This window comes from Anolis carolinensis, chromosome 4, assembly GCF_035594765.1.
Source record: "Anolis carolinensis isolate JA03-04 chromosome 4, rAnoCar3.1.pri, whole genome shotgun sequence".
NCBI classification, from domain to species: domain Eukaryota; kingdom Metazoa; phylum Chordata; class Lepidosauria; order Squamata; family Dactyloidae; genus Anolis; species Anolis carolinensis.
In genome coordinates, this window is record NC_085844.1 from 211183364 (window position 1) to 211645791 (window position 462428).

Sequence of the window (462428 nt, forward strand, 5' to 3'; positions counted from 1 at the left end):
AAGGCAGAACTGCTTAATGCCTTCTTTGCCTCGGTCTTCTCACAAAAAGAAAGCCATCTTCAACCTCAGCAACATGGAATGGACGAAGGATTGGGGGAAATCCAACCCCAAATAGGGAAACAAGTTGTCCAGGAACACCTGGCCGCTCTAAACAAATTCAAGTCCCCAGGGCAAGATCAGCTACATCCAAGAGTATTGAAGGAACTAGCGGAAGTTATTTCAGAAGCACTGGCAATTATCTTCGAGAGTTCTTGGAGAACGGGAGAAGTCCCAGAAGATTGGAGGAGGGCAAATGTGGTCCCTATCTTCAAGAAGGGAAAAAAGAACAACCCAAACAATTACCGTCCGGTCAGCCTCACATCAATACCAGGCAAGATTCTGGAAAAGATCATTAAGGAAGTGGTCTGCGAACACTTAGAAACAAATGCAGTCATTGCTAATAGTCAACACGGATTTACCAAAAATAAGTCATGCCAGACTAATCTGATCTCTTTTTTCGATAGAGTTACGAGTTGGGTTGATACAGGGAATGCTGTGGATGTAGTGTACCTGGATTTCAGTAAGGCCTTCGACAAAGTCCCCCACGACCTTCTGGCAAACAAACTAGTCAAATGTGGGCTAGACAAAACTACGGTTAGGTGGATCTGTAATTGGCTAAGCAAACGAACCCAAAGGGTGCTCTTCATCATGGAAAGAAGTGACAAGTGGAGTGCCGCAGGGCTCCGTCCTGGGCCCGGTTCTGTTCAACATCTTTATTAACGACTTAGACGAAGGGTTAGAAGGCACGATCATCAAGTTTGCAGACGACACCAAACTGGGAGGGATAGCTAACACTCCAGAAGACAGGAGCAGAATTCAAAACGATCTTGACAGACTAGAGAGATGGGCCGAAACTAACAAAATGAAGTTCAACAGGGACAAATGCAAGATACTTCATTTCGGCAGAAAAAAATGGAAATCAAAGATACAGAATGGGGGACGCCTGGCTTGACAGCAGTGTGTGCGAAAAAGACCTTGGAGTCCTCATGGACAACAAGTTAAACATGAGCCAACAATGTGATGCGGCAGCTAAAAAAGCCAATGGGATTCTGGCCTGCATCAATAGGGGTATAGCGTCTAGATCCAGGGAAGTCATGCTCCCCCTCTATTCTGCCTTGGTCAGACCACACCTGGAATACTGTGTCCAATTTTGGGCACCGCAGTTGAAGGGAGATGTTGACAAGCTGGAAAGAGTCCAGAGGAGGGCGACTAAAATGATTAAGGGTCTGGAGAACAAGCCCTATGAGGAGCGGCTTAAAGAGCTGGGCATGTTCAGCCTGCAGAAGAGAAGGCTGAGAGGAGACATGATAGCCATGTACAAATACGTGAAGGGAAGTCATAGGGAGGAGGGAGCAAGTTTATTTTCTGCTGCCCTGCAGACTAGGACACGGAACAATGGCTTCAAACTACTGGAAAGGAGATTCCACCTGAACATCAGGAAGAACTTCCCCACTGTGAGGGCTGTTCGACGGTGGAACTCTCTCCCCCGGACTGTAGTGGAGGCTCCTTCTTTGGAGGCTTTTAAGCAAAGGCTGGATGGCCATCTGTTGGGGGTGCTTTGAATGCGATTTCCTGCTTCTTAGCAGGGGGTTGGACTAGATGGCCCATGAGGTCTCTTCCAACTCTACTATTCTATGATTCTATGATTCTATGAAATAGTGAAAGGCTTGGGAGGTTGCTATTTCCAACAAGTCCCATAGACCAGGGGTCCCCAAATTAAGGCCCACAGACCCCTTCAAGGTCATTTCCCAGCTCTAAACTTTAGACTTAGGGTTGCCCTCAGTCTTAAAGGACTTGAAGACACAACAACAACAACAACAACCACCCTTGGCTCACTCTCCAGACAAAAGCAAAATACTGGTAAATTTATGTCGATTAAAATTGTTCTGCATTTTCAATAGAGGCAGTCCCCAAGTTATGAACTGTAACCCCCACCCCCACCCAGCCCCCAAGAAAAGTTCACCACCTTAGAAAGCTCATGCAGTTCCTGAGCTGCAAACAGCATAGGTTCTATAGGTTTGTTCTTAAGCTGAATTTGTTTGTAAGTCAGAACAGGTGCATTTTTAAGTGTAACTCCAGCCATATATGTGCTTCTGATGTTGGTTGATGCAAACATTCAACCAGTTCTAGATATGAATAATGGTGACAAGATGCAGTCCAAAACCTCATGGAAGACAACACCTTCCTCTGGAACAGTGGTTCCCAACCTGTGATCCATGGACCACCAATGATCCCCAAGAACTAAAATATGGTCCGAAACCTCACTGTTACTACACCGTTGAAAGGAGAGCAACTGATCTCGTGAAACCCCCTTATAGTGCCGAGGCAATGGAGATGTTGGCAGGCAGGCATGTAGCCGGGAAGGGGTGGGGCTTGAGGGGCTTTAGCCCCCCCCCCCAATTCTCAGGGTGGTCCGCAAGAAGGCCTTATTGGTACTGTTATGTTTATTCATATATAATCTGATCACCATGCTCAATATATCCCATATGCATGGGGATATTGGGATAACAATACAAAAGGTTTGCTAGGGTACATCCTCTCTCACTCAGACTCAGCACCCCCTCCGAATCAAAATCCTGGCTATGAGCCTGTTGGGAGGGAAGGGGCTGACTACCCACAAAAGGCACAGCAACAAGCCTCCTGACTGCTGCTTCTCCTCCTCCCTCCCTCCCTCCCTCCCTCCCTCCCTCCCCTTGAGCGGAGCCATTCCATGTGGCTCCTGGAAGTGGGGGTGCCTTGGTGTCTTCGTTTTTAGGGGTTAAAATAACCTGGGGTTATTTCGGGTGCTGATTCAGAAAATTGCATTGGATAGACCACATCAGCTCTAGATTATTAAATATGGTTTTCTGTGGGTGAGGAGATGGCAACTACTGGATGGCATATGTTCTGTATCAGAAACTAGAGCTGATGTGGTCTATTCAATGCAATTTTCTGAATCAGCACCTCAAATAACCAAATCAAATCTAAAATTGACCAAAAAGTGATTTGTAACCCTTTTGGTACTAATGTTGGAGAGTGGTCCCTGATCAAAGTGGTCCCTAGTTTTAAAAAGGTTGGGAACCACTGCTTTGGAAAGATGCTCCAGGAGGGAAAGATCAGTTGGAACAGAACTACTTACCATGTTTGGAGTTTAAAATAGAAATCTAGAACCCAATGACTAAAGGAAGCTGGAAGTGGGTACTGAGGGAAAGTTCAGTATCCCTTCCCCTGTGCTTCTAAATGCCAATGTGGTTGGGGAATGTGCCAGTTGGGAAACTAGGGTTGTTTCTACATTGTAGAATTAATGGAGTTTAGTTGCCATGTTGCAATGCTATGAAATCATGTGAGTTTTAGTTTTATAAGTATTTAGCCTTCTCTGCCAAACAATGCTGGTGCCTACAACTCCCAGAATGATAATAAATAAGTTTAAAAGTGATAAAATAAGGAATCACAAGCAGCTAGATAGTTTTAGACCAAAAGCGGGCAAAAGCAACTGCATTGTCTGTAGCTTACAGACAACTCCTCCTCTGTACATGAGGCAGGACATTGTGGGCAAACATACATATGCAGAGTTGTTTGTTCTGCTCCACAGTCACACAAGGCGATGATGATGATGATGATGCTTTATTTATAACCCAACGACAGAAGTAAAAAGAAATCATAATACATAGGAAAAAATAAATAACAGTAGTCATGTTAAGTATAATTAAAAAATATCACTCATAAGAATAAATCACCACATAGCATGGAGCCATGACCGTTAACTTGGGGTCAAACTGCATTAATTTTACAATGTAGGGCCACAATAGGATACACTTTTAGGAAGCATGGGTTTAACACTTTCTTAGAATCTCTGTGGTGCAACATGTGAATGTTGGATAGACTTAGCAAGAGAAATACAAACTTAAACCCATGGATGATTGTTTTGGATGTACCATTGAGTTGGCCCATACTAATGAAGATAATTCCTCTTAACTGAGTCTGGATTATTAGTGTCTATAAACCCTCCAAGTGCTAGGATCTTAAAATGAAATGACTCCTGTCTTCTTGGTATTGTTATATGTCTGTCTTTCAGAAAGATTGGGTAAATGATCACAGACTTCCAATCCAATTTATTTCACAGTTGAAAAGCTGTCCATTCCAAATCTACCAAGCGTATGCTTTATGCTCAAACTGAAATATCATGTGATTTAAGTCTCGTGTGCGAAAAGATCATTTGACTAACCCCACGCTGTTTAAAATAGCAAATACACATATTTTCTCTGGGGCAAAGTTCTCAAGGAGAGAAAACAGCAAATTTTCATTGGCTTAATATTATAGACAGTGATAAATAAGAATATTGAAAGGAAGTACACAGAGGGTGTATTGTATTCCTAATACTAGCTAGAAGCAGTAGTACTACGAAGTAAGTTAATCTGAACTTTATCACTGCAAGCTTCTCCAGCATCTGAGTTGGGGAAAGGGTCAGCCAGCAGTCAGCTTGTTGTCTTGGAACCCACTTTTCTAAAACCTTCCAACCCCTAATTTTCATCTTTTTTTTCTGGACCAAAAGTCATGCTTAAAGTCTCTCCCCCAAGGGTCTGCCTATCTTTGTCTTTGTCCACTGGCAGAATGAGACTATATGGGTTCAACCTTTGGAAGGCCATTCCACAATTTGGGAGCAGTCACAGGGAAGATTCCCTCCTTATGTCTTCACCATCCACATTACGGTGACAGAAGAGAAAGCCTTTCAGCAAAGATATTCAAAATCAAGTTAGTTCATGCAAGGAGATACAGAGAAAGCAAGTCCCAAGTTGTATGCATCAGAGGTATCAGAATCCCTCTGCATTCAATCTGTAATAATGACGATGCCAGCTATTGGCTTAAAGACAAGTGGAACAAATATGTTCTGGTTTTCATTTGAAGTTTAAATGAGCTCACTGGGATGCTGAATTGCATCCCTGTAGTAGGTTCAGCACCTTAGATAGTTCCTTTAATGTTGGAGTCAAACTGGAGCAGATTTACTATCCCTCTGAAAAAGAAGCACTGCTGCCAGTAAGCGTGTCTGTTCAGCTATGCGGCTCAGGAATTACATCTCAACAAATGTGTATTTCATATAAAAAGCATATTGCAATTCCTCTGGTGACTGAATTGCTTGACTTAACAGTTTTGTGTCCAGTTCAATTGGTAAAGCTTTGTCAGCTACACAGATCTAGGATTAAAGCTGGCATATATAAGAAGTATTCCCATTGCATACAAATGAATCTTTCTTTTTTTTAAAAAAGGAGTGTCATGTTATAAGAATGCATGGCACTCATATATGCTGTCCTGTAAATTAATTTCCTGGCTGTCTAGAGGGAAAGCAGGCCTTCAAAATGGACCAGGAATTTGAAATATTATTACAGTAGAGTCTCACTTATCCAGCATAAACAGGCTGGCAGAACGTTGGATAAGTGAAAATGTTGGATAATAAGGAGGGATTAAGGAAATATTAGTATTACAGTAGAGTCTCACTTAGCCAACATAAACGGGCCGGCAGAACGTTAGATAAGAGACAATGTTGGATAATAAGGAGGGATTAAGGAAAATGATATTAAATGTCAATTTACGTTATGATTTTACAAATTAAGCACCAAAACATCATGTTTTACAACAAAACGACAGATCAATACATAGTAACGTTATGTAGTAATTACTGCATTTATGAATTTAGCACTAAAACATCACAATGTATTGAAAACATTGACTACAAAACCGTTGACTACTAAAAAATTGACTACAAATAAAGATAGAATTGCATAAAATTGTTGGAAGGTAAATCTGTAAAAAGTTCAGTCCTGTGAAGATTTTTATATAAATCTGTGATCCTTGCCAGCTGTGAATCTGGGCAGGAGGCAGACTGTGTTAGATAATACAGAATGTTGGATGTGGGAAAACTGGATAAGCGAGACTCTACTGTATTATGTTCATTTATACCCTACTTTTTCTCTCCACAAGTAGATACGATAATGACTTATAAACTATTTCCAAGGCTCAAAGTTATGTTTCTCTATAGATGTTAGTGTATTGCAACTCCCATCAGCCCTAGTTAACATAGCTATTGGTGAAGAACCACCTTGCTAAAGCTAAGCAGGTTTGAGTCTAGATCAAGGGTGAGAATCATAATACTTTCCAAATGTTACTGAACTGCTACATCTTGAGAGCCACACTCTCCACAATTCCTCATCATGGTCTGTTCTAGCAAGGGCTGCTGGGAGTTGCTGTCCATCAACATCTGGTGGGTTGCATAGTTCTCATACCTTCTGCAGTTCCTGACAAAGAATTTTTTTTGAGTTGCTTACATACAAAACAAAAAGATGTCACATGGCTTTTGTTTCTGTTATGGCCTGCTCTGCTGGTTTATTTCTTTTATCCCCCTCCACCTATGTCCTTCAGCTTGAATCTACCATTCAAAGTAAATTCCAAAATACACATTAGTATAATACCTTTATAAAGCCAATCAAAAGGTCACCAATATGTGTGCAGGCTTTTGAAATCACCAGATCTCTTAAGCAAGATGTTACAAAAGGCAAGTCTACATTGTGGGATAGGAAAGAAATAATCTCCATATTCAACAGGTGTGAAGTGCTGGACTAGGACTTCCAAAGAACAAGATTCAAATTCCCATTCAGGCATGGAAATTCACTGGGTAACCTTGAGCAGGCCACACACTCTCAGACTCTCAGCTTCAGTAAAAGGCAATGGCAAACATTCCCTGTATAATAATAATACAACTCCAATAAGTTGGAGATGATTTGAAGGCACATAACATCACATTTCCTTCCTGCATTGGAAAAGGGAAAGCTGTGAACATTCAAAGATAGCTTTAATAGGCGAGTTCATGTTTTGAGGCTCATCTGGAGTAATTTCTGGGAAGAAAGCTAGAAATATTTGATTTTCTTGATAAATATTTTTAAAACAGCTGAATGGAGACCATGCTAACATTGTGAATTATCCTTTCTTTCCCCCAGTTTTTGTAAATCATGCTTAAATAAAGGTTATGTACACTCCAAAGGGTTTCACTGATTCTTATTTCTTTTTAGCTAGATCAGTAAAGATACTTCATGAATATAGATCTGGGCATTATACTTGTGGAGAATATGGATTGTTATGGTAGAATTTCTCCTTTTGTTTCCACCATTTAGTATTATTTTGCATGTTCTTTGAAGAACTCCATTGTTTCTTGAGAGGGAGTTTTGTCTCTTTAACGCAAGGAAGATCTGAAAGCTGGCTTTAGCTGCAGAACTAGGAAAACAGGCAAATCTTGCAAGTGTTTCAAAGAGGAACCAACAGAGACTCCTGGGAAAAAGTTGTCTGGGGAAACAAACAGTGAGTCAGAGCATGTATTGCTTTCCATAATAAAAGTAGTGTTAATGTTATGGTTGCCACAGTATTGCTTGTTCAAAAACTGGCTAAGTCTTTAAGAAAGAAAGGCCAGATTAAATCTTACAATATAGATGCAAACGGTCATTTTTGTCTGTAGTCTGTAGTCTTATTGCAGAATTCCAGCAAGGTATCTGGGACCCATCTTTACAGCTGGGATAGGAACCAAAAGGTCAATTAGTTCCGGTTCGAATTGTTGCATTGTCATCAATAATATTATATTGTTTCTTCAGTCTGGGGAGAAGCTTATTTGTACACTCTATACATGGTTCTACTGTCATTGAAGATTCAGTTTTGCAGTTTAGGTGTGCTCATGTATTCAGCCCCAAACTTGGGTGCCCAGACACAGAGGAAGGGACTCTACATTCAGCCCTCTGTATCCTTGAATCCTGCATCCATGGATTCAGTCATTCATGGCTTGAACGTATCTTTTAAAAAAAACATTTGGAAAAGTAAACCTTGCCATTGTATATATGGGACACCATTTTATGGTGCCATTGTATATAATGGGGCTTGAACATCTGTGGACTTTAGTGTCCATGGCAGGTCTCGAAACCAAAACCCCACAGACACCAAATGCCCAACGTACTTTCTAGTTTCCTTTCAAAAAGAGAGGTAGAGCCAGAAGAGAAGTAAGCTAAGAAATAGGCCTTTTTCACTTTGTATAAGGAGATAATTTATATATTGCACACACAGAGAAATACAGTATTGTTAGCAAGTAAAAAAGCAAAGGAGTTTTGTGGCCCATAAGTGGAAAAAACAAAAACAATCAGAGTTGGATAACAGCTTTATTTGAACCATAAAAAAATTAGAAGGTGACTTTGGGTACCAAGTCAAAAAATATATATCTAAGATGAAACACTCATTTACACCTAGGAATGATTACCTGCTCACTTAACCTCTAGCGTCTTTTTAGCATTTTTCTAGTATATAAGGTATGTAACTACTTCCCTGTCCAAAGGGAATGGATCACAGGCATGCCTAGGAATGACAGTGCAGAGCCACCTGGTGAGAATAATGTGGAATTGTCCAAAGGAATTTTAAAGCAGTATGTTGGGGTAATAGTGTTTTTCTGCATATTGAAATCTTAACTTAAGAGCCGTCACTCTGCCTTAACTTTGCTTTGACATACGAGCAGCATTTTGAGTTAAGAGCTAGCGCCAGAGGGAGCACTAGCGTGGGAGTACAGGGCTTTAGGGCTTCAAGAGAGCAGCCTCCATGCCTCGTGCCTTCGTGTTCTTGTTTGATTTTGGATATTGTTGTCCAATTTGCTCTTGTCTGCTTTAGGGGATAGCTGTCCCCTTTGCTCTTGTCTGCTTTGAGGAACCGGGTTAGTTGATTTTGTATGGTTTTTATTCTTGATATGTTTGGCTTCATGAAAAGGGACAGAGAGAGAGAGAGATAGCAAGAGAGTGAGGGAGGCTGGAATGAGTGCTGTATGAAGAAAATGATGTTTCTACCTCTTCTCTTTGTGTTTTGTACTTCCTTGCCACAACTTTTTGCTTCTACCTCGTTAAAGCTAATCTTTCCTTTTTATTGTTCAATGTGAATGTTCAGGTTTTGCCTTGCTGTTACACTGGCCAACACACATTTTGTTGCCTCAAATGTGCTTCCTTGCAACAACTTTGTGCTTCTACCATTTTAAAGTTGATCTTTCTTTTTTATTGTTCCACATGAATGTGCATTTGCTTATTTAAAAGCATGTAACAAAAATGGGGCTGGGGGCTGGAATGGATTAATAGCATTTCAGTGCATTTCAGTGGGAAAATTCACTTTCAGATAAGAGCAATTTGAGTTAAGAGCTCGTTCACAGAACAAATTAAACTTTTTACTCAAGGTATCACTGTATTATTAATATTAGTTTATGACAGAAGCTCCTGAACACCATCTTGCATCTTCTACATTCTATGCTAGTCAAGTCACATCTAGAACACAGCATCTTAAACAGTGAGTCTCAACCCCATTTGGGGTTCTTTAACGAAATGTAGACTCACAAAAAAAAATGTGTAGCTTGCCTCCTAGTGGCTGTTTTAGACATTTGCATGAATCTTTTGGCAACAACATGCAGTAAATGCTTCAGCTGTACTTCATAAGGAAGAAGAAAAACAGTTTATTTTGTTTAGCAAGCCTTGCAAATTCTCATTTGCTATCTTTTTGATGTCAGTTTGATTTGTATACCTATTTTATATACCGAAGGTGACATAAAAATTTCTCAGGCAAAAAGAGGTTGTAAGTGGGATGTAGACTGGTCAGTGCAAGTTCTGAGAAAGCTTGAGAATGATTAAAGGTATCAAGAACAAATAAGGAAAGGTTGAGCAATTTGGGCATGTTCAACTTGGTGAAGCAAAAACTGAGAGGTGATACAACTGCACTCCTTAAATATCTGAAGTGCTTTTACTGTTGATATGGTCTGCAGACTAATCAATAAACAAATTTATTTATCTATCTGTTAGCGAGAGGAAGGAGCAATTTTTCTCTCTGCTCTTCCAGAGGCAAGGGAAAGGACTAATGGTTTTAAGTTACAACAAAGCAGGTTTTGATTGAACATTTCAAGGAACCTCTTCACAGTAAAAGCAGTTTGACAATGGAACCAATAGAGAGGGAGAGGGAATGGGAGAAGGAGAGAGAAGGATTATTATTTGTCTCAGGCAACAAAGTATCTTGAACTTACCCAGGACTCTCTCCCTCAAAATTATGTTATTCCATGAATTATTTGCTGGAGTCTCAGACCATCCGTGCCTACATTTTGCCTTTTGCAGCAGAAAAAAATCCTTCCATTGGCGTTTAAGACTGAAGGTATGGAACTAACAAGAATGGCTTTATGTCTTTTTTTATGTTGGATAATAAGAACGGTTCAACAGTTGAAATAATTATTTCAGAAAGTGATGGAATCTTTTTCATTTTAGGATTTTTAAATGAAGGTCATTTGCTAACAATGCTTTTGCTGAAGGTTTGTCACTGGTGAGCAGTTGAACACGATGTTGCTTGAGCTCCATTCCAATTTCACGGTTTAAAGTTTCAAGGTTTATTTGCTGTCATAACAGCACTCCATGCTTGGAGGCATCTACAGACAATGCCGGCTGTTCGGCTTAGAAATGGAGATGAGCACCAACTCCCAGAGTCGGACATGGCTCAGGCCCTTAGCCAGGATTTTGATTCGGGGGGGGGGGGGGGGGGCGGCGGCTGGGATTTTGGTTTGGGAGGGGGGTGAGTCTGGGTGAGAGAGGATCTACCCTAGCAAACCTTTTGTATCGTTATCCCAATACCCCCATGCATGATATATTGAGCATGGTGATTAGATCATAATGTGAATAAATATAAAAGCCCCTCAGCCCCCCCCCCCCCCCCCGCCACATGCCTGGACATGATTAGACTTAATGTCAGGGGAAAACTTTTACCTTTACCTTTACTGTCATAAGGACTGGTGTCTCACCATATGACATGTTGCTTTGTAGACTCATTTCAATTCAGTAGTAAAACCTCCTCGAGTCAAACTCCTTGTCTATGTAATTTACAAATACAATACATTACACTTCAATCTATCAATTTTGTTTAACTGCACCTATTTGTATAGTGTCGATTTCAATGCCTTAAGGCACTGTTTTAAAATGTATTAAGCTTACTGTTTAATGGTCTGTTGGCTGTAATAATGTATGTAAAATAAATAACATTATTCTAAGAGGGAGAAGCCAGTCTTTAAACCACAGACTTCTAAATAGAACTGGAGCCTGTGAGTAGGTTAGGCAGGAATGTTTAGTCACCAACATTGGTGAGGATACATGCATGAATAATGCTGGATATAAAAGAAAAAGTGGTGGGTTTGACCATGAGATGAACTAAAAAAACTGCACCAGGACTGTCGGCTAGTACTAACATGAATTTTTCTGTTTCAAAACCCTAGTAGCTACCTTTGACATCATAGCTGCAATAAAATTGTGAAGGTATTGTTTTAAATGTTTTAATTGTTTTAATTGTATTTTATACTTCCATTTTAAATGTTTATTTTATTGTACATAGTTTTTAAAGGCATCGAATAGTTGCCTATGTGTAAAGCCAGTTGAGAAAGTCAGAGTAGAAATGGTATAAATAAATAAAACTGTAGCAAATAGATGGCACAGCCACCATTTAAAATAACCATCCTTTAAACTGCTTCTATGTTTGTTTTTCAAAAAACCTACATTTTTGCTTGTTTCAATTGTGATTTTGAATATTTGTGTTGGTAGGACTAGTCATGACTATAATCTCCTTTTCCTTCTTATATAGATGTCAGCCAGTCCTCAGTCAAATGAGATTTTAAACCCCAGTGAAAGTATTTTGGAACTACCACCCCCTGCCTGCATTTCATTCCAAGTGTTGTGCTAGTTTTGCTTTGATATTCTTTTGTAGTGTTTATACAACTGGTATCTGCTGCTGGCAGGAATAACTTCCACTGTTCTGTGGCTCTTTTATATTTTCATTAGCTCAGGAGGACAGTGTTGCTATGCTGCCCACAGAATATAATTTTTGTTAAACTCAGTAATTTAACCCATTCTCTGCCAACCTCCTACTCCTCTACATAGACTACATTTTCTTACCTCTCTGCACAACTTCAGTTTTTTACTGGACTTTTCTCTTTACAGTACTCTCAGGTTTCCTTTTCTTTTGTATTCTGTGGTACACATTCTGCAGGATCATGAATCTGCCTCCTGTTTTTTTGCTATTTCACAACCTATAGATAGTCTCAAACCCCTTTGTTTTCTTCCTGTGTGTTTGTGTTCACACGCACGCGCGCGCGCGCACACACACACACACACACACACACACACATTCCCATAATTTTGAATGCTTTAGCAATGTTATATTAAATTGATGTGAATATTCACATTAATTCTCAGAAACATATCCTTATACTAGCCTCTGAACTTTAGAACACTTTTTAGGACCAGTATGTAATAGTCTTCTGACCAGTCAAAACAGCTCAACTGGACAGTTCTTTGCAGATGCAGTGGTGGCAGCAAGGAATTATTTCTCTGCTGTCTCCATTGCCATGGAGCAGGCTTTCAAATACGATCTAGCCTATGTTTGATCAGATTTGCTTCAAGTTCTTCACCAACATCACTCTAGTCTCTGTCTCACTTGTTTCATCCCTGCTAACTCCTTGGAAAATCAAGGGGCTGGTTTGGCTCTGCTCTGTGAGAGGGGACATTCAGAAGCAATTGTGTCCACCATCTTGGCCATTTCCCCATTTCAGAGGAAAACTGGAACTTCAACAGAATTGCCTGCTAAGGTGACAGGAAAATCCCCAAGAGCCATCAGGAATCCATCCAGATCCATAAGCCTCTTGGGGTTGACCATCTAAATTGGCCCCCCACCCCTGTGGAGGTTTGGCATCCCAGTGAGTCTAAAGCTGGTCAGTAATCGGTCCATGGCAATGGAATTGTGACAAGTTCCTCCACACCACAATCACCATCATTCCATCCTACACAGAAAATGAGGCCCAAAGTGAGTCCAACAGCATGGCTAGGACAAGGGATCACTTGGGACAGACTCATGGTTGTCATGGATTCCATGAAGTCCTGAGCCACTCCCAACAGCATGGATGTTGAAGTCTCCCAGCACTACTAGCGCTTGAGACTCCAAAGCTAACCCCAAGACCACCCCGGCTAGCTCAGGAAGGAAGACTTTTGAGCAGCAGGGTGGGGCGGTACACCAACAGAATCCCTATTATGTCCTGGTCACCCACGTTTAGGTAAATACACTTGAACACTGTAGACTGTGAGATGGGGAATCTGGTCAGGGGGATGGAATCACGATAGACCACTGCAACTCAACCTCCCACCCCCCAGACCTTGTTTGCTACAACACAGAGAATCCTGGTGGGCAGAGCTGGAAGAGTTTACCCCCCTCCCACAAAGTCTCATCCAGCCAGGTCTCTGGGATACAAACCAGGTCAGCATGCTCATCCAGAATCAAGTACTGGGTGGCAGTTGTTTTTCCATTTACTGACCTGGCATTCAACAGCAGCACTTTCAGCCTAGGGGGGCTGTCACCCATCTATGAAGTAAGACATACTTGATTTCAGTGGGGCAAAACCCCATGTTTATGTATGTTAATGTTGCAATTTCATGTTCACTCTTAGTGGGAGGCCTGCTCTACAGTAAGCCACACTGAGTGGGATCTTGTTTGTGCACATGCTGATTTTTTACGAAATGGCGCAATCTCAATCACAACAACTGTTGGCTCCCTGTGAAACAAAAAGAAGAAAATATGTTTTGGGCACACAAAGATCAGCCAGAAAATATGGCTGACAGATGTGGCTGGAGAATGATAAGAGACAGGACTTTGCTAAGGAGGCAGAATGTCACCAATATGGGATGGGGACAAAAGGAGCGGGGTGGCAAAACACTTGTCCCAAAGAAGTGAGACCTCTTCAATTTTGGGCACAAAGGAAAAAAGTAGTGCTGATGGTGCTAGATTCTGGGAATGATAAGCAATGGTTATGCATCTTGTAAATTGCAAGTTCAAATTAAATAACATCAGTATAGTATTAGACACAGATACGGTAATATTTAACTAATTTGGATTCCACCTTAATGGCCATTATATCTTATCAGTAGTACTCAGTGCCTATGGCAACATCACATAATGCTTTCACTCTTCCATTAAAGACATCTTGGTGGTATCAAAAAATCGGACCCCCAAATCATGAATTGTATAAATAATATATATATAATACTAGTTGTGCTCGACCACGCGTTGCTGTGGCGAAGTCTGGTGGTATGGAAAATAAAGTATTGAGGAATTTTAATTATAATAGTAATAATAATGACTTTGATAATACACACTATTTCTCTCCATCCTCAGCTTCCTCCCTGGGGAATCCTTTGTTCGGAGGTTTTAGCTGGTCCTGATTGTTTCCTGACTGGAATTCCCCTTTAGAGAGCGTAGTTCTTTATTTACTGTCATGATTTTAGAGATTATATTGTTCCGTTTTAGTATACCACAGTAATTTTATATATTATATTTATAATCTTATATTATCTGCTTTGAAATGGATGATATGAGGCCCCTTCTACACAACTGTATAAAATCCACACTGAACTGCATTATATGGCAGTGTGGATTCAAGATAATCTAGTTCAAAGCAGATACTGTGGATTATCTGCATCGGCATTCTGGGTTATATAGCTGTGTAGAAGGGCCTTGAGTCTACACTGTTATATATTCCAATTTAAATTAGACAATCTGTATTTTATAGGCAGTGTGGAAGAGGCCTAAGTGAACCCTGCCTGTCCCCCGGGTGCCATTGTGGCTGAGGGGGTTGCTATGACACAAAGTGGGCAGAGCCTAAAGGGGGTGGGATCTACTATTCTGACTGGCAGGCAGGGGGAGAATGGCTCTTCCTCGTCCTTCTTCCCTCTGCCCCCCCCCCCCCCCGCTTTGTGCTTTTTGTGTTTTTTTATTTGGACTTTATATTTCTAGGTTTATTTGAAAGACATAGATTGGATGACTATGTCTTTTGTGACCAAATTTGGTGTGATTTGGTTCAGTGGTTTTGTTTACTCCATAGGAAAAATGCACATTATATTTTTAATATATAGATGGAAAGTGGCTCCACCAGGAACATAGCGAAAACAAGCGCCCTTGCCTCATAGTAACATTTGTTATGAATGGCCTTGGAATGATGTCCAAACACACAGACCCCTTTCTTTAACTTCCATTATCCCCTCACAATGAACTGAGAGATGTGGGGGAAGCACTCAATAAATTTGTTTCAGATTTCCTGGGTCCATTTCCTGCTGCCATTGATAAGATATTTGTGGGAAGATCTGTCATCCATTCCCATGCTAGCCTCACCATTGAAGTGGTCATCATCTTCAAGTACTGGTTGTGTACTTTGGACTAAAGCCATTGTGTTTATCAGCGATAACCCATTAAGCCTACTGTGGATTCATTTCTCAAGGCCATACCATAATCCTTTTTTATTGTGCCCCTTTTGGAGGCAGATCAATAAATGGATTGACACTTGCTCCAATGACAGTTTATTGAATTTCCTGCCACACAAGAGTGATAATGTCCAACAGAGCCCTGAGCCATTCAGGATGCAGATCCTAGCTGGACAGTTTCTGGACAAATCAGGAGCTGGAGTAGGTTTCTTGAATATCTGTCAAATAAAATAAAAATGCTCTGTATTTGCAATTCCGTTATGTCAGTTCTTTGCATGTTTATCTCTGCTGACATTCTCTCTGGCCATTAAGAATAAAGCCTCTGATTTTGCTCTCAACCCGTCTGTGTCTCATTTGGCATTCTGGGAAGCTAGACAGTCTGAACCCCAAACTTGCCATTTAGCAGACAGAAATCACATAACACTGGTAGCCTATGTAGCATCTTTTTCTGACTGCAGTCATCTGGAAAGTCATATCTCTTTTTCTACATTTGAGTTTGTTATGGAGGAGAACTATGTGAGCTAGACTACACAAAAATTATCTCCTCTTGAATTCAAAATTTATTGGGATTTGGAGTAGCTATAGCTGCTTCCAAGTAGAATTGAAAATAACTGCAAATAGTATTTGGAATCCCAAGTGCTCAGAACAGCAAATAAGTATTGACTAGTAGTTTAGCTTATGTTGCATAAGCCTGGTTCAGAGAACTAAACTGTTTAATGCAATAGTCAAAATATTGTTGCATGTTAGTGGATTTTGATTAAACGCATACCACAATTTGAAGGAGATTGATTTTTTTTCCTTTTTTAGACTACTTATCTTCAATTTGCACTCTCCAGCAAGTTATAATCCAAAGAATACTAGGAAACCAAACAGTCCTGCTGAAGATAACTGTTGGATACCATCATGTTCAGAACACTACCAGCAGAGGTCAGCAGACATTTTGTATACTCCGGTAGTGGACAGAACAAGATCAAGAGTATAATACTGGGTGTTTGAAAAAGAACTCCTTAGTTTTAAATTAAAACACATTAACACTAGGGAGTTCTTTTTCAAACACCCATATTGTAATTTAGTTAATCTGCATGGAGGTTTCTCTCATGCCCATTTCAGCACTCTAATATGAAATCAGGGTATTTTGGGAATTACAAATCGCATGCAGGGAGATAGTTCTCACAAAACGTGTGCAAATAGCTTTCTGTTATGAAAACGGAATAAATGAAAGATATGGATAGGGCTGATTGTAATACCATGACAGAAGGGAAACTTACTTGTGAGAAAGGAAATTAATTGGAGAAGGAACTGCACAGGATATAAACATGGGTGAAAGGGGAAGGAGAGTCAGCCACTGGAATCTTCTTGGGATGGAGCATTCTTAGATTTACATTATTATCCATGCTGAAAACTATAACTATAAATATAAAAGATTATTCCTAGCATTTCTTGATATCTTATGATATCAATATGAAGATATTCAAGAGATCAGAAAACGCTTAGACATTTTGTGATGATATGCTTGTTGCTATAGCTCAAATTTGACCAAAGGGTGCAGCCATGCCCCTTGAGATCATCAAACCCCTGCTGAGAATAGGAAACAGCATCCTACTACTGCATTTCTGCTAGAAATACCACAGCTGGCCTTTCTGTTCTGAGCTGACAGTTCCAGGAGCTCCATCCACCAGCTGTAATCAGTGATTAGAGTTTGCAGTCCTGGCTGGGAGAAGCCCCATCCACAATCTGCACTGGAAGGAGATTTTCTGTCTTTGCTCCAATCTAAAGTCTGCAAGGGCCTTATATGAGTGAAACATGGTATGAATGATTGTTCAAAAGTCTCTGTGACAATTTACACAGGTGGTAGCCACTGTCCAGGAGGCTCAGTTTGCAGACAGGACTGTGTACTAGGTATAGGCCTGCTAGAGATTTGAACTTTCTATCACTGTGGTCATGCTTAGAAAAAACACTACTATGGTATTTCATCTGAACAGGATAATAGCACCATCTCAATATTTTCATGTCAGCTTTAGAGACCCACTTATCACCAAAGAGAAGTATGGAAATATATGTTTTTAAAAAAGAGAAAACATAGATAGTATTTGTTACTGTGCTATGAATGTAAACATGTGGTTTTGGACAGATAGAAGATCATGATGGAATTGTATATTGGACACCAATTCTGTGAGAATACCTTATGCAAATGTGTGTCAGAAAGCTAAAACCATGTCTGAAATAGACTACTTTCATTTCCACTCTATTTTGGCAGGAAAACTGTGCAACCATTGATTACAGCATTCATATCAGTAAAGATTCTCCTTGTCAGATTTCAAATATCCTCTAAAACTATAAGTACACTTCCTGGTTGGCTCAATCAGATTTTCCTAAATTTTCCTGGTAGAATTCACTTTGTGAGTTCAGATCTATAGAACACATTATTTTCTGCAGGTAAAATAGGAGAGGTCAATAATCTTGCCATGGGTCGCTAGAACATGGACTAGCAACTTGCAATCCATAGACTTGTTTTTCAACAGTCTTCTTTAAGTGATCAGTTCAAATCTTTGACAAGGGCTATATGGTGCTTCGCAACAGTCTATTGGGGAAGAAGAAGAAGAAAGTGGGAGAGAAAAACAGGAGGCAGTAGAGGGAGAGATCAAAGGAATGAATGGCAGAATGAGAGGGAAAATGCTTTGGATTCAGATTTTATTCACCAGTAGTGTCAATCTTGTAGCTCATTGGAAAATATTTCCTGATTATCTCTACAGGAAAAAAGAAGGCTTCCCAGCTTTGTTCTGGAGAGTACAAATGCATATATTTTAGTGAAAGGTGATCTGAAGAGAAACCTTTACTAGTTGTCCTATTTGCTAAGACTGAGTACACATATGCATACTTTAGAACCGGTTAGAAACCTCCGGTATCTGGGGCTGCTTTTTCACCATATTTTGTCCTGGTCCACTCATATATATTTTCTATTTCCCTGAAAGCACAAGTAAGCAGATCAGCCATTTTGCGTTTTAGCTTTACCAAAGGGGATTGGTATATACCATCTGCTATTAAAGTTTTTAATGCTAAGACAGCTGCCCAGCTGCTGTATATTTCCAGCACCTGGACTGGTGGTCTAGCATGTCAGATAGACTAGCAGCAAGCACGGTTTTTGAGGGTCCTTTTCCAGTTCCCCAGATGTGTGCCATCTTATATCTTGCTGTTAGAATCCATGGAAATCCCCCTGTCAACAAGGGCTTGGTGGTGGGCTCTTAAATATCAGCTTAAGGTCAGTGTTTTTTAGTTTGGGCTCAGGTCTAATTCACCATCTAGCTTGGGATGAGTACAGTAGTAGCTGACTTAAGCTCAATTCTTTAAAAGCCTCTTCTATCAGCCTTTCTTTATCCCTCTTAACTCACATGGGTTTTGACAAGGCACTTAAATCTATTAAATGAAGACTGTGGGACATTGCTTTCTGTGAGCTGCATTCTTGTTCCCTAAGCACCCTGTATATACACTATGCTGGGCCTCTCCATGAAGCAAATTATCTTAAGAGCTTGACTGTGGCCAAATATTGCTGCCTGTTCTCCAAGGCAAGATGCAATGTGTTCATATCTGAATTGCTTTGAGGTAGATTTGTGGGAGCCCTATATAATGCATGACTTTGTCCGTGCAAAAACCAGGAAGTTGAATGTATGTATCACATCTTATAGTCCTGCAGTTTTTATAAGCATGCTCAACTACATATTATTAACCCACTACTGAGAAACTTACCTGGTAGATCAGCCCAATTCTATGTAGTTTTTATTAGGAGATAATCTCCCCCACATGACATTGGCTGTTGCCAAGTTTCTCTCCAAGGTAGCCAGGATAAGACAACTTCCTGTATTAGACTTGGGCTGAAACTTGTCTTGTCTTTATTTGCAGTGTTCTTGCTCTTTTTCATAGGCACCTTGTATAGCATATCACCCTGTGTTTAAATCATTTATCAGTTTATTAATCTGCTCACCCTTTGTGCACTTTTTACCATGTTTGGATTGAATACATATACTTCCCCACCCAAACAGACTTATAGCTGGTATTTTTTTTATTATTGCTAAGTCAGATACATGCATTTCATTTGACTAATTTATTAACAGAACAAATTTAATGTAATTCCATTCTATTCACCTAAAAAGTAGAACATTGTTCAGGTTGCATCCTAAAGGACATTTAGCTATCCTTGTATAAGATGGGCCCTATTAAATTGAGAAACATATTCTCCAATTTCCCTCTTAACACCCCAAACCCACTGAAGGCTCATACTTTCAACTCTTCCTCTTAGCTTCACAAAAGGAAGAAGTCACACTGTTAACTTTATATTCCATATTTAAATATATTTTAAACTTCCAATTTCAGTGGTTTTAAAGGGGGATTTAAATTCACATTGCTGATGGTAAACTGGTTTCTTCATACTGCATAAAGGCAGGCAAAGGAATAATCTCAACTGCAGCTCCCATTATTCCTTATCATTGACAATGTGTTTAGGGTTCCTGGGACTGAACAGACTACTAACATTTGTATGGTCACATGTTTCCCACTCCTTTATTAAGAACCTGCTGGAAGTGCCTTGAATATGGTAGATCCTTTTTGTATGCTTGATTTTGACAAAGATACTCAGGGTCTCTCCTGCAATCTCCTATATAGTACTATACTAAAACATGTAATGGGAAGAGGATTCAGAAATGAAAACAACTTCATTCAGTTCTTCTTTTATTCAAGGGGAAAGTGATACAGAGTGGAATGATAACAAAAAGCAATAGCAGCACATTGGAACTTTAGACGTTTTGCTTTCATTGGTCTCAGTTGTTGTACATAATAGAATTAATGAAGTTGGTATCAAGGGAAACTGAATATCCCATTTCATTTTTTAGGAATGATGAAATTGCTGAGCAGTGTCAGTGGAATAGTCATCTATGTATCTGGAACAGTGATTTCTGAATGTAATACAACTTCTCTCAAGAAAAGATGCCTGAATCAGTAGTCACCGTGGAATATATTAATGAAAAATATGTTTGAACTTAGGAGAATTAAGACATCTTAATCCCTTTTAAAAACTCTGGGAATGTGGTTTATTTACACACTGTACATGTTTTCTTTTTCATCTGTACAGCTTGGACATCTGAATAGGTTCCATCTCTTTGTTCTTGTAATCAATTCACAATCACTTTGATACATCATTTGTCGATAAGACTTTCTATCATAATGTATGGCCTGGTTTCATAAAAAGTAGCCTTGCTGTAGTTTTGATTATTGCTGAAGGTGTAAGTGTGTATTAATGGAGGTCATTATGGAAACATGAGTCTTGGCAGGTTAAAGCCCATGGTAATACATGAAGTTGTTTAGTGTCTTTAAGGACCTCTAGAATAGGGCCATAGTTGGCTGCCCAGGCAGCAAACATGTGATACATTGGCAAGCATCAGATTGTGTTATTGTATTATTAATACATTTGCAAGAATTGGTGAAGTGGCCTTGTTCTTCATCAGGGTCATACTGATGAGCTCAGCATTGGCAAAGCATTCAGTGTTGGAAAAGAGAGCTCAGAGCCCATCTTTTCACTGGGCATGGGCCAATGCTCCAGCTCCTTGCCCAAAGCCAAAGCCCTTGGGTCCAAAGTTCTTGGCATAACAGCCTGCAATAAAGGAAAAGAAATCATAAAAATTAGCAATTAACTCAAAAAGAAAAAAGGAAAGTTATCAGGACTGTTGACTTAGGAAGGAATAAAAAATAGACTTGGGCAGTGGTTCTCAACCTGTGAGTTCCCAGATGTTTTGGCCTACAACTCCTAGAAATCCCAGTCAGTTTACCAGCTGTTAGAATTTATGGGAGTTGAAAGCCAAAACATCTGGGGACCCTCAGGGTGAGAACCACTGGTCTAGGGACTTGCTGATCCAATTATATAAATTCAGGCCAAGCTTCTGAAAGTTACTTTTTGGTCAATATATCCCTAGCTATCATAACTGTTGGCCATGCTGTTTAAGGGATTTGGAGAGATGTATCCCATAAAAGTAACTTTTCCAGGCTCTGATTTCAGATCATAGTAATGTTATACTGAGGTTAGGCTTCTTGCTTTAGGTCACATACTGAGTCAAAGACAATTCCCAAACCTTTTCCCAAAATTGAGCAATCAAGATTGCAATCAGCAGCATTTAGCTGTGTGAGAGAAGAGTTTTATGGAAAATGCACTGGAGGCAAAAGGAATAAAAGCTTCTTCTCATACCCACCACCCAGTTTTTGGTGGCTGCTCTTTGCATAAAATAAACACAAAGATCATTGTCAGAATAAAAAACTACATAATGCAGAACTTCAAATTTGATTTGGCAGTCAGCATGTCTGGTAAAAAGCAGATATGAAAATAGTTTACAAGCAACAATTGCACTATGTAACAAAATTTGAATTTTTTCTGTTCCTGATTTGAAAGTGTTATTTCCTTTTTAATTGTACAGTACTTACTTTGAAAGTAGTAGTTTTATTCTAGAAACTTCATTTTTGTGGCTGAGAGTTTTTGTGGCTCTAAGTTTTCTACTTGCAGCTGTATTGAACTCTTAAATGATCTTTCATCAATAACAACATACCAATGGTGTGTTGTCATAATTTTGCTGAGCTTGGAAAAGTTGTGTTTTTGACTACAAATTCCAAAATTCTCCCATGCAAATTGAAACATGTTCCCAGAACAGCTAAACCCATTAAAATCGTAATCAAAACTGTGATCCAATCACAAACACACAAACAAGGTTTCTGGACATTCCTGATGGTTAGTGATAATGTTTAAGTCTGGCCAGAGCTTGAAATATGCCTTTTGAACTACAATTCCCCAACCAGCATGGCTAGAAGTGGATACTGGGAGCTGTAATACAAAAAAGTTATTCTCCAAATTGTAATGTTACATCTTAGCTGTCCAAGACAATCTGGAGAGAGAGAAAACATCCTATCATGGATACATCTGAAAACTGATTAGCAACTTTAAACATAACAAGCCACTAACTGCCCAGCATGATTGAGACATCCTGAAATGGCACTTTTTACCTTTGCAGTAGATTTCACCATCCTTATCAGCCAAAGTAGTGGACTCTAGGCTTTTTCCGCACTTCGCACATCGGAAACAGGCCTTGTGCCATGACTGAGGACAACACAGGAGAGGGATTGTGAAAGCCCAAAACAGTGCAAACAGGGACACCAGTGTCTATGACATTAGATTATTCTCAGGTACTTAGTTTTACTGAAACAGTACATTCCAAAAGTAATATGTAAGACTAGCAGTAGAGCTTGCAATTCCAAAAATTAGTCTGTGCTATAATATTCCAAATAAATGCATTCCCTTCTTAGAAAAAAAAAGTGTAAAAAGTAAGTCTTTATTTAGAACATGTTCTCTCATTGTCATGGACTCAATACATTTTCAATAAAATATGTGGATAAAATACAATGGTATTAGCCAATTACATACTATGATTTCCAAATTGTGGGTAAGAAAAAGCAGCTCTCCTATAGCTTTGAACATACACATAGAAAGTCTTCTAAGTACATTATGAAATATCTTGGGAGTTGGGGCCCAAGTCTAAACACGAAATTCATTTATGTTTTGTATGCACCTTATACACATAGCCTACAGGTAATTCTGTAGACATTATTTTTCATAATTTTGTGCATGAAACAAGATCTGTGTACATTGAACCACAAGAAAGCAAACATGTTACCATCTCAGCAATTTTGAAATTCTGGAGTATTTTGGACTTTGGATATTCAGATAAGGGATACCCAGCTTGTACATACACCTGAGAAATTAGGCCCTTCCTTAGGACAAATCTGTCACTCTATTTACTTGTATAGATGATCTACAAATCTGATAGCAGATGAAATGTGAAGCTGTTGCAAAGTACTAGTTGTAGCACCGCCAGCTAAGCTGCTTAATGTACTAAGAATTTATGATATAGAAATAAATATGACAAATGTGGATAATAAATAATTGTAATGCATGACAAATATGTGTGTGCATCTATTTACACAAATTAGCAGTTGTCTTCAGTCACATCTATAGGTTTTGGTTCACATCAAAATCAATATATGACTGAAAAGTAAATTAATGTATGACTGAACTTATTGCCATCTGTCAGCAAGAAGCTTTTACCTTTCCACCTCCAACCACCTTCTCAGCAGCATACACAGCCTGCCCACAGCGAGGACAACCGTCAGCACCTCCCACTTTCTGTGCCATCTTGGAAGCATTGGGATTATTGGTGGGCTGATGTGGCTGAGGCCTTTGGAAATCAATGGAGAAAAAAATCTGTATTAATAAAGAAAATTATAATAAAATAGAGATCTAGTCTAGAGCAGTGGTTTGCGCCTTGGACTACAATTCTGGAGACCAGGGTTTGAATCCCCACTAGCCCATGGAAACCCACTGGGTGGCCCTGGGCAAGTCATATACTATGAGCCAAAAATCCCATGACAGGGTTGCCTTAGGGTTGCCATAAATTGGAAACAACTTACACAACAAATATATTTGTCATTTTGTGTAATACACAAACATATATATGTGCACAGATATACACAGTTTACGCACACGGTATGGGGGTTTCTATTATTTGTAACCAAATATAACTTTTCTGAGCTTTAATACAGAAGAAAGTGTTTGAGACTGTGTTTATGGAAAAAAATGAAAAGTAAAATGATGTCTCATCAGTATTCTCAGAATAGATAAGCATTTGCACACACTCCTGAAAAAATCTCTAGGAAGCATACCAACTAGCGATTACCTGTTAAAAAGCATAGCCTCTCTACCTAAATCATAGGCCAATTAATATGTGTACTGGTTTTCTATAATATATTTTAGAATTGCTTTTGTCAGACAGCTAAAACATATTTTTGTGGTGGTACTAAGAGGGGGAAATACCAATATACATAAGAGACAAAATCCTTGACTGCAGTAGACAACGTATTTCCATTTGTTTTATAGAGGCACAATGACTCAAACTCACGCTTCGTGTTTGATTCCCAGGGCTTCTCCCTTGTCCATGCTCAAAGTTCCAGCTCCCTGCCCAAAGCCATAGCCTTTGGGTCCATACTTCTTCCCATAGCATGATTTGCAGTAGATCTCTTCTCCATGCACTGCCACTGTAGTGCTGTCCAAATTCTTTTTGCAGACCACTGCAGAAATTGGAGAGGAGGGAAAATACAAATTAGAAGTTTAAGTACTGGACCTGGTTTCTAAAATTGGCAGCCTACAGAGATTTCTGCATTAGTCATTCAAAGTATAGTTTAGGATGATGTGCAACATGGAATAATATGTTCACTGTAACAAGCAGCAGTCAATAGATTAACCACAGCATTTGGGAACCACTGAAGTTTCCAAACATTTTCCAAAGGTAGCTCCATAGAAAGTATGTTACTACATTTCAAACAGGATATAATCAAGTCTTGTATCACATATGACATCTAGGAATGGACACATCAGGTATACTGGTTTTAACTGTGAAAATGAATTCCTGCAACTGATAAACCCTTGGTATCCATGTTCAAGGTTCACTCCAGGAGCTTAAAATCTGTGATTTCAGGAGGGGTGCAACCTCATCCAATTCAAAATTGAATCTGTTCTCTGATTTACACTTCTATCTTGTCTAGATTAAGCTTCAATTTGTCCTGTCTTATCCATTCCATTACTGACCACAAACACTGCTTCAATACCAAAACAGCTTCTTTAGGAAAAAGGGAAACTCAGTGTTATCAGCATATTGGTAATACCAAATATGAAAACTTTAGACAACCTCTCCAAGTGTTTTCATGCATAAATTAAAGGGCATGTTGAACAAAACAGCCCTGTGGAACACCACAGGCCAATGGCCATGGTGTGAAACAAGCATTTCTTAGCACCAGAACATATAATTTTCTGTAAAGAAAAAAAAAACCTGTTTCCTGTACTATATTCCAAATTTTCACAGAATAAGTCTGGAACTGTGTATTGTCTTTGTGGATTGCATAGTTATCAAAGACTTTCTCACAGTGGTAATGGCTAAAAATAGTTGTTGCTTTCTTCAAGAACAGCTGTGAAGAATTACATCCCTATTCATCACAGCCTCCTTTTAGGCAGCCAGGACCCTTCCTTGCTGTTTTTATAAAGCGGGCACAGGTCTTACACACATGTAGTAGCTCTCATCTCTCTTAGAATCCTGTCCACATCCTTAAGTTGTACACATTCAAATTTAACCAATAGAAAATGACATGTGAGGGCCAATATTGTTGCTGCTGCAATTTCTGCTACAATAATAATAATAACAACAACAATAACAACAACAACAACAACAACAACTTTACTTTTATACCCCGCCTCTATCTCCCCAAAGGGGACTCAGGGGGGCTTAATGCGGCCAAGCCTGAATAAAAACAATAGCAATATAAAACACAACAATAGATAAGAGACATGCACAATTATAAAAATTTAAACATTACCCAATAAAATTAAATGACAAAAACTAATAAAAACATGGATTAAAATGGAGAGGTTGTAAAAGTAGACTGGGTAAAGTGCACCATATAAATATTGTAAACACGAGGTGACTGATAAAGTGCTGCAAATTATTGGAAGTGCAAATTGGGATGGGAGTAGACCCTGTGTCTATATCAAGTTGACAAAGGGAAAAAGTGCAAACCGGTACAAAAATGGTCACGGATACAGGATTGTTATGGGGATGAGTAATCTTTATCTAAAGGCCTGAGTGAAGAGCCTGGTTTTCAAGCTCTTTCTGAATGCTACCAGGGTGGGGGCTTGCCTGATTTCCCCGGGGAGCGAGTTCCAGAGCCAGGGGGCCACCACGGAGAAGGCCCTCTCTCTCGTCCCCACCAACTGCGCTTGTGACAGAGGTGGGAGCGAGAGGACGGCCTCCCCCGACGGACGAAGAGATCGTGCAGGTTCATAGGGGGAAAGGGGTTCACAAAGGTAGGTATTATTGTTGTTATTGCTATTTGCACCCCACTTTTCCCCCAGCATTGAGACCCAAACATTACATCTACAAAACTTGTATAAACTATAGCATCTAAATAGCAGGTGAAATACGAGATGTTGCCTGCAAAATATTGTATGTGCCCTTTCAGAGCTATTGGCTGTGCTGGCTACGACTGGAATTGTAGTCCAACAAAATTCTCCCCTCTGAATATCTTTAGACAAGAAAATAAAGGTCATCATGCTTTCCTCTCCCACCAGTTTAGATAATAAAATTAAGAATTTCAGCAAGACTGTCAGAATACAAAACAAGTTACATATATATGTTTGAACGTGCCTTCAATTTATCTGTTGACAAATAGACAGGGAATACTTTTTTTAGGCAGGGAATACTAAGAGTTAGTTTTGCCAATGCCTTCCTCTGAAACAATCAAGACCACTTGATTTTCATTGGTGGTCTTCCACTGATGTACTAACCAGGGCTGACCCTGGTTACCTTCCAAGATCAGATAGAACCTGGTTACATATAGGAAACTGGAAAGGAAGGTCCATATTGACCAATTTGTCCATCAGGTGTTATATTCTGAAAAAGATAAAAACTCAATCTCTTTGCAACAGGATTGGGCTTCAAACTGCTGCTTCCAAATTCAAAGGAATTAGATGTTCAAATCCAATAATATCCTCAGGGGAGACACGGTTGCGGCTGCCAACAACATTCAGCTTGCCTGCTAGCCCAAAAGGAATGATCCTACTCTCAAAGAATGCAGAAACAAAACCAAGTGCTCCCTAAGGAATGTCACAGTAGCAACGGTAGCCACAGCCTCTATACCTCACTACTAAATATGGGCTCCAGAACTGGATTCCTCATCTTCATAGCCAAATATGGTGCTTTGTCTTTCCTAACTGGCATTGGCTTCTCTGGAGACAAGTTACTGGAGGAAGAGGAGCAATAACCAGATATGCAACCATGACAGGATTGTTAAAGAAGCTCCTTTCAAGCAAAAATAACTGATGCTTGGAATGGAATCTTAAGCCTAGCACAGATGTCCTGTAAAACACTATAATTTTAGGCATCAGTGTTTCAGTGTCTTAATTGGACGATTACACTGGCACACAACCATCTCAATTTTAACCTGTGATTATCAGAGATACTTAATTTTATTTTTCTATATGCCTTGGCATGCAAAATGGAAAAGAACATGGCTTGTTATTCCCATAATAATGTTGAATTCTAAAATAGATTTCTGGCTCTGGCATCTGTGTAGAAAGATAGATTCTTTAAATAAATCAGTACACTGTCACTGATTTGACAGGAAGGCAGCACAATCCATCAGGGTTCAATAGCAGGAAACCAAATTATAAATAAATAGTGGGCTTCAGTTACATTAAAGCAAAAAACAGATTTGTCCTGAAATGTTTCGAAATACTAAACAGCTGTCATTAGCAAAACAAAACAAAACCCTCACACCAAAAAGGTCTAGACCTTTTGAACTTTACTGAGCTCATGGTTATGGAATCTCCATATCAAAACATTAGAGCTGGAGACCTGGTCTCAAAATAATGGATTAGAATTTTAGCAAGGAATTTAGCAATGGTCTCACAAAGGTTTGCACAAAGCGCTAGATGGGTGGTTTATTTTTTGAAGGAGAAGGCAAAGTTAAAATGACAAAATGCACTAAAAAACAAATATAAAAATCAAAAATGATATCCAGTCATTTGATGCCTGTTATTGTTTATTTCATTATGTTAATCTCATTGTGCTGTGAATTTTAAATGGAAAAGTGTTGTCAAAAGCTTCATAAATATAATTACGTAACAGTTTGGTCCCACACTTCACACATGTAGCATGGCTTTCCAAACAGTTCATTGTTTGTAGACAGGCAGGCTGCCTGTATAGTCTTTGGCTTTCTATGGCATATACTATAATATAGTGTGATCTTTGGCTCTCTTGCAGACACTACAGTTAGGGAAAGTAGATATTTCCGTGGTATAAGATTTCAAAAACACATATTCAAATGTTTATATCTTGCTGTAGTAGTATAGCATGCTTGGTTCTTCAGGTGCATTTCTGCTATACTGAATCACTTTGATGTAAAAATAAAATCCTTATTCCAAGATTATTCAGTGATCCTCCAGGTATTTTTTTGTCCTAAAATTCCCACCAGATTAGCCAATGACTGTAGGAATTGCAGCCCAGAAAACATCTAGAGCATGGTTGCTCACGTCTGATACAGAATATTAAAATACTGGTAGATAAGGTTGTCTGGGACATGTTCTCCTTGTTTCCAAGTTACTATGAAGTTAATGTGAACATAACTGCCAGAGATGAGTACAGATGAAAAGGTTGGAATGTACTCAGAAGGACATATAATTTATTTTCAGATGTCAATGTCTGCAGGAAAACCCATAAAGCAACAAAACAGCTTCTGCTCTGCTGTAGATCTCCCATGGAGGAGAGAAGTTCCTTCAGAGCTTTGAGAAATCAGCTGATAACCACAAACCATCAGATTTTCTCCCATTCGATAACACTTGTTTCAGCTTGTTTAAAACATAAGGAAAGCTTCTCATGTACAGTATGTGATTTTTAGTGATCAGAATAACCATATTGTAAAAGTAATAACAAGATTAAATTAGTAAGTACTACATTGGATGCAGGATTCACAGTGCAAAAGTGCAACACATTAAAAAAAAAACAACCCCTAAACATCATATATGTATGTCTATTTGATTATTATTTTCAAAAGGTAGAACTCTGAGCATATCAATTTCACAAGGAACCTCTTAAAACAGGAACAGGGTGTCTGTAATACATAAAATCTTGTTGGATCAAAATCCACATCAGCCACTAGCCATTGTAACCAGTTTTGAGTTATGTTGGAAGGTGATGTCAAAAAGTATCTAGACAGCCACATGTTCCCCTTTCCTCTTGTAAACACATCAGGGATCTATAAACACATGTAGAATAGCAAGTGTATTTACAGATCTTGTTCCAAATATAAATAAGATCTAACACTGTTTTTCTTACATCCCTAAATGCATTGTACAATGATCTGTATGGAACTTAATGGGACTTCTGAAAAATAATATGTGGACATGTGCAAAAAAGTTGCATATCAGTACTGTTAGAACCATCTTCATGCAACTTCAACACAATTGTTATTGATTTTGTTTAATATGCAGAGTGGTATACACTAAAACAAATGTAAACAATTTTAAAACTTTAGAACAATAGTTTAAATTGTTAAAATGATAGCAAACAAGCAATGTAAAACCACGTAAATGAACAAAATGGATAAAATAATTGGATTCCCAAAGCTTTACTTTGGGCACTGGAATTAGGCCAGTGCTGGCAACATTCAGAACTGTAAGAACATTATTCATAAGATTTGATCTTGTACAGCCTTAGTGCTACTAGAGAAAAGAGTTGTCTTTGGTTGTACTTTCCACATTTCATTTCTTTTTCAACACTCTGCAATGTAAGAAAGACTTCATGGGTAGCAAAATAAATGTGTTGGGTTTAAAATGATGAAAGACTTTGCTGTGTATTTGCTGTGACTGAATATTTTCCCTCTAGAACTGTTTAAATATGAGACATATTTAAAGGTTATGAAAATCAGTTGTTATCAAGATACAAATTAAATTCATCAATGTGTATAACATTACTGAATTAGATTCAGCCCAGAAATTAAATATCCCACAAATTTTGGAATCAAAAATTTGTAAGGTAAACTATTGCTTTGGATATACTATACCTTTTTTTACCAAAAGAGTTGTAAATCCTCAAATAATTCAAAATGTCCCAAGGAGACTGTCCTCAGCAAGTTTGTCTTTTCGCAGCCTCTCTTCTTTCTGTCCCTTTTACCAAATGGCTTTTCAGGTAAGCTGGTCTTTTTCCCATTATAGTGGCTGCAGAAAGCCCAACATTTATTTACCATGCTGGGAAGAATGAGTAAGCTGAGGCTTGTATGTGTGCTGCTATACTCACTGCATAAGAAGCATGATTTGTGGAAACTGTTGCCTTCACATTGCACCTCCTCAGCAAAGTAGACTGTTTTTTGGCACACGCCACACTTCTTTCCTCCGCCCCAGTTTGGCATCCTGTAAAGACAACAAATGCAACAAATGTAATAGCTAGAAGACAAACTAAGATGGGCAAAGAAACCATACTGACTCTATATACAATTGCAAAACAGACATTTAAAACAATTATTAAAGGCCAGTAGTCACTTTGTGATTGCTTGGGAAAAGATAAACCTTTGGGTGTCTTACTGATTAGCCACAAACTTGTTTGATAGAAATTTGGTGTTTGGGGATTTAACAGCTCACAATTAAGTTGTATTTATTCTATTGGCCTCCATTCCTCCTATGTTGTTTTGTTTCCCTGTGCCTCTTTTTTCCTGCATTGTTTTGTGTGCATTTGCAGAGCAAACATACGAATTCAACAAGAAATGACTATAATGGCAGCTTCTAACTTGTTTTATTGGATGTGTCTACATGCAATGTGTAAGTACAACATTGGTTTGTTCCCTAGGAGTGAAACTACAAGGTACAGGTTTGTCACTAAAATAGTTAACATTTTGAAGCAAACTACCTTCATGCACATTTTAGGAATGCGACCTGTCCTGTCTGAAGTTAAGAAGGAGACCAGCTAGTGTACAGGAATCCTGTTCACACAACATGCCTAAATTCAGCAAATGTTGGACAAAAACAGTTCCCAGTATGTTAACAACAATCTAGTTCTAATCACAATAAATCAGGGATACACCTCCAGTGAATTGTATGTGGCCTTGACCTGTGGGTTATGCCTTCCCGTACACATTATCAGTAGTACGAGGATCTGACAGAGGTCACAGAGAATAATTTCTTTAATTGCTAACAGGAAAAGTCATGCTTGTCTTCAGTCAGGGGCTTTCTTTTCATCTCTGAAATTGGTTTCACTAGGGCTTGCTTCTCTAAGCATAGAGAACTGAGTTCTTGTATGTGTTCCCAAAGCACATTGTACTAAGGCTGACTTTTGAACAAGCATGCTAAGAATCTGTAGTTTAGATGCATGTTTCTTAAGCCTCTCTATTTGAAGATATAAATCTTAAAGCACAACCACAGGTCCCTTCTGTGGTAGTGATAATCTATGGATGGAATACATAGGTCCTTTATACGGACATTATTGGAAGCCCTATAGCGCCAAAGCAAACACAGAATCTAAACTTTGTGTAGACACAGTCCTTATGACATTTGGAGCAAGTACAATAATAGTTAAAAGGTAAAGGTAAAGGTTTCCCCTGATGTTAAGGTCCAGTTGTGTCCGACTCTGGGGGTTGGTGCTCATCTCCATTTCTAAGCCGAAGAGCCGGCATTGTCTGTAGACACCTCCAAGGTCATGTGGCCATGATGACTGCATGGAACGCCGTTACTTTCCCACCAGAGTGGTACCTATTGATCTACTCACATTTGCATGTTTTCAAATTGCTAGGTTGGCAGAAGCTGGAGCTAACAGCGGGCACTCACTCTGCTCCCCAGATTTGAATCTGCGACCTTTTGGTCTGCAAGTTCAGCAACTCAGCACTTTAATACACTGAGCCACCGGAGGCTCCACTATATAATAGCTAGGAGATAGTTAATAGTTTTTTCCCAGCAAGGCTCCTGGGTCTTTAACAGCTACATAAAATATAAGATAAACAAAACTTTCTTCATCACTTTATTACCATGGTAAGAAAGTGATGTACAATTGTTAACAAAACAAACAAACCAATTGAGGGAGTACTATACAAACAAGACAAGTTTTAATGACATCAGGTAATCTCAGGCGGGGTGATCAGAGGAAGAGGAATACAGGCTCTTATTGTATGAATAGCTATGTAAACAAAGGAATTTCTACAAGTACAATGTTCCTCACCAAGCCTTACCTGCTGAAATCCCCTTTTCTATACAACTATTGTCTTAAAATCCCCCATCCTACTTGGTATTGCCCAGCCCAAGTGATTTTCAGATATGAGTTGATCCATTGCTAAGGCCTATAGAAAAAATATGTAAGGAGCACTGTCCACTAACCGTTACACAAGCACTAGCAGAAGAACTAGCGCAAGCAACACCATATGTGATTATACTGAATTGTTAGAAAGCCAGCATGCTGCAGTGGTTTGAGTGCTCTACTAGGTCTCTGGATTTAGATCACGGTGACCTTGGTCATATATCACACAATCTATATCTTAATGGAAGACAACGACAAACCTTCTCTGAATAAATCTTGCCAAGAAAAAAAAAATGAAACACTGATGCAACTCATAGTCATCTTGAGGTCATGCAACAAGAAAAAATGGATTGTGAAATGGCCTCTGCAATACTTTATATGTAATAAGGGAACAAAACACTGAATATGACAATTGTACAAGAATGGAAATGGGGTTTTCAGTAATAGTATGATGCCACAGGACTCAACCTTATCTGTTACCAGGCACAACTGACAACAGACCTGTCAAACTAGACTGAAGTACATTGACTGAGAAACTGTTATTATGGATCTCATCACACCAGAACTTAAAGAGTAGATTCAAGCCACTATTAATGCTGCAATTGAAGGTGGGAGATTTTCCTCTAAACCTTTTCCCTCTAAATATTTTAACTCAAAATTAATGGTATGGGGTTGATAAAGGACAATTAAATTGCAAAAAAACACAGACAACTGTTTTGTAATTAAACGGATACCTCCCATTAAATAAACATTTATCCCTGTGGTCTATTTCACCACATCCTTCTGTCCATAATGTCCTGCAAACTAGCATTTTGTGTTCTTCCAGCTCTGCCTCTCAGCCAACTCTTTCCAGCTTGAGGATTGCTTAGATTGCCTTAAAAGGAGATATGGCTCAGAGCCTCTCATTTCCTTCTGCTGGGGCAGGAGCTCAGTAAACTGTGCAGGAAGGAGGCCAGGCCTGACTTTCACAGACGGGAGTGAAGTTAAAGGACAGCTTCTTTTAGAGGTACAACAATGGTGACTATGAACATATAAGAAATAAACAAAACTGCTGCAAAGAGCGCAGACAGGAACGTTGGTGGCAACACTGCAGAATTATAGCAGCATAAAACCAGAATTGTTGCCATGGTTCAAAGCTATGGAATCCTAGGATTTACAGTTTTCTGAGATATTTACCTTTCTCTGTCAGAGAGGTCTGGTGTCACAATGAACTATGAATCTCTGGATTCCTTAGCATGGAGCAATGACAGCTAAAGTGTGGAACTGCTATAATTCTTCAATGTGGATGGGAGGCAGGTCAGCAAAGAAGGCAAAAAGGACATTTCAGTATGTGAAGTTTCTCACATGAAAAGCAGCACCTCCAATATTTCCTGCTTTTCGGCTTAATAAGGGTTCTTGTAGACTGGATTGTCTGGATTGTCTCCAGCAGTCTTTACAGAAGTATTCACATACACACTTTTAACTATTCCACATTTTGTTCTGTTATAATCAGGAATGGAAATGGGTTTAATTGGCATTGTTACCACTTGATATATGTAAAATACTATGAAAGTGCAGTATGCACAGATGTTATGTAAAGAAAAATAATATTTTCAAATAAATATTTGCCCCATTTGCTGTGATATGTCTACATAAACTCAAATGCAACAACTGCCTTGGGAAGTCACATAAATAGATGAACAGAGTCTACCTGGATAAGATACCTGATAAGACCGCAACTATGCTTTTTGGCCTTGCTGTAAAACTGTGTGGGGCAGGATAAGGATACCCCACACACATTGAAACATGATGATGTCAACATCATGTTATGTGTATGCTTTTCCTCTATAGCAGTGATTCCAAACTTTGGTCCTCAAGGTGTTTTGAACTTCTATATCCTGAAGCCCTAGTGGATTTGAAGAACAGCCAGGAATTTTAGGAGCTTTTAGGAATTTTAAGATTTGGCTGGAATTCGTATTCATGGTATGCAAAAGATAGAATTAATAAAGATTTCCATAGACATCCCATATTTATTTATTTAATGCCAAAAACATTGCATAAATAAGTAAGTTTAAAAACTGATAAAATAAAGGGATCACAAGCAGCTAAATAGTTTTAGACCAAAAACGGGCAATAGCAAGTGCATTGTCTGTAGCTTTAACCAGTTCTTTCTCTGTGCATGAGGCAGGGCACAGTGGACAAGCATATAGATGCTGAGTTGTTTGTTTTACTCCACAGTTGCACAAGATGGAGGATTCCTCTAGGAAGTGCCATATTGCCAGGTTGTCTTTTGATCTGCCCACTCCACTTCTGAGTCTCTTCAGGGACTTCCAAGTTGTCCATTCTCGTGAGGGGCCACTCAGTTAGAATTGCCTGATTTTGCTGCCCACAGGGATATTCTTGTTGTTGCTGGAGGAACATTTAAAGGAGTGGTGGTTCTCATGAAACTATTCCTTGATTTAAGTCTACTGGGAGGAGGCTGAGAGCCATACAGTGGGTGGCTTTCATAGTGTTCAACTTTATTTCTCTCGCACCTGGCAGCAACTTCCCATTGCACATCGGGGGGCAATGCCAGCTAGCTTATAGTCTATCAATAGGTGTAGGTTTAAGGCATCCTGTGATTATTCTACATATCTCATTGTGTGCTATATTCACCAGCTTTGCATGAGCAGATATATGCCAGACACCCCATAAGAGCAAGTCTGTTAGCAATTTGGAAAAGATATAAGGCAGGGATGGAACAAGAAACCTTGTTATGGCTGTGAGCCCTGAAAGCAACTTTAAATCTAATTCTAACAAAGAAATGAGAATCTACAGGGAGTACTGAATTTTAATGTATATGTGTTGTTTTGGCCCTATGTATGTATATGTGGCATTGAATTGTGCCTTTATTGTGAGTCATCCTGAGTCCCTTTGGGGGTGAGAAGGGCAGGATATAAATGCAGTAAATAATACTTAATTGAAGAAAAAGAGCACTGGAGACTAAAAGGAAGATAAGAATTAGGGATAAATTATTGGTTTTGCTACCATCTATAATATATATTTTTAAAAGATAATAAAGAAGGATTTGCTAAAAGAAAATCAGAATTGGAGAATATTTTAGAGAAGAGAAATAAGGCATTAATTTCCAGATTATATACGTACATATTAGAATAGAATCTAGAAGATAATAAAATAAAAACAATAATGATCTCATGGGCTACATTTTTTTGGGGGAAATGTTGAGTTAAATGGTTGGGAATATTTATGGGAAAGAGGATTTAAATTCTCAATAGCAGGATCTATTCGAGTGAACATGTATAAAATGTTTTATAGAAGCTATGTAACGCCTGAGATAATAACTAAAATAGACATATTGTACAAGGGGGGTTGCTGAAGATGTAAAATACAGAAAGGTACCTTTTTTCTTGCCTGTTGGACCTGTAAGTTAGTACAAGCTTTTTGGGAAAAAGCAATTAAAGAAACAAATAATATGATTACTAAAAAGATTAGGAAAAATCCAGAGCTGTACCTCTTAGGGCTATTTTAGAAATCTGTCTATACTGTTTTGTTGCAGCAAGAATAATAGCAACATCTTGGAAAGGAGAAAAAGAGCTATTGCTAAAGGACTTGAGTGAAAAATTATTAGAAGTCATGGGTGGTGGTTCATGGGTAGAGGGGTGGGAGGTTCAGCAGAATGGCATTTATGTGTATTCCATTATCTTTAAGTGTTTTTCTTTCTCATATTCTGTACGCTATTAATTCACTTAGAATCATAGAATCATAGAGTTGGAGGAGTCCTCATGGGCCATCCAGTCCAACCCCCTGCCAAGAAGCAGGGAATCGCATTCAAAGCACCCCTGACAGATGGCCATCTATCAGGAGCTTTGAATTAATAAAACACACACACACATACAGTATATATAGAATTTTAGGAGCTGGTCTAAAACATCTGGAGGAGAAAACTTTGGGAAGCATTGCTCCACAGAAGCAAGGTTGAGAGAAAGATTGATGGAGAAAAAATTCAGCCTAATCTAGAAGAGAACCCATTTCAGAATATCAGGGATCTTGAATAGATGTTCGCCTTCCAGCAGAGCAATGAGTCTAAATAGTACATAGATAACATGGAGGAATCTGATAATTAGCCTAAACTTCAATTGGATTGTGAATCTATGGCAATAAAATGTGGAAAATGTGTATATATGCACTTACTTGTGTATGTGCTTGGAGACAATGTCTAGGTTATGATGGACAGTGAAGGAGTTTCTGACACAGAATTAAGAAGCGTGATTCACCTATCCACAACCATTAAACATTCGCAGCTGATAACCAAAGAATGTACAAATCTGATTGGCATAAAATGGAGCACACTACAAGTTGAGGCAAAGCTCAGGAGCTTTGCTTCTCTGAGCTGCAACTGGAGCAGCCCATCATAGAGTTGACCAACAGCCAACTATATTATCTGTCTGTTCAGCAAATAATTAGGAAAACCACAGAAAAAATAAAACATTCTTTGAATTTAGAGGAAATGCGGCCACCTGCTTGCTAGGCAGTTTCGGTCACTGACAATCCAGTGCATAATAATTTGGGGTGTTGTGGTTTAGTCCAAAGCTTTTGACCACATACTAAATCCAGCATGATGTCAATAAAATATTGTTATGTTTTGAAGGTTATTATATTGAATTACGTTTACTGAATGTACAGGCAAAAATAATGTGTGGAGATCAAGCACAGCTATTTTAGTGGGAAGCCACAAATCTGCAAGATGCAGTCTCGTTGGGCACCATATTAGCATAATAATAGTACAGCCCAACCAAAATAAATTATTGGTTTCTTGTTTTCAGACCTTTTTCTGAGGTTATTTGGGGCGCTTATTCAGAAAAGTGCATTGGATAGCCTACATCATCAGCTCTAGTTTCTTAGATATAGTTATCATGATTTTCTATGGACAGATAAAAACTGGTAGAATTATAGAATTGGAAGAGAGCTCGTAAGCCATCCAGTCCAACCCCCTGCCAAGAAGCAGGGAAATTGCATTCAAAGTATATGTCATCTACTCTGTATCTGAAAGATTAGAGATATTAGATGCCATTTTTAGAATCAGCAAGTAAATATACCCAGAAACAGGACTAATATCTGAGGCATCAAAATGTGTGTTGGCCCATGTAGTAGTTGTGATTTCCCAGGAGTTGAGTGGGATCTCAAGTGCAGGCAATCTGTCTTGCTCAGTTTTGAGTGGATGAGTGGGGAGATAATCAACCATACCCTAGCACAGTGGATAAACAAGGCCTGGGCACCTGGTATATAATTGGCTGTTCAGCTGTGAAATCCAGTGTAAATATAATACTTTGTATTTACACTATGATTAACAGTGAAGTATATTAACCTTAGATCCTGTCCAGCCTCTTGAACCTGAGCTGAACATCTAATCAAATAGCCTTTTTTTGTATCTGGTTTATCTCATTTCCTGGTCATCAAGGGGCTTTGATTTTATTTGCACCATTAGAATTATTATTAGAAGATAAAATTCAACGTCTTGATGAGTATTGAATCTGCTGTCCTTCACAGGGAGAAGATGCCTGATTAATCAAGCTCCATATCAGTGGTCTTTAAGCTTTTTGGTATTATTATGGAACATGTTGAAAATCTTATGAACACTCTGGAACATCTACCCAGAAAAAATGTGCTTAAATCAATTTTCAAAGAAACAAGAAGGAAATTAAAAGAAAACCCACAATTTAACTCCTGGTTTATTGCCTACTTGGGCTGCATATTAAGAAAACCTTTGTGAACCACACTTTAACGTTTTTAAATAGAAAGGTTTCTTAAAAAATATACCCATATTTTTTCATATTTCTTTTTCATTTCAAAGGGCCCTTCTACACACCCATGTAACCCAGAATATCAAGACAGAAATCCATAGTATCTGCTTTGAATTGGATTATCTGAGTCCACACTGCCATACATTCCAGTTCAAAGCAGAAAATGTGGGATTTTCTTCAGTTGTGGAAGGGGCCTAAGGCCCATTGCATAAGAAATTCCACAAAATTAGAAAAATAAAGCTGCTAAGACACACAACAATTGATAAGCTGATGGTGTTTACAAACTGAAAATGTGACCATATCTAAAATTAAATATGATTGTTTATCTTCTCCCAGTGCATAGAAGAGACCAGACTTTGGCTTTCTTTAAAAGGAGCTGCATTCAAAGAGATATTGTATCACTTTTGAGACTGAGAGAAAAAGGTTGGTAGTATAAGCTTTTGTAGACTAAGTCTACTTAATTAGATGCAACTGAAACAAGTGACTATTTCAGTATTTCTATTTCCCATGTTTAATGCAAACAGCAATGAACAGAGCACTTAATTAAAAAATGAACACCTGTTGCTTTCTGCACATTACTTGGAAATTATTAATTCCCAGCAATGACAAATCTCAAGTGAAAGAATGATAGGAATAGAACAACCAGCTCAATGAGAAATCCTCGGTGGGAATTTATCCAATGTAACTACTATGGGAAGCATGCTCAAACGTACTTAATGCAGTCAAATCATTTGAAAATATTTAACTATGCTGTTGAATGTATGAATATATCTTAAATAATCAGATCCATCCACTGAGGGCCCTTTCAGACCATGCGAAGAACTAGGACATTTAATCCCAGTTTATTCTGGATTAATTCAGCTGCTAACAACATCTTTGCCCACTTAATGTTGTAGCCCAGCCTCCATCTGAGCTGTCAGGTGAGTCTGAGGTTGGCCCCATCCCGCCTGTGATTGTCAGAGGCACCTGCCTTGTCGGAGGTGCAGCCAGACTTTGTTCCCCTACCTGCCTTGCCAGAGGACTCTGGATTTGGGCCTGAGATGCATCCAGAGTTTGTCCCAATGGATTCTGGGACCAGAGACAGAATGGTCGCCAGCAGGCAGTTTGAACCGCATTCCTCACAGCAGTCAAGATGGGATCTCCAGGTGCCAGACTGACATTCTAGTTTGGATGTAGGAACTGATAAAGTGGGGAGGAATAATGAGCTTGACAGGAAGAGAGCGATAACTCAGTTGAGAAACTAAAAGAACTGTATTCGGAGGAGTAGGTGTCTGCTTTTGAAACGAAATAATGAGCTACCTTCTCACAATATGGGACCTTGAATTTTCCATAAGAAGCCTTGCTTTCTCTGACACAGCCAGAGATGGTAACATTGCAAATTCAGGAAGGAAGATCTTTGCTTCGTGTGTATGTCTGCGGCCTTGTATCTTGTTTCAAATTCCATCCTTGCTTATTTCGTGTTTCCAGTTGATTTTACAGTTTGGATCTTTGTTCCAGCCAAGACCTTTGCCTTGTGTTCCAGCCGAGACCCTTGTTGTGTGTTCCAGCTTGGACTCTGTACCTTGGACTAAATTTGGAGTCTTGTTCCTGCACTCCAGTGTACTTTCCTGTGTTTCTAGTTTAATTCATGTTTTGGACTAATCCCTGAAAATCTTGTTTGGACTCCTAGTGATATCTTTCGTGGGACTTACTTTGATATTCAGTTTGGACTACAGTAGAGTCTCACTTATCCAAGCCTCACTTATCCAGGTTTCTGGATTATCCAAGCCATTTTTGTAGTCAATGTTTTCAATATATCATGATATTTTGGTGCTAAATTCGTAAATACAGTAATTACAACATAACATTACTGCGTATTGAACTGCTTTTTCTGTCAATTTTGTTGTAAAACATGATGTTTTGGTGCTTAATTTGTAAAATCATAACCTAATTTGATGTTTAATAGGCTTTTCCTTAATCCCTCCTTATTATCCAAGATATTTGCTTATCCAAGCTTCTGCTGGCCCGTTTAGCTAGGATAAGTGAGACTCTACTGTATATTCTTTGAGTGATTTTTATAGACTCTTGCTTCAAGTTTATCAAGTACTTTATTCTTGTGTATTTAAACCCATTTTATTGACTCTGAACTTAATGTGCTATCGCTTGCATATAATCTGCAATAAACAGCTTACTTGCTTATGTTCTGGGGCTCCAGTGTAGTTTTGAGATGCCAGCGCAGCCTAGGGGTACAACAATTAATGCCTGGGGTCCTTTTGGCCCAAGTAAACATTATTGCAGGCAGGCAGTGGATTACAGCACTACTGTGATAAACTGGAACCCTAGTTTGTAGTGTGGTAAATGGTTCTGCCAAATCATCCATAGACTCTGCAGTTTTATTTTTTGCAAACCGGGTGCCTGGTGATTAACATAATGTCTTAACCCCAGTATGTTGGAGTTCATTTTTGGTTCCAGCAACCTACCAAAACACCTTGCTTTCAAAACGCATAACTGTATCTAGTTTACATTATTTAAATGTTTACATTTACATGTAACCTTTTGTGTGTTAGTTTCCTGTTCATTTTCTGCAAACTGCTAGCCACACAGAACCCAACAATCAAACTAAACAAATCTGTCAAGAAAAACACTAAGCATTGGTTAAACCAGAGTTTCTCAAACTCTGCTCCTACAGATGTTTTTGACTTTAGCTCCCACAGTGCCTAACAGTTAATAAACTACCTGGGATTTCTGGGAGTTGAAGTCCAAAACACCAAGAGGAGCACAGTTTGAGAAACACTGGGTTAAACTCATAGTAAACTGTTAATTAGAAAGAGCATTTCCAACAGATGGCCTAGCCAGGCACTTTGCTTTTTCTTTTTGGCCATATGGGCCAGAGATGGGATTTCCCTTGGAAGGTTTGTAGAATGTGAAAGAGGATCAGAAAACAATCTCACAAGTGCTTATGGCAGCAATTTCTTTTAATTATCATGTTAGCTACAACTCAGTAGCCGCCTCATTCTTTATACCATCATTTGTGTCTATGCAAAATAAAAGGGAAATAATTTGACAGTGATGTGTAGGCATTTGAAAGAGAGCAATGGAGAAAGGAATTTAGGGCTTATCTGCAATGCAGATTATCTCACCCCCTTTCATGTGTTGTCTGAATCCCCTATTTCTAATCTATTTTCCCTCCTTTTTTGGCAAGTTCACCCAATTCGTTTCCATGGCCAGGCAGAGATTTAAACCCTGGTCTCTAATCATAATTCAAAGCTCAAAGCATTACATCGTGCTGGTTCTTCTTTCTTCTAAGTATCCTAAATTGTACAAAGGAATTCTCTGAGTAACCACCAAAGAATGTAATTTATGGCTCTTTCACACACACAAAACTATAATATAGCCTCCATATCCATGGATTCTATTAACCATGACTTGAAAACATTCAGAGAGAAAACCTTAAAAAGCAAACCTTAAAGCATGTGCTGAGCACTATGCTGAAGTGTAAGTATACCTTGCTGTAGCCACTGACTTTTCACAGATTCTGGGGCTCTCTCTGGCATTCATGTGAGTTGTTTACCATTTTTTATAAATGACACCATTTTACTATACCATTGGCACTAAAGCCCAGGACATACAATGGGCCAATTGTAATCCACTTTTCAGTGAGGCACTGGAGCTCTTTGGTTGAGAATCCTACATAGTTCTTCCTTTCTTTTGGAATTCTATGAACTGCAGCAGTTAAACTGGAATCGAAGCACTATAAATATGTAACGTGAATGGGACCTCGATCAAATGAAAATGCTGGTCTTTTCTTAGCAGGGGCTTGAAACGTGTGTCTTGTTCTTTGTTCTTTCATGTTGAGATGCTTCAAGTCAAATTATAACTTTTGATAGAAGTGATAAGGTCAGGTATTTTCACAAAAACTGAAAACCTATTATTCTAAAGCTGTAGTCCCAATTAGAAATAAATGAAGTTGATATTAGCATTTTTAATAATCTGGGGAATATTATTCTATCTTGATCCTAAAATAATCTTGATTTCAGTAAGGCCTTCAACAAGGTCTCCCATGACCTTTTTGCAAGCAAACTGGTCAAATGTGGGCTAGGCAATACTACTGTTAGGTGGATCTGTAATTGGTTAAGCAACCAAACCCAAAGGGTGCTTACCAATGGTTCCTCTTCATCATCCTGGAAAGAAGTGACTAGTGGAGTCCTGCAGGGTTTGGTCCTGGGCCCAGTTCTGTTTAACATCTTTATTAATGACTTGTGAAAAGAGAAGGTGGCGTGACTTGGATGAAGGTTTAGAGGGCATACTTATCAAGTTTGAAGATGACACCAAAGTAGGAAGGATAGCTAATACTTCAAAGGACAGGATCAGAATTCAAAATGACCTTAACAGATTAGAGAGCTGGGCCAAAACTAGCAAAAGGAATTTCAACAATGACAAATGTAAGATACAGTAGAGTCTTGCTTATCCAACCTTCTCTTATCCAACGTTCTGTATTATCCAACACAGTTTGCCTTTTAGTAGTCAGTGTTTTTGTAGTCAATGTTTTCAATACATTGTGATGTTTTGGTGCTAAATTCGTAAATACAGTAATTACTATATAATGTTACTGTGTATTGAACTGCTTTTTGTATTGATTTGTTGTAAAAACATGGTGTTTTGGTACTTTATTTATAAATCACTAGCTTTGCCCAGCCACGCGTTGCTGTGGCTTATGGGAATCATTTGTTGGCCAGGTGGAATAGCAGTGAATAGCCTTGCAGCCTCAAAGCATGGCCGTTTTCTGGAGTAGCTGGAGTAGCACCCTCAAATTTGGCCAAATTTTGTGTGATTTGGTTGTGTAGTTTTGTTGTTTAAGTTAAGGGGCAATGGTCAGAACATTTTTATATATATAGATAATGTAATTTGACATTTAATAGGCTTTTCCTTAATCCCTCCTTATTATCCAACATTTTTTATTGTCCAATGTTCTGCCAGCCCATTTATGTTGGATAAGTGAGACTCTACTGTACTACACTTAGGCAGAAAAAATGAAATGCAAATATACAGGATGTGTGATGCCTGGCTTGACAATAGTCCATGTGAGAAAGATCTTGGAGTCTTCATGGACAACAAGTTGAACAAGAGCCAACAGTGTGATGCAGCAGCTAAAAAAGCCAATAGGATTTTGGACTGCATCAAAAGGAATATAGTGCCTAGATCGAGGGAAGTCATGGTGCCCTTGTATTCTACATCCAAGAGTATTGAAGGAACTAGCTGAAGTTATTTCAGAACCATTGGCAAGCATATTCGAAAGTTCTTGGAGAACAGGAGAAGTCCCAGAAGATTGGAGGAGGGCAAATGTGGTCCCTATCTTCAAGAAGGGAAAAAAGAACGACCCAAACAATTACCGTCCAGTCAGCCTCACGTCGATACCAGGCAAGATTCTGGAAAAGATCATTAAGGAAGTGGTCTGCAAACACTTAGAAACAAATGCAATCATTGCTAATAGTCAACATGGATTTACCAAAAACACGTCATGCCAGACTAATCTGATCTCTTTTTTCGATAGAGTTACGAGTTGGGTCGATACAGGGAACGCTGTGGATGTAGCGTACCTGGATTTCAGTAAGGCCTTCGACAAAGTACCTCACGACCTTCTGGCAAACAAACTAGTAAAATGTGGGCTAGACAAAACTACAGTTAGGTGGATCTGTAATTGGCTAAACGAACAAACCCAAAGGGTGCTCACCAATGTGTCGTCTTCATCTTGGAAAGAAGTCACGAGTGGAGTGCCGCAGGGCTCCGTCCTGGGCCCGGTTCTGTTTAACATCTTTATTAACGACTTAGATGAAGGGTTAGAAGGTACGATCATCAAGTTTGCAGATTACACCAAACTGGGAGGGATAGCTAACACTCCAGAAGACAGGAGCAGAATTCAAAACGATCTTGACAGACTAGAGAGATGGGCTGAAACTAACAAAATGAAGTTCAACAGGGACAAATGCAAGATACTTCACTTGGGCAGAAAAAAATGGAATGCAAAGATACAGAATGGGGGACGCCTGGCTAGACAGCAGTACATGTGAAAAAGATCTTGGAGTCCTTGTGGACAACAAGTTAAACATGAGCCAACAATGTGGTGCGGCTGCTAAGAAAGCCAACGGGATTTTGGCCTGCATCAATAGGGGTATAGCATCTAGATCCAGGGAAGTCATGCTCCCCCTCTATTCTGCCTTGGTCAGAACACACCTGGAATATTGTGTCCAATTCTTGGCACCGCAGTTGAAGGGAGATGTTGACAAGCTAGAATGTGTCCAGAGGAGGGCAACTAAAATGATCAAAGGTCTGGAGAACAAGCCCTATGAGGAGCGGCTTAAAAAACTGGGCATGTTTAGCCTGCAGAAGAGAAGGCTGAGAGGAGACATGATAGCCATGTACAAATATGTGAGGGGAAGTCATAGGGAGGAGGGAGCAAGCTTGTTTTCTGCTACCTTGCAAACTAGGGCACGGAACAATGGCTTCAAACTACAGGAAAGGAGATTCCACCTGAACATCAGGAAGAACTTCCTCACTGTGAGAGCTGTTCGACAGTGGAACTCTCTCCCCCGGGCCATGGTGGAGGCTCCTTCTTTGGAGGCTTTTAAACAGAGGCTGGATGGCCATCTGTCGGGGGTGCTTTGAATGCGATTTCCTGCTTCTTAGCAGGGGGTTGGACTGGATGGCCCATGAGGTCTCTTCCAACTCTACTATTCTATGATTCTATGATTCTATTCTGCTTTGGTTAGACCTCACCTGGAATACTGTGTCCAGTTCTGGGCACCACAGTTCAAAAGGGATATTGACAAACTGTAAAGTGTCCAGAGGAGGGTGACTAAAATGATCAAAGGTTTGGAAACAATGTCCTATGAGGAGTGTCTTAAACAGGGGTCCCCAAACTTTTGAAGTGGAGGGCCGGTTCATGGTCCCTCAGACTCTTAAGGGGCCAAATTATCACTTGAAAAAAAAATACGAACAAATTCCTATGCACACTGCACATGTCTTATTTGTAGTGCAAAAAAACCCCAACAACAATTATTTATTTTTTATTTACTCTATTTATATCCCACCCTCTCTCACCCCGAAGGGGAGTCAGAGCTGCTTACAAGTTGTATGTACATACAATATATTATATTATTAGCATAGCACAATATTAGCATTAAAAAGGGTAAAGGTTTCCCCTGACGTTAAGTCCAGTCGTGACCGACTCTGGGGGTTGGTGCTCATCTCCATTTCTAAGGCGAAGAGCCGCGTTGTCCATAGACATCTCCAGATCATGTGGCCAGCATGACTTCATGGAGCGCCATTACCTTCCCACCGGAGCGGTACCTATTGATCTACTCACATTTGCATGTTTTCGAACTGCTAGGTTGGCAGGAGCTGGAGCTAACAGCGGGCGCTCACTCTGCTCCCGGGATTTGAACCTGGCACCTTATGGTTCGCAAGTTCAGCAGCTCAGCGCTTTAACGCACTGTGCCACCAGGGGCCCCATATTAGCATTATATATTACTATATTGTACTATACCACTATACGGTAATATTATTAGTAATATTAAATGTAATATATAACGTATAATTAATATTATATTGTATTATTATTAGTATTATTATATTGTATGGTATTATAACATTATTAATAATATAATATTTCAATGGGAAGTGTGGGCCTGCTTCTGGCCAATGAGATAGTCAAGTTAAGTAGGATTGTTATTGTTGTGTGCCTTCAAGTCATTTCAGACTTTGGGCGAGCCTAAGTCTAAAACTGAGGGCCAGGGTCAGGTAAATGACCTTGGAGGGCCGCATCCGGCCCCCGGGCCTTAGTTTGGGGACCCCTGGTCTTAAAGAACTGGCCATGTTCAGACTCCAGAAGAGAAGGTTGAGAGGAGGCATGATAGTCATGTATAAATAAGAAAAAGGGTGTCATAAGGAAGAGGGAATAGACTTGTTTCCTGGTGCCCTTGAAACTAGGACTAGGAGTGATGGATTAAAATTACAGGAAAGGAGATTCCACCTGAACATTAGGAAGAACTTTCTGACTGTACAAGCTATTCAACAGTGGAACTCTGCCTTGGAGTGTGGTGGAAGCCCCTTCCTTAGAAACTTTTAAACAGAGGCTGGATGGTGATCTGTCAAGGATACTTTGATTGTGCTTTTCATACATGGCAGGGGGTTGGACTTGATGACCCATGTGGTCTTTTTCTAACTTTATTATTCTATGATTCTATGAAACAACAATAAAATTAAAAGATCAGTTCTCATCCATATTGTTTAAGATATGGAAAAGGATGCAGAGGTTTTTTGCATCACATAATGGTTAATTTCACTGGACAATAGAATGGAAGCAAGACACAATTCCTCCCTTCCTTGCAATCTAAAGTAGGAAGTTTTTCCCCATCCATTTGAGTGTAGTAATAATAATAGTAGTGCACCTTCAAGTTGCTTCTGACTTATGGCAAGCTGAGGTAAAGCTATCATGGGATTTTCTGGGGCTTAGCATATGTGACTTGCCCTAGGTCACCCAGTGGATTTCCATGGCTGGGTGATAAATTGAGCCCTGGCCTCCAGAGTTATAGTCTTAACATTCAAACCACTTTGCCACACTAGCTGCCCTAATAAAAACCCATTACAGGGTTTTCTTGTCAGAATTTGTTCAGAGGGAAGTTATCCTTGTCTTCCTCTGAAGCTGAGACAATATGTACCACTATTAAACTACAGATACATGGAATTCAAATGTATATTGTAAGATGTGGGCCTGGAGTACAGTAAAATCATCTTCAACCTAGGAGTGATAGACTGGTTGAACTAAACATAAATTAACGCAGAAAGGAAATATTCTTCAAGCAAGAAAGCATTGCTATTTAAGAATTGAAGAGCATGGCAAGTTACACAGCTGTCCAGAAAAAGAAGAGATTAAATAACATTCAAGTCTATAACCAAGTTAAGTAATTGGATTTTATTCAGTTTAGCCCCATTAATGTTAATGGGATTCAGGTTGGCTTATGAGTAAACTGTGGGGTGAGAAAGTAAAGACTGAACAATTCATGTCAATGAGGGGCAAATCCTAGCATTCTGTAATCATCTTCCCTTAAACAAGTACTCACCCTCCTTTAAATGTAAATTACAAAAGTGATATATTTGGTGCAACAATGCTTAGTCATATTTGTGACCTGGGGTCAAAGAGAAAAAAGGAAAGAGAAACACCTTTAAAGCATATTCATTACCAGCGTTGTAGTAGAACTAAAACATATAGGACTTAAACAGTGACAGTTACACATTGCCAGGAAGATTGATGTCATTTCTTATTCTATCACCATGCTTCTTTCAAGTTTTGCAATTCCCTCTAAGCTTAGCTGCAATCTGCATAGTTGAAGGTATAGAAGGAGAGAGATATTCCCAGCACCAATACATCATTGTAAGTTATTCTTGTTGTATGGTAAAGTAAACGTTTTGGTGGGCTAGGGTTTCCCCTTACCAAACAATTCAGATCCATATGCTCTACAAATTATTCACTCTTGCTGAAGATCAAAGTTGCTTGAAGTGGTTTGCTAATTTTAAGATAAAGGTCCCTTCCACAGCTCATGACTGCAGTGCTATTAGATTCTACTTTAACTACCATGGAAATATCAAATAGAATCCTGGGGTTTTCAGTTAGGGAAGGATATTTAGAATTCTCTGTCAGAGAGCTTTAGTCCATGCCTACATATTCAGAAGGAGCTCCTTTCAACGTCTGCTCACGCAGGTCTGCACTGCATGTTTGGCTCTTGGACCACACATGGAAAAGTAGTGAGCAAGGCTACTGTTAATTTGTGTCGTCCCTTAGGATTTTGTACAGTATCTGGACAATGTCTGCCTGAAAGCCATATAGCAGATTTAGATGCAGATCCCATGTAGATTAAACATCAGACCACTGAACCAAGCATACAAAGGCATGTAATAATCACCATTATAGCACACTTTTCCACAGTTCTATAGTGTGTGTGCTGTTAAACTTTCAGGACAACATCCTATGATTCCTGGGATTTGAAGAAAACAAGCATTGCATTGGAGTACAACTCTGCAGACCAGAGTTCAATTCTGCACTTGACCATGAGAATCCACTAACAATGTTATCACATGAACCAAACAAAGTGTACCGCTTCGCCAAAGAAACAGAAGGGTTGCAGCGCCAATCTGTCAAACCACTCCCTTGTGGCAACGCTTTTCCCATCACACATGGGAAGCATTGCCTGAGGATCTGTGATGGCTCCAGTGGAGCCAGCATAACATGGATAGGGTCCTGTGTTGAGTCATATGACGCTTCCATTCCAGTTGTGGACAGGGTCTCCACCGGAAGTCCAGTGACATCATGGGATGGGGCAGCATGCCCATCAGTCACTGTACTGGTGAGGAAGCATCCTGGGATACTGCGTGGGATAGAAGGGAGAGGTGGAGCTTTTCCCCTTCTCCTCTCCTACTAGCTTCCTGAGTGCCCAGCAACATGGTAGGTAACTGTTGTGGCCGGGAACAGTCATACCAATGGAGGGGGGGGGGGGGTTCTAATAGGGTGGCTGTCTAATGGTGTTGAGCTATATTCAATGTGGCTGGGCAGTTGGGACTCCCTGCCACCTCCAAGGCAGTTCGAGTAATCTGCCTTGGTCACTGTAAAAGGGCCCACTATTTGAAGACAAATTGCTTTTGTTTCATTCCTTTTCTCATATATTGAGATCTTGCAACCAAATTCAAACATGGCAGCCATTGCACCATTTATATCCTCCTTGGGCACTCTCATGCACTGAAGCATGGTTCAGTGTGCACAAACTTTGTTTCATGTGCAAAATTACTAAACATACTGTGTATAAAATTATCCTCAGGTGATATATATAAGGTGTGTAAAGGAATTTTGTGTTTAGACTTGGGTCCCATCTCCAAGTTATCTTGTTATGTATATGTTATCTCGTTATGTATATAGTATTCAAAAACAAATCCAAAATACAGAACACTTCTGGTCTCAAGCATTTCAGATAGAGATGCTCAACCTATCTTTTCTCTTTTCTATTTCTAGGGCCGTGCTGTGGTGCAGCTGGTTAGTAGCCAGCTGCAATAAATCACTACTGACCAAGAGGTCATGAGTTGGAAGCCAGCCCATGTCGGATTGCGCGCCCGACCATTAAAATTGCCCAGCTCGTTGTTGACCTAAGCAATCCGAAAGATAGTTGCATTTATCAAGTAGGAAATTTAGGTACCACTTATGCGGGGAGGTTAATTTAACTAATTTACAACACCATAAAAATCGTCCAGCAGTGTGCGAAAAGGAATGAGGAAGTAATCCACCAAGGACTCGGTGTCACAGTGGATGATGAAGCAGCAGCTCCCCCTGTGGCCAGAATCGAGCATACCCTCATGAAGCCTGGAAGCTGGAAAATGTTAAATTGCCTCTGTATCTCTGTTCCTGTCTGTATGTCGTATGTCATTGAATGTTTGCCATGTATATGTACATTGTGATCCGCCTGAGTCCCCTTCGGGGTGAGAAGGGCGGAATATAAATACAGTGAATAAATAAAGAAATATTATGGTCCCCTTCACATTTTATTAATTTGTGCCACATCATGAATATTGTGGATGCCGAAATAGAAAAGGTGTACATTTGTCTAATGGCCAAACTGAACAGAGCTTTAACAAATTTATGACTGAAACCATCTTTTCACACAATCTAAAAAAAAACCTGTCCAGAGATAAAGAATCACATTATTTCATGGACAAAAAAATGCTTTGTGCAAACTTAGCATTTAATTTTTTATTAATTTTTATTTTTTGCAGTGATGATTACCATAGAATTTATAGTTGTAGCCAGACAGGTTCCAAGCTTAGACTTCTAAGGAAGGAATCTAGACACCCGTGTAATTATTAGACCATTGAGTAATAGCATACTTTACCATAAATGGACATTCCTTAGTACTAAAAAACAGTCAAATTCTTAAGTAAAGAGCTATTCATCCAGACAAAGCAATCTGAATTAGACAAAACAAGTAATGCCACATCCCTCTCTGTTGACTATGTGGTATCTCTTCACAATCCACTTAAATGCTAACTGATTTTACATTTCTTGGAACAGACAAGAGGATTTCCAACACAAATCATGCAAAGGCACTTCCAGGCTTTAAAATAACTAAGAAATATAATCAGTTGTGGGTACAGTGAGTTAGTTTTAACCACTATCTTGTACTTCCTGTGCTAAAATGGGCATTTTGAAGATGGGGGATTATGATGAACTAGAAAACTCAAGATATAACAGGTAACAAGATTTGCAGACATGTAAAGAATACATTTTTTAACCATTTAAAAAAAAAATAAACATGCATGAAGGAAGTGAATATGCACAAAGAAATATACACAGGTTCCCCATGCCTCCTCCTTACTAACCCCTAAAGTACATTTCAGCTCCATTAAACTCTAAAAGGGTTTTATGGGACACTTCATTGGGAGATGGGCACCACCCATATTGCACACAGACCTTGGAGTCAGGAATGCATGCACATTCCTGCATTAATGCCACTTCGGCCAGCTAGCCCACTTTCTTTCTTTCTTTCTTTTGCAGAGCAGCATAAGCTAAGCTTGGTTCAATGCCTTGAAAGTTTGTTCCAAGTATGAACTACTGAACAATTTCAGGATGCAACTGTCATTGAATAAAACTGACAGCTGATAATTACAGCTGTAGAAACAATACCTTAAGGCACTTACCAACAAACAGAAGAGCTCCTTCTCTTATGCAAACTTTGCCCAGCCAATGAGAGTAAAAAATATTTATTCCATGTGTTGTCAAAGGCTTTCATGGCCGGGATTACAGGGTTGTTGTATGTTTTCTGGGCTGTATAGCCATGTTCTAGAACATGGCCATACAGCCCGGAAAACATACAACAACCCAATATTTACTCCATTTTTCCCCATCTGCATAGAAAGCAGTGCTACCAGTGTGCCATGCTATATGTTCCATTATATTTCTATAATATAGTACTGTAATCTCAAATGAACTACTGTATCCAGTCATAGATACTGTGTTTCAGGATAAGACAATGGAATCAATCATCTGGATGGAAACTGTCTTTTGTTGGACATAAAGCTTGGAAAGTACTGTGAATTGTTAAGAACAGTTTTTAAAAATAAATCAGTTCTATGAATCATCCAGCCAATATGGTTAGTGAGTAGTGATCATGCTTATTGGATTCTGGGAGATGTAGTAAAAAGTGATTTTTGCAAGCTCTGGCTGGAGTTCTTTCAGCAACATCACCGGCCTCTACCATGGATTTCTAAACTTCCACCACTGAAAAGACGATTGGACTAAAGGTAAAATAAAAACCTTGCTCAGTGATTCTTGCACATATAATAGTTTATGAGAAGGCCGGAAGCCAGACCCCTAAAGTTTATCAGCCTAAAAGAAACACACTCATACCGCTCTGACTCACCCTTCCGACAACGTAGTTCCTGGATTAACCAGAAGCGTGCAGATGAAATGTATTGGCTGCGGCTCTAATTCAAAAAAAAAAGGAGCGGCACTCACACTTTAAAGATGTTTGAGGCAGAAGATTTCTGACTGAAGAATCCCACATTAGAACTTTCCTAAATGCTTCATATTGAGTTGAAACACTGACCAATGCCACAGTGACACAAATAAGAACATATCACACAACCTATAAGAAAACAATGCCATGTACAACCTAGATACAAAGCATGCTTCTTTTGGGAGCCAAGCCATCTGCACTCAAAAGGTATTACTTACTTCTACATATCTAAAACCCAACACGGAAACTGTAGTCTTCCAGACAATTTGAACACCAACTCCCAGAATTCCTGACAGCTGGCTACGCTGGCTTGGGCTCCTGAGAGCTGAAGTCCAAAAACCTGGTGAATCAAAGTCCCCCCCCCCCCTGCTGCTCTAGAGGATGCTGGGAGCCCTAGTCCCAATAACATTTCCAAGTGTGGGAGCCTGTGCAGTGCTTGCAATAGCACAGCTGAAGTGCTCTGCCTCTTCATCCAAATAACCAATAAATAGAGGAGAACAAGTTCCAGGAAGAAATAGTTTTAAAAAGTTTAAGCATGTGCAGAGATTCCGCAATCATCATACAGCAAAAGAAGGGCAGAGAAGGCTAAAGCCCTTTTAAAACTACAAGTCCCAGGATACCACAGCACTGAGCCTGTGGCAGTTGAAGTGGTGTCAAACTGCAATAATTCTACAGCAGGCATGGGAAAACGTGGGCCCTCTAGGTGTTTTAGACTTCAATTCCCACAATCCCTAACAGCCCATTGGCTGTTCTACAGACGAAGAGAACCTTTTGTTCCAGCTTTTGAAAGTTTTTCATTCCCCGAACTTGTTTTCCCGTGTACTTATTTATTTAGATGGAGGAGCATTTCCTGGGACTTTCCGAACTGGCACAGCTGTTTGGACGGCGATGGAAGCGGGGAGGGAAGGCGAGGAGGCGCTCACCTGGCTATTGCTTTGGCTGAACGCTGCTTCTGCTGCTGCCGCCGCCGCCGCTCTCCTTTTCGGTGTCCGGCCGCCACCCAGAGTGTCCGGGCTGCAGCCTCGAGGGAGGGGTTGTTTTGTTCTCTCCTCGGGAGAAGGCGGTCCCCGAGCAACACCCAGCCGCCGCCCGAAGCCAGGGAGGGACGGCCCCGCTTTCTGGCGCCTTCCCCTCCGGCCTCCGCCGCACAAAAGGGCTGATGTCATGCTTCCTGAGAAAGCCAGCCGGAGGAGAGGAGCGGGCTGCAAGGGGGGCTCTGTATCCCCCAAGAGCTGCTCTGGGCCAGCCTGGCGCATCCAGGGCCAGCCCGATGAGCCCGAGGAGGCGCCTCCAGGCATGGGCAAACCTCGGCCCTCCAGGTGTCTTGGACTTCAACTCCCACAATTCCTAACAGCCGGTAGGCTGTTAGGAATTGTGGGAGTTGAAGTCCAAGACACCTGGAGGGTCGAGGTTTGCCCATGCCTGATCCACTTCATGTTGGGGACACACATTTTAGACCTGCATCCTTTCACTGACATTTGTGATGTGAGCACCAGAAATAATTACTAAATACTCCTCTGATATTAAAAATGATGATACATTTACTATGAAATAATATTATTTGTTAATGCTAAAAGAGTGTGGAATTAACTTTGTCCTGAGTTGGTTTAAATAGCTGATTTTAAAGTAGATATAACTGATTTTAATGTTTGTGTATATTTATACAGTAGAGTCTCACTTATCCAAGTTTCTGGATTATCCAAGCCATTTTTGTAGTCAATGTTTTCAATATATCGTGATATTTTGGTGCTAAATTCGTAAATACAGTAATTACAACATAACATTACTGCACATTGAACTGCTTTTCCTGTCAAATTTGTTGTATAACATGATGTTTTGGTGCTTAATTTGTAAAATCATAACCTAATTTGATGTTTAATAAGCTTTTCCTTAATCCCTCCTTATTATCCAAGATATTTGCTTATGTTTAGCTTGGATAAGTGAGACTCTACTGTAATTGTTTTATGTTCCTGGCATTTTTTATGTTCCGGGGTGAGAAGGGCAGAACATAAACATTTTAAATAAATAAATAAATAACTTTATCATGTGTAAGAAATTTAAGGATGTAAGGATAATTTTCGACATAGAGGCTTGTGGCACTTATTGGGGAATGATAGCACACATTTTTGCGTTTCAGTCATGCCCACCTCCAGAGTCCCCAGGAAAGTTGCATCCTATGCCAAACAATATTCCTCTCTGCTCAACAGAATTAAAACCAACTGGTTTCGGGGCTACTGCTAATACTTTCTGAAATACATTTAATTTACAAATTTTTCTAGGAAAGCACTAGTCTCTGGCAATCCCAATGTCAAACTCATTTACATCATGGGCCATATAGAAGAAATCTTCATGTTTTGATTCAGCCCCTGATGGCGCAGTGGGTTAAACCTTTGTGCCGGGAGGACTGATGACTTGAAGGTTGGGTTGCTGACCTGAAAGTTGCTGGTTCAAATCCAACCTTGGGAGAGTATGGACGAGCTCCCTCTATCAACTCCAGCTCCATGCGGGGACATGAGAGAAGCCTCCCACAAGGATGGTAAAAACATCAAAGATCTGGGCGTCCAATGACATAATTAGCTAAGAAATAATAATAATAATAATAATAATAATAATAATAATAATAATAATAATAATAAACATTGGACAAAGTACCGTAGCTCAATGCTACAAGATCATGGGAGCTGTAGCTGTACAAGGCCTTTAGCCTCCTAAAGGATGCTGGTGCCTCACCAAACCATACAGTGTTCCCCCACTTATCCCAGGGGTTACGTTCCAGGACCACCCGCAATCTGCAAAGTAGGGACACTATATTTATTTTAATATGTATACCTTATTTTAGTAGTAAGGTGGCCTTTCTCTCCTTTGCAAGCCCTTTTTGCACTGTAGTTGTTTTAGTTTGGTGATGCAGGCAGCAATTTGGCAGAGAAGGCTGTAAACCTGCAACTCCCAGGATTCCCGAGGAGCCAGTGAAACCTTCCCGGAAGAGGGGGCAGGGTTGCTTTATGTTGTTTAATTGGTTAGTTTGATAGATAGATACCACTTTTGATTTGATAGCGTTAAGGTCCACAAACCCCCCGCGAAACAGCGAGGGAGCTAAAAGTGAACCGCGAAGTAGCGAGGGAACACTATAAATACCATGATTCCATAGTACTGAGCCATGACAATTAAAGGTATGTCACATTGCATTCATTCTACAGTGTAGATGCACCCTAAAGTTAAACATTTTTCATGAATGTAGCTTTTGCAACAGAAGTGGAAGGTTAAAGTATGGTGCAGATCAGCACTTTCCAGACTGGAAAAGCTCTGAGTTAAACCAACTCCTTGTAAGAGATATGGACACATATATGGATTGTAATATCAAAATGATTTATTGCTTATTTCACAGAGACTTAGAGGTTTCTCCTTACCTTGGCGTGACACACTAATTACACATAGCAGAAGATATTAATGTGTCCTGACACACAGTTTGGAAAGTGCTGATTTGCACCATAGGTTAATCTTCCACTTCTGTTGCAAAAGTGAGATTGATGAAAAATGTCTAACTTTAGGATACTTCTACACTGTAGAATGAATGCAGTGTGACGCCCCTTTAATTGTCATGGCTCAGTACTATGGCATCATGGTATTTATAGTTTGGTGAGGCACCAGCAACCTTTGGAAGGCTAAGGGCGTTGTAAAGCTACAGCTCCCATGATCTTGTAGGATTAAGCCACTGCACTTTGTCCAATGTTGTTTATTATTATTATTATTATTATTATTATTATTATTATTATTATTGACACAACAACATTGTATGACACAGCAAACAAGATAGATATTCTGGATTTCGTATCACAAAATCACAAGTCGAACACTTCCCAAGTGTCTAGGACTGTGTGATGTATTTTCGGATGATGTGTGCAGATCCCAGTAGGGTGGCCTTTTGCAGTTGGCAGATCGTAATGTTGTCAATGTCTATTGTTTCCAAATGCCGGCTGAGATTTTTTGGCATGGCACCCAATGTGCCGATCACCACCGGGACCACCTGCACTGGTTTCTGCCAGAGTCTTTGAAGTTCAATCTTGAGGTCCTGATAGCGGCTGAGTTTTTCCTGTTGTTTTTCATCAATGTGACTGTCACCTGGGATGGCAATATCAATGATCCAAACCTTTTTCTTTTCCACAACTTTGATGTCTGGTGTGTTGTGTTCCAGAACTTTGTCAGTCTGGATTCGGAAATCCCACAGTATCTTTGCGTGCTCATTTTCCAGAACTTTTGCAGGTTTGTGATCCCACCAGTTCTTTACTGCTGAGAGGTGGTACTTGAGGCATAAGTTCCAATGAATCATTTGGGCCACATAGTTGTGCCTCTGTTTGTAGTCTGTCTGTGCGATTTTCTTACAGCAGCTGAGGATATGATCAATGGTTTCGCCGGTTTCCTTGCACAGTCTGCATTTTGAGTCATCAGCTGATTTTTCGATCTTGGTCTTAATTGCATTTGTTCTGATGGCTTGCTCCTGGGCTGCAAGGATCAGGCCTTCTGCCTCCTTCTTCAGTGTCCCATTCATGAGCCATAGCCAGGTCTTCTCCTTATCAGCTTTTCCTTCAATTTTGTCAAGGAACCTTCCATGCAATGTTTAGTTGTGCCAGCTGTCAGCTCTCGTTTGTAGTGTGGTTTTCTTGTACTGTTTTTTTTTGTCTTCTGTGCTTTTAGGAGTTTCTGATTTTTTACTTCAATCAAAGCAGGTTCTTCACTTTGCTTTACATATTCTGCCAGGGCATGTTCTTCTTCTTTGACTGCTTGTTTTACTTGTAAGAGTACTCTGCCACCTGATCTTCTAGGCAAATATAGCCGGTCAATATCGCTGCGAGGGTGCAGTGAATGATGAATGGTCATGAGTTTTCTTGTTTTTCTGTCCAAATTGTCCAGTTCCGCCTGTGTCCAATTTATAATGCCAGCAGTATATCTTATGACAGGTATGGCCTAGGTGTTTATGGCCTTGATGGTGTTGCCTCCATTGAGCTTGCTTTTGAGAATATTTCTGACCCTTTGTGTGTATTCTTTACTGACCACAGTCTTCACATGTTCATGCTTGATGTTGTCCAGCTGTAATATGCCCAGATATTTATAGGCCTCTGGCTGGTGACACTTTATTGTTTGTCCATTGGGCATATTTATGCCCTCACTTTCAATGATTTTTTCCTTCTTCAATGCCACTGTTGAACATTTGTCCAAAACAAACTTCATGCTGATATCAGTGCTAAACATTCGGACAGTGTTAGTCAGAGACTGGATTTCAGTTTGTGTTTTCCCATACAGCTTCAGGTCATTCATGTACATCAGATGCGAAATTTTGTGAGATTTCTTAGATGTTTGATAGCCGAAGTTTGTTTTTTGTAAGATTGTTGACAGAGGGATCATGGCAATAATGAAAAGCAGAGGGAACAATGAGTCTCCTTGGAAAATTCCTCTTCTGATGTTGACAAGTCCATAGCTTTCATTTCCAACAAACAGTTCAGTTTTCCAGGGCTCCATCATGTTTTCAGTAAAGGTGCCAATGTCTTTACAAATCCCGATGGCGTCCAGGCACTTGATGATCCAGCTGTGTGGGAGTGAGTCAAAGGTCTTTTTGTAGTCAATCCACGTCATGTGAAGATTAGCTTTTCAGCTTTTACAGTTCTCCAGAATCATTTTGTCAATCAATAACTGGTCTTTTGTCCAGGGGCTTTTCCGTTTGTTGCTTTCTGTTCATCTGGCAAGATGTTTTTTTCTTCAAGATAGTCTTGAATTCTGTCAGCTATGATGCCAGTCAGTAGTTTAAACATAGTGGGCAGACACGTTATTGGCCTGTAGTTTCCTGGTGCTGCTCCTTTTGCAGGATCCTTTTGTATCAGGTATTATTATTATTATTATTATTATTATTATTATTATTATTATTATATCTCACCTAATTATGTCATTGGACATAGCAGTCCCTTGAAATCTAAAATGAAAAAAAACCCCTTGGGTCCAAACCTATTGTTCCTCCCAATTTGAGCAGCTCAGCTGAATCAATGATAATGGGTTGACCCACAAAATTGTGTTGGCATGGATGTGGGAAAACTGGCACATGCTTCAGGACTATATCCTTGAAAGGAGAGCTAAATATATATCAGGCCGAATAAAAAAGAACTGGGATCTGAAATGGGGAAGATTGATAGATAAAGTCAAAGGACAAAGAAAATATAAAGAACTAGCTGTGCCCAGCCACGCGTGCTGTGGCGAAGTATGGTGGCATGGGAAATAAAGTATTGAGGAATTGGTGGTAGTTAAGGTAAAGGGTAAAGGTTTTACCTTACATTAAGTCCATTATAAATGGGTTATATAGCTGTGTGGAAGGGCCTTGAGTCTACACTGCCATATAATCCAGTTAAAATCTGATAATCTGTATTTTATAGGCAGTGTGGAAGAGGCCTAAGTGAGGCCTAACTCTGCCTGGCCCCTGGGCTGAGTGGGTTGCTAGGAGACCAAGTGGGCGGAGCTTAGCCTTCTAACTGGCAGCAATTGGATAAAAACAATTATTCCTCTCCCTCTAATTAGGACTTTATTTTTCTTTTCTTTTTGTTGTATGAACGTAAAGGCATGGATGAGGGGCTGTGCTGCCAAGTTTGGTGTTTCTGGGATGTGTAGTTTTGTTGTTTTGTCCTAGGCCGAATTTTTTTTATCCTTTTATATTTATAGATTGAATCATTCTCTATTTACTATTGATCAATTAAAATAATATCTGAATGAAAGAAAGTACTGTTCCCAGAGGGTGGGGGGAGGGGGGAGGAGGGAGGGGTGAAAAACAGGAGATAAAGTGGAATTAGCAAGTATAATGTTACTGAAAATATGTGATTGGATGTGCATGTTGAAATGGTGATGGATTTTGTTGTTGTTCCGCTGGTATTTACAATAAAAACATATTTTTAAAAAATGATAATGGGTTGAATAAAAACATGAAGATTTCTTCTCTAGTTGGGATTAACATTAGGATGATCAGAGACTGGTGCTTTCCTAGAAATATTTGTAAATTCAATGTGTTTCAGAAAGTTTTAGCAGTGGCCCCAAACCAGTTAGACTTAAGTCTGTTGAGCAGAGAGGAATATCATTTGGCATAGGATGCAGCTTTCCTGGGGACTCTGGAGATTGGCATGATTGAAACACAAAAATGTGTGCTATCATTCCACAATAAATTCCACATCATCCTTAAATTCGAAAATCATCCTTACATTCAAATTTCTTACATATGATGAAGTTAATTCCATGCTATTTCAGCATTAAATAACAAATTCAATTTTCATGTCTAATCTTAACTCCTATTTTGGTACAGTAGAGTCTCACTTATCCAACATAAACGGGCCGGCAGAACGTTGGATAAGTGAATATGTTGGATAATAAGGAGGCATTAAGGAAAAGTGTATTAAACATCAAATTAGGTTATGATTTTACAAATGAAGCACCAAAACATCATGTTAGACAACAAATTTGGCAGAAAAAAGTAGTTCAATACGCAGTAATGCTATGTAGTAATTACTGTATTTATGAATTTTGCACCAAAATATCACAATATATTGAAAACATTGACTAGAAAAATGCGTTGGATAATCCAGAACGTTGGATAAGCGAGTGTTGGATAAGTGAGACTCTACTGTATCCTGAAATGAGCAATGTCTTGGACTCTTACCAAAGCATATTGTATAACTGCGCAGGAGGGCCTAGCAATACTTAGAGAAATGTTCTCCCTAGGCCTCCAGTACAATTCTATGGTCAACTTCTGGCAAAAATTGGCCATGGAATCAAAATGGGGGTTTAGAGACTCTGGACATTTTAACTCTTCCTGTGTTTATTCTAACTAACTGAAACTGTGTTCAATGAGCTCATGCAATGTGGTCTATTTTAGAGATATAGAAGCAAGGAAAGAAAGCTGTGCTCTTATGTACTTGAGAATAAGCCCCACTACACCGGTGGGATTGACTTCTACATAAACATGTGTAAGATTACTCACTGCATATCATTCTACCACTTCTGAATTGATTATGTTTACTGATCTCTTTGATTTTCTTTGTGTTTTGTAAACAGAGGCAGGATTACATGTTTTCATAAGTAATCCAACAAATGAGTTACCAATTAGTTTACTGTCATGAGTTTTATGTTGTTTGTTTGATTTACTACTGATGTTTATTTTGTTATCAGACTTGGATAAAACAAAAGAGAAAAAAATAAGGATTTAAAATTAGGAAACACACCTCAAGTCTAAGTAATATTTGGCTGAAGAAAGTAGCATGAAGCCGTTGTTGTTGTTGTTGTCGTTGTTGTTGTCGTCTGAGACTGGCAAAATCATAATACAGTACAGTACTACAGTTGCTGCTGTCTTTTTAATTTTGGACAAGTTTCAAGAGAGCAGCTGCCTCCTAGTGTTTAAACTTTGTATCGCATTGAGGAAAGGATAAGTACCTGAGAAATTCAGTACAACCTATCAAAATTCTATCCTGTGTCACACAAACTTTATGGATGAATCTTTATATTGTGGTGATTCGGTTTCAGGGGTTCTGTCCATAAAAAAAAACAAAGAAAGACTAGACAAGATATACCTTTTTCTTTAAATATTTAAAAGGTCAGTATATATACAGTAGAGTCTCACTTATCCAAGCTAAACGGGCCGGCAGAAGCTTGGATAAGCAAATATCTTGGATAATAAGGAGGGATTAAGGAAAAGCCTATTAAACATCAAATTAGGTTATGATTTTACAAATTAAGCACCAACACATCATGTAATACAACAAATTTGACAGAAAAAGTAGTTCAATACGCAGTAATGTTATGTTGTAATTACTGCATTTACGAATTTAGCACCAAAATATCACGATATATTGAAAACATTGACTACAAAAATGGCTTGGATTATCCAGAGGCTTGGATAAGCGAGGCTTGGATTAGTGAGACTCTACTGTACATATACATATACATACATGCATGCATACATACATACATACATATATATATATATGCCAGTGATTGTGCTCTTGAAATCTGGCTATTCAGAAAATAAGCGTGTCTGTTTACATTAAAAACTTGAGTATCTGTTTGTCAGATAGCAAAATATGAAGAGTGTAGGTTTACCATCTAGTTTTTAGCATGAAGTCACCTATGCTAAAACAAAGGAGACAAGCAGATAATATTCCAGTGGTTTAACAAAACAACCAAAAAGGCATATGAAAGATATGAGAGAGATACACAAATATATATTTACATAGTGGTCTGTGCTTTTAAGTTTTTACCCAGTTTGGATCCTCTGAGGTTATTGAATGATAACCCCCATCACTTTTGATTATTCGCCATGCAGACTGGGGATAATGGGAACTGCAACCCAGAAGCACTTGTGGCTCTGCAGTTGGGAAAAGCTTAAAGGACATTTTAAAATCAGACAACATACCCACAAGCCTAGAATCTAAATTCAAACCCCAGTATCCAGACTAAACAGAACAAACTGCAGCCTTCCAGATATTACTATATCACAATTCCCATCAGCTCTAGTTATGATGTCTAATGATGAGGAATACAGGAGTTGTAATCCAGCATCTGGAGGGTCACATAAAATGACATGGTGGACAGGATTCAGTCCATGGGCCTTGAGTTTGATAACAATATTATTTCATAGTAAATGTAACATAATTTTTAATATCAGATGAGTAATAATTTGTGATACATATGACTTACATGTAATGTAATGTTTAAAAAAACCTACGAGCCCCTAGACTATGAGAAGATGAATAATCTGTTTGCCCATTTTAAGAAGCCTACATGATTATTAAGCTGTCTGGTAATTCTCCCATGTTATAATAACCTGAGGTTCCAAGACTTAGGACTGTGCAAGTGGAGCACTGATACTAAAAATGTTTGTTTGAATTATCGATATATCCATTGTTCATGTGCTGGCAGCAAAACCAAAAATTGACAATAGGGATCTTCAAATAGATACATTTTTTTTCCTGAAAATGACAAAGAACCATCAGTATTTGACGACCAGACATGTAGACTAGATTGGAACAGAAAGGGCAATTTCCAACCTGCAGAATTGCTTATTTGAAAGGAAGACCAAATAAAAAACTATGCCCCGGGCCTGCATGGTGCCATAAGACAAAAGCCACATCTACACTCCCATATAATGTAGTTTCATAATGCAATTTAACTGCATTGAACTCCATTATATGGCAGTGTATAATGCAGTTCAGTGCAGTCAAACAGTATTACGAAACTGCCTTATATGGCAGTGTAAAGGTAAAGGTAAAAGTTTTCCCCTGACATTAAGTCTAGTTGTGTCCGACTCTGGAGGTTGGTGCTCATCTCCATTTCTAAGCCAAAGAGCCGGCGTTGTCTGTAGACACCTCCAAGGTCATGTGGCCAGCATGACTGCATGGAGCACTGTTACCTTCTCACCGGAGCGGTACCTATTGATCTACTCACATTTGCATGTTTTCAAACAGCTAACTTGGCAGAAACTGGAGCTGACAGCGGGAGCTCACTCTACTCTGATTCAAACCGCCAACCTTTCAGTCAGCAAATTCAGAAGCTCAGCGGTTTAACCCACTGCGCCACTCAATATGGCAGTGTAGATGGTGCCAAAGTTCTGCAAAAACCTGCAGAGAGCAGCTGAGTGTAATTCATGAGTTGCACCAGTAAGATGGATTAGCTGGTTAACAAATGGCAAAATGGGAGGGAGGATCAGCAGGTCCAGGGACAGCACCAACATTTAACAAATAAAGCAAGGTGTTGACGTGACTGACTGTCCTCCTGCCTCTATGGTCTGAAGTGGGAGCTTGAAGTTGTGATGGTAATGCAGAAAATAGTTTTAATTCCTTCCTAGAAAGGGCTGAGCCACTCATCTATATTAATTCACAGTCAGAATCCAGATATGCACCGCTTTCCTGAACAAGATATGTGAATTATTTCCCCACAGAACTCTTTTGAGTTTGGTTGGCTTGGACACTGGGAGACCCCTTAGTCATTCTTCTACTTTAAGGTTGCTGTCCAAAATTTGGTTCATGACAATCCAGGGAATCCATAGAGACTTGTGGCATTTCAAGGGGTGAATCACACATAGACATTTGCACTTTCTGATTCAGAATTCACATGATATTCAATCACGCCAGCTGTCATTCCTATCCTAACCAGCACTATTTTCATTCCAGAATCACTCAGAAATTTTCAACTTTTATGAGCTGGTGCACTTTTAATGGTCTAATGTTTATGTATTTTATCTATGTTGTATTAAAAACAATTTATAGTACTGTACTACTGTCAATTCAGTTATTAAATTTTGGAACAAATGCCAAATTGCCCACAAGATGGGGCTAATGAGTAATATGAACATAGACATGACATTTAAGCATCTCCACACTAGGAAATGCATAGGGTTGCCAAATGTTGACAGGCTAATTGAAGCCACGTGCACAAAACCAGTGCTTAAAATGTTACTTTAAAAATGTAATTAATTACAGTTATCATTTGAAGGTCCACAAAAATAGTTATTTACTGTTATAGCTATGGCTTTTAATATAATGATTTACTATCTCATACTTCAAATTTATTAAATTTATTTTTTTAAATTGCAAAACATTTTGGATTATCTATTGAAGGTTGGGCTGCTGACCTGAGGGTTGTCGATTTGAATCTAACCCGGGAGGAGAGCGGATGAGCTCCCTCTATCAGCTCCAGCTTCATGCGAGGACATAAGAGAAGCCTCCCACAAGGATGGTAAAAACATCAAAAATGTCCAGGCATCCCCTGGGCAACGTTCTTGCAGATGGCCAATTCTCACACACCAGAAGCGACTTGTAGTTTCTCAAGTTGCTCCTGGCACAAAAAACAAAACCAAAAAAACCAAAAAAAGCAAACAAAACTATTGTTTTAACGCTGCATTGTGTGTTGCCTTAGGTGCTAGAGACCTTTGATACGTTTTAATCATCTCATTGATTGAAAAGCTACAATTACATTCCATATTTGCTGGAGTTTGGCGCTCAGGGTCTCTGTGAAAGTAAAAAGCTGCAAATAAAGGAATTCTGTATTTTTATCTGACAAAACAACTTTTTAGGAATCTCTAGGTGTGGAAGCAGACTATAGAATTGTACTGGAAGAAACTACAGTAGTTCTATCAAGTAGAAGAATACCTTTCCTTAGGAAATTGGCCATAGAGTCACACAAAATAACTTAGAGTCCTAAAGAAAACATATAAGTCAAATTCAGCTCGACCAAAAAAAAATTAATTCCTGGTTTCTTGATTTTTAGGCCTGTTCCTTGGGTTATTTGGGGCACTGATTGAGAAAATTGCATTAGATAGACCACATTAGCTCTAGTTTCCTAGATATGTGTTACCACCATTCTCTATGAACAAGCAGATGAAGACTGGTACATGGCATATGTTTTATATCTCAGAAACTATAGCTGGTAAGGGAAAATTGGCACCATTGTTGGAATCATTCGGTCAAATATGTCTAGAGACGGGCACCAAAAAGTGTGTTGGCTAGTGTTATCAAATCCGCAGAAGTCAAAACCACAGAAGTGGGGGATTCAGAATTCAAAGCTGTCACTATTTGGATTTTGGAGTATTTCGGATTCCTGCGTTATGGATAATAAATGCCCAACCTGTACTGCTTTATAAGTTGTACAGTTAGTACACAGGTAAATAATGGGTGACACAAATCTTTGAGTATGGGGAAAAAAACAAGGGAGAAATGAATTCATCAATGATATTCAGACCTGACACACATTCCCTCAGGCAGAAAGCAGCCAGGCTTTGAAGCTGAAAGGCTATTCAGTGCTAATCAAGGTGGACAATTGCAACATTCCTGCTTGCCTCAGACAAACAAGAGTTCTTTCTCTCACCCTGGACATTCCACAGATATATAAACCCCACTTGCATAGTTTCCAACAAACCTCACAACCTCTGAGGATGCCTGCCATAGATGCAGGCGAAATGTCAGGAGAGAATGTTTCTGGAACATGGCCGTACAGCCCCGGAAAACTCACAGCAACCCAGACTCTTGTCTGTTTGAGACAGGTGTGAATGTTGCAATTGGCCAGCGTGATTAGCACTTAATAGCTTTTCAGCTTCAATGTCTGGCTGCTTCCTGCATGGGGGAATTCTTTGTTGGGAAGTGTTAGCTGGCCCTGATTGATTTATGTCTGACATTCCTCTTTTTTCTGAATGGTGTTCTTTATTTACTGATTCCGGCCATGAAAGCCTTCGACAGCCCTGCTAATGAGCTCCAGCCCCTTGGGACTACGTTTCCCATGATGCTTTAGGGCACCGCTTCAGTAACTCAGTGGGAAAGAGGCCGAGGTGTGTGTCTCCTTCAGCGCCTTGGAGCTGCCTTCATCCTCCTCGAGTCCCTTGGAACTACGTTTCCCATAAGGCACCGCTCCAATAGTTCCTTGGAGGGAGGGGCGGGGAAGGAGGGGGAGGGAATGACCAAGATGGCGGCGGGTCCGTGTTGCTGTGCTGGGAGCCGGGGGCGTCGCGGCGCTCGGCGGCGCTGCTGAGGGGCGAGCGAGAAGCCTGCCTGCCATCCCCGCCAGCCATGTCGGAGCCCGGGCACCTAGGGGTGAAGCGGGCCGAGTCGGCGCGCGTGCGGCGCGCGGAGCAGCTGAAGCGCTGGAAGGGCTCCCTGACGGAGCTGGAACCGGTGACCCCCGCCCGGAGCCGGTACCGCGGCGGGGCCCGCGTCCGCTTCGAGGACGGCGCCGTCTTCCTGGCCGCCTGCTCCAGCGGAGATACCGACGAGGTGAAGCGGCTCCTGGCTCGCGGGGCCCGCCTCAACACGGCCAACGTGGACGGGCTGACGGCGCTGCACCAGGTAGATAGAACCTACTTAACCTGTCAGGAAGAGGCCTGCCCTCGCTTCCCCTTCCATTAGTTCTACAGTGTAGGCCAGGCATGGGCCAGCTTGGGCCTTCCCTCCAGGTGTTTTGGACTTCATCTCCCACCATTCCTAACAGCCTCAGGCCCTTTCCTTTTCCCCCTCAGTCTCTGAGGCTGTTAGGAATGATGGGAGTTGAAGACCAAAATTCCTGGAGGGAGGGCCCAAGTTGGCCCATGACTGCCTTGGAGGATTATAACAATGTTGTTCTTTACCTGTCACTCCTCACAGCTAGAGGCAAGTAGGAGAATTATCAGCAGCCCACCTGCCTCTCCTCAGAGCTTAAGGCAGGTAGGATAATAGTAATAATAATAATAATAATAATAATAATAATAATTACTACTACTCTTGGTGGTGGCCCCACAGCTGTGGATCTCCCTCCCCAGTGACATCAGAGCAGCCCCCTCACTCTTAAGCTTTAGGAAAAATCTTAATATCTGGCTTTTTAAGCAAGCCTTTGGAGATTAATATCACCCATAAGTATGACAGAACCTCTATAAGAATAGCGAAAGCAATTGTTTTAATATTTATAAAGCTCAGCTGGTTCCAGGGACCTTTGATAAGTTTTAATCATCTCATTGATTATTTATAATTGATATATGGATAAGTCTTTTACAGTTTTATAATATTGTGTTTTATTGTTGTTGTTTGAATCTGGCATTGAATTATTGCCATAGTTGTAAGCTGCCCTGAGTCTTCTTTCAAGGGGGTGAGAAGGGCGGGATATAAGTACAGTAAATAAATAAATACAATACAATACTTCACGAAAGTATGAATCGTCGATGTTGCAATCCCAGGCGACAGCAGAATTGATGAGAAGCAACTGGAAAAGCAATTTGAGGATTTAAAGATCGAACTGCAAAGACTCTGTAAAGGTGGTCCCAGTGGTGATCGGCACACCTTGTGCAGTGTCTAAAAACCTTGGCTTGCACTTAAAAATAATCAGCGCAGACAAAATTACCATCTGTCTGTCAGCTCCAAAAGGCCACCCTACTTGGATCTGCACACATTATTCACCAACACATCACATAGTCCTAGACACTTGGGAAGTATCTGGCGTGTGATTGAATCCAAAACCACCATAGTGATCTTGTTTGCTGTGTACTACTCTTGTTGTGTATATAAAAATAATAATTTGTTATCACCCTCTTCATAGCTCAAGGATGATGATAATGATGTTAATAATAATAATAATAATAATAACAACAACAACAACTTTATTTCTGTCCCTCCCCAGGGGGACTCAGGGCGGTTTACAACATAAAGCGGCTAACATTCAATGCCGTGAAGTGTAACAGGTGAGAACATATTAAACAGCAAATATCAAATAATAGAACCAGACAGTAACTTAGCAAACATAACTAAAATACACAATTAGACAATGCCCAATTGATACAAGATCGAATAATTAAAACTATTAATAGTTAAAAATTAAAATGGTAAAGCCGGTGTAACAAACCAGTTTGTGGGGTCAAACTGCGTTCATTCTACAGTGTAGATGTGCCCTGAGTTCTCTGAATGCTTTTGAGAGCTGAGAAAAGGCCAGTTTCAAAATATTGTGGCTTAGAATGACTAATATGAATCTGTGAGTAATAATAACATAACAGGGATGTTTTAAGGTAGGCATGGGAAAACTGCGGCCCTCCAAGTGTTTTGGTCTTCAACTCCCACATTTCCTAACATGATGATCAAAAAGGTTGTGAGGGGACATACATGATAGCAATTTTTAAATATTTGAAAGAATGTCACATTGAGAGGACATTCTGTTTTCTGCTGCTTTGGAGACTAAGAAATGAAGCAATGGATTCAAATTCTAAGAAAAAAGCTTCTACCTAGCCATTAGGAAGCACTCCCAGATGGTTAGAATACATTGCCTCTAAACATGGTAGAGTCTCCTTCTCTGGAGTTTTTAAAGCAGAGATCAGATGGCCATCTGTCGAGAGTGCTTTGATTGGGTGTTCCTTCATGGCAGGGGATTAGACTGGATGGCCCTTGTAGTTGCTTCCTACTCTATAATTCTGTGATTCTGATAAAATGTTAATTTAAAATTCATAGTTTAAAATTGACTTGATAGGCCTGCCAGAAGAGATAGGGCTTTAATTCTGTTTAAATTCTGACAGCTCAGTGAGCCTTTCCAGAGGGTCATTCCACAGTTTACGATGGCCAATGAAAATGTCCTCTAGATGACAGTTGCCAGACTTTACACCCTTTAACAGCTAACAGTAGCTAAGGTGATCATTCGAAGGCTTCAGGAGATAGAATTTAGTGAAGATTTCAATAGAGTTCATCATTCAGTTTTAAATGAAAATTTTACATCAGGTGCTCAAGTTGTCTCCCTGCACAGCCACGTGCTGCTCACATTGGAATATTTCATCCTGAATACATTTTCAGTTTTAAAAAATCATACCTTCCAATTATCCACTGGTAAGAGTGTAAATATTTATGTTAGATTGGGGTAGAGATAGCAAGGTGATGTCCCAAATGTGGAGGAAGTGTCAACATTAAGAATGTGCCCAATATTCCCCATCAGTTTGCGTTTCTCCCCCTCCCTTCTTATCCCTTCATTTCTTTTCTGACTTCCTCCTTTGGATCAATCCATGCACAGATATAGAGTCTCTGGCTGCTTCCCTGTGGGAAATGATATTCATTCTTTATATGTAGCAGGTTTTACAGGGTTGCACCAGTGGCCATGATGGGATCTCTCTGTGTTCCCTGTTGCTGCCCCCTTTTTAAAACTCTCCTCCTCCCTTTCTATCCACTCCCATGTCCTTAAAAGATAACCTAGGCTAATTGACAAGATATACATGATGTTCAAGATGAACTCACTATATGCTGTACAAGTTGTGCCCTGTTCTGTGTATTCATGATTGGATGCATAGCACTAGTAATACTTACGATTAAACTGGAACTCAAAACCAGCTATCTTTTTCTCTACACTGAAGTACTTGTCTCTGTGCATATAGTTCACCTTTTATATCAGTGGTTCTCAACCTGGGGTCCCCCTGATTTTTTGGCCTTCAACTCCCAGAAATCCAAACAGCTGGTAAACTAGCTGGGATATGTGGGAGTTGTAGGTCAAAAATATCTGGGGACCCCAGGTTGAGAACCACTGTTTTATATAGTCACATTGAGATAAACCTCCTTTATTTCAGTGTAACTGTCAGCATTTTGTATGCTATCGGCACCATATTCTTGTAGTAGGTGTTTTCTTATCCAGGCAGTAATTTCCATCTGTGCTTCCCATATGTAACAGAAACTGTAGCACAGAGCTTATGGTTTTGCCACTTATCATTAATTTATAATATTTTTGTCTTCTGTATCATAAATTTAGGAGGTATGGAACATGTAATAGAGGGAAGAAGAGGCCACATAAGTATTATAATTTAGTCTGCCCTGCCATTCCCCCAAAAAGAAAATATGAGTGAGACACATTTGACTTTGCTTTGGTAGATCAGTGCAAGGTCAAACTAGTTTGGTAAGCGTCTTCTGAAGTTTCATGTTTACAGTTTATTGGTGAATTGCACAAGAATTTTGTCTGAAACTAAGCTAGCTTGATCTGCCTGGTCTTATAGGAGGAGCCACACTTCAAATAGAATAGATTTTAGTACAAAAAATACCTGTCACCGCTATTTATAGAGGGCACTGTTTTCTTTATGTGAGTCTTTGAAAATTTGAAACAAAACATTAGCTTGGAAGTTACTATTACAAAATGAAAACTTCTAGAAAAGTTTTATTTGGAAAAGCTTCAACTTGAAGGATTGGTGTTCTTTTAAAATTGATATTTTGGGTATTTCTGATTGTTTGTGGTTCATTTATGTTGTCTTTGCAGTTTTAGCAGTGTCAAGATTGTTTCATCTATTGCCTTTATTTATTGAATTTATTTTAATGCATCTTGTGTTGAAGCTGCTGTTATACTTTTGACTTTGAAAATCTTTTCCTTTGACAATCCTCATAGAGACCACAAGGTGCCAGAGTCTAAGATAAGCAACACACAATTCTATTAATAGAATTTCTAATGTGCCCTAAGCATTAAAAGTAACATCAAGAGGCTGCTCCCAAAATGATAAAAGCATTAACATCCAGTTCTCTATTTGTTGGTTCTTGTACAGTGATATTCTTCATATTCCAACAGAAAAATGTTTCTGATTGGGAGACAACTGATAATACAGTAGAGTCTCACTTATCCAAGCCTCGCTTATCCAAGCCTCTGGATAATCCAAGCCATTTTTGTAGTCAATGTTTTCAATGTATTGTGATATTTTGGTGCTAAATTCGTAAATACAGTAATTACAACATAACATTACTGCACATTGAACTACTTTTTATGACTAATTTGTTGTATAACATGATGTTTTGGTGCTTAATTTGTAAAATCATAACCTAATTTGATGTTTAATAGGCTTTTCCTTAATCCCTCCTTATTATCCAAGTTATTCGCTTATCCAAGCTTCTGCCGGCCCGTTTAGCTTGGATAAGTGAGACTCTACTGTACATGTAGGAATCTCTTCTCAATTAAATTACATTTCACTATAATCCTATTTATGTTTTTCATATTGTTGTAAAATATATTGTTATGTGTTTCTTCTTCAAAAGTAGTTTTTCTTTTATTAAATTAGAATTTCTCTAAAATGGTAGGGAAACTTTTGAGTGTGGTAGAAAGATAAAAGCAAGTCTGGGTGATACTTTTTAGATTGCTAAAATATTATTAAAAGAATCTTCCAAAACAGTCCATTTTTATAGACAAAAGGCTGCCTGTCACTGTATTTGTTTTTGAAACACATGGCTCCTGTGTTAGGTGGGAGGATAACCACCATGAAACCCTATATCCAAATACAGTATCTAGATTCTAGAGCAGGGGTCCCCAAACTAAGGCCCGGGGGCCGGATGCGGCCCTCCAAGGTCATTTACCTGGCCCCCGCCCTCAGTTTTATAATATAATATATTGTATATACATATAATATTGATAATAATATTATAATGTAATACAATGTAACACTAATAATAATAATACCATACAATAATTATATATTACTAATAATATTACTAATAATATTACAGTATAGTTTTGTTTTTGTTTTTTCGTGTCAGGAGCAACCAGAGTTGCTTCTGGAGTGAGAGAATTGGCCGTCTGCAAGGACGTTGCCCAGGGGACGCCCGGATGTTTTGATGTTTTTACCATCCTTGTGGGAGGCTTCTCTCATGTCCCCGCATGGAGCTGGAGCTGATAGAGGGAGCTCATCCACACTCTCCCCAGGTGGGATTCGAACCTGGCAGCTTTCAGGTCAGCAACCCAACCTTCAAGTCACTTAGTCCACTACGCCATCTGGGGTCTCCAGTATAGTGGTATAGTTCAATATAGTAATATATAATGCTAATAGTGTGCTATGCTAACAATATAACATATTGTATGTACATATAATTTGTAAGCCACTCTGAGTCCCCTTTGGTGTTAGAAGGGTGTGATACAAATGTAGTAAATAAATATAGTAAATAAATAAATAAATTTTAGACTTGGGCTCGCCCAAAGTCTGAAATGACTTGAAGGCACATAACAACAACAACAATCCTAATTAACTTGACTATCTCATTGGCCATAAGCAGGCCCACACTTTCCATTGAAATCCTGATAAATGTATGTTGGTTAAAATTGTTTTTATTTTTAAATATGGTATTGCTCTTTTATTGTTATTTCATTGTTCTTCTTGTTGTTTTTGCACTACAAATAAGACATGTATCATGTGCATCAGAATTTGTTTGTATTTTTTTCAAATGATAATTTGGCCCCCTCAACAGTTTGAAGGATTGTGGACTGGCCCTCTGCTTAAAAGTTTGGGGACCCCTGTTCTAGAGATTGAATTTAGTTTGGCAAATTTAGGTTTGCTGTTGTTTTGGAGTGTGGCAAACCTTCTTTCAGTATGAGATCCTGTTGCATGTGGCTGCTTGTGATGTTTTCATGGAAAAAAGAAGACATGTCTGTGTGCAGGGCCCAAAAATATACTATTCAGCCCTGTGTTTGAATTCCATTATCGATTCTAAAAACATAAATAATGCCAGCTTTTTACCCATCTTTCTTCTGCAAAACCAAACCAAAGGTTAACAAGTAAAAAACTGTTGTTTTTAAAAGTTAACTTGTTAAATGTATACATGTGATTTCATTATGCATAATAAGTTAATTTGTATGTGTTTTGTGTAGATGTAGGCATTGGTAAGAGAGATTCTGTCTGATCTTAAAAGCTAAGCAGGGTCAGGCTTGGTTAGTATTTCGATAGGAAACAGACAATTAATCTTAGATATTGTAGTCTATCTTTTAGAGGGAATACTCACTTCTGAGTATTCTTTTCTTTAAAAAACCCTACAAAATTAATGGGGTCACTGTACAGGTGACTTGACAGCACATATGCACATACAAGGGAAAAAACCTGAAAAGGAAATGGATCTCTCCTACTGGGAACTATGCTTGCTGTTTTTTTTTTTTTTTGGTGACAGGAGCAACCGGAGTTGCTTCTGGAGTGAGAGAATTGGCCGTCTGCAAGGACGTTGCCCAGGAGACACCCGGATTTTTGATGTTTTACCATCCTTGTGGGAGGCTTCTCTCATGTCCCCGCATGGAGCTGATAGAGGGAGCTCATCCGCACTCTCCCCGGGTGGGATTCGAACCTGGCACCCTTCAGGTCAGCAACCCAACCTTCAAGTCACAAGGCTTTTATCCCCTAGGTTGTTTACCCATTCTAATTTCTATGACATCATTAATTTTTCAAGCATATCAAAACGCATAAAGGTTTTTTAAATTGTTGATGATTTCAAACCTAGTGCTTAATTCTGTATATGTTTCGAATTGTAGAATTCAAGCAGTCTTTAAAATATATAGAGAATGATGAAGTTTTACGTCATACCCTGTCAGATCTATTTTGTACCTTATGTGCATATGGCATTCTCTCTTGACTTCACATCCTTCGCCGAAAGCTATTTATGATCTTCATTTGTATTTAAATACATTACTTAATTGAGCAAATATAACTCCGCATGCTTGGAGGGAAGGTCCCTGGTTTTTACTGTCTGCCGTACCAAGTTTGAAAGAGAATGTGACATCAAAGAAGGTGTGTGTACCACTGGAACACTTCCTTTTATCAGAGAGCTCTAGATGATAACTGCTAACCTTTAGTAAAGCCTATTGGCTGCAGAGAAAGTGTTCAGCCCAGTGAGAGAAAGTGGCTGGCACGATGACAACTATCTCCTCAGCTTGTATCTTTGCAGTGTGATCATGCTGAGGTAGGCGTAAAGCCTGTGCAATCTTGAGTGCAGCGGAAATAACTCCATTCCGTTTCAAGTGATAGAGCTTAGCTTAGTAGCATATAACATATTATACTCCATGGGCCGGGGGGGGGGGGTAATGTGTGACTTTAACTATTGAGCCCTATCTGAAGGTCAAAATCAGTCAAAGGCATCATTTGAAAAACATTTTAAGCTACCACCAAGATCCTACTGAACTTTATTCTTTTTATTCTGACATTCACTTGTAACAAAGTGACCCTGAGACCTTCACACTACCTGTTCTATTACGGTAGTAGCTCCCTGTTCCCTGCCTTGATACTTGTCAGAGCTATATTTCAGATGCTGTGACTTTGAAGCTGGAGTTAGAGCTCACCATGTCTTCTTTCATTTGGCATTATTTTGTGTTCCCATGTGTTTTGGAAATTAAGGTGTTTGTCCCTTTCCCCTTCCTTCTGTGTCTCCTACAAATAGTGATAAGTGTCCCAAATCTTTATGTTACAGTCGTATGGAAAAGTATGCCATGCTTCTTCTGAACACAAGCAAACAGTTTGGTTTATGGATATACTTGGGTATTCTGGCTTTTATTTAAGTTATATTGGAACCACTGTGTTTTAATTAATGTTTTACTGTTTATGGTTTAATCTATTTTGTTTTATTTTGTTTTTTTCTTTATTGACTTGCTTTTTATTTTAAATATATTCTTTATTGTATTTATTTATGTTGTGAGACACCCCAAGTCCTTTTGGGGAGATGGGGTGGGATATAAATAAAGATTATTATTATTATTATTATTATTATTATTATTATTATTATTATCTAATGATTTTCTTTTAAAAAAACATTAGGAACTAATGATTTGAAGTTCATTTCTTGGTGTAAAGTGCAGGTTTTAACCTTGAAAGCCATTAATCCCTCTAATATTTAAATGACTCTTTATCTCCACAGATTTTCAGCAGGGGACTCTACTATCAAAATTGAGTAGAATGGTTGAGGGAAAGAAGCTACACAATGGGGGGTACCTCAGTAGTAAAATACTATTCAAGAATCATTTAGCCTGAGTTCGATAAGGGTGGTATTCAGTGCATCTGGAGGCAGCAGGCTGGGGAAAGTTGATGTAAATGTTTGCAATTCATTGAGTAGCACATAGCATGCTCCCTGCAATGCATGTATATTATTTGCAAATAGGTAATATATTTAAGAAGAAGATCGTTTAAAGGCTAATGCATGTAGTAAAACATATATGGTGGCAATGAAGTTGTATGTAGCACAATGTTTAGTCATAGCTGGGGGTGGACGTGTGGTAAAACTGCCAGTATGAAAATATGAGCTAGGAAATATTTAGTATCCCACAAATTTCAGTCACTTATTTCTAAGGTTGAGGATTGAGAAACTAAATTAAATCAGAAAAAAGATGTTCGATTTTGGATTGACAGGTAACTATCAGTGAAGCTTACGACCTGCAAGTTGCACTGTTGAATTATAATAATTTCAGGTGGAAATCTATGACTTGCTTCCAGGATAGTAAATCTAATTGAATTTAATGGAATATGCTTTTGAGGTATCAGGCTATTAATCAGAGTCATAGCAATAGCAAGACGTGCTGGGTAGAAATTATGTTTCTTTATATCTTGGTTCTGGATTTTTTAAAAGTTGAAATTCTGAAGTTGCACATGGCACAGTGGCATAGTTCATGATTTTATGCATAAAATTGCAGCATTTTGTAGTCTGATCTAAATGAAACAATACTTTTAATGTTAATAATGCTGCTATTTAGGCATTTTCTTAAACTGTTTCCCCAGTCTTATAATAAAAGGTAAAGAGCCATGCCTGAACCCACTTTAATATATGTGGTTGTAGATAGGAGTTGTCTTCTGTCTTTCTGGAAGACAAGGGACCTTTATCACCAGCTATACCAAGAGATAGGACATCACTGTACCCTTGATTGCATTGTGAAATAGAAATACTGCCTCTGACCCATACCAACTATTCATTCTCAGAAAATTAAGCTTTTTAAAAAGTAAGTAGAAGTTCCTTGATAACTCTGAAAAGATTTACTTTGTATACTCATGTGTAAGTCAATCTCACATATATGTTGAAGGCAGGCTTGGGGGCCAAAATTATGAATTTTGATATGACCTGTGAATAAGTTGAGGACCATTCAATGGAGAGAGGATCTAAAACAAGCACCAATCTGAGCACTACCATTTTCCTGACTAGGGATTCAAAAGGGCCAGAAGTGGTTCCATGGCAGAGAGTGTAGATAGAATTGATCCTTCTTTTAGGTTTTCCATGGATGGAGTTTTCTACTCAAAGAAGATATTTGGTGGGTATGTCCAATCAAGTTTTCTGGCTTGAATTTTCGGCTAAAATTTCTAGACTTAGACACAGATATACACCTTATAAAAAAGACTACCGCTGCCAGAGGACTAGGGTCTTGTTCAAAAACAAGACATTTGCAATTAAAAGGAGGCTGTTTGAAACAGAAGTGAGAAAGCGTGTTACTAAATTTATGTACCACACATACTCGAGTATAAGCCAACCTGAATATAAGTCAAGGTTTTACCAGAAAAAAAACTGGGAAAACTTATTGAGTCGATTATGAGAATGGGAAATGTTGCAGCTACTGGTAAATTTCAAAAATAAAATAGATGCCAATAAAGTTACATTAATTTGAGGCATCAGTAGGTTAAATGTTTTCAAATATTTACATAAAACTGTAATTTAAGAAAATAATGAGACTTTAATAAGATAAGACTGCCCAACTCTGATATACTTTCCTGCTTCTTGGCAGGGGGTTGGACTGGATGGCCCATGAGGTCTCTTCCAACTCTACTATTCTATGATACTTGAGTATAAGCCAACTTGAATATAAGTCGGTCAGGACTCTCACTGGAGTATAAGCTGAAGGGGGCTTTTTCAACCCTAAAAGGGCTGAAAAACTTGGCTTATACTCGAGTATATATGGTAATTATAACATGTGATAACTTGCAGATTGGCTTTGCCCACTCATAAGGGACCTAAATTTTAGCCACTAGCTTTACTTGTTAAGATTGTGTTATATAACCTTCTAGTCATCAAGTTGTGGGTAACCACAACATTTTTGCTTTCTAGCATTCATCATTAGAATTTGTGAATTTTTTTGATTGAAGAAAGATCATTTACTGCTCATCTTGGCTCTTCAATGCTCTGAACTGCTGGATTGATTTGACACAACAACTGTTTACCGTCAATTTCCTGACTGTATGAAAAACAGGCTTCTATTTATAAAATACTCACTTCAGTCTTACCCGCAGCTACTGTTGTTTCTGCAATGTCTTTGAACTTTGATTTGATCATCAAAGATCTTGTGAATGACACATTGAATAATTTAAATGTCACTCTCTCGTCTCTAAACAAAGCTAATGGTACTTTCCCATGTCAAATGAGATGAATAGGTCCTTTTTATATGCCTGAACCCTGTCCCAAGTTCCAACCTTTTAACCTATCTGGTCACTCCTAAGATTAATCTCTTTGTTGGACACAAATGTGGGTTGGTACCAATTCTGATCTCCTTATTTTGCAGGCAAAGTGCACATTTCCTCTTCCAGCTTTTACCAGTTTAATTTTATATAGAGGCAAAAGTGTACAAACTTAACTTGGTTGCCAAACATTATTTTTAGCTGCTGATAACCTCTCCCTAGGCTCTGTATTGGAATAAGACTCAAATAGTATTGAACTTTGAGGGATGCCCAAAGGAGTGCATGTGTCACTTCTGACCTTGTCTGTGATACAAACTGAGGACTTATCCTGAAACATTTGGCACATGATTCTGTTCCCATTCTCTCAAGTGTAACTAAACCTTGGGATGTCTAACTGAAATAGTAACCTGTTGTTTCCTGTTTCTGCACTGTTACCACATGTCCACTTCTACACATGTTATATTCATATATATAATGAACACTTGCTTTTTCAGCTGTTTAAAAGTAATGGCTTGAGGAAAGGTTATCTGTAAGGCAGTGACTTAAGTTCAGAACTCTCAATAAATTATTTGATCACAAATCAATGAAGTATTTGTTAATGTAAGAGGGTTTTTGTTGTTTTGCAGAAGTAATCGGTTATGTACAAAAAGAATAAATTGATATTTCTGTAGTTAAAACTAAGGGAAATGGGGAAAGAGCTGCCTAAAACTTAAATATGGACAGCAAACTGGAGATACCATGTACACTTGGAAGTTCTAGTTGTCAAAATATAAATTCTGCTGTTGGCATCTTAACCCTGGGTTGGGGATGTGGTGAGAAAAAGTAAGAAAATGGAATTTTGGGAGAGAATAAAAGAGAAAGTTTCTCATCTCCCTTTTTATGATAGACTGCCAATGGCAGAAACACATTGGAGTTCCTGCTATGGCTCCGACACGGGGACCAGGAAACACCACTCAAGTCTTATTGTCTAAATATATGTTACAGACATTGACTGCTTTTATAACGTTGGATAATGGTGGATTTTCCCCTGATCAAAGACGAGAAGAGTACTCTTTCCAGCTGCACATTTTGGATGGAGGTCTGTGACTTTAATGGGTTCTAATGGGTTTACCAATAGTGACAATATTCCAGGCAAAGAGTTTTCCTTTTCTAAAGAATTTGATTGGCTAATTGGAATGATGAGAGTTACAATCCACATCTGGAGGAATGCGTTTTGCTTAGAGACTGGCCAGGAGGAGTATATCTACATATAACCAGAGGTCTTGTGCGTTCTATGTACTATGTACAGGGTTAATCCTGGTTAATACTTGGATGGGAGACCACAAATGAATAACAGGAGCTATGGACAATGTTTCAGATGAAGAAAATTCTAAAACCATCTCTAACAATTCTTTGCCCAAGCAAATTCTATGAAATTAATGGCAGTTGGTACAAGTTAGTAGGTATACACACACATATATTCTAATGAAATTTGAAATGTTCAGAGTATAAGGTCTATATCTCTAAAACTTTATGTACTCTAGTTTCACAAAAAGAAGGAAATGAGCTGTGTTCGACTTTTCTATACTTTGTTGTTGAATTTCATTGAGACTATTACTTCATGTATACTGTTTTATATGATTTGAACTCAAAATATTTTACTGTGGTACAAAGGTTAAATAAACAAAAACATACTTACATAAACACAAACATGGTTGTTCTGGTGCTGGTGCTGCCAAACCAATTGTCAGCATAACATGTTTTGTGAGATATAGCATTGATATATCTTGGGATTTTCTCTTGCACTGGCTGGAAAAATCCAGCATTACTCTGGAAGCAGCTGTTTATACTTTGATATCTGGTGTTCTCTTGTGATGCCTACAAATAGTCTTTCCTGTTGTTTGCTGTATAAAAGGTTGGTGAAATATGAGCCTTTTAGATCTTGCTGTATATTATTTAAATGGATAGTGCCCGAAAATTATTTATCTAGTTACATTTGTCTACTCTTTGATATTGTGCACTTCCCATTGAAAGTAGGCAAAAACCATTTAAACCACTACACTATTTTGCACTATTTTAAAAGCTGTTGTTATGAAACACTGAAAATAATTATTGGAAATCATACAAAACTTGATTGGAAAAAACCGGCAAGAACTGACATTTGAATGACATCAAGTTTGCTCCAGGGAGTGGCAGAATGGGTGATTTATAAGTGCCACCAAGGAGAAACAATAGATATTCAGACAAAGCGTAAGACAAAGAGCTCCACTTTCTGAGTGTTTGTAATGACTCAGAAGTTCATACCCTGAGCATATTCTTAAGTTCTCTAAATGGAAATGATAATAAACTCAGTTCGAATGGAAATGGGGATCACGGGGTGTACAGTAGTTTTCTGTCCTACAAAACCAATACTGATATAGGACATGTAGGTTTAACAGCAATCTGAAATGTTAAGAAGCTTTGTGTTATGACTCAGCAGCAGTTCCAGAGTGAAGATGAGGAAGGGGATTTTGGATTACAGATGCAGATGTCAGATGATGGGACTCATGATGAGTTTCAGGATGATGCTGTGGGGAATTATGGAATTCAGACACAGGCTGGTTCAGAAGTGCAGCCTGTTGATGAGTTCCAGATGCAGCCTGTCACGGATGAGAATCAAGGAAACATTCCCATGGGAAATAACGAGCTTGATCTGTCTCAGGCTCAGGTTCAGGTGCAAGATAATGGTAATGAGGAGTTTGGTCTTGATGGTCAGGGTGAGTCTGAAGGCCCGTTGCTCTCTTGGGCTGATCGTTTACAATGGAAAGGAATGCCACGGTGAAGTCTTAGATTAGCTGGGAAAAGGGAGGCCAGTGAAGGGAAAAAGAATGCATTTTTGGGTTGCTTTTAAAACAGCAAAGGGCAAATCTTTGTCAAAGCAAATTCTCGCTTCATCAGGGTGGATGGTCTATGTCTTCATGCTACTTCTGCTTTGGATAAACTCTTGTTCATGAATCCTTGTAACCTTTGGATTTGTGGATCTTTGGGAATGGACTATTGCTTCTTGTCTATGGATTATTGGATTTACTGACTATTTTGCAACTACTTTTGGAACTATATTTCTGCCTGCTTTGATATTATATATATTCTGCTTTTGCTCAATAAAATTACAAAAGACTATCTACTGTGTGCTGCCTGGTGTCTACAGCAAGGTGAACTAGTCTGTGGCGCTACACTTTGAGCTCTGTCCAATGTGGAATGCAATTACAAAAGTAGAATTTGGAATGGAAGGCAGTGAAAAACTATGTCTAACCTGAAAAAGATAGCATGCCAGCATAAAATCAGCAATCCTGTACTGCTACATCATTTAATCCTGCTACACAGCATGACCTTTCTAAAGTCTTGCCACTTAGAAGTCCATAAACCTAGAACTATAGCTGTGCAATTAGGTTTGGGTCCAGGATTTGCTTTCTACTTGCAGAACCTTCTTTTGCTCAGTTTGGGAAAATCTCATCCCCCTCCCTCCAGATCCACTAAACATAATTTTCAGGTTGCTGAAAATGTCACTGTGTGGATGTGGGGGCTGGATAACCTCCACCTCATATGTTACTGTAATCTGGTTTCAACTGTAAATGTGGAGTAGAGTTTTCCAAGCAGTTGGCTGAATTTCTATGAAGTGTCCTGAAAAAAGATTTGAACCTATCAGGGTATCATAGGGTATCGATCAAGAACACAAAAGAGACAATAAATTTGAGCAACATCAAACTAGACCTAATGAAAAAAAGAAAAGGCATAGTTCCAGGACTGAATAGATGCCTTTGTTTAAAGTTTAGATTCCTGACTTTTGACAGTGATGGGCTTGCTAATTAAACCTTATAAAATCATCCTTCTAAGGCAGGGGTCCTCAAACTTTTAAAGCAGCAGGCCGGTCCACAATCTTTCAGACTGTTGAGGGGCCGAATTATCATTTGAAAAAAAAAAATGAACAAATTTCTATGCACACTGCACATGTCTTATTTGTAGTGCAAAACAAAAACAACAACGAAAGAACAATACAATATTTGAATATAAGAACAATTTTAACCAACATAAATCTATCAGGATTTCAATGGAAAGTGTGGGTCTGCTTCTGGCCAATGAGATAGTCAATTTAATTAGGATTGTTGTTGTTGTTGTTGTGTGCCTTCAAGTCATGTCAGACTTTGGGCGAGCCTGAGTCTAAAATTGTTCATTTATTTATTTACTACATTTATTTACTACATTTATATCCCACCCTTCTCACCCCAAAGGAGACTCAGAGCAGCTGTATGTACATACAATATATTATATTATTAGCATAGCACAATATTAGCATTATATATTACTATGTATTGAACTATACCACTGTACTGTAATATTATATGGGCTCGGGCTGTGGCACAGGCTGGAGAGCAGCTGCAATGAATCACTGCAATGAATCACTCTGACCAGGAGGTCATGAGTTCGAGGCCCGCTTGGAGCCTATGTTTGTCTTGTCTTTGTTCTATGTTAAAAGGCATTGAATGTTTGCCTATATGTGTAATGTGATCGGAGCACCGGAGCAGTACCTATTGATCTACTCACATTGGCATGTTTTCAGGGTGAGAAGGGCGGAATATAAATGCTGTAAATAAATAAATAAATAAATTAAATAATTTAATATTATTATATGGTATTATTATTAGTATTATATTGTATAACATAATATTTTTATCAATATTATATAATTATATATAATATATTATTAAAACTGATATAAAAATATTATATTATAAAACGGAGGGCGGGGGCCAGGCAAATGACCTTGGAGGGCCGCATCCGGCCCCCAGGCCTTAGTTTGGGGACCCCTGTTCTAAGGCATAAGTCAATAGCAATTCCATGAATAAAAGAAACCATGTGAGATACATTGTGATAATTGTACTTGCTGATCTATCTAGACTTGAGATGCTTCAGGATTGAACCATGTTTCACATCAAAGCTTTAGATTGATTAATGTATTAATTAATATGTGGGTTGTTTGACTAGGGTGGTGACCTCACGCCAGGAAAGTATTTGCATTTATATGGAGTTCATATTGTTTGCATAGTTGCATGAGGGCAACACCTATTAATTTCATTACATTAGAGGAGACACAGTTCTTGTACTTTAAATACACAAAATGCAAGTAATTTGTACTCTGATACTACGATCTCTTTGTTACTAGCTGTTAATATTATTGCTCATTTAGTCTCTCCAGGATGATAAAAGATTAGTACTAGATCAGTGGTTCTCAAACTGAGGTCCCCAAATGTTTTTGTCTTACAACTCCCAGAAATCCCAGCCAGTTTACCAGCTGTTAGGATTTCTGGGAGCTGAAGGCCAAAAACATCTAGGGACCCCAGGTTGAGAACCACTGTGCTAGGTTAACACTCACACACTCACAAAAGGCTGCTTAGTATGATTACTATATTTTAACTTCTCAATTCTTCAGTCCTGCTTTCTGGGGAATTCAGGGAATAAATAACATTTTGCAAGCTCTTGCACTTATTGGTCTAAGTTGTATAATATATTCAAGCATGAATCTTATATTTTCAAAAAAAGATTGGTTTAAATCTAGACTGCTGCTTCCTAGAATTTTGCTCTAGTTCAATCTACTGAAAGGAAGATAATTTGTGCAGATTTTTCATTCTCCCTAAAAAGCTGCTTTTAAGGTTTGGTGACCTTTCGGCACAGCAAGAAATTCATGGAACAATAATAGACAAGGAAGAGACTTCAAGCAAGTTATACATTTTTTCTTCATTTTTTAAACATTTTCCATGGCTCCAAAGTTGTGAACTCCCAAAGCCACTAAAGGCTCTGGAATGGACCTAGCAGCATCTGTATCCTAAACACTTTATCAAATCTAACCCTTTAATAAAATGTATCAACTTAATGATTTTGTGTAATTTGTATCTTTCATGTACTGTGTCAATTCCTAAAAGTATAAAATGTATAAACTGAATGAAATGAATGGATTAAAATTTTAAAGGCAACTATCTTTCCATGCTCACAGTTTGCATAATCCCTTAGGAAACAACATCATGGCAAGCTATTTCCCAAGCCAGATAAAATCAAAATCTTTGTGTGTGTGTGTGCAGATAGATGATCCTTTGTCACTAGCATGAGCTCAGGATATTTGTTCATTCAACTTGAGTCTCAGAGTCTGCCGCATCTGCAGAAAAATGGGCTCAGCAAATATGAACTCTATATACAGGCAGCCAAGCCCTTGATTGGATCTTATATCCTTTGTTTTACACAGAACTGGACACTTGAGTTAATCAGGGACTCATCAGTATATCCACATCACCATTTCCACCTGGATTTCGCCCTCCTAAGGGGCGTCCCTGCAATTATCCAATCACTAGCTGTGTTTCTTCCTGCCAAGGGGAACTCCTTTTGCAGGCTGTTACGTCAGGGGAACCCTATCCTGTCCTGCCTTTCTTTTCAGCCAGTCAGGGGAGGGACTGACTGAATAGCTGAATAGCTGTCAAAACTGTATAAGATGTCATTTATGCTTGTACCTTTTGAAGCACCATGCTTGTACTTGCATCCTATTTGGCAAGCTTGTAATAAACCTCTGTGGCTTTGCCTTCAATATATACAGTGCCCATCTTGCATTTCTTCTTGTAACTCAGCAAAACTTGTTTCAAACACCCTCCTGGACAGGTGTAGGCTTATGTCAAAATATACTTTTGTGTCACTATTTTTTAAGCAAATCCAGATTATGTTCAATTTTATTTAATTATTTTCTAAGCTTACATCTTTGCATAGTACATCACTTTTGTATACAGCACATCACTCTATGTGATGCATAGAGTGCATCACATATATGAGAGGTAACAGGTGTACTGAGCAGGCATGAGTCAGCAGAGAGCACACAATAACCAATATAAACTCTCCTGTCAATCTTAAATGTCAGCTCTAAAGTTTAGAATTGTCTTGTTACTCCCCCTTTCAATATCCTTAAAAGAACAGTAAAGTGTGGAGACTTAAGAATATCTATATATATAAAAGGATTAAAAAAAATCGGCCTAGGACAAAACAACAAAACTACACATCCCAGAAACACTAAACTTGGCAACACAACCCCTCATCCATGCCTCTACGTTCATACAACAAAAAGAAAAGAAAAACAAAGTCCTAATTAGAGGGAGATGAATAATTGTTTTTATCCAATTGCTGCTGGTTAGAAGGCTAAGCTCTGCCAACTTGGTTTCCTAGCAACCTACTCAGCCCAGGGGACAGGCACAGTTAGGCCTCAGGCCTCTTCCACACTGCCTATAAGATACAGATTATCTGATTTTAACTGGATTATATGGCAGTGTAGACTCAAGGCCCTTCCACACAGCTATATTACCATTTATAATCTTATATTATCTGCTTTGAACTGGATTATCTTGAGTCCACACTGCCAGATAATTCACTTCAGTGTGCATTTTATATAGCTGTGTAGAAGGGGCCTCATATAATCCAGTTCTAAGCAGATAATATAAGATTATAAATATACAGTAGTGTCTCATTTATCCAACATAAACAGGCCGGCAGAACATTAGATAAGTGAATATGTTGGATAATAAGAAGGGATTCAGGAAAAGCCAATTGAACATCAAATTAGGTAATGATTATACAAATTAAGCACCAAACATGTTATACAACAAATTTGACAGAAAAAGTAGTTCCATGCGCGGTAATGCTATGTTGTAATTACTGTATTTACAAATTTAGCACCAAAATATCTCAATGAATTTAAAACATTGACTACAAAAACATTGACTACTAAAAGGCTGACTGCATTGGATAATCCAGAACACTGGATAAGCGAATGTTGGATAAGTGAGATTCTACTGTAATATGAAATAATTACTGTGGTAATCCAGTCCAACCCAATTCTGCCATGGAGGACACAATCCAAACACGCCCAAAAGATGGCCACTCAGCCTCTCGATAATAATAATAATAAGAAGAAGAATATCATACAATCATAAGGTTAGGAGATACCTCTAAGGATCATCCAGTTCAACTTCCTTCTACTATGCAGGACGACACAAACCAAGCACTCCTGAGAGATGGCCATCCAAGATCTGCACAGTAATAATACAAATCGAATCATAGAATCAGACAGTTAGGAGAGACTCCTAAAGGCCATCCAGTCCAACCCAACTCTGCCATTGGACGATATAATCCAAGCACTCCCAACAGATGGCCAGCCATACTCTCAAGAATAAGAATAAGAATATCATACAATCCTAAGGTTAGCAGATACCTCTAAGGATCATCCAGTTCAACTTCCTTATATCATGCAGGAGGACACAAACCAAGCACTCCTGACAGATGGCCATCCAATATCTGCAAAATAATAATACACATCGAATCATAGCATCAGACAGTTAGGAGACACCCCTAAAGGCCATCCAGTCCAACCCAATTCTGCCATGCAGGACACAATCCAAGCACTCCCAACAGATGGCTACCCAGCCTCTCAATACTAATAATACTAATACTAATACTAATAATAATAATAATAATAATAATAATAATAATAATAATAACAACAACAACAACAACAACAACATACAATCCTAAGGTTTGGAGTGACCCCTAAGGATCATCCAGTTCAACTTCCTTCTACCATGCAGGAGGACACAATCCAAGCACTCCTGACAGATGGCCATCCAGCCTCTACATAATAATGATGATGAAGATGATGATGATGATAATAATAATAATAATGATAGAAGCATAGAATCCAAGAGTTTGGAGAGACCCCTAAGGGCCATCCAGCCCAACCCTTTCTACTATGGAGCAGGACACAATCCAAGCATTCACAACACATGGACAACGTATAAATACTATACAATACTACACAGGGACATAGACCCCCCCTCTACCCTTACCACTTTCACAGTACAAAAACAACCAAATGCATACAAAACATAAAGACAACCATACAACAGACATTCAATACCACCACTACCTCAACAATTTCTCACCAACACCACCAGACAACGCCACAGCAACGCGTGGCCGGGCACAGCTAGTTAGATATAAAAGCACACAACAAAGAGCAAATGCCAAGAGTCACAGAATGTCATTGGTTTACCTTTGCACAATAAACAAAGATCACTAAATGAAAAAAATCAAAAAGCCTGATTTTTGCTGAACATTGGGATGAAAAGAGAGAGCACTTGGAAGTAGTTCTGAGAGAAAACTACCCTGTAGTTCTGTGTTATTGTCTATGCCCCTGTTTAGAAGATTTCACCTCACTTTCTATCCCTGTGAGAATTAGATATTAAAAAATTTGGCTTGTTGTAGAAACAAGGATTTGATGAGAAAGCTTCAGTTAAGACACCTTTTCCCCATGATAACTCTTTCAGAAATTAATTTCCATTCCGAGGGGTAGATTTTTCTCACTTCCTGTTGTCTCACCCCCGTTTGTAACTATGAGTCATTTGTAAACCATTTGTTTGTAATTCGGGGACTGCCTATACTATCCTGAGTGCATACTCTTTAATTATTTTTCTTAGTGGTGGACATGATGGGGATTCTCTAAAAATTGAACGAAAACCTGCCAATGGAGGATACTTGGTAGCTTTTGCTGAGTCCAGGCAACACCCAGCTGAAAATCTGTGTACTCCGGCATTTTAAAAAAAATTGATCGGAAACTGACTTTTCCCTTGTTTGTTTTTGGCAATGGGCCCAGGTTATATGGTTGCATTCTCATCATTTAATAATGCTAGAAGTGTCTTGGTAGTAACACAGTGGAAATTGGTTCTAAGTAAATATTCACAAGTTAGCACTACTTGTAAGGTCATATACATAAGTGTCTATTCTTATGCATTTTCAAATCTATTACCAAATGAAAGTAATTTAAAAGTACCATTTTCTAATAGCCTGGTTTCCAGTTTTAAGAGTCTATTGTTCAACTGACTAAGTATGTAAAAATGCAAAATTGAGGCCACATAACATTTAGGTAATAATTCATCTGTGTGAAGTGATCTTTCATTTAAAAGATAAGTACAATTCTCTTTGTTGTAATTCAGCTATTTTGCAGGAATTTCAGAATTCAGCAAACATAAAAGGTGATGCTTTAAAATGACCTAATGGTGTCTTACAATTGTAATTCAGGGGTTTCTTACTATAGTCTATGGGATTTAAGGAGATTCCAAACTAGGTATATAATTATTTCTGCCCTTTGTTTTCCATTTGTTACTTTGAATGCTTTCCTGTCACAGTGGGCTGCAAGGTAAACATTCAGTCTTTTTAAGTGTTTACTTTTAAAAATGACTGGTTTATGTGAGAGAAATACATTTTCATTGCAATATAGAAAACTATATTTGTGTATAATTTTCCATAGATTTCATCAGATGTTCCAAGGCAGGGTTTCTCAACAGAATTTCCTGGAAGCCTTTTGGTTTCCAAAAGAAATTGCTCTGTTGTGTATCAACAAGGCATTATGCTACACCAGCATCAGTGTCCTGGAGTCAGGCGATCTCAGAAGGAGTTGGAGAAGGATATTGATTATTGTGCCACCAAAGAACTGCTTGCTTATTGAAGTTTTGGATAGAGATATGAGAGGGAAACAAAATAGAAAAAATTGAGGAATTGTAACTATTGTCTAAATAAACAGATGATGTAGGCCTTGTAAAATATGTGAGATTTTCTATCTTACTTTGTAATCCTGGTTTTTTTTTGGGAGAGTTATGTTCACATTTTAACTGTTATTAATTTTTATGAATCACTTTTAAATGTTTGTGTTTGATTAATTTTAACAATTTTTTAAAATCAGTGTTAGCCACCTTGAGTTCCAAACTGGAGAAATGATGGGTTATTATCTGTAGTTTTAAATTAGCAAACCTGATAATTTTATGGTTAACCAAATTATAAATAATACTGGTTTATTTTGCTGAGTAGCAAAGTGACTTCCAAGCTATAAAAATGGTTGTTGAGTGATTTGGATAATTTCGACTTATGTCAACTGGGCAAACCAGTTGCATTATTTTATTATGCAATGCTTTTGACACAAAATAAATAAATAACTGGGCAAACATATCACAGGGCATTCTTTGCAAGATTTGTTCTATAGAGAGGATTCCTTTGTCTTCCTCTGAGGCTGTGAGAATTTTATTTGCAAAAGGTTGCGTAGTTTTCTATGACAGGGAAAGGATTTGAACGCTTGTGTCCAGATTCATATTCTAGTGATCAAATCAACATTGTCTCTTTCCTATAATTTTCCCAAAATGTCAGCTTCCCCCAGAAAAGCATTTTTTTGGAAAAATATTTTTATTTTTTAAAATAATTTTTATTAAAGTTTCAACAGAATATACAGTGAAAGTGTGAGAACACGTTTGTTTATAGGAAAGAAGGGTGAAAAGATAGACAAGAACACACACACACACACACATATCTAATCTAAATCTAATCTAAATCTAATCTAAATCTAATCTAAATCTAATCTAAATCTAATCTAAATCTAATCTAAATCTAATCTAAATCTAATCTAAATCTAAATCTAATCTAATCTAATCTAATCTAAACCCATAATAAAAGCGAAAACCCGTATGTGTGTATGTGGCATGGATGTCTGCTCACAGAGACAGCCTCCGGTCTCCAAAAACAGGCTATACTTCCCAGGGTTAAGAATCTAGCAAGTCACTCTTTTCCACTGACATTGTGGTTACAGCGAGCGCCATGAACATGCAGCCCAGACCCTGCCAATGTCCTTCCCAAACACTACAGCCCACCACCCAAGGAATGCTTTCATTTGGGGACCATTTCATCCTAAATTTTGCTTTTTCTTCCACCACAGGCAGGCATCCCAGGGTTCTCCATTGCTGTGGAATTTGCATGGCCCCGCCCACTGCCCTTTCCTTTCCTATCTCTCTGCATAACAAACACAGCAGAACTGAGCTGCAACTAAACTTGCTGGAGGAGTTTTGGGATTGACTCCACATGGTGGAAGTTGAAGTTCACCCTGCATCAAGTCAGAGCACTGTCACTCCTACTGGGGAATATAGAGAAGTTGTACTTCACCTACACCCAGAACGCTGTGAACCCAAATAATGATGGCTCTCGGCCAAACTTGCCATGCAGACCCGATATGCCCAGATTTGACTACAGGTGGGTTTGGAGAGAAACTGGACTACAACTTGAAGAGTAGTAGGTACTGGGATTTATAGTTCACCTGCAATGAATGAGCATCACACTTGGCACACAGAGCCCCCATAACCAATACAACATATTGCACAAGTTTGGGGAAAAGGGAATTATAGTTCACCTGCAGCCAGATAAACACTGACCCCCACCGACAATGCACTAGGACCACACTTCACACAGAGAACCCTCATGACCTACTGAACATACTGCAGGTATTTGTGGGAAGGGGCCTTGATTTTGGGAGTTGTAGTTCACCTCCATCCAAAGACCACTGAACCCAGCCAATGACGAATCTAGACCAAACTTGGCACACAAACTGAATATTGCCTGCTGTGGATACTGATAGATATTTCGGGGCAATTGCCCCGGGAATCTAGAAATTCCAGTAGTTCACCCCCATCCAGACAGTACTGCACCACACCTGGTACACACACCCAAAATGGCCAACTTATAATACTGGCAGGGTTTGGGAAGGATTCAGCCACGATTCTGGGAATTGTAGTTCACCCACTCCAAACAGAATACATAATATCAAAAGACAAATAATACCATTCTCAAATGACCCGGGCATCACCGGGTCCCCAAGCTAGTATATATATAAAGTTTAAAAAAACAGAGATAGTTGACATCCATTCTTCCTCCTTTTGCCCTTTATAGGAACTATGAATATTATCCCATATCCCTAGAAGTCCAAAGAAAAATAATCATATTGATGCCATCTTTTCCTCCTTTTGATAGCCATGATAGCTTAAGTTGTTTATTTGTTCTTGTTTATGTAGTCCTCAAAACTTGTCCAGTCTGTCATTTTCATTCCCTTTCCATTACTCTGTTTTAACAAAAATGACATGGTTGTAGAATTTTCTTAGAAAGGTATTCACAACCCTCTAAGTAAGCTTAGAGAAAGTGCTGTAGCTATCACAAGTTTTGACAGTAGTTTGCCTGACTTCAATGATTACGATTTTAAATAATGAATACCATGGTTGTAGGCCACAGAAATGTGTTGTGTGTTAAATCTATCACTTATGTCATGGTCTAGTATATAAATATAAATAAATATGAAAAACTTTCTAGGCTCTGTTGCATAATACAGTTTGTTATTTTTTAATATATCTAAATCACAGCACATGGGAGAGAATATTGCTTTAAGAGAATTCTGTTTTTAAATTTTTCTAAAAAGACTGCATACATGGGACACAGCTGAGTAGATGAGAAAAATGTTGCCAAATCCTAATGTTTTCATAACTCTGGAAAATGCTATAACATTGGTTTCCTTCAAGTGCTTTCCTTCACTGTTGATCATAAATTTAATGGACATTCTTGCATAGCTGGTTCAAACATTTAGAATTAGGAGAGAAAAATGATAACTTCAAATTCTAACATGCCAACCCTTTGATCAGATTTGAGAATCCTAGTTTTCACTTTTCAAGATTGTGTAGTTGGGGTGAAATTTGAACTTGCAAAACATTTAGAGTGAAATAAATTCCCACTGTATCAAATTGATAAAGCTAAAAATAATCAAATTTGAACAAAAGGTAAATGTCTCATTGGAAACATTGCCATGAAATTATGGTTTGATTTTACTTTTACTATAGCACTTTAATCCAAGATCATATGGTCCATGATAGATCCGTAATCCATCTTTCTGTCAAGTTTTTTTTAATTTCAAAAAACCATTTTAAGGTGGGAGTACATTTTAGTTTTAAGGGTATAATAAATATCCTGCCACTGGCAAATGGAAAGAATATGGAAAGCAACTAATGGGAAGTGTGATGGCAGAATGTGTACAGGATGGTTGGAACTAGTGTTGTGCTTTTGTATGGAATTGCTGTTTGTTTTGTGTAGTTTCATTAGTTTCATCTCATTTCCGTATTTTTTCCTGCTAACGAAAATGGGGCACCTATACAAACAGACTTTTCGTCGGGCTTATGAAAAAACCGAAAATCTTCGGACCATTGGCTGCAATGGGAGGGCTTCCGAGGCTCACCCCCCCCCCCCCCCCCGGCTGAGTTTTTGGGCTAGAGGGGTGAAAATAGCCACACACAGAGGGTATTTCAATCCCTTTTAGCCCACCAACCTTTAAAACGTTTGTGTCTTCCCCAGAGTACTATTGTTATTAAAATTATTATTATTAATAATACCCATTGGCACACATCAGCTGTCATGGGGAAACAGCCCTCTTTCAGACTCAGCTTAGGGTCCCAGAATAACTATTGTTAAGAATATTAATATTATTATTCACACCCATTAGTCCACACCAAATGTAATGGGGAGGCATTCCTCTCTCAGACTCAGCTTAGGATCCCAGAATAACTATTGTTATTAATATTATTATTAACACCCATTGGTACATATCAGCTGTAATGGGAAAGCAACCCTCTCTCAGTACCTGCTTATTGTTACGGGGCCAAAACGAAAGGAAAATGAAAGCAAGCATGATGACTTTGTGGCCTTCATTTTTGTGTCACCTCTTGTCTCCTACGAAAATGTCATCATTCATTTTGTGTAGATGAACGGTCGAACGAAACGATAGCATGAAGGAAATTTTTTTTGCATACGTCTCTAGTTGAAACTAGTGTCAGTGGTGACATAGCCAGTGATCATGCTGGTGTTCAGCAGTGCTTAGTTCATGTCCAGTCTTCTGAAGAAACAGTTAAAGATGATTAGATTGATAAAGTTGGTGACAACTATTGTCTTTATTAGTTTGTAGAGATATATCTGAATGCTTTCTGGTGTTGAGCTCTGATCATGGAACTTGAAGGCAAGGGCATATCTTCCAATACTGACAATTAATAGTGGTGACACTTGTAAGGCTATTTTGGGGATTTTTATTTTCTTGTTCTTTGAACTCACGTATCTGCTTCCAGTGTTCTGCTGTCAGATCACTTTCATTTATGTGATGAGTGTCTGCTGATTTGCCAATCACATTGATAAAATGTGTTTGAAGTAGAGTTAAATGTTGACTTGCAGTGACTTGGGAACAATTTCCAAATGGCATTGTGGAATGAGTGTGAGTAGTAGAAATGCATGGATGACTCCAGTCATGTGAACTTTTCTATCATGACATTATCCTACCTCTTGACCCTTGAAAGCTTTGCTCAAATATTTGTGAGATTTTACACCTTCGTAGGGAATCATACCACATGCAAAGAGCTTCCATAATGCTTTCTATGTTAATCCTCTTTTAGAAAACTGGCCATAACACATTTGAACCCATACTATAAATCCTTCATCACAAGAAAATCAGGTTACTCTACTGTGGATTCATTGCAAGAACAGGTGGGGAATTATGATGTTTGTCTTCCTTCCAGCTTCCATTCCTTAGGAATCAAATAGGATATAGACTAGTAATGACCAATGCAGTAAGGAATCTGGCCTTTTATTTTCTTGGATGTAGTAATCTTTCTTAGAACCCATTTAATCCACTAGTTTGTGAGGAAGGGAACCCTTTCAGCTCTCCTTTGGCAATTATAATTCGTCCCATTTGTTTTGAGATAGACAAAGTAAGTTGGAGCCATTGAAACTGATACATAGATAAAACAGGTGTGGATATAATGAATTATAAACAGTTCTGTAAGCACAATTTTCAGCAATATATCTGAAGATGTGTCACATCATGCAAGACATAAATCCTGATCCAAGCTGAAGCATGCACATGTTACACATTTGGACATGTTGTGGAGTGCTGAATGGGAACACATATTTCTTTTTGTAAATATATTTTATTTTTATTATTTCCAAAATGTACACATTATAACATAACATTATAACATTATAATATAACATGTATATTGATATACATAGCTACTAATCAACAGCTGTAGTTTTACACTTTTCAATAATAGTAAAACACATGTGTCCCATTTGAAAGAAAACTTCCCAACCCTACACCAAGATAGAGTCTTAACTAATTTGTCCTTTCAAGCAATGTATATGTATCTAGATCAGTGGTTCTCAACGTGTGGGTCCCCAGGTGTTTTGGCCTACAACTTCTAGAAATACCAGCCAGTTTACCAGCTTTTAGAATTTCTGGGAGTTGAAGGCAAAACATCTGAGGACCCACAGGTTGAGAACCACTGATCTAGAGTTTAGTTTAGTCCTTTCATACAGCAGTGTTCTGTTTTTCTTCTTATAGATGCTTTTGGAGCTGTATCTGTAGACAAGAATGTAATATTTTGTTTGAATTTAGTTGTCCCATCTGAAAGTCATGAGTCACATTACATGATACAGTAGAGTCTCACTTATCCAACACTCGCTTACCCAACATTCTGGATTATCCAACACATTTTTGTAGTCAATGTTTTCAATAAATTGTGATATTTTGGTGCTAAATTCGTAAATACAGTAATTACTACATAGCATTACTGCGTATTGAACTACTTTTTCTGTCAAATTTGTTGTATAACATGATGTTTTGGTGCTTAATTTGTAAAATCATAATCTAATTTGATTTTTAATAGGCTTTTCCTTAATCCCTCCTTATTATCCAACATATTCACTTATCTAACGTTCTGCTGGCCCGTTTATGTTGGATAAGTGAGACTCTACTGTAATTCCTAATAAGTGCATTGTATGGATTTAAAAATAGCAATATTTAGAGTAAATGTACAGAAACCAGTGCAACATGGATTGCCTATTGAAGTTTCACATATCTGAATGCGTGCACTCTACGTTGAGGTAAATCTGGAACCAAACAATGTTAGTTATAAAGTCACATTAATTCTCATTTATGTAGTATTTTGGTGTGCTGCAATGCTCCAGTGGGATTCCTTCCCATATAATCCTCAGAGCTCGAGATGCTTGTCTGTTCTTAAGGTGGAAAGCACACGTTTGCGTTTTAGATGGATTAAGGATCAGCTGGTTTTCCCTGTAATAGGCAGTAAGAGCACTTAAAGCTTCAGAGAGCTTCTGTTCAATCATTTCAAAGCCCCCTGCTTGGGCAGTGATGGCACAATCGTCAGCATAGATGAAACTCTCTGTTCCTTCTGGCAATGGCTGGTCATTTGTGTAGATGTTAAACATTGATGGAACAAGCACACTCCCCGAGGCAGGCCGTCCTTCTGTTTTCGCTATCTGCTTCTCTGGTCCTGAAATTTAATTTAAAAAGCTCCTATTTTGTAGCAAATTTCCTATGAAGCGGGTGAGGTGGTAGTCCTTTGTGATATTATAAGTTTTTCTCAGGAGAAGGCGATGATTTACATTGTCATAGGCTGCTGACAGGTCTATGAAGACAGCTCCTGTAATCTGCTGCCTTTCAAACCCATCTTCTATGTACTGAGTCAGGTTCAACACTTGTGATGTGCAGCTTTTGCATTTCCTGAAACCAGCTTGCTGTGGAATCAAACATGGGTCTATTTTTTCCATAATTTTATGCAAAATAAGTCTCTCCAGAACTTTGTAAAGATGGCAAAACAAGGAGATTGGTCTATAGCTTTTTGGGTCATTGGGGTCTTTGCCTGGTTTCAAAGTGGCTAAGACTCTTGCTTTCCTCCAGATTTAGGGAGTCTGACAGGTTGCAATGCAGTTGTTCATCAGCTTCAGCCACCAGCACCTTGCTTTTGGGCCAAAGTTCTTAATTTGTTCCATCCGTAGATCATCCAGGCCAGCTGCGTTACCATTTTTACATTTATTGAGGGCCTTGTCCAATTCAGTAGATGTAAAAGGTTCATGAAGGTTGTTGTTCTCATTATCTGGTTGTCTGACTATTGGTTTCCTTTCTACTTTGGTGGAAAGATTGCGTTTCCCATTCTTCAGAAGTTGATGCGCTATCTGATCTGCCTTTATATTGGAATGGGTATTCGTTTGTGAGAGATCATTGCTCAACAGCCTCCACGCCTTCTGACTGCTCCTGCCCATGTCAACTTCTGTTATCAGCTTTATCCACTGTTCTTTCTTGGCTTCAGAGATGGAGGACAGAATGCTCAGCACTGCCTGAAATGTTTGCTCACTAAATGGGTCTTCATTGTGGAGCCTGTAATAGTCTTCCAACAAGGCAACTGTATCAGGAGTAATGCCTTGAATGTAGTCTGTTCTGCACCATCTTGGTATAGAAGCCTGTGAGCAAATTTTTACTATTTTGATAAAGCGCTCGTATTCCTCAGGGATTGAGATGACAAATATGATCTGGTCATCTAACATGTCTGAGAATTTAGACCAGTTTCCCTTTCTGAAGTTGAATCTTAGTTTAAATCAAATATCCTGAGTTCTTATAGTTGGGAACAATTGTCATACTATTAGCTGATGTTGTGTGTTTGGTATTGGTGGTCCCACTGATTTAGTGCATTGCTGCACAATGCTGTCACTCACAAATAGGAGTCTAGGTTATATCCTCGATGCCATCTCCCACTGTTGCAGGATGGTGGGAGCTTAAGCAATAGTTTGTGCAATTCAACCCAGGAAAGGACAGCTTCTCCATTTTTATCCTCCTGAGCATAGCCTCATACGTGGCTATGACTGTTAAAATCACCAGTTACTATAGTCCTTCGGTGCCTATCAAAGTTCTCAGGAGAGAAGAAACAAAACTCTTCATTTGGGGGCTTGTACATAGAGGTAATTGTGATGTTATTGAGCTCTACTGTTATAACCTCTATATTGTTTTCTTCAGTGTTATGGGCACTGCTGACTTGGAGGCTTGGTTTTACAAAGACAGTGCTTCCATACTGCGCATGTGATCTTGAAGTTCACCTAGTTCACTATTCTTTGTGAGAAACCCATCAATTGAAAGGTATTGAAAAGGCATTAAAATTACACAGAAGCTTTGTATAAAATGAGAGGTCTGCAGCAGGGATGGGAGAATGCATAGGCTCTCTCCTCAGACAAACTGTCCCACCCCTTATTTTTTATGATTTGTGGAGTTAAATACTAACACACATACACAAAACGGACAATTCTTGTCTTTCCCTTTCCCTTGAGTTGTATTAGAGTCAAGAGGTGCCTGTTTTGAACTTTTTTTTAAATTAAAAATCGCCTGGATTCAAAAGTAAGTAAAGGAATGAGGAAATAAGCAAAAAATTGCTTTCCTTAATCTCTTAGGCCTGGGATAGTCAACTAATGGAGATTAGACCTTCAGTTTCTGGTGTTTCTGAACATGCATTTCTGATTATGTATTTCTTACTTAATCCATGCTGAAAAAATTATAATGTGTTGAAAATGAAATCTCTTTTGTAAATCAAATGCAGAGAGTAGCGTGAACCCAATCAATGATGGATCTAAACAAACTTGACACACCAACCCAACATGGCCAACTTTGAATACTGGTGGGGTTGGAATAATGACAGATGATGATGGGAGTTGTAGTTTGCCCACATTCTTAAGCATTTTCTAATGGGTCCACTCGTAATATCTAAAACCCAACAATGAATACCTGTAATGTTTATTGTTATAAAAGGCCTAACCCAGGCATTTCCAGGTACCTAAGCTAGTAATATATAAGCATCTAGATAAAGTAAAGGCTAAAACAGTCAGCCATTTGTATCCATGGCTTGAAATATATATATTTTAAAATCCAGAAGATTTGATGTTGTTATTTTATATAAAACTAGCTGTGTTGCTGTGGCTTTTTGGATTCGTTTGTTCGCCAGGTGGAATAGCAGTGAATAGCCGTGCAGCCGCAAAGCCTGGCCATTTTCGTAAGGGTATCCTAGTTTGGTGAGCTGAATTGTCTCTGTGCAGCAGGTATGCATGCTGTTTTTAGTCTCCTTGAGTAGCATGTAATGCCCTTGCAGCCTGAAAGCCTGGCTGCTTCCTCCCTGGGGAAATCCTTTGTTTGGAGGTGTTAGCTGGTCCTGATTATTTCCTTTCTTGAATTCCCTTGTTTTCAGATGGTTCCCCTTTTATTTGTTGTCCTATTTAAAATGGCCACCACCATTTTTCTTCAAGTGTCCAAAAGGATGGGGAGCACATAACACTTTCTACACTGACCCATGGATAAGTCAACCCAGGTATTTTGTGTCAATTGTTCATTAAAATAAAGCCAACCTATATTTAATTATATACAGTAATTGATCAAAATGTTAAACATAATGATTTATATGCAATTTAAGTAACAAAAAGAAAGTAAAATATGGCTTTTATCCAAATAGTTAGGAAGACCATCAGAGTGGTGTCATGTGATCTCGGCAATAGTTCTCCTTCCCACTTTAGTCCTTTTCACAACAATCTATTCTTTTCAGGAGGGTCTCTTGATCATCTGTGTGGGACTGTATAAAAGAAATCTTTTATTCATTTTTAAAGGGCATGGCATTTCAGTTACAATCTGTGTGCTTTAAAATTTTATTTATTTATTTTATTTTCAGCATTTATATTCCGCCCTTCTCACCCCGAAGGGGACTCAGGGCGGATCACATTACACATATAGGCAAACATTCAATGCTTTTTAACATAGAACAAAGACAAACAAACATAGGCTCTGAGCAGGGCTCATGACCTCCTGGTTAAGACTGAAAACTAGTTTAATTAATTAATTAATTAATTACAGTATTTATATTCCGCCCTTCTCACCCCGAAGGGGACTCAGGGCGGATTACAATGAACACATATATGGCAAACATTCAATGCCAATAGACAAACAACATTCAGTTTTAGACAGACACAGAGGCATTTTTTAACATCTTTCCAGCTTCACGATTTCCGGCCACAGGGGGAGCTGTTGCTTCACCGTCCATTGATGGCTGTTCTTCCTCTTCTTTTCCTCGTGAGCAGTTTTATGGTGTTGTAGATTAGTTAAATTAGCCTCCCGCATAAAGCGTCCCTAAATTTTCCCTACTTGACAGATGCAACTGTCTTTCGGGGCTGCTAGGTCAACAGCAAGCCGGGGCTATTTTATTTTATTATTATTATTTTTTTTTTATGGTCGGAGGCTTAACCCGACCCGGGCTTCGAACTCATGACCTCTCGGTCAGTAGTGATTTATAGCAGCTGGTTACTAGCCAGCTGCGCCACAGCCCGGCCCCGGTTAATCTGGTTAAGACCGAAAACTCAGTTGAATACAAGCATGATACATTCTCATACCAGTGAATCATTGTCATGTATCTTAAGGAGTGTTTGGACTGCTTTTCTACAAAGCAAGCAATCATGAGGAAAATTATTATTCCTGATATGCAAATCATCACATGCTGATAGGATCCAGGAGGACAGATCTTGCAACTCAACATGGCTTTCTACAGATAGCAACACTTAAATGAGAAGGTGCTATGTTTTAATTGTCAGCAATCTTGTATTTTCATTTTATGCCTTCTTCCCGATATCTGCAATATGTTTATAGTTAAAAAAATTTAAAAATTGGGTCAGCTAACTTTTTTTCTTTTTTGCCTTCTTAACTCTGGAGTATTTAGGATATTTACAATCCTATCTTGTGGATGTTTACCCCCCCCCCCCCCCCGGCCTCTTATGAGTAGACATGCAATCTTATGTAGGATTTATTTTCTAATACACAGGCAGCTGTTCCGTCTGAGCCTGTGCTTTTGCTTAGTATCTTTACACATACAGAGTGTGAAACAAAAACCTTCCTACTTTCAGATTTACTGTGCATTTGTGTGGTATAATGAAAGTTTTTGGATTACATCTTCGATAGAATCAATGGAAAATCCATATATGATAAATATTGAAAAGCTCAATTACATGTACCTGAAGATAATAGGGCAGATAATAGGCCAATCGACCAGTTGTCTGAACATCTAATGATTTAAATACGATTTAAGTAACAAAAAGAAAGTAAAATATGGCTATTATCCAAATAGTTAGGTGGAACATCAGAACATCTAACAAAAAAGAGTCATTACAATGTATGGTACTCTTAGGGTGTGTGTACCTATGATTTCAAGTCCTCTATTGATTTACAAAATCCTTGTGAATTTCTTAGAGTTTTCTTAGGTAGACTTTTGAGAGGGTTGGGCAAAGAGAGGGACTAATTTTTCATATTCACTTATAATTTCCCACTGATTACCTGTGCAGCTGTTTGGGATGAGTTTCATTTAGGATAATTTTGCTCTCTGACTGAGTGTATCAAGGAAATGTGTCTTAACATAAAGTTGTCTTACTATTTCGTCACTTTCGACTTAGAACAGTGTTCTGTATTTCTTTTCCTAGAGAAATTTTGTCTTAATAGGGAATTTAATACAGACCCAGTTTCCAAAGTATAGATGTATTCAAGGCAAATTGTATGTCTCATTTATTACAATCAAAGTTCTCAAGGTAACAGGCCTGGTTAAGCTAGGGCAATTAATAAAAGCAATTATGCTTTAGTTTAAGTTAGTAAAATAAGGGAACTTTTTTTTTTTTTAGAAAATAAGGGTGACTCATGCTGTAAGTTCTCAATTCAAAATCCAACTTCTTTTGTGACTTCAACTATGGGGATAAATATCTAGTGTGTAATTGTTCTGTTTAGTGTTTAGAGTCAAAATTTTCCCTGGATTTCATGCTTGGGATTCAGTGCATTGATTCCCACCATATGTCATTCTCTTTTAGTGAAGCTCTCTTAGAACAGCTTGTTCCAAACCTTGCCTCGTGTGGAATTTGATGCCATTTCTAGAATGAATACTAACTATCACTTTACAATCTCTTCAACCCCCCCCCCCCCCCAGCTTAAGGTGGCAGTGGGGGAAGGGGTAAAATTTTATGTACCGTGTTTCCCCGAAAATAAGACAGTGTCTTATATTAATTTTTGCTCCCAAAGATGTGCTAGGTCTTATTTTCAGGGGATGTCTTATTTTTCTATGAAGAAGAATTCATATTTATTGTTGAACAAAAAATGAACATTTATTATATCCTGTACAGTAGTTGTCATCACAAACCAACATAACCAGACAAACTGAATCCTATCAATAATTTCTTGTTACCACCATTATTTCCATGTACAACTGGTATGTATATTTACCAATCCTGCATGCTCTGGTGGTGTTTGGCAGGCATGCTTCCAAACAAAAGCTTTGCTAGATCTTACTTTCAGGGGATGTCTTATTTTTGGGGAAACAGGGTAGATGTCAAAGGGAGTTGAAAGATAGACATGCTCAATATGGAAGTGGCCTTGGTATCATTTACAGCTCTTAAAATTGAAAATGATGGTAGTTTGCTAATTTTAACATCCTTGTCTCTCTCTCTTCCTTCCTTGCCTCCCTTCTTTTCTCGAAGGCCTGTATAGATGAGAACCTGGACATGGTAAAGTTTCTGGTAGAATATGGAGCCAATATAAATCAGCAGGATAACGAGGGCTGGACCCCACTTCATGCGGTTGCATCTTGTGGCTATCTGAACATAGCAGAGTGAGTGAGTTTCAGTTTGTCCTGGATATTGGAAATAATACACACATTATTTATGTATGTATATATTTATCTAGACTGAGTGATTGATTGGATTTATAGTCTGCCTTTCTGCCTGCCTTTCTCTCAGAAATAGGACTCAAAGTAGCCTATTTGACTTTTCCTCACTTTAGAGGGGATAACTAGAAAATTACTGATTTAAAATTATATACCCAGAGAAGTGACTTTGCAAAATGTCACCACAGTAGCAGACTATGTACATTTCCTTTTTATGTGGAGAAAGTTGATTAAGTATCCTGATATAGATGGTCTGGCTGAATGAAATAGATTTTAATCAATTTTCTCTGCCGTACTCAGTGTTACATCAACTCAGACTGGAAGACTAGTGAGACAAGAAGTTAAAATAATCCATAACACCCCTTTTTATTACCAGGATACCTCTTTGTGCTGAGGCTGGGCACCTGAGACAGCCTGAGGATGTTGCTTGTCAACACCCCATTTGCTGCCCAGCTGTTTCCTGTGTGAGCTGGCTGGTAGCCTCAAATATGGTGTTGAAAAAGTACAGGGCAGTTCTGGAAGCCTTTGCCATTCATGCTGAAACTTCATTTAGCATGATGATTTAAAATTTGATGACCTCCATGATGAAGGTACCTGGGAATGTGCTAGAGCTGCTAATTATGTCTATCTCATAGTGATGTAATGGCTACCTGGTATCCCTGGGAAGGGGTGGGGAGTGTTTTGGCTTATTTATATTGAACCAGGTTGGAGCACTAGAACCTCAATGATTCACTGGGTCAATATGCCAAGGGATATTTTAGTACCAAAGGACTAACTGAGAAAACAAAGTAGTAGCATAAGCTTTCGTAGGCTAAGTCTGCTTCCTCAGATGCAACACATTCTTGTTTGCTAGAACTTTGGTATATTTTTGTTGAAGCAGGATGTGAAATACAGAAGCATCTGAGGAACTATCTGTTCCAGTTTGGTTAAACATATTTCAGCTGTTAAGGCAAGAGAATGTGGACATGTTACTTGCAGGTGTGTGACTACCCTTTGTTATTTGTGACTTACCCTGTTTCCCCGAAAATAAGACAGGGTCTTATATTAATTTTTGCTCCCAAAGATGCACTAGGTCTTATTTTCAGGGGATGTCTTATTTTTCCATGAAGAAGAGCTCAAATTTATTGTTGAACAGCAAAATGAACATTTGTTATATACTGTAAAATAGTTGTCATCACAAACCAGCATAACCAGACAAACTATGAATCCTATCAAGAATTTCTTGTTACTACCATTATTTACATGTACAACAATCTATGGTACCTCTTGCAGTTTAGGTTTCACAAGGTTTCCACGCTGATTTCTCTCTATTCTAGTTTCAATGTAGTCATGAATGATGAATAATATAATATACTATAATAATAATATGATAATATAATAATAATATAATGATATACAATATATTAATGAGATCATATAATAATAGGATATAATAACAGAATATGATAATAATATGGTATTAATAGGATAATATAATAATGGGATATAATAACAATAGCATAATAATATAATAATAGGATAATATAATAGAATAATAGAATGGAATAGAATGATATAAAATACATTAATAGGATAATATAAAATGGAATATAATAACAGAATATGCTAATAATAATAAAATAATAATATAATAATATAATAGAATAATAGTATAGAATATAATGATATAAAATATATTAATAGGATAATATAAAATGGAATATAATAATAACAGAATAATAATATAATAATATGAAAATATAATAGAATAATAATAGAATAATAATATAATGATATAATAATAATAGAAAAATATAATATAATGATATAAAATATATTAATAGGATAATATAATAATGGGATATAATAATAGTAACAGAATATGATGATAATAATATGGTAATAATAATAGTATAAAATAATAAGTTTCATGGCATAGGATAGGAATAAGGATGAGAGGAGAATCCCTATGCGTCCTGTACCTTTAAGAAACAGAAAGAGCAGGACGAGTGGAAAGCCCTCTTCCTTCCTTCCCTCCCACCCTCCCTTGCCCTGGCTCCAGGAGCCAATCAGAAGCATTGGGGGCGAAGGGAGCATGGCCAGGACGGAGCCTTCTCTCCGAAGGAAGAAATGGCAGCGCAGCAGCAGCCACGGAGGCTGGGGGACAGGCAAGGCAAGGCCAGCAAGCACTTTCTCTCCCTCCCTCCGGTGTGTATGTATGAGTGCTGCTTCTGCCCTGCAGCCATGCTTCCCAATGGAACTCTGCTGCAGCCTTAGTTGCTAGGTCTTACTTTTAGGGGAGGCCTTATATTTGGCAATCCCCCCAAACCCCTACTAGGTCTTATTTTTTGGGGAGGTCTTATTTTAGGGGAAACACGATAACAATTGTGCGGGAGTGTTGGGTCCATCCAGGCTGTGGCAAAAATGTCATTGTATAAAACATTATATGTAAGGAAACGGTGGTGTATCTGTTTCTAAATTACCCTGCCTTGGTCTCCATGGTTTTAGAGATTTCCCAGCCAGTTGTAAATAGCCAATTAAGGGCAAAGTGTTAGAGAGGGTGGGTACATTTCAGTTGCAGGCTTCCCTAGAGTAAACAGAATATCCCATTCTTTTTTGGGGATTGAACTGGCCTTAAATATGGTATTGAAAAAGTAAGAGAAATAAGAGTGAAGAGAAATAAGGGATTAATTTCCGGATCATATAGGTACATATTAGAGTACAATCTAGAAGATAATTGAATAAAAACAGTAAAGATCTTGTGGGCTAATGACTTTGGGAAAAATATTGAGTTAGATAATTGGGAATATTTATGAGAAAGAGGATTTAAATTCTCAATAGCAGAATCTATTAGAGAGAACATGTACAAAATGTTTTGTAGAAGCGATGTAATACCTGAGACAGCTAAAACAGACAAATCTTACAGGGGTGATTGTTGGAGATGTAAAATACAGAAAGCTACCATTTTTCATGCCTGATGGACCTGTAAGTTGGTACAAACTTTTTGGGAAAAAGCAATTAAATAAACAAATAATATGATTACTAAAAAGGTTAGGAAAAATCCAGAGATGTGCCTCTTAGAGCTATTTGGTGAAAAAATCAATAAAAAGATGTAGAAATCTGTCAATACAGTTTTGTCAAAGCAAGAATATTAATAGCAAAATCTTGGAAAGGAGAAAAAGAGCTATTGCTAAAGGACTGGAGAGAAAAATTGTTAGAATATATCCAAATGGCTAAGCTATCCAATGGCAATGAAGATTTTGCTAAGAAATTGAGGCTTGCAATTGGATATTTAGAAAAGAAGATAGAATAGATTTCAGAGTAATCACCAGGGGAATTTATTAATGTAGGATAAGGGTAGGTTTTTTTTTTTGAGACATTAGTTTTGCACTGGGCGGTGCCAGAAGTCATGGGTGGTGGCTCACAGGTGGGGGGTCGGGTGGGGGTTCGGTGGAATGGCATATCTGTATTATGTGTATTCCATTATCTTGAAATGCTTTTTTAATATTCTGTATGCCATTATTTCACTTAATAAAAACTTTTTTAATAAAGAAAAAGTTCAGGACAGTTCTTGAAGCTTTTGCCATGCATACTGAGGCTTCATTCAGCATGCTGAGCAAATGGTGGTGTGTATGTTTCTAAATTACCCTCCCTTGGTCTCCATAGCTTTAGAGATTTGCCAGCCAGTTGTGAATAGCCAATTTGGGGCAAAGTGCTGGAGAAGGTGGGTGTGTTTCAGTTCCAGGCTTTCCTAGAGCAAACAGAATATCCCATTCTGGTCTAGGGATTGAACTTGCCTTTGTTACCTTGGGAGAGAAATAGGAAGAGCAAGCATTCCAGGGCACTCATTTTATTCAACCTTGGATTCCTTTTTACATGTTTTTATTTTACCCTTTTTATTTTGCTTTGTTAAAGTATCCTTTTTTAATATGGAAAAGCGGTCTGTAATTTAAATGCATTCTAAATCAACTAAAGTTTTTTTTGCCATATGCAATTGATAGTTGAGACCCTTTAAATCACAAATATGAAAGATGAATAAACTTATATTGTTTGTAATGGTAAAGGAATGTTGTATTCAGTACTATGCAACTTATCAATTTTTAAAAATTTTGTTGTGTAACCTTTGCATGAAGTTGTTACTCCATAGTGAAATTGTGAACCTGGTCTTTTTGGATTCGACATTGAAATGTTACTTAACAATTCATTGGCAAATCCTTAAAGCACATATAATTGGTATCTAAACCAAAAGTCACCCTGAGGACCCAAAGGTTATTGTGTTAAGGAGGTTCCCAGAAGGTTCCTGGAAGCAATAATCTTTTTTTATCAGCTCTTAAAATTTACAGTAGTAGTCTCAGGTATATATCGCTACTCAAATGTGCTTTTGGGTGGAAATTTGTAAGAACAACCAGCATGGAAATCATTTGGGAGGAAATAAGTCCGTTTGAATATAATACACTTTATTTATAGTCCGCTTTATCTCTCTGGAGGGACTCAGAGTGATTGCAGTATACATATAAAAGGCAAATATTCAATGCCTTTTATACAGTGAACAATTACATATAAAACACAGACAGACAGAGACCTTCCATCTCTGGCGTCTGGAGTCAGTGCTCAACTCTGGTCATAGGGAGGCACTCTTGTTCCATTTTTCCATGCCAAGGAGCCTGTTGTCCATAGACATCTCTGATCTTGTTGCCATCATGTCTGCATGTTTGCATTGGGTGCCCTTTTACCTTCTTGCCGAGGAAGTACCTATTGATCTACTTGCATTACATGCTTTCAAATTGCTAGGTTGGCAGAAGCTAGGGTTGACTCGCGGCTTCGGGCTGCTAACCGGTCAGCAGATTTCCTACAGCTAGCCATTTAACCCACTGCACTACTGAATGAACTCCCTAATTTGATCTAAGAACCCTCTATAGACTACGGGGAACATTTTCTAATAATCTGGCAGTATTGCATTGCAATATTTGAAAGTTCCACGTACTATGACATTTTGATTAGATACTCAGCATGAAAAGCTGTGTAATGGATGGAGATAGAGAACTGAGAATATGAACCATATTCCTGACAACAGAACTTTTATCTGATAAAAATCAACAAAAAAATTATCTTCTAGGTCTATCAAAACAATAGAGAAGGTTTAATTTAATTTAATTTCATTTGTTAGTCTCAGATAGAGCAGACCTAATGAATCAGTGGAATTTAGATAAATACTGTACATCAAATCTCTACAAATAGGCGGGACTGAAAATTAGATTGAAGCCCAAATTTTGTTTTGTTTTATGTCCTCTCCCAAGCAGCCCCTTCCAAAGAGCTGAAGGAAGAACTGCCCGCCCCCTCGTAATTTCCCTCCCCAGGACTTCTCACTTTCTCCCTTCCCACTTCAGTTTTTCTCAACTTTTCCAGCACCCCTTTTCCACTCAGTTTTCTTCTTTCCTACACCAGTCTTTACTATCCCAAGCCCCTTTCCCCCACCTTTCCAACTCCCTTTCCATCCCACCCTTTCCCAGGTTCCAGCCTCTCTTTCCTATTTCAGTCTTGTCCCTTTTCCCTTGGCAGTTTCCCATTTTCCTAGCCCTTCTTCTCATACCAGTCTTTCCCACTTTCCCAGCCCCTTTTCCCACCTCAATCTTTCCCACTTCTTCACTTGCCCCCTTCCCACACCAGTGTTTCCACCTTTCCAGCCCTCCATATTGCATCCCAGTCTTGCTCATTTTGCAGTCTTCCTTTCCCCATCCCAGTCTTTTCCAGCTCCGCCTCTTTCCCACCACAATTTTCCTAGCTTTTTTCAGTCTTCCCCTTCACATTCTAGACTGGGGTCTTTCCCACTTTTCCAGCCTGCCTTTCCATCCCAACCAATCTCAGTTTCCAGCCCCCCTTTCACACCTCAGTCATTCCCCTTTCCCCAGTCTCCCCCTTCCAACCCCAATCTGTCCTACTTTTCCAGCTACCCTTTTCCATCTTATTTTCCCACATTTTCAACCACCCCTTCCCATTCCAACTTTTTCCCATATCCAGTAATAGGAATATATTTTCATAACCTGTTAAGATTATGATTCCAATATGGTTAAACATTCATGCAGAGCAGTAAAAACGCAGAAGACTAGGGGTTTATGTGAGCAGAGGTAAAAAGAAATTAAACAATAAGACCAAATATCCAGCCTCCCTTTCCCTTTAAAAAGTCATGCGCATAAAATAAGCATCAGAGACATCAAATAAAATAGCAAAAATATGTTTACTCACAATCTTGTATGATGATGGTCATACAGGCAAAAACATCTTAGTTCCAAAGAAAAACAGTTCAGGAAACTACATATCTCTTAACAGACAGGAACATCAGCATGGCATGGTCAGGAGCGAAGAGGAAGAGACAGGAAGAGGCATCTGTACATCACTTCCTGTGTGTCCCCAGAAAGGATACACCCATTTCCCATTTCATATGCAAAACCCCCTTAATGGTGTCATCAACTCTGGAATGCAGCTCTGTTCAGGTTACTAAGCAACAGACATAACTAACTACATAAACCATCCCACATTGAAAATGCATGCATGATTGCTTAGATAACCCAACATCCAGTCCTCCTTTCCCACCCCCTTCCCAAGCCAGTGTTTCCCAATTTTTCTTATTCAGATACACAGCATTTCCCCCAAAATGTACACCATAGCTAAAATAAGCAATCGTGTTTATTGGGTGATTGTTGTTGTTACATTTATTATTTTATTCTATGTATTATTGTTATTCCATTTATCATTTTACTCTATTATTATATTTATTATTTACTCTATGTATTATTATTATTATTATTATTATTACATTTATTATTTTGCTCTATCATCATTATTATTACATTTATTATTTTACTCTATTATTATTGGAAGGATACATAAGCACATTTACATTGAAGAAGGCTAGAGTAACCTTCTTCAATGGCTTATCTTAAATTACAGTTTTATGTAAATATTCAAAAACATTTAACCTACTGATGCTTCAACTAATGTAATTTTATTAGTATCTATTTTTATTTTTATTTTTGAAATTTACAAATAGCTGCTGCATTTCCTACCCTCAGTTTATACTCAAGTCAGTAAGTTTTCCCAGCTTTTTGTGGTAAAGTTAGGTGCCTCGTCTTATATTTGGGTCAGCTTATGCACAAGTATATATGATACTTAGAAATATGTTCCACTGAACTCATCAAAGTTTACATCTGAGTAAGCAGACATGACAGTGTACAGTATGTTATTAAATAATAACACAATAGTTTTATTATCTCCATTATATTGAAGCAAAAAGAGGACTTTAAGTTCATACTTCTCAGAATTAACCAAACTATAGGAACATGAGTTCAGCACTTTGAATAGATTTGGTTTTTTTACAGAAATACTTGATAAATCAAATATATATACTGAGAACGAAATTGTCTTTTGTAATAATATAGGTCAAAACATTTCTTAAATGTGCATATACTTGTGTATGAGTCAATTTTCTTTTTTTAAAAAAATACTCCCCAAAATCTGGCTATTCTACCCCACAACTTGGGGTTGAAGATTCCCACTTCTGTCTTTTGCCAATGCTGGAACAGGAACTCAGTGTGACGGCAGTGACAAAGGGCAAAAGTGAGAATCTTCCACTCCACTATTCCTCCCTCGACCAAACTTGAGAGATAGATGGCTTTCCTTGTTCTCCCCACCCCCCTGGTTTTCAGGCTGCATTCTCTTTCTTTTTCCTCATTTATATGCTTTTCCTTACCTGTATTTGAATAGATGTAGACATTTAAGATCAGCCATGCAGAGTACCTCCCTGCCATTGCAACTCCTAAAATAAACAGATTCTCTCCTTCTATTTAGAGCTTCCTAAGTACGTTTCCTCTATGCCAGACCTGCACAACATATGGTCAGCAGGTCGGGTGCTGTCTGCAAAGGATTTGCCCATGGAAGGGGCTGGGGTTCCCTTTGCTGGTTGCCCCTTTGCATGCCTGCCTTCCTGGTTAGGCAGGCAGGGTGGGAGAGGAGGAGGAGGAGTGGTCTGCAGAAAATTGTCTCTTTTACAAGGGCCAAATTGTTGAGGCCTGCTCTATGTATTTTTAAAAGGAAAGGAAAATTGTTTGGTGCATGCTCCTAACTTCTGCTCTCAACTTTATCAATAAGTTGAAGTAAAATCCTTATTTTTGGCTCCAAACCTTGCCCTCTATTTATACACAAATATAAACAGTATATTGATTGTTTCCAAAACAATATAAAGTCAGTTTGTTTAAAGTATGGTATTGTAATTAACTTAACATATTAACCGTAGCAGCCATTTGTTTGGGCCACTTTTGTAATCAGAGAGATTAGAGACTGCGCATATTCTAACTTCATTGATGAATGTTGTTGTTGTTGTTGTTTTTGTTGTTGTGTGACTTCAAGTTGTTTCAATTTTATGGTGACCCTAATATTTTGGAAATAGTTTTTCATAGGAAGTTCGCCTTAGTCTAACCCTGAGGCTGAGATAATGTGACTTGCCAAAGGTTTACCCAATAGATTTTTATGACTGAGTGAGGATTTGAACCCTGGTCTTTAGAATCACTAATCTAATACTTAGACCAGGTGTTCTCAAACTTTTTAAACAAAGGGTCAGTTCATGATCCCTCATACTGTTAGGGGGCTGCACTATAGTTTTAAAAAATAAATAAAACCATGAACAAATTTCTATGTAGTGCAAAAAATATGAAAGAACAATATAATATTTAAAATGAAGAACAATTTTAACCCACATAAACTTACCACTATTTCAACGGGAAGTGTGGATCTGCTTTTGACTGTTGAGATAGTTAAGTTAATTTAAATTGTTGTGTGCCTTGAAGTTGTTTCAGACTTAGTGCAACCCAAAGTCTGAAGTTTAGGCGGGCACTGGAGAGTCGCATACAGCCCATGGGCCTTAGTTTGGGGACCCCTGAATTAGACCATGCTGGCCCTTGTACTATTTAGTACCAGATTTTGACTACAAAGTCAGATATTTCACTTTTTCTTTAAAATTGAGTGTTACTTGAATCTTATTCATGTAGGTATTTGATAAGACATGGGGCCAATGTAGCTGCTGTGAATAGTGAAGGTGAAGTCCCATCTGATCTTGCAGAGGAAGCAGCTATGAAAGATCTGCTCTTGGAACAAGTAAAGAAACAAGGTGAGATGAATGCATTGTTATGCACTTGTTACTTTTGTTTATTTTTTTAATTAGAAAGGATATGCTTTATCTTTTACAACAGCAATGTGAAATATTAAAATGCTAAAAATAGTGATGCATGTCATGAAGTACAATTAACTAATTTATCTACACTTTTAAATTTTGGCTATATACAAAGATAGTTAACATTTTGAGAATACTAAAACAACAACCTCTCCCATTGTATACCCTTTGCACTCTCCTGAAGTTTAATCCAGACTGATTTTGCTTTGGGTTTTTATCTGTGCCAAAGATGATTTGAGACTCCGCTGCTTACTTAACTTTATTTCTTTTGGCAGTTACCAAAAGCCTTAATCAGTAGAACCATTGGTACTGTTCCATTATTTGGGTGGACTCCAAAATGGGGTCTAGACAGAAAAGGTTAGGTCATTGGGGAGGGGGGGGGTTCTGTTATTCCCCCCACCCATCTTGCAGTCATGGAAGCAACCCTCATTTATGAAATATGAAGTGGAGAGGAGGATTAACCAGCGAAAATGGGGGAAATGGTTTTCATTTGTAAAATGGACTATCCTTTTCTGTCTAGGCCCCCCCTTTGGAGTCAGCCCAGATAATGAAAAAGTATCAAACTATCCTTTTAAAGTAGGTTTGTGCACGAAGGTGGGGTGGGGAGAGTGTTTGATCCATGTAGAACAGGCATGGGCAAACGTGCCTTGGGGCCACATTGTGAGCCTGACCCAGAGGGTCAGGCCAGGAAGGAGAGGGCCTGTGAGAGGATGGGGGCGGGGCCCGGGTCATCCTCAGGTTGTTCTTCTGGCATAAGGATGGGGCTGCTTGCCCCATCCTTATGCCAGGAGGAAAACAAGACATGCAGCAACTGCCCTGATCCTCCCCCCCCCCCCAATATTTGGGCTGTCCTCTTGGCATTATGCCAGGAGGAGGGAGAGATATGCAGTGACTGCGAGTTCTCCAGAGGACTCTCAGCTGCTGTGTGCTGTCCTTCCCTGTCCTTCCTGCATAAGGATGCGGTGGGCTACCGTGTCCTTATGCTGAGAGGACAGGGAAAATTAGGAGGGCCGGAGGTAAGCATCCAGGAGGCCGCATCCGGCCCCCAGACCTTAGTTTGCCCATGCCTGATGTAGAATAATTGTATAGTGACCCTACATGTGAGAAACAGACCTGAGATGTAGTTCTATTTCAAGCATTTACCCAGCTTAAAACTGTGGTTATCATCACCATCTCTTTTTGCCCTCTGATTATTTTTGGCACTAATGTTTTGGCTATAATAGCTCTATCTTTCTGTACAGACATTCGGCATATTTCATGAAAAGAAGTTAATTTTTGTTGAGTACTTATAGAGGGCCTGGTGTGTTGCTTTATTCCATATTTAAATGCTTAATTTTGTACAACTGCCTGGTCCGTTTCAAGGCAATTTTCTTTATATGTTTTTGGCAGTTTGCTGATCAGGCACTTACAAAGTGAGAAATGTGGAAGGTTGCCTAGAAGCCACACAGAGAGCTGCTGTAGAAAGTGCAACCCTTTCTGAATGTGTTACTGGGTTCCCTAGGAAACGAAACTAATTTAGCTCTGCCTACTTGCTGCAAAGTTTAGTTGGTTGTGTTGGTAGGAATCTGCATACTGGAGTTAATCCATGGTTAGGTTCAGAACGCTCCTAGCGTTCAGTTGCAGTGGACATACACCTGTCATACGCATACTACTTTTTAATTACTTTGCAAGTATTGCTTTTAATTTGAAATGACTTCAGAAAAAATGAATGTTGAAGTCTGAGATTTTGTTCAATTCAGTTATAAACAACATTCTGTGGAGCTCCTTCACAGCTTTCTATGAAATGAATCAGCTGAGTAACAGGTCTTCAATAAGCTTGCAAATGCAACCAAAATTACTAATTTGTTTCCCTTCTTTTCCGGGTTATCTTAATGTTAAGCAACTGTCCCATGCATCCATAATTCTTTTAAAAAGCATGGATATATAAATGCATTTAAAGAATGTACAGTACCCCCCAAAACATTTGCGAGTTTCTCTTTCACAGATTTGATAATTTGCTATTTTGTAGCTGCTGCTTAACTAATGCTTCAATTCCTTTGCTACCCCTTTCGCTGTCATTTTATGTCCTGCCAACAGTGCCAGCCTCTTAGTCCATTTACTACCTTCCTAGCACAAAGAGGTCAAAAGGAGAAGAATAGGCAAGAAAGCAGTTTAAACTCTGGATGAGTGTAGGAATTTCTTCACACGAGGCTAAAACAGCATCGTTTTGCTGCTTTTGGCTGGGCCTGGACGGGGACTGCCGAGCGTCATCAGATGATGGTTGGTAGGCCCTGCCCACATTCCTCCCAAACTGGAGGGAAGCATCAAAAGGCACTTCCTCCACCACCACGGGCAGGAAAGTGCGTTTTGGGTAGCTCCAATGGAGCTACTGGCACTTTCCCCTCCTTTTCCCCGTATGATGGTGGAAAGGGTGGCGGGGCAATGCGCATTGCCACCCTTTCACCGCCCTGAGTTCCTTGCGAGATATAGGGCTATATAGAAATAAAGATGATGATGATGATTATTATTATTATTTCTCCCATCTGATAAGGGAAGAAGGGAGGGAAGTGTGATGGAGAAGGAGGGAGAGCGTGCAGGGTGCCACAAGCCACCTTGTGCACCTTTACTTTCACCAGTGACTACTAGAGTCTGCAACTTAAGTAAAATGATAGGGTATGAACTACTGTTTCTTCAAAAAAATGTACAGTATCACCTTTATAATATCTTCAAATAAGTGTTTCTTCCCTCTTAAAGGGGTTATCTGACTAGAGAAGATGGTCTTAGGTGACTCACATGGAAATTCAGAATCCCTACATGTGGATAATCCCATGTTAGGAATTGGGGGGGGGGGCAGGGTTCAGCCTGTACTGGACAAGTGAATGAGGGAGGCTTTCACTTTCACATTTTGGTTTTTGATCAGATTCATTGGTCTGAACCCTCAGCCAAACATGACCATGGGAACCTGATTCTGTGTTATCAACAATTGAGTCACCATAAGAGTGGTCTTAGGATTGGGCTACATGATTATAAATTGCAGTATTAACTGAAACAGGTATTTTACAGAATCTACTGTTCTCACTATCATGAAGAGATTAACTATTCCAGGAATTCTGCAGTGCTGTTATGTTCTGAAATTGAATGCAAGAAGTATGCACTGTCAGGTAGCTTTGAGTATGTTTCAGTCATCTGACTTAAATATAAACTTTTTGTTTAATTTATATTTGCATAAACCATTTAGGTACTGTTTCTCAAGCTACATACTGTCAGTCACTAATAAGTCATTTCGAGTGTATTGTTCTACCAGAATGAATACGTTTTTTTCTCTTTTCTAGACAATAAATTCCCTCCCAACCTTTTCCCTAGAAAACATATAAGGAGAAAATTAGAGAAAGTGCAGTTTTAGTAAGAAGGGCCACAGGGCCAAATTTAAAGATTTAAGTCTGTACAAATACAACCTGCTGCTGAAGTTAGATTTAAGCTTCCCAAAACTGCATTACACTTCAAATAAGCCTTTTTTTCTGGAGATAGAAAAATCTAAGGTTCCTAAGCTCAATCATCCATATTCTGTGAAAGGTAGAGAGAATTTCTACTACATTTTGTTATGGATGTCCTGCAATTCAGTAAACTATAAACTCCTGCTTTTTAATGTAGCATCTATGTTACATTATATATTTTAACTATAAAATTCGTTCTTTATTATACAAATTTTGGTTTAAACTAAGGCAAGAGCCTCAGAGTTCATAAGTCTTTAAGAGGGAGAATCAGTTGTTTCTGCAGAAGGAGGTACTGCATCATCCACCTTGTGAATGTCAACAAATGTGGATAGAGATAATTTCATAGATATAATATACGTGGGCTTTCAAAAATCTTAGAACAAAGCCCCTCACCAAAGGGTTCTGATTAACTTTAGGAGGCAAGAGAATTGATTTCGCAATCAGTAATTAGCTGCACAGAGAGTAAATGAAATACAGTAGAGTTCTGGTTAACCGACACTCCGTATTACTTGAGGCGCTGCTGGGGACGCCCCTCCCTCTCCCTCTCCTTCTCTCGAGTTCCTTCTTGGGGCAGCCCGAGGAAGGGAGCAAAGGGAGCTTGAGAGAAGGAGAGGGAGAGGGAGGAGGAAGCGCCCCATGAGTGTTGCTGCCCAGCAATGCTTGCGGGGTGCTTCCCAAGGGGCGAGGGCTCGCCGAGGGATGTCCCTCAGCAAGTCCTTGGCCCAGGGAAGCACCCCGCAATCGCTGCTGCCTAGCAACGCTCACGGGGTGCTTCCTAAGGTGTGAGGGCTCACCTCACAGGAGGGATAATAGGGCCTCCCTATTATCTGAGCAGTTCCAGTTATCCGAGATTGGGCCCGCCTCTTTATCTCGGAAAACCGGAACTCTACTGTACTATGATTGTAAAAAGCAGGAAGTAAATTATGCAACAGTTTCAAATGGGATTGGCCTTATTTAACTGAGTAAAGAATTGAAATTGCATACTGAGATAATGCAAGAGAAGCTTCTTGCTTTAAAACCTCATGGAAACATCTCACTTGCCTCTATGAATATAGAAAAACCGCTAGTGTGACTGGTGAAGCTGTTATGTTGTTGTGCATGTTAAAATACTTTTCTGTCAAGAAAATCTTTGCGTTCTGGTCTACTGGGAATTCTACCATGTGCTTTTCTCTTCAAGTTACTGCCATAGATTTAATTTATTACATGTGTTCCTTGTGCATATATTCTATTAACATTGAAGGGTAATCAAGTTAACGTGTAATGTGGTTCTTCCTCTGACTCCCTTCCATTCCCTTGCTCTCTCATATTTATTTTTTGTAATCAAAGTCACTTCATTAAACCAGCCAGATAACTTTGCAGTACTGTGCATAAATCGTTGTTGTGTACAGTACAACTAAATGGGTTTCCCATGACTGATAGGGAATTCAGTTGTCTCCAGAGCCATAATCCATTGCTCTGTGCACATCTACATGGAAGTAATTCAGCTTGATATATGTTTGGCCATGAATAGGCCTGTGCAGACTTATCTGTCAACAGTGTAACCACCTTGAAAACATATGTTTCAATTTCTGCACAGGAACAGTCCACATATATCACTATTTAGTATTACTGTATTCAATGAAATGATAAAGTCATGCCTCCTGGTGAAAGGTCTATGATTTCAAATCACAAGATTTGTTTGTTTTGTTTTTTAAGGTCACCCAGATGCTAATACCCAAGACTCCTCTTTTGGCCACGTAGAATGATGTTATTTCATGTCTACTTTTGTTCCTGCCTTGGAAGTTTTTTTTACCCATATCTGTGGTCTTTCTCTCCAGGCATAGATCTTGATCAGGCCAGAAAAGCAGAAGAGCAACAAATGCTGCAAGATGCACGGCAATGGCTAAATAGAGGGAAAATTGAAGATAGAAGGCAGCCCAGAACTGGTGCTGCCGCTCTCCATGTAGCTGCAGCTAAGGGCTACTATGAGGTGATGAGGTATTGATCCCTTTCATTGTTTGCTTGGGTATCTTGCTATTTTCGAAATTGATGCTTTAGTTATTGAGCACTTCCAAGTTTTTAGGTGGAATTTTCAAGAAGTGGTGTTCCGGGGCTATGGTTATTGTGATTTTTAAGACAATATTTTATTGCTTTCTCTTAGCATAATCAAGTAAGGCTATAGTTCCCTTTGAGCATAGCAGCCTTGGTGAGATCTGTTACTCACACACTGAAAATTTACATGCTACTTTAATTTATCCAAGAAAAAAATGATAGAGAAAAAAGAAATGCTCTATGTGAAGAATGAAGAAAGATGGAATTAGGGAGAATTTGAAAAATTAAAGAGTATAGAATTGTTGTTATTATTATATTTATATTTATACAGCACTTTATTTCCCCTGAAAGGGACTCAAATATAGTTTTTATGCCAAGGCATGTATTAAAGATCTGAAGTTTAGTTCCGAGCATTTCTAAACAGAAGAATCTATAGCATTAGGTTAAAGCTTTCATTCTGTAATACTGAATGGCTAATGCATTGGAGAATGTTATTGTCACAGCCTCTGCTTTTTCTCCATAGGTTTCCCTCTGTCTGGCAGTTTGTTAGAATATAATCTGTGTTTTCAGACTCAGATATCTTCAAGTTTTTGCTTTGTAAGAGTCTAGTCACTCTCATCACCTGCATTATATAGAGGTTTTAAATGTTTGTCTTAAATCTGACACCTATTCACTGCCATGGGCTGTTTGCTTTATCATACTAGTCTCAGGGCATTTTGTTTTGTTTTTCTGAAGTGGCTGTTTATAATGACTGTTAGCTTGGAAGACTGACTTGCTGCCATTTTCGCTCATTTGTTTTCCTCAGACTCTTGATCCAAGCTGGGTTTGATGTAAATGTTCAGGATAATGATGGCTGGACTCCACTTCATGCTGCTGCACATTGGGGAGTGAAGGAAGCTTGCTCTATACTGGCTGAAGCGCTCTGTGACATGGACATTAGGAACAAGCTGGTCAGTGGGTTTAGAATAGTAACATACGGTAATAACAAAAATGCATAAACTAACAAATGAAACCTCTCAGTTCTTTTATGGGCAGCTTTCTTTTAGAAATTCTGTTTCTTGGCAAGCATAAACTGCTAAATAATTACATATATCTAATTCTTGCCTATGGCTCAGCTTTATTCAGTAGCTAGGAAGATGCATTATGCTAATTATTTACTTGTCAGCTGAGTGGCTGAAATATTGTTGAAACAAGCATTGTTCAAAATGGTAGTCTGCATTAAGTCTACTTCTGTTTTCACTATAGAAGGTTTCTTAAGGCCAAAAATGTAGTGATAACACTCTTTATCCTAAACTCTCTGTTAGCATACTAGTCACAGATAACAACTATAAATGTTGGTGTATATTTTGAGTTAGCCTTAGTATATTACAGTTCCTGTTACTTAGTTTATGTATGTATATATTTTATGTATAAGGAGCAGGTTAGTGGATAGAACAGTGTGGTTTAGTTTCCAGCATGTTACACTAATGTGCTGTTTAATTTGCAGATACAAGTTGTATATAGTACATTTGACTTTGGTCTGTTAATTAATAATTAATTAAGTGTCAATTCCCAAACTTGTTTTTCAGTTAGTTATGAGAGGTTTTGCTTGAGAAATAGACTATCCACAACCCTCATGGCCAATTGTAGTGCATTTTATATCAGGCTTGCCCAGATACAACAACAAATGTAGCCAGCTTCTATCTGAGACAGTGAAGTGTGATTGCATCCCTCACATTTTAAGAGGTTTTGGTATTGGTTTACAAAGCCCTATATACCAAATACCAAAAAAATTACCTTTACTGATAAATCCCGTTTTGCTTCTTGATATCAGTAGAGGTGGTCCATGTGATGGTGCTATCAACAAACTTAGCTCACAGGGTGACAATTGTATCAGCAGAAATCCTCTCAGTGGTTGCTCTCTCTTACAAATGGGATTCTGTTGTCTCCCACACAAAACAAATGACTTGTCAATGTTTTCCTAAATATTTCTGTTTTATAAGATATTTGGTCATTAGTCCTTCTCAATAACATATTTGTATTCATAGTTATTTCTGCTTTTCACCTTTTCAACCATTCATCTGTGGAGTTTTAATTATATTTTATGATGTGTGCATATTTACATGATTCCTATATATTTCTGTGAGTTTCCTCTGGCTTCTAAAAGGAGGATCAGGATATAAGAACAGCATACATACCAACAAATTATATTGGGAGATTGGAGGTGAGGGGATGAATTGGTAGAACAAAGGGAAAGGATTGAGTTTTCTATTCGTATCGGTCTGATATAAAAACCCCACTTTTGTTGCTACTTCTGTAGCATGTTTTACATAGGAACTTACATTTCAAAATACTTTTGATTTTTCCCTGTATGTGTGAAGTGTGATACATATTCATCATTTTATTTTCACCTTCCTATATTTAGCTGATCTAATGACAATTCAGTCTGCATACAAAAAAAACTTAATTGGCAATTTAAAAGATTTTCAAAGAAAATTGCTTTTAAGTTTTTTTGAGATATTGGAAGTTTGGACTTATATTTCATAAATTTGAGTGCTCTTCCCTTTATAGCATGAAATGCTTTCAAGTATAATGTCCCTGTTTTCTCATTGCTCATGCCATCAGGGTCAGACACCATTTGATGTTGCTGACGAAGGACTGGTTGAACACTTAGAAATGCTGCAGAAAAAACAAAATATGGTAAGTTCTAAGACATTCCTTTCAAATAGTTGAGATTTGCAGACATTTCTGACATCATTCCTCAATTACTGGAATAAAATTAAGTACCAGCCTTCTTATGGTTGCTCATAATATATTAAATATCCCACATATACAAGTACTAACGTAACACAAATTATTATAATGGCAGGAAATATCTTTTACATATAATAGAGAAATCCATTATATGAACTCCATTCATGGAAGAAAAGCTGGGATGTAAGCTATTGAGCTGAGTTATCTGAATTCTTAGATGAAGCTTCAATATTTATTCAGTTTTTTTGAAATGTTACTAAATGAATGTTTTAAAAATTAGAAGTTGTGGAGGTCAGTTCTATAGTTTCTCCAGCAGGGGTAGGCATGCTGTGAAATGAAGTGTACACAAGGTAGAATTGTAATGATCACTAAAGCTTCCTTTTAGAGTTGTTAATATTTGTCAAATCACCTTTACAGCAGTTACAGGTAATCCTTGCTGAATCCTGGGTTATCTTTTCCCCACCAGGATGTCATGCTTTGTCTATAGTTTTTATTTCTCTCTTTATAAAATAGACCATTGTAATTAACAACAATGAGGAAAATCTTTTTATCTGATATGTACCAGAGTATTTACCTACTGTATAAACCTACATTAGTGTTTTTGTTATTAACAAGGAGCATAGAGGTTCTAATCATGTCACCTTTCCATTGTGATAAATCTTTTTAGGCTTAGGACCTTTTGATATGTTACTGCATTTGGCAACCTTAAACTATACCGTTATACAATGAACTAAAACATTAAACAGTCATAAAATACAATATACAAAGTTTAAAACAATGCAAAGTGCTTATGCCATTCATCCAGCAGACCTTATACATGAGCCTTAATTCAGACCGCGTCAAAGCCAACACATACTCATTCTTCAAATGCCTGTGTACACAGCCAGGTCTTCAGGTTTTTTTTTCTGAACCCCAGAAGGGATGGAGCCTGCCAAATGTCACTGTTAGAATCTGTTGTCTGCCAGTATGTTATCTGCTTCCTACTTAACTATCTGGTGGATCCTTAGAAAACCTTATGAATTGAAAGGACAAATTTAACACGGAAAGATAAAATAATTTTCTCAAATTAATAATGTAGGCAATGGTATACTGTATTATTAACTACAGTAGAGTCTCACTTATCCAACACTCGCTTATCCAACATTCTGGATTATCCAACGCATTTTTGTAGTCAACGTTTTCAATACTTCATGATATTTTGATGCTGAATTCGTAAATACAGTAATTACTACATAGCATTACTGCGTATTGAACTACTTTTTCTGTCAATTTTTTTGTATAACATGATGTTTCGGTTCTTAATTTGTAAAATCATAACCTAATTTGATGTTTAATAGGCTTTTCTTTAATCCGTCCTTATTATCCAACATATTCACTTATCCAACATTCTGCCGGCCCGTTTATGTTGGATAAGTGAGACTCTACTGTATTTGATATTTCCTAAATATCAATCCTTGCAATATTACAAAGTTGAAAGAGGTTAGCATATATAAGCATGGTTTCATAAAAATATTAGATTATAAAGCCTTTATAGAGATACCTAAAATCCTATGATATTCTGCTTCTTAACAGGCTGACTTTTTTTTGGTATGAGAGTTTGGCAGTTTTTCTGATGGGGGAAAATATGACACTGCTGGTTCACAACTCAATGTGTACTGTTTTTGAAACTGAAAAAGACATGCCTGGTGAGATTATTGCTTCCTTAGCTCATCCTACTGTCACTAGCTTTCTGTAGGTTATGTCCTTTTCTGAATACTTGGAGAACCCTTATCTTGCCTTAGAATCATAGAATAGTAGAGTTGGAAGAGACCTCATGGGCCATCCAGTCCAACCCCCTGCCAAGAAGCAGGAAATCGCATTCAAAGCACCCCCGACAGATGGCCATCCAGCCTCTGCTTAAAAGCCTCCAAGGAAGGAGCCTCCACCACAGCCCGGGGGAGAGAGTTCCACTGTCGAACAGCCCTCACAGTGAGGAAGTTCTTCCTGATGTTCAGGTGGAATCTCCTTTCCTGTAGTTTGAAGCCATTGTTCCGTGTCCTAGTCTGCAGGGCAGCAGAAAACAAGCTTGCTCCCTCCTCCCTATGACTTCCCTTCACGTATTTGTACATGGCTATCATGTCTCCTCTCAGCCTTCTCTTCTGCAGGCTAAACATGCCAAGCTCTTTAAGCCGCTCCTCATAGGGCTTGTTCTCCAGACCCTTAATCATTTTAGTCGCCCTCCTCTGGACGCTTTCCAGCTTGTCAACATCTCCCTTCAACTGTGGTGCCCAAAATTGGACACAGTATTCCAGTTGTGGTCTGACCAAGGCAGAATAGAGGGGGAGCAGGACTTCCCTGGATCTAGACGCTATTCCCCTATTGATGCAGGCCAGAATCCCGTTGGCTTTTTTAGCTGCTGCATCACATTGTTGGCTCATGTTTAACTTGTTGTCCACGAGGACTCCAAGGTCTTTTTCGCACACACTGCTGTCAAGCCAGGCGTCCCCCATTCTGTATCTTTGATTTCCATTTTTTCTGCCGAAATGAAGTATCTTGCATTTGTCCCTGTTGAACTTCATTTTGTTAGTTTCGGCCCATCTCTCTAGTCTGTCAAGATCATTTTGAATTCTGCTCCTGTCTTCTGGAGTGTTAGCTATCCCTCCCAGTTTTGTGTCATCTGCAAACTTGATGATCGTGCCTTCTAACCCTTCGTCTAAGTCGTTAATAAAGATGTTGAACAGAACCGGGCCCAGGACGGAGCCCTGCGGCACTCCACTTGTCACTTCTTTCCATGATGAAGATGACGCATTGGTGAGCACCCTTTGGGTTCGTTCGCTTAGCCAATTGCAGATCCACCTAACCGTAGTTTTGTCTAGCCCACATTTTACTAGTTTATTTGCCAGAAGGTCGTGGGGGACTTTGTCGAAGGCCTTACTGAAATCCAGGTAGGCTACATCCACAGCATTCCCTGTATCGACCCAACTCGTAACTCTATCGAAAAAAGAGATCAGATTAGTCTGGCATGACTTGTTTTTGGTAAATCCGTGTTGACTATTAGCAATGACCGCATTTGTTTCTAAGTGTTCGCAGACCACTTCCTTGATGATCTTTTCCAGAATCTTGCCTGGTATCGATGTGAGGCTGACCGGACGGTAATTGTTTGGGTCGTTCTTTTTTCCCTTCTTGAAGATAGGGACCACATTCGCCCTCCTCCAATCTGCTGGGACTTCTCCCGTTCTCCAAGAACTCTCGAAGATAATTGCTAGTGGTTCTGAAATAACTTCCGCTAATTCCTTCAATACTCTTGGATGTAGCTGATCTGGCCCTGGGGACTTGAATTCGTTTAGAGAGGCCAGGTGTTCCTTGGCTTGAAGAGTGTGATTTAGGTGACAGGTCTAGTTTGCAATAGTAGTGTCTCTGGTCTGGTCAGGTGTCCATATCCGTGCCTTATTCTTTATACTCAAGATCAAACACAGATATATATATATATATATATATATATATATATATATATATATAAATAAAAGAGTGATGGAATCACGGCAGCGGACAAAACAACAAAACTAAACACCCCACAACCTCGAAAGTTGACAGCACAACCCCTCATCCACTCCTCTAGGTCGATACAACAAAAAGAAAAGAAAAATAAAGTCCTAATTAGAGGGAGAGGAATAATTGTTTTTATCCAATTGCTGCCAGTTAGAAGGCTAAGCTCCGCCCACTTGGTCTCCTAGCAAACCACTCAGCCCAGGGGACAGGCAGAGTTAGGCCTCACTTAGGCCTCTTCCACAGATTATCTAATTTGCACTGGATTATATGGCAGTGTAGACTCAAGACCCTTCCACACAGCTATATAACCCATTTATAATCTTATATTATCTGCTTTACACTGGATTATCTTACCTCCACACTGCCATATAATCCACTTCAGTGTGCATTTTATACAGCTGTGAAGAAGGGGCCTCATATAATCCAGTTCTAAGCAGAAAATATAAGATTATAAATATACAGTAGAGTCTCATCCAACATAAACAGGCCAGCAGAACATTAGATAAGTGAATATGTTGGATAATAAGAAGGGATTCAGGAAAAGCCAATTGAACATCAAATTAGGTAATGATATACAAATTAAGCACCAAACATCATGTTATACAACAAATTTGACAGAAAAAGTAGTTCCATGTGCAGTAATGCTATGTAGTAATTACTGTATTTACAAATTTACCACCAAAATATCACAATGAATTTAAAACACTGACTACAAAAACATTGATTACTAAAAGGCAGACTGCGTTGGATAATCCAGAACATTGGATTAGTGAATGTTGGATAAGTGAGATTCTACTTTAATAACAAATAATTATTGTGATAGAATAATACAGAACAATATAATCTCTAAAACCAGGACAGTAAATAAAGAGCAACACTCTGAAAGCAGGGCAATTGGAAATTCCACAAAGGAAACAATCAGGGCCAGCTAACACCTCCCAAGAAAGGATTCTTCCAGCAAGGAAGCTGAGAAGGGAGTGAAGCAGTGTGTATTACCAAAGTCATTATTATTACTATCATTACTATTATTATTATTATTATTATTATTATTATTATTATTATTATTATTATTATTGTGTTGCTGTGAACCGTGAAAATGAATACAATCTGGCTCCAAGTATTCAAAAACACTAAAATCAGAATATATAAAAATTACTGTGCTATAATAAAACAGAACAATACAATCCCTAAAATCAGAACACTAAATAAAGAACAACACTCTGAAAACAGGGGAATTCCACACAGGAAACAATCAGGGCCAGCTAACACCTCCCAACAAAGTATTCCCATCACCAAAGTCTGGCAAATCCTCTGTTTTCTCAGGGCCACAAACAGTAGAAGCACCTTAAATTTCACAAACAACACCACTCTGAAAACAAGGGAATTCCAGATAGGAAACAATCAGGGCCAGCTAACACCTCCCAACAAAAAATTCACTCGGGGAGGAAACAGCCAGGCTTTAAAGCTGCAAGGCCATTACATACTAATCATTTTCCCTAATTGCGGCATTCATGCTTGCCTCCAACAGACAAAAAAAACAAAACAACAACAATCAGAAATATTGTATATTCACAACCTTTAGGAAATAATATCCCCTGATGGTGCAGCGTGTTAAAGCGCTGAGCTCCTGAACTTCTGGACCGAAAGGTCACAGGTTTGAATTGGAGGATCGGAGAGAGCCCCCACTGTTAGCCCCAGCTTCTGCCAACCCAGAAGTTCAAAAACATGCAAATGTGAGTGCATCAATAGGTACCGCTCCGGTGGGAATGTAACGGTGCTCCATGCAGTCATCCCACATGACCTTGGAGGAGTCTACGGACAACGCCGGCTCTTCAGCTTAGAAATTTAGATGAGCACCAACCCCCAGAGTCAGACACGACGGGACTTAATGTCAGGGGAAACCTTTACCCTTTACCTTAACTACCACCAATTCCTCAATACTTTATTTCCCATTCCACCATACTTTGCCACAGCAACGCGTGGCTGGGCACAGCTAGTTATATTATATTATCTAATTATTTGTAGCATGGTTGTAAAATAATATCTAACTCAGTTGTGATCAGAAGATGTTACTGGTGGTCCATTAGGTCAGATTGAGATTCTGAAGTGGTTTCAAAACTGAAATATATATAACACTGTGTTATTTCCTTCCTACCTACCTAACTGTCCTACAGGCCTCTCAAAACTCTTTCGCATTGTAGTCTAGAACTTCAGAAGATATCCTAACTTTCTCAATTTTTTTTTCAAACTATTTTTTTCACTAGAAGCCAAAATTGTTAAACTGGGGCTGTCGTGTTTTGGACATATCACGAGACAGCATAACTTAATCAAAAAGAATAAAATGGAAGGCAGACCTTAAAAAAGGGAGAGAACATTATGGATGAATTACATCATTAAAGGAAGTTAAGGACCAGAGCTGTTGATAACAAGGGCTCTTGGAGATTTCATATTCCATAGTCTCATTGTGAGCCGAATATGACATTTTGGTAATAAAAACAACAAAATAATTTCTCCAGTTTTAGAATAATAACAACATTTTGCTTCAGTTTGTCTTCAGGAAGGTTTTATAATTTGAAAAAGAAACTATTGGATTAAGATGTAGCATGTGCCTAGTAACTACTTGAATATTATTCAGTTCTTGGTTTGATGCAAACATGTGTCCATGTTAAATTTATAAGTCTTATGAAAATACTTATTAGGCTGAACCCTGGTCCATTTCTACTGGCTGGATATTTGTAGACCCCCATATCTGTTTTTTCACGCCCCGCAAAAATGGGCGGGTAGCTGGATGGCCATTTTCATACCATAGCCAGAAAATACAGCTAGATCCAGCCCATTGGTGGCAATGGGGGAGGGTTCCCCGGGCTCCCCTTTCCATCATTTTAGGCAATGGCATTGTTTGTACTTATATCCTTCATTAAGACCTGGATTAAAAAGCATCAGAGCTGAGATACCACTCTTTCTGCGATCCTTTACCCTTCGGTATGTAGAGGAGACCTGGGTTTAATGCTTCGTTAAAACTGTTTCTACTCTAGAGGAGACAGGCACTGAAGGTGCACACACACTCTCCCTGCATGCAGCTTTTCAAGGCATTTTAAGGAAACTTCCCAGGGAAGGAGGATTAATTATCTGGATCTAATCTGCCCTGGGCTTCCTTTAAGAAGCCATCTCTTTTCTCTTGATTTGCACTGCAGGCCCTGCCTGGAGTGGTGCCTGCCTTTTTCCCCCTCATGCCTTTCTGCTTCAGATTTAATGCTTCCTTAAAGCTGTTTATAGTTCCTACTCTAGAGGAGAGGTAACTAGGTGGTAGTAGTTTTCTGAGAATGAGGCTTTTCTTTTTGTTTGCTGGGAGTATTATTATTATTATTAATAATAATAATAATAATATTATTAATAATCTTTTAGAAGTGTTCTTTGAAGGAGGGGAAGGGAGGAGAAAAAGAAGCTAAAAGGATGACTCTCCAAGCCCCCAAACATACGCATGCACCTCACCCACCCATTCCGCATGTTCCCAACTTCCAGTCAGTCCCACTAAATAAAAAGAATCAAGAAAATAAATGAAAACCAAAAAGCCAAAAAAATACACTGAAGCCAGGACACAACTGTGATGTTGAACATGGGAGGAGGAGCTGTGATCAGCTGCCACATGGTCCCTTTACAGATGGGAAAAGGGCTGGGCCCTTGCTGTTACACCCATCTGGTAGAGCCGAAGAAGCCAGTAAAACGCTTAAAAACGAAGTAAAACGCCTAAAATGGATCTGCACACAAGCCTAGTACTTATATGCATTGTTCATAGATGCAATATTCTGTTAAATTAATGATTGACTTATCTCTCAATATTGAAAGTGCTGCATGAGGCAACAGCAGATAAGCCTGGGCCTAGGCTTAAAATAAGAAAGTGGCAGTAGGACAAGGAGAAGGCAAAGGAAAATTAGCTAGGGGAAGCCTTGGGGGAAGAAAACATTTAATGAGTTACAGATCTTAGATTTTCTGACTACCCTGTGAATTTATTAAGACCCAACAGAAGTAACTATCCCATACCAAAGAAAATAAATGTAATGCTTCTGTAATCCAAATCTGTTTTGTCTGGGTTTTTTTTTTAGTTCAGATCTAGTCCTGATTTGCAACAATGTCTTTTAAAACACTGAATATTTCTTATTGTTCAGTTGCCTGAGTTCCCATCATCACATTTTTCCAAAAGATGGAAGTCATCTCCCTGAGAAAAACAGGGCCCCTCGGGATGGGTGTCCTTCAATAGCTTTCTTTAAAAATTACTTTTTGGTTTGTTTTTAGTTTGCTCTTGCACTCCTTATGCCTTCCATTCAATCTTTCTGAATTTCACAGTGTCAGGGTGCTTCAAGCCAAATGCTGTTTCCATATTGATGGTAGTGGGCACTGTATTTGTTTCTAGAAAATACCTTTTATCTACAGAGCTCTACAGAGAGCTCTGTAGGTATGGCTGCATGTCTGTATATGGCAATAAGACCACAATCTTTTCCCTTTGGAACATTCCTGTAACACTCGGATTTCAAAAGCAGTTTGTCATAGGATGTTGAAGTTCATGTGTACTTTTGTCCGCCTCTCCCTGTCTTTTAAAATAAAAAAGCTAAGTGGACCTCTATCACATACTGTTCCGTTGTATGTAGCATTGCCTTATAACATTTTAGTCATATTCTTTACCATTACCTTATCTGAGAGTTACTAAGTAGTTAAGCATGGTGCAATTCTACCATTTTTATGAACTGCAGTTGCTGGCTTGCTGGTTTTTCAAAATAACTTTCCAATTATGTTTTTGACAGCTTCGAAGTGAAGAGACAAGAAGCAAGCTAATTGAAGCTAATATGAATGGTAAACTTCAAAGTGGACTTTTCAAGAAGTAAGATTCTCAATCCCAAAGTACATAATAGCACTTGTTTTGATTCATATTAATGTGGAAGTGCAAATACAGGCATATTAGAGAATGTGACTTCTATTTAGCTTCTAAAGGCCAGGCAAAAAGCTAAATTGACATGAAACAGTGGGATCAGTTGTCCTGTAATGTGCTTGATTGTGTGTTCCTGCATGGCAGGGGGTTGGTCTGGATGACCCTTGAAGCCTATTCCACCTCTATAATTCTATGAAGAATACATGTTTTCTCTCCAAACCAGGAGCTGTTTGTTTGCAGTTTGATCTAGTAATTTTCACCACTATCATGTTTATAAGAAAAATCGATAAAATCGAAAAATTGGAAAGCAAGCTTTTCTCCCAGTAGCTTAGACAGTTCTTTTTATAGTTAGAAGAGTCTGATACTGGTTCAGGACTAGTGCATTGTAATAGTAGAGGTGATGTTGGTAACATTGCTCTGCAGAAAAGATACTAGACACAGTATGTCTCATTCTTATAGTGTCAGTCTCAAAAGTACAACATTTTAGTTAGCACCTTTTCAACTTTTGTACCACAGCAAAGAAAAGATTCTTTATGAGTCGGATACATTGAAATCCTTGAGGAGAGAAGAGGAAAACAAAGAATCCAGTAGTTCTAGCTCTGAAGATGAAGAAGAAGCTGAGGAAGATGATGCATCAGAGTCAGATACTGAAAAAGAATTGGGTAATATACAAAACTGAGATTCTTGCCTTATAAAATATTGAAGGGCCTGGAAAGTTTATGACTTTAGAGCAATAATTACAAGATTATAAAGTATAAGATACTGAACATCGCTGGTCAAGAATCAAGGGGGACTGGCTATAAAATGTGGTAGCATGTAGTCCTTTGGTTCAGGTTTCCTGCTGTCTATTGTCACTGAGCATGCTCACTCTACTTTAGGCTACTTGTAAAGGTTCTTCGAGACAGCTTTTTTTGCAAAAGACTCCTAAAAGCTGGAGTTCTAGATTTACTGATACTTTCTTGTTGTAATTGCTACTGCAATTTAAACTCCATACATGATCAATGTTGAAAAGTGTTGCACTGTTCAATGTCTAACATCATGTCAATCCTCCAGATGTTATCACTTCACTTCCCAGACGTCCCAGCCAACATGTCTAACAGTCAAAAATTCTGAGAGTTGAAATCCTAAACATCTCAAAGACCAAATTCTGGGAACCATTATTTCCCATGTTCCTTTATAGAAGTATGAGCTTTTGTATGCAGCCATAACTTTTTAATTATCTGAATAATAAGTCCTCCACATCTCAGATTTTCGTAGCACATGAAAAGCACTGTGTATAGAACCTCTTTTCTGAATTGCAGCTATGGTCATAAACAAAGAGAGATAATACTCTGAAAACTGAATGCAAGCCCCAGCCTATATCACTGTAATACAGAATTCGACCAGTACTTTGTCCTAATATTAGACCTCTATCGAGTCAACTTACTTATCAAAGCAAATACAGTAGTACTATCTTATCTTGCTTAATTAATGTCTTCTGTCATAGGCTGAATAAAAAAATGTCAGATTGTGGAAGCTTTGTTGACCCCAACCAGCTTCTAAATAAATAGACAAAAAAGGTCAAGCATGTTTATTCAAGTTAGAGAAATCTGTGTCTCGCTTTTTGTTAAGCCTTAAGATCGCCCGAAGTTTGGAGGTTTTTTTTTTTACACATTATTACCTCATTTAGTGTTTTTAGTAGTGGTAAAGAGGATGGGAGGAATAGCCAGTTCTGGAGATAGAAGCTTTTCCACTCTGTGCCATCTATGACGCCTATAGCTATGGAAGAACTCAGTTTTCAACAGGAAAACATCAGTCGGATCAGGAGTTCTTTCTAATTTTGCTGCTCTAGAGCCTCTACAACCTATTGTATGGTGGTATCACTATGACAAATGACATAGAACACAAGAACACTAAGTGCAGGCATAGCTCACTGATATGTGGAGGATAAAGTGGTGTATACGGTATTTGAATATAAAGGTTTTTAAGAAAATAATTTAAGTATTTGACTTCACACTACCATGTGTCTTATATGTATTTATGGTTCTCTTAATGCAAAATGAAAAAATGGGTATCCTGTTTTAAAGTGTCCTGACAGGGTACTCACTCTTATACAGACATCAATTATAACAAATACAAACTGATATAAGTCACACAAAGGAACAAAAACAAGACCTATTTCATCAATAATAGATTATTTCAAGTCCATGTGCATTCACTACAATGTTACCCACAGGGTTTTGCTTTCTCTAATGCAAAAAAAAACTTGAAACTGTCACATGAATGGGATTTCTCATGAAAATATGTATATATAGTGGAATCCGTTCACCCATTCTTTATCCTTGATCGGTGTTCATGCATCCTCGTTTTCAAGGCTCTTGTGGTCATTCCTACATACAACATATTGCATGGGCATACAATCACATATTTAACATTCTCTGTGGTGCAGGTTGTCAACTGTCTTAATGTAATTCTAAAATGTTACCTTGGGTGTAAGTAATATTTAATTCTTAAAGTTTGATTGCAACAGTTGCAGTGGCCGCAAGGAAAATTTGCTATGATGTCCGTCCTCTCTGTTGCATCCTGTTTTTCATTTGCCAGTGCATTCAAAGGTCTAAAACCCTATTTATGTGATCATTGACTAAGTGTGTAGTAGTGCTAGGCCCAAAAAAATAAATAAAAGTAAAAATAAATAATTAAAATATTGGCAGAATATTGTACTGAGACATCAAGTGCATAAATGCTCTAACCCAGGCACGGGAAAACTTTTTTGCCTTGTGTCCGCATTGCAGGCCCAGCCAGGAAGGCTGAGCTGGGAGGTAGAGGGGCCGGGCACACACTGGGCATGGCGGGCCAAGGAGAAGGTGGGCCCCGGAGAGGGCAAGGCCAGAAGGGGCTAGGGTAGGGCCTGCTTCTAGCATAAGGACGGGGCTTCTGACCCCCCTCCCCATTCTCCCCCCTCCTCATTCTCCCCTCTCGATCCTCGGGCTCTCCTCTTGGAATTATGCTGCGAGGAAGGTGAGAAAAGCGGCAGCTTAGAGTGTTCTGGAGGGTTCTCAGTCACCACGTGCCTTCCTCAAGTTATCCTCCCAGAAGAAGGATGGGGCTGCTTGCATCGTCCTTATGCAGGAGGAGGATGAGGGCGAGCCACACAGTGGCTGAGAGCGCTCCAGAAGGCTTTCAGCTGCTGCATGCCTTCTTCCCTGTCTTCCTCCCACATCCTTATGCCAAGAGGACAGGGAAAATTAGGAGGGCCTGAGGTATGCACCCGGGGGCCACATCCAGCCCCTGGGCCTTAGTTTGCCCATGTCTGCTCTAAACAGAGTGAGTGCTGGTAACAAAATGGCACTGTATTATATAATTGAGAAGTGCCATGTTAACAAAGCACTCTAAGGGAATGTAGTTGTGCCTTAAAGCAAGGTACACCTACATTATTGTAGTATTTGGTCTAATTCCTGTTATTGAAAGGACTCATCCAAAACTAGCTTAGGTAAAAGTGGAGATCCTTCCGAGTCACTATCGATGCTTCATTTATGGCTTAGACATATAACCTAAACATTTTTTTAAATTTTAGGTAGGAAGCAAAGATTTTTTATATTCAACCATCAGAAAAAAGGTGTTACTATCTCAGCCACCTATGTGGACAGGACAATTCTGGATTTTGGAGCATTTTGAATTTTGGAATTCTGCATAAGGAATGCTTAATCTCTACTTGTAAAGTGAAGATAAGAGCCTTTTGACATAGTCAAAACAGCTGTTTTCCAAATCACCCATGGCCGAAATTGAGAGCATTTTGTAGGGATATGCTTGAAATTGAGATAAGAGTTCTAACTTTTTCAGTTAGTTAATTCAGTAACCAACAAAGCTTTCTTTATTCAGTTCTTTAAAAAAATACTGTTAGGAAATTCTACTAAGTAGATCCCACACAGATTTTCTATTCTAGGCTGATTGCGTTTTGTTCACACTATGGAAAGTGACTTTCTGGGCATGTGTATCATAAATCATATTCTTTCTTGCTTAAGCTAAATGGAATACCTTTTGATTTAATAGATCAAAGAAACTGGAGCTTCAATGCTCGGAACACATTACTTTGATAAATCAAAAATTGTAGTGAAATTTGCACAACTATTTTGACCTTTGTTTTTCTCCCTCATCTTCTAGAAAGAAAGGAAGACTCTGTTGCTAACCATTCCAATCATGAACCTAGAATGCTCATTACAGAGTCAGTACCACCACCACAGCATAACTCTTTTACTATGGCTCCTGCCAGAAAAGTGAGTAAATCAGTTGTTCTTAATTTTTTTTGAGGTCTTGTAGATCCTCTGAGTATTTGGGCCTACTTGAGGGACCTCATCTCCTCCTCCTAGCCCACACAAGCCCTGAGATCATTGAGAGGGGCTCCTCTCTCGGTCCCACCACCATCACAAGTGCAATTGGTGGGAACGAGAGAGAGGGCCTTTTCGGTGGTGGTCCCGTGGCTCTGGAACGCCCTTCCTGAAGAGATGCAATCGAACTCCTCCTTGCTGGCCCTTCGTTCACAAATTAAAACCTTTTTGTGAGGCAGATAGGCAGGCCGCCCGCCTTGGGAGCCTCCTTCCAGCCCCACCCGCCCGCCCGCCTTATCCGGCAGAAAGAGCCCGCTCCCGGGAAACATCACCATGCGGGCCGGCTGCAACAATTTTGGGAGGATTTATCATTGCATCTTTCTGTGCCTGGTACTTGGGGTCTCTTTTAGCATATATAATACCTAAAGACTCAATAATGACAACTTAACGACAATCTTCAGAACCTTGCCAAAAAACCAAAAATTGTGGTTCCATCCCTTAAAAGACACAAATGTGACCAGTGGTCTCCATGTCCGTCTTGAAGCTATGCTTATCGCATACTCAGTGGTGGGGGCAAGGAGAAATTTGCTAAAATTTGTTTTGAAGATGAACTGATCATAAGTGAAGAAAAAGGGAATGTTGGAAGAGGAATAAATATTGCAGTTGTAGACTATGACGCTGGAAAGGTTGTTGCTGCAAAATATTTTGACATGTGGAAAGGGGAATTCTCTGGACCAATGACTGATTTCATCAGAAAGGCCCCCTTGAGGTCACTGCTCCTGATGGTAACCCATAATGATGGAAGTAGCAGGTTAAAGGAGGATGGGAAAAAGGCAATTGCTGAACTAGGAAGTAAAGAAATACGAAATTTGAAATTTAGATCAAGCTAGGTCTTCATAGCAGGAAAAGGTTTTAAGCTACCAGAAAATATAGAAAAGGAAAAGTTCAACTATTCTGACATGAATAAGAACCGATACAGTGGCTGGCCAGCTGAAATCCAGATAGAAGGCTGTATTCCAAAGAACATGACAAACTGAATTCTCAAATACTATCCATAAAACTGCATTCTGTGCCTACCACAGTTTTTGTAAACAACAATTTATCATCAATTGCCAATGGTCTAGGGATATGAATGTTCATTATTTAATACTAGACAAAAATTGTTTGAACTGTTGAGTTCATTGAGTTCTTGCAGCAAATCTTTTTTTTTTTTTTTGGGCATACAAATGACTACAGGTGTTTTCTTCTTGTATTAATATATTATGCTGTGACTTATGAAAAATCAGTTTTGCAATCAGTAAAATAACATATAAAACCTTTTTGTGGAACCAGACCTTTCCTGATCACTTATAATAGGCAACCATCAGATAGTTACTAGTTATATTGATCTCTGAATGCTATCTCGGACCTGGCAATGCTGTTACACAGCCAATAAAAATTATGTTTTTAGGATCTAAGTACAAACCTTTTTCTGGATAACCTCAGTGGCCTGAGGTTCAGAGAATTTTTAAATGGTATATCTCATAATGTATTGATTTGTTATATATAGTTTATGTAGCATGCAATTTGTTTATTGGGCTTATATATATTTTTTTTGTTTGGATGTGTATGTTATATAATCTCTGTTTTTTAACCATTTTACACCGCTTTGAGTCCCACCCATGGGAGAAAGTGGGATAAAAATAAATAAATAAATAAATTGATACAAACTGAGGGCCTGGATTTTCAAGGTCTGTGCCAAGCTGTTGATTACTGGAGCTCATGAAACTTTCTCATGATGCTGACTTAATAGCAAAAAACAACAACAACAACAACAACAACAACAGGACTTGTCACCAGAATAATACACAGAAGTATATACATGGATCATTTTTGAATACAAGTGACTTTATTCTTATAGAAATTAATTGGTCTTACATTGACTAGTATGTAATGAAAAATACATTGTGAACACTTGAAAAGACTATTTTGTCCTAAATACTCACTGTGACAGAAACAAAGTAACAGGAATGAAATACATTATTTTTTCACCCACTAAAGCCCAGGGAACATCTGGCTTACATTAACAAGTTTGGGATTGCAATTCCATGAAAACAGACTATATGAGAGTAATTTAACAAACAGTTTTTGAAGATTGAGTCAAGCAGAAAATTCCTCAGTCAAAGGCAATCAGATTGTTTGATTCTTCAATTTGTTTAGGCTTGAATAGAGACAATGACTTCCTGTTCTTCTCCAGGGGTGTAATTAATAACAAAAAGCTAGGAGGATTAAGTAAGAGTTTGACTTGTCCAAAATCGCCCAGTGGGTTTCTGTAGCAAATCAGGAATCTGAGTTAAATCCAGAGATGTAGTGCAAAAATACACTATTAAGGTTTGCCTAGAAAGGTTAGACTGTGCTTTTTAATGAATGTTTAGACAAACTGTTTATATTTATATGGCTGTATAAGTGATTACGTATGTGCGTTCGTACTTTCTTCCATCCTTCCCAAGCTAATGACACAAGACTCTCAATTTTGACATTCAATCATCTAAATAATGTAAGCTGTAATTAGAATGAAATGTCATGTATGGACTAGAGTGGAGATGGGAAATGTTCAGCCCTTAGATCTATTTTTTTAGCCTTGCTCCTCCTTGCAAGTCCATCAAAACCCACAAGTCATATTATTTTTTTAAAAAAAATTATTAAAGCATCCCAAATTTTTGAAAATACATGATTGGTGGGGACGAGGGAGAGGGCCTTCTCCATCGTGGCCCCTCAGCTCTGGAACTCTCTCCTGAGGGAGATCAGGTTGGCCCCTACCCTCCTTACTTTCCGGAAGAGCCTGAAAACCTGGCTCGTCCAATAGGCCTTTGGCGATTGACTTCCATAGCAAAGGATTGACCTGTTGCCCATTTTTATTCTTACTTCACTTTATTAATTTAGCCGGCCATAGTCTCCTTTGATTATCCCTTCCCCCAGCACTTTAATGGGACAATGGTTTTGTATTGTCTTCTCCCCGACTATATCTGACACTACTAGCACTTTTATGGCCCAGTACTTTTTAGGACCCAGGATTTTATCAAGCATGTTTGTTTTATGTGATCTCATTTGTTTATGACTTGCTTTATTGTTGATTGATTTGTTTTATTGTTGTGTTTTATATTGTCTGTTTTGCCTGGGCTTGGCCCCATGTAAGCCACCCCAAGTCCCCTCGGGGAGATGGGTTGGGGTATAAAAATAAAATTATTATTATTGTTTTATTACGTTATTATTATTGTGATTATTATTTTATTTTATTACGACACAGCAAACAAGATAGATATGCTGGATTTCGTATCAAAATATCACAAGTCGAACACTCCCAAGTGTCTAGGACTGTGTGATGTATTTTCGGATGATGTGTGCAGATCCCAGTAGGGTGGCCTTTTGCAGTTGGCAGATCATGATTTTGTCAATGTCTATTGTTTCCAAATGCCAGCTGAGATCTTTTGGCACGGCACCCAATGTGCCGATCACCACCGGGACCACCTGCACTGGTTTCTGCCATAGTCTTTGAAGTTCGATCTTGAGGTCCTGATAGCGGCTGAGTTTTTCCTGTTGTTTTTCGTCAATGCGACTGTCACCTGGGATGGCAACATCAATGATCCAAACCTTTTTCTTTTCCACAACTGTGATGTCTGGTGTGTTGTGTTCCAGAACTTTGTCAGTCTGGATTCGGAAGTCCCACAGTATCTTTGCGTACTCATTTTCCACAACCTTTGCAGGTTTGTGATCCCACCAGTTCTTTGCTGCTGGCAGGTGGTACTTGAGGCATAAGTTCCAACGAATCATTTGGGCCATGTAGTTGTGCCTGTTTGTAGTCTGTCTGTGCGATTTTCTTACAGCAGCTGAGGATATGATCAATGGTTTCATTGGTTTCCTTGCACAGTCTGCATTTTGGGTCATCAGCTGATTTTTCAATCTTGGCCTTAATTGCATTTGTCTGATGGCTTGCTCCTGGGCTGCAATGATCAGGCCTTCTGTCTCCTTCTTCAGTGTCCCATTTGTGAGCCAGAGCCAGGTCTTCTCCTTATCAGCTTTTCCTTCAATTTTGTCAAGGAACTTTCCATGCAATGTTTTGTTGTTGTTGTTGTTGTTGTTGTTGTTGTTGTTATTATTATTATTATTATTATTATTATTATTATTATTATTATGAAACAACCCCACAATCCTTAGAACCCACCCATCCCACACCTCTATTTTCATTGCATTTGTGCTCAAAATGGTCAACAACATAATGAGATGTTCCCTGTAAGAAAGAAAGGATGGATGTATAGATGAGTAAATGAATGAATAAATGGGCTGCAGTCCATAGCAATAGGAAGTGTTGCATTGTTACTATATATTAGTAATTTGTCACTTTTGCTTCAAAGTATTTGTGTCCAGAAATGATTTGAAAACTATTTCTCCTTGCAGTGAACCACCAGTACTGTACCCTTTTAGACTGAAGAATATGAGTTTGATTTTAATATAAATGAAGATTATTGTATCATCTGGGACAGTTTGTGTTATCCGTCCCCATGTCTCCCAGCTTTATTCTAAGAAATGAAGAAAACACTTCAGTTAAGGTTGTGATGGGAGGGAGGAACATTGTGGGAACACGCAGTTTAGTGCTTCACAAGAATCCTGGATTTTTGCTGTTCTGAATTTTGAAATTCAAGAGACACTATTCATTTCTGATTGGTTCTTGTCTTCCATTTAGTAGCAAAAGATTGTAGTTGCTCTGACTTTCAAGCTTTTATGTCATGAAGTATTTATATTTCTCTGCATGCTGTCAACAGCAATGCAGTTGGCACTGTAGTAGGTATTAAAAAAGGGCATCCCAGGTTATGTAATCTTCCCCAGACTTGGTGGGGCCATGTGTACTAAGATATTATGCAGTGGTGAAATTGAGTATGTAAATATTTAGTACTCAGTTTTTTCTTCCGAAATGAAGTGAAAAGTGTCTTTGGAAAGAAACCTCATTTAATTCCCTTCTGTCTTAAAATATTCTGTTGCTAACATGTATTATGCAAGTGGATGTATACTTTTTAAAAAGTTGGTAAATACTATCAATGGTTAATTCGAAATTAACCTCAGGATACCTACCATGGATGTGGACGAAACATCAGGAGAAAATGCTTCTGGAACATGGCCATACAGCCCAGAAAATTATCAGCAACCCACCAAAATTATATTGTTGAGCCATTTACATGAATCATAACCACACATTACTGGAAGAAACATTAACAACCTTAGATATGCAGATGATTCCACTTTGATGGCTGAAAGAGAGGAGGAGCTGAGGAGCCTTATAACCAAGATGAAAGAAAAAAGTGCAAAAGCTGGGTTGCAGTTAAACATTTAAAAAAACCAAGATTATGGCAACCAGACTGATTGATAACTGGCAAATAGAAGGAGAAAACATGGAGGCAGTGACAGACTATATATTTATAGGCACAAAGATTACTCCAGATGCAGACTGCAGCCAGGAAATCAGAAGACATTTACTTCTTGGGAGGAGAGCAATGACCAATCTCGATAAAATAGTAAAGAGTAGAGACATCACACTGTCTACGAAGGTCCGCATAGTTAAAGCAGTGATATTCCCTGTAGTGATCTATGGATTCGAGAGCTGGGCCATAAGGAAGGCTGAGTGAAGGAAGATAGACACTGAAGTTGGAGGAAAATTCTGAGAGTGCCTTGGACCGCAAGAAGATCAAACCAGTTCATACTCCAGGAAATAATCCCGACTGCTCACTGGAGGGAAGGATATTAGAGGCAAAAATGAAGTACTTTGGCCACATAATGAGAAGTCAGGAAAGCTTGGAGAAGAGAATGATTCTGGGGAAAATGAAAGGAAGAATGAAGAGGGGCTGACCAAGGGCAAAATGGATGGATGTTATCCTTGAAATGACTGGCTTGACTTTGAAGCAGCTGGGCGTGGTGTCGGCCGACAGGGAGCTCTGGCATGGGGTGGTCCATGAGGTCATAAAGAGTCGCAAGTGACTGAACGAATAAACGACACCAACAACAACAAAGCATTTACCACCTTTTCAAAAATATACATTTACTTGCACAATACATGTTAGTAACATACTATTTTAAGACAGAAGGGAATTAAACAAGGTTTATTTCCAAAGACACTTTTCACTTCACTTTGGAAGAAAAAGTACTAAATATTTACTTGTATAATAGTTCTGATGCTATCAACATTTTTTTTATTTGGTTGAGACATTACCTTACATTATTTTGAAAATGACTGTTTTGCTGGAGGAATAAAAAGAAAGAAGGATTGTTTATAGACTTTGAACAATCTTCAAATACTATAAATAGTAAGCAGTTCCTCAATGGTACATGTTATGCAGAAAAATGCACCATTGCTCTGCGTATCCTCCTAGGACCTACAACACACCTCACAATTTTTAAAGTAAAAAATTACAAATAGAGTCTTCAGTTTTAACTGGGAAATTAAGCCTCGAGGTGTGATTTATTATTTTAAAAATGCTATGTTTCCCCTGTCCATTTTAATCCCCAAATAGCTTTTAAGCCCCACTCCTTCAAATTTTTTCTTGGTCTAAAACAGATGCATAAGGGGGAAGTTTTAAAACAATTCTTAAAGGCTATCTAATTTTAACATCTCCTATATAGCAATCACTTTCATTACGTCTCTGATTTATGGCCTTCTCTCCTTTGCATAGAACCTATTGATGAAAGAAGAGTTGGGTCTGAAAGCAGTTTACTTCCTGAGCACTACTTGTCTAGAAGGGAACACTTGCCTGTGACTTAAAGCAATACATGCACGTTTGGCACATATGAGAACACCTACTAAGAGTTAGTATCCACTCACTAATCTTAGGTGGCCTACAGGATGGTGGATCAGGCCTACACAGCTTTTTCCTTGTAAAAAAACCAATTGGTGGGCCACCTCTCCCTCTCGTAGGGAAGCCCTTTTATCAGGAGAGAGGCCTAAACTTCTCCCTCTGATCTCGGTTCTTGGCAGGCAGGAAGGCAGGCAGGTATGCCAAGAACTGAGCACATAGGAACAACGCAAGGCTGAGAAGGGGCCTGAGATTTTCTCTCAGTGCCTGGGCCTTGCCATGCCAAGGGCCAAGCAGCAAAAAGGAAGCCCAGCCTTGTCTGTGGGCCACATCCAGCCCACAGGCGACAAGTTCTGCGACATGAACAATTACATTGAATAGAAATACACCATGCCACTCAAAAGTTTGGAACTATCTCTTTCTTAAAGTAAATGACTTATCATGGGACATTAACCAGTTATTTCTTTAGGAAGAAATCCTACCAGAGTACATAGATTTAGTCATATAGATAGCAAGAACGTTTGTAGTGTAGGATTAACCTCATACCTCTGACTCCAGGTTCATCTGTTTAGTTGATATTGCACTGTTCAACTATATTTAACTCAGTTTGTTTATGCTTCTACTTCTGTTGGATACTAACCATTGGTTATAGTATTTCTTTTCTCTGTGTTTGTATTTGCATAAAAGTGCTTTAAATGTTTAAGACAAATGTTTCAGTGCTTGGACTGAAATTGCTTAATTGATCACAGCATTGCATCAGGACCAATTCTATAAGTATAACATGAAACGGAGTATAATACTTTTATATAGTTGATCCTTCACATTCGTAGGAATTAAGGATACAGAACCACTCCCTTTCAAAGTAAAAACTGTGAGTATAGAGCAGCTTTTTTACCTGAGAAAATACTTCTTTAGGAATTAGTAGGTCCTCCAGTATTACTTTATAGTCAGTGGCAGAGGCTGACCATAGAATCACAGTGGATGATCTACAAATACCTAGAGAAAACATATTTTCTCAGTCATGTGTAGGGCCACAGTGAAAGTGGAAGCAAATACACCTATCCATCAAAAATCTGAATGCTTAACTGGCAAAAAGGGAGATATAACTGTACAAATACGATTTTTACAACATATAGAATAAGTAGGATAGACCAATTTTTTTTTACTTTCAGTAAGTAAAGCACATTTTAGCACTATTATCTAATGTAGTTGGATTTTTAAAAAATCTTATATAATTGCAATGATTTTAAACTTCTTCGTGGTCTCTGTGCACCATATTTGTTCAGGGATCCATTTGGAATATTCTAGCGCTCTCTAACTTGGTGGGAACATCTCCCTTTTGCCCATGTCCCAACTGCTAAACTACAGCTCCCTCAGTTTCATTCAACTTCATCACCTTTTTTTCTTTTACAGTTTGCTTCGTTATTGAACAAATCAGAAGAGCAAAAGGATGAATCTCCCTCATCGTGGAGGCTAAGTCTTAGAAAAACTAGTAGCCAAAATACGCTTAGTGAAAGCAGTACTCCTTGCGACACATTGAAGGAGAAGGGCAGCTCAATCTATCGCTCCTCATCAACCCCTAGGATTTCTGCACTATTAGACAACAAAGAGAAGGTGTGGAATTATTTTGTTTGTCTTTGCTGAAAGTATGCTTTAGAAGCTTAAGTGGTGCTAATTAATTCTACGCTTTTTTGTTTTGTATGGTGCTCTATGTAACCCTAACACCTGCACAACATAATGACCTTAAAATGACAGCATAACATGCTGAATCATGTCAGGATTCAATTCTAGTTCAGACAGTGGCCAGCTATAGGGATGCCCATGAATGGGCTGTGATATTAGTAATCTTCCTTGTTGTCTACTTCTCAGAGCACTAGTATTCAGATACATTGTCTCAGAACAAGGAAGATCCATGTGACATTTTTAATCTTTGGTAACTTAGCATGTTCTTAGAATCAGCCATTAGATACCTGTGAGCTGAAACATTTATTTATCAGTATTCCATACTGTAGACATGGTCATAGATGGAGGGGAATCAAAAATATAATTTATATGAAGAATAGCAAAATGTCAATCGTGAATAAAAACAGACTCGATTGCAATGAATGTTTAATTTGGAACAAAGCACTTGAAAAGAGCCTTTCTTAGTTCAGGAACTAGATGTCTTAACAATCACTAGAATGACTGAAAATGTCACCAGCATCTTTGTTTCGAATTTGCCTTTATTTCAGCAGGACAAGGACAACAAAATCTATTTTGCTTCAATAGCTCCACGAAGATTGAACAGTACTGGTGACATAGAAGAAAAGGAGAACCGGTAAGATTCTTTGCAACTGTGGCTCAGCTTTTAGGGGTGAATATTTGGAAGATTCCCAAAGGAAGACTCCCTCTTCACATATAATAGTTTTCATATCAATTCAGTTAAAAAATAACCAGTGCAAGTGAATCTGCCTTTTTTAATAGTAGAAATGTTTTTCGTGTTCGTCATTCCCATGTTGGGAGTGGCATAACATTTTCAGGGGAAAATACTTAATAGCAAAGTTTAAACATGGAGAATGCGAACTAAGTTACACTACCCAATAGACTTACATAGTTTTCTGTACTGCCATGTTGTTACACTGTTACTCTACTCTCTCCTTCACAGATGCAATCATATATTTAGTTCAATACTCAATAATAACAAAATATGTGATCTATATACAAAATTGTGTTATTCACCATCTCATGGTGCTTCTTTGGTCGTATTTTAATTTGTAAATGCATTACGTATTCTATAATCTGATTTTGTAGTTTTTGTGTGACATCTAATTGTTTGTGACATTTGGTGACCCTCTGACAAACTTACTATGGTATATTCTAACCTATTTCCTATCAACTGCTACAACTACTATTGGGTATGGCTTCATTGTGAAGGTTTATCAATATATAGAAAGCTTCCCTAAAAAGATTTCCATTTATGACTTATTCCCTCTGCCTTCAACTCGTCTTTGTAGGGAATCTGCTGTTAACTTGGTACGAAGTGGTCCTTATAGCCGGCAACAATGGCGGGACGAGCCAAAAGGAAAGGAATCTGCTGTAACTAGTGCACCTTCCACCTATGTATCCACATACATGAAAAGGTGAGTTAAGACTCAGGTTTTGGAGGAAAGTCATAGAAGGCAACACCCAAAATGTACAGAAATTAGAAGGTCGCGTGAAATTCAAAGGGCACTGAAGTAAAAATGACTGAGCAATTCTGTCAGTCTAACTTCCATGGTACATGTGAAGAAAGGGATGAAATGTTCATTTCTTATTTTATTCACTGCTTTGCTTCAAGATAAAAAAAGGAAGGAAAAAGCCAACCTGGAGCATCATGAGATGTATCCAAAATGGACTGTAGTTCCTGAAAGCTTATGGAAAAATAAATTATTAATAGTTTATTTCTTTAAAAAACCACAACACTTGCAATAGATTAAAATGACTACCTGAAAATTTCCTATATAGAGAAAATTATATTCCATGTAGGATGTGGGATAAACCAGTGGAAGTTATAACTTTCCTTGAGATTTAGGTAGTCTCATTATTGAATATACAATTTAGGTTACATACAATGCTTTATATGGCTTTTTGGGAACTTAGATTGCATGACTCTAGAGTGTATGCAGTTTGCCAGATCATGAGATATGAACTATATAGGAAATAGTGTGGCTCTTCCCAAATTTTGTGGAAACAGTGTGGTAGTGACTCAGTGAAGTACAACATTGTCTCTATTCCAAAAGCTAGAGTGATTTTTAACCAATTGAACTTCTATCACACTAAATTATATCCCTTATTTGGAGTTGAACTTGCCATTAGAATGTCTGAAGCATTTATTGGATTAATAAGCACAGTTTTGCCTGACATGTCAGCAAAAGGAGCAGTTTTGAATCTACAATAGCCTCTTTGCAGATACTCCATTTGGACACTTGACATTCTTCTCTGACCATTGGGTGGAATCTAGCTAGTGTTGTGCTCGTTATCCATATGTTAGTCTAGTAAACAATTTGAACCCAATATTCCATTGATAATCTCATCCTCATATAATATTGCCAAAACATGTTTGGTGCATGCACCTTCTCCTCTTTATCCCGTCGTCATCAGTGAAGAGTTTCTTATAACTTTGTGTCATGCCTTAGTTTAATGGAACGTGCTGATATAAGTGATCTTTGGGTAATTCGTATTATCCTAGCGATTTTAACACTTTTTGAAGACCATTTGGCAGATCAGTCCATTCATACCTTTCCATTGCAAAAGCATCCAGTCACTGTAAAATATAAAATACAACAGAATTGTTTTATTTTAACAAGTTTTCCTCAGAAAGGTTGCCCAAGTTACACCTGAACATTTTTTCATAAGTACATAGGGATTTGTTGCATAGCTGGCTCTTCAGGAGGAGGTATTTATGACAGCTTCTGGGAAATGTTACTTCATTCCATTGAATGCATTGCTTTGCGTCAGATTCCCAGTTGCAGATATGACCTATGGTTGATCAGAGAGGATTGTTAATCTAAAAAGAAGGAGGTGCCATACTTTGATTTTATCCTTGAGTTGTCTCTTAGAATCCTACCTTCCTTTGTAAAAAAACTTAATTATAACAAAACAGAAATGTATAGTGCTTAACATTTACATCAGTCAAATATCATTATTCAGTAAATATAATCTAGTATGAAAGAGTAGTAAATCCTAAAATATATTTTCAGATTAATAATAGTTACTTTCCATAATGCTTTGTTTCTGGCAGATTACTTGGTCACCTTGAATATAATAAATAGGAATCAAATGATGTTTTTAAAATGTTGGCTCTAGCATTACATCTATTTTGCAAGTTGGTCTGATTTATGACCCATAAACACTTTTGAAGGATCATACATGTCTATTTTTAAATGAATTTTAATAAAAGTTAGATAAATTCTTTTCCCAGTATCTGCACACTTTCATACCAGCTTTCTTCCTTTTCTTTTTCATGTTCTGCTTTCAACTTTTTCTTCATTTTGATATTTCTGAACATGTCTTCTAGGCCTGGACTCTTTTATTCTATTCTTTTATCGAGGAGCATGTTGGTCTAAATGCTACATAGGCAACTCAATTCTTATTTTATTTTCCTCTTCCTTCTCTTACTATTTCTGCTTCTTTGTTTCTTCAAATTTCAGCAATATCTTGTTGATTCGGCTTAGCATGGGAAATTATGACAGTACACATGATTCCAGACTGCATTCCTTGACAAGACTCATTTCTAGCGTCCACTGCTTTCATTTTTCTAGTAGTTTCTAAACATTTAAACAGGACACCCTGTTGATATGCAATAGTGTTTTAGCTCTTCTCTGAAGAAAGTGATTTTCTGCTGTTTTACAGTGCTTCATTTGGTAGAAGTAGTGACCTCACCAGTCCCTACATTTCAGCCAATCGTAATTCATCTTCTGCTACCTCACCCACTATCCTTGGTTCATCTACCTCATTGGGCACAGAGTGGCAACTTGCCTCTTGCCCCACATCTGTCAATTTTAACACTACAGCATCAGTCCGTCAGTATACCAGGTAAGGCTTCATAGTCTATGCAGTTCCCACTTAAGAGGGTCTAGTCAAAGTTTGCTGGCAAAGCAGTGATTCTCTTTGCTATGACATCTATTTTTGAAACTTCTTCCCAATTGGTTATGTTGGTAATTGCTAAAGTGTTGGCTCAGAAAGGAATTGCCATCTTATTTATGATCTCTATATCATGTTGATCTTTAAGTAATTTCTTGAGCATGATGGAGACAAATGCAGAGCACACAGACCAATAAAGACTGGCTTTTTCGGCTCTTAATTTGTGTATTACAAAAATATTTTAACCCCTCATACTTATTCATAATCTCACTTATGTCTGAATATCCACACATTTCTTAGAGGCAGTATTTACTTTTCTGGCTAAGTCACTTAAGATTCTAACCTAGTGTTGGGAAATATGTGGTCCTCCAGATGTTTCAGGGTTCCCATAATCCTTGATGATTGGACATGCAAGTTGAAACCTATGGGAACTGACATTCAGCAGGACATCTGGTTGGCTGGGCCAGAGGTTGCCCACATCTGCTCCAGGCCATCTTTGCATAGTTTCTCATTTTCCACTGAGAACAAACAGAGTGTAGATGATAAATTAGTGTCTGAATCAACTCATTTTGTTTATTATTCCCTACCTGAAAAGTGCTTTACAATTATGCACGAGCCTTTGCTTTTTATTTTTCAGAACTCCTTACAAGCAACAAACTGACCCTACTGTAGAGAAGAGCACAGATAGCATCTCTTCTAGCATTCCGTTAAGCGTCATAACAAATCTCACTGTACCAAGTAGTGCCAATGGTGTTACAACAACTGCCAATTCTAACTCATTGACTGGAACAGAGACTTCTGCTGGTGATGCCAGGGACCGAAGAAGGTTTGTGATCATTTTGCTAGTTATGAGCTGTGCTTATGCCTGCAATCCTATCTGCTAATCCATGGAGCCCCTGATATTTTTTTCATTTGCCTTTGTTTTACCAATGGCTGAGAAGCTTCCTTCAGTTTAGTCTTTCGTACTCATTTCTGTACTTTTATGAGACTGTTCAGTATAACAGGAGTACTGTGTGGGCTAATCTGTGTTGAAAACATACTTGAATATAAAAAGGCACTTCCACCAAGCATCACAGTATTCATAGAATCTACTTGAGATGTATTATTACATGAAAATGTTTATGTTCATTAACTTAAAATACATTTGCTGAAGACCCCCAAGAACTATTTGTGATTTAGATTAGCTTTGTGGGCACATGTTCTTATAGGATTCACAGTTGTGGGCTCCAACCCCCCCCCCCTCCATTGCACACACTTCATGTAAAAGACATGATGAAAACGTTGGAGCACTTTTATGATTCATCTGTTCCTTTTCTCTTTTCAAAGCATGCCATCTCAAGAATAGTCGTGTTTTATAATTTGAATAACAACGTATTCAGTTCAGGAAAACGTTTTAATAGTCCTGTAGGTCCACAGATGTTTTACTGAAAAAAGTTGAAAATTTGGCTGTTGTGCATGATCAAATTCAACTGAGATATATGTATATTATTTTGCTGTGAAATGTACAGCAAACTGAAAGTTGCTTCTATGGCTAAATGATATTTATTACATGCCTGTTGTACTAGTTTGTGGCTCTTGGAGAGGATTGCAGTTCAGATTTTGAGTTCCATGTTTTATTTTCTGATTATTTTCTGGTAACTGAGCTGTTCAAGCCACTTAATAATAATAATAATAATAATAATAATAATAATAATAATAATAATAATAATAATAATACTTTATTTATATACCGCCCTATCTCCCGGATGGGACTCAGGGAGGTTTACAGTCATAAAAGCAATGCAAACATTACTTAACAACATAATAACACATTATTAAACAAAGTAAAATAATACAATTATAACAATAAATAACACTTACATGACCAGATCAAGGGGACGGGAACCATAAACCCAATATATTTTAGGCTAGGGAAATCTTGTGCAATATATTCAGGCCCAGAAATCGGCAGTATTCCAGTGTAATTACTCAAAAACCTGCCGACATCACCAGGTCTTCAGTTCCTTACAGAAATTGGATAATGTAGGGGATTGCCTGATCTCTTTTGGCAGTGCATTCCAGAGCCGGGGGGCCACTGCCGAGAAGGCTCGTTCCCTCGTCTCCACCAGCCGCACTTGAGACGGTGGTGGGAGTGCGAGAAGAGGCTCCCCGGATGATCTCAAGGTCCGCACTGGCTCATAGGAGGAGATGCGATCACGGAGATAGGTAGGGCCTGAGCCACTTCTTTTAAATGAGCACTATTTTTTATATTTAAGTAATGATCAACTGAAGATTTAAACTGGATCTGAGAAATGTAGAACCCCTAACCGGAAGAGTACTGAATTGAAGCCAGGTAGCTTGAAATGGAAAATGGTAGGCAGGGACTTCCGGGTGGATGCCATGGAGGCAGGACGGGTGCCCTGAGAGCTCCCAGGACACCACAATCCAAGCGGTCGGGTAGAGCCAGAAGGCTCCCTCTATTAGACAGAATTTTAAGTCTGATAGACAGCTAAACCCACAGGGGTGCTGCCGACGGTCCAAGTGTCTCCTGCTCCTCAAGGGCAGGGGTCCACGGATCCGGCATAAGGCACACCACGGGTAAGCGGACCGCAGGGAGAGTGATCCGGACAGAGTCCGTTTGACTGCCTTTCCATCCACTTTCTGTTATCAAGAAGAGGCCCCGTAAGAGTGAGTAGTTATAATGAAGGAATCTGCTTTACTGGTTTAATACCCCTCCGCAATTGGGAGTTTAATTTGCTGTGATTATTTAAAGATTGGCAGAGAAGAAAGGTGAATAAGTGGTTGGGAATGTGATATTAACTCCGAGTCTTTTATACTACATGGATGATTAAGAAAAAGAATCAACTTAATTAAATTAACTCAAGGGAACAAAAAGCAATTGTACTCCTTTTAAAAAGAGGAAGAAGGGAGATAAGGGAGAAGGGAGACAGAGCCGACATTTTGAATCTCCCAACACTGATAACAAGTTCTTTTACTGACCTTGGCTGAAGATAGTTGTGTCTGCCGCAATCCTTTCTTTAAACAAACTGAAACTGGTGGGCTGGCTTACGACGTGATCAAATATCGCGGGATAAGAAATACAGGAATATACAGCAATATAGATTATAGAAGAATAAAAGGACAGAATAAATACCTAACCATTCAACTATCCAGAGAAGAAAGGAGAAGGAAAGAAGGAAAGTCAATCTACAGACAAAAGTGAAAGGAGGGGAATAATACAATTCGAATAGAAGAGTGAAAGAAGACAGTACTTCCACACCCCCTACTGGAGAAAAAAAAATAACTCACAATATATTTAAGATTAACCCATAAATAGACTCATAGAAGAAACAGAGAGGAAGACAAGAGAATAGGAAATAACAATAATAACAAAAAACAAACAAATAAGATAACAAGCATCAAACAACTTTCCAAGTCACCAACCATTAACTATTAGAAAATAAAACGAATAAATTTCAAACCAAAGTTTACAAAATAATAATAATAATAAAACAAGTAAATAAATAAGAAGAATTAAAGAGAATTGCTCAGACCCATTTACAGGAGTATTTAATTTATACTAGTCTAGCACAATTTCAGAAATAAGCTAAAGGAGGAAAGGAATCACTGTCCACTATATCCATTCTATTCTACCTTCTACTTTGATTGCTTAACAAACTGAACGAAAGAATAATATAAAAATAAACTTATTCCAGAATCAAATGAGAGTTTAAAGAAGATAATTGGAGAATTGACTGACTACCATCTGTAATAAAAAAAAATAAATTAATTCAGCCAGACATTTAAATATAGAAAAACTCAAGAAGATTAAAATGATGGCTCTCAGAGGGAAAATCGAGAAAGAAGAGCCATAGAGACAGGAAGACGTGAGATAGAGCGACAAGGAAAGAGGCCTATAGACCCCAGCAATAGATTAAAGATTCCCTTGGCCAAAAAAGAATAAATAACAACAACATTAATAATAACAACATTAATAATTGACCCCTGATGTTCTAGATGGGAATATAGAGCTGAGAGACTGAGTGAATGTAATATATAAAAGAAAAGTTGGAGTGGCAATTTATTTGAGATCGAGGGGCTGCGGAGGACTGGATGAGGGAGACGGAGCGAGATAACAATTCTGAGTTGGCGAGGAAGGGAAAACAGTTCGGGTGAGGGTGAGATAATTGAAGGCCGAAGGACAATGAGGGACAACGAGTGACAATAACCCAGAAGAATGGCAACCCCCAAGGTGAAAGATGAAGCCAAGTTATTACAACGTAGACAATCCCTTCCAGAGAATCTGGGGCTCAAAGATATTATGAGAGAGTTAATGAAATTATCCGAAAGTCAGAACATGTTCCAGGAACAAATGTTGAATATGAGAAAGGAAATTACAGACAAACTCAGTATTATTAAAAGGAATTTTGATCAAGTCCAGCAAGAAATAAAGGAGATAAAACAAGATAAACAAAAAATTGAACAGACTCAAGAAGAAATGCAAGTGAGAATGGATAAATTAGAGACTTTTAAGCACAAAATTGGAAGCTAGACAAGAAAGAATAGAACAGAGAGAAACAGAATTTCAGCTGAGATTCAGGAATGTCCAAGAGGAAGCAAATGAGAATCTGAAGGAGATTATAAGTAAAATCACTGCTAAGATGACGCAACGTTCAGAAGAAGAGATGATTGAAAATATTGAAAAGGTATATAGAATTACGACAAATTATTCAAGAAAACACAAAGTGGCTCGTGACATTATTGTTCATTTGGCGAGGAGAAATCTGAGGGAAGAAATACTGAGAAGCGACAGTCAAAACCCCCAGCAGTACAAGGGATGTAAAATTTCTATTCTCAAAGAACATCCAGCTTCCATACTGGTGAAGAGAAGGAAATATAACTTCCTGGCGGATGAACTGAGGAAAAGAGATATTCGCTTCCGATGGGAGAGGAGTGAAGGAATGATGGTCTCGTACAGAGATCAGAGATTTTGGATTACTTCAGAGGACAAGGCTAAAGCATTTTTTGAGAGATTGATGAAAGACCAAGACAGCGGGGTGTCACCAGAGGAGGAAGAAGAGAGAAGGAAGAAACGAGCTAGATTTCTCTCACCGACCCTTATAAATAAGAGCTGTCCCCAAGTGGATTTGGAACCGAACCTTACAAATAAGAAGATACCTCAACCGGATTTGGAAACAAATTTAAGTATAATTCATAAAATATTAAAATAAAGATCCATCATGCAAATTAAGTGTTGGAGTAATAATGTTAACGGTCTGAACTCCCTGAATAAGAGAAGGAAATTATTTAATCAAATTAAAAGAGAGAAGTATGATATTGTGGCGCTTCAAGAGACACATATATGTCAGAAACATATTTCAAATTTAATTCAAAAAAATATTGGGAAAGAATTCCACTGATCAGCAAGTGAAAAAAAGAGAGGGGTAGTTATTTATATCAATCCGAGACTTGATTCTAAATTAGCTTTTAGAGACCAAGATGGTCGAATAATAGCAATTACTTTAAAACAGAATAACCAGATTACATTGTTTTGTAATATTTATGCCCCAAACGGCCCCAAAACAGCTTTCGTGAAAGATTTAAGAGAAAAAATATTGAGCCAACAATTTGATAATCTGATAATTGTGGGAGATTTTAATGGGGTATTGGACTCTCAATTGGATAAATCCCGAAACCAAAAAAATAGATTGGGGAATATTGCGAGTCAACTCCCTAAACAAATCAAGAATTTGATGGAAGAATTAGATTTAATTGATGTATGGAGAACATTGCACCAAAAAGATAAAGACTTTACTTTTTATTCAGACAGACATCAGTCGTGGTCGAGGATCGACATGGTTTGGGCCACACATTCCATTTCAACAAGAATATCCAGAGTTAAAATATTACCAAGGAATATCTCTGACCATTGCCCATTGGAATTTAGATTAGATGAGAGAAGAATTAACTTTAAATGGAGATTTAATGAGAATATGTTAAAATCAGAAGAAGATATAAAAAAAATCGAGAAATTCTAAAGGAGTACTTCCATTTGAACTTGAACCAGGAGACTCCAATCCAAATAATTTGGGATGCGAGTAAAGCTGTTATGCGGGGGCATTTCATCCAGCAGAATGCCAGGAAAAATAAACTTAAGAGAGAAAAATATGACAAGGTTGTGGAACAAATAACTAAATTAGAAACAAGTCTAAAAGAAAACCCATCAAATAAGAAATTAAAACAAGATTTGAATTTTTGGCAAACACAGAAAGACTACTTAGAAACGGAACAAATAGCCAAGCAATTGAAGTTCATTAAACAATATAATTTTCAGAACGCAAACAAACCAGGCCGATGGCTTTCCAGGAAAATCAGAAAAAAGAAACAAGTGCAGTTTATCACAGAAATAGACTCAGAGGGAAGAACTTATACAAATGACCAGGACATACGGAATCAATTTACCAAATTCTATAAGAATTTATATACTAAAGATACGATAAAGAAAGAGAATATAACGGCCTTTCTAAATAGGCAGAACCTTGAAAAAATAACGGAACAACAAAGAGAGAGACTAAACAACGAGATTACTGTAGAGGAAATAAAAAAGGCCATAAAGGCGATGGACTCAAATAAGGCCCCTGGCCCAGACGGGTTCTCAGCAAGTTATTATAAGGTAATGATTGAAGAAGTAACACCATATTTACACAAAATTATGAACGCGATACTTCAGGGGCAAAAGCCCCCTGACTCATGGCAAAAGATCACTATTACAATGTTAAAGAAAGAAGGACAAGATCCCAAAGATGTGAAGAATTATAGGCCTATCTCGCTTCTTAATGTAGATTACAAATTCTTTGCAAATATATTAGCAGGAAGACTTAAATTCTTTTTAAAGGACTGGATAAAGGAAGAGCAGGTGGGCTTTCTTCCCTCACGCCAAGTTAGAGACAATGTAAGAACGATTTTAAATGTTATTGAATATTATGAGAAAAATAATCAAGAAGAGTTAGCCCTGTTAAGTTTGGACGCGGAAAAAGCATTTGATCATTTAAACTGGGATTTCCTAAAATTATTATTGAAAGAATTGGATTTTGGGTTTCAATTTATAAATGCCATAGAGGCAATATACAACCAACAGGAGGCGAAAATAACAATTAACCTGCAAGATTCTGAAACATTTAACATAGGTAAAGGAACTAGACAGGGGTGTCCCCTGTCACCATTATTATTTATTATGTCATTGGAAATTTTGTTAAACGAGATTAGACAAGATTCTAGGCTCAGGGGACTAAAAATAAAAAATGAAGAATTTAAGATAAGAGCCTATGCGGACGACATGATTTGTATCATTAGCAATCCATTAGAAAACAGCAAATTGGATTGAAAAAATAGAAGAGTATGGTAAAGTGGCAGGTCTCAAGTTAAATAAAAAGAAATCGACGGCCTTGACTAAAAATATGACAAATGACAAAAAGGAAAAACTAGCCAAACTTTCCGGGCTCCGGGTGGTTGACAAAATTCAATATCTAGGTTTAACGATAACAGGCAAAAATTCACAATTGATGAAAAATAATTACGAACAAAAATGGAAGGAAGTGAAAAAGGACCTAGAAAATTGGAAAAATTTGAAATTATCTCTTCTTGGTAGAATCTCAATTATTAAAATGAATGTGCTACCTAAATTGCTCTATTTATTCCAATCACTTCCAATTATAAGAAATGTAGGTATATTTAACAAGTGGTACAAAGATATTTCCAAATTTATATGGCAAAACAAAAAACCAAGGATAAATCGGAAAAATTTAATAGATGAAAAAAAAAGAGGTGGATTTGGCCTTCCAGACCTACGACTCTACTATGAAGCAGCGGGCCTAAGCTGGATAAGAGAATGGACGACTTTGAAAAGGCGAAACATCTTGACCCTGGAGGGTTTCGACTTACGGAAGGGCTGGCATGCCTACGTTTGGTATGACAAGTCAAAGATAGAAAGAAATTTTTCGAACCATTTTATTAGAGCCAGTCTGATAAGAATTTGGGACAGATACAAATTGAAATTTTACACAAAAATTCCTTTGTGGGTTTCTCCTCTGGAAGCTTTTCAGAGGAGAGAACTGGGAAGGAGAATTTGGCCTACTTATGAAGATTTGTTAAAAAAAAACAAAAAGGAAAATTTGAATTAAAAGAGGAGAGAGACATTAAACTTTTGTTTCCAAAATGTTCCTGGTTTCATTACAGGCTGGTGTACGATCTTTTTAGGGTAGATAAAGAGACAGGTTTTGCAGAAAGAGATGGTTTTTGGGATAACATAATGAAGAATGAGCAAAAACTAATTACAAAATTATATAAAAAACTATTAGAGTGGGCCACAGTAGAAAATCAGATAAAGGGATGTATGGTGAAATGGGCACAGAATGTGGGGCATCAGATTCAATTAAAAAGTTGGGAGAAGATCTGGAACCAGGGCCTTAGATATACATATGCATACGATATGTGAGAGAATTGGCTAAAGATGCAATATAGGTGGTATACCACCCCCTATAAAATTTCTAAATGTTATAAGAACGCATCGGACAAATGCTGGAAGTGTGAACAACAGACGGGCACTTTCTATCATTTATGGAGGACATGCCCAAAAGCTCAACTTTACTGGAGAGACATCAGTGAAGCCATACAAACAATTTTAAAGATAAAAATCAAAAGAGAACCAGAGTTTTTCTTACTGGGAATGTTAGACATTGATCAGGACAAAAATAAAGAGATTCTGTTTAGCTACTTGGTAACGGCCGCCAGAATAACATATGCCAAGTTTTGGAGATGAAAGGAGATTCCGAATAAGGAAGAATGGCTAAATAAAGTTATGGAGGTGATGAAAATGGACAAACTCACATATTGGTTATCTTCAAATCAAGGTTTACCGAAGAAAGAGACTAATTGGGACTTGGTAAAGGACTATCTAAAACAAATGAAATTGGAACCTATCTGCTGATTTAGAGACAATCTTTGAGGTTATCGATGACGAAGGGGATGCGGTGATTTATGAATTTTTATATATATAGTTGTTTTTTTAGGATGAACCAGTTAAAGTTAGATGGAAGTCAACAAAACCTTTTTTCTCTCTCTTTCTTCTATCTTATTTCCTACTTTACTATAAACAATGTTCTACCACTTTCGATGTGCAAATTTTTTTTTCAATTTTTTTTCTTTTTTCTCTCTCTCTCTTCTACCTTATTTCCTACTTTACTATAAACAAACAATGTTCTACCACTTTCGATGTGCAAACTTTTTTTCTTTCTCTTTCTCATATTCCTTAATATAAAATTTTCAATAAAAATATTTGACAAAAAAGAAAAAAGAAAAGAAAATGGTAGGCATTTGCCAGATATCACAATATGGACTTTCAGCACTTAATGGCAGCTTTTACAATAGTACATTCATCTAATTCATTGTTTCCAAAGCTGGTAGTTTCTCTTAGCAACAGCAACATAAACTCCAACCCTAATATTAGATCATTAAAATGCCACCTCAGTTTGCCTAATTGAAGCAACTGATTAAAACTGAAATGCATTCTGTTCTTTTATCTGGGAGCATGTTGGTCTAAATATTGCATATGCAACTCAATTCATTTTATTTTCCTATTCCTTCTCTTACTATTTCTACTTCTCTGTTTCTTGAGCAATATCTTGTTGATTTGTCTTAGCATGGGAAATTGAGTCCATTATGAGTTCATGGGAAATCATGAGTCCAGACTACATTCCTTGACAAGACTCATTTCTAGCGTCTACTGCTTTCATTTTTCTACTAAAGATTTTCTAAACATTTAAACAGGACACTGTTGACCGGCAAAAGTATTTTAGCCCTTCTCTGAAGACAGTGATTTCTCCTGTTTTACAGTGCTTCATTTGGTAGTGACCTCACCAGTCCCTACATTTCAGCCAATCGTAATACATCTTCTGCTACCGCACCCACTATCCTTGGTTCATCTACCTCAGTGGTTCCCAAACTTATTTGGCCTACCGCTCCCTTTCCAGAAAAAATATTACTCAGTGCCCCCTGGAAAGGGGTGTGTGGCTTAGAGGGGTTGGCATGGCTCCTGCTTAAGAGGGCAGGGCTGAGCTCTCCCCTAGTCCAAGATGCAAGCTGGGAGAGGGAGGGGGAGGTGGGCGGGGTCACAAATGGGCGGCCAGGACTGCGATGGGTGGAGTTATGAGCTCTGAGGCAGGACTGAGCTTCTATCCCTGTCCTGTGGTGCCTGCCAGGACACAGGGGATGGGGCTAGAGGAGGGGGCAGGGCCTCTTCCCAAGTGCCTGATGGGGCTGAACCTCTATACCCCACCCCCATGTTTTTGTTAAAATTTTATTGATTTTGCTCAAAGAAAAAACACATTAACCAAAATGGAGGAAAGAGAAGGAAAAAAAAAAGTATTTACAGAGACAGACGAAATGACTGACCAAACGAGAAGCAGATGGGGATCGGGAAGGTAGAAAGGAGATAGACGAGACTGGACGATAGTGTCTAAGTATAAGAAGAGACTGCAAAGAGGGATTAACAGAAGGAGGGAATAGTTAGAACGAATCCCCCCCCCCCGGTGAATCTGTGAGAACCTTTAAGGTCTTAAATATTTGATGATATATAAAGGAATGTCTTCCCATTAGTTAATCAATATTGGTCATTTAATATAGGACATTGGGGGATTAGAATATATTAGAGATAGAGCAATATTTCATAGTCTCTATATGTTTATTCATTGAACTACCTATTTGATTAACTGTTTGAACTCTGGGACCAACTAAATTCAATTACTTAGCTTCTTAATTGTAATTTAGATGTGTGGGAAGATTAATCGATAAGCTAAGAAGCATTACTTGAGTAATGTATAATTCATTAACGGAACATTTAATTAACTGAATACCAATTACATGATTAAGCGATCAATCAATTCAAATAATAATTAATCCCAATTATATAATTATATAATATATTAAACGAACATCAATTAACTGAATAACTGATTACCAATTAAGAGAATAAACTAATTAATGACTGAATTGTTTATAGATTTATTTATTGAACTGTAGACCTGATTAATTACTTGAACTGTGAAATTGAATAACCAACTAAACGAGGCAATTTAAGGGGACGGAAAGATTAACTGAGAAGCTAAGAAGTGTTACCTAGATTGTAGATCTGTTGTATAACCTATGAATTGAATATTAATTAATTGGCTTTTACTTTAGTGATTACTGCAATCATTTAACTCCTACCATTCATGATCAATCCTAATTATTTTGTTGGAGTCAAACAAATAATCAAAAAAACACTACAAGGACAAGGAAGAGCTGGAAATGTATACTACAAAAACAAATATGGATAAAGAAGATAAAAAATTACTTGGAAGGAAAAATTCCCTCCCAGAGGAACCTAACTTAAAAGACATCATGAGGGAACTCCAGAAAATATCTGAAAATCAGAAACCGCTTCAAGAACAGATGACTAACATGAAAAAAGACCTTACAGATATGAAGAAAGAAATGAGCGAACCACAGCTGAGCATCAAGGAAATCAAAGAAGACAAACAAAAAATGGAAAAGAATCAAGATAAATTTGAAAGGAAACTGGAACTACTAGAAATGAAGAATGCAAGACTGGAAGCAAGACAGGAAAAATTGAACAGAAAGAACTAGAACTACAAATAAGAATAAGAAACATACCAGAAGAACCCAAAGAAGACCTGAAAATGATTGTAACTCAAATTCTAGCAGACTTGATCCAAATGACTGATGAAGAGATGGAGGATAATATTGACAAAACCTTCAGAATTACAACACATTTTCCCAAGAAAAATCATGTAGCAAGAGACACGATAGTTCAATTTTCTAAAAGAAAATGCAGAGAAGAGGTCCTAAAGAGTAGCAGTAAGAGTACTATCAAATATAAAGGAAAGAAAATAGTAATAGTGAAAGAATTCCCAACAAGTACACTACAGAAAAGGAAAAAAAAATCAGTTTCTCACTGAAGAGTTAAAAAGGAGACAGATCTGCTTCAGGTGGGAAATAAAGGAAGGGATCATGACGACTTACAAACAGGAAAGGTATTGGATTACATCTGAAGAAAAGGCAAAAGAATTTTATAAGAGGATAATGAGAGAGACAGAGAGACTGGATCAGACAGAACAAGAGATCGACAGAGAGAGAAAAAAAGAGTGAGAACAATATCCCCTGAAAAGAGGGAGATTGCGACCAAATTGCTACCCGCAGAAATGGGGACCTTGGATGAAGAAAATGAAAATCAGGAGTAAATTATGGAATTGAAATGCTATTCAAACATATAAATGGTTTAAATATCCTAAATAAAAGAAAAAGAGTATCCAACTACCTTAAAAAGGTAAAGGTTTCCCCTGACGTTAAGTCCAGTCATGTCTGACTCTGGGGGCTGGTGCTCATCTCCATTTCTGAGCCGAAGAGCTGGCGTTGTCCGTAGACACCTCCAAGGTTATGTGGCCGGCATGACTGCATGGAACGCTGTTATCTTCCCGCCGGAGCGGTACCTATTGATCTACTCACATTTAATATTATTGTCTATATTGACTTTTATGACTGTTTTTAATCATGTTGAAGTTTTACTGCTCAGTTTAATGTTTTATCTGATTTGTGCTGTCGTGTCTGGGCATGGCCCCATGTAAGCCGCCCCGAGTCCTTCCGGGGAGATGGGGCGGGATATAAGAATAAAATTATTATTATTATTATTATTATTATTATTATTATTATTATTTGCATGTTTTCGAACTGCTAGGTTGGCAGGAGCTGGGGCTAACAGCGGGCGTTCATTCCACTCCCAGGATTTGAACCTGGGACCTTTTGGTCCGCAAGTTCAGCAGCTCAGTGCTTTAACACACTTTGCAACCGGGGCTCCTCAACTACCTTAAGAAGTGTAAATTTGAAGTTGTGGTCCTCAAAGAGTCACATATTGCGCAAAAACATACAGCACATTTAATTAATAAATGTATTGGCAAAGTATTTTTCTTAGCTACAGGGAAAAAAAGATGTAGTAATGTACATAAATCCAAAATTAAAACCCGAATTGGCTTTTAGGGACAATGATGGAAGGATGATTGGCGTCAAATTCAAAATTAATAATGGAATAACATTATTATGTAATATCTATGCCCTGAATGGCGCAAAAACAATCTTTTCTAAAAAATTAGAGGAAAAAAATAATAGGACATGATTTCGACGACCTAATCATTATGGGAGATTTTAATGGTGTATTAGACCCCAAAATAGACAAGAATGAAAACCAAAAATTGAAAAGAACCAACAAAACAGGGAAACTACCAGGAATCTTACTGAAAAATTTGCAAAATTGGGAACTAAAAGATGCTTGGAGAACTCACCATGTAAAGGAGAAAGACTATACCTTTTTTTAAACCGTCATAGGCCATGGTCTAGAATTGACATGGTCTGAATGCCACCCTCACTGATTACTAAATTATCAAAAATTAAAATCTTACCCAGAAACAATTCAGACCATTGCCCACTAGAATTTACAATAAATAAAACACAGAAAACGTACAAATGGAAACGTAATGGTAACTTACTAAAATCAGAGATAGATATTAAGAAAAACAAAAAAATACTAAAGGAAATTTTTTACCCTGAATGATTCCGACGAAATATCAACCCAAAATATCTGGGACGCCATTAAAGCTTATATGCAGGGTCATTTCATACAACAAAGTGCCCAAAAAATAAACGAAGAAAGGAAGTATGACTTAAGGTGATAGAGGAGATCCGACAAGGTGAAAGGAAATTAAAAGAGAACTCAGGAAACAAGACAATAAAACATGAATTAGAGATATTAGCTGAACAAAAAAAACCTTTTTAGAAATAGAAGAATTAGAGAAACAGTTAAGGTTCATAAAACAACAATTTCAGAACGCAAACAGGCCAGGCAGATAGTTAGCCTGGAAGATCAGGAAAAAAAGACAAACCCAGTTTATATCTGAAATTCAAGCAGAAGGTAAAACATACACCACCGAACAAGAAATAGCCAAACAATTTAATAAATTCTACAGTAAACTTTATACTAAAGACCAAATAAAAAAGGAAGATTTATCACTATTTCTAGGTGAGCAAAAGTTAAAGAAGATAACAGATAACAAAGAGAACTATTTAATAAAGAAATATCCGAACAAGAAATTAAAAGAATGATTAGAAAATTAGATGGGAACAAGGCCCCAGGCCCGGACGGGCTAACTGGAATATATTATAAAGTATTTATAGAGGAACTAACACCATATCTTAAGAAAATAATGAATGGGATTTTAGATAATCGAGAAATCCCAGCTACATGGAGATCAGCGACGATAACAATGATATATAAAGAAGGCCAAGATCCCCTAAACGTGAAAAATTATAGTCCCATATCTCTACTGAACCAAGATTATAAAATCTTCATGGGAATAATGGCAGAGAGGATGAAGGGATTCCTGAAGGAATGGATAAAGGAAGATCAAATAGACCAGGGAGACAACTAAAGGACAATGTAAGGGAAATTATAAATATAATAGAACACAGTAGAGTCTCACTTATCCAACACTCGCTTATCCAACGTTCTGGATTATCCAACGCATTTTTGGAGTCAATGTTTTCAATATAAGGTGATATTTTGGTGCTAAATTCATAAATACAGTAATTACTACATAGCATTATTGCATATTGAACTACTTTTTCTGCCAAATTTGTTGTCTAACATGATGTTTTGGTGCTTCATTTGTAAAATCATAACCTAATTTGATGTTTAATAGGCTTTTCCTTAATGCCTCCTTATTATCCAACATATTCGCTTATCCAACATTCTGCCGGCCCGTTTATGTTGGATAAGTGAGACTCTACTGTACTATGAAAAAACAAACAAAGAAGAGGTGACGTTATTGGCAATTGACATGGAAAAAGCATTTGATAACTTAAATTAGGATTTTTTCAAATTATTAATCAAAGAATTAGACATGGGTTATAAATTCAGCAATGCGATTAACAAAATTTATGACAAACAGGAGGCAAAAATTAAGATAAACACATTAGATGCAAAACCTAATCAAAATCTCAAAAGGAACAAGACAAGGCTGCCCACTCTCCCCATTATTATTTATTTTCTGTGATGTCTCATGGGCCATGTAGTCCTGTTCCTAGTACTATTGTGGCAGACGAAGAGGAAAACTTGGGTTTCCCACCGATTCAGCCAGAATCGGAGCCCCTGCACCTGCAGGATGTTTGCCCTCAAGAAGTCAGCCAAACAAGCCTTGGGCAGAATTCTCCCCCGTTCTCTCGTAAGGATAATTATAATAGAGATAGAGGCGCTAGGGAGGCGAATCGCCGAAGCGCCAGAATCGCTGCCAGACAATTAGCTGATTAAGCCTGTTTCCCTTGGGAAATCTTAAGGAGTCATGCATCTGGACACAGTCTGGGTTTCACTTCTTGTTCCCCAGGGAAAGTGTTCCTTGGCGGGAAAACAAGATCCTATATAGGTGTTTACCCACAAGGAGATCCTTGCGGAGTCAATTCGTCAGCTTCGGGAGTGAGATCGTGTGTGGACTACGCTACTCCAGTTCCTTGTTTCCAGGACCTTGTTCTAGTTCCAAGCCTGCCTTGTTCCCCGGACCTCGGCACGGACCCTGTTCTTGCTTCTTGCTTCTTGTTGCCTTGAATCAAGTCTTGTTTGCCAAGTATCTAGTTTGTTTTCCAGCCTTGTTGTCAAGCTCCATTGGACTAAAGGACCCTGTCATTTCCCCACACTTTGCTTGGCAAAGTGTGTGTTTCGGCTATTGGATTATAACTTTGGACTCTAATATCACATATTGGACCTTGTTTTCCTGGACTAAATTTGACCTTTCCTGTAAGGTCTACCTCTGAACTATATTCTTCACTTGTTTTTATTGACTTTATATATTCCTTTAATAAAGATATTAGATAGATTCTGGTCTCTGTGCATGGTTATTGGTGCTCTGCAGCCTGGGTCCTGACATTTTCGCACTAGAAATATTATTGAATACTATTAGGGAAGATCCAGAGCTAAAAGGAGAGAAGATTAAGAAAGAAAATTATAAGATCAGGGCGTATGCAGACGACCTGATATGTATAATTGAAGACCTGACCAAAACAATAAGAAAATTGTTATATAAATTAGAGATTTTTGGGAAAATATCGGGACTCAAAATAAATATGAACAAAACTATACTATACCCCAAATACTTCCTGCTAGGTCTCTATGATAGAGAAAAAGATAAAAACAAAGAAATCCTGTTTAACTATTTAGTAACGGCGGCAAGAATGGTACATGCAAAAAACTGGAGGGGAAAAAATAGACCGGAATTAAACAAATGGCATAACAAAATATTAGAGATTATGAACACGGATAAACTAATTTATCTGCTATCACAAAACCAAAAAATCAAACAGATTGGGAAATGATTAAAAACTATTTTAAAAAAGAAAACTAAAATACAGATATGATTAATGCAACAGCTAGGAGTGAACAGCTAAATTCTTACCTCAGATTAAGATGCAAAGACAATATTAAAGAAGAAGATAGGAGACTGAAATAACTGGAGAATATTTCTTATAACACCATATATTAGATGGTTGTTTTATGTTGTTTTTCTTTCCTGTTTTTTTTTCTTTTTTCTCTCCATTTTGCCGTTTGATATGTTTTATGTTGGATTTTGAGTGTACAGTCAATGCTTTTGCGAAGTTCTTCCCAACACCTCCTGTTTACCCTCCCCACCCTTGTTTCCCCTGAATGTATTAGCCTCCGCCCCCGTGTTCTAACAAGCACCTCAGGGGAGGTATACAAAGGCTCAGCCCTGTCTTGCGCTCTTGGGAAGATGCCCTGCCCCCGCCCCTAGTCCCGCCCTTTAGTCCTAAAAGGCCTCTCAGGAGAGGTACAGAGGCTCAGCCCTGTCTCAGGCTCTTGGGAAGAAGCCATGCTCGCTCTTCTAGCTCCGCCCCCTGTGTCCTGACAGGCGCCTCAGGTGCTCAGCCCTGTCTCCAGCACTTGGGAAGAGGCTCCGCCCCTCCCCTGGCCCTGCCCCCGTGTCCTAATAGGTGCCATCACCATCCCCCTGGATCGCTGCAGCGCCCACCAGGGAGCGGTAATGCCCACTTTGGGAATCACTGATCTACCTCATTGTTCAATGTTTTATAGTTTAATGGTTTTAATCTGCAGTTATGTGTTATTTTAGATATGTGATATATTTTTACATATATGTGAGGCATTAAATTTGCCATTTATTACATTGTAAACCACTTTGAGCCCCCCAGGGGTGAGAATAATAAATAATAAATAAATAAATACTGGGTTAAGGAAGAGAGTGTAAGCTGTCTGGGATGTCCTTCCTTTCAGAAGGATATTGTCTTTCAGTATTAATGTCCATAATGCACTGATTCATTATTGAGTGAGTTCCCTGAGTGTATTATATTTTAGCTGCACAAAATCAAAAGCCCCATCTATGTGCAACCTCCTGTTCAGGCCTGATTAATAATTTCCCACAATATGTGGGAGCTGCTTCCATGTGATCCAATGCTTTCTCTGTGATTACTTTTGAAGTGAGCCTAAAAATACTGTAAACTCAATTATTGTCATGAATAAATGTGTTGTTTCTAAAAATCTCATCTCAGTGCCTAATAGTAAACTGTAGCCTCTGTTGATCAGTGAAATGAAAAGGGTTGTCAGCATAGTTTGTATAATTTGGAGATCTTCCTTTTTTAATGATAGCTCCAGGCTATGGAGCAGCTTGAAACAAAAAGGAAGTGGCACATGTATCAAACAAGCATAAGATTGGAAAGGTGAGAATACACTGCCGTGCCTACCATATGGCAGTGATGATAATGAAGGTGTACGTTTCTGCCATCATTGCTTCTTCAAACTATACTCTCAAGTAGCCAACCAACTGACCTTTTTTGTTGGCTGTGGATGCACAGTTGGTGGGATTCTTTTGTGCAAAGGAGATCTCTGCACCCATAAAAGACTACTGTAATAGTTTTGAAATGCACTTTATGAGCAAAGGGGGTTGAATTTGGGCTAGACTTCATCTTACCATTGTTACATGCCAGTTTTCAAGAAGCTGTTTTTTTAAAAAAAAAATATGGTTTTGATAGGGGCTTCATTTGTCCTTACTTGTATTGGTATCAGGAAAATACTATCTTGTTGTTCTCAAATATTTTTTGATACTGACTACGTTAGCCTTCTAAAGGAGCTCTATTATTTAGAAAATGTATGCATAGTGACCAAAATGGTAAAAGGTCTGGAAACCATGCTCTATAGGGAACACCTTAGGTAGCTGGTATGTTTTCCCTGGAGAAGAGAAGGTTGAGAGGTGACATGATAGACATGTTTAAATAATTGAAAAGATGTCATATTGAAGTTGGAGCAGGCTTGTTTTCAATTATTCCATGACTAGGACATGAGCAATGGATTCATAGTACAGAAAAGGAGATTTCAGTGATATTGTTCATTCGGAAGAACTTCCTGATGCTAAGACACGTTTGACAGTGGAACACACTGCCTTGGAGTGTGGTGAAGTCTTCTGCTCTGTAATTTTTTTTAATGGGCTGGATAGCTATGTGTCAGGAGTGCTTTGTGTATTCCTCCATGGCAAGTGATTGTATTGGATGGCCGATGTGCTCTCTTCCAACTATGTTATTATTATTATAGTGGCATTTGCTCTTACCTCCAGGGCTTGTCTCAGAAAATCGTAATGATCAGGACTTCTGGAAAATGAGCTTTTCTAAACTTCTGTGTTATTAGCCCTTTAATGGCAACACAGAATTCTCTGCATAGGCTATGAGATTGTGTAACATGTGTGAATTTTTTATTCTTCTACATCCACCATTGTCTGTTTTAAATTGATATCCATTTCTAGTCTTTGCAGTGATTACTTACATTTTATCAAAGTAGGAAAGCAAAAAAAGAAATAGTTGTTTCCTGGATAGTATATGATAAAAGCAACAAATGTAAAATGTTCCACAGTGAATATTACACTCAATGTTTGTGAGCTATTTCTGAAACCTGTTTCAGAAGATTTCTGTGGCTTTCTATGATCTCAGGCACCATCTATTGTTTGAAAAATGTTCCTGCATTGTGTATTAGTATGGAAGACTGGAAGTGCATTTGTCATATATTGTACATAACTTCAGACAATAATAGAATCATGGTTCATAAGATCAAATAAATGTATTTATCATTTCTCCTGTATAAGTTCAGCTTTTTACTTCATTTATAAAAATAAGTGGGCTTTTCCACTTCTAGTGGACAAATATAACAATATGGCTGTTGTATTTCCCCATGCATTGTGCATGGAACCTAGGATAACAGGAACTTGGCATGGAGCAGGGGTTATGGGGAAGTTGTGGGAGTGGCATAGTATGGGGAGCTTTTTTGTGTTCGATAAATAGAGGGGAAAATGTGTGACAGTGAATATGGTTAATGTGAGGAGGAGAAGAAATCCTCTTCCAGTTTATGGAGCGTTTTGTGGACAAATGTGTATAATTGAATTTACCAACCAAACAGTGGCACTGATCCTTTCTTTTTAATAGATCAGAATATGAGGAAGGATTTTTTTCTGCTTTTCTGGAGAGTTGCATTTCCCCTCTTTTCATTATGAGTCAGTGGAGACTAAAATCTGGTTTATCCATCTGAATAGCCAAACAGTAGCATATGTGGGCAGTGATTCATGTATGATTAGAAAATATTGGACAAATTTGTACTGATTTCATAGTTTATCTTGATTTTGCTAGGAGCTCTTCAGTGAATATTTTATAGAATTTATACTTTATGAATTATACTGCCAGGTAGGCTACTTTGACAAAGGTTTATCATGATTTAAGCTTTTTCACAGTAGAGAACATTTTCACACTAGAAAAGAATGAAAGTTAGCATAAAATAGGATTCATATTTGGATTGAAACACTACCAAATATGAGATGTAAGATGCAGAATTAGTTCATCTAGTTGGCTTATTTGGTACACCATATTATTCAAAATCATTTCTGTTGTCTGGGCCAAGATGAGAATCTGCTGTTGATTCATACTTTTAATACAATCCCTTTTCCATGCATTTTCTTTTCTTAACCTTGCATATTTATATTGTTATATTCCTTGGTATCCATCTAACACAGTGGTTCCCAAACTTATTTGGCCTACCGCCCCCTTTCCAGAAAAAAATATTACTCGGCGCCCCCTGGAATTTTTTTAATTTTTTTTTAATATCAGTTAAACGGAAAGATTTATTATTAGTATTATTATTATTATTGTTATTATTATTTCCATTCTTTCTGTCCCGTTCTTCTCACCCGAAGGGATTCAGGGCGGCTTACAAAACTGGCAGAGTTCAATGCCAATACACAACAATAGAAAATAATAAAACATAAGCAATTAAATACAGATTTAAAATAATACAAAATACTTGAGCCATTCATCCACAAAACATTGTACATAAACCTTAGTCCAGACCGAGTCGAAGCCAACGAACCTTATTCTTTGAATGCTTGCTCGCATAGCCAGGTCTTCACTTTCTTTCTAAAACTCAAAAGGGATGGAGCCTGCCGGATGTCACTAGGGAGGGATTTCCACAGCCAAGGAGCCACCACTGAGAAGGCCCTGTCTCTCGTCCCCGCCAGCTGCACATGTGAAACTGGCTGTACCGAGAGCAGGGCCTCCCCTTAAGATCTTAAATTACGTGGTAGGTCATAGCGGGAGACACGTTCGGACAATTAAGCTGGCATATGGCAAATGCACCTGTGGCCATCACCGCCCCCTTGGATCGCTGCAGCACCTACCAGGGGGCAATAGCGTCCACTTTGGGAATCACTGGTCTAATACAATAAATAATCTGGAATAATAGTAGGGGGTTTTTTTAGTGCCCTTTCCAGGTTATGGTACAATAAATGTTTGTTTATAGTAGAAATTACAGACAAAAATAACTTTCTGAAAGCATTAGGCAAATGGTATGTCAAATCCTTTTAGTTGTTTTTTTTTTTGGGGGGGGTCCCTTAAATTTAGGTGTGAGCAATATGTGGCACTCCAGATGTTATGAGCCTGCAGTCCTGAGTCAGCTGACTGAGCATACACAGTGGTGGCAAGTGATGGAAGTTATAGTCTGATAACATCTTGTGAAACATTCCATCCCATTTAAAATGTATAATTTAACTAAACACTAATGCACGAGTGTGCTTTTTTCTTTCCTCTTACAATATTTTTCAATTGTTTTGAAACTTTTAGCCTGGTTGTAACGTTTGTCTTAATAATATTGATATTTGTAAACCACTTTGGGGAGATTTTTTGTCAGCAAATTAAGGTAAAAATATTTGTCAAATAATAAATCTACATTACTTTTGTTAAAGTAGCATGTAGACTACAGTGTGTATCTCCAATGTGCAGAGGTTGTTATTGATGGCAGAATAGCTTGAGTTGTTCAGTTCCCGGGTTTCTAAGGAATGCTGATATAATAGATAAGATGTTTCTTGGTACAGTTATGAGATAATGTAATAGTTTTTAAGATCTACAAATAGTAAAACTGAAATTCTTACGTCTTTTTGTAAGAACGCATTTGCTGATTTAACACATTATTTGTCCTTCCTCTGACCAAAAACCTGCAAATTTCAGAGTGAAGCACTTCATTTGCCAAAACAGTCTAAGAGTTTGAGTAGATTTCTGCATGAATAGAGGATTTAAAGTATTGTCTGTGTGGGACAAGGAGTCAGTTTCTCCTCTATATTGCATACTTAGCGCTCTGTTAGGAAAGAACAGCTAAAGCCTTCACACACTTAAAGAAGCAAGCAGTCATCCAACACCTGCTGCTGAAAGCGCTTATCAGCCATGCTTTTATAGTTAATCTCTGTACGATAAAGTTGTCCTTGTATAAAAAGAGCTCCCAGTGCTTTTGCAATGATGTAGGAGGGACAGGAATTCTGCCTGCTGTTTGATTTTCCATGTTGGGAGAGGAAAGATTGCTGTTGCTTTATCAGACACAGGCTGCATTTTTATGTGAAAGAGGTCAGGGTGAGGACTTTTGTGTTACTGTTGAAAGTCTTTCTCCCTGTGAAATCACTGATCAGGTATGTGTGTGTGCAAGGGTTTTAGCTCCTGGACAGACGTTCAAGGTGGAAACCCTTAATGGCTTAGGATAGAACTTACTTTTCTGAGTGAAAACATTGGTAAGGTGGGCTGGTGATCTTTTTGACTTAGTTTTGTAGGCTTTTCTTGTGATCTATTTTAAAAGGAGTGCCCAAGAGAATGGCTTTGTCTTGGGAATGTCTTAGAAGTGCACTTTGCATGCAACAAAGTAAGACTGCCTGTCTTCCTCTGTATTCATTTTATTTTACTCTTGCCTCATAATATGTTAGTTATATTCATTTTGATTTCAAGTAGATACTGCTCCTTGGGTGGATTTTTATTGCATATGAATAGGTGATTCTGTTAAATGTTTCTTAGCCTCCTTGGTTGTTCATGGACTGTTCTGTGAAGGAAATAGTCTGAATGAAGGTTTGTACTGTTCTTTCAGCATTCAGTTTAGTAAAACAATACGGATTTAGCATCCAAATGATTTTCTCTTTAATGTGTTGCAAGCATTCTACAACAGAATTGGAAAACTCACAAGGGTAACATTTGCATCCTTCCAGATATTTTAACTCCACAAGGTGGCAGCAGATAACTTCCTCTTCTCTTTTTAATTACCATGGATTGGAATTACAAAATATGTTACATATGTTTTTAATGATCTGCTAACCCCTGCTTGACCTGGATCTGGTATTAAAAATGATGTGCTTGTATATCCCAGCAGGGCTATTCTTAGGTTCTTACTCCATTATTGGTGAAATGCTTTGGGCCTAACATTTATTTTAGCACAGTAATTTTTATGTATTCAGATTTTAGTGTTTTTGAATACTTGGAGCCAGATTGTATTCATTTTCACAGTTCACAGCAACATAATAATAATAATAATAATAATAATAATAATAATAATAATAATAATAATAATAGTAATAATAATGACTTTGGTAATACACACTGCTTCATTCCCTTCTCAGCTTCCTTTCTGGAAGAATCATTTCTTGGGAGATGTTAGCTGGGCCTGATTGTTTCCTTTGTGGAATTTCCATTTTCCCTGCTTTCAGAGTGTTGTTCTTTATTTACTGTCCTGGTTTTAGAGATTATATTGTTCTGTATTATTCTATCACAGTAATTATTTCATATTACAGTAGAATCTCACTTATCCAACATTCGCTTATCCAATGTTCTGGATTATCCAATGCAGTCTGCCTTTTAGTAGTCAGTGTTTTTGTAGTCAGTGTTTTAAATTCATTGTGGTATTTTGGTGGTAAATTTGTAAATACAGTAATTACTACATAGCATTACTGCGCATGGAACTACTTTTTCTGTCAAATGTGTTGTCTAATAATAATAATAATAATAATAATAATAATAATAATAATAATATAATAACTTTATTCTTAAACCCTGCCCCATCTCCCTGAAGGGACTCGGGGCGGCTTACATGGGGCCAAGCTCGGAACAACAATATAAAAGCAAACACAAACAATAAAACAGATCAATCGGCAATAAAACAGCAAATCAGCAATAAAACATCAAACAACAATAAAAATAGTCATAAAAAGTCACATACAAAAATAAAATCTTAAAATCCCAAGGATCTGGGTCAAGGTGCAAAATATGTCGAAATCATCAGGGAGGGGAGATTACCCATGATGTTTTGGTGCTTAATTTGTATAATCATTACCTAATTTGATGTTTAATCGGGTTTTCCTGAACCCCTTCTTATTATCCAACATATTCACTTATCCAATGTTCTGCCGGCCTGTTTATGTTGGATAAATGAGACTCTACTCTATATTTATAATCTTATATTATCTGCTTAGAACTGGATTATATGAGGCCCCTTCTACACAGCTGTATAAAATGCACACTGAAGTGAATTATCTGACAGTGTGGACTCAAGATAATCCAGTTCTAAGCAGATAATATAAGATTATAAATGGGTAATATAGCTGTGTGGAAGGGCCTTGAGTCTACACTGCCATATAATCCAGTTAAAATCAGATAATCTGTATTTTATAGGCAGTGTGGAAGAAGCTGAGGCCTAACTGTGCCTGTCCCCTGGGCTGAGTAGGTTGCTAGGAGTCCAAGTGGGCAGAGTTCTAACTGCTAGCAATTGGATAAAAACAATTATCCCTTTCCCTCTAATTAAGACTTTATTTTTCTTTTCTTTTTGTTGTATGAACATAGAGGCATGGATGAGGAGTTGTGTTGCCAAGTTTAGTGTTTCTGGGATGTGTAGTTTTGTTGTTTTGTCCTAGGCCGAATTTTTTTTATCCTTTTATTTATATATAGAAGATTGTTGATACCATATTGTTTTTGTTGACCCTTCTTTTCCACTTACAGAGTTAGCTTACTGTTTTTCTTTGAAATATAGTAAATTCAAAAATATTTAACCTACTGATGCCTCAATGTAATTTTATTGGCATCTATTTTTATTTTGAAATTTACCAGTTGCTGCTGCATTTCCCACCCTCAGCTTATGCTTGAGTCAATAAGTTTTCCCTGTTTTTTGTGGTAAAATTAAATGCCTCGGCTTATATTCGGGTCGGCTTATATTTGAGTATATACAGTACGTCCTTTACTACATATCTCTCTACTACACACCTTTTATCTACTTGTACATGTTTTATTTTATTATTATTTAAATTATTAATTTATCAGTCAAAATGTATAAGTATACATTCTTTCCTTATTTTACAATATCTTAGACATATCATATTGTATACAATCTGACAGTAAAGAAAAATCAAAATAAAAAACATCTTTAAGCATATTTCTCATCAGTTTTTAACTTTTCCATTACAACTTTACTACATATCTCTCTACTACACACTTTTAATCTATGTATACATGTTTTATTTTTGTTGTTGTTGTTGTACCTTTTCCCCCTCGTTCCCTTACTCTTAATTTGTGCCCTCTTCACCAGGACCAACCAACTCATACTGTTTCACAAGTCCAAAATTTAATTGCCTCTGTTGCTGGCTTATACCCCTTTCCCTTATTAAAAATATACTCAATAAATTTTTCCCATATTTTCCGAAAATCTGTTTGTTTTGATCTTCCCTTTCTAATTTTAATATTGCAAGTCAGCTTGTCATTAATAGCTATGTTCCACATTTCCCTGTACTATTCTTCTAATTGGATTTCCTTTTTTTCTTTCCAGTTTTTTGCTATTACCAATTTTTCTGCAGTTATCAAATTAGAAACCAGTTATTTTTCCTCTGGTGAGGGGATTGTATTGTCATGCATAAGTAATAGTGCTGATTTAGGTGTATTCTCTATCTCTATTTTTATTATTGCTCTTACTTCTTTAAATATCATTTCCCCAAATTTTTCTATAATTTTACATGACCACCACATATGAAGATATGACCCTATTTCCTGACAGTCTCTCCAGTACTGATTTGTGTATGTTTTATCAATCTAATTTAATCTAATGGGTTATTAATTCCATAAAAATAACTTCCACTATTTATACTGCTTATGGTAATGTTATAGATTCAGAAATCCAATTGTATCACATATAAGTGAACATATCTGAGGTATTGTGTAAAGTATATCTGAAATCTGACTGAAAAACTAAAGTAATTTGGATGGTAATTTCTGAGGAGTTTGTTGTTTAAAAGCGGAAGAAAGAGGAGAGATGAAACAGAGTGACTAATCACAACTCATCTCAAGGTCTCAAATTCCTCAGTTATACTGTGTTGCTCTTGGAATTGAAGAGCTACATGCATTTTAGTAAAAATTGCAATTTCTTTTAATTTTAATTAGGAATGCATTATGTTTTTTTTCTTTATGTCTTCTTTTTAATGTAAGGCAAAAATAAATAGATGTGCAACAGTCAGTTTGAAATTTCATACTCATAAAATAAAAACTACTTTTCATTTTTTCACATGAGCAGAGGACGCGAAGAACAAACAATTCAACTGTGTTTTCCCTATTCCTTACTTCCCTATGTTCCTGAGAAGTGTGCAAATGACTTGTTAAGGTTTCTAATTATGTGAAATACTGCAACAATGTTTTGAAAATTCTATATCTAATCCTGTATGGGAATGAACACCTAAATAGACACATAATACTACATTTGCTTACCATATTAATACCCAAAAGATTGGTTTCCCATGCAAATGTAAGGCATGTGAAAATGTATTTGTAACTGAATATTTCTGTAATTTGAGCAAAGCTGCTGCCTGTTTAAAAAGGCATACACTAATATTTGCCAGATTTTAAAGCAAGTTTCTCTCCCCTACCCACCTCCATTCTTTTAGGTCGTATTTAACTCCAGTACGCGATGAAGAAGCAGAATCTCTGAGAAAGGCACGATCCAGACAAGCTCGCCAAACTCGCAGGTCTACACAGGTGAGGAAAGTAATTCCCTGTCATCTCATCATCCTACCTTTCCTTACAGATACCAAATCAATAAAATAAAAATATTTATAAACAAACAGGTTTTTTAAAAAACAAAAAAAACAAACAGCAAGTATAAGCAACATGGTGAATAAATTGCCTTTCCCTTGAGCATTCAGCACTAAAGGTCTACTGAAACAAAAATATCTTCACCTGCCTACAATGGAAAAGTTTTTTTTTCTTGAAAAGGAATTGTGAAGCACGACACAGGTACCAAACAGGCCCTTTCCCATGTTCCTGCCAGAAGTACCTGTGAGAGTGGTGGGATAGAGGTAACAGCCTCCTCAAAAAATCTCAAGCTACGGGCTGGCTTCGATAGGTGACAAGGAGTTAAAATGTTGATCCATATTATTTAATTCAAACAAATTAGAAAACTCAGGACTTTTCTATTATATTTTGCAGTGAAGAAGCTCTTACTCAGCTTTGATCACCAGAGTCACATTTTGAATTAAAAATGTACCAGTTCTAGAAAGATACAAAGCCAGAAATTGCTTAATGGCATAGTTTATATTTTGATTTTAAAGATCGTAACAGATCAGTTCTTTTCTTCATAGAAAATGGCCACTGGCCTGGTGCAAGTAAGATTTAATTCGACAATAAATGTATATCTTTGGGAAACAAAGATGTACATGCTAATGTTCTCCATAGATAATGTGTTGTGGAATAAAATACTGTTTTTACAGTCAGCTGTCCAATGGCATTATTTAATAATGATTAGTGTGACTTCATATTTAGCATTTCTTACTCATGTAAAAGTTGTTTAAACTGAACTGTACATTAAAATAACAATTGTTAACTTTTAGTCCATCTTTAATTTACAGTTGCTGCTCATAGTGCTTCATCATTCCTTTTTTCATATAATTGCAAAAATATGAGGAATGAGGAAGGGTACAATAGTGGATATAGAATAGGAGCATTTTAACATCTTACATCTTCGTCTTCTTCCATTGTTATATAATACAAAAAAGGTGTATATAATGTTTTAAAAAAAGAGAGGGGAAAGGAACATTTCTAATCTAAAACAGAAGGATATAAAAGTGGGTGTACAGTGTCTTGAACCAACAGAAAAATAAAAATGGAAAATATAAAACCCTAACTAACACTTCCTACCCTGTCTCTGCTGTCTTCTTCATAATAAAAAAACTATTATCTTTGTCATAAAACTTCTTATCTCTGGTAGATTAACTTTCCAGGATCCCTTGGATATAATTGGGGATTCTGTTTTTCTTGTTACCAATTTCTCTATTTTTTCTTTTCTTGTTATATCTACATACCTGTACTACCAATTTTCCCTTGATAAAATAGAAAACCCAATATTTTCTTTTTCTATTTTTTAAAAATAGTCAATAAAATGCTGCCATTCTTCTTCGAATTTATAAGGATCTGGCAACTGTATAAGCCTAGTTTGACCATCTCTAATTATTTCAGTGCCGTGATATCTTGACTTAAGAATTTAATTTGTTCTGTTACTGAGCTCTTAACTTAAAATGCTCTTATCTTACAGTGAAATTTCCCATTGAAATGCTCTTAATCTGTTCCAGTCCGCCGAAGCCCCCCATTTTTGTTATGTGTTTTTAAATAAGAAAATGTACTTTATGAATAACAAATAATGTATAAATGCACATTCACATGGAACAATAAAAAATAAAAGATCCACTTTAAAATGGTAGAAGCAGAAAGTGAAGAGGCAGAAGCATCATTTTCTTCATACTGGACTCATTCCACCCTACCTCCCTTTCATGCTCTCCCTCTCTTTATCTCTTCCTGAAGCCAAACATGCGAGGAATAAAAACCATTGTTTTTGTCACATAGCAGATATTTAATTTATCATACAATACTTGCATCATTCTTTTATATCTACTGTTGATTAATATCTACTACATCGTTAACATTTTCTGCTGTGGCCCCCCGTTTGTGGAACTCACTGCCCATCGAAATCAGGCAAGCCCCCACTCTTTTAGCCTTCAGGAAAGATTTAAAAACCTGGCTTTTCTGATGTGCTTTCGGAGAGTAACTATTACACACTTCTTTTGTTACTCCCCCCAACATCTATCCTCTAGATTGTTTTTCTATCTTATGTCCCTGTTCCCCGTGGTTGTATTCTTATCCTTTTCTCACCCCAAGTTTTAACTAAGTGTCTCATGCGACCCGCCCTGTTATATTGTTTTTTTTTTTGATTTTGTGTTGCACTGTACGTGATTATTTATTGTATTGTTTAATTGTATTATGATATGTTGTTTTTATATTTTGCTATATTGTACTGTTCTGGGCATGGCCCCATGTAAGCCGCCCCGAGTCCCCGTTGGGGAGATGGTGGCGGGGTATAAATAAAGTTTCATTATTATTATTATTATTATTATTATTATTATTATTATTATTATTATTATGTCTATCTATATAGCAATTATTGTATGAAAAAATTTAAATTCAATAAAAACTATTTTTTTAAAAAAAAGAAAAGTTAAAAAAATAAAAATAATAAAAAAAGAATAAAAACCATACAAAATCAACTAACCCAAAGTTCCTCTATGTGGACAAGAGCAAAGCAGACAGCAATCTCCCAAAGCAGACAAGAGCACGAGGCACGGAGGTGCTCTCTTGAAGCCCTAACACCCTGTTCTTGCACTAGTGCTCCCTCTGGGGCTCTCAACTCGAAATGCTGCTCTTATGTCAAAATGAAGCCCAGGCCAAGCAACAGCTCTTCACTCAAACACTATTAAATTGGAATGCTCTTAAGTAGAGGTTCCAATGTATTAGATTTCATCTTCAAATTTGGGAGGGTCTGGCAATTGTATAAACCTGATCAATTAGTCAATTTCTGCCAGATCCATCATTTTTGTAATCCATAAATCATGAATAGGAATTCCTTCTTGTTTTTGGTAATCACAAATAATGTAAAGTTCTTTTCCTTTTGTTTTGCAATTTTAATCCACTTATATTTAATGAAAGTATCTTTAGGGTTGTCTTTCTTGAGGTAATAGATGATCACCCAATTCTTCTTCACCTTTTGGAGTGGCCTATTGCTGTTGTTGAACATCTTCCTTATCCAGGGTCTATTGAAGTTGCTGTCTCTTTTTGCCATCTTGGATGTTATCTTTTTCTTGGTTTTTTATCTGATTTCTTCTGAATCTAGGTCTTCTTTGAATTTCTCATAAAAATCCTGGGCCTTCATGACTGATAGTGACCAACGCCTTTGTGCGATTTCTTCGTTTCTTCTGGGGTTTCCCATCTGAATCTGTAGCCTTTCTTTTCAAGTTTATCTGTCAGGAAAAAGTAATCACTTCTTTATTGTCTGAGATAGAAGTTCTCTTAATACTGCAATCTTGGCATTTCCTATTTCAATTGGATCTTTGGCGTGAGCTTGCAAAACATGGTCTCGTACTTTCCTTCTTGTAAACACGATCACATCTCTTAAAAGTTTTTTCTTTACTGCATGTTGGAATTGGACCCTAAAGGCGCTGTTGTTTTGAGTCTCAGACCACTTGCTTTGATCTACTGAGGATTCCAGCCACAACTTCAGTTATTGCCATATCAAGTTCCTGTACAGATTCCGGTATCCCTCTCAACCTCAATGAGTATTCTTTTTGCAGATATTCTAATCTTTGGAGTTCGGTTGAATCTTTTTGGAAATCCGTTTGCATCTTCTTTTGTGCCTCTTCAGTTGCCTTTATTTTCTGTTTTTTATGTTCCTGTTGCTTCAGAATACCACTGCCATCTGTTGCATATCTTATTTCATTTCTTGTTGACCTTTATGTAAATAATCAGCCTGTGTAATTCTCTTGTCAATCCTTATCTCCAAATGTTTCATTCCATCTGTAAATAGTTCTTAATTTGGTCAAGAATTACCTCATTGGATCTTCTTCCTGTGGAAGAGATCCTCTCCTGGAGGCTTCTTTCTGGTCTTTCTGATATTTGAATCTTGGTCTTGTTGACATTGCAGTAATTTCTGTATTCAAGCTGTCTTTTTTTCTTTTTTCTTTAAACCAGACATCTAATTTTTTAAGATTTGATGTAATGCCTTCTTCAGCCACTTTCATTTTTACTATACTGTTGCTTACAGCCCTTTTTTTATGTTTTTCTGTTTTCTGTACCTAAAGCTATATTTCTGTGGTGTTCCCTATGATTTTCTCTTAAGTTTTTATTTCTATGGTTAATCTTTATAGTTCATTTCTTTGGTTACTTCCTGACTTATTTTTTGTTTGGAACCAGTCCAAAGGTTCCATGTGGTCCCAGAATGTTATGGCTATTTAATTCTTAGGTATGTTGAATATTTTTGATTCCCATGGAAAGGTAAAGGTTTCCCCTGACGTTAAGTCCAGTCATGTCTGACTCTGGGGGTTGGTGCTCATCTCTATTTCTAAGCCGAAGAGCCAGCATTGTCCATAGACATCTCCAAGGTCATGTGGCCGGCATGACTGCCGGAGCGGTACCTATTGATCTATTCAGATTTGCATGTTTTCGAACTGCTAGGTTGGCAGGAGCTGGAGCTAATAGCGGCCGCTCCTGCCGCTCCCGGGGTTTGAACCTGGGACCTTTCGATCTCCAGCTCAGTGCTTTAACGCACGTCGCCACCGGGGCTCCATGGTTCTTATAGCATAATCTTTAACAAACTAATTCATTTTCACCCTTTGTAGTTGGTCTCATCAGATAGTTTCATCTGTCAGAATAGTTGCAGTAATTAGATTTTTCGAGTCCCCCTTTTTACCTATACAATTTTCAAGGGAGGAAAAAAGAATACAGTTTACCTCTCAGGTATGTTTTTGTCCATGAAGTTTGTAAGCTTACAGCACATTTAAGGGCATCTTTTAGGGGGTTTCTTCAGATTTTGTATAAATATAGTATTTTAAGAAGTGAATCGAAACTGCTTCTCTCCACGTCTGCTTACATGACAATGTAAACTTCCAAATATGTCCCAGTGCTCAACCAGCTCACTGAGCCATTGCTCACAGCTTCATTTTCTTCACCGGAAATTTGTGCTTCATCATTCTTGAAAGGGCATCCTAATTTGTACTGAAGCAGAGGTTCAGTAAGGGAAACGTTATGTAAACAAATGCATGTATAATAGATATAGTGTCCTCCTATTTTTTTTAGGGTGTAACACTTACAGATCTTCAGGAAGCAGAGAAAACCTTCAGCCGGTCTCGGGCAGAGCGGCAAACTCAGGAACAGCCAACTGAAAAGTCAGAAAGAACTGAAGCAACAGAGGAAGGAGTTGAGAGACAAAAAGACACTGCAGCAAATGAACTCAGGGAGACTCACTCACGATGGAGTAGAAACTTGGACGAAGAGGTAAAAGCAGTTACTTCTTCATGGCTTGAAACAAACAATGTGGTTTCCAATAAAACCCAAAATGCTGATTATTATTTTAAAGTCCTTGGATCCGCAATACCTGAAGGACTATATTAAATTGTATGAGCCTGCCCTAGTTTTAAAATCTTGGAAAGGCGTTCTCTCATTCCCACAAACATCACAGTTATATTTGGTGAAGGCACAGGAGAGAAACTTCTCAGTGGCTGCTCCCAGGTTTTGGAATTCTGTCCTGCAGGCAGTTAAAGCAATCAAAAAGGAATAAAGGAATCAGGACTGATTACTTGATAACAGTTCTCTCTGTAATAATTGTATAACTACATTTAGGGTTAGGGTAAAGGATTGTAACAGAAACCCCCTATATTTGTACAGACATGGGTATAACCTTCTCTCAATACCACCTCCATCTCAAGCTTAGTTGGTTGGAACAAGAGAGGGACCTTCTTGGTGTCTGTCCCTCAACTCTGGAACTCCCTGCCGAGGGAAACCAGAATGCCCCCTTCCCTGCTGTCCTTCAGGTGGAAGGTTAAAAACCTTTTATGTAGGCAGGCTTGTAAAGAACATTTTTAAGATTGTCAGGGACTGCTATGATTTTATATGCTTTTAATAATGTTTAATACTGTTTTAATACTTGTATATTTATATATTTTCAGCTGTATTGCAATGCATTTAGTTGTGAGCCGCTTTGAGTCTCCATTTGGAGAGATGATGATGATGATGATGATGATGATGATGATGATAATAATAATATAATTATATATATATGTGTGTGTGTGTGTGTTATGTTCGTTTTATTTTGGAGTAAACAACAAAGCCACTGAACCAAATCACACCAAATTTGGCCACAAAAGACATAGTCATCCAAAATATTTATTTCAATAAAAAAACAAGAAAAATATAGTCCTAATTAGAGGAAGAAGGAGAACAGTTTTTTCCCATTGCTGCCAATTAGAAGGGTAAACTCTGCCCACTTTGTCTTCAAGCAACCCACTCAGCCATTTAATGGCGCCCAGGGCCTCATCAATCAGGCCTCTTCCACACTGCCTATAAAATACAGTTTATCTGATTTGAACTGGATTATATGGCAGTGTAGACTCAAGGCCCTACCACACACCTATATGACCCAGAATGCCAAGGCAGGATAATCTGCTTTGAACTGGATTATCTTGAGTCCACACTGCCATATAATCCAGTTCAGTGTGGATTTTACACAGTTGTGTAGAAGGGTCCTCATATAATCCAGTTCTAAGCAGATAATATCAGGTTATAAATATAATATCTAAAATTACTGTGGTATAATAATACATAACAATATAATCTCTAAAATCAGGACAGTAAATAAAGAGCAACACTCTGAAAATAGGGGAATTCTAGAAAGGAAACAACCAGGGCCAGCTAACACCTCCCAACAAAGATTCCCTCAGGCAGGAAGCAGCCAGGCTTTGAAACTGCAAGGCCATTGAATGCTAATCAAGGTAACTAATTTCAGCATTCATACTTGCTGCACTGAGACTATTCATTGCTATTCGACCTGGCAAACAAGAATTCCACAAGGTAGAAAGCGACCAGGCTTGCAAGCAGCAAGGCTATTCAGTGCTGTTCAACCTGGCCAACCAAGATAGAAAACCCTGAGGTTTTGAAGCCACGAGGCTATTCCAACCCATTCAACCTGCCCAAGGAAGGATGCCCCTATATAGAAAGCGGCCAGGCTTTGAAGCAGCGAGGCTATTCAGTGCAATTTCAATTGGCCACAGCAACGCGTGGCAGGGCACAGCTAGTATAATATAATAATATAGTGGCAGATTTATTTTGAATTTCTTTTCTGATGAAATTTGTATTTCTCATGGTAAATGTCCACAGGCCAACATTTTCACTGGACTGTATATCATTGTAAGTTTTTTATTTCTTTGCATTATTCTGCATACTAGATTTGGATCTTAGATTTTCGTCTCTGCCCACAGCTTCAAGGATATGTGTCGATTTTTTCTCTGATGGGGGGGGGGGGGTCTATTAGGGAATTTCTATGCAGATGTGTATACATTCTAGACTCTTAAATGATACAGATTGTATTCAGCTTCATGATAGTTAGGTGTGACTTAGATTGGGTTCTGCAATCTAAATACATATGGCACTTCAAAGCTAGGGCATATAACAGGCATAGACAAGCCTCGGCCGTCCAGGTGTTTTTGACTTCAACTCCCACATTCTGTAAGGAATTGTGGGAGTTGAAGTCCAAAACACCTGGAGGGTCAAGGTTTGTGCATGCCTGGTATATAAAGAATTTGACCATGAGGTTGTATTTCAGTTACTGTCACGGCATCTAGTCTAAAATATATTGTTTTCATATCTTGCAATATAAAATATATATTGTTTTCACATCTGGAAATACATGCCCCCATTGTGAAAGACCATGTGGATTCAGAATAAGTCTTCATGGTCATTTACAGATCCACCGCCAAGACTCTACCTCTGAAAGGCACTCATATCTGGTCACAAGTGATCGCTCATGAGTTACGAAGAAGGTACTCTTGCTAGTTCTCTTTTTGGGTGTATGTATGTACCTTCAAGTGACCTGTAAACTTATGACAATCCCATTCTTACTAACCTTTTTGCTTCCTATGCTTACCTTGTAGTCTCTGGGTCATCGATTGAGGTGTTCAGCGCAACAAGACAAACCCACAACCCCCACCTCTCCTTCCTTAGCTCCGTATCTTTATTCGAGTTCTCACCTGCCCAGGACAAGTAAATCGTCTAACATAGTGAGCACAGAAGACTTCCAAAGCACATCTGCCGATGAAATGGAGAAAAACGGTATTTATTATAATAAACCAATTATATATATAAAAATGTAATGTGTGTTTTATTATGGAGTAAACAACAAAACCACTGAAAAAATCGCACCAAATTTCGCCACAAAAGACATAGTCATCCAAAATATGTCTTTCAAACAAAAACAAAAAACCTAGAAAAATAAAGTCCAAATTAGAGAAAGAGGAAGAACTGTTTTTTCCCCTTGCTGCAAGTTAGAAGGGTAGGCTCCGCCCACTTCGTCTCCTAGCAACCCACTCAGCCAGAATGGCACCCAGGGGCCTCTTCACTCAGATTATAAAATACAGATTATCTGATTTGAACTGGATTGTATGGCAGTGTAGACTCAAGGCCCTACCACACACCTATATAACCCAGAATGCCAAAGCAAGATAATCCACAATATTTGCTTTGAACTGGGTTATCTTGAGTCCACACTGCCATATAATCCAGTTCAGTGTGGATTTTACACAGTTGTGTAGAGAGGTCCTCATATAATCCAGTTCTAAGCAGATAATATCAGGTTATAAATATAATATCTAAAATTACTGTGTTGTAATAATACAGAACAATATAATCTCTAAAATCAGGACAGTAAATAAAGAGCAACACTCTGAAAATAGGGGAATTCCAGAAAGGAAACAACCAGGGCCAGCTAACACCTCCCAAGAAAGGATTCCCCCAGGCAGGAAGCAGCCAGGCTTTGAAGCTGCAGGTGACTAATTACAGCATTCATACTTGCAGCACTGAGACTATTGATTGCTATTCAACCTGGCCAACCAAGAATTCCACAAGGTAGAAAGCAGCCAGGCTTTGAAGCAGCGAGGCTATTCAGTGCAATTCAAATTGGCCAAAAAACCATTCCCCTAGAACGCAACTACCCAGCCTTCCAAGCAGCAAGCCTATTCCATTGTATTCCAGCTCAAACAAGGATTCGCATAAGAAGAAAACGGCCAGCTTTGAAGCTGCAAGGCTATTCACTGCTATTCCACCTGGTCAACAAATGATTCCCATAAGCCACAGCAACGTGTGGCCGGGCACAGCTAGTATTGTACAAATTCTCTAAGTCAGTGTCTGTACTGGAGTGGGTAATGACTGGTTGCTCTTGAACTATAGTTCCCATCATCCTTCATCATTGACTCTGCTGGGTGAGCTGATAGAATTAAAATAATTTCAGGAGCAGGGTGATAAGGTTTTAATTCCTGTGGAGAATACTTCTCTTATTGGTTTTATTGCAATCTTTTGGGGAAATTTAACATCCTTGGTAAAAAAGTGAAAGAACATCTCTAGGAGTATGGGTCCCTTCTGAAAGGCTCATAGCAATCAGCTAATTTTTTCTTTCAGGAATGACTCCACAACACCGTAAAATAAATCCGCTATTCAGAGGATCCACTTGTTTGATCATTTGGATTTTAACGACAATATATATTTTGTTAGGTATTCAAACTAAAATCAACTACACAAAGGCATTTAAAAAAATGATTCCATAATTTTGAGAAACTAATTTGTGCTGATGTTTTCAGTTTAAGTTGTGTTTATTTGAACAGAATATGAAGATCCAGATTTGGATGACAGAACCTCAAACAAGCAGTCAGTTAGAGAAAGGAGAAGACCAAAAGATAGACGAAGAGGCACAGGAATCTCTTTCTTCACAAAGGAGGTGAGTAATGCCATTTCTTGGAGATGAAAGATGAAATATTTTACTCTAGAAAGAGAATGGTGGGAGGTGGTATATCATAATCTTAAAATAACAAGACACATCTTACAGATTTCCAGGTACTGCAAACATCCCTCTGAGAATTTATGGAAACTTTCCACCCCATCCCCAAAATAAAAGCCATTGTAAGCCACTTGCCACTTTAAAAAGTACTTCAGGCCTACAGTAGTGATGTAGAAAACTAGAAAATTGGCATATGAATGCAGGTTATGGCCTAGAATGGATTTAAGTTATGAATTTCACTCTAAAGTAATTTGCTTGAATGAAGAAGAGAATTAAAGTAATAAGAGGAGATTTTCAGAATCTTTTTATGCCCCTGATTATCCAGATTTTGAACTGGAGGATTGAGTATGTAACATCTATAGTGGCTCTACTGGTAATATTCATTGGAGATCTTACTTTTGTATTCAGCCGCTTTGAGTCTCCTTTGGGGAGATAAAGTGGGGTATAAATCATCATCATCATCATCATCTCTTCTTAAGAAACAGTTTATTGTTTGGATGCCTGCCATAGATGTGGGCGAAACGTCAGGAGAGAATACTTCTGGAACATGGCCATACAGCCCGGAAACCATACAACAACCCAGTTTATTATTTGCTCAACTGATAGTGATGAAAGTAATTTCTTTTTCTGTTCTGTGTGACTGAACCAAATACCTATATAGAGAGGCATGGCTGTCCACCCCAATAGTTTCAAGGATTAGTGTATTCTCAGTTTGCTAAACAGTATCCTTTTTTGTCTTCTGACTTCTGTAAAAATCATAAATACTGGTCTTGCTAGACATTTTAACACAATTTCTCCAGTTATCTAATGTTTCTCTAGTTTCAATATTATAGACAATGTTTTTTTAAAAAAAAATTATTGTGTATTTTAATTTCCTAGGATGAGGAAATGGATGGCACTGAAGAAGTAAAAGAGGACAAGGTAAGCAGAGAATCAAAAGGTTTCATATTCTGTTGTTGTTTCATATGAACCTTTGATTGCAGGATTGTTCTCCAATCACTTTATGTTACTTCCACTCTAATTGCCTTTTGGGATCTGCTTTCTTTCCTTTTAAATGAATCATACGGATCACATATCTCTTTACCATTATCATTGGAAATGGCTACACACTTAGGATTCTGATCGTTTGTTTTATTTTTTTCCTGTGTTTTGGACTATATAGTAGACCAAATTTGTCGTCAGTTGTTGGTTTTTTTTGCTCTTTGCTGTGTAATGTGTTCTCTTGAAAACAGCAAAACAAAAAGTATATTGGTTGCTATGCTCATATACATAGGTTAACATTATTTTTAATCTATGTGTAACAAGCAGGTATATCTGTCCAAATCTCAGGTGGCATGGTGACTCTTTAATAGCAGCTTAAAGTTCTAGATTGATTTGTTCATTTCCATTAGTTTGCTTGATTGTTAGGACATTCCCCTTTCTTGTTAAATAACTTAAACTGTGGAAGATTGTGACATTTGCGGGATTTTTTTAACCTAATATCAAGTATTTATTCGGCCTTCTTTTCAGACATGGAAATAACGGATAAATAATACAAATTGTACTTCAGTTTTGTTGTTATGTTTTTCTTTCTTTCTTTTTACTATTTGTTGTGATGAAGTGAGAGCTTATGTCACGGAGTGCTTTTGGCACTCTTACTGTCATGCCAGCTGCTGATGCTTGGCATCCTTGTTTTTCCTCTTTTGCCCTCATAGTCCTTTGTCCTCATTGCTTTGGATGCAGCTGGCTGGGATTACTAGCCTGACTTTATTCATGAGCACCCATAATGGTACTGTATCAAACAACATCATGATGTCATTGGCAAGAATCATACATTCTCAATGATCAGTGGGTTTAAATATATCAGCCCCAGAAAGCTAAAGACACTTAAGGCATAGAAGGTGTTACAGTGAACAGTTTCAAAGCAGTGGAGATATATTATAACAAATGTTTTTTTTTTAATGGACAGCACTTTTGGATATATAGAGGGGAAAACATGAACCTGGGAAGGTAGTTTTGGACCTGCCCATGTGCCACTAATAATGTTTTATTCTTTAGGACACTGCTAAACAAAGTGAGAATTCATGAGTCAGTGCTTGTCCATCAGCTAGAGACTTTTCAGGAAAAAACTGGAATTCAGAAACACATATATGCCAGTGGTCCCTGACATGCTGTACCAGCAAAACAGAAATGTTAGCTGCTGTCATCAGATAGCTTGAAAGGTACTGCAGTGAGAACAGAAAAGTGCTTTCCTTTGCTGCTTCCAATGGCAAAGTTGTGTGGCTGGCATTGAAAGACATTTTCCCTCCCTCTGTTTCACACACATGAACCTTTTGCTGTGCACCCCTTCATCAGATTTGAGAAAGACAGAGCATCAGCGCGCACACTAACCAAGCGCTTCCCAAAGCTTAGAACAGGCAGATTTTGAGAGGGTTCCTGCTCGCTCTTATGAAGGATGCACCCTCCCAAGTCCCATCCTTCCTGCTGTGACTGGCAGCTCCAAGTGGGCCCCAGTTATAGGTGGAGGTGGGGGAAAATCAACTACCTTCCTATTACTCCAGACTCCTTCGCTGCTCTGGTTTCGGGAGAGGGCAAAGGCTTTGGAGGGATGATGGCAAACTTGTTTTTATTTATTTACAATACTTATATTCCGCCCTTCTCACCCCGAAGGGGACTTAGGACAGATCACAGAACATACATATGCGGCAAACATTCAATGCCTGACAAGACAGACAGTTTTACATAGAAAATAGTATATATAGATTTTTTCCCATCTTCAGCATCTTGAAGGCTTGTGCTCAGTTCCGGCCACCGGGGGGGGGGGGCTTACTGTCATTCCATCTCCCTTCCGAAGAGCTTTGTTTGTAAACTTCCTCCTTTGATCGAATCGCTGGCATTTTTCTGGCATTTTCTTATGTGTGCCTTAAAATACCTCCCCACAGTTAAGCGGTACCTATTTATCTACTCACATTTTGCTTTCGAACTGCTAGGTAGGTGGAAACTGGGCAAAGGCCAGGAGCTCACTCTGACCCAGGCTTTCAACAATCAGCCTTTCGACTGATAAGATTTACAGCACCTAGTGGTTTTATCTGCTGTGCTAAAGTCCAAACCCTGTAAATGTGGGGGGCTGACTGTTTAAGCAAAACTCTTCCTTCCCCCAATTTTGGCAATGCAGAATGGATTGAAAGCTTTGTCCTTCAAGAGGAATAATCAGAAACTTTCATTTATAGCCAAGGTCTTTTAGGAAACCTATTCAGAATGTGGGCAGAGCTTCTTAGCTTTTAGTGATTTGGTTTCATGTAGACAAATATAGTCAGCCTCATATTCTTTGTATTAAGAGTGTGGTGAGCATCCTAAGTTGTATCTTGTAGTTGTATGTGTGTCTTTCATTATACTGTGTTGCGGGGACATGAGAGAAGCCTCCTAGCAGGATGGTAACATAGCCGACCATTCCCTGGGCAACGTCTCTGTAGACGGCCAATTCTCTCACACCAGAAGCAACTTGCAGTATGTTCTCAAGTTGCTTCTGACACGATAAAAAAATTATACTGTGTGTGTAGTACATTCACTCCTAAGTTTCTAATTTTACTGTTAATACATAGCTGAAAATATCAATATTAGTTGTTAAGGATGTTAATTTTTAAAATTTCAGCTATAGTTCTGATGGATGGGCGAGTAAACCAAAAAGCGTAGTATCTAAGGGTAAGCTGAGATCAAAACAGATGTGTTTATAATCCATGTAGCTGAAGTTCAGTGGCATTGGACATATGACAGGATGTTGATCACCAAATCTTTGGCTTTGTTGAACTAATGGTCTTGTTCTTCTCCTTTTGGAGATGGCAGTATTAAGAGATCAGCTTTTAAACATCTTATGTGTATTGCACTTCTTTTGTGTCCAAAATTCTGTACCTTTTGTTCCCATAGCACATTTAGTATCACAATAGAAAGCTCTCTTGGCACCCCTAGAGCCACATTTCTGTCACTCCTGTCCTCTGTTTTATTATCAGAAACATGTTTGCTGTCCAAGAGCATAGTATTCATTAGGTGTATGTAGGTTTGCCTCTGAGTGTTCTTTTTACTTCTAGAATCTTGACTACCTAATATGGTGAGGTATGTCATAGTTAGACACTCTTTCATTATACTCCAGCGCAATAGAGTTTATTCAGTAGTAGTATTTAGGTAAGCTTCATACAGGCTAATATAGAACACATGCTGTTTACAGTTTAAGTAGTTACATGTTATGCTCTTAACTATTTCTACAAATAGCATTACTTCTGATACATATTTCCTTTTTTGGGAATCCAAGGAGCATTGCCTTGAAATACATTTTCCATTTTCTGATTTTGTTTTGATTCTTCCTAGCAGAACTGTAGTATAGTACTGGGAACGCTTTCATTCTGGCTTATGTCCAGAGCAGTGTGGGTGGGAAGAGAACTTGCAAATAATCATAATAATATAAGGCCTTTATTTTTGAATAAATGTGGGCCCTTGCTTTTGAAATTCTGACCGTATAATCACGGAACCTTATGATAATTAAAGAGTACTAACAAGTAGGTTGCAGGTCTGTTTCCCTGTATTCTACATAGTCAGAAATCAGACTTCTTCGAAATCAGAAGGGCTTAAATGCAGGAAAATAGTTGAAGGTTATTATTTTATAGCAGTTCTAAACTAAGAGCTATTTCTGTGTATAGTGAGTTTTTGTCTCATTATCAGCAAGGGAGTTGGGGCACTCTTGGTACAGATTTTTAAAACATATTTTACATAGGTGTACTCCATCTGGTAAATTTTGTACAAGTTTAAATTCTGTGCATATAGATCAGTTAGACTTAAATTTCATGACCAAATTATATCTAAGTATGTCAACGAAAGAGCTCTACCAACCTTCTGCAATAATAAGTTCAGGAGACAAGACTGTTCCAGTGTGGGATATGAGGTAATATGTGGCTTTCCGGCGTGGTTCAGTTCCTACTGGTAGATCTCTACTGAGATCAGGCAAGCTATTGCTAAAGAACAAAAGTAAATGTGACACCTTAATATAGTGATGGAAGCTTAACAGCCCCAGTAGTGGAGGGTGACACTGGTAGAGAATCTCTCAGAGACAGTGGCACATGAGAGAAATAAATCACAGGGAAGCAATATCATGGCAGCAGATTTGTTGCAAGTTATTGAGACTGAATCCATCGAAGTTCTAACAGAAAATTTCCAATAATTATGGAAAACAAAGCAATAACCCACCTGTTCTATATCCCTTAGAAAGGGTATAGCAGAGATCTTTGCATCTAACCATTGAATTAATTTTCGGGAAAGGCACGTCAGTAATTTAAGATATGCAGATGGCATTTTACTAGCAGAAAATAGAAAAAAAACATGAAATAACTACTGATCAATATTAAGGAAGAAGGTGCAAATGCAGAGTTATAACTAAATGTTAACATTAAAATGACTACAGATTATTTATGTAAAATTAAATGGTGAAGATGTTGAGACAGTTTAATATTTTATATCCATTTGGGTCAGTCATAAATCAAAATGGAGAATGTTGTCAAGAAATCAGAAGAGGACTAGGATTTGGAACAGCAGGTACTGAGGAATTAGATAGAATCTTCAAATTGATATCATTAAATACCAAACTAACACTTGATTAAATATCAAAGAACATACCAAATAACAGAATACCATACAATTCTATTTCTGATTTTTGTATACACTTGTGGAAAGCTGGACAATGAAGAAAGCTGACAGGAATGAAATACACTCATTTGAAATCTAGTGCTAGAGGAGAATGTTTCACATATATAAAAAAGAAATAAATGAATTATAGAGCAAATCAAATTGTGGTGATATAACTGATTGGAAAAGATAATATTTGGCAAAGTGTGGGGCAGTTAGAAAAGAGAAAGACCACATTACAGATGGACTGATATAAAAGGGGGGAAAAGCCTTAGCCCTGAGTTTGTGAGACCTGCGTAGAGCTGTTGATGACTTGGGTGTTTGAGGGTCTCCTATTCATAAGGTCACCATAAATCAAAGTATTTGACAACAATAACTATAACAAATGGGCTAAAGAGAGAGATCAGAGTAAAAGCAAATAGTTCAAAGGAAAATAATAAAGCAGCATGGAAATCAGAATGGCTTGATTACAGAACAAAAGGCTAAAAGAGCATACCAGGTGGCATAGATAGAGAATGGAAATGAGGAGATTGGGAACAGAGCAAAGGGAAGAGATAAGAGAGTATGAATTATAGTGGGAAAATGAGGACTGTGAATTTGACCAGTATAAGGTAATTGGTAGAAGCATGGAATAATAGTGTCACAGACGAGAAGCAAAGAGAAATGCACTCAACTTCATTGGTTTTGTTGTATACACCCAGGGGTTTCTATTTAATCCCTTCTGATCAATGGTAGGTACTCACTATATTATAAACTGAAATTAAATCTTCTTATGATATACCTATAAAGCCAACTTGCTTAACTGTTGTACTACTTTAGCAAACAAGTAGTTTCCTTTTCTCCATGCCCCTTCAGTAGTTATACAGAAGGGATTTCAACATGCTGTAGTTTGCATAACAAGGTGCACCTGCTGAAATTTCTTCTCCAGGCCAATGACTAATACAAGAGATTTGACCTCTTTTCTCTACAATTATTCTTAAAAAGGGTTTTTAAAAAAGCTTTCCCAAGTGTGTCTTGAGGCTGACTAAAGTTGTAGATACCAGAAGCAAAGAGGCCTTCGTTGTGATACCAAGGACAGAAAGAAATGAGCCCAGAAATAGCAGTAGGAGCTTACAGTCTATGATGAGAGAAGCTCTAAAGGGGTTAATCAGGATGGAAGCATAGAGATCAAGGGTGGAGTCTGCAGCTGCTAAATATGTATAAAAAGCAAGTACTGGCTCTAGGGATGAAGCAGAAAGATGAAGAGTCTGGGGAGAGGAAAAAAGGAATATGTTTAACAACTTCATATTGAGTAGATTGGAGAAGGTAGAGGGGTCGAAGCTGGGAACACGTAGAATGGATTTGGGGACTGTCAAAAAGATAAGGAAATCATTTTGTAGTAACTTGCATTGCTTAATTATTAAATTTGGCACATTAACAATGTTCCTTTCTATGCAGCTAAAGTAGAGTTGGAAACTGAGAAGTCACTGCTTGAAATCTTAACTTAGCCAGACGTATGGGCTGCATAGGCATTGCAAACTTTGTTAAAAATAACTTTATTGTCAGAGGCTTTGTTAACTGAGATATGCCCATGTTTCCATAGAAAGCAATACAACCAACTAACATTTAAGTAATATGCATTTACTAAAAATAAGTTTATTTTAAGCTCTAGATCAGCATTCTCTTTTCAGTAAATATTTTGTGCTGTCTCCATGACTTCAGAAATGTTTATCAAAGATGCTGGTTTATGAGTGAGATATTTATACGAGCTGTTCATTTTGAAAACTATTTTTAGTAAATCCATACTAATAAGACATCCATGCTAATAGCTGCCTTGAGTCCCAGCTTTGGAAAGAGGATAGCATATAGATAAAGGAATGGAATTGTCAAAGATATTAATACATATGTACTCTAATTGCAGAAAGTCATTAACATCTCAGTATTAAGTTATTACTGCTTTAAGCTTCCTTACTGTTTTCTATACACCTGTATACTTGTTTGAATTGCTTTGCTCAACTTTGTGGTTATAAAGCAAAAAGGCACAATTGATTGTCCATCATATGCCAACTGTTGGGCAAATGGTATAGATTTGTCCATATACACATAACTATGCAGGTGAGGATGCTGTTTATAAATTTAAGCAGGAGTCATTTAATCATTAGGAAATAGAATGAGCTTCAGCAACAGTTCAGGAATATTATTAAGAACATTTCAAGGTTAGTGATTTCAGTAGTTTTGTGATTTAAAATTAGGTTCTTTTTTCTGTTTTGATAATAAATTTTTTCATAAGTGGACGTTTTCTCATAAAACAGGAAGTGCATGGTACTTCTTACCAAGTAGATAGTTCAGCCTCATGTGTGCCAAAATTACTGAGTATTTTTAGGAAGAACCTGCTTTGTGTTCTAGTTCTTGTTTAGTTTGAAGTTGTAATTGCTGCATTTTTTTCTCTGTTTCACTTTAATTCAGTTCTTTTGTGGGTATTTTTATAATATGATTCAGTTTTATTTTAGCTGTTTGGAAAACGTGATCATCCTCTAAAGTAGTGCTCCTCTAAGTGGTAATTTCTGGACTGATGCTTGTCCCTGAACACTGTGAGTCTTTAGTGTGTTTCTAGGAAAAGAAAGAAACAGTTATAGCCAATGGGCACAAATATAATGCCTCTCTCTGGCAAAGTGGGGAGGGAAATAACTGGCCAGTGGTCCCCTACATTATAATGCTTGGGAAACACTATCCCAGAGTACATTCTTGGTTTTAAGCCTAGGAATTTGGGGACTGTGTCCACTTTCTTACTCTTCTTTAAAAAGAATGGTCAGTGCATGTACATTCTGTTTCTCTTCAGCTCATATTTAAATGAAATGGACTGTTTTTTAAAGTCGCTATCGTTTTAGTGTGATTAAACTCAAAAGTCTGTGACTTATGAGGATGTTAATGAAAGCATGTTATAGTAACCCATCACTGTTTTTGCTCACTCACTCGCTTGCTTACTAGTATTGTGAACAAATTCAGATGTGTGGTTTTGTTGTGACTGCGCCTTCGGGGATTATGGTTGATGGTGATGGGATTCGAAGAGGAAGAAAAAACCCTCGTGATGAGGGTTCACTGGAGGAGTTGCGCAGGAAGCGACTTAGAGAGCTATATGGGGGATCTTCTGAGGAAGATTCAGATGGGGAGTTTGGGGAAATGGATGCTGAGGAACAGGTGGTGGCTGGGGAAGTGGGCACTGAATGGGCACAGCCACCGGAGATGTCTGGGGATTTGGGGCCTATGGATACTACTGAACCTGGGGTTTCTGCAGGAGCTGATCCCACTTGGGATGCTTGGAGAAGGGAGGATGGTTCTTTAAGTGTTCATGGGGCTAAGTGTGGGCAGGATGATTGGGACTCCAACAAATTGCTAGGTACTCCGGATCCATGAGCTCTAGCTGTGTGGAGTTCGGACTCCGAGTAGATTTGGGACACCTGGTGTTTGGGTGTGAGTGTTTGGTCACCCAGGAGGAAGGCGAATAAAATGGGAATGTTTGGCCACTGCACTTTGCGTGTGGCAAGGTGTTGCTGAGGCGCCATTGGGATCTCTGTGTTTCCGTGAAGACTGGACTTGGACTGTGATTCGGATGTAAGTTATCTGGGACTGCTCTGCAGCAGAGGGATGGAACTGTGTGGGTTTCCCTGGACTGCATTCTGATTACTATTTCTAGCTGCTGATACCATCTGGCTTGGCTCTCGCTGTGTCTTATCGTGGACCTGGTTTGGATGACTGCACCCTCTTTTGACTTTCGATTGAATTTGACCTGGCTTCTGTCTACGCCCCTCTGACTGACGACTACTCCCGGTTTCTGACTATTGGTTTGCCTTTCGGAATTTGCTGCTGCCTCCTGACCTGACCTTGGATTCTCCTGACGACGGCTATTCATCATCCCTTTGAAGCTCCCGGCTTATCTGCACTGTGGAAGCAGTTTTACTGCTCTTCTAGTTGGTTTGTTTTCAAGCCAGTTTGCTGTTTTTCTTTTGGGAACTGTCCCTTTAAGTCCGCAGAGCCGGCTGTCTGTTTTCAGAAACGGTTTGAAGCCAAGAGAGGCTTTTGCACTTTCAGTTTTACTTTGCAGCTTCTGGAAGGTTTCAAGCCTTCATTTAGTTTGCATATTTTCTTGCAGTCAACTCTATTTGTTCTCCAAAGCTGAATTGAAGCGTCTTTTAGTTTTTATTGAATGCCAGCATGGGAAAATAGCGTGGCTTGTTTTTGAGTTATTTTTGTCCAAACTACTCTTGAAACACTGATAAGTGAAGTGTTTCAAGGTTACTTTCTGTGTTTATGTTATTTTTTGGCTTATCTTCAGAATAAACTCTGTTTTGTTTGTTAACTGGCGTCTGACTCTTGACAGGTTTGAAGCAAACTTCTAAAAATGTTTAGAAAATAATTTGCTCTATAGTAATTTTATTTCACACTAGCTTGTGGACCCAGCAGTGCCCGGATTATTAGAAGAAGGCACTATTTGTTTTGGGATGTTAGGAAATATCACTTAAGTTTGGTCCAGATCTGTCGTTGGCTGGGTTCAGTGCTGTCTGGATAAGTGTGAACTACAACCTCCAGATTCCCAGGACAATCACCCCCAAAGCAGGCTTTTATGCAGAATTGGCCATGTTGGGTCTGTGTGCCAAATGTGGTCCACATCTGATGTCAGCAGGGTTCATTACTTTCTGGATGCAGGTGAACTATAACTCCCAAAATCAAGGTCCATTCCCCTAAACCCCTGCAGTATGTTTAGTTGGTCTTGGGGCTTCTCTGTGGCAAGTTTGGTCCAGATCTGTCTTCGGCTGGGTTCAGTGCTGTCTGGATAAGAGTGAACTACAACTCCCTGAGCAAAGGTCAATCACCTTGAAAGTAGGCCTGTACACACAGTTGCCCATGTTGGGGCTGTGTGGCAAGTGTGGTCCAGATCCGAAGTCAGCTGGGTTCAGTGGGTACGGGTGAACTACAACTTCCATATGCAAGTGCCATCGTCCATGGTCCATCCTCCTCCAAACAATGCCAGGATGTAGGGTGGATCATGGGTGGTCAGTGTGCCATGTTTGGTCGAGATCTGACGTCAGCTGGGTTCCGTGCTGTCTGGATAAGGGTGAACTACAACTCCCAGATCTGAGGTCAATCACCCCCAAACCAGGCGTGTATGCACAGTTGGCCATGTTGGGTCTGTGTGCCAAGTTTGGTCAAGATCTGACATCAGCTGGGTTCAGTGCTTTCTGGAAGCAGGTGAACTATAACTCCCAAAATCAAGGTCCATTCCCACTACTCCTTGTAGTATGTTCAGTTGATCATGGGGCTTCTCTGTGCCAAGTTTGATCCCAATCCATTGTCAGTGAGGGTCACAGTACCAGTGAAGGTACTGTAAGTCCCATCATCCATGGCAAGTGTGGTCCAGATGCATTGTTGGTTGGGTGAACAGTACTCTCTGGATGTAGGTCAAGTACAAGTCTTGTAAATCATGGTGTGAATTCTCCCCTAACCTCTTGTTGAGTTGCAGATCAATTCCTCTGTTCACTGTGTGCCAGGAAATGGTATGGAAGGGTTAAGGTAGAGGCAGTGGGTGGGGTTATGCAAATGAAGGGACCCTGGGATGTCCATTCTGGAGGGAAAACAGAACATCTAGGATGAAATGGGGCCCCGCATGAAAGCCTTCACTTGGGTGGGGGACAAGATGGTGTTTGTGGAGGACACTGGCAGGGTTTGGGCTGCATGTTCATGGCGCTCACTATAACCTGCAAAGTCAGGTGAGGGAGTGACTTGGTGGCTCCACATCACTGGAAACTATAGTCTGTTTGTGGAGGCCGGAGGCTGGCTGTGTGAGCGGACACCCGTACTACATACACACATATAGATTTTTCACTTTTATTATGGAATATAGATAAAGCATCAGAGATTTCATTCAGTGATGCACTGCACAGCTGTGAAACATGTTCTCTGACTCCTATGTGCTTAGTTTCTACAAGGGATCTTTTATTCATGTCCCTTTTTGCAAAGAGCCAAGAATCTCCTACTTGGTCATGGATTAGCAGTGGGTACATTGAAGGCAAAAGGCTTTCCTTGTCTTCCTTTTATGGGAAATTGCTGCAGTGTTTGTACATCATGTTTAGCACAGCTTAGTGTCAACCCCTTCCAGAATTTTTAATAGTTCTTGCTACTCGTTGAAAGGGCACAGTCTTTCCGTTTACATACACATTGTTTTTAAGGGCTTTATTGCTGTAATCATACAGGATTCTGCTTCTAAGACTGAATGCTGAGTAATAAATTATAAGTAGGGTCCCAGACAAAAAGTTATATGTGGCATGCTCCTCTTCAAAATGCCACCTATACCCTATTATGGGATATTAAGTTCTTCATCATTCTCAACAGTAATCATGGTCCTCACAATCATTTCCAGTCCTCCTTATACTTATTTTTGGAGGAAAAGGGAGTAGTCCTTTTTCCTAAATATTATTCCATCCTTCTACTTACTTTGGGGCTCCCCCCTGCCTGATGAGTCACACACTTCTGTATGGCTGGTAAAGCTTTTTCACTTGTATTGGCTACAGATACTTAAGAATCCTTACTCACCACTGAGTTTAAGGAACAGAGGAACTATTGTCTAAGTTTAAAAAAACGAAATGAGTTTAGTTATTGACAGTATTGTAACTGGTTAAAAAAATGTATTGCCACTAAATGTGCCTCTTAGCGAAGATGTTGGAGTCTTCATTAAATTATGCTTCTACTGTCACACTTGGGCTGGTGTAATACGCTGGCATATGGTAATTGACTAGGTTGGCATTTTTCTGAAACAGGCATTTTCTGACTATTTTCAAGACTGACAGAAGTCATGCACAGAATCCACAAACGAAGTACACACTTCAGTTACATCAACATACACTGTGTCCTGGTGATGTCGCAGCTGGTAGCATAACTTAGAAGTGCCTCTGTATAAAATGTTGAGAAAGGAGATATTTGGGATTCAAAAGTTTATTTCGGTTCTCTAGCAGGTTTCCAGTAATATGAGGAAATGGCAGTTTCCCTTGAAAGAGAAAACAGTTTATATTGCAAGCAATTAGGAGGGAATGCATATCTTCATTTGCTTTATTCAAGGACAAAATATCTCAAAAGCTTTTCTCCACTGCATGGATTATGAGAGATTTTGCAAATATTTAAATGCTATTTCACATTTTGACTATTACTTGAAACTTTTTCACTTTTAATATAAAAGATATTGTATCTCATCCTTATTGCAGGTGAATTTGATCGTGGTATCTAATCCATTCAGCTTGTATAAGAATTCTTGCCTGAAGTTTGCTGTGCCTAAAGACAGTCTGAGAATTACTGTTTATAGTCATGTTTGCTGACCTTAATGTATAAAGTTGAAGGTTGGTTTTGAGGATAAAAAATGTATTTTGATATGACCCACAGATAACTTGAGGATCATTCCATAAAGAGGTGAAAATGCCAGTGCTATCCCAGCAGGCCACCCACTATTGCAGGGATCTTCAAAGCAAGGCCCACAGGCCACATCTGGCCCACCAAGGTTTTTTCCCCAGCCCTTCTTTTTGCACCCACACCCCATTCACTCTGCTTACATTTGTGCCCCACTCATTCCGCAACCAATCAGGGAGGGAGAAGGGAAGGAGAAAAGGGAGAGGAGGAAGGAGGGAGGGAGAAAAGGAGAAATGGAAAGAAAGAGGGAGGGAAGGAAGGGAAGGAAGGGAAGGAAGGGAAGGTAGGAAGAAAGGGAAGGTAGGAGAAAGAGAGAAATGAAAGGAAGGAAGACAAACCCTTTCTGAACAATTTTTGCCAAGAAAACCTCTGGTAAGTTCACCGTAGGACCACCATAAGTTGGAAAAAAGTTAAGGTACACTACAACAACATAGTGGCATATTATATAATACAGAAAATTCAGGCCTATAGACCTGCCCTTTTTTACTTTTTCCCAACCTGTTCTATGTAAATATGTTTTTTGCTGCAGTTTCTTTGGTCACCAAATATTATGAGGCCAATAATCCAAGATCTATTGTTTTATTTGCTTACTTACTGCATTTGTATGCTGTCTTTCTCTGAGTGGAACCGAAGACAGCTTCCTTTCCTAGCAAGGCTGAACTATTAGAGGTAGATGGTTCTTCTGATCATATGGTATTCATCCTCTTCTGTATGGGCTTGCCCTTCTCTGAATGAGAGAGTTCAATGGTTCAAGATTAGGAACGCTTCTATCTCTTATTTCTTTCATTTGAGATTCACCTTATTTCAGTTACATTAAGTGCCTTCTGCCAACTTTGGCTGTGTCCCAGCAGTCTTCCTATATGGATAGGGATAACCCCAACTTTGATAGTCTGTTCTGTTAGCAGAGAGGTTGTATGATTACAGAGCACTATTAACAATATTGTCTTTGGAGACAATTCAGAAAATCTATCAGGCAAAAAATGTGGCAGCCAATTTTATCATAAAGATCAGAAATTCTGATTAACGTTTATTCTGGTTCATCTGAACTCAAAATCCTGGTTTCAATGCTGGAATCTCAGAACCTGATAGAAATAAAGCTATTCATGTGTAAACCTACCTATCTTCTGATATCATCTGAGGTCTGTTTCAATCTACCTCCTCTGAGTGACACAGACTTTTCAGTTGTGACCTCACCTATATAATTATCTCACCAAGGAGAAACGATTGGCTCTCATATTATGTTCTTTGTGATACGTTAAAACACTTTCACTGCTTCTAGGACAGTGATTCTCAACCTGTGTGTCCCCAGATGTTTTGGCCTTCAACCCCCAGAAATCCTAACAGCTGGATTTCATTGTAGGCCAAAACACCTGGGGAGTTGTAGGCCAAAACACACAAGTTGAGAACCACTGTTCTAAGAAGACGATGGAATATTATCAACCAAGTCCAAAATATTATTCTTAGGGCAACTGATTATATCACTATAATTTCTTAAGCAGGCCAAAGTGTTTATGTTTTAATTTTTTTAAAACTTTTATATTTTTAAGTGAGACATACCTAGCATCTTTTTTAGATTACTAAAGATGGGGCAAAGTTTAAGATTAAGGTAGCTGAATTGATATAACCAGTTAAATTTCTGTTGCTAAAGAAGTTCTAGTAATTTTTACAATGGTGGGATGAGATATTCTGTATTGGTAGAAAACTGTATTTGTCAATTCTTCTGTCTCCAAAGCATTAACTGTTAGCATGCTTGGTCTTCATTTGACAAATAGAGTAGCCTAAAAATAATACAAAATCGAGGGCTGACTATGGCCTGTGTCATCCATTAAAGTACACTTTGTTTTTAAATGCAAAGCTCTCTTCCCACTACCCCACCCCAGCTCCTTCTAGCAGAGGCTAGCCACAGCTGATTATGAATCATTTCATTGTTCTTCATATATTGACATAACGTTAGGAGAAAAGAGTTTGTGTTTGTGTGTATGGGAGGGAGGGCAGGAGAGAGATTTGGAGATCATTAACTTCACCTTGATGTTAAGTTCTTTGCTGATAACCACTTTTATCACAATATAAAGGTAGGCTATTTTATATTATCTTCATTCCTTAGGAACACATGCCATAACCTAGAAATAAAGTTGAATTACAATATTGCATTTTGTCCGGAGAGATGGAAGAATTGTGCAAATTGGTTATCAGAAGGGAGTCACCATATAGTAAAGGGTTACTTAGTATGTATGTATAAGTTGGTGAAAGTTTGGTCATATAGATTTCATTTCAGCTTAATATTTAGCTTAAAAGTGCTAATTCCCACCTTAATATGTGCTTTGAAATTGACTGAATTGGATCCAAACATCATAGAAAATCTTGACCTATTGAAATTAATAAGCCTGCATAGAAGTTTTGATGGTACAACTATCTGTGAATAATATGAATTATACTATGATACACAGTTGGGAAGTATAAAACAGTCATTACAAGAAAACGAAGAAGTAATTACCATGTTCCAATTGTTTGCTTGCATATTTTTCCAGTGTGAATACGCTTTATGCACAGTAAGTATGATGTTGGCATTTTGAGGGGATTTTTTTTGGCCTATGTTTGACCTTTAGATCCTTCACCAATTATGAGAACTAAATCCATTGTCTGCTATAGTTCTGTTCTTTAAAACTTAACTTAATTGATTTTATATATCTTTTTGACCCACATTTCAATTCTATTGAATTCATAAAGTACAGTACTTCAAAGTGCTTTCATTTGAAATAAGTATACTGCTTTTGTGCATAAATTCAAGACAACAAAAGCCAATTAAGCAAATATTAATACAAAAGTGAATTAGCTTTACAACTTGTACTATTTAGGCTTTGGGAGTGCTTGATACCCAACGGTAATTTAGCTTCATATTAGGTATACATTCACTATGTGAGCCAATGGTGAAATAATTAAAGAGGAGTTAGCCTTTGGCCCTAGGCCATGTATGCTTGTTTAATAACGTGTTTCATTTTAGTAAGCTTTAGTTGCATCTAGTTATGATTTTAAGGGACTTTTAAATTTCCACTCCTTCAGCTTGGGCTCTGTTAATGTTGATCTAAAATGTGAAAAAGTATTTTAAAAGGAGTAACAGTTTACAGCCACATAAAAATGCTAGAAAACGGAATGCCTAGATCTTAGACCTTGCAAGAGTATTAAATTCTGCTCTGTCTTTCACTTTGAAGCCTTGTGGGCTTTCGAATTGTCAGCTTTCTTTCTCCTACAAGTAGCAGCCCAAACCCCAAGTTGAAAGTGAATCTATGCCTTTGGCCTTCCTCCAGCATTCTTCACTGAGCAAGTAAGGATTTGGAATGTCAGAAAATAGCAAGAGGGGAGGGAAGATAAGTGTGTGAAGGCGTTCCTAACTTGGAGGATGGAACACAGCTTCATCTGGACTGCCCATTTCTGAAGCACCATTTGTTCCTTATTTGTACTTTCTCTCTCATGATGCAGCTCTGCTCCAGCAAAGAAGATCTGTCTTAGCAAGATTATGGATTAAAAAGTGCTTTTTGTTAAAACTTTTCCTATTTGGACAAACTAGTAAATTTTAGGCTTCACCTTTTTTGTCAATGGATATTATCTTCAATTTTCTGGAACTATGGTGTTTGGTTTATGAATACACTGAATAACAGGAAGTTTTCCGGAAGATTTTAAGGACTGTTTCATTTTTGAAGGTGGCACACTCTGGCATTCTGCCCTGACAACAGAAGCTCCTTGATCCATTGTGGAGTACTGTACAGCCGACTGTGACCTTTGTTTCTGCAGTCATCAATCAGGTGCCTAGAATCGTTTTAACTTGGAACAGCAGTTAAAATACTGTAATTGTCAAACAAGTATCTTCTTACTTTAGAGGGCAACACCCAGCTGCACATAGTGACACAGAAGTGAAGAGCTGGGTCTGTCTTTACCAAGTGGTGTCTTGTTGCCCTGCACTGCCCTGAATGGACCATGTCGTCCTTATATACCAGAAGTAAGGAGTTTACTCGAAACAGAAAGTCTCAGTCTGATTCTCCCCCATCGTCTCCTTCCCCGATTGCAAAGACACTCAGAGTAAGCCTTTTAATTTCTGTGTTATATTGCAACGAACTAAGGGCCAATTATCGCAGATGACATGTGCTTTTCAAACTGTAGTCTTAATGTACAGTTCATTTTTCTTAAAGAATCTGCATAAAATAAAGTACTCTTTTATAAAAGGAAATTTCAGTGGTGTGGAAATGCAAAATCTTCTAATCTTAACTATAATGATTTTTGATGGCTTATAGGCAAATCACTTGAATGTGTTTCCCTATTCCTTCACCATGATCAGGACCCGCACTTACTGGATACTTTTACTTCAGCATAGGCTTTGAAGTAAAATGAAGCAAAACCTGAAAGACTTGTTAAGCTACTCTGTGCTTTTCATATGTTGTGTACTTAAATATTGCTAATGTTTTGAAGTTTGACATCTGTCTTGGGTGTAGGAATGTTAAAAAATAGTTTCTTTGTTAGAGATCTGATGATTTTTCCCATTTTTCCTATCTCACATTATTTCTCCAAAAGTCAAGAGTTCTGATTTGTAAGCATGTAATAAAAAGCACCCCAGAATATAGGCATGTCCCAAGTACACCAAAAGGAGCTATGAGAGGATCTAAACATTACTTTTTCTTTACTTAAGGCAACTGATATGGGGGAACAGACTTAACTGATATGGGGGAACTGATATTTTTCCACATGAGATAAGTACTGGCACTAAATGTGTGCCCATTAAATGCAATTGCTTCTTTCTTTCCTGGAAACTTGCCATGTGCTAGCAGCCAATGACTCCAACTAGTATTGGTACAGAGAACATAGCTAAAAAGACCTTTCAGGAGCCTTAGAATATTGTGAACCTGTTCATCCACAAAGAGTGAGATCTACTGCTTTAGGTCTCCTCGTTGTGGCAATGGAAACCTTTCTTGGCAATGCTGCATGGTGGACAGGAGGCAAAAGACCCAAGGTACCACTAGCACACTCCCTTGAGGGGAGAACCCCATTCTAGTCTTGGATTTGTTCATTTCTGTTGAAGACAATTGTAAGGCTATTTCACGAAAATGTTTAAAGAAAAAAGTAGAGCAAGGGGAAAAAAAACCTGCCCTACCCCATTTGATGTATATAAGGCAACAATTGTAGGACATAGTACAGTAGAGTCTCACTTATCCAACATAAACGGGCCAGCAGAACGTTGGATAAGCGAATATGTTGGATAACAAGGAGAGATTAAGGAGAAGCCTTTTAAGCACCAAATTCAGTTATGATTTTACAAATTAAGCACCAAAACATCATGTTATACAACAAATTTGACAGAAAAGTATTTCAATATGCAGTAATGCTATGTAGTAATTACTATATTTACAAATTTAGCACCAAAATATCACAATGTATTGAAAACATTGACTACAAAAATGCGTTGGATAATCCAGAACGTTGGATAAGCGAATGATGGATAAGTGAGACTCTACTGTAACTTCCTCTACTATGGATTCTACCTTGCCTCTTCCCACAGCTCAGGATTAGTCTACCTACATAAGATTGCATAACTACATAAAAACATTTTAACAGCTACTTTAATTACTGTAACTTAAAAAACAATTGTACTACTTTCAGATGTAGAAAGCCAGTATGGCCATATATGGAAATTTAATCACAGCTCTACAGTGCATCACACAGTAACTAAAGTTAAAGTTCAGGCTTTTTTTAGTATGTTAATAGAACATACATTTTCTTTCCTTTGTGTTTGATGTATAGTTGAATTATTTTGTGGAGAAGTATGATTTATTACAAAGCATTTTCTTTCTTCTGGAGTCATGAATTATGCATTACACAAATCTTAATCAAGAATTTATCTCTTGAAAAATGTTGGCTTCAGTGGCAGATAGCTTTAAAAAAATTGTTTCTCTCATTAGGCAATTCAGAAAGTATTGAGAAAGTTTTCACTTTGTGAATCACTAAATTACACCCATTCGGAATCTTGTATAGAGACTTCTTTCTGTACAGTTGATTGCTTAATGGAGCAATTATCTTTGTCTATCAATTAGGATCCATTGTTAAGCAATTAAATCACACCCTTGCTCTCCGGAGAGCTCTTGTTATATTGAAATGGTAAACAAGCTAATCAGGCTCTCTTTAGTTCTACACACTTTACCCTCATGAGTTATATAGCTTTCTATTTTCTACTCTATGGATGCAGAAATATAAATTTTCACGCGTGTTCTTTTCGCATGCATATCATACCAATGTAGATGAGACATATGCATGGCCAAATAACTTTCCCTAATTCACAGTAGTGTTTGTTTCCATAACTACAAAATAAACCTGTGATAAAAATCAGTTCCATTTGTTCTAAAGTTGGTATGGTTTAGATACACTTTCTAGTGTGCAATATGACTTTCCGCATGACAGAGTCAATTTTTCTGACAAGTCAACATTGGTATCACTTGTGCCTCAAGGCTGAAAGAAACCTGGGTATGTGAGTATCCAGAGAAGAAACAATAGGTTTTGTTTGTGCTCTAACTGCCAGATTTGGAGTTGAGTAGGAAATGTTTTCCAGATCAGATTGGCCAGTCACTTTGATTTGCAGTGCCTCCCTCCCATTCATGGTTTGTAATAGTTGTTTGAATTGTCTTCATCTATTTATTTATTTTTTTGCTCAATATGATTTTATGAAGCTGGTGGATGGATAGGGTCTTTTTTCTTTCTGCATTGGAATGTACTTGATTAGAATTGGGCCGGGCTGTGGCGCAGCTGGCTAGTAACCAGTTGCAATAAATCACTGCGGGTCGGGTTAGGTCTGACCATTAAATAGCCCGGCTTGCTGTTTACCTAAGCAGCCCGAAAGACAGTTACATCTGTCAAGTAGGAAATTTAGGTACACTTTATGTGGGAGACTAATTTAACTAATTTACAACACCATAAAACTGCCAGCAACAGTGGAAAGGAATGAGGAAGTACAGCACTCAGTGTCACTCGTGGATGGTGAAGCAACAGCTCCCCCTGTGGCCAGAATCAAGCATACTCTCATGAAGCTGGAAATGTTAAAAAATGTCTCTGTGTGTGTCTATACTGTATGTTGTTTGTCTTATGGCATTGAATATTTGCCATATATATATTCATTTTAATCCGCCCTGAGTCCCCTTCGGGGTGAGAAGGGCGGAATATAAATACTGTAAATAAATAGAAGCTATTATTTCCTCATAGCCCTGATTCCACAAATAGAAAAATAGATAGTTCTGAGGTGGGAATAGACAAGATTTAAATAGTAGTTAATAGTATGAACATTTCTGAGCCAGAATACAAGTTATATGATTGGGACTAGAGAGGAAAACCAAATTCTCAGGATGCCACAGAAGAGTAATCCACTTTCTTTAGCTATAAGACATGCACTCTTCTGGATTCTTACTCTATCTTAATAAATCAGAGGAGTGGAGTGAAAAGTATCATTAGGTGTAGGAGTTTTCTTCTAGGAGCTTTCTAATACAAAATAATATAAATTAATAGAATGCCTACATATTATTAAAGGCAGATAGTGGCAGTGTTTATTACCATGTGATACAGATTGTGTATCCCTTATCTGAAATATAAATGCTCCAAAATAATCCACATGGATGGCTGAGATACTGACACCCTTATTTTCTGGTTCAGTATACACATTTTGTTTCATACACAATATTATTAAAGATACTATGTATAAAACTACCTCCAAGTTATATGTGTAAAGTACTGTATGTATGAAGCATAAATCAATTGTGGAATTTCCAGCTCTAAGATACCTCATTACATTTATGGAAATACCCCAAAAATACCTCCAGTCCCAAGCATTTCAGAAATGGGGTACTTGACCTGTATTTATCTTGCCTCTTTCCTGGATATTTATTCTTAGTTAAAACTAAGCAGTTACCAATATGTGTACACTTTTGTTATGGTTTTTAGAATAATTTTGTTGATGCCTTGACAAAACTAAACCATTTATGAGGGTATGATGCTACACTGTAATTCCATGTTTTTATATATAAGGGATGTTGACTTGCCCTGGAAATAACTTTAAATTAACAATGTCTAAGAACCACTTCTCTGTTCTGAAGTATGGTTCCTGCATTAAGTATGATAGATGATTAGGGCTTCATAAATGACTATAATGGTGCAGAACCTAAGGAAGAAAAAAGAAATTTCATGAATACTTAAGAAAAAATATTCTCAGTGACAATAGTTGTTGCTTCTTAATATTTCTCTAGTAGCCTTAGGAAGGAATAAGAAGTATTTAAATTAGATTTAAAGCATTTCTTTATTATGAATGATAAGACCAGAGCTTATACTAGCCATAACTTTGCTGCAATTTTACTATTGACTGTAATCCATTCTGATAATTGTTTAATAACAAATATTTAAACATCATTGGCTCCTTTATTTAGTATTTTGCTTTTATATAATCCTTATTTCCCACACATAATCTTCTCTATGTTGTGTCTGACAGTACCTATATCATGATAGAATGCAGGACCGGTTCATCATGGAGGCTGTTGAAGCCGCCGCTTGGGGCGCAGCCCCTGGGGGGCGCTCTCTGGGCAGCGGCGGCAGCAGCGGCGACCATCGGGTTGCTTGCTGTGGAACGAGGAAGTCCTCGCTCTTCTCTTGAGATTTGTGAGATTTCGCGAAATCTCGCGAGAAAGCGAGGCCTTTGCTTACATAGCGAAAAAACTTAGGGCCGCCTCTGATAGAATGCTATATAAAATGCTGTAAATGTACCATAATATATAATTGTATATCATTCCTGGTGCTTGCTCTCTTTCAGAGCAGTGGTCATCAAGTCTCTGCTTCAAAACATTGCCAGAAATAGAAGAACAAATGTAATAGAATCCAAATAGATGGAAATCATATCCCTTACCCCGAATTTCCAAAAAGCTGGGCAAGGTGTTATAGGCCTCTAATTATATTTCTGCCATGAAAAAAAATCAGAAGTCAAACAGGTCTAATGGTTCCAGTTCACTGTGTGCAACAACTGTATTCCTGTTTAATTCTCATTTAGAAAGACAATACAACTCTTTCAAAATCAACTGTATGAAGGATTCAAGGTATTTGCTTACTGCTAGGTCATAATGAGATCAGTGGCAAGCTAGGCTGGATTATTCACTGTAGCTACTTAGCTGTTAGCCAGCACCAAAATGCCAGACTGGCTGGTAGTTTCCTCCCAGCAAAAGTACTGCTTTAGTATAATTTAAACACTGATCATTAGAACATGATGCACATATTCTTTCACTAATTCTTTGGTCCTTTGAATATACCTTATTAAAACTATTTAAAGAGACAGAGGAATAAATTACTGTACTGTCCATTCTGAACAGTTGCTTCACTTTGTGATTCAACATGACCATACCTTCATTCCACAATAATAGCTTTCTCCAGAAGCTTGGTCTGTTGACACAATTTTAATTGTATATTACGCTAATGGACTTTTCCTTATAAGTTCCCTTCATAAATCAGTTTAAGATAACATCTCTGAATATCTAAAACACTAAGAGAATTTGACACGAGTCAGGTGGGGAATTTCAGAGCCATCAACACTTCTATACTGAGCGAAAGAATAAATATTAATACTTAAACTGTCTACTATTCTCTATTCTCAGAATGCTGCATAAATGTTTGCTGGAGGTCTGAGTAAGCAGTGCTAATAAGCAGCAAAATTTTAAGACTGTGAACTATTAAACATCTACTTCGAAGCTCTTTAGTATAATTATGCCTCAGTTACCCTTTGTTAACCTTGATAAAGAGGGAACAGAAACCAGCCAAACAGGCACTGAGTGCATAGGAAAACTTGGTGTCATGAACTGAGACATATCTGTTTTCCCCATGCATCTTTTTTCCTATTGAATCCAACTTGGAGAATGCCTCCCAAGTGTCAGCTTCAATCTGGATATAGTGTGTGCTGCACTTCCCACATGCCAACAGTGCATGGCAAAGGGACCAGTTCTCTTGATGTACATGTCCTTAAAAGCATTGTATTGTAATGTTTAAAACTGAGAGATCAGAATTCTGTTGGCACATTACAGTACTGTAATCATGCTAGCATCACTAAGAGTCGCCAGAGAAAACGTGGGTACTGTGGCCATGAAGAAAGTGAGGCATTGGAGAAATTAGCTCTTTGGATTTTTATTTTTGTTTGTTTTTTCTAGTGAATTGATTTGCCCTTATTAATCCTTTAATTTTATGTTCTAGAAAAACCCAGGGATTTTTCTGTTAATACCATTGATTCATAGCTTGTGAAAACCATGCTTTGTATTAGTCTTGCTGGAGTTATTCAAAGCTGGTTGTTTCCTTGGTTCTTAATCACATGAATGGGTCCGTTCATTAAAAAAAAAAAATTAATACACTTTAGCTCCTCAATATTTGAGATTCTTAGTTTTTGGTCAGGTCACCAGCACTTAGTAATAGGCATAACCTAAAAAAATCTCTGATGGGGCCTCCAGTAGTGTTATCAGAACAACCATCATTATGGTTTAACTAATATTTACACATTTTTGACATTGGATTTTTTTTAAAGAAAATAATAGGCAGTATAATTAGCAGTATGTGAGCTGTACAAGTCCTGTCTTCTGTTGTTATCTATACCAGGAGCATTCTATATTTTACCAATAACATCTCAGCATAAACTATAGCCTGCAACCCCTTCCACAGCAGGAACAGTGAGTTTTCACAAAGATTTTATCATAAGTTGTGCTATCTGCTTAACATGGAAATCTCATAAAAATAACTTCTTGTCAATTCATGCACATTTAAACTCTGCCTTCTGCCCTTGAGTAACTAAAATATGTCACCTGTAAATCAGTCTCAAGCAAAATAGCATTCTTCCTGACTCAGACAAGACAATTAATGGTCTGAAGGCCATTTATAATTGCATAGCTTTATGTCTTCCCTGTCATTTTCTACCCCATCTTTACTGGTACTGTTTTATCTTTTCCCCACAACAACACCCTATTGTAGAAAACCTATCAGTTCCATTCAGGATTTAAAAAATAATTCAAACAATGTTGAATCAGTGATTCACAAAGTTGGTCAGGAGTAAAGTTGTTGGGTTAAAGAAATTTCTTAAGTTGACAAGTGATACTCAGCAGCACTAACAGCTTCAATGTCTACACTGTTGCCTACAATGAGTTTGGTTCAACATTAAGCTTTAAATAACACACTTCAAGTTCATGATAGAAAAAGACATCTCACTTGTAGCTGTGCATCTAAATTGTTACACTAATTCAGAGTTAAGCTGCATCTATGGGCCATGTTTGACAAACATTTCTACATGCATATTCCTTGGGTGAATTCTCATGGTATCTCCTTTTATGCAGCAATCACCTTAGTAGGTGGCATCCTGCTAATATTTTCTGTGCCAACTAGTACAATGGGGAAGAAACGAAAAAGCATTATGTCAATTGCATCAGTAGCAGTTCTCTGTGTTACTACATCCTTATGAATGGCCTTCTAAGGCCAATACAAGGACTTTTATTTCTCCACACAATGTTATCTAGTAGACATGGGCTCAGTTACTGTTTCATCCATTTCATTTGTGTTTCTGTACCGTTTTGTTTATCCGGAATGCACAAAATGGTACACCCCCCTCCTGTTCGGAAACACCAGTGAAACGAATGAGAAATGGGAATGGTAAGTGTTTGTCATCTGATTTTAGTGCCTGCCAAGGCTGCAGGCCCTGGGAGGCACAGGCACTTCTCTCTTTTTCCCCCTTAACTGTGTAAAGCAAAGGAAAAAAGCCTTACTGTAACTCCATTGATGTGTGTGAACATAGCACATTTTCAGGGTCTGGCATGTGCAGGTGTTTTGGCCCTGCTCACCACTCTCCTTGGAAAAAGGCTGCATGTGGCGAGCAGGCCTACCAGTAGGCCCTGAAGTGGAGCACCAAAATATCACATCTTACTCGGCGCTCTGCTCCAGACTGAACGCCAAATGCATCTTCAAGGTCTGAAGCAGAGTGCCGAGTAAAATGCGCTATTTCGATGCTCTGCTTCAGGGCCTGCTGGCAGGCCTGCTCGCCAGATGCAGTCTTTTTCCAAGGAGAGTGGTGAGCAGGCCCAAAATGCATGTGAGTGCCAGACCCTGAAGATGTGTTGTGTCCACACATGCTGATGGAGTTACAGTAAGGTTTTTTTCCCCCTTTGCTTTACACAGTTAACCGGGGAGAAGAGAGAAGTGCCACACCTCCCAGGGCCTGCAGCCCTGGCAGGCAGGAAAAAAATTAGTTTTGTTTCGGACTACCAATATGGGATCAGTAATTGGTGAATAGCAATGCCAAATTGAATCTCCTGTTTTCAGTCTAAACTAGCTCAGTCTTTTTTTTTTATCTCAACCTGTTGGAAGAGATTATATATGTTTGTGAAGCTTTTTGGTTTGTTTGTTTGCCAAAGCATAAATATTACTTTTCTTTCAACTCTCACTCTCCCCTTTTGCCTTTCCTTCTTTTTTGGAATCAAGCACTGGCCACAGAAGAAAGCAATTGAAGCCAATTAAGCCAGTTTCTCTTTGGCTGTTTCATTCTCTGACTCCACCTTTTGAACTGTTTTAAGAATTGTTCTAAAAGCTTTCTTTAAAGAACATGTTTTAATTAGATTTATGCCATCTGCAGAATATTTAGGTTTTTAAAAATCCTACACACATCTTCAATCAATTTTGTATGTTTCCCTGGCTTTTCTGTTGTCCAAGTTTTTCTAATACCTAGCTCTATTTCTCTTTATTAAAAACATATGTGGATAACATGTATATAAATGGTGGAGGGCAGGGGGGCTTTGTTTCATTGCTCCTTTCTTTTGTTTTCAGTATCTGCTGCCATAGTTAGGTCAGCCAAACTCAGTTTTGATGAAATTCACTCAAGGCGATACATATATATATATAGAGAGAGAGAGAGGGGGGGGGGAGGGAGAGGGAGGGGGGGAAGACATGGCCTTTTAAAGATCATAGCTTTTTGGAAAACCAGGAATCTCCATAGTTTTTTGGAAGTGTGATCCTTTTGGAGATTAATTGGTATCCACACTATTTGGAATAATAACCTTTTATAAAATACGATCTTCCTAAGAAGAGTTACATACTTGTTTGAGTGAATCTTCTCCTTAATGGTAAATATGTAATAGTATTTGTGCAAGGCAAATTAGGCTTCTCAGTTATTAGAGTTGATATGCCTGGTTGTCTCTCTGAACTGTTAGGAACAAAGATTTGCCAATCCACAAAATATATAGCAGGTCTTCAGAAGTGTTATTTCAGTTGCCCAAAAAACATCTACTCCCACATAAAATATATTGGTTTTTAAATCATGCTCACAAGAGGCCAAAAATAAATAGTCTTCCTTAAAAGTAGCATAGTTGATTTACTTAACAAACTACATGTATTCAGCATATAAGTACATTTCTTATTGGTTGATAGTTTAAATAATGTGTTCTCTAAAACAGTCTGTTTTAGTCTCTTCTTTGTTGCATACAGGCTAACAGTCTTTAATACATTACTGAACACTGACTCAATAAAAACTGACTGCTCACTGCAGCATACTGACACTACCAACTGCACACTGTATACTGCTGACTTCATAAACTATACTGTACTGACTTCTAATGCAAACTGGCTTCGAAAATGGAGTCTGTCTTGAATAGTCCCTGATCTGATCATATTGTCTGCAGTCCCTCCCACAACCTCAAACAACATAGAGTTTTTAAAAAGATTTAAAAACATGGCTCTTCCGTTGTGCTTTTGGAGAGTAACTGTCATATATTCCTTCTTGTTACTCCCCTCCAACATCTATCCTCTAGACCAGAGGTCCCCAAACTAAGGCCCGGGGGCCGGATGCGGCCCTCCGAGGTCATTTACCTGGCCCCCGCCCTCAGTTTTATAATATAATATATTGTATATACATATAATATTGATAATAGTATTATAATGTAATACAATATAACACTAAAAATAATACCATATAATAATATTAATTATATATTCTATATTACATATAATATCATTAATAATATTACAGTATAGTGGTATAGTTCAATATAGTAATATATAATGCTAATATTGTGCTATGGTAATAATATAATATATTGTATGTACATATAATCTGTAAGCCACTCTGAGTCCCCTTTGGGGTGAGAAGGGTGTGATACAAATGTAGTAAATAAATGCAGTAAATAAATAAATAATAAATAAATACATTTTAGACTTAGGCTAGCCCACAGTCTGAAATGACTTGAAGGCATGCATACAACAACAACAACAACAACAACAACAACAACCCTAATTAACTTGACTATCTCATTGGCCAGAAGCAGGAGTACACTTCCCATTAAAATCCTGATAAATGTATGTTGGTTAAAATTATTTTTATTTTTAAATATTGTATTGTTCTTTCATTGTTGTTGTTGTTTTTGCACTACAAATAAGACATGTGCAGTGTGCATCAGAATTTGTTTGTATTTTTTTTCCAAATGATAATCCGGCCCCTCAACAATCTGAAGGATTGTGGACCGGCCCTCGGCTTAAAAAGTTTGAGGACCCCTGCTCTAGACTGTTCCACTTTCGTATGTCCCTGTTCCCCGTGGTTTTTATTCCTTTGTCTCTCTCACCCCGAGTTTTATCTTTGTGTTCATGCGGCCCGCCCTTGTTTTTACTGTTTCTTTGACTTTGTGTTGTAATGTATATTATTATCTATTGTATTGTTTAATTGTGCTATGATATGTTGTTTTTATATTTTGTTATATTGTATTGCTCTGGGCATGGCCCCATGTAAGCCGCCCCGAGTCCCCGTTGGGGAGATGGTGGCGGGGTATAAATAAAGTATTATTATTATTATTATTAAGTTGGCTTGATCTCAGCCAGTCAAACCAACTCCTAGTCCCATCTTGATACGTTAGTCTTCAAAAGATTTCTTCTTTGAACGATGTCCTCTTGTCTTGACCCTGCTTTCTGCAAGATGACAACTTATGAGCACGCAATCATCCTCCTTCGATGTTCAGTAGAAGTTTTCTCAGTGGTGCCCTGTAGAGGGTTATGAAAAGCCCTGAGTTACGAACATCCAACTTAAAACAAACTCTTAGTTAAAATGGGGGTGAGATGATGAGAGGTGAGAGAAATCTACCCCTCGGAAAGGAAAATCTCCTAAAAGAGTTATCATGAGGAAAAGGTGTCTCCACTGAAGATTTATCACCAATCCTTGTTTCCACAATGAACCAAATTTTTCAAAATCCAATTATCCCAAGGACAGAAAGTGAGATGAAATCTTCTGAACAGCAAAACAAACTCCACAGGGATGTTAACCCTTCCTATAGTGTGTGTGTGTGTGTGGAGTTACACTTTAAAATTTACCTGTTCCTACTTATAAACAAATTCAACTTATGCACAAGATTACAGAACCTATCTTGTTCATAACTTGGGAACTGACTGTATCGGTTTCATTTCATTAGATTTAGAATCCTTTAAAAGTAGCGAAACAGTCTCAGTATTTATGATTGACTGTCTGATATTTTTTCCTGCAAAACTGATTGTTGATCCTCTTCCCTTAAGTCATGAACATTTCTACCCAAAAATAAAACCAGAAAACACCAGGAAGTGCAACAAGCCAGATTTATGTAACGTTTCTCTGCATCTGTGATAGCAGACAATATTTCTGAGCTCATGTTAAGGACAGGGATGTAGAGGTTGAACGTAGATCACTTCAGAATGAGCTGCCAGTCAGTTTTTCATATTGTTTCAGAAACTTAAGAGAGGCAAGAGCAGACAGACTTCAAAATTATAAAGGTGGTTGGCTGAAAGAATAGCCAAGTTCACTCTTTGAATGTAATTTCTCAGATCTCATTCTCCTTCTCCTTAAATCATTTTACAGATTATGGGAAATTGTCAGCTCTGCCTCTTTATGTTAGTGCTGGTCTAACCCCAGGGAACTGTTTTTTGATTGGACTTCTTTCTGAGTCAAAACTCCCACACACACAGTTGTGGGATAATGAGTCTGCTGTCTCTTTTGAAGCCATTTGACCCTTCCAGTAATGATGTTGCAGAGGAAAATAAAGGTGGCAAAATCTTTTTTAAACCTGTCATCTTTTTTTGACTGTCAATTTCTTGTGGGATTCCTCTTGTTCTCTTCAATAACCTATGTTTCCCAAGTTTTTTCTGGGGGATGGATAATTTCGGATTATTTATTTATTTATTTATTTGCCCTATTTATACCCCTCCTTTCTCTACCTCGAAGGGGACTCAAGGCAGCTTACATATGGCAATTATTCAATGCCTTAAAACACATATAGAACATAAAGCTTTAAAAAATCAAAATGAATATATATTAAACATTTAAAACATTACATCAATATTAAAATCTCGCCATCTAGAAATCATAGTCCAAGGCCATTCTGAAGTCATTGCATATATTCCAAATCTATTATTGTATCAAATCTATTGTTGCTCTAAAACAATCCTCCATATGTGACTTTACTTAGTTTTTCCCTCTCTTTCTGGGTTTCTCCACAGCTAGCAGTGCATGTTTTCATTCTTTAACATGAAATGTGTTTCTGTAAATCCCTAATTCACCATTCAAATGAGGTTTATTTATTTATTTTATTTATTTCCAACATTTATATCCCGCCCTTCTCACCCGAAGGGACTCAGGGCGGCGTACAAAATTGGCAACAATTCGATGCCTACACATAATTAAAACAGCAATGAAAATCCAATTAAAACAATATAAAAAATATAAAACATATGATTAAAATCCATTCATCCAAAAAAAGGTTGTCACTCTTGTGTACGAACAAAAGTGTGTTAAAGTGTTCTACATTGCTTTGTAGTTGATGTGTGTACATGTTACAGGAGCCATAGAATCATAAGTTGGAAGAGACTGTGGGGGCTATCTAGTCCAGCCCCCTGCCATATAGAAAAAGCATAATCAAAGTACCATCCAGGCTCTGTTTAAAAGCCTCCAAAGAAGGAGCTTCCACCCTCTGAGGCAGTGAATTTCACTGTGGAACAGGTCTTATGTCAGGAAGTTCTTCCTAATGTTCAGGTAGAATCTCCTTTCCTATAATTTGAACCCATTGATCCGAGTCCTAGTCTCCAGGACAGCAGAAAACAAGACTGCTCCCTCTTTCTTATGACAGCCTTTCAAATATTTATACATGGCTATCATGTCTTCTCTCAACCTTCTCTTCTGCAGGCTAAACTTACCCACCTCCCTAAACTACTACTCATAGGGCAGTGGTTTCCAGACCTTGGATCATTTTAATTGCCCTCCTCTGGACACATTCCAGTTTGTCAATATCTCTCTTCCATTATTGTGAGGTCTGGCCAAAACAGAATAGAGGGGCCCCATTACTTCTCTTGATCTAGACACTGCACTATTTTTGATACAGCCCAAAATCCCATTGGCTTTTTAAACTGCTGCATCACACTGTTGGCTCATGTTCAACTTGATGCCCACTAAGACTCCAAGATCTTTTTTACGTGGACTGTTGATGAACCAGGTGTCACCCATCTTCTTATCTTTGCATTTCATTTTTTCTGTCTAAGTGAAGTAGTTTCCATTTCTCTTTGTTGAAATTAATTTTGTTAGTTTTGGCCCAGCTGTCTAATCTATTATGGTTTTTTAAAATTCTGATCCTGTCTTATAGAGTACTAGCTTTGCCCGGCCACGCGTTGCTGTGGCTTATGGGAATAATTTGTTGGCCAGGTGGAATAGTAGTGAATAGCCTTGCAGCCTCGAAGCCTGGCCGTTTTGTGGAGTAGCTGGAGTAGCAGCCTTAATCAAAGAGCCGATTTGAAGCCTGGGTACTTCCTTAATAGGGGAATCCTTGTTTGGCAAGGTTGAACTGGAGTGAATAGTCTTGTAGCTTAAAAGTCTGACCGCTTTCTACATAGGGCATCCTTTGTAGGCCTGGTTGTATGGGACAGAGTAGTCTTGTGGCTTCAGAGCTTGGAGGTTTTCTAGCTTGCGGAATCCTTGGTTGGCCAGTTTGAATAGCAATTAATAGTTTCAGTGTGGCAGGTATGAATGCTGCAATTAACCACATTGATTAGCATTTCATGGTCTTGGAGTTTCAAAGTCTGTTTGCTTCCTGCCTGGGAGAATCCTTTGTTGAGAAGTGTTAGGTGGGCCTGATTGTTTCCTTTTTGAAATTCCCAATTTGCCTGGTTTCCGAGTGTTGGTCTTTATTTATTGTCCTGGTTTTAGAGATTATATTGTTCTGTATTATTATACCATAGTAATTATTTCATATTACAATAGAGTTTGACTTATCCAACATTCGCTTATCTAATGTTCTGGATTACCAAACGTAGTCTATCTTTTAGTAGTCAATGTTTTTGTAGTCAATGTTTTCAATATATTGTGATGTTTTGGTGGTAAATTTGTAAATACAGTAATTACTACATAGTATCACCGAGGATTGAACTACTTTTTCTGTGAAATTTGTTGTATAACATGATGTTTTGGTGGTTAATTTGTAAAATCATAATGTAATTTGACATTTAATAGACTTTTCCTTAATCCCTTCTTATTATCCAACATATTCGCTTATGCAACGTTTTGCCGGGGTGTTTATGTTGGATAAGTGAGACTCTACTGTATATTTATAATATATTATCTGCTTAGAACTGGATTATATGAGGCTTCTTCTACACAGGTATATAAAATGTACATTGAAGTGGATTATATGGCAATGCGGACTCAGATAACTCAGTTCAATGCAGATATTGTGGGTGATTGTGCCTTGATATTTTGGGTTATATGGCTGTGTGCCATGTAAACCAGAATATCAAGGTAGATAATCCACATTATCTGGTTTGAAGTGGATTATATGGTAGTGTGGAGTCAGATAACCCAGATGAAGGCAGATATTGTGGGTTATTTTGTTTTGATATTATGGGTGTGTGGAAGAGTAGTAGGGTTCCCATGACCAACTGAACATACTGCAGGCATTTAGGGGAATGGATTTTGGTTTTGGGAGTTGTAGTTCAGTTGCTGGAGAAAGCACTGAATCCAATTGAGGTAAGATCTGGAACAAACTTGGCACACACACAGACCCAGCATAGCCAACTGTGCATACAGGCCTGGTTTGGGGGTGACTGACCTCGGATCTGGGAGTTATAGTTCACCCTTATGTAGAGAACCCTGAACACAGCCGAGGACGGATGTGCAATAAACTTGGTCCAAAGACCCAACATGGCCAGCTGCAAATACTGGCAGGATTTGGGGGGTGATTGCCCTGGGAATCTGGGAGTTGTAGCTCACCTTTATCCAGGCAGCACTGAACCAAGCACCACAGGGTTTCCAAGATAGTAGTAAATCCAAAAAAGCGCCTTCTTTGGGTTGGGGGCTTTGAAGGGAGAGGGAGGGCTTTTGGGAGAGGGTGCCTTGGCCACAGAAAAGCAGAGTCGTCACCCTTTCCCCACCTCCCTTCTTCAGCCGAGTGGGGTTCCTTTTGTGTCGGGGAAGGAGAAGCAGGAGAAGCGGCTCTTCCATCCTCTCGCCCCTTACTCGAAGGAGGCTGCCTCCCAGAGGGGACCCCGCCCTACACCGCCCCAAAGTTAGAAACACGGCGCCTGGCCCTTTAAGAAGCAGCAGGAGCGTTGTCAGCATTGCTGTGAGTTTTTCGGGCTGGATGACCATTTTCCAATTAGCATTCTCTCCTGACGTTTCGCATGCTTCTGTGGCAAGCATCCTCAGGGGTCTGTTGGAAGTGAGGGCAGAGGAGAGAGACTCTGGGACTCCATGGCACTCTCCTCTTTTCCACTCCTAGTTTGAGGATGTTGTGTGGGTTGAGCAGGCGCACGACTGTTGAAGGTGATGGTGGCGGCAGGAATCGATGTTTGGAACGTTGAGGAAGGGGCTTGTGTGTCTGTTGTGCGCATGCGCCACTTAGTGTCCGGTGCATGTGCTGTTTGATTTGTGCGGTTTTTGGGCTGTTTTGGGGCCGAATTGTGTCGAAGATGTTGGGTTTGTCGTTAGGGACCTAGCGGCAAGGCCGCTGGGTTCCGTTGTCAAATTTGGATGTATAGTTTTGTTGCTACCTTCACGGTGGCCAGTTTTTCTCTCTTTTATATATATATAGATTAGCTATTCTTCCCAATTTGGAGTCTTCTGCATACTTGATAACCATGCTCTCTAAATCTTCATCCAAGTCATAAATAAAGGTGTTGAGTGGCACTGGGCCCAAGACAGAACCCTGCAGCACCCCACTAGTCATTTCTTTCCAAGATGAAGAGTATACATTGGTGAACACCCTTTGGGTTCAGTTGCTTAAGCAATTACAGATCCACCTAACAGTAGTATTGACTAGCCCAAATTTTACTAGTTAGTTTGAAAGAAGATCATGGGAGACCTTGTCAGGTGCCTTACTGAAATCAAGATATGCTGCATCCATAGCACCCCCTGCATATACCAAGCTTATCTATCTATATATATAAAGAGTGATGGCATCAGGGCAGCGGACAAAACAACAAAACTACTGGCCCCCCAACCTCGAAATTTGACAACACAACCCATCATCCACAGCTCTAGGTTGATACAACAAAAAGAAAAATAAAGTCCTAATTACAGGGAGAGGAATAATAGTTTTTATCCAATTGCTGCCCGTTAGAAGGCTAAGCTCTGCCCACTTGGTCTCCTAGCAACCTACTCAGCCCAGGGGACAGGCACAGTTAGGCCTCACTTAGGCCTCTTCCACAGATTATCACATTTTAACTGGATTATATTGCAGTGTAGACTCAAGGCCCTTCCACACAGCTATATAACCCATTTAGAATCTTATATTATCTTTTTGAACTGGATTATCTTGACTCCACACTGCCATATAATCCACTTCAGTGTGCATTTTATCCAGCTGTGTAGAAGGGGCCACATATAATCCAGTTCTAAGCAGATAATATAACATTATCAATATACAGTAGATTCTCACTTATCCAACATAAATAGGCCAGCAGAACGTTGGATAAGTGAATATGTTGGATAATAAGAAGGGATTCAGGAAAAGCCGATTAAACATCAAATTAGGTCATCATTATACAAATTAAGCACCAAACATCATGTTATACAACACATTTGACAGAAAAAGTAGTTCAATGCTCAGTAATGCTATGTTGTAATTACTGTATTTACAAATTTAGCACCAAAATATCACAATGAATTTAAAACATTTACTACTAAAAGGCAGACTGCGTTGGATAATCTAGAACATTGGATAAGCGAATGTTGGATAAGTGACATTCTACTGTAATATGAAATAATTACTGTGGTAATCCAGTCCAACCCAATTCTGCCATGGAGGACACAATCCAAGCACACCCAACAGATGGCCACCCAGCCTCTCAATAATAATAATAATAATAATAATAATAATAATAATAATAATAATAAGAAGAAGAAGAAGAAGAAGAAGAAGAAGAAGAAGAAGAAGATGATGATCATACAATCATAAGGTTAGGAGACACCCCTAAGGATCATCCAGTTCAACTTCCTTCTACCATGCAGGACTACACAAAACAAGCACTCCTGACAGATGGCCATCCAAGATCTGCACAGTAATACTACAAATCGAATCATAGCATCAGACAGTTCGGAGACACCCCTAAAGGCCATCCAGTCCAACCCAATTCTGCCAACAACAACATCATACAATCCTAAGGTTTGGAGTGACCCCTAAGGATCGTCCAGATCAACTTCCTTCTACCATGCAGGAGGACACAATCCAAGCACTCGTGACAGATGGCCATCCAGCCTCTACATAATAATGATGATGAAGATGATGATGATGATGATAATAGCATAGAATCCAAGAGTTTGAAGAGGTCCCTAAGGGCCATCCAGCCCAACCCTTTCTACTATGCAGCAGGACACAATCCAAGCATTCACAACACATGGACAACGTATAAATACTATACAATACTACACAGGGACATAGACCCCCTCTACCCTCACCACTTTCACAGTACACAAACAACCAAATGCATACTAAACATAAAGACAACTATACAACAGACATCCAATACCACCACTACATCAACAAGTTCTCACCAACACCACCAGACAATGCCACAGCAACGCGTTGCCGGGCACAGCTAGTAACTCTATAGAAAAAAGAGATAAGATTAGCCTGGCATGACTTGTTTTTGAGAAATCAATAATTTATTTATTTCCAACATTTATATCCCGCCCTTCTCACCAGAAGGGACTCAGGGTGGCTTACAACAATGGCAGTAATTCGATACCTACACAAGATCAAACTTACACAGTACATAAAATCAATTCAAACTATTAAATACAATATAAAAATTTTAAAACAAAAAGTCAGATCCATTGATGTTGCCTCTTCTCCATGCATACATACATAACTCCTTTGTGTCCTGTGCAACAAGAAAGGTAGGATATATACTAAATACAGTTAATTAATAGGAGGGGGAAGCCTCTTCTAAACTTGCCTTTAATACTGAAACTTTTATGAACCATAGTTTTAATTGATTCACTAATTTCAGGCTGTTTCAGTGCTTGAGGCAGGCTTAAAAGTCATAGGAGTATCACTTAGAAGTTTTAAATCACTGGACATCAGAACACCCAGTGGCAGCAGAATGATCTATGGCAATTCAACTTTAATGTTTTGATGATAATCTATATATATAAAAGGATAAAGTTGCGGGCGCAGTGACTATAACAACAAAACTAAACATCCCAGAAATACGAAACTTGGCAACACAATGCAAAAGCCTTGCCTCCCGGTTACAACAACACAACCACACCACAAAACCACAATCCGGACCCACAAAACTCACAACAACACATCATGACTATAACAACACAACTAAACGCCCTAGAAATACAAAACTTGGCAACACAACGCAAAAGCCTTGCCTCCCGGTTGTAACAACACAATCACACCACAAAACCACACTGGACCCACAAAACTCACAACAACGCATCATGACTATAACAACACAACTAAACACCCCAGAAATCCGAAACTTGGCGACACAATGCAAATGCCTTCCCTCCCAGTTGTAACAACACAACCACACCACAAAACCACAATCCGGATGCACAAAACTCACAACAAAGCATCGTGACTATAACAACACAACTAAACGCCACAGAAATACGAAACTTGGCACACAACTAAATGCCCCAGAAATACAAAACTTCACAACACAACGCAAAAGCCTTTCCTCCCAGTTGTAACAACACAACCACACCACAAAACCACAATCCAGACCCACAAAACTCACAACAACGCATTGTGACTATAGCAACACAACTAAACTCCCCAGAAATACAAAATTTGACAAAACAACGCAAAAGCCTTGCCTCCCGGTTGTAACAACACAATCACACCACAAAACCACAATCCAGACCCACAAAATTCACAACAACGCATCATGACTATAACAACACAACTAAACGCCCCAGAAATACGAAACCTCGCAAAACAACGCAAAAGCTTTGCCTCCCAGTTGTAACAACAAAATCACACCACAAAACACAATCCGGACCCACAAAACTCATAACAATGCATCGTGACTATAACACCACAACTAAACGCCCCAGAAATACGAAACTTGGCACACAACTAAACGCCCCAGAAATACAAAATTTGACAACACAACGCAAAAGCCTTTCCTCCCGGTTGTAAGAACACAACCACACCACAAAACCACAATCTGGACCCAAAAAACTCACAACAACGCATTGTGACTATAACAACACAACTAAACCGGATGGCCATCTGTCTGAGAGGTTTGGGTGGGTTCTTCCTCCATGACAAAAAGAAAGAAAGGGGTTGGACTGGATGCAAACTACAAATTCCAGCACCCCATGGCATGGAGTCCATGCATTTCAATTAGAGGCCTCTTCCTTCTCCCTTTCCCCGCCATCCAACCCATTGACCCAGTTCCATGGCTCCACAGGCAGGAAAGGCTGGGACGGATAGAATGAAGGAAGGAGGGAGGGAAGGGAAGCGAAGGAACGCCAAGGACAAGAGCCCTCCCTCTCTGCCCGGAAGGCCAAGAGCAAAAGGGAGAGAAAGACCATTGATCAGGTTATATTTACCCTCCTTTCTGACCAGTGTGTTCTTATCAGCGAGCTCAGGATCGGAGCAGAGAAAGGGAACAGCATAGGAATAAAGGAAACAAGGAGAGCACCCACTCTATCTATCCATCCACTCATCTATCCATCCACTCACCCACTAATAATAAACACCTACACAGGCAAGAATGAGCCATGCACTGAGTCTACAAAGCAATTCAGTGCTCATCCACCTCCCCAATCCCTACATTCACACTTGGCCTCCAAAAAAACAATTCCAATAATAACAATGACAACAATAAGAATCAACACCATCACAGGCAAGAAACAGCCAGACACTGAGGCTGAGAGGCCAGTCAGTGCTACACTGGGCCTCCAAAAAACAATACAGTAGCATCTAACTTATCCAGCCTTCATGACCACTACAACAACAACAATAATAAACACCTACACAGGCAAAAAAAAAAGATTATTGTACCACAATAACATGTAAACCACACTCAGCAGAATCAGACATCACGATTAACAACAAACCAAAGACAACAGGGATCTCAAGCAATTATCAATCAACACAAAAATTGAAGACGGTAACAGACTTCAAATACTACTACTACTAATGTGAGTATAAAGAAGGGTGGAGATCACAGCATAAATACAACCTAATGTACACTGACCAACACCACCAGACTAAGCCACAGCAACGCGTGGCCGGGCACAGCTAGTCTATATATATAAAATGATAAAGTTGTTTGCGCAGTGACTATAACAACAAAACTAAACATCCCAGAAATACGAAATTTGGCAACACAATGCAAAAGGCTTGCCTCCAGGTTACAACAACACAACCACACCACAAAACCACAATCCAGACCCACAAAACTCACAACAACACATCATGCGATAAAAACACAACTAAACGCCCCAGAAATACAAAACTTGCCAACACAATGCAAAAGCCTTGCCTCCCAGTTGTAACAACACAACCACGCCACAAAACCACACAGGGCCCACAAAACTCACAACAACGCATCGTGACTATAACAACACAACTAAACGCCCCACAAATACGAAACTTGGCAACACAATGCAAAAGCCTTCCCTCCAGCTTGTAACAACACAACCACACCACAAAACCACAATCCGGACCCATAAAACTCACAACAACGCATCGTGACTATAACAACACAACTAAACGCCCCAGAAATATGAAACTTGGTACACAACTAAACGCCCCAGAAATATAAAACTTGACAACACAACGCAAAAGCCTTGCCTCCCGGTTGTAACAACACAACCACACCACAAAACTACAATCCGGACCCACAAAACTCACAAGAATGCATCGTGACTATAACAACACAACTAAACGTCCCAGAAATATGAAACTTGGCACACAACTAAATGCCCCAGAAATATAAAACTTGACAACACAATGCAAAAACCTTGCCTCCCGGTTGTAACAACACAACCACACCACAAAACCACAATCCGGACCCACAAAACTCACAACAAGGCATTGTGACTATAACAACACAACTAAACGCCCCAGAAATACAAAATTTGACAACACAATGCAAAAGCCTTGCCTCCAAGTTGTAAGAACACAACCACAACACAAAACCACAATCCGGACCCACAAAACTCACAACAACGCATCATGACTATAACAACACAACTAAACGCCCCAGAAATACAAAACTTGGCAAAACAATGCAAAAGCCTTGCCTCTCAGTTGTAACAATACAACCACACCACAAAACCACAATCCGGACCCACAAAACTGACAACGCATAGTGACTATAACAAATACAAAATTTGACAACACAACTCATCCACCTCCCCAATTCACACTTGGCCTCCAAAAAAACAATTACAATAATAACAATGACAACAACAACAACAAGAATCAACACCATCACAGGCAAGAAACAGCCAGGCACTGAGGCTGAGAGGCCAGTCAGTGCTACACTGGGCCTCCAAAAAACAATACAGTAGCATCTAACTTATCCAACCTTCATGACCACTACAACAGCAATAATAATAAACACCTACACAGGCAAAACAAAAAAAGACTATTGTACCACAATAAAAATATAAACCGCACTCAGCAGAATCAGACATTACAACAACAAACCAAAGACAACAGGGATCTCAAGCAATTATCAATCAACACAAAAATTGAAGAAGGTAACAGATTTCAAATACTACTACTAATGTGAGTATAAAGAAGGTGGAGGTCACAGCATAAATACAACCTAATGTAGACTGATCAACACCACCAGACTAAGCCACAGCAACGCAAAAGTCTTCCCTCCAGGTTGTAACAACACAACCACACCACAAAACCACAATCCGGACCCATAAAACTCACAACAACGCATCGTGACTATAACAACCCAACTAAACACCCCAGAAATACGAAACTTGGCACACAACTAAACACCCCAGAAATACAAAATTTGACAACACAACGCAAAAGCCTTGCCTCCCAGTTGTAAGAACACAACCACAACACAAAACCACAATCCGGACCCACAAAACTCACAACAACGCATCATGACTATAAACAACACAACTAAACGCCCCAGAAACACAAAACTTGGCAAAACAATGCAAAAGCCTTGCCTCCCAGTTGTAACAACATAACCACACCACACACCCACACTGGACCCACAAAACTCACAACAACGCATCATGACTATAACAAGACAACTAAATGCCCCAGAAATATGAAACTTGGCAACAACATAAAAGCATTCTCTCCCGATTGTAACAACACAACCACACCACAAAACCACAATCCGGACCCACAAAACTCACAACAGTGCATCGTGACTATAACAACACAACTAAACGCCCCAGAAATACAAAACTTGACAACACAACACAAAAGCCTTTTCTCCCGGTTGTAACAACACAACTACACCACAAAACCACAATCCGGACCCACAAAACTCACAACAACGCATTGTGACTATAACAAATACAAAATTTGACAACACAACTCATCCACCTCCCCAATCACTACATTCACACTTGGCCTCCAAAAAAACAATTACAATAATAACAATGACAACAACAACAGCAACGAGAATCAACACCATCACAGGCAAGAAACAGCCAGGCACTGAGGCTGAGAGGCCAGTCAGTGCTACACTGGGCCTCCAAAAAACAATACAGTAGCATCTAACTTATCCAACCTTCATGACCACAACAACAACAATAATAATAAACACCTACACAGGCAAAACAAAAAAAGGACTATTGTACCACAATAAAAATATAAACCACACTCAGCAGAAACAGACATTACAACTAACAACAAACCAAAGAGAACAGGGATCTCAACCAATTATCAATCAACACAAAAATTGAAGAAGGTAACAGACTTCAAATACTACTACTAATGTGAGTATAAAGAAGGGTGGAGGTCACAGCATAAATACAACCTAATGTAGACTGACCAACACCACCAGACTAAGCCACAGCAACGCGTGGCCGGGCACAGCTAGTTTCCTATAATGGTTCCTACAGCCCAGGGCCTTGTAGAAGGAATGTGATTTAATTTTCTTTTTTGAAGTTAAATATCCTTTGCATATAAAAATACTAATTTCTATTCAAATGGTCTTCAGAAAGTGTATCTGCTGTCAATGATCTGAAAAAGAGATCTTCATACAAGTTGCTTCTATACAGGATAGTCACATTAGTTGCTGGGAATTGTTTAATATGACTTATTCCAAAGAGTAGGAAAGAATATTTTTTTTCCTTTTCATGAAAAGTAGAAAATACTAGCCAATAATTTCCTCTCTCCTCCTTCCTTCCTTCCAAGAATACTTGTAGCCAGTTGTTCTGGATTTATGACAGGAACTACTTTAGGTCCTTATTTAAAATGTGGTCATTGCCAACAGCTGCAGCAATGTCAAGGGCTGGCTTTTCTTTCTAAATCAATTCATAACACAGCTGCTCACAGAAAGTTCACTTTTGTCCCAGCTTCAGCTTTAATAAACTTAATAAATAATACCATCTTGGTTATGTGGGATACAAACAAGCCAAGTTTATACAAAAATCCCAAGTATTAAAAGTCATGCTGCTTCATTGGGACTTAATTCCAAAAACAGGTGGCTACAATTGCACCATTTAGACTTTTATTTTTAAAGAAGTGGTTCATTCTTTGTGGATTTATATTTAAATGGATGTTGTGCTTGATTGCAATTTGTCTGGAATTTACATGCAATATTCTCTTACAAACTGAATTCACATGTATATGTTTCTAGCATGCGCATCACTTTTTATCTCTATCTTTTAAGACCTCTTTGAAGATGTTTCCTTTTTGAACAGTTTCTTAGTCTTACAGATCATAGTTTGCTGTAAAACTGTAATCTTTAAATTAAGTGGATTATTACCATAACTATGACATATTATGAAAAACTATTATGGAAAGGGATTAGCTCAGGAGTATGTAAAGTCCTGTAATAAATTTTTAAATCAGCTTGTGATAATTGTTTATTTTTATCACATTCAATGGAGATAAATGAGTCTTTGAACCACTTGACATAAGTTAAAGTTCGGTTTTGTCTACTACAGTAAGGAATTCTAGGATGCCGAACTTGTTATAGCTATTTATTCAAGAACATCAGAGCTTTAGGGATTTTGGAAACAAATTGTTAATCAAAACATATTTAAGAATATTGGTAAAGCTACATTTCACTTCCAAACTGTGAATAGTTTATAATGAGTCTATATGTCAGTATGATCTTAATGCTAAATTATTGATCCTAAATCTGACATGTCAGATACAAACAGTTTTTAATTACTTTTTTGGAAATTTTGGGAAAGTTGTTTCTGAGTCTCAATACTACAATATGCAAAATAAAAAAGTAATTTTTTTCCAGACTCATTATCTCAAGACACAAATCAACACTTGAGAACTCACAGCAGTTTCACATCCGAATGTGATAAGGTTAATATTGAGCTTAGTGCTTTTCATTTGAAAGTTCTTCAAATAGGTATACAAAAACAGAGCTGTTTCAAGTTGGGGTTTTCAGTGGTATGTTAAGAACTATTATCTTTACATGTATACAGTGGACCATATCAATCAATTTTGTCTGTACTATAACAGGACACAGTATTTTGGCTGTGGTTGTAAACAAAATAGACAAGTCATGATCTACTTTCTTAGGAAAGCTTTCTCTTCCCATATTCTAAAAAATTCTTCTGTTGACTGATAACAAGGTGTCACTTGGGATTTACATTAATCCCTCATAAACATCAGTGAGTAAACTGATAAATATGTAACTCTCAGGTTTAAGCAAGAGGGGAAGAGGATTACTTTTCATCTTATTTAATATTTAGTATTTAAAGCTTCCTGTGATACAGGCCTTAGTATAACAATTGCGACAACAGAAACATTTATTTTAGCGTTGCTAATCTTCGGATGTGGTAAAGGGTTAATATCCAAGATAAATACTGACCAATTTATAAGCTATACTTCTGTAAATCTACCTCAGTTCAGCATACTGAAATCCTGCAGGTAATGGATAGAAATCACAATTTCTGCACCATCCTGCTTTTGCATCTTTTGACAGGTTTCTGAAAACATTCTTTAACAGAATTCACCATTACATGTTACATCTTTGGAAAAATAGTACCTGGTTCCTGGGCCAATCTGTTCCATTTCTTCTGTTTATTGAAGAATAACTGCTTGAATAAGTATTAATCTCTTTGCTGCATATATCCATTAACAATTAAATATGCAAAGATGAGAGGTCATAATTGCAAAATGTCTTTAATTCACAATGCAAAAAGTTCTACAGATCAGTGTGTGTGTGTGTGATGGTTTTTAAAAAAAAAGTAGTATAGTTTTTTATGTTTTTATATTTGTTCACAACCTCCAGGGAATTTGTCCACTGGGTGGTATTAAAATCTTAAGTAGTGTAATAATGAAGGTCAGTCACCATAACATAAACCAGGTGTCATAAATATGCAGTACTAACAGATATGCTTATAAAAGGATTTTGACTTATAGTCATTAATGTTTTGTAGTCTGTTTAAATGTTTTTAGAATTCCAATTTAACTTTGTTGTAATTATATGGAAAATAAGAAACTGACATACCAATTAGGAATAATAATAAAGTATATTAACAGGGCCCTGGTGGCACAGTGTGTTAAAGCGCTGAGCTGCTGAACTTACAGACCAAAAGGCCCCAGGTTCAAATCCCGGGAGCGGAATGAGCGCCTGCTCTTAGCCCCAGCTCCTGCCAACCTAGCAGTTCGAAAACATGCAAATGTGTGTAGATCAATAGGTACCGCTCCGGCAGGAAGGTAACAGTGCTCCATGCAGTCATGCCGGCCACATGACCAGGAGATGTCTATGGACAACGCCGGCTCTTCGGCTTAGAAATGGAGATGAGCACCAACCCCCAGAGTCGGACACTTTACTATATTAACAGCAACATCAGGGAAGGGAAACAAACTGTAGAGGGGAGCAATAAAGATAAAATAAAATAAAACCATAATACCTGGGATATAAGTTATAGTTACATTGGATAATTTTGCGATTACTGAAATGAATTTTTCCAGACAGTGAGGGAACTTTTTTTGCAAGCAAATAAAACAAATGACCACCAAATAATCTCAAATATGTCCTTTTCTGTCTATCTATCTCCAGATAAAGTCTTTCAGTTCTTTCCCTCTCTTAGAAATTTCCAGTCTTGCAGGTCCTAGAAGCACTGATATCACTGTTCATGTTCTAAACATTCGTTTAGACTCTCAAAAATTGACAGCAGCAATAATGGTTCTAAATTTTTTTTATTTCACTTAAAACTTCTAAAATTTTGTTACAACTTCTTCAGCCTTTGGGCGGTTGAATCACATTTGCATCATTGTACCTTTGTCCTTATTTATTTATATATTTTATCACAAATTTATATTGTACCTGTATCCTCATTGAGCAAGCTTACAGGTAAGCTCCTGTTGTTTGATCCTTACTATAATAATCAAACACGAATGACTAGATTTACAATATTAATATGAACGCTCTTCATTTTAGTTTTTAATCATGTCCTCTTTTTTCCCCTTTTGTAGCATGAAAGACTGTCCAGGTAAGATATACAAAAAGCATGTGTTTTTTCTTAAAACATACCATAACTTTAAAAAATCTCAGCACTTTTGAACAAATAGAATTTTCCCCTTCTCTGTATACAAAATTGAATTCTAGATTTCTACTCACTCATTTTAAGACTGACAGTGATTTAATGATCTACCTCTTTAATCTGAACAACTTACCCATTTCTGGAAACATACTTATATTAACAAAAAGAAGTGGCAAAAAGAAGCTAAATTGGGTGAGCTGTGTAAGTTAATCAAGTCCTAATACTTGGCTTGTTTATCAGCATATAAAAGGGCATTTTGTCCATAGACTATTTTTGGACCTGTTTTTCCCTAAATTTCATGCCTGAAATTTATGAATGATCTATAAGTTAGTGACTGTGGTATACTACATTTGACTCCAGGTTGGATGCAGCAAGCTCAAGCACTGGTACCAGTGATAGCTATGGAGATCGTTCCTCAGGTCGTAGCAGTGCCTACACCAGAAGAGAGAATCGTTTGGCTGCCCTCAGATCAGAAGAGGATAGTAGCAAGGATTACAAAAAAGTGGGTCATTGAAACTAAATGTTTCCCTTCCACTCCTTCTTTTTTTCTCAGTAACAATAAACAGCAGTTTCAAGGGATAGTTGATGTTTATTAGAGAGAAACAAATAATCAGAATTTAAATACATTAGAGTCTTATTTATCCAACACTTGCTTATCCAACGTTCTGGATTTTCCAATGCATTTTTGTAATCAGTTTTCAATACATCATGATATTTTGGTGCTAAATTTGTAAATACAGTAATTACTACATAGCATTACTGCGTATTGAACTACTTTTTCTGTCAAATTTGTTTTATAACATGATGTTTTGGTGCTATGGTAAAATCATAACCTAATTTTATGTTTAATAGGCTTTTCCTTAATCCCTCCTTATTATCCAACATATTCGCTTATCCAACATTCTGCCAGCCCGTTTATGTTGGATAAGTGAGACTCTACTGTATATGCAAGAAAACCAAGACAGCATTATTCCAAGGAGAGGGAGGGAGGCTTCAAAAACAAATAAACATCAATTAAAAGTTGTTACAGTCCAAATGTGAACTTTATATATACATTCAATGAGAAGATTTAAATAATTCAGCTAGAGCTGGACTTGATGCATTCGTGTCCTTTCATTTTATGTCTTTCATGGGTTTCTTGAGTAACCAGGCACCAGATCACCTTCTTTAACTCTATAAAATGGGGAAAATTGCATTATAAAACCTGAAAGTTAAGAATTTTTTTAAAAACCACACTTTTGTCTTTTGGTGTAATTGCATGGGACCTAAGCAATAAGTATCAGTCACACTTGTTTGTGTGTGTCTGTGTGTGTCTTCAAGTCACCATGAATTCCATAGGATTTTCTTAGGCAAACAATCCTCAGAGGTAGTTTCACCAGTTGCTTCCTCTGAAACAGCCTACAGCACCTGGCTTTCATTAGCAGTTTCCCAACCAAATACTAACCAGGGCTAACCCTGCTCAGCTTCCTATATCAGACAATACCTGTCTGTTATGGTATTTTGGCTCCTCCATCTCACACACACACACACACACACACACATATATATATAAATAATTCTGAAGATTTTCAGAATTCCTCAGTCATGACTCTCATTTTAGGTTAGGATTTAACACACCAACATGCTAGAGTTTTTCACACATTCACAGAATCCTTTCTGCATGTATATTCCTGGATTATTATCTTGAATTCCATAATAGCAGCAATGATGCCAATATTCTCTTCTGCCCCAAATTACAATTCTGAAAGGAAAACAATAGCTTTTTCTTTCGAACAGCTCTGATCTGGTATGCAAAATATATTTATGGGTTTAGAATTTTTCTGATTACCCCACTCTATAGATATTTTGATTTCTTCTCACTTGAATGAAAGTCATGCCCAGAAGTTAAATAGTATTCCTATCAAATTGTGCAACATACGGAAAAAGCAATAGTTGTAGCTGAGTTTGAGAAATGCACCTGGGAAGGACTTTTCTTGATCTGCCCATAAAAAGGGGGAGCAATTTGCCTTTTAAATAGATTGCGGGAGATCAGGATTGTTTAATGTTTTAGAAATCTGCTTTTCAAAATCACAACTTTTGTCCATTTTCACATACACAGACACACATCAATTTGGGCAGTGCATACAACTTCCAGAATATCCCAAGGCAGAAAATTGACCCATTTATGCTCCATCACAGGGCCCTTCTACACAGCCTTCAATCCCAGGAGGAACTCATCCCAAACCCTGAGCTTTCCCTGAGAGAGTGGCAACATGCCCTCCTGCCCCCCCCCCCCCAAACTCCTGATGCAACATTTTCAGACACCAAGAGCTTTCACTGGAAGGGCCTAAGCATGTAGCCAGGCCCTTCATGTATGTTTTTGTGATAAATGGGGGAGGGGGCTGGGAAGAGAGAGTGGGGATGATATCATGCATCTTCAGGTTCTTAAACCCCAAAGAACCGGGATCGCCGTGGGGATTGACCCCTGGGATCGCAAACGTGGTCTTGGCATTCAATCCCCTCATGGCCTACACCTGTAAAGATACAGACCTTACCTTAAGATCCATATCTTTCCAAGTGTCAGATTAATCTGGAATCAACTGGGAAATCCTAGCTGACTCTGGATTAATTCGGGTTTACCTGAGACATCATTTGGATGCCTCAGGTAAACCCATGACAGGTCCTCATTTTGGGCCTGTCTGGAAGGGCCCATAGTTGCACACACTCCCTTTTATACAAACCTGTGTCATCATTACTGATTTTAATGGAGAATAACCCTGCAAAGCGGCCACTCATGGTTCCCTGAAATACAGTTTTAAAAGTGGGAAAGTAACTATGGATTTTGTAGTTTGTTTTTTAACTACTTTTAAAGTAAGAAGTTAAGGTTACCCAACAACACTGACTACCAGTTAATATAGCTCCAGTAAAATCTACCTATTTGAAGGGTAGACAATTATGGGTGGAGAAGCTATTTAGCAGATGAAGTCTTATTTGATATTGACATCTCTTTCTTCCCATTCAGCTCTATGAGAGTGCCCTGTCTGAAAATCAAAAATTGAAATCAAAACTGCAAGATGCCCAGATGGAACTTGTTGATATCAAAGCAAAGATGGAAAAGATAGCACAGGTAAAGAAACTCTAGAAGCAAGAGTCATACTAAAAACACAACTTCGAGTGATGAAATTTTTATGGTTCATTGTATCTGAAAAGGACTACCATTGCTTCTCAAATAAGGATAAAAATGAAAGTACTTGGGAAGTGCTATTATTTCATAATAAATGTTTGTTTTTCTTTGCAAATAATTTCTTTGTAACATTTTCCCATGATTGTAACTATTTTTGATATTTTTTTTTCTTTCAATAGCAGAAGCAGGAAAAGACCTCTGACCGTTCAAGTATGCTTGAAATGGAAAAGAGGGTATGTGTTTCTGCCTTTCATTATCTACTTCTTTGTAATATAGCATGGCTTTAGAAGGGATAGAAATTTTGGAAGGGAACATGACCATAAAACATTGACTTTCTTCCTAAAAGCCTAGGCATACCAATACTTATGCAATTTCTGACTTCTGATCTGACTTCTGATCCAGTTGGCTTCTCAGGCTTGTTTATCTGCATTTTTTACTCACAGTCAGTTCATTTCAACTTTCTAGTATAATGCAACATTCTTAATGTTGATAAACAGCTACTAGTGTGTCCCAGAAAGTGCTGTAGTAATGTGGTTCTTGATACTGTACAGTAAATATAGAAGTCATTTTTAGTTTTAAATTATGTGAAGTAAAATATATTCCATCTTCCAATAAATAATTCAGAATACACTGCATGCAGTACTGGTTCATTGTATTGCAGTTACTTGTTTGAAGTAATGTATTTTTAAGACAACCAGAAAAAATAATATAGCATGGTTTAGGAGTAAAAAAATGAAGCCCAACAAGTTTAACATGTAAGAATGCTTTGCTTTTCATGTGAATCTTCTTAGTTTCTTCTAGGGCTGGAATATGTGGGTGACCTATAGGTCACATTAGCCCAATACTAGTTTTGATGCTCCAGAGAAATGCTGTCCTCCTCAAATGGTTGGATTTATTTATTTCTGACTAAAATGCCCTAATTCATACCACTTAGTCAATTTACATTGTACCTTCTGATTGAAAAAGTCTTCTTGGACTTAAATCAAGCAAGCAAAACCAAGCAGTTAACTACTACTGCTACTACCACACCCACTATTATATTACAGTTTTTATTCCCAGAGTATGCCGGTTTTTCTTTTGTTCTTTCCACAGTAGTGGTAGTGTCAATGCTTAATATTAGATTTAGAGTTAAATTTATTCTTATTGGAGTACCCCTCCAACTGCAAATCTCCAAAGAGTTTCAAATCCTGAAAATAAAAACACATGGAAATAAATATTCGTCTGGTTATAAATAAAGGGATCCAAAAATTGGGCCCCACACTTCCCAAAGTTCTCTGTTGTTACTGTTAATTTGGAAATCAAAGAACCAAGGAAGGAAACTGAGCAACAGAAAATGACATGTGTATATTAAAATGCTCTACATATACACTTAAAATGCAATCCTTTCTTTCAAATATACTGTTTATCTTTTTGAGAAACATTTTGCCTCTTAATGCCTAAGCACTGATCTGCATTAAACTATCTGTGATTAGTGTCTCTTCCTATATTGTAGAAAAGATGATAACTGTAAAACTGTTGCTATCTGAATAGGAGAAACGAGCCCTGGAGCGGAAGCTCTCTGAAATGGAAGAGGAGATGAAGGTATAAAAACTTCCTGACTTTCTTATTTTTCTCCCCACTGTATATAGTATTGATTCTTAGAGTGACGTGTTGGAAACAGTCTTAGTCCTAAAATCATGCTGTTAAATTAATATTTTAATATTGTGCGCAAACTCTACTTATACTGAGTATCCATATGTTTCCCATGCTGGAAGCATCTTCTAAAACTTCCCTGAGGACTTCTGTTTTGCAAGCCATTTTACCTGTTATTCTTAAGTCTTCCAAAAACCCCAGCGAAGCTCGTTGTTATCCAGTGTAAGGCTGATGAATGTGGTATGCACAAAAGCTTGTCTGTAGTTTTAGTTCTTCAGTTTCCCACTGAAACATACATAATTTGCATTAATTTTTGTATTTTTATGTCACTGATGGTTGGGGAAGTGGGGACAGGTCTCCCGGTACCTCAGGTGGCTGCACCTGTCCCTCCATTTTATTTGTGTGTAAAATAATATAATACCTACCAAAATTGGAACTATGGGACCATAGTGTAGTCTTCAGGAGGCACATATATTCATACCTGCTGTATACAATGACTTGGATAGACTCAGTTGAATATACTGTATTGGTGGGAAACCCTTACTTCCTAGCTGGTGATTTCTTTTATTATGAAACTTGCAATGGAATCAGTTCAAGCGCTGTCTTCATGGAATAACCATCTTTGCCTGCGCCAAAGATGATACCATACTTTCACAGTTCTACCCCAACATTTAATTTACACTTACATTTACATATATAAGACTTTACTGATTGGCCATTTGCAGTGAGTAATGAGAACATCCAGTCTTTTGGAAATGAGTTCATGGCAAAATAAACTCACAAGCTAAGACAGGCTTCTATCCAAACTTTTAGGATGGATACTAACAGGGAATATTTCTTGTACTGAGCCCTCATTTAGAAGCATTGGCACTTTGTGGCAGTATAGAAGAAAACATTAAAGAACAGCATATCTTCTTGCTACCTTAGTAGAGGCTTGCTTGAAGATAGTGGACCAGTGGTAGAACTGTATAAATGCAAGAGAAAGCATCAAACTTCTAGTTTTCTTTTTGAAAGAAAACTCATGTTTATAAAAACTTGTTTTTCTTTTTCTTCTTCTTTTTTTTCTACCATTATTTCTTATTATTGCAGATGTTGTACTGCCCCACTGACCTGAAAATATTAAACTTACTTTGCAGTCCTATATTGGCTTATGCAGTATGCAAATGCTTCTTTTCTCGGAATGTGTACTTTTTTAAAAAAAAAATAGTCCACCACATGCTTATTTCCCTTTAATTTAAGAGGTAGCCATATTTAGACTGCTGTTGAAAATAAGAAATATTACTGCATCAAGAACAGGAGCTGCTGAAACTTTAAAACCATGGTGGTGGTGAAAGCCACTTCCTCTTGCTTTGGAGATGATTCCAATAATACTTCATAGTATTAAGAATTTTCAGATTTTTTGTGTGAATGTGGACTTTTTTTGAAACTCTGATTTCAGTTTTTCTCGCCAAAAGAAATTTCAAGTAGCTGAAATTCCAGTCTAAGCATCATTAAGCATTCCAGTTTGTGATTCTATGGTATTCAGAACTCTTCACATATAATTGAAACCCTTTTCAGTGAGCTAACATTGCACTTGAGAAAATTAATCATATTAGAGCATAAAAGGAAAAATGCAGCTCTTTAAAAAATAAAATTCTTGGTGAAAGTATGAAAATGCTATGATTTTTTAACAGCTTTTTCTAGTTGAAGTAATGTTTTAAAATGAATACAGTATTCATTATAATTCTGTTAGTGGTGTGTGTGTACATGTGAGAATACAGGCCATCTTCAGCATGTCTAGTTCTCCTGAATGGAATCAGTTTTATGCATTTTATGCCTTTGAGCACAGCTTCTTAATATAGCCAAAGTCACCTTGAGCTAACCAAGCACATATGCATGCATCCTACTTTATTCCTTTATGTACTGTTGTTACATTTTGACTTAATACTTCTCCAGAAATCTCCTTTTGAATGTATGTTCTTGCAGGGTTGTACTGCAATTGTGTTTTTTTTTTTTTTTTGCTGACAACAGTGGACTTGTAAGAAGATGCAGAAAGCTGAATTTGTTAGTTAGCATAAATGGTTCCACTAGGCTCTCAGGACTGCTTGGTCATGGTGCTTCTGGCTTAACAGACACAAACATATCAGCTGTGTGAAATTAATCAGATGGGTTTAGTATCAAAATCTCATGGGTTTAGTATCAAATGCTCTTTTTTTTAAAAAAAAAATCACAACTACATAAACTATACACATATATGGATTAAGGTTCAGCCCTGAATAAACAACAACAAAGCGAACAACTCCAATCTAATGGATATTTCCTATTACAGATGTCATTTGCTCTATAGGTTGTTTTGTCAGCCTTCAGACCCAGAGGCAAACAACTAGCCATGGTTCTGTTAGATTTGTATTTTCTTTCCTACAAATATTTATTGCAAGGGCGTTTCATCTTGTCTTTTGGGCTTGAATGTACTGTTGGTCAGTGATAGAATTTCTAATTCTGTAGCTATACAACTAGAGGAGTGACAGGGAGAGAGGGTGCTATGTAGGGCACGCTAACTATAGTAGATATGGGTTGTTGTGCATTTTCCGGGCTGTATGACCATGTTTCAGAAGCCTTTTCTCCAGACGTTTAGCTCACATCTGTAGCAGGCATCCTCAGAGGTTGTGAGGTATATTGTAAAACTAAGCAAGGGAGGTTTATATATTTGTGGAAGGTCCAGGGTGGGAGAAGGAACACTTGTATGTTGGAGGCCAATGTGAATGTTGTGATTTATTACCTTGATTGGCATTAATGGCCTTGCAAGCTTCATTCCTGCCTGGGGGAATCCTTTGTTCTAAGGTGTTAGCTGCCCCTGATTGATTCATGTCTGTAATTCCTCTGTTTTCAGAGTGTTGTTCTTCATTTACTGTTCTGATTTTAGGGTTTTTTAATACTGATAGCCAGATTTTGTTCAGGAGGAAACCATGAAAATAAACAAAATCTGGCTAACAGTATTAAAAAAAAACTCCAAAGTCAGAACTGTAAATAAAGAACAACATTCTGAAAACAGATGAATTACAGATATTATTACAGGGCATAAAGAGCAAATAGTCTACTTTAAAAATACCTTTAGCAGAAAGTAACCCGTTTAAAGGAAAATAAAACTCTTATTGTTGTACAAACAATTCTAAAAAACAAATTATGTCTATGCTTTGCATATGCTATTTATTACAGGGTTTTATTCCTATTTCCTAACAGAGCTAAATGAGAGATACGCATACCAATATACAGAAGAGCTCTGATACACTTACATGTCTTAAATGGCTTTAATTTGTAGGTTGCCTTAGGTCACAATTTTGAGGAAAAAGCAAGGTATAAATGATGGTGCTGGTGGTGGTGATGATGATTATGATGATGATGATGATACGTTTGCATCACTTAATCATCAGTTTCCAGATGTACTGCCACCTACAAAGTATGTGTTTATTTAGAGGGAAATTGTATATTTTTGGAAGTGTTTAGTGCTTGAACCATATGAGTTATTTAAAGGGAGAAGCAGAAAGCAGTGTAGGTACTTATGGATTTAATGGATCGTAATGTTCCTCAGTTGTGCAAAATTCAGAGCATCTAATGCTTGCATACAACTTCCCTTTCCACTCCAAATACTTTTGCGTATCAAGTTGAAGATGTTAGGTTTAATGGAAAGCTCTTTCTAAAAAGCAAGCCACTTGTATTTTACAAAGCCAACTGGACCATGATGTGAGTCACATGAAGAGATCCGTAAAGATACTAACTGCTTCAATTTAGGTTTACTCATCAACTCCTTGCAGTGAAACTGCATATTGAATGGCCCTGATATGATTTGCCAAAAGTAACCCATCCCACTGCAGAACAATCTTTTTTTCTTCATGCACTCCAACAGAAACTCTTCCAAGATGAATCTTTCAAATTTTGGTGGTAACCCCTCCCCCTCCCCGCAGGGCATAAAAGGCAGCCTTGGGTACTCGTGTCCCAGTTCCTTTTTTTTCCGCTGCAAAGCTCGCTTCGAAACCTTCCTGATGTCGACCACACGTTTCAAGAGATGCACTGACTGTGCAGCTAAAATCCCATACTCATACAGCCACGCCAAATGCCTCCTCTGCCTGGGCAAAGGCCACATAGTAGGGTCTTGCCACCATTGCTTGGCCTTTATGGCCCAAGCCAGGAAAAACAAAGTGGTCCGGCTTAAGGCGCTCCTCTACCAGAGATCTTGCTTTCCACCTCGGCACCACAAAAGTCCAGCTCGATGTCCTCAAGAGCCTCGAAGACTTTGAAAACTTCCAAACCCTCGAAGCCTCCCTGCACGGTAACCACTGCTACGGTGTCGACCTGATCGGGCAAAGTTGGGCCATCCTCAACTTTGAGCTCGGGTGGTGTCAGTCCTCTCCCACGTGGCATCTCCTCCTTCAACATCGGCGTTGAAGATCACTTTTAAGAGGGCGCATGAAGAAACACACCAGGCCCAGTCGGATTCTGCAGCTTCCTGCCCATTGTGATGACTCATGGGCCTTGTAGTCCTGTTCCTAGTACTATTGTGGCAGATGAAGAGGAAAACATGGGATTTTTGCCGGTTCAGCAAGAGCCGGAGTCTCTTCACCTGCAGGATGTTGACGTTTGCCCTCAAGAATTCAGCCAAACAGGCCTTGGGCAGAACTCCCCCCCGTTTTCCCGGAGGGACAATTATACCAAAGATAGGGGAGTCAGGGAGGCTAATCGCAGAAGCCTGAGAATCGCTGCCAAACAAATGGCTGATTAGGTCTGCTTCCCTTGGGAAATTCTAAGGAGTCATGCATCTGGACAGAGTTGGGTTTCGCTTCTCGTTCTCTAGGGAAAGAGTTCTGTTGGCGGGAAAACAAGACCCAATATAGGTGCTTAGCGCCAGGGATACTTTGCGGAGTCAATTGATCAGCTTGAGGAGAGAGATCGTGTGTGGACTTCGTAATCCCAGTTCCTTGCTTCCCGGATCAAGTTTCAAGCCTTGCCTTTGTCTCATGTTTTTACCACGGACTATGTTTCATGCTTCATGTTCATCTTGCCTCCAGTCAAGGATCTAGTCGAGAATCAAGTTTATTCAGCCTTGTTGTCAAGCTTCATTGGACTTTAAAGACTCTGTTATTTCCCCACACTATTGCTTGGCAAAGTGTGTGTTTCGGTCAAGTGGATTAAAACTTTGAACTCTAATATCTTGTATTGGACAATACATTTCTGGACTATATTTGACCTTATCTGAAAGGTCTGCTTCTGAACTATATCCTTCACTTGTTTTTATTGTTTTTATATATTTACTTAATAAAGATATTAGATAGAGTCTGGCCTCTGCGCATGGTTATTGGTGTTCTGCAGCCTGGGTCCTGACACCCATTCCCTCTGACGCCAGGGAAGTCCATGCGGGCCCCTCTGAAGCAACCCCCAGCCAAGAAGCACCTGGTTCAGCGGTTTTCTTCTTCAGCTTCCTCCTCGGCCAACTTGTCCAGGAGGTCTTCGCTGATCCAGCTGGCCTAACCACAAAGATTTTTCTTGCAGTCCCCGACCCGGCACTTGTCGGAGGGAGAAATCCAAGATTCACTCCACCACTCAACACACACTGTGGACCGAGTGTCAGTTCCGGAGGCTCGGCCCCAGCAACTGCAGGTCCGCCAAGAACTTTTCCCACCAGTGGTGACTCCGGAAAGGGGTAGGCAAACAGCTCATCTGGCTAGAGGCGCACAAGCTTTGGCGTCAAAAGATCCCAGGCCTACATCTTCCCTCCCTCCGGCCTCTCCTCCTTCAGGGACTATGCCATCCTCTCCTCTTCAATCCCCTCAAGAGACCGAGGATGATGAGCAGGACAACGACCCTCCAGAATCTATACATTCGGACTCGATCTTGTCCTTAGGCCTCGACCTCTCGCCAGCTCCTGAGACCTATGAAGTTGATCCACCCTCTCCTACAGTGTTTGAGCGTTCCCCAACCAGATGGTCTGAATGGCTGATGCTCTGGGCCTAGAAATAAAACAAACCTCCAAAGCCATTACCAAACCTCTCTTTAAGAGGGTTCAGGCAGAGGCCCCTCCAGCCACCCTGCTGCCTTTTCTTCCATACTTGCTGGATGTGATCCAGGCTTCCTGGAAAATTCCGTCGTCGATACCGCTTCGAAGAGAATTGAAGCCTGGTACCGAACTGACGATGCCTCGCTTGAGTGGCTAAAACACTACCTGGTCACTAATTCGATGGTGGTCAAGGCGGCCCAATCCTCAGGTTGGCAGTGAAACACACTGAGTGACTGAGAGGGCAAATGATTTGACTCTGTCAGTCGAAAACTTTACTCTGGCGCCCTGCTCCTCTGTAGAATGGCCAACTATGGAGCTTGCATGGGGGCTTACCAACAGATACTTTAGGAAAAAGCCCAGCCCTTCTTTGCCAAGATTTCTGATGAGGATTGTTCGGTCCTCATGACCCTACAACAAGAGGTGGACTCTTTGGCCCACCACTAAATTCAAATGGTGAAACACATAGGTGACACCGCCGATAAGATGATTGCACATGCAGTCACCATTCGCCACCACTCCTGGCTCAGGTCCTCCAGTCTCTCCTCGTCAAGGCAGGTTATAGAAGACCTTCCCTTCGACGCCTTGGGACTCTTTAATGCTGGCATGGATGATAAACTTAAGTCCAACCAAGACTTTAAAATCTTAGCTGCCAAGTGTGGAGTACAGCAACCACATGCTCAGAGAACCCGCTGGCACCACCAACGGTTCCGTCGGTACTCTCACCAGCCCTTCCAGCCAGTGGGCTACAGACATTCCTCGAGATCGCTGCAACAAAACCAGCAGCAGCAACAACGCCGGCACCAGCAGCCCCCCAAACAAAGGGGCTGAACTCCTTCTACCAATAACCAGGCCCACTGCTGAGTTTGACTGTGTACTCCTCAGTACCGCCTCAGCCTCGTCTACCGCTGCCACCGTCATCACTTCTCCTGGTCTTCAAACCTCGTCCCTGCTCCACCACCAGACTCCACAATTCGGCGATCTCCTGCCCTCCTTTGCAAATACAGATGCCTGGGTGCTCTGGATTGTCTGAGATGGCTATGCATTAGAGTTCGAAGAGCTTCCTCCAGCTGGCCATGTCTTCCTCACTGACCTATCGCCTGAGATCCTCGCTGAGGTCAAGACCCTCCTCTCGAAAGGTGCCATCCAGCCTTCTCTTTCCAAGCAGGACCATCACGGTTTCTTCTCCAGATACTTTACCATCCCAAAAAGAGGGGGAGGGCCTCCACCCTATCCTAGATCTCAGGGCTCTAAATTCTTTTATTTGGTCTACAAAATTCCAGATGGTCGCCGTCTCTTCAATTCTCCCACTACTTCATTGAGGAGACTACTTCACATTGATCGATTTAAGGGACGCATACTTCCATCTGTTGATACGGAGGTCCCACAGGCGTTTCCTCTCCTTCAAAATCCTTGATCAAACATACCAATTTACAGTTCTCCCGTTCGGCTTGTTGACGGCACTAAGGTGTTTACCAAGGTCATAGCAGTCATCGCAGCCCACCTCAGAAAGCAGGGAATGGTTGTCTTTCCCTAACCTGATGACTGGCTTCTGGTCAGGTTCGACCCCGCTGTGTTAGAGCTCCACGTCGCCCATACGCTCCAGTTACTGGACTTACTAGGTCTGCAACTGAATGCAGAAAAGTCAAATCTCGCCCTGTCGAGAAAAATAAAATTTATAGGTGTCCTCTTGGGACTCCATGTCACAAACAGCATCCCTACTGCCAGACAGGTTTCTGGCCTTGCAACACAAAATTACGCTCTGCAAATAGAACCACAGTGTGCGGGCGTGATCCATCCTTGGTCATGTGGACTTCACCGTCCTCGTCACTCTCTTCGCCAGGTTACGCCTCAGGCCACTACAAAGGTGCTCTGTTGACGTCTTCAAACCAGCACGACACCCAAACTCGATCTACCTCACGGTACTGCAATGTGTCCGTTGGTCCCTTTCCTGGTGGGCAAGCCAGTCCAGCGTTTGCAAACGTTACCATCGGTAACCATAACGACCGAATTCTCAAAGCTTGCATGGTGAGCACACTTAGGCGACCTTACAATTCAGGATCTCTGGGCCCCTCAAGAAAGAATCCACCACATAAACTTTCTTGAACTCCTAGCAATTTACAAGGCGCTCAAAGCCTTCGCCTGCCTTATCACCCACAAGACTGTCTGAATCCAGACAGACAACATGTATTACATCAACAAGCAGGGTGGCACCGGATTGAGAAAGTTGCCTTCCTGGTGGCTATCACCTCAGCCTGTAGGCCATCGGAATTGGTGGGTTTCAGGGTTCACCTACCTCCATTACCACCACGACCAGGCGATCCTCAGAATGGACATCACCTTCCTGCCTAAGGTGGTCGCCGCCTTCCATGTAAACCAGGACATCGTCCTTTCTGTCTTTTATCAGAACCTATCGTCTCCTTTGGAAAAGAGACTGCACCTCCTTGATGTTAGGAGAGCCCTCTTATTTTACAGTGTTGTTAACATGTTTAGTAAAGGTAAAGGTTTCCCCTGACGTTAAGTCTAGTCATGTCTGACTCTGGGGGTTGGTGCTCATCTCAATTTCTAAGCCGAAGAGCCGCCATTGTCCGTAGACGCCTCCAAGGTCATGTGGCCGGCATGACTGCATGGAGCGCTGTTACCTTCCTGCCGGAGTGGTACCTATTGATCTACTCACATTTGCATGTTTTTGAACTGCTAGGTTGGCAGGAGCTGGAGCTAACAGCGGGCGCTCACTCCGCTCCCCGGATTTGAACCTGCGACCTTTCAGTCTGCAAGTTCAACAGCTCAGCACTTTAACATACTGAGCCACCGCAGGCACATGTTTATTCGGAAAAACAACTTTGTTCAGGGGTTGTGACCTCAGGTTCATCCATCAGTGATAACCTCTGCCTTCTTCCCCGCCTGTTGCAGATTTCACCCTTCACTATTGGGGCACTTTTATGTCTAAAAGCGTACTACCTCCTCAGCTGTACTGGGTGACCACGGTACCCCTGCGCTTACTTTTGATTGCTTATATACCTTACACTTGGCCGCTGACATCGGCCTTTCTTATTTGCACTGTTATTATCTTGATCTCTGCCTTAATAAATAATGTGATTGGACACGCAACTCGTCAGATTTGCTCTGTCCCACCAGCCTGCACTTTAGCTTGATAGTCTCCACTAGTGTGCATTCACAGAGTACACGAAGAAAAAGGACAGATTGTTTACCTGTAACCATGTTTCTTCGAGTGGTACTCTGTGAATTCACACAAACCCGCCCTCCCTCCCCTCTAGCAAACCTCTCCCTTTCTTGTCACCTTCGCAGCATAGGAACTGGGGAACGAGCACCCAGGGCTGCCTTTTATGCCCTGCGGAGACGGGTTACCGCCAAAATTGGAAAGATTCAGCTTGGAAGAGTTTCCACTGGAACCTGTGCAGGCGCAGTTATCTCCACTAGTGTGAATTCACAGAGTACCACTCAAAGAAACATGGTTACAGGTAAGCAACCTGTCCATGTTACTTACAGTGACATTTTTGCAATTAAATTGAAAGTTTGGGCAGGTCCAAGCCTTAAATGAACAAATGCTTCCTGTGGCTTCTTTTTAGTTTCTCCAGTGCTTCAGTGTGTTGTCTGGCTTCCTCTGTGCTTTCAGCGCTTCCCACCTTTCATTGCTGCTCTTTTTTTTCTTGCTTGTCTGCCGAATTCATGTTTCTGTGCTGTTTTATATTCTCTGTTTTGTCTGTCTATCTTCTCCATGTCTCACTTTGCAGAACCTTCACCAGCTCAAACAGATTCACACTTTGAGGCAGATGAATGAGCAGCTGCTGGCCGAAAACAGGGCTTTGACTCGGGTTGTAGCCAGGCTCTCGCAATCCACTGAGTCCCCAGAGTCAGAAGAGCTATAGCATCTCCCCCTCCAGTTGATCTCACTTCTTCTTCCACTCTTTCAGGCAGGTCTTTGCTCTTATTGTCTGTCTAAACCTATCCACAACTATTTCCAAATTCTTCCTAACCCTGTCAATTAAGAAGTGTGACACTCAAATAGCAGTATGATAGTGGCTTCCTACATTGCTTGTAAACTTTACGTTTCTAATCCCTATAAGGTACAGTCTTCATCTTGGAGGTACAGTTCTTGATTTACACAGTCACTTCTCTTCAGGTATGCATTTTGCCTATATAGGTTCTGCATCAGACTATGATTTGGCGTAATAATGATTTTATTCAGACTTTGCCTTTTCAAAGGCATTGCTGGATAAGGGGCAAATGAAAAAGATAGAACAAAAATGCAAGAATCCATCTGCCTGTTTGTCATACAGTATGTTAGAACAATGCCATTCTGAAGTTGCGCATTTATAGGAGTTTTAAATACTATTCAAATATATATAAGATACCAAAATTGGAACAAATGTTTTATTGATAATAGTGGATATAGCATGATAATTGTATTTGAAATATGATAGAGGAAATACAATACAGTCCAAATACAGATTTGTAACTGAATGCAGAGTTGGACATAGCTTGTATTCTAACTGTGTAAACTTCTAAAAAAATTCTTAGTTGTGTGGATAAGATGTACAAAGGTCCAAATGATATTTTATGAGGTCCTATAGCTTAAATGATTTCATAAATAAGCATAGACATTTATGCATACACATATGCTTAATATATAGGATAACAGCTTATGTAAAATAATATGTTACCAGAAGTACTCTCTCTTTAATGTCGGTATCAGCAAAATACCTAATGTGAGTCAGATTCTACATGGATTTTCTTTCAGGTCTAACTGCATCACTAAGCAAAATTTTGAGAGACAATACAAACGATTTTCATAGATGAAAATATAGATTGGTAAAGTCTAAACTAAGAAAGAGTCTTTAAAATATGTGAATTGAGTGAAGGAAATTAATAAAAAAAACTTTTTTTCGTCCAAATACTATATACATTGTAACAAATTCAAAGAACAGGGAACTGCTTAAGGTTTTTGAAAAACTATTTTTTTCCACTGGTATTTAACATTGACAATAGCATGATTATCATGTTTTGCCTTTTCTTTAAATAAAAGAATGAGTGGCTTCATTGAGGATATGAATATTGAGATGTAAGGATGCTTTAAAGAGTCCTGTAATAAGGTTTGGGTTCCTCTCAGTCTGAGAGGGAGGCAAAGGACCCCCCCCCCCAAAAAAAACCCCACAAATTATGCCAGGAAAATGATACATTCATCATAGGATCTACATAAGTCAGAAATGACTTGAAGGCACACAATAACAAGAAGATATGTGTTTTTAGTAAGTATCTTAAGTTACTTTTTTTGTGAGGTATCAACATGTCCCTTTGTGAGCTCAGTGCAGGTACTCTGACTTTCCCCTCCTTCAAGAAGAAAACCTCCTGGAATAAAAATTCAACTGAAAAAAATATTTTTTTAAAACTTGTTGAAAACACCCTGTAAATGGATTTTCTTACTCTTTGGGACCCATACTCCAAAATTGCAGGAACCCTCCTCCCTTGTCCCTAAAGCTGACCAGTAGTGACCAAAACATCATGATGATGTTCACCAGAATTCAGTAGAACTCCAAAATATAGTGGGGAGCCACTTTGGGCTCCAAAGTCTGCTTACTCTGACCTGTCATCTTGCCACTATTGAAAGGAGAAGCCTATATTCTTCATACTTTTATATATTAGAGCACAATCTATTTAATATTATTTGTTCTGGCAATCCCTTCCAGTATACTAAAATTAGATAAAGGCAATATCATTATCTTCTTAAGGACAACGTCAATAAATGCTGATATTTAATATTGTAAAGTATAACTCTCGAGTGCTAATGTCTTGTTAGATATTTTCATTCATCCTACTGGACTTTGAAAGAACTTTCAAATACTGTATATTGTGATATAATAGCTGAAGATGCTTATAATATTTATTATGATGTGACAACTTATTTACTGGTGCTTTGTGCTTTCCTATGGGATATTAAGCTATAAAAGCCTTTTGTTTAGCCCCTTTCAGCTTAGCATGTTAAGACTTAGTATATATGAAAGCTGTAATTCCAGACTCCAAAATAGTTTTTCCTCATTTCATTCACCAAAGCAAGGACCTTGAAGTTGTACTTCCTTTGATGCCCTCCTCATTTGATTGAAACAACACTAAGGAACAAATTTTTGTATGTGATGCTAAACAGATCACTTTAACAGTGTGATATATCACCTAGATTCATTGATTTCTTTAATATGATCTTACTACATATAGAGTATTAGATGCTGTGTTCATCCCATTTCAGTTTTTGTGTTTAGCTTGAATTCATTATGGTGAATACTGCAATAAACACTAGAGGAAATAAGTTGCAGATATATTATTCATCATAATTGCACATTATTTTGTTCTTCCTTGTTCCATCTAACAAAATTTAGGGATGTAAATCTTTGTTTAAGCCTGGTGTGGAGTGGTGTGGCAATTCTTCAAACTGGCTCCAGCTCCTCCCTTGTGTTTCACAGGCAGAGCTTTCAACCTATCAATCATCCTTATCACTCTAAATGAGAGGACCAGTCCCAGCTTCTGTGTTCTATCCTCCTTCAGCTTAGATCAGGACAGGGCTTTATAGCCCCATCTAAAATGTAACTTCAAAACTCAATTTGAGGATTTTATTGATTGATTTCAGCAACTATCTGCCTATACACTACTACCCTTATATAAATAGCCTGATTCTGTGCTCTTGGCCTTTGTTATCCTATTGGGGTTGGTCTATTGCACCCGCCTAAATTATTATAATCCTAACAGGAATGGTTAAGCTCAAGGCGATGAACTCTTCTGAGGATATTGGTAAAGATATTTTTCTTCGTTTTTCTCTTCTAAGAGGAATCTATTCTGTTTCCAACTTGCCACACTAGCTGAAATTATTTGTTTTGTAATTCATCTCATATGTAGTTCTGATCTACTCTGATGAGGTGTCTGTGGGTAACTGAACAGTGACTGAGGCACAATCTGGCTGTGCCCATAAGGAGAACTGACCTACCCTCATTGTGAGCTCAGATTCCCTCCCACCCCTCATGAATGATGGAGAGGCCTCTCTCAATGGTGGATTTTGGGGGCATGAAAAGTTAGATCCCAACATGTTTCTTGATGGGAAATTGGAACAGGTTTTTATTTGGGGGGGGGGGGGTGGAGGTGGGGTTGTTTTTGGCAAAAAGCAAGTTCCAACATTTACTACTATCTTTGGAGGACCTAGATTTGCAAAGATATTCTTTTGTGACAAGGACATGAAAATTTATGGGTATTTTTTACATCTCAAATTCTCAGTGGCAATTGGTTTCAAATATATTTATGCACAATTTCTGATACTTAAGAGATGTGCAAGGTTTTCTCATATCCGTATTGATAAATAGGTACTCCTTGTACCCTCATCTCTGTTGTGTTCACTCTCGTTTCCTCCTCTAAACTCTCATTAGGTTTTTTAATATCCTCCATCACACCAAACCCCTGGTAATTTCTCTCAACGTAGGTCAACCAGTAGGAATTTGTATGAGGTTGGTACAAGCGAAAGAATGCTGAAGGGCCTCAGACACAGATTGTCATCATTAAAAGCATGTTGTGTCCTGCCCATGTTAGTAAAGTCCTATGAATTCCAAACATAACCAGCACCCAGAACAGGTGGTCTGGCGTGTTTCTTCTCAGAATTGCATGGCTTTTCTATATATTAAATAACAACATTTCATACTCTGCAGTTTTTATGGATATGACAAGCTAAAGAGTTCAGCTACTTTTGTGAATGAGTTGTAATTCAAATATAAAATAACATTGTGCTACACATTGTGAGTTGGAAGCCTGTATTTAATATGAAAAACAGTTGGCAGGAGATTACTAAACACCACCATTACCAAATCCATTTTATAAACTTCCATTTGCTGAACCACTCTTTGTGAAGGATGCATCTAAAATAAGGCATACATACATAATTCCTTCGTGCCTTTTAAGAGCAGATTTGATTAATTTACATAAATACTATGTTCTTGATCAAAATGTGTCCTCATTGCTGTTACTTGCATATGAAAAGGATAAGAATAGATACATGTAATAGGGGCAAAAGAACCCACTTGACCAGGTGCATAATTCTGTTTATTTTTACTTTATAGCTGTGATTGTGATTTTACACATTAAAAACAGGGTATCTGAAGCTATGCACATTTTTGGAGCTGTGCAACTTTCCTCAAGGATTAAATGTGAGAGAGATCTGTCTTGCATGGGCATTATTTGTGTGTTTGAAAGCACAGTACACAAATGCAAGAACATTTCCCAAACTAAATTGAAAGTAAGACCATAGGAGTAACACAATCAAGGATAATAGACCTTTCCAGTTGTGCTAGATTACAGTAATTCTCCATTTATTTGTGTTTTATAGTTCTTACAAGGTGTATGTTGAAAAGTGTAAAATGTAACCTAACATAACAACCTGAGTAGCTGCTACTTTGTATACTTCATGGTTCAAATGTTTCTTGTAGATTTGTAAATCAGTTGATTTGTGTGTGTGTGTGTGTGTGTGCGTATATATGTGTGTGTGTGTGTGTGTATGCGTGCGTGCGTGCGTGTGTATGTGTGTGTGTATTCAGGACATAAATTCTTGTTCACCTAAGTTGCCTGCCTTACAGAAAAAATAATTTTGTATAACTAAATACCATCATTCTGCTCTTTCGTTAGCTATGTGTTTCTCTCCCAAGGAATTTGTGATTAATCAGTACTGAAATATTTTGACGCTTTATCATGTCTTTGGACAGGTTTTGACAGAGCTGAAGTCAGACAATCAGCGGCTGAAAGATGAAAATGGAGCACTCATCCGGGTCATCAGTAAACTCTCCAAGTAGTATGTTGACCCAGGGACAGACTTAAAGATGACATTTCTGTGCACAAGCTGCCACCTGCTTCTGATCTTCCTGTTGAAAGAACTGCTGGCATTTCAGATATAGATCAGCTGACCACACATACTACTTGCACTTGGCTGGGCATTCCCATATTGCACAGTGCTTATCCTCTCCTATGCGCCAAGACATGACATATCCCACACACACTCACACGCTCTTTCTCTCTCTTTATTATTTTTAGAATGTTGATGTTATTCAGAGGGACAAACACTGGATTGGCGCTCTATGAGATGCCCGAACCATCTTCTTTATGCCCCATGTCCGTCCATGATAACCTGAGATAAAGAAGCAACTACTGTAATAAAGAAATGACCCAACATGTCTTAAGATACTGCCTTGGAGTAGGAATAAAGTGGAACTGAGAATTGTCATTGAGGATTACTCAATGTCTCTTCTGGAATTTGGGAAACTGCAATCTGAATGCCATAAGAGAGTCTGACAACATTTATTCGGCTTTGGAGATTCATGTTTTTCACATGTCTCAATCGCTGACAGATTTATTTAATGTAATATTTTAAGTTTAATTGAATAGTGAAGACCTATAAATGGTTTTTCCTTTGGTTTTGCTTCACCTTTGTGGCCCTCAACTTGCTTCCTGCTGTTGCCTTCCATTGTTGCCTTCTCTGGTACTATTGAATAATGGTGTGGTCTTATAAACCCTGCATTCTGTAGCTAATAATTTATTTCATTCATTCTTCAAGATTTTCAGTAGAACCGGTGAACCAGAAAACTTTCCTTACTCAGTTTCCAGTTGTATAACATACCCTTGCATAAGACGCCAGTGTACATTTTTTAAATAGCAAAATGCTCATTTTTATGTGAAGTAATAATGTTGTATGAAGAGCTCTACAAAATACCTGGGCAAATGAAGTGATTGTTATTATCATTTTAATGGGTGCAAAAGCAACTGAAGATGTACGCGTTCTCCATTTTTAAAGAAGAAGATTGGTGGTAGAGATGCTTATCCCTTGTGGGAAATGACCCTTGATTTGCATGGAAGGTCTTGATAAAAGTACCATGTAATGTTTGAGAATCTTAATATAGTGATCATTTTCACAGCTGTAAAACATGAATGAGCCTGCTTTTAATAAGGACATTATCTGCAAGATCTAAATGGTTTTAAAAAAACAACATGTTTGTCCTGGAAATTTTCAGATTCTCAGAATATAGCTGCTTCAGACACTCTGTTCTTCTGACTTCTGTGAAAAACAACATTTCATTTGCAAATCCTATTTTAAAAATGTCCTGCCAATAATGTGATCCTATGCCAGTAGGGTTGTTCTTGTGTTTCTTTTTCTCTTGTAAAGCATGATATCAATTTCATAAAGATAAAATTCTGACCTAGATTTAGGCAAGCATCACGCCTGATTAGGAAGGAACCTTTGTTATCTGAATACAGTCACTCATAAATAGGTAAATAGTGGCAATACAGGCTTTTCTGTCAATGTTTCTCAACATTTGATCTTCGTCTTCTTTTAGATTTTTCATATTTCTCCATAGGTTCCTCTCATTTTCCACCAGCTAAGAACTACATAGAATCCTATTAAGATTGAGAGATCAGCTCCTCTGGACTAAGCTTCTTTGTAAAGACAAAGATCTCAGATTCTATTATTATGAACAGATTTGAGTTTGCTTCTTTTTGAATAGAAAGAAAATATACCCTGAGTTATAAGCAAACACTTGCTTTTTTGTTTGTTTGGTCTGACATTTTGTCATATTTTGAACAGCATCAGAATAGATCAATTCTCTGTTACCAATCCATATACTTTGCTGATACTGCATCTGGTATTCTCTTATTGCCCCATTTATTTCATACCTTTATGTCACTGGGTTGGTGGTTATTTGGTTGTCCTGCTCTTTATGCTTAAACAATCTGCAACTTGTGCTGACCTGAGAGGGGCCTTGATGCATGCACTGATCCTTCTGCAAGTGGTACCTTCCAGCTCTAGGGCATAGTAGGTTGCTAATCCTGCTGCTTTTGCATGAGCAAGGAATTCTCTGGATCCTTTTCAGATCCTACTATGAAAGTTCAATTAACAGCAAAGAAGAAAACTGCATCTAGTGCTTGTAATCTATGCTACTGTGATACCTGCATTCCCTTATTGCCACCACTTACCAAGATGTAATAGATGCAATGACTCTCCAGTTATAATGTACGCAACCTTAACATCGAAGATTGGGATATGTGATACAGCAGGATGAATGGTGCCATATGAAATCAAGACTTTTACAGTTGGAATATCATACATATTCTTGCATTTTTCTTGGGTTGAAAACTTTGTGAATAAATCCATTTCTTTGACTTGATTTACAAGCCAAAACATTGCTTGTAACAGTCTACCAAAAATAGAGAATCAGATCATTCTTATGACAAATGCTAGTGGTCATATGTCATGCAGTTTAATGTTTTAGGTCTCATTTTGATAAAATTTTCAGTATTTTAACAACTAGATTTGGTTTCTTTAGTAGAAAGTCAAAGCTTCTCCAAATCAATTATTAGGAGATTTGGAGATCAGCACTGAAGTGAATAAAGGCCACGATTTTGTATGATGCTTTTAGCTCATGCACATCATCCTTTTGTTTCCTGCATTTATGCCAAGGTATGGCTAAACCAGGAAATATCTAATTAGTTTCCATTTCACTTGATTGTATAATTGTGGTTATCCATTGTGGAACAAGATAATATATCTGTAATCATGCTGTGAAATTAGTTCTAGTTTCTTGGTTATTCTTAAGCTGATTTGGGCAAAATAGGCAGCTATGGCTTTCTCGGTTAATCATGGTTCAAGCAAAAGGGTCGTGAATGTTTGCAAAGGCCCATGCATATCCTAGCCTGTGGTTTTAAAAGTGGAATAAACTTTACTGAAGAATTCAGGACAGAATACTCATGCTGAATCTGTTTTTAATAAAATCAAAAAAAAATACAACTACTGAATAATGCTTCTTTCCTGATGTATTATATTGCTATATTTTAATGCACATATGGATTTTATATAATGTTATTATTGTGCAGTCTGCTGGAACATTCTCTGCATAAAATGAATATTATGTAAGAAAGACGTTGGAAGTTTATTCTGCGATAAGAGAGCTTTTAGCCATGTGGATACTGGAGGTTTTTCTTTTTAATTGAAAGTGGACCCTCTCCTGACTACTGTCTTACTTTTGCAGGTATTGTACATTGTAAGATATATCTGCATATCAAAGATCTTAAAAGACTTCTGCCACATCTATGTAGATTTTTCCATGCAATTTGATTTAAAAGGTATAGCTTCAAGTAAGGTAGAAACAGGAGTTGGTTTTACTACTTAAAATTGATAAAGCTTGAAGTTTTAATGGGATCATTGTTAGTCAAATGAACATTTTAGATGAAAGCAGAGACATTCAAAAGGGGCTGAGTTTGGGAAGCAAATGCAAATACAAAAGAAATCTTGAGAGCTAATGTTTGTTTGATAGGATTTGTTGCTGTGTGCCTTAAAGTTGTTCCTGACATTTAGTGACTTTTAGCCAACCATGTCACAGGATTTTCTTGTCAAAATGTGTTCAGAAAAGGTTTGCCTTTGCCTTTCTCTAAGAACTAGAAAGTGTGACTTGCCTAAGGTCACCCAGTTCATTTCCATGCCTGAGCAGATATTTGATAGTACAATGTTTTAGTAATATAGAAGAGCCAGTATTATAAAAGAACTCTTAAGAATGATTTTGAAAAGCACCACAAATTGGAGAAAGAAAGTAATAGTGAACCTTTATTCATCTGTTGAAGTTGGATACTATGATAAGCATTTGTTATCAGTATTCATGTTGATTTACAGTTAACAGGAAATTTCATGGGTGAATCAAAAAGTTGTTGAGATGGCAGACAGGGAGCCCCTTATCTCCAGCAATACAAGATTTGTGGCAATATTTCAATCTGTCAAATAAGTTAATTTTAGAGTGATTAATTGTTTCCAGCCTACAAATACTAGATTTTGATCATTGGAAACCAGCCCATAGAACTGAAAGCATAGATATAGGACTGCCACATGGCCTTGTTTCTTTTGCAGCTTGTAGATAAAATCCAATTTTGATTGTTCATTCAAAGTAAACCTCTTATTCTCACAGTGCAACATCTGACTATAAGATTAGCCATGGTACTGTTTGCCAGTAAATCATATATATGTTAAGGGATACTGTAGCACATTTGAGACTGAGTAAAGCAACTTCAAGGAGAGATTAGAAAAAGAAACAGCAGAGCTGGGATATATCCAGATTTAACAGGGTCAGTGGTTTCCTGGTACACTGTATATATTAGAATACTAATTAATACTCTGCCTCATGCAGGGCTTGCTCATTTTATCACAGCTCCTTTCTCGTTCCTTGCCAGCAGCGTACTATATTGCAAGGACTCCCTGCACCATTCTTATAAGTATCTACTCACCTTGGCTTAAGGCAGCATTTTCCCTTCCACCTAGGTCCTCTAATGATCATCAACATTGTTAAAACTGAACGTGCCATCATCGTATCCGCAGGCTTTGTATTTCTGTTATTGTTCACACATGCAACATGCACTTTAATGGGTCTAAATGTCATTTCCTAGGCATTGCACTCCATGTATTTATGAGGTGTTCCAAGCTTCTTTCTGTCTCAGAAGTGCTACAGGATCCCTTTCCATACCGATTCAGAGTAACATGTCTGTGTCTTAATCGTATCATATGTAATCTCTTCCCTTGTTTGAATACATAGAGACTAACATTTGCTTTCCATTAGGGAAGGCCAAATTCTTGACTGAATTAATAGGATGATAATGGTCAAGGTAAAATAAATATCCCAATATTCCTTAATATGTGCGTGTATATGATAGATAAGACAGCATAATGTAGTGGGTTGAAGGCTGGACTATAGAGACTAGGGTTTGACTCCCCACTCAGCCATCAAAACTCACTAAGTGTCCTTAGGCAAGTCACACTCTCTGTCAGGAATACAAAGGCAAAACTCCCTCTGATTAATTCTTGCCAAGAAACCTCTGTGATAGGTTCACATTGGATCGCCATAAATTGCCAACAATTCAAAGGCACCAGCCCTTTAACTAATACAACATGTGATAAATATCTCATACAGTAAGAGTCAGATATATTCCTTTATTCACATACTTGCTGCATTAGAGCCTGGAATTTTCTGAAAAATTGATTTGATCATCCATCTCAGTAACATGCATTATCAAGGCACACATACACCCATCCACCCAAGATTAGTTCTTTGTGAAAAGAACCAAGATGTTTTAGAAGAACTTTCATAGTTCCAATACAGAGTCATAAGCAGGTCCTTGTTTGAGTGTTTATTAGTATCTGAAAGGGATTTTTTTTTTTGTGGTAGGACTTTGTACAAATAAATTAGATTGCAGGATCCTCCCTTTGTCCCTGAAAATGTTTGTGATTTGTACTCACACTGCTGCAGCTTTTTATTATACTCTTGATGGTTATGATCACACTTTCCTTGTCATCACATGTTCTTGACTTTCCACATACCAGCTGATGCACTACCATATTAGCTTCCGGTGCTGTGAGCAACATCTGATTTTGAAAGTCCAGCATTCTAGATGCATGTTTCCCTCCAGGGGCATTTCTAGGTTGGTTTCAGACTTGCAAAATCTCCAGGGTGTTTTTCTTGAATGATTTCTGTTTAAATTCACATTCACATTCATGTTTGAAATCTTTGTGTGGTTCTGCTAAAGGCAGCATGTTTCTAGGAGGTATTTTACCAAGATAACTCCTTAGATGCTCACAGGTGAAGTCAACCCATCTCCCAGGAGATTCTGTTCTCTGATTTTATCTCTCTTCTGGGGCAAGTTGTACCCATGCAATTTACAGTGTGTTGGCGCTAAAACCACTGAAGTAACAGCAAGGCCAAGCCATTGTCATAAGATCTGTTGTGCTTCTTCCCACTCCATTTTAGTCCATGCTGTTGTGGTATCTGTTTACAAACCCTTTCTCCAAATGGTAACTCTTGGAAAAGAAAGAGAGGTGTTGAGCTGTTGGCTTGCTAATTTCCATTTGCAAGTGTTCGTACTTACCTGTTTTAAGGAGAGGTTTACCTATCTTTGTAAATATGCTACTTGGAGAAAAGACAAGCCTGTGAGTGATGGAAAAGAATGTATTTTTATGCAACCTTTGAGTGGCCTTTCAAACTGAGATGAATGGTTTTGTTTTCCTGATTGTTATATAGTATTCTAAGTATATGTTTGAAAATTTGAGAATAATATTCACATCTATGATGCTTGTAAACACAAACAGTATTTATAAATGAATAAAGTAAGTGTTTTAACACTGAGTCTGTCTTAAATAGCAAATGATTCCTTAATTAGATTGTTTTTCTAACAGATGAAAAATCTCACTTTCATCAGGGCTTTGGGGAAAGTATAAGTTCTGCCATTATTTCTCCTGATCTGATTGTATTATTTAAAGGGCTGGTTACACTGAGTGGCTCAAATCGGAAACCAGAGGCCAAGGTTGAAAATCCAGTTGTCCCTTGGTATCGCCTGTGGCTTGGCTACAAGACCACCCCATGAATATCAAAATTTGGATGTTCAATTCCTATGATATATAATAGCATTGTAAAATAGCATCCTTTATATAAAATTGCAAAATCTAGAAATAATAAAAACCTAAATTTCAATACAGAGAGTAGATTGCACTGACTCTAAAGAAGCTGCTTCTGGGTATTGGGCTTTGTACTACAATTCTCACAAAGGATTTTCCATAATAAAAGTAATCATCCCTTGCATGGCTTGAATACTGAACAGAAGTGACTGAATGAAAGCTGCTTCTCTGTACATGGCTCTGCTTGTGTCTCTAGAAACCAGAATCAACCAAAAAAAAGTCACAGAATCTCTTGCTGAGTTGTAAGGCATACATTTCGTTGTAGTTGTTAATAGTATCACTAGAGGGATGCATTGTTACTATCCCTAATCTAGAGAGAAGGCAGCATCTCAAAATAGTTTGAATCATGTATTATTTATTTGTATATAATCTTAAAATATATGTTTTGGAACGTTGTAGAAAACCATAATTAGCTCGTGACTCAAGTTATCAGAGGACTTTCTACATGCAGCTCTTACTCCTAGGTGGATAGTGCACCAGCTCCCATAGTGAATGCGCACGTGACCTTTTGCCACAACAGAGCCAGTCTGGCTCTATCCTCATTAAATCAAACCCTTCAGAAAGGATGTAGGACAGGTGTGTGCAGAGAGGCATGTCAGACCACTTTTCTGAGTACTTGTAAGAATAGTGTTGGGTTTGAAGCTGTTTCCTTAGAAATAATATAGTGCAGATTAGACATCACAATCCCTTAAAGCAGTTCTGGAGCCCCTAGGAACAAAAGGATTCTGAGCCAGCCAAGAATCCTTTGTCTTTCTAACTGTGAGCCCTGCCCTCCTTTGCGTCTGGGCTTCCTCGTTCAACCTGTTCTTAAACTCAAGGGATAGTTTGGGAACCCAACTCTACCATAGGCTGTGAAGGAATGCTGGACTTATCAACAAAAGAACTGCAATGCTTCTCTATCATCTACTGCGTCATTTATCACCAGTGTAGAAATAGTGTGTGCCAGTGGGAAGGTTTGGAACTATACCTTGTTTCAGCACAGAAGAGCTATAAAGCATCAGAAAGCATTACAGATGAAAACTGGGAAGAAGGCTTATTGGAAAGACTGATGTTCCTACTGGTCAAATTGGTCTTTTCTTTTCATCAAGGCTATTCAGATTCAGATTCTGTGTGCTTCTGGGGGAGAGGTAAGAGATGGTGACACCTAGTGTTTACCTGGAAGTAATACTCCGTAATTGTAAAATCTATGAGCAGTTCATAGGGTCGCCATAAATTGGAGTTGACCTGAAGTCACATAGCAACAGCAGACAAAGATGATACCAAAGCTGTGGTATCTGAAAATGCTCAACCACCACACAATTGAGAACGTATATAATCCATTTTAACATGACCAAACTCCATAATAGCATATTATTTTGCCCCACACGACAGAGAACTTTTCTTATTTCACAAGTTGGGAAACTGGATAAACAATTTACCCTGGATTGGATTTCATTCTCTCTGAAAGAAGAAGATACATAGCATATGAGTATTAATGCTCAGTCCCAATTCAAACTGAAGTCAGCATTGGAGTCAGGAGTGGGGTGGGGTGGAGAGGTCTAAAATATTCATCTTCTTTTAAATCCAACAGCCTTTCATGCAAGAGTGATAGGAAGGGAGGGGGAGAGATATACTTAATCCATAGCTAAGTGTATGCTTGCATACTAAAAATTTTAACAATGACTTAACCTTGTGACTTTCAAGCAGTATGTTTGCACACATACCAAATCATGGTATTTGATATTTAGTCTTAAAGCCAGTATTTCATAATCAGATAGGTCTATTCAGACTCAAAGTTCATGAATTCAATAATCCTTTAACTAGCCCAGTTAGGAAACCCTATACTCTTATCAAGATATCACTGATGGATACCTAATGTCTGTAATCTTACATGGCTCAGCACAATATAGTTGTTCCACATGTGTAACTGTGCTACACCAAAAACGTTTAACCCCTTAGGCACATTGAAGAGCTGCTCCACTTGATTATTTGAGAAGGGTAGAAGGAAGAGTTCACAGAAGGATGTGTCATGTTCCTGTAGCCAGGTGAAAAATAATTATATCGTCTACTCAGGTCCGCCAGGGGTCTCAAAAGCTGATGTAATCACTTAATGACTGACTGCAAGGACACAACCCAATACTTCTGCAATCCCTCCTGGACTTCTCCAAGTATAAATGGCTAGGAGAATGTGGTTCAATAGTTCCATGGTTGGTCCAGGAGACGGCTTTGGTCACTGTGGAGGTAGGAGGGGATACCAACCTCCATAGAGACCAAAGCTAGACATGAACAGGCATAGGATTAGCTTATATCTCTGTCCCACTGACAAGATGCCAGTGAAGAAGTGTATGGTGAAGAGTAAACATTGGATTTCAGTTCACTCTTCCACATTACAATGCCTCAGTTCCTAAGAGAAAAAGTGCTTGTGATCACCATCTTTAGCCACAATAGAGTGGCTAGATCAGTTGGAACATTAATCAAGTAATTTTGAAATACTACTGTACAGCAATTGGGCACAGGCTCATTGGGTAGAGCTGTATACTCTTGAGCACAACATGTAAGATCTCCTTCCTGGAAAAAAGTTTGCAAGGATAAGGTTATGTTAGGAGCTGTCTGTGGCTTAAAAACAGATTCTTATCTTACAGTAAAGGTAAGATTTGGTTTGTTTGTTTGTTTGTTTGTTTGTCATTTCAGCTAACGCTTATATCCAAAGACATAGCTATGTTAGTCTTTTGAAACTGAGAAAAACACATTTCTATTATGAACTTCAGTTTATTTCATCAATTACATTATGGACTCCAGTGGGCTCCAATCCATTTCATCACCTCATCAGATGCTATTGATAAAGTGGACTGGAATCTATAAAAACTTATGCTGGAAATTTCAAGGGTGCTAGGGAATTCCTTTGCATCTTATTATACTGTGCAGAAGATAGCAATGGTAGACCATTCCTAAATGATGGTTACATCTAAAAAAAACCTATCATGAGATATGCTGCTTTGTTCTAGTTGTTTTTCCTGGAGTGACTAGCAGCACAGAGGGGCTAGAAACAGAAAAGAACTACAGTAGTTTAGTTTTAGCATATACGCAAATGCCTAATATCTGCATTTTTAAATTCCATGTATTGAGTACCATCCAAAACTCTTTTGAATAGACTAGTCAGTCTGTTACAGCATTTTTAGGATGGCTAGGGGGAAAAAGCAAACTATGTACTGGATCTTCAAGAGACGTATATAGAAGGCAGTTGGAATAATAATAACTTTATTTTTGTATCCCGCCTCCATCACCCCAAAGGGACTCGGGGCAGCTCTTGCGTGTGGTGCTATACTATCCCAAATTCTTTGGGCTATGCAGCCACCAGAAAGAGGGCCCTGTCCTCTTTGGTATCTAAATGTCCCAGTACAGGTTTTTTTCTCCTAAATTCCAAAGACCAAGAATCATGTCAGACAAGGAAATCATTGTGTTGTGAAAGACATGAAAACAAAGAAAACTGGATCTTTCTGCTAGTTTCTTTATTAAGGAAACACATATCATTACAAAATAACAATTTAACAATAAAGACAGAAACAGAGTCCACATGAGGGCAGAGGACATTCATTAAAAGTAGCTTCCTGCAGAGTGAGATGGGGTGGAGGTGGAGGTTTGTGTTGCAGAACTTGGGCTGCACCAAAAGTATGGGGAAATGAACTAGATCCAAAATGTCAACCAACTCAGATTGTTTGGGAGGTTTGTGGGTGACTGAGAGGTGGCATGGCTGGAATGGCAGGCCATGGGAGCAGAGGCCTCTCTCTGCCACAAGTATCAAACATGTCAAGCCTTTGTGTACCCAATCTAATTTGAGATGGGGATCATATAGCTCTCTAGATGTTACAGGACTGCAATTTACCATAGCTCTAGTCAGCATTTCAAGTGGCAAGAGGTTGGTAAGGAATTGTACATATGGGATGTGTAATTCAATCAAAATTGATTTGAATTTAATAGAATGAAAATCAACAAAGACAAATGCAAAATTCTACAAAAATCAAAAAGATAGAGATGGGGGGATTCTTGGCATAGCAATAGCACATGTGAAAAAGACCATGGGATTATTGTTGATCATAAAATGAGCATGACCCAACAGCGTAATGCTGCAACAAAGAAGGCAAATAATATTTACCCTGCATTAAATAGAACCATGGGTTCCATAGGTAAATGGGAGCAGGTCCAGAGCAGGGTAACAAGGATGATAAGAAGTATGGGAAACAAAACATACAAGGAAAGGTAGTGCAGTTAGACATGCTCAGAGAAGCATGAAGAGAAGACTGAGTGACATGATTATTTAAATACCTAAAAGGGTATCACAGAGACGTGGGTACAAGTTTGTTCTCTGCTGCCCCAAACAGTATTACATATCTAATAGTTTTAAGTCACAGCAGGATAAGATTCCAATTAAACATTAGAAGGAACTGGGTTGTTGTATGTCTTTCGGGCTGTGTGGCCATGTTCCAGAAGCATTCTCTCCTGACGTTTCGCCCACATCTATGGCAGGCATCCTCAGAGGTTGTGAGGTATGAGGATCCTCTGAGGATGCCTGCCATAGATGTGGGCGAAACGTCAGGAGAGAATGCTTCTGGAACATGGCCACACAGCCCGAAAGACATACAACAACCCTGTGATTCTGGCCATGAAAGCCTTCGACAACACATTAGAAGGAACTTCTTGATGGTAAGAGAAGTTTGGGAATGAGGACTATTATCTAAAGAGGTGGTGAGGTTTCTCTCTCTGTACTCCTTTAAAAACAGACTGGATAGTGGGAATGCTCTAACTGGACTTCCTGCCTTGAGCCTTGGGCAGGAGCTTGAAGTTGAGAGCTCCAGCTTTATGATTCTGTATATATCAGGAGGATTGTTAGATTCACACCCCTGATCTAGTTTGTACGTTTCACAATGGCTGGGTATGGAAAATGGGCCTTTATTTAGTTTCTCACAATACTATGCACCCCAGGGCATTGTGAGAAATATTAAATAGTGCTTAGCTTCCCAGGCTGAATTGCTGCCATTGCAGAACCACAGGAGAATCAGGGCAGGAGAATGAGCCAAAGCAAACATCAACAGTAGAGGCCCTGCCTGAGCCCTTTGGTCGTGGCCACTGCCTGAGGGAGCTGGGTGCTGATGCTGGACCTGCATCCAGACTAAGAAAAAGGCCCCAGCAAATACATTCGGAGCCAAGTAGAAATCTTCCTGAAGGCACTCCCTTCAGAGGTCAAACCAAAGTAAGGCCCCCGATTTAAGCCAGCTCTCAGTTAAACACAAATGTCCTCGGGAATAACATAAGACAAGGATGGGAAGACATGTAAAGACAAAAGAGGAGGGAAGACATTAGCAAGGGAGAGCAAAGAGACTGAGGATCACTTGTCAGCCAATCCCCATTTCAGGATCCTGGCAGTCTGTGATCAAATATGGCTTCTAAATTTACGTCAACAGTGAAATGCTTCAACACGACACAAAACATTGAAGCCACAATGTTGCTGCTACCTGGACATGGTAAAAATTCAACAAGTTACAGTTTTGTAAATATATATTACAAGACACTGATGAAATTTCGTTGCCATATTGTTGGTGTTTATGTTCCCCCACCCCACCCCTGCTTTCAATGATTTAATGAATCAGGCATGCTTTGTTGCTTTTTTATTTTAAAAAATTATTACTTTTTATTGAAAATAAGCTTACATTGTTACGACCATTCTTTCTCTCAGAGTTTATTTTTCCAGTCCCCCACCCCACCCAAATCTTATTACTGTAGATAAAATAAATTCATCCATACCACATTTAAAAAATAAGTTTGTAGGCTGACTGTATTCTAGAAAATGGGCAATGGTGACACACATGGTGAGCAGGTTCTGCTTTTTGCATGCTGCTACTTACATACTGGCTAGTCATCATGCATTGTTTACAAGAGGATTTTATTTATGTTAATAGATCTCTATATCCTTTTATATATAAGTACACACAAATGATGGGATTTGGATGAGGCTCAGATGGCTTGAGACAGTTCACCTTTTCCTTCACTGTTATGAAAAAGAAACTAAATCCAAGTACGTTATATTATGTATTAAAGCTAACAGCTTCTCCATTTTAAATAGTAGAAGTTGGATACACTATTTACTAAAGAACTTTCATGTTTTGATTTGGTTCTTCACAATAATGCCTCCACAATAATTTACGGTTTCAAAGAGGACACCCTGGATTGTTAGCAGCTGGAACAGAAACAGAATCAGGTTTGTGTGCTGCTGCTGCTCTGCAAATGATCTATTAAAGGTTCAAGATCCTCAAATATATTCTGATCCAGTAAGAGTAATCCATGCACATAAGCAGACTTCCACCCATTGCTGATATGTATAAAGATCTCCATTTACACTGTACTAGATTGTTTGTCTGAGCTTTATTGAACTGGATGGATGAATCTTATTTGATGATAACTGGATGTGCATTCACATCCAGAATGACCAATTCTTACATGTGATTGGTTGCTCATGACTACTGCGGGTGGATGAGTGTCATTATTTTCAGGATTTCCTTCTATCATACTCCCATCACTTTCTTTAGATCTCACTTTGCATCCAAATGTAAATTAAGAGCATGATAAATGCAATTACATGTGGTTGCGGATTATAAATTTTGAGCTGGTGTGCAGCTTCTGCTTTTGCTTTTTTAAAGGTATAAGCCAAATATTGGCCAATGAGCCAGTCCTATTCAATGGGATATTTCTTTTGAGTAGACATGTAGAGACTAGCAGTCTTACTGGGCATTAAGGAAAGATAAACCTAATTTGACTGCTTGTCAATATGAACTACCAATTCAAATGAGAAAGTAAAATTTGAGAACTTCTGAAGGGTGTAAATTTAGATCTCATCACACAGTTAATTTATGAACAAATTTATGCTGGCATTGGTGTTGTTATGCCAGAATAAATTTATTAGTCATTAAAATATGCAATCTTGAAAGGTAGCAGGATCTGTAACATAAACTGTGAAATCAAAATCAGCACTGTGTTGCACCATAGCAAAATTTTGTTTTAAAAATACTAATCTGTCAGTCTGTATCCAAATTATAGATCAGCATTCACTTGGGTAATTTTGAATGGATGACTTAAGAGTTATATATTTGTGACTTTCATATGCACAATTCCTATGTATTCCCTATTTTATGGGAGCATTCAAATTGCCTATCAACTTATGATGCGCCTATAGGCTATTCTTAGGCAAAGAAATATAACCTACAGCACCTGGTATTCATTGGCAAATCCAAGAACTAGCAAGGGCAGACCCTACGTAGCTTCCAAGATCAGATAGGATCTGATGCCTTAGGATATTTAGTCTCCAAAAGAGGATACACAGGGACTATTAAAGATCACTCATGGGACAGGATGGGAACACCAATCAGCTGTGCATATAAGGGACAGAGGAACAGATCCCCATTGATTACAGCAGCAGCTGTCTGGTAAGTGGGGATTAGGTCAAGCTGTGAATCACTTCGTAGGTAGGTAACAGTGGTGTTTATGCATTAATAACTACCCAAGTGAATTCTGATCATAGAAACCCTCGAGAACTATGAAGTGTACACATACACACCCATACAGACATAAATGCACACATACCCATGCATTTCTTTATTTAGGCAAAGGAGACACTTCAAGTTTAGAACCATACAAGAATCTCTGAGCATTGGAAGATCTTGTAACTCTACCATGTTTTCAACCAGAAAAGGCATCATATGTGGCTGGGGCTGCCAGCTGAAATAAAAGACACGGCACCCACCCTTTTAGTGGATGTGTTTAAGAGGTAATTTCAGCAGGTGTCGCCTTGAGTCCCCTTTGGGCTATAGAAAGGTGGGATATAAATAGGGTAAATAAATAAATGAAAAGCAACATCTGCTGAAATTCCCTCTTTTATATAACTATTAAAAGTACAAATGCCCTGTTCCTTAGTTTACATGGTAACCCTAGATATGCCAATGGAACTTGGCTCTATATAAAAAGAAACTTCTGTGATTTTTCTGCCAGTTTCTGACATTGTAACTCTACTGTTGAGGTGGCTTATGGCTGTCCATGGGACCAAGTTCAGCTTTAAAATCTGGTTCAGAATTCCACAATAACACTTTTCTACTATTATTTCTTAATTTTTTTATATCTTTGCCAGTGGCAGCATTAAAAGCTAAGAGAGGCACAATAAAGGATATTGGGGTTAGGAGATGAATGTATAGTTAAGTGTTTTTTCATAAGAGAAAAGGTAAACCATGCACCAAAGCTCTACAGAAGTATTGGTGATCTATTTGATTGTTTCTCCCCATATGGCATAGCTACTCCATTAAAGAACTGCCAGTGGTCTCTGGGTTTGTAACAATTCTTAATGAATCTTGTACCTTACAAATAATGATATCACACAACCTATGGGCAAGACTGCAATTCTAACTTCTTAGATGTAAGTAACCGGCAGATCTTGGAGAATGTACTTTCATGGACTGCAACCCGCAGCATCCTCCAGTAGTTGAAAAAAAGGACCTACAGTTCAAGATAACTTTTCTAAACTCTCCTCTAAGATCTCCCCTCTTCTTTCCAAAACATATGAAGACATTTTAGAATTTGGGGAAAGCTGGAGCATTTAAACACCTGGCAATGAATCCCTCTTTCCTGCTTTACAATTACAAGACTGGGAAGAGAAGTGAGCAGAACTGATTGAAGCCTGCAAATTATTAGGACAAAGCACAAAATTTCATAGTTAGGACTACCTAGCCTAATTCTCCACGAGCCATCCTTAGATTAACTCTACTTGCAACAGCCATTTTGTCAATGAAACAAGTTGTTTCTGAGGCCTAAATTCTAGTCACAGGCTACTGGTGGACATTTGAAGGATAAAATGCCAATCCATACCAAAAAATAAATAAAAGACAGTGCGGATGGAGGGGAAGGTATCCATTCTTCTGATATGCAAATATTCTATTAAACTGAGTTTTTTATCTTCATCTGCAGTCAAAATGGTACTACGCTAACACTGGTTTATCACCTCAGTGAGAACTGCCCCTGAGTTTCTCATTAATAACTCTAGGTATGAGAGAAAAGAGCAGGTCTTTGAAGACAATTGTACTCTATGGGAAGGGACCATGCAAGTTCTAAGAACATACTATCTTGTGTATTAATCCAGCTATTCTTTCTAGGCCAGCATCCTTATAAGAGCAAAAGACCAACACAAAATCAATGCAGTTGACATCCTTGAAGATACAAATGCCTTCATTTTGGGGTCAAAATAAAAAGGGCAGTATAGTTGCTGAAGCCCAGCCCAGCTTTCCAATCTCCCTCTCTTACTCCAGATATGGATTCTTTCTCTCCCTTTCCATGTACAGTATATGTTTGTTTTCTATAAACATAAAATTGAAGGTCACAATTTCATTGTATAACCATTATAAAGACTGCAATGGTATCAGGATCTAACCTGACATAGCCAAATTATGCCAAAGAAGAATGAGATCTTCCTTAGCCACAGAAGCATTTTCTTCGCATAGAAACATTATTATGGAATCTTGCACTCTCAAATCTTTAACTTGAGTAGGGTCTAAGCACTATCCATTCATCATTATGGATGGATAGGCTGTCTTGTCACACTGTCTTTTCCTTGCCAAATAATCAGTGCATTCCTGTTAAATGCAATGACCACAAAACTTTGCAGACAGTCCACAAAATTGTTGCATCTCCATTCTCACTCACTTTTTTAAAAAGAAGGTTTTTCATGCAGGCTGTCAGCACTAATGTAGCAGCAGAAATGAATCCTAGGATATGGAAGTTAACCCTGTGCTCCAATCTATCATAATGAGTGGAACAAAACAATATGTGATATGAAAACATCACCTGGAGTCACCCCTTTTAATTTAGACAGTGAAGTTGAATAGATGTGAAAGATAAGATCCACCAGGAACACAAAGGTCCCAGGAAGATGCTAGCGTCTGTCTGTACCTTTCCCCTACCCACCTTACTTGTCTCTTTTGTTTCAAAACCTAAAAAGGGAGCCAAAACAGTAAAGACACTGATATTTGGGGCTGCATATAAAATGGAGGGACTTTCAGCAATTAGTGCAAAAACTAGGTAGCAAAGATAATATGGCTTATCCCTCCAGGATCAGCAAAGAAACCATAAATGTTTTGGCAGCCAGACAATGTTGAATAGTGCAAGAGACACTACTGCCTTTGATACATCTTTGGTCCTTTGGCTGGAATGGATTTGCTCTCTCTCTCTAACTTTCTACATCATGTTCTCTCTCAGTTCAACATGATCCTGGGGGAAAGGTGGAAGCCCCCTGCTGAAAGCTTTAGCTCATGGAGTACTTCAGCTCCCTTAACTGAGAATTAGATATATAGCATCAGATCGATACAGCATTCTGTGGGCTTCTGGGCAAATCTGCATGCTTTTTCTTTTCTTTTTCATTCTTTCTTTCTTTCTTTTTTGATCTTCCAATATGACTTGCCATCTCCATTCCTTACATGCACTTTCACCTCAAAACTAGTTTTTAAAAAATTACATCTAGGTCTCAGGTTGTTGTGTACTCAAAACAAAGATGGCAGTGCAGAGTACGATGAGCTACAAATCAATTGGTTTTTTTTCATGGTTGACAAGTTTTTTTAAATGATCCATCCACCTTGACACTGCTAACCTGACTAATATGAAAGTGTAAGTCTTCCCATTTTTTACATGAATAGTCAGCTTGCCAGATCTGGCTGTTTACATAAATATTCCATGATACTATCCTTCCCCCAAAAAGTGTTCCACTCTGTATTTGGGCAGGAGAGTTGATGCTTATGGGTTATCACACTTTGATAATCTTCTACTACCACTCTGTTGCTGCAATTGAAAACAGAAAAAGACCAGGGCACAGAATGCCTTCTGTGTTACCTAGACATCACAGGGCAATTAGCATTAGACAACAGACATGCCTGAAATCACATGTCTCCCATTATAGAGAATTAATTTACCAGGTTTCCCCAGGACCAAAGATGTCCTAGTGCCAGAGCTGCTTCTTGTCCTCTCTGCTGATACTCTAATGACCAAAGCCAAAAATCTTGAAGAGTGATGCTTTCCCTTGTATGTTTCAAATGCACCTTGCTATTTTTCAAAGCAAACACAGTGTATCTGGTCAACTCATATTGTCCGGCTCCGGTATCATCCTGGCACATTATTCAAAGGTCCGAGTTAAAGAAGAAAATCCCAAAGTGAGTAAAAGCAAAGCGATGTTGTGCTGCTATTCATGGCTATCTCAGGAAAACCCAAGAAAAAAGCTCGCTTTGCGCTTGAAGAGAATAACACAGAGAGATGATGAACATGCAGCAGACAAACTACTTGGAAGAATGCAAAAGGAGCAACTGTGTCTTTAAGCCTTTTCAATCTGGATGCTCTTCAGTTCATCCGGAATCTCTCTACAGTCACCAATGAAAGGATATTGCAGCTCAGAAAATAGAACAGAACAGAAACCAAACACTGCCTAACTGAGGTATTGATAGCTCTGGATCACTTTGAATGTTCAGTAGCTGATGCTGGGGTATGGAGCTGCCTACTTATTTTTCCCAAGAGCTGCGTCCACCTCTTCTTCAGGCTTCAGGGAATGCCACTGAGCAATGGGGCGGCGTGGGTTGGCCAACATGTCGGACCAATGCCTGAGCTCTGTGCCAGTGGCGTTGTTCCCAACAAATACTTTGCCAATGGCTTCATTCTTTCCCAGCTTGTCATAATCCAGCACAGTAATCACAACTTGCACTTTCTGAAAGAGAAGCAAGAAGACAGAATTTATTATTAAGGATGATACAGCAATGCTATTTTAATTAATACAATGCTATGATATTAATTGGGAAAAGGCAGGGTATAAATAAAGATGATTGTTGTTATCATTACTGATATTATTCAGTTGATCTTAGTTTTTAAATATTACATGGATACCTCATTCTTTTCTCACTAAAGAGATGTTTTGGATTAATGGACAAAGAACAGACATGACTGAAAATGCATTTCACAAGAAATGTCATGTGAGTCAAAAAGGATTTGTGGTTTATGTGAGATGATGCAGATAGGAATACATAGAGACTTATTTACACACCAGCCATTTACAAGAGTGATTTGCCATGCAAGGTAGATTTGAGTTGCATTGTTTAAATAAACTCACTGGTCAAAAAAATCATTAAAAAAACCCACCACAATTCAATTGTAATTATGAAATTGATATTTCAAAATTGTTTTCAATACAACTACTGATAAACACTCCTATCTATCTATCTATCTATCTATCTATCTATCTATCTATTAAAAGTGAATGTGTATATATATTTGTTAGTATGTGGGCGAGTACGTTTGTGGCCTATTTCCTATTGGCTCCCACTTCCAGAGACTACTGTGACCCCCACCAATGATGGATCAGGACCAGATTTGGCACACAGAACCCCCATGACCAAAAGAAAATTCTGGAGCAGTTGGGGGGGGTATTGACCTTGATTTTGGGGAGTTGTGGTTCCCTAAATTCAAAGAGCACTGAACCCATCCAATGATGGATCTGGACCAAATTTGGCATCCAGACCCAAAATGGGCCATTTTGAATACAAGCAGGGATTGGGGATGATTGGCCTTAGAATCTGGGAGTTGTCGTTCACCCACATCCTTACACATTTTCTAATGGGTGCATTCATAAAAAACAAAAGCAAAGACTTTTTCTGATAAATAGCATTACATATTACCTAACCCGGGCATCGCTAGTTAGAAAATGAAGATGGGATGGAGAACCTATGGCCCTCCAGATGTCTCAGTGCTCCAGCTCCAGCCAACATTGCCAAAGGCCAGAGACAATAGGAGTGGATCTCTAAAAACATTACGAAACATTTTTTGACTTATGGCAGACCTAAAGCAATCCTATCACAGGATTCACCTGATCTCCAAACGGCCTAAATCAACACTTTAAACTACTACACTATGGTAGCTCTCAAATATCTAACTATATTTACATTTAATTGGTATCAGATTATGCCTAATAGTGATTATCTAGTAGATATATAATAGTGTAGTTGTTTGTACTAGGACTCTGCGGGACCACGACTCAAATACCTGTTCACCATGGAAACCCATGGGATGATCTTGGGCAAGTCACACTATCTCATCAGAAAACAATAGAAAACCCCTTCTGAGCAAATATTTCTTTTAAAAACTCTGTGGATGGGTTCACCTTAGGGGTCACCATAAATCAGAAACAACTTGAAATTACATGAGAACAACAGTAGTTTTGTAGCAGAAATCAGAAAGCATTTAGGCCACTTTATGCAATCATCAGGCTACATGGTAAATACTTTCCAAAGCAATTCTGTGTTAGCCTACATGTATGACAATGTATGTCTCTGTGTTTTCTAAATGAGAGGGAAATTCTTTGACACATTGGAAGGCCCAGAACGTGTATCTTCATTTTCAAGCTCACATCTGTAAACTATAGTAACCAAAATGTCCAGGAAAAATCTTTACCTGGGTTGGATTCTGTTGATAAACAGGGTTTTGGGATGCCTCAACGTGTATAACAGCACTGCATTATGCATCATTTACCTGCTGATTGTGGATAAAACTGCTTGCGATTTTGTGGGTAGTACTCATAAACAATGGGATTCATACATAGTTCACATAGCATGAGTTGGAAGTAGGTTCTTTATGAAATCTCCACAATTTGAAATGAGGTTTGGCTTATGGGATTCATCCAATCAGCTGCCTCTTTATCCCTCCTCAGGCCAGACCACCAATTAAAAGCATCCTACTGACACCAAAGAAACTTAAATTTTTGTCAAGGGAGCAGGGTAGGGCAGCATGGAGGTTAAACAGTCCTTCCTCACTTGTAGCCTTCACAAAAATTACTTCTGCCATGAGGCATAGTTCCAAAGAAAACCTTAGTGCTGTACAAAAACAAGGAGAAGTGGAATGAAAAGAGGGCAATGTGGGTGGTGTGGGGAGTTAAAACTGAGAAAGAAAGACATAAAATATTTGGATTATAGAAGGTCCCAGGTTATGGTCAAAATAATAGAGAACCTTATCACCCCACAGATAAGCAATGTGATCTGAGATCCCTTTGCACCTCCCTCTGCCAAAGTTCCCCAAGTGAGAAACATGTGAACCTGTATCTGCTCAAAGGGAATCTCGAAGCTGAAAGATTCATTGAAATAGGGATTCAGGGTCTTCTTCTTGACAGTGGTCTTCTTCTTCTTGAGCCTCTTCCCATTCTGCAGCAGGTGAATCTTCACATAAGGATCTGAGTAGGAAATCCAAACAAGTCAGACTTCGTGGACAAACATTCAGAAACATAGACTTAAAGATAGGAGTACGGGGAAGAAAAACATCAAGGAATAAGAGCCACAGAACTAAAAGTGACATGCCCTGTATAGATGTTGGTCCTCTAATGATGAAAACTTTGTTTTCCTTCCTCCTGATGTGCCCTTAATTTGGCCACAATAAGCAGTAGTAAATGACCCACTTGGAGCCAAACTGAAGCACTCTAAATATTAGTTAGTGTTTTGCTGCACAAATAGTAGGCAGTTCAGATAAAACTTTTTTCCTTGCAAAAAAAGAAGAAAAAAATCATTTATGTAAAAAAAAAATCATTTATGTAAAAGAGGTAAACGCACTAGCTAACAACAAGCATCAGAAGGTATGAGTTGTAGTTTTCTAATGCAGAAGTGGGAATCATGTAGCCTTCCAAACACAGTGGAATTGCAACTCCCAGCATTTTTCATTATTTCCTATGCTGACTAAAGTCTATGGGAATTGTGATCCAACATTTTCCAGAGGGCCATACAACTCCCAACTCTACTCTAATACATTGGTGCCATTGATGAAAACTACAACAATGTTGTGCTGGAAGCTGAATGAAGCAATTTTTCACAAAGTTGTAGAATTTCCACGTTGCCATTTTACCATGGATAAGTTATGATTCTCTGGTACCATCTTTTGTATCTATCCCCGTCAGCTAAAGAACTAAAGCATGCTCTATGTCCCGTTCCAGAGAAATAATTCAGAATTAAAACTGATAGCAGCAAAACATATAATGTGACCCCATTGTCTTGCAGATTTCATCTTGCTTTATTTATTTAACTATTGCTTGGATGGGACAGAAACTCACATTGACATGATGTTGTGATTACAATCATATTTAAAATGTGTCTTATTTTAATGGATATTACTTGGGAGAGAGGAAAAGGAGATGCAGGATTATTGCTGATACTGGCAGCTGCACATTTACGTTAAAGTAGTGGCAGGCGTGTGCTTGATGTTAGAATCATCAACATCAGTCCCTTATGGGCCCCGGCAGGCTGCAGATGCCATTTTGAAGTAAAGTTTCATGACTATTCATAGCATGCAAGTGAATTTGGGGACAGTTATTTTATTATATTTATTGTTTCAACTCTAACTCCAGCCTCATAATGTTATTTTAGCAAAACATAGCTGCAGTGAGCTATTTTTGGCTGAAAAACTAGGAGTTTAGCCATTTTTGTAAAGATGTGTATAGAGATGTTTCACAGTCTAGGGGGGCTAAGTCGGAGAACCCCTCACAAAAGGCTGTATGCATGTCACTGGTCACACAATTCATTTGCTCTAAAATGTAGCTCAAGCTGTTCACACTCCCAGAAGGATTTTTCACAAAGTAATTTGGTCACTGACATTAGTGCTGACATATGCCTTTTTAATTTATTCAGGCTGTTAAAAGTCCTGATTATTTCAGAATATTATAGGCATCTCCTGAAATAGAACAACCACTCCTTCCTCCCAATGCTCAGACCTTTGAAAATCCCATGAATATATAAATAAAATACAGTAAGAGAATGATGACAGAGAAGCCGTAAAGAGGATGTATATCATGATATAAAAATTGTGTTAAGGGACCATCATTTCTTATTTTGTTTATTTCTAGTGATATCTTGTGAGAATATGAAGAAAAAATATCTTCTAGCTGCAGCAATTGATGTTATCTGCCTCTTTAAAAGAGGGCCCACAACACCACTGCAATCTAATGTTGATAGGAATCAGAGCTTGGAAATATTACATTTTGTGACTACAACATCCAGAACTCTATAGCCAGTCCAGGAAGCTGCCTTCATTGGGTTAGATCTTGTTTCCCAATATTTCCTACTTAGAGTAGTAGCAACTTTTAAATTTAGTCATCACATCATTTCTCATCTTTCTTTACATTGAGATGTTGGGGACCAACATTGGTCTTTTCTGTCTAAACCGAACCATGTCATGTTGTTGCCTGACATGAAGAACTAGATGGTAACCCATTTCTTCCATTCCATGTACAAAATCCAAGCTGGTTTACAGATGAATTATTCTCCCTTACTACTTTTTCTGACAAATCTGAAGCAGTGGACTGGCATATGGGTCAAGGGCAGATTGGTTAGTCAAGATATTTTTCCTCCAACCTACTACCAGAACTATTGCACAGAAGTTACATGGGTTGTACATCCTTTGGACATTGGAAAAGTCCTAATGGCATTCGCATACAAGCTGATGAGACACACTTTTCCAACATTAACCTTGATGCAGGACGAAAAAGCAATGAGAGGCATTTGTAATGCAGTTGGGTATTTGGGTCAATAGAGGCTTTTCATTCCTCCAGCAGATGAAGTTTTACCAGGAGACAATACATAGTATTCTAATCACCTCAGTGGGAGAACTTCTGGAATCTGACAGATTGCTATTGCTACACTACCTTCCTTTGACTTAATTCCACATTCACTGCTGGAATGTCCTTGAATTCTAGTTGCTGCCCATCAAGATTATAAAGTGGAGAATTTCTAATGATGGCTTATTGGTTTTTCATACTCATCAATGGCAAATTGTCATTCCCATTTCCCATTTGATGTGATAAATCCATTCCAGGTTTGTAAAAGAGCTATCTGAACTGTAATCTTATCTTTGGTATGGGGTTCAGCAGCACCCTGGATAGCTCATTTGAATCTCAGTAGATTTGCCACAGAAGTTTTGTGAGATTCACATTCAGCAGTCTGGTTAGTCCCCATAAGATTCACCCTAAAATCCAAAGTGATTCAACACACAGGCATTTTGGCCAGCATAAACTGAACATTCACATTAAAAGGAAGAGAAGCAAGAACTGCTCTATGTCCTGGTACAGTAGAATCTCACTTATCCAACACTCGCTTATCCAACATTCTGGATTATCCAACGCATTTTTGGAGTCAATGTTTTCAATATATCGTGATATTTTGGTGCTAAATTCATAAATACAGTAATTACTACATAGCATTACTGCGTATAGAACTACTTTTTCTGCCAAATTTGTTGTCTAACATGTTGTTTTTGTGCTTCATTTGTAAAATCATAACCTAATTTGATGTTTAATAGGCTTTTCCTTAATGCCTCCTTATTATCCAACATATTCGCTTATCCAACATTCTGCCAGCCTGTTTATGTTGGATAAGTGAGACTCTACTGTATTTGAAATCTTTTGATAAATCTTTTGTATAAGCTCAGAGGTGACATCTGGTGGGTATAAGGTTGTTCTGCACCCACCTGAAAGTCCTCCAACATCCATCTTTTTCAAGTTCTTGGCTTCCAGGATACAGACTGTAAGCTTCCCAGCCGTAGGCACATATCGTAACGAGATACAAATGTCTCCCAATTTCTCTGGCTGTGGAGAGAAAAAGAGATAGCAATGGACTCAGGAAATTATATGCAATATTACAAATCTAAATCTGAAGACATGCTTGCTACAGCGTGGCTATTCATATTGCCCTGTGAATTTGAGTTGCATCGAAATGGCTAGCACAGCCTTTTCTGAGGTGATATCCTCCATATATATTGAACTACAACACCTGTGGTCTCCAACTAGCTTGGCAATTGGTCATTGGCTATGTTGACTGTGGATGGTGAAAACTCCAGTGAACTGAATGATGCCCCTGTCATCACTTCTACCACCTCATCTGCTGGGAAAATAAAATGCTTTGTGCTAAGTCTTCCTCCCAAATTTGGGCATCTGGCTATAGGATGTCCCAGCTGGGCAATGAGGAGGGAGCAAGTGTAGGAAGCAAACAGGCAAGCAGATGGAAGGGGTACAAAGGACATGGTCAATCTCCAACTCTCAAAGTTGTCATTGAGTTCATAGCACAAGGAGCTCTCCTTGTGTGTACCTCCACAAGGATTTGCCTTCTCTTTTCTCAGTTTGCCCAAATACCCTAAAGGCACCAGATCTCATCTGCTCTTGGAAGTTAAGCAGGGCCAGAGTACTTGGATGGGAGATTACCAATACATAACAGGTGCTGTAGGCTATATTTCAGAGGAAGGAACTGCTAAAACCACTTTTGAGGATTCTTTGCCTAAGAAACCCCTATAAAATATGTCATCAGGTGACTAGAAGGCTTATCAGTACTGAATTTTAAATCCAGTGTACAATCTTCCAATAAACACTAATGGGGAAAATGGGCAAAGAACAGTCTGGGCATGAAAAAACTGCAGTGACAACTGGAGGCATAGTGTGGCATCCTGTTGATGTTATATATGTATATTGATATGGCTTGCTTTTGTGTAAGTCTTTTTTTTGGAGTGGCGAGCATGTCCATGCCCAAAACACACCCCAGCAGCTTCTCTAAGCTCTTTGCAGTCAGTCCAAAATGTTTCCCTGGCAGCTGTCAAGCCCTGGGAGGAGGCTTTTGCTGCTCACTGATATGGAGAATAGGCAGAGGGGAAGCAATTGAATGTGAGCACATCCTAATTTCTTTCCCCCTCAGATCCAAGATCAACTGCTTCTTCATCATCTGAATTACTTTCCCTCTCCCTTCCCTTTCTACTAGGAAGTAGAAACAGAAACAACAGCCCATCCCTGAGCCGAGTAGCTGCCAGGGCAAGTGGGGAAGACACACAATTGCACAGGTGGAGACTTATGCATCACCTGCTGAATATAGGATATATGCACTAATTTCCCATTTGGGTTCATTATTTTTCACTGATAATGGGGAACTTCTGGGACTGCCCAAAAAGTATTGGTAGGCAAGTCCGACCTGTGGATAATACTAATAATTTTTCAGCCAACTGATACTAACAAAGGCAAATGGTGTCTTCTGGAGGCAGCTTGGCAGAAGACTGTGAAGGAGCAGATCAGTTAGATACTGAAGATTTCTATACTGTTCACAGAATGCAGTTCACAAGGGATCTTTGCACTCTAAATTTACATGTTGGTGACACCTGATTCCCTCTGTATAAAAGGCTTCAGGACACTTGCCAAAATTCACATTTTATACCTCTGTATACTTCATAGTATTGCCTACATTTTCACAGTGGGAACACAAAACAAAAAAGAAGGCAGAACCAAAGCATAGCAGAAGACAGCACCTCCATTTCCTCATTTACATCTCCTTCATTTTGAATTCCTACCTCCTCTTTCTCTGCACTCTCTAGATCCCTCCATTCTTCAATGGGCTGCCCCAGATCCACTGTGTTCATGGGCACTTTGACTTCTCCTATGATGTCATGCTTGGAGAAGCGGTCAAAGTCATAGATGGCCATCACCAAGGTCTTCCCACCCAGCTCCTGATAAGGAATCTGTAACAGACAAAGATTGAGCACACTAGAAAGAGCCATCAAAAAAAGGCTGTTGTAATGGTCCTGTGAGAATTTACTAAATGACATAGGATGAAATATCATTTTAAAACACCCTTAAAATGCATATTTAATAAACACATTTGCTTAATAAAAACTTGCCAACTAGCAGTTCGAAAACATGCAAATATGAGTAGATCCAATAGGTACCTCTCCGGTAGGAAGGTAACGGTGCTCCATGCAGTCATGCCGGCCACATGACCTTGAAGGTGTCTACGGACAATGCTGGTTCTTCGGCTTAGAAAGGGAGATGAACACCAACCCCCAGAGTTGGACATGACTAAACTTAATATCAGGGGAAAACCTTTACCTTTACCCTTAAGAAAAGCCTCTCATCTATTTTATAAATATGCTGTTTTGATATGTTACTCAAACTATTTTGAACATTTCTGTAATTGATAGATGGAATAAAATATTTAGGAAGGGAGGGAGGAATGTTGGTTTTAAAAAGCAGAAGCACATTTCAGAACTATTACTGTAATAGGATAAATCAAAGCCTTATCAATATTCTCCCTCTGAGCTTTTGGCTGCACAATACCAGATAATGCCTCACCAGCCAGTCAGTGGCCAGGGCTGTGGGTAACTTTGGCTATGGGATGTCTGGAACACAATCACAAGTATGCTGGAAGACTAGAAAAACAATGACAATTCATTTTCCTCCTGGTGCAATATAGCTGTGATGCTAACATGGGGAGGGTTATAATACCTGGTTACCTCCTTTTGCAAGGATTTGAAAATTACAAACAATGGCATAACACATGCATTTAATAGAGCCAATTGGGTCTGACAACATCAGTTTTGTAATTGATCCTGATGTAGTGTGAATTACTGATAATAATCTGGGAGAATTATATATGGTCCTTGCTATATTAAGTGAGGAGGGTCTAGATTTAGACGTGTTTCAGGGTTAGTGCTATTACACATAACGTCACTCCTTGAAGTCATGCCGGCCACATGACCTTGGAGACGTCTACTGACAACACCGGGTCTTTGGCTTAGAATGTCCTGAGCTTTTCTACTAGTTACTATAACAACTGTAAGTTCTATTTCTCCTGTCTGTTCACTGGTAGGTTTCTACATCAATCTGAATTTTTAATACAGATTTAAATATTCATTTTGAAAGCCCTTCCTAGCCTACAACATTATGCCTGTCTTTCTTTTGTACCATAATTGTTGAAGTATCCAGGTTTCCTCTTCTGGAATACAGTCCCATTTATATTTGATACTGGACACTAGTTGCTGGAGAATATATACTTTTGAGAGCAAACACAATTGTGCCAATGTTTAGCTAAGTGTAACTCATCTGCTGCAGAGAATGCCTAGGTTGGAAGCTAACCTTGAAGACAAATGTCTCATTGTAGGTTGGATTGAGGGTCTTCTTTTGCACTTTGGTTTCATACTTCTTCTTCTTGTCTGGAAGCAGGAAAACTTTGACATAAGGATCTGACGTGCCACCCATATCCAGCGCTGGGAGCTCAGCTGCTTGGAGGATCCCTACAGTAAGCTATCAAGGGAAAACAAATATCAGGAATAAAAAAAACTTTAAAAATATATAAGCAAACCTATTAGAATTGGATGGCTTCTTAAAGGGCTCAAACTATTCATCCATCTAGCCCAGATATGGGCAACTGTGAAATACTAGATTGCACCCTCTCACCAAATACCCCACAAAAAACTTGCCCCTAAATTCCCCCAAACACTATCTAGGGGGAATGGGGACATTTTTGCCAGAGGTCATCTTGTTTATTTGTTGTTAAGGCTTCGCCTGTCCCAAGATTCCTGCCCCACATGAACAATTTATTCTGACTGAAATTGCTCTGTGTGATCTTTGGTAGGGATCATTGTTACTTAAGTCCTTCTAACTTCTTCTAAATCAGTCTTTTTCAGTGAAAATGTCAGGGACTGATCACTGGACCATACATTTTTCAAGCATAAACCTTGCCACTGAATCATGACTACTCCCTGACATGTTATTTCACCCTTTATATCAAACTGTAAAGATGGAGATGGAACATTGATTTGGTTTTGATGGGTAAACATGGACAAGAGGGCACTGACTTCAAAATGACAACTAAAAGCTTTAAGTTTGTCATTGTTGATATTATTCATCTAGATATGTCTTTCAACAAAGTACACAATCTGTTGTTGACCTTTCATAGTCATCTTGTTTCCTTGGATCTAGAACCCAACCTTCAAGCCATTCTGCCTCTGACCATGTTTTTGTTTGTTTGTTTTTATTTTGCCCTGTACACTTCAAACCTTGGTTGGTTTATGCCCTCAAGTGGCAATTTTGAGGCTACACTGAAGTTTAACCAAGCCCCCCCCCCAAAAAAAAAACACAAAAACTCCAAACTTCCTTTTTGAGAACTTATGAGGATTTATAAAAAGACAAAAGCCAAGATGCTGGGGAAATGAGGTATCTTTGAAATTTGTGTAGCTTTCTAAAACTAGTAGAAATGAGTTGCTGTCATCATTTTTTCCTGTTATTACAACATTTAAGACAGGGGTGGGCACAGTATGGACAAAAGGCCATATGCAATCCCTGGATCTCATTACTGTGGCCTCTGAAGCCCTCCAACAGTATTTCAAAGCCTTCCATGTCCCTCCCATTAAGTTGGTTATTGCACAATTTACAGGTACTGTTTGCCCCAAAGCCACACAGAAACTTCCCCAAAAGTGTAAACCATGTGACAATATCCACTCCACAAGTAACTGATAACCATGTGCTAATACCAGATAAAAAGGTTTCCTCTGCATTTTGTCTCAGAATTTTGACAGCAGCATTTAGCATCATTTCCTGTCACCACTTTGAAATAATCTGCAGAGGAAAATAGAGATATTTGGGCTTGTAGTCTTGAAGCCCCGAGATGGGGGTATTCCTATATTGGAAGCAATTGGTTCTGGTCCAAATACAGTTGCCTACAACTGGTTTAGGGTGACTTACCTGGTTAGCTTGGAAATCATAGTCTAGGGAAAACTGCAGCTTCCCCAAGTTCTCTGGCTCTTTTTCCTCTTCCTCTTCCCCTCCCTCTTCGTCACCATCTCCATCATCATCGTCATCATCCTGTTTGTTCTGAAAGACAAGGAAGACCACAATGTTGTGCAAAGTGATATCACATACTGAAAGCCTAAGTTCCCTTTTCACACATTATCTTTCTTCCCTATCCTTAACTTAATACAGGGATGGAAAACATCTGACCTTCCAGAAGTTGTTGAAGTGCAGCTCCCTGCACAACTAATAGCAAAGAATGCTAGAAGATGCAGTTGAACAAGGTCTGAAGGCCACACTATAGAACAGACTTCATGTGTTTAGCTTCAGGAGACTTTAGCTTCAGGAGGGGTCAGATGTGAAGGAAAAGAATGACTGGAGCTGTTCATTAGCATTTACTCATAAAAGGGCTCTCCCAAAGAAAAAACAGGATGAAGTCACTTATTCTTACACTTTTACACACACACACACACACACACACACACACACACACATATGGCTTCTATCAGTGGGATGGTAGACTTAGTGAAAAGTATAGAGGCACACTGGTATAATTAATGAAAGAAAAATGCTGAAGTGGCCTTAATTATGGAAATACAAAGGTGGGACTTCCAACTGTCAGTTATGATCTCTGCCAACTAACAGAGAGATCGGTATAGTACAGGTGCGGATATACAGAGGCTATAGGGTGATATAACTACTAGTATTCACTGTTAGAAATAATAGGGAATAAAAGAAATGGGCCTTAGCTAACGTCAACGTTTTCTCCCTTATAAAGCAAACGAGAACCTCTGAATATTCATACATTCACAGACACCCTTCCCAAACAAGGACATACTTGTGTTTTTCCCTCAAGCTTTTAAAATTAAATGTTGCCTGAAGAACCATCCGTTTACGTTCTCTAAATGGCTCCTTCTTTAGGGTTATCTGACAAATGCATGCAAATAACATTTTAGAGGGAGAATTCACTCCCTCCCACCATACTTAGACCTTGTCGACTCAACAAAGAAAGCCATCCACCCACAAACTCATTTGATGTTTATTATAAGATGAGAAGTTATCTGACAAGGATTTGATCCACTTAGGTTAGAACGAAACCAGATTTGGACTTAGCTAGGGAGCTTTTTCAGGAACAGATGTGAAATTTAATCTCCAGAATTCAAAGAAAAATGTATTTATATTTCCCCAAATCAAGTTCAATACCAGGTTTTGATGATGTGATGTCATCTAAGCAAAGTTTAAGTATGGAAGTATTGTAGTATCAGATAAGCCCTCTTCCCCTTTCCCTTTTATGTATAAAAGGGAAGGGAGGTTTGCATTGAGACCTACCGTGAGTTGACATCCAGGTTAGTCAGAAAAGATGGAGACAGAACAACACAGATGGAGGACGAGGAGAATGCAGAAAAGGAAGAGAAGGGCATTATAGAGGTAAAAACTACACACATCATCAACACCACCACGTGTTCCCGAGAAACCACAGATTCCACACCTTCAAAAATACACAATGCATGGGATGGATCACAAAGATATTGACTGCAAGGCATTCACTTTGAGGGCCAAACAGCATATTAGAATAAGCATGTTTTTAAAAAGATGTTGTGGAAACTAGCAATGTCTGTTCTGAAGGGAAAGTAGTTGTGTAGGGCTCTGGCATGGATTAAGCTGCCAATATACTATCAATTATGTTGAGGCCCATTACAAACAACTACAACAACATTGCTCTTCTGACTGCTATTTGACCTTGCAGGTGTTATTTGTGGAAAATCTGATTTTCCTTCGAAATAGGAAAGGCTAGTCAAAGGATGCTTTTTAAAGAATGTATACTATGGCCCTGAGACAGCAAGGTGTCTTGCACTCCTTGTAATTCTGTTAAAAGAATTGTGCAATCCACCCTGTCCCAAAAGTTAATTTGCCATATTCTCTATATATTTTAAATTGGCCAATGTCATCTCCATTTTCATTGGTTAAATGTCTTGACAGAAGGTAACTACTAGACCTGTGTTTCTCTGGAAACAAAAAGCACAGAAATACATAGAGGAAAAGAGAGATTGGGGGAGAAAGAGAGCGATAGTAAACATGACTTTCAATAAAGGTTAATAACTCAAGGACAGGACACTTGTGTCTGCTATTCGAAAAGACTTTTTACGAACAACAACAAAACAAATAATGAAGTGCAACAAAAGGACACAAATCTGTTTTAATGATTTAGCTGGGTGTTATCTTCTGTTTCCAGAGGTCCACAGAGAGGACAAAAAAACCTGCTGTACTGTCTCTTGCTTTTGGCACTCTTCCTTTGGCTGAAAGTGGCAGGTCAGCACAGCCAGGGAAATCAATAAAGACAGGGATCTATTTCCCCTGCACAAGGCAGCAGTGTGCCATCAAGTTATTCTGACTTCTGAAGACCTGAAGGCAAACCTATATTTGGGTTTTATTGGCAATATTTGTTCAGAGAGTGCTTGCCTTTGCCTTTCTCTGAAGCTCAGAAAGTGTAGCATGCTCAGGGTCATTCAGTAGGTTTCCACAGCTGAGTGGGGATTTGAATCCCAATTCCCAGAGTTATAGTCCAACACTCAAACCACTGTACCTTGCTTACTCTCCTATGTCTATTTGTTCAAGGTCTAATCCAGCTATGGGCTCTTCCAACAGAAAACATGTAGGGAAAATCATATACTGCACCCATTTCTTACATAGGATTGTGCTTGGAGACTCAGGGTGCATCTATATTCTGGAATTAATGCAGCTAGACCCCATTTAAATTGCCATGACTCAGTGCTATGGGATCATGGGAACTGTAGTTTTATAGGGTCTTTTAGATTTCTCTGCCAAAGAGCGCTGGTGCCTCACCAAACTGCAGCTCTCATGATTCCATAGCAATAAGCCAGAACAGTTAAAGTGGTGCAAATTGCATTAATTCTACAATGTACTATAGATGCACCCTCAGTATAGATTTTGCGATCAAATCCATTCCTTGTCATCATGCTTTTATTTGTTATCTTTACGATGATTTTCATGTTTGCCGGGGAAGCATGTCTCAGCATGTATATATGTCTCAATCAATTAATTTACAAGGCATCCAGGCATCTCACACCAATATTGAATTTAGGTTTTCTTTTTTGATATTGCAATTAGTATTTATCTAAGTCTTTGCTTGTATTCATTACTATGGAGAAGTGATGGGATGGTTGATTTAATAAAATCCAGGGGCGGATTCTCAAACCATGGTTTCACTGAATGTTGACTAGATTTCCATGGTGAGACATGGAAACCTGGGCTTTCCTGGGGGCTTTCCCCATTCCAGCATGGTAACTACTGTGCTGGAATGGGGCCATTCCCCCCCCCCCCCAAAAAAAAGCCTTAAAGTAAAATAAAAACTTACCAGGCTACCATGCCTCTTCTCCAGCAACCCTCCTGGCAGGTAGAAATGATGTGGCAGAAAGGGGGGGCAATATTCCTCTTTCACCCCCCCCCCCCTTCCTGGCACATCATTTCTATGCAACAGGAGGACAGCCAGAGAGGAAGCATGGCAGCCCAGTAAGTTTTTATTTTAAGGCTTTTAGACGCCTCAGAAAAAAGTCCACCATGGCCAGAATTTATGAATGACCTTGGGCAAATTATCTCAGAGGAAGGCAAAGACAACCTCCCTCTGAATAAATCATCCCAAGAAAACTCTGTAAAAGATTCACTTTAGAGTTGCATAAATTGGAAACACCTCAAAGGCATAAAACAACAAGGATTATGGCTAGACATTAGGGCATAAAAATTTTAATCTTAAAATCTATTTGACAAACTGCCTCATTGGTTCATGGTTTCCTTTCCACTGGAGATTATTTAAGCAGAGGAGTACTTTTAGGAATACTACAGCTATACTCTGCATTGCTGAACCTGCATTGAGCAGGAGGCTGGGTTCAGTTTTGAAAAGTTAACCCTTTTAGAGTACAATTCCTAGGGCCTGTCTAACTATACCTTCATTATTCTACTGGTGCCTTTTTATGAAGTTCTAGGACTACAGGTTTAGGAAGGCATATTTACCATTCTTTTCTCTAGTGTAGGAGTCCCCAAACTTTTTAAACTGGGGGCCAGTTCACAGTCCCGCAGACTGTTGGAGGGCCAGACTATAGGGGTTTTTTTAATATAAAATTGAACAAATTCCTATGCAGTGCACACTGCACATATCTTATTTTGAAGTAAAAAAAAAAAGAAATAAATATAGCCTCAATGTTAATCATAATCATATCATAATAAAAATAATAAAGAGGGTTGGAAGAGACCCCTTGGGCCATTTAGGCCAACCCCCTTCTGCCTTTCTGCACCAAAAGAACTAGCAAAGCACCCCTTAATAATTAATTGTTGATTAAATAATAATTAAAATACCATTATAAACAAGCAAAGCTTTGGAAGGCGCGCACCAGGCGAGGGAGGAGACGGGAAAGATGTGTGCCTTTCCCTCCTACCCCGCGACGCATGCATCTACCTCGGCGGAGGAGGAGGGAGCTCCTGCCGCAGGGGCTGGATAAATGGCTTCGATGGGCTGCATGTGGCCCCCGGGCCTTAGTTTGGGGACCCCTGCTCTAGTGCTTGCCAAACTACAAGCCCCAGGATTATATATGATGGAACTATGGCAGTTAAAGTCAAATCAAGGTGCTGTAATTGCTTAGTGTGATTGGGCCCTCAGACTCCACATGTCCTATTTTAAGGGGTACACTCTGGGAACTGTACTTCAAAAAGTTTCAAAGCTCTGGGGGACTAGATAATTTTAAGGTCTTTTTGAACTATGATTCTAAAGGATGATACCCATCTTCTGTTGGGAGCCTTTAGCAAGAGAATTGACGCAAGTATGAGGCATAATTCTAACTCAGTTTTTCTGTAGTAACTGTGCACACAGCAATGGGATCCTAATGGGTTGTTGTATGTCTTTCGGGCTGTGTGGCCATGTTCCAGAAGTATTATTTCCTGACTTTTCGCCCACATCTATGGCAGGCATCCTGAGAGGATACCTGCCATAGATGTGGGCGAAATGTCAGGAGAGAATACTTCTGGAACATGGCCACACAGCCCGAAAGACATACAACAACCCTGTGATCCCGGCCATGAAAGCCTTCAACAACACATGGGATCCAAATGATTTGGCAATCCTGAGCTAAGCTTCATTAAAACACCCCATGCAAATGGGCTCATTAACGCCCAGATATGCTTCTTGCAATATGGGCTATAAAAGTCCCATTTCCCAGCCTCCTGCTTAAGTTACCAAATCAAAAGCCCCCAAAATGGGAGAAGAATTTAGAGCTCATCAAACCATCCAGAGTTTCACATGTTTGTCTGACTTTAATGCAAATGGGATTTGCTGCTGAGTTAGTTTGATTGCTGACAGTAAAGCAAACAATATAAACCATATAAACCTGAGCAGTAAAAAGGTGGGAGTGCTGAGATGGGTGGTATCAGTTGAGATACCATGCTAAGTATTTTTATAGTTTTGGATTTCCAGTCTGTTTTCTATATGCTACTTCCAGGAAACATTCCTACACAGAACCTCCAATGCTCCCATCTAATGTGAGGATCATATGGCACCGTGAACATTTACTGAACTGCACATCTCATCATCTCATATGTATTGGTTAGGAATGTTGGGAGTTGCAGTACAAAAAATCTGGTAAACTCTGTGATTTCTACCCCTGTTCTTATGCTTTTCATGGTGTTCAATGTATCCTCCATGGAAGGGGGTTAGACTGGAAAGGTCTTGTGGTCTCTTCTAATTCTATGATTCTATAATCTCCATGATTTAGACATGTTAAGATTTGTCATCATTATTATTGGGAGAGCATAGGTATGATGATTCCAGATACAATGTAGGATATGGAGTAGGTTGGAGTAGGTTGATAGGAGAATCTAACAAAATGCTACAGTGCTGGTATAACCATACTAACAGCTTCCTCCTCTTGAAGTACAATATTATTCACTACCCTAAACCTGTGTGGCTTCCATTAATTTTAAGTGGCACTTGCCAAAATAATTTTCTGGCATATTTGACCACTGTTTGAAATAAATCAAATTCTAAATCGCATCTTCAAAGCTAAGCAGGGTCAGGTCAGGTTAGTACTTGGGTGGAAGACTGCCTATGACTCCAAGATGCTGTAGGCTATATTTGCTATATTTCACAGAAAAAAACTGGCATAACTACTTCTAAGTAGTCTAAGGAAGCCCTTTGAAATTTATGGGGTTGCCATAAGTCAATGGGCAACATGAAGACAAATAACATCATGAAGCAGAGGCAGCGCCTATCTGTACCTTCAGGTTCCATTTTCTTATATATATTATCTTGTGATTTTCATATTTAAAAAGGATGATAGATATAACTAAAAATCTGTCTATCAAATGCCATATTTACTCAATTCTAATGCTCACCTTTTTTGACTAAATTACTTTCCCAAAATTAGGGTATGCACTAGATTTGCATAATATGGAAAATGTTTTTTGGGGGGGTTTTCAGGGTTTTGAAAATTGAGGTGTGCATTAGATTCGATGGTGTATTAGACTCGAGTAAATACGGTATATACCTATCCACATGATTACATTCCTTGCAAGTGAATGTGTATGTGTGTGAGACAGAAAAACTAGTGAGATTATCTGGTGTTTTTTATGACAGCCCTTTACATTCTAAATTAGATGTGGATATGTACAAACTCCATACTATAAATGACAACATGATATATGTTTTATCCAGTTATATTGCTTAAATCCGATTGGCTTCAGTGGAATTACAACTAAAGACAGGCTTTTTTTAAGTTTCAAGGTGTCATGGCAGAGGAATTATTGCCTGTGAGAATCTATTTTACTGTTGTTTTTTCACAGACGTTGGTAGTACAGTAAATATGTTTGCCCAGATGTATGGTCCTCTGAGTGTTGCTAGCTGACAATTCCTGTCATCCCCAGTCAAAATAACCTAAGGTGAAGAATGACTGGAGAGGCTTTCAGACAGCATCTGAAGGATCAACTTGATGTACACCCAACTTAGAGACTACAGTGGCCCAAACAAATTTATTTGGCACCACAGGAAATACACTCTATCTTTAAATCTGTTTTTAAGGTGATCTCTGTCTTTATCCCAAATCTGCAATAGCAAGCAGGCTCACAAAAGAAAAAACTTGTTTGTTATCAGTATCCATCTGTTCTTTGGCTATCCTGGCTAAAAAATATATGGCCTTCTTGGAGTTACTAACCTTTTCAGCCTATACTCATTTATTATTAAGTTGCATGTTGCCCTATGACAGTTTCAGCACTGCATATGTTTATGGTGATGTGAAGTTTGTTTTATCCATATCTTCTCCTATCTGCATCATTCTAGCCTGCAGTCATTTTCTCTTCTTCCCCACTCCCTCTCTCCTCCCTTAGATCATGTGTTTGATTTTTCACAAATGTTTTAAGATCCTTAGTATCTGTCCACAAATAACCCATGGATGATGTGGGAAACCAGCACGGTTAACCTGAGCCTTATAAAGTACGGATATAAAATGATATGGCATAATTTGCCACCCCTCATTCAGATCTCATTGCTGAGCCCAGCTTGGGTGGGGCTCTCATATTTCAAATGAAAAGATTTCAACTGTTTGTTGATGTACTCTATTAGACCTGATCTCCCAATATTCAGAAGAACAAGCAAGTGCTTTTTGGATTGTGCTAAGTACAGCCTCCCAACTGATCTTTTCAAAGGGGCATGTTTTCACCTGGCCTTTCATGTCTTTCATGTTCATGGCATTTTTCATCCCTTTTTTGTCCTTCTTGTTCTTCTTTTTCTTGCAGCAGCATTTCTTGCAGATGCAGAAACAGCAGGTGAGGATCAGCAACCCGGCTACTACAGCAATGGCAATCAGGGCCCATGGTGGCACTGTAAAAAAGAAAGTGGGAATACTTAGCATGACATCACTACAGTCTCAAAACAAGAAGAAACTCACTGCAGGTCTGTTATGTTCGGGAGAGAATGTAGCTACAGGTCACACTGCAGATAGCACTATTAATTTAAAGATGATTTCTACTATGCCTTTTGGTCCACCCCCCATCCCATGCTCCATCTTTGCTGCAGCTTATCTGAAAAAGAGAAACACCTAATACTAAAAGTAACAATTTAAAATTAAAGTTTAAAAACTCCACTACAGAAAGACTAAAGCTTGCCATAGTTTCGTATAAGGTCCAAAGGTTACTTAATCTGGGGAATGTTTGCCACAAGTCACATTTAAATAATATGACCTCAACACCCCCTCTTTGTCTGAGTCCACCAGATGTACCTTTGACCGCAAACACACATTTTGACATGTGGTAGGTCTTTATAAATGCGTATTACTTTCTCTAGTATAGGGCCAATTACCTACTTTGATAAACTGAAATAATTCTTATCCTTCTAGCCAGCTTCCTAAACCATAAAATCACTATGATTGCAAAAGGTCTGAAAGAGTGGTTTTTCTCTTCCTTACCCCCCCCAAAAACCCTTCTTTTCTTATAATTGCTTCAAATTCGAGAACTAATTGATTAAAATAGAATTTCCATTGAAACTTCCCCTCTCTCTTTCACAGAGAATCATTAAGCTAGGGTGCTTACTGTTATCCTACATCTGCTATTTAGTTATGAATATGTAACTAAGTAACATCTCCTCCTTGACTTCCCACCCACAAGCCCACCAGCAGCTCCACTGAGTAAAGGGGTCTGTTCAGCTGCATAGGTGCAAGGGGGGGGGAGCATTCCCAGCCTCCTCCCACCAGCTTGTAAGGCTGTGATGAGGAATGGTGATAGGAGTCCTGCTTGCCATGTTATGTGTCTGTCCCGTGTGCTGGAATTCCATACCTCCCATCTACTGCGATGAGCTAGTCTCAGATTAGGTGAGCACTGGTAGTATCTAAGCCTCCACAGCTGCATAAAATCCATATTGAACTGGATTATATGGCAATATGGACTCAGATAATCCAGTTCAAAGCAAATATTGTGAATTATCTGCCTTGATATTCTGGGTTATATGGCTGTGTGGAAGGGCCCTAAGAAACGGAAGCCAATTCCATTTACAACATGGTTCAAGTCAGAAACAACAGGATATCCCAGCTGAGCATTAACCAAAGGAAGTAGCTAGAGGGATCAACCAATGCTGAAGTCAGAATTCCAGGACCACAGTAAAGTCAGACATGAAGTTCTGATAAGAGCATTTAACATGTTGTCATCAGTACAGAAGTTTGGTTGGCTGAGTTCTTAAATAGCTGGCTGCAAATAGCAGAGGCTATAAAAGCAGCTTTTCCTGTTTCACAAACATTACTACCTCAGTACTTTCTCCTGGGTGGACCTGCATGTACCTTCCCATTCAGCCCTTCATTTCCTACAGATTAATCTCCCAGGAATTGTGTGATACTGCTTCCAATTGTTGCAACCGTGTTTGCTGGTAGGAGGGGGTTGGAAATCTCCTCCTTGTGCTCTGATCAGTAGTTGAACCTCCTTTGCTCGATGTGGCTGCTAGCTGTTAACGAGAATGGGAGGAGCATTTCTGATTGTGACAATAATGACAAGATCATGACTATGTAGTGTCACTGAATATAAATATGTATCTGTAATACTAAATTCAAACCACTACACTAATTTATTCAGAATAATAAATCCAAAAGTTTGGGCTTCCCCACAACGGTGTCCCTAAGTACATATTTTTTTGCCTACAAGAAATTATGACCCTTTTTGTCAAAAGATATAAGACTAGTGTGCTTCAAAGCATCAGGTTTAATACTAGACTATCCCTTTGCATGCTATAGATATAAACAAAGCAATATTCAAACATTATCAAGGCAGAAAAACAAATGTGGACTCCTTACAGGGAATTTTGTTTATTTCATTCATAAACTTCTCTTTAATTTTGGCAAACACATCCTCCTTGCTCTCCACTGGGCCTGATATCTGTGTTGTGTTGTCCGTTGAGAGTGATGGAGGTGCTGTTGTTGTAGTTGGGGATGCTGCTGGACCACCTGTAGTAGCAGCTATAATGGGCTCGGGGTTGGCAGTTTTTTTGAAGAGATTCCACTTCATCTTGACTGTTCTTCAGGCTTTCTGAAAAAAAAGAAGGAAATTTGATAATAACAGATTAGACCCTCCATACCAGGGTTTGAATATATTGTGTTTTTGCACTACAATGCTCAGAATCACTCAAGCACCATGACTACTGGGAACTGTAATCCAAAAAGGAACTTCTGAGCTTTGGTCACAAAACAATTATATTTCATACTGAAGACACCATTGAGAACTGCTTCTTACATGTGAAATGTCAGAGACAAAAAGATTTGTTTTGTTGGTTCCTTCTCAAAAATAGGAATAGCATAGTAAGCTGTTGACTATTGGTTGGCACATCTAGCTCAGTACAGTGAGCATTGATTGGTTGTGGCTCTCCAAGGTCTCAGGCAGGAATTATTCCAGTTATATTTAGAGATGTCATGGACTGAATGTGGAGTATTCTGCATGCATAGTGCTCTGACAATTGAAATGTAGCTCTTCCCATGTGTTATTCATAGTGATATTGTTGGCCACATATGCGTATATAGCTCTATATCTTTAAAAACATACTGTTATCTGTTTTGCTGTTGTCTTTATTTTGCTCTTCATGCATTCAATAAAGGATTCTGAAGGGAGTCACTGTTTGCTTTGCCTACTGTAGGCAGAGCCGGCCCTAGGTATTTTTCAAGTGTAGGCAAACAGAATTTTGACCCCCCCCCCCCAAACCAATCACTGAAAAATAAAAGTGTTGGATAAGCGAAAATGTTGGATAATAAGGAGGGATTAAGGGAAAGCCTATTAAACATCAAATTACATTAAGATTTTACAAACTAAGCACCAAAACATCATGTTTTACAACAAATCAACAGAAAAAGCAGTCTCGACTGCACCCCCGTATGTTTTGCACCACAGGCAACTGCCTAATTCGCCTCATTGTTGGACCGCCTCTGACTGTAGGCAGGCAAATTCATGGCTACAGTTGTGTTAGCTAGAGAAGAATCCCATTCCTTCCCAGCGCAAGCTTCCTGGCATTGATTACTACATCCCAGCACCCAAAGCCTGCATTTTCCCAACGTTCCTACATCCCTACATCAGTGCTGCTTTCAGCTAGGCAGAGAGCAAGAAGGAAAAGGAGAGGTGGTTGAGCATAAAAAGTCTTTGCAAAAGGAAGTGTCTTTCTCAGAAGCTTCATTAACCTTTCTGTAAACTGAACAAGGAAAACAAGATGCCTGGGGGTGAGGGGAATGAAAACAAGAGCCAAAGCCTGAAAATGATGGTCAGAACTGGCAGTATTTTGTTACAAGTTATAAAGCATCCTACGTATATCAACATCTTCTGTCTATGGTGATTCATGGATAACATATTTTATTTGAGATGAGCTTTTCTGGAGCGCAAAAGTGGGGACACACACACACAAAAAGCCATCCTGAAATAAGGATGTACACAACAAGACCCACAAGCTGTGTTCTCTAATTAAAGATATGGGCATATTTTCCACAAGTTGTCATCATGAAAAGGGAGGTGGCAATATTAGGGGCAGTATTCCATATGACAGGACATTATGCTGTGAACAAAGCCTTGAGAGCCTAATACTGAGTAGCCTGCAGTGATTTTGGCAAGAAAGGAGAGATGTAAGGAGACCCACTGAAATATACAAGCCATCTGCTCTAATCTCTCTTCTATCTTCAGGCTGTCTTATCAAAAATTCAGTGCACAATATTTTAGTTCTGAACATGTGAGATGCATGTTCAGATTCTCCATCCCATGAATCTCTGGAGGCAGCATTATGAAAAAGCAATATCCCTCTGCCTAACGATAATCTTGTAAAGATATAATGAAATGTAAATACCCACTTTCTCGACTAAGGTTTACAGAACTACTGGCAAAGAGCAAGAATATATAAAACCCCCAAAGTCTTGTCAAAATAACCTTATTTTATCCCAAGTGATTCCAGAACCACTTTTACTCTTCCCTTACGCAGTATAAAGAGCCATATATCATCATATTTCAATCAGTGTCTTCTTCCATCAAAACAGAAGCAAAACAATTCAAGAATCTCAGCAGGAGTGGAGGAGAAAGTCAAGTGGGAATTACATGCACCTGCATGATAAATAGTGACCATATGGATATCTTAGAAATAAAATTGGGAGTTCTTCCATATGCTTTGAGAGAGAGAAAAGCACCTGAATCCAGAATTTAAAATGACATAAGAAAATCTAAATGAGTATATGCTTGTTATTTTTAAAGGCACAAATGCCATTGCAGAGAGACGAAATATGATAACTGAGGAGTCAAATCGAGTCATATACTCATTTTCTGCAACAGTAGAAAAACAGTCATAGTGGGAACACAATAAACCATATTTCTAAATAATACTAAAGGGTTTCTTCTCCAGGTCCTCCACCTGAATCAGCTTCAGTACTGCTACATCTCTACTTGAGCCCTTCTCCTTCTAAAACCATCTACTGAGCTTTACTCCTAAATTTAGTTCTTATTGAATGTTAACTAAATATTGACTTCAGTTAATATGAACTCTTAAGTACACTGATTTCTTTTGCCACTCTGAACATGATGGAAATGACATTCTGATCCTTAGCATCCAGTTCTGCAATGATGATACAAAGTTGAATGCCATCAAAGTAGCATTTACAATATCTAGGCGAAACTGTCGAATTCCACAAGGATTTCTGAAGGCTTTTAGTTTGTTCCATAGGGGGTCATTGACACGGGCACATTCTGAAAAGTGGGTGGGTTTGCCACCTTTCTGGTACAGAGTACAAAGAGCTTCTGAACATATTTGGTGCACCTTTTCTCTTGGAAGGCAATAGTTAGCTTATGAGTAAAAGGGTTGCTGGTATGCAGACAGATACTGAGCAATACAACAATGCTTTAGTGCTGTTCAGTTACTGTATTCAGGGGAAGTCACCTGACACCCTGACAATGAAGGGAATGATAATCCCTGGGAAGACTGAGGGCTTGGATATCAGTGAGGTATTTAACCTACTCAATTTTGGGCTGAACTTTAAGGGAGCTATTCAATGTGCTAAATTTATTTCGAGGTGGAATTTATCGCCTCAGATAGCTCCTTTAAATATATTGTCGAAGGCTTTCATGGCCAGAATCACTGGGTTGCTGTGAGTCTTTTGGGCTGTATGGCCATGTTCCAGAAGCTTTCCCTCCTGACGTTTCAGCCACATCTGTGGCAGGCATCCCCAGAGGTGTGAGGTATGTTGGAAACCAGGCAAGGAAGGTTTATATATCTGTGTAAAGTCCAGCGTGGGAGAAAAAACTCTTGTCTGTAGGAGTCAGATGTGGATGTTGTAATTAATCACCTTTCTGGGAGAATCCTTTGACTGGAGCTGTTAGCTGTCCCTGATTGTTTCATGTCTGGAATTTCTGTTTTCGGAGTGTTGTTCTTTATTTACTGTTCTGATTTTAGCAGCGGCGGCAGCAGGGGGGGGGGGGGATTGGCTACCAGTATTAAAAAACCTCTAAAATCAGAATAGTAAATAAAGAACAACACTCTGAAAACAGGGAGGATATGTGGCAAACAAAGGATTCTCCCAAATAGGAAGAAGCCAGGCCTTAAGGTCACAGGGCCATCAAATGCTAATCAAGGAAGGCAGTGACTAAGCTCCATTATGATAGGATTGCTCTCAGCCAGTGACAAGGATAGTCATCCTTAGGATTTCTATTTTCAGTACTGAGCCATGCATTGATGAAAGATTAGGAGTATAAACACTATGGTAGAGTAGCCAGCACCCACCTTTCCTGAAAAATACTTTTTGTCCTCTCAGAGAAAGAACATTTGCAGAAAGATAACTTTTCCTGCATGTATGGCCAAAGACATTTAACCTTTGAGGCCAAGAGGGTCCCCCCTTTAGGAACAAAAGCAGGTGGGCCGGCAGAGGCACTCTTTCCAAGACTACTGGAGGAATTACATCATCCACCACACTTAATTCATCATGTTTATTTAAGAGTACCAGGGAGGATGTGTGGCAAACCCACCTCTGTCCTCCAACACATGGAGATTTGACATATCAATAATTTCACCCACCCATGCACTGACCCCTGTCCAGTTTCTGCTTCCTGAGATAGTTGCCTCAAGCTATTATAAGATCAACTCTGTTTTTCTGACATGAACCAGCAATCCAGTCAAGTCAATTCTCTTTACATCTCTCTGTCTTCTATAATTAGGCCAGGAGAAAACACAAAACGGCTGGCAGGCAAGTCCCAAGTTAATGTTGAGTTATATAGTTTAACAAGCACATTGTGATGAATATAAACTGTGTTGCACAGATTTTGAGGTTATGGTGGAAAGGACTATGATATGGCATGCCTATTAAGATGACTTGTAGTCCACCACGCAGAAAGTATGCCCTCTGGCAGTGGTGGAAAAAAAGAAGCTCTCTTTTCAACCTGCTGAACTCTTCACTGCCTATGCCTTCCAGCAGGAATCCATATCTGTTTCTTCTTCAATTGCAAAAGTGAAAGAAACATCACAAGCTCTGCTAGAGTCATTCCACAATTGAAATCAACGATATCCTACATCTTTATGATGTCTGACAACTACAATTTAGGAAACACAAAATCATAGCAGTTTAGTTGTGTTCTTTATGCAAATAGCTACCAAATGGATCTTTTCTTCTATATGACATTCTTTGGATAATCTATTCTCTTTTCTTTCTATACGTATTTTATTTTACTGGCTATGTTTCTTATCTATATAGATGTAGACATTTTAAAGATCAGCAATACAGTGTACACATCCCCAAACAGAATGCTCTGAAATAATGAAATCCCCCTTCTCTTACTCTCCTCCTAATTATGTTCTCTCAATGCAATTTTAAAAGGAAATGAAAAGATTTGTTATATCCCATAAAGTTTTATCCTTGACTTACCCATGGGTCAAAGCAAAATCCTTAACTTTGGTCCTCCAACCTGCCCTTGACTTTTACATTAGATCGACTTATGTATAAGTATATACAATATTTATTCATTCAGTTTATATCTTGCCTTTCTGCTTATGGGGGATTTTCATTCTATGAAAGTGCATACATCTTACATTTCTTACTGTATATATTTATATTTATACACCTACTTTCTGAACCAGCACTGTATAGCAGTTTGAGTGTTAGATGAGGAAACTGGGAGACCAGGGGTTGAATATCCACACTATGGGGTCGCCTTAGGGCAGAAATGACTTGAAGGTACACAACAACAACAACAACAACAACAACAACAACAACAACAAATCTCCTTACTATAAAATCTCTAAAGGCATAAACATTAGAAAAAACAAAATCATTAAAATGGTAGAATAATATAACCACTAAAAATTGAGACCACATTTAAGAGACAAGTTCAAATACCTTTCTAAAAGCAGCACAAGTATGGGCCACTTGTAATTCCACCCAATGCATTTCTTTCAGTACTGCTCTATATGACCCTGGAATGCATCAATTCAAAGCAACAGCAGGCCAGACTAAAACAGGCAATGTGGCAACTCTAGTCACCTCATGGGACCCAGGTTTTGTGACACTAGGCAAACAGCTTGCCAGTTTCCCAAAGAGTCTAATTAGTATTAAAACGAAGTGGATAAATTTCAAAGGTTATTTCATGGTGACTGCTAATGGGATGCTCATTAGAGGTCAAGGCGGTTTCTTCCTCTAAGTTTGTGGGGGTGCTTTTTTCTCAATTTTCTCTCAAGCGTCAGCAGGAGCTTCAGCTAGATAAGACACAAGATGGTGGGCGTGAGCTATTCCAGATGAATTCAGAATAAATTCACCAAGTAACACAGCTTTGTATTTTTAAAGGTTTTAAAATGGGTTTTTGGATTACATGAATGGGGCATTACTAACCAAATATGAATTTAGCATGGACGTTAGAATTTAACATGAAGGAAAGAGTAGGATGGTGTCCTCCCACCATCTAGTCTTTACCACGTACCCCATGCTCAGCTATGAAACTACTCATTGCACCCACACAATTTTAGATGAATTGGATCCTGCCACCATCACATCTAGTTACTCCCTTATCGGCTTCACAATTCTGACTTTGTTCCATTTGCAAACCCCCTTGTCCCCTGAACTTGTCATCTCACTCCTTCACAGGAGAGGGGCGCCTACATATTTATGAGTCAATATTTATGGCTGACTGGTAAACAATAAGAGTGCCTGTGGGCAGCATCTCATTTTTGCTCTTTGGCATCTCTCACTGATTAATGCCAGTACTAGCAAGCCTGCAATGGGCATGCAAGTGCCTCTCTAGACCAAGGGTAATAGATTCTTTTTCCCTATGAAATAATTTAACAGAGGGGAGAGGTTAGACAGACAAGGGGTTGCGGGAGGAGAAGGAAGGAGGGAGAGCAAGAAAGAGATTGCTCTGCAAAAGCCAATGTGCCAGTTGCATGGCTAATGAGTCAGTCAGTCTCTCCCTTTCTGCTTCTTCCCCAATGTAACAGTACATTTCAAACCTTCATCAATCGGAAAGGGGGGGGGGGGTATTTAACAACCATGCTTCAACTTAAATGACAGCTTCTTAAGGCTATAAAAGAAATAGAGGGGGAGAGGGAAGGAGGTAAGCACCTATCCATCAGGCCAAATCTGTTGGTGGTGGGGGGAAACACACGCTAAGAGGCACTTTTGAACAGCAATTGGATTCAAGTTGGAAGCCGCAATACCAAGACGCAAACTATTTGGAATGCTTAAAATGCACAACTAGAAAGAGAAATTGCTAAATTGAATAACACAACATGACCCCCAAAACTGTGGATAATTAAGGAACCTGATGAGTTGACAAACACTTCAATTTGTTAGCCTCTTTAGTCCTCCAGTGCTATTCTGTTGTATGCTTGAGCCAGAAGAAACCTATAGAATTGCACTGAAGGCTCTAGAAAACCCCACAAACATTTTTTTTGGGGGGGGGGGAATACAACTTAATTTTTTTGCTTGATGTGTAAGTGAAAATGTGGATGTTAAGTCAATGAAAAAGAGGGTTATGCTGTATTTACAAATACCAATCCATTAGCAGAGGTATGAACAAAGACAGTGGTGCACATATATTAATACAAGCGTCCTCACTAATGCACATATCACAAGGAATCTCCCCAGAGAGAGTTTTGAACCCTAGAAAACAGACCTTTCCTAATGAGATTTATTGCATTTCTGCATCAATGCTAACTGATCACTGTAAAGTTCTGAAAAACTTGAATTACCTTACCTGGGCTTTTGAAAATTTAGGAAAAGCAACATGATTTGCATCTTTCTAAATCAGATTTCTTTTAGTAACACTCCTAAAACAGCAAAATATACTTTATGATTGAGGCTTTAAAACTAACTCAGTACTGTACCCAAATATGTGGGTTTATATATCCATGAAAGTTCATGTAAAAATAAAAACCAGTTAATTCTAAACGTTTTGCCATATTTCTTTTTCCTCTTCCCTTCCTTTCTTTGTTTTAAATTGTTATAATTATAAATAACTAAGTACAGAAGATGGATGTGGTTGGGAGGCAAGGCAGAGCCTTCTATACATCCAGAATAAGACTCTTGGTCCATATGTTGCTCCATCTACTGTTTGATTAAAGGTGGTACAAGTTGCATGATTAGATTTAAATATTGAAATAACATTCTGTCTTCTGTTAGACAAAAGATATACATAATCCCATGTGTGGTTCTTTCTACATTCAGATACTCTGCTATTCTGTGGCTACTAGGCTTGCTCAAATAATTCGATTTTCCCGTTACCCGTTATTAATTCGTTATTTTCGTTTGTTTTGAAGCAATATAGAACCTTGGTTGTCCACACGTCTGGATATCGCGGTTTCGAATCGCGAGAGGCCGTTTTTTCTTATTTCTTCGTTTTTTTTGTTAAGAAAAAAAAGCTTTTGCAAATCACCCAAACTCCTTTCCTTTTGCCCCTCAGCCAATGGGAGGCTCAGCCAATGGGAGGGGGCGAGGGGGAAGGAGGCCGAGGAGGAGGAGGAAGACGGAGGGGGGAAATGGCCGCCGCCGCCGCCTCGCCTCAGCTCAGGCCTGGAGAGACCGAGAGGGGCCCGGCGGTGAGGAGGAAGAGGCCCGGGATGCGAGGGGGTGTGGGCCAGGCCCGTCCTCGGCTGCTCCCAGGGGCCCAGATTCGCACCCTCCCTCCCCCCAATACAGGTCTCCAGTCCATACCACGCTACATGAACTTGAATGGATACTGTGGTTGTGTTGTCGAAAGATTTCATGGCCGGGATCACACTGTTGTGGTATGTATTCCGGGCTCTATGGCCATGTGCCAGAAGCATTCTCTCCTGACGTTTCACCCACATCTGTGGCAGACATAGAGGTTTTGACGTCTGTGCGAAGCTAGGCAAGTGGGGTTTATATATCTGTGGAAGGTCCAGGGTGGGAGAAAGAACTCTTGTCTGTGGGAGGCAAGTGTGAATGTTGCAATTGGTCACCTTGATTAGCATTGAATAGCCTTGCAGCTTCAAAGCCTGGCTGCTTCCTACCTGGGGGAATCCTTTGTTGGGAGGTATTAGCTGGCCCTGATTGTTTCCTGTCTGGAATTCCCATTTTCTGGGTGTTTCTGGGAAGGTAATGGCACTCCATGTAGTCATGCCGGCCACATGACCTTGGAGGTGTCTATGGACAACACTGGCTCTTGGGCTTAGAAATGGAGATGAGCACCAACCCCCAGAGTCAGACATGACTGAACTTAACGTCAAGGGATACCTTTACCTTTACCTACACACACACACACACACACACACACACACACACACACACAAAAGCAGGGACTATATATATATATATATATATACACAATATATATCACACACACACCAATTTAACAAAGTTTCAGCCACAAAAACAAAGTTTCTGAAGTAGAACAATGACTTTCACAGTAAAGACAACCCAATTTAACAGGAAATAAGACTTTCAAACCAGGAACAGATTTCTGCAATTATTAAAAAATGGTTTATTATAAAAGCTATGAAAATTTGCCAAAAATCAGAGGATAAGGGAAACGTTCCACATTTTGGTGAGCTATCAGTGTTAAATGTGTTCTACCACTGTACCAAGTTTGAAGAAGATCACTCAAAAAATGAGGGCGGGAGAGCCCCCTAAGTCCCCCCCCTTCGGGCTGTTTTTGGGCCACCGCGCATGCGCGTCCGCCATTAACGAATTAATTTAGAAAATAACGAATTTTTGTTAATTTCGAAAAATTTTGGGGGCCAAATTCGTTATTAGCAACAAAAACGAAAAACTGCCCCCTCTAGTTTTGAAACGAGTTTAGAATCAAATTTTTCATGGATCGATCAAGCCTAGTGGCTACTATCCAATCAAAATCCCACATACTCCGGCTGCATATCATCCAAATATAACACTCACTCAGTCAGTGATGTGATTTTCTTTTATCTTTGATTATTAGAAGTGCAGACTTTGTGGCTTTTGTCATCATGCCAACTTCCCCTCAATCTCCCTTCACTTATTCAGAAACTCTGTCAATTACATTGCAACATTTTGACTGATTGAGTTTTTCATTCCCATTTCTCTCATTGTCCCAATGGACCAAGCATGATCTTTTTTCTTAAGTCAGTAAAGGAATACAGACCACACTGGTAGCTGTAGACAATTTTTGAAATATTTCTGCAGGAGTCTTTACATCTCTGTCTATTTCATTCTTACAGAAGGGGATGCTAATTTTAAAGTTTTCACACCACTGGGAATTATTAAGATTTTCACCATATTTTACGAGAGTTTGAGGACCACATTTTACAATTTCATTTTGTTACATTTTGTAACTTCTTTGTAACATTTTATTTCTGCAAAACCCACTGCACAAAATTCAACAAAAACAAAACATGGGGGGAAAGCGTTTCAAGGCATGTGCTTGTTTTTAATTTTACTAAGGCAGTGGTTCCCAACCTTTGGGCCTCCGGGAGTTTTGGACTTTAGCTCCCACAGCTCCTAACAGCTGGTAATCTGACTGGTAAGGCCCAAAATTGGGAACCACTGCACTAAGGAGTAATTTCATAATAACTGATCATTTTGTTGATGAGGCTGAGAAAATTTACAACTATTTTTCCTACCCCAACTTAGGTAAAGGTAAAGGTTCTCCCTTGACGTTAAGTCCAGTCATGTCTGACTCTGGGGGTTGGTGCTCATCTCCATTTCTAAGCCAAAGAGTCGGCGTTGTCCGTAGACACCTCCAAGGTCATGTGGCCGGCATGACTACATGGAGTGCCGTTACCTTCCCGCCAGAGCGGTACCTATTGATCTACTCACATTGGCATATTTTCGAACTGCTAGGTTGGCAGAAGCTGGAGCTAACAGCAGGCGCTCATTCCGCCCCGGGATTTGAACTTGGGACCTTTCGGTCTGCAAGTTCAGCAGTTCAGTGCTTTAACACACTTCACCACCGGGGCTCCTACCCCAATTTAGCAGTTACTTGTTCCATTGAAGAACATCAGCAAATTCCTGCAAATATGGTCTCCAAATATAGGAGATCAAAATGCCAAAACTGTAGGATACTCAAAAGGAAATTACAGTAAATTGAGAGAATTGTCAGAAAAGGACAAAGATAAGCTAATGTGTTAAAATAGTTCTTCCCACCAGAATTAAGGAAAATTGAAAAGAGCTTTTAGGTATTCACTGTAGAAGAAAGAAAAGAAGAACCATAACAACAGGAAGGGAAATGAAATAGGTTATGCAAAAACTTGTCGTTTATTGAACTTGGCTCCCATCCCACCCCAATGTTCCTCAGGCCCCTTCCACAGAGCTGAATAAAATCCCACATTTTCTGCTTTGAACTGGAATATATGGCAGTGTGGACTCAGATAACCCAGTTCAAAGCAGATATGGGATTTTCTGCCTTGATATTCTGGGTTATATGACTGTGTGGAAGGGCCCTCAGAGAAAAAAGTAAGTCTGGGAAAAGAAGAAGTAATCAGGGGCTCTTTTTGTGCCATTGACAACTAGACTGGCATTTTAGAAAGCAAACTGTTGTAGATATTTTAAGCATATTAGTACTTTTCCCTATGTCATTTTAATTGTGTCTTTTTTTTCTTCCAGCCCAGAATTAAACACAATAAACACAAAGAACATAAAATGGAGAAAGTAAAAATGACCGAACAAATAAAATAATAGCCTTCATGAGCAAGCAAGAATATACAAATACTTTGGGGCTGTACCAAAACCAATGTCACATGCACCTTAGCACTCTGAGCAGTGACCATTTACCCTGACATAACATAATCCAGGATTTATTTCTATGACAAAGAGAGAATGCTTAGGGACAAAGGTGTATTGGATTTTGTAATATCTCTATTTGGGTATATGTACACAATCACATACCTTTGAGGTAGGACCCAAGTTTCAACATGAAAGGCATTTCTGTTGCCTGTCCACCTGTCACATATAGTCTCAACCTGTGATACAAGTGGGTTCATTCAAACAAATCCATATATTCCTTGCAAAACAAGTAACACTATGTGCACCGTATTAGGAATATACAAAGACTAAAACAGAATACAAAAAGGACCCTAATAGATACACAGTTGTCACAAAAATGCATCCAACATGCAATTTTAAGAAATTTTGTGAATGATTTAAGGCACAACGTCTGTGTTTTGTGTGCTAAACTGAGAGCATAAAAATTGACAAAGTGGGCAACAGTCCACAAAAGCTCATACTAACAGATTTGTTAAAGTGCCATATTTTCAAAATGATAAATTATATTCACTGTGCCATCAAAAGCTGTCTGTCCCAATCATACATTTGCTGTCATAGGTAGAAGTGTTGACAGTCAATGAGCACTGGAAGCTGGCACAAAATGGAAGTGTCGGCATGTGTGAATGGATGCAAACCCAGGATGCCACAAATTCAACATTTTTTTTCATAAATATCAGCTGTGACACAGGGAAAAAAATAATAAGAAATACGGATAGATCGTGTGTCAAATTTTTAATTGGCAAGCTGAACAATTAATCCTACTAACATCTGGTTTCAGAAGGGCTAGTGACAAAATAGATACTATTGAGAAGACATGAATGATTATGTGAAAATAAAAGGAATATAAGGATAGTACAGCTCTCAGCAAACAAGCAACCAAATTATGAATGGAATTCTATTGGTATCTTCCCCTACATAAAGCAGATGGATATTTTTGTCCAACATGGACATTTCACAGTCAGTTCAAGGACATGGATGTGGTGCCAGGGTGCATATGGATGCACTTTGTCAGCCCATATAGGGCCGCTCCTGAAATCTGTGGAAATATTCCTTCATTTCTGCATTTAATCATACAACATTGCTATTCAACACAAGTGTTTCATATCACAAACGAGGGCCAGAATTCTGTTTAAGTCTCCCTTAAGGGTGCAGGTGTCTCTTTTCAAGCACTGTGAAGATTGGTAGTCCTGTCCCGCCGCAGTGCCTGAAGCCCCCCTCCAAACCCCTGGAGCTCCTTTGCTTGGCCATTCCATAGTTCATGGAGAGCAGGCAACAGCGGAGAAGCATCTGCTGATCTCCTAAAGCCAAATGTACAATGTTTACACCCGCTTTGGTCATTTGGGGGTCTCAGCACTGCTCTAATAATTGTGCATCTGGCTATGGGGAGGTAGGCAGATGTTTTCCTGTTCCTGCTTAGCTTACTTTCCTCAGTGGAACAGCCATGTAGGATACTTTCAGGAATTTTTCTGAAGGGTGTATGATCAATATAGCATAGGTCCACAAACATTTGTACTACAGTGTTGGATTGAGGCCAAAGTGTAACTCTGCAAGCCAATGTAGAATATCAGCCTTAGTCTGACATGCTTATTCCCTTTGTTGTCAGATAACAGAAGCATTCTCTTGCTGACTTCTTATAAAGGGTATAGGAAACATGGCAAATAAATATGAAAACCAAATTCATGTTGGTGCAGAAATATTTGGACAAAGTGAATAGCCTCATGGGCAATCACAATAGAAATAATTCTGTCAATTACACACAGTGCCAATTCACTACATGGAAACAAAATTCTTTGTGACCAAAATTTGGCATTGTTTTCAAACACAAACACTTTCACAGTCTTATTCATCATGCACAAGCCCCTTTTCTTCTGTTCAGTGCTATCGACACACTTAATAAGGAGTGGTCACGCTATATAGAACAATGGGTGCAATTCACTGTTAATGGATTCTGAATGAGGACCTTTGAAATGAAAAGAATCCTTGGAAAAGTGCAAAAAATATCCATGCATTCATTCCATAAGAGACTTTCACAGTACAAAAGGGAGCAGATGAGATGAAGGGGAGAGGCAACAAATGAATACAAACCATTCACTAAGATCCTGTAACAACTTGGACTTACAGATTTGTTGTGGCATAAGCTTTTGTGAATTATGACCCATTTTGTCAGATGCATGAAATGGTGTCTATGTGAATACACAAGTATTCATTAATTCACACACACACAGAGCTTCAGGAAAACAATGCTTCATCCACATGCTAACCAGACTTTGATGCACCAAAGTGTTATAGCATCGTTTGATTCATTCAAAAGCAATTTCCCTGCTCAACAATATTCTCTTCATGAGAGCACGAATAAGCAATATGTTCAAGCACCCTGCTTTAAACTGAGATTTATATAGTACAGTTTCCTGATCTGTCTGTAAGTCTCCTTGAGCACCATAGGGAAGGGGGGGGGATACTTGGGGGGGAGGGGTAGGCAGTACACAGAAAAGATTGTAGTGTCTTGTGACCTCATGTGTGGGTGCTATAAGAGACTATGGCCAATTTAAACACAGTGCTGAAAATCTGTGATCAGAGTTGACCGCATAAGTCACTTTGGGTCCCGTATTGGGAGAAAAATGGAATATAAGACAGATAGGTAAGTAGGTAAATGGACAAAATACTATATCATATGCATAACTAATTAGTGTCCCCTGGTCTGACCCTCCCCAAACCAGCCACAATTTTTGAACCATTCGATTGCTAACACTATATCCCTGATTTGAAAATGTTATTCCTGTTACATGGTACATTCTTTGAAAGTAGCTGTTATACTTGAGAAACTTCATTTTTGTGGCTGCCACAAACTATGTTGATTTGATTGAGACTACATGAGAATATTCATTGAAAAATTATAGCAAAATGTGCTGTGCAGGGGGGCGGAGCCACATGGCACGGGGGGTGGGGCACACGGCACAGGGGGTGGGGCCGCGTGGTGTGGGGGGCGAGGCCCAGCCAGCCTGGGCCCTACTGCCACGCAGCCTGGCCCCGCCCCCCGCATGGCACGGCCCTGCCCCCGTGCCATGCAGCCCCGCCGCGGCGCAGCCCCACCCTCTGCGGGAAGGCCTGGAAAGGAGGAGAAGGAGGCAGGGGTGGCGCCATCCTCCTGGGCCCTCGACGGCACCCCCAGGACGATGGCACCACAGGCAAATGATTCCCTCGCCTGGCGGTTGGACCGCCTCTGATCCTAGACACCATTTTAAAAAGAAATGATGAATAATATTTGAGTGTCATATAGGATCATGGGGAGTTATTCCTTTCTGAACAGCATTTACCTGATTCAGATACTAAGGGGGGGGGGAAGTATTGGGGTACTTAATGTGTACCTGGAGCCCCATCTACGCTGCTTTATAAAATCCAGATTATCTACTTTGAACTGGATTATATGGAAGTATAGACTCATATAATCCAGTTCAAAGCAGATAATGTGGATTATCTGCTTTGATAATCTGAATTATATGGCAGTGTAGATTCATCCTGGGTGGCACTGAGAGAAAATTCATTAAAGTAAAAGAAACAATTTAAAAGGGAATTGTGGGTTACGTAAATTGATCTAGCAAGTGGGAAAGTTCTTGATAATGCCAGGAATCTCTGGGAAGACTTCAGGATAGGAAAATGTTATGTAGATCTCCAAATTAAAATTGCTTTGTTAAGAAGCAAAACCTGAGTTCCTCTATGGGGGAGAGAGAGGCGGAATATAAAACAAAGGAAATAAAATAAATAAATAAACCTGAGACTTTCAGAGACTTTTTTTGTCTGGGTAGTCTCTCAAAAACAAATTCTTTGAAAAAACAAATACTGAAATCAAAACTTGAAAGCAAAATCACAGACTTATGTTCAAAGGTCAGATCTGGATATTTTAAGAAAATTTGTGATTGATATGTGAAAATTATGCAGTTGAATAAATCTCAAGGACAACTAAATGCTTTTGACAAATGACAATTTTTAATCTAATTTTCATCATTTACCTATTTCACAAAGAAATGGTGATGATGGTGGGTTGATAAAATCCCCTTTAAAAACTCTCATAAGGCAAGCATCTCTAACCTCAAGACAAAACAAATTCACTTACAGTTCCCAACACTGTTATTATAGTATTAGGAAAATGCATTCTCCCATTCATCCCATCTGGAGGAAAGATTGTTGGGACATTCTGTGTTTGAGGACAAACATAAATAATGCCTGTGCGTTATTTTAGCAAAAGGTTTATGAATGCAAAGTAACCATCTGCAAGGCTATTCTGACTCACAGGGGTTCAATGCAACCTGGATTTTGAATACTCCTCTACTCTGCCCTCTTCTGGTTCGTGCCAGTCCCTCACCAGCTGCCATCTGAGAAGAGAGCAAGCAAGTACCCTGCATACCATGCAAAGAGAGAGTTAATACTGCAGCAGAACAGAAGCAGGGAGAGAAAAGTGCTGAATCACTAAGCCACCTTTCCTCACTGCAGCACTTTCATCCCAGCCGATGCCTTGAGCAATCCCAGAGCAAGGGGGGCCGAGCCAATCCTCTTTGACAGGTCATAGGAGCTGCTGCGACTCTTCCAGGACAACATTGCTATACAGTTCAGGGAGGGGAAGAAAGGGTAGTCATGCGTTTCACTCCCCCCCCCCCCCCCCCGCCCTGTAGTTATTGCAGCTCTTTGACTGCAGAGGCTGTGATGCATCAACACACACTTCACGATTTTCCATGCTTACAGTATGGCTGCAGCCTGAGCCATAGCGCATCTGCAGGCTTGGTTCAGCACATTTAGTTTCTTGGTTTGTGGAGAATTCTAGTTCCTCTTGCACGTTCTCTGTTAAAATGACTTAGCAAGTTTGGTATGTTTAGCTTGGAGAAGAGAAGGCTAAGAGGGGACATGATAGCTATGTTTAAATATTTGAAAGGATGTCCTATTGAAGAGGGAATCAACTTATTTTCTGCTGCTCCAGAGGGCACTAGGACATGGTGCAATGGATTCAAACTACAGGAAATGAGATCTTACCTAGGAAAACATCCTGGTAACAATTGTTGTTAGATAGTGGAATATGCTGCCTTGAAATGCTGTTGAGTCTCCTTCTCTGGAGCTTTTTAAACAGTGGCTGGATGGCGATCTGTTGGGAGTGTTTTCATTGTGTATGCCTACATGGCAGAATGAGGTTGGACCGGATGATTCTATGAGTCTTTCCACACACATCACACTTCTAAGATAACATTGCTGTTTCCAACTTGATAGAGAGCAGCTTCTCTGAAGCAACTCCCTCTGCAAGGCCAGGAAGAAACTTTATGTGAAGTTTGACAAACAAGCAAATTGATTTGAGGGTGTTTTAACAAATTGCATTTTGTAAATCAGTTAAATAAGCTTGCATTGCAAACAAAATCAGAACGCTGTGTACCTGACTTCTCTTTAACATTTTATATTATTAGCATGCGATTACATGAAAATAACTATTAGTTATCACAAGGGAAGTCTGAGGAAGAAATTGAGTGTTGACTGCTATAGAGATAGCTTTGGGGGTATTTGTGCTGCTTAGGGATGTATCTGGGGCTGGAGGTTGATCCAATCCCATTCTGCCATGTAGGCATACACAATGAAAACACTCCCAAGAGATGCTCATCCAGCCACTGTTTAAAAATCTCCAGAGAAGGAGATCCCAGGGTTGCACTGATCTATATCATACCTTTAAATCCCAAAGCACTGGACTTGCCTTATCTTGTTCTAATCATTAGAACGACTCTGAAAGGTAGGTTAATAGTAATACCATATCATCTAACAGAAGGACTCTTTGAAGCTATAAATCATGCTGTCTAAACTATTTTCCTTTAGGCCTTGTAATTATTCTGCATTTGGAAATGTTTCTAGGAGACCTAGCTAAACGTGAAATATCTACTAAAACTGTTACAAGCTTGCTCATAGTGCAGGTAATTAAATCAGTGTAGAAAAATCCTAATCAGTTTAATAGTATGTAGTACATAAACTTTCCAGAAAGAGAAATTTTTCTTTCCTAATGTGTACCTACACACAGGCACATACAGCTACAAAGGAGGGCGCTGCTATTTTTATCCTCGCTTGATATTCAGGGAATTGATGCCCTGAACAAACGGGGAATAGAACTGAAAAGAATTCGCAGGGCTTGTGTTTTTATTTCAGGCACACTGTGTGTTTTATTGGATTAACCCTAGGATCCAAGATCTAGCCAGTCCCACCACAGGCATGTGCTGCTTTTTGCTTTCCAAAGCATAAAAGCAATAAACAATGCAATGGAGTTGAGTGTGTCCAAGAAAGAAAGAATGAATCTTCTCATTTTCCATTCTCCTCAAAGCAGGGAGATAGTAGCTGATCTGCTCTGCTCCCTAGTTTCATTATCAAACAGAAGAAAGGCAGAATTTTGTACTGCAGAAAATCTCCTTGAGATATACAGTACAGAAGGGAAGAGACCAAACTACTATATATGCTCAGGAATGGGTTAACTGGGAATCAACATTCCAGGTAAATGAGGAAGGGGACCACCACATCTTGGACAGGTTAATTTTTTGGACTACTCCTTCCACAAATATGCTAGCAAAGGATTCTTGGAGCTGTAATTAACTAACTAAATAAATAAACAGAAGCCTACCTCCCTTTATTAACCACACCAAGATATCAGTTCAAGAAGCTTTTATTACCTGAACTCTGGAAAAGACTGATATCTTGACCTAAACAGGAGTGCAGCTGGTGTGTGAGAGTATGTGTGTATGTGTAAAACATTGTCTTGCCTTGTCTTTCCAAGTGAGATTTATCTCCCCCTACAATAACATTTTTTTTCAGTCCTCAAATTTGTAGCACTTCATCAAGCAAGGCACTGAAAGTCATTCTTATCTAGAACTCTTACATTTGCTGTGTTTGTATTCCTTTTTTTCTTTGGAAACCTAAAGCTTAGTTCTAAATACTTACCCACAGCTTTAAGTTATGGAAACTCAAGGAAAAATCATTCCTATGGAGGGTATTGTTCACATTCCCACCCCACAGCCCCAGATATACCCCTGCCTGACCAGCAAAATACTTATCCCTTTTGGTTTAAATTCACTCAGTATTCCAGAGGTCACCTAAAGCAGTCCCAAGAAAACTAGAAAATAATGTCAAGTACACAACAAACAAAACCAACCCTGTATGCAGTTACATCTTAAATAATTTTCATCCTATGTTGATTGAGTCTGGGGAACATGGAGATTGTAGTGATTTGAAAAAGTTTTGACTCACAAAAAGATAGGCACAGAGTTCTCAGAAGTGCCTGTTTGGCTTCAAAGGGTAGATGGGAGGGGCATGTACAGGCCAGATAATGCTTCTGGACCCTCAAGAGAAGTTGTGTGAGATGTTCAGGTTTGAGAACGAGTTGCTTATACACTCCAAGACATGACCAGAGCTTGGAAACATTTCTTTTGGGTTACACCTCATAAAATCCTTCGAGCAATATAGAAAGTACCACCTTCTGTTTTTCCATCTTGACCAAATGATGCCTATCCAGCCACCTACTGAAATCTGATCGTCAAAGGCACTGGTTAGTATCCCTGTGGGAGAAATGGGGAAGATAGCTGACCCATTTGCTCTGTGTTACTTGATTCTCATCCAAAGACAACCCAATCTGCTTGAAAACAGGCCTGCCTAATAAGGTATGAGTCTGCTGGGTTGAAATGCTCCATGGATTGAAAGAAATGCCATTAAGATAGTGGCTTTTTTCTCTTCCACCCTTGACAAGCAGTGAGCTGATTTAAGGCAGATGGTGAGCTTGAATCTCTTGATCAAAGTCGAAGTGGAAATCAGCCACTTCAGGCTGCTTCCCAGAGGTTTACCCTGTGCTACAAATACAGGTTTATCCCGCCTCACCTTCAGGATTCAGAAACCTGTATTCCCGAGGACACGGAACAATCGTATCCATCCTTTATAATTGCTCTGGCAGAATCCAAGGGTGATTTATCAGTGCCAAAGAGGTTAGGCACCAAAAGGTTTCTTTTGAGCTTTCTTCTTCACCTTTTGTTTTTGCTGTGATAAATGGCTTGATGCTTGCTTGTTGGGAGGTTTTAATGACACCAAAAGGGACCCTCATTCCCTTGCCATCTATGAAGGGGATGATTCATTGTGCTGGAAGGGCCTCCTGGAATCAGCAATGATGGAGGAACTGCAAAGGCAGAAACAGACACCCATAATTCCTTTCATCCCACAGCAATCATGCCATTGTGGTAGAAAACGTATGGATGACACCAGTATAACAACAGCTGTGAGGATGCAGGGAGACAAATGAGCTCCTTTCTTTTTGGTTTTACCACAACAGTACTTTCTAATCTACTTGGCTAGGAAAAAAACCTAGTAAATATCTCAGAAAAGACCCTTTTAATAGGGGGCATATCAGGATGCAGGATGACTACCCAATATTGATGTATTTCTGAAGCTGACCTGTTGAGTCCTGGATCAGAGACTACTGGTAACCCCATTCCTGGGTTTTCTTTAAATCAGAAATGGGGATGTAACTTGAAAAACATAAATACATGCATGTAGCCATTATTATTCAAACATCTTCAAAGTAAACTCTGTCTTTAACAAGTGTTACACTCTCCAACGGTTCACCAAATAAAACTGGAATACATGTGGTCACAAAGCATCAGAGTATGGACAATTTGACAAAGTTTATTACTGGGGGGAGGATATGCATGCTAGGAGAGGCTGCAGCAGTTTGCTTTTGCCCAACCCCACTAGGAAATGCAAGAACCCACCCCTTCATTTCTTCTCCACTTCTGAAATGAATTGAATGAGAACTACATTTGCAGTTTGAAGTCAGTTTTAACAAGGCTAAACCAGTTCATGCCAATTTACCCCACATTAAAGATCAGAAGTCTTTGGACATCACTTGAATATCCAGGAGAGACTTCTGGTCTAGTAGACTAGATCTAACTCAGGTGTTAGGGCACAGGCCCTTCTTTACTCTTTGTTCTGCTAGCCTCAATACCCATGATATGAGGGGGCTCATTGATTGCATTAATGGTGCTAAGAGTAGAGATTTGCATGCTGTCTGAGGATGATGACAGTTATAATTCAGCACATTTGGAGAGCACAAGGATGGGTGATACCAGTAATACAGCTACCTTGGACCTTTTTGCCCTTCCTTTTATCAGACTACCTTTGCCTAGCAGTTTCTCCATTTCATTATCTTACTTCAGTGGGATAGTGGCCATAGGGCAGTTTCTTTTAGCTAGTTTAAAAAAAAAACCTCATGAATAGAGAGAGAAGGGGGGTATCTGGTTATGCACCTCCAGGCATGACATTTAAAGAACTTTCTACAATGGTGTATTTAGACCAAAACACATATAGTTAAAAACAAGGCACTGAAATAATGATGAGCAAAGTGGCTGAATTTCAGAAAGGAGAAATTAGGTGTGGAAAATACAACCAAAGAGTTACTGTCAACATAAATGTGATTATGCTCACCAGTTCAACCTTTCTCTCATGAAAATGGTATGTAGGATTATCATATCTTTTCTGCCCTTGTATGTACAAGTTCAAATACATTGTGTACTTTTTTAAAGGCCAAAAGCTGACTTGTCTAGGTATAGATAAAGCTATACTGGATAAAAGAATTGTCACATCACCCACAGAGGAGTGTGTGTATGTGTGTGTGTGTATGCTCACACAGGCAGAAACCCTTGTGTTTCATTTGCATGAGGCCAACATAATTTGGCCTACTGCTGAGTTGGAGGTGTGATTTAACTAACTAATTCCAGTGTGATAACCCAGGTGACTTTGTTTGGACCAAGATGCACAGGTTTCTTTGCAAGGACTCAAATGTTGTTTTACGATCAGTTTCACGCTGAGACACTAGTAGCCTCTTTCCATAATAAGCCTTCAAATGAGTATGTAATTGTTGATGCCTATGAAGAGGTGGAGAAGATAACCTGCAATCTGATGCCGTTATTTAATACCCAAGCTCAAGGACAGGATCTGAGCATTAATTCTGTAATTTTGGCCAGAGACCTCAATAGAATTCTGAGAAGGAGAAGTGTAAAAGAACAAAATAAATTGCAAAGGACTTAACCACAGGCATTTGTATTGTCTGAGTCCACAACACTGTGGGAACCTCAAGATTGTTAAAAGAGAAAGATGATGTACACACAACAAAAATCAGCAGTCATTTTAGCCAGTTAGAACGCACATCCAACAGAGCCATTAAACTTACATTAAACAGTTTTAGCTTCAGCAACCCACTGCATCAATATAGCCCCTGTCCTTTGCTCAGGGACAGAGTTAAGATAAGTAGCTATGCTGGATGGGAGATTCTAGCTTTCTGAAGCTTTGGTCATGGAAATATTTTATAGAATCAGTACAGTAAATTTGTGCCTAAAGCAGGAAACAATATTTGGGAGGAAATGTTTTAGAAATCTGAAATAACAAAGGATAGAAAAATTCACTACACAGCAAGAACAATTACTTCCACCCCTTTAATCCAAATTTGTGTACAATTTTTATGTACCTCATAGGAAGACACCCTTTTCACGTAAAACTCCAAGGTTAGTCCATACTTTTCAAGGTTGATCAGAGTTTTGAACCATGATCTTCTAGAGTCCCAGTTCATCACACAAATGAGTACCCCATGCTGGCACTTTGTTTTATCTTTTTACTGCCCCCTTAAAATTGTGAATTAATACATCATTAATCTTGGCAAAACCAACAACTAAAATGTCTATTTAATCTGATTCTTTCCACATTTTCAAAAGGTGCTGACAACTTGCATCTTTCAAACTAAAATGTGAATACTTAGGGTTTTTTTAAAAAAAATATATAGTCTTTGATTGAATGTTTAGGGCCAGTTCAGACAGGCTGGGATCCCTTCTACACTACCATATAAAATTCAGATTATCTGATTTGAACTGGATTATATGGCAGCATAGACTCAGATAATCCAGTTCAAAGCAGACAATGTAGATTATCTGTTTTGATAATCTGGATTATATGGCAATGTAGAAGGGGCCTGGGAGCACACAGCTTTACATTATGAGAGATAAGTGAAGGTGAAGGATGCTTCACTTACACTTTCAAAGAAAATTACAGTTCCCAGGGTACTGTTACATTATCCAGGTGAAGCCACCAGGGGCGCTAGAGAGAAGGATAGTCATTTATGGGGGAGTTGAAGGAGGAAAACCATTTTCCCTGTTTTCGCTGGTTATTCCCCCTCACCACTTCCCATTTCATAAACAAGGGTTGTTTCCATGACGTGGACATGTGTGTGTGTGTGGGGGGGGGGGGAGGAAAACAGGGGCAAATGGTTTTACTCCTTCAACCCCTGAAAAAGGGACTATCCTTCTCTCTTTAGTGCCCCCTAGTGACCTCCGCCCAGATAATGACACAGTACCATTCCCTGTAATGGAAGAACATGTGAAAGTGCACACATGTCCACGCATGGTGGTAAATTATAGTTTCACATTATAGTTTCTATAGTGCTAAATTATAGTTTCACATTTCATCTGCATCAAGCCTAAACTTTATGCCAAGTTGGATAGCAATTCACCACTGGCAGATAGGGAAATTGTGCAAAGATTTAATTAGCAAATGCAACAAAACAAGGAAGCATTGTCCAAGATTAAAGGCCAGGAGTAGTTTCTGGAGTATGCATTCATCCTTTATGTATTCAGGAACCCAATTTCTCTGCACTCTTCTAATCAACATTCAGGAGAGACTTCCAGCTTGGTCTGCCAACTCAGGAAAGGCAATAAGCCTCCCCCTCAAAACTTAGCACATTGAACACCTACTCCAAATTAAAATATAATCCACTTTAAAATTGCATCGCTATTTACCTTGGTTAACTTGGTTCAACCATTTTGGCCTCCTGGCATTAGATTGCTTCAGAGGCCTCAGCAAAATTATTTTGTGGTTCTGAAATCTGCAAATGGAAGAATGACCACCATTGCCTTTGTAAAGAATTGGACACTAATATTCACTACTTAAATCCTTGCCTAAAATACATCAATCTGGTTGCAATGGGATACTTCGCAGCTGAGGATACTTCCTCTACACCTACATTTCTACATTGTATCTGAGACTAGAGATAAGAAAACATTGTAAATGAGAGTTGATCCTGTACAAATTCATGAGTCAATTAGTTACATTTTTGTCCTAACTATTTCTGTTATAAAGAGGATCTGCATGTTTTGAAAACACAGCCTTCAAATGTTTTTCAGATGGCAGAAATATGGGGCAGAATAACCCGAAACAAAGCTTTGACAATCTCATCTGAGATTTGTTTCCACTATTTAAATAGTAAACAAAAATGGTGGTAATCCTGTGATATGTTTGTGGAACCCTATTTATCAGACTGCATTCTATTAGTTATTCAGCAAAAGAACCACAAACTCAAGTATAAGAAAACAAAACACAGTATTTTCACTTAAGCCACAAGCACCAGCAAGTTAATAGAAGGAACTGTGCTTGACCCTTTAACTCTACACAAGTTGTCATTGTGGAAGCAACAGAAATGGATGACAGAGGTCAGAAAGATGTCAGCAATGAATGTCAACGTTCTTTTATTCAGAGCTTGCCTGCTTCCTAAACTAATTCCCTCTCAAAGCCTTCATTTCCACTGCACATAATTCTAAGGCTTGGAGAACACTTTTGTCTGTGTCTTCACTGCTTCAAGAAGGAAACGGAGATCAAGGACTGGGATACATTTTCAGAATCAAATCTGGGCTTGAGGACCTCAGATGTTCTTCTGCACAAAAGATGTGTAGATGATCTTTGTGTCTGAGTAGCAAGATAAAAGCAGCAGGATGAGTAATCCTTCCACTGGCAGTCACTTATTCCTTGTACAAATGTGCACACTTTCTAGTACTTGACCAGCACATATGCATCTAGGAATCCTGACAGAGGAAGACTGTTTGGGTGGATTTCAGAAGAAAAGTAGAAAGGTGGTAAAATTAACCCTCTCAAACATACACTTGTATCTTTTTCTTGCACATAATGTTCCTCACCCTTCTAATCCACCTTTCAGTAGGAAATCAATAGCCAAACATTCCAGATTTTTGCTCAGCACCAAAAGCACACATGTTCAAAAGATGATCTCTGTGATTTTTTTATTATCTTTCACAATTTGCCAGCATAACAACTGGCTTCAGCAATAAACACAATGGTTCTTACTTGGTATCATGTACACTATAGGTATAACAGGACAGTTTAAGACATAGGTTTCCCATCCTATATATACAGAGAGTGGTGTTATTTGATGTTTGTGCAATGAAAACTGAAACCAAAATGTATGGTGATGTCTAAATGGCATGTGCAGTGTTCCCTCCCTACTTTGTAGTTCGCTTTCCACTCCCTCACTGCTTCACGTTTTTTTTTTTCTCTGAGTGGTGGTGCATGCACAAAAGGTGCCAGTTTCCCTTTTGCCCATGCGCCCTCTCTGGATGCCGACGAGAGGGAAGCACATGCACAAAAGGGAAACTGGCAGGTGCTGGAGAGGAGGCTGCCAAGAAGAAGCACAGGAAGAAGGCTTGCGAAGGGGAGAAAGACCACCTAACTACTAATATAATGTATAAATATTAAAATAAATATAGTGGTCCCACTTTGTGGATTTTTCCTTATTGTGGGTGGTCCTGGAACATAACTCCGGCAATAAGTGAGGGAACACTGTATCATTAAACAAATGATAAGAACTTTTATGGGGTCAAATAAATATCCAGGTGGCAGCTGAGTTTGACTTTAGGGAGGAAATATATCTTGAAATTGAAACGTTTTAGCATCCACATCTGGCATCCAAAATCACTGAACTTATTTTACATGTTTGTAAATACCCTGTTTCCCCTAAAATAAGACATACCCATAAAATTTCTAAGCATTTGTGCAATATAAGCCATACCCCGAAAATAAGACAACGTGGCTATGAAGCGTACAAGGTTGGCTCCCCGTAAGGTCCCATTATGTGCATGCTGCAAGCTGAGGCATAGAAGGAGACGTAGAAAGTGATAGTAAAAGTCACCTCAGTGAAGCGAGGAGCAAGATGCTCTGCTTTAGGTATTGTGTGTCCCAGGGCCGGCCGGAGATAATTTAAAATATTAAGCGGGGGTGGGGAAAAGCGCCCCCCCCGCTGGCGCCGCGGGAGGCGTGGCCATGTGCCATGGGAGGCACATGGCCACACCTCCCATGGCGCTGGCGGGCCCCGCCTCCCGCGCCCTGGCCCCGCCTCCCATGCTACTCGGCCTGACCCCGCCTCCCACGCTGTCTGAGAGGCGGAGCCAGGGCACGCTGGGCGGGAGGCGGGGCACTGCCCTGACGGTGCCCCGCCTCCCGCCCAGTGCGCCCTGGCCTGGCTGGCCTTGCCCAGCCGGCAGCGGCCATGTGGAGCTCGCTCGTCGCTGAACAGGCCTTCCTGTTCACCAGCAAGCGGGCCCATGGTCCCCGCTGGGGCGGGGAAGCCTGACGCCGCCCCCCGGGGACCTGCGCCCGAGGTGGCCGCCTCACGTGGCCTCTATGGTGGGGCCGGCCCTGGTGTGTCCTAAGGGGGAAGAAGTAAAGCTGTGGCTGTCATTTTACTCAGCACTGTGAGTCTCTCCTCCAGCACCAACCAGCAACAGTCTGTGGAACTCTTTCACCCCCCCCCCCACACACACACAAACACCAGTAAAGCTGCTGCTCCCCAGCACTGACCAGCAACAGTCTGTCGGTCTCTCTCACCCCACACAAACACCAGGGGACAGGGGAAAAGCTTCAGCAAGCAGTCAGCTACTGCACCCAGAGAGATTATCCCATAAATGCAAATTGTTGTACCATACTTAATAAAAAATAAGATATCCCCTAAAAAATAAAAAATAAGCCATATTTTCTTGAGGAAAAATAAATATAAGACAGTGTTTTATTTTCAGGGAAACATGGTAGCTTTCTAAAGTTAGCATTCAAAAATCCACCCAGTTCAAGGTTTCATCAGTTTCTGTGATTCAACATTAGAAATGTTTTCCTTTGCTGCTTTTCATTAAGGACCTCCTGCCAACCCACTCTTTGCTCCTGCCTGGCCCTTTCATTTCCATGCAAGGGACTACAGATAATCCCATGTCTTAAACACATGATCTGCTCTGCAAAAGCAAGAACTGAATTGCAAGGCACAAAGATACAGCTTCACAAGCAAAATGACAGGGGTCTTCACTGAGGGTGGATTCTCACGACTGGATTTGTGTGTCCAAGGTGACTTCTTGCAAATATGATCTCACAAGCTCCTCAATTACAGTTTCCCTGTGTTTAAATGTGTCTTTAGCGTATTTAGGCCTCTTTGTTACGATTTAATATCTCCAAAAAGGAAAACCTTTAAAGAAGGGATGGGTCAAGTTAAACATAACACAGTGTAGGCAATGGCTGAAACATTCATCACTTCTATAAAGGTTGCTAAAAAGGCCAACTCACTTAGATTTTAACTAAAATCAATGGTCACAAATCCTTTTCTATGAGACGGGACCATGGATTGCCAGTCTGCATTACCAGAATGCTGTTGCCTAGTTATCTATGCAGTTATTCTTGTTATATTTTATATAATTAAGAGTCCCGGTAGTTCAATGAACACAGTTATCTAATCCGACCAGATTCTACATTGTGAAAAGTTTTGCATTTGCCATGCTCTGACCCTTTTCACTCTATGACTTGGAAGCAAGGCTATAATTTAGCCTCAAAAACATAAAGTTCACAGTAGATAACACTGTAAAATTTCACCTCTAAGCTGGAAGATTCTGAGAGTTGCAAGTTTAAAAAAGTAACTCCTCCAAGCTCTATTCCAAAGTATGGAATTTTAAATACTTATGTGGCTTTTCATACCTTAATGGTCTATACTTTGTCTGCTTTCCCTGTATAAATTGATTCTGCAGTGAATAACAGTGAAAAAGCTTGGAGAGAATGACCAAAGTATGCTAATGGTAGATACTTTGTTATGTAGCACAAGGTTAGGGCAATCTGTTTGGAGAGCTTTCCTACAGCGCAGTCATCTGGACTGGCCCTGGAGAGGTAGGCAAGCATGTGCACCTGTCAAGGTATTTTCCTCTTCCAAACAAGTTTCAGTTGCCAAAGGGGCAGCTCTCCAAATTACATCCCTGCTTTGTTACAATGCTGAATTCACTCCATTAAAGGGGGGGGGGGGGGGGGGGGAGAGAGAACAAGCCAATGTTGCTTACAAGGATAATTGCTACGATAGCCTCTAGGGGGCTCCATTTGATTGAACAAGAAAATAGAAAAATGCTGCATAGATTTCTCCTGTCCTCCAACACATGCATTCCACTGGATTTTAAACAAGAGTTGGCAAAGAGGGTCTCTTCTTTTATCCATTTCATCCCCCCTCCCCTCATGGCAGTCCTGAAAGAGCAAAGGATATGGCATTATTGTTACTGAGTATTATAACATTCATGTATTTACATGATGTAACAATCAGGTGGAGAGAAGAAGGATCCAGAGTCCCAAGGGGTTTGCTCAAATCCACAATTCCCATTACTATGTGAAAAAAGGAATTGGGGATAAATTGAAGATCACTCTTAAGAATATATATATACAAATTCCTAGTTTTATGCACTTTTTTTGTCCAGGGGTCCTTTTGCACTAAACAATTATAGCACTATGATTCTAGTTTAATTGCCATTACTTCCTTCTATGAACTTTTGCAGTTTAGAGAAGGGTATTTAGAATTCAAACTACAAATCCAAAGATTCCATAGGATGCAGTTATGACAATTAAAGTTGAATCATATCACTATAACTATATAATGTTAAAGGCTTCCTGATCTTGTGAGAGCTCCTGTAACCAATCAGGAGTATTAGAGCAATTTCAAGCAAACTGAACTGCTGGCTCTTGTAGCCCAGTCCCAGCCTAACACTGTGCTCTAAAATCGAAAGAGTGTACTTATTTTAGACTGAGAAACAGATTTATTTTCTTCTTTTTCACATAATCAATCATATCAAGAACTTGGAACCCAGTGTTCTTTGTGCATAAAGGGAATGAGATCTCTCTGATAGAAGAAGTAAGACAATAGGAGCAAGTGATGATGCTTCACATGAGCAGACAAAGCAGGACCTGGGGCCATATGTAACCCTCCGGTTCTTTTTGTGGTTGTCAATCCTTCTGGACTCCCTGGCAAAAAGGTACGAATGGCCACATTTAAAGTATAAACAAATGTTCAGTATAAAGAAATGTACCTCAATGTTTTTGAAAACTAGACTTGCAACCACTTCTGTCCCAGACACCTAAAATGACCTTGAGACTTGATGTAGTGGCCAACTCTATGGCAAGATTTGTGGGTGGCAGAATTCAGTCATAGTCTCAATTCAGCTTAGGACGATGCTATATGTACATTTGTTTTACATTCAATTCGCTCCAAAAATATGATACTAGAGCTTTGCGAATGTCTGAAATTTTAATTCATAGTTATCATACATATCTCTGAATTGTTCTTTGTGTTTCACCTGAAAAAAAAGTTGGAAAACAATATGAACTACTCCACTTAACTAGTTTCTGTGTAACTAAATTTCTTGCAACTAATTTTCAATGTGGGATATACAGACTTTTTGCAAGTGACTGGCCGAAACTAATGATAGTTAAAGCAAGGCGATGTTCCTCTATAATTAGCAAGGTTATGAAATGGGAAAACCATTGTTAAACCACCAAACTATTTGTAGAGCATGAACTTGCAAGACAAATGAGTTCTGAATTTACAATTAAGGAATTAAAAATGCCAGACCTTTTCTTTTGCCTAAAGGTAGGGCCAATCCTGTTTGAGGCTACCATACCAAATAAGCTTCTCCATCTCATGCCTCCTGCTTTGCTTAACATCCATCCTGAAGAGTTCAGTAGAACTCCAATGATTTTTGTTTCATAACTTTGCTATATTTTTAATGAACCAAAATGGGTCCCTTTACATTCTGGAAATTATTACTATGCTATTAACATTATAATTCTATGAAGGCAGTTTCAGAAAGTCCCTATCCTGTGCTAACAAGTATTTGAATAAAAGCTTTAAGTATCAGATTGACAAATTGAAAGATTGGAAAGAGCTAGAATGCAGAATTGTCAGTTGCCAACAACGTTAAAGACACTCTTGGGAATATACAGTATATTGGTGAGAGCATAAATCATACTGAATGTCACTTCTGAGTTATTATGTGGCACAAAATTCAAAGGACTACCAAATATTTATAGGAAATCCCATTCTTCCAGGAGTCTAATACCAGATTTTATGCACGCGTTTAGTTTTGCTTGTCACTGCTGATAATATCACTTGCTGGTATAGTGAGTGTGATGATCTTTCATCTTTAATCCTCCAGTAGTAAATTGGACAGAGAAGCTCTGATGCCAAAGGGACATGTGGCTCATTACTAAAACTCTAGGATGGACTGTTCCATTTTGGTGCCAAATGAACTGAATGACAGGACTGTAACTCCAGATTAAAGCAAACACCCTTTTATTTTCAAAAATGGCAAAAAGACATCCAATGGAATCAATGAACATTCTGCATAATCAGGCCACCAGCCCTCTGAAGTGTGACTAGCACATGTTCAATTTTTAGTAACAATTATTTGCTGAGCAAACTTGGAATATTCTCAAAATATTGCATGGCTTTCCTTACTTGCTCAGCATGTTCAGAAGGGATTTGTAAGGGGTGGAGAGGGAGCTCATTCAGCATACCTCAGTCCTGCAAATCAGCCAACACATGGAAAGCCACAATGGGCTTTCTTTCTTCTATTATGGTGAATGAGGAAAATGATGGAAAGAGGGATCTGTGAACACATAACATTCCATTCGGCAGAATATCTTTGTGTTGCATTTTCTTCTTCCCTCATTATCAGCTCTATAGTATGAGACTAAAGTGGGAACATGGGAAACTTAGTATGCAAGTGCTTATCATGTATCTAGGAGGAGCATATCTATACTATAGAATGAATGCATTCTGACACCACATTAACTAACATGGCTCAATGGTATGGAATCATGGGAGTTCTACAAGGTCTTTAGCTTTCTCTGCCAAGGAGTGCAAGTGACTCACCAAACTACAATCCCAAGGCTCCATAGCATTGCACTATGGCAGTTAAAGTGATGTCAAACTGCATTAATTCAAGAGTGTAGGTGCACCCAAGGATAAATATAGGGCTGCACACTTTCTCCCTGATCCAGACTGAAGGCTTAGCATTGATTACAAGACAGGAATAACCAAACCAAACATAAAGTGATTTCACCTTCTGTATATTTCCAACGAAAAATGACAAATTATTCTGGGAGGATAGACTTGTTTCTTTTTCACATCTTTGATCCTGGAGCTTTGGAAAAGTCCCTGCCCAAGATTCTGGAAGAGCAACATCTCCAGGCTGTTGAGATGACCAAATTTCTGAGGTCACCCTGTAACCTTCTATAACACCACCTGGCAATGCATGACCATCACAAGTTATGTTAACACTTGGATATTTTAGAGCTTTCCTTCTAGATTTCTCAATTTGGAACAGGAGATGCCTCCTGGGAAAATCATATTCCAGGCTTTTTATTGTCAGGAGCAAAATCTCTTGAGAATTCAGGACAGAGGTTTCTCAATGCTAGCATCACAGCAGCACTGAGATGTCAACTGGGACACATCATTTCTACCATTTCTAGAAAGAGCATTTTATTCCCTCAGGCATTTTAAGAAGTATTGAAATGGAGGTTGCAATATATTTTATTTACTTTTCTATTATGAGCTGGTGATTTACTTATTTTAAAGATTGTATACATCCCTGTATATTTTTGCATTTTAAAGGAGATTGAAGCAGAAGCTGGATGGCCAACTGAAGCAGAGGCTAGATGGTCAGAGTTAATCTGACCTAACTTTTTTATGTTCCTGCATGTCAACGGGTTGAACTGGATGGCCTTTGTGATCTCTTCCAACTCAATAACTCTATTTTATGGGTCCATTCAGACAGACCCATATCCTGGGATCTATCTGGGTCTTTACTGGAGGGTCCAAATAATGCCTTTTGTAAAAACGAATTAATTTAGAATAAACTAATTAGATACCCCATCAGATCTGGGCCTTCCTGAAATGCTCGGGTCTAATGGGCAATTGGGCCGGTAGGGACTCACTACTGAGTTGCCCTGGGATTACCTGGGGGTGAGTCCCCATTGCCATTTTGCACCATTTGGGCTCTTGGAATCCAAAGGTGTGGGATGGTTCCCACTCCCTCCCCCTAGCCTCAAAATTACCCCTAAAAATAAAGTAAAACTTACCTGGCCACCATAACCTTTCTCTTCATGCTCTCTTGACATGAGGAAATAATGCACCAGGAGACCAGGGGAGGGGGGGTGAGGAGGGATTTCCCTCCCTCCCCCTCCCCCCTGGTCTCTTGCTGCATCATTTCCTCATGCCTTCCTGGCACGAGGAGGAAAGTTATGGTGGCTAGGTAAGTTTTACTTTATTTTTAGGGGTAAATTGGGGGGGGGGGTCTTGGGGGGCTGCATGCCATCTCAATCTTAATCATGATAGCATGTGCCCCCCTCTCAGGAAAGCTAGGGTTTTTTGGTGGGAGGGGAAACAGGATCCACACCAAAGCAGGTTTTTAAAACCCACTTTGGCGTGGATTTTGGAGCTTTTCTGGAAGCACCCTCAGATACAGGTTGAATATCTCTTCTCCAAAATACTAGGACCAGACATGTTTTGGATTATGGATTTTTTCATATGTTGGAATAACCATGTTTGCATGCATGTATATAATCAGATATTTTGGAGATGGGATCCAAATCTAAAAACAAAATTCTTTTTTGTTTCATATATGCCTTATACATATAATCCAAAAGTAACATTATACAATATTTAAATAATTTTGTGCATGAAACAATAATTGTCTATGTCTACACCAAACCATCAAAATTCAAATGTGTCACATGGACAGTTTGGGATTTGGGAGTATTTTGGTTTTTGAAATTCTGGATCAGGGATGCCCAACCTGTATATGCCTTCAGGATTCCAAATCAAACAAAATGTGCAAGATGTAACTGAAACCTTATTTACTATATTTATTTACTATATTAACCTTCAGGTGAAATGATGGGAATGCTTAAAACCAATTACATCTTTTACACAAAAAAGAAAGAGAATTAGGCATAAATGCAAGTTAAGCTAAAATGACAAAGCTTGAAAAAACAAAACAAAACAAAACAAAAACAGTTGTATAATGCTGTTTTGTAGGGCTCAGTACTTCTGGCATCACAAATCAGCCAGATTCAAGACTACGGGTGCCAATCAGTGACTTTCCAGCCCAGCCACAAAGATAAGTCAAGGACAAATTTGTTCTCAATCACATCTGTAAGAATGACAAAAAAACTTTTTAAAAAAAATGAAGAAGGGAAGACAGGTGACATTTATCACCAATCCCAAGGCCCCTGTCTATGTTTTCCTAAGATAAAATTAAACATTTCTGTTACAAAGCTGTAAAGCAGAAAACAAATTTTTCATTGAACTCATGCAGGTGAGGAAGGGGTAACCCAGGAACAGACAGAATGAAAGACACTTCATATCTTTCCCAGTAGGAGATTTAGGTAATTGTTCTACCATGTCAAAGACAAAACCTGGACCTAATGGGCCATTTATTGGGGCAAACAAGCATTCCCAGCCAAAAAGAACAATTTCCTTTTGACACACACAAATCAAATTAGGAAAATATCCTAATCAAGCTTCATTTTGAAGAGATTTCCCCTGTCCTTTTAGAGGCCAGACTCAATCTTCAGCCCTGTTTTGTAGCTCCTACTAAAATCATGAGTTCAAAATTGCCCAATAGGAACACTGAGTACTTCTTCCCCATTTGTCTGCTCTGTTTGAAAAAAGTTTATCAAGGTCTTTCATCCCTTTACTTGGAGATAGAAAGGGCTTTGTGAACTGAGGTATGCTATTTACAATCCCCATAGTATAAAATGATCCAGCTGCCAAAGGCAAAAAATAGAAAAAGGCAGCCATAAGGCTGCAACCCGTGGTTCTTTATAATGGCTGATCCCACTGTTCAAGGTCTTCTTGTTACACGCAAGCTTGCTTCTATAGTTATCTGCATTTTCTCCTGCTTGACATGCTACTTGGATTTGGTCCAGATTTTTGTCATACAGTCCCAAAGCCTTTGTTAATTGTTGTAAATGCCTTTTAAAAGTGTTTTCCTGGCAAATCCTATGCTTGCACCTTTACTAGCGCTCACCCACAAATGATCTTTCAAAGACTCCTATCAGTTTGCTGTCAACCTGCATCTGCTGTCCTTGGAGGTGAAGCAGTTAAATTTAGTTCGACAGCAGCAGTAGTAACTTGCTGTTTACTCCCATTTCATATCACGGGGCTGTGTTTAGCATAACACACCATTTAGCACTTAAACCTTTTTGAATCTAGTCATTAAAGAAAATGGCTTAGTGCAAAGACTGCAATCACAGCCTCCTCAGACTAAGATTCATCAGATTCTCTGCAGTGCAGCATTTCAGGTGGAAAAGTGACCTTTTAGTTTCTTCTGCAAGTCAATTTCTAAGTCTCAATCACAAAAACCCAGACAGACTTTGTTCATATTGGATAGAACTCTCCTGGTCAATAGGCACTAAAAAGGGAATACATCCTGGCTCAGTATATCTTATTTTCACTCATGGTATGTTTACAAGCTATGGACAAGTTATTCACCCACAACTGTAGCTCTTCAAATGGTCATCTGTGAACTCACATGAACGGGTTTATTGTACCTGTGCAGTGCATTGTTTGGAATCTTCTAGAGAGGTTGTGTAAGCATTCCAGTGATAGTCCCTCCTCATGTAGTCCATGTGACCAGCCCAATTCCTGCTCAATCCCTCTGTTGGATGCTATAGCAGCAACCAAGGACCTAGGGACATCTGTACACAAGTGGGGAAAGTGCATCTTGTGGGAGTTCACAGATGACCACTTGAAGAACTATGGGTAACGGTAAGCACCTCGTCCTGCTTTGTGGTCTCTGACAGACTAACAACCTCCCATAGATGGTGGGAATGTAATGCCACACAAGAAAATAGCACAGATCGCACAAAGGCAGCATCAGGTCTCACATCTGGTGTATAAGAAATGATGAAGGTCAAAAGCTGTGACCATGTAGCAGCTCTACAAATCCCATCCAGTGACATGCCTTTCAGAAAGGCAGATAATGGTGCAATAGCTCTGGCTTCAGGCATGCACTGGAGGATTTTGCTTTGCATGCTCATAGGCTAGATGAATGGTGGAAGCAACCCACTTTGAGAGATAGTGAAAGTAGTGGGAGTATAATCCCAGTGGAACGAATGGTACAGGGAAGGGTTCTACAGTGTTCTTAAGGAGAAAAGTGTTGACTTCCTCAATGAGTGCATCAGAAGGGGGAAATTATCCCTGCAGGGAGCTGCCCCAAAACTCTAAAACATACCTAATCTGAACAATGTCCAGGACTCAGGAATCGGATGTTATAGTAGCCCAGACATGGTGGTAAGCCGAATCTGCTCCCAAAACAAGGAGGGATGATGGGAGGAATGTTGACCAAAGAGTCAAAGAAATTGTTTGCCCTGCTCTTAAGAACTCTTTTGGAATTATTGGCAATACTTGTTTGATGGGGTTTTGTGAGAGAAAATGGCTAAATGGGCTTCCAAATGAGACTACTTAGATGTCATGAAGCTGAAGGCCCTTTTAGGGCCAGTGTATTGCTTAGACAGCCATATCAAGAATGGGATGACAAATGGACACATGGCTGGTGCAATGGGGTACATTTTATGAGTATACCCCAACTTGTCATCCATCTTCAGGTTGAAAAGGCTACTCAGCCTACTGAAGAAAGGATGGTGAGGTAAAGCTTTCACCCCGAGAGGCTCCGTGGAGCAAAGGAGCAGTGGTGGATATTCTATCATCTGGAAAAAAGCTCCAATTGACAATTTATCATCCCAGATCAAGGGAATATCTAAGAGATTATCCATGATGGCTTCTTAACCCAGCAGTTGTCATAGAAACCTAAAGTAGTGGTTTGTGAAACTGACTGGGGTACATGGGATTCCATCACGGCCTCCTGTTATTGCACACCCAGAGAGCTGGAAATTAGCTCTCTGAAAAACACAAGATGCAAAATCTTTTCTTTCTTTATACAATTTTGATTTTTTAGATTTTGCTAACACTTAGAAACTAAGAAATCATTTAAAGCAAAAAAGACATATAATACGAGGGAATGACCTGTACTTCTGGATGTAGGAAAAAACACATCAAATCTTCGGAAATTGGTATCAAGGATTCTCTCTCTGGCACCAATTCAATCAAAATAGACTAAGCAGCCTGTTCTGAAGTATGTGGCAGGGGAGATAGTGAGTTGGACTAAGGATGATTTATATCTTTTGCTTTCATATTTTTCTTGTGTCACCTCTTGGAAGTATACTTTCAGGTAAAGGCAAGGTCATACAGATCAAGAAACTCACTCAGTGTTGAAGGAAAATGAGATCAAGGCCCTACTGTGTTGCTTGGACTGAAGGAGTCTTGCACTAGGTAGAAGCATTGAAAGCAGGATACTTAGAACCATCCCCAGACTTCTCCAAATTCTCCCCAGACTATTAGAGAGATTGGTTTACTTCCAGACAGACAGATGAACCGGAGGCAGTAAGAGCTGGAGAAGATCAAGGCAGTAGTGATCCTTGGCTTGTGCTGGTGAATGTGTATGAAGCAAACAGGGTCTTTTCATAGAGAAGAGCCTTAAACCTGAGTAGTTTTAATGCACTTGTGGAGTAAATGCCTTATAGGACATAAGACCCCACACATGCTCAGTAAACCCCCTTCTACACAGCTGTATAAAATCCACATTGAACTGTATTATATGGCAGTGTAAACTCAGATACTATGGATTATCTGCCTTAATATTCTGGGTTATATGGCTGTGTGCAAGGGCCCACAATTGATCAGGTATTTTTGACCTGCAGGAGGTACATCTTAAAGGAGCTGAAGTAGGCCACCAAAAACAAACCAGTCAGACAAGCCAAAATTGGTTGAACACTGAGTAAAGTTAAAAGCCAGTCCAGCCAAGTCCAAATCTGGAGGAAGAAAGACAAAATGCAATAGAAAAAGAGTTTTAAAAAAAAAACCACCCAGAAATATAGCTGGGCTGGGGGATGAATGATAATGATGGACAAAAGATTATGGAGAGGAAATAGCGTTACATTAGCAATTAAACCATCAGTAGGTGCCTTGAATATCATACCTAAAAAGAAATATAACAAAACACATCCTCCCCTTAATGGTTTTGTATGAAATAAGGTTCACTAATACACAAATAGCAGAAGAATGTTTCTTCTGAGAAAGGCTGGAAGAATGGATTTATGACTTCATTATATTTTCATGATACAGACACAGATTAATACAGAATGCATAGGAATGCAACAGTGGACAATGAAATAGGAAAGGAGTTGGGCATTATTGATGCTACAGCAAATCTGCGTATTTTTGCATTTATATGAATATTCATCTTCCCTATCCAAAATGTTCAAGATGGGTGATAAAAAAATTCAAGCAAAAAGAATAAAACCAGGAGAATAAAGCTTATCTAATATTTTACAAGAATATTCTGCTTAGGCGATCCTTTGCTGACATTAAGCCTTCCACCCGAATTATTTCTAAGTGCACTAAGCAGTTGATGCTGGAACAAAGTTTTCATATATTGTAGACTTGACAAAATCTTCTGAGATATATTGGTCCAGGAATGCAATCTATGGTTATGCCTGGCATATCCTTTATGATAAATGGTGACAAGGATTGTACATGATCTTCAACAGTATGTGCAGGAAACTACTAGTCTATGCCTAGAAATATCCCAAATGCAATGCTAAATTGACCCATAAAGAGATAGTGAAGTTTCTCACAGTCCAAGACAAAGTAGAGATGTCTGTAAAGGGAATACAAACAAAGAGTGAAAAGAAGCAGAAAGTATGCATAATGTTAGTTCAGAAAATGAGACTGTTTAGATCAGGAGTTCCATCCCAACAAGAGGCCAAGTGGTTGTTATCCAATTTATGCTGTGGTAGAGGAGAGGAAGAAAAAACCCAACTCGTTTACATTCTAGTAGCTAATACTACTATGACTACTACTACAATATACATAAATAAAGTGAATGACTGGATTTTTTAAAATGATGAACATGCATTGGTTAATTTCAATTCTTGCTATTTTTAACATGGGGATAAGATATTGTTGCACACATAATTAGTCATCTGCACACCCATGCTTAGTTCCTAACAATATGTTAAATAGGTTTTAGAGGCTATACAATTGTTATCCTTGTCACCCAAAGACAGTTGCTAGCCAGCCAGCATATTTTTTGTCTCTATTTGTGTGCAAATGACTTATTTTCTCCCTTCAAGACTGGATCACTTTGTAACAAATGGAAGTAATATAAACTGAAAGATCTGTGACTTTCCTTCAGAGAAATGATTTGCTGACTTGAGAGGAAAAGACCTTGTCTGGAGATCATCAAGGACTAACCATAAATGTATGACTTTGAGAACTGTATCAGAGTGGAACAGTAATGCTATTATTTTTACAGCAGAGCTGACTCAATGCATATTGGTTCATTACTATCTGACTATAAAATCAAATAATAATTTTCAAAGAATCAAAGATAGTTTTTTTGGGCAGGGAGTTCTGTTGTGTAAATCCAAAGAATTTTGGTTGCATTTGCTCCATGGTGTACACCTCTTTCATTCTAACATATATACCAAGACAATTCCATGGTTGTCATGTGAAACATGAAGTCCTGTGCAGGACCTGTCAGGACAGCCTGAGCATAGATGTCCTAGGGTTCTCCAACACCAGGAAGGTAGGCTCTTGACTAGTAGGGTTTATCAAAGCAACATGCACTTTTAGTCCTATCTTCCACAGTGTTTACCAAACTTCTCCAAACCCAGATGTCCTGGACTACAAATCCAATGATTCCTAGCCAACATGGCTATAAAGAAAGTTCTACACTAATATCTCTGGAGAATGCCACATTGGAAAGAACAAGCTAGTGCAGGCCCTGTTTCAAATCTGCTACTAATCTGATGAACTGATTCTCTAAGACAGGAGTGGTAAAATGTGATCATGATGAATTTATTTGTTATATATTTAGATCATCTCTATAAGAAATACTGTTTTCCAAATTCACTCATGTCAACAAGAAATGTCTTTTTGTGTACCATCAAGTTTCCAAACTAAAAAGCAAGATCCAGAGAGAAAGGGAATAAAAGGATAAGACAAATGACAACGATTCAAGGTCGGAGCAAAGTAGTGAGCTGTTAAGGCAACATTTAAATCCAGTTCAATACAGGCTCATCTTTCGTCACTGGTGTTCTTTCAACTGATTGTTCTTGTTTCTTTGGCTGATGGGTAAAGAAAACATCCTTACCCTCTGTTTCTGCAGTCCTAGATCTTCAAGCATTTGGAGCGGAGTATTCTAAGCCCTCTGAAGTTGCTGATGGATAACACACCTTGGTTTCATTCTTGCTATTCTTGTATTATTTCCATGAAGAAGGGGATGCATTCTCACAGGGGCTTTAGATGAAAGTTGCAAATGGGACCACTGCTGTTTTTTGATTTTCCAATTGCTCATTATTTGAGTTTCCCTTTTACTGGTTATTTTATTGATTGCTTTTCTATTACTTTTAAAAAAGGTTTTCTCTCCTCTGTTTTCTTTTTAAAATCTATTTTTAGAAGAAGAAGAAAAACTATAAAATTGGCCTATTTTTAGGGATTTTTAAATTCCTAAAAATAAGAAGGAAATGTCAGCCTATGTTAGACAAGAAATCAATATTACCAGCCACTACATTGCAAAAGGATTGTTCTCATGCTTTCATTACTGCAAAGATATCGTGCAACATTGTTATTTCCAAGGAATCGTTTCCAAGCCCTTCACTCAAAGATCAACTCAGGCTGAATGTTATACAACCCCTTATTAGACAATAGCAAAAATACATGTAAGACTATACAGGTTAGATAGAACTTTGGCTCGATCTGGAATATATTTTAAGAGGTTTTTAACAGACTTATTGTTATAGCTGATACCTCAAATAAAAACCTATAGATAAAAACCATTCAGATTTCTGTTCCTTATAATCTGCATGACAAAAATACTAACATTTAAATAATGATATTATTGAGGATATATAAAATAATATACAATTCAGTCTTTGATAATGATGCATATAAAAAGAATGTATTTATGATTTTTTTGACCAATTCTACACTCTTAGACCAATATTTGCCCAATTCTACAGGCGTTGCCATGACTATTATTTTATGTCACATTTACAGATGTTTACAGCAAGAGGCTTACTTGCTGAGCTAGTGAACATCTGTGAATTTTGTTTCAGTATAATAAAAATGACTGCAAGGATGACATTTTAAAAACATTGCTATATTATGTGACCCATAAGTGACCATTACTTGTAGTTCTGAAAGAAGGTGGTTCTCCGAAAATTGCTTTCTGTTTGTGTCTTCATTCAGTAGCCCAGCAGAGAGAAGCTGTCCATTTAACTGGTGCAGCAACAGAAAACCCTATTCCATTAATCAGAATAGAGACTGCAGTCAAAAAAAATCTGAAGATTAGAACTTGGAAGGGCAACCATGAAGGAACTACAAGACCCTGAAGTGCAAAGATACATCACTGAATACTAAAGTTAGGGTTGTTAATGCTATTGTTTTTCATATTTCTGTGTATACTTATGAAAGCTGTACAGTGATGAAAACTTAGAAAGAAAAGAACCTCATTTCAGAAGAATTCTATAGAAATTGTGACTGCAAAAAAACCAAACAAAAAAAAACCCAACAAACTGTTCAAGCTTAAATGTCTCTAGAAGCCAAAGTGACACTGAGTTCATACTTTGGACATATATATCATGAGAAGACATGATTCAATGGACAATGGTACTTCATAAGATAGAATGCAAAAGGAAAAGAGGAAGACCACACTACACAAGGATAGAATCCAAGCCCTAAGCAGGGCTGTTGATGACAGGAGTGACATGGGGATCTCCCATTGATAGGCTCACCATAAATTGAAGTCTATTTTGAAAGCAGTTTACAATAAATTTTAGTATTGCAGTAGGTCTCTGGAAGGCCATGGAAACCTGCTGGTTGACTCTGAAAGTTAGCTTAAAAGAAAAGCAATAGAAAACTCACTTTGAACAAATCTTGCAAAGTAAACACAGAGATAGGGTCACCATAAGTCAGAAACATCTTGGAGACACACAAGTTAGGAAATTAGAAAATATATCATAGTAGCGATGATATAGCGATAGTGCTAGTTGGACACAATGAAAGAATATTTCAGGGACCACAGGACCACATTGTCCTTTCACCAGAAGAGTGCAGAAATGGCCCTCTAGATGAGCAAAAAGCTCTTAAGTCAAGAGGCTGCGCCTGAAGGTGTTCTCTGTTTGGTCCAGAAGTCCCCCCACTTCACTTGTCTGGGAAAAGTCCACAAACTCATGACTATATGTATGCAGGGCCCCTTCATGAAGCACAGCTGCCAGCTACAGCAAGAAGAATGTCTCTGCTTTACCTCCTCTTCCTGGCCTAAATAGGAATGTAAAGAATATTTCTAAAGTTTCTTATCCTTAATGGGAAAGAGGTGTTGACAGAGAACGTCAAATAATGCCCCATGTCATGAGAATTTTTTCTCCTTTGAAAGAGTGAAAAGAACAGCACAGCTATTTCCTCTCAGAACCAGAACAAGTAAAAATGGTGGTGGTGGATATACAAAAGCGTTACATTTTGCACCAAAACAATACTTTAAAAAAACCAAACGACAGAATTTGTTGTAAAAAAAAAAAACCCTACATGAAATAGAAATGTCAGAAGGAAATAAGCAAAGATTTAAACCCCACCCCCATCTAAACAGACCCTGAGTTGAAAGAGATTTTGCACCAATCATCTTTTTTGAGAAGCAAATCTCGATAAAGTGATGCTTTTCTAACATGTTAGCAATTTAACCACTAGGGCAGCAACCTTTAAAAAAAATTGACCTGTATTTGTAGCTTCAAAAGCAAACTTTCTTATCTGTTTATTCAAAGCATCCATTTCACATACCAGTTCACTGCACTTTAGTTTCCTGCTCCTTTTCAGTTTACATCTTTGAGAGGAACTCAATGAAAGAACACCCAATTTTCATCCAGAAAGCCATGGGCCCAAATCCGACGCCTCCAGGTAGGAAAATGAAATAATCCCCTGATAGTTGCTTCCAGGATAGAAGGGCCAAAGGACTGACTTGGTATAAGGCAGTTTTCTACATTCTCTTTCTTTTAAAAGAAATTGAATATTTTCCTACTAGTTTCAAAAGAGCAAGAATCATTATTCTCCAAAGTCATTCATCCACCCATCCCCCAAATCTGAAAAGAGAAGGTCTAGAAGGAAACAGGTGGCTGCTGTCAGTTCTGAAATCCCTTTATTGCTGAGGAAGGCAACTTTGTTCAGGTTCACCTTCATGAATAAATGCCTTCTTAGTTGTCTTATCTTCATGAACAAATGCACAGACCATGGACGCTTCAGCCAGCTGCACAGCTGGCATTAATGAGGGTTCCCGAGACCCTCCAGATCATTTGCATAAAGAGAGACTATGTCCAGCATTCTTGACCTTCAGCTAAGGGATTTTAATTGTTAGCAGTTCTTACCACAAAAAAACTTTACACTTCCTAATGAATCCAATCCTCAACCTTTTGAGACAAAGGCATTGTCTTGCCTTCCCAAACCTGCTGCCCTCTAAGTATTTTGGACGACAGCTCCCACCAATCAGACATCACAGCCAATGGTGTAAAAGGATGGAAAATAAACTCTGATCCATCTAGAGAACCACCAGGCAGGGGAAGGCTGTGGAGATAACTTCATTTTGTAGGAAAAGACAGAAGGCATACATGACTTGACTAAGGTCAGTCAGCGAATGTATCACAAAACTAAGGAAATTTTCTGTTTGCATTTGTTTATTTGATACATTTTTATTACAATTTTCTGGTCCAAAAACCCTCCCAAGGTACAAAAGCTCAGAGTTCCTGAACACTGCATTATCTATTGTACTAACCTAAAGGTACAGATAGATCTAGAGAAATCACAGGAGAATTAATTAAGGAAACACTAGATTTGTCATAAACAAACACGAAACTTTGCAGAAAGCCCAGGAAAACCAGTAGTTCTTCAACTCTATTTGCTGAAGCAGTTAATTTGCAATCAACTTTGTTGGGTTTTTTTTCCCTGTTGTCATATGCTAGTAGCACTTCATCAAATTAAGTGATGGAGAAGTAAGCCATACAGGGTAACAAAAACAGTGAAATACAGCAGTTGCTTATAATTCATATGTATTTGCAAATAGTTCTCATAGATTGAAGTGAAGCTTACTTTCAGGATAGTGTGCCCAGAACTGCAGCTATAATTTCCTTCCATGTGAGCCTGCCTACTCAATAAGAGCTGCCAGAGAAGTTCTACTCTTTGTCCTTTTGAGTATGTGGGTTTTCTTTAGTTGGAATGTGGGAAAAGCCTTTTTTCCTTTCTTTCTTTTCTTTTCTTTTCTTTCTTTCTTTTTTTTTTTTTTTTGCTATCACATTAAGTTTGTGGAGCTCCCTGCTACAAAACTCCCTTTATGTGACCTTCTGCTACCTTTTGAAATCCATGGGTGGTTCATGGACTAAGTAGTGGGGCACGTTCCTTGTTTGCTCTAATAGGCACTATTTATAAATGCTGAAGTAAATATTCAAACCTTCTAAGAATGTGACAACATCTTACACCGACAAGCTATTGCTGCTGCACAAAAGCTAGCAACTTTGGCAGTACTATTGGGGTCTTGGTCCACCAAAAGATAATCAACATAAAACCTTACAGATCTCCCTGGAAAACTTTCTAAAATTGGATTTATAAAATGTTTATGAAAGTCTCGGTTAAAAAGAGCAGTACAACAAGTCATGCTCCACAGTTTCCACTGCCTCAGCCTCACAGGGACATAGGTGTTCATTGTATGGTACTTTGTTATATCTTCCATCAAGTACAGTGGAAGGGAGTACACTGAATTTGGCCAAAGAGAAGGCCTTCCTATATTTTGGAATAATAAGGTTATCTAAGTACTCTGCGGGAAGAAGTGTCCTCACATTGTCTTTAAAGACTGGAATAACAGAAGCTGTGTTTAGGTAGTTTTGCAGCTCAGTGTCCCAGATACACCGTCGTATGTTTTCTTTGGCACTATGGATTGGAGGCTCCTCAAATGTTCTTGAACTGAAACTTCCATCTATTTCAACTTGTGTAGTTAATTGATCAGGTTTATTGGAGCTACACCCTAACAATACATCAAGCGATTTTCCAAGGGTTCAAGTGTCTTAAGCCCCTTCTACGCTGCAATATAATCCAGATTAATAAAACAGATAATCCACATTATCTGCTTTGAACTGGATTAAATGAATCGACATTGCCATATAATCCAGTTCAAAGCAGATAATCTGGATTTTATATGGCAGTGTAGAAGGGGTCCTAATCTGATACACACAAAATAAGCTTGTGGCATCTTAAAGACTATGACTGGAATTATGTTGGGGACTTACTGTACTTTTTCATAAGTGGACTTACACCAGTGGAAATTAGAATTGTGAAGTTCCATAAATCCAATAAGGAGCTGTGGTTATATTAATAGGTAGAGGAGCTGATGCACACTGGGATCTGACCTGGGAGGGTTGATGTGGATAAGTACAGCCCAATGTGCACTGGGACATTTTTGCTGGTGTCCCCTTATGCATCTTCACAATTCACTAACTGGGTTTCTTAGCCCTCTGTTACATTACGGAGTATATTTTGAGTAATGTATCATAGAGAGTGAGAGAATTCTAGCCCAGATGAATGGCTAGATAAATGTTAATCAAATCTGGTTTGACATGAAATATGGGCTTTGTGGTATACATAACATTTACTTGGGTATCCTGTGGACACTGATGGACAATTATTTTTCATTTATTAAAGGATAGTAGGCACAGGCAACATCATTGGAAATATATCAATGAGTTCAGCTTTATTATCTTTTTGGGAGTGTAGTCATTGTTGTTATATGCCATTAAGTCATTCCCGATTTATGGCAACCCTACAGTAAACCTATCACGGGGGTTCCTTGGAAAGATTTGTTCAGAGGATTATCCTCTGTCTTTTGCTGAGGCTGAGACTATGTGACTTGCCCAAGATCACCCAGTGGTTCTATAGCTGAGCAGATTCAAATGTGGAGTTGTAGTCTAATACTCAAACTACTATCCACGCTGATTCTTTAGTGCATCAGTAACACCTCTGGTAGGTTTTGTCATAACTCTAGACAAATTAAAATGATGTCTTTTAACACGTCATGCATAAAAGGTTGGATGGATTTTCATTCAGTTTGGAGGGAATGCTTTTGGATAGACAGAATTAACACACAGTCATGTGAATCTGGAGGACACCCCAGCTATTCCTTTATTAGGGCTGCACATTGAGTCTCGTGGGCACTTGAGACTGATGTGCAGCTCAAGCAGTGCTTTAGTACCGAGAAAGAGACACCTATCTCTAGTGGAAATTAAACAAGCATTAATCATGGTTACTGATTCTCCCAAGCAACGCTGGTGTCAAACTAAACCTGTTACTCTACAAGGTACCACTATACATGTTCACCACTCCTAGCTTATTGAGTTGCTGGCTACTTTAGTGACCATAGTCCCTTACATCGATCACCACAATTTCTCATGTTTACAGGAAAAAAAGAACTTCAAAGTATCTAAAATAACCTAGGCTAATACCCTAATTTTGGTTAGGTTCTTTCCTAAAGCAGGAATGAAAATTGTCCCATCTAGTGCAGACTCAGGCATTATTATATTAAAGTCCAGGAGCACATTTATCTTTTCACAGAGCTGGGCTGCCTACATTTTAGCCTTGGGCATTACATTTTTTGCCATTTGTTTTCAGACTAAGCCAATAAAAGTTATTTGTGGTTTTCCATTAAGCACTCAACAAATGTTGCAAAATAAACAAGTGATTTAAGATGTTGTTACTCAGTTTTAAATATTAAAATCAGTAAGGTTTAAATCAGGAATTATTTCTAGTTCTAATGTGAAATCAGAAATTATCTGCAAAATCCTCTTATTCCAAAACATAGCTGAGCTTTGCCTTGTTGCCTCCTTTCTTGACTGTTGGGAACTAGTTGTTTGCAAGGCTGAACTGTTTAACATTTACACAGCATCCTGAGGCCCTTGGAGTAAAACATGTTATTACCAGAGCTTTCACTGGTACACACAGAAATGATGGAATATATTTTTTGTCCCAGGGAGGCATTAACTAATCCCAACTCAAGGGTATGTTCTTACTAACAATGATACCTCTAGGATATTTTATGCCCCAAAGTGTGGAACTAACAGCAAAGATGATAAATGTATGATGGCTCAGACACTTCAGCTTTCACTCAACGCTGTATAAGATTGCGTGTAAAGGAACATTTGGGAGTACATATGCACCATTTCATTATCCAACGTGCCTAGTATGTTAATCCAGGTACAAACTCAGTACTGGCTGCAGCTCTTCAGTTCCTCCAGACACATATCCAGTTTCAGTTTGCTATACAGGATGTATATACATACTCTTTGGCCACTTTACTGTAAATACATGTATAATATATACAGCTATTTCAATTCACCTATCTCTATTCCCACTTTCATTTTTTCCTCAAACACTTTTCTCCTTTTTTCCATAGAATCATAGAGTTGAAAGAAACCACAAAGTTCATCCATTCCAACCCAATGCTTTACCTCATATGTGTTGATCTTTCAATAATGTCACAACCCAGCTATGATTTTCATTCACCAGCTGAATGATGGAGAGCAGGACTTGGAGATCTGTAGCCTTCAACACATGGATGTACTACTATTACTACTCTCATTATATATCACCATGATCAAGAGCCACTAGATGAGAGGAGGGCTTCAACAACATAATAGCAGGTCAGATCTAGCCCTGCTGTAGAGGGGAAATACCCACAATAGACTCAGCCAGCACAGACCAGTCTCCACTCTAAAGCATTCCATTCTTTGGGTTGCTGTGAGTTTTCTGGGCTGTATGGCCATGATCCAGAAACATTCTCTCCTGACGTTTTTCACACATCTATGGTAGGCATCCTCAGAGGTTGTAAGGTATGTTGGAATCTAGGCAGGTAAGGTTTATATATCTGTGGGATTGGCCACCTTGATTGCAACATTCACAAACAGACAAGAGTTCTTTCTCCCACACTGGACATTGCACAGATATATAAACCTCAGTTGCCTAGTTTCCAACAGACCACACAACCTCTGAGGATGCCTGCCACAGATGTGAGTGAAACATCAGGAGAGAATGCTTTATGAATATGGCCATACAGCCCGGAAAACTCACAGCAGCCCAGTGATTCCGGCCATGAAAGCCTTCAACAACACATTCCATTCTTTGTCCAAACCATACTCTTCTTTGCAGAACTCCTCCTTTCCTGTGAATTTTCTATCTGAATCTTTTTAAAACTAGCCTTAGAATACACATTCCCCAAGGTTGGTGGTGTGTAATTCTTCAGCACATACCTAATGCGTATCCAGCTGGCAAGTGTGTCTATGAGAAAAGAATACTTTCCAGCAGAATAAACAGTGTTTAACACACATTGAAATCACAATGCACAAAGCTATTCAGCTTTTACACTGTTGCTATCATGATCTACCCATTTATCTCCTAACTGATTAGCATATTCTAACGAAATTAAGTTCTCTCAATACATGGAAGTATAAAATCATCTTTATCTGCACTTCTTCCCAAAACTGGACTCAAGGCAGCTTACAATTCAAAACAAGCGCATTGCAGTTACAACATACACAAGTCAACATTAAAATGCATTTCAAAATATTGAAACCCTAAATATTTTTTTTATAAAAAATAATTTTTACTGTGATAATTTACTCTGTTTCAGTTTGTTTCACTCGAAAATGATGTGCACCTACTTGCCAGCATGAGTGGTACCATTGGCAGTGTGTAGCTCCTTTCCTGCACCAAGAATATTTTGTAAACTGCTGCAAACCTTCCCACTCTTTTTCTTATTCTCCAGAGGTCGAGTTCCTTTCTTCACTTTATATCCCACTTTCCCAGTGTCCATCATGCACAACCCCATACTGTGGAAATATTCACTAAGACTAAACCGAACATAGGAAAATAGCCCCAAACACAAAGCAACATTATTTTCTTCACTGCAGAAAACCTAATTTTTGGTGAACCTTTTTTCTAGCTTTTAAAAAAATAGCTCTGGGATACACAGTCCCTAGGGTTGAGGTGCATTACTTCTCCAGCACATGCCTTTTATATTTCAACACAAACACAAGACACAATGCAACAGGACTATTACCTCGCAACTGCAGCAAAGATACCTCCTGCCCCCCCATCCAAAAGGACATTGGGAGGAAGTCTTTAACAGGACTTTTGAGATGAGCACATTTTAGTGCAAATGTTTATAGCATTTTATCCAATTTCATAAATGTATGTATCTTAGTTTCAAAAAATGGAACCACATGGAACACTTGAGCCAATGTGGCGTGTGACTATTAACCACTCCTAGTTACCTGGAACTCTGGAACTCTCCTTCCTATCCTGGATTTTAATCCTCCAGCAGTAAAATGGATATGAGCATGTGCAGAGTGTCCCCTCTTTTTTCTCAAGCAACCAGCTGGACCCTGGATGAAGTTATAATGCCTGGATAAAGTGTGTGTTGGTGCCTTCAAGTTGCTTGTGACTTAGTGTGACCCCATGAATTCCTAAGCATTTTCCTATGCAAGGGATACTTTTATGCAAGGTAGTTTTGTCACTCCTTCCTCTGAAACATAGCCTACCGCACCTAGTCTTATTAATTGGCAGTCCCCCATCCAAGTTCTAACCAGGGCTGACCCTGCTTAGCTCCCAAGACAGATATCTGTTGCCTTTAGGGTATTTATATTTCAGCAATGCCCGACCTGCAATAAAACACATCTCTTTTCAGAAAGACACCAATGAATTTGGGTAAATAACAAAGGCAGAGATTGGGCAGATGTGAGTTTTCTGGGCTGTATGGCCATGTTCCAGAGGCAGTCTCCCTTGACATTTTGCCTACATCTATGGTTGTGAGGGGTTGGGAACAAGGCAAGTGAGGTTTATATATCTGTGGAATGTCCAAAGTGGGAAAAAGAGCTCTTTTCTGCCTGAGGCATGTGAATGTTTCAATTGGCCAGCTTGATTAGCATTGAATAACCTGGCAGCCTCAAAGCCTGACTGTTACCTGCCTGGGGGACTCCTTTGTTGGGAGGTGTTTGCTGGCCTTGATTGTTTCTTGTCTGGAATTCCCCTGTTTTCAGAGTGTTGTCCTTTATTTATTGTCCTAATTTTAGAGTTTTTTTAATACTGGTAGCCAGATTTTGTTCATTTTCATGGTTTCCTCCTTTCCATTGAAATTGTCCACATGCTTATGGATTTCAATGGCTTCTCTGTGTAGTCTGGCTTGGTGGTTGTTGGAGTGGTCCAGCATTTCTGTGTTCTCAAATAATCTGCTGTGTCCAGGTTGGTTCCTCAAGTGCTCTGCTCTGCCTGACTTCCCTGGTGGAGTGAGTCTGCAGTGCCCTTCATGTTCCTTGATTTGTGTTTGAGGGCTGTTTTGTCCACAGCTGCATGGTATCCGGTAGACTCCTGCAGAGGTGAGCGGATCCCTCCTGTCCTTGGCTGAAAGTAGCATTTGTTGGATTTTCTGAGTGGGTCTGTAGATCGTTTGTAGGCTTCCCTATGCAGTCAGTGGTTCCCTTGATGGTAAGAACACTTGCCTCAGGCAGACAAGAGTTTTTTTCTCCCACCCTGGACATTACTCCACAGATATATAAACCCACTTGCCTAGTTTCCAACAGACCTCACAACCTCTGAGGATGCCTGCCATAGATGTGAGCCAAACGTCAAGAGATAATACTTCTGGAACATGGCCACACAGCCCGGAAAACTCACAGCAACGCGGTGATTCCGCCCATGAAAGCCTTCGACAACACAAAGGCAGAGACTGACTTTGTGGATTTTGTCCCCCACTGCTTTTGTCTCTGGGACCTTTTGTGCAGCAAAATCCCGGTCCTTGGGTCCACGCGTTTTCTTGCTTGGAACGGAAGGGTAGCCGGAGGCGAGAGGCCTCGCTGTGGAGAGGACACTCTGCATATGCCCAGGGGCAGGACTGATTCTGTATCATCCCATCCCGGGGCTGAGAGCAAGAGGTGCACCCATCTGCCCTGGAGAATCAATGCATCGCACACCACTTTCCAGGGCTACGGCTCAGTGTTAGTGAACCCGGGAGTTTCGGCTCACGAAGTCTGCCTGAGAGCGCGGGCGGGCGCCTCCCCAAAAGGCAAAGCGTGGCGCCGCGGCAGCCGAAGCGCATTCCTTCTCCGGGAGAGAGGCTTCCGCAGCGGGGAGAGAGGCTCCAACTTCGCCGCAGAGCCTCGCCTCGCCTCGCCTCGCCTCGCCTCCCGGCCCCAGGCAGCCCCTCGGCCCCGCCCCGCCCCGCCCCGCCCTCCTCCCTGTGGCATTAACCCACGGGGGTTCCCCTCATGGCGGGGGATGGAGACCCCGCCGGGGGTGTCACTGGGGTGGGAGGCAGGGGATTCCCTCCCGAGCCACGAGAGAGAGAGAGCCCGGGCGCCGCGCTCTTACCGGGGGAGGCAGGCGGGCGGGCGGGCGAGCAGTGCGGGGCGAGGCTGGGCCGGATGGCTGTGGCTAGCTGGCTTCCTCAAAGCGCCGCAGAACTTCGGTTCCCAGGAAAGCTCCCATTCAGGCAGCAGAAGGCGCCGGGGCTTCCCTCCTTCCTTCCCTCCCGCCTCCCTCTCTCTCTGCAGCAACCCAAACCTACCGCTCCCTTGCGCTCCCCCTTCATTGCCATTCTCCTCGCATCCGGCTGCATCCAAGGCGGACCCAGCCACCGCCCCGAGAGCCCAACTTCAGGCCACAAAGTCTGGACTGTACCGCCGAGTGTCCCCCCACCCTCCCCCACACATCCCTTCCCCCAGCAAAAGCGATTGGAACATGTTGGCCCGGAGTGTGGTGGCGCTTCTTCTCTGGAGGTGTTTCAGCAGAGGCTGGAAGGCCATCTGTCGGGAACGCTTTGATTGCGTGTTCCTGCAGGGCATGGGGTTGAACTACCGGAGCCCCCGGTGGCGCAGTTAAGGGTTAAACCCTTTTGCTGGCAGAACTGATGACTTGAAGGTTGCCGGTTGGAATCCAACCCAGGGAGAGCGCAGATGAGCTCCCTCTATCAGCTCCATCTCCATGCGGGGACATTAGAGAAGCCTCCCACAAGGATGTTAAAAACATCAAAACATCTGGGTGTCCCCTAGGCAACGTCCTTGCAGATGGCCAATTCTCTCACACCAGTTTCTCAAGTTGCTCCTGACACACACAAAAAAGCGGGGGTTGAACTAGATGGCCCCCAGGATCCCTTTCAACTCTAGGATTTTTCCCTGACCCTTTTGCCCAGAAGTGTGGCAGCCCCAGCATGGCAGCCTCTCCACAAAAGTCAACATTGACACTGAAATACAACAACACCTGAGCTCTGCGAGTGCAGCATTCTTTCAAATGAAGCAGAGAGTGTTTGAGGATCGGGTCATCCATAAGGATACCAAAGTGCTTGTTTATAAAGCTATTGTCCTCCCAACCCTGTTATACACCTGCGAAATGTGGACTGTCTACACACTCAACTCTAGGAAAGGGAGAAACATGCCAAGAAAAAGGCACATCAAGCCAACCCTGACCAGGACCACCTTCCATCTGGAAACCAATATCCTCACCATGGAAGAGCATGCAGGTCAAGAATAGGGCTCCACAGTCATTTACGTACCCACTGCCAAGACACTGCACTTGGAAAGCCATCATACTCAGACAACAAGGGATTGCCTAATTAACTCACTGGCAGCCCAAGGTGACAAAACACATCCTGCCCCAGTTCAAAGCAGATAATGTGGGATTTTATACAGCTATGTGGAAGGGGTCTTGGAGACTCGATCAGTGTCAAAGGAGTGTCAAAACCACCTCAAAGTATTCCTTGCTTTCAAAAACAGGGTGCATGACATTGTCGAATTAATGCAGTTTGACTCGGCTTTAACTGCCATGACTCAGTGCTATGGAATTATGTCACAATGTTTTAGTCTTCTCCACCAAGAAGTACTGGTACCTTACCAAACTAACTATCCCAGGATTATATAGCATTTAGCTATGACAGTTCAAGGGTCAAATTGCATTAACTCTATAGTGTAGAGGCACCCTCAGTGGCATTTATGGGGTCACCATAAAGGCACAGACAATATATACACACCAAAACTAATCAAGTTATTTAGGCCCTCGAGTCAGAACATAGGCACCTCTATTATTGCATTTATTTAATGCAATAACTAATACATTTTTAAAAGGCTGCCCTCTTTGTTGACACTCCATATCAGCTTCCAGAGGTGAAGGGAACATTCATCCATAAAGCCCAGTGAGATTAGGTAGCCAGCTACCAGGTCAGAAATTGTAATTTTTGCAGTGTAATAAGTACTGAACGTAATGCACAAAATGCACTCTTCGTAATTTGGCCAAAAAAGGTGCACATTACACTTGCTGCCTGCTTAGAATTCATTTAAAAACAAAAATGTTAGAACACCAAAGCTTCCAGCAATGGAAAAGAAAGCCTTGGGTGCATCTATGCTGTAGAATGAATCCACTTTACCTGCTTTGGTTCAATGCTATGGAATCCTGGGGGCTATGGTCTTACAAGGCCTTGAGCCTTGTCTGCCAAAGAATACTGATGTCTCACCAAACTACAAATTCCAGGACTCCGTAGCATTGAGCCATGGCAATTACATTAGAGATGATGTCCAGGTGGACCTGAAGCAGTTTCCCCTTTTGCTTTGGCTCAGCAATAAGATTACCATACGATGTGAATCTAATGTGCACCCTCATTTTGGGAAGGTAAGTTGGGCAAAAATTGTGAGCATTAGATTTGAGTAATTTGGGTATTAGCTGCATGTTTTGTCATAAACACTGAACCAGTAGTACATCCTCCATGACATTCTGAAGATTTACAACTATTTTTGCAAAGAGCCATGTTAGTCTCCCGTAGCATAAAAAGGAGGAATAAATGATAAATGAATTTTACATAAAAGTAAAAACAGCTAATCTTAAACATGTTGCCACATTTTCCCTCTTCCGATTTTTTAAAATCACCAAATGGATGGCTGACTTGTTCACACCTAATGTGCTTCTGAATACCTTAAATAATTAAAATCAAATAAAAAACCAATAAAGTATTTGTACACAAACTTTCCTCTTTAAAGTCCTGAAAATTGTTTCTTGAAAAGGTTCTCTTTATAACATAATACCTGAATTGTGCGTTTGAACTCAAGTCTCCTTTACTTTATTCAGTTCTAACAAGCCCTTTCAGCCATCAGTTGGGACAGAACAAAATTGTGAATGTGATCTATGTTGTGTTTTGTGCACAAGGGGCTTAGTATCAGGATCAATTGGATTGTGACTATAACAGGGTTTGAGTCACTGCTCAGGCATGGAAACCCACTGGTTGTCCTTGAGCAAATTACACACTCTCAGTTCCAGAAAGCTTCATGATAGGTTCACCCTTGGGTCACCATAAGTTGGAAATGACTTGAAGGCACCCAACAACAACAACATATCTGGGAGATACGTCACGAGTGCTTCTGAAAATGGAACAATCCGTTCTACAACATCCAGAAAAAATGATTTCAATTGATTTTTGAAAATAATTGATAATGCAATAAGGGGGAGAAATGTATCTAATGCTATAAGGAAATGGAACAAACTATAAAACAGCCTAGCTCAAGATGTACAGCTGCAGCGGTCGAGGCCATTTTAAATTGCCATTGATTTGATCATAACTGGCTAATTGATTCTAGCCTCTGAGACACAGATTCCTTTATTGAGCCTGGTGTTAAGTTTTGCCTGAGCTTACACCACGATTGCAACAAGAAGCAAGTTACAGAACAACAATGATACATCTCACCAATCTTTCGCTGTTAATGTTTCTTTGCCCCTTGCAAAAAGGGAGAAGGTTGTACTTGCATGGCTATTTTAACACAAATGTGTGTGTGTGTGTGTGTGTGTGAAATGTTCCAAGCTCCCCACCCCACCTTTGTGGATATTTGAAACCGCAGATAATAGTGAACTTTTTACTTTATACTTGGGCCCAAAGCATGCCATAGAATAGCACTGGAAGCCCTAGAGAGGCCCATAAATGCCACTATTCTATAGTATACTTGGGCCAGAAGAATACTGTAGAACACTAGAGGACCTATAGAGGCCCATAAACACTTCTGGGGGAATATTTTTAGTGCATAGGAAAGTGAAACCATGGATAGGGGAGTCATGCTGTATTGCACTCAAAGAACTCCACAGACAGAAGCAGTATAGTCGCAAAATGGGTAAAATGGAAGATAAGAAAAAAGAAACTTTATTGATAATATGCACTAAAAGAGATATTAAAATAGCACTCATGCTTTCATTACCACATCACATGTGCAAAACATACTCTAACTGATGTGTCATAGTTCATTCTCCCTCCCCACCATTCACTTTCAGCATGTTGCATCCATTTGTTTGGATTGTGCACATGGGCATGGGTGTTACTACAAACTCAGAAATTATTATTTTGTTTCGCAAACCAGAAAACCTGTTTTGAGGGAGAAATATGCAAAGATTAATACCAGGGGACGGTGTTGATAGAGCGTATATGTAATACAATATATTATACATAAATTCTACAGCTTTTGGATATATGGACTCTTGCCCTTGTTATCTGTATACTTAAGATTTGATATTCAATGCAAAGTTTTCTACAGTTGTTCAAAATCAGTTCATCAGTGGAAACTTGTATTATCAGATGTGATCAAATAGCAACTGTTACAAAGTGCATTGATCTTATGAGTTCAATACTTATTGTTCCCATTTTATAGGTGAAAGCTCAGAATGACTTGGTGGAGTCTACTCTTGAGTTAGAATTGTAAACCAGTCATAATATCCAATACACCCTACTAAAGTCTTGCGAGCATTTTCATTATCTTCATAATTTTGATTCTTTTAACTTTTTGGTTAATATGGAAAGCAAAGTTTTACACCACAAATGTTGATACTATGGTACAGTGATTAGGGATTCCGAGTAGAGGTTAGGGGAGTTGTGTTTTGCAATCAGCCATGAAATTTGCTGAGCCAGTCTCATTTATCTCAGCATAGAAAGCTAGTGTGCTACAATGGTTTGGACTATGATTCTGAAGACCATGCTCTGAATCCCTGCTTAGTCATGGAAACCCAATGGATGAATTTGGACAAATTACACTCACTCAATCTTAGACAAAGGCAAAGAGAAATCCCGTCTGAATAAATCTTGCAAAAAAGATATAACCCTCCCATGATAGGGTCCCCCTAGGGCTGTACCATAGTATCAACATCATTGGAAACAATTTGGCGACACACAACTATTGGACGTAACTGTGGGGTATATCATAAAGAAATCAAGATCACAAACAAACACTGATACACTTCCACATCCTGTCACAGTTCATTGGGTTTTATGTGAGTTAGTAGTAAAGTTTTTTCTCTCTCCTCAGATTTTGGGCATCAGATTTTCCCTATCCTTTCTTCATTTCCTTTCATTAGTGCAAGTTTCCCATGCCTTCCAAACTGTGTCCCTGAAGTGGGGCGCAGTTAGTAGTAGATCATGTGCTTTGCATACAAGAGATCACAGATACAATTTCTACCCCCTCCAAAGGATATGAGGGAACAGTGCTAAGAACAACCTTTGCTAAGATCCCAGAAAGCAAGTACATTCTGAGCAAAGAGCATTTGATTAAATAGACCAGTGATGTGTGACTCAGTATACTTTAAACATTTCCACATGTTCATTATTTCTCCAGTATAAAATCAAAGGCCTGTACACTGTCTTAGTTTAATATGATTGCAATAAGCTTGGTTTTTTAGCAGAATTAATCAGAAAGGGGAAAAAGCTTGGACAATTACCTTGTTTCATCCAAACATCTTGCTACATTGCCATCTTTCTAAGCCTTATTTTATAGCTAAGTTAGACTTCATGCTGCTGTTGTTTTAAGCATCCTGCATAATACACCATCATTTATCTTTAGATTCATCAAAGAAAACCTGTGTCATGGCTCACTCCTAATGCAGAGTGAAACATGAAAGGCATAACCTTTCAGGGAATACGATATTTTGCTGTCAAAGCTACAAACAGCTCTGTGGTTGGCCATGAACACTGATTCACTTTGATCTAACCAATGAACTATGCGCATCCATCGCACAGAAGTAATGATCAACCAAGAAAACCTAACTGCCTCTCTCTCCTTTGTAAATCCTTTCAAATTATAGATTATAGCACTATGGGCTTATCTACATGAGCATTAAACCCTGCACTCACTCCTTGCTGTCTTCATGAAGTTCATCCACTTCTCGTATCACAGGCAAAATTGACTTTTCCCACTTTAGTGAAAGTTGGGAAAACGCTGGAGTACCCCACAACTCCAGTTTGTGCCATTGGATTGAATCTGCTTTGGATCAATATAATGCCCACACGGTACTGCTGACATCCCCATCAGCACAGGGAAAGGGGAAACAGATTGTGCCTGTGTCACTACTATTGCCAGTCCCAGCCAGTTGCAGAGCTCTGGGTGAGTGCTTGACCATTGTGGGCCCCTATTTTGAAATCTGCAGTGGTGCCTTGTGAGCAGGAAGAAGAAGGGAGTCAATCTCACGATCTTCCTGGTCTTGCAGGCACTTCAGAACAGGGCAGCCAGGAGTTCACATGGAGCTTTGGAAGAGCAATGGTGACACAAAGGTGAGGTGATGATCCAGGTGGAATGATGTGGTCTCAGTGAGGCTGGACTTTGTATGCCCACCCACCACTGCAGCAGGTTCAGAAGAATGCACATGGCTACTTCCAGAACTAGTCCAAAGCACTTCTACTTTGGACTGGCCCCAGATTACTAGCCAGAATAGATATATCCTATGATTCCATTTCAACTGCCTTGGCAGCTTCTTCTGAAATTCTTGGGTTAGCAGTTGGGTGAGATACTAGAGAGCATTTTGGCAGAAAATTCTAAATACCCAGTGAAAACACAAATCCCAGGATTCCATATGACGGAGTCATCAAAGTATTATACAACAATTATATACCAGGAATGAACCCTAGGATTGAACACAGTACTCTTGTACTAACACAATTCCTGTAAATTATTGTTTTGCTTAGTGATTGGGGAAACGCTAAGGAAGGAACTGTTCTTACTTGGTAAGCTCAGAAAGAGGAGGAGAGATGGAGCAGGAGTTGCTAAAAGTAAGGATTATGGTAGGCCGTTTTCACATTTACTAAGGTAGTTTTTTCCTCTGTTATTTATTTAGAGGGGAGCAAAAGGATAAATTCTTTGTTGTGGAATTTCTACATTGCATTTGCATTTATTATATATTTTTTTATTTAGGGCTTAAAGGTTGCATCCAATTGGTGCAATACTCTTGAATAGCACAAACAGAAGAATCTTACAATCAAGCCTTGCACTGGTACTTCATTGGATACTTGTAACTTTTGTGTTCAATTTAATATAATGTTTCATCATTGCTAAAAGCACATTGGGAGTTAAACAATTATAGGTGGTCCATAGAACTCAGAAAAATTTATTCATTCATTGGAAGTGTTCACATATTTTAAGAAAATATTCCTTCATGTGCCCATGCTGATGGGGGAAATGCTTAAGTGAGTACCTAGTGGGTTCGTACCTGAGATCTTGGCCACAACCGCATGCTCACTCTCATTGATATCCCTCACCCCATCTAAGCTGTGCTATGTGATGCACATCGCCACCTACATTGGAAACCAGCTGCTGCATGGTAATTGATTTTTCCCCTCTCTCCAAAGGAAAGTGAATGATGAATGCCAACCAAGTAAGAAGAGGAGAGCAGACAATGGCAAGGAGAGTGCACGGTATGCAGCGAGCTGTGTGACAGGACCTTCCAGACTCATCACACAGCCGATTGCTTGAAGGGGGGAGGACATGCAGGGCATCTCCAGCCTATGGAGGTGGTTAGACTAGGAGGCACTGGAATTGTCTTCTATTTTCCCCACTGAGCCAATAGATTAAATTGCTTGTGGAGATTCTTTGTTTCATACTCTGATTATGGAGAGGCTGCTCTGATGTCCTAAGAGCCTCTCAGAGACCATGCTTGACAAAAAGCTGCTCTCTCTCTCTCTCTCTCTCTCCTAAAACCAAAGCTGTTTCTTTCCTCTTCTGAATTTACCCTCATTGCTGATAGTCAAATGAAAGCTCATTCTAAAAGGGAATGTTGTGCCATGTTGGCTAGAAATAGAAAGTAAAACTTATTTTCATAAGACCGGCATTAACGTTCATCTTGGCAATCTCCAAGATTGACAGGACATGGGCAGAACATTCTTTGGTGAGGCCCTTTCTCCTTTAGGAAGGGAGCTGAGAGGTTTCCTAGCAGCAAAGACATTGAAGGAAATGCAAATCATATCCTAGAAGAAAATATAAAGGAAGGCCTGAGGCAGATGTCAAAAGGAAATCTTGCAAGAGCCCTGGCAGCTGCCCATCAGCAGAGATGAATAGAATATGCTGAATTTCTATGCAGGGTTGAGCAACAGTGGCACATCCAAAGGAAATAATTTTCTGCCTCTGGAATCCTACAATCATTGCATTGTTGTTGTGGTGTGTGCCTTCAATTCATTTCTGACTTACAACCTCAAGGCCAACTTATCATAAGGTTTTTGTGGCAAGATTTGTTCAGAGGAGTTTGCTTCTTCTGAAACTGAGATAGTGTAACTTGCTCATGATCACCCAGAACATCCTCTCTGTGTACATAAGCTTTTTTTGTTCTCTTAAGGAAATGGGGAGCTTAATCTAAAATGGAAGCCATTCTATTATTTGCATTTTTACCATATGAATTTTAACCTTTTTTTCTCCTACTTTTTACCTACCTTGAGAAATTTGGTCTATGTAACTAGATGCAATTTATAGGTATATATTTTCACACCTTTTTACCTTTTTAGCCCCTGGTGGCGCAGTGGATTAAACCCTTGTGCCAGCAGGACTGCTGACTGACAGGTCGGTGATTCAAATCCAGGGAGAGCAGGTGAGCTCCTTCTGTCAGCTCCAGCTCTCCATGTGGGGACATGAGAGAAGCCTCCTACAGGATGGGAAAACATCAAACATCTGGGTGTCCCCTGGACAATGTCCTTGCAGATGGTCAAATCTCTCACACCAGAAGCAACTTGCAGTTTCTCAAGTCACTCCTGACACAAAAACCCCTCTGTGGTTTGTTGTCAAAGGTTTTCATGGCTGGGATCACAGGGTTGTTGTATGTTTTCCGGGCTGTGTGGCCATGTTCCAGAAATATTCTCTTCTGAAGTTTCGCCCACATCTATGGCAGGCATCCTACCTCTGAGGATGCCTGCCATAGATGTGGGTGAAACGTCAGGAGAGAATACTTCTGGAACATGGCTACACAGCCCGGAAAACATACAACAACCCTCTGTGGTTTGTTTTTTTCAGCTTGTGGTTGTGAAGTGGGGAGAGGTCTGAACACTGCCATTTATTTTTGAAGGGGTTTAACAACCTAATGTTTTTCTGGAAATCTTAACAGGTGTAAACCAGTTCTGACAATTATACCTTCCAGTTACTACATTTTAATCTCAAGATCCTCCCACCAGATTTCAGTGATGCCTAGTCATATTTGTCTTCCTGTATAAGGAGTTATTTTGGTATACGGTATTTCCCATGCTCTGTACATTAATGTAGAAAGATCTAAGACCATGACTCATTCTCTCCAGCTGATTCTTGTTTTTTCTGCCCACTCTTGAACTCTTGTACTATTGACCCAGTTCCCCCTGTACCATTGAAGCTATTGACCCCAGTATTTGCTAGCCCCCTGCTTTCTGGAATATTGTCTCCCTCCCACATATAACTCAATTTAAAGTCCTTCTGATTGAATTTACAAGACTCCAGCAAATATATTTTCCAGCTGCTATGAGGCAACCCCCATGTATTGCCAGATGTCATTTTCCATTTTTAAAAAACCCAACAGATTATGATCAAAGAAGCCAAGTTTTTCTTGATGGCGACATTTACAGATCCAGTTGTTCACTTGTAAATGTCTCCTCTCTCTTCCTGGATCACATCCTTCAACAGAAAAGAAAGATAAAATAATAACCTTTAGCTTCATCCCTAGAGCACCATGGCCTCTTGCTGAAGACTACACCTTGTGGCATCATTTGTTTCAATGAGGACAGAAGGACGAGGTAATGGTTGGTGGGCTTGATCAGTCTTGACAGTCTTGCGGCTACATCATGGATCTTTGCCCCTGAGACACAGCATACCCTTTGAATGTCTTATCAGACTAATATATCCTTGTTTTGGTTCCCTATAACAGGGAATCATCTGCGGCCATCACACATTTCATCTTCCTCTTCCATCTATAGAACCATCCTAGGCTTCCTCCATACTTGCAAAGGTGTCCAGTCCTTGTCCTGTGCTTAATAACTGCGCGGATAAGTTGGATTGTGTAGCTCCAAGCCTGAATCATAGGCCCCATGGACATTGCTATATAATGCATTTTCAAACTGCATATAATGCCATTCAATTACGTTATTTGAGTCTACACTGACAATACAATGGATTTTCAAACTGCATCATAGAGTGCTGTAGATGGGGACACAATTTTTGATATTCTTCCAAATATCTCTTTGATGTGTTTGAAAATTTTTGCTGTCCCCATTTCTTATCCTTTCAGAGGCTCCATAGCATTATCAAAAATATTGTATTTGAATTGTAATGTCTGTTTTAAAGTATGGTTTCCTTCTTTCTTTTTTGTAAAAAAAAAATCAACTGTGTTAACCTTGAATATCACGGGCTTTAAAAATAGTACTTTCCCCATTTCTTTGTTGTTGTTTTCAAATCTGAAGCCCCCTGCATCCCTAAGATGTAGCTCTATTGGGGACCTCATACATGGGGCCAGGGCTCTATCCTACGATGCTTCCAGGATGGAGCCAGGATGGATCTCGCCAGAGCCCATCACATGGCATCCGTTTTCTCATTAGCTAAGTCAAGGACAGTGTGGGAGGAAGCCGGGCAGCAGTGTTTTCCCCTGTGTGATGGGGAAGGGGACAATGCCAGCGATGCAGAGCTGCAGGGCACTTAACACCAGTTTCCCCCACTGCCCGACAGAATTGCCCCACTACCCCATGGATGCCCCCACTGTCCTGCAGTTTATGGACCTCAATGTTATGATCTCTTAGCTCATGCTAAATTCAATACTGTCAAAAAGTGCTATGTGCTGGCTGTGCTATTGTGATATTGGGCTGAAAAATAAACTTAAGAATTTTCTATTTCCATTTCTATCTGACTTCATTCAGCATAAATTATATTAAATGTTGTAGTAAACCCAAAGGAATGCCAGATTAGCACACAGATGCAAGAAGAGCACTTTTAGCTCATATTAAACTCTAGATCAATTCTACTACACTATAATGAATATATAGCATATCATATAACTTATGAAGCTAAGAAGAATCAGCTCTATTTTGTGCTTGAATTGAGGACCATCAGTGAGTACCAAGGATTGTGGAGAGGAACTAGAAAAATAATTTTACTTGAAATCCTAGAAAGCTACTAGGGATCAGAGTTGACAATACTGCACGATGAACCACTGACCTCACTCAGTGTAACATGCTGCTATGTTCTTAATGGTAGTGACGTCTATAGAGCTCACAAAGCAGGAGATGAACACAAAGAAATTTATAATGTGGAACTCTTCCATTAAGACATGAATGAATTTCCATGTTGTGGGGAGTATAGTTCAAAGGCAATTGGAAATCGAAGTAGGGCATAAATCCAGGTTACTGCGATCCAACACTACTTAGTGGATTTGCAAAATAGATGTAGAAAGCAAGAACCAGAGTCAGTACAATTTCAAGATCAACTGTTCAGGATATATTCTGTACAAGATGTACAACATAAATGTTTGCCCATTACTAGCATATTTCTGTCTCAAAAGTTGCACTGCTTTACAGATATCAACAGGGAAAAGTGTTGCAGTCTCTTCCCAGAGACACAGATGTATTAACAATGCTAATGATTGCCATTTATGGATCCTTGGGTTTACTGCCATCTGTCACAGACACAAGCATTTTCCAAGCCATGCTGCAGTCAGTTCAATTCTCATACAAACTGCATTTGGACAAAGAATGAGCATCAGCCTTAGGTGCATTCAAGTGAATAGCAAGTTTATCCTGGGATGGTGTGCTGCAATCTGTTTTTGTGTGATAAAAGAAGTGTTTATCCTCAACCCACAGATTATTCTGGATTAACTGAGTATGCTTTATCTCACAGAAAAAGAGTACTTCTATACCTACAAATATTCAGAGCCAAGCAATCATCAGCCCTTTATTTGTGAATTATGCAAAATGAAAACTATAAGATTAAATGCCAGCACGTCTCTAGTTTTTCCCTCTGTGTCGATAATTCTCAAACACAGATGGTCTCTAGCTGGACCACACACACACTATAGCTGCACCCATCAAGATTTTCCTTGGATTGGGAACCCAATGACTTATCAGAAGAGTTTGGAACATGGTTGTTAAAAAACCCCAATTTGTTTAATTTTAAGTTGTGCATTTCTCATGACTTCAGGAAACTTCAAATGGTCTAAAGAGCTGTGGCTAGATTGCTAACTGGGGCTGGCTACAGGGATCACACTACTCTCTTGTTTCAACAGCTGCGCTGGCTGCTGGTTTGTTTCTGAGCAGAATTCAAAGTTATAGTTATGACCTATAAAACCCTATGTGGCTCAGGTCCAACTATTTGGCAGATCATATCTTCCTGTATAAGCCAGCCCAAGCTCTGAGTCCATCATAAGAGGCTCTTCTCTCAGTCTCAGTATCTTCACAACCTTAACTGATAGGATGTGAGAGACGCCTTCTCAGTGGCTGCCCATTCTTTCCAGAGAGACCAGAACTGGACTCTTCTTGTTGTCCTTCTCATGGAAGGCCAAAACCTTTTTATTCAGACAGGCTTTAAAAACAGGAATGGTTTAGGATGTACTGAATTATTTTTAATAGCTTTGAAAATTGATTTTAAAATTGTGCTTTAATTGTATTATTTTAATAATTGAATTAAATTCTATTTTAATATTTACTTTTTAAAGTTCTTAGCTGCTTTGTCTCACAATTCTATAGTGAAAGTAGGGAATAATAATAATAATAATAATAATAATAATAATAATAATAATAATATTTTTTTTAAAGAGATTGCTCCAAATGCTGAAAATTTTCCCTAAATTGACCCTTCCCAAATGATTTAATAGTTATATTATAACTTCTTTTTTTCAAGACGAAAGAAAGAGAAAATCACAATATTAGTGGGTTTCAGGAGACATCATCACTCTTTGAAAGCTTTTCTTCTAGGCTCCAAAATCCAGACTTCTTGTCTCCAGGATGCAGCTTTGGGACACTTGCAGTAGACCAGACACCTGCATTCTGCCCAGTTCTTTCTTGAAGCTACTTAATGCCTCTGGACTGGCCCCTTCTTCCCACTGATTATCTGCTTCCCTTTCGCTCCTGCATTTGCTGTCATTGGCTACATCAAAAGCACTGTCTTTGAGAAATCATGTTTTCAGCTATAGAAACCGATAATCTAGAGAGCCAACCAGGGAACATTTCTGAGTCTCCAGTGCGCAGCCAAAGCAGTCTCCTGCAACAATGAGCATCATGCAAAACATGAGAATAAAAGGCCAAAATGGAAAACTCAGTATAGTGCATGCTACAAACCAATCCTGTTAGTCATTATGTATAATACTGGAGGAATTGATCCATTTAAAACCTGTTTCATACTTCTTAATATGACCAAAAAATTGAAGGAATGAGCTAGTGGATAAGCTTGATCCTATTTTTCAAGCAGCTTTTCTCCCCTTCCCACTGGGCTCTCAACATTTTTTTGTCAGAAAATTTAAAGATATACATGTACAGAAGAACCCCCTTTATCCAGTGCTGAAATGGAACAATTCCTTCTGTGATTCATTCAGCTTTAAGGAATGAAGCATAACAGTTCTTGATAGTGAACAGCCAAATTATACACATTTAGCTGCTTACACGCAAACCAGTTCCTAAAGTTTACTGATGTGACCTCTTAGATAAACATAGATTAGGCAATGTATTTTAAAGATTTTAAATCCCCTTTCTGAAGTGGACATCACTGCATCCACTCACCTTTGTGACATCAAAGTGATTCATTTTGAAGAATGTTGGCATATTAAAACTGGAGACAGGCGACTGAAAGTTTGTTTCTGCTAAAAATGTTTAAAATGTAGTGCTGAACATACTGTACACTGAACATACTGCATGTCAGGCTCAAGATATGGAAAGACCAGGAGTGGGAGATTGACTTTAAAGAACAACAACTGTTCCACTGTAGCAGGGTTCAGCTGGCTGCGTTGAGGGCTGACAACATCTCCAGGCATGCTGAAGAGCCTCTCAATTGCCAAACTGGTAGGTGGGCAGCTGAAGTACTTTCTGGCCATGATTGCCAGATCTGGCCACCTTTGTTTCTGGGACACCCAGTAGGCCAATGGGTCACAGGACAGGCCCTCCAAAGGCTTGTCCGGGTACTGCTGGACCAAAACACTTAGGTCTGTCCTTTGTGGCTGGCTGGTTGCTGCCTCAGGCCCGACCTTTCTGGCAACTACCCTGACATAGAACCCTGCCCTGAGACAACCACTATTACTAGTCTCCGCTTGCAGTACTACAAAGGGGCTCTGAGGTTTGCACAAGGTTCTGTCGCTACTAGCGCTACACCTCCCTCTCTTGCAGTCCACAGTTTGTTAGCTTCCCTCATAGCTGACAAGAGTTTGGCCTTCCACTTCTCTACATTGTCTGAGCACAATCCTGTTTTCAGATGCGGATTGAACATGGAGGCCAACATGTGCTCTGTACTGGAGAGGAAGAGGTCAAGGCATCTGCCCACAGCTTTAGTCAAGCGATTTAACACCTCCCATGGTTTCTGAGATGGGATGGAGCACTGAGACCAGCAGGGCCATGATGTCCCACTCCAGCTTTGTCAGGTGGCACATGCTGAGACGACGATTTGCCAGTGACAGGCTGTGGATCACTTTCTGTTGCTTCACCAACTGTTGAAGGGTTTCCAATGAATGTCGACATCCTGAAGTAGTTTGTGTTTGGGGAGCCCCCTCCTCCGTCAACTTCCTCTTCAGAAGTCTTCCACCATTGACTCTGTGGTGGAAGTAACCCGCTATCTTCTGGCAATGCTTGGTCAGCTGTCTGATCTTATGGATATTGCTTGGGAGGTTGCTAATCTTATTCCTAGACACTGACAGGCCTAGCCCATCGTGCACAGTGACTTGGAGCCTGTGCACCAGACATGACACACTTGGAAACCCAATGTCTTTGACTGCCCATACCACATGGAATCCAACACCACAAAACCAGGCATGAGCATGAGCAGCGCCTCTCAGGAAGTCGCACATTAATCATGCATTCTATGGTCTCCATGAGTTGGGCAGCAATGCGGGCCTCATCTATGGCTTCGACATGGAGCATGGTCAGTGATGCTCTGTTTCCATGTTCTCCTATCTCTCCCACCAATGTGCAGTTCTGTAGTGAAGTGGATGAAGGTCTGGCCGATTTCTCCAACATGTCCTTACAGCAGCATGGAATCACCATGCGGGAGAATGTGATGTGGGAGGGGATTTGTAGTGGGGAGCAAGGTGCTCAAGGAAGTGATGAAACCCTGTCCTCTCCACCATGTGGAAGGCCTCGTCATCCAGAACTATTAATTCTCCTATCCTCTGGGTGATCTCACTCACAGTGGGTGGCTTCACACATGTTCTATACCTGCCCCTGGACATGCCCCACTTATCAAGGGTGAACTGCCTCTTATCTCTCACACTCCCATAGTGGGGGAATGAGTACAGCTGCTGCTACTGCCACCCACAGTACCAGACTCATCCCCAATCTTGTGTGGGGTGGTGCCTCGTTACGTGATTCCACAACTCACAGATTGAGAGATGCTTGAAGTCTTTTCCACAATTCAGTTTGGCATTACTGTGCATGCACACTGCTGCTCAGGATAGGCTGGATTGAGGAGGAAGTGGTCCCAAGTGGAGGAATGAGGCCTTCCAGGTGCTTTGGGGGGGGGACCACTGGCTGGGAGGGGGGGGGCAGATGCAGCTAGAGATGACAGTGACATGGGGGGGGGCAATGCATCTCCAAATCCACCCCAGACACAGACACTACCACCATGATCTCCTCCTCTTCCTTCTCCTCCACTACCACCACCACCTCTTCCTCCACCACCATCACCTCCTCCCTCCCTCCTCTGCTTCCTCCTTCTCCAGAAGTCCCCACTGGGACTATTGGTGGGAATTTGAAATGATGATTTCTTGTTAATGTTATATATGTTGTTATATGTGAATCAATATATAATAGATGCCATGTATTGCATTAAGTTGTACTGCTTTTTTAGAATTTGAGTGGAGGGATAGGCCCATGCTTCATGTGAGAAAGAACAGAAAGGTGCATGCACTTACACATACATACATACAAGGAAAATACTAGTAGTAGAGTCAAAAGAACAACACAATCAGTTGTTAATGTTTTTGGGGAGGAAGCTGCACCCAGCAGAAGGTCTAACACACACACACACATCACACAGTCCTGGTGGTGAGGGATAACACAACAGGAAAAGGCAAGTTTTATTGTGATTTTTTAATCGAAAGTTACTCCTGAAGGTGGTAATAATAATAATAATAATAATAATAATAATAATAATAATAATAATAATAATTTATTTGTATTTTTCCCTCCCTCTCTGAGGGGACATAAGGTACAATTCTCATGAATACCAATAGTATTAACAATAGTAATCTTTTATGTCCTGATGGAGGTTGGAGTTAGAGAGAGTCAATGGGTTATGTTGGCTTGGCAAAGCTTCCATTAATATTAATTTTAGTAGGTGGCAACAGTTAAATTATTATTATTAAATGAAATTAAGAAGGTGGAGAGATGGCAAAGGATTATTAGAGGAAGGCTGGTAGAACTTGTGTTGGTGGTGTTTTCTGTTCTTTTCAATGGTATTAACAACAATAATCTTTTATGTACTTTTGGAGTTAGAGGGAGACGATGGGTTCTGTTGGCTTGGCAAAGCTTCCACAAAAACCCAATACTATTTATTATTATTATTATTATTATCAACACAACGACGTTGTATGGCACAGCAAACAAGATAGATATGCTGGATTTCGTTTCGCAAAACCACAAGTCGAACACTTCCCAAGTGTCTAGGATTGTGTGATGTATTTTCTGATGATGTGTGCAGATCCCAGTAGGGTGGCCTTTTGCAGTTGGCAGATGGTGATTTTGTCAATGTCTATTGTTTCCAAATGCCGGCTGAGATCTTTTGGCACAGCACCCAGTGTGCCCATCACCACCGGGACCACCTGTACTGGTTTCTGCCAGAGTCTTTGAAGTTCAGTCTTGAGGTCCTGATAGCGGCTGAGTTTTTCCTGTTGTTTTTCATCTATGCGACTGTCACCTGGGATGGCAACATCAATGATCCAAACCTTGTTCTTTTCCACAACTGTGATGTCTGGTGTGTTGTGTTCCAGAACTTTGTCAGTCTGGATTCGGAAGTCCCACAGTATCTTTGCGTGCTCATTTTCCAATACTTTTGCAGGTTTGTGATCCCACCAGTTCTTTGCTGCTGGGAGGTGGTACTTGAGGCATAAGTTCCAATGAATCATTTGGGCCACATAGTTGTGCCTCTGTTTGTAGTCTGTCTGTGCGATTTTCTTACAGCAGCTGAGGATATGATCAATGGTTTCATCGGTTTCCTTGCACAGTCTGCATTTTGGGTCATCAGCTGATTTTTCAATCTTGGCCTTAATTGCATTTGTTCTGATGGCTTGCTCCTGGGCTGCAAGGATCAGGCCTTCTGTCTCCTTCTTCAGGGTCCCATTCGTGAGCCAGAGCCAGGTCTTCTCCTTATCAGCTTTTCCTTCAATTTTGTCAAGGAACTTTCCATGCAGTGTTTTGTTGTGCCAGCTGTCAGCTCTAGTTTGTAGTGCGGTTTTCTTGTACTGGTTTTTTGTCTGCTGTGTTTTGAGGAGTTTCTGATTTTTGACTTCAATCAAAGCAGGTTCTTCACTTTGCTTGACATATTCTGCCAGGGCATGTTCTTCTTCTTTGACTGCTTGCTTTACTTGTAAGAGTCCTCTGCCCCCTGATCTTCTAGGCAGATATAGCCAGTCAACATCACTTCGAGGGTGCAGTGAATGATGAATGGTCATGAGTTTTCTTGTTTTTCTGTCCAAATTGTCCAGTTCCACCTGTGTCCAATTTATAATGCCAGCAGTATATCTTATGACAGGTATGGCCCAGGTGTTTTTTTTTTTAAATGCTTTTTATTAAACTTTGATGTGTTACATAGGGGTCAGAAAGGGAGGGGAAAAGGAAGTTGGGAGAGCTATAGGGATGTTGGTGTAGGAGTGAGGGGTATGGTTCAGGGAGGGAAGGCACGGGAATGGGGGAAGGGTAACAGCTGGGAGGGAAGGGTCCCTATCCGGGATGTTGGGGAGGGGAGAAGGGGGGGGAGTAAGCTTCCGATCTTTTCACTTCCTGTACGTTTCTTATATTAGGACGTTGATTCTTGCAGGTAGTTGTCTAGAAGAGTCCAATTCGTTTCTTTCATTGGTCTTCCGTTAGTTTTTTTCAGTAGGAAAGTCAATCTGTCCATATTTTTGATGTCCATTAATTTCTCCAGCCATGCTTCTTTGGTGAGATTTTTTCCTTCTTTCCAGTTTTTGGCTAATACTGTTCTAGCTGCAGTGATGGCATAAATAAAAATTTTCTCTTTATTAATTTCCCCTGTTTCCGAATTCAAGTCTTTTTCATTTTTGAAGTTGTATAGTCCTAATAAGAAATATTCTGGTTTACATTCAAAATTTACTTTAAAATTTTTTTTACATTCTCTGTGAACTATCGACCAGAAGTTTTTAATAACCTTACAGCTCCACCACATGTGGAAGTATGAGCCCACCTGTTTTTTACAATGCCAACAAAGATTATTTCTATCTTTATACATAAAACCTATTTTTTTTGGCGTTAAATACCACCTGTGCACAATTTTTAGCCAATTTTCCTTCAGCTCAATAGAATAGCATGTTTTAGTATTTTTATTCCAGATGGTATTCCATTCATCCATTGTTATTGCTCTGCCTATATTCCTGGACCAATTTAGCATTGAGTCCTTAATTATATCCTTTTCCGTGTTCCATTCTAATATTTTATTATAAATTAATGTTATAATTTTTTTTTCCCTTTTAAGTAAATTATCCCAAAAGTTTGCATTTATGTTAAATCCAATTACTTTATCCTTTTTATAGCATTCTTTTATTTGATAGTATTGAAGCCATGTAATATTTATATACTTTTTTTGAATTTCCTTCCAATCTTTTAATGGGGGTGGTTCTCTTGTAATGTATTCTTTTTTAATGATATCTTTGTATGTCGGCCATTTTTGCCATCCTAATAGTCTGCGTTGACTGGCTTCCAGAGGCGAGAACCATAGGGGGGTTTTCCCATATAAGTATCCTTTATATTTTTCCCAGGTTGCGATTAAGGCAGACCTGACAGAATGATTTCCAAATTCTTTGTCTATTTTCCTCTTATCTTGCCATAGGTATCCGTGCCAGCCCCATCGCAGGCTATATCCTTCTATAGTTAGTAATTTGATTTTTTCCAATTTTACCCAGTCTGTTATCCATTCTAATGCACAAGCATCATGATATAATTGTAAATTTGGTAAATCAAAGCCCCCCCTTTCTTTTGGAGCAGTCATAGTTGTAAATTTTACTCTGGGTTTCTTATTTTGCCAAATAAATTTATTTATTTCCCGATTCCAATCCGTAAATAATTTTTTACCTCTGATAATGGGGATATTGCGAAACAGATATAGTAATTTAGGTAGAATGTTCATTTTGATTATCGCTATTCTACCCAAAAGTGACAGTTTTAAATCTTTCCAGCCTTCTAAGTCTTTTTTAATCTCATGCCATTTTGCCCCGTAATTTAATTCCAAAAGTTGGTTATTTCTGCTTGTGATCCATATACAAATTTTTTTGACAATTTCCAGGCCCGATATATCCTTTAACTCCTCTTGTTTTTTTTTTGACATGTTCTTTGTAAGTATTATTGTTTTTTTCCTATTGATTTTAAAACCCGCCAATGCACCATATTCTTCAATCATTTTTAGCCAATCTTTAATATTCTCTCTTGGGTTTTCTACTATACAAATTACGTCGTCTGCAAAGGCACGAATTTTAACCTCTTGCTTATCAATTTTTATGCCCTTTAGATTTTCTGCCTTCTTTATCGATCTCATTAAGACTTCTAGAGTAAATATGAAAATTTTGATTTGATCAAAATATTCTATTGCATCAAAATATTCTATTGCATCAAGAATTATTCTTATGTTGTCCTTAGTACTCCGATTGGGTAGAAAGCCTGCCTGATCTTCTGTAATCCAATCTTTTAAAAAGTTTGTGAATCTCTCTGCGAGTATTTTAGTATAGATTTTATAGTCATTATTTAATAGTGATATGGGCCGATAGTTCCTTACATTGCTCGAATCTGTTCCGTCTTTGTGTATCAAGGTTATTTCAGCTTGTTTCCAAGAGTCAGGGATTCGTCCCTCAGTAATGGCTCTATTCATAATTTTTTTAAAAAATTGCAATACTTCTTCTTGTTCAATTTTATAAAATGCGGCTGTAAAGCCGTCTGGGCCTGGGGCTTTGCCTAATTTTAATTTTTGAATTGCTTTTTTAATCTCTTCTATGGTAATTTCTTGATTTAATTTTGATCTTTGGTCATCTGTTATTTTTTGTAGTTTTTGACTACAAATATATTTTGTTATTTCCTCTGGATTGATTTCATCTTTTTCATATAGTTTTTTATAATATTCCTCAAATTCTGTTTTAATTTCGTCATCTGTGAATACATCTTTTTCCTTTGTTCTAATTTTTATAATTTGTTGTTTATTTTTCTTTTTTCTAATTATTCTGGCCAGCCATTTCCCCGGCTTGTTAGCATTTTCAAAAGAATTTTGTCGTGCCCATTTTAGTTGGTTTGCAATAGATTCTAACTGTAAGTTTGTCTTTTCTTTTTGTAATAATTTTATTTTTTTAATATATTTCCCTCTCGGGGGTTTGCTTTTGATTTTTGCTCGAGTTTGTCTATCTCTCCTTGTATTATTAATAATTTTTTATTCTTGATTTTATTTTTTCTTGATTTTTGTTGTATGAAGAAACCTCTCACCACCGCCTTATACGCATCCCAGATGGTTTGAGGGGCAATGTTCTCCTTATCGTTTAATTGAAAGTATTCTTTAGTTATCTGTTTTAGCTTTTCTATATCCTTTTCCTGCTTAATCAAATTATTATCCAGTTTCCAACTTACCATATTTTTTCTCTTATTGATTATCATGGTTATAGGGCAGTGATCTGAAAGATCTCTTGCCTGTATTTTTATCTCTTGTATTTTAGGTGCCACCTGTGTCCAATTTATAATGCCAGCAGTATATCTTATGACAGGTATGGCCCAGGTGTTTATGGCCTTGATGGTGTTGCCTCCATTGAGCTTGCTTTTGAGAATTTTTCTGACCCTTTGTGTGTATTCTTTGCTGACCACAGTTTTCACATGTTCATGCTTGATGTTGTCCAGCTGTAGTATGCCCAGATATTTATAGGCCTCTGGCTGGTGACACTTTATTGTTTGGCCATTGGGCATATTTATGCCCTCACTTTCAATGATTTTTCCCTTCTTCAATGCCACTGTCGAACATTTGTCCAAACCAAACTCCATGTTGATATCAGTGCTAAAAATTCGGACAGTGTTGGTCAGAGACTGGATTTCAGTTTCCGTTTTCCCATATAGCTTCAGGTCATCCATATGCCGGCAGGTCCAACCAAGCCAGAGAGGCCTCAGCTGAGGAGCACAACCAAGAGCACCTAACCCATTAGCATTATGGAGAATCAAACCCAAACGAAGTCTATACTGGCTCGGTCGTCGCCCAGGATAAAAAGGACCGCGGTGGATGCTGCTGATTCTGGACATCCATCGACAAGTGGGCTACGGAATCATCAAAACCCAAATGAACAGTCACAGAAGCGGCAAAAATATACAATGCCAGAAAACCGCACAATTATTATTATTATTATTATTATTATTATTATTATTATTATTATTATCATCATCAGCCAAATTATTACTATTAAATGAAATTAAGAAGGCTGAGAGATTGCAAAGGATAGGATCGTTAGAGGAAGGCTGGTGGTATTTTGCTAGTACAATTCTTTTGAATAGTACAAATAGTAATAACAATAATCCTTTACGTCCTGAAGGAGGCTGGAGTTACAGAGAGACAATGGGTTCTGTTGGCTTGGCAAAGCCTTCACAGAAGCCCAATACTTTTGTTATTATTATTAGGCAGCAACAGCCAAATTATTATTATTATTAAATGAAATTAAGAAGGCAGAGAGCACAGAGAGAAATGTAAACAGAAATAACTTGTGATAAGATTGCAAAGGAAATAATGTATTAGGTATTGGTGGTAAGTTTAGGTAGGTAGGTTGATAGTTTTCTGAAAATGAGGCTTTGCTTTTTGCTGGAATTCTTACAATTATTAATAACAATAATCTTTTTAAAGTGCTTTCTGAAAGAGAGGAAGGAGGAGATATAAGAGAAGAAGCTAAAGGCTTTAGTAAAGGCTAAAAAGCGACTCAAAGCTCAGAGCCAACCTAAAAGAAAAGCACACCAACCCACAGATTCCCAAACACTGTTCACCCACCCACACTTTCCAACTTCCCGTCCCACTAAATAAAAAATCAATAAAATAAAGGAAAATCAAAAAGTTGCAATGTTCAAAGCTAAGCTAAGTCAAAAACTAGAGCTGAGAGCAAGAGGCAAGGCAACCGGACTAAAGCACCTCTCTCTAGAGCCAGGATGCAACTGAGAAATGCAGACGCTTGCCCCATTAAATAGACACAGCTTGCAGAAGACATGTCATGGCTTTCTTCTATCCTGATTGGCCAACAGGCAGGGCTCACAGGGAAATCCCATGTGAGCACGCAGCAGCCTCCCTGCACACCACATGATCCTGAATAGAACAGAAGGTAGCCGCAATCGGCAGCCATGTGGTCCATCTTAGTTGGAAAAAAAACATGGCAGCAGAGCCCTTGCCATTAGCCAACAAACCAAAGAACTCGAAGGCAGATGACCAAAACGAATCTATGCACAAGCCTAGTATGTACATGGATGGTTTTACACTGCCATATAATGCAGTTTGAATTTCATTATATGATCAGTACAAAAACCATATAATGCAGTTCAGTTTGTATTATATGGTTCTGCAATAACCATATAATGCAATTCAAACCACATTATATGGCAGTGTAGAACCAGCCTATGTCTCAGTAGCTCTAAGATACCTGATGGATACTAAGGGACATGAATGTTGAGGTTATTTTGCATTTGAAGTGCATTACTTAATTATAATAGATTAAAAGTTGTATGTAGCCTACCATGTTTTGTCACTAGGAGGCAAATGTCTCTATCATGCCCTTGCGAGGATGCTGGGGGAGAAGCCAGAAATAGTAAAGGAGTGAAAAAAAAAATAGAGTGAAAGAAAGGAAAAGAACATGAAGAGACTTTGAAGAAACAGAGATGGATAGGGATTTGGCAAAACTAAAAAAGGTAAAGGTTTCCCCTGACGTTAAGTCCAGTCATATCTGACTCTGGGGGTTGGTGCCCATCTCCATTTCTAAGCCGAAGAGCCGGCATTGTCCATAGATACCTCCAAGGTCATGTGGCCGGCATGACTGCATGGAGCACTGTTACCTTCCCACTGGAGCAGTACCTATTGATCTACTCACATTGGCATGTTTTCAAACTGCTACCGCTAGGTTGGCAGGAGCTGGAGCTAACAGCGGCCGCTCACACCGCTCCCGGGGTTTGAACCTGGGACCTTTCGGTCTGCAAGTTCAGCAGCTCAGTGCTTTAACACACTTCGCCACCAGGGCTCCATTTAACACACTTCGCCCCCGGGCAAAGTGGATTTTCTGAGATAAACTTCAGGTCTCTTTGCTTTTGCTATGTCTTAACCAATGCCCCTGGTGGCGCAGCATGTTAAAGCGCTGAGCTGCTGAACTTGCAGACCAAAAAATCGCAGCTTCAAATCCAGGGAGTGGAGTGAGCACCCACTGTTAGCCCCAGCTTCTGCCAATCTAGCAGTTCAAAACATGCAAATGTGAGTAGATCAATAGGTACCACTCTGGCAGGGAAGTAACAGCGCTCCATGCCGTCATGCTGGCCACATGACCTTGGAGGTGTATACAGACAATGCCGGCTCTTTGGCTTAGAAATGGAGATGAGCACCAACCTCCAGAGTCGGACACGACTGGACTTAATGTCAGGAGAAAACCTTTACCTAACCAATGCACTAATAAAGATAACTAAATGAGTCAATATTCATGGAATCACAATGTCAGCCTAAGTCTTGTTCTTTTTTACCAGGAAGCTTTGGTTCTGGGAACCAAGTGTAAACATCAGAATATCTTGTCTGCATGCCAAGAAGGAAAGTGAAATACAAAATATGGTATTTAGGTAATGTCGGGAAAAGCAGTATACATCCATTCTATAATTAGTCAAAAGTGACAGCTATGAAAATTGAATTAATAAATAAATTCAAACTATTCAAGTGGCAACTCCCACAGAAGCAGAGAACTTATAAGAGATAGGAAATTTATTTTCAAAAAAGTTAGTTTTCAATTTAAGTCATCCCTGTAAGGTTGAACAAATAATTTATTGTCATTATTTATAATGAAGTAACTCATTCTGTTTCTCTTGGCATTTAGAATAGATAATGACATAAAATGCCCCCTAAAATGCTTTTAAAAAGTCACTACAGTATGGGCCCATGTTCATAGGGGTTATGTTCCTGAACTGGTGGACATGTGAAACTGTGGATAATAACAAACCACACCGAAATGAAGAACTACTGGCCCAAAAATGTCATAGACCAGTGTTTCTCAAACTCTGCTCCTCCAGGTGTTTTGGATTTCAGCTCTTAGAAATTTTAGCCAATTTACCAGCTGTTAGGAATTGTGGGAACTGAACTCCAAAACATCTGGAGAACTGTTTGAGAAACTGTCATATACCAACCTTTGATCCTCCAGGTGTTTTGGACTTCAGCTCCCATAATTTCTAACAGCTGACAAGCTGACTGGGATTTCTGGGAGTTGTAGTCCAAAATAACTGGAAGACCAAAGGTTGGAAACCATTGCCATAGATGCATGTTGGAGCACATAGAAAATGCCTAGAAGAGGCACCTTTTGTCAAATATGGGGGTTGTACTATATAAAATGTTTCTTACTGAACCAACAAAGTGGCATCATCCCATGTTTTACTCTGCTTCAGTATTGCCCACATTACAAACAAAGTAATTTGTTACAGGTAATTCTGTTTCTGTGCTGTATTAATTCCAAGCTCAGGAAATTGACATTCTAAACACCTTGTTCATTTGTGTCTCGTCAGTAGCTCTGCCTTGTGGTGTTACAGGTGTACTATAAAGACACCTTTTGTTCCTTTCCAATATGCTATTTGCTGATGAGAATGACTCCGGACTATGAGGCTAGGATAATCAAATAGCTTGAAATTTGTGTCACTATAATGAAAGAGTTTCCTTCTATTCCAGAGTGAAAAGCAAGTGAAAGAAGACAGACTATCAGTCCATACGTTGAAGCAAATGAAAAGGAAAACTCTTGTTCATCCTGTCACCTCTGTCTCCTTGCTGAGGTTGAGCAGTTGTGCCACAGGCAAAAATAAGACACAGCATGTCTCAGCACTTCCCTAGGGAAACGTGTTCCTTCTATTCCAACCCAACTTCAGCGACAAAGTTACTGCTCTAATCCCAAACTTATAATTGTGCTATACCTACAGTATTTGTAACTTTAATCTTTCATCTTTCATAAGTCATAAAACTGAAAGGGGATTCATCAACCATTGAGTACAAACTTGCCCAATGCAAGATCTCCAGCAAAAAACATCCCCAGCAGATAACTATCCAGCTTCTTTCTGAGGGTGTACAGAGAGACCCAAAGCACAAAATATAGTGAGATTATTACCGTATTTCCCTTGACTTTGCAACTAGAGTTACAAGGAGCAGCTTCTGGACAAATTTTGTTGAAACAGCTTCTGGGCAAATTTCATCAGCCCAGAATTGTACATCAGATATATATTAATCTCCTGTATTCTATCACCTGAAAATTGTTAAGTGATAGCTAGTTAAATTGGTTGTAAAAGTATTCATCTGTGTCACTAATTAATTTAACAGAACGATTCATTTTCAAGAATGGATGTTATCATTCATATCAGATAAGATCTTGATCATCACCTTAATCATTATCACCTTCATCATCTTTTTTCTCCTCTTCCTCCCCCCCCCCCTCCTCATATACATCTCACCTTTCCCCCGAAACAGGGACTCCAGACAGCAGCAATACTGACAGGAAAATATGTGAACAACAGTTATGTAGAAAAATATTTTAGGGTTTTTTTAAATTCTACAATAGGCATGGAATGATGAACACTTTACATGCTACTTCTCTTAAAACAATGTCTTTATAAATATTCTAGGGAGCTTACCCACAGCTTTCATAAAATGTAAGGCCATTGCAATTATTAGTTCATTAATTATACACTGAAAAGACCATCTCCTCTTTTTTAAACTTAAAAATACCTCTCCTGGATGTAGGGCATGCTGAACACATACTGACTTTAGCTCAAATCCAACCTGACAGCAACAGAAGCATCAAGGTTTTAGGGTTTCAAAAGAAAAATCTCCCTAAATAGTTGCAGGATGGCAGCACAAAAAAATTTCCTGAGATGGGGTTGGGACTTGCACTTGACTGGAATGAAAATTGCAATCTAGTGCAGTATTATCAGCCCTGTGGAACAATATTGGAAACTCAGTCTTAGGCCCCTTCCACACTGCCCCTTTATCCCAGGATCTGATCCCAGATTATCTGTTTATCCCAGGTTATCTGGCAGTGGGGACTCATATATTCCAGTGTAAAGTAGATAAACCGGGATCTGATTCTAGGATAAAGAGCAGTGTGGAATGGCCCTTAGATGTCATTATAGCTACTTATTGGGTCAGATTAGATGATTAAAGGGAGTTAACATGTTTTCTTTCTCATAATAGAGTTACCTCAGAGATTTGTGCTTTAGCAGTCAGATTTGCCAATTAAGATCAAGTTTGCCTCCTGGTGACCAGTCACAACACAAACCACCTTAAATGTAAGACGAACAGTTGAAGATAACACCCTACAATGAGCAGATGTCACCATTTGAAGGAACACCTTCATTAAATTCAAACATACCTTGATTAACAAATCCTCTGATAAAGAAACTCCTCTTTTCAGAAAGTGTTTTTTTATGGAAGTCTAGTCCTCCTTTCTTGTCTTCTATCTAGCTGGAAGACAGTGTTTTGGGAGGAGGTTGGGTTTTTTTTTGTTTTGGTGGGAAGGATGGTGAAAGAGGGTGGAAGAAAGATGTCTGTGCCTTGTTTGGTTGGAGTGGCATGTCTATAATAAAAATACAATAAAACTTGATCTCAGAAAGAATGGAATTCTGTTTTCAGTACTGTGTGCTTCCTTACAACAGGCAAAGTAAAGAGCTGCCTCCAGAATCAATTAGGGCCCTTCCACACAGCCATATAACCCAGAATTATCAAGGCAGATAATCCACAATATATGCTAAAGCAGGGGTCCCCAAACTAAGGCCCGGGGGCCGGATGCGGCCCTCCAAGGTCATTTACCTGGCCCTGCCCTCATTTATAATATAATATTTTTATATCAGTTTTAATAATATAATATATTGTATATACATATGATATTGATAATAATATTATCATTTTATACAATATAATACTAATAATAATACCATATAATAATATTGATTATATGTTATATATTACATATATTACAGTATAGTGGTATAGTTCAATATAGTAATATATAATGCTAATATTGTGCTATGCTAATAATATAATATATTGTATGTACATACAGCTGCTCTGAGTTCCCTTCAGGGTGAGAAGGGTGGGATATAAATGTAGTAAATAAATGTAGTAAATGAATAAATAAATAACTTTGGACTTAGGCTCGCCCAAAGTCTGAAATGACTTGAAGACACACAACAACAACAATCCTAATTAACATGACTATCTCATTGGCCAGAAGCAGGCCCACACTTTCTATTGAAATCCTGATAGGTTTATGTTGGTTAAAATTATTTTCATTTTTAAATATTGTATTGGTCTTTCATTGTTATTGTTGTTGTTTTGCACTACAAATAAGATATGTGCAGTGTGCATAGGAATTTGTTCATTTTTTTTTCAAATGATAATTCGGCCCCTCAACAGTCTGAAGGATTGTGGACCGGCCCTCTGCTTTAAAAGTTTGAGGACCCCTGTGCTAAAGGTTATGGGCTGATGATCAGACCCACTCCATTCAGTTGGGTTTACTTACATATAAGTGTATACGGGATTGCTGCCTTCTCTCACAACTCTGGACATTCTGATATGAGTATGCTTCTTCATTTGTCCTGTAATCATGGGATCAGATGACAGTACAATACAAGGGCAGCCAGGGGACAGCCTGGATTGCAAAAATATATTCTGGAGATGTGTTAAATTTTCATGGAAATATTACATCCTGCAGTGCATGAGGTCTATTGAAACATGGTGTTGTACAATAGGGGTAGCCTTTTGAAATGATACAAAGAAGCACTAAAGGACAGCAGAGTCTTTTTGTCTGTGACCTGAATTTTAGATTAGAGGCTTCCTGCACACCAAGACAGACACTATGCATTTTAACTGTGCTGTTGGAGAAGCGATTAATGAATAAAATTGTTGTTATTTGCACAACCAGAAGCACATAAGGAATTCTGAAAGAGAAAAATATTTTTTCTTCCTGGAACATACAGTGAAGCCCAAATTCCATGCTGCATTTAATGTTAGCTAATGACCTTTTCTTCTATGCATGGTATTATTAAAGGGGAATGCTTTTCAGCAGAGATAAAAGGAATGCCGCTTAACTTTGCTCAGACAGCCAAAATCTCTCTGAAACGTCCTCCACCAAGCTGTTTTTATTCATGCCAGCATGGCTCCAGACACATGTTTAGCATGTAATAAGGTGGCAGAACATTACAAAAAGCAGTAATAGTGAAAGTCTCTGAGTAACTCCATTATTTGGTATCTTTTTGCAGGATGAGTCTGTACTGGCTGGTAAATTTGTGGCCAGTCCAGATCTGAAATGCTTCAGACTGGCACCAGTGGTGTCCACATCTATCCTACCAAACCTGATGCATCACCAGGTTGACATCCACACAGTTCAGTTTGGCCAAGTCTGCATCAGCCCAGCTGGATCATCACCTCAGCCTTTGTGTCACAGTGGCTGCTCCCAGGCTCCTGTCCATCCTCAGCAGAGGTGCCTTTGTGATCAAGGAGGAGGAAGCAGCTGATCTCCCCATCCTTTTCCTGGTTGTGCGGGCATCTCTGTTGAGGACAGAGCTCACATGGACCTTTGTGGCCTCCTGGGATCAGTGATGGTGGCAACATGGGCATGATCCATCCCCCTTTCCCTGCACTGATGAACAGAAGGGAAATGTGATGGTGACAGTGCCCCATATAGGAGGTGGACCAGTCTGAGTCGGAACCAGCTGTCCACACTGCCTCAAAGCCTTGGAATACTCCTGAATTTCGAAGAAAACATGTTTGAAACAAGATGAAAATATAGAAATGTTGTGAGTCTGCATTTTCATTTCAGTGTGCCTGTTGCCTTGTCTCACTCCTCTTTAGGTTGTCCTTTCCATCCTTTGTTTTCCTTTTACTTATGTTTTCCTCCCATTACCTCTTTAAAAGTTATTTTCTCCAGTATAATAGATTTTCTATTCTGGACACAGCTAAATTGAGGTTTGTTCAAAACTAAGTAATGAAATGAAAGACCAAACTACACCCAAATGAACATAACATTAGCCCAACAGTGCCTTTTCTCTTCAAAAGAAGAAGGAAAATGCAAACATGTATTTTGAACATCATAGCAAGAACAATTTAGAGGCAATCTGGAATGAAGATTCATCAAGGAAGGAAAGGGCTAATAATTCCTCCTTGTCACTTTTTCCCTTCTCATAATTTATTCCTGAAGTAACTGTTCAATTAAAATTAAGTCTGCCTGACTATTACAGCGTTTCTATGCAATATACTTATAGTTTGTCTTTTAATCTCATATGAGAGTTGCTGACAAATAGATATACTTACCACTGCCTTGTGAAAAAGCAACTTCATACATAACCAAAGCTCATTTCAGTGCAGCAAATAACATAGAGAACAACTTTAAAAAGAGATAATGTCAACAAGAAGTTACAGGTAGTTACAACTAGTCTCATAACAAACAGTTTTAAGTCGTAACTATTCAAATTCTCTTCTGTACATTGTTGTTGTTGTTATGGTGTGCCGTCAAGTGATTTCTAGCTTGTGGGGACCCTAAGGTGAAACTATCAGAGGGCTTTCTGGGGTTGAGATTGTGTGGCTTGCCCAGGGTCCTCCAATGTGTTTTCATCACCAAGCAGGGATCTGGGCCCTGGGCTCCAGAGTTACAGTGTAGCACTCAAATCACTATGCTACTACTTCTGCTCTACTCTTCTTCAATTTCCTCCATGACAGCTATACAAGAAACCTCAGTGCAGAAATTTCACTTTACTGTTATTGAATATGTGAAGGATCAGGAGGCCAGCATAGTGCTGAATGCTGTCGCAGAACTGGACTTAATATGTATAAGACAGATGAAGCCAGTTACTGATATACATTATTTTTCAATACTTTCATTGCCATGTTGAGTCACTATTATGTTAAAGTTCAGTCTGTTACAGATATTTCGGATAATATCTTCCAAAACAATGTTGCTTCCAAAATGGTCTGTTTAATATATATGCAAAATCACAGAAGCATTGAGAACATTCCAAATGGATTACTTTAGTGTAAATCTTTAAAACAATTCCCTTTCCCCAAAGTCCCATCCACACCAGAAAGCCCCATTGTAGCTCCTGAGTATTACACATTCCTGGTTCACTCTTCTTCTTTCTTCTCTGCAGTTTGTTGCTGATGAAAGATGTTGTGAGGAGTTTGGATGCTCCAATCTTTTGTCTGTCCATCTTCCAGAAGTGTCTGTGCTTCTCGGAAAAACCTCCCAATGTCTTGGGAGGAAGGGAGCCAAAACCAACATTGTCCACTTCCTCTCTGCCCTCCAACAAACTCTTTTGAAGAACCCATCCAACGCCTCCTTAGAAGGAGCTACATGAAAGCCTTTCTTTGAACTGTCTCATCACATTTTAACCTAAATGAGTTCTACAGGATGTCTTTTAAATTAAATTCAAAAAGTTTCAGAATTTGGCAAGGGTGTTGCCTGGAGGGTCTGGGAAAATACACTTTCAATTATGGATGGTATTTTAATGAGTATTCACTTCCATAATGAGATACGTATGCTGCAGGCAGAGGAAAATTCCTCTCTCATACAGTTCCTCCATGATACAAGGACATAGACGAGTAGGTATATCAGTGTGCCTCTGCCCCACAAATATTTTCTCTCATACTTGCTGTGATGATGTAGTAGTGGAATAGCTAACAATTATGTCAAAGACAGGTACTCACCAGCAATTTGAGGTCTTGGCGTGCGAAATCACAACTTGAGCTGTAAGTAAACGGAAAAGGATTAGAATAACATCTGTTTCAGCTTCAAGATAGCTGGCAAAACAGATACATGCAATTAAGAATTTTCTGATGAGCACAAACAACCTGGGCTTGTAATGTTCTCCCTGTAAGTGCAAACATTGATTCACTACAGCATATTGTACATTCTAAAATTATATACATATAAACTGGAAATAGACTTTATTTCTGATGCACCTAGATCAGACCAATTGGTAAAGAACCTGTAAAACATATAGTCTATCTAACAGGGCAATATTTTCCACAGAGCAATCATGTGATCCAAGCATGCTTAAAAAAAGAGAATACCTCTAGATCAATACCTTAATTAAGAGGTAATTTCTATAATGACACTGGATGCTGCTTATCAATCCTATTCCAACTGACATCTCTAAGAAAAGTTAAAGCCAAAATATCTGACATATAATTCATGCAAATAGCTATTTTCAATCATTTCGTTGCATCTATTTTGATTTTTCAAAATTCTTTCCCTCTGGGATCCTATCTCTATGTAAAATCTATGCTGTTTAGTTGCTTTATTCAGCTATTACACAGAGAGAGATGGTGGAGGGAGGGAATTTGGGGGGATGCTCTTGGTCAATGCTCCTCAATATGGTCATCTATGAATGCTCCAAGTCTCCAGCTGTCAGTCCATAGTGAGTTTCTGAGAAAGATACAACTGTAGTCCATGGGCACAAATATGATACCAGTTCTGGGCATTAGAAAAGAAAATTGCAAGTCATCCACATTATAGAAGTAGGAGTCTAAGCTGTGCATTGGCACGTATATCAACTACATATCCTCTAAACCATGTTATTCTCACTATTTTTATTACTGGTGGCAACAAAGCACTCTTATAAGAATTTGAGATCTGTGTGTAGAGATAATCCCATGAGATAAAGCTGCATGCAGGTTGCTCTTGGAGTATTTTTATATCAAGAAATGTACAAACAGATTCTATATTATAGGGACAGGAATACCTATGTTAAAAAATAAAAGATTATTTTTGGGAGAACAAGGTTCTCACCTAGTGCCGAATGACTCACATGATTCCCTCTGAATAACACATTGATGAATTGCCACTAAACTGTCACATATTGTAATCTCCCTTTCATGTTTTTTTATTTAAAGATGACTGCAAAATATCAGGTGCTCTAAGCTCACCAACTCTTGAACAACAATAAAATATCTTCAACTTAAAAGTTCTACAAAGGTTTTTGTGGTTGTAGCTCCACCAATGAATACTTTGTGCACAAAAATCCACTATGCAGATCCATATTTTAAATGCCACCCAGGAGACCAGACCTGGGTCGCATATCTTGTTCACTGCTGTCAAGTCAACTTTGACTAATGACATGCTATAAATGAGAGACCTTTAAGTCACCCTGCCATCAACAGCCCTGCTCAGGTTATTCAGTCTATCTATCCAGAATGTAGTTTTCCTCTTTTCCTACTATCTTCTAGGCAGGATTGTCGTATAACAGATCTGCAAATAAAACTCCATCTGAAACACATTTAATTTGCAAAAAAAGAACCCCTGAGTTTGTCAACCTACTGCTTTGCTCTGAGGTCTCAAAGGGCTCTTCCACACAGCCATAAAACGCAGAATATTAAGACAGATAATCAACAATATCTGCTTTGAACTGGGTTCTCTGATTCCACACTGCCATATAATCCAGTTCAAAGCAGATACTGTGGGATTTAATACAGCAATGTGGAAGGGGCCAAAGAGAACTGCTCCGCAAGTACAGTAACTGAACTCCACTTATTTAATGCCCAACTATTGATTTCTATCAAGAACATAAAGCATCTACACTTGCAATTCCTTCTCAGTGTAAGTCCAATGATGGCCTCTTTCGTGAGAAGAAAGCACCAAGCCATTTTTCTAGTGTATGCAAATACACATTTTGCAGAATTGTGCAAAGCTTTTGATAAATGGATGCATGCTTCCTCCAATTGAAACACAGACTGAAACTATTCGGATGGAAATGTACAAATTGTGCTGTACCAGATTAAAATTTGCAGTGTTTTGAATGGCCTGAAGGGGAAAAAGCAAAGATGCTGACTCAAGTTTGTTTCCAGGTCAGTCAAAAGCAACCTGATTCCATAACTGCAAGAAGCAATCTGAGTCGGAAAGGGGGGGGGGGGGGGAGAGGATTGAACAAAAACAATGTGAAGGGAGTGTATGTATTGTCTACTGTTTAAATGGCTTACAGTAGCTGAACTCAGGCTTGTACAATATCCTTGAAAACTGGACATTCGTACCTTAAATTACCTGAGAGGGGTGTCCCAAATGGTTTCCCACCTGAATAGCAGAAAATGAGACAAGCATGTCTCTCAATCACCACCACCACCACCAATTGTATTATGTACTTCATTTATTGCTTTCTTTTTAATGGTTGTGTTTTTACCAGTTTAGTTTGGTTTCAGTAGTTTCCTGTATGTGGCCTTTAGCCTAGATTTTAAGTTGGTAAATGATTCAATGGTTTTGCAGCTTCAAAGCCTGGCTGCTTCCTGCCTGGGGGACTCCTTTGTTGGGTGGTGTTAGCTGGCCCTGATTGTTTCCTATCTGGAATTTTTCCAGGGTTTTTTTTAGTGTTGTTCTTTATTTACTGTCCTGATTTTAGGGTTTTTAAATACTGGTAGTCAGATTTTGTTCATTTTCAAGGTTTCATCTTTTCTGTTGAAATTGTCCACGTGCTTGTGGATTTCAATGGCTTCTCTGTGTAATCTGATATACTGGTTGTCAGAGTGATCCATCGTTTCTGTGTTCTGAAATAATATGCTGTGTCCAGGTTGGTTCATCAAGGGCTCTGCTATGGCTGACTTCTCTGGTTGAGTAAGTTTGCAGTGCCTTTCATGTTCTTTGATTCGTGCTTGGGCGATGCTGCGTTTGGTGGTCCCTATGTAGACTTGTCCACAGCTGTGTGTACGGTAGACCCCTGCAGAGGGGTGAGGATCTCTCTTGTCCTTTGCTGAATGTAGCATTTGTTGGGTTTTCTTAGTGGGTCTGTAGATAGTTTGTAAGTTGTGTTTCTTCATCAGTTTCCTTATACGGTCAGTGGTTCCCTTGATGTATGGAAACATTAATAATGGAATGCTAGTGCAATGCAATCTCATCCGCCTGAGGTCAGCAAAAGAGAATGTATACTATCTGGAGAGCAGTATGTCCCCAGAGATATATGTAACAGACCAGCAATTATGCAATTCAAGATGATACATTACCCAGAATAAACTATTTTCAAATATAGAACTGGAAGAACTGCAAGCAAAGATCAATAACGTAGAAGAACAAAGGGGCAGGAATAAAGAGAAATCAATGGAAACTGCTAGCTTAGAGAAGAATGCATCTGAACCACTAACCCAAAAATGGGCTAGTACTGAAATTTTAAAAAGCAAAGAGATATGAAAAAAGAAATAAATACTATTTTTACTCAAAATAACAAAAGGCTACAAACCTAAATCTGAAACAGGTTATTGAATATGTCAACTTGGCAGTTCTTGTAATTCCAATGGTTACTTTTCAAGATGCAAACCAATTGCTGCATGGCATAGTGGGAACAGTAAGACGAGAACTAGGATGTGAGACTGAAGAACCAAACAACAACAACAAAAGGTGGAAAACCGAAATAGAAAATTAACTTAAATTAAAACTTGGTAAATCTGGAAAGATGTCAGTTTTTTAAAAAAACTTTAAGGATGGAAGGTTTTAAAATATCTGCAGCTGAGCCAGGCTGGTTTTTGACATCAGGCTTCTGCAGGCTTCTATTCCCATTAAGCTGCTGGTTTCCCCAAAGTATTGGGACTATGTTGTCAGCCCAGAAAGACTTAAGCAGCTGATTTGAAGTGGCTGTTCTTCTCATGCCAGACCATCCCATTCTTTAGTGGGACTCTCCCGCACCAGCTATGGCCTTTCTCAGACAGAGATAATGTAGGGCCCTTTCAAACAGGTCTTATATCCCAGGATCTGATCCCAGGTTTTCTGCTTTAAACTGGATTATATGAGTCCGCATATAATCTGGGATAAACAGAAAACCTGGGATCAGATCTTGAGATATAAGGCCTGTCTTGAAGAGCTCTTAGCTACTGTAGTCCATGCCTTGATAACCTATCGATTATATTACTATAGTGTGCTCTAGCTGGACATGCTCTTGAAGACAACTGAGAAACTATAAAATTGAGCAGCCCAACTGATGACTAGAAAAGAATACAAGAAGTCAAAGTGAATTCCAAGAATGAACCTTAAATAAGAACCTGTCAGTTGCTGGAGAACTTAGTTCAATAAATTAAGGCAACAAACATTTATATATGTGTGTATCCAAAAAATAATTCACAGGGAGTTAAATGGACGAGAAGGGGTTAGAACCCTGGTCTAATGCTACACTCAGAGCATTGCATCATTCTTGCTGTTTGTTTGAAAATTACCATAACTCCATCAAAATCAGCAAAATTTATTTCAGACAAAATATGTTTCTGGGAAGCATACATGAAATAAACCGAGTAATGAACTGAAATATCTCTCCCCAGTATATACCTTTCTGAAACTGAACGTTAGACAAAGCTAACTCTTTGAACCTACCCCCCCCCCCCCCCAAACTACTCATTGTTTTGTGATATTGCTCCCACTATTTTTCCTCCTATTAGCTGCAATGTGATGTCAGTTTGGTCGGGAGCCAGGTAATTTTAGGAAAAGACTTAATCAGCACTGCAGCCTGAACAAGATCCGGTTCACAAAAGGCTAGCATACTCATCATACGTGGGACTGTATGTGTGTGTAGGCGGTCTCCCTGGCTCCTGCTCAGCACGCTTCTTTATTTATTATTCATTTCAAAGCATAACCCCCTCCACCTCAATTCCTTCCCATCTATCACCAGAATAACTAAGAGGCACTAGCTCAAACATTAAAGCAGTAGCCTTAGATGTGCTTAGGAGATATCAATAAGTGTTGTTATTAAAGACAGAGAAAATATAAAGGGTACTAAAAAAAACAACTTGGTCTTAGCTTCTCCTTCTCCTAAGGGAACTCAAAATGAAATATTAGTGAGACAGTGTGTTAAACAAGGCAGCAAGCTTTAATTGAAGAACCACTGTAATCGATTGACCGAGGCTGTAATGTTATGCACACTTTGGTGGCAGGAAGAAATCAGTGAGACTTGCTCCTGCATAAACACACAGAGAATCATGCTCAAAAGCCTTAAATCACACATCATCAATTGGCCTTCTTGAGATTGAAAGTAATCAGTGACTGTGTTATATTGCTTTACAGAAAGCTATCCCTGCCAGAACTTGGGAAGGTTACTTTTGGAGATAATAATAATAATAATAATAATAATAATAATAATAATAATAATAATAATAATAATATTGCCATGATCCCTCTGTCAACAATCTTACAAAAAACAAATCTCGGCTATCAAATATCTAAGAATTCTCACAAAATTTCACATTTGATGTACATGGATGACCTGAAGCTATATGGGAAAACGGAAACTGAAATCCAGTCTCTGACCAACACTGTCCGAATTTTTAGCACTGATATCAACATGGAGTTTGGTTTGGACAAATGTTCGACAGTGGCATTGAAGAAGGGAAAAATCATTGAAAGTGAGGGCATAAATATGCCCAATGGCCAAACAATAAAGTGTCACCAGCCAGAGGCCTATAAATATCTGGGCATACTACAGCTGGACAACATCAAGCATGAACATGTGAAAACTGTGGTCAGCAAAGAATACACACAAAGGGTCAGAAAAATTAAAAGCAAGCTCAATGGAGGCAACACCATCAAGGCCATAAACACCTGGGCCATACCTGTCATAAGATATACTGCTGGCATTATAAATTGGACACAGGTGGAACTGGACAATTTGGACAGAAAAACAAGAAAACTCATGACCATTCATCATTCACTGCACCCTCGCAGTGATGTTGACCGGCTATATCTGCCTAGAAGATCAGGGGGCAGAGGACTCTTGCAAGTAAAGCAAGCAGTCAAAGAAGAAGAACATGCCCTGGCAGAATATGTCAAGCAAAGAGAAGAACCTGCTTTGATTGAAGTCAAAAATCAGAAACTCCTCAAAACACAGCAGACAAAAAACCAGTACAAGAAAACCGCACTACAAACTAGAGCTGACAGCTGGCACAACAAAACACTGCATGGAAAGTTCCTTGACAAAATTGAAGGAAAAGCTGATAAGGAGAAGACCTGGCTCTGGCTCACGAATGGGACCCTGAAGAAGGAGACAGAAGGCCTGATCCTTGCAGCCCAGGAGCAAGCCATCAGAACAAATGCAATTAAGGCCAAGATTGAAAAATCAGCTGATGACCCAAAATGCAGACTGTGCAAGGAAACCGACGAAACCATTGATCATATCCTCAGCTGCTGTAAGAAAATCGCACAGACAGACTACAAACAGAGGCACAACTATGTGGCCCAAATGATTCATTGGAACTTATGCCTCAAGTACCACCTCCCAGCAGCAAAGAACTGGTGGGATCACAAACCTGCAAAAGTATTGGAAAATGAACATGCAAAGATACTGTGGGACTTCCGAATCCAGACTGACAAAGTTCTGGAACACAACACACCAGACATCACAGTTGTGGAAAAGAACAAGGTTTGGATCATTGATGTTGCCATCCCAGGTGACAGTCGCATAGATGAAAAACAACAGGAAAAACTCAGCCGCTATCAGGACCTCAAGATTGAACTTCAAAGACTCTGGCAGAAACCAGTACAGGTGGTCCCGGTGGTGATGGGCACACTGGGTGCTGTGCCAAAAGATCTCAGCCGGCATTTGGAAACAATAGACATTGACAAAATCACCATCTGCCAACTGCAAAAGGCCACCCTACTGGGATCTGCACACATCATCAGAAAATACATCACACAGTCCTAGACACTTGGGAAGTGTTCGACTTGTGGTTTTGCGAAACGAAATCCAGCATATCTATCTTGTTTGCTGTGCCATACAACGTCGTTGTGTTGATAATAATAATAATAATAATAATAATTGTATGCTGCCTCCATCTCCCCAGCTGGGGACTCGGGGCGGCTCAGACGGGGAACAAGCTCAATATAATCACATAAAATCATAAAATAACAATTTAGACATCAGACAACACAATTTAAAAACAATTTAAAGAAGTCATAGTTAAAATCAACATAGTTAAAATGTTAAACAATCATCCAGGCATTAAAGGTCCAATATAGGATAACATCTGGGCAATAATCAAAACTCATTTAGGGAGTGTCTATTACAAATAGGACATACATCAAATAGATACAACAGGTAGGGAAGATAAATCTGAACAGGAATCAAACTAAAAAGTAAGCAGGGCAAGTTTCAGTGTAGATATGGACCTGGTTATAACGGACTTGTTTACTCAAAAGCACAACAGAACAGCCATGTTTTTAACTGCTGTCCTTCCACATCTGCATTTTGACTTTTGTGGATTTGATTATTCATGGACTTGATTAAAATTTTCTCTTAGGATTCTTTTAAGTTGCCCAGTGTGAGTTTATGGTCAACTTCTGCCAATCATGCTGGATCTCTATGTTCAGATTCCATATTCTATGATCTAGCAGGCATTGACTGTAGTGCTATGCTGGAAGACAGAAATTCCTAGAGATGTGCTCTCTTTGGTTGAAAAAAAAAGAGCATTCTTTCTTTGTGGTTTTGCACATTCATGGGGGTCCTGTGCCCCTAACTCCAGCAAATGGGAAGGTCTGGCTGTGGTTCTGAGAATCTGCTGGCAGTAGTTCTGCGAAACCATGATTGCGAGAGGATTTTCAGAATTGCAGCACAGAAGAGCAATCCTTTCAGATTTTGGTAATGCCTATAACAGAGCTTTACTTCCACCTCTTGATCTCTCTTGTATATTTATGTCCTAAACCTGGTACACTAACAATTCATTTGTAGAAAAAGTTATCCAGTGAATTATTTGTCAACAACAGGTACCATAAATTATGTTAAAGCCATACAATGCTTCTGCTATCTTTATGGAATGAATAATACGAGACTGTCAACATTTCTGAGAGCTGAAATCCCCGCAAACTGGATATATTTTCTTTGTGGTTTGCTCCAATATTCTGCAATAAGGGCAGGCCTGGCTCTATCATTAGGGATAGTGAGAAAATTGCCATAGGTGGTGGTTTTGGAGAGAAGGGCTATGACGAGACCTGAATCTGATGAACTCTGACTTTATTTTGTTTGAAGACAGAGCAGTGTATTTCACATTAACTACCCAACAAATAGCCTTTCACTGGCCTAAGTGTAGCAAAGGATGCTTCCCTATTGCTAGTGATTAAATACTGAAGTAGAATTTGATCATTCAGTCAGCTTCTACATGTGCACCAGGAAAGGACACTATTTTGTCCTTCAGCTTTGACAAAAAATGTTTTTTTCTGGCCTTGAATGCAAGCATGCCCCTGAGATCCAATTAATTTTCTATCCGGAGGTGACCTTGGAGGCCAAATAAAAAATGGAACTGTTATGCAGCATGAGGAGATTAGGAGATGATGCCGTTTAAGAACTCACTAACAGTTTTGACAGACAGGATGGTTCTCAGCTCTTGACCACCTTCTATCCCTCTTCTTACTTCACTCACTATAGAGCAGACTCTATCCTAATAATAATTGAAATCTTTTCCCTGTTAATCACAGGGAGAAGATGGGTTGCAATAGCTACTGCTGGAGGTTTAAGAAAGCAAATGAAGCAAGGAATTTGCACATCTACCTTTTCTTTTATCAAAAACTCTCTCCGCAGGTCCAACCCACCTTTAAAGCAATGCCTACACCTTGAGAACGGAGTCTTGGTGAAAGGCTTGGCAGAATCAACACTAAAGCTCTCTGGGATCCAGGGATGAAAATGTAATTGAAGTATCATCTGGCTAGGGAGCTCCTAGACAATTCCAGATTATGTGAAGTTACATCTCACTCTCAAAAAGAGATCTTCAGTATCTTAGGTGTACATGTGCATGTGTGTTCATCAAATGCTAGCAATTGGAGTCCTATGTCTATTTCAGAATCTTTTGTTGCATTGTTAAGTAGTATTGTTAAGGAGAAGGGACCATTGCTATATGGACCTACAACCTTTCACCACACTCCCTAAACTATCTTGCTAGCCCCAAACTGTGGTTGAGAGTCCTATGCCACTGTTAGCATGGTAAAAAGGTCAATCTGCCAGGCCAGTAGCCATCTGTACATGCAATAGAGATAGATGATGTACTATCCTTTGCTTCATGCAACAAAAAATGTGCATACTAATTTAAGGAATTAACACTTGCCCTCCCTTATTTAACTGCTTCATGTGATTTTTTAGTTCATTTTCTCCTAGACTTGCCCACTTTTGGGATCATTGCCTACCTGGGTGAAAAGCATGGAGGAAAATGGTAAAGTGATTTGAAGGGCTTCTTATATAAGCTCATGTTTATAATCATACAAGCAGCGCATGGCGAATGCATGCATTTATACAATAGGAAGCAAAATTCATTTTATTTATTTTTTGTCTTACATCCTGCCTTTTTTCCTAACATGGGAGCCAAGGTAGCTTACATCAAAGTTAAAAGAAGATAGAGCTAAAACCAGTTAAAACAAAATTAAACTATTGTAGTAAAACAGCATTAATTTTAAAAGCATTTAAAACATTAAAGAAAAAGAATGCAGCACATACACACCCACACACAGTAAAAATATCCTTTCGCACAACTAATTCATCATCAAATGTCTGTTGAAAAGGAAAAGGACAGCAGTGAGAAGACCAGCGTATCGTCTTATGCAAGGGAATTCAGGAGTCTGGGAGCAGTCCTGAAGAAGGCCCTTTTCTGTGTCTTCATCAGACAGGCCTGTGGCAGAGGTGAGGCCAAGAGACAGTCCTTCTCTTAGGATCTTAAAACTAAGGAACATTCATATTGAATAGTCTGGACATAAATCATAAACATTTTCTCAGTTTTAGATGCCTAAAGAGATTTTTGTTTCATGGCTGAGTGGCTCTTTCATGAGCAAATTCAGCATGCTAACCACTGCACCAAAACACAAGCAATGTCTTGGCATGCATCCTTTCATCTGTTCCATAGAATAGTAGAGTTGGAAGAGACCTCAAGGGCCATCTAGTCCAACCCCCCGCTAAGAAGCAGGAAATCGCATTCAAAGCACCCCCGACAGATGGCCATCCAGCCTCTGCTTAAAAGCCTCCAAGGAAGGAGCCTCCACCACAGCCTGGGGGAGAGAGTTCCACTGCCGAACAGCCCTCACAGTGAGGAAGTTCTTCCTGATGTTCAGGTGGAATCTCCTTTCCTGTAGTTTGAAGCCATTGTTCCGTGTCCTAGTCTGCAGGGCAGCAGAAAATAAGCTTGCTCCCTCCTCCCTATGACTTCCCCTCACATATTTGTACATGGCTATCATGTCTCCTCTCAGCCTTCTCTTCTGCAGGCTAAACATGCCCAGCTCTTTAAGCCTCTCCTCATAGGGCTTGTTCTCCAGACCCTTAATCATTTTAGTTGCCCTCCTCTGGACGCTTTCCAGCTTGTCAGCATCTCCCTTCATCTGCGGTGCCCAAAACTGGACACAGTATTCCAGGTGTGGTCTGACCAAGGCAGAATAGAGGGGGAGCATGACTTCCCTGGATCTAGACGTTATTCCCCTATTGATGCAGGCCAAAATCCCATTGGCTTTTTTAGCTGCCGCATCACATTGTAGGCTCATGTTTAACTTGTTGTCCACGAGGACTCCAAGATCTTTTTCGCACACACTGCTGTCAAGCCAGGCGTCCCCCATTCTGTATCTTTGATTTCCATTTTTTCTGCCGAAGTGAAGTATCTTGCATTTGTCCCTGTTGAACTTCATTTTGTTAGTTTCGGCCCATCTCTCTAGTCTGTCAAGATCGTTTTGAATTCTGCTCCTGTCTTCTGGAGTGTTAGCTATCCCTCCGAGTTTGGTGTCATCTGCAAACTTGATGATCGTGCCTTCTAACCCTTCGTCTAAGTCGTTAATAAAGATGTTGAACAGAACCGGGCCCAGGACGGAGCCCTGCGGCACTCCACTTGTCACTTCTTTCCATGATGAAGACGACGCATTGGTGAGCACCCTTTGGGTTCGTTCGCTTAGCCAATTACAGATCCACCTAACCGTAGTTTTGTCTAGCCCACATTTTACTAGTTTGTTTGCCAGAAGGTCGTGGGGGACTTTGTCGAAGGCCTTACTGAAATCTAGATATGCTACATCCACGGCATTCCCTGTATCGACCCAACTCGTAACTCTATCGAAAAAAGAGATCAGATTAGTCTGGCATGACTTGTTTTTGGTAAATCCGTGTTGACTATTAGCAATGACCGCATTTGTTTCTAAGTGTTTGCAGACCACTTCCTTAATGATCTTTTCCAGAATCTTGCCTGGTATCGATGTGAGGCTGACCGGACGGTAATTGTTTGGGTCGTTCTTTTTTCCCTTCTTGAAGATAGGGACCACATTCGCCCTCCTCCAATCTGCTGGGACTTCTCCTGTTCTCCAAGAACTCTCGAAGATGATTGCCAGTGGTTCTGAAATAACTTCCGCTAGTTCCTTCAATACTCTTGGATGTAGCTGATCTGGCCCTGGGGACTTGAATTCGTTTAGAGTAGCCAGGTGTTCCTGGACAACTTGTTTCCCTATTTGGGGTTGGATTTCCCCCAATCCTTCGTCCATTCCATGTTGCTGAGGTTGAAGATGGCTTTCTTTTTGTGAGAAGACCGAGGCAAAGAAGGCATTAAGCAGTTCTGCCTTTTCCCTGTCCCCTGTCACCATCACCCCATCTACTCCTTGCAGTGGCCCTATCGCCTCCTTTTTCTTCCTTTTTCTACCAACATAAGCAAAAAAACCTTTTTTGTTGTTTTTTATGTCCCTGGCAAGCCTGAGCTCATTTTGCGCTTTAGCCTTGCGAACCTTTTCCCTACAGGAGTTGGCTATACGTTTGAATTCTTCTTTGGTGATTTCTCCCCTTTTCCACTTCTTGTGCATGTCACTTTTGAGCTTTAGCTCAGTTAGAAGTTCTTTGGACATCCATTCTGGCTTCTTTGCACTTGTCTTATTTTTCTTCTTTGTTGGCACTGTTTGCATTTGCGCCTTGAGTATTTCACTTTTGAAAAACTCCCATCCATCCTTAACTCCCTTGTTTTTTAATATCGGCGTCCATGGAATGCCGCTCAGTAATTCCTTCATTTTTTGGAAGTCAGCTCTCTTAAAGTCCAGAATGCGTGTTTGACTTGTCTTAGTTTCAGCATTCCTTTGTATTGCAAACTGCAGGAGCACATGGTCACTTGCCCCTAAGGATCCAACCACTTCAACTGTATTGATCAGGTCTTCCACATTTGTTAAGATTAGATCAAGAGTTGCTGATCCCCTTGTTGCCTCTTCTACCTTCTGGACCATAAAATTATCTGCAAGGCAAGTGAGGAATTTGTTGGACTTTGTACTCTTGGCTGAGTTTGTTTTCCAGCAGATATCGGGATAATTGAAATCGCCCATGACTACTATATCTCTTCTTTGTGCCTGTTTGGTCAGCTGTTGACAGAAGGCTTCATCAAGTCCTTCATCCTGACTCGGAGGTCTGTAGTAGACACCCACGACAAGATCTTTTTGAGTCCCGGTTCCCTTGATTCTTATCCAGATGCTTTCAAGCTGGTTTCCCGGATTACAGTCTTGCATTTCTTCTGCAACGTAACTGTTTTTGACATATAAAGCTACTCCCCCTCCTCTCCCCTTTGTTCTATTTCTGTGAAAGAGGTTATAGCCCTCAATGGTTAAATTCCAGTGATGGGAGTCATCCCACCAGGTTTCAGTGATGCCTATGACATCGTATGTGTGGTGCTGTGCTAGGAGTTGGAGTTCGTCTTGCTTATTTCCCATGCTCTGAGCATTAGTGTAAAGACATGTAAGCCCCTGTGACCTCCCCTCGAACTGTTTATTTGGGATTATTGTGCTCTCTGTACTTGGTCCTTGCTGTGTTTGTGCAGCCCTCCGTTTAGCCTTACGGCGGTTCCCTGTGGTCGTGGGTAATATAGTGTTCGCCAGGCTGTTGTTCCCCTCCCCCAGTGGATTTAGTTTAAAGTGCGCCTGATGAGGTTTGTGAGTCTGTGTGCAAAAAGATGTTTTCCTACTTGTGTGAGATGCACCCCATCGCTTGCCAGTAGTCCATCCTCTTGGAAGAGTAGACCATGGTCAAGGAAGCCAAAATGCTCCTCTTGACACCATTTTCTGAGCCAGTTATTGACCTGTACTATTTTTCCGGCCCTTGTAGAGCCATGTCCTACAACGGGGAGGAGGGATGAAAAGATCACATGTACATTATACAGTTTTAGCTTTGTTCCCAGAGCTCGAAAATCATTTGTGATCTTTTGAAAAGTATGCCTAGCGGTGTCATTGGTACCTACATGAATCAACATAAGGTGGGGAGGGTGATGGGGCTTTAGGAGCCTGCTGAGCCTCTGAGTGATATGGTGTATTTTTGCCCCCGGGAGGCAGCATGTTTCTCGAGCCATCCCATCCGGTCTGGAAATGATGGCTTCCGTTCCTCTAAGGAGGGAGTCACCTACTACCAAGACCTGTTTCCTTTGAGGATTGACAGGGTCCCTTTTGTGCAAGACAGTGTGTATGTCCCCTGAAGAGTGTTCCTGTTGAAGTGAATCATGTAGGTGTAAAGTGTTGTCCTCCTCCTCAACATCCCCAGTGCATTCATCAATGACAATCCATTGAGATACATCCGAGAGCCCATTACTCTCCCAAGGATGTTCCTGTTGCTCCTGGTCTATGATTGGGGATGGAGCATTTGCATGATTACATAAGTGTGACTGTGGTGATGCACTGTCCCTGTCAGGGCTATCCCCTGCGCATTGATCCAGGATGGTCCACTGAGTGGTATCTAAGAAACTGTGGTCCTCCACAAGATGTGTTTCCTGATTGTATGTTAATGATGTAAGAATTTCAAATCTGTTGTGTAAATGCAGCTGAGCAGAGGAGTTCTGCGGAGGCTGCCTGGTCCTGCGTCTCCTTCTATGGGTGACCTCCTTCCAAGCCTGAGGGTTGTCTACCTTTGAGTTGATCTCCCCATAAGGTTCCTGATCATGGTCTTGGTGGTGTTGGTGTGATGCAGGCTGCTGATCTACAGCAGCGTGTTGTGCAGTGTCCAAGAAGAGCTCGAGTGCCTGAATGTCCTTAAGGGTCTTAATACGGTGCTCGAGCTGTTGGATCCTCTGCTCCATCAGAGTCATCTGTTTGCATTTGGAGCAGATGTAGTTGTCTAGTTTTTGTGTGAAAAAGCGGAACATGCCACAGCTGGTGCATGTGATGGGAATGTTTTGCTTTTGTTGCATCTCTTGGTGAGCGTGGTGGCCAAGTGGGATCTTTGTACAGTTAAGTAATATGCACGCACTTTATGTGCAGACTGCAACAAACCACGTCTTTGTGTATTTGTTTATGTTGCTTTGTTTCCTGTATGTACTGCAAAGGATAGTTAGTAAAGGTGCCTTTTTCGGGCGCGCCGTCTGGGATCAGGCTCTGGCAGAAACTCACACTGGCAAATAAAGCTTTCCCAGAAACTCAATTAACAGGGGACAATGCCTGCTGTCAATCAACTTAAGTACCTGGCTCTCTTTCAACACAACAGTCACACAACAGTTAGACTTTGACCACAGGAGCCAAGCCCAAACTCAGTTTAAAATCTTAGCCAAATCTTAGCCAAATCCTACCTGAAGCCAGGGAGCAAAAATGTCCTCCTGCTTCCTCTGCTTCTGCGAGAACCAACTGCCCTTCTAGGATCAGGCTCTGGCAGAAACTCACACTGGCAAATAAAGCTTTCCCAGAAACTCAATTAACAGGGGACAATGCCTGCTGTCAATCAACTTAAGTACCTGGCTCTCTTTCAACACAACAGTCACACAACAGTTAGACTTTGACCACAGGAGCCAAGCCCAAACTCAGTTTAAAATCTTAGCCAAATCTTAGCCAAATCCTACCTGAAGCCAGGGAGCAAAAATGTCCTCCTGCTTCCTCTGCTTCCTCTGTTCAGAAGCCAAAGGTGGCTGGGGTATGACAATACCTGAGGCTCTTGTTGGGACACAGAGCCTATCATTTAGTCTTAGTGGGTGACAATCAGTTTCAAAAATCTGTATGACCTCCCTCATTGGCAAGATGGACTCTTGTAGCATCAGTGCTATGGAGTTGCAGATAGAACCAAACCCTTTAGTCCTGCCACACAATAAGGAAATTCAGTGGTTTGAGATTCAGGAGGCTTGAATCATTTGTTGCTTCTGATGTTTGCTCTGTGTTCATTTGATGATACAATCGGATATTAATTACTTACTTTGTGTGCTCAAATACTTGTCTTCAGCATGCTTACTCGCTGACTGAGAATTTTCATGTTTCATTAGAAGGAGGATTTATTTTATTCCATTCCCTGTTCAAGAAGACAGAGGAAGACTTGTAGCTCTTGCCAGTTCGTCTTAAAGTGCAGTTCGTTGGGGCAAATGTTGCCATGGAAAGAACAGACGATGAAAAGGAAAGACAGAAATCATGGCATCTTTCTCATCATTCTTCCACTTGGATTCTCTTTTCCTCATTCTTCTGTCTTTTCATTTTATTCTTTTTGCAAACGGTTACATTTTTTCCTGGTCACCAAAGAGCCAGCTGCTTGATGGATACACCTGTCACTGAACAAAGAAACAGGTCCACTGGGATGGCTGCTGTTGCTGAGCCAATGTTTTCTCAGCCTACTTTCTCTGGCTACTTCTGGATGTCATCTTTTGGGGAAAGGTAGGGGGTTGCAGTAGTAATGAGACATCGCTGATGTCTTGCCCAGCAGTAGGGACATATTCGGAACCAAATTAAAATTTTCACCACAGGTTTCTCCCTCTCTCTTTCTGTACAATGCGTTTCAGAAAAAACAAGTACAGTCCTGTCCCCATATTCTCAGTATCTGGAAAACATATGCTATTTTAATGTTTTTAAATATTTGAATTTGTTAACCCAGCCCACATTGTTAATGGTTGCTCAGAGTTCTACTGCCACACATACCAGGGAGCTTTCTCTACACAAACGGAAACCCTTGAAAAGTGGAAATTCTCCTTACACACAGAGCAACCCCCCTGAGTGCATGGTACATGGGCAGAACCTGCTGCAGCAATCCCACATATGTATTAGAACATCTGAAATGAGCTGAGCATTATCCATGTCTTTTACTTTGAGTCTATATACCCCATTAGTTCTTTGTTTAAATCTTTCAAAAACTCCTTTTATATCTGCTTTTGTGTGTCTGTGAGCACATATTTGATGTACTGCTCCCTTCACTTCCTTTGAAAGGAATATCATTTCTTAAACAAATCTATAGATATAGAATATTCTATGGATAACCTCTAAAATTGCATAATTGCAACACTGAATCAAAGAGCTAATGCTTGAACACTTTAATTTTAAGGCATATGCATTATTAAGATCCTTCACAGGGGTATCTGGAATAGAGAAGGATGGGCATTAATCACCAGCAACATTAATGTAACTGCTGTTATACAACTAGAAAACTCCTTCTCTCTCATGTGTATGTTGTCCACACCAACATAAATTTTGACACTGGATGAGGAATCTTTACAAGCAAAGACATCCCCCCCCCCCCGATCCAGCATGCATTATGAATTCATGCAGTTCCATTGAAGACTATACTGTATGAGCATATGAAAAATTGAATTAAGAAATCTGAAATACAGACACTGAGATTACTTATAGCAGAGGCATGTGTACTCACAAAAAAAGAAACAAGGATAAATAAAATAACTGGCATTGGAGACAAAAGCAAGATGGTGATTTTCAGTGTCATTCAGTGTGGTATGACTATGTTTCAAAGCTATGTTTCAGACATTTTTATTGAGCTGTGGGCTTTTATGCATAAAGCATTTTTAAAGGATTTCTTTATTTGTATTCTCCCCACTTATGATTAGTTTACTGATTCATAATGATACAATTTCTAAATTATCCTTTACTGTTATAATTATAACACTCTACAAGGCACAATGTTGGAAAATGTGAAGCAAAGTGTTTCTACAAGGGCAGCCTTCCAGCCATTTCTCCTGACCTCTCTCCTCTCCCTTTATCTAACTTAATGCTTCCAAATGTTGTGGAGGACCTTATCCTGTTTCCCTTGCTGAAGAACAGCTCAATTCCTAATTCAATAGGGTTATGTACATGGAATTCAGGACATATTTGGCAATCTTGTTTTTTGCCTCAAGCAGCAAAATGTGGTCTTTTGCTGAGTTTATGTGTAAATAATCTTGCAAAGCCATAGAAGTTTGGACTGGCAAAGGAAAGCCCATAGAAATGACAGAGGACAGGCTTGTTTAGTAATAGTTTGCAGAGCTGCAAACAGAGAGAAGCTAGAAATTGAAAATTGTTCAGAACCTTGGATAGCTCATTTGAATGCCTTGATCCTGGGGTTCCCTTCTCTCCTCCACTATTAACCAAGCACCTTTGAGTGAAAACATGCCTCCCAAGCTTCTGATATTGAAGTGGTTGTTTCTGTACTCCCTTGAACCCTGACACTACACAGTGAAGAGAACTATACCTCTGGCCATGATGCCACAAACATTTATAAGACCATTCAATTTTTTCATGTCTGAAGCCACTTGGTACCTCTTAAATAAGGTATTGATTTGTCATGTCTATAAGTCATAGCAAGTCTTACAAGAATGAAATTAATGTACAATTTCATAAATTGTAGCATCATAAACTGTAATGGCAATTACTTATTTGGACTTTGCCATAAGCAACAGAAGTACATTTCTTGTTTTTGTTGGCCTTCAAGTCAGGTCCACCTTGTGGTGATCCTAAGGTGTTTTCTGGGACTGGGAATGTGTGACTCAGCCAAGGTTTTCCATGGTCAAGCATGAAATTGAACCCTGGAATCGAATCTAACACTCGAACCACAACATTGTGCTAACTATTGTTCACTATCCATATTTTTTGGTAGGTAATAATGTCAAGAAAGAGTCTGCTTTCAAATGATCGCTGGTGCTTTCCTAAAATTAAGCTGCTCAAATATTTTATGTTATTATAAGTAAAATAGGATACAGAATAGTATGGTAAATCCTTCCTCGCCCTTTGATCATAAGTTCAGAATTGCATAGGGTTTTCTCATAAAAGTCAACTCAAATGAAGAAGACACAGATCCAAAACATCAAACATGCACTTCTGTTAAGATACCCATGAAAGTTTGATATGTAGTCTTCATATAAATGTGAAAATTTAAACATTTAGTACTAGGACAGCTTTGGTATTAATACTTTAATAACCAAATTCCCTTATGCGTTTCAATCAGTGTCAGAGGTCCTGCTCTATAAATATCCATCAAATGAAATGCAGTAGATTAATTCAGATGGTGGGGCCTTTTCAATTGTGACACTAGCATAGTTTGTACCATCTTTCATTAAGTTATCTTGTCCTTTCAATACATGGCTTTATTCATGTTTTTATTTGATTTATACCCTGGCTTCTTCTAAAATGTCTTTCAAGAACATCTGTTAATTTGTTACATTTTTCCTGCTTTTGCAGTAGAACCAATTATTATTACCTATTCAATGCTGCTGAATTATTTAATTTTACATTTTTTGTTGCTTCTGTTATTTTATATTGCTTTTTTGTATCCTTTTTGCCCAGAAGTGATATCTATATCTATATATCATTTAGTTAAATCTATTTGGATTAAAATAATTTTTCACCCAAGATAAATTACAGTTCTGTTCCACAGTCATTCTCTTTCCATTCTCTCATTTCACCTTTTACCATCATCTCCTTATTCCATCTACTTACTTCTGTCTTGAGTACACTCTTAGACACTAATCTTTAGTCATGCATTCCACATTATAGAAATAAAGGATTGCCAGACATAACAGACATGAAACATGACATATACATTTGCTTATTCACATGCCCTACATAGTCCAGCATTTATGTGTTCATATTGTGACAAAAAAAAATTGCCAGTAAGAAGACCACAACTGGGATACAATAGTAGTCCCCCAGCAAATTGTATATAGAGGCATCCCACTTCTTTTAATGGAGGGAAATATATAGCTGTCAAGATCAGTAGTCCTTGATATTCATATCCTCCATCCATTATCTTTAAACCCTTACCTTTCATCTATTGATCTAGTTATATATCATAAGTTGTATGTAGTGGTTACCAAATTAGTACATGAAGGAAGATCACCCAGCTGAACATGCAATAGTTGAGAGCCTACTTCTGCCTATTCAATCCAGGAATGTAACAGTTCTAACTATATTCTATGACTTTGGATATGTTATTTTATATAATACCTTTATTTTTAAAAAGTCTTCAAGGAGAGAACTGATGATCTGTAACATATTTCAGCTGTTCCTGAAGGTGAATGCCTTCAAAAATTCCACTTCACTTTAAATTAGTGGTAGCTGACACGTCTTCCACAGACCAAAAATTCAGGGTTTAGTCTGAATATTAACACACTGTTATGCTGGATAAGATTATCTGTGATGTTACCAAAAAACCTCAAGGGACTACTTTTGGGTTTGTATTTTACATTAGAAATCAGTCTATATTAATTAGATGTATATGCCAGAATGTCAGATTGCCATTGTCATTCTCAGGTGGGATTCAATGGGAATCTCTTTTTAGCCCAGGCATTTTCTCTTAGCCTATCCAAGCCCAAAGGGATGTTTTCTTCAATGTGTGGTGAGGAGGTGGCTTATGTGGAAACTTCTATGGCTGTGGAACTCCCTTTCTCTGGAGAGAAGATTTAGACCCCTCTCTCTATTCACCTTCCAGCAGACAAAGGACTTTTATTTCAGACAGGCTTAAAACATTTCTAAACTATTTAATTCAATAGTTGTCTTTAATGGGATGGCTTATTGAATAGTTTTTAATTCCCTTTATACTGTAACTCACTGGGTGATTAAAGCAGTATTCTGTTTTATTGTTTGTACAGTTTGACTTCAAGTTGTTTTTGATTTATGGTAATGTCAAGGCTGTCAGTATGGTTTTCTTGGCAAGATTTGTTCAGAAGATGCTTTCTTTTTCCTTTCTCTAAGGCAGAGAGAGAGTGACTTGCCCAAGGTCATGTGGTTGGGCTTCATATCCAAGTGAGGATTTGAACTCTACCTTTCAGAGTCATAGTCCAGCACTCAAGCCACTACATGACACTGGTTGAGAAATAGTTTTGTTGGACAACAGCTCCAAAAATCTCCCAGCCAGCTGTTGTTTTTTTTTAAACCCACAGTTTCCTAAACAGTGTGTAACAGTATACTGTTCAGTACTGTATATACCAGGCATGGGCAAACTAAGGCCCGGGGGCCAGATGAGGCTCTCTGGGCTCTTACCTCAGGCCCTCCTCATTTTTTCTGTCCTCTTGGCATAAGGACATGGTGGCCCATTGCATCCTTTTGCCAAAAATATGGGGAAGGAAGGCACATAGCAACTGAGAGCCCTCTGGAGCGCTCTCAGCCACTGTGTGTCTCACCCTCCTCCCAGCATAAGGACAATGTGAGCAATCCATCCTTATGCCCAGAGGATGGCTCAAGGAAGACGTGATGGCTGAGAGCCCTCCGGAGCACACTCAGCCACCGTCTGTCTCACCCTCCTCCTTTCATCATGCCAATGATGCCTGAGAACTGGGGGGAGGAGGATGGGAAGGAGGATCAGGGCAGTTGCCGCGTATCCGGCCTCCCTCTCAGCATAAGAATGGGATGAGCAGCCCTCTCCTTATGCTGGGAGGATGATCGGGCCCCTGCCCTGCTCCCTCCTGGCCCTATCCTTTCCTGGGCCCTTCCCATCCAGAGTGTTCCCAGCCCTCTCTCCCCTGGCCTGGCCCTCCTAGCTGGGCCAACAATGCAGCTCCAAGGCAAAAAAAGTTTGCCCATGCCTGGTATATACAGTACTGAACAGTAGCAATTTGATACTATTATGGCTGGCATGGTTCCACCATATGAAATTTGAGGGTATTAGTTTGCTAAGATCCTTATAATTTTCTGTTACAGGTTTACAGTCTCCCTTCCTCCGAACTATAATTCTACAGTGCTACAGCAACAAATTGCCATTGTATCACAGAATTCTAGAATTTGTAGTTTAGGTTGGATCTACACTGCCAAATAATGCAGTTTAAACTGCATTATATGTCAGTGTAGATCCAGCCTAAGCTACAAATTCTAGGATTCTGTGATACAATGGCAGTTGAAGTGGCATCCAAATGCTGTAAATATATAGTTTAGAATCACTCTTGAGCATAAATATGCTCTTCCCTGGTGTTGTCCACTTCCTTCCCACCCCTCTGCTCCAACTCCCCCATTGGAATGTCCTGTGGTCATATTTCATGCAGAAGCACATCCTATATGCTTCTGGTTTGGAATCTGCCAATTTCCACTGACCCACAGCAAATGTCTCTTCACTGTTGGTTTGTGCTCTCAGAAACCTACCTTTGAGGAAGATGTAGCACAGAAAATAGGAAAGTAGCACAAAAGGAGATGAATAGATTTCCCCAGAGCTGTATGACTGGGAATGCTAATACAAAAGGAGATAGAATCTCTTCCCCCGACCTATGAGGTTGGCATTTTGTACACTTCATAGATACAGAAAATGTACAAATATATCTTCTGGAAATTGTAGGTATTCTGCTTCCTTTATCAGGTGCAATTTCTATGTAGGAAAATACCCCAGCTTTACCTGTGTCTCAGAGAAGGCAGCAAAGACAGAACTTAGGTTTTGTCCCCATGATTCAATCCTTTCTATGACAACTTTTTTTCCTTTTGCCATAGGAAATAATTGAAGATGTTATATTTTGCCAAATCGCATTTAGCCTGCAAAATTGGATCCAATCCATAATGCTACATACGCACATGCATCCCAGTGGAGTGATCCTTCATCTTTAAGACATGACTCAGATTCCAATCTAAGGACAGCAACCCTCCTCGGATATCTGAGAATATCTACACTAAGAGCCCATGTATTTTTGTTAATCAAACTTATCTGTTGCTTTGCAGCTGCCACTGAGAAAATGAATGATTCCCAGAGCAGCTATGAATTAACTGTGCTCTACTCCTCCATGTGCTTTATGTCACGTGCAGAGGCTGCTTGAATTACCACCTCACTTTAGAGCCTTTATTGTCTTGAATCTAATATAAAGACATGGACAATGCAACAAGAGGTAAATGAAATAAATCCAAGAGGACAGTCAGAAATCTGTGGGTTGCTAATAGCAGTTGAGCTACTGGCAATTGTTGCAAATATATGGCTTGTTGCTAGTATTTGTCCCGTCTTGTATAACACACTTCAAGCCTTTACTACCTTATTCTCTACAGTATGCTATTATTACTTGTTGTTGTTACCTTTTGCCCTGTTGATTTCAACCTATGACAACCCCATGAATGAGAGACCCTAACCCTGTCCTCAATAGACAGTCTTGCACACTCAAGACCATGGTTTTGTTAGTTAAATGTACCCATCTGCAATGTGAGCCCCCAGTGGTGAAATGGGTTAACCAGTGGTTCTCAGCCTGGGCTCCCCAGATGTTTTTGGCCTAAAACTCCCAGAAATCCCAGCCAGTTTACCAGCTGTTAGGATTTCTATAAGTTGAAAGACAAAAACATCTGGGGACTCCAGGTTGAGAACCACTGGGTTAAACCCTTGTGCCAGCAGGACTGCTGATTGAAAGTTCAATGGTTTGAATCCGGGGAGTGGGGTGAGTTCCTGTATGTCAGCTCCAGCATCCCATGCAGGGATATGAGAGAAGCCTCCCACAGGATGGAAAAACATCCGGGCAACATCCTTGAAGATGGCCAATTCTCTTATACCAGAAGCAACTTGCAATTTCTCAAGTTGCTCCTGAAACAAAACAAAAAAAAGAAATCCACAATGTGTTTTTCCTTTTTTTTGCTGCCTTCTACCTTACCAAGCATTATTTCTTTTTCCTTTTTATCAAGTCATGTCTTCTGAGGTACAATTGAGGTATGTCCATCTCAATTTGCTTCTGACACAATAAATAAATAAATAAATAAATAAATAAATAAATAAATAAATAAAATGTCCAAAAGATGACAGTCTCGGTTTAGTCATCTTGGCTTCTAGGAAGATACAGGCTTGATTTGCTCTAGGATGCATTTATTTGCTTTTGAAAAAGCCCATCTTTGCCAGCAACACATTTTCTTCCTTTCAGCTGTCTTCACTGTCTTACCTTCACAGCCACACAAAGAAATGGGAAATACGATGGCATGGACAATCCTGACTTTAGTATGCAGTAATATAGCTTTACACTTCAGAATCTTGTCTAGTCTCTTCCATTTTTAGTTGTCTTCTGATTTCTTGCCTACATTAAATTATTGTACAATTATCTCTAGCATTCACATCCAATGATTTTATATTTCTGGAATATAACAAGAGATTGATATAAATGTAAGATAGCAAGAAGGTCCAGGAGATACCCGAACTGTATTAGTTACCTGGTGAAACCTCATAGTCTGAAAGAATTTCTTGTAGAAAAATCAAGCCATTTCTTTCCTTCTCTCAATTTAAGTTCTAGAATACAGTAGTACAGTACATCAGCTTCTGGAGGGTCACATTTTTTCAGCATAATTCCAGCTATACATGCAGTCTTCTATTCTTGTACCTCAGACTAAATTAGGTACTTTGCTCAAGGAGAATCCCACCATTTGGTGAGGAAGCATTTCACTGTATGCTGATCAGGTCATGGATACCTGCCTCACTGGGATTTTAACGAGGAAAAAAGGAAAAGGTGGGTCACCTATGGCTTCTTAGCTATCCCAACTCATTTTATTGGACATCTCGAATGTTACTGACTAACCATGTCTCAAAGCCTTTGGAAAGCTTTTCCTCTCTGCATTTTTATGGATAACTCTATATGATACATTCTTGACCAGGAATAAGTCATATATGACACACGCACAGATATAGATGTTTTTGGACCTAGGCAGTCTAGTCAGTTGGAGGAGTATGAAGTGATTCCATTTAAGCAAAATCCAAAGGGTGACCTTATCAGTTTCTATATGAGAACCAAAATTGTAAGAAAACCTAATGGACAATCTTGACCTGCCAACATATAAGATCTAAATTCATATGAGTTATTAAAATTCATTTTTTCTATTCCAAACTTTTGCTTCTGGACCATTTTACAGCCCTGTGGGTTTCTTTGCCTTCTGCTAAAACCATGGGGTGTCTTCTAGAAGGTGACTGTGTTTAATGCAGAATCACTTTTAAAATAATGGTATTCATTAACAGTCCATTGCCTTGGGAAAGATTGATAAGAAGCTGACATTCCTGCTCATCTTTATTTTGCTCTCCTTCTAACAAAAAGCATTTCCCCCATCAGGCAGCACTGCTACTTTCAATTAACACCAAGTTTATAATTGTATTATTATGGATGAGAATATTTGGTTTTTCATCAACTCCACCTTGAGACTGTGAAAGAATTCCAAGCTGGGCACAATTAGAAATGAAACTTCGAAGCAGGCAGGTGGTAGAATTTAGCAAGATTAAGAAAAAGCAGGAACTGTCTCAATTTATGAAGTCTTCCATCTTTCTTATTACTTTCACTGCCTGTAGGGAGCTATAGGCAAATGCATACATATTCACTCTTCAGACAGTCAGACATTACATCTTTTGTGTGTAGAAAGTTTGCATTGAAGCTCTGCATCTGTTCTGAATGTGAAAACTGGAGTTTGAAAAGGTTCCTTTTGATCAACAACTTGCACAGCATGGTGTAGTGCTTTGAATATAGGCCAAGGACTCCAAGAGACCGGGGTTCGAATCCCTCCTCATTCAAAGGAAGCCAACTAAATGACCTTGAGCAAGTAACAATCTCTAAGCGGGAGGCAATGGCAAACCTTCCCTTAATAAATCTTGCCAATCAAACTTTAGAATAGCTTGAAGTTGACTTGAAGGCAAATAACAACAGCTCCCAGAATTCCCCAGCCATATACGTATGAGAAATTCAGGGCACTGTGGTCCTCAAACAAAATTTTCCAAACTATGTTGCAAATGTGGAAAGGATATTTCCAGATGAAAACCAATGGGCAATGTTCTTCCAGCTTGTGGCAATATTGGCTCGGAAATAAACCAAACTATTTTCTCCAAAATGGGTAACAACTGAACACATTTCTAAAGAAAGCCATGTCTTCCCGCAGCCCTGATTCTGAGCAATTCAATTCACTAACAGACTGCTCTGTTTAAATTGCACTTACTTAGATGGAATACTAGGAGAAAAGAGGGGAAACCATGCAGAAAAGATATAAGAGAATCCTCTTATTTTTCCCTCCCCTCCTCTCTTTTTGGCAACAGTGCAGGAACAAAAGCTCTGCTGGTCCTTATGAATTATATACCATCCTAAAAATATACAAACTCTTTTCATTTATTCAGACCAAATAACTAAATGGCCACAATGTATATCCCATATAAGCAGCAATTGTTGAAAGAAATACCAAAACCATTGCTTCAATACATATAGAGACCATTTATAGTATATTTGTTGCTGGCCCTCGTGGCAGAATGTAAGCCGCTCTGAGTCCCCTCAGGGAGAAGGGCGGGGTATAAATGCATGTAATAAATAAATAAATAAATTCACACTAATGATTGTGCAGTGTGGATATGACCATGCTCTAATTGAGAGGAGCCCCCCCCCCCCTTTTTTCTTTTTCTTTTTTGTATAACCAGAAATCTGATATTTATCAGTGGTGGGGCAACCAGAAGAACTTCTAGGATTAATTAGTACATAGAAAGGATTAGTCAGATGGATTCACCCAGCTCTTTGCTTCTGCAATGGCAATCTGAACCCTACAATAAACATTATCTAAACTTCACAACCACACAATGCTGTAATATATGAATCACTTATCCTTCTGCATTTAACAGATGAAAATTGGGATACAAGTGGCCAAGCAACATCGTGGCAAAGTTATTAATGAGGGAGGACACATAAGCTGGAACAAGCTGCAGCAGTTTGCTTTTGTCTGAGCTTATAAGAAAAGGTTGAGTTGATTGAGTGTTAACTACATTTTCACTAGTTTGCATAGGCTGAGTCAAGATGAACCAAACTGAATACAAAGAGGGAAAGAGGAAGGAGAAGAAATTGGGACATTGTAAAAGCAGTTGAAGAAGTGGAACAACAAAGAACAAATCAGGACCATTCTTGCCACATAGAAATTGGAAGGTATGAAACTATCTTCAGATTACCATTTTCCACCAATGAAAAAGGATGAAAGTTTATATAAGCTCCCATCTAAAACATCATTTGTAATCTATAGAAAATTTAGGTTTGTAACATTTCAAAATTTGAATGCAAAGGTTTTTAACAAGTTGAGATTTCCATAATAATAGAAGGGAGGGAGAGGTCACATATTACAGGTCATGTAATCCAGTACTATCAATCAATGGACTGATTTTAAAGTAGCCATTTGGACTGAAAAGATCAAAGGAGCAAGTCTTGTGTGTTTTGCTTTGATTATTAAATTGATTCCTCCTTAGTCCCTGCTGTTTGGATAATTAAAAGACCAAGAAATGTCTACTGTGTACCTCCTGACATGCCGTGATGTATTTTGTTTACTGAAATGGTTGGAGAATCTGATAGATGCCTGCAGAGGCCTGGAGCTGTAAATATTGCTAAAGTAATCTAATTCTTAAATAGAGGCTAAAGCTCTTCTGATCTTTTCTCATATAGGCAAGGGCCTACCTGAAGATGAAAAGATTGTAAACTGCTAAAGAGGCAATCAAGTGAGACAGATCTCTTTTCATGACCTGGTTGATCAAGGTCAAGGTTTCCTTTAGTGAACAAGCTTTTACTCTAGGAATAGTTTCTCAAGGACAAATCATTCCCTCAGGCCAGATTGTCATGCAGTGGCAATATTGATTAATACGTAATTTCATCAACCTATAGTATTTTTCCAGAAGCATCTATGGAAATGTAACAGGGCACAGTGCTCCAGGGTTTCTCTGGGCATCATCCACTATCTGAGCATGACAGGAGTCAAAACTGCCTTGCTCATGTTGGTGGCTGAGTTTCAGAGTCATTTTCCCTTTGTGTTTCCCATAATACTTCCAATACGACATTGTTCTGAGGCATTCTGGGAAATTAAAATTGTGCCACAAATGAGCCATCCTCGCAACTCCAGGAATTTCTGGATTATCTTGATCTATTTCAATCTGGTTTCAAGCCTGATTATGGTCACCTTGGTGAAAAACCAATTCAGGGACCTAGATATAGTGTGTATGTCTCCATTGGTTCTGGAACTCTCAGTGGCCTTAATACTATCAACCATGGTATTCTTCTGGGCAGCCTTGCTGGGATGGAACTTGGAGCATTCTTTTACAGTGACTTCATTTATTCCTGGAGGGTCGAACCCAGAACTTGGTGTGGGGGCCCCCTGGGCACTGGCTTGTGGAGTCACTCAGGGGTTTATTTTGTCCCTCGTGTTATTTAACATAAATGAGATGAGAAAGGTTGTACAGGGTTTAGTGGAATGGTGCCATCAATATGTGGACAACACCTACAGTTTTGGGGGTTGTGAGAGAAGGCCTTCTTTGGTGGCTGCCTCTAGACTCTAGGGCTCCATTTCCAGGGAGGCTAGCATGGCCCAGAAGTACCTGGAACAATGATGAGACTATGTGAAATGTGTTCAACATATCTTTAGCACAAAATTCCACCAGGAGATATAATTTGGCAGCTCAAAGTTTACAATATCCTAGAGAAGATTTATGCTTAAATGTTGTGACTGTCTAGAGACAATGCATATATTTTTGCAGAGGGCTAGTGCTACCATTGGTCAAAGTGGGTCAGGTAGAAGTTGATACAATGAGCTGTGTCCCTCTGCTAAGCTACTGTTGTCAGTAGCTGTGGAGGAAAACATCCATTTGCCATTCAAAATACATCCCAACCATGTGTCCAATTGGCTTCTATACACAGTATACTGCATTGAGAAGGGTCTTATCTTATTCACATCAGGCGGCAAAAAGTCTGTCTTGATTTGCTTATGCATTTGTGAATATTTATAAGTACATAGAGCTGAAGATTTCAATTTAATTTAATTAATTTTAAATTATTATTTCATAAACTTTAATTAAACATACAATGCAAACTTTAATTAAACATACAATGCACAAAATTGAAATACAGTGCTGTTCATTGAACAGATGGTAGATTGGACTACGCAGGAAAGGCTTGCAAAAATAGGAAAGATTTAAAGAAGTCTTTAAATCAAACCATTAGAACATATCAAATTGCAGAAAAACAAATTCTTCAAAGTAAATATAAAAACACTTACAGTAGAATCTCACTTATCCAAGACTTGCTTATCCAAGGTTCTGGATTATTCAATACATTTTTGTAGTCAATGTTTTCAATATATTGTGATATTTGGGTGCTAAATTTGTAAGTACAGCAATTACAACATAACATTACTGTGTATTGAACTACTTTTTCTTTCAAATTTGTTGTATAACATGATGTTTTGGTGCTTAATGTGTAAAATCATAACCTAATTTGATGTTTAATAGGCTTTTCCTTAATCCCTCCTTATTATCCAAGATATTCACTTATCCAAGTTCCTGCTGGCCTGTTTAGCTTGGATAAGTGGGACTCTACTATATTTCCGAGCTCCAAATCATTTTAAAAACGGACCGCAGAAACATGTAGCACCATCCAGGGAGCTTCTCAGAATGACCACAAAAACCAATTGACATAAAAAAGTTGAACATGACCCTTCAATTAACCGGGTCTCAAGTCTTAGATCTTGAACCAGCCCAGCCTACACACATCATTTTTAATATTGCTTGGGAGGTGAGGGGTGGGAGGAAAGTGTATGTTTTCTCCTGGTCATGTAAACAACATGTGTTTACTAGAAGTAGGATTACAAGTCCATCAATCACCTTAATCTGTAGTGAATCAACAATGATCATATTTGTGTCTATGTTTCATCTGTTAAAGGTAAAACTGAGGCCAACTGGAAAAGTGACAAAAACATTTCCACACTCTAGATTACTTACAGTATTTTAAATGGTGCAGCCATCATCCATTCCTACAGATTATGGTTTGTGATGACATGTTGTCCTACATTTTGGCCTTCCCCAGTCTGGGGCCCTTTAACATGATGCAAATATAGCTCTTTGATTTCTCATCCATTGGTATGGTTCTGGCTTGTGGAATCCTGGATCTGTGGTTTAGGGGAGAGTTCTTTAGAATTTTCAACCAGATTACTCTGATGTCTCATCAGTTTACAAGACATGGGATTCCATAGTAGGCAATATAGCAGTTAGACTGGAGCTATAGAGCTATATGTATATTCTATGAAAGGGAACCTGATACCTCACAGTTATGTTGGCCTCCAGCAACAATCTTATCCAAGCAGCATGGCCATTAGAAGTGTGGCTGAGTAAAAGAAAGAAGTATTCTGTCAGAGTCTCCTCAAGAAAAAATGTGATAGATTTCCATATGGAGCATGTGGTCTGTTTTCAACTAAGCTAAAAGAATTCCTTTGGTCAGTGAAGCTCCACAAGAATTACAAGACTTCTCCATGACATGAGTACCATGGCTGATTGCCTCCTGCCTTCCTTCAGGCAGTTGAATTGAAACAGACTGTCCCCAACAGATCAAGATTAATGAAATTCTAACAACAATTAATTACTTCACTCTTCGATGAGTAGTTGCAGTCACTTGCACCTAGTCATTAATAATTTTTCACATATATCATGTTTGAAAAGCATGGAAAATCAGCTTAACACAACCCTTTACTGCCTAAAGTCATTGCAAATTAAGGTCATCAAATCATTAGTGACCACTAAAAGAATAAAATCATGTTCAATGGACTCCATGTGAAGATGTGGCTGGATATACTGAACTTGGGGTCACCAGATGTTGTTAAACTGCAACTTCCATCTATTGTTGCCAGTTCAGCAAATAACAAAGTGTAAGAGAGCAGCAGCCCAACCATATATGAAGGACCGTAGATGTGTCATCACTGACCTTGGGGGAAATTGCTGAATACTTCATGACTGTTATTCTACTATTTAGATTATGATTGACATGGGAAAGTCATCTATGCAGCTTTAACATCTCAATTCAATCTGGTGTGAACTTATTTTTCTGGATAAAGCTCAGTTAAACGAGCTCTGAGATCAGAATTCTGGGCTAAAGAGAGATTTGTTCTGTACAGGAGAGTACACACGAATACCTAGGTGTTACCGTCACGTGAGAATATTGTTGTGATTGATTCAGTCAGTGGTGGCTCCAGTGTTAGTGGGATAGTGAATCTGTTCCAGAGGCAGCTTTCCAAAGGGCTAAAAATTATTCCAAAAATAGGCTCAGCACATTAGATAGCTGTTTTAATATTCAGACTAACCCCACTAACATTGAAGCTACCGGCTTAATTTTTTCCTCAAATTTCATGGAGCAGGGCACATTTATGGGAAGAAAATAGCATTTGAAATTTGACCCTACAAAAAAAGTTTATGTTATACACATTTCTTATTGGTGCTATTCTTGCTCACTGTTGGAAATATAAAGAGTGAGGGCAGAAAGGGGAGACATTCCAAAAGCAAGAAATTGTTTTCTGGGAAGTCATGATGAAGATAGTCCAAATTTTGTGTCACGTTAATAAAACAAGACTTAAGTGCAGGTTGGTCGCTAAAGAAAATCCATGACCACTGCTTTTTATATACTCTGCTAGAAGGCATTATTGCTGTCCAGTGAGGCATTATTGTTGACCTACACTATGTTTATTATTCAGCAGCATTTTACAGCTGCTCATTCATCTTTTTTGTTTAACTCTCAGTACTTTCAATGCCAGCTGAAGATTTATGGCAGCAACAGTGAAGCTTGCTTGGTACTTCACAGAGAAGCAAAAGGACTTCTAAAGGAATGACCAAATTCGACTACAGCAGACATCTAGTTTATCTACTACAGAAGTTTCCCTTCTGTCAAAAACACTGCATCAAAAATAAGAAATCCTCTTATATAATTGAAATCCTCCTACAATTATTATTATTATTATTATTATTATTATTATTATTATTATTATTAAACTTTATTTGTACCCCGCTAGCATCTCCCGAAGGACTCGATGCGGCTTACAAAGGCCAAGGCCTCAGCACACAATATAACAATACAAAACAAAAGGCAAATTAAAAACAATTAAAACAGTATAAACAACAAGCAATAAACAATACGCTAAGACACAATAAAACTGGGCCGGGCCAGATTAATGGGTACAAGATTAAAAGTGCTGATGTGACAGCTGATATATAAGGCTTATAGGGCAAGTGCAGAGTGCGATATACGATCTTAGTTCTAATAAAGTGCTTATGGGACTTGGTATTGGAGATTTCCTATTAATCTGGGAAGCCACATTGGAACAGCCAGGTCTTCAAGTTTTTTCTGAAGACTGCCAATGTAGGGGCCTGTCTGAGATCCTTGGGGAGGGTGTTCCAGAGGGTGTTCCACAATCCCATGCTCCTTGGGCAGACATTGGAAATCTTACTCTTTTTGTGGACTATGAGCCCCGGTGGCAAAGTGCGTTAAAGCGCTGAGCTGCTGAACTCGCAGACCGAAAGGTCCCAGGTTCAAATCCCAGGAGCGGCTTGAGTGCCCGCTGTTAGCTCCAGCTCCTGCCAACCTAGCAGTTCAAAAACATGCCAATGTGAGTAGATAAATAGGTACTGCTCTGGCAGGAAGGTAACGGCGCTCCATGCAGTCATGCCGGCCACATGACCTTGGAGGTGTCTATGGACAACGCCGGCTCTTCGGCTTAGAAATGGAGATGAGCACCAACCCCCAGAGTCAGACATGACTGGACTTAACATCAGGGAAACCTTTACCTTTACCTATACATCTTGGACAAGTAATTTGTTTATCTAACTAGTTCCTACGGGGCAGAACAAATGTAAGCAACTTGTTCCCCATTGCAGGAATATTCAATTAATCTTACAGGGAGCTCTGTATTTAGATTCACCTTTTTCCTGTCTACCCCTCACCCCAGGGCACTCTATTGGTTGGAAGGTAAGGCAGGGGTATCCTAGAACCATGACTATGGTCTGATAGCTGGTGTCCAATGACAGCATCTTCCTAAGAAAAGCATCTGGAGCTTCTGGACAGTTCCTACCTTTCTGCATGTAGTTATCAGAACATAGCTGGTGATGGTCCTTGGCCGGAAAATGGTTGGGGGGAGGGAGAAGAATTAACATTGTTCCTGGCAATATCTGGGTTCAGCTGAAAAAATCATCTTCTGCTTCCTGGCACAATTGCATAATGACTGGCAGGAAGCTGAGGCCAGACAAGTAAGAGTCTTTGTCTTGTGCACAGCATGCTCTCCCTGGACACTACGCCATCATATTGGATATGACATATTGAAAAAAGGTGAATCAAGACTTATGGATCTTGAGACTATTCAAAAACTTTGAGGGGGACAAAAAAGAGACAAAAAAAAGAGTTCTCTTCACCAGGGTTTTTCAAGACTTGGGAATGCTTTTTCCATCCCATATCCAATGGAAAGAATATTTTGAATGTTCATTTCCAAATGTTCTTGCCATCTCTGCTTATCAAAATTTCATGTAGCCAGTCTACCAAATTAACATTTATTTATTATTTTATTTATTTATATTTATATTCCACCCTTCTCACCCCGAAGGGGACTCAGGGCAGATCACAACATACATATACATGGCAAAAATTCAATGCCATTAGACATACAACATACAGACAGAGACACAGAGGCTATTTAACATTTTTCAGCTTCCGTCTTCATGAGGGTATGCTCAATTCTGGCCACAGGGGGAGCTGCTGCTTCATCATCCACTGTGACACCAAGTCCTTAATGGAGTACTTCCATATTCTTCCTCACGCACGGTGCTGAACATTTTTATGGTGAGGTAAATTACCTAAATTAGCCTCCCCGCATAATTGGTCCCTAAATTTTTGTACTTGACAGATGCAACTATCTTTCGGGTTGCTGAGGCAAACAATGAGCTGGGGCTATTTAATGGTCGGGCACTCAATCCGACCCAGGCTGGTTTCGAACTCAAGACCTCTCAGTCAGTAGTGATTTACTGCAGTTGGCTACTAACCAGCTGCACCACAGCCCGGCCACCAAGCAAACATGTCTTTTGCTTTCCTTCAATGATCTGTACCAATTAGTTACAGTTAAATCCTGTAGGCATTATTTTAGAGCCAATAAATGCTGGTGAAACTGTATTTAGAGTGCAGTGCCATGCCTGCCAAGTAATTAGATAGATTCTCATCCTGGAATTTTTTTTTTGATGTTTTACACATAGTTCAGTCCCATACAGACGTGATTGGACATAGTTGCCTGGTGTGCAGCTCAAGGTAAGTAGTAAGAAGTAAGATAGCACATTCAGTGCTACCATGTATGCAATTGTTCATTCTCAGATACACATCCATCTGCCCCTGGTGAAAATGACAGTGGTACTTTTTGCTTAAACAGTCAGTTGTGAATTTCACTGACCATTCAGATGCTCATTTAATAGTCCATCCTGCTGTACATTAGCTTGAACTTTCAGTTGTGTCATTCAATAAGATGGTTGCACAAAACAATCGAGCTGTAACCTCACCAGTGGATTTTTATAATATTAATTCCATGTGTAGCCTCTGTCCTACCTCAAGGTTTGAAAGTACGTGTTCTCACTTTTTCCCCTCCTCTCAGAAAAGTCACATAACAGCTAAGTTGTAATGAGGTCTGAAAGTTCCATCAAAGCTGAACCGTTGGCTTCTGCTATAATAGTAGTATAGCTAGTAGTTGCTGTTATTTATTAATGGGTTGCTGTGAGTTTTTTTTTGGGCTGTTTGGCCATGTTCCAATAGCATTTTCTCCTGACATTTCACCTGCATCTGTGGCAAGCTTTCTCAGAGGTTTGTTCAAAGTTCTGTTGGAAATGAGGCAGTTGGGCTGTATCTATCTATCATCTATCTATCTATCTATCTATCTATCTATCTATCTATCTATCTATCTATCTATCTATCTATCATCTATCTATCATCTATCTGTGGAATGTCCAGGGTGGGAAAGAACCCTGTCTGTTTGAAGCAAGTGTGAATGTCCTGGCTATTGTGCCTGGAGGCATCCTCTGTTTGGGAGGTGTTAACTTGCTGCTTGGAATTCCCCTGTTTTTGATTGGTGTTCATTATCTACTGTCTTGATTCTTGTGTGTGTTTTTTTATACTGATAACCAGATTTTGTTCATTTTCATGGTTACCTCCTTTCTGTTGAAATTGTCCACATGTTTGTGGATTTCAATGGTTTCTCTGTGTAGTCTGACATGGTGGTTGTTGGAGTGGTCCAGCATTTCTATGTTCTCAAATAATATTCTGTGTCCAGGTTGGTTCATCAAGTGCTGTGCTATGGCTGACTTCTCTGATTGAGTTAGTATTTTTCATTGGTTCCTTGGTTCATGTTTGGTCACTGCGGTTGATGGTACCACAGCTGCATAGTATATGGTAGACTCCTGAAGTGGTTAGAGGATCTCTCTCATCCTTTGCTGAACATAGCATTTGTTGAACTTTCTTAGTGGGTCTATAGATTGTTTGTAGGTTGTGTTTCTTCATCAGCTTCCCTATGTAGTCAGTAGTTCCCTTGATGTATGATAAGAATACCTTTCCTCTAAGTGATTCTTTGTCTTTACTCTCATGGCTTGTTCTTGGTCTTGCAGCTCTTCTGATGTCTGTCATAGCATACCCATTGGCTTGTAGAGCACAGTTTAGGTGGTTCAGTTCTCCTTGGAGGAGGTGGGGTTCGCAGATCCAGTTTGTATGATTTACTAGGGCTTTTAATTTGCTTCTTTTTTGTCCTGGGTGATGGTTGGAGTTTTTAAGGTAGGTACCTATCAGTGTGCATGGGTTTTCTGTACACTGTGCGGTCCAATTGTTGATTTGGTTAACTAGGATATCTAGAAATGGTAGTTTTCCTTTGTTTTCTTTTTCCATGGTAAATTGGATATCTGGGTGGATGTTGTTGATGTGATCCAGGAACTTGTTTAGTTCTCCTCCTCCATGGCTTCAAATGGTGAAGGTGTCATCCACAAATCTGAACCATATAGTGGACTTTTTGTTGCTGTTTCCAGGGCTTGTTTCTCAAAGTGTTCTATGTAGAAATTTGCTAAGTGGACTCCGTATGGCTCACCCCATTGTCCCACTGGAAGTAGCTTATCATGAGGCAATATTGAAAGAGGGCTGTCTTCTGAGAAATCTTTTGACAACACATTTATTAATGCTTAGAACATAGGCCAGTCATGATATAAATGCAATATAAAGGTACAACAATATAAAATATAAATCAATATAAAACTACTATATAAAATAATTGGCATATAGATCTTGCAAATTTAAATTCAATATTAATAAAATATAATAAAACACATTAAATATAATGATATTAAAATTTAGATTAGATAAAAGCATCCCCAGAGCAATCAACTGCAATATTAGCAATAAAGCTTGCACAAATATTCATTGCTGCTAGAATCAGCATCATACAGGAAATAGAAAATCTTTTTGACACATTTTTGGAATGTAGATAGAACAGAATAGATTCCAAGAATTTGGTTCTTGATTATGAATATAATGAGCAGGAGAGCAAATAATGTTGCAAATTCTCAATTTCTGGTGCTACAAAAACACATAAGCAAAGGGTCAGAGAGATATAAAAATATCTGCCATAGATAATGGATATAGTTACAGACAGACTTTCTCAGAGTTGTTTCTAGTGAGGGCGGAGTTGGTAGCCACACAGTAGATCACAGCAGCCATTTCCCTAATCTAGTTTACAGCTCCATTCAAAGCACTTTACTGACATCAAGCTGGATTCCATTATCTATACCTGAGATCAATAAAAGTAAATTATTCAGTTCTGAGTCTCTGCACTAATATGCCATGTGCTTCTATGTCAGGAACATGTTGCTACTGAAGAGAAAACAAATGTAGTAAAGTAAAGTAATCAACTAGTGCAAGATATATATATATATATATATATATATATATATATATATATATATCTCCAGTACATATATATTTGAAATTCTAATCTTGTAACTTAATAACAATCTATGTAGTATCAACAACAGAAAATGGAACCATACTTTTGGGGTGGAATCATATATCATAATGGCCCACCTTCTTCTCCAGATCCCTGTAGAAGTAGCAGTAACACTGATGAGAGAAGAACTTGGAAGTGTTACTTTTGAAATGGGAAGGATGACAGCTAAAGCATAGATGAAAGAAAACTCAACTTTTATGCAACAAGACCTGCTTCTATAAGATGGCAATACATACAGTGAAGAAAGCTTTCTTCTCTACACACATTGTGTCTGCAGATTCATGTTCAGCTGAGCTGTTCAGAGTTGTGAGAGGCTTAACCCAGGGTCTGGACCCTTTGCTAGAACCTTCAGTAGCTCACTGTTTTTGATAACAATTGTGCAGATGAAATTTCTCACGTAAGAGCAGACTTAGATGCTGTCATTAGAGCAAAGGCCAACAATGAGGTGTCCAGCATCTCTGTGAGTGGGATTACATTGAATCAGTTTTAATTGGTGAGTACTGTTGATGTGGACAAGCTGCTGGGGCAAGTAAAGAGGGCAACTTGCTTTCTTGACCCCTGCTCCTCTTGGCTGGTCATCCAGAGAAGAGATGCAATTCAATGTCAAGTACAACAAATTATTAATACATCTCTGTTTGAAAGAAGCAGTAGTTAGACTGCTGCTGAAAAAGCCCTCTCTGGATCCCCTGGACCTTAATAGTTACAGACCAATATCTAACCCCTTTTTTGGCCAAGATGATTGAGAAGACAGATGCCTTCCAACCTCAGGCAGTCTCGGATGATGTACTCTTCCTTGACCCATTTCAAACTGGTTTCAGAGCTGGATACGGAGTTGAGACTGTTTTGCTCACGTTAGTGGATGATTTCCATCTCAACACCAACAGGGGGAGTGTGTCCATGTTGCTGCTTCTAGACCTCTCAGTGGCTTTTGATACCATTGATCATTGTATCCTTCTGGAATGCCTGGAGGAGGTTGGGAATTGGATGCATTGTGCTGCAGTGGTTCTAGTCATTCCTCTCAGGCAGCTTCCAGATTGTTGTGCTTGGAGATAGCTGCTCCTCAAAAAAGGAACTGTTATGTGGCACCCCACAAGGTGTCATTCTATTCCCATTTTTTAAAATATTTACATGAAACTGCTGGAAGAGATCATCCATAGGCAGGGTGCATTCAGTATGCTGATGACGACCTAAATATATTTCTTCATGCCTTCCAAAACAGCCTCAGCTAAGGATAGCATGGCTATTTTGAAAGAATGCCTGGAGGAGGTAATGGGCTGGATGAAGAAAAATAAATTTTAACTGAATCCAGACAAAACAGAGGTGCTTGCCTTCAAAGGTACTAATATGGGACTTGAGGTGTGTCAACCAGTTCTGGATGGGATTACATTCCCCTGAAACACATTTAGATATAGATGCAATAGTGGGTGAAAGACAGTGGATTACGGCAGCCTGCAAAGTACTATGTGTTATACGTGTCTTGTTGAAAGGGAACTTGGATGTCCCCATGGTTACTCTCTATAGGCTATTTGTGGTTCACTTATTTCCAAGGTGAAGAAAATAAGTTTTAGAATTTACAGATGGGTTTTTGCTTCCACCATGGAGAGGTCCTGCAGATGTCCTTGAATTTTTATACTTCCACTAAGATGGTGGTATATTTAGATTAGGAAGTAAATGCAGACTGATTTGTTATTAGTTATGAGTTCATGGGGCTTCAAGAAATATTTTTTTAATTGCTGCAGGTTGACTCATCAAAATTCTGCATGTGGTTTCATTCACCTGCAGCGATGCACAACAAATTACTAATTTGTTTTAATTTTTCTCTGTTATCCTCTGGAACAGTTACTTTGCACATTATCAGCTCTCGATATAACATTTGGGGCCATCAATCTCCCTGCTGCTTGAATGGAGCATTTAATAATTTGCATCATATACCCTCAATTTCTATTAAATATCCCAAACAAAAGAAGAGCAATAAAACAAACACCCATAAATTTATACACCAACTTTAAACAGAAAAAACTCACGAAAGCTGTTCTGAGAAGCCACATGTGTTCTGACCCTGATTTTACACTCCAGAATGCCATATATGAAGTTGTCCCATGTATAACTACATAAAATATGGGACTTCAAAAATTATTTTTTGAGCCATAGGTTATTTGGGGGCCTTTCACAATTTTGTTTGAAATTTTTGTTCCATTCTGTTTAAATATAGACTCTCTCATTTTTGTGGGAACACATAACAGTATTCATTTACATATATTCTAGCCCTTCTGGTTGACCTTAAAACAGTATTGCACTACTGTGAGTTATGGGAGGAAAAATCAATGAGCCTTTACCAGACTCTGCCAAAAATTATTCAGGTTTCTGTCAGATCAATGAGCACAGTATGAGTTCTGTGGCTCTCCTTCAGACTGGAGTCCAGCTGCCCAATGCATATTGGAAATCAGGTTCAAATTCTTAATTCTCAATAGACATATTATTCCAGTCTTAGTCTCTCAACCTGACTTCTCTCATGCAATTCCTGCAAGAATAAATGTGTGGTGGTGGTGTGTGTGTGTGGGGGGGGGAGTAGAATCATATACAACACCTTTCATTTAATTACAGTTAAAATTGATGCAGTTGTAAAGGCAGGATCCAGAATGGTTTAAGGATTTGAGCATATCGCTCTGGACAGAGTGGGTCTAGGTATTTTTCAAGTGTAGGTGTACAGAATTTTGCCCCCCCCCCCCCAAACCAATCACTGAAAAATAAAAGCATTGGATAATTGAAAATGTTGAATAATAAGGAGGGATTAAGGAAAATCCTATTAAACATCAAATTACATTGAGATTTTGCAAATTAAGCACCAAAACATCATGTTTTACAACAAATCAACAGAAAAAGCAGTTCAATACATGGTAATGTTATGTAGGAATTACTATATTTGCGAATTTAGCACCAAACATTGAACAGGGATATAGGGTAGTGTGGACTTAGATAACCCAGATAGCCCCCGGTATTTCAAAAACTCTAAAATCAGGACAATAAATAAAGAACAGCACTCTGAAAACAGGAGAAATCCAGACATTTGTTCTCACCAGGAAGGTGTTCGGGGCTTTGGGGAGCAGAGAAGTGGTGCTTTTCTGCTCCCTAAAGCAGCAACCTCGGCTCCTTCCTTGCAGAGGGAGGTGCGGCAGTGGAGGCAGGCTGCAGGAGACAGGAGTTGCCTCGATGGCGCCCCCAACAAGATGGCGCCACAAGCAACTGGCTAGTTGGTCTGGTGGTTGAACCGCCTCTGGCTCTGGAAACAATACCTTATTTCTTTAATTGTAAGAGATCATCAATTGTAAGATGAACCCCAATTTGAGTACCACCACCACCAAAAATACATAGGATACACCTGTGATTTTGAGATGCACCCAATTTTAGAGATGTTTATACAATGATACCTTGACTTAAGAGTTTTATTTATTCCATGATCAAGTCGTAACTCAAAATGCTCTTATCTCAAGTGGATTTAGCATTGAAATGCTATTAATCCATTCCAGTCCACCTAAACCCCTTCCAATTTTTTGTTATGTATTTTTAAATAAGAAAATGTACTTTATAAATAACAAATAATGTATAAATGCACATTCACATGGAACAATAAAAAAGAAAGATCAACTTTTCAATGGTAGAAGCACAAAGTAGTGGCAAGGAAGCACATTGGAGGCCACAAAATGTGTGTTGGCCAGCATAACAGCATACCAAAACCTACACATTCACATGGAACAATAAAAAAGAAAGATCAACTTTAAAATGGTATAAGCACAAAGTTGTGGCAAGGAAGCACAAAATGAAAAGGCAGAAGCATCATTTTCTTCATACTGTACTCATTCCAGCCTCCTTCCCTCTCTTGCGCTCTCTTCCTCTCTCTCTCTTCATGAAGCTAAACATACCAGGAATAAAAACCATACAAAAGCAAGCAACCTAAAGTTCTTCAAAGAGAACAAGAGCAAAGCAGACAGCAATCTCCCAAAGCAGACAAGAACATGAGGCATGGAGGCTGGTCCTTTGCAGCCCTAAAGCCCCGTGCTCTCGCACTAGCGCTCCCTCTTGTACTAGTGCTCCCTCTCACACTAGCTCCTAACTTAAAATGCTGCTGTTATGTCAAAGTAAAACCTGGGCCAAGTGACAGCTCTTAAGTCAAAATGCTTATAAGTTGGGATGCTCTTAAGTAGAGATTCCACTATATAGGGGGACAGTGCGTCTTATAATTGAAAAAAATTATACTGTAATTCAATTCTTTGCTCAACTACGAAACCTGTAGTGTTCTTGTGCAAATCACACAATATCAGCCTGAGAAAATCCAATGATAGTCTTAAGTCAAAGATGACTTGAAGGCACATAAGAACAACAGATGTAAAGGCAGGTGGTAATCTTTATAATAGGAGTAAAAAAAAGCAAGAAAACATTCAGTCTCAAAAGAAGGCAATGGTGACCCCTCTGAACAAATTGTGCCAATGAAACCCCAGGATTTTAGGGCCACCATAAGCTGGAATTACCTGAAAACACACAAAAACACATAGGAAGGGCCACACCACCTCATTTTGACTTTTTCTATAGTTCTGGAGGACTGTGCTATTGTGTGACTGGAAGTGATGTTACATCACTGCTACTTGCTTTTGGGACTTTTCCAAGCATCCCTGAAATAGCCCTTGAAAGTATTTTGAATAGTTTTTAAAGAATTGGAGTGTTAGATGTTTGCTTTTGAGGTGAGGGGGGATCCCTAGAGCTCTTGGAGCTTTTGTCCAGATACTATTTCAGTGTCTCCAATCTGTTCAGTCATTTGGATGAATAAGGTTAAACATGGGGAAGGGGAAGTGAACATGCATGGAAAGACAGTCACAAGTTGCACAAACTCTGTAACTACTACATTAGGCTGGATATGGTTACAAAACTCTGTGAATAGAAATCCACCCACATCAGCAGTCTGTATCAGCCTTCTCAACCTGATGCTCTCCAGATGTATAGTGCTAATCTGGTTGGAGATACATGTGAATGTATCTTTTGTTTTTAATAGTATTTACAGCTGGGGAATTTAACAAATTGTTGCCTAAAACATAATGTTTCTGAGCTCTTGATAGGAATTGTGGTCCACTGCAACTTGGGGTCATGTGACTGGGGTATACTAGTTCTTCTTTGGAAAGTGAACTGGTTTGGAAAAGGAATATGTTTTAAATATGCTATGGCCAGTGGGTCAAGTTCAGGATCAAGAATGGTTCCAGTCTACTGTCAGCCCCTTCTGTAAACCAGCCAGGCTGAGTAGCATCTGGAATAACAGATGGACTGCAATAGGTTTACAAGACAATAATTGCATCAAGGCTGCCAGCTGGTGCTCCATGAATACTTTGTAATGGGGGCAACTCCAAAAGGACATTTGTTATCCCTTTCATCTTCAAATGAGATGCTGCCATGAGCATTAGCAGAAGCCAAATGGGAAAAAGCAACATGGTCTGATATTAGCTGTTATTCCCAAAGTATATAATATGGAGAAAACCATGCCTGGCTTCCTATTAGTGATATATATGAGCTCAACTCACATATATCACTATGCATAAGTTTTGGAGGCACAGGGATTGAGGAATTCAGTATTTTCATTTCTCACTTAAAATTCTGAGATTTCGCATTTTGTTAGCTGGTTACTGACTCTTCTGCATGTCCAGAGAAGGAGAAGGAGAACAAGATGCAGCCAGATGAAAAGAGCATCTCCTGAATCTCCCTGGGGTCTAGAAGGATGACATCATATTCCTGGAAATGAAAATAGAGTGCTGTTTTCTGGGCACCACCATTGAAGAAGGCTATTGACAAGCTGGAATGTGTCCAGAGAAGGGAAACCAAAATGGTAAAAAGTCTGGAAACCTTGCCTTATGAAGAATGGCTTTGGGAGTTGAGTGTGTTTAGTCTGTAGAGAAGATGTTTAAGAGGTGACACAATAGCTATTTTTAAATAATAGAAAGGATGTCATATTGAGGAGGGAGCTTTTCTGCTGCTCTAAAGATTAGGACATGGAGCAATGCAAGAAATGAGATTCCACCTAAATATTAGGACAAATGTCCTGATGGTAAGAGCTGTTCAGCAGTAAGATATGCTGCCCTGGAGTATGGTGGAGAACCTTCTGAGGAGGTTTTAAACTGAGGCTGGGTGGCAATTTCTTAGCAATGCTTTGATTGGGTGTTCCTGCATGGCAAAGCGTTGGACTGGATGGCCTTTGTGGTCTCTTCCAAATATATAATTCTGTCATTCAGGTTTCTAGGATGTAACCAGAGACTGAAATAAAATTGAAGATAAAAGCCAACAGCAAGAAGGTCCACAACATACCTAAACTATATTGGGTGAAACTTCCTAATCCGAAAGGATTTCTTGCAGAAAACTACATCATTTCTTTGGTTCTCTGGATGCAAGTTCCAGCATAGATCGTCTGCTCCTGAAGCCAATTGCATGGAAAGAGCCAAGTGGTTGCCTGCCTCTGATTCACCTTCCTCTGGCTGCTGAATCGCCTAGAGGGGAGCATCCTTCCTGAAGGGAAGTAGATGACATGTTGGGAAGGGGGATCAGACATAACCATGCCTCAGGAAATGTTATTATTTACCAGTGTGATGCAAGATCTTCAGTAAATGTGATGGACTAGGGGTGCTGGGGTGCTATTCTATTTTTTTATGAAAGCTGAACAGTGAAGAAAGCTCACAGGAAGGAAATTAACTTATCTGAAATGAGTTGTTGGAGGTGTCTTCTGTGCAACCACATAGTCAAATAAATGGGTCCTAGAGCAAATTAAACTCGAACTCTCACTGGAAGCCAATATGTTTAGCTGAGGCTATTGTACTTTGAATGTAGGAACAGATAACATGACATGCTGGAAAAATAGCAATACTGGAGAAAGTGGGAGGCAATCTGCAAAGAGAAAGACCCCATTATGAGGGGACTGATTTAGTCAAGGGAACCACAATCCCATGCTTGCAAATCTAAGCAAGTCACTAGATGACCAGGGCTCTTGGCCGTGTCTCTCTTGTTGGATCACCATTACTTGAATTTGATTTGAGAGCAGCTAATAAAAATAAAATGTGTACATAAGCTGAAAGAATGTTAAGACAATATAAAATTTCCAAAACACATACAGCAAATTATATTAATTCATGTGAATCATCTACCTGGATCTCAACAAGTGTATCTCTATTTCCCAATAGCTCCTTTGCTGTCCTTATATAATGAGTAAAAATGGTGTTGGCCATTTGCTATATTTAGTCATCAGCAAAACACTTAACACACATTGATCTTTAGTTATTGCATGAATAAATGTAAGATGAATAACCTATGTGGTTGTTATTTTTTTAATGTTATTTATATCCTGGTGGGATACAAGATGGTTCACAAATGAAAACATAGTACAGTCATTTCACCATATTTGCAGTCTGATTTCTGTAGACTTGTTTAAAAGTGTTTTCTCTAGGAATCTCTAAGTCCTCCAATGGAAGTTGATCACAGAGTCATGCTGGAGGAGCTAGACATTTCTAGAGAAGTGTTTTCTCAGATAAAAAAATTGTTGGTTCTTTATTTGTGATTTTTCACAATCATAGGAGTCCTGAGGGCTGACTTTATAAAGGCTCAACTAAAAATTAAACTATTTATTTAATTATTATTTATTATAAACATTTATATCCCGCCCTTCTTACCCCTGAGGTGAGACTATCAATATCACTAAAAATAGTGTAAAGCATACAATTTTGACATTATCTGTATCTATGAAATATAGAAGGACAACTGTCTGATAAACTGAAAAAATAAAATATTAAATTTGGGAGAAGGAGAAATGTGACATTTCCCCTCCGCATAATAGATCTAAAAGAACTGACAGCTCATGAATTCAAGGCCTCACTACTGCTAGAATGAATAACTATGCTAATGGTCCCAGGAGCCATGATACCACTGAGGACATTAAGAAAGGACTTTTTGCTGTGGTTGAAGCCACATGGAGTCTACAGGGACGCTTCAAAACAATTTAGCAATTTTCAAATAGTCCCTTCTGTGAGATGAGTGTTATTAACAACAAAACACAAAGTAGAGGCAGATTTCTACTGCTGTCTGGATTGTTCCAAAACTTGTACAAATCTATTAATTGTGTTACTCAGAGCCACTTTACAGCACATCTATACTAGCCAACATCCTTCAACATAGGATATTATTCCATGGTTCTTGGTAAGATGTTTGAAGGACAAAGCATAAAACCAGAAATTGAGAAGAAAGTGCATATATGGAGGAGCTCCACTTTTCCAGTAATTCTCCATGCCATAGAATGTCCATCATAACTGCTTCTCTGCCGTTTAAACTTTGAGATGTACAGTAGAGTCTCACTTATCCAAGCCTCGCTTATCCAAGTTTCTGGATTATCCAAGCCATTTTTGTAGTCAGTGTTTTCAATATATCGTGATATTTTGGTGCTAAATTCATAAATACAGTAATTACAACATAACATTGCTGCATATTGAACTGCTTTTTCTGTCAAATTTGTTGTATAACATGATGTTTTGGTGCTTAATTTGTAAAATCATAACCTAATTTGATGTTTAATAGGCTTTTCCTTAATCCCTCATATTCGCTTATCCAAGCTTCTGCCAGCCCGTTTAGCTTGGATAAGTGAGACTCTACTGTACTATAGAATTAATGCAGTTTGACATCACTTTGATTGCCATGGCTCAATGCTGTAGAATCCTCGGATTTGTAATTTGGTACACAAACCAATTGTTTAATTATTTGTTCTAGCTTTTTCTCTTGTATCGAGAGCGGAGTGGTCAGTAGTTACTTGGGTCCTCTTTTTTTGCCTCTTTTGAATAGGGGATGAGATATGTCCTCCTCCAATATTATTATTATTGCTGCCTTTCTGCTGAAATGGCTCCTCAAAAAACGTAAGTTAAAACATTTGCCACACAATCTAAAGACAATCTGCTGTGGCCTCTCCTATGCTCTATTCTTAAAGAATATCAACGGTGGCTCTGAGATTCTATCTGCAAGTTACTTTATACTCTTGGATTCAATTTCTTCACCTTTGGGGACCAGAATGTATTTAGAGTCATTAGGTCCATTAATACCACTTTACCTATTCTAGGCTGTAGTTTATGGACTGCATCATTTATTCTATTTTCACCATATAGAGCACTGCTTTCCTTTTGAGAAAAGATTGAGGCAAAGAAGGTATCGAACGGTTTGGCCTTCTCTGTCTGCTTTTAGCATTTCACACTTTTCTCTATGTAGTAGCCTCATTGTTTATTTGTTCTTCCTATTGTAACTTACACAAACAAAAGAAGCCCCACAGTTGTAATATATTTAGCACATCTGAGCTTCAGCTTTTCTAACTTCCCTCCTACATGTTTTTTTTTCCGTTGTGTTAGTGACAGTGTCAGTACGTTCTTATAAAAATGATCTAATGAAATAATGTACCTCAGGCATTAGCTAAAGGAGGATATCACTGTACACCTGCTAGTAAAAATTAGGTGGTAGAGAAAATTTCTCACCACAAACTGATTTAAATATATGGGGCGTGAAAGCCATTTTTTCAGAGCATAGCAATGAAATTTTTCCACTTGGATGGGTAACTCTATTCCTTTCACTTTTTTTGATATTTAAGGAGAGAAGGAGAAGCAGGAAACGGGTGTTACTTTTTAAAAAACCAATGATGAAAGTTTTTGAATGTTTTATTAAAAATTCAACTGAATGAAAATCTCACACATTCCTAAAAAAAAAAAAAAGTGGGGGGGGGAGAGATACTGAATTTGGTATATACACACTGCTTCCATCTGGTGGTTGAAAATAATTTTGCAAAAGCCAAAACTACGATAGCTTTGGGATTTAATAACAATCTACAACCCTAAACCCAGTTACTAGGTTTATCAGAAGAAATGGGACAACAGAGAATTAATTAGTGCTGTCTCTTCCAAATTGGAACAAAGGGTATAAAATTGCCCAAGATTGTTATAGTACAGGCCAGACGTTAAAATCCATTAGCGTTTGGGAAATAAGATGTTGGATAAACATTTGGGAATTAACCGTATTGGTGATGTAAATATTTCAGTATTTCATCCTTACAGGGGAGGGCGAGTATTTTCTGCAGTTATCTTTCCACTGCAAAGAACATGAACATATATACATTTTTCGGCCCAGTCTTCACACATTTTGGGTTGTTTAGAAAATAATTCTAAATAGAAATATTCATTATGTGTGTATGAGAGAGAAGGGGGGGGGGCTTAACAGACAACTACATGGTTTGTCGAGCAAGAGTGATGCTTTTTGTTGAGCTTGTTGGAATCTTGCATGAAAAATTATATCCAAATATTATGGAGAAAACAGCACTCTTTCACTTAGAAACATGATTCCAAGACTGAAAGGGTTTTTAGGGCCCTTCCACACAGCCATATAACCCAGAATATCAAGGCAGAAAATCCCACAATATCTGCTTTGAACTGGGCTATCCGAGTCCACACTGCCATATATTCCAGTTCAAAGCAGGTGTGGGATTTTATACAGCTGTGTGGAAGGGACTTGAGAGAGAGGTTCTCTGAGGGGTATTCCTCACAGAAAACAAATTCTTTTTTATGCAAAAGAATATATTATTTTAATATCTTGAAATATATTTTGTTCAGAAATATACTTTTTTTCAAATGTGAGAATTGGGAGACATATAAGAATTAGCAGTATTCTTTAATATCCTCAAAATGGTCATGCAGAGAACCCACTTGAATTTCTGTGTAGAACATATATATATATATATATATATATATATATATATATATATATATATATATATAATGTTGGGATGTGCACACATTTCTTGCCACTGAACTATGCTTCCAGACCCAGATCCTAAGTGTCAGGAAACCCATTGTGAAGGGCTAGAAAATGATTAAAAGCCAAGGTTATTTCCTTCTGTAATACTCGCAATGTCCGTATATAGACATGGGAAATATTAATTCTAAATTAATCAGTCAGAATTCAGCATTAGACTCATGGATGGATGTCTAACCTGGCATTATGCATTCCTAGCAAAGAGAAGGTTGGAGATCAGCCCAGAAGTCATAACTCAGGTAGGCTAATAAGATACTTACATAATGAGTAGCGCATGTAGAATTTTATCTAATTATTTCTTTAACAAACAATTGTAGAATATATGGGAATGATGACCACACTACTATATACAGTACAGTCTCGCTTATCCAACCTTCACTTATCCGTTCTGTATTATCCAATGCAGTCTGTCTTTTAGTAGTCAATGTTTTCAATACATTGCAATGTTTTGATGCTAAATTTGTAAATATAATAATTACTACAAAACGTTACCGTGTATTGAACTGCTTTTTCTGTTGATTTGTTGTAAAACATGATGTTTTGGTACTTAATTTGTAAATTCATAACGTAATTTGGCATTTAATAGGTTTTCCTTAATCCCTCCTTATTATCCAACATTTTCACTTATCTAACATTCTGCTGGCCCATTTATGTTGGATAAGCAAGACCCTACTGTATACGTTTTACACTTCTAGTCTATAATCAAGGTTGTATATATGGATTCTTTCCTGCTTCTACTTCTCTCTGAAAGTATGGTGCTCAGTGGGGAGAGTCTGAACTGGGCTTTGGGAAACCCAAGTTCAAATCTCCACTACAAAACTCTTTGAGTTGAGTGACCTAGTTAACAGAACATTGTAAAAATGGAGGGCCCATCCAGACTGCCCGAAAATGTGGGACCTGTCTTGGTTTTACTGGAGGCACCCAAATGACACCTCTGGTAAAAGCAAATTAATGCAAAATAAACTGAGGTTTCCTTAGTTTATTCCACATTTCATTAAACACCTCATTAGATCTGGATCTTTATGAAAGATCCAAGTCTAATGAGGTGCTGGGCCTGTGGGGACTGACTACCGGGATGTGTCATGCGTTTCCGGGGGTCCATCTCCACAGCCATTCTGCACCTTTGGGCTTCTGGAGTCCAAAGATATGGGAGGGCACCCACTCCCTCCCCGATTTAACCATAAAACTTACTGGCCCCCATGGAGCCTCTCCTCATGTATTTGTGGTGCAAGAAAATGGTGCATGAGACAGGGGAGGGCAGGGGAATAATGTATGAGGAGACGGGGATGGGAGTGAGAAAAATTTCCCTCCTCACCCTTCCCATTTCCTCAGGTGTCATTTTCTCACACCATGAAGATATGAGGAGAGGCTCCATGGGGGCCAGGGACCTTTTCAGTAAGTTTTAGGGGGTAAATCGGAGGCTTTGGGGTGCCTTCATGCTATCCTAATTTCAATTGGTATAGCATGCAGCCACCCTGGGAGGGAAATTCCGGGGTTGTGGAAGGAGGTAGGAACTAGAACCCATGCCAAAGCGGGTTACTTTAACCCATTTCAGCACAGGTTTTTGTGGAACCACCCTAAATGAAAAGGAGGATATCTAGCTTTAGATGCTTTCCCTGGTTATGTGTTGTGAAGGATGGAGTTGAATCTGCATCTTCCAGTTCTGACTGAGGCAGGGCTCATTTTCCCTGACATTCTCATCAACTCTGTCTGCCATTAGCTGTTCAGATCTGGGTGGGAGCTGCCATTTGAAGTGAAATGACATTCAAAGTCTGAGTCCTCTGTGTCAAATTCCTCAGTTGCCACAGGGTGAGTTATAACACCAACCCAAGGTAGGGTTGGAATATTCCACTTTATCAAATTTGGACACCTAATTTGCACATTATGCAAATTATTCTAATTATATAAATTACTCCACTCTGCATCCTAATTATGTGAAATAGGCACATTAATTGTATTTTTTTCCTTTCACTATGTTTCATCTCCCATACTATTTTTACAGTTGCAACTGGTTGAGAGAACTAATACAAAGTCATGTTTAAAGTGTTGGGCTTGGAACAGGGGTCATGGAATTTACCGCGGGACCATGAGTCACAATTACCTTTCAGCAAAACTACCTTAAAAGGTTGTTGTGAGGATTAAAAGGGGGAAAGAAACCATATAAAGTGTACCTTTACATGCCTAATGTAGTACAAATAAAAGAAAAACAACAGTAATATCAACCACTTGCCATGCTTAAATACTTGCAGTATTATTCTTATCAGGTCACTGTGGGAGGCCATTAGTTTCTCACTGTTGTCAAAAAGGTCCAGATTCATGCAAATACTACAAGAAGGTACTTGAGAATGGTGCAATGATTGATAAAGCAAGATGCAGAGGAGGGTAGCAGCAAACAGCTAAAACTGAAGAGGGAAAGCATTTGTTTCAGAGATCTGAAAAACTACTCGATTGCAACTACATTCTACTTTGACTGTCTTTTATCTATTTGGGTTTTTTTTTTTGCCAAAATGTAAATGCTAAGCAGTTCCCCAAATGCCAGAATGCATGTTCTCCCATCAAGTTGTCATTTGTTATTGATAGTTTACATATTGATAAATGGCAGCTTTATTTACATCTCTGTTCCCTCTCTACTTCCTCTCAACCTAAACATGTATAAGTGTCAGTTGAGGGAACATTACAGGCATCTGATGAAGTGACCCACAGTCTACAAAAACCTTACACCCAACAAAACATGATAGCCTTTATTGTAGATAATGTTTGGTAGATAAAGGTAGCAGACTGGATCTTGCAGTTTTTACAGGATCCCTTATTTCCTTGAGTCACCTTGTGTCATTTCAGTCACAATTCCCGTTTTTTGTACTCTGCCACTTAAACCATTCACTCTCCCTTCAACCTACTTCCTCCCTTGCCACCCCTTGCAACTTCACAGTGTGTCGCTCCTTTGGTTTCTGCTCAAACCACTTGCTTTTACTTTCCTTAAGCCTGGAATTCCTTAGAGGACTTGTTTCTTACAGAACAATTTTTTAAACAGGCAACTCAACTTTTTGCCCCATACCCCAGCTTCTACAAGGGCTAGAGATTTATTTATTGACGTAGTATCCAGACCAGATGATGATCCAGTAGCTACCAACTGGCATGCCTAGTATCTTGCTAAAACACAACTCTCTGGGTGAGTTTTGTGGTAATGTGGAAATCTGAGTCCAAGTTTCCCAGTCCTATATCATAACCATTTTCTAGAGCAACCTTCCTGAACACCATACACAAAAGATGTGTTGGGCTAAAAACTTCACAGTTCTCCACCAGCATGATGATCTAATACAGTAGGAATCCTGTAACTATGGAATGCATACCTGCGGTTTCACTTACCTGCACCCAGGGGGAAATGACACATTTGGAATTTGCAAGCTTTCACAAATGATTCTATGGCATGCTTCTCTTGGAAGTTACCCTAGAGTCAACCTGGAAATGTAAAGAGATATCTCTAGGAATTTTCAGGTCCTCCAGGATGACTCTATGGCAGTGGTTCCCAACCTTTGGGCCTCCAGGTGTTTTGGACTTCAACTCTCAGAAATCCCAGCCAGCTTACCAGTTGTTAGGAACTGTGGGAGCTGAACACCAAAGCACCAGGATGCCCAAAGCTTGGGAACCACTGCTCTATGGTATGCTGGGACTGGCATCAAGTAATTTAATAGTGTTTTGCTGTATCTGCAATTTCAGGTAACTGTGGTCCAGCAACGAAAATATCCCCCATAGATATTGGGCTCTTACTGTAATTAAGAATAAAAAAATTGTGCCTATACAGCAAGCATGGTCAAGATATGGTCTTGTGACCACATCAGACTTCAAGATTGCTTTTTGCCTTCAGAGCATCCTTTGTTTTTCACGAAAAGCAATGAATTGTCTCTCCAGAAGTGTCCATTTCTGATAAAAAAGAATGAATAGTCTTTCCAGAACCGTTTCTCCAGGAACTTTCCAGGAATAGGAATTCACCATTTAAATAAATCCCGAACCACATTATATAACATTTAAAAAATCCAAATCAGATGTGGTTTGGCTTTTGTTATTATTATTATTTTAACTTTTTTCAGATTCTGTTCAGTGTTCACAAGGTCCCACAGACTCATGGTGCTGAGTCAAGCAACAGCCTCCCCCAATATCCAATTGGCCCATGCCATCCCATCTTAAATGAAAAAAGGAGACCTTTTTTTCATATGTTAAAACAAGCATAGGCAAACTTCAGCCCTCCAGGTATTTTGGACTCTAGTTCCCACAATTCCTAACAGCCAGTAAGCTGAATGGGATTTCTTGGAGTTGAAGTCCAAAACACCTGGAAGGCCAAGGTTTGACTATGCTTGTGTTAAAAGCTGAAGGTTATCCCTTTACCTCTCTCTCCTCTTCTGCCTTTGCGGAGTCACTAATTTCCATCCCAACTGAACTGATATTGTTCAACTGGGAGACTGCAAATGAGAGCAAAACAAATGTATGTTAGGCAAGCCTTACAAATTCCTGTTGCCCCCCTGCTTGACTCAACACCATGAGCAGACTGGAGAGAAAGAAATGCTCCCAGTGTTATTAATGTTTCTGTGGCACTTGCTCAGTGAAGCAGATGTCAGGCACTGTTTTCCAAAGCCAGAGAAGTAACATAGACATCTCACCCGCCTCACATTTTAAGATGGCAAATAAAATCTGGGCAATTTATAAAGAGCAAACATTAACAAACATCTGTTGCATAAACTGGAAAGGCGTCAACCGAAAATGGAGCAGGACAACAGAAATGTCCCTAATATGTTTTTCATTCTGATCACAGTTACAGATGCTTTTCTCTGTGATGTTGCCAAGCAAACTGAAAAGGACACAGAAAATCAAACTCAAAAGAAATGCATTCCAGATAGAGATAGTAAAATTTCTAGAAATAAAATCTTGATTTTGTCATTTTATGTAAGGGAAGCCATTTTACTACACTGTTGTATATACGTAATGGCACTTAAATATCCATGGATGATGGTATCCATGCGGAGTCCAGGAACCAAACCTCACTAGATACCAAGGACTCACTGTTAAGGCATCATGACTTTTTTTTATGTAATGGACATTGGGCATTCTGAAGTACATTTAGGGGATGCACTGATTATCTTCGTACTAACCATTGAGAGGAGGAATTAAATTCAGCTTATTGTTATTTCTTTCCAATAGCTGGTTTGAACTGATGCAAGTATCACATGGGGAGATGCTGCTAGTCCTTGTTTGGTTGAAATGCAGCAAAAATTCTCATTGAAAAAGTCCCCTGATGAGAGAGCTATTTGAAATAATTAAAATGGCATCCTTGATGATTTATAAGTAGTAGATAAGATAAAATCCTATTAGTTCATTGACCATTTGAGCTTTGGGAGCTGGCACTTGGCCTTGGGTATCCAAATGCAAATGCTGAAGTCCACAGATTCCAACAGAAAAACATTTTCAACTGCAAAGTTATTACATACTTCAGTACCAACGACTTCACAGTCTTTTTGCACTGGGAATTTTGGGGTCATTGTATTTTGTTGTAGGATTTTCAGAATGTATCAAGTACATGGTGCCCCAAAAAGGCATAGTGCGAAAATGTTGATGACTTCAGATGTTCTTGCTACTCTGTGTTTTAATAAAAGATAAATGAAATTACAAATGTCAAAAATGTTACAGGACCACTGATTGCTCATAAATGTCCCTTTATTCCACTGCTTTTCATTTGCCTTTTTGTAGCACATACTGTGCTGTTCTAGTATATATAAACGTTTGGGGATTGAAAATAGATTTTCTGTTCATTTTCAGAATAAGGTGAGTATGCTTATTCCATCCTATTATGCAGGTACATGGTTTTTGCACATGTGTTCCTAGTCATATTTAGCATCTTGAATAACCAACTCATGATTACTCTCAGAATATAAATTATGGTTTAGAAGCAAATATAGAAACATATTTTCCACAAGAAACTCAGTCAAAGTTTTTATTCCATTTCTGCTGTAATCCTATGCACATCCGCTTAGATGTTAGTGTTAGACTTGCTGATTAATTAGAAGCATTTTGGTCTGATTCCTATTCATCCACTTGGATGATGCAGCAATAAAGGCTTGGCAGCTAGTTGCATTTTCAGAACTATTTTCTATCAATTCTATAATAAATATCAAGGTGATCTTGACAAGTTGGGGAACTGAGCCAACATGAACAAAATGAAATTTTAGGGAACTCAATGTACAGTTATGCCTTTAGGTAGGAAAAAACCATCTAACAAATGCATTATATGGCTTGACATCAGGAGTCCATGTAAAAGCAATTGGTGATTTTAATGGACCACACTTTAACAATTCATGGTAAATAACCCCCCCCCCCCCCCGCCCCAGTCATGCCACAGTGTTAGCAAGGATGGTATAAATGCTGAGCATCCTAAGATGATCATGTCACCTTTTATATTTTGTTCAAAGACCTAACAGAAGGGACTAAATCCTTTTGATCATGCCCAAAATGAGGTTTGCAGAGGCCCTAGCCAGTTTTCCAAACTGAAGCCATCATTCTAAATTTAGGAACTCATACTGCATCTATTTGTCATCTCAATATGATTAAGGATGCAGTAACCAGATTTGCTTGTGTGCTATAAAGAAATGTATGTCTGATGATACCCTTCAGATTGTAACATGCTTGGATCAAGATGATAAAGCTAGCTCCTGTCTCTGCAGGATTTGGTTTATTTTGAAGCCGCTATAAAGTTTTCACATGAAATCGTCCACAGTAATTTCTCTAGTACTATATATATGAAGGAAGGGAAGGAAAGACAAAGAGAAAGAGAAAGATATTATAGATATGGATATTAAAGACAGTGGTGGCTAGTAGCTTTCGTGTCAGTGGAATGATTAATTCATTTTACATTTCAGGCTGAACTTTGGAGCTCTCTAAGGTGGTCAATTCAATTCTCCAAAATATGTTCAGTATATCGGACTGCTCATTTTAATTTCTGGCTAAAACTGAGAGTGGATTCATCCCCACACTAACTTGGGAGGGACCAGCTACCACAGAGGAAACAATGTGACTTCATCGACTGCATCCACACGATCCACACGATATACTCTTCCATGCACGGCTATCTATGTATGACTTTCCTAGAACTGAACCCAACCATCTACACAACATACTCTCATACTTGACTTCCCAACTTCCACTCTCAATCTCATGAACAAAAGCTGTAGTCAATAATATGCTGCATGTGTTATCAACATACACAAAGGATAAAATGTATTGTCCCCTTATTAATGGGTGGATTTAACTCTATTAAATGTTTTCAAAGCCAATGGGATATATGCATGCTGCCTTAACAAAGGTCCCAGTCTCCAATACTTTACTTCATGTGCCATCAACATTCTGGATCCACAAAATGCTGGAAATGAAGGACAGTGTGGTTTACATCCTTTATATATCTTTCTAGTCTGAAAAGTTGCTGACTTCTCTACTGGAAACAATGACTTCTCAACTTCAGTTGACTGAGCTGATTCTACAAGTCAACATTGGTAATCCGGGTACGGTACTACAAAGTCCTTGCAGCTGAGTAAATCATTAGTGTGGACAATATCTCCCAATAAATAGAGAATATTCTGAGTATGGCCAGAAATGTCTCCCTTTGATAGCTGAGCAAAATTGGACCTAGATAGCACTTGGATGGGAGACCACCTTATGAAATACAAGAGATCTGCTAGCAGAGCTAAGAAATAATTCTGTCTGTTACTTTGGTGTGCAATTGCTACTAAAGTTGGCAATGCTTGGATAGATAGGGGTTGTTGTGTGCATTCTCTTCCTTGCTTAGTTTTTTCAACATATCTCACAACATACCTCTGCATATTACTCTGCAGAGGTTACCAAGTAACAGCAGACCTCTCTTGGTACCTTGATGCCATGTTGAGTTAATCCAGTAACTGGTTCTCCTGGTCTATCTCTGAGCACGTCACTGGTTCTATCTCTTTCTGTTCATATCTGTCTGATCCAGTAATTGGGCTTCAGCCCCTCCATGGTCCATTATTCCAGATGTGTCTGCAGTTAAATGGAACCCTAGATACACCCTGTGTCAGAGCTAGTCTGCAATCTGACATTATGACAGTATTTGCATTGAAGAAACCTATGTGTTCCTTCAAAATAAAAGCCACTGATATTTTGCCTACCATGCCTGCTGAAAATGCCAAGCTTCTTTCTGACAAATCACTCCTTTCTTATTACATGTTTTGCTACTGTTGTTGTTGTGTTGTTGCTATGGTGTTCCTTCAAGTTCTTTCTGGTTTCTGGAAACCCTAAGGTGAACCTATCATGAGGATTTTTAGCAAGTTTTTTTCAGGAAGGAAGTTTGCATTTGTTGTTCTTTGAGGCAAAGAGAAGGTGACTTGCCCAAGGTCACCCAGTGGGCCTCCATTGCTGAGCAGGGATTCAAACATGCCCAACACTCAAACCTCTGCACAATATTGGCTCTCGAGGCTAAAAGTATGAGAATGGCCCAGCCAGTTTTATGACTGAGTGCAAACCAGAACATAGACCTCCCAACTTCCACGCTCAATTGCTAACCACTGTACTACATTTTGAAAACTTTTGACTTCCATAATACCAAAAATTAAAAGAAGTAAAATTATTAATATAATGAAAATTCTCTGCAGACTTTAGTAAAGCATATTGGATTTTGAGACTGGATAGCATAACTCTTAGAGCATGCTGGCTCTCTTATGATATGTTTAGTCTCTCCCAACTACCTGGAAAGAAAGTGGCAAAGGGACTTTCACTTTCAGAAGCAGCAAAGGTATCACCATCATATTAATTGCACTCAACAATAGGCTCTGCTTGATAGAGCAGATAAGAACTGAATATTGGCCACACAGCCATCCATCATCTTAACTACTGCCAGCTGCTCGGTTTCCCTCTGGAATTTCTCTAGCTTCCTCCACTGTTCAGAGCTGCAATGCAATCCCCACAATTACAGAGGGGCACTTTGTCAAGGACACCTCAGCATCACTGCATTTATTTTGCACCCTTATCATCAGTCCTAGTTTAAAGTTTACATTAAATTGCAATTGTAATCTGCTATCTTTCAGCCGCCTGAGGCAATGCAGGAGAATTGCCAATTGTGCAACAGTCCACCTGGCCTTTTTTTTTTTTTAGGGCTGATCTCACTTGTAAGAAGCTATTTGCATGCTTACAGTCAAAGCAACTTTTCTCAAAGTATTTTATTCTTGTACTTGTATTACTGGTTTTTAAAAAGATTATTTTTTACTGCTCCATAACATCAAAATTAAATTTACCCTATCTACTTATGTATATGTCTAGAATGAAATTAAAGTCAGAAAGAATATCAACCAAAATGACTCATCTATGGGTCAATGTGAATATTTTACCTTAACTCTTATTGAAAAGAAACCATCCCCGTCTCTGAGTAGGCTGGCAAAAGGCAAGAGCTTAATCCATCCTGAGTGAACCTAAAGGAGGCACCAATTCCTCAACTCTCCTTGCTGCAGGGCCACTGGCCTTTTTGAATACTTAGGTGAGGAAATGGTGACTGTGGCCAAAGGCAACTGGAGGCTTCCATAGTACCCATTGGTGCTTTCCCTGTTCTGTGGAATGGCTGTTAACTTCTCCATGGATCAAATTAAAATCCATAATTTTAGTCTTAAAATCTGCCCTCAACCTATACATGAAGTTTTTATATTTCATGTCAGGAGCAACTTGAGAAACTGCAAGTCGCTTCTGGTGTGAGAGAATTGGCTGTCTGCAAGGACGTTGCTCAGGGGATGCCCGGATGTTTCTGATGTTTTATCATCCTTGTGGGAGGCTTCTCTTATGTCCCCACATGGGGAGCTGGAGCTGACAGAGGGAGCTCATTCATGATCTCCCCGGATTCGAACTGGCAACCTTTAGGTCAGCAACCTAACCTGCAGGTCAACAGTCTCGCCGGCACAAGGGTTTATCCCAAGGGTCCCCAAACTTTTTAAACAGGGGGTCAGTTCACGGTCCCTCAAGACCGTTGGGGGGCTGGACTATAGTTGAAAAAAAAAACCCTATAAACAAATTCCTATGCACACTGCACATCTCTTATTTTGAAGTAAAAAAAACAAAACGGGAACAAATACAGCCTCAATGTTAATAATAATAATAATAATAATAATAATAATAATAATAATAATAATAATAATAGAGTTGGAAGAGACCCCTTAGGCCATTTAGTTCAACCCTCTTCTGCCTTTGTGCACCAAAAGCACAAGCAAAGCACCCATGACAGATGGCCACCCAGCCTCAATGTCGTTAATCATCATCATCATCATACATCACACAGTCCTAAACACTGGGGAAGTGTTCAACTTATGATTTTATGATACAAAATTCAGCATATATATATCTCGTTTGCTGTGTTATACTGTGTCTTTGTGTCAATAATAATAATAATAATAATAATAATAATAATAATAATAATAATAATAATAATAGAGGATTGGAAAAAACCCCTTAGGCCATTTAGTCCAACCCCCTTCTGCCTTTGTGCACCAAAAGCACTGGCAAAGCATCCCTTAATAATTAATTATTAATTAAAAATAATTACAATACCATTATAAACAAGCAAAGCTTTGGAAGGCGTGCACCAGGTGAGGGAGGAGGCAGGAAAGGCATGTGTGGAGGAGGAGGGAGTCACCACTGCCGCGGGGGCCAGATAAATGGCTTTGATGGGCTGCATGTGGCCCCCGGGCCTTAGTTTGGGGACCCCTGGTTTAACCCATTGTGCCATCAGGAGGTTGAGGTTGACTTATACATATAAGGTAAGTACAATTCAATAAAATAGGAAAGACAAGGTCTTTTTATGCTTAATTTTCCCATTTACATGTAGGACTTTCTAGTTTTTCAGCATTTTCAGCATCTTTTTATCTCTCTTTTGCTGAACAAAAATCAATCCGTTTTAACATGCTCTCAGCATAAGCATCATTTTAATAAGACCTCTCAGTGCCTACTTTGCTCTTGATGATATTGCAGAGACCAAATGCTGCATATATTGACCCTAAGAGCAACTATTCTATAAACACATCCAGCCTTTTCAAACAATTGTAGTTATCATGATGGGAGCTGTCCACAATGATCATATTTAATATATTCTTCACAGGAAGATTGGGATCCTGTTAGTTAGCTGTATATACCAGTAATTGTCTTATACACAGTGGCCATATTCAGTTTATTTTTATATTTAATTATTTAATATATAACCTGTTTTCACCCAAGACCTTCAGTTCAAGGTCACTAGAATAGAGTTGTTAACGAATTCCCATTGTCCATTTAGATTATGCATTATCATCTGATACATAGCTATCTGCCACTGCTGAAATTGCCAGATGTACTGCTTTGCTTGTACCTATAGTGGCGCATTGCATCGTGTTTTCAGTTTCATAACATTGTCATTCAAAACAAAGTTGAGTAGCACAATTAATGTGTAACTCTGCATATAGAGATTTGTGCTTTGTGTTTGAAAGTGTGTGCACCCAGGATCTCTAGCATAAAAATAATCAACAATAGCAAAGCCTAATCAGTTCAGGACTTGCATATTTTCCTGAATGTTCATGAAAAATCACCTTCATTAATACCCAGCAAATGGGACAATGGGCATCTTCATACAGAGCAAATGTGGCTTAAGGTTGTAATGTCTATAGCTGTAGCTCTCAGTTTTGTTTTTAGTAACCACATGATGTTTCTGTTGTCCTGGACTATTCGTGATTTCCAGAACAGCTGAAACCTTTTAATTCTACCTTCCACTTGTTGTTGCTATTGCTTTTGATATATCAGATCAGGATATGTGTGTACTAGGCTTGCTCAAATAATTCGTTTTCCCCGTTAACCGTTATTAATTCGTTATTTTCGTTTGTTTTGAAGCAATTTTGAAGCATTGGTTGTCCACACGTCTGGATATCGCGGTTTCGAATCGCGAGAGGCCGTTTTTCGTTATGTCGTCGTTTTTTTCGTTAGGAAAAAAAAGCTTTTGCAAATCACCCAAACTCCCACCATTCAGGCCCTTTCCTTTTGCCCCTCAGCAAAAGGGGCTTCACGGGCTCAGCCAATGGGAGGGGGCGAGGGGGAAGGAGGCCGAGGAGGAGGAGGAAGACGGAGGGGGGAAATGGCCACCGCCGCCGCCTCGCCTCAGCTCAGGCCTGGTGTCTCTCTGTGAGGCGGGAAGGCGGCGGATGGAGCCGGGAATGGAGAGACCGAGAGAGACAGAGAGGGGCCCAGCGGTGAGGTTTTGACATCTGTGCGAAGCTAGGCAAGTGGGGTTTATATATCTGTGGAAGGTCCAGGGTGGGAGAAAGAACTCTTGTCTGTGGGAGGCAAGTGTGAATGTTGCAATTGGTCACCTTGATTAGCATTGAATAGCCTTGCAGCTTCAAAGCCTGGCTGCTTCCTACCTGGGGGAATCCTTTGTTGGGAGGTATTAGCTGGCCCTGATTGTTTCCTGTCTGGAATTCCCATTTTCTGGGTGTTGTTCTTTTACTGTCCTGATTTTAGCTTTTCTGTAGCTAAAAATGCATATAAAATTGATTCTATAGGGAGGATAAATGATTGGATTTCAACTCCTACAGCTTAGCTTTCTCTGCCAATAATGGTACCATATCAAACTAAACCTCCCAAGATTCTGTAGCAGTGAGCCATCTTGGATATTGTAAGGGATTTTTTATTATTATTATTATTATTATTATTATTATTATTATTATTATTATTATTATTATTATTATTATTAGACCTTGCTCCCAGGAAGGTGCCTTCGCTGTGGCTCCCAACTTATCTATCTACCTTTCCACATATTCTCCACATTGTGTGTATGTGTATGTATATTATATATACATGAGCCCCGATGGCGAAGTGTGTTAAAGCACTGAGCTGCTGAACTTGCAGACCGAAAGGTCCCAGGTTCAAATCCCGGGAGCAGAGTGAGTGCCCGCTGTTAGCTCCAGCTTCTGCCAACCTAGCAGCTTGAAAACATGCCAATGTGAGTAGATCAATAGGTACCGCTCTGGCGGGAAGGTAATGGCACTCCATGTAGTCATGCCGGCCACATGACCTTGGAGGTGTCTATGGACAACACTGGCTCTTGGGCTTAGAAATGGAGATGAGCACCAACCCCCAGAGTCAGACATGACTGAACTTAACGTCAAGGGATACCTTTACCTTTACCTATATACACACACACACACACACACACACACACATTATGCAGGGACTATATACACAGTATATATCACACACACACCAATTTAACAAAGTTTCAGCCACAAAAACAAAGTTTCTGAAGTAGAACAATGACTTTCACAGTAAAGACAACCCAATTTAACAGGAAATAAGACTTTCAAACCAGGAACAGATTTCTGCAATTATTAAAAAATGGTTTATTATAAAAGCTATGAAAATTCGCCAAAAATCAGAGGATAAGGGAAACGTTCCAAATTTTGGTGAGCTATCAGTGTTAAATGTGTTCTACCACTGTACCAAGTTGGAAGAAGATCACTCAAAAAATGAGGGTGGGAGAGTCCTGTAAAGTCCTCTCCCTCTGTGCTGTTTTTGGGAATTGCGCATGCGCGTCCGCCATTAACGAATTAATTTAGAAAATAACGAATTTTCGTTAATTTCGAATTTTTTGGGGGGCCAAATTCGGAAATACCATCAGAAATGAAAAGCTGCCCCCCTCTAGTTTTGAAACGAGTTTAGAATCAAATTTTTCGTGGATCGATCAAGCCTAGTGTGTACATATTTCTGTCGTTCATACTGAGTTTTTGGATGCTTCCCCAGTAATGTGGATTGTGATATAAACCACAGAATTTTCATGCCAGATGGTTTCAAAATGGATAATAGAGTTGGAAATGGCTATTTCTTCCTAATTTTCTCTCTCTACTTTTCCTTCATTTTTTTATAGTTACAGCATCATAGTGCATCATTGCACTAATGAAATAGCACTTTTGCACTGAAAGGCTACTTCACTGTTTCGCTGGGGCACTGATAACCTACAGCTCTAAGAATAGTTCTAATTATATTTCATAAACATAGGAAGATGCCCCCAGCCTCAACCAACCACTGCTCCCAATTTGAAAAAACCCAAGTGAGGAGCCAAGAACTCTATGTCTAGCAACAAATAATCCTCTGTCCCCACCCACAATAACAAAAGATATCACAGACTGAGATTATGTGGAGGCAGCAACAACTAGTAATACCTGACAAAAATGAAGCTGTTGTATTGTTAGGTGAATCTAGAAGAGCTCAATATTTAGTTGTAACAGGATTTGATTAGATTTTCAGCTCTTGAAATCATTGCCTTTCTGGATAAAACTGAATGCAGAGATTTATACCGTTCAAGGGCTTTGTTCCATTTGCTGCAATGATTTTCTCAGAGTGCCATAAAACTACCAACAAGCTTGAAGGATATCCTAAAAAAAGCAATACTTCTGCCAGTGAAATGATTCTGCCTGGCGGTTGAAACACAATGTGAAATGTAGATTTCTGTTCCATTGTAATGAAAGCAGCATTTAAAGGCATTTTCAAAGCAATCAACGAATGGATGTTCCACAGTCCTCTTTTCCCCCTTTCACTAAATCTCTTTGCTTTAAATTTTTTATGACGCCTTGTTGCAATGTTCCAAAAAATTTCATAGACCCTTCGCAAAGAGTTGTTTCTAATCTAACAAGAAAGCAAGGAAAGATTATTTCTTGTTATAAAGTTCATCTGGTTACAGAACAGTAGGATCCCATGAGGCAAATGAATTCTTTCCCTTTGCTCATCATTTTGTTCTCTAATGATTTTAAAATGTACTTGCACAGAAAAAAGAAGGCTAGTAAGAGTACTATTCTGGAGTGACTGCAGGAGTTCAGAAATGAATGGGAGAAATTAGGGCTCTTGAGACCTATCTCACTTACTTTGGCAACCATTAACTAGGTAGTTGTGAATGATTCATTACACTTCAGGTTTTTATCCAAGTCTGTACGAGCTAAACCTTTGGATAAATATTACCCCTTGACTGGCATATAGAGGAAGAAAAAAGATAGTCCAAACTGATTTTTTCACTTTCATGATGAGACACCAGCTTTCAGTTAGAGTTTGAAATCTCTATCATGTCCTTGTATCAAGAAAAGTCTTAGAACAGAATACAAAGTATGGCAATACCTTTGCTATGACCACTAAAAGTAGTAAGTACTGTACGTTATGTGAGCTTTTAAGGTCTCTGGGACTTTTTACCAGATGTGAATGCAATGTTGCTCAGTCCATCTGTTATATGCCAACTCAGGAACATAGAAGCTTCAAAAAAAACATTCATTAGTATTTAAAGTACCATCCAGATCTGTAGTGAATAGAAATGGAGAAAAAACATTAACTACCATAAGCATTCCAGCAAGATAAAAGCTAATACCTTTACATACAGCTAGTATACTATTCAAGTTACTCTTCAGATATTCTTGGCGTGCAACTGCCAGTAGTCCCTACCCAGGACAGTCAATGGTGAAGACTACATAGTTCCCACCCATTTGTCACCATTTCTTCTCCTCATTGCGTTTACAGGTTCCACCTTCCAGCTGCAGAGAAGCACAAAGGCAAACCACGAAGCTAGTTTTCTATAAACCTATTTCTCTCTCTAGTCCCTAATTTTCAAATCATCAAACTCAGTGATGGCTGGTAGCTTCCATGACTGTTGGACAAATAATTTAGTTCAGACTTTAAAGGAGTTATACAATGTATACCCAGATTACATTTCCATATCTTAGATAGCTTTTTTTGCAGTTTATAGACTACAGCTCAGAGTGGGTTCATCACCTCATTGACATGTGAGTGGTTAGTCTCCACTGATAATGTTTGGAGCCTGCAAAAGCTTGTACCACTGATTGACCACTTCTGTAACCTTTTTGTAATCTTGCTAAAAGTTATTATCCAACTTTTACTTATCAGCACAGGGCTGATTTGTTTTTGTTTTTTTCCTTATGTAAAAGACTCCAGCAAGGATTCAAATTACAATAGAGATTTTTTTTTTTCAAAATAATGGGAAGAGCCTCCTGGGACAAACAGAGGGAGCTGATGGAGTTCATTTCTTTTACTGACTAGACTGATCTTTGAGGATCCTACAGTTCTATGAGCTGTCATCACTAACAGACTGGAAATGAATCAGGAAACATGCAGCTCCATATGCAACTTGGGAATTCAGTCTGTGTCTCAGAACAAAGAACCAAACATAGCACCTTTACAGAACCAGGTAAAATCCTTGATCTGTCTGTTACTTAATACCTATGGGAAGAGCCTTTTAGCCTTTTGTAGTTGTGGCACAAAAGCAAAGCCAACAGAAGAAAGGGTGCCTCCTTCCTCTAGCAAGCAACTATTAGGGCACAGAAAGTAAGTCTGGCAGAATCTCCAGTTTCAGAAATATGAAGTAATGAGTGTTGCTTGTCAAGGCATAACTGCCATGTGGCAGCTGTTTCCAACTGTTTCCAAGTGATGGCTTCTCTCTGTGCAGTGAGCCATTTACGTAAACTCACTGCATAGTCCTGTTCAGATTACGTTTTGTGGTATCATGGATAAATGCAGTATGCATGAGAACTTCCTGCATGAAATAGATGTCACCTGGAAATTAGGACTTGCAAATGCCTTGTTGTCATTGTATTTCTCCAGCCACATTCTTATTCTGTCTTGGTTCACCTTGGGTTGAAAGGCTTTCATCCTTTTTGTTTGGATATGTGTGTGCATTTTCATGCATTCTCCCTCAAATGTATACATTTTCCCAAATGTTATCCTGTTGCCTACAGGGTGTTTGAGCATACAAATGTGTTTTAATTATGCACATTTAAAAAGTGACACACATGGGCTATGTTTTTCTTGCAACGGGATCTTGTAGCACCTTTGAAACAAATGACCTCATCATACGGAACTAGAATTGGCAGGATACGCCAATCTAGCACTGGTCACCCATGGAGCCGGTTGGCTCCCATCAGACAACATCATGACAGCTCCGTGTGTAAAGGAGAGTATTACTGGCACTCCACTGCAGCAACACAGGAGGCTTTCCGTGTTGCCAAATCTATGGGGGACAGCCATGCACTTCACACGCACTCACGCTTCCCCACATGTAATCACCCTCCTGGCAATATGGGTGATGTGAGATGTGGGGCTCCGGATGCCCTATGCCTCATAGCAAAGCAGAGCCACCGGCCATCTGATGAGGTCGAAAGAGATCAAATCTGGTAACTTAAGCTTTCATAGACTGTGGGCCCTTCCACACAGTCATATTACCCAAAATAACAAAGCAGAAAATCCCACAATATCTTCTTTGAACTGGATTATCTAAGTCCACCCTGCCATATATTCCAGTTCAAAGCAGAAAATGTGGGATTTTATTCAGCTGTGTGGAAGGGGATTGAGATGTCTTTTCTTTGTATTTTTATTCTTCATTAAAAGAGTTCTACAAGAAAATGTGCCTGCTGCTGTTGCCTTTTTTTTTTGAGGTATGGAATGGATATTTTCATAGGGAAATGAACAGTTGTGGTCTCCATGTCAGAATGGCATGATAAATCTCAGTGGTGTTCATTAATGTCTTATCTTTAAATATATATCATGGAGCTTTTTCTATTTAGTCATTTACTGCTGGAATAAACAGATTCATTACAATTTCTGATATGTTTCAATACACTAATATTTATCTGGACAGCCTAAGTTAAAAGTATCTGGGAGGGGATGAGAGGGGTGCAAAAGTGGCAGAGGATGCCTAGTTGTTGTACAGATAAAATGACCACACTGCTTAATCCAAGATAATGCACAGTGAAGTTATTACTGAAGTCAGGCTTGGGCAGAGGAAAACTTTAGTTGCTTGACGGCACCTCCATCCTGTCAAAATGTAATTCCTGAGTTATGCTCACGACTTGTCCATAACCCAAACAGTGGGCCTTCCTATTAACATTTATGTGGCATCGTGCACAAGGCATTCCTCACCGCATTCATTCACAGGCTGAGCCAAGATGTAGAGCAGCATGCTTGATGCTGTCCAGTGCATTAGCCAGGCACAATTTTAATTAGAGACACTTCAGTTGCTAATTTCCCTGGGACTTTGCATCGCTGAGTCATAACCCCCCTCCCCACTGCACACACATATACTGCTCCCTTAACATTCCCTCCTTCAGTGCAATGGGAAGCTTTGCTGCTGACTGAATGACAAACTGCACTGCAGAAGGAAGCGAAGCAAAGGGCTGCAGAGTTTGCAGTTGCATTTAGCGGCCTGAGCTCCTTTCTCTCAGCGTTGTAAGGAGACTGCTGCTGCAAAACGTTGCTACTATAATTTGGTAATTAGTTCAGTTTCCAGCAGTAGGGCTAACTGAGGGTGGGATGAGGAGGGAGGTCAGATGCTCAAGTCAAGCAATGTTTGGCTGCAGGGTTATATTCCCAGGTCCTATCCTAGTGTTGTTAGTGAGGAACTCAGGGGACTTTTTCACACATTCACTAACTTGCACATGTAATATCATGATCTTGTTAACATAAATAGGAAAATGGATGTGTATTCTCTGCAGCAGCTGATTCATGTCACATTAAAAATACGGACACTGCAATTCATGTATATACTTGCTTATGCCAAGGTAAGGGATGTATGAGAGAATTTTGTTAGGTGAACATTTTTTAGGTTTTTTTTCATGTCAGGAGCAACTTGAGAAATTGCAAGTCACTTCTGGTGTGAGAGAATTGGCCATCTGCAAGGACGCTGCCCAGGGGAAACCCCAATGTTTTGATATTTTACCATCCTGTGGGAGGGTTCCCTCATGTCCCCGCATGGGAAACTAGAGTTGATCGATGGGAGTTCATCCTGCTCCCCAGATTTGTACTGCCAACCATTTGGTCAGCAATCCTGCCAGCACAAGGGTTTAACCCAGGGGTCCCCAAACTAAGGCCCGGGGGCCACATGCGGCCCATCGAAGCCATTTATCTGGTCCCCACAGTGGCGGCTCCCTCCTCCACCACATGCCTTTCCCACCTCCTCCCTCGCCTGGTGCGTGCCTTCCAAAACTTTGCTTGTTTATAATAGTATTTTAATTATTATTTAATTAATTATTAATTATTAAGGGGTGCTTTACTAGTGCTTTTGGTGCACAAATGCAGAAGGGGGTTGGACTAAATGGCCCAAGGAGTCTCTTCCAACCCTCTTTATTATTATTATTATTATTATTATTATTATTATTAACAGAAGGACACAGATGTATATGATGGATTTCATATCACAAAATCACAAGTCGAACACTTCCCAAGCATTTAGGCCTGTGTGATTTATTGTTATTATTATTATTATTATTGACACAACGACATAGTCTGACACAGCAAACAAGTTAGATATGCTGGATTTCGTACCACAAAATCACAAGTTGAACACTTCTCAAGCGTTTAGCACTGTGTGATGTATTTTCGGATGGTAAATACTTGGGAAGTAGTTATTATTATTATTATTATTATTATTATTATTATTATTATTATTATTATTATTATTAACAACATTGAGGCTGGGTGGCCATCTGTCAGGGGTGCTTTGCTTGTGCTTTTGGTGCACAAAGGTAGAAGGGGGTTGGACTAAATGGCCCAAGGGGTCTCTTCCAATTCTCTTTATTATTTTTATTATGATTATGATTATTATTAACATTGAGACTGTATTTGTTCCCGTTTTGTTTTGTTTTTTTACTTCAAAATAAGATATGTGCAGTGTGCATGGGAATTTGTTCATAGTTTTTTTTAAAAAAAACTATAGTCCAGCTCTCCAACGGTCTGAGGGACCGTGAACTGGCCGTCTGTTTAAAAAGTTTGGGGACCTCTGGTTTAACCCACTGTGCCACCGGAGGTTCCACAATTTTAAGTGAAAAAGTCAAATTCATACTTCCTTGAATAATATACAGATTGGAGTCCAGCTGCCTTTCAGATTGTACTGCGTGGTACAATTCTCAGCTAAAAGGCTATAGGAAAATGTATTCAGGGAACGTTGCATGCAGAAATGTATACATTAAAGAAATATTAGCTGAAACTTCATAGGTTTTTTTCTTGTTATTGTTAACTGCTTTCAAATCAACTTAACTTATGGAAATCCTATAAATGAGATTCCTCAGACACATCACATCATCAACCACCTGTTGAGGCCTTTTGAAGTCTCTGAGGACTTTTTGGTGGCATCTGAAGTTTTTACTTCTGAACCTGTACTTCTGTGGGGGAAAACAAAAGTGTTCCTCCTGATGATGGGAATGTTTTGGTTAGATCTGTTGTTAGGGAAATAGTGGTTCTCATGAGTATCTGCCAGAGATTGACTCTGAAAGGAATGTGGAGGAGACAGGAGCTCTGCCTGTAACTCAATAATTATAGTTATGAAGAGATAGTGCAAAGCAGAGACAAATTCATTGTTTCCAGAGGCTGAAGCATAAACAAAGGGAATCCAGGTGTAAGAAAGAGTGATGTCATGGGTAAGAATTAGAATTCTTAAACATTTTGAGATAATGTTCATCGGGAGATCACCATTGGATTTTCATGGGTCAAGTAGTTTGTCTTGGGAGCTCCAAGTTAGGAGTTCTTATCTTTGGTTCTGTATCTTGCTTTCCTGTTTAAGATCAATGCCTCTGATTGGATTACAATTCTTGGGTCAAATTTTCAAGCTTTCAGATTATAGTTTTGTACAAGTTTTTTAGCCTTTGCATATAGTTCGGTTTCTTGTTTTTACCTTTTGGGATTTTGGATTCATATTCAGAGTTGGCCACTGCTATTTGTTATGCTCAAGAATATCAAGCTTATGAATATAACTTTGAAAATGCTTTTACAGTCTGATTTTTGATAGTACCTTATTGATTACTTAGTCTACTGATTTTGGAATGACTTTTGAATTATGGTCTACTCATTTTTGAAACTGCTTTTCATATACTCTACCATATACTCTTTTCTCAATAAACTTATTACTTATTGTTGAACTGTGTGATGTTTGGGTGGAAAGGAGTCATGCAGGCGGCTGGGCTGCAACACCACCCTGCTCTGGTCTTGCAAACTCAGGGCAGTGGCTTCCTTGATTGAGTGTTTCCATCTGGAACATAGATTTCCTTTCCCCCCTCCTGATTTCCACTTTACTAAGTATTTACTACTTAGTTGCATCTTCACATGATATGGCCAAAGTACAACATGTTTAGTCATCTTGGACTTTGGGGCTGATCTAAAGAGTTTGGGATTTTGTGAGAGGGATGGGGGGAACTGACTAGTTTTTAAATGTATTTAAAATGTATTTTATTGTATTTTGAGTGTATTTTTACTTTTACACCCATGACACAAATATTTTTTTAATTTTTATCTTCATATGTATATATATCTGCCTTGTTTTTAATTTCTATTGTATTGTGTTAGTCTATGGGGAGAAATGTGGGATAAAATAAAATAAATAAATAAGATAAACAAAAGGACGCAAATGTGTTCTTTCTATCAGTCAGTAGTATCCACAGAACCATAATGGATAGATTAGACAAATTAAAATAATTACAAACGTTTTATGACCTTTTTAAAAATGTAGAATGATCCTGATATGGAACAGATTTGTGATTTGTGGCCATGATTAATTCTCCTAATTCACTGCATGATTGAAATTACCTCTCCACCAAGACTATGGACTGAAGTGCTATGTTATCGCCTCTTTTAATGGCCATGCTTTTTACTCTGTTGAAGCTGTGTTATTCATCTATTGTGATTGTTATGTATTTTATATTGTTGTATTTTATATTGTGTATTTTATACTGTTGTATTTTATTGTATGTTGTTGGGCTTGGCCCCATGTGAACCGCTCCAAGTCTCTTCGGGGAGATGGGGCAAGATATAAAAATAAACTTCTTCTTCTTCTTCTTCTTCTTCTTCTTCTTCTTCTTATTATTATTATTATTATTATTATTATTATTATTATTATTATTGGATACATGCAAAGCATACATGGGCAAACTACAGATGGATTAGTACCTCCCTGAGCTGGCATCCAGAGTCATTCCACCAATTCACTCAAAGACAGCTTTCTTTCTGGTGGGGAATGATGGAAGATGGTGCCATATAGCCACAAAACCATTCTTTTATGACTGCAAATTATCGAAGAATGCTGATGGCATTTTCCTGGGCAACATCATAGGAGCACAGCTTGAGCTGGTTATGTCACATTCTTTTGAAGCATTTTTGAGCTATTATGCTGGCTCTCAACTATCGAAGGTGCAACAGAGGAATCCATCTACATTGGTTACAGGATTTTGTTTTGTAAACGTGCAAATCTTCCTGGGAAAACTTAGTGGGACATGAAGGTAAGCATGAGATCATTCTTTATCTGGTCAACCTGCTCATTTTTCCTCCTCTGCTGCATCACCACCATGCGATGTAACTTCTGCCATTTCAGGATTCCTCCATGTGCAAATAGCAGTCCAGCCCAGATGTTAGCAGTGTTTTATGTGGATATTGGCTTCCCTGTGGTCTGACCCCATGTTGGCCCAATAATTCTGCAGAGAGCATCTGTGGGGATTGTGCAGCAAGTAACCTCATTCTTTCATGTGCCTGCATAGCTGCCGCACAGGGAAAAGACAATTAAGAGGGAATTGTGTCATTCAGCCTCCCACCAAGATCCTTACAAATGGTCTGTAGCTTGATGAGGAATTCACTCAAGTGAGTTGGAATTAAAATCAGTTTTTTGTCTTAAACCTCTCTCTTTTAAAACCAACAAAGAAATGCAACTGTGGGTATGGATAATAGGGCAGGTAATTCAGCCATTTACATTCAAATGATGCTCCCTAGAGATGTGGGCTGCTTAATGTTAATGATTTTGTGTGGGTATAATTCATGTGATTCTGTGAACTAATGCTGTCTTCAAAATAAACACTGCTGGTGGCCAATCAGATTTTTCTTTGAAAAGGAGAAACTCTTTCACTTGAGAGATGGTTCTTTCCAACCAAAAGAAGAAACAGAGGTACTAAAGTGTTAATATTCGAGCCCAGACCTGAAGAACATAGAGCTGGGTCAGTCATCTAACAAGACAGCTAAGCTTGGAATCTTAAGTTAGTCATTTACAATACTCATTGTGCTGCTGGAAAAGTAACCTATTATTTTTATTTATTACACTGGTGAAACCCATGTTGCATTGTTCAAAACATTATTTATTGCTTGTCATTACTTTTGGGGAGGAAATACAAATAGCATATAACTTAAAATATTCCACTCAGTATACATCTAAAATGTCTTCAGATCTAACTTTAAAAGTAACTAAAATCTGACTAGAGACCATGATGAAAATCCCTACTCTGCCATAAAACCTACTGGTTGACCTTGGGAAAGTCACGTTCTCTTAGTCTCAGAGAATAGGCAAACCTATTCTGAACAATACTTCTTAAGAAAACCCTTAGTAAAAGTTGTTCGTTTTAGGATTTCCATAGGTTGGGAATGACTTGAAGGCATACAACAACAAATCCCATTATTTATTTTTATATATTTAATACAAAAGTCTCAAAAAGGCAAGCTTACAATTAATAACAAGTTTAATAGATTAAAAAAAAAAAACAACCAGATGGGGTGGAAATTGAAAAGCAATGTGAGTTTAGTTAAAACGGTATTTAAAAATAAAGGGCATGATCACCACACACATAATGGAAATGCTTCAGACATAGTTCCAGTTAAGCCTACCTGAAGACAGCAACCCAGAGATAGCATACAGGCACTGTTATGAGAAGTCATCTGTCCCAATTGTGAACACAAAGGAATATGAAGAATGACCTTTAAGTAAAATGTTAATATCTAGGCAGGATCATACTGGAGGAGGAAGTCCTAACATTGTTTTGACTGTATCCACTAAATGTAAAGAGCAAATCAACTCTTCCTCCCAAAATTCTCAATGGGGACAGTTTCCATATACATGTGGATGCATATTGCTTGGATTTCAGGTGAGCTTATTGGCTGTATTCCAAATTCTCTACCAACATGCATCTTTCATTGGCTGATTTATAAGGAGTATAGAACATATTATAATTATATTGTCATATTGGCTCACTATAGGGATTTCTCATCTTAACAGTTTAAATGAGTATTACATTGTGAAATTATTTCATTGCACTAAGAAAGATGTTGAACTTTATGAAATTCTTCTGGAGATGCCATGAAAGGTCTGGGCTCGCTAGAAAGGTTTAGCCACAGCTAGACCAAACATTTGGCAGAGCAAGGTAAATACTTCATTCAGAAGGTTCTGGGAAACAATATGATGGAGGAACACTGTGACAATGTAAGTGTTGAGGAAAATGTCAATGGACAGTGTAGCCAATGTCTTTGCATGGGTTGGAGAGAGGTGTTATCTTGTTCACTGCAGTCCAGGGGTGTAGCTACTATGATAGGGATAGGTAAAATGAGGGCATTGCCTCTGTCTAGTAATAAATCTGATTTATCAAATATTCCTTCAGTACTCAATATTCTAGCATTGGAAAGACTGAGACATTGAAAAAACAGTTCTTATAGCTGTATTTGCTTGTTAACTTTGGATGCTTATATTTGCAGTCTCCTGATAAATTGGTCTGTCCCTTTTCTTCACATGTCTGGGTTGTCTTTATATATTTCAATTGAAATTTCAAGAATATAGGAATATTTCATGATTGAAGTGGGAGAATTCTCATTTGGGAGGGGCAATGCCTTTACCCTCCCCCCACAATAACAGCCTAGTATAAACTATATAAAAACCTGTGTGTCCATGATGACATATGATTTCAGCTTCTAATACTTTTTTGTTAGTTCACAGCTTGGTTATTTGCACAGGTGGACAGTTCCATAGTTCCATTCCTTGAAGTTATAACACAGCTGGTTTCTAAACATCACCAAGATGTTAATGCAAGACGCCCTCACAATCTCTGAATTACTCCCTTGTAGTCCTCAACTAAAAAAACCAAAAGCACACAGATGTAGGTTTTGCGTGCCATCCACCACACAAAAGAATATAAAAGGACAGGGAGTATTCAGTCTGGCAAGTTCCATACTATATTGCCCATTGCAGCAAATTTCTTCCAGCTCAGCAGAGTCAGACTGCACATTTCAAGAATGATTTAAGTGGCAGCAGTGCAGTGGTAGAAGGGAGGATTGCTCTCCTCATTCCACTGTCTGGAGAAAGAATAATATTTTTCCATTGTTTCACATGCAGATAGATCTTACATTGTTACACTGTAACGGAAACCAAAAAGGTGAACCCCGGAATCCAGGGCCCCATAGGAACCAATAGGGAGCCTGCAATGCCCTTTTCCTTGTTTCAGGGCAACTCTTTGATGAATTCACCTAAATGTTACACAAACATCATACACACCCCACACCTCAGGAAATGTCCAAACATTGTTACCATATTCCTCTCACAATGCTCTGGGAGACACACAGGATGAATAGTAGGCTTTGGAAGAGCCACAGGGTTTTTCCAGATATTATCTGATTTTTTTTCCTAGGAACATTTCCTTCTCCCAGATTGCTTGATCGGAACTCCTCCTGGGGTCTGAATTGTACTGTGCCAACACCCTGGACAATGCCTTGTCTAGCTGGCTGGCACCCATTGTCCTGGCAGGAACAGAACCACTCCAACCTATTATCTCTCATCCAGCTGCATTCCTTTTCACCTGCACACTTCTCCTGGGCAGATCAATAAACAGATACAAGCCTTCAAATAAACCAATGACCATTTATTAAATTTCCCACGATGCCTGAGAGCCAATCAGAAACAGTAGCAGATGTTGCACCTTCTCCAACAAAGTCTAGCCAGCTTCCACCAGAGCCTATCAGCAACAAGCGCGGTAAAGTATCTTTGTTTTGAAAGCTGTTAAAATGCTGTAAATAAATTGGTATGTTTGCAGTTGTGCTTATATCTGTCTTTGGAGCACATACTCTGCTGACATCCTCTTTTGGCCAAAGGAGAATAAGGCTTCTGATCTTTGGCTTCATCCCATTTGTGTTTCGTTCGATCCTGTGGGAACTTGATGCACCAGGCTCTGAACAAGCGGTCTTTGCAGTAGCTGAAATCACACAGCACCATAACTCATAAGAAAATGAACACACCTTTGAAAACTTTGGACAGATTACTGTTTTTTAATAGTCAGGCTCCAGGGCTGGATCAAATGTTTTAGCACAGTTACTTGTTTTGGATAAAACTATAAGAATACCCCAACCAGTGTGACAGGTGCCTATGCTTCTTAGCAAATGCTGGAGCTTGTAGCACAAAATAAACTTTTTTGATCTCTGAACATGCCCACAAGTCTATTCAAGAGCAGAACACTAAGGAAACTAGTAAGAGACTACATAGTGTTTTTTGGGGTGGGGTGGGGTGGGGTTAAAATATGAATTTTAACATATACTCTGTCCTTGATCTTCCTTTGCAATTGGTCTGAACACTGCAATTGGCAATCCTTTAAAAAATATTTGCAAGCTGTGGATGCAGAACCTATAGCTATGGAAGACTGACTGTGTACATGTTAAGTTTCCTTTATGGATCAATGCCTCTTACTCCATAAAAAAAGCTCCAGCCTCTTCTCTCCCACAGTCTTCACTCAGCAGTTGAGTGCTGCTAACTCTGTTTTCAGTATCCTGTTAGTGCTTGACAGGAAGGAATGCACTCCGTTCTGTCAGACTGCCCCATGGGTTGGGAGGCATGCTGTATTTCTCTTCTGTCTAATGAATTTCCCACCACTCCTCAACATTTCTTTTCCCTACAAAAAAAGTAGGATTTCAGAATGACATTGGCTCCTTAAAAAAATGGCATCACACAATTTTGCTCACTATAAATGGGTCCAGTTCTAAAAGTGGACAGAAGGGAGTTGGTCTTCTGTTCATTTCTGTTAAAGGCAGAATTAGGGAAATTTCCCAGTTAAAACAATCTGACCATGCAGTAAAATTCCTCATTCGCAAGTTTTTTTTCTTTTATGATTTATTTATATTTATGTCTAAATATAATATCATTTAATCATCTCTCTTCCACATGTGAAATTCCCAACATTTTTCACTATTGGCACTCTTGCTGGTCTGCTGGGACTTGCAGCTTGATCACATAGAATGATTGGATCTTAGAGTTGGAAGGAACCACAGGTATATCTAATCCTGAAAGATGCCCCCTCAATCTCTGTTTAAGAACATCCAAAGAAAAAATAATTGATCCCCAAAGGTAGTCAATTCCACTTCCTAACAGGACTTACAGTAACAAAAGTTATTCGTAATCTCTTTTCTTGTAACTTGAACCCACTGATCTGTGCTCTAGTAACAATGTGTCTTTGCCCAGCTCCAGCTAGTGCATCCTAAGGAAAGTAAATTCAGCCACAATGATCTAGGTCTTAATTAGTTCTTGATTACATTACTGTAATATGTTCTGCTTCGTAGGTGCCCTTGGAAAGTATGGAAAAGCTGGAAGTGGTGCTGTCAATCATACAATATATCACTAATCTTGTATCAACTGATCTGGCTTCCAATTTGTGTCCAAACTATTTTTGACCTATAACGTTTGGTCTACAGTTATCTGAAAGACCATATATTTTCCTGGGAGCCACCCCAGATTCTGAGAGATGTAACCACCCTTTCCCATTCCCACATGGTGAGAACAAGAGACAGTGTTGCTGTGTTTTCTTTTTCATAACACCTTATGACAGGGAAGCCAAGCTCTCCAACGTTACTAATAGATAAGCAATTAAACCTGTATTATATGATCAGGCCTTTAATCTGCTTTTCATATATTTCATTTCTGCTATTTCTGCAATTTTACTGCACATTGCTTTGTTGTCTGATGGGTAGAAAAACAGTAAGTTTATGAGGGAAGGTGTCCACAAGTCAACAGTGAGTTGAAGGCATTCACAGACTATAAAGTAGACAAAATATATCTCATCATATTGCAGTGAAAATGGCTGACAGTGTGATCCACATGCCTGCTCTGCAGCCTCCTCAGGTCAGGCTGAGATTGGCTCAAGGATATCCAGCAAGCATTGTTACTGGGGAACCCCTTACTCCTACAAGGAAGCCCAACCCCCTGCCCCTACAAGGATACAAACTGAAGTACTTCTAAGAGTGAATCTACATTGTAGAATTAATACAGTTGACACTACTTCAACTATAATAGCACAATTCTGTGGAATTATGACACTTCTCATTTTACAATGGTTTTGGTCTTCTCTCAAAGAGTGCTCAAGTCTTACCAAGCTACAAATTGCAAGATACCACATCATGCAGTCATGGCAATTAAAGTGGTCTCAAAGTGCAATAATTTTACAGTGTAGAATCATCCTAAAATATCACCATTTTTGTTTTTGAAGACTTCCAAAGAGGGAGAGTCCACCATTCTGAGAGACAGTCCATTATTCTCTACGCCCCCTTTAAAAATAAAGGAATTGACATGTATCTAATGACTAGAGTACATATCAGTAGTTCTTGTTAGTAGGTTTCAGACCTTGAGGAGGAAGTAGCAAGCATACCATAAAGTAAGATGAATGGCAGAAATGTTTATATCTTAAAGTTGTTCTTCCTAGCCACCATCTAATTCACGTTTTATTCTCCAAAGCAACCTGATATTTTCCAGTTGTGTTGTACCATAACACCATCACAATGTTGGTTACCAATTAAGAAAGTTGCAATACTGAGGGGTATGAAATGATTGGGGAAATTGCTCTACTTCATCAGACACTGAATTCACAAGTAAGCCCAACTAATGTAGCCCTATTGAATCAGAACTTCTGTAACTACTGCTGCTCCAATGGATGTCCTCTAGTTGAGATTATCAGTAGGATTCAGGCCATTAGTTCCTGTGAACATTGGGCCCAACACATTGCGAGAATGAAAGGCTGACTTAGAAGAACTTCTGAAAACAAAACCTTCTGCTATTGCATTTGTTGTTGTTTATTCGTTCATCACTTCCGACTCTTCGTGATCTCATGGACCAGCCCACACCAGAGCTTCCTGTTGGCCATCACCACTCCCAGCTCCTTCAAGGTCAAGCCAGTCACTTCAAGGATACCATCCATCCATCTTGCCCTTGGTCAGCCCCTATTCCTTTTTCCTTCCATTTTCCCCAGCATCATGATCTTCTCCAAGCTTTCATGTCTTCTCATTATGTGGCCAAAGTACTTCATCTTTCCCTCTAATATCCTTTCCTCCAGTGAGTAGCCAAGCATTATTTCCTGGAGAATGGACTGGTTTGATCTTCTTGTGGTCCAAGGCACTCTCCAAATTTCCCTCCAACACCACAGTTCAAATGCGTTTCTCTTCCTTCACTCAGCCTTCCTTATGGTTCAGCTCTCACATCCATAGGTTACTATGGGGAATATCATTGCTTTTACTATGCGAGTGTGATGTCTCTACTCTGCTCTGCTATTGCATACAATCATTTAAATATGTGAAGTAGTACCTGCACTCTGGAAAAGCAATGCCAGTATTGTGTGGATCTGCTAGTGCTAAAGAAGTTTGCACTCATGTACACATAGGGAAAATCAAATGAGAATTCCATTTGGACAACCAATTGACCAACCAGTTGTTTAGCTAGCGGAATACAATGGACAACTAAATGCAAAAACCTATTTAGAAATGGTTGTGCAATATATTATATGGCTTATATTCAAAGCTGCTTACATAACTGACTGCAGAACCCCTTGCACAAGTTTAGTATGGTGAGGAACTACAAGAACATAGCTTACATGCTGCAAGAAAAAAACCCCTTTGCTGGTTGCCTCGAGGGGTTTCTCATTAAATGCAGAGTCATGACTGAATGCAGAGAAGGCTTGTCAAGTTGGCTTGCAGTTCAAAAAACAGCAAATCCAGGCCAACTTTAGCTCAGCATGGAAAAGAATTATTTGATTGAAAGGAAAAGCTACTTTTCTCCAAATTGTTTTAGGAAACAAAGTATTCTGACGGTCTTACTACCAAGATCCAGGTACACTGATGTGTCATCCTGTGTGCTACCTAAGTGATCATTCAAGATTTGAGTAATACACTGGCAATTGTGTAATGTTTGGTTTAGCCAATACTAGGGGATGTTTGATGTTATCAAAATCCTATTATAGACAAAAGAAGCCATGAAGGGAAATTAGCCACTGCATTTGAGTCATGACAGTTAGTCACACTGATAACTCTATTATTAGGACTAATAACCAACTGACATCTTGAAAGTGCATCTAATGTATTGGCAAAAAGTGTGAGCTGTGGAGATAGAAGATCCAGATTCTGATCTTACATCCTTAGCTATGAATGCTTTTCAAAAAAAAAACCTTTGACAAAATTTCATTTAGAAGGAAATCTCCACAGTAAGTGTGCAACAAAGTCAAATTATGAAGGGCAGAAAAGAATAATTTATGAAAGATAACCAACACTTTTAAAAATCTCTTATCATCCTCAGTTAGAGTATCTGACAGTGATGTTTTATGGATAACTGAAATATGTGCAACAGTTTTAAGACACTCAAAATATACTATAGAATTCATACGAATTTTCATTACTTTGAAAAACTCGATTATTAGGATTCTGTAGTATCAGATGTAACTACAACAATGGAGCTCCATTTCTTTCCAGCAGCACTGCTAGACTGACCCTTAGCTCTTCAGATGAACAATACCTCAACCAAAGGGCTTCTGAGGCATCTCTGATGGTGGTACTGGGAAATGATGATGACAGGAAGCGTTGAGACCGGCAGCTGAAGGATCTCTAGGTTTCTACCAGAGCTGATTGTTTTAGTGTGCACTGGGACACTACAATCACAATTCTCTAGTCCTCTAATGTGCAGCACTTTGGAAACTCTTCAGTTGGGACATTGCTTGGTTTAAGAAAGGATTTGTGGAGTCACATTTGGTCAGTAATGGGCATAAACATGAATTCAAAGGTTTATGAGAGTTTAAATCTGGTTTAACAATAGTCCAATTAAGTGAAGTGGTCTCAATTTATATTGCTATTACACAGGGGAAAATCTTACACTGTATTTTGTCTCTAAATCTTGTCTTACACCAAGAGTGTGGGTCATAGTACCAGCAAAATGGCAGTTTTAATGATGATGACAATTACCATTAGACTACAGTTGTGTGTGTCTATTAGAATCATAGAATCATAGAACAGTAGAGTTGGAAGAGACCACATGGGCCATCCAGTCCAACCCCCCGCTAAGAAGCAGGAAATCGCATTCAAAGCACCCCCGACAGATGGCCATCCATGCTTAAAAGCCTCCAAAGAAGGAGCCTCCACCACAGCCTGAGGGAGAGAGTTCCACTGTCGAACAGCCCTCACAGTGAGGAAGTTCTTCCTGATGTTCAGGTGGAATCTCCTTTCCTGTAGTTTGAAGCCATTGTTCCATGTCCTAGTCTGCAGGGCAGCAGAAAACAAGCTTGCTCCCTCCTCCCTATGACTTCCCTTCACGTATTTGTACATGGCTATCATGTCTCCTCTCAGCCTTCTCTTCTGCAGGCTAAACATGCCCAGCTCTTTAAGCTGCTCCTCATAGGGCTTGTTCTCCAGACTCTTAATCATTTTAGTCGCCCTCCTCTGGACGCTTTCCAGCTTGTCAACATCTCCCTTCAACTGTGGTGCCCAAAATTGGACACAGTATTCCAGGTGTGGTCTGACCACACATTAGGCATGTGTGACTGATTAAAAAATGTTTCAGAGGTCATTACAAAATTAGGGGTGCTGGTGTTTTGTTTCAAAAATGTTTCTAAAGCACAGTTATTAAAAATTTCCTCACTATAATGAGAGTAATAAAATTTCATTACTTTTTTGTTAGAGTAATTGCACATAATTACTATAATTGTGGAAACTTGAGGGGGGTCCTTCCTCCCTCATTTTTACAGCTTTTGGGGTGAAACTTGCTACAGTGGTAGAACACAATTACCACTGTTAGCCCATCAAGTTTCAGAATGTTTCACTTATCTACAGAATTTTGTGGAATTTTCAATTTTTTTTATAAACAACATATTTTTAAAAAATACTACAAGTGCTATCTCCTTGAATTTTCTTTATAATGACACAAGATAACAGGGGATGATTCCATCCAACTTTCAGAAATATTCATACATTTACTGATTTTAGGGATTTTTAAACGTTTTGACAAAAATGTTTTTTTTAAAGCCGCAACAGCTATCTCATTGAATGTCTATCATATATTAACCAATAGAAACTAATATTAACCAATTCTACATTTTCATAGAATCCTAGAGTTGGAGGAGACCCCAAAGGCCATCTAATCCAACTCCCTTCTTCTAAGCAGAAGAGCATCATCAAAACTGTCCTGACAAATGGCCACCCAGCCTCTAAACTAATTAATATGCTTCCCCTATTAAGTTGAAAGGGACCCCCAAGGGCCATCTATTTAGGAATTTCTTCCTAGCCCAACACTGATTTTAATAATAATAATAATAATAATAATAACAACAACAACAACAACAACTAGAAGTATCAGTCAGCCCTCCTGCTCTATCCAAAATAGACAAAGGAAAAGGAATTCAGTCTGTTTTGGATGGGGTTATTGTGAAGATACAATGCTGCAATTTTTTGTGTTCTTCGGGATTCAGCCTTGAGCCTGCAGCAGTCTGCAGCAGTCAGGAATATATTTGTACATATAAAACCTGTGTGCCAGTTGCGTCCTTCCCCAGAGATGTTTGATTTGGCCATGGTGACACATACATTAGACATATATCCCATTTGTTTTACTGTAATGCATTTTCCATGGGTTTGCCCTGGCTTCAAAATTTCAGTTGACCCAAAAATTTGAAGCCAGACCCTCTGCTTCCTGAATTGTCACCAGATCCTGCATCATCAGATCCAGGAGTGGATTGGTTGCTCGTTACTTCTGGCTTCAGTAGAGTGATGTGATGACTCCTGGGTGTCCCACATCTTTCTCCAAATGTTAAATGGATGAAGAACCAACAACTGTCTTTTCAAGCAAGCTTGTATGCTATGGGTAAAACATTATATTCCAACCACGTAACAAGAGGTCTGTCTTTTGCACCAGTGTTTGATTTGAAGATTCTAATAAAACAAAAACAATAGATCCTGTAAGCCTGAACCCCCACTCCCTAAATAATGCATAATACAATATCTTCAAAAGAGAGCAGTTTTGAGGGAAGAGAGATTCAGTCAATACTATGATGTTCTGCCAATAATGATTTGGTTTCCATTTGTGGGCAGAAGTCTCTCTGGCTGATAACGAGGCCAATTTGAGCGCCATCCATGAAGGCCATTTAAGTGAGTGTAAGGCACAAGGATTGTAAGGAAGACTGTCCCTGTTGTTCGTTGTCAGAATATGAAAGCAGCAGGAGCATATCACTTCTCTAGCTGTCCAACTTCTTTATCATATGACCTTGGGGAAGTGACACTCTGTACCTTAGTCATTTTCGAGCTTGATTGTTTGAAGTTAAAAGACCTTACATACAGTAAGTGCAAAAATGACTGATTCTGATTGCAGCAGGAAGACTGCAGAATTTTCAGCAAATGTAATCTGGAGAGAGATGATGCAGCAGATGGCTGCTGACCCCCTGTCATACTGTCATTCCTAGTACAAAGGTGATAAATCTCCTGCAAGGAAAATATATCTATTTATTCATTAGAGAAAATTCTTCTGAGGGTGAGGAATAAATGTCTACATACAGCTGAGACTTACCCAGGTAACTTTGAATACACACAGACTATCATGGAAACATTATATGGCTTTTAGTTATTGTTTGACAGTGTTACTTTTCTGAATTACTACCCCAGAGTCTCATAACCAGCATGACCATTGGATGAGGCTCAAAATCCCAGTGAGCCATGGAATTCATTGGGTAAATTGGGGGTAAAATTTTAAATCATGTTGCATCCTTACATATAAAGAAAGAAAATTATACCAATTTTCTCCCAACTGAATAAATCTCTATAGTATTGTCACTGAATTTGAATATCTTGAAATGTTGTGGAGGAATTATCAGCTTTTTCAATTAGTTTGGAAAAGATGAAGGGTTTTTTTGGGGGGGAGGGACACACCTTCTGTTTCTGTGCAGAGAGCATATTTTATGTAAAACTATCCACAAAATAAATCCTCCAGATCACCTTGTAATATCAAATACCAGGAGAAAATTTTACAAATATTTATGCTGTTCTATTATTCCTCCTGATGGGTCTTCCCAATGGTTGCAAAACCTGTTTTTGACTTGGACCTGCCTCTCTAGATACTTGTTGTGAGGAACAAAGTGTGGAGAAGGAGAACCATGGATTTACTGAAGGCAAGGTGGGATATACATGTAAGTAAATAATCTTCAAAGAGTTTATTATGCCCAGTAGGAGACAGAGGACCCTTATGGTTCTGCAATGGAGACATAGCTCTGGTATAAAACTCTGTGAACATTCTTGAACCCTGCATTAATTTATCTAGTTCAGGTTTATCTTAGGCAAATAAATTACCTGAGCAAGTTGGAAGAAAAAAACCCAGCACCAAGCCTTCTAGATGCTACCTTGCTTAGTAACAGTTGTAGCCATATTCCAAGAGCTTCAGTGATCAATGTATACCGCTAGGGGTTATATGTTTGCTATGAACTATATCATGATACAGACCTTGTAATACTCCTTTATCTCATCATGGAAAACAGATCTAGGCTGCAGAGGAACTCAGGACAAATGTCAAGTATTGTTTGAGATAGTGATGTGGAAATAAGGCCAAAGTCTCTTTCACATTACACATGTGTAATGCTATGTTTCCACTTTAACTTCCATGATTCTGTCCTATGAATTTGCAGTCTTGATGGAGAACTCTAAATCCTCATAGGATTTATATAGCATAAAGCTATGTGAATGGAAGAGGAATCACAGTGACATAATTGTGTAATGTGAAAAGGTGCCATGAAAAGAGCGCAACTATATGGGCCACAAAATGTTGATGCAACTTTACCAACTACTGGTGAGTTAAATGCATGACATATTGGCAAGGGGTTTGTTAATGTATGCTATTATATTATTTAAGATGTTTATGGACAGATGATAATATCTATCCATAAACAATGTGTGTGTACATTAGCTTGCTTCAGTACAGTAGAGTCTCACTTATCCAAGCTAAACGGGCCGGCAGAACCTTGGATAAGTGAATATCTTGGATAATAAGGAAGGATTAAGGAAAAGCCTATTAAACATCAAATTAGGTTATGATTTTACAAATTAAGCACCAAAACATCATGTTATACAACAAATTTGACAGAAAAAGTAGTTCAATACACAGTAATGTTATGTTGTAATTACTGTATTTACGAATTTAGTACCAAAATATCATGATATATTGAAAACATTGACTACAAAAATGCCTTGGATAATCCAGAACCTTGGATAATCGAGTCTTGGATAAGTGAGACTCTACTGTATTTCTTCCTTTCTTCCTTCCTTATCCCAGTATTAAAACTCCAGGCCAGGCTGCTTATAGAGATTAAGACAAATACAATTAAGAGCAAGTACAAAAAGAGATGACGTCCACATTTAACTGTTTTGCAGCTTTATTGCACCCCAGTTAAGTTTTGTGTATCCTATTTAAAAAGCCTTAATTGCAGCTGTAAATACAGATGCCAGTGTGACATTGTGCCAATCTCAGATAAGAAAGCTCTCTCCGAGAACAGGAATCTTCTTCCTCTCACAATTTCAGAGGAGACGAAGGATGGAGAACTTATTTCCAAACACATAAGCGTCACTTTAGTTTCTAGAAAGCCTGTTTTCTTAGGATACGCAATCCATCCCTGAGAAAGCTTTCCTTTGTCTTAGAAAGGAAACACCAAAGCTATGCCTCAGAACTAAAAAAAAATACTTCTCAGGCTTGAGAATTATGTCCAAGCAGTGAAAGTTTGGGGATCACTTGAATTTAGGCTGTGCCAAGAGTATGGCTGTAGTGAGAACACTTTTTGTTACTGCCTTCTTTTTCTATCCATTTGTCACAAACAAAGTTATAATTTGTACTCTCTGATTTAGTTTTACTTCAGTATATCATTTGAACTTAAATTGAGCAAGACATGAATTAATCAGGTCCAGTAGATCACTATGTGACTCCTTCCAGAAAGCACTGCACATTGAGAGAACTGTTCACATAATAGTCATCTCCCCACTAGAGATCTTTTGTCTGACTTCCCAGCCAGCTTATCAGCTGTTAGGAATTGTGGGAGATGAAGTCCAAAACATCTGTAGGAGCAGAGTCTGAGAAAATCTGTTCTACAATAATAAAATTAGACAGAAACATTAATGGAAGTTTCCTTAATATTCAGTTTTTGACGTGACCCTTCCCACCAAGATATTGTCTTCCAGTTGCATGCTTTTGAATTAAATTCTTCAACGGCTTCCATCCATACAATGTTATTGAGCCAAGTATATCACTGTTTCCACAATCTCCCATTGACATTTATGGAGGTCAACATAAATACAAACACATATGAGAAGATCACTCCAACAATGAGCTTCTGCCACAAAACAAAACACTCTTCTTATTAAGGGTCTATACAACATGTAGTGTATGTTGCATTCTTCTCATTCTATATGGATTCAGTCATCCATACATCCCCTGGAGCCAAATATCAATATTCTTGTGCACACATAATATGTAGTACTGTTTCACACATATGTTTTCTGTTTGTGTTTTCATGACGAAATAGACAGGAATATTATTTTAGATTTAATTGGTTTGGTCATAATAAAATGCCCATATTTAATATTTAATATATATTTAATATATCAGTCTGCAATGTACTATCTACAAATGGAAGATACCATATATAGAATAAGACTTTGCAACTTCTGCACTCCAGCCATAACAATTACAGTACTTCTTTTCTCATCTACAGGATTCTCTAGCAAAAGAGCTTCTCCATAATTAAAAAGGATCCCAGAGCAACACTTTATTAAGAACAAATGCACATTTCCACTGCATTCCCATTATTAACGTTTCCCTTTATTGCTATATATCTCACTGATGAGTCAATGGGAGCACTGGAAAAGTTAACTAGGAGCCCTGGCAAGAGTCAAATGCTGCCCAAATCTTGTACTCATAGAGTGCAAAACAGCCTGACCTCTATATAATGAGGTCATCTAGGTCTGGAGCAAATGACAGCAAGCTGGCTGAGTCTTTATGTGTGTTCCAAAAGGAGACTGCAGTAGGAAGGGTGAGCTAGGCCTTATCGGGAACAGACAGAGCTAATGACTCAAGAGCTAGAAAATCATTATCTCCCATCTCATCTTGTAAGCACTCCAGAGGCATAATAGACAGAGAGCTTGGAAAGTGACTTGTCCTGTGTGCCAGTCAGCCAGCTAAGAATTAGCAGACTCATCGCCAGCAATTTCATGCTGCAGTCCACCTCCAAAAAGTTAGCCAAAGGTTACATGTTTTTCAAAATAGAAGATACGAAAGGTCTGGATCCCAACCCTAAGCTTCTTCCCTTCCTTTTGCAATAAATAAATAAATAAATAACTGAAAGTTCACACTAATAAGTTTTTCTATGCAGTCAACATGGGTACACTGCTAAATTGATTGAGAAATATTTTGTGTAAACTCAGTAGTACATACAGTTTTTATAGGCTAGAAAAAAGCCCATTATTATTGACATACTTTCCCCAGCAGTAACAACCAGGGAGATGGGTTGTTGATCATTATGTGTACCATTCAATTCATATTGACGACTACATGACAACTACTTGTGTACACAATCACACATCGAACTGCAATATTTGGTCCACCCTCATGCAGTACTGAATTCAACTTGTCTAAGACATGAATGTTCCAACAGAAAGCAGCACCTTGGTAGAAAGACCACTTTCAACCACTAGCCCCAAACTGTCAAATGTAGCGACCCATTTCCTTTATCATGGATTGTCCCTCTTCCTCCTTTGAGCCCTCTTTCCCAATGCCCCATGACTGGACATGCTTGAACACTGGCACATCTAGCTTTTGGTGCAGTGAGATGTTCTTTGCCCAATACAGTCTGTTCTTGTCTTCTGGTAACTATCATCCTATCACTGAACAGTGTCATAGAGGGCTGAGTCAGCATATCTTGCAAGCAATGGCAGGGAGTGTGATTCCGTGCCTCAACTATTGCAGACAGGAATAGATCTGAAATGCAAAGGCATAGTCTCCCAATAGACGCTGAAAGGATCATATAATAAAACACAATCTATTATACAGCCCACTTGAAAAAAGGGTCCTCAGCCCTTCTAAACCTCATATTTGCTGAGTTTGAAGGCTAGGTTTTGAATGCGCAAAAGGTTTGCTTCCCACCTCAGGAAACTTAGCAGAGCACTCTCTCCAGGGAAGCCAGGCAGAGACGCATTCAGTGGGGACACATTGCATCAATAGCACAGTGCATGAGCAGGATCGAAAAACTGAAGGACTGCAGATCAGGTGAGCAAAGACCCACTGTGTGCCTGACCCCCCATCTGCAGTGTTTTTGTGACCCTGAGGACATGCTGAAGAGTGTCTAGGTTAATGGGTGCACATGTGCAAATATACCCCCCCCCCGGGATATTTACTTGTCTGACCCTGTAACTGGCTGTACTGTATAACCTTGATAGGTGTGTGTATGGGATAGGGGGGTATAGCTTATGCCACATGTTCAGTCTGCACCCCAGAGAGGACCCTTGTCTGTAAAAGATGGAAGGAACACATCCCACAAAACCTCCTCCCTCCTCCTCAAGAGCTTTACATTTCAGGACACCAGCGACTTTCTGACGTTCTGCACCAATCAGAAGTGAACTACCCACCAGTGCCGGAGCAGAAGCCCCTGGACCGAGAGAGCTGTCCATTCAGCACTTTCTGCCAAAGGAGACCAAGGCGACCGCCTCGTCAGCACCACGGACAGCGACGCTCCCGCTTTTCTATAGGAACCTTTCTGTGAAATCCAATCCGTCCAGCCTCTCCCTCTCTCTCTCTCTCTCTCTCTGCAGTCTCCAAGCCACGCGTTTGCGGTTTTTCTTAAGGTTGTTCCTTTCTTCTCCCTCCCCGCTCCCTCCCTCCCGGCTCATCTGCTCCTTTTGTCCCAAAGCCTCAAGAGAGACAGAGGGAAAAGGAAGGCGGTCCAGCTCCAAAGTACATCTGTGAAAAAGAAGCCAGCAAAGAAGAAGAAGGAAAGTAAAACTTACTGCTTGCTGGCTTGGAGAGGCACACACACATGCAGCCCGGCGCTCAGATGGGGCTGGAGACTTGGAGCCGGCAGGTCGGTCCCTGCAAATGCTGCAGTTGCTTCTCCCCTCCCCTCCCCTCCCTTCCCCTCCCCTCTCCTCCCCTCCAGGGCTCCCGTCCGACGCTGCCTTCTGCAGAGCTCCAAGCCCATTGGCGGAGAGGGTGTCTCAACGCGCCAGGCTCCTGCATTAATTGAACAGGGGCTCCCTCCCCCTCCTCCTCCTCCTCCTCCTCCTCCTCCTCCTCCCTGGTGCAGTTCAGGAGCCAACCCTTGAAGAGGAGGGTGGAAGCCCCTCCTCTCCATCCCAACTCCTTCCCAAAGTGCCTGCAGCCAGACTTGCTGAGCTTTGCAGTCTGAAGCAGGCAAGGAGGTGAGCCAGCCGGGGAAGCCTGCCCGATCAATGGCAAAGCCTGCGAAGTCGGCTGCAGTAGCAGTGAATTGAGGAGGGGGTGGGGTGAAGGGGAAACTGTAAGTGTGTGGATGGTGCGTGTATGTGTGTGTTAAGAGCAATTTCGTGGCTAGAAGTGCAGATCTCTCCAGGAGAGAAAAAATCGAATGTACTGTACTCTGAGCCTGGATTGATACACTTGGGGTGAAGATGCTGAAGGGGAAACAGCAAGGTGTGCACATCTGGCTATGGGGTAGCTGCTCACATACAACACCACACATACTCTCCCACCATTTGTGTGTGTGGTGGTGTGTGTTAGAAGCGATTTCATGGCACACCTTGCCCAATACCCCCAAGGAGAAGAAATTGGACGCATGGATTGATAGTCCTGGGAGTGTTTGCAGGGCTTCTCCAACAGCACAGATAGCCATAGCAAATACATTCTTCCGCAGGCAGCCACCTGTACACAAAGGGGAAGGCACCTCAAGAAGGATATCCTCATCCCGGCTCCATTCAAGGTCAGAGCAGGAGATTGTGATTATTAATATGCCCATCAAATTGCACGCAGACAGAACACTCTGCACTTCTCCATAATTCAGAGTCAGGGCACTGATAAATCTGTTAACTCAGAGCAATGAATCTATACTGCTTTGCTCTAAACTACCAACAAATGCCACCCAGGCAGAAATGCAGCCCCCCCCCCTTTTAATCTCAGTGGTGTGTCCTTGATGGTTAGGCTTGCTGTTCATTTTTCTTTTTCATTACAAGGATTAGCCACTGTGTAAAAAGGCAAGATGCAATGAAAGAAGGAAAAATCTGTAATTCCATTGCCAGCCGTGAATCAAAGCTGCCCATCCTGGCACTGAATTTTTCACTTACCAACCCTTCCCTTAATTACTTGGGTGCAATGACTGTGAATCTCCAGCCCCATGCACAGATCCCTTTGATTGCTAACACAGTCAAAACAGTTGTCCTTTTCTAACTCCTTTCATTTAACAGATCCAGAGCCATATAACACCTCTGTGGCAAAATCTATATGACCTTTGCTTGAAGATGCAAGTGGTAGCATGAGATAAAAGAGGGGCATAAAACCAAATACAAACTGGCCTGATTCAGACCTGGTGGGCAGGCATCCTTGTAGTGGCCTTTAAGGAAGAACTGGAAGTTGCAATCACGGGAAAGCAAAGAAAAACAAAGTAATCCTTTCAGACTTTTTAGGATCACAAGGAATGATATTGTTGTAATGTGCCTGATCATAGGCACATAGCCAAAAACTTTTATGATGTCTCCATCACCCATTAAATGGTCATAAAGGGATGGCATAGATAGAAGGCAATCCTGTGGGAAGGGAGTGAAGATACATATTTATTTATTTATTTATTTATTTATATTTACAGTATTTATATTCCACCCTTCTCACCCCAAAGGGGACTCAGGGCGGTTTACAATGAACATATATATGGCAAACATTCGATGCCATCAAACAAACAACATACAGTATAGACACACACAGAGGCATTTAACATTTCCAGCTTCACGATTCCGGCCACAGGGGGAGCGGTTGCTTCACCGTCCACTAGTGACTGTACTTCCTCATTCATTTTCCGGCATGTTGCTGGCAGTTTTATGGTGTTGTAAATAAGTTAAATTAGCCTCCTGCATAAAGTGTACCTAAATTTCCTATTTGACAAATGCAACTGTCTTTCGGGCTGCGTAGGTAACACAGCAATCCAGGCTATTTAATGGTCGGGGGCTTAACTCGACCCGGGCTTCGAACTCATGACTTCTCGGTCAGTAGTGATGTATTGCAGCTGGTTACTAGCCAGCTGTGCCACAGCCAGGCCCATATTGTAGTACAGCATGGACAGAACTTTATGATCCATCTCCCAATGCCTGTATTTCTTTCCAACTGTGCTATGATTTAGCTGCTAGCCCACTACTTACCTTAAGAAGTACTGATGCTATTCTCTGATTTAGCTGTTGATTATTCACGTGTGCATGTACTCGGAGTCCAGCATAGAATTGTGTATGCATTTGGGCACTGGGCATGGGATTTTATATCTCAATGCAACAGTCAAGGCTGTTTGTAGGAGGAGGCAGCTGGAAGCCTGTTGCTCTGCACTTTGAATCTACAGAGTGACAGAAGTGCACAAGATTGCTCACGTCTGTGCATCAATTGCCACCCTTTCCTTCTTCCATATAATTATTTTGTATTTACAGTAGGTTATCCATATTTGGTGGGAGTTATGGGTGCAGGATCCCTGCAAAAATGTGATAACCACAAATTTAAAAACCGTTGTTTTTTTCCTGGGGGAACACTTCTTTAAGAACCTAAGGTCTCTAGGTCCTCCAGTGCAACTCTGTGCTCAACGTCTACCATATCATTTGGTGGAAATTGACCAAAGAGTCACACTAGAGGACTCAGAAATTCCTAGAGAGAGCATATTAATCAAATCCACAAAAATTAAGCTTGCTAGAGAAGAAAAGGAACTTTCTATCTCCAGCAAATAACCTGGTTGGGTTTATCAGGTTTAACATTCCATTGATCTGTATTCAACCATTGCCCTTAATGGCTTGATAATGCAAGTCTGGGTTGTTCCCTTTCCTTGTGCATGCTCATACTACAGGAAAGGAGATTCCACCTGAACATCAGGAAGAACTTCCTCATTGTGAGGGCTGTCCGACAGTGGAACTCTCTCATTCAGACTGTGGTGGAGGCTCCTTCTTTGGAAGCTTTTAAACAGAGGCTGGATGGCCATCTGTCGGGGGTGCTTTGAATGCGATTTCCTGCTTCTTGGCAGGGGGTTGGACTGGATGGCCCATGAGGTCTCATCCAACTCTACTATTCTATGATTCTATGATTCATAACGTTTCAGACCTTTTGTTTCAGACATTTTTCATTCTTTTTCCATGTCTCACCAGAATGGTCTTTATGCGTCTCTTCTCAAATGCCTGAACATTGCAATAAACCCTCAAATGTTTGAAAGAGACAGAGTAGAAGCAGTTAAAGATCTGGTGGCATTAATCAGATGGACTGCTGGCATTTAAAGCAGCAATCCTACACACGCTTACCTGGAAGTAACTTCCACAGAACTCACTGGGGATTACTTCTAAATAGGCTGGCATAGGATAGTTCTGAAAGCTAGGGGATTTTCTTTTTCTATTTTATCATTATTTTTATCCTCCATAATTAGATGGTGACAGAGCAACGGATCTGGAACAAATTGGCTTCTAACCAGCAGGAGTATGAAATGAATGTGTTGATCACCAGTTGCTGTTTTTTTCCTGTTTTCCCCACTTTTAAAAAAAGCTATTCTTTTTATCTTTCTGCTTTTCTCTCCTCTCTTTCTTGTCCCCTCTCCTGTTCCTTTTCTCATTTAGGCTTTCATGCTTATTTGATTATCTATGTTGTGTGTATAGAAGTGTAAAAGATGAATAGAAAGCTGTTTTTTTTAAAAATAAACTCAGTTTTTAATTGGGTGAATACTTTTAGATCAAATTTGACATTGCAAAGAATAGTCATGGTGTGTAATGAAGTGTGTGTGTGCACGTGTGTGTCGTTTAGCACAGAGTTTCAAACTTCTCTGATGCAGGGGGCCAGCATGCTCCTGGCCAGTACAATACATTACTAGTACAATATTGCTGTCTGTGGACTACAACCCTCTTTCTCTTCCATGCTGTATGTAGAACAGTAGCCAATAAATTATAGACTACCACGTCCACAGACCATCATTTTGAGTAGCATTTGTTTAGCATAAATCATATTGCATGATAGGTATGTGCCAAGTATAATAAAATGCCCATGTATCTATAGATAAAAACAAAGTGCTTGTTTCTGATCCTTTGAATGAGTAATGTAGGTGCAAACTAGCAGAAAAATAGAATTCCTTCACATAGTCTGCAGTCTGGATGTATAGGCTATATTACAGACTCAGCAGGTTACAGGAAGAAGCTACAATCTTATTCATCCTCCCCCGCTGTGCATTTAGTTTTTAATGAGAGCTGGGGCATATACACATCATTTATTCATATGTTATATTTTTATCCTTTCCTCCAAGAAGGTCAAGGCAAGGTTCTCTCTTTCCTATGCTCTCCTTACAACAACCCTGCAAAGCAGGCTAGACTAAGAAGTTGTGAGTGTCTCAAAGTTACAAAATGAATTTCATGTCTGAATGGAGTTAAATCTCCATTCAGACATGAAATTCATTTTGTAATTTTCCCCGTTCCTGGTCACATAGAAACCCAGTTTTCCTCAACATTGGTTCCCCCAGAGGCTCTGTACTCCAATTCACTTCAGCCCCAGCAGCATGACAAATCATCCGGGTAATGGAAAGTGTAGCATACAACTAATTTTGGGACCCACTTTGGAAGAGGAAGACTGAAAACACACCTGGATGCAAATTTGGCCCAATGAGGAGATTGATCCAACCCTGTAGGGTTGTCCAGATGAGTACACTAACTTACTCAAGACAACATCATTTCAGTCCCTTCCCACTTCTTAACGACTAAAATGGCTCTTATAAAACTTTATTAGACATTGAGGGAAATCCCATTCTATTCTGCTTTGGTCAGACCTCACTTCGAATGCTATATCCAGTTCTGGGCACCATAATTTAAGAAGGATGTTGTCAAGATAGAACGTGTCCAGAGATGGGCAACCAAAATGATCAAAGGTTTGGAAACCAAGCCTATGTCAGGACCCAGGCTGCAGAGCACCAATAACCTTACACAGAGGCCAGTCTCTATCTAATATCTTTATTAAAGAAATATATAAAATCAATAAAAACAAGTGAAGAATATAGTTCAGAAGCAGACCTTTCAGATAAGGCCAAATATAGTCCAGAAATGTATTGTCCAATATAAGATATTAGAGTTCAAAGTTGTAATCCACTTGACCGAAACACACACTTTGCCAAGCAATAGTGAGGGGAAATAACAAAGTCTTTATAGTCCAATGAAGCTTGACAACAAGGCTGGAAATAAACTTGATTCTTGACTTGATCCAAGACTTAAAACGAGGCAAACATGAAGCATGAAACAAAGTCCGTGGCAAAACCGTGAGACAAGGCAAGACTTGAAACTTGATCCGGGAAGCAGGGAACAGGGATTACGAAGTCCACACACGATCTCTCTCCTCAAGCTGATCAATTGACTCCGCAAAGTTTCCCTTGCAACAAACACCTATATTGGGTCTCGTTTTCCCGCCAACAGAACTCTTTCCCTAGAGAACGAGAAGCGAAACCCAACTCTGTCCAGATGCATGACTCCTTAGAATTTCCCAAGGGAAGCAGGCCTAATCAGCCATTTGTTTGGCAGCGATTCTCAGGCTTCTGCGATTAGCCTCCCTGGCTCCCCTATCTTTAGCATAATTTTCCCTCCTGGAAAACGGGGGGGAGTTCTGCCCAAGGCCTGTTTGGCTGAATTCTTGAGGGCAAACGTCAACATCCTGCAGGTGAAGAGGCTCCGGCTCTGGCTGAACCAGCGAAAATCCCATGTTTTCCTCTTCGTCTGCCACAATAGTACTAGGAACAGGACTACAAGGCCCATGAGTCATCACAGCCTACGAGGAGCTGGGTATGTTTAGCTTGGAGAAAAGACTGACATGTTTAAATATTTGAAAGGATGTCACATTGATGAGAGGGCAAGCTTGTTTTCTGCTGCTCTGGAGACTAGGACACGGAACAATGGTTTCAAATTGCAGGAAAAAAAGACTCCACCTAAACATTAAGAAGAACTCTTGATGGTAAAATGTGCAGATAGTTTTGGCCCTAGCCTTTTGCCTTTGACTCTACTCACCTCTTTAAGTTGAAATATAATCCCCAACATTGCCCTACACCTCTCTGGCACATTGGGGTGCTGCTCTGTGACAAGATCTCACTTACATGGTTGTTAATTGCCATGAAGTTGGCACCAACTTATGACAACCCTATAAATGACAGATTGCCATTTGTATCATTAACAGCTCTACTCAGGTCTTACAAGCTCAGAGCTGTGGCCTCCTTGATTGCATGTATCTATTCATAGAGCAGTCTTCCTCTTTTCCTATCATCTTCCCCTTACTGAGCATTCTCTTCTTCTGACTCATTAGAAAAGCTATCATCTCATGCCATGTTCAATTTATGATTTTCACCCAGACCCTTTTATTTGTCTTTCTAGAAGTCCATGATATCCACAGAATTCTCCTACATCACATTTAGAATTAGCTCATTATCATCTTGTCAGCTTTCTTCATTACTCAGCTTTCACAACCATACTGACATTATCAAGAGATGGGTGGGTAAGGTGTAATAATTTAATTGACTGCAGTGTCGGTTTTCACTTGAGGCTAGCTACATGGTAAAAAAAAAATCATAGACCTGGTAGATCTACAAGGAAAATAGGAACCCAGGGCCAGCCCAAGATATCTTCTCCCTAAGTAGATGAGACTATGTAGCATCAAGTTATGAGTGTTGGACTATGGCTCTTCAGACCAGGGTCTGAATCCCCACTCAGTCATGAAAACACACTGCGTGACTCTGGGAAAATCACACACTCTCCATCCCAGAACACTCTTGTGATAGGTTCACCTTGGGGTTGCCATAAGTCAGAAATGATTTGAAGACACATGGCAACAGAAGCACAATGACCTATTCCCCTACAACTGATCACCCCTGGCTTGGGGTTTGGAGCAAATCCAAACACACATAACAGTGACACTTAAATGTTAGGGGAAAGTAAGAGGGAAAAGTTTGTCAGCTTATTAAAAGCTTAAATCAAACTTATCCAAGAGAGTCATCTTCCCTGAAAAAGGAAATGTAGTTGAAGTTTAAAATTCCAATTAATGTATCTTAATAAAGACCATTGATCTATTTAATCATTTTACCAAGTAATCTCACAGCATCATCAGTCCATTCAGACCAAAATTGGTTTTTCCCCATCTCACTTCTAAGTGTCCTAAGGGCATATTAGGAATAAGAATCGTGAGAAATGGTACAGCACTCTGAGTTGAGTGCTGACATGAAGCTTCAGTAATCTTTGTTTTCCAGTTGACAGTCAACTGAGTGTAGCAACCCTCGGTAATGAGAGGTGAGCAAAAACAATGACCTGTTATTATTCCAAATATGAAAAATGCAGAAAGCCATTTGGCATCTGATAGTGACTGAGCTCTATCCACATTTAATGGGAATTTCAGTTTAGCAGGCACGTATAACTTAAGCTAACTATTTCCACATATTTTATTAACATGGGTCACAAATACAAACAGAAATGCTATCAAAATTTTAAAGGCTTGAAGAAAAAGAGAAAAAAATGTTTATAGATCAAGGAAATGACAAACGTTAGCATAGAAACACAAGAAGATGAATTTGAAGAAAGTGTTTAAATTGATGGCAAGGAAACCAAAGAAACCAGAAAAATCAATTGCGTATGTTGCTGGTTTTTTGTTTCATCTTTTTTTGACTTTGTTACACTGCTTTATGGTTATTGTCTATTGTCTTAAATAGCTTTTTTTTAAAGAGTCACAAACAAGATATTTCTATTAATGTGGAACTACTCCAATCAATTCTGAAAGTGGAAGTTGCTGCTGTTTTGGCATCTTAGCAGTACCCAAAATACCAAAACAGCCATGGCTAGTTACTTTACAACAAAGGCTTCTAACATTGTGGGGGCATTTTAAAATAAGGGGGGGGGGGCTTTTCTTGACTTAGGTGACCATTGAAAATTCACAAAACACTAATATTTTGATCTTACATCACATTCACTGCCTGCTACCAGAAATTATTCAGTCATGTAAGACTGGAGTTGATTCATATGGGTTGATTTGCAGGAGTGGAAGTTTTATAGCTTGTGCTTTGGAGAGGGATGAGGGGCCAAGTGGTCAATCAGTGCTGGTACTGAGCCATGTTAACAGTCTGAGCATAATGTCTAGAAGATGAGCCTTGTGGCAGAAGGAAGTCTCCTCCTTTAACCTCAGCAGATAAAACTGCTTTCAGCTGCCCTGAGCACCTGGTATGAGTCAGGCTATAAAACAAAAGGAACAAAGGAAAAGTTTCAAGAGGGAAAGACAGCTTGTGGTTCATAGCACATGGGGATGCATACAAGATAATTCCACACTAATTGGTTGGAATTCTCAGCACATATGCACAAAAAGGTTTCCCTTGAATGTACTTCAGTTTTGTGCTCCAGAGGTGGATATTCCCTTTTCTCTCTGCAGTATCCAAAAATCCCACATCTGGGAGTTCTGTACAGTCGTATAACCCTGAGGACCTCAGCAGATCTCAGTGCTGCTGTAATCATTTTGATTTTAACTACAGGAAATTTTGGATAGATAGGGGAGGCTGCTGGTGAAGAGCCTCTGGACAGGTTGCTTCTTCTAGTCAGATTCAGTCTGATTTTTTTAGCTCCAAAAAAGGAGAACTCAATGAGAATCTAATGCTTCATGAGCATTTTGAATAAAAAGTTCAAGTGGGAGAAGGTGGCTATGTTGAATGATGTTTTCAAATACTTAAATACAACGGTAAGCAGTCAGTATGATTTAGAAAGGAAATAAAGGGAGATAGTAAGGGAACTATGTTAGAGGTGTATGACTTGCTCCTGAAAAGTACAGTGTAGTGGTTTACAGAGGAGTGGCTAATTGGCCCTTCCCTATCAGGGAAGACATCGACATGCATATACAATTCTGGCATAGGCAAACAGACATAGGCAGCTCCTTTTATTGTAAGCCATTTTGGATTTCATATTGGGACAAAAGTGGGATGTTGGTAAAATAAGCAAAAAAAATGCTCTTAGAGTCAGATTTAACACTCCAGGTATCACCATGAATCACTCTAGGCTTCCTATCACATGTAGGGAATAGGGGAATCTTGACCTTCCTATAAGCTTTCCAATGGGATTGGACTCAGCACTCTTGGATCCATAGATCTGGTTATATATTTGATCTATCCTTTGAGTTGATACCATAAAGTTGGATAAGTATTGTCTTATAATAGGGGCTGGTTCAAGACAACCAGGGGAAAAGTCAGAGAGAAAGTAAAAGTCAGGGGGAAAGGAAAAGAAATGTGCCTCTTCATTCTATTTACAGAAAGTGAGTCAAGCAGTAACTTACTTCAATAATTGGCAGACTGGTACAGGTTGTGTAACATGCACACACACACACACACACACACACACACCTCTTTCAAGAGAAGAGAATGGTTAGGGGCTGAATAGTGAGGGGAGGCTGCTACTGCTGCTCACCTGTCTCTATATCCAATGGCAGGACTGACCCATATAAGTAGCATAACTGCTTGCAACAGTAGAGCAATTTGCTGTAATATGGGCAATAGGCCAGACTTCTGTAATTCTTGTTCACTTTGGCTTAGAAAGTGGAAACCTATGTATCAGTTTAAAGAACCAGCATCTTATTCTATAGCAGCTTTCTCCAACCTAGTGTTCTCCAACTATGTTGAACAGCAACACCCATCCCAGATGGACTTTATTAACCAACACATCTGTATGCCACCCACTGCGGGCACCAGCTCTAGAATACTGTACTGCCCAATAAAACATGAAGTCACAGCCCCCAAGATGATGCAACAGTTGTTTAGCTTTGACCTTGATGTGTCCAGCTGGCAGGACAAAACTTACCTATGTTCAAACCAAGTGATGTTGCCTTTTTTCTTTAACACTCCAGCTGAGACACAACATATTGATGGGTCTTTGCTGACTTTCCTTAAGCCACTTAAACCATAATTCACTGCAGTGAATTTGCCCTGCAGTATGATTATTAACAGATGACTCACAACTGGACCCAGTCAACATCCGCTGAAGCTGAACTGGAGACATGGAGCTTGCCAGAGATGGAGGTTTTCCAGCCAAGGTTTTTAAGCAAAGTGATGTATTCCTATCCAGTTCCCACTACTGCAGAGAGCCCTATTGGTAAAGCTGGCAACATATTTAGGTTATAATAGTTTCATTATTCCCTTTGTTCTCATAAATGAGCAACAGGACCTTTGACTCATCCTGTCTGTGACGTGCCTTCATCTCAAACCTGAGCAGTGAGCAATAATACGCTTAGCTGTTTTTGTCCATCTACTTCTCCTCTCGTTCTTCACATGTGCTAGCCCTGCAAGACATAGTTTGCTGATACCGACTATCCATGCACACTCAGGGGTGTCTGGTGTCAATTGAGTGGCAATTTGTTCTGGATTTAGTCCAAACTTTTCAGGAGCTACGGTGCTACACCTTCCTCCACATATGTTCAGCATCTCAGCTAAGTCCTTTAAACTTTAGATTAAAACCTAGACATATTCACTACCCTTCTGAAACTGGTTGCCTTGTTTGTCTAGTCAATTCCATCACTAGGCAGAATGAAATAGCTGTTTCAGACAGCTGGTTTCTGGAATCAGTGCCAGGGAAGGGCTTTTTAAAAAAGCCACTTTATTTGGCAAGAAGAGAGAGACCACCATTGCTTGGCGATCTTGGGGTACTATGAACCTTGACTTGTCATTTGAAGAACGACAGGAGACCTTTTTAAACATTTGTAGTTATAGTTATTGTTCAAAAAAATTTATTTCTACCTTATCAGAAACTGGACTTCCCTATACCTTCCTCAGTTTGCTGGTCCTCTAAAGATTTGAACTAATTTTGAATTAATTTTGATCTCCTAATTGTTCATTACATTTTGGTAACAAACATTTGTTTAATGTGCTGATACTAATAGCAGTGCTTTTCGTATCTTTCTTGGCAACACACCAAATCATTGCCTCCATATCTACGCACAGTCAACAATATGCTTTCATTAACCAACATCCTCATTAACCTGTATTTGCTGACTCCTAGCCAAAGGTATGATGTTATCCCACTTTTAGTCTGAATGAGACTCAAAATGGCTTATGATATAAATTTGAACTGTATATCTAAAACAATGCAGAATACAAAAGTTTTAAAAGCATTAACCCATTCATTCAAGTAAAACACTACATTAAAAATTAAGACACTTAAAAAAAACACATTACATCCCCCCCAACCCCCCCCCCCCCCCCACACACACACAAAAACAACCCAGTACACTTAATTGTATATCACTCCACCATGGCCAGTGAAGACTGAACTCTTATTTAAACAAGAAAGCCTTTGTTGTTGGTTAAAAGACAGCATGAACTTTCCTTGGGAAAAGGGAAGGAGGGAGTTCCAAAGTCTAGAAGCAGTCACCAAGAAGACTCTCTCCTGTATCCTCAACAGCTGAGTTTAGGAGGGTGGTGGATGGAAAGACATTCCTCTTCTGAAGATCATAAGATTTGAGGAGCTTCTTATGGGAAAATGCAGGCTTTCAGACAGTCTGTACCTAAGCCTTCTCATTCAGCCCACATCCATCTTTCTTCAAGTTGATCAATACCAGCACTTCCAGATGGAAACAATGTGGATTGATATACTACCATTTTCCTATCCTCGTGCAATCTAATTCCACGGCAACACAGTTAATGTTTATATTAATGTATGAGTTGACTCCATATATAAGTCAAGGGCAGGTTTTAAGGCTAAAAGTATGGATTTTGATATGACTCATGGATAAGCGGTGGGTCATTCTGTAGAACTTGGAAAGTGCCAGAGGCATTCCTGGCTACCAACGCCATTTTCCTGCCCAAGGATTTTTAAAGGCCAGAAATGTTGCAGCAGAGAAAACAAAAGGGGGGTGGGTGGGTTGATGCTATTTTTATATTTTCCTGGGACAGGATAAGCTTTTGACTCTCCTCATTCTACTCAGAAAAGGGGATGGATCCCTTTTTAAATATAAGAATTAAGGTATAGTACATTGGCCCATGGATAAGCTGACCTAGGTGTGGGGGATTTTTTTGGTTGATTTTTTTAACTAAAATTTCTAGGATTATGCATGAGTATATACAATACATCCTACTCCATAATGTACCCCTGTCACAAAAAGCAAGGAGCTACCCTTATTGGAGAAATGACACTGGGTTCCCAAGGGATCAACAATATATAAAAAGGAAGACAATAGCATGAATTAATACTTTCAAGGAATGGATAGAGAGAGAAAAAACCCAATTAAATAAGATGTGTTTCTTTAAAGAAATAAAAAAATCAGGATCAATTTTGTCATGTTTTGTGCCAGTTATATTTTGTTTTTCTGGGATAGCTCTGTGCTGCTAACTAACAGCATGATGAACAGATGTAATCTTCCCAGGATTCTGTATTATGGTGCCAGGAATCACTTCAGCTGTTGAATTTCTGTCTAATATTGACGTAGTGGTACCTTTATTGGGCCAACTCCAAAACTTGAAATATACTATGCAAGCCTTCAAAGCTTCACTGGCTTTAACAAATATGTTAAAAATTATACAGTGGTCATGATGTTAGAGTTACGGGGATTAATTCTGTCTGAGATGTCAGTTTAGATGACATTGAAGGATTTCAATGCAAACAGAGGCCACTCCTCTTTGACTAGAAACCAAGAGCAATACAAGAGCAATAAAAAGCAGTACTAAAATTTCCAGTCCATTAGCAAGATAATTTTGACACCCAGGTTATCCTTGTCCTGTGCAAAGCCTACTGTTCTTTTCTTAGGCAGAGAACATTGAATTTCTGAAGAAATAGCTGTACAGTTATGTCTGGAAAGACTTTTAGGTGTTGTGTAGATATAACATGCCAAAACAGGCCAGTGAAACAGTTTTGGAAGTGGAAAAGTTCAAACCTCAAAAAAGACACTAATACAATTTGCCACCTCTTAACTCTGATTAATTGAAAGAAGGACACAGATCGAGCTCCTGTAAAGCAAGATCTTCTCACCTGGAAGTCCTGCCCCTCAAATCAAATACGGATGGTTGGGGTGGGTAGATTGCAGTAACTCAGAGGGCATCTACACTGCAGAATTCATGCTGTTTGACACCACTTTTCACTGCCATGGCTCAATGCTATGAAGTCATGCAAGTTGTAGTTTGAAAAGGTCTGCCAAAGCGTGCTA

The 462428-nt window shown here is 39.1% G+C and overlaps 3 protein-coding genes, 3 long non-coding RNA genes and 1 pseudogene across 24 annotated transcripts; 3 read left to right on the forward strand and 4 right to left on the reverse strand.

Moving 5' to 3' along the window:
* Positions 1–20053: 20053 nt before the first annotated feature.
* On the reverse strand, positions 20054–52677 carry csrp1 (cysteine and glycine rich protein 1). The gene is made up of 6 exons (XM_003220569.4): positions 52490–52677; positions 30272–30384; positions 24329–24497; positions 23479–23608; positions 22380–22473; positions 20054–20985 (listed from the first exon to the last, which is right to left on the reverse strand). The coding sequence occupies exons 2-6, from the start codon at positions 30381–30383 to the stop codon at positions 20909–20911; spliced, it is 582 nt and encodes a 193-aa protein (XP_003220617.1). The 5' UTR covers position 30384; positions 52490–52677; the 3' UTR covers positions 20054–20908.
* A 12329-nt stretch (positions 52678–65006) lies between these two features.
* Positions 65007–248926, forward strand: ppp1r12b (protein phosphatase 1 regulatory subunit 12B). Of its 11 annotated transcripts, none has more exons than XM_008109880.3 (26): positions 65007–65419; positions 99484–99614; positions 108689–108807; positions 114161–114320; positions 115180–115324; positions 116979–117053; positions 125435–125511; positions 126076–126221; positions 129700–129812; positions 138095–138295; positions 138913–138998; positions 139675–139800; positions 142052–142234; positions 142920–143108; positions 168640–168730; positions 173870–174067; positions 176719–176896; positions 178441–178553; positions 179493–179534; positions 222845–222861; positions 223273–223414; positions 225914–226018; positions 226255–226308; positions 227606–227656; positions 237488–237667; positions 242483–248926. In XM_008109880.3, the coding sequence occupies exons 1-25, from the start codon at positions 65144–65146 to the stop codon at positions 237620–237622; spliced, it is 3153 nt and encodes a 1050-aa protein (XP_008108087.2). In that variant the 5' UTR covers positions 65007–65143; the 3' UTR covers positions 237623–237667; positions 242483–248926. The 11 variants fall into 11 exon arrangements, with proteins under 11 accessions (XP_008108087.2, XP_008108091.2, XP_008108089.2 ...); XM_008109884.3 differs by lacking the exon at positions 237488–237667 and adding an exon at positions 237821–237876; XM_008109882.3 differs by having other exon boundaries at positions 138916–138998.
* LOC103278746 (protein FAM3B-like) lies at positions 130182–133367 on the forward strand (annotated as a pseudogene).
* LOC103278745 (uncharacterized) lies at positions 140974–168745 on the reverse strand. Its single transcript, XR_010005532.1, has 3 exons — positions 168626–168745; positions 142626–142800; positions 140974–141178 (listed from the first exon to the last, which is right to left on the reverse strand). It is a non-coding gene; the product is annotated as an uncharacterized LOC103278745 (long non-coding RNA).
* LOC134298439 (uncharacterized) lies at positions 176642–192984 on the reverse strand. 2 transcript variants are annotated; one of them, XR_010005534.1, is made up of 3 exons: positions 192811–192984; positions 192289–192420; positions 176642–176872 (listed from the first exon to the last, which is right to left on the reverse strand). It is a non-coding gene; the product is annotated as an uncharacterized LOC134298439 (long non-coding RNA). The 2 variants fall into 2 exon arrangements; XR_010005533.1 differs by lacking the exon at positions 192811–192984 and having other exon boundaries at positions 192289–192794.
* A 3800-nt stretch (positions 248927–252726) lies between the features above and the next one.
* Positions 252727–449192, reverse strand: syt2 (synaptotagmin 2). 8 transcript variants are annotated; one of them, XR_010005531.1, is made up of 11 exons: positions 449063–449192; positions 362965–363004; positions 281698–281929; positions 279583–279743; positions 271820–271948; positions 270212–270379; positions 268651–268818; positions 266794–266911; positions 263385–263518; positions 253910–261010; positions 252727–253700 (listed from the first exon to the last, which is right to left on the reverse strand). XR_010005531.1 is itself a non-coding variant. In XM_008109892.3 (10 exons), exons 3-10 carry the CDS (start codon positions 281906–281908, stop codon positions 260804–260806), a joined length of 1296 nt encoding a protein of 431 aa, XP_008108099.1. In that variant the 5' UTR covers positions 281909–281925; positions 362965–363004; positions 449063–449192; the 3' UTR covers positions 252727–260803. The 8 variants fall into 8 exon arrangements, 7 of the variants coding, with proteins under 7 accessions (XP_008108099.1, XP_008108101.1, XP_016848853.1 ...); XM_008109892.3 differs by having other exon boundaries at positions 252727–261010; positions 281698–281925; XM_008109894.3 differs by having other exon boundaries at positions 252727–261010; positions 271820–271939.
* Positions 322692–358999, forward strand: LOC103278747 (uncharacterized). The gene is made up of 3 exons (XR_010005535.1): positions 322692–323278; positions 339039–339104; positions 356950–358999. It is a non-coding gene; the product is annotated as an uncharacterized LOC103278747 (long non-coding RNA).
* Positions 449193–462428: the final 13236 nt, after the last annotated feature.

Bases quoted from the DNA above. Each gene is read 5' to 3' on its own strand.
- ppp1r12b (XM_008109880.3), top strand. From the start codon at position 65,144: ATGTCGGAGCCCGGGCACCTAGGGGTGAAGCGGGCCGAGTCGGCGCGC. The intron at 126,222-129,699 runs GTAATATACAAA...CTCATCTTCTAG, and splicing joins AGATACTGAAAAAGAATTGG to AAAGAAAGGAAGACTCTGTT. The intron at 174,068-176,718 runs GTAAAAGCAGTT...CTTACCTTGTAG, and splicing joins GTAGAAACTTGGACGAAGAG to TCTCTGGGTCATCGATTGAG.
- csrp1 (XM_003220569.4), bottom strand. From the start codon at position 30,383: ATGCCAAACTGGGGCGGAGGAAAGAAGTGTGGCGTGTGCCAAAAAACA. The intron at 23,609-24,328 runs GTGAGTTTGAGT...TGATTTCCAAAG, and splicing joins CTGGGAATCAAACACGAAGC to GCCTCAGCCACATCAGCCCA. The intron at 20,986-22,379 runs GTAAAAAGTGCC...CCTTTATTGCAG, and splicing joins TGGTGAAATCTACTGCAAAG to GCTGTTATGCCAAGAACTTT.
- syt2 (XM_008109892.3), bottom strand. From the start codon at position 281,908: ATGAAGTGGAATCTCTTCAAAAAAACTGCCAACCCCGAGCCCATTATA. The intron at 271,949-279,582 runs GTGAAAACATGC...CTTGTCTTTCAG, and splicing joins TGAAAGACATGAAAGGCCAG to AACAAACAGGATGATGACGA. The intron at 266,912-268,650 runs GTAGGAATTCAA...TTCTCTCCACAG, and splicing joins AGAGTGCAGAGAAAGAGGAG to CCAGAGAAATTGGGAGACAT.